This window comes from Delphinus delphis, chromosome 11 (genome assembly GCF_949987515.2).
Source record: "Delphinus delphis chromosome 11, mDelDel1.2, whole genome shotgun sequence".
Taxonomy (NCBI): domain Eukaryota; kingdom Metazoa; phylum Chordata; class Mammalia; order Artiodactyla; family Delphinidae; genus Delphinus; species Delphinus delphis.
This window is the reverse complement of record NC_082693.1, coordinates 32786678-33363393: the sequence shown is the minus strand read 5'-3', so window position 1 is coordinate 33363393 and position 576716 is coordinate 32786678. Positions and strand designations below refer to the sequence as shown.

At 38.9% G+C, this 576716-nt stretch overlaps 5 protein-coding genes, 1 long non-coding RNA gene, 1 other non-coding gene and 1 pseudogene across 21 annotated transcripts; 5 read left to right on the top strand and 3 right to left on the bottom strand.

Moving 5' to 3' along the window:
* Nucleotides 1-94444: 94444 nt before the first annotated feature.
* Nucleotides 94445-203095, top strand: PRICKLE1 (prickle planar cell polarity protein 1). 4 transcript variants are annotated; one of them, XM_060024605.1, is made up of 9 exons: nucleotides 94445-94680; nucleotides 99426-99548; nucleotides 191005-191190; nucleotides 192864-192977; nucleotides 193647-193784; nucleotides 194569-194772; nucleotides 196064-196250; nucleotides 197243-198106; nucleotides 200137-203095. In XM_060024605.1, the coding sequence occupies exons 3-9, from the start codon at nucleotides 191056-191058 to the stop codon at nucleotides 200997-200999; spliced, it is 2505 nt and encodes an 834-aa protein (XP_059880588.1). In that variant the 5' UTR covers nucleotides 94445-94680; nucleotides 99426-99548; nucleotides 191005-191055; the 3' UTR covers nucleotides 201000-203095. The 4 variants fall into 4 exon arrangements, with proteins under 4 accessions (XP_059880588.1, XP_059880591.1, XP_059880590.1 ...); XM_060024607.1 differs by lacking the exon at nucleotides 94445-94680 and adding an exon at nucleotides 95585-95612; XM_060024608.1 differs by lacking the exon at nucleotides 99426-99548.
* On the top strand, nucleotides 132067-132139 carry TRNAT-GGU (transfer RNA threonine (anticodon GGU)). The gene has a single exon. It is a non-coding gene; the product is annotated as a tRNA-Thr (tRNA).
* Nucleotides 203096-210299: 7204 nt separating the features above from the next.
* Nucleotides 210300-352012, bottom strand: PPHLN1 (periphilin 1). Of its 7 annotated transcripts, XM_060024594.1 has the most exons (11): nucleotides 351905-351931; nucleotides 341283-341322; nucleotides 337952-338043; nucleotides 326092-326256; nucleotides 323393-323454; nucleotides 293635-293846; nucleotides 284708-284764; nucleotides 282132-282211; nucleotides 273378-273497; nucleotides 258752-258892; nucleotides 210300-212675 (listed from the first exon to the last, which is right to left on the bottom strand). In XM_060024594.1, coding segments are annotated over exons 2-11 (1125 nt in total). In that variant the 5' UTR covers nucleotides 341284-341322; nucleotides 351905-351931; the 3' UTR covers nucleotides 210300-212480. The 7 variants fall into 7 exon arrangements, with proteins under 7 accessions (XP_059880577.1, XP_059880581.1, XP_059880578.1 ...); XM_060024598.1 differs by lacking the exon at nucleotides 341283-341322 and having other exon boundaries at nucleotides 351905-352012; XM_060024595.1 differs by lacking the exons at nucleotides 341283-341322; nucleotides 351905-351931 and adding an exon at nucleotides 351443-351802.
* Nucleotides 352013-352016: 4 nt separating this feature from the next.
* ZCRB1 (zinc finger CCHC-type and RNA binding motif containing 1) lies at nucleotides 352017-371136 on the top strand. Of its 2 annotated transcripts, XM_060024599.1 has the most exons (9): nucleotides 352017-352210; nucleotides 353254-353339; nucleotides 356365-356393; nucleotides 361987-362098; nucleotides 362449-362556; nucleotides 365195-365307; nucleotides 365415-365490; nucleotides 368681-368839; nucleotides 369508-371136. In XM_060024599.1, exons 2-9 carry the CDS (start codon nucleotides 353256-353258, stop codon nucleotides 369574-369576), a joined length of 750 nt encoding a protein of 249 aa, XP_059880582.1. In that variant the 5' UTR covers nucleotides 352017-352210; nucleotides 353254-353255; the 3' UTR covers nucleotides 369577-371136. The 2 variants fall into 2 exon arrangements, with proteins under 2 accessions (XP_059880582.1, XP_059880584.1); XM_060024601.1 differs by lacking the exons at nucleotides 368681-368839; nucleotides 369508-371136 and adding an exon at nucleotides 366304-368659.
* A 22141-nt stretch (nucleotides 371137-393277) lies between these two features.
* LOC132433607 (uncharacterized) lies at nucleotides 393278-418475 on the bottom strand. Its single transcript, XR_009521183.1, has 3 exons — nucleotides 418340-418475; nucleotides 417025-417204; nucleotides 393278-393888 (listed from the first exon to the last, which is right to left on the bottom strand). It is a non-coding gene; the product is annotated as an uncharacterized lncRNA (long non-coding RNA).
* Nucleotides 418476-418675: 200 nt separating this feature from the next.
* Nucleotides 418676-484913, top strand: YAF2 (YY1 associated factor 2). Of its 4 annotated transcripts, XM_060024604.2 has the most exons (5): nucleotides 418676-418840; nucleotides 419289-419414; nucleotides 442258-442329; nucleotides 481390-481542; nucleotides 482328-484913. In XM_060024604.2, exons 1-5 carry the CDS (start codon nucleotides 418815-418817, stop codon nucleotides 482563-482565), a joined length of 615 nt encoding a protein of 204 aa, XP_059880587.1. In that variant the 5' UTR covers nucleotides 418676-418814; the 3' UTR covers nucleotides 482566-484913. The 4 variants fall into 4 exon arrangements, 3 of the variants coding, with proteins under 3 accessions (XP_059880587.1, XP_059880586.1, XP_059880585.1); XR_009521182.2 differs by lacking the exons at nucleotides 481390-481542; nucleotides 482328-484913 and adding an exon at nucleotides 421005-421382 and having other exon boundaries at nucleotides 442197-442301; XM_060024603.2 differs by lacking the exon at nucleotides 442258-442329.
* A 9270-nt stretch (nucleotides 484914-494183) lies between these two features.
* Nucleotides 494184-550049, top strand: GXYLT1 (glucoside xylosyltransferase 1). Of its 2 annotated transcripts, XM_060024590.1 has the most exons (9): nucleotides 494184-494498; nucleotides 508047-508139; nucleotides 518029-518200; nucleotides 523654-523779; nucleotides 526740-526991; nucleotides 532874-532997; nucleotides 533213-533385; nucleotides 540657-540814; nucleotides 549843-550049. In XM_060024590.1, the coding sequence occupies exons 1-9, from the start codon at nucleotides 494278-494280 to the stop codon at nucleotides 549859-549861; spliced, it is 1338 nt and encodes a 445-aa protein (XP_059880573.1). In that variant the 5' UTR covers nucleotides 494184-494277; the 3' UTR covers nucleotides 549862-550049. The 2 variants fall into 2 exon arrangements, with proteins under 2 accessions (XP_059880573.1, XP_059880574.1); XM_060024591.1 differs by lacking the exon at nucleotides 508047-508139.
* Nucleotides 550050-564784: 14735 nt separating this feature from the next.
* LOC132434277 (N-acetyl-D-glucosamine kinase pseudogene) lies at nucleotides 564785-576353 on the bottom strand (annotated as a pseudogene).
* Nucleotides 576354-576716: the final 363 nt, after the last annotated feature.

Below are 576716 nucleotides of genomic sequence, written 5' to 3'. Positions count from 1 at the left end.
TTCTAACTGGTGTGAGGTGATACCTCATTGTAGTTTTGATTTGCATTTCTCTAATAATTAGTGATGTTGAGCAGCTCTTCATGTGCTTCTTGGCCATCTGTGTGTCTTCTTTGGAGAAATGTCTATTTAGGTCTTCCACCCATTTTTTGAATGGGTTATTTGTTTTTTTGATATTGAGCTGCATGAGCTGTTTATATATTTTGGAGATTAATCCTTTGTCAGTTGATTCATTTGCAAATATTTTCTCCCATTCTGAGGGATGTCTTTTTATCTTGTTTATGGTTTCCTTTGTTGTGCAAAAACTTTGAAGTTTCATTAGGTCCCATTTGTTTATTTTTGTTTTTATTTCCATTACTCTAGGAGGTGAGTCAAAAAAGATCTTGCGGTGATTTATGTCAAAGAGTGTTCTTGTTTTCCTCTAAGAGTTTTATAGTGTCCAGTCTTACATTTAGGTCTTTAATCAATTTTGAGTTTACTTTTGTGTATGGTGTTAAGTGTTCTAATTTCATTCTTTTACATGTAGCTATATGCTTAGAGGCTGCAAATCTTTCCATTAAATTCAAATAGTTTCTATCGAAAGCTTGAAATTCACTCCAAACTGTACTTGGAACTAAGAAACATACAAAGAAAATTAAAACCAGGTCCTTTTCTTAAGGACAGAAGGTAAGAGGATTTCCCATTGCTCAGGGCAAAAATCTTGGAGTCTTCCTTGTATAATCTATTGGGAAATCCTTCAGGTTCAGTCTTCAAGATATATCCAGAGTCTGCCCAGCTGCTTACTATCTCCACTAATATAGCTCTCCCAAGCCACCATCATTCCTCACCTCCATTATTGCAATAGCTTCCTAGATGCTCTCCCTGCTTCCACATTTGTCCAAACTTCCTCCCGCCCAGAGTCTATTCTCAGCACAGTAGCCAGAGCAATCCTTATAAAACATAAGGAAATGATGTGTTGGGAGGAGGAAATATTGAACCATATCCTCCAAACTGAGAAGGAACTCTGAGACTGAAAGATGAAGCAGGCAACTCCATAAAGTGCAATTATGACGTTTATCGTAGGTAACTTGCATATGGGCAGGATTGGGCAGACAGCAATCCAGAGGCATTCTCAGCTGTAAAGGGGGTACAGGGGGATTTAAAGGGGCCAAAGCTAAAAATAGAATCTGACAACCAAGTGAGAAGCATGTCCACAGTCACAGGATCCGGGGTTTTTTCCTCTCCCCAGGGTGTCTCATGACCGTGAACCATCTGTGTCAGCGAAAGGCATTCTTCCAGGTTTCATATCAGATGAAGGCAAGAGTATAAGCTGATAGGGAACTTATCTGGCTTGGGTGCATTCCTTGTAAGTTAGGCTAAAGCTCAGTCACACAGAAAGGGCTGGAGTAGGACAGCGGGCCTAAGATGGAGCTGATAAAAATGGAGCCAGCGTGGTTCAGCCACATACAATGTCACTTCTCTGCTGAAAATCCTCTAGTGATTTCCCATCTCACTCCTAATAAAGAGGCAAAATCTTTCAAATGATCAAAAAAGCCCTAAATGGCTTGCCAGCCCACACTACCACTGCCTCTCAGAGGTCACCTCCTACTACTAGCCACTCAGGAAAACTCCGAGATGCCAGGCCCACTCCTTCCTCGGGGCCTTTGCAAGTGCTGTTGCCTCTGCCTGGAATGTTCTTCCCAACATCTGCACAACTCTCTCTTACCTCCTTCCATATCTTTGCTACCTAATTTACTCAGTTATTTTATTATCTGGCAGGAACAAGAACTCTCTCTTACAAGTCTCAGAGTCCCAAGCACTATTTCAGTGCTCGACAAATAGTTGGTGCAGAGGGAGGGAGGAAGGGTGTGTGGGTCATGGCATGTCATTAACAGTTGCTTACAGATTTATGGTGTTCAAAACACCTTCACGTATTTCTCTTGTTTATTCCTGACATCAACCCTCTACAGTTGGCGAGGCAGGTATGATTACTATCCCCATTTTAAATTAAGACATTCAAGTTCAGCTATAGGAAATAACTTGCTCAAGGTTACAAAGCTAATAACTGAAGAAGCCCAACCTGGAAGCTAGGTCTTTGCTCCGGACATGCAGGCTCAGCAGCCATGGCTCACAGGCCCAGCCGCTCCGCGTCACGTGGGATCTTCCCGGACCGGGGCACGAGCCTGTGTCCCCTGCATCAGCAGGTGGACTCTCAACCATTGCGCCACCAGGGAAGCCCTGGAAGCTAGGTCTTTTGACTTCAGATTCCATGTCTTCTTCTCTCCATCAAACAGAAAACTGCTTCTGGAGAACTGCGAAAGGTAGAGAAGTTTAGACCTGGGATGAGCAGAGCTGTGAATGGCATGCAAAAGAGTTTTGAATTCCAGGACATGGTATCGGCCAACGTGCACATGCCAAAAAGAATGTCCCCAGAGAATGAAAAAAACTATCTGATCCAACTCCCTCACTGGATTAGTTAGGAATAGTTTTCAGCTGCTGGTTAAAAAAAAAAAAAAAAGCCCGAATACAGTGGCTTCCATAAAACAAGGATATGTCTCTTACCTAAAAGAAGTGCATGAATATTACTCAGCCATAAAAAAGAATGAAATAATGCCATTTACAGCAACATGGATGGACCTAGAGGTTATCATACTAAGTGAAGTAAGTCAGACAGAGAAAGTCAAGTATCATACGATATCGTTTGTATGTGGAATCTTAAAAAAATCATATAAACGAACTTATTTACAAAACAGAAACAGACTCACAGACTTAGAAAACAAACTTATGGTTACCAAAGGGGAAAGGTGGGGGGGGGAGGGATAAATTAGGAGGTTGGGAGTAACATATACACACGACTATATATAAAATAGATTAACAACAAGGACCTACTGTATAGCACAGGGAACCTTACTCAGTAGTTCTATATAGGAATATAGTTCTATATGTAATAACCTATATGGGAAAAGAATCTGAAAAGGAATACATATATGTATATGTATAACTGAATCACTTTGCTGTACACCTGAAACTAACACAACATTGTAAATCAACTATACTCCAATATAAAATAAAAATTAAAAAAGATTTTTAAAACCCAAATGAGATATCCCTACATACCAATGAGAAAAAATAAAATAAAAATATATGACAACATTAAAAAAAGATAAAAGAAGTTCATTTTAAAGAAGAACAGCCTATAGGTTGTGTGGAGGCTCCAGGGTCATTAAGAACCAGGCTTTCTGCATCCTTCAGCTCCACCATCTTTTGTGTGGTGGGAAGAACTCTAAGATGGTCCCCAAGATTCTTGTCCCTTGTGTATATGCCCAGAATAACCCCCTCCCTGTGAGAGTGGACAGTGCTGTGAATTGGATGGCTCTCACCATCATGATTAGGTTACATTATATGAAATAGGTGAAGAGATTTTCCAATGCAGTTAAAGTCCCAAATCAGTTGATTTTTACTTAATCAAAAAGGAGACTATCCTGGATGGGCCTGACCTAGTTAGGTGGGCCTGACCTAGTTAGGTGAACCCTTAAAAGGTGCTGGGATCTTCCTAAAGGAAGATGTTCAAAGCTAGCTTTTAAACCTTTCTGAGTGAGATTCACCAGCTCGCCTTTATGAAGAAAGCTGCCATGTGTGAGAGGGCCAGGGCGCTAGGACCTGCAAGTGGCCTCTAGGAGCTGAGCAGGAAAACAAGACCTCAGTCCCACAACTGCAAGAAACTGAATTCATCCAAAATCTGAATGAGCTTGGAAGAGGTGCCCAAGTTCCAGATGAGAACATAGCCCAGCTGACACCTTGATTTCAGCCTCATGAGACCTCAAGCAGAAAATCCAGCTACCTCCTACCCAGAACTCAGAGCCAGAGAAACTGTAAGACAATAAACTTGTGTTGCTTTGAGCCACTAAATCTCTAGTAATTTGTTACACAGTGGTAGGAAATGAATACACTAGGCATATCTTTTATTCCCGGGCACCTCAAGGTGCAAGTTGGCTGTTGAAATTCTGACATCTGCACACCAGGTAGCAGGAAAGAAGGAAGGAAAGGCAAAAAGGAAGCCCTCCCACTCAGTTACCACCTACTTCGAAGCAGCCCTAAGTCTCCATAAGTCTACACAGAACTTCACTGAGCTCTCCCCAGCCAGACATATGTGGCTACAGTTCCTGCCAAGGAGGCTGTGGGAAATACACATGTTTGGTGAGGCATTTTGTCACCTCCAATAATATAAGGAAGGGAGACTGGCTACCAGGGAGGCCTCTGTCATACAGAGACTGAAGCCCTGAGACGTTAGTGACTTACTTGCCCAAGTCTTCAAGCCCTCTCTTGGGCAGGGCTGCATGTCCTGACCCTGACATCATGTGCCAGGTTCCCAGGAGCAGGCCCTCTGTGGGGACCAGAGGCTTTGACCAATGCCTGGAGCCAGCCCTCCACCACTCTACTGGGGTCCTTTCCAATTGCCTTGTCTTTCCTTTGTCTCCTGTGACCCCCCAAGCACAAGGGCTGATCACACTGGGCCCACTTACACTATTTCACACCCTCCTTAGAAGGGAGAGCATCACTTTACCAGTTTGTAACAGGACTTTTTCTACTGATCAGAGGTTAAAGAGGGCCAGGGTAGAGGATGAACACTGGGGACTCAGGACAGGGGCGGGGGACATGGCACATCATAATTCTGTAGGAAAGGATGTGACTTAGAGCTGTTAAATCTAAAAGGTGGACCTGGTAGAAAGGGAGAGTGTGGGAAGAGATTTTAGAAACGACATGGAGGTAAAAGTCGCCAGATCAGACAGCAATCAGAAGATAAAGCACAACTGGCTAAGAGCCGAACTGACCTTAAGACAAAGTACTTATCGGACAAAGGCAAAGGTGCTCTGCCCACAAAAACTAGGAAATTGGGTGTTCAGAACACCTGAGGGGAAAATCAGTTGTGCTCAGCAGAAGCCAAAAGTCATTTCAGCAGGCAGAGGCATTACAGAGGCAGCTGGAAATGATGAAATGATAGGAAAATTGGGGGTAAAAGGGTAGATCTGGGAGCTGTTCACGTAGAGAAACAGAAACAATGTCTGGGGTGCAGTGAGTGCTAACTGCTTGATCACTCTGTGGGGTGAAGCATTTTGCAAATGGAAGTGGGTTATCATTGTTCTATCTATGCAATTACAGAGCATCATTTCCCTCACCACTAATGAGAACTCTGGGTGAGTTTCCACAAGATTTGCTACATTTCCTGGTCTTTGGTGATCTTGTAACACCAGCTCTGCCTTTAACTCCAGGCATTTCCTTCAGAAAGCAAATTCCTTTCATATTACAAAGTCTGTCCTGGTATGTATGATAAAATAAAGATGCCGCTCTTGCATGAATCTGGAGTGGCTCTGCAATTTTCAAACATTAAATGGCCCGATGATGCCTCTATGGCCTGTCTTCATAAAAATTATTATTACTTATGAGCGCACACATCACTTACCAGGCACCAGTGAGAAAGAGGAATTGCAGAGACTAATAAAGTCAGTATTTTTAATAAGTATGTGACAAATCCCTACAACATGAGCATATGTCCCTCTACACAAGCAAAAACTAAGAGAGAGGCAGCTGGTGGGTGCTTCGAAATACAGGTTCTGGAGTCGGGGATCTTGGGTTTGATCTGTCCCAGTGCTTAGTAACCTAGTTTAGCAATTTGGCTCATCGTTTAACCTCTCTAAGCCTCAGTTTCTTCATCTATAAAAAATAGGGGTAATAATAGTACCTGCCTCATAAGAGTATTGTGAGTATTTAATAAGAATTATTTCAAGCCCTTAGCACAATACCTGGATTCATGAATGTTAGCTATTATTATTTAGAGAGTTGCCTCAGTTCACTGTTTTGCTTTGCCCCTGAAGTGCTAACCTGTAATTCCAATCTGCTCACTTGCATCCACCTCCACAAGCCACAGCAATATCCAACAACCCGCGTGTATTTCTGAAACCACAAGTCATCTTATAAGTTGCGTATCCAGTCAAGGGTGTACAACCAAGGATGTGCCAGACCCTCTGGGCACCAGTGGTATTGAAAAAGCTTCCCTAGTTGAGAACCTCTGACCTACTCTAAACTTCCTGTTTCCCAGAGGAGCAAACTGAGGCCCAGAAAGATGAAGAATCTTCTAGGGTCCCAACACCATTTTCAGGGTCTGCTTATTGACAGACTGGCTCAGGCCTGAGACTGGCAGCAAAGTCTCTTGACTCCGATTGCACAATTTTGGCATCACCTCAAGCTGCCTTATGGAATTCAACAAGCATTTCCTGAGAAACCACAGTAGGGGTCATGAAGGAGAGCAAGACAGTGACCCTGCCAAGAACGACATTGAAACCTAATCAGGGAAACAGGCATTGGTGGTGTTAAGAATTCTAAGAGAAGTGCCAACAAAGTGCTAAGAAGGTTTAAGTGCTGTCTCTAACTCATGAAACTTTCATGAAGAAAGTCAGTTTCTACTGGATTGTAAAGGCTAAGGGGTAAAGGGAGTCCTTCGCAGCAGAATAAATCATTTGAGCAAAGGTCCAGAAGTTTAGAGAAAGCTTATAATCTTCTTGAAATGATGAAGGAGATGAGCTATAGTACTGAAACATCTGGGTTCAGGAAAAGCCAACTGTATCTTATCAAGCTGCAAAGAGAATAAAATTCTTCTCTTCCCAAATGATTCACAGAACGTCTGCTTTCTGCTTGCCACTCATTCTGAAAGATGAAATGCCGGAGATGGTAGCACCAAAAAACAATTCCCATTGGATTCCACTCTGAAGACATTCAAGGGGGTGAAGAGGCTCACTACTCATTCCTTGGAAAAGTGGAAGCAAACCGGAATACCTCAGCCCCTCCATTGAAAACTTAGGGACATGCTGGTGGAGCTGACTATGACAACTACCATCATTATATTTGGTCCTGCTTGAGAAAAAGTAGGAACGCCAATTTTTTTTTAAGTATCTTTACTGGAGTATAACTGCTTTACAAAGTTGTGTTAGTTTCTGCTGTACAACAAAGTGAACCAGCTATATGTATACATATATCCCCATATCTCCTCCCTCTTGCATCTCCGTCCCACACTCCCTATCCCATCCCTCTAGATGGTCACAAACCACCGAGCTGATCTCCCTGTTCTATTCAGCTGCTTCCCACTAGCTATCCATTTTACATTTGGTAGTGTATATATGTCCATGCCACTCTCTCACTTCGTCCCAGCTTCCCCTTCCTCCCCTGTGTCCTCAAGTCCATTCTCTATGTCTGTGTCTTTATTCCTGCCCTGCCATTAGGGAACTCCAATATTTTTAAATCACTGCTTTGCTCTGGAGTTCCAGTAAGCAATAACTACAGCTTTCTATCACAAGATAGAGCTATTAAAATAATAGAAGTAACACAGTTCCAATTTTCTTTACAACCATACTAAAATGTTAAGAATAGTTTTGAAATAGATGAATCCTCCGATCTTGTCCTGGTTAGCTGTTGCTGTGTAACAAATTGCCTTAAAACTTGATGGCATGAAACAATTATTTTACTTTGCTCATGGATTCAGGTAGGTTAGGAATTTGGAGAGGGCACAGGATATATGGCATATCTCTGCTCCTTGAGGAGACTCAAAGGCCAGAGGCAGGCTAGTATCATCCGGAGGCATCCTCAGTCACTGGTGGTTGATGCTGGCCGTCAGCTGGGACCTCAGCTCGGCTGTCCACCAGTACACCTACATGTGGCCTCTTCACATGGACCAACAGGGGCTTGCTCACAGCATTGAGGCTGGCTTCCAAGTGTGAGTGTTCCAAGAAAGCAAGACAGAAGTGCATGGCATTGCATAATCTAGCTTCAGAAGTCATATAATATGTCTTGCCATACTTGCTTAGTTGAGGTAGTCACGACATCACCAACAGGAGACATAGACCACATCTCTCAATGGGAGGTGTGTCAAGATCACAGTGCAAGAAGAGAACACGGGATAGGAGATATTACTGCAGCCATCTTTAGAACATACTATCTGCCACACATCCCAAGTTAGGATGTATTAGTTAGGGAGTTAGGGATTGACACGTACACACTGCTATATTTAAAATGGATAACCAAAAGGACGCTACTGTATAGCACAGGGAACTCTGTTCGATATTATGTAACAACCTAAAAGAAAAAGAATTTGAAAAAGAATAGATACATGTACATGTATAACTGAATCACTTTGCTATACACCTGAAACTAACACAACATTGTTAATCAACTATACTCCAATATAAGATAAAAATTAAAAAATAATAAAAAATAAAGTCTATATTATTTTCACACTTCCTTTTAAGTAAGTGAAAACGTGTTTATCCAATAGATAATGATAAATACATTCACAGAAATCAATAAATACTAAGTGAATGAACAGATGAATAAACACTAGACTCTAACTGGCAATCATTTATCAGAGCGCTAAGGAAATGACTTAACTTAGTTTTGATAAAACAAGAAAATTCCTTTGGAGGGTAAGCCTGGAAAAATACCACAGTAGAAAACTCTGATGGTCAATTTGGACTCTGAAAGCGGGGAGGAATGGGTCAAGGCTAACGATAAACTTGTGAGTGCTTCCAAACTTTCCTCTACAAAACTTTTGAGGGGAGGAGTTTTTATTTCTATTTTTCTTTTCAATAATAACTTGAAGATTTCATAGACAATTTAAATAATTCCCAGTTGAGATATAGGTAGACCTGTCTAAGGGAATTAAACATTCTTGGAACACTGAAAGATTTGGTTTTCATGTTTAATTCTTTGGACAATTTTTCCTTCCACTACAGTCTACTAATTAGAGCACTATTTGCCTGATCTAGAATTTGAAACAATTTCTTGTCATCTCCTCCCAACACTACTCGCCAGTATTATTCCAGGAGGCATTGGATTAAACTTTTGAGGAAAGCAATCTTCTGTCATTTTTTTTTAGCATCTTTATTGGAGCGTAATTGCTTTACAATGGTGTATTAGTTTCTGCTTTATAACAAAGTGTATCAGCTATACATATACATTAAAACTTTCTTGGAAATTAATTATCTGAATATTAGTTCTACTTCAATGAACTGCACAATGAAAAGTGATAAAATAATTTTAAGATCTCACTGTGACCTTTAAAATGTATTTAGGGACTAATAAATGAGTAAGTAAATTCTCAGTTCCTCAGATGTTCTAAGAATTGGCGGAGTAGGCAGAAAACTAAAAATCTTCAAGTATTGGTTAGACATAAATGAACACAGATGAAAACAAAAATAACCTCAAGGCTTCCAGACTAAGACTGTTTTTCCCTAAAACTTTCTCTTTCAGTATCCTTGATTTAACATTAGGAGTTCTTTAACATTAAAGGAGCTGAATGATGGTCATTTATATCATTTCGTTATTTATAAATCTGTCCCAGATACGTACTGGAGCACAGAGACCAATTCATATTTCACATAATTCAGTATGCTTCTTTTTATTTCTCTACTGAACAGAAAAATAGTAACTCTCAAGACTGTAATCTCCTTTTTAAAGGGACCATTAATGATTTACAAGGGTGGGGGCTTTTTTTCCAAAGGAAGGGAAATAAAACTTTGTATGCATTCTCTTCCAAGACGGCTTTTTCAGAACACTGATATGAAAAAATTATACAGCATTGAGAATAATTAGAACCAAACCCAACCCAACCTCTCCCCTTGGCATCCTGGGCCCTTCATAATCTACTCTTTTTATTTTTTAATATTTATTTATTTATTTGGCTGCCTGCACCAGGTCTTAGTTGCCACGTACAGGATCTTTTTAGTTGTGGCATACAGGATCTACTTCCCTGACCAGGGATCGAACCTGGGCCCCCTGCACTGGGAGCACAGAGTCTTAACCACTGGACCACCTGTGGAATTCTGGAAGTTCCTACAATCTACTCTTTACTTGCCTTTCCCATCACTTTTTTCTCCATCACCCTTACCCTTTCTACTCTTAAGTTCAAGAGAATCCCTCTCTAAACCCTTTCTGGACCCATGTCTGGGTCATTCTCCTCTGCTTCTCCATTTACAGCACCCATCATCCTCTTCCAAGATCCAGATCAAATGCCATCCTTGGCTGAAGCATCGTCTAATCTACTCAGGGATCCTTAGTCACACTAGCTTCCCCTCATCTTGTAAAAATAATACAACATTTATTTCATTCTGGTTGAGTTTTAATTGCTAGCTCTTTGCATAGCTGGCATTCCAAATAGATTGCAAAATGCAAAATCCCTGAGGAAGTGATATAGTATTTCATCAATATATTCCTGCACAATGTCTTAAAGTAGGCTCTTAATTTTGTTAATGTTTACTATAGATGATATTTATTGATCACATACTATATATTGGTCTTGGTTAAGTATTTTAAGATATTATTTCAATTAACTTTCACAAGAATCCTAAAAAAAAGTACTATAGACATCATTCCTACTTTACAAAGGAGGAAGTGAGATCACAGGATTTAAGTACCTTTCCCAATGTCAAATAGTTAGTGAAACTAGGATTTGAACCTGAGTGGTCAGATTCCACAGCCTAAACTCCTCTTCTCTAATTTTACATCTCACTTGACGGTTTCTGAATCAATTTTAATGAAAGTTAAGAAACACACAGACTTTATTTATTCACTGAAAATGAGACTTTAAGGTAGGCAAAAGAAATAGCTGCATTTTCCTACATATCATCTCTGCTGTCTACAGAGTAAATGACAACAAGTGTCAGGTATTTGATCTCATAAGCCAACACCTAGATTTTCTTAAGATTTTTTTTTAATCCATTAATCAAAGTAAATCCATCTTCCCATAATATGACACCACCCTGAGTACTAGCAAATCCTCTACTAATCATTTTATTCAGTATACAATTATGGGACATAAAAGAGAAAACATTCTTCCTTTTAAATTACTTATATCCACTAAGCAATAAAAAAGGTCAAATAAGGTTCAGGCTGTGTTGTGGCCAAATCATTGAGTCTGACATCCAATAGGCTGATTGATATGTTTTTTAAATACTTTACCACTCAGTCAAATCATTTAAATTGCTTCATGTATGCTAGCAATCACTGTGTTGGAAATGCTTTTTCCATGTACCTACTTATTATGTACAGCTTGTCCTGAAACAGTAAGAGATAAATTAATTGAGAAAAATTCTACCAAGTCTTTTCTTGTCTCTCCAAAACATTTTTGCACATTGTTGACAGAGCAAGCTTTCTAAAATGCAACCTCGAATGAAAAGAAATGAACCTCATGTTCATAGCAGATTTATTCATAGTTGCCAAAACTTGAGGCAGCAAAGATGTCCTTCGGTAGGTGAGGGAGGGAGGGAGGGAGGGAGGGAGAGAGAGGGAGGGAGGGAAGGAAGGAAGGAAGGAAGGAAGGAAGGAAGGAAGGAAGGAAGAAGGAAAGAAGGAAAGAAAGAGAAAGAGGCAGGAAAGAAAGAAAAGAAGAGAAAGACAAACGACCTAATAAATCTCCTGATCTGGAATGCCCTATTGGTGCACTTAGAAAACTCCAAATTATCCTTCAGAAGAGTGGTCAGCACCACCCCACATGTAAGCAGCTCACTCCAAGCACATACTCTATGCTTTTTTGATATCTATAAACTAGTGTTATAATCTCTCTACTGTAGACATTTATGTAAACGGATAATTACATTAGACTGTGAGTTCTTCCAGGGACCCACTAAATTCTAGCTCCCCAGCACCCAGGAGACAATGCCCGGCTCAAGGAGTTACTCAATAAACCTGTGTTAGCCTGAGCTTTTCAGAAGAGCAGAATCCAGGCTTTCCTCTGTCTCCTCCGAGTCCTGGGTCTGATTAGGCTGCAGTGAGGCCTGTAATAGGAAGTGTGTGTAAAGGAGAAAAGTTATATGCATAAAGTTCTCACAGAGAGAAGAAAAAAAGGGGTATACATAGAGTAAAAAGACATTCATAACCCAACAGTAACAAATATAGGGAATTAGAAATGACCTTGAACTACATTTTCCTCTGAAAAAACAATCCCTCAAAGAAAGCAAAAGAGGGACTTCCCTGGTGGTGCAGTGGTTAAGAATCCGCCTGCCAAAGCAGGGGACACAGGTTTGAGCCCTGGTCTGGGACGATCCCACATGCCGCGGAGCAACTAAGCCCGTGCACCGCAACTACTGAGCCTGCGCTCTAGAGCCCATGAGCCACAACTACTGAGCCCGCATGCCACAACTACTGAAGTCCACGCACCTAGAGCCCATGCTCCACAGCAAGAGAATCCACTGCAGTGAGAAGCCCGGGCACCACAGCGAAGAGTGGGCACTGCAGCGAAGAGTAGACCCCTCTCGCCACAACTAGAGAAAGCCCGCGCACAGCAACAAAGACCCAATGCAGCCAAAAATAAATAAATAAATACATAATTTTTTTTAAAAAAAGGAAAGCAAAAGAAAAATGAACAATGGCAGGATAAGCAAAGCTGCTTATACCAAAAGAATACTTGGAAGATAAAGCATGAAGTGAGGGGACGCACATTATGTCTTCCCAAAGTACAGGTTTGTTTCAGGTCTGTTGCTCGGCACCACCTCCCCCTACCAGCCCCCCACCCCCCGTGTCTGCAAGTCATGTAGTTTCACCTCGGCTAATGTCTTCAGTGTCCCAAGAATGACTTCGAACCCGCAAGGGGTAAAATTATTCCACTGATGAAGGGGGTTCAACTTGGCCATGATACATTCTGAATCCTAGGGCAGTAACACATGCTCTTCGAATCACTGAAAGAGGGAGTTTCTAAGAGCTTGACCAAAACAAGTATTTGTGTTACAGAAGAGGACTTTGTGCATATTAAAATTTTCCAGAAGTCCTCACGTCTCACCGAGATCGTTGGCTCAACACTACTTTTTTTCCTCAGAGTTTCAGAAGATATCACTGCTTTTTGCCCACCTGCAGCTGATTAGTTCATCGCCAACCAGGTACTAAAACATTACGAGTGTAAGGAGACAGCTCACCCCACAGTGTAACCCCAACCTCATACCTTAGCAAGTCCTGTCTCCGGATGTAAGAGCCAGTTCTCCTGCTGCTTTTCGTAAGATTCCCATTAGTTCTATTTTAAAACACCATAATTTTTATCAATCCTTTGACTTTTTCCTAGGTCCATGTGTCTGTGTGCGTCTGTGTCTGTGTCGAATCTTTCATTGCATTAATTGAGTCTTAAACTTGGTAAGCAGTCATGCATCACAGACCTAAATGTGGAAGTTCACAAGCAGGGCCAGGACTAGGGTGAGGGAGAGATGCCAAAGGTGCAAAATTTAAAGAAACACCCCGATCAGAGTGCTCACTGCAAAGCATCTTCACTGCCCGTCCTACTCATCTGAGGCTCTGGAAAGGGCAGCCACACGCCTAGGTACTGGGTGGAAAACTTTATACACAACCTCTCAAAAAAATGCTAAGTGTTCCCTTCACATAACTGGCTACTCCTCAGCCTTCAGGATCTAGCTCAAACATCTCCTCCCTAGAGAGAACTTTCCCAGACACCTTCTCTAGAGTAAGCATTCCCTGACGAAATCTATCACGGCATTCTCTTACACTTCTTCTCTGCAGTTATCAAAATGTATAATTACTTCTTGTTTATTGTTGGTTTCTCGTGAGGATGTAAGCTCCCTGAAAGCAGGAACTATCACTGTCATGTTCCCCATTATAGCCCCATTGCCTGGCACAGCGCCTGGCACATAGTTGAAACATAATAAAGAATCTGTTGAATGAATGAAACTTTACTGAATGGCTTTTGGGATGTTTCCCATCCAGGTGCGACCTTCCTTACCTTGTGACCTTCCATAAATTGCTTATTCTCTCTATGGCTCCGTTTTCTCACCTTAAAACGGGGATATTCATTGATTCAATCATTCAACACGTTGCTTGCGAGATATCTGTTATAAAGCAAAGAGTAAATGAATAACTAAATTAATATCTATTTTCCCATTTGGAAATATAAGTTATATACTGTTTAAGTACGCATGGCCAGTATTCTGGTTAGCTATGACCCTACAACAAATCACCCCAAAACTTAGTTCCTGTGAGTCAGGTATTGGGGAAGGGCTCTACTGGGCAGCTCTGGCTTGGGACTCCTCATCCAGTCAGAAGGGGCTGGAGCATGAACAATGGAAGGTCTGGGGTAACAGGATTGGCCGGGCATCTCTCTAAACAGTCAGCCCTCCCTATCCACAGATACAACCAACCATGGATTGAAAATATTCCCCCCCAAAATTCCCAAAAGTACCAAAAAAGGAAAATTTGAATTTTCCATGTGCCTCAACTATTTATGTAACATTTACATTGTATTAGATATTATAAGTAATCTAGAGATGGTTTAAAGTATACGGGTGGATATGCAAACATTATATTCAAGTACTACGCCATTTTATAAAAGGGATTTGAGCATCCCTGGATTTTGGTATCTGTGGGGAGTCCTGGAACAAATCCCCCAAGGATACTAAGGGATGACTGTATATGTGTAGATGGATAGATAGCTAAACTAGATAAACAGATGATAGATACAAACATAGAAACAGAGATATGTAGATAGAGATATTGCTTCAGGGCTCCTTTATGTAATGCACCAGTTGCGTTTCCTTACAGCATGTTGGCTCCAGGGCAGTCAGATGGCTTACCTGCCTGCACAGGACCCCAGTGCAATGTTCCAGCAAAGAAGGCAGAATTTGCATTACCATTTATGATCTACCTTAGAAATCACATAGCATCCCTCTGCCCTACTCTATTGGTCAAACCATTTCAAAAGCCCTCTTGGCAGGAGGAGTGCCAAAGTGATTTCAGATGTGTTTTTAAACCACCACAGTTCACTTTCTGAGCCCAAAATATACAAGCAAAATTCATTTACCCTCTTCACAAGACCACTATATTTTCATTACATTATGGTATCAGGCTTGAGGTTCAAGACATTATCTAAATCAAATCCAAGTACTATGGTATTCCTTGGGTCCAATTCCTTGGGCGTGGTATTTTGTGTACAGTCCCTCTCAATGAGAAAAAAATTTTTCTCAATTATGAAATAGAATGACAAGTTGTCTGTCCCACATACTTAACACACAGTGGTGGAAGAGGCATAGGACAACCATTATAGACACTAACTTTCATAAAGGGAAAAACAAGAAGCACATAGCAGTCTCTAGTCCATGCAGCTGAAACCCAGCTGGGCACATGTTCCCAGTTCCTTGCTGCAGGCCCAATCCTTCTACCAGGGAATGTTTTTCTGTGGTTCTTGGCTTCACTCCCTACACTCTTGGTTTTACCAAGTCATTTTTACTTTTCTGTAAAAAAACAGCCTATTTGCAGCTGAGTAGTTTCCTCAGCCTCCTTCTTGGTCATATTAGTTTGAAGAAACATAGGCCTCTTTTCATTTTGTTTTGTCTTTGTTGTTTTCAGTTCAAGCTGATACAGTTCCTTTAAAATTTTTGTGGGATTTTTGTATATTAATGTATAATCCACTCCATTGAACATAAGCTATACAAATCTCTTTAAGACAAGCCTTCCCTACCTTGGGCTTCCTGTGAAGTTGCTATTGGAAAACTCTCTTAAGATTCTTAAAAGTCCTATTTAAACAGCCTCTCTCTGTTTAACAGAGAGAAGCTGTGAGGCACGCCCTCAAGATCCTTACAAGATGTTTTGTCTGTTTGAAATGATCTAAGAGGTACCACCTGACATTTTTCTGAGGTCTTAACCAAAGACATTACAGGACCGCCATGGATTTGATCTTTGCCCTAAAACTATTACTAAATTTGAGAGGTTTTTTTTGTCATCTAGTTAGATTACAAATAAGAAACAGTTTCGTTCTCAAGCACAGAGAGTCTTGGCATCTTAATACTTCCTCTAAATTTTTATTGAAAACTGAACAGTTGCATTTGGACTTATCTCTCTCTATTTGTATCTTAGCCCGCACATCTAAAAGAAAGCAGTTGGCCTTTTCAGCCTTCTGCCTGCAAATTTTCTCAGCCGGATCCATCCGTTCATTTGGTGTGTTTTCTTTTCCACATGACTCTAGGTGACAATTCTGCTACACTTTCTATCACCGTCTAACAAAGGTCCCCTTTCCTCCAGCTTTCAATAAAATTTTTCTCATTTTCCTTTAAACTTTTACAAGAGATTCCTCAAGGTCCATCAAGCTTCTGCTAACAATTTCTTCAAGGCTCTTCTAGCATCTGTCTGCTGCCCAGACCCAAAGCTAATGCCACATGTTTTAAGTTTTTGTTATAGCAGAACCTCACTCCAAAAAAAAAAGAGGAAAACAAAAATCTCTTCCATTTATCTATCGATGTGTAACAAATCTCCCCAATACTTACTGTCTTTAAACAACAGCTAACATTTTATTATGTCTTATGGTTTCTGAGGGTCAGGAATCTGAGAAGGGCTTCACTGGGTAATTCTGGCTTGGGGTCTCCCATGTGGTTGCTGTCAAATAGTGACTGAAGCCCAACAGTAGTGGGATTGGAGCAACTGGGGGCTAGCGAGGCATCTCTCTCTCTCTCTCTCGTAGTCCTAGGGCTTCTCCATGAAGTCTCTATACAAGGGCTAACTTGGACTTCCTCATAGATGGCACCTGGAGCTACAGCATGAGTGTTCTAACAAGCGAGGCAGGACTGCATCTCCCTTACGTCTTCTCTTTGGAAGTCACTTAGCATCACTTCCACCACACTCTATTGGGCAAATAGTCAAAAATCCTGCCCAACTTCAAGAAAAAGAGCATAAACCCCATCTCTTCATAGGGGGACTATTAAAAAAAAAAAAAACTGCAGATGTGTTTTCAAACTGCCACATCCAGTAAGCAGTGAAGTTGCAACTGAATTACTTGCTCTTCATTACATTAAAGGAAATAGATGGGTAGATTCATTCACTCTTTCCATTATTCGTTTATTCATACTCCCTGAGCTCCTGTGTATATCCTGTTGATAGAATCACATTGTTTTTAAATGACCTCTTTTTTGGGGGGGGGATTTTTTTTTATTCAAACAGAAAGTCACAAATATAATCATCCTCATCAGTTCACTCAGTTCCATGTAATTAATTTTTTTTCATCTTGATCTTTCGTTAGCACTTTTATGAGTTCATCAGTTTTCCACTACAGTTCTGAAAATGCTTATTCATTCAGTTCAGCAGTATAGTCAGTTACCAGAAACCTGTACTTGTCAGAGTCTTTTCCACGAGTTCCTTGAAGATGAAACCCTTTTTTTTTTTTTTTTTGCGGTATGTGGGCCTCTCACTGTTGTGGCCTTTCCCATTGCGGAGCACAGGCTCCGGACGCGCAGGCTCAGCGGCCATGGCTCACGGGCCCAGCCGCTCTGCAGCATGTGGGATCCTCCCGGACTGGGGCATGAACCCGTGTCCCCTGCATCGGCAGGCGGACTCTCAACCACTGCGCCACCAGGGAAGACTGAAACCCTTTTATAGGAACATATTTGCAAAAGCATCTGAGTACACCCAGAACTGTCTGTAAGTGACAAAAGACTTAAAAATGACCACGGTTAAAGATTTGATGAAAGTTCATAATAATGCAATTGACAAGGAAATTTAGTTATTTATGAGATATACATTTTAAAGTAATAACTAGAATTATGACATAACATTATACGAGAACATATAAGATTTTTAGAAATTTCATGTAATGTCTGAAACATTTATATTAACATATTTCCATACAAATAACCCAGAGAAAGTTTAGTATTAGTTGTTTGTTTGTTTGTTTATGCTGCAGCTTCTTATTAGTCATCAATTTTATACACATCATTGTATACATGTCAATCCCAATAGTCCAATTCAGCACACCACCATCCCCACCCCCCTGCGGTTTTCCTGCCTTGGTGTCCATACGTGTGTTCTTTACATCTGTGCAAATGACCTCTTTTTGTATCTGTCTCTTCCTTTACACTCTTACATCCCTGTGGGTGGGAACTATTTTATTCGTCTTTGTATCTCCATTATTTAGTGCAAAATCCAACTCATAAAAGATGGTCAACTAATATATGCTGACTAAATGGATGAATAAATTGCAGTTTTACCTTGTTTACAAATATTGAAATGGAACATTTCCTATTAAGTAATGAATCACCAGAAACTAAATTTATATTTCTATTCCCTGTTGCCAGAAAACTTTGTTCCTATTAAGAAAAGTCAGTAGCATAATTCACATTTATATTGGCTTTATTTTACAATTTTACAAATATGCATTTTCTCATCATTTTTTGTACCACTTTTTGACAGAGTCGTTTACCAGCATAGACTACAGAGAAGATATCCCTGGGCCCAGCATCCAAACAACTCAGGCAAATGTCAAAATACCTCCCAAAAGAACGTTGACCTAATCACAGCGCAGCACTGACTGCCTAACGTGGGGAAAGTGACAATAGAACAACCTGGTGAAAGGGCAGTAGGAGCAGGAAAAACTATTGTGGCAGAGATACGGCCCTCGTAAGGAAAGGAAAGAAGCTCTGCTGTAATTCTGGGGACATGTCCATCTCAAGGAGACTGAGCTAAGGAAACTTCTGCATAAGAGATTCAGGGGATGGAGGAAGTGGAGGAAAAGGACATGCTAATTATGCATGCTAGGGTGGTCGGGAGCACGGGAGGAGTGTCAAGAAAAAAAAAAATGAGAAAGAAGATAACTAAAAGATCAATGGGAAGATTTTAGCAGAAGGAGACCAAACAGGCAGATTCCCTCTCTGAACCTCCACACCCTCACCTAAAACCCAAGTTCCTCCCAAGATGAGGATTGGTTCAGGAAGCTGTCACATGGTCATCATCACTGAGCAGGAAAGATGTGGCTGACATCCAGGCACTGCAGCCCTAGAGCTTAAATGCAAAAAGGGGTGTTTTATTGTTGTTTTTAACTCTGTTATATAATGATCCATTAAGGCAGGTTGGTCAGTTTGACTATTCACTCACATAACTGTTTGGTTCCCTGGTGGTGCAGTGGTTGAGAGTCCGCCTGCCGATGCAGGGGACACAGGTTCGTGCCCCGGTCCAGGAAGATCCCACATGACACAGAGCGGCTGGGCCCATGAGCCATGGCTGCTGAGCCTGCGCGTCCGGAGCCTGTGCTCCGCAACGGGAGAGGCCACAACAGTGAGAGGCCTCTGTACCACAAAAAAAAAAAAAAAAAAAAAAAAAGTTACCCGGAAAATTATCAAAATTCTCAAAACAAAAAAAGTATTGCATGTATAATACGTCTTTGGGAAAACTGAACCCTTTGTCAAAAGATCAAATGTTGATACCGTGAAAAACGATTCTATTTGTCATGAGCGTGACTGAGGTGAGGTTAGCAGAGCTTCCCACTCTACTCGGATATGAAGTCACACAGGACGGACTTACTGGAGGACATCGAAATGACCTGAGCACTCATGTCATTTGATTTCAGTCTCTGATCAAAATGGTGCCTCAATCAGATTTCCTGTTTTTCCACCCAGTTACCCAATGATCCATTAAGGCAAGTGGATCAATTTGATCAGCCATCCGTGCAACTGTCTGAGAACAAAATTTACAGTTCACTTGCAAAAGCTGGCATCATGTAAATACAATGCCTGAGAGTCAGTTTAGAATCTCTGTTTACCATACTATCAATCTCTTCTAGTGAACAAAGAGGAAAAAAATATCAAGCCTTTAATTACATTTAAATGAGGACATTTTCCATTCCCTCACACACACTCTTCAATCAAAGAACCTAAAGGCACTAATACCAAGTGAATCATTTTATGCCTGCTTTTGCAAACAACTCAGTTTTTTCCCAAATTTTGGAACTGGAAAACTTTGAGACACTTCTAAGCTTCCCCTTATATTTAGTCGAGATGTGCCAGACAACTGCAGAGATGGAGTTATTTCTCGTCCAACACAGGATGGATGGCATGTGATTCACAGTAACTTTTACTATGGCAACAAGCTGCAGGACGTGAATTTATGAGAAAATGATGCTAGAACTCATCATATCCAGAATTTGATAATTAGGAGTTGGAAAGCAGTCAAGTTCTAGTATTTTGAACTGTAAAAGGGATCTAAGTTTAAAAGTAGACTTTTAAATTTTATGTCTCAGTAAGTTTCCCACCAAGAATAATAATTAGACAACTTTATAGATGATTCAAAACAAAAGACCTCAATTGAGATATTATTTAGTCAAAAATTTTTTAAAATCGGCAAGAGTGAGGTGCAAAGGGCACTCATGTATTTCTGGTAGTATAGTGTATTGGCAAAATCATTTTTGACGGTAGTTTGGTAATAAGTATCCTGACTCATAAAGGTATTTGTACTGTTTGGTCCAGCTTTTACAATTTGGATAATCATTCCTAAGGAAATCATTTTAAAATATATGGGAAAAGATGCTTTCCATAAGATTATTTATAGTAACAGAATTGGAAACAATTTAAATGTCTCAAAATTAAGAGAATAATTATCTTATTGGGGGGGACAGCCAACAATATGGAAATGCTTAAGTAAACTGTGGTACTGTTAGGGCAATAAAAGCAAAGGCATATTTTTCCTTTTTGGTAAGTTCCAAACTTGCTATAAAGTGGTTATGATATAGCTATATTTTAAAAATAACATTTTAAAGTCCTCGAAACCCCACCAACGCATTAGAGTGTCGTGAGAGCTTCAACACTGAGGAAGTTTTACAAATAGCTAAAGGGGTAGATTCATCCATACTTTTGACACTTCAATTTCTTCAATAGGAGATGCGTTTCTCAATATGAAGGCAGCATTTGAACAGACTTCATGAAAATAGCATACCATCATACATTTTGTCAAATAATTACAGTTACTGTGTGCTTGGCACATGTCTGCAACCATGCTAGGCACAGGGGAGAAAAAGAGGCAAGATGCCCGAGCCCTTTAATAACTGTGAGAAAGAAACACGGAAAAGGAGCAGGTACTGAAAATGAGCACACCCCAGGGTCATAGGGTGCACGAGGGGCCGTATGCAGCCAGAAGAGGTGAACAGACTCCCTCTGGGACATTTCCCCAAAGACAATACTTCTGAACTGAGTCTGGAGGCATGAGCACAATTTCATCATGCGAGCAAGTCAAGAAAGGACATTCCAGGCAGGGACCATCAGGGAAAGACAGGAGAGCAAGGAAACCTCAGCATAGTCAAGGAGGTTCAAGTAGTTTGAAAAAAGTAGGGAGGATTCAGGACACAAGGTTGGAATGTTAGGAAGAAACCAGATCATGAAGACCCTTGTGTGTCCTCGTAAGGAGCTTGGGCTTCAGTTAGTGATTCAAAGAGTTTGAGTTGTTTTAATATTTCCATTTTAATTAGAATTATAAGAAAACCCAAAGAATAAGGTCTTGATACAGAAACAGAATGGATTTTACAATTCAGTTTGAACTGAATTCAGTTCAAATTCAGTTTCTCTAAGGTCAAACAATGGAAAAAAAATTAGGCTGTTTGGGTAAACATAAAGTATAAATAAAAAGAATTACAAAAGTATAAGTACACAATTTGAAACTGAGGTTTATGGACACTAGTTGCAATCATGTAGCAGCCTCAGCAACCAATTTATTTCTGTATTCTAGTTTGCGCAGAATCAAGAAAAATTCTAATTCAAAAAACTTAGGAACTTCAAATCATAGCAGGGTTGTTTTTGTTTTGGGTGTGGTTTGGTTTGCCCCCAAGACTTTACTTTGCAATCTCCTGCTCCTGAGATAAATGCATCTTGAAAGCATTGTAATAAGGAAGAACAAATCTCACTCCATATTAGATGTTTCTTTTACTTTAACCTTTGTATTCTATTCTTTTTGCTTAGAGTTAAGAATGTTGCCTATAGCCTGAAATATACAGGATAGTCTATTCTCAAGGCTCTGACCTTTAGGAGTATAACACTTTTCCATTCACACAGAGATAAAAAGTTGCAAAACAAAGAATAACATTTGTCTTGTTGGATGTTTACAGGAACATCAGTACCTGACCTACATGGACAAAGAATTCCTGCACCAAGAAGTTTGCAACAGCTAACCTCGCCCTTCCCTCATCTTGCCTTTAAAAATGCTTTGTTGAGGGCTTCTCTGGTGGCGCAGTGGTTGAGAGTCCACCTGCCAATGCAGGGGACACGGGTTCGTGCCCCGATCCGGGAAGATCCCACATGCCACGGAGCGGCTGGGCCCGTGAGCCGTGGCCGCTGAGCCTGCGCGTCCGGAGCCTGTGCTCCGCAACGGGAGAGGCCACAACAGTGAGAGGCCCGTGTACTGCAAAAAAAAAAAAAAATCATCAATTGATGCTCAATCTAGGGGAGAAAGTTTGATGAGAAGCCAAGTATATACATGTTCTTAAAGTGTCTTCCCAAGGACTGCAAGGGAAAAATAGACTCAGTGAAGAAACTGGACAACCCCATGACCAGATGATCAGAATGAATGTCATAAGCCTCTGGATGTGATGCCCTGAGAAGGACACAGCATTCCTTTTGTAGTATCCATGCTGGAAATATACAACTGAATCCAATCATGACAAAGTATCATAAAATTCACATTGAGAAACACTCTATAAAACCAGGGGCCTATAATCCTTTTTTTTTTTTAATGACAATGTCATGAAAAACAAAGAAAAGCTGAGGAACTATTCCAAGTTAACAGACTAAAGAAATTTGAAACACACCCCCACCCCCCACCCAAGATGCAATATGTGGTCCTAGATCCTGTACTGAAGGAAAAAAGTTTCTGTAAAATACACTACTACAACAATGGATAAAAATGACAAATGGGGACTTCCCTCTTGGTGCAGTTGTTAAGGATCCACCTGCCAATGCAGGGGACACGGGTTCGAGCCCTGGTCCGGGAAGATCCCACATGCCGCTGAGCAACTAAGCCCATGTGCCACAACTACTGAGCCTGCACTCTAGGGCCCGCGAGTCACAACTACTGAGCCCACGCACCACAACTACTGAAGCCCGCGCACCCAGAGCCTGTACTCCACAAGCCTCAGACTTCCCTGGTGGCACAGTGGTTAAGAATCCTCCTGCCAATGCAGGGGACACGGGTTCAAGCCCTGGTCCAGGAAGACCCCACATGCCGCTGAGCAATTAAGCCCATGCGCCACAACTACTGAGCCTGCACTCTAGACCCCGTGAGCCACAACTACTGAGCCCGCATGCCACAACTACTGAAGCCCGTATGCCTAGAGCCTGTGCTCTGCAACAAGAGAAACCACCACAATGAGAAGCCCGCACACCTCAACAAAGAGTAGCCCCCGCTCGCCTCAATTAGAGAAAACCCACGCGCAGCAACAAAGAGCCAACATGGCCAAAAATAAAATAAATAAAATAAATAAATTTATTTTTAAAATGGCAAATGGACTACAGATTAGATAACATATTATACAAATCCACAGTTTCCTAGATTTGATAACTGTACTGTGATTACATAAGAGAGCATCCTTGTTCTTTTTTTTTCCCCCTTGTTCTTAAGAAATACACACTGAAGTATTAAAGAGTAAGGGAGCAGGATATTTACAGCCTATTCTCAAATGACTTAGAAAAAGAATAATTGTTTGTGTGTGTGTGTGCTGAAAGTCAACAGATATGGCCCAAAATTGATTAACCAAATATTATTATTAGCATATTATTGATGTAGAGCCCGAAAAGAGATTGAAGAGCTAAGAGAATTTAAAGTGGTTTCCTCTGAGGAGCGGGACCGGGGAAGGATGAAGTAAGGTAAGATTTGCTGCTCTTCTGTACCATTTGATGCTTTCAACCATTCAACAAAAACTTAAGAATTTAAAGAAAAGGACATTTACTGCTCTAAGTATTGAGACAGAGGGACTACAAGCAAGGGAAAGATGTGAGCAGACTGTTTTAGGAATAGCCCCCATGGTGAGTCTGGAGAATGGATTAGGAGGAAGTGATGGAGACAGTCTGTTGGAGCTAGAAAGTTTTAATGATTATTCTTCACATTTGTGTTGTACTTTATAACTTTCTCACTCCATTATCTAATCTGAATACTCACCATTTAAAAAGGCAATAATTAGACATCAGATTTCAGAGGAAATGAGCATGTAAGTGAGGCATCACGCAAAGAAAACATCACAAACGCGAGCCCCACTTAAAATCTACAATAAAAATACCAACAGTCTGCAGTTGCCAGGAAGCTCTGAGGCGCTTAATGTTTATCATAGGATCTGTACTGAACTGTATTTTAAATGTATCTGTTCCATCTTCTTTCCTCGAGGTCTTTTGAGAGTTTATTCTTATTGGAACAAGCTTACTGCTGTCCCCAAAGGTCAGTCGCTTGTCCCACCTTTATCTTCAAGCTATCACACTCCAACACTCCCACCTCACTGACTTTTACCCAAAAAAAGGACCAAATGGTCACTGATGGCTTGGACAGAGCTGTTCTCTATCCCCGGGATCTTTTTTAATCCTTTCCCATTTACCACTCTGGCTGCAGAAAAAGAATTGGTAGACTTGCCCCAATCCGGAATATTGGTCCCATTCAGGCTACACCAGTCCCCACCCACCCCTCCTGAGCTCAGAGGAGAAGCAGCGATTATGACACTGAACCTCCGTCTGGCCTTGGGCAGAGCACTTTACTTGCACGGTTTCAGCCGTGCTCCCTACAGCCCTGTGGGGTAGGTACTATTGTCCTCTCCCCTTAGCTGTGAAGAAAACAGAGCTCAGAGATATCTTGTAGCCAGCTACAGCCACACAGCTGGTCAGTAGCAAAGCTAGGTTCAAACCTAGTGTGTGTAACTCCAAAAGTTTTGCTTAGGCACGGGGGTAAACGCGGCACTATTCTTGGGTGGTCTCCCAGGCCATGTGTCCTTCATTCCTGTAGCTTTCACTTAAGGTTGAGTAGAGAAAGGGGTCTTTGTGAAGCCACAGAAGGCTTAAGGATCCTTTGCTTCTAGTTAAACCCAGGAGTAATATATTGATCTTATCTGAGCAGCCACTTGAATGTACTAACTCAATTCCTGAGTTTTAACTAGTATATAAAAACAGGCCTATTCCTGAAATACTACGGTATGAAGCATCTGAGTCAGATTAAACCAGAGCATGTGCCAGGCTATTTTTAGAACAGGGCTGTATATAGGACATAGTTTTCTGGTTATGTCACAATCTTGCAGGTGTGCCTTCTATTCACATTTTGGATAAAAATAGATACATGTATTGGTGATAGAAAGATAAATGCAATACAGTTTCTGCCTTGAAGGGTTCCAAGACTAGTTACAGGGACAGAAAAAGTAGAAATCAGGCAAAAGAATGTAAAAAAGGGGCATAACGGAGGCAGAGGAGCACAGACAGCGGGAATTTAGGACGGCTTAGTGGCCCGCTTCATTGGTGCAACAAACTTTATTAGGTGCCGGCACTGCAAAGACAAAGATGCACAAAAACGGACACAGTTCCTGCTCTCAGGACACTCCCACCCTCATGGGAAAATCAGACCTGGTCAAACCACAGCGCAAGAGCAGCGTGAGATGCTGAGAGCAATGCTCAGCAGAAAAGCCGTACTGTCACGGAAGACACATAACAAAGAACTTGACTTGGACAGGAGCTGGGATACTCTGCCCTGATGGGGACATGATTCCTGAGCTGAGCAGTGAGGAAAGAGGGGCAGGGGGTGGAGACCATTTCAGTCAGAGGCAATCACAGCCCCTGTGACAAGAGAAAGCAGAGCCTTTCCAAAACATTGCAAGAAACTCGATGTGACAGAAGTGCAGAGAGCAAGGGGCAATGGGGACAAGATGATGGGGGAGGAGACGTACCAGGGCCAGTGCTGCAGGACCTGGCCACCGATGGTAAGGATATAGCTTGGGAAGATGTAACGGTCAATAAGACTCTTGAGTCTCCATTTACCTCCTAGGTACCGTGTCATTTAGGCAGCTGCCTTTCAGTAGCCATGCATGGTAACAGAGGTATCACAGACAAACATTCAGGCAGATCATGCAAACTCTTAGTTTCTTCAATTAATAGAAATCAACATTTTGGCCAAGGTAAATGTTTTCAATTAGGTGAAATTTTTTAGCATCAAAAAATTTTCCGACCTTCCTCCCTACCAAAGTTTAGTAGTACTTTTATTCAATCCTGATTGAGATATAATGATAAATATCATGATAAATAGCTACTATGCTTTCAGTCCAGACTTTAAGTGAATCTTAGCAAAGTAAATTAGAGTAGCATCTATTGATATGTACATCTGAAAAAGTATAATTCATGTATGTGTGCCAGATTTGCGCTTTCTTTCATCGGCAGGGCAGAGTTTGTGACCTATTAGATTTAAGGACCACTTGTAAAAACGATGCGGCGCATGGGAGTTCCCTGGAGGTCCAGTGGTTGAGACTTCACCTTCCAATGCAGAAGGTTGAGGTTCGATCCCTGGTCGGGGAATTAGGATCCCACATGCCTCAGGGCCAAAGGACCAAAGCATAAAACAGAAGCAATGTTGTAGCAAATTCAATAAAGACTTTCAAAGTGGTCCGCATAAAAAAAACCAACAACAAAAAACCAAAACTATATGGCGCATAGCTTGGAAACCACCAGTCCAGATAAATTCTAAGATCCCTTTCAGCTCTGAAATTCTGATTCTATCATAATTTTCAATAAGAATGGCCTTAACCCTTCTATATAATAGAGGAAATGGCAGAAATAAGTTCTCCTTTGACTCACTCTGCGTCTAAAGTCTTCCTCTGGATCACAAAAGCAAGTGGGAAAATCTGCTTAAGTTGACCCTGATTTAGCGAGATTCCAAACATGTGTGCTCTGCAGCTGATCAACACCTCTCTTTAATGTGCTTTTTAAGCTTCCTGAACCTCTTAACCTCAGCTTTCTGAACCTTGATGTCATCAGCCTTGATCTCTCCATGTTCAAATTTTCTCTGTGAGCTTTGCTTCCGGACAGTTCTTTTCCACATTAATGGCCCCAACAGCTCTGGGCTGGCAACTCCAGTGTTGTAAATCTAGAGAAAATCTCGCTTCATACTTCCAAGAGTTCCTATAAAAATCCTTAGCTGAGTCTCTCTGACATGGATTTTGCCTTGTGCCAGTCCCTGAACCAATTATTGTAGCCAAGAAGATGGAATTCACTGATTGTCCAAGCCAAGTGCCACCACCCATGACTTAAGAGTGGAGAGGTGCATGGGTTCCAAACAGAAAACCAAGGGGGTGATTAAATAGATGCTCAGTAGCCAAAACGGCATCTTGTATATTCTGGACACAGTTTTCTGTTGCAAATGACAACAACCCAATTTATCTAGTTTCACCAAAAGAGAGCCCTAATTGGCTCATATAACTAAAACCTCTAATAGTAGTGTGCCTTCTCGCATAGGAAGAATCAGGGATTCAAATAATAAGAGAATTCCCAATCTCTCTCTCTCTCTCTCTCTCTCTCTCTCTCTCCCCTGCTTTCTCCAAATGGAAGTCTATGTCCTCCCCTGGCAAGCCCTGAGGAGCGTGATCTTAGCTCTTGAACTTGCCAAAGGAGAGTGGTCCTCTCCTTCCCTCCATATCAGGTTCCAGGAAGGGCTCAGAATAGTGCAGCTGGGGTCACATGTCCCCCCAGGTGACAAGTCACCTTGACCAGGCAGGGCATAAGCTACTCTGCCTGAAAAGCTTAGAGCTCTTACGGTAATAATCTGAGTAACACTTACGCAGCACTTACCAACACCACTATTCTAAACAGTTCACGTGTTGTCTCTCAATTGAAAACGTAGCACTTAAGGTAGGTGCTCTCATTATCCCCATTTGACAGATGAGAAACCAAGGCACAGACAGGATGTCACTTTCCTAAGGTCACACAGAAAGCGGTGATGCTGGGATTCAGAGCAAGCATCTCATTCCAGAATCAGTGGACTCAAACTACACTCTAAACAAATAGGCAAATAATTTCAGACAACGGCCAGACAATGAAGAAAATCAAAGCGGGTGGTGTGAGTATGCCTTGGTGTGCGGAGGCCGCATTAGACGGGAAGTCAGGAAAGGCGTTTCTGAGGAGGTAAATGACACTAGAATTAAGACTGGAAGGATGAGGTTTAGTGGAAACATTGTTCAATCGGGTGGAACCGAAAGTGCAAAAACCCCGAGGTAGGACTGAGCTCGGTGTATTCAAGGACCAGCAGGACAGTCAGACAGACTGAATAATAAACAAGGCAGGGCCGGCACCACATCTAAGAGTCAGGCAGGGGCCAGGCCATGTAGGGCCTCAAAGGCCATGAGACATAGTGTGGGTTTTATTACAAGTGGACAGTAAGTCACTGGGGCCCTTGGAGGGGAGTTACTTCAGTCATTCCATAATCACTGCGTCTGGGCCGGAGGCAGTGGGTAGGAGTCTCTGGGGTGTCCTACAAGGACTCATGGGCAGAATCTGCTCTCCAGAAATTATAAATAAATCTCACACCTCTCTGGTGTGAGCATGCTTCAGAAAAGCAGTTTTAATAACTCATTTCCAGGAGCTAGAGTTTTGTGATCTGTCAACTGGGTCTTATTATAAGGTTGATTGACACGGACCTGGTATTTATGTTTATGGGAAAGGAGCTGTGCTGATGTGGCTGCTTTGCCCCTGTTTTAGGGAACGGTCCTCACTGGCGGTGGCGGCCTTTGTGGCCTCTACTGACTTCCCTAGGTCTCCCTTACTTGGGAGCCTACCTTGCTCCAGCCTCCTTCTCCCTGTCCTTCTAAAAAAGACAGCAGTTGTGTGCACTGTCTTCCTGGAATTCTCTGAGTCTACTTCCTCCAAGGAACATCTTTCTTGCTAAGGTGTTAATGGATTCTTTTCCCTAGGTAATACTGGAATAACACAACGAAGGCAACTACTTTAAGCTGGGGGTGGGGAACAGAGAACGCTCTAACACTAACAGTGTCACGGATTATGGCAGGATAAGGGGGGCGGGCAGTCACTGGAGCTATCTTAGATAGCAGTCGCGCTGCGTGGCTTCTGCGTGCATCAGGAAGCATGGCAGCTGCCCCATCAACCCCTTTCAGGAGCCCCTGGAGAACTTGGAGGTCGTGCTAGGATCCATTGACCCCTGTACTCCAGGCTCCTTCCCTAAGCTGCTGCTGATGCCACTGTGTACGTGTGTGTGTTTAATTAAATTCACAAATAGTAAAATTGACTTTTCTGGGTGTACCATCCTATGAGTTTTAACACTTGTTTTTTTTTTTAATTTATTTTATTGAAGTATAGTTGATTTACGACGTTGTGTTAATCTCTGCGGTACAGCAAAGTGAGTCAGTTATACGTATACAGACATTCTTTTCCATTATGGTTTATCACAGGATATTGAATATAGTTCCCTGTGCTGTACGTAGGATCTTGTCGTGTATCCATCCTATATATAATAGTTTGCATCTGCTAATCCCAAACTCCCAACCCATCCCTCCCCTACACCCCGTCCCCCTTGGCAACCAGAAGTCTGTTCTGTATGTCTGTAACACTGTGTTTTGACACCCCAATAAGAATACAGACTAGTTCCATGACTCTCAGTCAATCCCCGCCCCTCACACCTAACCCCTGGCAAACAATGATCCATTCTCTGTTGCTATAGTTATAAATATATATTTTTGAGAATGTCATATAAATGAAATCATCCAGTATGCAACTCTGAGACTGGCTTCTTTCATTCAGCATAATGCTTTTGGGATTCACGCAAGTTGTCACATGTATTAATAGTTTGGTCCTTTTTATTGCTAAGTGATATTCCATCGAATAGAGGCTTACTCATTCACCCATGGAAGGGCATTTGGACTGTCTCCTATGTTTGGTGATTATGAATAGAGGTGAATCCCTTTATTGTGTGAACCTAAGTTTTATAGTGGGTAAATACTTCAGAGTGGAATGGCTGGGTCCTATGATAAATGTATCAAATAATATAAAATAAAAATAATTGTAAGAAATTGCCAAACCATTTTCCATTACTCCAGAATAAGTGATGCTATAGAAATGGCTCTTCTAGTGCCCCAGAGCTCACTCATCTAAAAGCAAAGCAAAAGAGTATTCTTATCTAAAAGAAGTAGCCATTGATAATTTGTCTTAATGTTTATTCCTACACACAGCTGTGAGAATTCACCCCAGAGGGAAAGCAAGCACTCTTGTGTCTTTTTATACCAAAGTAGGCTGACTTAGGAGTAGCTTAGTTTGGGGCACTGTCTGGGTCCACAGCATCAAGAAAAGCCTAGAATGGAGCAGTGAGAGATGGCCGTGCTTTCTGCCTTAGCCCAGAGGAAGAAAACAAGCATGAGGTGCTGCAGAGTAACACTGCGCGTACATGAAGCAATCAGCAGGGACAATTCCTGAATTGATCTTCCCAATGGTATCGTGAAAAAAGAAGCAGATAAAGTGTGACAGTCCTCTAGCACGTGGGTTGTCTTTTCTTCTGATGGATCTGAGTGCCTGAAACAATTCCTGCAGCCTGAATTTCTGGGAATTCAGATTAGCTAGCATCCAACACATCTTCTCGTGAAATCCATCAGCAATTGCACACAGCAAGAGTTAAGCAAATCTTAGGAAAAGCTTTTTACTAATCACAGAAAAAGTCACACTTCACTTATATTTTAACACATCCCACTATGCTAAACCCACTGAAATGAATCAGAGATAGTTATATAAAGGATAAATATACATTTCAGAGGTAACATTTTTGTAACATTTTCTAAATTTATTTTTCTGATTTAAATTCTATAATAGCACAACTTTAAATCACTCCTAGGACAATTATAAGATAGAAAAATTGATATATGTGTAAAGGACCTAATGGATCAAGGATCATATCAGACAAACTTATAATTATAAGAATTATGGTGAATGATAAGTAGCAATTGGAGAACCTCAGAAGCCTTTCCGGCTTGCCTTGGATGACCACCTGAAAGTTTCATCCCTCAGGCAAATATTTTGTCTCTGCAGTCTAGAAAAACTGGACTGGAAGGGCTTCCCTGGTGGTGCAGTGGTTGAGAGTCCACCTGCCGATGCAGGGGACACGGGTTCGTGCCCCGATCCGGGAAGATTCCACATGCCGCGGAGCGGCTGGGCCTGTGAGCCATGGCCGCTGAGCCTGCGCGTCCAGAGCCTGTGCTCCGCAACAGGAGAGGCCACAGCAGTGAGAGTCCCGCGTACTGCAAAAAAAAAAAAAAACTGGACTGGAACTCTTAGGACAACATGATTTCCTCCTTCTCTCGGGATATTTAGCACTTCTGCTGTAGCCCCTTCCAGAAATCAGAAATTTAGAGATCCTACAACAGTTAAAAACCAACAATGAAATGGTCACTCGTATGATCAAGTGACATCTTGCCAGTCCCTTCCCTCCCCCAAAATGTCCACACACAGCTGCCTAGCTTTCCTGAAGTTTCTCTCCACTCTTCCTAGGTTATTTTCACCTTTCTCTTCTCTGAAAAGGAACCAGAGCTACAGGTTCCATTCTTTTCTTTTCTTTCTTTTATTTTAAATTATCTAGAGTGCAAATTATCTTTCTTTTGTTTTAAATTATCTAGGTGTGTGTTTGTGCTCACCCTCATTTGAAATGCTCTCTCCTTCCCCTGAAGGCCAAGCATCCTAGCATCCCAGGTTTGAGTACCACTCCTGTGATATTTAACCCCCACTGACCTGTATTCTAATGAGATCTTTTTTTTTTTCTAATAGACCAACTTTGTCACAGATCTGGGTACATTCATTCAGATTTTGCCTCTCCCTTGATATCTAGAAGTGTCTTCAAATGAGCAGACTCTCAAGACATGTTTATTGAAAAATTGAATTCATTCATTCATTCAACAAATATTTAGTGAGCACCTACTATGTGCCACGTACTACTCTAGGCAGAGAGGGGATCAGAAGCAAACCATGAAAATTAGACCTGTGCCCTCAAAGAGCTTACATTCTGGTGAGCAAGAAAGTCTCAACTCTCTTTGCTTGCATACATCACATATTAAAATTATTATTTTGTCCCAATCCAGCATATTCAGCGTCAGGAGCTATCTCAGTCCTATAAAGTAGATAAAATTGAGGAGTAGTAAAGGTACATATTTTTTCTATTTACCAAGTATGTATCATTCTGAATAAAGCAGTGCTAACCTTGAAGTGTCCTATCCAAGAACCACATATAGTTCCACCTGAATACTTTTGTAGATTTTATTCCATATTTAGGTTTCTGTGACTTCTTAAATATCCAAAATTGATGTGGATTACTCACTGAAATCTGAAATGGTAATTTTTGGTCACCGAAGAAGAATAAAAAATGAAAATGATTGCTTCAAGATCCTGCAAGATGTTTTGCTGTAATTACATACCAGGTTTAATAATGGTCGAGTCTGACACATGCATTCCAGCATCCTGCTGAAATTAATTGAGGTAAAATATTTGTGGGTCATTTCCCTCTTTTCTTCTCTGGAAATTTATAATTCAAAAGAATGAAAGGAGCCTGATTGCTAACTAAAGAGAGTTCACTAGGTTGCCTTTTTTGGTTATTGTTGTTAGAGCTGCATAGCCACAAATTACTGTTACTTGTTACCTGCTTCTAACTTCGGTAACATTACCTGATGATCAAGTGCCCTGAGAGATGCTATTTTTATATAATGCTATAGGGCATATGCACAGAATTTTTTCACATCTGACATTAGGTAACAGAAAGGCATTAGAACTAGTTCTGAATGAATCTTTTTGTTTAACCAATTCCTAAAGAACTCATCTTTTAAGTGTACCAGCTCTCTTGTATAGTTGAACAATTATGATTCTCAGAGGTCACTGTGTGTCCCATTGAACCACAAAAATAGCAGTGTGATGGTCTAGAACAGTTTGATTTCTTATTTTCCTTATATGCCTTCTTTCTGGTGTAAAAGCATTAAGGACTTTTGACATAATGATAAGCCGCTATTTAAAGGCCTCACTTGTGAGATCGGAATGCAGTGCATTCAGAAGAAATGTACACGCTATGCATTCACGCTGGGTGAGAGCTCACAACACAGAGCATTGCTCGAAAGTGGGAAACAGTTCACGTTTAAAATTTCTGTGACCTTGATTACATTGACTGTGGAGGTGATTATCAGAAAAATTTGATAATATCTTTAAGACTCTTATACGGTCTTATAGGAAGCAAAATATGCTGGTGATAACTAAAAACATTTTATGGCTATCCAGATGTTTTGTTCCGGTAATGCCAAACATCTGGATGTTAAGAAACATTTGGATAATTGAGTGCATTTTTAAAGTTGGGTTTTTATGCTTGCTATCCTGTGGCCATGGCTGTCTAGTCAACATCAGAACATGACTGTTTCGTAGTTTTATATCATAATACTAGAACATAATCTCAAAAGTATATCTGGGGGCTTCCCTGGTGGCGCAGTGCTTGGGAGTCCGCCTGCCAATGCGGGGGACGCGGGTTCGTGCCCCCGTCCGGGAAGATCCCGCATGCCGCGGAGCAGCTGGGCCCGTGAGCCATGGCCGCTGAGCCTGCGCGTCCGGAGCCTGTGCTCCACAACGCTAGGGGCCGCAGCAGTGAGAGGCCCGCGTGCCACAAAAAAAAAAAAAAGTATATCTGGAAGAGCTCTCTTTCCCAGGTAGAATCCTCCTTGATTTCTGAAGAAATTGCATCCAGCTGCATAAGGGATGCTTATAAGGAAACTACATGGATGAGCGATCATTATCCAATTACGCTGATGTTTTTACAGGAGGCTCCTTGCAAACTCAGGGTTACACATCAAGATGGAACTGAAGGAAACAATTTCGATTCAAGGAACTGGAAAGTGATCCAGAGGGTTCTAAAGACTCATAGGATAACCCTGTCACCTAAAACAAGCAAAACACATAACCTGAAGTTTTCACTAAGGGAAATCACTATAAAAATTGATGAAAACTATTGATCTCCTTAGAATTACAGTAATGGAAGTAAAGCTGTATTTGACCTAAAGATATACTAAACAAATCAGACAGAAATCTGAAGCAATTAGGTGTTAGAACTATATCAGAAGATATTTGGTATTACCTTTCTCATGTTTAAACAAAACGGTTGATGAGGATGAGAGGACATTTCCCCATTTATTTTGTGTCCTTCCTTAGTTCCCTGGAGAGATTTTTATGCCTCCTATATACTCAATTAAATGCTCGTTTCTTCTAAAAGTGTCCCCAAATTAAACCAAGCCGAGACCTTAGCGTTGTAATTTATGATTGCCTGCATTCTAAATGCCTCCAGGTACTTTTCTCTAAGTTTGTTTTCCCTAGACCAAAAAGTAATACAAAGTAAAAAAAGCCTCCCAAAGTTCCTATATCAGTTATTCATTTACTTAACATACATTTAGTAAACACATACTACAAGCAAAACACCTTGCTATGTACCAAAGGGATACAAAAAGGAAAAGGGAAGGGAAGGGATGAGATGCAATGAGAAGTATGGGATACAGTGTCCCAAGCAGAGTGCCAGACATTTTATATCTGTGGGGCTATTTGAAGACATGATTACTACCTTCAACAAGTTTGCAATAGAGTAAAAAGGAGATGATGGGTACTGTACCCACAATCCAAGGTAAAATGTGAGCAGCGCTACAAGATAAACACCAACCAAATTTCATATGAGAGCAGAGAGGAAGAGACCATTTTCAACTGGGAAGGTCAAGGAATCCTACTCATTTGAAAAATGGTTAGCATTTCAACAGGAGGAGATGGTATTGGTGGGTAGAATTTGAGGAAACTAGAGGTCAGCATATGGAGCTATTGGATGTAAAGTGTAGAGCAGGAGAGGAGTAGAAAATCTTTGAGCAAAAAGAAATGCACTTGAGTTGGTGTATAAGGTATGCCAGTGCCTCCCAACATGTCAGAGCAAAAGAATTATTTGTGTGTATGTGCGTGTACCCAGGGGGAGAAAAATGGATTCCTCAGCCCCACCTAGACTTATTGATTCAAAATCTCCAGAATGGGCTTCCCTGGTGGCGCAGTGGTTGAGAGTCCGCCTGCCGATGCAGGGGACACGGGTTCGTGCCCCAGTCCGCGAAGATCCCACATGCCACGGAGCGGCTAGGCCCGTGAGCCATGGCCGCTGCGCCGGCGCGTCCGGAGCCTGTGCTCCGCAACGGGAGAGGCCACAACAGTGAGAGCCCTGCGTACCGCAAAAAAAATCTCCAGAATATATTTTTAGCAAACATTTTCCTTCTTTAAATAAGCACTCAAAGTGATTGCTAACAGCTGGTGAGTTTGGGGAACACTAGAATGTGAGGCATAGGATTGAGGAAGTCCTTGCATTTGGTTTTTATTCAGGAGGCGATCCATTTGCAAGTAAGAATTCTCACTTCTCAGGTCAATAAGCAAAATATTTCTGATTTTTTTTTTTTTTGGCTGTATCCCTTTGTTAAATCACATTGTTTTCAGTTGAAGTATAGTTGATTTACAACGTGTGCTAATTACTGCTGTACAGCAAAGTGATTCAGTTACATATACATTCTTTTTTTTAATATTCTTTTCCATTATGGTTTCTCATAGGATATTGACTATAGTTCTCTGTGGTATGCAGTAGGACCTTGTTTATCCATTCTGTATATAGAAGCTTATTTCTGCTCACCCCAACCTCCCCCTCCATTCTTCCCCCAACCCCCTCTCCGTCGGCAACCACCAGTCTGTTCTCTATGTCTGTGTTAAATCACATTCTTTATTTTTTTTAAATTTATTTATTTGCTTTTGGCTGTGTGGGGTCTTCATTGCTACGTGTGGGCTTTCTCTAGTTGTGGAGAGCGGGGGCTACTCTTCACCGTGGTGTGCGGGCTTCTCATTGCAGTGTCTTCTCTTATTGTGGCGCATGGGCTTTAGGTGCAAGGGCTTCAATAGTTGTAGCACACAGCCTCAGTAGTTGTGGCACACGGGCTCAGTAGTTGTGGCTCGTGGGCTCTAGAGCTCAGGCTCAGTAGCTGTGGTGCATGGGCTTAGTTGCTCTGCGGCATGTGGAATCTTCCCGGACCAGGGCTCCAACCATGTCCCCTGCACTGGCAGGTGGATTCTCAACAACTGTACCACCAGGGAAGTCCTAAATCACATTCTTGAAGAACTTTGAGAACCCAGGCCTGTCAGGTAGATGCAACACCAGCCCCCACATGCCTTCACTGAGCAACTAAGAGGCTGTGAAGTGTGGATGCTCATAGCCCAGCCTGAGGAGGCAGCTGCCGTGTTAAATGCTCTTATTGTGCTGAACTGGGCTGTGTTCTCAGTGGAAGGTTTAGATAGTCCTCTGAAGGCAATTCAAACAGTATTCTTTTGCTCATGGCTTCCTCTTGGCTGCCCCAGTGGCAGGGCTGGGACATGTTTTGAGTGGTCAGGGAATGCCAGTCTTTGTCTCTTGTGTCTCATATTAAAGTAGCAAAAGCACAGGAGCTGTTGGAGAGTGGAGGGACAAAATGAAAAGACATCGCTGCTGGATCCAGCCTTTTTTATTTTCATAACGAATGCTGTCCTGTCTGTGCTATGAGGCTGATACCATGCTCTTTATTAAAATATTTTTATCGCATACTAGCAGAGGACCACAGGGCATGATGGCATTTTGAATGCCCAAGGAAAGGACCTTCTTTTTTCACTGTGTCCTTTTCTTTTTCTTTTCTTTCTATTTCATCTTTCTGGACCCAGATCCTCTTTTCTAAACTCACCTCTCCTTGGCTCTACCTCCAAGGACCTGCCCCTCCACGCCCCTTCCTGCTGTTCCCACCCCTCAGCATCCAAGCTCATTCTCATATCTCCTTTACTCCCTCCCAACCTCCTGAGTTTCATTCTTGCACATCAACCCCGTCAGCCCACTTCTAGCTTCTCCCGCCTCCACTCCACGTCCCTTCCTTTTGCTTCTGCTCCTCTTTGTGTCCTGTTGTCCAGTCTCAGCCCTCCTTCCTCTGTTTCCTTCAGTATCTCTGCTCTGCCTCCCCCCATCTGCTCTTTCACTGCCCTCCAGCTGCCTAAAGCTACAGTAATAGCATTAAACTGTGCTCAGAAGTGGGAGTGAAGGGCTTCCTTGGTGGCACAGTGGTTAAGAATCTGCCTGCCAATGCAGGGGACACAGGTACGATCCCTGGTCTGGGAAGATCCCACATACCACAGAGTAACTAAGCCCGTGTTTCACAGCTACTGAGGCTGCGCTCTACAGCCCACAAGCCACAACTACTGAGCCCGTGTGCCACAATTACTGAAGCCCACATACCTAGAGCCCATGCTCCACAACAAGAGAAGCCACCACAACTAGAGAAAGCCCGAAGACCCAATGCAGCCAAAAATAAATAAATAAATTTATTTTTTAAAAAAAGAAGTGGGAGTGAAGAGTGGTTAGAAACAGAGGCTAAGGTGGTGGGGAAGTTAAGAGCAGAGGTTCTTGGGCTCTACTGCCTGGCTTCAAATCCAGACTGTGTGATCTCAGCAAGGTACAGCCTCTCAGTGCCTCATCCTCATCTTTAAAATGGGCCTGCAAGGGCTTCCCTGGTGGCGTGGTGGTTGAGAGTCCGCCTGCCGATGCAGTGGACATGGGTTCGTGCCCTGGTCTGGGAAGATCCAACATGCCGCGGAGCGGCTGGGCCCGTGAGACATGGCCGCTGAGCCTGCGCGTCCAGAGCCTGTGCTCCGCAACGGGAGAGGCCACAACAGTGAGAGACCCGCGTACCACAAAAAGCAAAACAAAACAAAACAAAAATAAAAATGGGCCTGCTAGCCGCATGTAACTCTCAGGGGCATTGTGAGGACTGAACAAATTCATATAAGTCAATCACTTAGGATAAGACCTGCATGTAAATATCATGTAAGTGTTCGTTGTTATTGGTTTCTTTGCTCTTGACCTGTAACTGATGTCTTTTTCCTTCATATTGAACATGTCTCTGCACATTTGCCAAGTTAAAACATTATCATATTATTTGTTTAAAAAATGGTATATTTAAAAAATATATTATTCTTTCATTTCAGATGGGAAACTTTAATGTTTGAGCTCTACAATATTTGCATGTGTCTCTGTATCTGTGTAAGATAGTGTACAACAAAGACTGTGCAATCCCTTTCTGCGCTACATGTCTACTCAAATAAATGACTGATGCATTTTTGTGAGCAAGCAGTTCACCAGCTGAAGATTGAATGGACTCAAGTGATTTCTCCTTGCTAAGTATACACTTGAGCCGTGGCCGCTGAGCCTGCACGTCCGGAGCCTGTGCTCCGCAAAGGGAGAGGCCACAACAGTGAGAGGCCCGCATACCGCAAAAAAAAAAAAAAAAAGTATACACTGAGAACTAGCAAGCTGTTCTTTATCTTTCTCTTATTTCTCGCTATGTTCATTGACCTGCACCCTGACAGTTTGTGTAATGCTCATGGGCTACAGATCAAAATTACAAAATATAAGGAAGAAGGAATAGAAAGAAGAGACTAGAAGGGAATCATCTTACAAATTGCTAAAAGATGTGTATCAGCACCTTGTTTTAAAAGAAGAAATGGATCACCAGGTAGGTAGGGTCCATCATCCGCTAGAATGAAAGGCCTCAAAAATGTCCTACATCAGATTCACCTGGAGGGTTCCAGCCTCAGGATTTCTGACAAGTGCAAAATTTTAAACAAACTCCCAGGTGATGCTGATGCTGCGATCCCCAGCCCACACTCAGGAATGCTGTGGTAGATTTCTCTTCCCGTCCCTTTGCTTGACGACACTTTATTCTTTGCTTCTTATTCATTAAAAAATAATAGTATTCCTTTAATTTCTTCCTGTTTTAAAATGATTTAGTTTTCATTGGAGTTACTGCCATTTATTGTACTTTATCATCCGTATTTGTAAAGTTACCCTCATTTCTTTGCAATGAATCCCTCCCTTCCCCAGTCCTGTCTCCTCTCATCCCGCTGCCATCACCCCTACACCCTGACTCCTAATGGCCAGTACACCCTGGAATAGGGACTGTCCACTGGGTCAGGGTACAAAAAGAAGGGGTCTTGGGGTTGGGTTAAAGCAAGAGGGATGTTACCAGGAGAGTTTCCTAGGAGTGTGTCGAGCCAGGAAGGAAAGAAGAAAACAACGAGGTCAGGGGTCAAATGCTGGGTGACAGACACAAGATGTGTCAAGCTGAATGTTAGGTGAGGACTGAAACAGACATCTGTCGCTTTTGCTTTCCTATCACCCCTTTCCTCTTTCTGATACTACATCTGACTTTTCCTGTAAAAAGCTGTTTCTCTTATACTTTGTGGGCTGATCATTTGGGGCCTCACCATCATTATTCCAAAACAAGGATATAGGCTCAGTGGGTGTAAATAGCTGAACTGTTTGTTCACTCTGCCCAGTGTCTAGAACTGTGCCGGCACGTAGTCAGCAGGTATTTACTGAGTGAATGTAGGAAGCGTCCTATGAATATGTGATCAAGTACTCCGGTTGCAATGGAATTCTGCAGGGATGCCAACCTTACATGGAATAGCCTGCTGACTGCTAGAGGCTGGATGTTTCAGGATCAAAATAAAAATCCCCAAAAGCAATTAATTAAATAAAATAAGCTCCAGCTGCAGGCCGTATGGATTACGCCTAACCAGTCCTATAATTTAAACCTGACTAATTTCAAGTTCCTCAGGGACAGGACCTGTGCATTTCAGTGTGGCCATCCTTTCTGATGCTCCCAGAAGGTGCCTAATAGTTTTTTAAATGAATGGAGTGTAGGAATGAGTATGCAAGGGTTTAGTAAGAAGTTCAGACTGATGATAAGAGCACTTTAACCAAATGCCCTTCCAAGTTTCTCTTTCCCATTTCTCTGCCTGAAACTCCGTGGTCCATAAACCAAATCCATATACTTTTTCAGAGTAGAAACATTGCCTTAGAACCACATAAACATCTCCTTCTGAGTTTACAGAGACAGGTTAAATAAACAAGACAATATCATGTATTTATCTCTGTGGTTGAGGCCATTTTTAATGCACTACATTTTATCCTCTTTAATGTCCATCTCCACCTGACCTACCCTCTCCCGGTCACCTCTTCACTCCACCATGTTGGAAATCCATCTAACTCTTCTCAGAACACATTTCCCTCTACTGGAGAATAGCAAGGTCAGGTACTACATTTCTAGAATTTACTCTGACTCAGATACTATCTAAATGTGTTGACCATCTAAAGGTTGATGTGGGTAATTGGACATAGGTTTCATTTCCTCTCTTCTGGAATTAGCATTTCTTTAAACTTCACAACCACACATTAGTCTTCTTTTTCCTTCTTTTTTAACATCGACATCAAAATATTCACTCACGTTATTATACAACTGTACCAATCACATCACAGACAACTTTCAAGTAGTTTAGTACAGGAAGTAATTACAAAGAATTATATTTTGAAAAAGTATTATCTGCGTGATTTTTATCATTCAAGAACTATGAATTTTTACTAAAATTACATTTTTTCATAAATGTATGCACACGCACACACACGAATTTGTGATTCTGTCTGAAGACTTCAATACTACCCAGAAGCACGAAAACATTAAGCAGCCATTGCTGGTGCTGGCTCCAGGCACATAGTATCTCTTTTCATTAAAACAGGACTTTTTTTCAGCAGTAAGAGCATGGCAAGACCTGAAGGAGGTTCAGCCGTTTGGCCCAGGAATGCAGACACAGCTCTACTGTTTAACACTGAAATGCTATTTATTAGATAAACATTACATTGAAATAGCCAAAGAATATACAAGGCCATTACACGAGTGGACTTTTTTTTGCCACCACTTACTTCTTTTTATGTTATCTCCTTAAAGAAAGACTTTCATACTAGAGCAACCTTGGGGGAAATGAGACCACAAAAAAGGCATTCATGGTGGTGATTTTCTAGACCCTCCATTCTATTATTTTGGATATTTCCTTTTGAACATGGGCTCTCTTTCCCACAGCTATGCTTGGCCTCCTGGTTTGCAATGACGTTATGTCTGTGTTGGTGACTTCCCAAACTGTCACTAGAAAAATTAGTTCCACAAATGTAACATAAAGAGCTAAATTCTAGCCTCAGTTGTTTCACTCTAATTCAAGGATACTTTGACTATAACTGAAGTCTTGATATGGGGATTCCTTTTTTTCTTTTTTTACCATTTATTATTGATGGAAGAGAAAATAACAGTAAAAGTAAAACCCATATGCCAGATACAGGTCACCAACATTGCATCCAATTTTCCCAATTCTGTCCACTAATATTTATCCGGTACCTTCTGTTTGAAAGACAAAAAACAAAATTTTCCAGGGGCTACTAAGATAAATAAGAAACAATGTTATTTTCAAAGGACTTACAGTTAGTAGGAATACAAAGGAGAAAATACCTACCATACACACAGAATAATTTCCATTTATTTGTATTTTTCTTTTACTTCACACTTCTGATGTGAACCAAAAGAAAAATATAAATAAATGGAAATTTAAAGAGAAGAAATTACCTTGGGAAGAGAATAAAGATGGTAAATTAAAGATGCTTTCATGAAGGAAAATTATTTGAGGTCTGTGTCTTATAGAATGGTTTAAAATTCAAAGCGCTGAAATTGGAGAAAGCAGACAAAAAGGCGTGTGCAAACATCAGAAACAAGCAAATGAGGTGCCTGGTTAGGAGACCAGTGAATAGTCCAGTTATGTAGCGATGATCCATTTGGGCAGCATATGCTGTGGTCTGTGATTGCAACACCACCTACACACCGCTTCTGCATGGTTCTTTATTTCTTCTGCATGGCTGTCCAGCATCAGCTCATGTCAATCAGTGTCCCAGGCTTGTAAGGGGAGAGTTGACTTTGATCATAATTGACATGGCCCAAGAGAGCCAAGACCAGAAAGAAATTAGGTCGGACCTAATTCTAACCTGAAAGATTAGAAGATAAATTGACTGTATATTCCGAAATATGAATAAGAAACTTCAGACCCTTAATGTTCACTGCCATTAGCTATAGAACTGAGTGAAGCTCAATAAATGTTTTTTCGAATTAATAAATGCATGATGGGAAGAATAAAGTTGATCAAATTTTTGCAGGTTGCTAAAGTTATTAGCAGCAAACTGTTAGATTTTTGGTCAGTCTGTCTGGAAAGGAGATTCTTTCAAAGTTGCCGTATTTTTGTTAACATAAAGACATTTAAAACATGGCCTATTGATTCAAAGATTGTTCATATTTAAATTTCTAAATTTTCTTGGGCATATATGTCTTCTCCTAGATCATGCTTCCCTAGCTCAAGATGGGGAGAAATTCTTGAAGTAGCCACACGTTTGATTTCAGAGTTGTTGAAAATCAAAGCATACTTTTTTTTCTAACTCTCTTCTCAGACCTTCACTTTTCAAACTGAAATGCTATGACAGTATTTATGTTTATAATTTTCTAACATGACCAAGAAAGATAGAAAATGTACGACCAAAAAGATCAATTGCTGCTGAAAATGCAACACCATCACAATTTATCTTAAAGGCCCAGGACTAATGAAAAAGAGTTAAATCTATTTGTTTTTAAGGAAAAGCTTTCCTCGGTTCAACTTTAAGAGATGATTAATTGCAGTGATTTTCTCATGTGTTCCACTGATTTCGCTGGATTGCCTTCATTGAATTTAAGTGGCAGTTGGGGCTGAATAGCTTTATATATCTTCTGTATCACATGTCCTGCTTCCAATGTAATTACAAGTTTCTAGAAGCAGAATATAAAGAACTCATTTAGAATGGCTATTCAGGTTGTTTACTATACACCATACATACAGTTATTCAGAACTGTAAACTCATTGGGTTCCTAATAGGCTTTTTTTTTTTTTTTTTTAATGAATAAACCTCTTGAAACAGGGAGGTTTTGCTTTAATCAGTACCTCAATGTCAAATTTTGCTGTCAGACCAAAGTCCAAAACTGGAGTTTGGTTTTGTGCCATTGCAGTGTAAATCGTTCATCTGTCTGTGTTCACATCAGTGACCTGCTTTCCCAGCGCTCACTGAGTAGGCTCAGCATCTGAAAAGCAGAAAAAGGAAGCGCCTCGATCTGCTAAGGAAAAATGGCAGCTGTCAATCTGGAACCATGAGCCATAAAGAGGAACAGCTCATGGTTCAGTCCATAGTTTTAAAGCAATGAAGGTCCCAGGAACATTCTAATTAGCAAATTAGTACCCTCAATGTTTTGAGTTTGGAATTTTGTGCTTTATTTGTCTGGTAACTTTTTTTTTTTTTTTTTCACTGCCGTGGCCTCTCCCATTGCAGAGCATAGGCTCCGGACGCGCAGGCTCAGCGGCCGTGGCTCACGGGCCCAGCCGCTCCACGGCATATGTGGGATCTTCCCGGACCGGGACATGAACCCGTGTCGCCTGCATCGGCAGGCGGACTCCCAACCACTGCGCCACCAGGGAAGCCCCTGTCTGGTAACATTTTGTCCCTTGCTTTACCTTCTGCTTCTTTTTAAACAAAAAAGGAAGTTTTTATATTTTCTGCCCTGTTTCAGGAGTTGAAAAATCCTATGACACATTTAATAAGTGTAAAGGGTAACCTGTCACATAGTGGAATGCTTCCGTTTCTATGAAGCAGTGATATTACCTAAATTAAACACCATTGGAATTTTCCTGAAATTGTATTCATTTTTAATAAGATTTTTTTTGAAACGTAAGCAGGCTGATCTGTCCTTTTGCAGTAGGCTTCATTTTTCTTCCCAGGAATAAAATAGATTATCCCGGGTCTTTATTTCATCTGGTAGCTCTCAGATTGCCATTTGCCCATGCCAGCAACAAAATTATGAAAGATCATCAATCTTCAAGTACAATATATCAGTCTGAAATTGTGAGACCAGCTAGCCTGACTGGTAAATGATTGGCAAGATCAGTTTAGTTACACAATAAATGGAATTCCCACCATTTCTAATACTCTACTGTATGTCTGTCCCTGTGGCTATGTAGTCCTCACCATAATGGGCAAAAAATGTTCAAATAATATCCCTGAGCTACTACTCCCCGGGTAGGGGGATGGCTGTTAAATGGGGCGACAAGAGACGTCTTGGCATCCAAATTGCTGTCCAGTGAAGAAATCTATTTTCAGCTCTGACTCCAAGCACAGAGTAGCTTTCCCTGCCAGAGGGGGTTTCCTACTCCCCTCCCAGTACCACGGCACACAGAATGTTGAGTCCATCAGGACAACACACAGACCAGAGCATATGCAAAGGCAGAAGTGCACAGGAAAGTCCAAGAGGGTGAGGGTGTCCCGCCGTTAACATGTAGCCATTGTGGTTGATGGGGGAGCAGGCAACCAGCATTTGCAGACCACATGGGAGGGAAGCCAGCTGATACCACAGTGTTCTGGACTTTGCACCAGTGGCTTCAGGGAGACTGGAACTATTCCCTTTATCAAGTGTTACTTAGTGGAAAGGAATGAGAAACTGCCTTCGAGGAGTTTACATTCTAGAAGGGATCAAGGGAGAGAAAATAAACACTTGGACAGGTAAGTAGCCCAGGTGCTAGTCAAAGTAAGAAAAACACAGAACAGGCTCAGGTGCTTGAGGTTGACTGAGGGATGGGAGAACTGATTTTACTAAAGACTGGTGGAGACAGCCTCTCTGAGGAGGGAATACTTGAACTGAACTTGGGAGCAAAGAATTCCAACCAAATAGTACAGAGCACAAAGTTCTTGGGACATTAAAAATACTTTCTATTAGTTTGCTAGGGCTGCCGTAACACACGCCACAGACTCAGTGGCTTAAACAGCAGAAATGTATTTCCTCACATTTCTGGAAGCCGTGAGTCTGAGATCAAGGCGTCAGCAGGGTTGCTCTTCCTGAGGCCTCCCTCCTTGTCTGGTAGATGCCACCTTCTCTTTACATCTTCTCATGGACCTCCCTCTGAGTGTGTCTGTGTCCTAATCTCTTTTCATAAGGACACCAGTCACATTGGATCAGGGCCCATCCTGATGACCTCATCTTACCCTAACTGAGGACCACGTTAAGGACCCCATTTCCAAATACAGTCCCATTCTGAGGCACTGGGGTTAGGACTTCAACATGTGAATGTGGGGCACAGTGTTCAGCTCATTGCAAGCTTGGTATGTTCAGGGGGCAGAAAGAGCACTAGAAGAGCCACGGTGGGCCGAGCAAAAGCGAGTCAAGGGCTTCCCTGGTGGTGCAGTGGTTGAGAATCCACCTGCCAATGCAGGGGACACGGGTTCAAGCCCTGGTCGGGGAAGATCCCACATGCCGCAGAGCAACTAAGCCCGTGAGCCACAACTACTGAGCCTGCGTGCTGTAACTACTGAAGCCCGCGCACCTAGAGCCCCTGCTCCGCAATGAGAAGCCACCGCAATGAGAAGCCCACACACTGCAACGAAGAGTAGCTCCCGCCACCGCAACTAGAGAAAGCCCATGTGCAGCAACGAAGACCCAAAACAGCCAAAAATAAATAAATAAAATAAATAAATTTATTTAAAAAAAAAAAGTGAGTCGAGGGGCAGCAGCAGGGGGAGAGGCAAGGACTCCAGATTTTATTTTATGAGTGTTATTCCAGGGCCTGGAACAACCAAGCTAAGCCCTTTCCATGACTTCAGTGCTTTATTCAGTGTTATCTTATTCCCAATAATTATTTTTTTGAATTTTATTTTATTTATTTTTTATACAGCAGGTTCTTCTTAGCTCTCTATTTTATACATAGCAGTGTATATATGTCAATCCCAATCTCCCAATTCATCCCACAACCTGCACCACCCAATAATTTTTGAACGGCTTATATAGAGCACCGATTTAGTACACAGTTTTGTATATTTTTCTGTGGTATTTTGAATTCATTGGCACAAAACAACAACACATTTGTTCTTGTGTCATAGTATTATCGTCAGGATTTGACTAGACGATGCATGTAGACACTAGCACAGTGTTAGAATTGAGTAAGCAATTCTACTTGTATCATTATCTCATCATTATTGGGAAGGGAGCCCTAGATGCCAGTCAGAAGCAATGTTCCCCTTAACTACCCCAAAAGAAGAAACTTCTCCAAAACAAGACTTCTCCACACACTCCCTCAGCTAACCACAGAGAAGCTCAGGAGGTGAGAAAACAATAGGTCCGCCACCTTTGAACTCTGCGAGGAGACGGACTTGCTCTGTTGGTTGGGATCATGTGGGAATGTGGTGGCCAGGGCTGGAGGAGCGCCCACCCCGTCAGGGAAAAGCAGCCCTTCTCCTCCCTCAGACCCGCTGTTCCTGACCCCGCTACAGAGCCTTTCTGCGTTCCTCGCCTTCCAAGGCCGTCCTTTCTGTACAGTGCTCCTATGTGTGTGATCCCCACATAATACGAGTAAAAATAAATAGAAGGAAGCAGGGCAGAGCACTTTTTTCTCCCCTAGTTGCTGGAAACAAAAGCCCTCAGAAAACTCCAGAAGGGCTTTGGCTTGTGTGCACAACCATATATCTTTTTTTTTTTTTAAGATTTTTTTTGACGTGGACCATTTTTAAAGTCTTTATTGAATTTGTTACAATATTGTTTCTGTTTTATGTTTTGGTTTTTTTGGCCACAAGGCCTGTGAGATCTTAGCTCCCCGACCAGGGATCGAAACTGCACCCCCTGCATTGGAAGGCAAAGTCTTAACCACTGGACCACCAGGGACATCCCACAACCATATATCTTATCCCCCAGTGAGCAAGTAAGGAGAGAAGACTTTGTTGAGACCAGCAGAGGCAACTAGAAAGAAGTAAGTGAGCCCATCATTTAGGCCCCTGGGAGAACTAAAGGAAAGATCCAGAATCCTCCTAGGGTATCCCCCAGAGATTTCATTCACACCAGGAAAAGTTCCCACAGCCACCTTCTTTTAGAGTCACCTAGTTCCTCAGTTGTCCCTCGCCTCCCAACACCCACCCTGCTCAAATCCATGCCACAGACCATGGCAGCCACCACCATAACTTAGAAATTGAGTCCTCTACTCACAATTCCCAAACATAGGAGGAGAGGGGAGAGGCAATCATAAGGATAAGGGGGGGAAAAGGCTGAGAAGACAGGGGAAGGGATATCCTCTTGAGAACTCTGAACACATTTTTCTAAAACAAAATGTTATTCGTGCTTTTTATATCAAATAGTCCCATCAGTGTTCTTTACTGCAGTATTTAAAAGAGCAAAGTCTCTTCTATCTCAGGTCATGTAAGTTCTGATGGCTGGCCTGGGAGCGTGACCTCATGCATGGCATTACTTCTATTGGAAAGTGCAGTATGAGTTCAGTAGGGATTCAATGCAGTTTTACAAAATAATTTGTTATCCTGACCACTTGAGGTAGGCATAAGAATGTCCTCCCCAAATATATTCATGACCTAATCCCCGGAACCTGTGGATATGTTATCTCACCTGGCAAAAGGGACTTTGCAGATGTGATTAAGGTTAAGGACCTTGAGATGGAGAGATTATCCTGGATTATTCAAGTAAACCCAACGTAATCATGAGAATCCTGAAAAGCAGAGAAGCTTTTCCAGTTGAAGCCAGGCAGTGGGAGATGTGACTATGGAAGAATATCAGAGAGATGTTAACATTTTTGTCTTTAAAGATGAAGGAAGGGGCCACAAGCCAGGAAATTCAAGTGGCCTCTAAAAGCTGAAAAAGGTGAGGAAATAAATTTCCCCCAGAGTCTCCAGAAGGGAGAGGAGCACTGTTGACAACTTGATTTTAACCCAGTGAGCTCACGTTTGACTCCTAACCCACAGAAACATAAAATAATACATCTGTGTTTTTTTAAGCCGTTAAGTCTGTCATCATTTGTTATGACAGCAATACAAAGCTAATTCACCACCAAAGTAATGTGTGTTTATCTTAGGAATTTTGGAAATTTGGGGAAATGTTTAAAAAGGAAACAAAAATCACCCAGAATTCTACTATTGCATAATATCCATTATTAACTGTTCAAGGTATATCCTTCCAGTCTTTTTTTTTCTTACAAAATTAAAGCACACCTTTAACCAATCTGTTTTTAAAAACACAAAGATAGGCTTTTCCCGATCAAAAGTTGGAATCATACTTCACGTGATATTTTTATAATCTGCTTTTATTCTGTATTGTGTGACTATTTCCCCACGTTATTATATATTTTCTATAGCAGTGTTATTTAGGCTACATAATATTCCATCTCATAACTGTAAGTTCAAAATTATGTTTAAAAGTCTTTTAAAATTGACTATGTTGCATTCAATTATTAAGTTGTAACTATAGATTATATTCATTTATATATTATAACGCAATATATATTACATTTATATATTATAACACAATGAATACATTTATATATTATAACGCAACTAGGTTGTATTCACTTATAAATCTGTGCCAATATATATTACCACTGGTTATTTTTCCAACACCTTGTCTTTTCATTTCCCACTCAAAGATCTTCCCATTCAGAAGCTGCAGATATATCATCATGACCTATGATGAGTCATGTGTTGGCCAGCAGATGTCAGGATAGAAAAGGTCAAAAGGTCTATGGACTACCTCAATACAAGCATACATATTGTACTTCATAGCTTAGTTATATCTAACTCACCAGGGTCTCCCTCTGGAAAGAAGAGTTCGTTCAATTTTCCATCTAAGATAGGAATCCATTGAACTCCATCTCTCACAGAGGGCAATCCAGGCTTTGCCTTATTTGTCCCAGTGACTGAGAGCATTCTATAACATTAGACAGCTTGTTCATGTTAAGGAAGCTCTTATTAATAGAAAATATACCCTCCTATCAAACCCAAGTTTGCCCCCCTCTAATTTCTACTCACTAGTCTAGTTAACCCTCAGCAGCAATACACAATAACCTCTTCTCCACAGTAGCTCTTCAAATATTTGAAGACAGCATTTATAACCTCGACATGTGTGAATCTCCTGAAGGAATGTTGGGACTTTGAGATCATGACTGAATGGTAATGAAATGTGGTTTCTCTTAAAGACAAGTCATATGAACATTCTGTTGCCGATCTTCAGAGAAATGTCAAGCAATTCACTTACAACTCAGAAGGCAACAAACAGAGCAATTCCTCTCTCTCTCAGGGCTTCATTTTCTTGGATCTAAATTTCGAGGTCCTGGAGATACTAAAAATATTTCCAGAAAGCTGGAGTTAAAAATGGAGATACTAAAAATATTTCCAGAAAGCTGGAGTTAAAAATGCTTTCCTCTTCATGGAGGAAGACCAGGCGCTATGCAGGGATGTATCCTTCTAGAGGAGCACAGGCTAAGAATGGGGTAGAGAAAAATGGGCAGAAACTGTCTAGTGTTCTGTTACTCTGTTTCCACTTTGTTACTCACCTAGCCTTGATTGTAGTCCTAGTAAAATATTCCAATCTTGACTCAACTGTTATCTAGGTATTCAAATAAGGATCATAAAGCCTTTGGTGGTTGAAGGGCAGAATTATCCTCCTGGAAGCAGTACTTAGCAATAGAGCTTTAAGGTAGGGATTGCAAATAAGCGTCTTTAATGCCAATAGCAATCAATTAGTAGTGGCTGCCTGGAGTACTGTTGAGAAAGATTCTGAGGCCATATCCAGATTCAACAGAAAAGTATGCTTTGATCAGTTACTGCTATAGATCATTACTATGACAGAGGGAGAAGCATAGATGAATGATGAGTACCATCCTTGCCCTAAAGGAAGTTGCACATCAAGGAACAAGGGTTAAAACCTTGGAGAGGGCTTCCCTGGTGGCGCAGTGGTTGAGAGTCTGCCTGCTGATTCAGGGGACACGGGTTCGTGTCCTGGTCCAGGAAGATCCCCCATGCCATGGAGCGGCTGGGCCCATGAGCCATGGCCGCTGAGCCTGCGTGTCCGGAGCCTGTGCTCCACAACGGGAGAGGCCACAACAGTGAGAGGCCAGAGTACCACAAAAAAAAAAAAAAAAAAAAAAGAAAAAAAAAAACCTTGGAGGATCTAAGTTTTCTTTAATTAAGAAAGAAAATATTCATTAAGAAAGTAAATATACTAAAGAAGCCATCACCTTACAATTTCTCACCATAATTTTTCTAAGACATTTGCCTCTATTTCCTTCAAATATTCATCACTCAGCATGGTTTTCAGATATTTTGACATCCAGATTATCCACCATGGGGGTACCTTCTAAAATGTTATGCCCAGAATTCCCTGGAAAGTGGTGGAGTAGGAAACAACACAGCCAAATATACCCCCAAGTAATACTGGAAATAAAGAGAATTAAAACCACAAAGAAGCAAAATTAGCCTCAAACACTTTTATCAAATCCATGAAAAATCTAACAAGTATGACACCTCTGAAAAGGAGAAGCAGGCAAAAATCTTAAGATGACCCCAGTGGCAGAAACTCCAGTGTGAGGATAAACACATTTTTATCCTGTGTCTTTTTAAAGATTGATAACAATTATTGCTGAAACAATAGGGAAAACACTTCATTAAGTAATATTTAAGAAATCAGACTTATTTGGAGAGAAATGTAATAGTAGAGTTTTATATACTTATTTGGAGAGAATGAAATAGTAGAGTTTTATATATATATATATATATATATATATATATATATATATAAAAATAAAAAGTACCAAGCGTGAAACACAATTATAAATGTTCAACATATTCTTGGACTATTCTAATTTATTTTTCTACCTACCTGATTACTTTTCCAATGTACATGAAACCAAAAGTCACAGGACAGAATGGAGTTCAGCAGTGTCTAGTCTTCCTTTGGAGAACTGTGTGATCTCTAATAAAAAGCCGTGCTGTTCAAAGGCCTCTTACGGTCCCAGGAGTCGCTCTCCAGGCTGTGCACAACAGACACTTGGAGAGTTGTGGGATTTTGCGCTTGATGTTTTGTTTTGTTTTGACTTGTTTATTGTTGTTTTTATTAATTCCAAAGTTTGGCTGATTAAATCAAGCTCTCTGGCTAAAACAGCCTCTCTAGGGTACTCTAATAAGAAGCCACATTGAGTCCTAGCTAAATTCTAATACAGTTTAGCCTGCCACCTCACTTCTCTGACCACTACTCAGCCCGGCATTCCAGCTGGTAGAGTGAAAATTGACCGTTGAGCTGGGAAAATTAAATTCTTCCTGCACTGTTTTATCAGATAACTTCTCTCTGTTCCCAGTTCAGCCATGACCCAGTCCTATCTCGTTTATGCACATTGCAGATGATGTGCCCAAACTAGGAGAACATAAGAGAAGCAAGGTGCCAAATAAAGGCTGGGAGGTCAAACGCATCAGGAATAAAAGTATTTCTTCAGTCCTGTTCATCAGTCCAGAGCTGCGAAGACTTGGTTCCAAGAGTGCACATGTTTTTAACAAAGTAAGAGTGTTTGGTACATTTTTGGCAGATGGCAAGATAAAGTCCACTTGCTTAAGAAGCCACTCCTTCTTTGATGTGGGTAATTATGACCTCTTGGGGCACATACCAACCTTATCAAAATCCATCTCGGTTGTGCTCTCTCTCGTAAAAATGCCTCCTGTTGCTTTAGTATTAGTGTTGCTTTCATGCCAACAGTGTTCCTGACACTGTGTAATGCCGGGAAGACAGAGTTCTGCACCAGTGACTTGAAACTTAAATAAGACAGACCCAGAAATTGAGACATAAAACTACAAGTGAGAATGTGGGAAGATTTGAAGACTGTAAGGCTTATTTTCCTGTTTCTTCATCTTTCCTTGCACTATTCATTAATCCATGCAGTTAAATTTTTTTCTCCTTATTTTTTTCCTGTGCTACAGAATAAAACTTGCTGACTGTAAGGGAGAATTTTTTTCCCCAAAATGCCAAAGTACATAAAGAAAAAATTGAGAGTTCCCTCTCACAGTTCCAGTGCTAACAGTGAGGTGTGTGTTATTCAAGATTTTTTTCCTATGTATATACTGTACATGACTTTCAGTGTTGCCATTTAAAAAAAACAAAAAAAAAAAACAGTTTTACACAGAGACATTCACACAAAATGAGTTTTATGAAGATTTTTAGGAGAGAAGCTTTAGGTCAGTCCACTAGATTCAGAGGAAAAAGAACCAAAGGATTAGTATGGGCAGTAAGAATAGAGAACATGAAACTAGGAGATGAGAGAAAAGTCTAAAGCCATCAACAAATGGAGAATTAAAGGAAGACTTCACTGCGATCCAGAGAGTTAAACAGAGGCTACAAAAACAATAGAAAGAAAAGAAAGAAGTCTATTTTATTCTCAGTGGTATACCCAGGGCCTAGAATAGTAGGTGTTTAATAACCATTTATCTACTAAATGAATACCCTATAATCTCACTTCCATTGCATAGCCTAGATCAAATGAGAACCCAGGAAGGCAGGGACACATTGTAATAGTTAAGGGGACAAGAAATTAGCTCAAGAAAAGCATTTTGATAATGAAAAAGGTGACATTTGATACTGGCTTTTACATGTGGAAGAGAAAGTGTATAGAGATAAAGTTACATGAAAAAGGCAATATAGATTAAATGTAGCTGGTAATTACGGCAGACACAGAAGGAAACTATTCAGTATTTGTTAGGGAAGACAGCCAGACCCGCTGAACTGGGGAGCCCAGGTGTGGAGTCCCACCGTGGGACAGACTCTTCCTATTGGGTTTTCTTATTCATCTTCAACCCTAAGAGGGAGGAATTCATTTATGGTTTGGAAAATGAAGTTCACAAAGATTTGGTGTCCCAATTCTCTCAGCTAATACGTAACAGAATCAATTTTCAAACCCAGGCCTTAGTCCTCTAAGCCCAAGCCTCATTCTAAGAGACCAAAACTTTCTCCAGAGCATTAGGCGGTGGGAAAGGACATATCAGATTGATAAATAGTAGGCTTAGCATCTTGCTACTCTGAGTATGAGGTAGGGACCATTAGTGTCGGCATCACCTGGAAACATAACCTTGGGCCGCACTCCAGAATCACTGAGGCAGCATCCGCATGTTAACAGATCCCTAAGTTATCTGTATGCGTCTTAAAGTTTGACAAGCACTCCTATAGACCATCATATTACCTGGAACTCAGCACCACCTGTTTTGGGGAATTTTAAGAATTCTCTGCAACTGAAAAGCCTGTAAATAGTGAGAAGCTATTTTCCACTTGGTCCCTGACAAATTGCATACGGGACTCTCTTTAATTATTTCATCCCTGTTATGTGCATATCAGATTGTTCATATGGTGGAACAGAATAAAACAGGCCCAAGGCCACGACTGCTCCGATTTGGCACAGAGTGGGCAGTGCTTCTCAGCGGCATCCACCGAAAAGGCAATTTTCCACCCAAATTCATTCCTCTCCTTCCTATGCAAACACATATGACAGCCAATTTTAGCTCCCCCTCTACTGCTTAGACCTCAGAAACAGCCCGTCACAGGCTGTGCAAGTCGTGTGGGGATGGGAAAGTGTTTACTTTGGAAAGCCGCCCTGCATTTCTACGAACTGCTGGGCTTAGGTAAATGAGACCCAGAAGAGCGAGGGCTTCATCCTAGTGTGATCCCTCCCACTCCCTCACCCACAAGATGCAGCTGGCTCTGGACACCTGAAAGGTACAGAGCTCTCCAGGCTTCTGGGCTCTGCCATCAGCTACCCCATAGCCTTGAGAAAGCCACTTGTCCTTCCTGTGCCTCAATTGCCTCACCTGTAAAATGGGCCTTACCTAGTTCACAGGGACACTAGGAAAATTAGTGTTTTGTAAAGCGTTGAGATTCCCTAGACGTAAGTGGCTCTATAAGTGTAAATGATTATCATTATTATTATTTTTACATAAAGTATGGATGACAGATTAAGCATAGGATTACACATCAGCCTCCTGGGGATGGTTGATTTCTGGATAAACAAAAAGTGCTGTAGACTGTTATTATCCACCCTCCTTTCCCATGCCTGTTCAGGGATGCATCACCATGTTTGCTACGCTAATAATACAGAAAGAATTCCTTAGTTCACCAGTGAATTCAATAAGATGGAAATGACTGAAGACTAGAAAATCCTTTGAGCTGTATATCTCCAGGATCAAGCAGAGCCTGCTACCCATGTGAATCGTAATCATCCAGTGAATGGGTATGGAGACAATTCTAAACCTAGTCTACCACAGAAACAAATGACCAAGTTAGTCCAATTAAAAGTTTGCATTTTCCTTTCAGACATACTATAAAGGAAAGTGTAAATAAATGCTAAGAGAAGTCTAAATCTCCCCCAGATGATCTCACCACACAACAAAAGTTAAGGAAATCTGTGGGGGATTAAGGCCACTTCTGTTCACTCTGAATAAAATTGAATCAGCCTCATAGCATATGTTCAGTCTTTCCATTTGCTAGGACCTGGCCGTGTGTGTGTGTGTGTGTCTGTGTGTGTCTGTGCGTCTGTAACAGGGTTGGAAGTCCCAGATGCCAGCCAGTCAGAGCTGCCACATGAAGAAAGCAGGAACTTTGGGGGGAATAGCTAAATAAGGGGCCCTTAATATGGAGTCCCACATTCCTGTGTGTCTGGGGGTCTGTGAACTCCCTGAAATAGCCTGAAGGCTTTTATGTCTATGTGAATTTTTCCAGGGAAAAGGATCACTGCTTTTAGAAATTTTCAACAGATTCTGTGGCCTAAAAGGATTAAGATCCAAATGCTTTCCTCCCACTTATTTCGCTATTCTTGGACATACACAATTTCAGTTCCCCTGAAACCCTAATTCATACCACTTCCTGATATGGAAGTGATAACTGCATCTAATATCACGATTTTCCTAGAAATTCCTCTACTATGCTGATCATTTTTAGGAATAAGTTTGACAAAGTCAACATGAGTCGTATAACCTGAATCTGGTTCTGATTTTATGTTTAGTTAGGGACACTTTGTTGTTCCAAACCTTGCTCCATTTGGAATAACATTTGTGCTCTGCTATCCAAGTTTTGTTTTTTTTTTTTGCGGTACGTGGGCCTCTCACTGTTGTGGCCCCTCCTGTTGCGGAGCACAGGCTCCGGGTGCGCAGGCTCAGCGGCCATGGCTCACGGGCCCAGCCGCTCCGCAGCATGTGGGATCTTCCCGGACCGGGGCACGAACCCATGACCCCTGCATCGGCAGGTGGACTCTCAACCACTGTGCCACCAGGGAAGCCCTATCCAAGTTTTCTACTAAACTTCTAATGCTTATGCTCTTCATTTAACTGCCCTTTCACCGTATTAAAATGAACAGACTATCATTGAAATTTGGTGGAGAGAGAGCTCTGTCTGAGAAAGTATGAATCTTTTATTTTATTTCAGATAAGCTCCTGGAAAATGTACATATTTTCCAAAGCAATCAATAAGAATTCACTTGGCAACTAAGTAATTCCACAGGCCCCAGTTCCCTTATGTGATTTATGACAGCTTCTCTTTCCAATAAAGTTGAGAGTACCTGGAGAATAGCTTCTCACCCAGCAGTTTTTAACTGTAGCTTGCAAGCTAAGCCAAGAATCAGAAAGGAGCACAATGGGATGCAAAAATTCAAGGAGTGAAAAAAAGAGATGGAACAAATTCTATTTGAAGGTGGAATATCCTCCTTAACTCACTTTCTAGCCCAATGATTCTGCATTTTTCACTGATGCAAATATTAATTTAAGTACTGGTTTATACCATAATTCAGAAGAGGTCCTGACAGCATTGAGTAGTGTAAGAAATTGTATTCTTTAATTACACAAACCACCCTGGGGTAGTCCAAAGAACATTGGCCTGGGAGCTAGGGGGCTTGAGTCCTAGGCCACCACTTGCTTCCTGTGTGAACTATCACTTTCTTATTTGTAAAATGAGGAGGATCTACCAGATGCCCTCCTGTTCTAAAATTCTGCATCCATGGAACGCTAGACGAATACTCTGAAGACTGTTTAGGAGCACCCCATTCAGGTTTCTGACGCCCTGGCTATCATAAAGAAACATGTATTGAAATGCTGTTTTATGCTAGGAGCTGAGCCTCATGCAAGATGTTCAAAATAAAGAAGACAATATCCCTGCCCTTAAATTGCTTCTTTCTCTGTGCCCGGAGACCACTCTCACCATTTCCCTGTGCAGCCCTACAAGGTGTGGAGCCCTCTCCTCTTCAGAACTGCACAGAGTGAGGTGCTGGAAATACAACAACCAAGCAGCCACTGACAGTGCCTACACAGAGCTGATACTTTTGGTGGGAGAAAGTCAAGGAAGAAGCAAAATTTGTGGCCCTGAACCAAGATGGCGGAGTAGAAGGATGTACTCTCACTCCCTCTTGTGAGAACACCAGAATCACAACTAGCTGCTGGACAATCATCGACAGGAAGACACTGGAACTCACCAAGAAAGATACCCCACATCCAAAGACAAAGGAGAAGCCACAATAAGACGGTAGGAGGGGTACCACCACAGTAAAATCAAATCCCATAACTGTTATGTGGGTGACTCACAGACTGGAGAACACTTATAGCACAGAAGTCCACCCACTAGAGTGAATGTTCTGAGCCCCATGTCAGGCTTCCCAACCTGGAGGTCCGGCAACGGGAGGAGGAATTCCTAGAGAATCAGACTTTGAAGTCAGTGGAATTTGATTGCAGGACTTCAACAGAACTGGGAGAAACAAATACTCCACTCTTGGAGGGAACACACAAAGTACTGTGCACATTGGGAACCAGGGGAAGGAGCAGTGACCCCAGGGGAGACTGAACCAGAAGTACCTGCTACTGTTAGAGGGTCTCCTGCAGAGGCAGAGGGTGGCTGTGGCTCACCGTGGGGACAAGGATACTGTCAACAGAAGTTCTGGGAAGTACTCCTTGGCGTGAGCCCTCTGAGAGACTGCCATTAGCCCGCCAAAGAGCCCAGGTAGGTTCCAGTGTTGGGTTGCCTCAGGTCAAACAACCAACAGGGAGGGAACCCAGCCCCACCCATCAGCAGTCAGGTGGATTAAAGTTTACTGAGCTCTGCCCACCAGAACAACAGTCAGCTCTACCCACCACCAGTCCCTCCCATTAAGAAACTTGCACTAGCCTCTTAGATAGCCTCATCCACCAGAGGGCAGACAGCAGAAACAAGAAGAACTACAGTCCTGCAGCCTGTGGAACAAAAACCACATTCACAGAAAGATAGACAAGATGAAAAGGCAGAGGACTATGTACCAGATGAAGGAACAAGATAAAACCCCAGAAAAACAACTAAATGAAGTGGAGATAGGCAACCTTCCAGAAAAAGAATTCAGAATAATGATAGAGAAGATGATCCAGGACCTCCGGAAAAGAATGGAGGCAAAGATCGAGAAGATGCAAGAAATGATTAACAAAGACCTAGAAGAATTAAAGAACAAACACACAGAGATGAACAATACAATAACTGAAATGAAAACTACACTAGAAGCAATCAATAGCAGAATAACTGAGGCAGAAGAACGGATAAGTGACCTGGAAGACAGAATGGTGGAATTCGCTGCTGCGGAACAGAATAAAGAAAACAGAATAAAAAGAAATGAAGACAGCCCAAGAGACCTCTGGGACAACATTAAATGCAACAACATTCGCATTATAGGGGTCCCAGAAGGAGAAGAGGGAGAGAAAGGACGTGAGAAAATATTTGAAGAGATGACAGTCGAAAACTTCCATAACATGGGAAAGGAAATAGCCACCCAAGTCCAGGAAACGCAGCAAGTCCCATACAGGATAAACCCAAGGAGAAACATGCTGAGACACATAGTAATCAAATTGGCAAAAATTAAAGACAAAGAAAAATTACTGAATGCAGCAAAGGACAAATGACAAATAACATACAAGGGAACTCCCATAGAGTTCATCCAAAATGAAAATAAATAAGGAAACTTTAAATGACAATGATAAGAAGCTTTAAATGACACAATAGACCAGATAGATTTAACTGATATTTGTAGGACATTCCATCCAAAAACAGCAGATTACACTTTCTTCTCAAGTGCACAAGAAAATTCTCCAGGACATATCACATCTTGGGTCACAAATCAAGCCTCAGTAAATTTTCCAAAACTGAAATCATATCAAGCATCTTTTCTGACCACAACATTATGAGATTAGAAATGAATTACAGGGAAGAAAATGTAAAAAACACAAACACATAGAGGCTAAACAATACGTTACTAAATAACCAAGAGATCACTGAAGAAATCAAAGAGGAAATCAAAAAATATCTAGAGACAAATGACAATGATCCAAAACCTATGGGATGCAGCAAAAGCAGTTCTAAGAGGGAAGTTTATAGCTATACAAGCCTACCTCAAGAAACAAGAAAAATCTCAAATAAACAATCTAACATTACACCTAAAGGAACTAGAGAAAGAAGAACAAACAAAACACAAAGTTACTAGAAGGAAAGAAATAATAAAGATCAGAGCAGAAATAACTGAAATAGAAACAAAGAAAACAATAACAAAGATTAATAAAACTGAAAGCTGGTTCTTTGAGAAGATAACAAAATTGATAAACCATTAGCCAGACTCATCAAGAAAAAGAGGGAGAGGACTCAAATCAATAAAATTAGAAATGAAAAAGGAGAAGTTACAACAGACACCACAGAAATACAAAGCATCCTAAGAGACTACTACAAGCAACTATATGACCATAAAATGGACAACCTGGAAGAAATGGACAAATTCTTAGAAAGGTATAACCTTCCAAGATTGAACCAGGAAGAAATAGAAAATATGAACAGACCAATCACAAGTACTGAAATTGAGACTGTGATTATAAATATTCCAACAAACAAAAGCCCAGGACCAGGGCTTCCCCAGTGGTGCAGTGGTTAAGAATCCGCTTGCCAATGCAGGAGACATGGGTTTGAGCCTTGGCCCGGAAAGATCCCACATGCTGCAGAGCAACTAAGCCTGTGCACCACAACTACTGAGCCTGCGTTCTACAGCCCGTGAGCCACAACTACTGAGCCTGCGTGCCACAACTACTGAAGCCTGCATGCCTAGAGCCCGTGCTCCGCAACAAGAGAAGCCACCACAATGAGAAGCCCGTGCACCACAGCAAAGGGTAGCCCCCGCTCGCTGCAACTAGAGAGAGGCCGCGCGCAGCAACAAAGAACCAATGCAGCCAAAAATAAATAAATAAATAATAAATTAAAAAAAAAATAAGTCCAGGACCAGATGGCATCACATGTGAATTCTATCAAACATTTAGAGAAGAGATAACACCCATCCTTCTCAAACTCTTCCAAAAAATGAAGAGGAAGGAACACTCCCAAACTCATTCTGTGAGGCCACCATCACCCTGATACCAAAACCAGACAAAGATACTACAAAGAAAGAAAATTACAGACCAATATCACTGATGAATATAGATGCAAAAATCCTCAACAAAATACTAGCAAACAGAATCCAACAACACATTAAAAGGATCATACACCATGATCAAGTGGGATTTATCCCAGAGATGAAAGGTATCTTCAATATATGCAAATTAATCAATGTGATACACCATATTAACCAATTGAAGAATAAAAACCATATGATCATCTCAATAGATGCAGAAAAAGCTTTTGACAAAATTCAACACCCATTTATGATAAAAAATCTCCAGAAAGTGGGCATAGAGGGAACATACCTCAACATAGTAAAGGCCACATATGACAAACCCACAGCAAACATCATTCTCAGTGGTGAAAAACTGAAAGCATTTCCTCTAAGATCAAGAACAAGACCAGGTTGTCCACTTTCACCACTATTATTCAACATAGTTTTGGAAGTCCTAGCCATGGTAATCAAAGGAGAAAAAGAAATAAAAGGAATACAAATTGGAAAAGAAGAAGTGAAAATGTCACTGTTTGCAGATGACATGATACCATACATAGAGAATCCTACAGATGCCACCAGAAAACTACTGACACTAGAGCTAATCAATTTATTTGGTAAAGTTGCAGGATACAAAACTAATGCACAGAAATCTCTTGCATTCCTATACACTAATGATGAGAAATCAGAAAGAGAAATTAAGGAAACACTCCCATTTACCATTACAACAAAAAGAATAAAATACCTAGGAATAAACCTACCTAAGGAGACAAAAGACCTGTATGCAGAAAACTATAAGACACTGATGAAAGAAATTAAAGATGATACCAACAGATGGAGAGATGTACCATGTTCTTGGACTGGAAGAATAAATATTGTGAAAATGACTATACTACCCAAAGCAATCTACAGATTCAATGCAATCCCTATCAAATTACCAATGGCATTTTTTACGGAACTAGAACAAAACATCTTAAAATTTGTATGGAGATACAAAAGACCCCAAATAGCCAAGGCAGTCTTGAGGGGAAAAAAACGGAGCTGGAGGAATCAGACTCCCTGACTTCAGACTATACTACAAAGCTACAGTAATGAAGACACTATGGTACTGACACTAAAACAGAAACATAGATCAATGGAACAGGATAGAAAGCCCAGAGATAAACCCACACACCTATGGTCAACTCATCTATGACAAAGGAGGCAAGGATATACAATGGAGAAAAGACAGTCTCTTCAATAAGTGGTGCTGGGAAAATTGGACAGCTACATGTAAAAGAATGAAATTAGAACACTCCCTAACACCATACACAAAAATAAACTCAAAATGGATTAGAGACCTAAATGTAAGACTGGACACTATAAAACTCTTAGAGGAAAACAAGAACACTCTTTGACATAAATCACAGCAAGATCTTTGTTGACCCACCTCCTAGAGTAATTGAAATAAAAACAAAAATAAACAAATGGGACCTAATGAAACTTCAAAGCTTTTGCACAGCAAAGGAAACCATAAACAAAACGAAAAGACAACCCTCGGAATGGGAGAAAATATTTGCAAACGAATCAACGGACACAGGATTAATCTCCAAAATATATAAACAGCTCATGCAACTCAATATTAAAAAAACAAACAACCCAATCCAAAAATGGGCAGAAGACCTGAATAGACATTTCTCCAGAGAAGACATACAGATGGCCAAGAAGCACATGAAAAGCTGCCCAACATCACTAATTATTAGAGAAATACAAATCAAAACTACAATGAGGTATCACCTCACACCAATTAGTATGGGCATCATCAGAAAATCTACAAACAACAAATGCTGGAGAGGGTGTGGAGAAAAGGGAACCCTGTTGCACTGTTGGTGGGAATGTAAACTGGTATAGCCACTATGGAGAACAGTATGGAGGTTCCTTAAAAAATAATAATAGGGCTTCCCTGGTGGTGCAGTGGTCGAGAGTTTGCCTGCCAATGCAGGGGACACGGGTTCGTGTCCCTGTCTGGGAAGATCCCACATGCCGCGGAGCGGCTGGGCCCGTGAGCCATGGCCGCTGAAGCCTGCTCATCCGGAGCCTGTGCTTCACAACGGGAGAGGCCACAGCAGTGAGAGGCCCGTGTACCGCAAAAAAATAATAATAATAATAATAATAATAGAATTGCCATATGATCCAACAATCCCACTCCTCGGCATATACCCAGAGAAAACCATAATTCAAAAAGACACATGCACCCCAGTGTTCATTGCAGCACTATTTACAATAGCCAGTTCATGGAAGCAACCTAAATGCCCATCGACAGACGAATGGATAAAGAAGATGTGGTACATATATACAATGGAATATTACTCAGCCATAAAAAGGAATGAAATTGGGTCATTTGTAGTGATGTGGATGGATCTAGAGACAGAGTGAAGTAAGTCAGAAAGAGAAAAATAAATATTGTATATTAATGCATATATGTGGAACCTAGAAAAATGGTACAGATGAAGCGGTTTGCAGGGCAGAAATTGAGACACAGATGTAGAGAACAAACGTATGGACACCAAGTGGGGAAAGCTACCAGGGGGGGTGGGGGTGGGGTTGTGATGAATTGGGTGATTGGGATTGACACGTATACACTGATATGTATAAAATTGATGACTAATAAGAACCTGCTGTATAAAAAAATAAATGAAATAAAATTTAAAAATTAAAAAAAAAAGATGTGGCACGTATATACAATGGAATATTACTCAGCCATGAAAAGGAACAAAATTGAGTTATTTGTAGCCAGGTAGATGGACCTAGAATCTGTCATACAGAAGTGAAGTAAGTCAGAAAGAGAAAAAGAAATACCGTATGCTAATGCATATATATGGAATTTTAAAAAGTAGTACTGATGAACCTAGTGGCAGGGCAGCACTATAAACGCAGACATAGAGAACAGGCTTGAGGGCATGGGGAGAAGGGGAAGCTGTGATGAAGTGAGACAGTAGCATTGATGTATATACACTACCAAATGTAGAATGGATGGCTAGTGGGAAGCAGCCACATAGCACAGGGAGATCAGGTTGGTGCTTTGTGACCACCTAGAGGGGTGGAATAGGGAGGGTGGGAGGGAGGCTCAAGAGGGAGGGGATATGGAGATATATGTATACATATAGCTGATTCACTTTGTTGTACAGCAGAAACTAACATAACATTGTAAAGCATTTATACTCCAATAAAAATGTGAAAATATATATATATATATATCCCTGCCCTTAAAGAGCTCTCAATCCAACCACATACTATTAATATAATATTATGGGATTAAACTAGCAGAATCAGCCAAGTTCCATGAACACAAAGTAGGAGAGAAAAAGGCCAGGGTATTTGAAACAAAAGAGGTGACATGTGCAAAGTCACTGGGGTATGAAATGCCTGGGGGGGCTGGGGGAGGGCAAAATGCTCTCAAGACCTTGCCTCCCTCTCTACACCAGTGAACCAGCTCAGGCAATCTAAAAGGAAGCCCCAAGGTCTCCTTATCTTTCTCTCTACAGCTTGTGTCTCCCCTACCTCCTTTATCTGGACCCATCTGGGCACCCTCTATTTCTAGAGCCAAACAAAAGGCAGCCCCACCCAGAGATAAGGACCTACTGAAGTCTCCCCAGTTCATGCTCACTTACTTCTTTACTCTCTGCACCTTACCTCTCTCTGTGTTGTTTGTGCCTCATAGGAGGAAGTGTGGAACGGAAGACTGGGGTCGCCTTTCTCCCTTTCTGCTACAGGGTAAAGAATTCTTTCACTTCCACACAATTTCCTGTTCAAATGTATTTCTTTTTTTCCCACTGTTCAACTTGATTGGCATCTCTAGAATAGCTCCTTCCTCCTCTCTCCATATCTTCCGTTGTAAAATAGTAACCAGATCTCTTCCCTGGGGATGTAGAGAGAGGAGGTAGAAAGTCTGGCCAAAGTACATTCCCATCAGTATTAATGGGTTGCTCTTCATAAAAGATGACATTACCAAAGGGGTTTTCTCTTTAAATTAGTTTTCTAGCAATGGTTCTGAGTTGGTACTAACTCATGTTTTTATCCCATCTCCCTTGGGACGAAGGTCAGCAACTGAGCCAACAGTACAAAATCCAGGATTCACACTTAGATCTTCCTATCTAATGTACCTACTAAGATATGACATTAATTTATTAGTATCAAACTAGCAAGCACCTGAAACAACCTACAATTCTTATGCTATTGGTTAGAGTAAACGTTTCCAATAAATAGTATTTGGTCAAATAACAGATATTCTCCCCCAAAAAAGTTTTGTAATGAAATAATTTGGGGAAATCCTGGGTTTAAAAAGTTAAGCAGTCCCTACTGCAGGACTTCTCAGAGCCTTTAATGTGCTACTTTGGTTTGTAAACCTTCAAGAAAGTGGGTCACAAATTTATTGGACCCTTTATTCCCAGAGGATGTATGAATCACCCTGCGGAACCCTTAAAAATCTAGATTGCCAAGCCCCACTCCCAGAGAATGGGAGTCCACAGCAACCCTGGAGTCTCTATTTTAACAGACACCCCAGGAGGCTCAGATGCAGACCACCAGCACGTTTAGAAACACTGATCTGGACAGTTTCCCTAAGTAGGCTCCTCAGAATACACTTTAGGAAATGCAAATGCTGGTGTAGGGAATTAACTCAAGTTTAGTAAAAAAAGACGTGTTGATTTGTTCCACTACACAATGGTTCTCATTCATATTAATTTGAACCAGTTTTCTTATAGCTTCAAGAAAAGACCTCATTAATGAAAAGGGGGCAAACCAGCAATAGAATTGAAAGAGGGCAGCTAGCTATTGGCAACAAGACCCCAAGATTCTGGCATCCAAAAGTAATTCTAGCAGAGCTAATAGTACTAGTGTCAAGATTTTCATTGTTGAGTTTATTTTTAAATATGATCATCCAAATCTAGACAGACTTTCTCCAACATCTTTTTAAAGGCAGAGAAAGAAGAGAACACTATATTTGGGGTGGGGGGTGTAAATTTAAACCATGTTAACACTTGGCATATTGTCAAGTTTGGTCCCTAGGTTTTCATGAACGGTGACAATTAACCACTAACACCTCTGAGTTATCAGTAGTCAAGTACCAGAAAGTAAACATACCAAAGGGATTTTGATTCTTTTGAATCAACAATATGTGAAATGGGTCATAGCTGTAGTGAGACAAAGTAAGGTGTTAAATACACACTGGAGCAGTGTCAAATTGAAGAGTATTCCTACTACCTCAGTAGGACCTACTCCAGACTCAATCGCTAATTAAGAAACAGGACCTCGGGGTACACATTGGCAGGCAGCGCTTTGGTAAACTGAAATCAATAATCCAAAGAGGGAAAATGCAGTGTTCTTAAATGTAGAGTAACTATATTCTAACTGGTTCTCTGGTAAGAGTGCTATGATTTAATATAGGTAAGATTCATTTTCTGAGGAGAATTAAAAATAGGTTTTTAAAATCTTATAAAGTTATCAACTTAAAAACAATATTTCATTTTAAAAGGAAGGAGAAAAATTTTGTAAAATGAACTGAACATTATTAACATAAGTTTATTCCATTTATATTATGACTTTAAAATTCAGTTCTAAGACTTTTAATGCTGACATTATACAGAACTGAATATTTGAGTGAGGACAGATTGGGTGAGTTCACTAGAGACTATTTTTATTTGACTTCTTTCAAAGATAGTAACTATGGGCACTGAAATATCTAGCTAAGGAGTTCCCCTTTTACATACTCTGGAATCTTATTAAATGTATTATCAAAGCTATGAGGGAGTTTTAGAGATGATGAAATCTGTATTATCAAAAGACTCATTCATAAGTTACAGAAACTTAATGTGGTTTGAGCCTGTTTCTCATCCAACTAAAATACCAAATGCTTACCTAACCTTAAGAATCTTGTCTCTCTGCCTCCCTCAGCTCTGCTTTCCTTTTTCTTGGCATTATTCTTGGGGCAAGCTCTCCACAAATGACTAAAATGGCCCTTTGGCTACTCCAGGATTATATTTTACTAGCCTAGCAACAAAGTAAAAAAGCAAAAGGTCTTCTCCCAATAGTTTCAGCCAATGGAATAATGTAAATATTTGACAACTGGCTTTCCAGAAAAAAAATTCTGGTTTGTAGCATTCGCCAATTTCCATGGTGTAAGTACTCCTACGGTGGCCAATTTCAACCTACTAACTTGACATCACTAAACGTGGAGTTGGGAAGGGCACTAGTCCATTATACAGTCATCCCTTGGTGTGGCTGGGGGATTGGTTCCAGGACCAACCCCTCGGATACTAAATTCCGTGGATGCTCAAGTCCCTTATATAAAATGGCTAGTAGAGTTGGCTTCTATCCAGGGGTTTCCAATTTTAATTGCAGTCATCTGTTGGTTGAATCCACGAACGTGGAACCCTTCAATACGGAGGGTGGATTGTTTAGTATTTCCACCATACATAAAGGTACAACACATATATATAACTTTAAGAGAATAGATAATAATAAAATGGAGTACTATAACTAGAAAGCTGTAAATTTTGAGTATTCAGTACCTTTATTTTAACAGAATTAATTGTAAATTCATATAATCTAATTTTTTAATAATAGCTACGTTTAACAACTGATTGGCAAAATTCCTAGAAATTAACATTGGCTCTTGCAGGCCCTGTGAGCCAGTTCCATCAGAAATCCAGGAGGACTGTTCACAAGAGCCTGGCTTGGGCCACACACCCACATTTAGACCCATCTCTGAGGCAGAGGGGATGTGGTGCTCTGACTGGCCAAGCCTGGTCATGTGCCTCGGGATAGAGTTAGACTGCAAGGTCTAGGCTGGGAAAGAGTCTGTGATAGTGGGAAAGGTGGTTCTGCAACACATAATGACAAAAACAGGCAAGGCAGCCAAAACAACAGACATCCATGTCAACAGGTGAAATACCTCCCATATAGATAAGTAGGGTAAGCATAGGATTTGTGGTCCCCTTTGAGAGTAAGGTAAGATGCTAGTAATTATTGTGCTGGAACCAAATAAGGAATCTAAGGCCCAGGCAGGCTAACTGGCTGGCTTAGAATCTCACACATCAGTAAGTACCAGGACCAGGACTAGAGACCAAATTTCCTGACTGCCAATTTAACGCACTCTAAAGAGCTTCTCAGTTGTAATGGTGTTCCATTTTTCTTTCTTTGGAAAGGTTGTCTAATAGAAAATCTCCAAAAATAAAGAATCAGAGCATACTTAGTTGTTGAAATTAACTGAAATCTACTTTTTCAATCTATGTTTTATACTTTCTACCTTTTGAAGTTTCTTATCCAATGTTTTAGTTTACCATTTATTACTGGTGGGAATATAGAATTCTGAGAAAAATTTGACAAAACTAACAAAAGCCTTAAAATCCTATATATCCTTTGACCTAACAACTTAACTTCTGTGAATTAGTTTAAGGAACAAATCACTGATGTGCTTAAAAATTTTGCTTTAAGGATATTTATTGCAGCATTATTAATAAGAGTGAAAAAATAGAAATAACTTAAATGGTCAATAGTAGACAAATAGTTACAGAAATCATAATACATCAGTCCACTAAAGAGCCATAAAAATGAGGCAAACCAAAAAAAAAAAAAAAAGAAAAAGGAATTGACACAGAAGAGTCCATAATATATGATCACATATTTTTGTAGGAGGAAAATATGACCAAAAGGATAGACCATACCAAGATATTAACAGTAACAATCTCTACATTGAACAAAAGTTGTTTTTGTATTTTTTAAAGATTATTATTTTGTTTCTTTTTAAAGATTAATAATTATACAAGCTGCTCAATTATTTTTTAAATTGCTGTGCTCTGTCCACTGTAATGTCCTGACTTTCTTCACATCTCCATTGCTGCATTCATCCTGCTGTAAAATCAGTTTAAAACTTTTTAGCTGAGATGGATCCACCACGCGGCAAAAATAAAAGAAATGAGAAGAGTTTTAAAAACACAACTCAAGGAAAATCTCTATGTAAAAATTCAGTAAAAGAAGCCTGATTTCCCTAACCTGCAAACACTACAATTTACAACTCTGTGCTGACTTTTCCACAATTGTTCTAATTTTATTTTATACTGCCTACTTTGGGAAACTTTTGTAAAACAGCAGAAATAGACGTCAACTCAGATTATTTCCAAGAATCTCTCTCGTTTCCCACATAAAGGATGAATTCAGAATGACATGGACTTTTAAGAATCCAGCAAAGACAGGTTTGAAAGACTCTCCAAATACAGTTTAGGAAAGAGTCAAAAGATCGAATTTTGAATTCATTTAACCAGAGGAAATTGAAGAAATAAAATTAACTAAAGGATATGAGACAGGGAGGGGAAGATTATGGTAAATGATTCCCTTTTAATTCACTTAGGGACTTCCCTTGTGGCGCAGTAGTTAAGAATCCGCCTGCCAATGCAGGGGACACGGTTTCGAACCCTGTTCCGGGAAGATCCCATATGCCATGGAGCAACTAAGCCCGTGTGCCACAACTACTGAGCCTGTGCTCTAAAACCCACAAGCCACAACTACTGAGCCCATGTGCCATAACTACTGAAGCCCACGTGCCTAGAGCCTGCGCTCCACCACAGGAGAAGCCACCACAATGAGAAACCCGCGCACCACAATGAAGAGTAGCCCCTGCTCACCACAACTAGAGCCCACGCACAGCAACAAAGACCCAACACAGTCATAAATAAATAAATAGATAAATTCACTTAAAGGAAAGCTTATAAATGCAAATTTTAAAACACACAAATGCACTTTGATTTTGCAAGTCATAATGAATTTTAGGCTACCAAACTCATCTAATTGAAAATGAAATATCCACCAACACACATAACAAGGAGCCCCTGAAATTAGAAATCCATTTCCCTAGAAATGTGTTTATTTTGCCATTAAATAGTAAGTGACAGAGTGAAAGAAGAAACAAGGACGCTTCTAAAGAAATGTTAGCTTCAGGGCCCAGATTTTTAAATTACAGCTATTGCATCAGAAAGAGCACTGTACTCGGAAATTGAAAATAAGAATTTGGGTCCTGGCTTTGCAATTTACCAGCTCTATTACCTTGGAAAAATAACTTTACTGCAGTATTTCAGTCTTAAAATATGTATAAAATCGTAACAACTACATAGCTGTTACAAGCAAAATGACTGGTATATATGGGATGCTCAATAAGTATTGGTTAAATGAATTAAGGGTGTTTGTGAGATTACTTTGCAAACTGTGTAGACAACAGTACTTCCATAGCACTTAACAGCACCTGACACAATGACACATATTACTCACTTATATTTTGTTTTCTGCCTCCCGCCAACTAAATGCAAGCTCTATGAAAGCAGGAATATTTTGCCTTTTCTGGTTTTGCTTCTCAATTGTCTTCACCTTTCAATTTAAATTTAAATTTAAAACAAGGATCTCAGGGGTTTCAGGCCCTCTGTCCTCATGTAATCTTGATGACCAGACTAATATATCTATAGCAGAAAGCGCTCATGGCTCTGAATTACCAAAACCTTAACATAGTGAACACAATTTTCTCTTAATAAGAATTCTGTCCTGAGCTCGGTAAAATGTGTATAAACTGCACCAGTACACATCTTGGGATGAGAAAGCTCGGGAAGATATAAGGTAGACCAACCTATATTTTCAGTAAGAAGCTGACCTCCCCTCCCTTTGAGCATAAGCTCCAGGAGGACAGGGATCTTTCTCTGTTTGGTTCCCCCCTTTACTCCAGCATCTGGTACAGAGACTTGCATACTGTTCTTCAATAAGCATTGTGAAAAGAAACATTTTGGGGGTGAACCTAATCTGAAACCTCTGATTAGGTTTCAGAATACAAAGCTGCTCTTGGACGGTGAAAGGCAAGTCTATGTGATGGGCCTGGAGTCCGAGACGATTATCCTAATCTTAATGGAGTAGGATAGTGACAGAGGCTGAGCTGTAAAGAAAGAGAAATATTAGTATGTAACTGAGGAGAAGAAAATTCCTCTCCTCCTGGGTTGATCATTCTTAAAAATGGAAGCCTGAAGATGATGGAGCCATGTTAGGCTACAGATCCCAACCCAAGGTGAACACACGTAAAAATAAATCTTCGAGGAAGAATGAACTTGGTTTCTATGTTTTAAAAGGCAGCTGGGCAGAATTGTCACCCTCTCTTAAAATAATTTGCTCTTGGTCACCTGGAAAAACTGCAACAGAGAGAAAACAGACTAAAATCAATTTTCCCCACTTAATGCCTTAAAGCAGCTTCAATTTTAACTATTTCACCAGAAAAATATATTCTTTTATTCTCTCAGACAAGTTCAGTTGTCTCAATGCTTTCTTCGTGTGCATTCATGACAGATAATTAAAGAGCAGTTGGGAAACTGCACTCACGAAAGTGGCAAGGTACCTTTTTTTTTTTTTTCGGTACGCGGGCCTCTCACTGTTGTGGCCTCTCCCGTTGCGGAGCATAGGCTCCAGACGTGCAGGCTCAGCGGCCATGGCTCACGGGCCTAGCAGCTCCGCGACATGTGGGATCCTCCCGGACCGGGGCACGAACCTGTGTCCTCTGCATCGGCAGGCAGACTCTCAACCACTGCGCCACCAGGGAAGCCCGCAAGGTATCTTTTAAAACCTCTTAGAGTTACCTGAAAAGCCTCACTCATCTCAGAAGTTGAGACTTCCTCAGTTTCCCTAATTGTTGACACCTCAAGGAGATAATTAAAGTTAGCTCTGCTCTGTACGGTGGTGCTCTCAAAATACAGTGTTCCTTTCAGACGTGTGAGCGTAAAAAGAAGAGAAAGTTGCATTTCCTTTTAAAACGGGTGCACAGACTCCTAGTAAAGGCCCATAGAGATTTCCTGTAAAGCAAGGAGCTGCAGAAAGGCCCAGTTTCCTGCCATAAACAGTGACACAGATTAAAATGAAGACCTAAATTATACCCCTTGTAAAGTAACGTGTGTGGCCACTCTTGGTCAACATCATGGAAATTGGAATGTCTCTTTTATCCTTCTGAACTTTCTTGCAGTGACTCCCCAGGCAGGAATGCACTTGGCAAGATTTCTAGAAAGAAAAGAAAGACTTCAGCTTTGAAATTACTTGACATGAATTAATAGGAGCTTCAGATGGAGAAAATGGAAGCCGCTGGCCAAAGCTCACTTTGCGTCATTGAGATGTAGACCTGGGTACCATGGGGTGGGGGTGGGGGCATCATCTCTAACCATCATTGGCAGAGCAAACGGGCTAGAGACACGTGCAAATAACAAGTCCACATGGCGATGGCTGCAAGAGCAGAGCTGTGGCATAAGGCAGGATCTCGCCCAACGAACATTACCACCAAGGTTCTCTAAAGCCAGCTACACAGTCAGAGCCAAAGCCCTACCCTCGAAACTATGAGCAGCTTTCTAATAGTCGACAAAACTCAGACAGTGGTCTTGAAAAGCCAAGCCAAAAAAATTCTCACACAATAAAACAGAGGACTTTGCCTCCAAGATCGTGTTATACATTTAAAATGTTCTCCTAAAAACTACTTTTAACAATTAGATATTCTATCAAAAGATACTATATACTAACTGTATGTGATCTTTGGGGGAAAAAAAGACAGTAATTACTGGAATATCCTTGGGTTTTGACTGGAGTCATGGCTACAGAAAAAGAGTCAATGTGGCAGCGTTGGCTTCACTGTCTGGGACCAGGACTCTGCAGATAGAAACTCTATGCAATCAGTCCATTCACATTTTAATTGCGCTGTGGTTTACTTGTAAAACTTGTAATTTGAAAGGGATTGGTTGGTATGAAACCCGACAGTATTTATCTTAACACTTTTATTCTTTCCATAGACCATTCTCTCACAATTAGAATGATTAGTAATTGATTTCTTGATCTGTCACAAGTCTCTGATGAATAATCAATCTATTGATTTAGTGATTTTATTTTGTAATTTACTTTTAAATATAATAAAAAGGAGAGAGGGAATTCTTCCAAGAAGTTTTTTTTTTAAATGAGCCTTATTTAAATGGTGTTTAAAATAATACACAAAAGTACTAAAATAATTCAAAGTTATATTGTCTACTCCATTTTCACTCATGACATTTCAGTGACTGAGGACCAGGCTAAGTAATGACATGAAAAATAGGTGGGAAAACAAAGAAGCAAGACTTTGATAAAACAGGTTATTTCTATACTTGGATTTAGCCAGTTCATCTGCCTGCTATTCTGACCTGTGTGTTTTTCCAAAGATTTTCTTAGAGATAACTGAGGTATATTGAAAGAAACTCTGTAAGCAGAATAATCCTTTTTTAAAAAAGTATGAATTTGGCTATTGATGACCTGTGTGGTCAAGTCACAACCCCTCTAAGTCTCATGTGTAATATGGGGTAAATAATTCAAACTTCACAATGTCATGTTGGGGAGTCAATAAAATAACTCGTGAAAATATTGTTAAGTACAAACCATCTGTGGTTGGATGTTAAATTCTAAACGAGAGTCCCATTCAGTTGAGGAAAACCTAGACCACAGCAGCTGATGCATCACTTCCTGCAGCCCACTCTGGGGTACTCTGAGCCTCTCAGAGAAGTAGGAGTTCTGTGGGCTACAGGGCAGGTGAGCAGCAATGCTGAGCAAGAAACCCAGGGCAGTGTCCTCGGGTTGTCTTATAAACCAAAAAGCTATCAGGTATTTACTCTGTATCATGTACTCTCAAAAGCATTTTGCATATGTTAACCTATTTATACCTGACAACAACCATCTAAGGTAGAGTTACCATCATGATCACCCTTCTTTTCCAGGTTGAACAACTGAGACAAAGAAAAACACAAAGAGACTCGAGGTCACCAGGCTCCACAGAACCAGAACACAAACGCAAGAGCTGAGGCTTGGAAGCTTGGGTCCCAGTGCCTCTCACGCCCCCTCCATCAAAGATCAAGTTTCCATGCCTGAGCAGTGCTGAGAGGACCAAAGAGGCCTGGAGCCTGTACAGAGAGCCCCAAGCTGCTGGGCAAGGGATCTTGGGGACTGGGGGCAGTGGTCAGGCCAGTGGTTATCAGTGGTGGTGACCAGATTCAAGTGCGGAAGAGGAGAACAGGGTCAGGGCACATTGCATGAACCTTGGCAGACAGAGCAAGGACAGAGGCTGAGCCCCAGGGACAGAACAGGACCAGACTCTTCCCTCGGCTGGAAGTGAGCACCGTGCTGTGTAGGCAAGGTGGAAGGAGCCCCTGGAGAAGGGCAAGAAGGAGCCACTAAGACAAGGCATTACCAAAAGCAGAAGAGACTCCAATGTTATTCGTCAGCAAACCAAGTGTTTCCTTCCTTAAGGGAGCTTGGAGCCTGAAGGCCCAGATCAGGTCATGTAGGAAAATAAATCTACAGGCGTATATCCACCCAAGATCTTCTGCGCACTATTCCCTCTACGTGGAATGCTCTTCCCCACATCCTTACAATCTTTCTCTCGCTTTGTTCAGGTGTCTGTTCAAATGTCACCCTGGGGAGCTTTCTATGTCCTGCTTTCAAATACCAAGCACCATCTGTAATTACTTCATTTATTATCTTTCCTTCAACTAGAATGTTGAAGGGCTTTGTCTCCTTTCCTGCTTTACTCTCCATGCCTATAACTGTGCCTAGTGAATAACAGATGCTCCGTGGTGTTTGTTGACTGACTGAATGGCTCAGAATGTGTTCACATCAACCCCAAGGTGAACATATTTAGGATAACAGCTAGAAGGGAGCTTAAAGTTCAAACTGGCGAATCCCAAATCTTTTTTTCCTTTTAATCAGTGGAATGCCTTCTTTAAAGACTGGATATAAGTGGGGAAAGCCCTATTAGCTCTGCTTGAACCCTGAAAGTGAGGGAGAGGCACTTTCTAGTAGGAATCATAGAGAACGGTTTAGAGAACACTTCTCTAGACCAACTGCTTCGTTTTTGATTGAGGAAATTGAAGCTCAGAGAGGCTATAAAATTTGCTGAAAGTCACTAAGTCGAAAAGTTAGCTCTCAGGAACTCCAGTCTAAATGAATACCATATTTGCAAGTTACCTGTTTTGTATTGGGCAGAGTGGAGGTTCTGGTTCCAGAAGCAAGCCCCTTGTTTAGATTTTGTGTGATGGCGACTCTGCCTGCAGACTCCATGAGTCAGGCAATTTCTTGAAAATTATAAACTCAGGCTCTGGGTAAAGAGTTTCATTTCTTCTTTGTTGTTGTTCTAATAACGAAAATTTGGCAGACACGGCGAATGGCGCGACGTGAGTTTGTCCTATCTTCTTAGTACTGTTTCCCTCACCAAGCCCTCCCTGGCACACCCAGGATCTTAGCCTCGTCTCTTCTGGCAGCTCAGTGATATTCCTCTCTCCCCCGGTCTTCCCCTCCCTTGTATGAAGTTGGGCCACACATGTTCCACATCTGTCAGAATGCCCTCCAGCAGCTACACACTCCAAAATACTTACATACACAATTCCTCCTGAGTATGTGCACGTGGCACTCTCTCTCTCACCCTCCTTCCCTTCTCTCTCCCTTTCTCCCTCTCACCCTGTCTCCCCCTCTCCTCCCCTCAACAACCCCACTCAGCCCTTGCTGCTGTGATAGGCTTTTCCTTGTCTCTCCCAATCCAAGCCTCTCTCCTCTCCCTCTTCCTCCAGGCTCTGACAGGCTTGACTCATTTGCCACTTTCTTCCATCCCATGGCTCCTGCAGATGGCAGTGGGGAGTGGGACCATTGGCCATGAGTACCAAGTGATATGTTATTATGGAAAATTCTTTTCTAAATGAAACTCAGCCATCTGGCAAAATGTGTAACAAGGGGAAACCAAAGCAAGAAGGAATAATCCATGAAACATTTGCTCATTTCAGGTTGGGAAGGAATATAAAAATGGAAGATGATATACTCCAATCCATCTAGTTAACATGGAGTAGAAAGTAGAACAGCCTAGGTTAGTGATAGAAACACCCATATCCCAGTCTGTGTACATAATATTGAAATTCAGGGTCTGAAATTAAGTTTTGCCAAGAGAAGTTTGTGGTAAGCAACATTTTTAATGAAGTTCGTTGGGGAGAAAATTTGCACCTCTGCCTGATAGAATCGATAAATAACATTGCTTTGACCTTCCTAAGTGAAAGAAAAAACTGTCTTATGGAAGATTTTTCTTTAAGTTTTTAGATAACTTTTTAAAATATTTTAATGTCAAAATAAAAAAATTCCTAATATTTCTCTTTTATATCCATATTCCAAGTAGTCTCTCTGATTTTTAAATATCCTATGCATGTAACTTTAAATCAGAACAGAAGGTCAAAGGATAGAGTTAGAATCATAATATGTACCTTCTCATAAAAAGCTATACATCAACCACAATGAAGATTTTTCCACTTTATTTTCAACTGAGACAGAATTTTGGCATGAAGCAGAGAAAGAATGTGCTTTATGAAAAACAGACAGTGCTGACTTTTCCATAACTTGGCTCTATCAAGTAGAAAGTTATTTGCTAGCAAAGAAAATACAAGACTATTTATGTTTGAATAATAATCATATTTGAATCAGTCACATCATAACTGGGATATGAATTATCTATGTCCAGTGTGGAAAAAGGGAGTGGTAATTATCAAAACAACTCTCAAGGCCCTCTCAGTTCCCCCAGCATGCAAATAAGATGACAATATGCAAATTTCAAAATATCGTAATCAGACCTTGAATAACAAATCATTCCTGGCTCCTACCAATGGTATGTGTCCTGTGGAGGGATCCAAGAACCAACATTTGATCTGCCCAAGAGGACCGGGATCTTTCTGTTGGGCATACACTCTGCGCATGTGAAACTTTACACTTGGACCCTGTCTTTCAAAACGTATTTCTTTCCTGACTGCAGCTGCATCATGCTCTGTGTGATTTGTTGCCATGGGCTCTGGGCTCCAACCTCTCACACACACACCACAAAGTTTCCCTCAAGGAGGGAGTGTGTGACTGTGATAAAGAAAGGAAGAAAACCTCCCATTTCCCAGTTTGATGAAGACCTCTTTGTTTATACTGCTCTCTCTTCCTCTACCTTTCTCTGCTCCCTTGGAGTTGTGGCAGAGTGCCAAATGAAATAAGGACTGGGTAAATACGAACTAGTTAGGATTCTTTGGATTAGAAGTGACAGAAGAAAACTTCACACCTGCTCAAACCAAAAAAAAAAAAAAAAAAAGTGGGAGTGTTATCATAATGATACAGAGGTGATAAAAAAAAAAGTGGGAGTGTTATCATGATGATACAGAGGTGATCTCACACCCCGAGGACAGGAATGTGACCAGGCTTCAGGAATACAAGAACGAGAATGCAAACGGGTCAAGAATTTCTCCACCTCTCCTCCAGAATCTTCAGCCTCTTCCTCCATAACATGGTGTTACTTTCTGTTTTTTTGCGGCACGGGAGCCTCTCACTGTTGTGGCCTCTCCCGTTGCGGAGCACAGGCTCCGGACGCGCAGGCCCAGCGGCCATGGCTCACGGGCCCAGCCGCTCCGCGGCATGTGGGATCTTCCCGGACAGGGGCACGAACCCGTGTCCCTTGCATCGGCAGGCGGACTCCCAACCACAGCGCCACCAGGGAAGCCCCTGGTGACTTTCTTTAACCGAGTGAATATACGACGGACACCCGTTGCTCCTGGGTTCAACTCTTAAAGTTCCAGCCCCTCCGAGAGACAGACTCTTCCTCACAATCCCACAGAAGGGGTTCTGATTGGCCCTACTGCACACCCTTGGCCTAATCAGCGGTGTCTGGGGAGGGTGAGTCATCTCCCCTAGAACTGCTGGGAGCCCACCATTCAGAAGGGCCAAGCGAGTGGTGACGTGCTGGACAGACACAAGATAAGCAACAACCTGGTGACTGAACCAAGAAAACTAACCAGGAAGTGGAGTCAGGGTGACAGGAAAGAGAAACCGACTATTTTATCCTAAAATATATATATATATATTTGCGACAGACAAGGCTTAAATAACTGTAAATCACATAGAATCCAGCATAGTAGAAAGATTAAATGTGTAACCTGGGTGACCTGTGAGGAAGCATTTCTCATCTCTCCTCAGAAAGCCCCAGGAAAATGATCCCCCTGAGTTGCAGTTGACATAGGGTGAGGCTTCGTAAACTCTGACAGTTTTCTTTTTAAACTTTGTGGGAGAGTTGGGGTCAGTGGGGGGAAGGAGGATGAGGGCACAGGGGGACAGCTTTAGAAGAAAGCGTTTGACTGAGCTGTAACAGAGCTCCACTCTGCTGTGCCCCAGAAACCAAAGGAGAGGGACCTTCTCGTCCAGGCTGTGGGAAAACCCGCGTCCTCAGCAGTCAGCTCCACCTCAGTCTGCTTCTTTGGCTGTGATCCCTTCAGCCTAAAGCAAAGAACAGTTCGAAACCAGGCTCTGGGTAGAGACAGCTCTCACCACTTAACATCTCCCAGACCCAGAATCCAGCCCACTGGGTGTCCTAAGTTCCTGCATGTCTGTTAAATGTCACCGTGGCAACAGCATCTCCCAAACATAAGCGGGATGTTGAGAAAATGAAGTGTCTTTGCAAAGGGTAAGGACGCGCAATGTACCACACAAGGCTGTCACCTTACATTCACATTCCCTAAGGGACCCTCCCAGACTTAAACCCAAAGGCCGGAACCCACTTGTGAACAAGGGCAGGGCCTTGTGGGTAGAATTTTTTTTAAGGTATGAATGGACTTACAATGTCTCTGGCAGGACCAGCATGAAATCTAATAATGTACACTTACTGTGTATTAAAGAGCGTCCATCCTAGAAGGCCCAAATCTAAATCACAGCGATGAATGCAAAGGCAGCAGCCAGCCAACAGTGTTAAGAGCTTAGCTGTGAGCAGGCTGCCGGATTGCCCACGTCAGCTGCAGCCCACTCCCAGGACTCAGAAACCTGATGTGTCACCTTCCTCCCATCTGTCCCAGCAGAACACCCATTCTCCACGAGAAAGATACAGGTCTCAACAGATCCTTGCCCTCTCTGCTTCTCTTCTCCCCTCCTAGAAGCTCCAGTTGCACAGCAAGTATTATTTGAGACATTGGGAGAGGAAAAAAGAGGAATCAACAGGATCAGGGCAAACATGAACCCATTTAAAATAAAGGAATGGTGTTGCTGACTTTTAATTCCCAAAGCAAAAGCCTGCAAATGACATTACTGCTCAACTTGGTAATGAGAAATATGCTTTAGAGTTTATAAATTCCCTGTGAAAGAAGATGAACTTCATGGGCTTACTTGACTTCTTGCCGAAGAGTTTTCCCAAGACCTTAGGACCATTTAACTCCAAAGGGGGTACTGGTGGCAGGGCCTTGTTACAAACCTACAGTATTTTAGCTTCTGTCACTCTTGCCCTTCTGGGGACTATCAGTGTTCCTGAAATCCAGATGAGCTCTCCTTCCATCCGTCAGTCAGTCTTTCATTATTTTATTGAACACTGTTTCCCTCCACATTTACTATGTACCAGGCATTGTACTAGATGCTGGAGATGAAACAAGAAATAAGATATCAAAACTGCTCTTAAGGGGGGTTCAGTGGGTGGAAGAAAACCCGTGATAGAAACAATATGCAATATTCCTGCTTGGAGCCCCCTAGAAACTTGGCAATCCTGCCTGAAAGTCCTAACCCTATTTGAGAAGCGTGTGGCACATTTTCCGCCTGCTGTCCACCGTCAAATTGCTTCAGTGCTGTGAAAGATGACATTTTGGAAGTATCAAATATCAAGATAAAGTACCACCCGACATTTGAAGAAAATCTAGTGGAAAAAAAGTAAATAAATTACAATCTTCAGAAAGAAGGGCCAGGCTACAGAGACACCCAAAAATGAAACAAAATGTTTTCAAATGAAATGTGTAAGGTAGAAAAGTAAGTTTCAGCAATTTCGCATGTGCCTAAGAGGCTGAATGCTAGGACTAGGGTGGAGCTGAGTACAGTCAAACATATAGACCTAAACCATAAATTGGATCCTGCTATGCCCTTACTTAAAAACCTCCCTTGGGGCTTCCCTGGTGGCGCAGTGGTTGAGAGTCCGCCTGCCGATGCAGGGGACACGGGTTTGTGCCCCAGTCCGGGAAGATCCCACATGCCGCGGAGCAGCTGAGCCCATGAGCCATGGCCGCTGAGCCTGCGCGTCCGGAGCCTGTGCTCCGCAGCGAGAGGCCACAGCAGTGAGAGGCCCGCGTACTGCAAAAAAAAAAAAGAATCCACCTGCCAATGCAGGGGACATGGGTTTGAGCCCTGGTCCGGGAAGATCCCACATGCTGCAGAGCAACTAAGCCCATGCACCACAGCTACTGAGCCTGCGCTCTAGAGCCCGCGAACCACAGCTACTGAGCCCATGTGCCACAACTACTGAAGACTGCATGCCTAGAGCCCGTGCTCCACAAAAAAAGAAGCCACTGCAATGAGAAGCCCGTGCGCCGCAATGCAGCCAAAAATAAAATATAAATAAATAAATAAATTTATTTTTTTAAAAATATTCTAGGACTTCCCTGGTGGCGCAGTGGTTGAGAGTCCGCCTGCCGATGCAGGGGACATGGGTTCGTGCCCCGGTCCGGGAGGATCCCACATGCCGCGGAGCATCTGGGCCCGTGAGCCATGGACGCTGAGCCTGTGCGTCCGGAGCCTGTGCTCCGCAACGGGAGAGGCCACAACAGTGAGAGACCCGCGTACCGCAAAAAATATATATATATATATTCTAAGTGCCAGATTTGGTGCTAAATCATTGAAAAGACACGGCTCTCCCTCAGATAGCATACATTCCAATGGGAAAGACAGACAATAAATAGAAAATGAGTTTAAGAGATCATAAAAGTTGCAACACATGCTGGGATGAAAACACAGAGTGATGTGAGAGGCAGCTGCTCTTTTCTGGGGCAGTGATACTTTGGCAGAGATCTGAAGGGAGACTGAAAAATTGTACTTCTAGAACTAATGTTTCATTTGAGTTTCTACATGGATTAAATTAATAATTATTGTATAAAAGGGGAAAGAATGCACTTTGGAGCTAGACACACAGAATCTGTGTTTAACTGCTTTGGGTGAGTCACTTCTCATTTCTGGGCATCTGCTTCCTCCTCTGCAATTTAGCCATAATAATACCATCTAACTGAGCCATTAATGGCAATAAAGGAGGAAAATACAATAATGGGCCAGACACACATTTCTATATTAAGTCATTTGTATCTCCCAGCAAACCTAGAATATAGGTACCATTATTATCCCCATTTTACAGATGAGGAAACTGGGCATCCATAAGGTAGAAGTGGGGTTTAAATGAGGGCAGTGTGACTGCAAATTCCATGTTTTTTAAATACTGTCTTATGCTGCCCCCCGATATTAGTACCTAGAAGTCAGGGCTAGTTAGTCCTCTTCCCTTCACTTTGGATAAATACAGTTTTAGAAAACAGAAATCCTTTCACAAGTTTATCCTATGAAAGTAATGAATGAGCACAAAGAGTTAGCTAAAGAATGCTCATCACCAGTTAAAGAATGTTTATTTTTTCAAAGTTATTTTAATGTTAATGGCCAACAAATGTATGTTATAGCTATAAAATAATGGTTGTAAAATAATACTGACATGGAGAAATGTTCATTATATATTAACTGAAAAGCGAGTTTCACTTGTCCAATGTGATCAGTTTCTGTAATATATGTATGTCCAGGGGAAAAAAAAGACCAGAGAATACTTTTCTTTGTGCTTTTTTATATTTTTCAAAATTTTAATAATGAGCATGTTCTTTCAGTAGAAGAGAAACCATAGAATGGGAGTTATCCAAACACTACTCCTTTTTAAACAGGCTATTCATCTTTGTGTATTCATATAATATTTTTCCTTGTGGAATAATACTTCTTTTAACAAAGACAAAGCATTCCAACCATACATTGCATTCTTGGAAGTTTAAAGACCAGGGGTGGACAAATAGAGGCTCAGCTCCGACATTGGCACTATCTCCCAGTTTGCCTGTGATAGGCCACCCCCTTCCAGAAGTTCCTCTCTCCAAGTTCATTACTTTCGTCACAAAGGATCTTCACCCACCTCTCCAGGCAACAAAACGGGCAGGAGGAATGTGCAGTTCCCTGGTGGAGAGGAGACTCATCTTGTTCCTGCTACTTGAAACCATTAAAACACTGATCTTTAATGTGAAACAGCGCTGCAGAATGGGTTGTTGGAATGAGACATTTTAAGGTAATGGCCATTATGCCACGATAAGGAAATTGGACCTCATTTTATCTGAATTTAACTGGAAACCTCATCAGCATTCTTCTGACTACAACGACAAATGATACCTTTATGGTTGGAAAGCCCTATATCATACTAACCTATAAAACAGATGAATCAGAAGAAGCATATCTGCATCACAAAAAAAGATGCTTTGCTTCACAAAAGATTCACCTCAGGGCTTTTTTAATATCTGGATCCCCTTAGACAGCTGTTTATTTGTTTACAGGTTACTAACTATTTGGCTGAAAGATGAGAAGAGGCCAGGGTGGGCCAAAGAGCCAGTGCTACCATGAACTGGAGATCAATTAAACCTAGAAACAGAGCTTTCTGGTGGAGAATCCAGCCCCTTTTTTTCTGCCCCATGTCTGGGAAGGAACTGTTAGGGAGCCGAGAAAAAGAGGCAGACTAGCAAGGAAGCACGTGGTTTTTGTGTACTTCTGAGAAAGCTGCCTTGGGTTCACACATGGCGGGGGAGGAGGGGCAGGGGAGGGGCTCCCACAGACCTCAGAGGGAGGCCTGGCCCTTAGACTCTACTTGGTGGCTGGGGCTTTGTTTTCACAGGACTGTGACAGGAGGAACTGTGACTTACAGATCTGTCAAGGCCCGGCTCTGCTGCTGCAGCTTCGGGACAAGGGCTCTTGTTTTGCTTCCAGAACACTCCCTAAGACAAGTCTTAAGCCAGAGAAGGGTCCCAAGGAAGCCCTGCCCTGGGAGCTTTTTAACCTACTGCAATTTACAGGTCTGATTTTTGGAGAAATCTGTACCTCCATTAACTAGATGGACCCAAAGACCATTGAAAACAAAAATGAGATATAGACCCATTTCACCTCCTCTCATTTCCTCGGAATTCTATGCCAGTTCTGCTCAACGAGGTCCAGGCCTGGGTCACTCCACCTCTTATGCCCCCTGGAAAGCAGGCTGGTTTGAGGTTTAAATGTTCAAATGTTGCTTTTTGTTTCACTTAATGAAAATTTTAATTTTTCTGGCAATTACTGATCTGGTGTCAGTCCTTCATTCTACAGGCAATGATTTATGGCCAGATTACATAATGTGCGTTGACCCAAGGTTTTTAATACCCCTTTACCGCATTTAATTCCCTACTAGTCTGAGAATCAGAGCTGACAGGATTCACTTTCTGACGACTATAGCATCTTTACAGTGCCACACAACCCCTTCTGAGTTTAACTTGTACCTGGACTATTTGGTACTAGCTCCAAATCCAAGGTACCCATTTGGCCAACAGAAGAGAAGGACCCTTTTTATGCTGATCACATGGTACCACTTTCACGTTCCAGGAGTGGCCTCTAAAAGCAGTTGAACCTGTTGACCAATAACTGCCTAGGAGAACAGCTAAATAGTAATTATGTCAAACCAAACTCTTGTCAGTTGCACTGTCATATGTAAATGGATAACACTAAACAGTTTTAGCCAAAAGATTTCCCCATTCAGTTATACAGCGCTTCATCTGGGGAACGATTTATCTTAGAATCAAATCAGGTTGCAGTCCTTTTCAAAATTAAACATAACTCAGGAGTTAAGGTTCCTCGAGGGCAGAAATAAATGAGGTTTGGGGTAAATTTTTCCCTCAAAATACCCAGGTCAAAGTCTGTTCTTCTTGATTTTTTTAATGGGACAGAATTTGGGGAATTCAACAAAGTATTTCTTTAAATTCTGAAACAGATGAAGAGCTCAGAAAGGAGGAACTCCTCTACATTGTCCATAGATATTACTGAGTTAATTTTCCATGATTTTACTCAAGAGCATTTGCTGTGTAGGCATCCTTTTGACAAATTTCTTTAAGAGTTTAAAATTCTCCTCCCTCAAAAAAAAAAAAAGTGCCTTTCTTTTGCGATAAACCTTGATCCTTGAGAACTTCGTAAATTGTCCTATTTCCTACCTTATCTGGGCAGCTAGAGAGTATAGTGCCTGCCTGGCGAGAGGAAGCCTGGGTGGCTAGGAGAAGGGGTGAGATGGAGGCTTTTTATTGTATGTATGTTTTAACTTTCAAATTTTGAAACTTATGCAGGTATCTTCTATCTAAAAAATTAATAAACTTTAAATAAGATGGCATGATGATGGCAACTCAGAAGGCCGTTCTTTATTCTAATATTATTCCCTTCCCTGGTTATGGTGAGAATCAGTAGGCTGTTTTACTTCGCTTTGTTTATTTTATACTAACCTTATTAAGTTTAAGATTTTGACTCTTATTGAATCAGTGCCTTTTATTCTAATCTGCCTCACATTCTTATTGGAATTAGACTAGATATAAATACACAAATACAGACAGACAGAAACACGTCACACACACACGCAAGTTACACACTCCAATCTTAATGCTGAAAGATCCCTGGAAGTCTCCTCTTCCAATCCCCTCGCCTGATGAATGAGGAAACCTGAGCAGAGGGGATTCCCACCCTCCCCTGTTAAGGGGGGCCCTGGACCCAGAAGCCAGGTCTCACAATTTCCATTCCATTGCCCTTTCCATTAACTTTTTGTTGTTGCTTTAATTTTTATTAATTAATTAATGTATTTATTATTTTTAAAATTAATTTTTATTTGAGTATAGTTGCTTTACAGTGTTGTGTTAGTTTTTGCTGTACAGCAAAGAGAATCAGCTATATGTACACATATATCCCCTCTTTTTTGGATTTCCTTCCCGTTTAGGTCACCACAGAGCATTGAGTAGAGTTCCCTGTGCTATACAGTAGGTTCTCATTAGTTATCTATTTTATACATAGTAGTGTATATGTCAATCCCAATCTTCCAGTTCGCCCCACACCCCCTTCCCCCTTCGTATCCATACGTTTGTTCTCTACATCTGTGCCTCTATTTCTGCTTTGCAAATAAGATCATCTATAGCATTTTTCTAGATTCCACATATATGCGTTAATATACGATATTTGTTTTTCTCTTTCTGACTTACTTCACCCTGTATGACAGACAGTCTTTACATTTTAAGTCCATGAAAAACATGATTTGCTTTATAAAAGTACTATTGTATACCACTGGGAAAGACTTAAAAATTGCAAAAGAAAAAGGTATCTCCAAGAACTAATTTTCATCTTTATAGGAAAATAAAATGAGCCCGGGTCTATTTTTTCTTTAGCAGAGCTATTTATATTTAGCAACGTGTATTACTTTGAGGAAAAGGACATTAGTATTGTAGGTTTCTGCTCTGCTGGTTCTTTCCTCCCCATCACCTTGAGCTAAAATATAAACTCCTTAGAACAGCATCCAATGTCCTTTAGATTTCTTCTTTCCTGCCTTGGCTTTCAGGTCCCCTCCACACAACTCCCCACTCTCTGCCACCCCAAAACATTTCTGGGTTCCTAAGCCTTCCGGGTTTTCCTGCAGCTGCACATGCTACCCCCTCCGCCAGGGACATCTCTCTTCCAGCGAAACCTGACCGGATAACTCTTCCATGAAGACTCAATGTCACTTCCTCAAAAACGCTCGCCTGGCCTCATAGACGTCATTAGCTGTCCCTTCCTTTGTGCTCCCACTTCGGAGATGCCTCCTTCAGCATTTATCTCACTGCTGGGTGAATAATGGTGACATTCATCTCCCTAATAAACCCAGGCACTCCAGAGCAGGGCAGAGGTCTTTCATAACTGTCTCCCCATCATCTCCTCCGCATTGTGCTCAGCGTATAGTAGTAGGTGATCAACAAATATTCTCAGAAGGAAAGAAGGAAGAGAGGGAGGAAAGGAGGCCATTATTTGGGATGCAAACAGAAAAAAGCCCTCCTATATGTTTGCTTTTGGATTGTGGTCAAAGAAAAGAATGTTTGCCCTGCGGCCAGTGCCCAGAAATAGCTGCTTAAAAAGAAACTTTACAGAAAACCAGGCAGCCTAGGCCTCGGGTAAGAAAGCCAGCAGCACACTTTTGGCTGCCACATTCTCTTCTTTCTCTTTAGGCTCATGCCTGGGAGCTACTGCTTAGTGGAACATTCTCTTTGTCCCATATCAAGGCAGAGAAGCATTCCCGATAGCCCTGGGTCCTGAGTGACGTGCAGAACACCCTGTGCTCTACTTACAAAACAGCCATCACACTCAAAGCTAAGAACGATGCCTTAGCATCTCAGGATGTGTGCCATGAATTCGTTTTACCATCAGCCCCTAATCTCTTGAACTTTACTTAATGAAACCAGTTTCTCCAACTGGGAAGGAACAAAAGGAAATCATAGAGGTCTGACAGCTGAGCTCTAATCTCCGCTTGGTGTTGTGCCTATGAGCACAGTTTTCTCTTTCTTCTCAGTTTTCTCTTCTATAAAATGAGTCTCCCACGACTCTTCTATGATTTTGTGTTCAGAGTACATTGAGGATGTAGAAATACTCAGTTAATCAATGTGAGTCATCAACCAGCATGTATTGCTTTCCGACAGTGTGAAGACACAGTTCCACGTGCATAGGTATATGGGAGAGATAGAAAAAAATCTTTCTATCTTTCTAAATCTTTCTAAATGACCCCTGCCTTCCAAGGGCTAACAATCTAATCGGTGGAGCTTTAAAGCACACAAACCATGCCAAATAATATGAAAGCAGATGTACAGGACTTCTTTGGTGGAACAGTGGTCAAGAATCCTCCTGCCAATTTAGGGGACATAGGTTCAAGCCCTAGTCCAGGAAGATTCCACATGCCACGGAGCAACTAAGCCCGTGCACCACAACTACTGAAGCCCGTGTGCCTAGAGCCCGTGCTCTGCAACAAGAGAAGCCACCGCAATGGGAAGCCCACGCACCACAACGAAGAGTAGCCCCTGCCGCAACTTAGAGAAAGCCTGCACGCAGCAACAAAGACGCAACACAGCTAAAAATAAAATTAATTAATTATTTTTAAAAATATATCCTTTAAAAAAAAAAGAAAGCAGATATGCAAAGTGCCAGATGAGAGGGAGAGATGGTAAAAACTTTGCCACCACATAGCTGCTGTGTCAGCAAACCTCATTCATAAACAGAATAGAGAGAGAATGCACCACTTAAATACTAACAATAACACACCTAGCATCCCATCCTTATGGTGCCCATAAATCAGTGAATAAGCTGAGGTTTTTGTTTAAACATTTTAAATCAATTTCAGCATCAAATCCTAAAAGTGAGAAGAAAACTTCATCCTCCAGTATTAACCCTCAAGAATCCAATAAAAATAATGTCGATAAGAGTAACAATAACAACTTGCCCAGAGCCGAGTCCATTGATAGGCATTTGCACTATAAATGGAATGGCTTAGATCTGTTTCCAAGGACTTTGCTCCCACGGAGAGCACTTCCCTGACGGAGGCATCCACCGCAATTGGGGAAAAATAGTATCAGTATATTCCCGCCGGGTTGTGACAAGAGCTCCATTTCCTTTGGCTGTGTTTTGAGAGTTGCCTCTCCTTTCTCTTCCTTTTCCTCCTTACTACTGTCACCCACACACCTTTGCTGATTCTTGCAGAGAGAATCGCTGTGCAGAGACATCAACTTCCCACTGTATTCACATTTCTCCCAGGCCCTGCTGACAGGACTGCCTGCCTGTTTTAACCTATTTAATGAGACAGTAAGAGAATTATAGCTGCTTCCAAGCAAACTCCAATTTCAGACTAGAAGAGATTTCATATAACTTGCAAACATAGAAGTTCAAGCACCATGCAGAAGCATGGGCTGGGATCTCACCATCTCGAGTCATTCATTTGGGAAAATTCATTGATTTCATTTTCAGCTCCTGTGTGGGGTTTGAGGTGGGTTTTTTGTGTGTGTTTTTTTTTTTTTTCCTTTCTCTCATATTGACTTATTCTGCTTTGGGGGCTGGAATAGTACTTTTTAGCAAGAATGGGTTGTAACTCTGAAACTCTATAAAGTGGATTAAGCGTGTTGATTTGCTTGGCACCCTAATTTCCTCTGTTCCTCTATTAAGCTCCTTAAACTTCATCATTTCACCATATAGAACGCTAAATTAAAAGAGAAATACCCTGTCAGATAACTAATTCTGAAAATTAAAATATTACCATTTGATTATGGTTTCAGTCTCTCATTTGCCTTTTATCCTAATGGAGTTAGTAAACTCATTTCCTTTGTACATTTCTCTCAACCACATCACGAGTGACAGGTCATTTTGCTAATGCTTTAGGACAGTAATGGAGAGTCACGTGGTCAACACACTAACATAAAAGGCTAGTTTCCAGGCCCATCAGTGGCTCTCACTCACCAGAAAACCACATCCTGGTGGAGGGTGCCAGTCTGGCAGCCCGATCTCAGGGGATCAGAAATGCTGCCCTCATCCTCTTTCTACCCTGTGGCTTGTATCTGAATTTTCAGAGTTGCTAAGCAAAGCCAACAGCTCCTGTTTTTGCTCATGAAATGACATGCAGTCAGCACCCCACAATTTCGCCCTTCCCATCTTAAACTCCAGAAGAAAATGGATGTAAATCTAGCAATCTCTATTTGAAAGTTGCTCCTTTTTGACACTTATAGCCCATAACCACACTACTGAGCATGTCATTTATTTATTTTTTTTATGCTTGCTTGAGCTTTGTTTTATTTTTTATTTTTTGTGGTACGCGGGCCTCTCACTGTTGTGGCCTCTCCCGCTGTGGAGCACAGGCTCTGGACGCTCAGGCTCAGCGTCCATGGCTCACGGGCCCAGCCGCTCCACAGCATGTGGGATCTTCCCGGACCGGGGCACGAACTCGTGTCCCCTGCATCAGCAGGCGGACTCTCAACCACTGCGCCACCAGGGAAGCCCGAGCTTTGTTTTATTTTAATGACCCACAAATGCTGGGCTCAGGGTGGGAGTTGGGACATGGGGTGCAAGTATGATTAAGAGTCGTGGGATTATTTAAACTCCAACATCTGGGAACTTCTGTCCCAGCCAAAGCACTAGTGAGGGGAAAAGCTAATTCAGACATTGCAGGTCATACCTGAAGATATTTATGGAATGCCATGTGTTATCTGTAGGAGAGCTTCAAGCCTGGGGCCAAAAGAATAAGCCACATTCTGAAGCAGGAATTGCTACTTTTTATAAAAAAAAGAGAAAATAGGTAGTAAAATCTAAGAGTAGAGAGACAAAGGGTTGACTTTAGTCTTCCTTCAGTGATTCAACTACAAGTTCCAAAGTTCCTTTCAGACAAAAAAAAGAGAAAATAAAACACCATTTAACCCAGGATATTTCCAGAAAGGTCATTAGAAGCCATCATGCCACTGTCTTAAGTTTTGTAAGCTGTCAAAGTGAAGGAATTAGTCTTAGTGCCTCTACATAGCACAAAGACCTGAAATAAAATAGATAGGGTTGGAAGCAGCCGCATAGCATAGCGCAGGGAGAGCAGCTCGGTGCTGTGTGACCGCCTGGAGGGGTGAGATAGGGAGGGTGTGAGGGAGGCAGACGCAAGAGGGAAGAGATATGGGAACATATGTATATGTATAACTGATTCACTTTGTTATAAAGCAGAAACCAACACACCATTGTAAAGCAATTATACTGCAATAAAGATGTAAAAAAAAAATAGATAGGGTTAACAGCTGTGAGCGAGAGGACATTAACTTTTCCTCTCTTTTTCTCAAACTCACAGGTATGTGAAATCGATAGTGTCTGGTCTGAAGTATAAAGAAGGACGCCAGAATCAGAGAACCAAGATAAATAAAACACCAATCTATTCTCCAGACCAGCTCCTCATTTTGGCTGCGGAGGTCTGGAATTCATCTTGTTCTCCGAAGTTGGGGATCTCCTATAGGGCTTCTCTAAGCAGCAGCTGTGCCCCTATCACACAGACACCACTGGACTTCACCCTGATTTCTAATTTGGCCACTGGGACTCTGGTCCACCCTTGAACCTCAGCTCCTTTGGTTGAACACTGACAACCTGACACTCCATCTTCCTGGGATGTTAGACCCTGCCCCTAAACCCCGATTGCTGCTTCCCCTAGCCCACTGCCTCTCCATCTATGGAGTCCCTACTGCCCAAAGGCCTGGTCCTGAGCTCCTGCAGATTGAGGACCACACTAGCCTTGGCTGGACCACCTTAGGGTGGGAAGACCAGCCCTACCTGCCTCCACCTCTCTCCCTCCTCCCCAGCAGCTCTCCACTGGGTCCCAGTGTTCACTTATCATTCTGTGTATATTGAGCACCAACTGGGTTCCAGTCTCTGTGCCAAGCACTGGAGTCACAACATTGAAAGAGGCAACACTGCCTTCAAGGACCAGACTAGTGGAAGAGACAGCAAATTAAAGACCACAAAGATTGCTGTGATGGACGAGTGGACCCTGACCCAGTGATCTCCTTCCACTCACCTTTGAAATGGTCTTCAATTCTCAGGTGTCCTGAGTAGGCACAATTTTTACAAGAGATCATCAACTGGCCTCAGCTGACTGTTAAAATATACAATTCCTTTTAAAATGAGCAGCATGGAATAGTTCAGTATTTCCCAGGGATTATAATTTCAAGATCACTGCTGGTCAAACTCCCCAAAACCTAGTGCACTTTTATTTAAGGAGGATTGCCTGAAGGATATGCAGATTTGTTGGTCCACTTTATGGATATGAATAAACTGCTGAAACCCCTCGAGGTGCCCAGGACCCGCCCGTCAGGCCCTCTGAGAGCCTCCATTAAACCTCTTAGTTTAGGGGTTCGATAGAACTCTTAGGGCTCCATGGAACATAGTCTGCTCTGGACAGTCTAAAATTTAGCAGAAGAGGGTAGGTACTACTCTCTTCTCGAAATACTCTCTTCTTTTGAATTCTTGCACACTGCTTTCTCCCTAGCTCCTTCCACTTGCTTTAACTACTTCTTAGCTAATATTGAAGGTTACTTTCTCTTGTCTTCCAAAACTGAATCTTCCCCCAACAAACTTGTCCCTGCTGTTAAGCTCATTCATGACCCAGCCTCTGCCCACCTCTCGAGGCTCATCCAAGCCTCCACCATCACTCTCCCCCAGTACCTCAGACTGCAGCCAGACGGAACATGTTTCCGTTTCTCAGATTCGCCATATTTACACTCACCTCCTCACTTTTACACGTGATGTTCCCTCTGCCTAAAATGCTTAAACACATGTACACTCACACACACACACACACACACACACACACACACACACACATACATCTTTCCCTAGGTTAACTCATCGTTCAGATGACTCTTCTTCTAGGAAGCCTTCCCTCACTCTACCTCTGTCCCCTCCAGCCATGTAGCTTGCCTCTGCTATGCACTACCAGAGCACTCTGGACCTCTCCCTTTAATGTCATTGCTCACACTCTGTGAAGTGCCGGTCACAGAATGAAGTGAATTAAATTGCTCCTTCTGAAACATGGATTTTCCTTTTTTTTTTTACCATCTTTATTGGCTGAAACACGGATTTTCTGAAGAGTGAATTGAGGGTTTGCTCTGAGAAACAGCCTCAAGAGACCCATTGTTGTGTGCTTCTGGGACGATTTTGTTGAGGATATTGTTTGTCAGTTTTCTAGAGCCTTCTTCATAAAGACCTGGGGTGAGGGTGTTACTTTCTGCTCTTTGATTTAGCAATAGTTGTACTTCTCTTAATAGGATTGTTTTACCTTAAATACATTTTCAATTGTGTAAGAATTATGTAACCCTTATTATACTGGCTGCTAGAAAACTAAAAGCTAAATTGTGTCCCACTCTTTATGGGATGAATTTTATGAATTTGTCTCATTTCTGTTTCACATTTCATAACTATTTTCAAATTACAATTTCACATTAACTTGCTGCATTTTATTGTTGCGTGATTGTAAGTGGACTTAGATCTTTCCTGGAATAACGTCAGGTTTAATTAATTAAGCAAAGTGATGAAGGAGTGGAAAGTTGAACAGAGAAAAGTGACATCTAAATGGGGGAGGGATATACCAGTTAGTATTCTTTAATTTCAAGTCATTTAAACCCCTAATTGGCTTAAATAACAACAAGAAGATATTGATGTAATCTGACAAGTTCAGTGGTAGTTGTTTTCAGGTAGGGTTTGATCCAGGGGCTCAAAGAAGAGCCACAGGGGTAGAGACTTTGTCTGTTTGGTTTACTGTTGGATTTCCAGTAGAAAGGTGGCTGGTACATCAGTGCTCAGTACATATTTGTTGAATTTGTTGTTGTGGAATTCCTAAAAGCTCGTGCACAAATCTCAGGACCTGACTTGGATCACATATCCTTCCCTGAACCAATCTTTTGATCAGGGGGATCCAGAGCTCTCCCTTTCCAGGTCTGGGTCACATGATCCCAACAGTAAAACCAGGGATGAGTCTGCAATGAAAGCTTGTGCACTCACAGTGAAGGAAGCTGGTTCCCCAAAGGAAATCTGGGGTTTTACAAAGGAGAAACAAATGCTGGGCAGACAAAACAACAAATATGCAAATCAATGGACTGTCAAGAAGTTGATGCTTGAGTTGAATTTTAAAGGATAAGCAGGAGTTAGCTAATAAAGAGGACCTTTTGTCAGTGGGTAATGTTCTAGGTGTGTTCAAAGCACAGAGGCATAAAATAGCTTGATGCTTTCAAGGAATTGTGAATAGCTTAATATGGTAAGAGCAGATAGGATGGGGAGTGGTAGGAAAATAAAGTAGAAAGATAAGCAGAGTGCAAATATGAAAGACCTTAAGGCTAACCAAATAGGGTGCACTCTATCCAGAAAGCACTGGGAAGTCTATGTAGGATTCCTCAACAGGGGAACATGCCTTACAGCTAAGCCCATGCAGGTCATTCCAGGGTCAAGATGACTCATTCTGGAAACATTAAGTGGGGCTGAGCCTGCAGGTCAGGGAAAAGAGTCCCAGATGTGGGCAAACAAGAGACACAAGGAACAGGAACCAAGCAAAGCCTAGGAACCCAGCAGACCAGGGAATCAAACAGAGCCTGACAACACCATCAGGTTCTTCCTTTTTAAAGTCTCAAGCTTGTGGCCTAAACTGTCGTGAATTCCTCATCTTCACCTGAAAGTCCTCTTCAGCGAGCCAAGGCATTCATAGCATGACTCGATTGGGAATTGAATTTGTGAGCGGGGCTGCCATAACAAAGCACACACACTGGGTGCCTTAAACAAGAGAAATGTATTGTCTCACAGCTCTAGAGGCTAGAAGTCTGAGATCAAGGTGTCAGCAAGGTTGGTTCCTTCTGAGAACCACAGGAAGAGTCCGTTCCAAGTCTTGTGCCTAGTTTCTGGTGGTTCCTCTCACAGCTCTAGAGGCTAGAAGTCTGAGATCAAGGTGTCAGCAAGGTTGGTTCCTTCTGAGAACCACAGGAAGAATCCGTTCCAAGTCTCGTGCCTAGTTTCTGGTGGTTCCTTGGCTTATCTACATGACACATCACCCTGACCTCTGCCTTTTCACATGCTGTTCTCCCTATGTGCATGTCTGTTTGCACTTTCTAGAAGAACACCAGTCATGCTGGATTAGGGCTCACCCAGTGACCTAATTTTTTCCCTGATTATCTCTGTAAAGACCCTATTTCCAAATTGGGTTGCATTCCGAGATACTGGAAGCAAGAACTCCAACACATGAATATTTGGAGGACACTTCAATGCATAAAGGTATCATTTACAAAAAGATGCATTTGTTATCAAAGCTTTAAAAGAAAAGTAGACATTCCCTAAGTGAACTGATTTATTTATAAAAGATTTGGTACTTGTTGGTTTGTAAAGACAAAGAAAATAACACCATTAATATAAAAGACCCAGAAGCAACCGAATAGTCCACAATGAAGAATGCTTTTTCAGATTACGTTCAAAATTGTTCTTTTCTAATTTGTAGGATTTTGCATGGAGGCTGGTGTAGAGAAGAGTGGTGTGAGACAATGCCTTATACAATGGCATTGTATAAACTTTCCACCTACTGAGTCTCTTCTGCATACCTAGCATTCAATCCTCCCAACAGCTCTCTGAGGTGGATATTATTATCCTCATTTACAAATAAGAAGCTAAGCACCACTTTAATCCTAACTACATTATCCTAGGCTGCATTTGGTAAGCAGTTGGGCTGAGATTTGAACTCAAATTTCTCTGACCACAAATTATCACATGTAACATCCAAAGTAATTTTGTGAGTCCTGGTTGAAGACCAAGGGTTCGTCTCTGCAATGGGTCCAAAAGATGCTGCCCAGCGCACTGTCCCAAGAGGCAACAGTCCTCTTAAGGGACAATTATGAATGTCCTCCTGTGCCCAACATGTTTGATACCAAACAATAGGTGCTCAACAAACAAAACCTTTGTAAAGTCACCATAGAGCTGTAAGTCCTCTGATATCAGATTCATTTCTAATCATAAGAAAGTAGCATTGTCTCCAGTTAATAGGGAGAGCCAAGTGCAGTTTCCACAAATAATCCTCCTCTTGAGCTTCTCCATACTCAGCTCTGCCTGCTACAAGTGTCTACTGGTCCATCAAAGAGGACTTTCTCATGAAGACACAGCTGCAGGAGTTCAATGATGCTGTCCTCCACTCCATCCTCCACTGATTCTATTCCACTGCGTCATTCAGTGTGTTGGGAAACTGCTTTCATTTGAAGGTCTCCATTGAGACAATAGACAGATAGGCACCCACAGATGCTAATAGGAGAGTGGACTCTTTGCCCTTATAAGTACTAATTTTCATGACCTTCACGGGTGGAATAAATCATTTTGTCAGTCTTCTTGGCATTTCTGGAGTTCAGGTAGAAGATAAAAGTTTACAGCTTAATAGAAGCATTTGTAACCCTGGCAAGATAAACAGACACAACTTAAAAGGCCAACTCCAATAAAATGCCGAGGAGCAAGACAGCCCAGATTGTTTTTCCCTAGATTCCCATTAGTTACAAACACCAGGAACAAGTGGAGTTATTTCAAAAGCAACAGCCTTGTTTCCTGAGGGATCTATGCTCAGAGGTTTAGAAACTCAGTCGTGAATCTAGAGGGGTTTCGACAGTGCAGGGAGATCTGAATCTGACTTGGAATCACAGAGCACAGGGCTGTGGTCAAACATTTTCCTAGATTTGTACCTTTTCTCCTTCCTTCTGCCTTTAGATGTTATTGCTCTACATCCTCTTTTTCATCGGCTCCGAATTTGTTTAGTATTCCCTTGTTTTACTCCCAATGAAAATCAAGGAGATTCGGTGCTCTGAAAAGTCCAGAAATTGGCTGTTTTGATTTTTCTTAAAGGAATAAAAAAAATGCATTGATCAACACTCCCCCCCCCCCCACACACACACACATACACACATCCTCATCTTTCTGGAAGATGTTACAGTGTCTTAGAGGGCTGTAGAAGGGATTGAGAGGTCAACGGAGCTCCAGCTTTGCAGAGACACCTGTCAAGTTGGGCTCAGCAGCTGCTGTCGGATTCACCCTCTGCAACGGGGGAAACAGTACTCCCACGGTGTGAGACTCCACTGATCTGGAACTGGAACGAGTGAAGGGTTTTAAGGTTCTAAGGTAACCCAGACGTCAGGGCAGAACTTTCAAACAGGCTAAGTCCAAGTTCCTCCTGAGCAAAAGCGCCTGAGAGCCCAGCCCTGGGAACTGGGCAGAATGAAAACATGGAGAGTAGCTTGGCCAATGAAAAATGATCATCGTGATCAAATTAACACTTTGAACACGGCTTTAAGTTCGCCACGCTAACTTGGGTCAGGTTGGGGACATTGCGATGGGCTGAGGTTCTCACGTGCACTTCCCAAACTTAGAGTTTTTTTTTTTTTTTTTTGAGATGACCAGGATCGTCGGGGAGGGAAGGGAACAGACTAGAGGCTGAATCTTTGGCTTCGTGCTCCGAGGCGGAGACAGCCCAGCCTGTGGGATTACACGAGATAGGATCGAATCCAAGCGGGTCCCCACTGAGGCGAGGCGCGCCGGAAGGAATCTAAGTAAGAGTTTAATTAACTACCCCCCCTCCACGCCGAAGGAGAAGAAACCCAAATAGGCAACCCCCAAACCGTTTGATCAGAGGAAATTGAGTCTGTCTTTTCCCCCACTTCACCCTTCCTGTCTTTCAATCCATCAGAATGGTTGGTTAAAAAAAAAAAAGGCGTAAGATCGGGGGCGGGGCAGAGGAGACTAACCCAACTGCACTTGAGAACCTGGGTTGCGCCCAGGCGAACGTCATCCAGCCCGTCCCCCCGCGCCCAGCTCAGCCCTCCCGCTGCGCAGAGCCGGTCCTGCCCGCCCCGCCGCCGGAGCCGGGCGCCTACCCGGCCTTTCCAGGCGGAGCCAGGGGCGCGTGGGCGCGCGAACAGCCCTGATCCCGCTGCGGCGTCCGCGCTCCGCGTTTTCGCTAGCGCCGGGCAGGCTGCCGAGGGCGGGGTGCGCTGCAGCGCGGCGCGGGCTGCGGAGCAGGGCGCACTCCGCCTGCAGCCCAGCGAGCGCCGCCTCCCGTGGCCGCCGCGCCCGACAGCGCGCCCCGGAGCGTGCCCGCCTCGCACAGCCTGCGCTGACCTCCGCGAGGGGCACCGCGGCCGGCACGGCCACGTCCCGGGCTTCGGATGGTTCGCGTGCTGCCCACCCTCACCCGCCGCTGACGCCGCGGACCTCAGCTCCGCAGACCCGCCGCGGCGCCGACGACAGTCCAGCCGAGTCCCGCTCCCTCGCCGGGGTGAGTGGGCTCCGCAGAGGGGCTGCGGGTGCGGCGGTGAGGGGCGAGCGCCGCGGGGGAAGGGCCCGGCACGGTCCGCGTCACTGCGGGGGGTCTGTGACACCCAGACTGGGTCGGTGTCGCAGAAAATGGGGGAGATGGGCATAATCGGTTTGTTGGGCTTGGTAGACAGTGAAAGCAGATACTGGGGCTGCAGCACCAAGAGGGCTTCAGAGAGGCTGCCGGCACGGCTCCCGCTTGCGGCATCACAACCAACTCTTCCCTTGATTCTCTCCTGCGTGGAAACCCGTTCAGTAGCCCCAGAGTTGGGGCGATGCGGGGCGCGGGGAGGCCGGGGTGCATTGGTCTGTGTCCACCTCTTAGGATCGCCTGTCACCTACTGGCGTCCGGAGGCAGGGTGCCTATTCTCCCCTAACGCTCTGGGGAAAGGGCCGATTGCTTTTTGGCTGAGGTGCATCAGCTCCCCCCTCCCGCCCCCGCCCCCGCTCCCGCCCCAGCAGTGGTGTTTTCTGGATTTTGCACGTATATGGGAAAGAGTGGGAGCGTCTTCTTCCCTTTAGGCAGAAAAAGTTGGAGAAACTGGGCATGTTAATAATTAGCAGGACCGGGACTCAGGATGCAGCAGAAAGCTGTTAAATTTTCATTGCCCTCTAAGAAAAACAGACGGCATCGCCAGTGACTGTTGGCAGTGCCATGTTATTTGGGGGACTTCGGGAAAATTGTCCACAGATTGTCTTCAGGAGGTTGAAGAAGGAGGTGGGGGTGGGGGGAGGATGGCTGGCACTGCCCTGAGTTCCAGCTTCCCTGAGGAGGATTCAGAGTCTTAAGCCAAACACGTTTGGTTGCTGATTTTGAAGAGTATGGTAGGCAGAGCTGCGGCCCTGAGCAGGGTGAAGAACACAGCATGGGAACTGCCTGAAGGAAAAGAACATGTAAGGATCTTGCCTCTCCCGAGGAGTTAAGATGCATTTGTGCTACAAAAAGCATGCATATATACGTGGCTTTGGGGACGGGTTTTATGAAGGACAGATTACATGTAATGAAATTGTATTTGTGCATGCCGGTACAGTTTTGTCTACCCCCCGATTTTAACCAGACTTCAGAAGGCACTGTCTGCAGCTGATGTTATATAATTGATGCGGTTCACCATCAGTTAATTTATAATGTGCCTTTGGAGTAAAAGGAACTTCCGTCTGTTACTTCAGACAAACCCAAGGTGTAGATGGGTGAGGGTTGCTGAATGTTTGCCCTGGTCTGGCTCCAGATGTGTGAGCTCAGCTGTTGCCTGTCACTTAGGTGACAACTGGCCTTTTCCCACTAAGCCTTTGCTGTCTCCATTATCCTCAGTGAAGTGTCAATGTTCAGCCGCCTTCTATTATCAGAGTGGACTCTAGCCCCTTGGGAGGTGGCAGCGTTGTTTCACCATCCCCAACAATATGTCTGTTTTCAGACTCTAGGAAGGAAAAAAAAATCCCATGACAGCAAGATAGATACATTTTGAATTGAGCACCAACTTAATCCAAAGATTCTGCTTTAATCAAGACAGCTCTGGAAGGATGACGCAATATTTGTCAAGCCTTTTTCTTTGGAACAATATTTACTCCCACTAGGGGATTTTAAACTTAAACAGCAGCCATTTATCTTGCTGTCTGGTGGGGCCCGGTTCAGTTTGCCTCCATGTGGTCCTAGCCTAGGTGGCTGGGCCGGGCCTGGGACAGGAATCTGTCATTGTAGCCCAGCTGGAGCCTGAAGAAAACAAAATACAGCACCTGCTGGTACCAGGAGGTTCCTAAATGCCATCAACTGGCGAGTCAGGAAACACAGAAGGAGATATTTTACAAGCTCTTCCAGAAATGTTTATACAAAGGATTTAAAGGTTAACAATGCATGTGTTCTACATATTAATACTAAAAGGTGCTAGAAATGAATGGACGTTACCCACAGTTGAAAGTTAGCACACTTGCTGATGAACTTGAAAATCTCTCTTTTAATAAACCATGGCTAACAATAGTGACTTCTTCTTGTGAATCAGTGTGGGAGGGAGGGAGAGAGGGCTAAAGGACTGGATGGGACATAGGGGTAGCTATATTGACGTGAGAGAATAGATTTTGTAAATTAATTTTCAATCCTTAATTTGGTACTAATTGGTGATTTATCACTGAGGGAGCCTGTTGGTTCACAGGTTTTTCAAAGAAAAGTGATGTATTTTACTCAAGTGACAGATTCAATCAGTTCTGCCAGCAATACCACTGAACCTTTAATTAAAAGTTTATCATGTTTTTAAAATCAAGGTCCATGGAACCGCCACTTTTCTCTATAATAAAGGAGGTTGTAATGAGTCAGCTTGGGTCACCCAAATAAAAGCTAATATCAGCTGGAGGAAAAAAAAGACCCTTATAGGGTTAATAGCTAAACTATTAAGTTTAGAGTCAGATATGGGTAAAAGTCTGGTTATTCCTAATGTCCTCTGCTATGATAACTGTGAAAAGACACAAAAGAAAAAAGGTGACAAGTTAAAATTTCTTAAGTCAGAATTTTAAAAAGTAAGCTGAAATCTAAGTTTTAAAAAGTGACACTGTAAGATAATTTCTCTAAAACCGTTTATAATTACTTGAAAACCAAATACAAATACTTGAGTATTATGAGTGACTTTTCATAATACTCGTGAGATAGAACAAGAATTTTTAAAATGATTCTCCAGTAATTAACTATTTTAGTGATATAGTTTGGGTTGTCCATATTACAGGAAACAATTTTCAGAAAAGATTATTCTAGTTAACTACTGTTAATTTTCCCATTAAAGTAGTTTCTAAAGAGTAAAATTTTCCTTTTAAAGAAGGAAAGTAATTTTGAAAATCAAAATGATTCTCATCTGTGTATAGAAATGTTAAAGATGCCAGTAGACCAGGGTATACTCCTTCCCCTTGGGAAAAAAAATAGCTCTCTCTCTTTTTTTCCCTTCAGGTTACATAAAATAATGTTAATTGTTTAACTCTTATTCATGTGAGAATATTCAGATTACTTAAATGCAGGTCCAATTATTTCACAATAAAGAGGAATTAGGAAAGTAAATGAGTTATATTTCTTAGTTGGTTGGTTGGTTGTTTGGTGTTTTGAGGGAGCACTCCTGCTTTGTCTTCTGGTCACAGAATAAAGCAGTACCGTATTACACACTAATGTCTTCAGAAGGTCGTGTTAGCAGACGAGCTGGGAGAGGGAAGTACAGTAGTCCTGGTGCCAAGTCCTGCCTTGATGCAGTTCCTCGAAACCTCAGGCGGTACGTGGAGCCAGAGCCAAGTGCCAGGACCCAGCCGGCCCCCCTTCTGGACTCTTCCGTCTCTGGATGCACACAAGCCTAGCACCTCAGCGCCGCCAGCAACCAATAGCCAACCTTCCTGTCTGTGGCCGTGCACAACTGAAGTCGCGGAGATTAACTAAGTGTGTGTTGGTGGAGGAACATTCTGGAACAGTGGAAAAGGCCTGGCCCGAAATGGCACACGGGGGTCCACCTCACTCTCCATTTCGCTCACTCTCCTCTCTCCTGAAGGAGGGATGGTGCGAAGAGACAGACTTTACAAGATGGAGCACGCTGATGTCATGACACTCCTGGCGCAGAGACACGACAGAATAATCGGACCCCTCTCCCGTGTGCCAGAATGACACGATTTTTCCAAGAACCGTTCCTGAGCCAGTGGTCCACTGGCTCTATTTCCAGTCCCCGGGGGGTGGCAGGGGGGGCGGGTACAAACCTCGCAAACAGAATGCAGTAATTCTTCCTGTGTCTCTGTTTTGTGCGCTTGTTTAGACTAAACTCTAAATGCATTTTGGTCACTTTTGAATGGACCTCTCTGGAACAAGAACGATTGCCCAGCCTGAACTGATTAGACCTCTCCAGATTCATTTCCTTATGAAGAGAGATTTTAAATGTAAAATAAAAATAAAAATACCAGCAAGACAGAAGCCAGTGTAAACATTTTAAAACTTAGAGCTGTAAACTAGCGGGCAACTGTCATTCCCCTTTACTTAACTTTTTCCTTCCTGTCCATAACTTCGTCTGAAGCGATCCTAAAAAACAATGGACCGGTTCGACTGCAGTTGCATTTTTTCTCACTGGTAGATTTGTCCTAAAGTCTTGGGAGAGAAGCCTTTCATTTCGAGTGGATTACACTTCAGAAGAAAAAAAAAAAAAGTGCGGGCTGTGTTATTTCAGTTGTTCAAGTACTAAAGTCATGTACTCCTTCCTAAGAGTTTTGTCCCGACTGCTGATTTATAGCACCCACCAGCTTTTGCTTTGTGTACGCTTCTCTCTGTTTCCTTCTTGTCTCATTGGGCCTCTGGAAAGAAAGAGTTGTCAATAATACAGTGAAAATATTGTAGTCAGATGTGGCCTTAAGGAGACCCCTGGGTGCAGCGTGCTCTCCCTCAGCTGCCCTGCTTTTATCTGCAGTGCAGATCCCACAGCTTACAATTATGGTCTTTGACTTTGGTAACAATTCTGTTTGAAATGTTTCCAATTACACACAATATTGGCGGCATGTAGCAGCTGCATGCCAAAAAGCATTTCCAAGTGTGTTCCAAGAATCAGGCTGTGATTGCTTTTAATTTAAATAAAGGCTATTTGGTTTCCTGGGAAGCTTTTTATAACCACCTTCTCTCCCCCACCCCATTTTTGTCACCTTTTAAAAAAAGTCTCATATAAGGTAGCCACCGCTTAATGTGATACAGTATTGGCCCTGGTTTTCTAGGATGGCCCTTGGCTTTGTGCAAGCATGAGGACTGTTCAGTAAAGGAAAACGTAAAGAAACATTGTACAGCAGTTTGGATTTCCCCAAAGAAGAAAAGAAGGAAAGGTTATCTGATCACATATTGTAAGTAGCCAACGTTTTCGAATTTTTCCCCCTCCTTCTTTAGGGATCTGTCGTTATAATTATCAATTTAGGTCACCGAAGATTATTGGGTACAATGTCTTTCATTCAACTTCTTCTACTTTTCTTTTTGTGAGCCCATGAACATACGTTAAAGACACATTGAAAAGGTAGAGAAAGTTCAATAAGAATATTCTTAAAACAGTGGGCATAGGGTGGGGGGCGGGGCAGGGAGGGAACCATGGAAATAATTTCACCATTCTACAGCAACCAAACCTGCCAGATCGCCCACTCTGTGGGCTTGAAATCTCTGAACACTGAAACCTTTTAAAACAGTAGTGGCTTAAATCTTTTAATAGCTACCAGATATACTTGACTTATTAAATCTGAAAATAAGAAAATATACACTTTCAGGATTTAGAGTGAAGGGATTAGTTGCAAGACTGGGGGGTTCTGTTTCCAGGATGGTTTGTTGGCCCATTTGAAACATAACACCTAGAGCTAGAGGGTATCCAATAGCTGAGGTGCTAAGATGGTCCCAATTAGGGTGTTTTCACATAGGCTCTTTCAATCCTGGCAAACACATCCTATAGAATATAGTGCTTCTTTGGGTTGAACAGTAGTTGACTTGCATAAATGCCAACATCTCTTCTGGCATTTTTGGAAATCTTCCATCATGTAATAAATAGTGCTGTGTAATCCAAATTTGTAAATGCCATGTTTCATGTAGCCCCTGTAGAGACAGCTGAAATTAACCCAGGCTGCCAGGGATCCTTGAGATCCTGGAGGTTAAGTTACTGCCTGCATCCAATGTCCCACCACTAATGAATGATGGTGGGGGGCTTTGACCAAAGCTAGGAGAGGGTGCGAGGTGAGCCTTAGTGTAAGAAGCACCTACCAACCGACACTTAGACTTATCCTTTCTCCTTGAAAACTCTTTCAATTAAGCAAACCTTCTCAGAGGAAGTTTATTCAACTCAAGGTAGAATGAGATTTATGTTGCTTTCCCAGCTGAGCACCCCAGCCTGCCAGATACTCAGCCCACCCAGGTCCATTGCTGTAGTGACAAAACCCATTATAGTAACTATGGTTGAAGTAGAAAGTCTATTAAAACCCATTTCTATATTGGCCAGCTCCTCTGCCCTCATTGCAGTGCAGTCTTCTGGATACACACACACACACACACACACACACACACACACACACACACTCATACACAACATTCTTTTAATCTAATAATAGTAAACTGATTTAGACCATGTTATAGTTTCATGAGAGGCATTTGTACTTGTTTCTTTTTTGTCTTTTATCTTAGTGATAAGTAAATAGTATGGTATTCTTCTGAAGAAACTCATAACTTGTTAACTGTAATTGATGTTTCCAACTCTGTTATTTACATGCTTGAATAATCTATGTTCCTTCGTTAGGATCTGAAAAAGACCTAGATAGCATGGCATTTTGTTTTGCTTTAAAATATCTCTGCCTTGAAATAGAGACACAGATGTAGAGAACAAACGTATGGACGCCAAGGGGGGAAAGTGGGGAAGGGAGGGAGGTGATGGGATGAAATGGGAGATTGGGATTGACATATATACACTAATATGCATAAAATAGATAACTAATTTTTAAAAAGACCTAAAAATAAATAAATAAAATATCTCTGCCAAACAATTTCAGGAACTGTTAGATTTTATGTAAGAAGACTCCTTAGTGCTCTAGTGTTGAAATACTTGTTATAATGTGTGTCAAAAGGAGACAGCATTTTAAATTCTTCCGTGACTATGTAATTAATAAGTATGTTCAGTGCTTGAAGTATGTGCATGTTACATAATTTTTAGAAAGAGATAAAGTTAGCTCTGAAGTGCATTAGAGCATCACAGGTGTTTCTTGTAAGAAAATTCATATGCTTCTTAGGAATTTTGAACTCCTTTCTGATGCTTAGCTTTTGTTCCTTGCAAGGATCATATGAATAATTTCATTGAGTTGCTTCAGTTCTTATTTACACAAGCCTTGGGAAGGGAGCTGAAGTGATAAATAACTTGCCTCCTCACCTAGTTCTGAAATGCTTTAGCCTTTTATGTTTTTGTGAATGTGAAGGGAGGGAATAAAATATACAGAGAAGATGTTTGTGTTTAACTAACTTAATCATATAAGTTCCCTTTGTGGGTCTTCTATAAGCTTAAACAGCTTGTCAGGCTAATAGCCAAAAACATGTCCTCAAGTACTGCCAAACGTGTTAAAAGCAGACCAAGCTTTCTTCATATTGAGGTATTGGAAACATATTTTTTTTTAACCTTCTGAATTTTAGGAATAAACCAGAAAAAAATCACTCTCTTCTTCTCCTTACCCACAAAAGCCAAAATTATTATTCAGTGCAGTGCTGAAATGAGAAACTGATAGGAATAATGATATTTGTGTGGGAGAGTTTTAAACTGGCTTGACTTGGCTGTTTAAGCAGGGAGCAACCAGGTTACAGTGGTACATGATGGGTCTTTGTTTTTTACGTGTTCATGTTGCCTGTACACACTAGCTTTTTTTACTTTGGTTCAGTAACTTTTGGTCAAGTACTTGTCCATTTATCCTGTTTCTTCTTGAGCAGAGATTCAAGAACAGACAGTGGTGATGCAATATAATAGTACAGAAAAAGTCAGTTTTTCTACCATCATTTTCTGAAAATCAGAAAATTTGGACTGTGGTATAATAGCTGTGTGATTTCTAGTCAGCCACTCAGCCTTTCTGGGCCTCAGTTCCTCATATATAAAGTAAGGGAATTAGGCCAGGTCAGTGCATGTTAACCAAAGATTTGAACCGTAAACACCTATGGAGCTTTTTCAAAATGCAAATACACAGAGATTTTTAAGGCAGCAGGTTTGGGGTGGGGTCTTGCACATTTAAGTTGAAAAAGCTCTTCAAGTAATTTGATACACAGCTGTGGTTAAGAGCCACTAAATTAGATGATCTCTAAGATTTCCTTCCAGTTCTAAAATTTTATGTTTCTAATCCTACTAGACTGAACATTTTTCCTTCCTTCCTTCCTTTCTGTTTTGTTCATTTGTTCATTCATTCTTAACAGCTACGTTCATTCCTAATGTTGCTGTCAAAATATAGACATCATTTTAACTCAGTTCTGGGAAGATCTATGTTCTGCTCCTGTGAGTAGATGGTAATTGATATAAGGGAGGAACCACATTAGTTCACCATTTCATACCCAACGCCTAACACAGTGCCTGGCACATAGTGGACACTCAACAACAGAGAGCCCCAAAACTCAGGAATCTTTGAAAATGTGATGTTACTTATTTTAGAATAATATGGTCGACATTCTGTAGTGTACACAGAAGTATAAATATAATGCTGTACACATGAAACATATAAGCCAATATTACCTCAATAAAAGATAAATTAAAAATGAAATAAAGTAAAATAATATGCTCAATATGTTTTTTGTCAGCCTTCAGGTACCTTTCAGGTAAAGTGCCTCCAAGTTTAAAACAATGGATGTAATTGTTCATCTGAAAGATAACATAATAAATACATTATTTCCCTTATGTTTCCAGACTTTTGGGATACTCTATAGTGTACTGACTGTAGTTTTTCTGAGATTAACAATTGGCCTCATTGCTTTAAATGTGGAGTTACATCACCTGAAAAGGTATCTGGAGGTTGACAAAAAAGATACTAAGCATATTACTTGAAAGTGCAATTAATGTACTATGAAAAACAGATTCTCCTATGAAAACCATAATGTGTCTTATGTTTCCTTATCTCTTGGGCTCCTGCATTTGTTGAATGAATGATTGTTCAGTTTTCTGCCGTGACCTATGTGTGTCAGTTTAAGAAGTATAACCCAACCAAACCACTATAAAGGTTTCAGAGCTTATCTGACAAATGTACAACTTTATTACAATTTTAAGTCCTATTTTAAAATATTTTAAATTACAGAGGTCAAACTTTTTAAATCGATTGCTAATTATAATTGTTTTTTATAGCCAGCAATTGTGTTGGATCCTTTTACAGACATGATTCCACATCATATATTTCATAACATATAAAGTGCTTTTAAAGTGTCCATATCCACAGTGCATGTGTGTATACACAGATATATGTATATGTACACACATATGCATATTGTTCTAGATACGATAAATCAGAAAATCTCAATAAAATATGAGAAGCACACTCTGTTTTTCTCATAACTATGATGCATCTGAAAGTTTTATTATCAAGGGTAGGAAGATTCTTGGTTGCATAGTTTTGTGCAAATTGATTAAAAGAGTTTGTTGCTCATTTTGTTTCTCTGTTCTTCAGTCTTTGAAAAATTGGGTTATTTCCTATCATTATCCATTATTACCATTACTGTAGAACATAGACTAAATAAAAATAACTTAAACCAGTCAGTATAACTGCTGGCTGTGTCTGCATAATAGGAACAAAAGGAGACATTTGATACTTACCTAGTTTACTTGATTTTTTTGTTGTTATTGTATGTTGCTGTTCTTGAGAGGAGGGAGGGTATTGTTTTGTTTTTAATTAAAAGAACTTTAAAAATTCACCTTTCTAAAACCTGGATAACTGTCCAGTTTCCTCTGAACTTTTTCACTGTGAAGGCATGGCCAGTAGCAAAATCAGCTAGCGTGAGCTCTTTTTTCCTACACCCACTGCCAAATCAACTAATCAGGGCCTCAGAGTGGACATTGACACCTGAGTTATCTGCTTGGGTTGTTTGTACAACGCAACAGGAAAGCTCTCTCTTAGTCATTATGTGAAGGGATACTACTGTGAGGCATTTTAGTCAGGAAAGAGATTAAGTAGTCGCTAAACAGGGTTTCAGGATCATTGGAGAGAAATTGAGGGCTGGTCCAAAGTATGGTGTAAGCCTTATTATTTGTAGGTTTCACTTTCCTGAAGTTTCACAGCTAATCTTGTTTGTTCTGGACTTCAAGCTAATATAAAAGCACACGTGTTGGTTTTTCCAAGTGGGAAGATGGCTCACTCCATCCCTTCAGGTCTCGGCTCCAAAGGCATCTGATATCAGGGAAGCCCTCCCTGATCACCTTACATGAAACACCAGTGCGCCTGCCTTCCCAGCCACCAGTTAGCACTCCCAAAACCCCTTAGCCTGCTTCACTTTTCTCCATAGCACTTACCACTCCTGGACAGATATCTACTTATTGTAGCTGTTTGTTCCAGGAAGAAATCTCTATGCTGTCTTGTATATGGCTTTATACCCATTCTTACAGTAGTGCCTGGCACATAGTAGGGCACTACTTAATAAATACCTGCAGAATGAATGACTGCAAATATTTGGGGAGCTTCAAATTGGAACACCCCTCTCTGATCTAATAATATGTATAATAATGTGTATAAGCTAGTTAGAGGGTTTTACTCTTACATTCTCATTCTCATAATAGAATCATAAAGTTGGCAAATGGCCACTCTCATTTTACAGGGTAGGCATTTGTGGACCATTTTAATGTTATATATAAAGTAAAAACGGAAACCAGGACTTCCCTGGTGGCACAGTGGTTAAGAATCCGCCTGTCAATGCAGGGGACACAGTTGGAGCCCCAGTCCAGGTAGATCCCGCATGTTGTGGAGCAACTAAGCCTGTGCGCCACAACTACTGAACCTGCGCTCTAGAGCCCGCGAGCCACAACTACTGAGCCCACGTGCCACAACTACTGAAGCCTGCATGGCTAGAGCCCGTGCTCTGCAACAGGAGAAGCCACCGCAATGAGAAGCCCGCGCACCGCAATGAAGAGTAGCCCCCCGCTCGCCGCAACTAGAGAAAGCCCGCGCGCAGCAACAAAGACCCAATGCAGCCAAAAATAAATTAAAAAAAAAAAAGAAAAATCTATATGTCATAAAATAACCCTTAAAAAAAACAAAAATACAAAACAGAGACCTGACTGCTGTTTTTATCTGAGAGAAAATCTCCAAAACAGAGTCTTTTGGTTATTTGTCTGGGGGCGGGGCAGCTACAGTGGAGTTTCTGAGCTGTTTCCTCCCTTATCTGAGTAAAGCCAGAGAAATCTTATGGAGTATGAGAAAAGAAACTGATCAAATACCCCTCCTCCCTTCTCTCCACCACAAAGTGCTCAATGATATGTAATCTTATAGCGAATGGATGCCATATTAATAGAAGTAAGACCAAATATTTGTGAGCTATGTGACTTCCCACTTCATAATGCACCCATGCTGTTCTGTAACCTTAAAAAAAAAAACAGGTAGTATCTTCTGACAGACTTTTATGTTAAAATAAGGATGATGGACTATCTTTCACTCAAGAAATCCTAACTTAAATTCCAGAGGTGAAAAGCTAATCCTCTAAGTGATGTCAGCCAGCTCAGTAGGAAACCTGGTTGCTTGAAATTATTATTTTAATGTCTGAGGTTCCAGGGCTAAATTGGCGGTGAGTCAGCTTTCCTGTTAAGGAGCTGTGCCAATGTATTTGTCCAGAAATTATCATGTTTTAACTCAGGGGTTCTTTATTACTAATATGGCTAATACCTCCGAAGTACACAAAGCAATTTCAGATTCATCTCATTTACCTTCACTGCATCTTTGTGTAGAGGTCTAACCAAGGTTATCCCCAATTTACTGATGGAGAAGCTGCCTGTTCGTTCAAGATGCACCTTCCTAAGGAGCTTTGGTTTGATGACTCCTAAATAAATTAGTAGTTCAATTTTTCTAGAGAAGGAAACAAAAGAAAGAGGAAAAATAAGCAAGCACTTACAATCGATCTAAAGTAGTTTGATAAAGTTTTATTGTTTTGTAAACATTGCTGTGTTTATATTTGTTCTATATTAAATGCTTTTAGATAATTATAGCCTCTACTGCTACTAACTTACATGTAATCTTGGACAAGTCACTTAATTTTTTGGACTTCTTACCCACTTTGTGCCTCAGTTTCCCGAATGATAAGTGAGAGGCCTGATGACATTTTAGGCTCAAAATTTCCTTGATTCTAAAATACTAGACTTCCCTTTGGAGGCTAAAACTTTAGGGGACTAGTTAACAAACGGGAGCTAATATTGTTATCATTATTAATTTTCATCATTACCTAAGTCCCTGACTAGAATTATTTAACAATCTACTCAAAATTATTCATGTTAACCAGGTGCAACTTTTAAAAATGGTCTCTTTATTCATGATTCAGTGTGGCCAATTCAAAATTCAACAGTAGCTGTGTTTTAAAGACCTAAGAGAATGTACACTTCCCCTTACCAAAAGTCTGGTTTAATAAGTTACATTATAATTTAATATGAGGAGCTAAAAAAATGCAGTAATATTCAGAGCAAATTAGGAATCTGATGTAGTTACAACAATGGCATAGTTATATTCATACTAAAAGCTACAAACGTGAGTACTGTGTTTATACATGGGAAATATGGAAAATTTATAAAGTAAGACTCAAAGTAGTATGTTCACTTACTTATGTAATCAATAGTGATTATAATTTTGTTTAAAATGTGTGTGTCCATTGACCAAATTGGAATTAATTGGGGGAGGTTTAGAGAGGGTTTGCTGGAAAATAAAAGTAGCCCAGCATCCATTTTAGTTGCATTCTTAATATTTTTTAAACCATAATAATATTCTTATCTCCCCCCACCCTCCCAATAAAAGCTGGTATAAATATGCAGTCAGTGGTGAAACTCTTTCTGTATTAATCTTAAATAATACATGTTGGCCTGTGTCACCATACCTACTGGCCTGGCTGTTCCATTTTTGTAGCAAAAATCATTTTTGTGATTAATTAAATCACTAACTTTTACGTAAATTCTCAGGCCCTTGGATCTTATTCACATTCTAATTAGGCTGAGCCTGAAGATACAGTCGCCCACTGGGAAGTAGGGTACTACTTATATCTCTGAAGATGGAGTTTGTGAGTTGCTCAGATGAACAACTCAATGAGCCGTGGCCCCGATCCCAGCAGATTTGCAAGTGACTGTAAGTGCTGTTCTAATAGGAAGTACTATAGAAATGTGACATTAATAATCACCAGTTTGAATCTGGGTCGCTTCAGCCATGACTCAGAGATCAAACGCTATCAGATGGTAATGAGTGTGTGAAAGTGCTGCAAGAAGGCATTCCATCTCTTAATGACACCTTTGTGGGCCTTCTCAGCAGAAGGTTAGAGGGAGGAATAGAAATAAAGTTGCATCTGCTCCTTGGTCTGGAGGCCAGCCCTCCAGGTTACAGTTGGCATACTTTTGCAGAGATGTTTTAGGGACAGCTCACAGTAGTTTCTGTTGTTCTAGCTCCTTAAATGGGTATACAGAACCTTTCATCTTCTGCCTCATTTCCTGACCGTTTATTCCCTTCAAAGTGATGGTAACTATTTTGCATATTCTCTACCGCCTTTTCTCTCCTCTGAAAGGTAAGAAGAAATTGCACTTACAAACGCATGTTAACCATTTAATGTTAAACTTTCCATTTTTATTTCAGGTTGGGGGCACCATTTTCACTTCAGCACATCCTCATTGAGTCCTATGGTTTGCCAGGCACTGTGCTAGGCTCTGGGAATACAAACATCAAATAAGAATGGTTCCTGTCTTTAAAAAGCTCACCATTTTGTAGGGAAGGAAGGCATTTAAGCACTTGTGAAATACTGTGGTAGAGGCAGGAATAGAAATGTACTAGATATAGTAGTGGCACAAAGCCAAAAGTGGAAGTCATTTGTTCTGTGTGAAATGTTAAGGAAGGCTCCAGAGAGGAGGATATGGTTGAGATGGGTCTTGACGACTGAATAGGAGTTGACCAAGCCATTAGAATTGGACAATGACTCAGGTTGGGGAGAAGGCAAAGTGTGTGCAAAGGCAGGAAACATGAGACAAGCATGATGCTCAGTGAATTGCAGATCTTTCTATCTGGCTCTAAGACTAATTATGCTCTTAGTCATGGACTTATTGTCACCTTTATAAAACTTCAGTTTCAATCAGAAGAGATGAGTTTTGACAACTTTAATTGTGACCCTGTCTTTCTTCTCTGTAATTGACTTTAAGCTTCTGAATAAGGGCTCTCTCTTCTCCTTAAATGTTGCATTAACCTGGCCAACCCACCAGGTATTTATTTACCCTGTGTCTTTTCATTGTTATGTTGGTACAATCTAAATTTATTTACTCTTCGGTTTCACTGCCAGGTTTCAATTTCAGACTCAAGTGTTTAGACAACATTATATAATGTGTTGCACTTTTATGACATCTGCCTTAGTACTGTAAGTGCTTTCCATGAAAGCTAATGGTTGGGACAAAAAAGAGCCTAAATGTCACCAAGTGGCCACCAGATGTGTTTTATTGTGTTCGTATCTCTGTTTTGTTTTCATAAAAACTTTTTCTTAGTCTAAAAAACCTTAGCAAGCAGAAACAGCAGACAGTAGACTTGTAGGAGATGAACTATTTTCTTCATTTCCTGATTGTTATTTCTTGATCTCCTGTTTCAAAAACTATGATTCAGCTGAAAAAAATCCATAGCAGTATAATTTAGAATACCGTACTTTTTAAAAGCAAATTACGTTACGTTTGTTTTTCAAAGGTAAGTTCACTTCTTAGGCTGGAAGGCCTGCTGTGTTTCAATATGTGGTTCTTCAGTGTAGTGAGATTAAAATTGTGATTTAACATCTTCCAGAATTTCTGCCATCTGATTGTTCACTGAGCAATCAGTATGTTTTCAGGCAGTCTGGCGTGTGATAAATATTTTGTAGCATATGTGGGTGAACATGCCAATCGCAAAGGGCTTTACAAGCTTTAATTAATTTTCACAACAACCAGATGCACTCTGCTTTATTCATGAGAAGTCCGCAGACAGTGGAGTTCAGAGTGTTGCCCAGATTCGTCTAGCAAAGTGGTTTACAAACTTTTTTTGGATAGCTGAACACTTTTCTCAAACACAAGATAATCTGGAACTCCAGCACGTCAAGTAGAAACTGCTTTTGTTGGGAGGGAGAAAGGGAGTTAGTGATAGGGCTGCCAGGTTTGTCAAGATAAGAAAACCACACAAGATGCCCAGTTGATTTGAATTTCAGGTAAACAATTAAGAATATTTAGTATAAGTGTGTCTCAAATATTGCATGTCCCTAAAAAAATGATTGATGGTTTGTCTGAAATTCAGACTTAACCGTGCACCCTGTATGTTACCTGGCAACTCAAAGTTCCCGTTTATAGCCCCGCCCTTTCAGTGCCCTTGTCTCCTCCTCAGCCAGGTGAGGGTCTTGGTTCCTAGCACACAGTTTGAAAGCCACAGATAGAAGAAATGTATACAAAAATTTATTCTTAGGATAAAATACTTCAGTCTAGGGCTTCCCTGGTGGCGCAGTGGTTGAGAGTCCGCCTGCCGATGCAGGGGACACGGGTTCGTGCCCCGGTCCGGGAAGATCCCACATGCCACGGAGCGGCTAGGCCCGTGAGCCATGGCCACTGAGCCTGCGCGTCCGGAGCCTGTGCTCCGCAACGGGAGAGGCCACGACAGTGAGAGGCCCGCGTACCGCAAAAAAAAAAAAAAAAAAAAAAAAAAAATACTTCAGTCTCCCGATCTTTGGGAACAATGTTTGTCAAGTCACCTATTCGTATAAGTCAGCAATTTAAGAGGAAGGAGAACTGATGGTAAATCCGGATTGCAGGTTGGCCAAATAGAGTCCATCCATAAAGAGAAAAATGGATGGGAGCTTGTGAGCCTGATTCTAATGCAACCCAAGGGAGAGGTGCCTGCATGGGCCCATCCTTGGCTTTTGGTCTAGTTGACATGCACATGTTTTAGTGGTCCTGGCTTGAAGAGAATGCCTGTTAAGGTAATTCGGTTATTTTGCTCCAGAATTTTAAAGTAGCCCTCATTATTATTTTCATTTCTCAAGCTGACTCCTTTGTGGAATATTCTTATTTATTTGGCCATTACATTTCTCAGTGTAACTGAGTACTGTCTAATTAGCGATCAGAAGCCACTAAATTTCTTTAGGAAAAAACAGTCCTGCAGTGCTCGAGGAACTCCTTGGATTAACTGATGAAAAGTCTTTTAAAAACATACAAGAAACTGAGGACCTTCTTCTGGACCTATGGGTCCCCAGGTGCTTTGGGTTTGATGCCCTGTGTGGATGGCCTACTGACTCTCCATGAAGTTTTTGTATCAGCAGAATGTTAGTAATGGTTTATTTCTTGGTGGGTAGATTAGGAATGGATATGACTTTGTGTCCCTTTTTCATTTTTTCCATAGTTTATGCTGTAGGTGTGTTACTTTTTAAATAAGGAAATTAAGTATTAGTGATATATTTTACATGTTTCTTGGCAGGGGAAAAACCCATAAATATTTCCTTGTTTAAATGTTCTAAAGTATAGATGAAGATAATCTGGAATATAGATAGTTTTCATTTGCAAATGCTTATATATCTTTGAAGGTTAATTGTAATATGAAATCTACCCGAATTGTTCACACTTAAAATTTATCTCTCATTCATTCATTTTATTCATTCAACAAATATTTATTGAAGAAACATAGACATATTCCTGTACAACACAAGAAAGGGGGTGATGAGTAGAAGCAAAAGGAAAGGAAGATCCAAAGATGTGACCCACCCGCTCCATCCTTCAGGACGCCACGATGTGGTGGGCTGGGCTGGGGAATGCACTCACACAAGAGGAAGGATGCTTGGCCTGCATTAGTAAATGAGCCCTCTGATGCTCAATGAATGAAAGTGACTTTCACGAGGCTGTTGGCACATCAGGACCTGAAGACCCAGGTCACCCAAGTCCTGCTGGGGGATCATCATCTTGTACCATAAAAACAAGTGCAGGCTTCCATCCCAGGAGCTGGATTTGAAAAGCCACAGAATCCCTGCTTGTTTCCAAACCAAAGGCTTGGGAGCCCGGAGTTCGTCTGCTTCTCACCACTGGCTTTAACTACAGACTGGGTTTGTGCTAGTTGGTTTTACCCTCCCCTAGGCTGGTTTCAGGGATTTTGGTTTTGATCAACATATAATATAAGCTACAGGGATATTTTCTTTTTCCTATTAGCTTCTTTTTGAATTCTCTTGGAGGAGGAAATAACTTCTTCATAAAATCCCTTTTACTGGTCTTTTTTGTTGACTCTGAAACTCATACCAAGTCTATAATATGGAGAAACCCAAAATATTTGTTTTTTTTCTTTTCTAATATTAACATGTGCAAAAATGACCTATCCATGACATTTATACTTACTTTCACAGTTCAAATAGGCTACATTTTTCAGTGGCTAGATGAAGGTAGAATTTGACAGGTGATTTGAGGGGATTTGCACGATAAAGCCTAGGAAATTAAAGGTTTTATATTTGCTCAGACAACTTCTGGGGTTAAGGTTACATTCGCACAAACTATTGCGTATTAAATTAAACTGGTTATTGTTGACCTTACATTTATGTGACCTCACATAAATGCTTGTGAAAATAATTTCCCAAATATACAAAATAGTTGCTTCAAAGTAAAGTTAAATATTTTCTTATTTTGACTATATATTTTAAAGTTTATATAATAATTTTCAAGAACTCACTGAATTTGGAATTTTTAACTTGTGATATTAAACTGAAATAAATATGAAAGGACTTTCTTCAAGATTTATTTTACTTATGAGTAAACTAGGTATTTTCTAGAAAGAGAAATATGGGTGCCATTCAGAGTTGCCTCATCATAATTCTGTGAGCTGTTGAAATCAAATCAATGTCTTGATAAGTTGAGCTTCCAGATGGAATTTTATCTAAAATCAGTACACTTCGTTTATACTTTAGGACTCCAGTGAATTTTATGACAAAAATCACTTCATACCCCATTTGGAAGGCAGCCACTTAAGCGTGGAATATGACAATTGTTTAACAGTGCACAGTAAAACTTAAATAATCTATGACTCATGGAAGGGAACTATATCCAATTGAAACTTCCAGCGTAATTCAGGTAGGTGGACATAACCACACAGGTGTCTTGGAACTATTCCAGTTCCAATTGGCTAATGAGCTCATAAGGCCGAAGTCTCCTTTGCTGTGTGTCCCTTACTGGTTTACTTGTCCATTAGCACAATTCCACCTAACATCATGCTGGGACATTGATTTCACATTGATTCACAAAGGAATGCCTTGGGTCACACAGTGACTATCTAGTCTGTAGCAGGTGTCTCTGCAGGACTCTGATTTCAGAATCTGTGCTCTTCAGCCGCTGACATAATCTTTAGCTGTACGGGCTAGAGCAGAGTTTCCAGTGCCACACTGCTCATCTTAAACATGAACTTTGGTGGGGTTACATGTTTCCATCATCAATCCATCTGTTATAGGGATTACATCACCACAAAGGAGTTAATTTGTCTTGTTTTGAGGGTCATGTCTAATTGCATAGGTCAACAAAGGATAATAAATGACTGCTTTTTACTTTACTTCAAGTCTGTGCCTCACTTTTTCTCTAAGCCTGCTGAGCAGGACAATTAATTTCCTTAATCGGCACAGCTGGTACTGTAAGAATGCCATCCAAGCTGAAAAAGGTTACTGCTATCTATCTAAAACCTGAGTTAACCAATCCAGAAAGTTAACTACAGACTCTCCTTAAACTTGCTCACAGAAAGCCTCTGCATCCAATAGGGAGAAAGGAGGCACTAGATGGCAGTCTTAAACAAATTTGAAATGACCTTTCCTTTCGTAAAACAAATGCATTACCTAAAAGCAGTCACTTCTGTTCCAAATGAATGTGGACTTGAACTATACTTTATAAAAATTGCAAATATAAGGGCATTATGAAGCTTAATATCACAATATAAAATTTTGCTTCTGATATGGAAAAGTATTCCATATGCAAATCTTCCTCAGCCCACAGGTTAGGTGTCCCGATAAACCCATTGTAAATTGAAAATACCGTAAGTCGAAAATGCATTCAGCACACCTACCCTATGTATAACTAAATCACTGTGCTGTACACCTGAAACTAACAGGACATTGTAAAGCAACTATACTTCAATTGAAAAATTAAAATAGGGACTTCCCTGGCCGTCCAGTGGTTAGGACTATGTGCTCCCACTGCAGGGGGCATGGGTTCAATTCATGATCGGGGAACTTGGATCCTGCCTGCTGCTCGGCCAAAAAAAATAAAATTAAAATTAAATAGTAGTAAAAAAATAATAAAATAGTAGTAATAATCTTTTTGCCCCTCATATACAGAAATTGGAATAGTAAGGAGTTCAGCTAACCCTTTGCCAAAGATGGCATGCAAATTCATCCAATTCATTCATCCTCGGACCTCTGTTACAGTGCTGAACACATATTGTAATTCATCTCTTTATATTTTATCTCCTGCACCCTGAAGTTTGAGGCTCTTAAGGAAAACAGTGTTACTTGTGTTTCTGTTTTTAGAATAAGTGTAAAGTAGGGGCTCAAAATTTTTTTCCTTGATGAGTAAATAAATGTTTCTCAAGTGAAAAACCAAGTTTGGGACACCAGATCCTGATGACTGTATCAGCCCCTGTGAGATTACTGTCCACTTCTGTACCTCTGGTTCCTGGCTGAAAATAGTACCAAACGTTTGATGAGTGTAGGGGGGTGTGGAGACTTTCTTAGGTTCAGACTTTCAATGCTTCAGCATTGAAAATGCTTTTACACACATTCTCATTTAGTCCTGGTAACAAACTGTGGGTCAGTTGTCTCATTTGATACATGAAGAATCAGGTTCCCCATGGTTGAGAGAATCACTGTGGGTTACACAGTTACTAAATGTTAGCACCAGACTGGAATCCAGACTTCTTACACGAGTCCAGTACGTTCTCGCCCCAGTTTGCTTGAGATCAACACGTAGGGTACCTACGCTGAGACACCACTGTCACCTCCCCGGCCAGCCACTCTGCTTGCCACTGTCCATCCTCAAACCTTTCCCACCATCTATATATGTCCTATATCTATACAGTAACGTCATAAACCACGTAGTTGTCCAAGTTAGAAACCTGAATGTTATCCTCCACTCCTCTTTTTCACATTCCTTCAACCACAAGTCCCATCTAATTTACCTCCTGGACATTTCTGGGACCAGCTATCCTGTTCTCTCCAAGATTCAGTTCTTCATCTTCGTTCACTAAACCACCATCCAGACTGCTGGACTCTAGTCGTGCTGCCTTCACAGTGCAGAGTGATCTAAAATGAAAATTTGACTGTGCCACTTCTTCGTTCAAATTGTGCTTCTCCTATGAGCCCTCCATGGCCTGGTTCTTGAGCCCACCCCGTCAAGCATCTCACTCGAGTCTCTTCTTTGCCTTTAACCATCTAGCAACACAGGCCAGACAGAGTGCCCCCATATTTTACTTAGATTGTCTCTTTCCAGGTCAGAACCACATTTTCCCTCCCCCTCCCCCTCCCCCCACCCCCAGATTCTCATTCTGGCCCACTGTAGGTGAGTATAAAAGCCACAGAATCAGGCGTTAAAGCCAGAGACCTGGAGGAAAGCTCCTCAGAGGGTAGTTGTAGTTCTTCCATCAGTTCCTTTAGCCCAGTCCGTCTCCAGCAACCTCCCCTCACCAGCCTCTGGGATCATGAGGTCAGTGCTGATTTTAAAAGAAAAAAGGAAGCTAGGGGAACTGGCTGTGGGTGAAAAGCAATTAGCAAAAACAAAAAAAAAAAAGCAGATGCAAGCAAATAAACAGAACAAATGGATAAAACTGAAGGATTGGGGAATTCCCTGGTGGTCCAGTGGTTAGGACTCGGTGTTCTCACTGCTGGGGCCGGGGTTCAATACCTGCTCTGGGAATTAAGATCCCATAAGCCAAGAGGCCAAAAAAAAAAAAAAAAAATTGCAGGATTAGCCAGGCTTTACCAGTAAGGAAGACGTGCTGCTTTGGTCCTTTGGTCGTTGGGGAGAGTGAACCCATAAAAAGGGCTCCCTTTTTGTTTACCTCTTCTGTTTCCCTGTGTCCCTTAAGGATCCCAGCCTATATTCCATGTTGCTTTTTTTTTTTTTTTTTTTTTTGCGGTGCGCAGGCCTCTCACTGCTGTGGCCTCTCCCGCTGCGGAGCACAGGCTCAGCGGCCATGGCCCACGGGCCCAGCCGCTCCACGGCACGTGGGATCTTCCCGGACCGGGGCACGAACCCGTGTCCCCCGCATCGGCAGGCGGACTCTCAACCACTGCGCCACTAGGGAAGCCCCCATGTTGCTTTCTTTAATGCCAGTTCATCAGGGTCTTTATGGCCTCTGATAAAGCACCACTTTGGGAATGGGGCATGGGGGGAGGTTGAGGTGGGACAGTTGCTTCCCACACCCCTGCTCTACTCCCCCTGTCTCCAAAACACACCCCTCCTAGATGGAGGTACTTCCCAGAGTCTCTGGGCTCTTAAGGTGACCCAACCCACCGGTTTTCTTCCCCACACTGCTCTCCCCTATCTCCAACTTGCTTGGCTGATGAGAATTTGGAAGAACCCCCTGTTTTAAAACTTTCAGCGCTGATGGCCTCTCCCTTTAGGCGTCACCCACAGCAGTCCTGCTGTGCTGCTTGAATGTTCCTCAGCACAGAGAGAGCTGCTGTCCCCAGAAGGCTAGTGATATCCAGCAGCAACTCAGATGTCCCTGAATCTGGGAACCCTAATTGAGATATTAATATTTGTATTTGACCTTGACCGTACTGACTCAGATATTTATGAACGATATTTTCAAACATGTGGTATCAATGTCAACTCCTTTTGAGATTCTTTGTTTACTTTCAGTTTGCTAGTGCTAGTGTCTTGCCCCAGATAAAATGTATTTGTATTTATTTAATGCAAATTAAATGCAAGCTAATCCTTTTTGCAATAATTGAATTATTGTTCTTTATTACCAGTGTCACTAAGCTCTACATCTGGATACATTACAGTAAATGTATCCTTTTGCTTTTGTTTACATTCCACTTGGACTTTGGAATCCAAATGATTCTGAAACTGACAAAAATTAAATTAAATCCTTTTACAACTAACCCTTCTGAGGATATTTCTTTGAATTCTTCAGTGAAGTTTGGGAAGTGTTATTCCTACATTTTAAAATACGACCTCCAGAAGGATTGCAATAGAATTTTGGAAAGGGACATTTTTCATAGTGGGAGAAGGGGGGGTGGTGAGTCCAATTTTTTTAATGTTATTTCACTTTAGAATTGTGCTATATTTAGGATGACTATACATCCTGGTTTATGTCTATTGTCCCAACATAGTTATTAGTTGCACTCAAAAAATGTCCTGGTTTGCATTGATAAATTATATGATCTCCCAACTGTATTCTATTTAATTATGAAACAACTGATCAGGATTTTTGTTTGTCTGTAATTAAGTCTTGCAAAGAAATGCAAAAAAAAAAAAAAATATATATATATATATATATATATATATATATATATATATATATATATATATATAAATGGCTTTTTAAAAACCCAATATGTAAGTGTAGTTTGAGAAAGCCGCAGTCAGTATTCTTACTCACCCTGCTTGAACTTGGCTCACCACAGGCAAGTTTCTGTTTGTGGCAGTAACTTAGCTCTTTATCTTCCAGAGCTGTGAAATTGTCCTGATCACAATTTTAAAATTTTAATTAAATCTGCTAAAATTTGAATGCAAGCTATGTCTTTGTTGGTGATCCAGTGTTTCTGGCCAGTGATCTCCATCATCTGTCTTAGCAGCAAAGTTTCTTCCACTGTTACATCATTTATTTTTTTCTCTTTTCCATCTGTGATTTAGGGTACTGAAGCCACTCTTCATATAAGGAGAAGAGTTCGCATCTTCACCACAGTATGAAGTTGATATTTAAATTTTATCTGCAGGTCTTTGCCTTGCTTTGATTCTTTCTCATCTTGGCTTTTCTTACATATATTCATTCATTTATTCATTTCTCATTTCTTTCATTGCTAGTTCTAATTTTTTTCATTTTTTAAATTTATTTTTAATATATCTTCCAGAGGTGCTTTATTTCAGAATTCACTTCAGCTGATTTCAGGAACATTTCAAGTACATTAGCAACTTTTCTTAATTTCCTTTAGCTCTGTTATGTGTATAATATACTTTGAGTCTGTTATCAACATCTTTTACATCTTCAAAATGGGTTTCACTCTTTTAGACAATCTCTAGTGAGGTTTCCCTCCCCCTCCTAATCTTTCCCTTTGTATTCTTACCATGTTAGCACATATATTTTAATTTTCTAATACAATAAATGAGATAAGATATCTTTGCCTTTTGACTGATTTGAAAATGGGGGGGTGAGACATTACATTTTCACCTGTTTGTCTGGGAGCAACCGTAAGGTGACTTCAATGACTGACAAATTTCCCACAGTGATTTTGAATTAGCAATGTATCTTGGCCATTCTTAGAGATGACTTTTCATAATTACTGTACATAAGCGTTGAGTCATTTTCATTAAAAACGGACATCTAAAATGGAAAATAAGACAAATTTCATTAGACACCCTGATAAAATCTCTAGTGAGGATTTGTAATGTATATATTTGCCTGCAATTGAAAAACATTTGTGGGCTTCTAAAGTATGACCTTTAAATTTAAACCAAATTAGTTCATTAGTTCTTGGACAGAATAGCGTTAACTTTCTACTGTAAATAACGCATTTGAAAACACATATTCATCCAAGATAGATGCCAGTAGTAAGCTGTTCTGTGACTGAGTGTTACAAAACTGTGAGTCGAATGGAGTAGGAAAAAAAAAATACTATTCAGGAGAAAAATTTGGGTGGAGTAACAGGAAAGTTTAGAAAAAAGAAGGTCAGAGAAGTGACTGGGAGTGGTTAGAAAGGGCTTTCAAAATGAAAAATGCCTTTGGTGCTGGAGACTTTTCTATTGTCTTATTTTCTATTGTGTTATTGTGTTATCTTTTTAATAGATCTTTCCCTCACAAGCACACAGAAAAGGAAAACAGAATAAAGGTTATTACTAAGTATATGGTTCCCTTCTTGCCTCAGTGCCCACCATCTTGCTGTAGCAGACAACAGTGTATTATTAGTAAGAGGCATTTGAAGGATGTTGGTTTGATAAAGTATAACCCCTAAGCCATTTCCCCTAACATGATCTTTCTAATATCTTCAAAAAGTGTCTGAGGCTTATCTGGTTCTAATCTTGTCTGGCAATGTGACAAATGCCTCAGGGAAGTGGGAAGGATATAACCTGTCTTCAGAGATTTATAGCATTTCAGGCATCACAAATCCTGGAAGACATTTTTGTTCTTTTGGGGGGTAGGATTCTATTAATATTTTTTATATTATTAACACAAGTTAGCAATATTATTACTGGTTTTTAGAACTGCCAATGGTACATGTGTTTCTTGCATGAAGATGGTGCTTGGGACCTGCCAAGATTAAGGGAAATTTTTTCCAGAATCAGATGCACATCCATTCTTGCCTACCGTTCCTTGTGAACAGTAGTGGCCATGTGTGAAGTGACTGTCCAGGGTTGGGGCTACTGCCTTCAGCCACGGCAAAGCACAGATGTAACTAAATAACTGCGTAGTCCAGAATTAACAAAAGCTTGCCTTTAATGGAAAATTGGATCACTTATTCTCTTTCTCCCACACTCTGTCTCTGGTACTATTTCCATACTCTTCAACCAATAGTCTCAGACAATAGAAATGGTATACATAAGTTTGAATACCGAGTTCAAAGACTAAGAATATCTAAATGTTGAATGATTTCCCATTTTATCTGTGATATTTAAAAATTTATATCATCTCCACTTTGTTTGAAGAACTTGTTCCTATTTATTTCTTTTCCAGCGTATGTAGAACTAATGGTTAGCACATTAATTTTGTGAAGCAATGTTTAGGGAGCATGGATACAGTTGTTTTGCTTGCCAATGATTTGTGTATCGTATAACACCTTCAGCACAGGCTCCAGACTTTGCACCTGGAATGTACTTCCCCCGCTGTGAGAATGTGGTAAAAACCTGTTTAATTGTGGTCAATCAAATCAGGTAAAATCAATACTGGAGCCAAGGGCAGGTCGGTAGCCTATATCTAAGGGAAGAGAGATCAGGATGTTTCCCTTCGCATGGAAAGTCTTAAGTAGGTTTTATTTTGGTACATTTTAATTAGGAAGGAGCATTTAAGCATCTTGACATCAAAATAACTCTTCTAAATAAAAGACCTCTGATGGCTAAATGGATTATATAGGTTACCATTATTTTCTAAAAGCCACCAGGAAACAGAGTGGCTGTTGAAATGAGAGATGATATTAGTGACAAAGAAGAAAAAGTGATTTCTTTGAAGGAGTTTCAGTGCATGTCTAGCACTTCACATGGGCCTGAACTCGTTGTCCTTTGATTTTCTTTTCTTTCAAACTACTTACTGCTCCCAATTTCTCAGTTTTCTACAGAAATTTACCCTCTACACTGCAACCTAAAAGCTAGGACGTCTCACAAATGAAAAAAGACATGTAAAATAAATCATTCAATTCAGTACGCCTGGTTAAATGTCAGATTAAAAAAAAACTCCTGCCTGTTTGGTAGCTGTTTGACTGCCTAAGAAAATTAACTAATTCAGTATACTTGTATTTCCAGCAGTATCTTCTGCCTTCTCAGTTTAGCTTCCCTTGGCTGTGGCGTATACCGTGCCAACCGTATACATCAGCTCTGGCTCCTCTATGGGAAAAGGAAGTTCTTTAAAACAATATAAGGTCATGGGACTTCCCTGGCGGTCCAGTGGTTAGGACTCTGTGCTTCCACTGCAGGAGGCCCAGGTTCGATCCCTGGTCAGGAAACTGAGATCCCACATGCCACATGGCACAGCCAAAAAAAAAAGAACATAAGGTCGTAAAAGCCACGAAATAGCACTTTATTACTTTCTGTAAGAAGACTTTTAAAACAGAGCGTTTCTTTGTAGCTTAGTGACCCCAAGGCAAAAGTGATGCTTGTCCAGTGAGCCTGTGGTCCAGCGCCCACTCCCGGCTGGCATCTGCTGCTCCCGGGAGAGCTGCTGGGGACCCAGACATGCCGAGTCCTGTTGGAGACCTTCACCGCATTTTCCACAACAGCATCGGAATTTTCCTAAGGCACTTTCACATCTGGAGTTTTAAAGAAAGTCTGCCCTGCAATAAAATGGTAGTAAATCTTAGGAAACATTGTGCCGTTTTTGTTTTAATTAACCTGGCATTTTTCTCATAAACCATTAACAAATTATGGGTTGTTCCCTCTCTTTTTCACCCTTAATGGTAATAATGGACAAAGAGAAGAATTATGAAATGCTCTTTTGTACTTTACTTTTGACTTAAAGTAGCGTAAGTGTTTCCCAGAATATCTTTCCATTTCTAACACAAGAATATGTGGGCACTAAAGTGTAAATATTACATTTTATTTATGCAAAATAGCATTACTTTATTATGAAGATGTAGCATTTGTATGATTAAACAAGATTGAAACACATTTCTAATGGGCAGCTCCTGTGAGACATGCATTTATCCAGTCTTTAGAGACACTGTCTTCCTTGGAAACCTGATTTGGAGGCTGTCGCCACTACAGTATGCCAGTTACGAAGCATGTGAAGTATCTCTCTAAAAGCCAATTTTAATGACTCCAGCTTGCTATTAGAATAGTTGAATCAAATTCTGAAAGTGACAGTTTATTTTAAAATGTCAAAGCTGTTCAGTTTTTGATTGAAAAAATTGTGATGATTTTGGAATATTTTAATGTGTGTGAGGAACCTTTTTTATATAGAGAGAAAAACTTTGCATGGTTACATAAAGCAGTCATGAAACCTAGAATTTTGATTTGCCAGTTTTATAGAAACAAAATGACTCCCACAGAAAGCTCAGAATTGTAATAACTCAAGTATTCCGTGTGTCACAGATGACATAAGGAGGGATCCAGCCTTTCCAGTCCCTAAAGCATGTTTTAAGTAAACATGGACATCTTTAAAAATAAAGCATTTGCAGAAAGGAAGAGAGGGTGGTGTGTGAATAGGTGATATAAAATCTGGAGTTCCATTTGCTATTTTGATTTTTGACTTGCCCCTCATTTTTGTTTGTTTGCCCCTCATTTTTAAGGGAAGCGTATGTGAGGGGCAGGGAGTTGTTAACTATGGCTCCTCTCCTGCTCTGATATAATGAGAGTCCTGAACTACATGAGCCTGCAAGTTTGGTTAGAACCTGAAATGCATTTTCCAAGGTCATCAAACAAGGTGACCAGTCACAGTTGGCTTGCTGCCTTCATTTGACTTCCTTCATCCATTTAACAAACAGTAATTGAGTTGCTCCTCAGGCCAGGCACTGTCCCAGGCCAGCTCACAAAAGGTTAAAGCAGAACGAATATGTGTTGAATAAACTGGCTTTATTTATAGAGCATTCACTGTTGTCTTGAACCCTCCCCAAGGCTTAGCTCTTTGCAGCTCAGATGAGCTATTCTGTGGCTGAGTAGCACCCAGCAGTCAACGCTCTGGTAGCAATTAGTGGCCTGTTCTTGGTCTGTGTCCTACACTGGCCCAAGAGCTTTTTGGAGGCAGGGCAGTGTCCCCTTCTAGCCTGGGTGCCTGGCACATTGTAGGTGCTCTGCAATATTTGCTGAGCAAATTTCTGCATTATCCATTTAAATCCTCCTTTGAAACTCATAATGGAGTTATGTGTAGAAACTGGGAAGTCAGGACTGACTGTATAGACGTCTTGACTAATTGTAGAAGTCATTTGTTCAGTCATTTAATAAAGATTTACTGAGGTCCTACTTTGTGCAAGACCCTATCTCTGTATAAGTGTCAAGATGGGAGAGCTCAGGCCTGGAGCCACACTGTGCTTGTTTGAATCCCGGCTGCCACACTTGCTAGCTGGCAGATCTCAAGCAGGTCCTTTAATCTCTTCTGTAGAGTGGGGGTAATAATAGTCCCTCCACTCTAGGGTGTTGTAAGGACGAAATTAATTGCTTTATATCCAGTGCTTAGGTCCTGTGTGGGTAGTAGTTATTACTGTTGGTGGTTATTAGGAAGAACAAAGATGAGCATGTTGTGAGATGAAGCCGTGAAGGTCGGAGGACCACATCTCCAGTTTGGGGCCTCATCCTCCACCCTAGGAAGCCTTCAAGCTGGGGCACGGTGGTGGTGAAGTCTGTAGCATTTTGCCTCCATCAAGGCCAGAGAACCTCCTTCAGTGAATTCAACAAGCACTTGCTTAAGGCACCCTTGTAAGTGGCCACTTGAACATAATCAATAGGACTTTATGTCTGAACCACAGACAAGAATATGGATTGTATTCAGGAACTAAGTGGGGTGGTAAATGTTTGCCTACCTTCAAAGTGGAATTAAGAGGTACATAATATTACAGACCTGCCTTCAGGCTATTCGTAAAGAAAATCAAATTTGGTGATTAAATGCTGAAAGGTGTAATTCTTTTTACTTTCTGGGTTCCCTAGGATAATGAAAGGTTTATATGCGCTAGGAATAAGAATAAGGTTGTTGCTAATTCTGAGTAACCATGTAACATACAAAGAAATGCTGTTATAGGAATAATGGTTATTCTAGAAGGATCCTAGAGGGACGATTTTAAAAAGCTCTTCTTGAATAAGTAAGCTTTATTTCTTATTGTTAAAATATTTAGACTCTTATAATTTACAAATACTCGTGTGTCACATTTCAAAATTATGTGTTAGACCATAAAAAAACATGAGAAAAAATTTAACCCTGAGCTCTTGTGTCATTTGAAACTTGAAAATACATTAGAAATAATTATTTTTGTACATTCTTATTTTAAAAATTAATTATATGTATGTAGTAATCAGTACATATGTTGTGAAAGATTTTAAATTTTGGATGTGGGGATAAGAAAAGGAAAGCAAAGAAACATTGCTGATTTTATAGTCCCACAGAAAGATTATTGTTTTCCACATATCTAAACAAAATAATATTATTTAAACCCCCCAACATATTTGGCCTAAGTTTATTCTATTTTCCTTTATAATCTAACAGAATTTGTGTATTCTAAAGGAGTTTGAAATTTTTTTTTAAAGCTGCCCACTCAAAGCAATACTTTTAAGTGGACCATCCCCTCCAAGTGTCTGTATCACACTACCTAGTATGGCACTCTTGGTCTAAAAAAAGGTCTAGGTCCATTCTCTGTGATTCAGACTAGAGAAATTTTCATATTAATACCCATTATTGCCCAGTGCCTTAGGGAAAGAGTTGATGAAGGGAACTTGAACCTGGGTTTTAGGGGAAAGTTCCATATTTTAAAACCTCCACCTCGAATAGGACTTGGACTTGTTGACATTAATAAATGCATTCCCTTGCTTCTCTTGGGTTTGGCTAAAAGTCTTTATTGAACTTGGAGCTTCCCATTTTAGTAGGCATTTGCCTTGCTTCGTGTGATACTTTTGCTGTCTTACAGGTTTCTATTAATAGTTCCTCCACTGAATAATTTGTGAACTGTTAATGGGTCTAAAAGGGAAATACAGAAGTCATCTCCCACCTTTGGAACGTCTTAGTCCAGACTCCTTTTAAAAGGATTATTAGGGAAAAAAATTTCCATAGTTTTCTTAGAAATAGTGTCTTTCTCCAACCACAATTCTGGTCATTTTTATACTATTTAATTCTAGAAGTTTCCATTTAAAAATTGAGTTATTTTACTTTTTTCTGGTTCGTTCATTTTATTTTCTAATTTCTTTACAGTAAGAATGATAGGTACTGTGTAGTGAGCACTTAATACCTGCAAGGCTTACATACATGCATTATCTCTTTTGATCTTTACAATGATAAGCAAAATGAATTCAGTTCTAAGCCCCATTGTAGTATCAGCTTATTTAATGCTTACATAACTTGATGAGTATTTTTATTATCACCCCTTTTCAAAGGAGGAAACTGAGGCAGACATTCAGTGATTTGCCCCAGGTCACCTAGGGTAAATGGCAGCACGGGAGAGGCACCCTGGTCCCCCTGCCTCTAGAACCCATATGCCTTTTGATAACATATACAATGGACATATTTGTTTGAAACTTTTTAAAAAAAGAAACTGAGGGTGGCATACAAATATTCATATCCTAAAACACCTCTTCCCTCTTTGCCAAAAGATTTGTTGTGTTTACTCAGCTTTAAAACAGGGTCTTTATGTACATTTCTGATAGAACGGCCGCTTGTGGTACTGCTCACAGCTATCTCAGCCCAACTCTTTCAACTTCCTCCCTGGATTCCTTTTCAAAAGAAGAGAGAGGATGCCTCCTTTCTGGCAATGATGCCCCTGGCAGGGGTGATCCCTCAGGAATCGTGATGATTCCTAAGATTTTCCTGCTAGTTTCTACCGTAAGACTGGCCATAATGATAATAAGAATAAAAATGACAAAGATAACTCATATTTGTGGGCACTTTCTCTGCTCCAGGCCCTGGACTAAGCACTTTTCATACATTATCTTTTTTTTTTTTTGCGGTTCGCGGGCCTCTCACTGTTGTGGCCTCTCCCGTTGCGGAGCACAGGCTCCGGACGCGCAGGCTCAGCAGCCATGGCTCACGGGCCCAGCCGCTCCGCGGCATGTGGGATCCTCCCGGAGCGGGGCACGAACCCGTGTCCCCTGCATCGGCAGGCGGACTCTCAACCACTGTGCCACCAGGGAAGCCCCATTATCTTTTTTGATTTTCACAGCCCTCTATGGTAGATACTATTGTTTTCTCCATTTTACAGAAATAGAAAATAAGGTGTTAGGACATTAAGTAACTTTCTTAAATGTATACAGGTAGTGAATGGCTAATGGAGATTTTAATCAGTGTCTGTCATACTTTGCAAAACCCATCTTCTTAACCCCTCTGCTGTTCTGTAGGTTAAGGACCATAGTAATAACTAGTTAAACATTGTAGAGCCAAAGTGGGTTTTTTTGGTGGGCTGGAGTGGTGAGGATTAGCTGTTTCTTACCAACTGGTTTTAAAAATTCAAAATCCTTCGTTACATTGGTTAAAAACTGGACAGTCTTTGCCTATGAAGTTAACTGGGCTCTAACAGTGGACGCATACAAAAGCAGACAGTCAGCTGGCTTCTTTTCGGAAGGGAAGATGTCCAAATAAACATCTCCTCCTCCCTTGGGCCACACACACACAGAAGAAACTGGCTTGGAGCTCTTGGCCCAACGTGTGTGTTTCTCTTTCCTCTATTCTCCTCCTGCTTTATTTATTTGCCACCATTCAGAGATGGCACCCTTATTCTTTACAGGTGGATCAATATTTACAGCCATTCAGAGGAGACGTTGGCTCTTCCCGTTTTCTAGGCTGCCGTGTAACAAAAGCTGCCTGTTTTTCTTCACATCTGCTAGCAGAACTGCAGTTAGATTTAGCAGGAGCTTTGAGAGATGGCCAGTTCAAAGGAATTTTGTTTGGAGCACTCAGCCATTTTCCTGTTTGCTAGGAGAGGGAAACATCCCTCCGAACACAGGCATGAGACCCAGAGGCGGGTATGTGGTTCAGAGTGGACATTTATTTCTCATCTTTATTTTTTTCTCATGATCACCTCAACATTCTGATGTGTGATCACAGCCATCTGTACAATTACAGCTACTTAACCTACCATAAGTTTAAAATTAAAGGTTGCATAGGTGCATATTAACAAGGGTGGTGCTGATAAATTTTAAAAACCCAGCATTTTTAAATTAATGAATGTGATTGGCTTTAATTATAAAACAAAAATACGTATGTCTAGCAGGCTCCCTCAGTAAGACGCTGACTACAGCACATGTTTCCTCAAATAATTGCAGAGCTCAGCTTTATCATTAAGCAGATGGTTTCTATTAATTCCCAAGGAAAGTAAATGATTGCAATTAACCAAATACTCAAAACTTGAGGATTTTAGAGTTCAGTCCTACGATTTCCAGCATGAGTCTGTGTGTCACCCTTTTCCTCGAGGGATGCAAAGACAATTTCATAACATCGCCCATTTTATAGGGGGCCTTTGAATGTAATTTTGAGAGTTCTCAAAGCTAAGTTAGTGCTAGGTCTCTGTTGTCTGGCTGCTTCCAAATTTTTGTGGTATTTCTGTTGTTTTGGTAGTAGAGAAGAGGTTGAAAATATTCTAGTTAAATTTGAGTATCAGCAGGGTGGAAAAGAGTTCCAAAACCCTGTAAATTCAGGTAGTACCATAGAGGTCATTTCTTTTAAACAAATGCTCCTTTGCTTCCTTGCCCTGTTGTACAACATGCGTGAGTCTATTTCATTGGCTTGACAGTTTCAAAGAAAAGATAAACTGTTGGAGAATATCCCCATGCAAGTCCACCCCACCTCCAATTAAATAGACTATAATGTTTGCAGTGGATTTCTTCAGACTTGTTGATTTTAACCAAATAATATCGATTCCTCTCTTTTTCATTTTAAAATTAGTCATTTGCTCAACAAAGTTTTGTTTGGGTGGGCACTGTGTGCAGGATGCTAGAGCTGGAAGGAAAAAGGTTTTTGTTCCTGATTTCAAGGAGCTTACAAAGCAGGTGCAAAGACAGACATTGTAAATTGTCACAGTTCTAGGCTATACATGGACAGGAGCATCTCAGCACATGGGCAGGTGTCAGGAAAGAATCAGTGCAGAGAAAGGACTTGAGCTAAGGCTAGAAGGTTGAATAGAAATGTTCCAAGTTGTCAGCACAGTGGGAGGGGAGAGTGTTTGCAACACGGGGAGGCCCCAAAGCAGGGTGGGTTCCGGGACCTCTCAGGTAATTAGATGTTGCCAGGGTGCAAATTTCAAGGAAAGAGTGTTGGAAGCTCAGGTCAGACGGGTCGGCTGGGGCCAGATAATGATGCCCTTTTCTGCCTTGCTAAAAAGGAGTTGAGATTTTTATCCTGCAAGTGATACTCTTTGTGGCAGCAGTCTGGAGAATATATAGATTATAGGAGGTGAGACCAGACTGGGGAGATAGTGACCCATCCATTAAAGAATCTAAGGAAGAGACAGAAGTCCATGGGGACTTTCAGGTTTCTGGATTAGGCCACTGTTGGGAGGAGGCATGCGTATCCTATGAGATAGACTGTGGAAGGAGAAAGGAAAGGGTGCCTAGAGTCACCCAAGTGGAGATGGTCAGTAGCAGTAGGGTGGAAGATGGGGGCATTACACCATCCCAGGGCATAAAGGAGACTTTGAGTCAGTGGAAGCCCCACTCTGAGAACTCTGCATATGACCCATGCAACTATGTCAAGATAAGCTTAACAACAACAGGTATTTCAACCCGTTCCCTCTTGTGTTTCTTACACTTTATTTTGTATTCTCACAAACCCCCATTTGGTGTGGATTCTGCTGTAGCTTGTTGGATGTATGTTCTTACCTCTGACCAGCTTCAGCAAGACCCCTCGATGCCACAGGGCAGATGAGGAACGCTGGGATGGGTGCCAATTGTTCCTTAATGTTACCCCTCATACCTTTATTCTAGCTTCCTGTGGAGGGAGGCGACCTTATCTAGAAAGTTACAAGTTCTCTCCCTTCTTACGCCAAATCAGGGAACCTTCTGAGACTCTGGACTGCAGCTTTATCATTAGTTTAAATTGTAGATGGGGGTTGGACAGGCCAGCACATTCTTTCCATCTGAAATAATGACCTTCCTCTTCCCCACCTCCTCTCCGGAAAACTGACCTTTAGGGCCCAGCTCAAATTCCCCCTACTCTTTTTTTTTTTTTTTTTTTTTGCAGTACGCGGGCCTCTCACTGCTGTGGCCTCTCCCGTTATGGAGCACAGGCTCCGGACGCGCTGGCTCAGCGGCCATGGCTCACAGGCCCAGTCGCTCCGTGGCATGTGGGATCTTCCCGGACCGGGGCACGAACCCGTGTCCCCCGCATCGGCAGGCGGACTCTCAACTACTGCGCCACCAGGGAAGCCCTCCCCCTTTGACCACACCTCCTGAAAGGGAGCCAGCCCTTGCTCCTTGGAACTTATTATTCCGGACCCTTTATTCACCACTTAGCTTATACGGTCTTGTGTAGTTCGTTATTCCGGTGTGCGTGACTGCTGTGTACTCCTAGATGGACTGTCCTTGGGGGAGGACCCAGGATTGTCCTTTTTGTCGCCTGTATTACGCTTATGCTTAGAAAGCACGAATACATATTTTTCTGTTCATATATTAGGGAGATTTAAAGATAGAAGATATGTTTTCTACTATCTATACTGTGAACTTTAACCTTGATTTTCTTCTCTCATAAATTAAAATTGTCAGTTATAAAAATCGCTGCCTTCATTAGGTACATAATACTGTTCATCTGAGAACCTTGAAAGTAGGTTTATCCAGTTCCCGGTTTTTAATCTGAATTGTTCTAATAATGGTAGCTCATACTTTCTGACCCTCACACATTTTGTCCCATTTGGTTTTTAAAAATAACATTGTGAATTAGGTGTAGTATTTTCTCCATTTGGCAGCGGGGAAGCTGGGCCTCAGAGAAGAGAAGTAACCTATCCTGAAACACACAGGTGTCTACAAAACTCTACATCCTGGGGTTTTGTCTATTGTATTGTGCTACTGACTCTTGTGTGTCTATTACATTACATAACTGCCCAAGTACTTCCTGGGTATCTGTTGTTAGCCTCTGTTAGAAGTGGTTAAAACTATCTGGCTCCCAACCCCTTGCTCTTTTGACCACGGTGCACCACTTCCTATTATCAGCCCTTGCTAGGAAGATGCCTCAGGTGGAGGTTTGAAAGTACCTCATTCTAAGAGCCTCCCCATTCTGAGATTCAATGTTATCAAAGCTAGACATATAAGGGAAATAATATTACAGGGGATAGAAATTATTCCAGCTACAGAAAATAATTTCACATCTGCTCCAGATTGCTCCTGTTAGTAATAGTACGTGCATACTTGGAGCCTGCAGCTAATTACAGAAAACAAAAACAAAAAACAAAACTCAGGGTCTCTTTTGTCAGAACTGTTAACAAGTAATCAAAATGGCTGGTTTCGGTTTCTTTCTTTTCTCTTCTTGCAAAATAGTTGAAATGCAATGAAAGTGAAAGGCCCAAAGACACACAACAAAACATGGAGAGTGAGTTCTTGGAAAATGCACAAAGCTACGTAATTCAGCCAGTAAATTTAAGAGTTTTCGTGCCTTGTTAGAAAATCTGATGCTGGTTGAAGTCAGCTTGAGAAATTCTCAAGTACTAAATGGAAGATTTGCCACTTTAAAGGTTTCCAAGTAAAGAAGAATATTTAATTCTTTCATCAATTTGCCTCAGATAGTCCCGAAAGCTGGATAATACAAAGAGGCAGCAGCAAGTCAGGTGAAAAATTCCTTCCATTGTATGAATCTGTTTTCATTTAACTTTTGTTAGTGTCCACTACACCTATTTTGTCTTTGTATAACATAATTTTGTCTGTGATTGATTATCCGTCCATTTCAAATGTATGTGGACTGTGATTTAATTAACTTTACCCTTAAGCAATGTGTTTTGAGACATATTAATGAGGTGGGAGTCTTTTCAGAGTATTCATAACTTATACTTTTATTTTGGCTTAGCGTCAAACTTTGAAATTCTGTGAGGCAAAGGGCTGAATTCTGAGCCTGTGTGACTCCAGGGAAGGTCTCCCATATATTTTCAAGCATGTTTGCTCATCATTGTTTAGAAAAGACTACTTTCTCACATCTAAAGTAAGAAACTAGAGATTTCTTTCTCTACTGCCAATTAAGAATTTACTTGAAAAAAAATCTTTGGGCTGCAGAGATGTTTTTCCTGAGTCCTTTTAATTAGTTTCATGACATTCCTCTTTTAAAAATATTTTAATGTGTTGAATTTTAATGTTTTCTAAGAACATACTAAAACAAAATACAAATAACCGACTTAATGTATGTGATTTGGGAAGATGAGGTATTTCTCCTACATTCTGCTCAATGCATACTTGCTATGAGAAACTGCAGAATGCATCCTGGCTTTATGCATTTGGATATCTATATCATTCATCCAATGACATTCAACAGTATTTTTAAGGCCCACTAACCATGTGCTAGTGGTTGTCAAAATTCAGTGTGGTCGGGCTTCCCTGGAGGCGCAGTGGTTGAGAGTCCACCTGCCGATGCAGGGGACACGGGTTCGTGCCCGGGTCCGGGAGGATCCCACATGCCGCGGAGCGGCTGGGCCCATGAGCCATGGCCGCTGAGCCTGCGCGTCTGGAGGCTGTGCTCCACAACGGGAGAGGCCACAACAGTGAGAGGCCCGCGTACCACAAAAAAAAAAAAAAAAAAAAAAAATTCAGTGTGGTCACCTTAGGAGTTCACGTTCACTTCTCCTCCAAAGCCAGTACTAGGAAAAGCAGCTAATCCTCATCTACTGTAAGAGGAAGTCAGAGATAATGACTAAAATTTTTAAATTAAGTATAATAGTTCTACATATTATTTAGAAATATGGAGGTAAGTAGTGGAAGAAATAACTACAAGAGTTAAAAGTGGTTGACTCTGTTGGTCAAGGGTGGCCAAATGACTACTGTTTCTGTTGTGAGCCTTTTAGCATTGTTTTGCTTTTAAAAAGTGTATGTGTGTGTGTGTATATAAATCTTTGATAAAAATAGACATTTTCAAAAGCATAACTAATTTTACCAGATGGTTAGCATTGTTCTTAGAGTTTTGGGTAGAGATTGAATTCTGTCCATATCCCGATGGAACTCCCCTGTCCTGCAAAAGGTAAGGCCCACCATCTTTACTTGGCAGGTGGAGGAAAAGGCCTGAACCTGCAGTTGGGTCCATGAAGGTAACACTGGGAGGTGGAAGTAGGGCAGATTTGGCTCACCAGATTCCCAACCCAAATAATGAATGTTGCAGAAGGATTTTAATTGGTAAAACATGATACATTTACAAACATAACATAAAAAATAGCTACAAAAATTGAGAAATTGTTGAGGAATAGCCTATCTACATAGTACCAAAAAAATTACGTATACTAACGATTGACAAAAACAAAGTAAAACAAAACCCACTTTTAAAATGGAGAAATATGGTGCTCACCAACTAAACGGAGTGATCACTCTGAAATTCCGTAACAGTGGGGCGATCTTATATGTTTCTTGATGTAGAACAATAGGAAGCAAGGTGAGATGTGAAACAATGTGAAACATACCACCACCAGTGAAATCTTCTTTCCAAGAATCCAGTCAAACCTGACCCAGGTTACAGGATATAGAGGGGCTAGCAGAATATGTTAAAAGACGATATAAGGAAACAACCAAATCCAGAATGTGGCCCTTCTAGAAGACAACAGTTGTGATGCTTCGTAAAGCCAGTGTGATTTAAAGAAATGATGGGAGGGCTTCCCTGGTGGCGCAGTGGTTGAGAGTCTGCCTGCCGATGCAGGGGACACGGGTTCGTTCCCTGGTCCGGGAAGATCCCACATGCCGCGGAGCGGATGGGCCCGTGAGCCATGGCCGCTGAGCCTGCGCGTCCAGAGCCTGTGCTCCGCAACGGGAGAGGCCACAACAGTGAGAGGCCCGCGTACCGCAAAAAAAACAAAAAACAAAAACAAAAACAAAAAAAACAAAAAAATAAAAAAAATAAAGAAATGATGGGGACACTATTCTAGTCTAAAAGGTCTAAAGAGACCTAGTGACCAAATGCAGTGTACCACTTTGTTCGGATCCTGGTTAGGTGAGGAAAAAGCTGCTATTAAAACATTTTAGGGAATTCCCTGGTGGTCCAGTGGTTAGGTCTCTGCACTGGTACTGCTGAGGGCCCAGGTTCAACCCCTGGTCTGGGAACTAAGATCCCGCAAGCCAAGTGGCGCAGCCAAAAAAAAAAAAGAAATTGAAAAACAAACTGAAAATTTTGAATAGAGATTAAATATTTGATGATATTATGAAAAATTATATAAAAACCCTAGTTTTAGAACCTTACTTGCTTTGACAGTGGAGAAAATAAAACCAAAGGCCACAAGAACCACATCTTGGTGAAATCTAGTGCTGCCACAGGCGAGTTCTCAGTGCTTCCCTCCCCACAGCCCTTTTCTCGCCCTCTGCCCACAGAATGACGTGGATGGAGTTCCTACCTCTGCCACGTTGCTGGTTTTCTTGGGCATGCCATCTTCCCCTCAGACCTTCATTTCTTGACGAGATAAAATAACTGTACCAACCTCATGAGGACCATGGTCAAGTGAGTTCTGTTATGACCTTGTCGATGGGACAGTGCTATGCACACGTGCAGTGTCAAGCCTGTTTCTCTTCCTTGCTCCAGGCCGCCCCCCCCGCCCCGCGCCTGGGCCGCCCCCCTGCCCCGCACCTGTGTGCTACAAGCTTATTTACTGTGTCAAGTGCCATATGATCAGTATTGCATTAAATGCTCCCAGCAATCCTGTTCTCATTCCCATTTCACAGATGAAGAAACTGAGTCTTAAAGAGATAGCTAATTTTCCTAAGGCTGACATGATGAGGCTGAGTGGAGAATTTATATGACTGGAGGGGGCCTGGATTCTGTTACTGACTAGCACTGTCATAAACATCTTCAATGGGAATGTGTCCACCGCCCTCCCTTCAGAGACAGGTCACCCTGATGCAGGGAGTGTGCGCATCAGACCCCTTCTCACCTGACTGTGCTGACACACAAGCCCTTTCTTTGGCTGATGATGGGAGCTTGGCCAGCCCGAGCGATTGTTCCTGGGACCACTGTCTCCTGTCCCTGATGAGGAGAACGGTTCTTGTTCTTTCTCTGTCAGTTCTGCGCTCAGTAAGGAAAGAGAGGAGTTGACATGATTCTTGTGTAGGCAACAACCAAACTAGATACTGAAGGACAAAAACAGTCCTCTGTGTGAACTAAGTCAAATTTTCCCCCAGTGCAATATAAATTATGTATTTGTCTACTTCTACTTCGTTCTCAGCTACTTGGACCTCACTTCAGCAACCCCATGACTGAAAGTTTTCTTCTAGAGGAGTGTATCTAATGTTACTGACTCAATCTGGGTATTGATACTATATTTATTGAGATTGTACTTCAATGTCTTTGAATCATTTTCTCTCTGAATAGGGGCTATAGAGCATTTCCAGGTGAGCAGATAACATACTTGTTTTGAAAAAACAAATCCCCAAATACATCTTTTATTTCTCTCATAAATAGATGTTTTTTTTTAATATTTTAAGGGAAGATTTCTAGATGCAAACACAAAGTAAGAGGTCTTAAAGGAGCTTGATGAAAGTGAAGGAAAATATTTCATGGCCACTGAGCTATGATATATCCCTTTCAGATCTAGTAAAAATAATTAAGGTTCATTTAAAGCTTACTGTGTGTTACATGCTTATTTACTGTGTCAAGTGCCATATGATCAGTACTGCATTAAATGCTCCCAGCAATCCTGTTCTCATTCCCATTTCACAGATGAAGAAACTGAGTCTTAAAGAGATAGCTAATTTTCCTAAGGCTGACATGATGAAGAGGCTGAGTGGAGAATTTGTATGCAGCCAGTAACTCCAGACTCAAACTCTCAACCATCATACTGCTGCCACCTTCCTGCCAGAGAGCAGTCTACTCTCCTCCTAGGGGAAAAAATGCTCATTTAGTTACCCTCCCCAAAATGAAGTGGGAGTTTGAGGAATCTTAGCACAAACTTTTATTGGCTTAGGTTGTGTAGCATAAATAAATTTATTGATTTAACTCTTGAAACATTTCCATCTTTTAATGTGTCCAAGAAGGTCTTAAACAAAACTAGGGAGGTTCATGACATACTCACAGTGTAATCCCTGATTATCTTGACGAGGTGGGATGATTTTGTGTTGTACTCATCGCAGTTGATTTTCTTACACCGGCTCGAATGCCAACTGGAAGAGATATCAGATAGTCTTCTCTAGGACATTGGATTGTAATTAAAGGGCTCTTCTGTTCCACTGCTTCTTTTACTTTCTCTGAAGTCCAAAATCAAAACCAGAACTCTAGCATACTTAACATTTCTTTCAGTCTTGTGCATTAATAAAACTTTTTTTTCTTGTTGCTTTATAAGGAATACATTTAGAAAGGCACAAAGGACTCATTTCTTTAAAAGCTTAATGCATAGATATGTGACTTTTAGATACAAAAGTGATTGAACTCTTAAACCTAATGCAAAGTTCTTAATTAATAACTGACTACATATAGTAATCACTGAAATTTCTAGGAAAATGGAAATTGCTGATGGAAAACTATGATAAGAATTATAGAAGTGCCTGCTCATACCAAGACAGCTGTCAGCTGTCCCATTAAGAAAGGGTGCCCTGTGTTTCCAGGCTAGGAAATAAGGCCACAGTAATTTAAAGACACAGATAAAATTTCTTATTGTATTATTTTTGTAAATATTTTAATCATTTTCTAATTTTAGAGAGAAGTTGGATATTCAATTGTACTTTCAGGAGACTATTTAGCATCCATTCAGCTATCAAATATACCTTATATATTTTTTCTCAACTATTTAAAAATTATTTTAAATATGTATGCTTTAGTAAAATTCACAGTTCATTTTAAAACCATTAAATACAATTAATTCCTATGTGTTTTCTTGAAGTTGACATAGTACAGCTACCAGTGTCTCACTTTTGGGAAATCAAAGGCAGTGAATGGTTAGATCAAAGACCTGGTGTCTTTTGAAAAGAAAAACAGGGAATTTCCTGGCAGCCCAGTGGCTAGGACTCCGTGCTCTCACTGTTGAGGGCCTGGGTTCAGTCCCTGGTCAGGGAACTAAGATCGCACAAGCTGTGCAGTGTGGCAAAAAAAAAAAAGAAAGAAAGAAACTGTTTATGTGTGTGTGTTTATGTGTAGCATTGCAGTAACTTGCACCAAATATAATGCATTTATAGATAGGAAAACTTACTCCTGGTCTGCCCCTACGCTGTGCAGTCATGATGAAGGATGGGAAGTATAAGATGTGGTGCTCTATCTTAAGCAGCTTAAAATCTCATGGGGCAGACAAAAACATCATACACATTAAACTGTTAGGACACTAACTCTTGCAGTATTAACTGCAGTATTGAACCAGAACCTTGACACTCCATACTGCCAAGTGTGGTCCTCAGACCCAGCACAGTTCTGCGGACGGAAGCTTATGAGGACTGTATAATGTCAGGCCCCATCCCGACCTATACTGTATCAGCATCAGCATTCGTACATGATCCCCACAGACTGGGTACTCTGCCTATTAAAGTTTGAGAAGTGCTGAGCTGGAATAAGGCAAGCAGTGTGTTTTAGACCCCACAGCACTGTCCAGTGAACTTTCTGCAATGATGGAAACAGTCTCTTTTGTTCGCTGCCCAATACAAGAGCCACCAGCTTTTGTGGCTGTTGAGCACTTGAAACGGAGGTAGTGCAGCTGAGGAACTGAATTTTTAATTCTAAATTTAAACTTAAAGAGCCGCATGGGGCTAGTGGCTACCGTACTGGACGGTGCAGGAGAAGAAAGCACTGGATGAAAAACCAAGAGATTTAATACTTGTTTCAGCACTAATGATATGGACCACCTGGGGGAAGTACCCTTAACTTACTTTGCCTCAGGTTTGTCATCTGTAGATGATGGGTTGAATTAGATGATCTTAAAGGTTTTTTGTGTTTGTTTTGGGTTTTTTGTTTTTGTTTGTTTGTTTTTTGTTTTTTTGTATTACTGTTACAAGACTGCTTTTGTTGAAAGAACGCTTCTTTGAACAACTGAGCCTTGACATGGACATGCTATTTTTAAGAGTATATCCTGGGAAGAGTCAATAAAGTAGGAAGGAAAGATGGATTTATCTCCATGAAGGAGGAGGGCATAGTTTGGTACTCAGTACATACAAAATATTCAGAAAATGTCTTGTTCCCGCCTTATCCCCAAAGCCTAGATCACTGTCTGATACGCAGTAAACACTCACTGTAAATTTGTTGCATAAGTGAATCAATGTGATGGTTAAATGACTGCTCAAATCATTAGAGTTGGTATTTAAGTCCGTTTGACTTGGTCCATTATTACTGGGTTTTGGTTTTTGTTCCTTGGTGCATTTATTCAAGAATAGTCTCCCCTCAGGTCCCAGTTAACACAAAACAGATAATTCAGGAAGCGTATTTGTGTTGAGTGAGGCGTTTTAATTTAGCAACACCCAAATGGGATCTTTATGTTGAGATCTTGTAGAATGGAGAAGAACGAATATAACTCTAGGTGGGCTACATGTAATTTTTCCAAACAGTTAATTGAAGAGCATTCACCTCCACTAAATATGAATTAAATCTGTGATTTGGGCATGAAACTTAATGAGTCTTCATAGCAAGTAGGGTGAAAAACCTACACATCTGCACAGCGAGTTGGGAAGAGGCCCCGTCTGAAGGCTGGACACACAGGAATGTAGGAACCCAGAAGCCAGGTGCTCTTGGTAAGTTCTGGGGACCTGGATCCTGCGTTTGGCAGAGCAGTTCATGTCCCGCCTCACTGAGGAGGGAGCCAGATATAGAACTGCTCAGGGAAATACAGTAATTGGTCAGGAGGAGAGATGAGCTACTGAGAGCTATGGTGGTAAAGGCCAGAAAAGTCTTGCAGGGTTCATGTCCTTTTGTAGCAGCTGGAGGCATTTTTCACCATGGCTCTTTGTGGTGTCCCCCCTGACATTCTCTTCTCAGTTCCTAGATTGATTTCTTTCTTTAGCAGCTTTATTTCTGGAAACAGACCAGAGTCCACTTAGATTCCTGCAGTTCTGGTTCTAACTAAGCCTTTCTGCCCATAGCTGCTGCTGCTACCAGGGCTGGTCTCTCATCTTCCAGGTCTCCCTGTCTTTTGGCCTCTGCACTTTCGAGCCTTTCATTATAGAGTTCAGTGGACGATGTTTATGTCTAGACTAGAGAACCAAGACTTTCTTTTTAATCAGGTGCTGTTTTTACTGCACTGTGTTCAGTTTGTAGGTAAATTATGATGTAGGTATGCTCACCTGTGCTTCCTTCCTTTTCCCTCTGGAGTAGCTATGAACTCCAAGGGGGAAAGGGACTGTGTCTTGTTCATCAACATATTTCTGCACCACAGCGCGGAGTCTGGCACCCCTCAAGCAGCCAGTAACTCTAGGGAATGAAATGTTCCAGTTGCCTAGGTGTGAAGAGTCATGTGCTCAGCCCTAAAGCAAGCCAGGGGTAGGGTCTGCCCTACCAAAACCACTGTAGACTGAGAGTGGGGGAGGGAGAGCTGCCCAAAGAAAATAGTTTTTACTAGAAAAAAATGAAAATAATGTGTCAGGAAGACAAAACCTGCAGGTATCTCCTATAGCATGCTACACATATTTTTCTTTGTCCTTCCTCTGTGGTTCAGACATGAGCGAATTTGGTCTTTCGTGTCCATAAGATAAGTTTCTCCTTCTAGGAACAGAAATCTCAGTTTCTTTGTTTTTTTCCAGTATCCTCTTTCAAAACACTCTACCTTTGCCCATAACTCTGGTGACAATGGATCAGGGTGCAAAACTTGGAAGGAGAGGCAGTTCATCCAAGAGGATGCTGTGTCAGCAGACCCCCTACCCTGCCCTCTACAAGTCATGTCACCTCAGACAAGGTTCTAACCTCACAGGTGCTTCATCATCCCCATCTCAAAGGGCTGCTGTGAGGAATTAGCCCATGATTGTGTGTAAAGCTCTTAGCATGTGCCTAGCTTCTCAAAAGTGCTTATATTTTATCTACTGCTGTCGTTGTTAATACTAGCAATGACCATGCTTACACACTGGCCCCTCTGCTAGACTCCCACGGGCTGGAGTGGCTCCAGCCTTCTTCCACTCCCTAACCCTAACCCAGCCAACCCTAGATTCCTGAATTTACCTGCTCTCGTCCACCCGGGGCTGGGACATGCACCTCTTCAGCAAGGCACTTCTTCCCGCTTTTTCCCTCTCATCCATCAGGCCTCAGCAACAGTGGGTTTGTCCTTTGTCATTGGAGAGGGCTTTCCTGACCACCACCCTGCTCCTGCCCCAAGCCCCAGTCTATTATCTTCTTCCATAGCACTCTCTTCTTTTCCGTTATTTTCCTTACCACCATTTAAAATTATTTTTGTATTTTTATGTTTTTGTATATTTCTCCTATCTGATATAAGCCCCACTTTAATGCAGTAAATAGGAACTCAGTAAATATTTATCAGTAAAATTAGTTAATGTCAGACGTTTTCTGGACCTCCTTAAGGGCCCCAGGAATTTTGCTGAGGATAAAATGAGGACTGCCAGAGAGCTAGACGGTGATGGGGAATATTGAGAAGAGATGGTTGAAGAGGAAATATAGGCTGGTTTGTCTTAAGAGCCTTTTGTGTGGGGTTTGGGAGGGTGGGCTACAGTGATGAAGAGGGTCAGCAGAGTAAGCTCTCTGCTGCTTGAAGGTGGATGCCGAGCTTGTAACAGTCATTTTAGTTTAGTCTCACTTTTTCAAAGTGGATTTTGTCTGTATTTAGCATCTTTGCCCATTTAATATATTTTCTCTCTCTTTTTTTGTGTGTGATTTGGGGTACGAGGAGGTGTTGGTCACATTGCCTATTTATTATACAATTTCCCGAGTACCTTGAATGGAAACTTTATAAATAATGGCTACTTATGATTTTTGTCTAGACTTGAAATGGTTATTTAACAGGCAATGAAATAATTTACTCACAGTTCTTATACTGTAAATACACACACTGCATTCAAGGGGCAAATGTTAGGGCTCATGCTCAAAATCTTGTACATAGTGGTGAATTATTCTCTGAGGACAATGAAATTTGTATTCACTAGTATGAAATACAAAATAAATACAGTTACTTTTCAGGGATCAAATTCTTAGAAAGAGTTGAATGTCTAAGGTCATCATAAATCTAATCAGTGCTGACTGGAGCCTGTTAACAGAATCATTTCTTAAATTCAAAATAATACAGGTTTATTTTCAAACATTTAGAAAATACAGAAGAGAAAAAAGAAAACAAGAAAATAACTATAATCCTGCTTCCTAGAATAATACCGTGAGCATTTCGGCATATACCCTCCTATGCTTTTTTCTCCTGTTCATGAATTTTTAAAGCATATGATTAGAAACATACTATAGATATTTCATATAATCTGTTTTGAAATTTTCATACATTATTAACTACTTTCTAGATCTAAGTATTGTCTGTGACTGCACTGTTCAGTACTGTCACCACAGCAGCATGGACTGTTGAGCACTAGAATTGTGGCTAGTTAGAATTAGGATGTGCTGTGACTACAAAAAAGCACATCAAATTCCAGAGGAAGTACATAAAAAGGGAAAATGCCTCATTATTAATTTTTATTTTGATTACCTGTTGAAATATTGGGTTAAATAAGATATAGTAATAAAATTAATTTCACTTTTTAAAAACTTTTTTTCATGCACCTATTGGAAAATTTAAAGTTACAAATATCACACACACTCTATTTCTGTTGGACAGCACTGGTTCTATAGCATCATTTTTATAGCTGCACAATTTTATACCACTTGAATATAATTATTTAACTAATTCTTAATCAGTCCCATAATGTTGAATCTTCAAGGTACTTCTTATTTTTCAGTATTAAAAATTACTCTTGGAACACGCTGTACATAAATCTTTTTGCACATCTCTGATTACTTCTTTAGGATTTACTGCTAGAAGTAGAAATGCTGGGAGAATGGAAATTCCTTTTTTTTTTTTGGCTGCGTTGGGTCTTCATTGCTGCGCACAGGCTTCCTCTAGTTGTGGTGAGCGGTGGCTTCTCTTGTTGCGGAGCACAGGCTCTAGCCACGCGGGCTTCAGTAGCTGTGGCTCGAAGGCTCTAGAACGCAGGCTCAGTAGTTGTGGCGCACGGGCTTAGTTGCTCCGCGGCATGTGGGATCTTCCCGGACCAGGGCTCGAACCTGCGTCCCCCGCATTGGCAGGCGGATTCTTAACCCTGTGCTAATAGGGAAGCCCGAGAACAGAAATTTTTAAATGAGAAATATGTTATAAATAAATGAAGAAAAAAATAATGCTTTTGTTTCTCATTATGTTATCATCCTCATAAAGATATGCTTCTGATTATTAACTGTTGCTCATTTTACATTGAATCAAAAATATCACGTCGACTATATTCAAATAAATCAAAATTAGCTCTAAGTTGTCTGTAAAGTTGGCTCGAATTTTCATGTTTTATGTGAATTGTAAGGGGTTCAGAGTTGGACTCAGCATTATTCTTCCTCCCGAATTAAAACGCATACGCTTTCTCGGTTGTTGCTTGTAGACAATCATGAAATGGAAAAGGTTAACAGTATATAGTTTTTTAAACCTTTCTGATTTATCTTTGTAAAACTACATCATGTGAAGGGGGAGGGGGTTGTGAGCCTAAAAGATCATTTATCAGAGATCCAAAGTATTTGATCTATCATTGGTGGAAAGGTACCACTGTTTTAACACTATCGTACATTAAAAACAAAGCCTTAGGATGTTTAGCGATAAGGCATATGTTCGATGAACAAGGTTGTGCTTTTCTTGTAATATTAACTGGACAAAGTGCACTTAATTTTTTGTGTCACTTGGCCAGTAGATCCTCTGTGAAACCTTCCTTGCTTATTTAGGGTTTTTGCCTTTTGTACTTTTCTCTAGCGTCTCAGGGACTCTTAGAGAAAAAGTCAGGAACCTTCAGGAGTTACTGAACTCTCTTTCGTTTCCCCAGGGGAGTAGTAAAGAAAATGCCGATTCAAAAAGAGAGCTTATGTTTGACTAGGGAAGTTAGCAAGTCATTAAACAGTGACTTCAATATAATTTAGGGGGAATGATTCATGGCATTTCTAAAGTAGAAAATAAAGAGTTTCAGGTTCTCTGTCAGTGTTTCATTTAAAATAATGAACTACATTGTCTACCAATGGAAGAAGCAGAAATAAAAATCCATAATTTAATCCAACTTGACAAATTCTTCCTTTTTCCTAACTTTGGATCTAATGAATTTGATCCAAACCCTACCTCCATGAACAGAAACTCCAAGCTGGATTTTTCCCCTTATGAGGGAGGGGAGAAGAGAAGACTGACTTTCAACGGAATGGTATTCAGAACTACCAAAAAAGAATTTTTAGTCCCCGAAGATAATGTTATGTAAGACTCTACTATCTGTACATTTTGGATTATTATTTAGTTGCTTTGTCTTCCCTCCAGAGGAGATAAGCATCCAAGATAAAAATATTTACATAACTCTTTTATTCCTAACTTGCAGTGAATGTTTCCCATCTTTGCCATCTGATTGCAAAAAAAAAGATTCTCCATTTATTCACTTTAACATGAGTCTTCAGTGAAAATCATCTTTTACAGACTTTGCTGTCTGCCTCTCAGTTCAACGTACATGAAAGTACACCATGTCGTACTAGCTTGGGATAGTTTTGTTTTCGATCGGATATAGTAGCAGTAGATCTGAGATGACCTGACTTCTGTAAGAATCACATTTTTATCCTATGGTGGCATTTTAAATAAAAGGCTAGTATTTATTTCATAAAAACAAGTAGCAAAGTACAAGCACTTCATCATTACTCTGTTTCTAGCTTGACTCTTGTATCTCCCAGGTAAGTAGACAAGTATGAGAAGCATTTTTTAGAGGTCATTCATTTAGATTTCTTTTAACTTGTATATATAATTAATAGCTTAGTTTAATTCCATATTAAATCTTTGCCATCTGCAGGATTATCATGCAGTGGCGACATACAAGTCACACAGGAACATGTTTAATTGAGTAATTAAGCCTACAGAAAATGCTTCCAGAGAAATATTTTGATTACAAATAAAATCAAAGCAAAGTATCTAGTTTTGAAGGACTAGAAATTTTTCCTAATTAAAAAAAGAACCTGCCATTTTTTAGTGTAATTTTATAAGTGTTTCCGTGTGTAGTGCCACAGAGCAGAAGGTCTAAATCTGACACATCCATTCTTTAAAAAAAAAAAGTACAGAGGAAGAGGGGCTGCTTTCAAGGGAAGCTGCCCTTAGTGGTGGTACTTCAGAGGCAAAGAGCCATCTTTTGGTTTTCACATGAAGATTTATGTGAGAGGCTACAAGGACTGCTTTCTAACTAAGATGCTGGAGGTCTGTGCGATCCTTAAAAAATTAGCTAATACAGCTCATTCACATGCTCGTCATACACCTACATGTTAGGTATGTGATGATTATTTCTTGATTTTTTCACACTCAACAGATTAAAAGAAAATTTTTTTTAGTACAGTTTTAGGTTCACAGCAAAACTGAGAGGAAGGTACAGAGATTTCCCACATACCTCCTGCCCTGCCATGTGCATGGCCTCCCCCGCGATCAGCATCCCTCACCGCAGTGGTACGTTAGTTACAATTGATGAACCTACACTGATGCATCATAATCACCTAAAGCCCGTAGTTTACATTACATACAGTTCATTCATAGTGTTGTATATTGTATGGGATATGACGACCTGTATTCATCATTGTAGTATACAGAGTATTTTCTCTGCCCTGAAGATCGTCTGTGCTCCACCTTCCCCCAACTTCTGGCAACCACTCATCTTTTTACTGTCTTCTTTCCCTGAATGTCGTATTGTTGGAATCATACAGTATGTAGCCTTTTCTGATTAGTTTCTTTCACCTAGGAATATGCATTTAAGTTTCCACCATGTCTTTTCATGGCTTCATACCTTCTTTCTTTTAGAGCTGAATATTCTATTATCTGAATGTACTACAGTTTATTTACCCATTTACCTATTGAAGGACATCTTAGTTGCTTTCAAGTTTTGGCAATTATGAATAAAGCTGCTATAAACATCCATATTTCTGTAAACATAAGTTTTCAACTCCTTTGGGTAAATACCAAGGAGTGTGATTGCTGTATCGTATGGTAAGAGTATGTTTAGTTTTGTAAGAAACCACCAAATTGTCTTCCAAAGTGGCTGTACCATTTTGCATTCCTACCAGCAATGAATGAGAGTTCTTATTGCTCCAGATTTTCACCAGCATTTTGTGTTGTCAGTGTTCTGAATTTTGGCCATTCTAATAGGTGTGTCAGTGGGTATTTTTTGAGCCGCTGTGAGAATATCAAATGGAGTCTCATGTTATATTCCAAACATTTCTAATTACATCAAATTCTGCCTGATTGATAGCTATAAAAATTTCTGGCAATTTAAATTTAATACATTTAACTTTTTCCTAATACCTAAGATCTTTAAAATCTTTAAAAAAATAATGTTTTATTATGAAATAATGTTTAAAGGCAACTGTAAAACCAGGCCATAAGTATTATGTTCTTATTTTTATAAATATGAAGACTTCTTGCAAACATTCAGTTTTTCTCAAACTTAAGAAGTTTTTCTCAAAACTTTCCTTAAATATAATGTTTTCCACAGTAAGACTTCCATACAGATTTAGCTTTCCCATGTAAATTTGAGAAAGCTTGCACTTCATTTTATTTGTTTAATTGCTTTATGGCAAAAAGATACAAAATAAAACTTTAGATAGACATTAAAGAGTATAGAGTATATATAAAATTTTTAGTAGATTGCTTATCATTAGATACAGAACTTGGGTAGTTATTCCTTTCCAACATCAAAACTCCTTGATCAGGTCTTGCTTATTTTAAGAATTTTCTTTCTCTAATTCCTAACATTTTTATCTCCATTTTATAAATTTATTTATTTATTTATTTTTGGTTGCACTGGGTCTTCATTGCTGCACGCAGGCTTTATCTAGTTGCGGTGAGCAGGAGCCCCTCTTTGTCACGGGCTTCTCATTGCAGTGGCTTCTCCTGTTGTGGAGCACAGGCTCTAGGCATGTGGATTTCAGCAGTTGTGGCACGCGGGCTCAGTAGTTGTGGCTCGTGGGCTCAGGAGCGCAGGCTCAGTAGTTGTGACGCATGAGCTTAATTGCTCCGCAGTATTTGGGATCTTCCCGGACCAGGGCTCGAACCCGTGTCCCCTGCATTGGCAGGTGGACTCTTAACCACTGCACCACCAGGGAAGCCCTCATCTCCATTTTATAAATGAAAAAACTCAAAACACAGGAGTTCAGTAGATTCAAGTAATTTTGAGACCCAGTCCACTGTTTTATTCACTTCCTGCTTATCAAATTCACGGACACGCGTTTATTAAGTGCCCTCTGCATGCCATGTCTTCATGGGCTCCCAGTAAAGTCTTCTCATGACAAGGTGTCCTGGTCATGAGATGGGGCCTCCAGTAGTGCTTGTTGCCTGCTAAGTGAATCTTGAGTTGCATCTTGGGTTGGAAGGAAGAGAGAAGGAGGCAGTTTTCCTTTAGGAAAACACACCCTTAAATTCTACCCTTTCCCAGTGACCCAATCTGACTTCCTCACTTCTCCTTTCTTAACTGCTTGATCATCCGAATGTGTAGAGATAATGCCGGTCCACAGTTTGATATTGGACACACTGTCCTTGACAAGGCCATTTCACAATGGCCCCTGTAACATTCAAGCACCATAGACTATTGTGTCCTCCTGGGAACTCGCCCTCAAATCTAAGCCTTCCTCTCATTTTCATTGCCACACTTAAGGCACCGTGATTATTTAACAGCTTCCCAACTAGTCTTTCTGCCTAGGCTTCTTTCTGCATTCCTCTGAACCATTTTCCACACTGCAGCCATGGTCCCTGTTCTGAAGAGCAATCTGATCATGGCCTGGCCCTGCTACAACATGCCAATGGATCACCCTTCACCGGAGTTCTCATGCAAGGCCCTTGCAAAGTGGTCCCAGCCCACCCTCCAGACCTCTCTGGCCACGATTTTGCACTTGCACTCTCTGTTTCTCAACCACGGAACCTCTCACTACCCTCTAGGCAGGAAAACACACGGATTTCTTGGGAAAAGGCATTCATCCCCTCCTTGCCCATTATGATGGTCTTTGGTCCATTCGTAATAGTGACATTTAACATCTGTTGAGCACTTACTGTGTAGAAGGCATAGTGCTTTATATGAATGATCATTTTTATTGGTGCTGTTGATGTAGGTGCCATTATTGTCCCTGCTTTAGAGAATAGGAAATGGAGGCCCAGGGAGGTGGCACAGCTAGTGAGTGGCAGAGCTGCCATATGGACCAAGTCTTGATGATTCTAGAACCCATGTCCTTAACCACTGTGCCTTACTGTCTTCCAAACAAACATTTCTTCTAAAAAGGATCATAACTAATAAAGAAGAATTTTAAGGTAAACGTGAAAAATTTAAACAGTAATTATTACAATAATATTTACTCAATAATTTAACTTTGGTTTTTATTTCAGGAAAACTTTAATCTACTATTGGGTTAGTAGGAAAAAATTAATTTAAAAAGGATTACATGACTAAAATTCAGGTGCTTGCACTTACTGGTTCTTTGTTTTTCTATTATTTGCAGTGTTTCAGAATAGCCTTGATTTTCATAATCACACATTCTATACAAAACAACACTTTGTAAAGCTGCTGTATTATAGGTGTGCTTGCTGTTTCAAATTACCTGTGTTGCAAAGGCCATTTTAATGGAAATAAAATTAGCTTAAAGATAGGAAGTGCCTTTTATCAATGAAGCCATGGTCAATTCAATTAAAGTGTTAAAATATATTTCAGAGGAAAGAATGTTTAGGGTCATAAGTTAATTCAACATTGTTGAATTGTTGTTCCTAGGCACTTACTATTTGCCTGGGGACGAGTACTGTGTTTGGTACTTTGAAGATAAATGTTATTTACAAAATGCCTAGTTAATAAAAACTTGCTTCAGAATGCTATGTTTGACATTCAAAATCTTTTTTTTTTTTTTAATTTTTATTTTGTCTGCGTTGAGTCTTGTTGCTGCACCCGGGCTTTCTCTAGCTGAGGTGAGCGGGGGCTACTTTTCATTGTGGTGCATGGGCCACATTGTGGTGGCTTCTCTTATTGCAGAGCACTGGCTCTAGTCGCGCGGGCTTCAGTAGTTGCAGCACGCGGGCCCTATAGTGCACGGGCTTCGGTAGTTGTGGCGCATAGGCTTATTTGCTCCGTGGCATGTGGGATCTTCCCAGACCAGGGATCGAAACCGTGTCCCCTGCATTGGCAGGCGGATTCTTAACCACTGTGCCACCAGGGAAGTCCCTGACATCCAAGATCTTTATCCTGAACTTTGTGGCTGACACGGTTTAATTTCATTTAAGCATGGGATAAGTTTGGTTAAGTTTGCAGATAGATAAAAGTTGCAGATTTATACAGATCACCTGTTTTGACTGTGTTTGTAAGATGTATTTCCATCTGTACTACGTAATGTGACCCCCAGATTTTTACCCTTTAATACACCAAGAGGGTTCTTATTTATAATTGGGCATTCCTTGAGCCATCTCCCTGAGAATGTGAAAGACGTGCATATGAAAATCCATTGCTTCCACCCGTCTTCTTTCTTTCCTTTCTTGGTCGTTTGAAGACTCAAGAAAGGTGGTTAGTATCAGCCTATTTTTTCACACAGGTTGGGAACAGATGCACTTGTGTGAAAAAGAGTTTATTGAAATATTTACCAGGTGACCTTTTTGTGAAGTAGCCATTAAAAGACCTAGTTCCCTGTGTCCTGTTCACAATTCAAGAGATGCCCCTGCATCAATTGGGCTAGAGGGAAATTCAGAAAATGGGCAACTTGATTAACCTTTAAATGCCTGCTCCAAGTTTAAAAAGAACTTTGTAAAAGAGGTTTTTTTTGTTTTTTTTTTTTAATCACCTTTCAACTAACATGAACTGCTTTGGGACATGGGCAGTCTTTATATTAAAGTGGTTAAGGATAAAACGGGTGGAGTAGCACAAAGCTTGCTTTCTTTATGAGAGTTCACTGAAAATTCCTAGATCCCTTAAGATCAAATTTATGTAACATATCCACTTTAAAAATAACTTTGCCAGTGTCTTGCTTTAAAGAAAGATTCTGTGTGCTAATGGAAGAAAAGAAAACTTTGCTCAGCCACCAAAGTAATAAAACTCACTTGGTGCCGTGGTGGGCTTCCCACGGCAAAGTGCCACAGGAGGTGCAAAGGAAAAGAGCATTAATGTGGCCAAGTCCCAAACCCCGCCAGATGTACATAGCTCTCATTTTCAAATTTTTAGGGTATTTTTTGACTGTTGGCTACATTTATTAAAACAAGATACATTGTCAGATAAATATACTTTCTCTTGTCACATTAGGTGGTAATTCTATGGACTGTGCTGTGGTATAGTTTAGAAACCAGGGTTTACAATACCAAACTTGCAAATTTCAAGGCCAAGACATAGCCTGAATTATCTGAGTAAAACTCAGTAAAACTTGTCTGCTTTGATCTGGTTCTATTGCAAATGGACTGTAGTCATTTAATTCCACATTATTCTAGCTGTACAAGCAAAGTAGAAAATGGCAGTCCTAAAAAACCCCTGATTTCATTTGAAGTATTTAGATAATTAAAACCAAATTGGGTTGTTCTGAGGGTAGTTGTCTCACTCTTCACTGTTGGTTTATACAGCTAGTGTCTTCATAGGAGACATTCTCAGTGCTGGGAGAAATGGGACAGATTGCAGCAGACCATTTCTTCTGAATTTTAACTGGTTGGTTAATTTCCACTGTTAATCACTTTTAACTGTATTCCCTTCCTAACGGTCTTGAAACTGAAATACATTGTGGTTTTAAAAGTATTTCTCTTCATCCATTAACTGTGTAATTGGCAAAGAAATATAGTGTTCCTCAAAATAAGGTTTTAAAGTTTCTTTGCCATCACTCTTTTGACTTTCAATTGTATAATCAACATTTGTATTAATACAGTATAAATTGCCTAGATTAACTCATTTTCCTTGTATCAGTAGATGTAAGCACACACTACCAAACATGACATTACATCTGATTCAAATTGTGCATATACTGAAAAATTTCTTTGACGCTTACATTCTGATTTGCAATACCTCACTGTATTGCTAACCAACCAAATTCAATCAACAGTTTGAGGCTCTGCCTAAATTAAAGAACTTTTTCTTAAGTTCAAAACCTTTTGAATTAAAAGTGTATTGTTAGGTTATACAGATAACACAAACTAAAGTGAAGACTTAATCAAATTAAAACAATGTAAAGGACTGTTTGGCATGGATCTTGTTCACTGAATCTCCCCACTGTGCTAAGCACTTTTCATGCATCATCTCATTTAATCCCCATCACAACTTGGTGAAGGAAACTTTACATCTCCATTGCGTAGTGGAGGAAAATGAGGCTAAGAGAGAGTGAAGTGACATGCCCCCCTCAGGAAATTACTAAATGGGAGAGCTGGCATTCTAACTCAGGGCTGTCCTTCTGCACAGTGCACTGTCTCTTAATATTCTTCTCATGTATGTCGTCCACCAAGGCCCTGCATCTTTCTTTTCCACATGTTAGGCTGGTTATGGCGGAAGAACATGGTGAGCGGTTCGGTTGCCAGGGTGTATTGGGGGAATCATCTGTTCTCCTGTGCAGATTCCATATAACTCTCTTACTTCCAGGACTCCAGATCCACCATAGATCTGGGGACTCATAGGTATACAGTGACCTTATCATTTTTTATCCAAACCTGAACACTTGAGAGGTTGAAAGAGGGTGACGTCAATAATTGTATGTGGAAAGGAGGCACAAACTAAGATTTTCCAAATCAAAATGGGGCGTGTGGTTACGTTACATAAGCAGTGGTTGCTGGGAGGGTGTGCCACATCAGAACTGCAGGGGAGGGAGTGCTGTGGGTTGAAATACACCACCGTGGGGACAGCTACTGATCCTGATCGGGACAAAGAAGATTGAAAAATTCTGGTTTAGAGCAGTATTTCTCAACTGTTTTTAAAAGCACATGCCTGGGCTTCCCTGGTGGCGCAGTGGTTGGGAGTCCGCCTGCCGATGCAGGGCACGCGGGTTCGTGCCCCGGTCCGGGAAGATCCCACATGCCGCAGAGCAGCTGGGCCCGTGAGCCACGGCCGCTGAGCCTGCGCTTCCGGAGCCTGTGCTCCGCAACGGAAGAGGCCACGGCGATGAGAGGCCCGCGTACCGCAAAAAAAAAAAAAAAAAAAAAAAAAAAAAAAAAATAGCGCATGCCTATGCTGCTAAACACACAGGTCTGCCTTTAATGTTATTTGAATTGCTAAGTAAACACTGGATTAAAACACTCAAAGCCACAGGAAAGTTCTGCTTTGTTTTCCTCACCAAGATCAGCGAAGGGGTTGGAGTTGATCAAGTACATTAAGCCACAGAAGTCTTGAAGTATCCCTTTTCTTTGGTAAAAGTCTAAAGCTAGAGCTAAAAATTCAGTCAATGTCTATTAACAACACAGTGGAGGGACTTCCCTGGTGGTCCAGTGGTTAAGACTCTGTGCTTCCACCGCAGGGGTGTGGGTTCGATCCCTGGTCATGGTACTAAGATCCTGCCTGCCACGTGGTGCAGCCAAAAAAAACCCAACCAACCAACCGACCAAAAAAACACAGAGGAGGCAATAGTTTAGTTCCCTGAGTGCTGTTTAAGAATTGGTCATGTTGAAGACATTTTTCAGTATTAAAGATGACAGTGATTACTGTTGAGGGTTATGTACATGAGGGAGAAATAAAGTAGCCATTCTTTCAACATTTCAGGCCTGACTTTCCTAAATAAAGCAGAGAATTATCCATTATGAAGCCACAGTGCCTCTCATGGAAGACCTGCTACTTTATATGAATTCTCATTTTTATTGCCCACATCAGCACCGTTATGCTGTAGGTACTATTATTGCCCCCATTTTAGAGAATAGGAAATAGAGGCACAGGGAGGTGGCACAGCTAGCTAGTGGCAAAGCTGCTGTGTGAACCAAGGCTCCAAGATTATCTTGTCAATAAGTGCAATTTACAGTTTATTGGAAGGCTGTAGGGTTATTGTTGCTAGGTTTTTTTTTTTTTTTTTTAGAAATATAAATGTATTATTCTTGCCTCAATGAGTAGATATTGCCAAATAAATTTCAGGATTAATTTGACTAGATGCTAATGTAGAATACAGTTCAGTTTTAAATAAAAATAGGATTAAAATTCATCTCATAACTTTTATATGGGTGAATTCAAGAATGTTTTCATTTTAAAATTGGAAGACAGATGCAAGGACAAATATAGAAAAATTAAGTACCCCTGAGCTATTTTTAACATTTTAAAATTAAGTTGACAGCTGTTGTTGTGTCAGAACTTAAATAACTTTGCTTCATTAAAAAATAAATCCACAACATATGGATTTCAGCATGTCGTATATTTATTGTTTGTGCTTATTAGGGAAAGGCACATCAGTTGAAAAAAGATGAGAAATTATCCAGGGTATAAAAAGTTGTTCTTGTTAGGAGGCAAGCAGTCATAGTGCTATCAAGATATCCGTCCTTGTGCTTCCCTGGTGGCGCAGTGGTTGAGAGTCCGTCTGCCGTTGCTAGAGGACATGGGTTCGTGCCCCGGTCCGAGAAGATCCCACATACAGCGGATAAGTTAGGCCCGTGAGCCATGGCCGTTGAGCCTGCGCGTCCGGAGCCTGTGCTTCGCAACGGGAGAGGCCACAACAGTGAGAGAGGCCCACGTACCGCAAAAAAAAAAAAAAAAAGATATCTGTCCTTAAAAATTTCTGATGCTTTTAATTTAGCTAACTTTTACAGTAAAATCAATTTTCTTGCTTATGAAATGAAGGCATTATACTAGGCTGGGTTTTTTGTTTAGTTTTGTTTTGTTGCGGTACACGGGCCTCTCACTGTTGTGGCCTCTCTCGTTGCGGAGCACAGGCCCCGGACGCGCAGGCTCAGCGGCCATGGCTCACGGGCCTAGCCGCTCCGCGGCATGTGAGATCTTCCCGGACCGGGGCACGAACCCGTGTCCCTTGCATCGGCAGGCGGACTCTCAACCACTGCGCCACCAGGGAAGCCCGAGGCTGGGTTTTTAATTCTCTTATTTTTAGAATTACAAACTTAAATCTAGAAGAGACATCCTAAGACCTTTTAGTTCCTCCTTCATGCTCTAGAAATTCATGTCCATGTGATGTGCAGAAAGAAACCCATTTATTATGCAGAGAAACACCTTTCAGACTACTAAAGCCCCCACTCTTCTTGTTAAGTGTCCAGTTAAGTATTTAAGGACACATTTGCCTTTTATCAACAGAAATTCCTTTCCTTTTCCTTCAAACTCGGGACTTAAGAGCTGCAAGGTGACCTTGAGCTGGGAGGAGGCAGTGAGACTGGTATTCGAGGATGGCCTTAAAAATAAGCCCATGGAAAAAATGAAACAGGGACCTCTGGTTAAAGATGGCAGATTGAATATGCACATTTACCTCTGTCCTCTTTCAGAATTTCACTAATATGACAGTAAATAAATTACTTTTTAAAAGGAGATAACCCACAAAGATGAGAATGGGAAGGAAGAAAATAACACATCTTGGAGGCTGGAAGCAGGATACAGTCACCCTCTGTACCCATGGGTTCTGCATTCTCGCATACAGAGGGTGGACTATAAAGGGACTTGAACATTCTATGGGGCGGTCCTGGAACCAATCCCCCGTGGATACTGAGGGATGACTGTAATTGGTAATGGACTTAGAAGACTCAAGGAAGCAGATCCTAATCTAGAACTAGAGAAAGTTGAGATGCAACCTGAGTTATTCCGTAGACGTCCCAAAAGGCTCAAGAAGGTTTATCCTTGGGAGAGTAGAACAAGCCTCTCTAGCCTGTGAGACACCAAGCACAACTGAGGGAGGGGCTGTCGGGCTGCACCCCACAGGCCCACTAGGCCTGCACTTGCCCAGCTTCAAGAGCGAAGAAAGAGCCCAGAGTCAGCAGCAGAGACATCAGTGGTTTAATGGACAGGGGGAGCTTACATGACTGAAGCAAGGTCCTGGAGTGACACCCACTGTGTGCAGTGGACAGAGGACAGGACGTGGCGGCAGCCTTTGCTCCCAGGGGGAAGGGGAGATTACCAGTTATAAGGGAAATTGACAACAGGTTGGCTCATTGGTTGCCAGGAAGCTAGCAGAGGGGCACAGCCCTCACCACCCCTTTGATAAGCATAGTGGAGAGTTCTGATCTAAAGCTAGAACAATCATTAGCTTTGGGCCTGGGGCAAGTATGTAGGAAGGTCAGTCATGTGAGTAGCGTGTAGCTAAAGCAGGCACTGGTCAAGCAGGAGCTGTACAGAGAGCAAGAGAACAGGCATCTTGGGTGGCCTGACCATACAGGGATCCCTAACCAAAACCAGAGGAGTCAGGTAACATGCCTCAACTTACCTTCCACATCATTCAGCTGGGTATCATCCTGTAGGCAGGAGATGGGAAGTGTTCTCTGGAGAATCTGGTTAGCCAAAAGTGGGCAAAAGATGAAACAAAACTAGAGATACCGACTTTGGGGGTTCCTGTATTATCTTAGTCTAGAGTGAAGACAGAGTCAAAAAGCTCCCTTCCCCTGATCCCATTCTCCCAAAAACAGACAGCGTCCAATCAGATTTTTAGTGTCTCACTCTGAAATATAAACAGATAGCCAAGGATCATCAGACATTAGAAGAATGTCTGGAAGACATTGGAAGAAATATCTAATATGAAATGAACAGACAGAGAGAGAGAGTACTGATAGAACAGATACTACCCAGGGAGAAGAACACTTAAAAAAAAAAAAGAAAAAAATATATATAATTAGTATTGTCTGAGAAAGGAGAAGATAGTGTACCCAGTAAACAAGAACAGAATGCTACAAAAAAAGGAACCTTCATGGGCAAACAAAGCAACTCTTGGAAATTAAAAATAAGAAATGAAAAACCATCCCCTAGAAGCCTTGGAAGCTACAATAATAGAAAATCTCCTAGAAAGTAAAATGAAAGCACTAAGAAATGAAAAATCTGAGAGAGAAGATGCGAAAATGGGAAGTCAGGTCCAGGGAACCAACATCTAAATAGGAGGAGAAAATGGAGGGGAGAATATCATCAAAGAAATCATTCCATAAATTTTCCTGAACTGAAGGAAATGAATTTCTGGATTGAAAGGCCCACCAAATATCTTGTCCAGTGTATGAAAATAGACTCAATATGAAGGCACATCATCGGGTAATTTTAGAATGCTAGGAATATAAAAGGTCCTACAACCTTTCAGAAAGAGTAGAAAAACAGGTTTCATGTAAAGGATGAAGAATCAGAATGGCAACGCTGGCAGCTAAAAGACAGCAGAGTGGTGCCTTCAAAATTCTCTGGAGAAATCAGTTTGGGCTTAGAATTCACTAGTCCATCAAAGTATCCTTTGAAGTTAAGGGTAGGTGATGGTAATATCAGGGATGCAAGGTTTCGACAGGTTTACCTCCCATGAAAGGGTGCGAGAGATAGAGTGAGGGTAGGAGTTAATAGATAATACATTTAAAAAAAAGAAAAATCAAAGTATTAATATCTCTGCCCTATCTAGAGAAGTAGAGATAAATAGTGAAAGGATCAATAAAAAGCGATGAACTTGGCTGTCTTTGGGAAGCAGAAAACAGGAGAGGGAGGTACAGGAGGGGACTGCTATTTTTCAGAAAAAGCCTTTTAGAATTGTTTGATTTTTAAAGTATGTGCTTGTATAATTTCAATGAAATGAAATTTTAAAAAAGAAACTTGAAAAGTGGAATAGGCCAGGATGGGCAAAGAAACTTTGTTTTCATTTTTGATAATGTAGATCTTTCAATGTGACAACGTATAATAGATAAATTGTTCAGATTTAATTTTAGCTTATCAGCCAGTGAGTTTCCCAAGGCATTTTTGTTGGTCTGCATGCAATCATTCTCTTGTAACAAAAATAAAGCCGTATTTGGATATCTATTTCTTAGAAGAACACTCACAAGAAATTCAGAAAAAAAAATAGATGATGATCATTCTTCTTCCACTGAATAACCATGAGATAAGAGTTCTGTCTGGTGGGGGGTTTAATAGTCTCGCAGCACACACAGAGGAAAATATGAAATGCAGAAAATAAAAGAATCTGTAATTCCAGAATGGAAGACGTAGTTTCATTTGCTGTAACCTGAAACTAATTGCTTTATTAGATCATTAATGTTTCATGATTTGGGGATATATTTGTATACCAAACTACTGTTGGACTATTTTATTGCAATGAAGATGTCTCAAAGGATTTTTAAAGACAACAAATATATATTGGAATGGTTATAGTCTTGGGGCTACTGTATATACTAAATTGAATAGCTCACTAATATACAGTGAGATTATATCCATGTTTTATTGTGTAATAATTTTTTAAAAGAGACACACTAAAGCTTTAAGAGAGACATAAAAATGAGGAAAGAATTGACAGTATATATTTAAATAGAGGGAGTAGTGAGTTGCTTCAGGGCAAAAAGCAGCTGTTGTTCCTCTTTATACCGCAGTGTCCAGCACGGTTGCTTATATCCATTTATGGAATGCATATTAATTGAGAACCTACTATGCACGAGGTCCTGGAGCTACATCAGTGAACAAAATTGACAGAAATCCTTGCCTGGTGGAGCTTACATTCTAGTGGTGTTGGGGGCAGGGATGGAGGCAGGGGCCAAACAAAATAATAGTCTGTGAGATGGGGCTAGGAGCTATGAAGAAAAATAACGCGGGAGAAAGAGATGAGAAGTGAGGGGCAGAGAGAGGGCTGGGTGGATACATAACGGGCTCACTAAAATGCCTGTTGAAATTATTTCTTGACAAAAACAAATCTGTCCATCTCCCTGAGAACCTTGTCTGAACGCATTTTTCCCCCCTTTGGTTGATTAGTAGGACATGCGCTGTTACAGGCATTCAGGCTCCTCACTGGGGTTGAAGCATAGACAGGAACCTGAAAAGAACTAGGGCGAGGTTGCTTGAGTAGCACGACCCCACTGGGGGTCGAGTGATGGCTTAAAGGACTGCCCAGACCTCACAGTCTTATTGGTGTTCAGTAAGGCCACCAAGCTCTTTGCAAAGTACAAAGGGTTCCCTATAATAATTGGAGGTTGTTTGCTTGTTTTGAAAACACCCTTGATATCCTAGAATGTACAAAGTACAGGCTTTGAAAAATAAAGAAAACCTTATAACTTACTGTTTGATGTCGACAAAATCAAGCTGTTCCTTATTCGGCCTCCTGCTTCCCAGTATCTAAGTGCCTGGGTTTCTTTGAAATAACCTATCTCTACATGTCTCTAATACACATCTCCAAGAAAGGCCTGGCAAACCTCAAAGGTAAGTTTTTCAATCATTTCCATACCTGTTTTCCTGTGGAACTTGGTTTGGGAAAGTTCGTATTTGTTTTTGATTTTCAGGAAAGTTGAACAAACAAGGCCAACAGATCAGAGCCCCCATCACAAGGCCAGACCCTCAGAGGGAATACAGCAGATTCTGTTCTTCTGTTATCCTCGTACCTGTAGGCTTTCTCTTTGCATCCTGCGAAGCCAGTGTAGACTTTTTTATTTTTATCCACATCTGCAAATTTCATGCGGACACCTGCAGATGATTCTGGGTTATCTGCAGACATACTTCTTTCTCTCTCTCTCTCTCTGTCTCTCTCTAATTATGCGCTGAGGACGCTGCGCTGAAGCTCACTTCCATCCCCTTGCAGCTTCCTCACCCTAGTAGAAAAAGGAGACCCTGGCTTTTGAGAACTCCATGTTGGGAGTAAATGGTGTTTAAACTGAAGTTTCCCCTGGCTTTATTGGTAAAGACAGAGTCCTTGACTACTCTGCAGGCGTGATGCCCTTGACTGTCCCGCCTCGCCTTTATTGTGGGATGAGCTGTTGGAATGCGTGTGTAAACATCCCGGTGAGGGGCAAACTCAGGGCATCCTCTGTGCGGTGCCCGCTTCTTTTGAAGTGTCTGGTGATTGTACCATTGTCATGCCAGTTGGAGGAATCCTTTGTTTTACAATGGCAGGACTCTGAAGAGCTAGCTGATAAGACTTGGGACCCTGGTGTGAAACTGACCCTTTGAACTAGGCAGAATCTTTTAAGATAAGCAAGCCTTGGCATTTTTATCACACACTTTTTATTAGGGCTCTAAATGGAGCAGGTTAGTGGCCCCGCTAGGCAGGTAAATAAAGGTTTTTTCAAGCTCTTCAGTAATGACACAGGCTAGGACCTGAGCTCCTTTTTGACAAACATGTAAACCTTCCAGTTGCCCATCTCAATGAAGATTTTTGGGAAATAATATCAATTTGGGGGATATGTTTGTTTACTCATAACAAAAAGATGAATTGTACCAGGAATAAAATACAAATGAAACTCAATTAAAGACTTTTTCAAGAAAATGTCATGTTTCTGACTAAAAAATGATCTTACCTTTCAGACCAAATGGCATGACTTATTTCTTAATAAAGGTCATTGGTAGAACAGAAAGTAGAAAAACTGGGTACATGGTAATCATTTTTTAATTGACATTTTAATATCCTGAATGTTCCACATCTCGGATATTCTCATAAAATTAATGGCACTCATCATTCAACCATTCAGTCACTCGACAAACCTTTGTCAGTCCTGACGGGCGTGACGGGTGTTAGGCTTGTTTTCAGGGGCAGTGCTGAGCACGACCATCACGCTCTCCATCTATATAAGTCCTCCAGCCCAGTGGAGACCCCAGACATCACACAAATGATTAAAGGGTGAACAGAATATGGTAGGGAAGTAAGAAGTGCTGTGGCAACATTATTCTTAAGAAGTCCTTTAGAACTTTATTCTGGAGTGTGCTTTAAAGGAAGAATCTCATTTTCCTTTTTCAACAGTTCTTTGAGAGTGTCTACGTTTTATGTCTGAGTTTGCTTTCCAACTGTTCCTTCACGTTAGCCTAAATGTATCCCGAGATGGTTTCCCGAAATAGAATTTTCTATTCAGACTAAGGAGCCGCGGATGAGATGGGGAATTTAGGGTACATGCCTGGGAACTTTCATTGGAAGTTTTGTACCGTCTAAACCCCAAAGAGACAAGAAGGGTCCGTGAAGCTGCACAGACGGTCAGGCCCATCACTGTGTGTGGGCTTCTCTCCTGCTGCCCTCGCTGGGAATTCGGGCATTGGGTCCACTTCACCATGCTGGGGTGTGGCAATAAACGCTAAAACCAGCCTTTGGTTAAAGTGGCCTCTGTGCATACAGCTGACCTCCATTCTTAGGTTTTCTAGACCGAAGAATTCAGAGAATTAGAGGATTTCACAGCCAAAAGACCTCAGAGATCATCTACCATTTTGTGGATGAGAAATTGAGGCCCAGAGGGTTAAGGTCTTCCAGCCAGTTACTGCCAGAGGCAGGACTACTATGCCAAGCCCTGCCCTCCCCTCCAACCCAGATCCGGAGTGGAACAGCCCCGCTCCAGGACCCTGAGAGTGTGCCCACCCACTTCCATCACACTTCTTCATTCTCACCGCTTCTGGGACCTCTCTGCCCATCTGTGTTGGAAGCCCGCAGTTGTGAGCGATTTCCCACGTTTGACCTAATCTAAATGTCTCTCTATATTGTTTTTCCTTTAAACAAACAACTAAATAATAATGCTGTTTATAATAGCTCTCTAAGTAATAAGTAAAACTCTAAAGAATAAAGCTATTTATGCAACAGTTCTTTATCAATGAGTTCCATTGATGAATTTCTAATTTGGTATATGTTATATACCCATACATAAAGCTGTTGAGCCCAGACCAATAAAGGTTATCCTAAAAACTGAGTAGGGATTTACAGATTTATTACCACTTGCCTTTTTTTCCCCCCAAACAGTAGCTCATTTGTGGGAATTACATTACACATTATGTTCAGGCATACTTCAGTTTTCAGCCAAAAAACTCCATGGTACAGGATATTCTAACAGGAAAGTATGTTGTGCTAAGATTATTGCTATATAATAAGTTCTTAGTGCCCTTAAGCAGCATGAGTGGGGAGGATCCTTTATAAAAATTCTTAGTCTAGGACAAACATTCCACCCCCTTCCCCTTTTCCTGTTCCCTCCTTCCTTCTCAGAGCCACATTCTCCATACTTCTCATTTTCCACTGTGACCATTACAAAAGAAGGGTTATTATCTTTTCACGATTTTTTTATTAATGTAAAAGCAGTGTTCTCAATCGTCGTTAAAATATATTTTCACTTTTGCTTATTTTACAGTTAACTTTTGTAAAACCCCATAGTGACAAATCGATGGATTAATTCAAATAAGATTGATGTAATTGCATTTCATATCCTGATAAAAATCACACAGGAACAGGAGGTGCAATCCTATCCTACTCTGTGTCCTCAGATATGTATTTATCTTGTTCTCTGACTAATGAGGAAAAACTAATCCTGTCAATACTGTGATTCAGCCTGGTGATAAGCTTCTATGTCATCTGTCACATGACTAACCATAGTCACCTTCTGTTTCCCTGCATTAAATCAACACAGATGCGTTGGCTTTGGAAATGTCCATCAACCTCATGTAGGCTCTGCTCTCTGCTCAGCGCGATGCAACCTCCATTGATGGTGTGATGGGGATTGGAGGTTAGTTCCTCCAGAATAATTCTTTCTTACAGTAATATTAATAATATCTGCAGGAAAAAATCTTCCATGTAATAAAACAAATTAGAAGACTGAGCACGAAAAAAGCTGGTGCAAGAAGAAAGGGAAAATACTATAGCAGAGAAGAGCAAGAGATATAGTTGTGGACAGTGAATCATTGTTGTTGTTACTTTGGGACAGACAGCAAGTTGTGGGATAGGGGAAGGCTTTTCTATCCTCTGCCAAGACAGTGCTCTCCCAGTGAATTAGTTTAATTCAAACACCTTCCCAGCTTATGTCTGTGAGGGTCACGTGATTTATTATTTTTCTGCTTTGTCTACACACCTTGATCTTCTTAGTATTTTCAGTAAATATCCCCTGTCTCCCGAAATGACATGTGATCTGCTTGCGATGTGTCCATGTGCTGGGACGCTAATGAACACTCAGAACTCAGGGAGACAGCAGCTTCCCAGCCACCTTCAAGTTTCAATAGCCTTACCCAGCAGGACAGCAGTTAATTTACATCAGTGGGAGCAGTACTCGCCTCAAAAGCATCCTGAGAGTGGAGCTTCTGCAGAGGAAATGTGTTGAAATGACAGAAACTATGCATAAATAAAATTAAGCATTGTATGTCCCCCCAATTATGGGCTTAAATATTAGATATTAAATGGCTTTGAGTTCTAAATTTCTCACTTCATGCTTTTTTCTAACCCATTCTAGAAACCATAGTTCTCAAATGTTTTGTGGATTAAAACCAGCACCACAGGTCACATTAAAAGAAGAGTTTCACCTAATATAATAAAAGAGAAGTTAACTTTCACTTGAGCAAGACATCTTAACTAAGGTGGGTCAGATCCCTAAAATGATATGTATCCCTTTAGAACTTTTTATGAAAGAGATCTGAGATTTACTCATCAGCATGCCTGCTTCATAAGCAATATTGAAGACGCTGGAGGGTAGAATTTTGCTTCGACCAACTACTCAATAAGAACTTGAAGTAGCTTCTCTTTTTCATTCCACAAATTTACCACTGTCTTAGGAGAGCTAGTAACCAAAGTGAATGGTGTCTATAGACCAATGCCTGGTTCCTAAACCCAGTTACAAACTGCAGTTACCTGGGAAGACTGCCTGAAATGCAAACTTCTGGGTCCTAACTCAGACTTACTGAATCAAAATCTATAGGGATGTGGTCCAGGCATCTATATATTTTTAGGCTTTCCAGGTGATTCTTAAACTGTCAACCAGCTCAGCATCAATTTCTCTTGGCTCACCGTTATTAGGGACAATGCCCGTCCATAATATCTAATAGCAAGTTCTCTTGCCCCATTGTACAAATAGAATTTTTTAATCCATTTAATAGACAGTTTTGGAGTATCTGTGCAGGACAGAAACAGGTCCACCTTCACTGGGAGTTACTGGCCTGCAGCCCATAAAACACAGATGCCCAAATCCAAATCCATGTACCCACGTGGATACATGGTCAAGGAGTGGGGCCCTTGGCGGTCATGTTGCATTCCAACACCAGAACTGAGAGGGGGCCATTTTTTAACCTCATAGACTAAGGAGCCACCAAGCCCTGTCTGAAAGGAAAGAAGCACAAAATGTTAACCAGAAAGCAGCAGACGGAAGACTAGAGGAAGAAAGAATACTGTCTAGTTTTCTGAGCCTTTCTCTTTCTGAATCACATTTTCTGAAGCTCAGCTACAATCCTGCTCTGTGTTGCCTGAGACACCTCTTGTATCCATCCAGCAAATGATCACTCCCCACTCTTTTTTCCCTTAAATTAGTCTGGTTTCTGTTACTTACAAAAAGTGTCCTCACTAATACAAACCTCATTAATTTCAACACAGCCCAGTTTGCAGCAGTATAGTTCCCTAATGTACTTACCATGCTTGGATGCCACCAAAAGGGAGAGGAAGTAGCCCCGTCTGTAGAATCGGTTCCAAGTGACCCAAGTTCCACTCAGACGTTCTGCCCAAATGTGCTCATTTGGGAGGCAGGTACACTTGTTCATCATCGGAATATTCTCCTTAAAGACCCTTGGATTATAACTAAGCAATTTTCCTATACTCTGCCTACCAGATTTCCCTGAACAAGAAGTTTCCTTTCCTGGCACCACTCCCAGGACTCTGGTCCCGGAGAGGCGCCTCTGAGCCTACTCTGTTTTCAGAAATCTGCATTCAACTTTTAACATCCCCTGCTTTTTTTTTTTTTAATTAATTAATTTATTTATTTTTGGCTGCGTTGGGTCTTCATTTCTGTGCGAGGGCTTTCTCTAGTTGCGGCGAGCGGGGGCCCCTCTTCATCGCGGTGCGCGGGCCCCTCACTGTCGCGGCCTCTCTTGTTGTGGAGCACAGGCTGCAGACGCGCAGGCGCAGTAGCTGTGGCTCACGGGCCTAGCCGCTCCGCGGCATGTGGGATCTTCCCAGACCAGGGCTCGAACCTGTGTCCCCTGCATTGGCAGGCAGATTCTCAGCCACTGCGCCACCAGGGAAGTCCCATCCCCTGCTTTTTAAATACCCTCATATTTTATGACATAGACTTTTCCTAGGACTCTACTTTTCTTCGCATCTCATTTCCCTTTTTAAAAAACCATCAGCAGAATTAATACTCCAGTGTGATGATCATTTAAATCTTCTAAAATCCATGTATGATTTTTGTGAGGAAGTGGGGGTTTTGTTGTTGTTGTTGTTTTTTCCACAGACATAAAATTTAACGTAGATGTTTGTGTCAAACCTCTTTTCCCCAAGAATCCCCTTTGTCACTTAATTAAATAACCAGGACCCCCTTTCGAATTACTTGCAGATTGATGATGGGAGGACCACAGGGATGGATTTGTGGAGGATGTGGGAATCTCAAACTTGACCTAGGCTTCATCCCTTTATTATGGTAATTGAGTTAGGGAAGGAAGAAAGTGTGGGGATAAAGATTTCCACAGCCGAGCGTTACCCCAGCTGGGAATATTCTGATGAGAATTTATTTTGGACATTCACATTTCTTAGGACTGTAGGACCTAGAAGAAAAATCAGCTTTCATAATTTGTTACTTGTTTGTTTGTTTTTGGTTGGTTGGTGCTTTCCTTAGAACAGACATTGAAGTCTATGGCCCTTAATTGTTTGTTTTTTGTGTAAGTGTTACATGGAAGAGCTCTAAATAGACTGTCTCTTATGATGGTTTTGTAAAGGTCTGTGCTCTTTTCTGTGATTACTTTAGTTAAGATCTGTATTGTGATAGTCTATTTGGGAAAATTCCAGGGATTTTAGTGTGTGTCTTAATTTCTTTACTACCCAGCACTGCAAAGAATCTATCCCCTTGTGTAAAATGAGTGTGAGGGAAGTCTGGACATGCTCATCCAGGTGGGGAGTCTCTAAGCCCAGAACTGTTCTAGATAAGTAACAGGTGTGAAGTGTTGTCAAAAGGCCCTTCTCTTTGACAGGTGAATTGAGCCATAAAAATTTTGAATAATTTATGCAAGTCTGTGGAAGCCCAGATAGAGGTTGTTAATCCAGGGTTCAGAAAGCGCTAGTGTCCATTTCACAATGAAATCCTTACAGTTTATTTCTTGTGTGTGTCTCTTATCTTTGGCTGAGGTGAAAATATTCAGATTGCCCCATAAGTCAAAATTAATTTTGTGAACTATTATCCATGGTCTTAGCATCTTCTCTGTGCTTCTAAGTAAAATCAGAGCTTATCACAATCATATGTTTCAATTTATATTTTAAAATATTACAAGATGGCCAAGACTGGGGTTAAGAAACCTTTATAACATCTTTAATTTCAGTGAACTGCAAAATTTGCATACTCTTCTTGTAAGCTGGATTTTTCCTCCTCAAGAAAAGGAAAGCAGAGCAACACGTGGTTTGTGACATTCACTGCTCCTCTTAGCCTGTTTTGCATTAGGAGGTTATGGAAACCTAAGACTGAAAGCTCCATAAGGAAACCTTACAATGAAGGAAAGAAATAGAGAAAAGAGACATCTGAAACTTGGCCCTTTTTCCCCATATGCCCTAAGAATACATGCCAGTGTAAAATGTGGGTCCCTGAGAGTTGGAAGTATAAAGGAGCAGAGAAGCAAATACTTAAAAAGTAAAATCATGCCTATTAATACCTTGGGTAAGTAGCCCCTATATTTCCCCTTTAAGAGCTGTCGAACACATAAAACCCTCTGGAAAAAAAACAGAACCATAAATGTCCATTCATTCCCAAGCCATTCTTTAAATTAACTGACAGTTCCTCACCTACTCAAAACAAAAACTGCCACCGAACATCTACCCAGTGAGGGTCCTGGCTGCCATACCCGTTGACAAGCTTCTAGGAGTCACATGGCAGAGGTCCCAGCCCACTGTTTCCTAATTTGTCCTAGCGCTGTTAGTGGTGAGAATATCTTCCTCACGACGCACAGAAAATTTGCAGCCTAGCTAGCACACTAGTGGTCATCTTGAATTCTTTTTCCCCTTATAATTCCACTACAAATTAAACTTTTTATTACACAGCATCAGCGTCAAAATGCCTAGATGTTCCTACTATAGGCTTTCAAGGAACCCAAATAGTTACGTATGTGAACATCGTACTTATTCTCCCTAAGAACTCTCTTAATTAGGCATGAGAAACATTTTTCTGTAGAGTGACAAGCATTCTTCTGTAGATTTTAATTTCCCTGACTGTGCAAAAAAAAAAAAAATGCACTTCATGAACGGTGCTCTTAGGAATCAGAGAGTTACATGTTCGGGAAAGTCACTGTAAAGATTCTTGGAAGGACAAGAAGATGATCAGAAATGTTGCTTGTGCAGGAAGTGGCGCTCCTCTTTTATCTTTTGAATGGTGGCTCCATTTGAAGAGGTTATCTAACCATGTCGTTGGATTTTTTTCAAAAAACATTTGACTCTTTATATCCTGAAAGCATTATGTCATAAAACTATTTTGCTAATGATACGTTCAGTCTTCACTAAATTACTCCCCCTCCGAAACTTACCTTTCCAAAAGGTGGAGAGAAGCATTTCAGAGATTCCTGGAATCTTGTTAGCATCTATTGAAAGAAGCTAAAAACTTCAGAAATGGTGGATAATGGAAACGTGGTTTGTTCTATTACATAAGCAACAAAGAAGTCAGCAGTCTTAAATCAGAGCTAGAGTTTGTGTTAAGTAAAAAATGTGTGCCCTTCAGTAAGAAGCAGATTGTCTTTACAAGCCTGTGTGGTATTATATGAGTCTTAATAGTTTCCTATTATTTGTGCTCATCTGCAACAAATTTTTGTTGGGGAACATACTGGCAATTACAATTGCCAAGAAATGCTGCCAGACAGACTATTAATTCTATTGTCTTTTGTTTCTTTCATGTGCTACAACTGAACTGAAGGACCTTAGTAAAATAATAATAATAGTGGATTATGGTCCTGGGAGTTGAGCTGTAATCAATTTTGTCTGACAGGCTTATTAATGGCTGCGTTATTACTTCAGTGCCTTTTTGCCTTCAGGATGTCGTGTGAGATGCGTTCAGCAGAGTGGGTCACACACGAGCTACAAAGCGAACCGTTCTCACGGTTTGCCCTTTGTTCAGCATAATCTTCGTCTAAGTTGAGGAGCTTATGGTGGGCTTCAGAACCCATCCGAGAGTGATACCCTTACTTGAGTAGGAGCTTAGCACACCCTGATACTGTAATGACGAATAGTTGCATCAGAGCAACTGTTATATAAATGATCTTCAAATACAGGCCAGTTTTGTTGTATTTGGACAATAAATGATTTTGTATCTGTAGAAATTAAAATGGTGCAGTGAACTGCTTCCAAAAGCTCAGAGCCGCATTTGTCTGAGGATCCGCAGGATTGGGGGCTGAGGGTGATCCAGCTCCTTTGAGCTGTGCAACATACTGGTCCTAGAGGTCAGCACAGCCAGTGTGTTGGCTGTGCTCCCCTCAGTGAGACCGACGATCACTGCTTTATTTCTAGATGAAATAATGCAGTATGAAACTTCTAGAATTATCCTTCCTACTTTCTGGTGATATCACTGAATGACAAGTTAGGGAAAGCAAAGCATTTTATTTCACTATTTATAAGAAGCTCTGCTTCAAAAGCAAATAACGTAGTGGTTTAAGACTGTAGGCTTTGATGTCAGACGCAGTTCTGAATACAGGCTCTTGCACTAAGTCACTGATGATGAGATGACTGAGCAACTTACCTTACTTTTCTCATTTGTAAAATGAGGAATATAGGATCTACCTTATCACGTGGTTCTCAGGATTGTCTTTAATGTACAGGATTTAGCACAAGGCCTAGCATACAAGTACTCCATACGTTATAGCTGCTTAATAATCATCATCATAATAGAGGTTCACTTGACATTATGTTCTTACTCGATATATCACCAGATAAAATGCAGTAACATCATACTATATGTCCAAAGAGACACGCAATTCTAATACATACTTGACTCTCATTCTATCCCACCCCCATCTTTAGGTCACTGCATGTTCAGTGAAAGGACGGCCCTGTACGAGGTACTCGATGGCCTGCTATGAGGCAGCACTCCCTTTCCCCAAAGGGCGCTAGGGATGTTTGTAGCCTCCAGATCCACCCAGACCGCAGTTTTATCCCTGACAAACAGCTTCCTCACCATGATCATCATGGGATGATGTTACTGCTTTTTGTTTGGGAAAGCTCTCTGAAGGAATTAGGAACATCAGGAGGTCTATTTCTCAAAATATATCTCTTCCATACACTAATATTAACCAAAATAGTGACTACAGCCTATCCTCATTGGTGTAGCTGCTGAGTGGAAAGTTTGACCCTCTGGGTTGTCCCAAAGCTGTGTGCACAGAGGAAGAGAAACACGTCACTTGAGTTAATAGAATTTCTAACTGAAAAAGAAAATAAGCAGTAATTATGGTGTAGGGACTGGTCTGAATAAGATAGGTATCTTGGGGCTAATGGAGGGTCTTGGAGCAATGGAAGTGCAGCGTAGAAACCTTTGGTCTGATGGGGCCTCAGGGAACATTCCTGGACCCATCCCAATTAAGTCCTGAAGTAAGAGTTAGCCAGGCAAATAAAAGTGAGTGGCTAGACAGCTGCAAGTAGAGGAAGCAGCGGGATTAGGCAAAGGGGCCTGAAACAACATGATACACTTAGAAACCACCAGTTCTGGAGCCAAAGGTGAGGTATGACAAGTGATGGAGATAGGGTTGGAGGGATCAGTAGGGGCTGGAAATGGAGGACCTTCCTTTATTCCATGGAGGTGTTGGGAAAGCTGAAGAAGGGAATTTTAAAGGAGAATGACATAGCTTTGTGGTGGTCAAGTGAGGGAGAATGAGTGTAGGGAAGAGAAGCCCTGAGGCGATGTTAGGCTGCAGTAGCATCCCAGGGCTGGGGAGATGGGTGGGCAGCAGTTTTAGGGGTGGGAGAGGGATATACACATCAACAGAGAAAATTGAAAAGATGCAAAGATTTGATAAGCAACTGACTGAGGGCAGGCAAGAGGGAGGGCGCCTAATGAAGGAAGCACCTGTGATGGTCAGGTGTCTGGCTTACTGGGAGTACTGGTGGTACCATAAACAGACTTGGAATAGAGGAGGAAAGAGGCTATTGGTCTGGAGGTGGGTGGAGCACATGATTTAACAATTTGAGCTTTCTAAAGAGATTTCAATTTAGCCAATTGGTTTGTGTTCATATCAGATCTTATATGCTAAAAAGAACAAGTAACTTAAATGATAAACTTGATGAGGTTCCTTTAAATATTAAAACTAGAGAACTGAACCCTAAATTAGTTGACTCACTTTTTTTATCCAAATAAAAATAAAAACAGAATCAGTAGATAGATAATTGATATAAAAGTAGGAGTGCTTAACAAGGTCTGAGTCAGGGTTTATGGAAGGTCAAATGTGAACCAGTCATTGACCACTCAACAAATATTCACTGAGACTCCACTATGTAGCAGGCAAAGTACCTAATGGACCAGGCCTGTGTATCTAAGCACTTGGGATAGATCCATCACTAAACAAAACAGGTGAGATCCCTGCCCTTAGCCCCTGTATAATTCAATGCAAATACAATGCTGAAGAGGCAAGGGCTCCAAGCATAAAGGAGAAAGGAACTATTGAAAGTAACTTTCATCAAAAGACAGTTACTGAGATTGGTTCAAGATGGCGGAGTAGAAGGACGTGCGCTCACTCCCTTTTGTGAGAGCACCGGAATCACAACTAACTGCTGAACAATCATCGACAGGAAGATACTGGAACTCACCAAAAAAGATACCCCACATCCAAAGACAAAGGAGAAGCTGCCACGAGGCGGTAGGAGGGGTGCAATCACAATAAAATCAAATCATGTAACCATTGGGTGGGTGACTCACAAACTGGAGAGCAATTATACCACAGAAGTCCACCCACTGGAGTGAAGGTTCTGAGCCTCACGTCAGACTTCCAAACCTGGGCGTCCAGCAACAGAAGGAGGAATTCCCAGAGAATCAGACTTAGAAGACTAGCAGGATTTGATTGCTGGGCTTTGACATGTCTGGGGGAAACAGATACTCCACTCGTGGAGGGCACGCACAAAGTAGTGTGTGCATCAGGACCCAGGGAGAAGGAGCAGTGACCCCATAAGAGACCGAACCAGACCTACCTGCTAGTGTTGGAGGGTCTCCTGCAGATGTGAGGTGCGGCTGTGGCTCACTGCAGGAACAAGGACATTGGCAGCAGAAGTTCTGGGAAATACCTCTTGGCATGAGTCTGCCATTAGCCCCACCAAAGAGCCCGGGTAGGCTCCAGTGTTGGGTTGCCACAGGGAGGGAACTCAGCCCCACCCATCAGCAGACAAGTGGATTAAACTTTTACTGAGCTCTGCCTACCAGGGCAACACCCAGCTCTACACACCAGCAGTCCCTCCCATCAGGAAGCTTCCAAAAGCCTCTTAGATAGCCTCATCCACCAGTGGGCAGAGAGCAGAATCAAAAAGGACTACAATCTTGCAGGCTGTGGAATGAAAACCACATTCATAGAAAGACAGACAAAATGAAAAGGCAGAGGACTATGTACCAGTTGAAGGAACAAGATAAAACCCCAGAAAAACAACTAAACGAAGTGGAGATAGGCAACCTTACAGGAAAAGAATTCAGAATAATGATAGTGAAGATGATCCAGGACCTCAGAAAAAGAATGGAGGCAAAGATTGAGAAAATATAAGAAATGTTTAACAAAGACCTAGAAGAATTAAAGAACAAACACTTGGAAGAATTAAAAAACAAACAAACAGAGATGAACAATATAATAACTGAAATGAAAAATACACTAGAAGGAATCAATAGCAGAATAACTGAGGCAGAAGAATGGATAAGTGACCTGGAAGACAGAATGGTGGAATTCACTGCCATGGAGCAGAATAAAGAAAAAAGAATAAAAAGAAATGAAGACAGCCTAAGAGACCTCTGGGACAACATTAAACACAACAACATTCACATTATAGGGGTCCCAGAAGGAGAAGAGAGAGAGAAAGGATCTGAGAAAATATTTGAAGAGATGATAGTTGAAAACTTCCCTAACATGGGAAAGGAAATAGCCACCCAAGTCCAGGAAGTGCATAGAGTCCCAGGCAGGATAAACCCAAGGAGAAACACTCCGAGACACATAGTAATCAAATTGACAAAAATTAAAGACAAAGAAAAATTATTAAAAGCAACAAGGGAAAAACAACAAATAACACACAAGGGAAGTCCCATAAGGTTAAAAACTGATTTTTCAGCAGAAACTCTACAAGCCAGAAGGGAGTGACGCGATATATTTAAAGTGATAAAAGGGAAGAAACTACAACAAAGATTACTCTACCTGGCAAGGATCTCATTCAGATTCGATGGAGAAATCAAAAGCTTTACAGACAAGCAAAAGCTAAGATAATTCAGCACCATCAAACCAGCTCTACAACAAATGCTAAAGGAACTTCTCTAAGTGGGAAACACAAGAAAAGAAAAGGACCTACAAAAACAAACTGAAAACAATTAAGAAAATGGTAATAGGAACATATATACTGATACTTACCTTAAATGTGAATGGATTAAATGCTCCAACCAAAAGACACAGGCTCACTGAATAGATACAAAAACAAGAACCATATATATGCTGTCTACAAGAGACCCACTTCAGACCTAGGGACACATACATACTAAAAGGGAGGGGATGGAAAAAGATATTCCATGCAAATGGAAATCAAAAGAAAGCTGGAGTAGCAATACTCATATCAGATAAAATAGACTTTATAATAAAGAACGTTACAAGAGACAAGGAAGGATACTACATAATGAACAAGGGATCAATCCAAGAAGAAGATATAGCAATTATAAATATATATGCACCCAACATAGGAGCACCTCAATACATAAGGCAAATGCTAACAGCTATAAAAGAGGAAATCGACAGGAACACAGTAATAGTGGGGGACTTTAACACCTCACTTACACCAATGGACAGATCATCCAGACAGAAAATTAATAAGGAAACACAAGCTTTAAATGACACAATAGACCAGAGAGATTCAATTGATATTTATAGGACATTCCATCTGAAAACAGCAGATTACACTTTCTTCTCAAGTGCCCATAGAACATTCTCCAGGATACATCACATCTTGGGTCACAAATCAAGCCTCAGTAAACTTAAGAAAATTGAAATCATATCAAGCACCTTTTCCGACCACAGCGCTATGAGATTAGAAATCAATTACAGGGAAAAAAACCCGTAAAAACCACAAACACATGGAGGCTAAACAATAAGTTACTACATAACCAAGAGATCACTGAAGAAGTCAAAGAGGAAATTGAAAAATACCTATAGGCAAATTACAATGAAAACACAACGATCCAAAACCTACAGGATGCAACAAAAGCAGTTCTAAGAGGGAAGTTTATAGCAATACAATCCTACCTCAAGAAACAAGAAAAATCTCAAATAAACAACCTAACTGGGACTTTCCTGGTGGCGCAGTGGTTAAGAATCTGCCTGCCAAAGAGGGGACACGGGTTTGAGCCCTGGGCCAGGAAGATCCCACATGCTGCGGAGCAACTAAGACTGTGCACCACAACTACTGAGCCTGCGCGCTAGAGCCCGTGAGCCACAAATACTCAGCCCACACGCCACAACTACTGAAGCCCGTGTGCCTAGAGCCCATGCACCGCAGCAAAGTGTGAAGATCCAACACAGCCAAAAGTAAAAATAATAAATTAAAAAAAAACAAAAACAAAAACCTAACCTTACACCTAAAGCAATTAGAGAAAGAAGAACAAACAAAACCCAAAGTTAGTAGAAGGAAAGAAATCATAAAGATCAGAGCAGAAATAAATGAAATAGAAACAAAGAAAACAATAACAAAGATTAATAAAACTGAAAGCTGGTTCTTTGAGAAGATAACAAAATTGATAAACCATTAGCCAGACTCATCAAGAAAAAGAGGGAGAGGACTCAAGTCAATAAAATTAGAAATGAAAAAGGAGAAGTTACAACAGACACCGAAGAAATACAACGCATCCTAAGAGACTACTACAAGCAACTCTATGCCAATAAAATGGACAACCTGGAAGAAATGGACAAATTTTTAGAAAGTTACAACCTTCCAAGTCTGAACCAGGAAGAAATAGAAAATATGAACAGACCAATCACAAGTAATGAAATTGAAACTGTGATTAAAAATCTTCCAACAAACAAAAGTCCAGGACCAGATGGCTTCACAGGTGAATTCTACCAAACAGTTAGAGAAGAGGTAACACCCATCCTTCTCAAACTCTTCCAAAAAATTGCAGAGGAAGGAACACTCCCAAACTCATTCTGCAAGGCCACCATCACCGTGATACCAAAACCAGACAAAGATACTACAAAAAAAGAAAATTACAGACCAATATCACTGATGAATATAGATGCAAAAATCCACAACAAAATACTAGCAAACAGAATCCAACAACACATTAAAGGGATCATACTCCATGATCAAGTGGGATTTGATCCCAGGGATGCAAGGATTCTTCAATATACGCAAATCAATCAGTGTGATACACCACATTAAAAAATTGAAGGATAAAAACCATATGATAATCTCAATAGATTTCTCAACAGAAAGAGCTTTTGACAAAATTCAACACCTATTTATGATAAACACTCTCCAGAAAGTGGGCATAGAGGGAACCTACCTCAACATAATAAAGGCCATATATGACAAACCCACAGCAAACATCATTCTCAATGGTGAAAAACTGAGAGGATTTCCTCTAAGATCAGGAAGAAGACAAGGATGTGCACTCTCACAACTATTATTCAACACAATTTTGGAAGTCCTAGCCACGGCAATCAGAGAAGAAAAAGAAATAAAAGGAATAGAAATTGGAAAAGATGAAGTAAAACTGTCACTGTTTGCAGGTGACATGATATTATACATAGAAAATCCTAAAGATGCCACCAGAAAACTACTAGAGCTAATCAATGAATTTGGTAAAGTTGCAGGATACAAAATTAATGCACAGAAAGCTCTTGCATTCCTATACACTAACAACGAAACATCAGAACGAGAAATTAAGGAACCAATCCCATTCACCATTGCAACAAAAAGAATAAAATACCTCGGAGTAAATCTACCTAAGGAGGTAAAAGACCTGTTACTCAGCAAACTATAAAACACTGATGAGGACTTCCCTGGTGGCGCAGTGGTAGAGAGTCCACCTGCCGATGCAGGGGACATGGATTCATGCCCAGGTCCGGGAGGATCCCACATGCCGCGGAGCGGCAGGGCCTGTGAGCCATGGCCGCTGGGCCTGCGCGTCCGGAGCCTGTGCTCCACAACGGGAGAGGCCACAACAGTGAGAGGCCCGCGTACCACAAAAAAAAAACAAACAAAAAAAAAAAAAAAACACTGATGAAAGAAATCAAAGATGACACAAACAGATGGAGAGATATACCATGTTCTTGGATTGGAAGAATAAATATTGTGAAAATGACTATTATACCCAAAGCAATCTACAGATTCAATGCAATCCCTATCAAATTACCAATGGCATTTTTTACAGAACTAGAACAAAAATCTTAAAATTGTATGGGGACACAAAAGACCCCAAGTAGCCAAAGCAATCTTGAGGGGAAAAAATGGAGCTGGAGGAATCAGACTCCCTAACTTCAGACTATACTGCAAAGCTACAGTAATCAAGACAATATGGTACTGGCACAGAAACAGAAATATAGATCAATGGAACAGGATAGAAAGCCCAGAGATAAACCCACTCACCTACGGTCAATTAATCTATGACAAAAGAGGCAAGGATATACAATGGAGAAAAGATAGTCTCTTCAATACGTGTTGCTGGGAAAAGTATATAGCTACATGTAAAAGAATGTAATTAGAACAGTCCCTAACACCATACACCAAAAAAAACTCAAAATGGATTAAAGACCTATATGTAAGACCAGACACTATAAAACTCTTAGAGGAAAACATAAGAAGAACATTCTTGATCTTTTTTGACCCACCTCCTAGAGTAATGGGAATAAAAACAAAAATAAATAAATGGGACCTAATGAAACTTAAAAGCTTTTGCACAGCAAAGGAAACTATAAACAAGACAAAAAAGACAACCCTCAGAATGGGAGAAAATATTTGCGAACGAGTCAACAGACAGAGGATTAATCCCCAAAATATATAAACAGCTCATGCAGCTCAATATTGAAAAAGCAAACAACCCAATCAAAAAATGGGCAGAAGACCTAAATAGACCTTTCTCCAAAGAAGACATACAGTTAGCCAAAAGGCACATGAAAAGCTGCAAAACATCACTAATTATTAGAGAAATACAAATCAAAATTGCTGCTGTATGACCTCACACCAGTTAGAATTGGGATCATCAAAAAATCTACAAACAAAAAATGCTAGAGAGGGTGTGGAGAAAAGGGAACCCTCTTGCACTGCTGGTGGGAATGTAAATTGATACAGACACTATGGAGAACAGTATGGAGTTTCCTTAGAAAACTAAAAATAGAACTACCATATGACCCAGCAGTCCCACTACTGTGCATATACCCAGAGAAAACCATAATTCAAAAAGACTCATACACCCCAGTATTCATTGCAGCACTATTTACAATAGCCAAGACATGGAAGCAACCTAAATGCCCATTGACAGACAAATGGATAAAGAAGAAGTGGTACACATATACAATGGAATATTACTCAGCCATAAAAAGGAACAAAACTGGGTCATTTGTAGAGACGTGGATGGATCTAGAGACTGTCATACAGAGTGAAGTAAGTCAGAAAGAGAAAAACATATCGCATATTAACGCATATATATGGAACCGAGAAAAATGGTACAGATGAACCTGTTTGCAGGACAGAAATAGAGACACAGATGTAGAGAACAATCGTATAGACACAAAGAAGGGAAAGCAGGGGGTGGGGGGAGGTGGTGGTGGTGGGATGAATGGGGAGATTGAGATTGACATGTATATACTGATGGGTATAAAATGGATGACTAGTAAGAACCTGCTGTTTAAAAAAAAAATAAATTTCAAAAAAAAAAAGACAGTTACTTATCTAGAACTATGTGAGTCAATCCAATAGAACAATTTGAATTCTAACTCCTGGCCCTGGCACAATCTAATTAAAGCTTGTAAACCAGTCCCCACTACAAAGTCACCTTGTTTAAGTTGCAGAAAGGGACTTGGGATCTTAGATAAGATAAAGAAATGTTATGGAAAGCTTGGCTGACCCTTTTCATTTGGCAAGAGGCTGCTTGAAATAATTCTTTGCTGACACCTCTGTACGAAAGCTTTTTTTTTTTTTGTAAGCCACAGACTTAAAAAAATTTTTTTTTTTATTTTTGGCTGCGTTGGGTCTTCGTTGCTGCGCGCGGGCTTTCTCTGGTTGCAGCGAGCGGGGGCTACTTTCGTTGCGGTGCGCGGGCTTCTCATTGCGGTGGCTTCTTTTGTTGCAGAGCACGGGCTCTAGGCACGCAGGCTTCAGTAGTTGTGACTCGCGGGCTCACTAGTTGTGGCTTGCGGGCTCTAGAGTGCAGGCACTGTAGTTGTAGCACCCGGGCATGGTTGCTCCAAGGCATGTGGGATCTTCCCAGACCAGGGCTCAAACCTGTGTCCCCTGCATTGGCAGGCAGATTCTTAACCACTGCGCCACCAGGGAAGTCCCTGTAAGAACGCCTTGATTATTTATTGTACACGGTAACTGTTAAAAGCTGGCCTGCCTTGATTGGCCCAGATTTTTCATTGTGGAGAATCAACCATCTTAGGTAGGGGAGAGTTTAAATAGCATAAGAAAATACACAGGTGAGTGAAATAGCTTTGATCATGTAGTTCATGAAGAAAAGCAGCAAATATTCTATAACTTTAAAATTTAAGACAAAGCAATATTTATTATGTAGATGTTTTGTACAAAACACTAACTGCTAGGTGTAGACCCCACATAACACAGTAAGTTTCCACTTTCGATTCATCTCTGCAGCTGCGTTGGTTGGGTAGTTCTTCTGCGTAGATTATCTTTCAACCTGAAAGTCATGGGCCTGTTTCCTTCATAGTGATGGACCCTGAGCTCTTTAACACTGGAGGATGCCAATGTTTTATATATATATATATATATATATATATATATATATATATATATATATATATATATATATATTTTTTTTTTTTTTTTTTTTTTTTTTTTTTTTTTTGCGGTACGCGGGCCTCTCACTGTTGTGGCCTCTCCCGTTGCGGAGCACAGGCTCTGGACGCGCAGGCTCAGCAGCCATGGCTCACGGGCCCAGCCGCTGCGCGGCATGTGGGATCTTCCCGGACCGGGGCACGAACCTGTGTCCCCTGCATCGGCAAGCGGACTCCCAACCACTGCGCCACCAGGGAAGCCCGCCAATGCTATATTTTAAGGGTGGATTCCAACAGGAAGATAAAGTTTGAGCAGAAATGTAAATACTTCAGGTTACCTTGAGTTTGTCTCCCATGGGCAGTGAAATATATCCGCGGTTTTAAGCTGGAGTTTATATCAGGGCTAAAGCATTGGTTGTCTTTCCAGTAAACTAAGGGAACACTGACTCCTTCAGAATGTCAGCCCCCATCGGCCACCCCTCAGTCCTCACCATATACACTGGGCCACCACAGTCCAGTCTGTCTGCCCTCAGAAATCACACCCTCAGAAATCACGCCCTCAGACGCACTGTTTTGTGTTTTCTGCTCTTGACTGCTGGAGCGGCTTCTAGGCTCTTCCCATCTGGTTTCCCTGCACTGTTCTCTCTGCCCTCTTTCTAACGAGGGCATAGATACAGTCATGTCACTTTTCTTTAAGCTTCTGTGGCTCCCTGTAGCCCTTGGAATAGCTGAGCGGTCCCGGCAGTCCTGGCACACAGCCATTTAGAGCCTGGTGCACCTTTGACTGGCTCAACCTGGGCCCTGTTTCCTATACCCAACTCCACTCGTTACCCTGATTAACTATTCAAATCCTTACAGGCCCAGCTCAGATGTCACCTCACCTTCCTGGATTCTCACCTTCCAACCAGAATTGATTGATCAACATTTCCTCTTGTTCCTGTATTAGAATTTTAACCACACCTCAACTGTATAATCACAACATATCATGGTTTGTTATGTATTTTGGAAAATTAGACCAGTTGTTTATTTTCCCCGCTCATCTTGTGTATTTTTCTATGCCTCTATTTTATCAAGATATAAATAGAATATGAAATTTAAATACGAAGTCCTTAAGTTAAGGGGAGGGTCTAGGTCCAATAGTGCTGCCGTTCAACAAATATCTTTTGATTCAACCAAAGAATCTATCGGTGAATCAATGGATGGATTCATGAGGCACAAGCTGGGGCAGCTCCTGTTCCAATATGTCTGGCTCCATGGAAATGTGGGACTGGTGACACGCCCTTCCCAAAGTATTATAAATAATGCAGCAGAGATTTCACCCTTGAAGTTTGTGACTGAGCGGAAGATAGCACAGTGAGGAATTATGTATTCATACTTCTTCCTATATCAGCTAATAACTTAAGAAAGTCACTTTCTGCTTCTGAGCTTTTCTTCCTTATATTAATATTGTAGAATATTTTCTCTAATGTTTCTTAAACCATTTACAAAATTTTTATATGATCATTATAAAAAGAAAAAGTTTATAAGTAACGTGAAGATACATATAAAAGTACATTTATTTTACAAATATACAGTGGATGCTTGAACAACACAGGTTTGAAACTGCACAGGTCCACTTACACTTGAATGTTTTTCAGTAGTAAATACCGCACTGCACAGTACTGCACTGCCTGTGGTTGGTTGTCTTTGGATGCAGAGGAACTGAGGATAGGGAATTATCCATGGATTAATCCCCACGTTGTTCAAGGGTCAACTGTAAACTCAAAAGCGATAGTTCCCCATCATCTGCCTTTCCCTAGAAATCATATGAATGGTTTGGTATTTATATTCCTCTAACTAGTTTTGCTATGCACACACTAGCCCATATATTATTAGTTACAACAATGTGATCATACTATATATTGGGATTTGCATCTTAATATTGTCTTGGATCTCTTTTCATGTATAGATCTCTCAATATTTACTGGAAGATTTATTCTTTATTTCTTAATATTTTGGCAGTTTTTCAGCAATGAAATCTTAAGTATGTTTGTATTAAACCACAGGTCTACAGGAGTAGAGAAAGTTGAAGAACTTAAGGAAATGTGCTTGAATCCTGGTTTAATTATCTGTCCACGGAAAGAAACGTTTCCTGGGGTGGGGAAGGGCTATTTCAGAGCAGTTGAAAGTGAGGAGTGGGTTGGGCAAAGACGGTTGCCATTTTCTTTTAGAAGTCATAACCCTGAGCGAGAGTCAAATCAAAGGACCTGACCCCATATTCTCCCACCCAGCCTGGGCTGTAGACTCAAGACACCTGCCTGGTATTAGTGTCACAACGAGCTATCAAATTTTAAGAGACTGGGCTTCCCTGGTGGCGCAGTGGTTGAGAGTCCGCCTGCCGATGCAGGGGTCGCGGGTTCGTGTCCCGGTCTGGGAAGATCCCACATGCCGCGGAGCGGCTGGGTCCGTGAGCCATGGCCGCTGAGCCTGCGCGTCCGGAGCCTGTGCTCCGCAACGGGAGAGGCCACAACAGTGAGAGGCCCGCGTACTGCAAAAAAAAAAAAAAAAAAAAAAAAAAATTTAAGAGACTCAAAAAGTATTAGAACTGGCGGAGCCTCTGGGAGCATCTAGTCTGAGATGAAGGAGCCTGAGGTCCTCGTTGGAAGAGTAGGTTTGGGGAGGTAGTTGTGGGAGGGGTTTGGGAAGAAACCAACCCAGAGCTTCAACAGAGCAGTTTTACGTTCATCAGTTTCTATATTAAGATTCCTATTTTAGGGGCTTCCCTGGTGACACAGTGGTTGAGAATCCGCCTGCCAATGCAGGGGACGCGAGTTCGAGCCCTGGTCCAGGAAGATCCTACATGCCACAGAGCAACTAAACCTATGTGCCACAACTACTGAGCCTGTGAGTCACAACTACCGAAGCCCCTGCGCCTAGAGCCCGTGCTCTGCAACAAGAGAAGCCACCGCAGTGAGAAGCCTGTACACTGCAACGAAGAGTAGCCCCCGCTCGCCGCAGCTAGAGAAAGCCCACGCGCAGTAACGAAGACCCACGCGGCCAAAAATGCATAAATGAATAAATAAATTTATTTTTTAAAAAAGATGCCGGGATTCCCTGGTGGCGCAGTGGTTGAGAGTCCGCCTGCCGATGCAGGGGACACGGGTTCGTGACCCGGTCCGGGAGCATCCCACATGCTGCGGAGCGGCTGGGCCCGTGAGCCATGGCCGCTGAGCCTGCGCGTCCGGAGCCTGTGCTCCGCAACGGGTGAAGCCACAACAGTGAGAGGCCCGCGTACCGCAAAAAAAAAAAAAAAAAAAGATTGCTATTTTAGTTGAAAAATTGGTTGCGTTCCCTTCTCAGAAGTTCTACCCACCGACCTAGCCCAAACACTAGCGTTTTTAGAAATGAAAAAAACTAATACCTTAGATAAATGATTTATCCCAATGTCACAGAGCCTACTAATTGACGGAGAATAGACTTTTAAGTCTCCCAACTCCAAACCCAGTGCATCTGGGTACTTTGCAGGGAGGATTTTCCTCACTCACAAAGGAGGTAGGAGTTGGGGGAGGGGACGGATGGCTGGGAGGACTGGAGTAGTAAATCTGAAGAGGGATTGGGTGTAGAAAATGTTAAAGAACCATTGCTCTCTAATCACATTGCTTTAAATGTAATCAAAGGGGGAAAGAAAGTAATTTGAGACCTAGAGAAACTGCAACCTATTATAAAACACCATCCAGCCTGTTAACTCTGAGAAGAGCTGATATCTTCCTTTGGGCCCTTCCCTGGGGCTGCTACGGACTTAGCTAATGCTAGAATTTGCATATGTTCAGTGACCCAGCAGGATATACCGCCCCATCGGAAATACGACACAAATGTTTAAAATTAACAAGAAAGTAAAACATTTTTCGTAAACTTTTAGTGGTAACAAATTTGGTGACAAACATGAAGAATTATGATTAAGATTGTTTTTCTGGATCTCGGTTTCTTTTTCTGGACAAGATGTAGGGTCCTACAGGTTGTTGTCAACTCTAACATTGCCTGATTCTGTGATTTGTTTTTTGTTTTTGGCCGCACCGAACGGCATGTGGGATCTGAGTTCCCTGACCAGGGATGGAACCCGCGCCCCCTGCATGGGAAGCACGGAGTCTTAACCGCTGGACCGCCAGGGAAGTCCTCTATGATTCATTTTTTAAGCTATTTTATTTTCATTAGAAATTGCATCCTACAGGTGTTGTGATTCTTTTAGTTACCTATCTCTATATAGTCAGAACTACCCAACTGCTGTCCTGAAAACTAAAACTGTCACCCTACTTAACATTACTTATGCCGACTGCCCCTTCAATTTAGTGAGTGAAATATCATTTGATGAATTTTAGAGCCCTTGATTTCTCTTTTCTATTCAGAAACTTAGACATCCAGTCATTTAAATATACTCTTCCTAGATGACTGGCTTTTAGCTACAAATCCTTCCAAATGTCTGAGACCAAGAGCAACTCTTACTCTTAAAGCTAGAAAGCAGGTCTGTTTTACAAATGAAAAAACAGAAGGAGCAGAAAAGACCTCAAGGTCTCTATATACAAATCATAGGAGAACCAAGGAATAGAGCCCAGGTGTGCTTTATATTTTGTATGTTTACCTCTTTCTTCCAGACCCAATAAAGGTGACTGGCATTTGACAACCAAAATGCTCCCTTCTTTATTTCTCTGCCCTTGGCATTTTTCTGTCTTTCTATCTTAGTCTCCTCCATTAGGACACTGGAGTTCAGTCTGGCTTTTAGGTTAGAAACATTCCTTGTTCAGGTATGGTATGGCTGTGAGGGCCTGAGAGGAATGTCCAAAAATCATTCCTTCATTTAACTCGTGTTTACTGAACTTGTCTGCTAAGTGCCAGCCATGAATCTCAGTGCTGAGAATATAGTGACGAATCCCCAAAGTCCCTACCTTCTAGGGGAGAAGAAAGCAAACATGAACAAATAGACCTATAATGTCAAGCAAAGTGCTGTGAAGACAATAGCACAAATAAAAGGGGGGGAGGTGATATTTGGGATGGGTAGTTGGAAAAGGCCTCTCTGAGTGAGACCAGAGCAGAGACCAGGATCGCAAGAGGGAACCGAGTCCTGTGAATTTCTGGGCTTCCTTTCTCAACCTCCTCACAAGTGTGATCTGCAAGCAGTGAATATTCCTCCTGGCTGAAACAAAAGGATGCTGGTTGGGGGTCTTGCTCCGCATCCTGAATAAGTTCACCCTTGACAATAACAGTGCCTTTCAGACCAGACGAAGGTCTGCTGCATTCAGATTGAAACTTTAGTGGGAAGCTCTTAACTGTCTCCAAACTGCTTCATCACTGAAAACACTTACAATAGGCAATAAAGCTGACAGTACTGGTTGAAAATGTAACAAACAGTATTTACAAGTAACTGCATGAGAGGAAGCATACTTACAATGGCTGACATTTAATACTCCTAAGTGTTGCTATGGCTTATAGTTGGGAGGGTTCTGGGGCCTTGGCTAATGTGTAGTTCTCCGTTAAAAGCTTTCAAAAAGGATCCATCCACCAGGCTTGAAGCATTGGTGTGCTGATACTCCCTTTATTATAATGACACGATAGTTCAGGGTTGGATTTAAATCAGTAATGGACTGTACACTGTCAGTTGATGACTTCCCTGAGAAAGCCCAAAGGGAAGGAAATAGGAAAAAGGAAATCTGGCCTAGGTATTCATGGTTAATTTCACAGCCCCACAGAGGAAAGTGGTCACCTGTGAGGTCCACCACCACCCTCTCACAAATCCCCACAGGACCTGAAGGCTAGAGGAGTTCTATATGAGAACTGTTTGGGAACTGTATTCAAAACTGGAGTCTAGATTTGCCAACAGAGAGTCTATTTAAATTACAAATCCTGTTGTCTAAATCAGTGTTTCCAAGCTAGTCTACCAGCCGAGGTGCAACTTTTTTTTTTTTTCTTGTCTCTGCCACTTTAAAAAAGTAAGTTTAAAAAAAAAAGCGGCTTCTCAGCTGCCTTGCCTTGCAGCGGAGATAACAGAAATTGGCCACAGAATTATTTACTTGACTGCTCTATTTATGGCAACTTATTTGTGTATTTTTAAGTCAGTTACAATGGGCTATTGTTCAGTTGTATACTGTAGAAACATATATGTTGCAAATCACTCCCAAGGAATCCTGATGGTTTAAGGATTTTTTTAAATATATATAGCCTGAAAAAGAGATAGGATACCCAAGGAACTGGTGACCATTTTAAGTTGTTTTCATTTATGTGCATTTTATAAACTGATAGAGCTCTTAAATATTGCATGTTTTTCTCTCCCTTCCTTTGGCATTTTTTCACCTTGTGATAAGGAGGCTATTGTAGAAATTAAAATTTGTAGTTCTGAAGACTCAGTCCTCTGCTGTGCGTTATTAATCTATCGTTTCTTTCTGGGCTTGCTTTGAGGTCCTGTTTTTGCTTCTCTTTGTTTTCTGTAGACAACTAATGTCAAGCTTCGCTTTCTCTTAGTGTACCTATAAGTAGCTCAGAAACAAGATTAGCCTTGAGTATGAGCATAGTTCTTGTGTTTGAATAATGATACTCACTTAACCTATTTATAAAAACTCTTATTCATGTGCTTGACTGAGTGCATCCCGCGACCTGGTTCCTTTTCTTTTGCTGTTATTTACTGATAAAAATAAATCTCCTGCGCTAAGCAGTAGGAATCTCTCCGAAATGCGAGGAAAGTCCTAAGAGGAGAATTCATATGTTAATGACCCCTTCCAAGTGAGAACTTGGTTAAACGTGCCATTTGCTGACATCATTGTTATGGGCATAGTGGAGATGATTTCTTTAAGAGGTGGCCTTGCATATGCTCCCAGCGTTTTGTGGCCCGCGCGTGCACCTGCGGGAGGGGGAAGTTTACATAAGCGTCCTGGGGTATTTGCATGTCAGCTGCTCCACTCACTAGGGCTCCCGGGAACGGAGCGGGCTGACCGAGGTAGGTGCTCGAGCTACGAGGCTGGCCAAGTGGGGGGGTAACTTTTCGAGGAGTAGCGTGTGCGCGGGACCTCGTGGAGACCTGCCAGGGGCAGGGTTTGCAGTGACAGTTCCTGGAAAGCGGGTGGCAGCGAGATCAGGCCGGGCAGGCGCCTCCTGCGGACTGGAGCCGGGTGCGGAGCAGGGCGTGGATCACAAGCCGGGCTGCCGGCCCGCAGCGCTGCGAGGAGGGTAGGACCGGCAGGAAGCGAAATGGTTACTTTTCTTTAATGCGGGCTCTGGTTACTTCTGAAGATTGCCGGCCCAGGGCCGGCTCCCGGGGCTAGAGGGGAGACGGGTTTTTTCTTTCCGCGGTGAAGGATCTTGTAGAGGCGCGGGGCTGGGGCGTGGGGGACGCTGTGGCCTGGGGTAGGCAACTCAAATACGGGGGAAGCAGAGTCGGCGACGCCGTCGGGGACAGAGGGTCTCTGGGGAACTGGGGCACCTCTTGCCGGTTCCCCCACGGCAGGTTAGCTGGCGGCCGCGGGTGAGGATCTCCGCGTTGCACCGAACGGGGGCTCGCGGAGGACCGGCCGGCGGTGAGCGCGTCACGGCGGGCGGTGGCGACCCCTCGCCCGCCGGGTGGGGCCAGCATTGCGCCGCGACGGGGCCCCCGCGCTTGCTGCCCCCGCCCCTCGGTCCCCGCCCTGCTGGGGTCTCCTCCGGAAATGGGTGGGCGCGGGTGACCCGCAGAGCACCCAGCCCTGTTTTCCTCCGGGAGCCACCCGCGCCTGGCCGCCAGCCTTGGCCGGTCGCAGAGCGGGGGGCGGCGAGTGCGCGCCGAGGGCTCCGCGGAGGGGCTGCAGGCCGCGTTCGGTCGAGCGGCCGCAGGTGGGGAGCCGCCGTCTGGGTCCCGGGGCTCTATGGCAGCCGGGCGGCAGCGGCTGAACGCTGAGACTGCGGGGAGGGCTTCGCGTCCGAAGCTGGGGATAGACGCGGGGATCCGCGGGGCGAGTGCGGTCCCTGGGAGATGACGCTGCGACGAGGGCGGCGCGGGGCCCTCTCTGGAGGTGGCGAGGGGGTCGGGAGGCTGCCCTCGCGGGCCTCGCGCCGGTGCCGAGGAGAGCTTCTCTCCCCGCCGCTGGGTCTGGAGCTCGGCTTCTGGGTGCGGGAGGCCGCGGAGGCGGAGGAGCCGGGGGCCGAGTGGGACCCGCGGCCCGGGCGCCCCCTAGCGGCCCGAGCAGCCAGCGCGGCGCAGAGGGTGGGTTTGCGGGGCGCGGGGGCGCGGGCTCCCGCTCCGAGCGTCTTCCCGAGGCGGGCGCGGAGGGCCCGGCGGAGCCCGGCGGCCCATCACCCGCGGCCCATCTCGAATTAGCCCGCAGGGTTTTCCCGAAGGACGGTGGCATCCTTTCCTCCGACTCCCCTCCCGCGGCCTTTTTAAAAAGCCCGGGTTTTCACGTTAATCTGTGTCAGCTAAGTCAGGCTATGTGTGGAATTTGTTTTTACAACTCGAGTCTCGTGACTTCTCAAACACTTTCTTGAAGTGTTTTCTCTGGAAACTTGTTTCAAATGAGGGCTGTAAGTTTCACAAAGAAGAGTGTTGTTCGAGAGCCAACAGGTGACGGGGTGAAACCCGAGTCTGTGTGTACATTGGAGTCAAGTCTGGCTGCCGTTTCCTTGGGCCGCCGTTGAAAATGGAAATTCAAAAAATCAATAGGAGACTTGAACACGATTTTGAGAAAGTATCTGCGTCCCCCCATTATGGAAAATAGTGAATTCATTAGAACAGTGCCTCGCGTGGCCCGTCTTACACCGTAGCCAGCGTTTCGGGTTTTATCTTTACAGACCGGTTTACAGCCAAATAACCTGACCCCCAAAGCGTCGCTCTAGCAAGGGACCATGCTTTGTCATAATGTTTCCTCCTTTTGTTTAAGCAGGCTGTCTTTCTGTCGTGGAATGTATTTGTGCATGAAATAAGAATGCTTTGAAACCCTGCAGAGTTCCACATTTCCTCTTGGAAAAATGGATAGCTTCTTGGCAATGGTATGGTGCCTGACGGGCCACTCAGCTGTCGGAAAATGTACAAGTTGGATGGAGGTTTACCTGGAAAATACAGAAAAGGTCAAAGGGCACATGGCCTAATGCCACTAATTGCTGGTATGAAGTCCTTTTAGCCAAGGAATGTTTCCGTAAGCAATATCTTTGGATACCTTCATTCTGTTTTTATTTTACAGTTATCATTTCATTTCAGTATAAGTCAAATTGGGTTGGCCTCTGTTGGCCATGACTTTTTTATTGTCTTTAGCAGACAGTAGGCTTGAGTGCTGTTTGTGTGAAAACTTTAAAGAGATTACAGTTTAGTGTCATTTACTAGAATTCAAATCTTGATTGTAATAGTTTTAAGACCTATGGCTTTTGCAGGTCTCTGACTTTTTTAAAGTTTTAAGCTAAGGACATCATAAAACTAGGATATATATATACACACACACATACATGCATACATACATACATGCATACATTGTGTGTGTGTGTGTGTTGAAAAGGATGGAAGTGTTGGGAGGTTCTGTACTACCAAATTAGTCTGTAGCTAAATTTAACTCACCTGAATATTTAGCCCGGCTGAATTAGAGTAGCTCTTGAATGGGTGTGTGTGATCTGCATCTTCTATGTACAAAGGCCTTGTTAACAAGCAGTTTAACAAAGAAGTTGTTAAGCAGCTTGTGGCCCACAGGATGGCACTTAGCAGCAGGGGACACTTAGGGAATGTTAGCCCAACTGACTTCACAAATCAGTATCTGTTCTGGTTTTTGGTGATCAAAGGACTTCTAACTTCCCTGGGCGTGTTCACACAAGAAATACTTTTTCCTAGGGATTCTATAATGCTATGGTAGTCTTCTCATAGGAACTACAGTGGAATTTCATTGGGAAAAGTATTTGTAATTAGGGGTATGACCTTAGACTTCATTATTCAATGGCAGGCGCTGAAAATTATTGTTTTCTATTTGCATGATTTTAATTTGATTTGGTAACTTGGTCCAAGAAAATGATGAATAATAGGAACCATACCAGAACTGATGTACAGTTATAACCTCAATCTGAATCTGATTGAACTCATTCTCCTCAATGCTGTCAAATCCTAAGTCCCCTTCTGACTCGCCTATATAGTATTTCCATATTGGTGCATCATCTTTCAGCCACCTAGGACTCAGAACTCTGTTTGACCCAGTTTCCCCCTTTCTTATCGGCTCCTTTTACTTTCTCTTCCCAAGCCACCATGTTTAGGCTCTCTTGATGGCAGTGGGCTAATAGGCCCCTTCCAGGTTCCTTTTCTCTTTTAATTTTAAGACCAGGAGTGGCACCCTCCTACTCATATGCATTTTGTTCTTTCTCATTAGGGTTAAACCCAAAGTCTTCTGCTTGAGATGTGTAATTCTTGAAAATGTTACTCAGTGCATAGATGACCATGGTCATCTATTGTTGCTTCTTTGGAAGAACGTGTCTTCCAGCAAAATGTCAACTCTTTACTGCCTCTGGACCTTCATATACTGTGTTGACCTGTTAAGCTTTTTAAGGAAAATAGTAAAGGCTCATTTATGTATATGTCAAGATCAATCAAAATAATAATCCTTAACTATCCTGGATGCAGCATACAGCCCAGTAGAAAATAAATGATCTCCAAATGGCCAAAACAGCATAGCAAAATAATAAGGCAGTTTTTTAGTTTGAATAACACCTTCACATACTGTATGTTATCTTCCTTAACCAGTGATTACTGTGCTTATGGGAGGAATGCTTAAGCCCTTGTCCACAGCATAATTATTCTGTATACTTTTGGACAACTTTTCAAACTGTATTTGCCTAATTTATAGAATACCGAAAGCAACAAATTAAAGGCACGTGTCTGAAGCCATGCAGTTCTGGACATCACCTCAGCATTGTGAGAGAGCCCTCACCTCCTCCCAACTGGATGGCTGACTTAGAACTCCATTTGCTGGAATCCTGAAGCCAGTGTTCTTTATATTATTCATTTTCTACTCAAAATGAAAACAAACGATCAGCCAAAGGCTAAATCACATGTAACTTACACACATACCACCATTAGAGAAAGCAAGGAAATTCCAAATGGAATTTGGAAACATTCCTATCACAGTGGGTACATTTTTTGTTTTTTAAGTTCTAGCTTTTAATGGAATAAATGTCAGTTTCCTTGATTTTTGATGTTTCCCAGAATGACTCAGTAATGGTCTTTAAATATAAGGATGAATGCGTGAGTGAAGTAAATGAATCTGGAAAGTAAATCTCACAAGGAACCCCTCCTTAAATGAGTGAATTTGGGGAACAAGTGCCATCTCACAGCCAGTCATATACTGGGTGCTCCCAATTTTTGCTTTGCCAAAGACACCTGGAAAGACCCTGCCATGCTCCGCAGACATGGGGTGTGTGTGTATATGTCTGTGTCAGAGATTTTATGTAGGGACTGGTTAGAAGCTCACTCTGAGGGCTAGTAGTGACCAATAGTGTATCAAAATTGTTTGCCCTTCAGGAGTCTAGAGTGTCCCGAACTCACAAAGAAGATGAAACTCCCCTGTCAACATTCGGTCTTTGTTACTAAAGTGTTCTTATTCTGGTCAGCTTCAAGATGTGTGTAATCAGTGGAAGTAACAGTGGCGATTGACATGTCAGTGGTAACTCTAATTCTTTATATTCATATAATTATTTTCTTCTTTAAAACTTTCACATCCTTAGGCCATCTTTGGAAGGAAAATAGTTGCTGTTTTAAAGAACCAGGTCCCACAATGTTTGGTGACTTGTCAAAGGTCTGAGGACTTCAGGGCTGAGCTTACCGAATGCCCGGGGCAACAGGTTGCCTTCCCTCAGCACTGCTTCTGTCCCTTGGGTCAGGTGTTCTCTTGACAAGTATATGATGATTGAGAAGTCATACATCTGCCGGCTGTTTGTCTCTGAGTCTTTTTAAATGGTGAGAAGTAGCTATTTAACTTTTTTTTTTTTTTAACTATTTTGAAGGAAGAAGGGAAATAAAGGACAAGGGGGGGAAATGGAACTCTTCAACTTCGTTGCATGGCTTTTGGGGAGCAACCCCGAATCCTCGTGTTTCTGGGAAAAAGTATGTCATCTCTCCTTACCCAGCCTCAGGCCTCTTTGACAGTGGTTTTAGCTTTAAAGATGTTGCTTCCCCTACACATTTCCTTCATGGTCAGACTCAAACCGTTTCACTTCTTTTCCCTGCCTTATCAGACTTATTTACATCCAGAATCATAAAGACATTGGAGCGGTGGAATCCCTACTGGTTCATTTCCTTAACAAACCTAACACAGAATTGGTTAATGCATGATTGTCATTCACTTGTGATTGAGTTCATTCAGTTTATGGCAGCATTTCAAGACCAGGACAATAAACCTGCCTCAGAATAAGCACGGAATACTGGCGGCCTGAGCTGTTTTGGCTTTTTTATTCTCTTTATCTCTAACATATAACACGGTACCTTGCACATAGTCTTTTTGTTGTTTTTTTGTTTTTTTTTTTGTTTTTTTTTGCGGTATGTGGGCCTCTCACTGCTGTGGCCTCTCCCGTTGCGGAGCACAGGCTCCGGACGCGCAGGCTCAGTGGCCATGGCTCACGGGCCCAGCTGCTCCGCGGCATGTGGGATCTTCCCGGACCGGGGCACGAACCCGTGTCCCCTGCATCGGCAGGCGGACTCCCAACCACTGTGCCACCAGGGAAGCCCGCACATAGTTTTATTTGTTTTTAAATAAACTTTTTTTTAAGAGAACATGTTTAATTTAATTGGGGTTAGGCAAGAGAATGTGAAAAATACTTCCAGATGGTTCCCACAGAAGTGTGTGGGTGTGCTGGTGAGGCTGAGGAGGACGAGGTGGGGGTGACATGGCAAAGGAAGGAAGATGCAAACAGCTGGTGAGTCTGGGTGAAAGGCTGTCTAGGAATTCCTTACTCTTCTTACAACTTCTCTGAAGTTTGAAATTACATCAAAATAAAAATGTACAAAAGTAGTGAATAACATACAAAATGACTAAAGGCCGAGTCACAGGACGGGGCCACTCTTGTCCACGTTAAGTGTGGTTCTGCTAAAAAGAAATCTCGAAGAGCTCTTGCCCTCCATATCAAAGCCCGCAGCAGAATAGCCCTGTTTCCATTATCATTCAGCTTACTTGCAAACCTGATTTGTGGGCCCTGTTTCACAGGTCAACCTTAAGAGACAGCACCTGGAAAGAGAATGAACGGAATTTTCCTGTTAGATCTAATTCAGGCGTGGTTTCATGTTTGGCCTAAAAGGTAGTATTTTGGCAAAGCAAACACAACCACGTGTGGATGGCATTCGGAAGACCCTTCGTCATCACCCAGAGAGCACAAGTAATGGCCAGGCTTCCCTCTTTCTCTCGTGCCGCAAAGCAAATACCATGTAGTAATGTAAATGTCTACATAAGGTATATTTGTGAGATCACATTTTTGTCAGTTATTTTATACATTCTTGCATGTGCAAGAACCATGCTGCTTCCATATGACGAAGTCTGAGATGGCGAGATACTTAACAGTATGCTTTCTGGACCTGCCGACAAGACGGGTAATTTCTAAAAGAAAAATCCAACTTCAGGTTGTTATGCTATCAGGTAGAGAAAAAATACCTGGTGGTAATGCAGCATGTATACCACTGGCACGTGGGGGTCACGCGAAGTAACTTACTATTTTTTAATCTTTCTTTCTTTCTTTCTTTGGTTGTGCTGGGTCTTGGTGGTGGCATGCGAACTCTTAGTTGCGGCTTGCATGTGGGATCTAGTTCCCGGACCAGGGATCGAACCTGGGCCCCCTGCATTGGGAGCACAGAGCCTTGTCCACTGGACCACCACGGAAGGCCCTATATATATATTTTTAATGTTTATTTTTTGGCCAGCTCTTAGAACTTGTTAGTAAATGTAATGTTTTGTCATTTTAAGTAATTATCCTCTGATATAAAGGAAAACGAGAGGCTTTCTCCAAATTTAAGAAGGCTGAAGCAACAGCTCATGAGGCCATTGAATTTTTATAATCCTTTTTGACTGTATGTCCTCCTTAAAATGCCCCCTCTGGGTGAAGTGGACTGCCCCCCCCCACCCTGTCCGGCTGTGTCATTGTGCATGTCTGCAGTGCAGCAGCGTGACTACTTCACCAAAGAAAAGGTTCCACCCAGGGGGCAGTGCAGGGCTGCAGGGGTTTAAGGTCACCCAATGAGCCCAGTTCTAAGGCCACTGCCCTTGGACAGCTGACCCGTGGAGGATCTCTCTAAGGCTCGGTTTCCTCCTCGGTTTTAAGCAAGATACGCCCTCGTGGGGTTGCTTGACGTGGTGATCAGATGTCACAGCACTGATCATGCCAGGCTAGGCACGGAGGTGAGAGGTAGCTGTCAGAGTGTCAACAAAGGACACTGAAAGCTGCGCCTGTGTCACTCATGTTCCTTCAGTTCATCACGAAGTTCGTCGCTTCGCTGATGAGTGGTGAGTGACAGTTCAGTTTGAACCGAGGCTGGGATGGCTGTGGGAGCTGCAGGCTGGAGACGCGGCCGGCACGTCCAGGTGATTGGGAGAACAGGACCATGGCACTGAGTGCTAAGTTATTTCCCTTGATGAGGGTAGTCATTTTCTGTGCAGTTTCCACAGAAGGCTAACCAGGCAATATAGCTGTCAAAGTAATTCAGCTCTTTGGCAATCTGCATCTTTGTTCTAGCCTGGAAAATTTGCAGTTTGTCTTAATTTGTGGTGTTTTCTCTTGTTTTAAAATATAGTGACATTTAAGATTTAGGTTCTAGTTAATATTTATGATCTTAGTAAGTCTGTGCAGAGCAGGTACCTTCACATTTCCTTCCTCGGCCAGATTTGGCAAAGGGAAGATGTGCGTATTTCATGATTCAGGTTCATTTGCATTGAAGGCACCCATTCTCCTGGTGTGGGATTTTGAGCTACTGATTAAATTCTTAACCTCTAGTTCTCTTCCTTCCATTGGGGGGAGTGGTTTTTTTTCAAAACAAAAGGGAAAGACTAGATCCAAGAAATGTTCTGACTTTCATTAACACGTCCTTTTTTACTGAGGAGTACAAGGAATGTGCCAATGTTTAGAAAGCCTTTCCTCAGATGTGAATGAAGTGCACCGGTGTGAACTTATGTCTTGTGTAAAAGGTCGGTCCCTCCCAGTGGTGGGGCAGGAAATGAGGTCACCTTTACTTTTTGTTTGGGGTGAATGAAAGTTACATTTATTAGTTAGAATAATATCTACTGTTGGGCATTGCTCCTCCCTAATAAAGATTGTAGCCATTGGATGTTTGGCCTCGCATTTGTGAACTGTTACAATTTTAATTTTTTAGTGTCCTTTGATTCATCAGAGAAAAATCGTCAGTTTTCATACTCACAGGCTTTAATAGGTACCATGTTCTAACAACAAGTATCTAGTGTTGCACTGTGAGAGTCACTGACAAATGACTGAGTGTCAGGCTGACAATGTTTACGTTCCACTGTCTTTCCTACTTGTTGCAGCAAATGAGAGAATTTTTTTAAGGCAGAAGAGTTTTTGGAAGTCTGATGTGTCAGACACGCAGTGTGACTAGACTCTGGTTTTCAGTTGTGAGACCTTAGGCAAGTCACTTAACTTCCCCGAGCCTTGTTTGCTTTAAAATGGGGTTGGGCTAATTATCTGTATATTTCTTTCCTTTTTTTGGTGGAGGGAAAGGGGCAGGTATAAAAAGCTGCATCTGATCCTGAAAGTCTTGTATCTTTTTTTTCTTCTTAGTGCCTGGGGACAGGGGATGATTTTTCAGAATTGGAAGAAACTTAGAAGGAACACACATGGTGATAACAAAGTTCCTGGGCTGTAGGTCAGGGACTGTTGTCTTGACACCTTTATAGGCCTTCATCTGAGGAGACTTTCAGAGCCGGACTTACCCTGGTGGCGCAGTGTTTAAGAATCTGGGCCCCGCAGCAGGCTGAGAGCATGCAGGACAGTAGGTACTGCAGAGCTTTTCAGTGGAAGCCTTCTAGTAACACCGCTAAACACGAGTTGTCACCACGCTGGATTTTATTTTAACCTGGTGCTTGGATTCAATTACTGTCTTATGAAGGAACTCATTACTGAACGTCTGGCTGACTTTAGCCCATGGATAGTAAAGGCTTGCGGATTTAATGTGCTGTGAAAGGATTTAACTGTGCTATTTCTACTCCATGAGTAAACGAAGTTCAGTGCCTCTCAAACTTTATTGGAAACCTGAAACCTAAGCAGTGTGGCCCAGCCGACCCAATCTGTGCAGGCAGCCGTGCTCCGCTGGGAAGATGGACGAGGAAATGCAGGGAACCAAGTGGGGTGACTGGAGCCATCTTTTCACGGCACACAGTAGTGGGCAAGGCGGGGGGCGCAAACCCAGCTTCTTCCTACAACCCCCGAGGCTTCGCAGGATTTCATTTGTGGGCAGTCAGCAAAGCAGTTTTCATGAGAACCTTTCTAATGAACAGTGTGTAGAGAAGCACCTTTTCAAGGCATCTGGACGTAAACTAGTTTGGGTGGCATTTTCTGAAATGCTGAGCTGGTAAAGGGCCTCTTTCCGAATCACGCGGCCCTAGATTCTAAGTTCCGGGGGCCTGGGGACGGTGACATTGGCGTCTTGGTCCCTCTCTCTGGGCCCCGCTGTGCGTACGCGGGAATTCAGTAAAAGCTCTTGGAGGGTGAGAGCAACGCCTTCGGGTTCATCTCTTCGGTTTGTCTTATATTGTCCACAGCAGCCACTGTCTGATGTCCTGTGACTGAGAAGCTGGCTGTTTGACTTTGTTATGATGCCTTTGGAGATGGAGCCCAAAATGAGCAAACTCGCCTTCGGGTGCCAGCGGAGCTCCACGTCCGATGACGACTCGGGCTGTGCGCTGGAGGAGTACGCCTGGGTCCCCCCAGGCCTCAGACCCGAGCAGGTAGGAACCGAGTCCTCTGCTTTTCTATTTTTCAATGTGATTTAAGGTCTTCAAGGGTTGTTTTTTTTTTTTTTCCCCACACAGTGACATGCTGTGTCCTTGGGCCTCACTCTTTGGATGGTTTTAAATGTTTGCTTTTAAGGTCACACTTAGTTTCTCCATGGATGTTTTCAATCCCTTTTGTACTCTTGGATCCAGAAGCCCTATAAGGATGCTATTTTTGCCCTACTGAGTGAAGACCAGAGTACTGCCTATGCATTTGTCATGTGGATTTCTGACTGGGGTGTCCCTTTGGAGAGAGTGGGAGGAGTTTAACTTTTTAAAAAACTTCAGTAACAACAAAAAGGTAATCAAAGGAAAGAGGAAAGTTTCCAAGTCAGTTCTCAGCAGTGCCTTTGCTTTGGAAGAGAGGAGATACAGAGCTGTGAGAGACCATCTGAAGTGTTATTGCGTAGGATTTGACCTTTGATAACCTTGCACGTGAAAGATTCTGTCACCACATGGTGTAAATTGGAAAAAAAATTAAAGAGCGCATTTTGTGCTTTGTTGTATTGTTATTTTAAGGAAGATGAGAACATTCTGTGTACCTATTTTTATCTTCCCAATATCCTTATAATGATGAACTTATTAAAAATTGCTGGTGTTAGACATAAGGGCCAAGATAGTTTGAAATTAAAAGAGCCAACTAGGCGTATGATTGCTTCTGAGTTATGGTTGTGTTTCCCATTTTGATGGGAGCTCCGATTCATCCAGGGTCTAGAACAATACCTGGCACACAGGTAGCTAGTATTCAGTAAGTGTTTACAACCATACCAGCTCCTGCGGCTGATACAGTGGAAGAGGGTGGCGAGCTGGTCCTCCAGGTAGGAAAGCAATGTTTTGATAAACTGCTTCTTAAATGAGAACCCTTCTTGCAGCTTAGGGTGAGTAGGTTTTGTGAGACACTAAGATATTGAAGCAGACAGGCCCCAAATTGCCTAATCTCATATTTTTTTTTCCTTCAATCCTTTTCATCTTTCCTCAGCACTGCAGTATCCTTCGCAGTACTCATTAAGGATTTCCTTTAGATACAACAGAAAGAAAAAAAAAATCTCAAACAAAAACTGAGTTCTTTCCAAGTGAACTAAGTACAGGTTAATACAGCTCCCTTCCCGTTTCCTTGGGGAAACTGACTCCAGATATTTAGAAAATAGCACCCATGCAAGCAAAGAAAGCTGAACCTTGAGAGAACCTGATAAGGGAGAGTTTACAGAGTTTAACAAAACAGCTTTTGTCTTTGCAACGTGTAAAATTCAGAGAGCAAATCCAATGTGTTGTGTCGTGGCTGGATTGTGGACAGTGTCACACAGCCCTGTGTGGTCATTTCCAGCATTCATTTAGGACTCTCTCGGCTGACCCTAGCATTAAATGTGCATGTCTTATGGTCCATAATTTATGGTGCCCCTAATTGTCACTATGAATTGCATTCCTGAAGAGCAATTTAGCAGCTGGATGCTAGCTGTCTGAGGGTTTGCAGTTCTGCTGAGTTGGCTCAGCTGCTCTTCTCATTAGCTACCAGTAGCCAAATCCTGTCCGAGGCCAGAGCCAGTACCTAAAGGGCAGGGTAACTCGAAGATGGAATGAGCTGAAGTGTCCGCTTCCTGTGTGCTGACGTCCTCTTCTCTCTCTCTCAGATCCAGCTCTATTTTGCTTGCTTACCAGAGGAAAAGGTTCCTTATGTTAACAGCCCTGGAGAGAAACACCGAATTAAACAGCTTTTGTACCAGTTGCCACCACATGATAATGAGGTAAAATAACAGGAAGAAGGCTAATTAGGGAAAAAAAAAAAAAAAATCCACCCTGAGCATCGTGGTGCCTCCCATAAACCCCAGCTCCTCCCTGGCTAGGGCCCTTTTGTCCTTCTTCAGTTAAAATTGGGCCAGAGAATACAGCTTTCCATTCTTTAGGAGAGAAAAGGGTGTCAGTGCAATAAACTTAACACAAGTTGGTTTTTACAGTGTTTGCAGCCACCCACCAGTTATCAGGAGCCTACAAATTCCTGCGATCTCCCTACCCCTTCACCCAGAGTCAGTGCTTTATGGTGGCTCAGGCCTGCAGTGGACTTGAGTGCCTGTAGAATGTAGAATGAAGGTGGCAATTAGCAAGTTTAAACCTTTTGTAGAGAGGTTCATGTCTTATGTTTTTTTAGTGACTCTGCTGTTAAGAGTTTAAATTAAACTTTTCATCTTTAAAAAAAAAAAAAAGGACTATTCCTTCAAATTGCATTTCCCTTTTGCTAGAGAGGCTGCAAGATTTGGGGTCATTTTAAACGTATGGGGTCATTTTTAAACTGGCGATTCACGGGGGCAGGCCAGCTCAACTTGCTGTTTTATTTCCTGAAACTTGATTCTGGAAATAAAGAATTGGTGACGGACGCTGTTTGCTTCAGAGTGGTGCTTCTGTTTCTTTCTGTGAAGGTGCGGTATTGCCAGACTTTGAGTGAAGAGGAGAAAAAAGAGTTGCAAGTGTTCAGTGCTCAGCGGAAGAAAGAAGCACTCGGAAGAGGAACGATTAAACTTCTGTCCAGAGCAGTGATGCACGCTGTGTGCGAGCAGGTAGCCGGTTCTAGGATGAGTAGTGATGTGCGTGGATCAGCTCGGGGGGTAGGTGGCAGCGCCAGCACAGGCGTGGGCCCTAAAAGCCTCCAAAAACTGAGAGAAGGAAAGGCAGCGTAGCTTCTTACTACGTGGGGATTCGTGTTGGTAACTGGCTACACTGCTGTGTATTATGGGGGAGGCATGTAAGCATCGGGAGAAATACGGCCTTACGTGGGGTCTTGGCTTGGAGTGCGGTGCTGGGGTGCACCTAGTGCTCAAGAACGCAGGGGCGTAATGAAGACATTCGGGGCCTCCTTACTGGCTGTCCTCAGAGTAGGAGTATATCCAACAGGAGGACGCCTCCAGAAAACCACTGCGCATGTCCGAGGAGCAGTCCAGTGTGGTAGTAAATCTGAGGCATGTTCATTCCAGTGGAGAATCACGAACAATCCAACATTAAACAGCAGAGGGGGGGGCTTCCCTGGTGGCGCAGTGGTTGAGAGTCCGCCTGCTGATGCAGGGGACGCGGACTCGTGCCCCGGTCCTGGAAGATCCCACGTGCTGCGGGGAGGCTGGACCCGTGAGCCATGGCCGCTGAGCCTGCGCGTCCGGAGCCTGTGCTCCGCAACGGGAAAGGCCACAGCAGTGAGAGGCCCGCGTACTGCAAAAAAAAAAAAAAAAATAGGAGGGGACAAAAATTAAAGTTTCGCTGACAAACTTGGGATTTAGCATAAAGTGGAAAAGGCTGAGAATCCAGTCATTAAAAAGGGGTCATTTAAGATCTAAATCCTTTTGTTTTTAGTGTGGGTTGAAAATAAATGGAGGTGAAATTGCAGTGTTTGCCTCTCGAGCGGGCCCTGGAGTATGCTGGCACCCATCCTGTTTTGTCTGCTGCACGTGCAACGAGCTGCTGGTCGACCTCATCTATTTTTATCAGGATGGAAAAATTCACTGTGGCCGGCACCATGCTGAGCTGCTCAAACCCCGGTGTTCAGCATGTGACGAGGTAAAAAAGTTCATCCCTTAACACTGGAAAAAAATAAGCTTCTAGTAAGCCAATGTTCCACTGTTCACACCTAAGCAAAATACAGATCTCTCCTGCTTGAGCTCTGTGTGTACGTTTTTAAGATAACCCTTCAAGTTGGTACAATGGAATAATATGCAGCTAATAAAGAGAAAGCAGCAGGTGTCTTTGTGTATTGATAAGTAGCATGTCCTTGATGGACTGTGAGAAAAAAGCAAGTTGCAAGAAGAGTATGCAGCAATTGATCTTACTTCTGTTAAAGGGGGGAAGAACAAGATTGTATACATATTTGCAAACACTCAGAAATGGTATGTAAAGACATACACTAAGTTAACAGTGGTGAGCATGTTAACTCAGGGGAGGGCTGGTGGTGTGAAATGAAATTTTTTTCCTTAAGCTCTTCATTTTTAAGTAATTTTAGATTTATAGAAGAGTTGCAAAGATACAGAGAGTCCCTGTGTACCCTTCTCCCAGCTTCCCCTATTGTTAAAACGTCTCACATAACCATGGTATATGCATCAAAACTAAGAAGTTAACACTGGTGTAATACCATTAACTAAACCATAGATTTTATTTAGATTTCCTCAGTTTTCCTACTGATGTCTCTTTTTTATTCCAAGACCCCATCCAGAGAACCTCATTGCATTTATTCATTATTATCTCCCTAGTCTACTTCAATCAGTGACAGTAAACTTTCAGTTTTTACTTTTATATGTTTAAGTTTTTTCAATGATGTGCTATTTGAAAATTTTTTGAAACCAAAAATGTAAAAAAATTAAAAGTCCTTAATCTGGAGACGGCACCGTCAAACGAAGTGTTATCTACACAAGTGGTGTTCACATAATCCAGCATTCAGAGAGCGCTAACTATGTTGACTCCACAGCCACTTTAATGAGTTTTCTTTATTAAAAGATGCACAGACCGCTAAATTATTTCAATGTTAATGTATTCTTTGCCAGATTATGCCAACAAAGTGTGATTGCGGAGCAGAAATAGGACCAAGTGAATGATATCCAATGTAGAATTCTGTTTTGTTTTTTAAAGCATAAGCATGCACTTAGTTTCTCTTTTTCAATGTTTTCACTTTCTGTTCTTGTTTTATAGCTAAATCAAGTTAGTCAGTTAAGCTTAAGGCTGTAAGAAACAAAGTACACTGTCTAAGCGGCTTTAAGATCCAGTGCCTGTCAGTTGCCCAGCAAACGTGCAGTTACTTGACCTTTAAAATCGTTCACAATGATTTTTTTTCATCCTATGGCCTCATATTCCTCTGAAGATAATTTTTGCTGATGAGTGCACAGAAGCAGAGGGTCGCCATTGGCACATGAAACACTTCTGCTGCCTTGAGTGCGAGACGGTCCTGGGGGGACAGAGGTACATCATGAAGGACGGCCGCCCGTTCTGCTGCGGCTGCTTCGAGTCCCTGTACGCCGAGTACTGTGAGACCTGCGGCGAGCATATTGGTGCGTCCATGGCCCAGCCGGTTGGCTCTGTCACTTATCCATCAGTCTGTCTCTGATTACCCACACTCTTTTTTCTTTCTTTCCTTTTTTTTTTTGTTTTTTTAATTGAGGGATAGTTTACATACCGTGAAATGTATAGGTTTTAAATGTTTCAGCTTGATGAGTTCTGATAAATGGGTGTACACTGGATTCTCATTACTTCTGCTAGTCGTGTTCTGTAGAGTTGCCGTGGACACTGAATTACCCCACACTGAGCCACTGGTCCTAGGGATACAGTGGGTTAGGTTCCTGTGAGCCTCTGGTCGCAACATTGTCATCAACCAATCAATATATAATCTTGTTTTGTGTATGTTTAGGTTTAAAGATACCTTATTTAATATATGTTGTTGATTCATTAACATTGAACTCACAGCCAACAGCACTGTAACTCCTGCCTGAACAAAGCTTCTCTAACACATGGATTGCTTCTCCAAGGCCTCCTTGCGCTTAGGAACACTAGACAGCATTTCAGCTCTATGCTTGGGCCATTTTAAACAGCAAAACCACCCACAGAAAGCGCAAAAAATGCGAAAAAATGCCCCTAAATCGGCCGCAGGTGTGAGTGCAGTAGTGCCCTTTGACCCCAGCTGGAACACACACACACACACACACACACACACACACACACACACACGCATCACTTGACTCAAAATTTTTTGCCACCTTGCACATGTCCACAAATGACCTTGAAAGCTCTGTGAGTATTGATTTTTTTTTTTTTGAGTATTGATTTTTGAACTACAAAATATTTAGCGCGTAGGCAAGTTTGTAAATATGGAATCTGCAAATAATGGGAATTAATTGCCCCTGTGTAACTCACAGCCTTGTCAAGATCTGGAACAGTCCCATCACCCCCAAGCGTTCCCTCATGCCCACAGTCTGTCTTTTCTGTTTCTTCTGCCTTTGTTTCAAGATGGAACTGTGACCTGTTACTGGATCCTTTTTTGAAACAGGTGTGGACCATGCGCAGATGACCTACGACGGGCGGCACTGGCACGCTACAGAGGCCTGCTTTTCCTGCGCCCAGTGCAAAACCTCTCTGTTGGGATGCCCCTTCCTTCCCAAACAAGGTCAGATTTATTGCTCAAAGACATGCAGCCTCGGTGAAGACGTCCATGCCTCGGATTCTTCGGACTCTGCGTTCCAGTCGGCTCGATCCAGAGACTCCAGAAGAAGTGTCCGGATGGGCAAAAGCAGCCGGTCAGCGGATCAGTGTCGACAGTCTCTCCTCTTGTCCCCTGCTCTGAACTACAAGTTCCCTGGCCTTTCAGGCAATGCCGACGACACCCTTTCTCGGAAACTGGATGATCTGAGTCTTTCCAGGCAAGGAGCAAGTTTCGTCAATGAAGAATTTTGGAAAGGCAGAGTAGAGCACGAAACCCCAGAAGACCCTGAAGAATGGGCTGAGCATGAAGATTATATGACGCAGCTGCTCCTCAAGTTTGGTGATAAAAGCCTCTTTCAGCAGCAGCCCAATGAGATGGACATTCGAGCCAGTGAGCACTGGATATCTGATAACATGGTTAAAAATAAGACCGAGTTAAAGCAAAATAACCAGAGCCTTGCAAGTAAAAAATACCAATCTGATATGTATTGGGCACAGTCACAAGATGGACTGGGCGATTCTGCTTATGGCAGCCACCCGGGCCCTGCGAGCAGTCGAAGGCTCCAGGAATTGGATCTGGACCATGGGGCTTCGGGATATAATCATGATCAAACACAGTGGTATGAAGATTCCCTGGAGTGTTTGTCAGACTTGAAACCAGAGCAGAGTGTTCGGGATTCTATGGATTCCTTGGCTTTGTCTAATATCACAGGTACATAATCTAGGGGTTATGGGGTATTTGAAAAAGGAGCCCCTAAAAAGTTCATTCCACAAATTACAGGTCAGCACCAGCGGGGGCTATGTTATTTACAACTGTAGACCAAGGAGAGGAAGGAGTTTCAGTTAAATGCCAAAAACCCTGTAGCAAAACAAACACGTGTATACATGTGAGCATACATATAAAATATATTTTCAGTACAGTCTTTGGGGATAGGTCTTATTATCCCTGCTTTGAAGAGGAGAAATGAATTTATTGGGATCATGGAGTCTGCATCTGTATCTGAAGAAAGATATTGGACTCTTTGGATCATGCTGTGAATTTCAAGATATTAAAATCAACATGTGTACTCTATAAGCACAGAACATTTTTTGTATTTTCCTAAATTGCCCTGTGGTGACAGACAGCTCAAAAAGAGCTAAGTTTTTTTTTACCCAGATTATAAAATAATTTCACAAAATAATTTTCAAAACACATTCATGTCAGTTATCTATGTTTCGTCCTTAAAATGACCTGATAGAGTGGATATTATTGCATTTTACAAATGACGAAACTTGAATTTCCAAGAGGCTAGGGAATTCCCCGGTGGTCCAGTGGTTAGGACTCGGTGCTTTCACTGCCAGGGTTCAATCCCTGGTCGGGGAACTAAGATACCGCAAGTGGTGCCGAGAGGCTAAATGCCAACTTTACATAGGTGTTTAAAGACAAGATTGAACCTGGAACCCAGCCCTCCTGAATCTTACATTTGCAGTAAGTTTTTGGATACAGAAATACTGCTGTCACTTGGCTAGTTTTACAGTCCAAGGAACGACATTCAGTCCTTTCATAAAGGTTATGTTACATTGTAACATAGGCAGGAAAGGCTTGAGCAGCTGCCCGCCGCCAGGAGGGACCCTGTGCCAGGTACCGGGCAAGGAGGGATAAGACGGCTACTCCCCTGGCTTTGGTCAGGCTTGTCAATGTTAAGGCCTACAATAAAGGGGACCTGAGGAATGGTGGGCAAGACTAAATATTAAGCACCTCCTGTTTGCTAGGCCCTATGACAGGTGTTTTAACAGTTAATATCAAAAATAGACAACATTTGGTATACGTCGTGCTGGTGCTGACGTTTCTTGACAATGATGGGCTGAAAAACAGGCTTTCTTTAGAAAGTAGGAAGCTGTGTAGCCTCCATTTGACAACAGTTCACACCACTTCCTGTTGTTCCTTGCAGCTGTCTGGGTTACATCCATTTCTCTTAACTTGCCTGAGCCCTGTTATAACAAGGAGTGCAATATTGGTTTTGAGAAAAGTTTTAAAATGAGATTAATAGGGAAGTGGCATTATTAGTTTATGGGTTGAAGGGGCAGAAGACTGGATGAAGGTCTAGGTCAGGGGTTTGGCAGACTTCTTCCGTCAAGGGCTAGAGAGTACTTTTGGGGCCTTACAGTCTTTGTTGCAACTACTTAACTCTGTCATTGTGAAAGAAACCATAGATAGCATGGGAGCAACTAGGTGTAGCCGTGTCCCAGTGAAACTCTATCCACAAATAGGCTGTGGGCTGGATGTGGCCCTTGCGCTGCACAACCAGGTATAAGACTAGTCTGGCTATAGGAAGAGGACCATAATGTTAGTCGTGTGACAGCAAAGGGAAGGACTGCGTTCAGAGACGTTCAGATGAAGCAATCTGACTTTAATGGGTTGAGAGACAGAAGCTTCTATGTGTCGGACCAATAAGCTAACGACAGGACTCTTACGAAGAGCTTTTCAAGTTGGTGCTCATCCCATGGGCTGTAACTCACGTTTGGCTCCAAAACGGCTGGGCTCGTAGGAGATGCTGGGCCCTTTGTTTCAATAACAAAATTCATACCTCTTGTCTATTAAGTGTATATTATAGTATGTTGGTTTTGCCTAGTGATCATTAATCAGTTACTGAGGTTTGAGAGACTTCACTTTGAAATGCTTCCTTTCAGAAGCTTGTTGGTAAGAACTGTCAGAGTGTCAGGATTACTGAGAATCACATCTTGTCTTGGCTTTTCTTTTAGGGGCTTCGGTGGATGGAGAAAGCAAGCCAAGGCCATCGTTATATTCTCTGCAAAACTTCGAGGAAATAGAGGCAGAAGATTGTGAGAAAATGAGCAATATGGGGACTTTGAACTCTTCCATGCTGCACAGGAGCACAGAGTCCTTGAAGAGTCTCAGTTCAGAGTTGTGTCCAGAAAAAATCCTGCCTGAGGAGAAACCAGTCCACCTGCCAGTGCTCCGAAGGTCCAAGTCTCAGTCCAGGCCACAGCAGGTCAAGTTTTCGGATGATGTCATTGACAACGGAAGCTATGAGAACATCGAAATCCGGCAGCCACCGATGAGCGAGAGAACTCGGAGACGGGTGTACCATTTTGAAGAAAGGGGACCCCGGTCTCATCACCATCGCCGCAGAAGAAGTAGGAAGTCCCGCTCGGACAATGCTCTGAACCTTGTTACAGAAAGAAAATACTCTCCCAAGGACAGGCTGCGGCTTTACGCCCCTGATAACTATGAGAAGTTTATCCAGAGTAAGAGCGCGCGGGAGATCCAGGCCTACGTGCGGAACGCTGAGCTCTATGGGCAGTACGCCCGTGCCGCTTCCAGCTACACCCTGCGGAGCCCGGGGGGCCCTCGATTCCTGGGGCTCCACGGGGAGGACGACAGCTCTTGGTGCTCCTCCACCACCTCTTCCTCCTCCGACTCAGAAGAAGAAGGATACTTTCTTGGACAACCAATTCCTCAGCCCCGGCCGCAGAGATATGCATACTATACAGACGACCTTTCTAGTCCGACTTCCGCACTCCCCACTCCTCAGTTTGGCCAGAGGACAACTAAATCCAAGAAGAAAAAGGGACACAAGGGCAAAAACTGTATCATTTCTTAACCGAGTAGCTGTGGAGATGGTTAAGCTTAGCCATTAACCATCTTACATCGAATCTTTTTTCTTCCATAGGAAAGTTGCTAAAATAGATTAAAGTGCTTTGCCCATGTAAATGAGACCCCGACTGCTGTTTACAGTGTCAGATTAACCTTTGGAAGGTGTGATTTCTCCATTTACCCTCCTTGGATGGTGCCAGGTGGACGTGACCTCTCGTGCCTGTTGGGTGCATCACAGTTTGATACAGCTGCTTTGATCTCCAACCCTCAAGAGAGCCTCAAGAACCTGTTGAGAGGTGACTGGATGGGGGTGTCGATTTTAGACAATGGAGAACTTGAGCCACCTTTGTAAAGCACTAGTGTTTGTCCTTTATCTGCGCCAGGTTGGCCCAGGTCCTGACAGTCTGTCCTGTTGTGTGGCATGCACGTAGTCATGTGACCCAGCCAACACTGTGCGTCCCATCATGCGAGGCCACGTCGTCCCCTTCCAACTCTCATTAGCCAGGTAAACATTATATTGTATTAGCTCCAGCTAGAGATCGAAAAGAACATTGCTATTTATAATGTAGTATTTCATAGACTTAAGTGTATTCCTAATTTAACGGTGCAAATATTAATGTATATACTGTACAGTTCAGATTTTAAAGCTGATATTTTTATATCCCTGAAATGTAAGATGTTTGTTACACTGCAGTGCTAGATTTGTTAGGGAACCAGAAACAGCATTTATGGATGAAATGATTGCTTGTATTTTAGTCAGGGTTTATAAGTTTAGATGGTCAAATTTATATTGCCTAGTGATGGAAAGTTCCCTTTTTTTTTTTCAATATTAAAAAGGCTCTGTATGCATGGTGGGGCTATGTAAATACTCTTTAAAACTATGGCCCTATTAATCTTACAAGTGTTATTTATGGGTCAAGCAATGTAAACTGTATAAATGTAAAAACAAACAAACAAAAAAAACCCCCTACACATACACGTACACCTGGAATATATGGTAAAAACAAGTAGAAGCTGTTTGGGTGAATACTTTTTTTCCCCTTTGGGATGGGCAGGGGTTGCCTTTCCCATTTTCAGCAAGGTAGTGATTATCTCATGGAAAGAGACCAAAAAAAACTACAAGGATCTGCTTTCTGTGGCAGAGTACTTTGTAGATTTATTCCTTTTCATCCCTCCTTTCCAGCTAATTTGTTGGCCTTTAGCAGCAGTTTTGAAAACCGGGCCTTCTGGTTATGTTTTTCTTTTAAAATCTTTAGAGGATGCTGTATTACTGGTTACTTCAAGTTAATATGTGGTTCTATTTCAAGGGAGAATTACGTTGGATTTGAACTGATGAGCTAATATTTTGGTATGAGCCATTCTTGCACATATGTTTCAGTCCTAACTCAATGTCCCAGTGGTATCTCAGAACTTTAGGAAGGTATTTAATAAATGCTTAATAAATAACAAACTACCTTTCTGAACACAGATCTCTGCAAACATATCCAGATCACTGGATCCATTCTGCTCCTTTGATTTACCTTGCCGTTCTCCTACCATTAACAGACCAACATTTGACTCCTGCGTGTCCACTTGCCCTACCAGTCGGCACAAAATAGAAGTTGAGGTACAGAAGCAAAGCTGTCCGTATTTACTGGTATGGGGAAAAGCTGTTAGGCCTTGGGAGGGCAGACCTGAATCCAATAGGAAAACCAGTGCTCGACAGCATCCACTATACCCACCCCTGGATAGGGCAAGGTTTGGTATCTAGACAGAGGCCCTTCAGAAACACACCAGTGAGGGGAGAGCTCTTTCCTCAATAACCGTATCACCATTTCCCTTGTCTGGTTCATTTTAAAAACATAGCAGCAAAAAAATAATGCATACACGTGGTTAAAAAACAACAAAAACAGTGAGGAATCTCCTTTCCCCTCTCCACCCCTCAGTTCCCCTCCCTAGAAGTAACCACTGTTATCCATTTCTAGTGTATCCTTCAGATGTTCAAACCATATTTACATTCATGTATCTTTTAAAAATGGCAGCACACTAGACCGGCTTAGACTTGCTTTTTTCACTTTACATGTGGACATTCCACATTAGTGCAGATAGGTCTGCCTCATTCTGTTCTCGCAATGACTGCTTAATAGTCTACTTTTGGATATACCATAATTTATGTCACCAGTCCTTTAGTGATGGGCTTGAATTTCCTCATAGACATCTTATCCTGCACTGGCACATATGCACATAAATTCTGAGCAGCACAGTTCCTGGGACCAGGGTTATCACCAGTTTTCCTCCAGAAGGCCATCTCCTGCTCTACATTTACAACGTATGCGAGTGCTTCTTCCCTCACAGTCTCACGTGACACAGGAGCAGACTTCCTGATTTTTGAAGACCTTTTCAGAACCTATGCTGCAAACAGTGGGCATCCTTTTAGAAAAGACTGTTGCTTGGAAAGGATGGATAACAAATAGTGAACAGGTAATATTCAGCCTTACTTCACCTGGAGAAAGGCAGGTATAAGCCGAAGTCACGGTCCTCTAGCTTTCAAGTCATAGTTGCTTTTGCTTCTGGCAATAATCACTCTATTCATCTTTTCATTTCCTTATATAAGGGTCATATAGATTGCCAAAGGTTTTAAGGGAATGCAGAAATATTTATTCATAATAATAATGTACCCTTTAAAGATTTTAAATCTTGGTTAATAGCAATAACAAAGAAGACTATCTACAAAGGAAGAAAGGGAAGCAGCTACCTTGCAGTTCTGTAAAGAATTAGGCTAGAAAACTAGGCCTACAGTTGCTATAAAGTGTTCATATAGATTTAGTTAACAAAGTGTCTAGTCAGTCACTAAACTCTAAAATTTGGTCCCAAGGTAAGTATCAAATATTAAAACACTGCCTCTAATCTCTACCTGGGTGAAGCAGAACCCTAATGATTGCATTTTCCTCACTTCAGACCAAACTGGAGAACATTTTGCTTACAGCCCGCGTAGGGATGCTGATAAAACGTCAATGGGAACTCCTTTCAGCACTCAGTAAAAGAAAATGATTCACCTTGTGTATGCACTTGCTCTTCTTGGCACTCTGCTTTCCAGTTCCTGAGTTAAATAAAAAGTACCAGAAGTGCAGGGAGAGATTTGCTGTCTAACCCCTCTCACTTTAGAATACAAAGCACGGGCCATCCTAAAAGGGTAGTAAAATTGGAATGGGCACTGAAGACTGCTAGATTTCCCTGTGTGGCATGTTGCCCTGCCCCACAAGGTCCTCAGGTGACAGGCTGGGCAAGTATGGGTGTGGAGGTGTTTGGGGAGTGCCCGAGGGTGCGTAGCGCACAGGATTGTCAACACTGTGTGGGCAGGCTTTGGTTGACTGACCTGCTCTCTCCTAAGGAGCACTCGACTGCTGCTGTGGACAGAGAAGAGTGTACATGCTAGACCTTCAGACTTTCCAAAAGGAATGAAGAATTCGAACTTCTCTAAAACGTCTGCCAGATTCTCAATGCTAGCAACTAATTCAGACATTTCTGAAACCCTTTGAACAAAATGAGCCTGCCATCAGCAAGCCACCAATGCACGGGTTATAAATTAAGCACTTGAAGCTGTCTCTTGGAGCTGTCTAGAGGAGGCACGACTAATTACTGTTTACAGAAATACATGTGACCGTTTTTTGAGGCACAAGGAAGAAAAATTATTGGGATTAAAAAAAAAATTCCACTAAGAGCCTCATTAACAATTTAATGTTAGCAACACAATTATAAAAAACCTTTTAAATTAGGCAAATGAGAAAATTGCTAATTGCCTAGTTAGATTCTCTAGCCATTCTTCGAACTGTCTAAAAACAAGGCATGCTTCTGTACAGTCGCATGGGTTTTCTGTTCACTGTCAAGCACAGGAGGAAGGCTTCCAGGTAAACAGGAGAAATACACAGGAGCAACTGAAATTTGCATCTCTGAGCTCATGTTTTGCCAAAGTCACAGAAGCAGTAACTTTACCAGGGGAAGAAATTTGAAGGGTGGCTTCCACAAAACGTTTAGGAAGGAAGTGTGGAGGAAAAGTAAGACATGGGGTATGTGTATAGACTTGGTCACAGGATCAGAGTCAGTCTATTCTTTTTCAACAGACCCAGCTAGCTGGTCAGGTAGTCCCATTTTAGAGATCCATTTTAGCCTCAACTTCTCTTTCTGCAAAAGAAATTTCACATCCCTACTGCTGCGTGTGTACCAGGTGCTGTTAGGACAACTTTAGAAGTAGCTTGCAGCCCATTCTCCAGAAGCATTTGATTCCAAACATAAAAATACTAAAAGTAAGAAACTAGTTCTCTTAAATGCTAATACTTGCTATAGTGTGCTTAGGTCAACGAACCAAGTAACTGATGTTGGATAAGGTGATTACTGGTCTAATATAAACCTACCATAAAGCTGACCTTGGAGTGACGCAAAGCACACTGGTCTTCAGGATTCAGGAGATCTGGGTTAGGAGACCGTCTCTCATTAACTCAGGCGGGTTAAAAGCTCCAACTCAGTTTCCACTTCCGTAAAATGAGAGTACTCAGCCACCTCAAAGGTCTCCTTCCAGCTTCAGTATTCTGTGGAGACTCGATTTATTGGGTCAGCCAACAGAAGAGTCTTCCCACTCAGCATAAAGTGTTGTTTCCCTTTTCTGACTCTTTCATTTACCAACATATTAGGCAAGGATGCCAGAAGGATGATCCTTCCAAACACCATGGCTCATGGGAGTTGGGAACTGTAAAGGCGGTTGGTGCTTTTTTATATTAATGCTTGGGACTCTGAATGGGCAAGAGGTTAAACTAAACTGTGAAGTTTGGAAATGGTTATCTCCCTATCAGAGCATGTAGGCAGTCTGGAGATGGCATAGAGTATGTGGAAGACAAGATATCTTCCTCCCAAATGTTGTTTCTCCCCAATTAACAGGATGAAAAGTAAGATTTTTTTTCTACAATGCTATTGGCAGCATAGTCCGGAATCTCTGAACAAGTTGTAAGCAAAGCTGAAAAAGTGTTAACTGTTTAATCTTGGCTCCTAGAATAGGAGAGTTGAATTACCAGGCTCATTCCACTGAAATGGCTCTTGGCAAACCACAGTGGGTCAAGTACCGCAGCCAAAGAGCTCTGGCTGTGGGAGCTGTGACCCTACCTGCTACCTGCCCCTTAACAACCGCCTCTTAGGAGCCTCAAAGGTGTATTCTAAACTAACTAACTCCAAAGCACAGGTCATGGGAACTGACAGGTGAAAACCAGGAAAAACCTACTGAGCTAGGATTTGAAAGTTATCGAAACTTTTTTGTAAAGTTACTTTTATATATTGCCCATTACAATCATATCACACTTTAACTGTACATACCAATAGCTAGCGTGTCCTGGAGTCAGGATTGGAACCTAGTTCTGAGTGACCACCGAACTTCCACTTCTTCCAAGAACACTGAGTGTAGCGTTGAAAGATTTGGGTAAAACCTTGCCTCTGCCCCTTCCTGCTATATGACCTTAGATGACTTATACCTTCTGCCCTTAACAGTAAAGTGAGAAAAAAATCCCTATTGGCTTATAACATGTGAAAGTGTGTGTGAATCTAAAGAACACTAGTGTGGTCATTCTAACCTTGTTCAGATAACGAAACAAATGAAAAACATGGTGCTCCTCTCTGAATCCTACACTTAGTATCTTAAACCTGAAATGTACTGTAAGCTACATCCGATATGGTACATTAGAGTCTATACAGAAGTAACAGAACACAAAGTTTTTAAAAATGGGAAATTCCTACAAGGCGGGACTAGTCCCAGGCCCCTCCCCCCACTTGGAGGGCGTATCTCCTTCACTCAACATTCCCACCTCAGGACAGGGAGGCCGTGGCCTTTGCAGCAGAGGTTGAGCTGCCCCAGAAGATGAGATGTTGAGAAAGCAGTGCCTCTCCTCTTGGCCGCTGGGGTGGACCAGGTTGCTCTTGTGTTGGAAAGGTGATTTTCACACAAGACTCGCCTCTCAGTTGAGTAAGCCCCACAGGGTTCAGCAGAACTCCACCCACTGGGATGGTGGAAAGCCACACTGGCCAAGCCCACATCATGGCTAAGGTTCAGTCCTGGCCAGTGAAGGAAAGGGAACACGAACGCTTGAGCACGAAACATACCTCAGCCTGCTGAGCTGCAGTTCTGCTGGGCTGTAGCTTCTCTCTCCCCTCCCTGAGCCCTCCACACTCTCTCTCTCACACACACACAGCCCCATCTGCTGGGGGCTGACCCCCTTTCTGGCCTCAGAAGCCTCAGGCAAGCGTAGGGTGTGGGCACACCAGTCGGCTGGTGCTGGGCCCGCTTGAAGGCATCGCAGACGTTTGGTCCGTGTGTCTTTCTCAGGGGTTTGGTTATGAAGGATGGCCTCTTCCCACTCGAAGGATGCAGGGACAGCATACCATGTCTTGTCACCGGGTCCTCTCCCTCTCCCTGGGCAGCTTGCCCAGGCTTACCCTCTCAGTGAACCCTCGCTGCCCTCAAGGACAACAGGGACGGCAGGGTCTCAGCCAGAAAGCCTGAGTGGGGGCACCGGCAGGAGTCCCAGAACAGGGCCCTGAGGCAGGAGGAGCTTTCCTGGATGGTGCAGTCCTGAAGGCCATGTGCCAGTCAGCCAGGCCTACTCTGTCCTCGCCTCCCCCCATCTCATACATGTTCTAACCAGGAGAACCAGGACAGCACATGGGCAGCTCAGGTGGTGGATAGAGACCTCAGATGTCCTCTTGCAGCAAGCGTCTGTATATGTTGTGGTTATTTTCTATCTTACTTGTCCTCGAATGTTTATATTTCAATAAACTTCAACCTTTTCTCTCTCTCACATACACACACAAATGGGAAAAAGATTTAAAACCTTACACAATTTTAAACAAGTGTTGGTGAAGACGTGGAGAAAAAGGAACTCTCATACACTGTTGGTGGGAATATAAATTGGTGCAGCCACTATGGAAAACTGTATGGAGATTCCTCAGAATAATTTAGAACTATCGTATGATCCAACTATCCCACTTTTGGTATTTATCCAATGAATATGAAAACAGTAATTTAAAAAGATACATGCACGCCTATGTTCACAATAGCCAAGATATGAAAACCACCTAGAAGCCCATCTGATGAATGGATAAAGATGTGGTACATATATACAATGGGCTACTACTCAACCATAAAAAAGAATATCTTGCCATTTGCAGCAACATGGATAAACCTTGAGGGTATCATGCTAAGTGAATAAGTCAAATGGAAAAAGACAAATACCATATGATTTCACTCATGTGAAATGTAAAAAACAAAACAAATGAGCAAACCAAACAAAAACAAACATGTAGATACAGAGAACGGAGCAGTGGTTACCAGAGGGGTAGGGGTGGGAGGGAGGGTGAAATGGCTAAAGAGGATCAACTGTATGGTGACGGATGGAAATTAAATTTTTGGTGATGAGCACACTGTAGAGTATACAGAAGCAGAAATACAAGGTTGTACACATGAAACATATAAACAAATGTTACCTCAATAAAAACTAAAACACAACCCCCCCCCAAAAACCTTACACAATTTCAATAATAATGGTCTAACATTAGAACACCATTAATCTATGGGAGCAGAGCTCAAAAAACAACATGCTATAAAAAGCAGGCTGTCTCTACTGCTATACAAATGTGCACGCAGCCTTAAAAATATTTGTCATCAAGTGACATCCTAAACACAACTTGAAATAGACTCAGGAGACTAGCAAAGCCTTTAATATAATCAGTCCCCATTACTTCAAGATCAATTATTATCGTACAACGGAAATGCAGGACTGGTGCAGCCTGCTGAAAGCCAACTTCAGTGAAGCTAACCCTCAGATATCATTTGTATTAGTTTGAGCAAAAGGTGAGCTGCTAACCAGAAACCAATAATATGGCTTAAACCGTAAAGACATTGATTCCTCTTTCACATAACAGTTCAGCACTCCGTATGGTCACACAGGGATCCAGGCACCTTCTATCTTGTGGCTCTGCAACAATTCAAGGCTGGGTTGCTATTCCTATTACTTTAGGGAAGGGATAAGAGAGAGCATGAAGGAGGTACATCCACTGTCCTAAGGGTCCCAGCCCAGAAGTAGCAGCACTTCCACTCAAAAAAAAATCAGTGGTCACCTGATCACAACTGTGACAAGAGGGACACAGCAAATATAGTCCTAATTAGGCTGTCATGTGACTCAATTTCAATTCCATTACCACGGAAAAAGGGAAGAATAGATTCTGCTAACTATACCTTAGTTTTACTAGCTGCCCCCGCCCCACCACTTTTTTCTTTTTCACTGAATTGGGTACCATCAGTGCTCTCAAGAGAACTGGCAAGAAGGAGATGCTAACCCACAAACCTTGGTCTAACAAGCAGAATGTGGCCATTACTCACTGGAGGTGCCGGTGCCAGCCTGAGCAGTGTGACAGACATTATGCCGCTTGGGTGGCTGGCTGCCCAAAACACTGAATATTGTCCACCATGAATATTTCAGGGATGACCAGATCACCATCTCCAAAGTTGTTGCCAAAAAACTGTCAGCGTTTTCCTAGGAGTTTAGGATCCCTCGTGGGAAAAAGTGTGAAATGAAGCTGAAACCACTATACAATATTTTGGCATTGTAGCACAGTCCTTTCTTAAGGGGATCTGCCCTCCCTTTCCTTCATGAGGTTCTGGGTCTGTGAATTGGCTCAGGGCTGGGGCGCTGTGAGAAATCAACATTTTTGGCAAGAATAAATACAAAGGTAATTATTTTAAAATCTTATTATTCTTAAGTAGGAGATTTCGGATTCAAAGTCCTTCATATTCTGCTCTCAACCTACCTTTTCCTACATTCGTCCCCTATTGTCTTCCCCAACCTGAACTTCTAATACTTTTCCTTCTCTCCCTGAATAAGTCCTATTTCTCCAAGACCCGGGGGATCAAATGCCACTTCCTTTGTGAAGCATCAAAAACTAGGAGGACCTACAATGTTCCAAACTGTGCTAGGAACTGGGGTCACAGAGACAATGTGGTTCCTGTCCGCCAGAGGTTACTATAAAGACAAAGGATTTTAATTCTGTAATTCTCTGAAACTCAGAGTCCTAATTACACAATTATTGAGCACTACTGTACACTCAATCTTATCTCGCTTAACTGCTTTCTCAGATATGGAGACTCCCCAAGTCACCAAAGTTAATAGCTTCTCAAACTTCCTCCATCCTGCTGCTGAGTCAGGAGCAATCTTTCTGTAGACAGTAATAAAAATCTACATTTAAGCAAAACACTCTAAGCCTGTTAAGAAAAAAAAAAAAAAAAAAGACAATCTAATTATTTAAACCCAGTTGCTTTATTTTGCACTTTTAAAATTCACAAAAAGCTTCACAATATCTGCTCTTCCCCTGTTGATCATCAAGGCTTAATGGTAAGACAGTGAAACCTTTATCACAGGAATTGGGCATACTCAAAAACAATGGATCATTTACAAACAAATTTCTTTAATCAAGAACATTTTGCAACATACATACTCTGGCACTATCTGAATTCATGTATCTTAAAATAAGACTTTAAAAAGCTTTAAAAATAAAACAGATTTAACACTGACAAGCCTACCAGAATAATGTTGATGGCAAGCTATAAATAGCTTTAAATGTTGAATGTAATTTGGGGAAAGGGGAAAAGGAATTATCTGTTGAACCTATATTTAAATGCATCTGTGAGTAAAACGTCTCTAGTTTAATGAATTTCAACAAAGTGAACAACTCCTTTGCCTCAAGGTAGTTGAGTCTCAAGTTTTATTTTTAAACTTGTGACATACTGACTTAAGGAAATGAATCCTGGAATTAGAATATTTAAGAAGAAAAACATTGGCGCAAGAGAGAAACAAGACTACTTTCTTAGTCTTTCTAATGTGGATAACAGATAAAACCACTGTTCACATTAGGGAAGAATAGCAAAGATGATACGCAGGGTTTAGTTCTGGCTTATGTACAATATCTAAATTCAAGGTGGTCTCATATAGGAAACTTAATAATTGTTGCCTTCAATTAGTTTTTTAATTTGTGGAATGGCATAATACATATTTTGAGGCACGCATTACAGGATCCACTACAATTATTTACACTGCTGTTTTCACTTTTAATATAATTTTTATCTACTCTGGGGTAGCTCTCTGGATATAATCAATAGAGGCCACTAAAAATAATGCCAGAATTCAAGTGAGAAGAGAGTGGAAATGGAAAGAGGATGGGAGGATAATGAAATTGGGTAGCAATAACAAACATTTTTAAAGGTTTCCGAACACATGCCATGAAATTACATATTTTGGCTAAATGCCATTGGGCAGCTGGAAGTGATCAGGAAATGAGTGGAATATCCTAATTGTCCCAGTTAGATTCTTAACTAACCCGTGATTTGGATGGCTCGCTCATGAAGGACTGTTTACATAGGCTGCTTGGTGAAGGATAGTTGTGCTAGGCTTACAGCCTACTCTGCTTTGTTTCGTTCAAGAACACTTTTAGAGGGCTATGCATCCCTAAAAAGGGCAGCAGAACAATCTGTTAGACTACAAACCGAGATTAACAAAGGCATAATCCGTAAATGGCTTAATTATGGATATGTCATCAATCACCTTCTTTCTTGAGATGGGGAATATGGGCCTATGGAAAAAATGAAACTCCACTACTCCCCCATATTGTAAATTTTTCTCTTCTGGTTAGAAAGTTTTAAAGAAATCTCAACTTTAAAATAGGCCTCATCTTTCATCTTGAACTGCCCCTTCTCTTAGTCTTATATATGATATTGTTTAAAACTCACACATCAGTGAGACTAGTCAGGAGTTTCAGGACCATTTTAATAGAAGACACTGAGTTTATTTACTTGGAAAACAGGATTTTATTATGGGGTGACTTTTAGAGATTTAAGTGCTCTGTTTTATCACAATGAGAATTATCCTCAAAGCAAATATTCTCTAAGATAACAAAGTATTCAGTTTACTTGGGTAATATACTTAAACATATTAAAAGTTACAAAGCCTAAGATAAGCAAGCAACAAGTCAATAAAATCGCCTCAGGATTCTAACATCTTCACATGGTGTCACTGACTATGAAATGCAAAAAGACTATAAATGTTTAAGTGGAATGGTCTCTAACCTATACATTACACTAGTGTGACCAAACAAATGATCGCATAACTAAGGAAGACTACAGGACATGAGTAAGTGCAGAAAGTTGCTCTCCAGGACTGCATTTTCAAGAAAGCTTGAAAAATTAACTGACCCATCACTTTAGGAGGGAAAAAAAGATAAGTATGGATTAGGAAGCTCTACATGTAGATAAAAAAAATTCTAATTAAAATATCTTAGACTATTTTAGATGTTTATTTGATATTGGAAATACGGTCACTATCATAAAGTATTTCTTTTCATCACAAAAATTCCATATATTAAGGATTTACACAATCCAGGGGGGGAAAAATCTAGAAACTTTTTTTTTGCCTGAGCAGGTAATCTAAAAAGGCTCTCCAAAATCTTGACTAGAGGTATCATACTCTGCAATAAAATGCTTGAGTTCTTCAACACACCGCTCACCTATTTCATGTAAATTCTGTCTCAATGCAAACTGTATAGACTTTTCTAATGAAGGATCTTTTTCAATCAGCATTTTCACAACCATCCCAAAAGTTTCACAGTCTTGTCGGTAAACCTAGAAAGATGAAATACATTGTGGTTAGCTAAGAATAATTAGCCAAACATTGAGCTGATTCAGCTGGCAGAACTATGGTGCTAAAAATCTAAAAGGGAGACACAATACTGCTGAACCTCTCTTGGCTCTGAGTATACACTACTGCCAAAGGCCATTTAAACCTCTGTCTCTGAGATTTGCTGACAAGTTGAATGAGTAGAAAAGCACTGATACACCACATCACTGACTATGGAAATCTGGCATGGCATTTGTCAAGCATAAGGCAGTCTACTAACAGGACATCAGACTAGAAACAAGAAGAACTGAAAACAAATGCCAGCTAGGTAAGGCACGTTGATGGCTTTATTCTTTACTTGTTTGGAAGAAGTAAGTTACCAAGCCCCTAACTTCAGATTATTTGTTTGAATCATGACCAGATGACAAATTTAAAATTGTTTAGTATACAAAAAACAACTATAAGGAGGCTGAAAGTATTTATTTGAAAAAAGCTTTTCAAGTTATAAATATTTAACCATAATTAAAATCACCAAGGCAGAGTTAAGATCAAAACAGTATGTTATACACGTACATGTTCATGCATGCATGTGTGTACACATATATGTATATATAGATACACACATGTATACATGTGTATATATGTATATATTTTTTCCACCTCAATGTATACATTATACTATTTTACTTCAATATGTATATATAATTTTTATCAATGGCAATTAGGTATTATTTCCTGTCCAAAAATTGCTAAATTTTCTCCAGACTAAATGTTATTTCTTCAGTTTACAGTCACAAAATGCACTTTAGATTTCTATGCTATTTTTCATACTCTGCAATTCATGTATTTAAAGAAATATTACAGTTAAGTCTTCATGAAAATTAAGTGAAATACAAATTGTCTGATTTAAAAGAACTGTCACATTAATTTTAACTTTTCCAAATTTAACAAAAACAATCAACATAACATGTTTATTCTCTGAAAAAGGATTTTATTCATTTTTTAAAACCTTAGAAAGAAGTAATTTGAGACACTGCTTCGCTTATGATAGTTTTCATTCCTCAAATGATCACTGCTAGTTGTGGTGGTTGCTGCTAATATTTTTTAAATGTCTGCAAGATTGTTTTTATCCTTTAAAATAGCTATTTAAAGAAGAATATTTATTTTTGACTATCAGTACTAGGTTGCTAAATTATACTAAATTCACTTCTTTGCTCTTGAAAACTATTCACAAGCCCCAAATTAAAAAGAATAAGTTTTTCAAATGACCTAGAAATTAAAATATATAAAACCCTCAGCTGCCTTCTCCATCTCAGCACAAACACACACACACACACACACACACACACACACACACACACCTTTTTCTAAATAGTGATGAAATTTACTAATAGCCATTAAGTTTAATCCAACTATTTAAACCAAACATTTATTCCAGTTTATCTTAAGGTTTACATGACCCAGAATTGATATTACTAACTACTCTAATAAACCAACTTAGGAAACAGTATACCACTCACATGATATTACATAGGCTGTCAAGGCAATAGAGCACAGGAACTGGCCTAACAAACACAGAGTACCTAACCTAATGAAGCCAATGCAGTCCCCATGGGGGAAGGTAAATTCCTTACCAAACCAGTCAAGCCACATAATAACAGCATTCTAACACCAACCACAGGCCTCAGAAGACCACTTTGTGGGTGGCCTAAATTTTATAGGCTTCTTTATAGCAGATGTAACTAGATGAGGATAAGGTTACACTGTTAATTAACCTGCAAATTCTTTAATGTAAATCTGCTGTTTTACCTAAACTGTAACTCTTTGTTTAGCATATTTACAGAACATAAATGTACTACAGATTTGCATATCAAAAGTAAAACCATATTAAAATGTGTTCATACATTTAAACTGCAAACTACTGTCACTCTGGAGACAAGATAATACAAGCATTTAAAGGTTCTGTTTTATTTTTTAATTGTAAATCCTTTTTGAATTATTCACTGAAATAGACAAATTTTTGTACATTAGTTGACAAGAACAACTAGAACTGCCCAAAGCAATGTAATTCTCTACTACAGGGTAGATTTTCTAAAAACACTGCTTAAAATGCAATGGTTGGGCATTAGACAGGAAATAATCAGTTTTTTGTTAAAGGAAGAACCTCACCCTCCAAACTTTTATAAATAAAATTCACAACGGTCAGAAACATATTTCCGAAATCTGTTCCACAGTAAACTCAATCCCAAACAGGAAGGGTGTAGTTATCTGTGGAAGAGTTTGTTTGCTTATGGTCCCAAGCTGGAAATGCATTAATAATCTTCAGATCTGATATCTACAGGCCACACAGGAAGATTTTTTGTTGTTGCATTTTCCCTTGATTGGACCTCATCAAAATGGGAAACATGTTAAAGTTTGGGTGGGGCTCACATACACTGCATAGAAACATAGTTAAGTTTGCCAGCATAATGAAAACACTATCCAAATGTGCTTTCACACAGTCCCTTATTATAGTAGTCTGTGTTAATAGTTGAATTCTCATAAAGTGCTTCTAGGAATAAAGGGATATGATAAAATAAACTACCAAGGCATTTTACTATTAATTATGCTGTCTAGTGACTGAAAGAAGAATGTCTGGCAAAACAAACTACATACTTATACATACTTATAATGACATAAAATTCCTCTAAAATGTATATATCATTGTAGACCTTACCTCTGTTCCCACAAAAAAAGAAAACAAAATAGGCAAAATGAGTTGTTAGAATTTTCATTTCAGACAAACCATCTTTAGCATATATATTACAGCTCCATAAGAGTAGTTCGGTGGAATGATAGAACAGAGCCATTAGCCACAGGAAGCTACTTAAATTTAGGTAAATATGCATATACTTATCTTAATATTTAATTTATAATTTATATTAATATTAGGAGGTACATGGATAAACTGCAAAAGTCAGACATGCACACAGCCTTAAAAGACTGAGGAATCAAAAACAATGATTTTTCTCTATTGTTGATACCTCAACATTCCATATAATTTCCTTTATCTGAACTAATTTGGTTCAAATCCTATGTGTCCTATTTCAGGAGAGTCACATCCTAACGGGAAAGGTAAACACAGACAAGTAAAACACAGCACAAAGGAGATAACTAGATGTGGAAGGTGACGGGGAAGCTAGAAAAACTGAGTTCAAATCCTGACTCTACTACTGTGGTGGGCTGAATAATGTTCTCCACCCCCACCCCATCCCCAAGATGTCCATATCCTAATGCTTGGAACCTAGGAATATGTTACCTTACACGGTACAAGAGACTTTGCAGATACGTTTATGTCAAGGATTTGAGAAAGGGAGATTAGCCTGGATTATCCAGGTGAATAAAATATAATCACAAAAGTCCTTAAAAAGAAACGCAGAAAAAGAGAGGAAATGTGATCACAGAAATAGAGGTTGAGTGATGACCTTTAAAGATGGAGGGAGCTACCAGCCAAAGAGTACACACAGCCTCCAGAAACTGAAAAAGGCCAGCAAAGAGATTCTCCCCTAGAGCCTCCGGAGTAAGTACGGCCCTTGCAGACACACTCTTGGACTTTACACATTCTTCTTAAGCTCACATGGAACGTGCACCAAGATACACCACATTCCAGGCCATAAAACACGCCTTAGCAAATTTAAAAGAACAGAAATCATACAAAGTATACTCTCAGACCACAGTGGAATTAAGTTAGAAATCAAAAGAAAGAGAGCTAGAAAAATCCCAAGATACTTGGAGATTAAACAACATACTTCTAAATAACACCCAGATCAAAGAAGTCTCATCAGAAATTTTAAAATATTTTGAACTAAATGAAAATACAACTTACCAAAATTTGTGAGATGCAGCAAAAGCAGTGCTTAGAGAGAAGTTTATAGCATTAAATGAGTATGTTAGAAAAGAAGATAGGGCTTCCCTGGTGGCGCAGTGGTTGGGGGTCCGCCTGCCCATGCGGGGAGCGCGGGTTCGTGCCCCAGTCCGGGAGGGTCCCGCATGCCACGGAGCGGCTGGGCCCGTGCGTCCGGGGCCTGTGCTCCATGGCGGGAGAGGCCCGCATACTGCCCAAAAAGAAAAAAAAAAAAAGAAAAGAAGATATAAAATAAACAATGTAATAAGCTAGGATTCTAGGGAAAAAAAAGAGCAAATTAAATGCAGAGTAAGTAGAAGAAAATAATAAAAATCTGAGCAGAAATCAATGAAATTGAGAAAAGAAAATTAGAAAATCAATAAAACCAAAAGGTGGTTCTTTAAAAAGATGAATAAAATTGATAAACCTCCAGCCAGGCTAACCAAGACAAAAAGAGAGAAGACACAAATTATTAATATCAAAATTGAAATAGGGGTCACTACTACTGACCTCCCAGGCATTTATAATAAAGGAATATTAAGACAACTCTATGTGCACTAATTTGATAAATCAGATGAAATGAACCAATTCCTTGAAAGATACAGTCTAGCAAAACTCAAACAAGGAAAAATACATAATATAAATAGGCCTATATCTATGAAACAAATTGAATTAATAATTAATAACATACCAAAACAGAAAGTACTAGGCCCAAGTGGTTTCACTGGTAAATTCTACCAAACATTTAAAGAAAAAATGATACCAATTCTTCACAATCACTTCTAGTAAACAGAAGCAGAGGGAACATTTCCTACTGTTCTATGAGGTCAGCATCACCTTATTACCAAAACCAGACGAAGACATTACAAGGAAGAAAAATTACACACCTGTATCTCTCATGAACACAGATGCCAAAAAATTCTGAAATCTAAAATACAATAAAAAGAATTATACATCACAATCAAGCGGTATTTACTGCAGGTATGCAAGGTTGGTTCAACATTTGAAAATCAGTTAATGCCATCCATCACATCAATGTGCTAGAAAAGAAAAATCACATGATCATATCAATAGACACAGAAAAGCATTTGAAAAAAATCCGACATTCATTCACAACAAAAAGTCTCTGGCAAACCAGGAATAGAGGAGAACTTCCTCAACTTGACAAAAATATCTACAATAACCCTACTGCTAAATCATGGTGAGAAAGTAGATGCTTTCCTCCCAAGACAGGAAACAAGACAAGTATATCCCCTTTTACAACTCCTATTCAACACCATACTGAACACAGATAATGCAGTAAGACAAGAAAAGGTATACCAATGATGAAGGGAGAAATAAAACTCTCTTTGTTTGCAGATGACATGACTGTGTAGAAAATCCCAAAACTGACCAAAAAACTAGTGGAACTAATAAGTGATTAGAGTAAGGTTGCAGGATACGAGGTTAATATACAAAAGTCAACTGCTTCCCTAGATGATAGAAATGAACAAATGTAATTTGAAATTAAAAACAAAACACAGCACCAAAAAAACTAAGTATAGTATAAATCTAACAAAATAGATACAGGATCTATATGAGAAAAACTATAAAACACTGATGAAATAAATCAAAGAAGATATAAATACCAGCATACCTCATTTTATTGCACTTTGCTTTATTGCACTTTACAGTGCCTGCAGTGTTTTTTTACAAATTGAAGATTTGTGGCAACCTTGCATCAAGCAAGTCTATTGGCACCATTTTCCAACAGCATTTGTTCACTTTGTGTTTCTGTGTCACATTTTGGTAATTCATGCCATACCTCAAACGCTTCACCAGCAAAAAGATTATGGCTCACTGAAGGCTAGCATTTTTTAGCAATAAAGTATTTTTTTAATAAGGTATGTATATTGTTTTTTTAGACATATTGCTATTACACCCTTAACAGACTACAGTATAGTATAAACATAACTTTTATATGCATCGGGAAACCAAAAAATTCATGTGACTTGCTTTATTGTGATATTTTCTTTATTAAGGTGGCCTGAAACTGAACCTGCAATATCTCCTAGGTATGTCTGTAAATGGAGATATAGTCCATGTCTATGGATAAGAAAATTCAGTATTGTTAAGAAATCAGTTCTTCCCAACTTGATCTATAAATTCAACACAGTCACAACAAAAATTCCAGCAAGTAATTTTGTAGATATTGACAAACTGATTCTAAAGTTTATACGGAAAGGTAAAAGACCCCAGAAGAGTCAACATAATACTGAAGAAAAAGAACAAAGTCAGAGAACTGACACTCAACTTACTATAAAGCCACAGTAATCAAGACTGTATGGTATTTTCAAAAGAACAAAGAGATCAGTTGTACAGAATAAATAGCCCAGAAATACATTCATACAGTTGAACAGTCAACTGATCTTTGACAAAGGAGCAAAGGCAATTCAATGAAGAAAGAACAGTCTTCAACAGATGGTGCTGGAAGAATTGATCATCCATGTGCAAAATCTAGACAGAGATGAACTCAGAATGGATCATAGACCTAAATGTAAAATACAAAACTATAATACTTTTAGAAGATAACAGAGGAAAAAATCTAGGTGACAACACCAAAAGCATGTCCCAAGGAAAAAAAAAATTGGATTTCATTAAAATTAAAAACATCTCCTCTGGGAAAGACAATGTTAAGAGAACAAACAGACAAGCTAAACACTAGGAGAAAAATCTTTGCAAAGCGTATATCCGACAAAGCACTAGTATCCAAAATATACAAAGAATTCTTAAAACTCAAAAACAAGCTCAATTTAATAAATGGGCAAAAGATCTGAACAGACACCTCACCAACAAAGACATTTACATAGCAAATAAGCAAATGAAAACATGTTCAACATCATATGTCATTAAGGGTATTGAGTATTAAAACAGTGATGAAATGAGATACCACTACACACCTATTAGAATTGTTAAAATCTGAAACAATGACAACCCCAATTTCTGGTGAGAATGCAAGCAATAGGAACTCTCATTCGTTGCTGGTGGGAATGCAAAATGATACAGGCCACTTTGGCAGACTACTGAGAAGAATCACACAAATGAAAAAAGAGGGGAAACGTTAGGTACCCTCTGTACCTTAGTTTCAGTATCTACAGACCTAACTACGCTGTTGTAAGGACTGAGATAACAAACAGCACTCAGTATAGTGCCTGCTCTGTAGGAAGCATTTAATATATGTTAAAGATAGTGATGCTGATGACGGAAAGAGGAAAAACACTCTTCTGACTTTGCCTAGAGAAGGGAGTATTAGAAAATGATATTGTAACTTCTTTTTAATGTTTAACATCTAATTATATTTCTAACATCAAAGACTACAGTTAAAATTTTATCATTAATGCTTTTATTTTGGTTTTAGTTTTATCTCAAGCCCTTTGCTTTCTGCTGACAGTAATCACATGCACATTGAAAAAAAAAAATCAATGTGAAGACCACATTTCCCATCTCAAGAGCTGATTAAACATGAGGAGTTCTCACTAGGAAAACATGGAGGAGGAAAAGGAAATAGCATTTTGGGGAAACTCAACTGGCTTGGCATAGTTAAAGCATGTTAACCTCAAAGTAGGTCATGAAGAGCTTTCTTTCAAGGAGTTTAGATGTCAACTTATACATTAACAATTAGCAAATGAGTAAAAAGCTACAAGCAGGAAGTGGATTCTTTTGATGTATCAGGGAGATAATGATTAGGAATCAATGAAATGGGTTCCTGAGAACCAGAACTATGAATGCCACATGGTGTGTTAAAGAAAGAGGCTTAATTCAGAGTAATTAAGAAGCAATATGGATATGATAATATCAAAAAAACAAACAACCCAATCCAAAAATGTGCAGAAGACCTAAACAGACATTTGTCCAAAGAAGATATACAGATTGCCAACAAACACATGAAAGGATGCTCAACATCACTAGAGAAATGCAAATCAAAACTACAATCAGGTATCACCTCACACCAGTCAGAATGGCCATCATCAAAAAATCCACAAACAATAAATGCTGGAGAGGGTGTGGAGAAAAGGGAATCCTCTTGCACTGTTGGTGGGAATGTAAATTGATACAGCCACTATGGAGAACAGTATGGAGGTTCCTTAAAAAACTAAAAATAGAGCTACCATATGACCCAGCAGTCCCACTACTGGGCATATATACTCTGAGAAAACCATAATTCAAAAAGAGTCATGTACCACAATGTTCAGTGCATCACTATTTACAATAGCCAGGACATGGAAGCAACCTAAGTGTCCATCGACAGACGAATGGATAAAGAAGATGTGGCACATATATACAATGAAATATTACTCAGCCATAAAAAGAAACAAAACTGAGTTATTTGTAGTGAGGTGGATGGGCCTAGAGTCTATCATACAGAGTGAAGTAAGTCAGAAAGAGAAAAACAATTACCATATGCTAACACATATATATAGAATATATATTTAAAAAAAAAAAAGGTTCTGAAGAACCTAGCGGCAGGACAGGAATAAAGACGCAGACGTGGAGAATGGACTTGAGGGCATGAGGAGGGGGAAGGGTAAGCTGGGACGAAGTGAGAGAGTGGCATGGACATATATACACTACCAAATGTAAAATAAATAGCTAGTGGGAAGCAGTCACATAGCACAGGGAGATCAGCTCAGTGCTTTGTGACCACCTAGAGAGGTGGGATAGGGAGGGTGGGAGAGAGGTACAAGAGGGAGGAGATATGAGGATATATGTATATGTATAGCCGATTCACTTTGTTATAAAGCAGAAACTAACACACCATTGTAAAGCAATTATACTCCAATAAAGAGGTTAAGGGCTTCCCTGGTGGCACAGTGGTTGAGAGTCCGCCTGCCGATGCAGGGGACAGGGGTTCGTGCCCCAGTCTGGGAAGATCCCACATGCTGTGGAGCGGCTGGGCCCGTGAGCCATGGCCGCTGAGCTTGTGCATCCGGAGCCTGTGCTCCGCAACAGGAGAAGCCACAAGAGTGAGAGGCCTTCGTACCGCAAAAAAAAAAAAAAAAAAAAAAAAGAAAGAGGTTTAAAAAAAAAAAGAATAATGGGTGGAAGGTTTTAATTTATTTCAAGGGGGAGGGTATTGGGAATGGGAGATAAGGTCAGTACCTAATATGTAATTGAGGCACCTATCAAAGGGAAGTTGAGTACTGAGTCTAGACTTTAGGAGAAAGAAAGAGAGGAGGGAGAGAGGGGGAGAGAGAGATCATTTTCAGCACCAGTGCCAGCTGAGGCCATGGGAGTTCCTTGAAGAACGGGATAAGTTCTTTCCAGCTCCAGTATCTGATAAAGTAGATATTCAGTAAATGCTGAATGAATAGCTAAAGTCAGCTGAGAGAATGTGTAGCGTAAGAACAAAAGACAGCCCAAAGTAGACATCTAAAAACGTCAATACCAACCCTAAAAGTGACAATAAGGAAGACTAAGAACCAGGAGAGAATGAAGGAGAAAGTTTGTAAAATAAGGACACAGTCAATCAAATGCCAGAGAAGGGTTTAAGAAGCTGACAAACAAAACATGTTCATCGGATGTGGAAATTAGGGAGTAGGTGGTTAACTGCAGAAGCAGTTTACTGGGCTGGTGGAGCTTATGGAGCTATGCTGCCCAATCCAGTAGCCACTAGCCATATGTGACTACTTAACTTTAAATCTTAATTAATTAAATCAAAAATTCAGTTCCTCAGTTGCACTTCAGTGGCTTCCATATTGGGTAGTGCAAATACAAAACGTTTCCATCGTCAGAGAAAATTCTATTAAGCAGTGCTGTTACAGAAAATTGAGCAGTGAAAAAAGGGTGAAGTGACAAGTGTTGACCTGGTAAATTAATTAATATATATTTGCAACTATTTTACCATTAAAGTAGAAATAAAAGCTTTTACCACTTTTAAATAAGCACTGTGAAATATTAGTACCTGTGAAATATTCTATAATCTTTTGGTGAAATTCATATAAAAATGTAAGTTAAAAAAGGTAACTCCAATTGAGGCTTAATATACAAGGGAACATTCATAATGTCTAATGTGTTGATGAGGCTGGGAAAAAAGTGACAACATACTGATGTTCAATACTGGAGCAAACTTAAACCTTTTAATTTGGGTCTGTGGTAATGCAGAAGGTATCAAAACTATTGTCATCTATGTTGCTCCTTGTGCTATATTAATAGAAAAAGATATCTTTGAAACATCCTCCTCAAAGCTGCACTGGCTCTTAAAAACACAGCTCCTAAAAAGAACACTGATGGTTGCTAAGAAATGCATTATGAATACATGGATTAGATCTCAACCGCCTACATTCAATATGTGGGTACAACTACTACAGTCACATAAAAAAGTAAGTCCAAAATTAATGATAAAGTAGTTAAATGCTAAAAAACCTTAGCAATTAATGTTTGTAGAATTCTCATCCATAAATACAGATCAGTTTATAAACTTACACAATTCAATCAAAGGTTAATATTTAAATGGTTTTCATTTTATCCTTTCCAGCTTATTGGTTCTTCCAATACTAATATACTCAACAGACAAAAATAAAAGAAATAATTCCAAAGAGTCTACAAAATTTTTCGCTGATGCCAAAACCAGGGACCACTGAGATTAAATACAGGAACAAGACAAATCTCAAATTAACACTGAGCAAAAAAAGTTGCAAAGGAAATTAGAGGTACCATTTATGCATGTCTTTAAAAGTTTATTTCGTTTAGGTATACATACATATAAACTAAAAATACATAAGAATGACAACCCTGAGAAGGGAGGGAGCCAGCAGGGATCTGCGAGGGGCTTTATCTACACCTGCAATATTTTATTTATTTAAAAAGAGGGGGGGAAAGCCACAAATATTAAACTCTAGTTAATGACATACATGAAGTATTTAGGTGTGAAGTGTCCTGAGATGGGCAACATATGTTGACATGCACCTAAAGTAAGATGAATTAATGGATGAACAGAAGTGTGGATAGATATGTCAAAGCAAATAAAACAAAATATTAATTAGAGAATCTAGGTGATCAGTATATGGGTTTGCACTGCATAATTCCTTATGCTTGGAATTTTTATAATAAAATACTAAAGGGAAAGAGAGATCTAAAGCAAAATAAGGCCTAATGATGGGTATATGGGTCTGGGCATCTCAGCTTACAAATGAAGATGGATCTCTGTTTTGCTTGGACTCTGGGTACTGAACTTTGCATCTTATCAAAGTGGGTTGAGAATTACAGATATTAATGAATCTGTAAATGCAGATATAAATTTGAATCACAGATAGCTGTGCCTGTCAACTAGAACTCACCTACTATGTGCAAGGCACTGGATTTAGTCAGTAATAGAGCAGACCCTGCCCAAGGAAATTAGATTCTAATAAAAAAGAGTAATATGTTTAAGATAACCATAAGGCAAGGTAAAATACAGAAATACCTCAGAGATATTGCGAGTTCAGTTCCAGACCATCATAATAAAGCAAATATCACATCCCATTAATATTTTTGGCTTGCCAGTGCATATAAAAGTTATGTCAGATAACCTATGGACTAGGAGAAAACATTTGCAAACGATGCAACCAACAAGTGGTTAATTTCCAAAATACACAAACTGCTCATACAACTCAATATCAAAAACCCAAAAATCCCAATCAAAAAATGGGCAGAAGAGCTAAACAGACATTTCTCCAAAGAAAACGCACAGGCCAACAGGCACATGAAAAGATGCTCAATATTTCTAATTATTAGACAAATGCAAATCAAAACTACAATGAAGTATCACCTCACACCAGTCAGAATGGCCATCATTAAAAAGTCTGCAAATAATACATGCTGAAGAGTATGAGGAGAAAAGGGTACCCTCTTTCACTGTTGCTGAGAATGTAAACTGGTATAGCCACAATGGAAAACAGTGTAGAGGTTCCTTAAAAAACTAAAATTAGAGCTACCATATGATCCAGCAATTCCATTCCTGGGGATATATCTGGAAAAGATGAAAACTCTAATTTGAAAAGATACATGCATCCCAATGTTCATAGCATCCCTATTTACAACAGCCAAGACATAGAAGCAACCTAAGTGTCCATCCAACAGATGAATGGATAAAGAAGATGTGGTATATATCTACAATGGAATACTACTAAGCCATAAAAAATACTGAAATATTGCCATTTGCAGCAACATGGATGGACCTAGAGATTATCATACTGAGTGAAGTAAGTCAGACAGAGAAATACAGATATTATGTCACTTATATGTGGAATCTAAAAAATAATACAGACAAATTTATTTACAAAACAGAAACAGACTCACAGACATAGAAAACAAACTTATGGTTACCAAAGGGGAAGGGGGTGTGTGTGAGGGGATTAACAGATACACACCACCATATATAAAATAGATAAAACAATAAAGATTTACTACCTAGCATAGGGAACTACATTCAATATCTGGTAATAACCTATAATGGAAAAGAATCTGAAAAAATATATATATATAACTGAATCACTTTGCTGTATATCTGAAACTAATACAATACTGTAAATCAACTACACTTCAAAAAACGAGTAATGCTGGGACTTCCCTGGTGGCGCAGTGGTTAAGAATCCGCCTGCCAATGCAGGGGTCACCGGTTCGATCCCTGGTCAGGGAAGATCCCAGATGTCTAGGAGCAACTTCTGGGCCTGCGCTCTAGAGCCTGTGAGCCACAACTACTGAAGCCCACGTGCCTGGAGCCTCTGCTCCGCAACAAGAGAAGCCACCGCAATGAGAAGCACGCGCACCACAATGAAAAGCAGCCCCCATGCGCCGCGACTATAGAAAGCCCACGCGCAGCAACGAAGACCCAACACAGCCAAGAATAAATTTTAAAAAGTTATGTTTACACTATACTGTAGTCTATTAAGTGTGCAATAGCATTATGTCTAAAAAATTGTATATACCTTAATTTTAAAATATTTTATTACTAAAAAATGCTAACACTCATCTGAGCTTTCAGTGAGTCATAATCTTTTTGCCATAATGACATCAAAGATCACAAATCACCATAACAAATATAATAATAGTGAAAAAGTTTGAAATACTGCAAGAATTACTAAAATGTGACACAGAGACACAATGCGAGCAAACGCTGTTGGAAAAATGGTGCCAGCAGACTTGCTAGATGCAGGGTTGCCACAAACCTTCAATTTGTAAAAAATGCAATATCTGCAAAGCCCAGTAAAGCGAAGCACAATGAAACAAGGTATGTCTTTACAGTAAATGCCATAAGACAAACACAAAATATTGATATTATAATAATTCCAAAGAAAAGATCATAATGAGTGGAGGGGGGAGGATTAAAAGCACTTAGAATGCTGGCTATTTTCAGGAATCCTGGAAGATTGCAAACAAAAAAGCATAGAAAGAAGAATGAATCTTGGAAGATAGGGAAGATTTGGAAAAGATGGCTAATGGATAGACTAGAATCAAATGGAGCGAACATATGAACAGACTGGACTTGAAATAACTTATGATTGGCCTACGGTTTAACTTCTCCTTGGACTTAACTTATACTACATTGTAGACAAACTTATATTACACCGTAGACATTTCTTCCTTATTCACCAGACAACAAACAAATCTCTGAAGATTGCTGATTAGAGGAAAATGAATGTATTCATTACCAATATCCCCTTCAAATCTGATTCAGTAGACCAGGAAAAGTAATTTGGTGCTCAATGCCAGTTTAAGAAAAGAAATTCTAAGATTCAAAACATTTTATAAAGAGGCTATATCTAGGGACTTCCCTGACGGCGAAGTGGTTAGGAATCCACCTGCCAATGCAGGGGACACGGGTTCAAGCCCTGGTCCGGGAAGATTCCACGTGCCGCGGAGCAACTAAGCCTGTGTGCCACAACTACTGAGCCTGCGCTCTAGAGCCCGCGAGCCACAACTACTGAGCCCGTGTGCCACAACTACTGAAGCGCACACACCTAGAACCTGTGCTCCACAACGAGAAGCCAAAAAAACAAAAGGCTATATCTAAAGAAAAATAGTCATAATGAAGATAAAAGGCAATTAAATAAAATAGGTTTAAAAATTCCAATTGCTGAGAAAATGGTTAACAATAAGCATTTTGCAAAATGACCAAATTTATCTGGTGGCTTTTAATATTCTCAGGTCTAAAAACAATAAAAATTCTTTAATAAAGGCCAGGAAGGATAGGCTCAATTTAGACATTTTCCCAAGTTAATGTCTAAAACGTTCATCACCGTGAAAACAGATCACAGGTTAAGATGACAAGTCAGCTCCTTAAAAGATACTTGTCACTTAGAAAGTATTTCCCTTGAATAACAATAAAAAAATCAAATGTAAAATTTCTCATGTATATACTGAGCTGATTTTTTTAACATATAGCTATTTGTTATAAAAGAAATTATTAGTTGAAAATTAAATGAAGCTAATGAGTATACAACCAAAAGAAAAACCTAACATACAGTTTAAATTAGTGTTATCCAAAGAAAATTTATTTTAACTAAGATTACTTCCAAATAAATCTTTTTAGAAATTAATAGATTTTAAATTGTTCATGAGGTTAGTCTAGTCCTCAAATGATTTAACATTATCAATCAGAAAAGTACAAAGTCCTGCCTTACAAAAGGTCAGATTTTAGATTTGAATAAGGCTAAAAGAAAGTAAATAATTAGCAACAGCTTGTTCCATAAGCGAAAAATCTTACACTGGTTTGAGAAAAATAAGAGGAGCAACCTCCACCCACCCAGTAACCCTCTGACAGGAGAAACCGTTAGGAGTGACTAAGCAGGAAGCAGCTTAGCTACTTCATGACCCGTCCACCACACCCCCTTCCTCCTGGTTCGTCTCTCACAAAAGAGGTCGGCGAGAATCCAAAAGTAAGGTTGCTTTAACCTTATGAAGATATGGAAGAACGACTCAGAACCTAAGCCCAGTCAGTGAGCCATCAGGAAGGGCTCACTACGCAGGAAGAATTTTAAGAAAATGGGGAGGCATCCTAAGCAAACGTCTCTATGACTAGAAATGGTTATGGGTTACAATTCTAAAGGCTTCTTTTTGTTGTTTGTTTAAACGTAACAGCATTTAGAAATTACTGGCATATTAGAAACATTAAGTCACTAACAACATCTTCTCATAGGCTTTTTACATTATTTTATGTACCAGGACTATCCTCATTTTACAAAAATACTGAAGCAGAGTGGTTAAAGTTCACAGTTGCAAGAAGTATGACTAACATTCACAGCCTAGGTTTCTAATTTAACCTTTACAATACTGCTGCTATAACCCATGAGAATTATTTAAATCCAAAATTAGAAATAAAGCCACGACTGAGACTAAATCTTTGGCAAAGATAAATTAATCTGCTTGGTTTTGAAGAGTGATGTAAAGAAAGATGACCTGGAAGGCAGGTCATCTGATCACGATTCCTAACTATCCTAAGAAAATGAGACATTATTTCTGTGTGTGTGCTTCATGTCTAATACTTTATAAGTCATTCCCCTAGTGCAATCTGAAACTTGGGTTATTTTTCCATACAGTTTCAGGGATGCCACTAAAATAAATTTATGAAAAATAAGTCAGATCAGCCATCTTCCCCATGCTGAGAAAAAGCACTACTGTTCTGTAAACTACTTATGCTGTTGGTTTAAAGAGCATTTTATGGCTGAAATGGGACATTTTCAATGAATTCTACAGGGGAGGCTAGTTCTTCTCTAGCTTTTTTGCCAGGTGATTCAGTGCACCTTTTTTGCTATGTGATTCACTCTATCATCCCATTTCTTTCAACATTAAAATTCTATACTGTAAAGTTGATTTTAAGGGAAATTACTTTTCCTACTGTGAAATTTCCCGATGTCTCACACTGAAAAAATTAAGTTATGGTTCAGCACATATGTGCTGTTGTGCTACTTTTTCTTTTCCTCTGTTTTCAGCGACACTAGACAGTTTAAATATTTTGTATGTAGTGCAGTTTAGAAAAACTTTCATTTTCGTTACAGTATCAAGGTACTGTGAATTTTCAGCTCAAGATAAGAAGTCCTTGCTAATAGTTTTGGGAGACTTAAAATGTATGCCATAGTCTCTTGTAGTGAAGGTAATGGGAGTGGGGGTTATGAAGAGGTCGCCGAACCAGAAGGTGCCAGTGAAGGGGTTGGACGCACTAGAGGTGGTCAGAATTAACTATAACTTCAGTATTCTGGCAGCTTCAGCAGTTTCTGCTTAGCTGTACCTTATCCACCCCCACCCCGACCCCCATCCTGAGAGAGGCCTCTGGCAGCTATATTTATATTATATTCCAATTGAAAAATATATATTTATAGAATAAAATTTAAGGGATTTTGGTGAAAGACATATCCCAGGGCGTACTAGATTATGAATTGGGTTTATGATGCTGCATTGCCAAGGAACAGGAAAAGTAGACAGCTGGTGGGGAGGGAGGCATGGGGAGAAAGAAGGAAAATTAAGGAAGAAGTTCAGAAACTGCCTGGTAGCCTTCCAGTTCCAGGCTCTAAACCTGGTTTTTGCCTTGTATTTCATGAGAAATCCCCATAAGCTTTCAATACTTCCCCTTTATTTGCTAAAGGTAGTCTGAGTGGATTTTATAACTTGCAGCCAAAGAGAACTTCCTCCAGATACCTAGCATGATAGCCTGCTGCATGTAGTAGATGTCATCTGGCCTTCTGGGCTGGGGTGACGATCTGCAAGCCGCAAAGGCCTGTGCAGTTATACCTGCACTGCAGCATATCTGCTCATCAGCAGTGCTTTCACACTGGCAAGAATGCCAAGGTGATGGTAGAAATCTATTTTCTCTTCAATACAGTTGCAAACCTATCAAAAAGGTGCTTCACAAGGCTTTATCCAACATAGTTGAAGACAGGCTATACTGTTTCATGGTGAAAACTAAACAACTGCCAATCCTTGGAGTTCCATTGAAAATACAGCTTTTGTTACTCCTACTGAAAAAAAAAACCAATGTATCTGCTTTCAACTCATCATATGCAAATGTAAGAAATAGAATATTATCAGTCTACTTAATTGTACTTCTACCAGAGAGAAGCTTTTCAATTAGATAACATATAGTACCACTCTGAATACTTCTAATATGTGTCCTTTTTTCTTTCCAGAAGAAAGGAATTATTCATAACTAACACAAATAGCACAGCTTCATTTTAAAAATAGGAACTGCAGTAACCGGTATATTAAAAGTAGGTTAAAATTAATGAATGTTTAAAATAATTTATTATTTAACTGTTATCTCTGAAGGTATTTATATTATGTACAGTGGGAAAAGTCCATAAATCCCACTACATATGAATGGAAATACATATTTTCAAGGTCTCTCTGCAAATATTTTCTAGTCTATACATTTAATAGCAAAGTCTACAGAGTAATTGGTATGTGATTTAAAATTAGTCTTGATATGTCTACTTGACATTACAAATAAAACTACTAATGACTTCTCAAATGATACTGAAGTACCTTCCAAGAATCAGAGACACACTTATAACAATACTGTGCACACAAATGAACAGACACATGCTAGAATCATGATGCTGTCATCATTACATCAACCAATTATGCCACTACTTCCATTTTATGTTCAAGATAAGGACCATGTGTTGTTATCTGATGTTATTAAATTTTTGTAAATAAGATGTAAATCTGGTCCTCAAAAAAGCCTTTTTGAAGATGGAATTTAGCTACAGCCAAGGATTTGAGATAGGAATCCAGTCAAATGAAATTTTCTGTTTACAGATAATTTGGGGTAAGCTGCTATTACAGAATATGACTACGTATTTCTAATTTGTGGTAAGCTGCTATTACACAATACAACTAAATATTTCTATTTATTTGAAATTATGAGGATAAAAATGAAAGTACTAAAACTGTACTTTTAAATTAATAACTTTTTTTAGCTGGCAAAAGTCACTAAAATTGGAGTGATCAGTATATTTTAGGTAAGAATAAAGGGGAAAACCAGACATTAAATCTTTGTTTGGATTAGCAGCACTGAACACTGAATTGTTTCAGATAAAATAATGGTCAAAAGGCTGGCCACCTTACTACAAGAGCCAAAAGAAACTGTAGGCTATAGCTTCCCCTTTAACCTTACTTCATTCAAGATTCTCATGTGGTCATGTTGATACAACATAGACACAAGTTTTTCATACAAACACATCCTGGAAAAATGCATTAAACCATTTCTTCCCCCATACATATTTTCAGTGTCCTATGTCAAATAAAAAGCATAAATATCAAAATGTGGCTTCACTCTCTGAGGGTTCAGTGTGCTTCATGTTATAGTAATTAAAAGGCCAGAAATTAATATTGAAGGTTAGGACTTACTGCCTGAGAAAACACGAAATCATCTATAAAATTTAATTGCTAAAGTATTCTACTGTTAAAAGAGACTGTTTACACACTTTAGGAAGTACCATAGTGCTGAAATCTGACTCTGTTGTATACCTCCTTATTTCTTGATTGTGCTATTTCTATAGTCACAATACTGGTGTGAACCTAACCAATACAACTCTTTTATAACACAGTAGCCTTCTTTCTAATTGTTTTGTTTCTAGTCTTTTTATTCTAAACTCTCCTGCTCACAGAAGCCATCATCCTATTGGCTTCCAAGATCTGACTCAAATTCTTTAATAAAATCTTAGCTACTAAAATAGTCTCATCACCTTCCAAAATATCATGCACTACATTTTTCAGGATTTTACCTGCTCTCATATGCCATTTGCATTTCCTTGGTTGCTTTTCTACTTTAATTTATTCAAAATTTTGTTCAAGATATATTTCATGAAGTTTTTCCAGATCAAATTTTTCCAGTTACTTGAAATATCTAAGAAGTATACATTTATTTCTGGCCATCGTACCTCTATTATATTGAGGGTAAATACAATTTATTTTGCTTCCTTTGTAACTGTCTCCCATTAGGTATAAGGCTGGGAACAAAATGGATCTTTAATTCTCTGATTAATTTAAAGGCTTAACATTATATATTTTGGCCTTGGCTCAAACTTTAATTAGACGTTTTGGCCATCCATCCAATTGATCCTAAATGCAAATTCTTTGAGATTAGTAAATGAATCTGTTCATAGGTGTTGTGAATAAATATTGTTCCTTGATCAAGTAAATATCATAATTAAATTTTTAATTGATTTAGCATTACAAGGAAGGTATAACAAGCCCTGCCCACACCCACCAGTCTGTAGGCGTCAGTACTGGAACACATCAGGCCAAGCAACTAACTGGGCAGGGACACAGCCCCACTCACCAGCAGACAGGCTGAACCTGAGCCCACAGTCGCACTTGGACATGGCCCTGCCTACCAGAGGGCCCAGGAACTGGTCCCACACACCACTGTGCAAGTACTAGACCCAAGACCCCCAAGCCCTGCAGCCAGAGCACCAGGAGCCACCAGTGGGCAGAGAGTAGGCCCAGAATCCCCTGGGACTTGGCCCTGCCCACCAGCAAGCCACATCTAGCCTTGGGAAAAGTCTCATCCACCAAGAAGCAGACTCAAGCCCCAGGACCACTACAGCCACAAAGCCTGCCATCAGGCTAGTATCAGCCCTAGGATGGGATGGGCCACGGCCCTGCCAACCAGAAGTCCAACACAAGCTTCAGGACGCCACAGACCACACAGTCAACTGTGTCATGAACTGGCAGAACACACCAGCAGTCCAACACCAGCTCTGGGACCCCTGGGCCTTGCACCCAGACGCCAAGATCCAGCTCTGCCCCCGCAGTAGGCTAGCACTAGTCTGAGGACTTTGCTTCATCCATCCACTGGTGGGCAGGCACCAGCCACATGATTTCCTGGACCCCGACTCTGCCCAACAGTGAACCAGCACTAACCCCAGTGCCCGCCGGGGTTCTGCAGCCAGGCACCTCATGATGCAGCCCTGCCAACCAGCAGCAGGCAGGCTCCACACAAGGCAGAACCTGGCAAACAAGTGGACTGGGAGCCAGCCACGCCTACCAGACTGCCAAGAGCAGTCAGCCCGCCAAAAGGGAACAACCCACACAGCCGACCTAGGAGGGAACCCTAGGGCAGATAACTCTGGTTACCAAAAAAGAGTGCACTGCTGGGACCCATAGGATGTCTCCTACAAAAGGTCACTTCTTCAAGGTCAGGAAATGTAGTCAACCTACCAGATACATAGAAACAAAAACAGCAAGTTAGGCAAAATGAGGAAACAGAGGAACATGTTGAAAATGAAGGAACAAGATAAAACCCCAGAAGAACAACTAAGTAAAGTGGAGACAGACAATCTACCTGAGAAAGAGTACAAGGTAACAGTTGTAAAAATGATCAAAGAACTAGGGAGAAGAATGAATGAACAGAGCGAGAAGTTAGAAGTTTCTAACAAAGAGTTAGAAAATATAAAGAATAACCAAATGGAGATGAACATCATACCTGAAATGAAAAATACACTAGAAGGAATCAACAGTAGACTAAATGATACGGAAAATAGATCAGTGAGCTGGAGGACAGAGTAGTGGAAATCACTGAAGCTGAATAGGAAAAAAAGAAAAAAAGTATAAAAAGAAATTAGGACAGTTTAAGACACCATTGAAACAACATCAAATGTACTAATATTCACATTATAGGAGTCGCAGAAGGAGAAGAGACAGACAGAAAGGGGCAGGGAACGTTTTTGTAGACATAATAGCTGAAAACTTTCCTAACCTTGGAAAGCAAACATACATCCAAGTCCAGAAAGCACAGAAGCATACAAAAACTGCAGAAAACCCAAACATGTGAGGCTAAACAATATGCTACTGAACAACCAATGAATCACTGAAGAAATCAAAGAGGAAATCATAAAATACCTAGAGACAAATGAAAATGAAAGCACAATGATCCAAAACCTATGGGATGCAGCAAAAGCAGTTCTAAGCGGGAAGTTTATAGCAATACAAGCCTACCTCAAGAAACAACAAACATCTCAAATAAACAACCTAACCTTATACTTAAAAAGAAAGTAGAGAAAGAACAAACAAAACCCAAAGTTAGTATAAGGAAGGAAATCATAAAGATCAGAGCAGAAATAAATGAAACAGAAACACACACACACACACACAAAAAGGCAAAGATCAATAAAGCTAAAAGCTGGTTCTTTAAAAACACAAACAAAATTGATAAGCCTTTAGCCAGACTCAACAAGGAAAAAAGGAAGCGGGCCCAAATCAATAAAATCAAAAAAGAAAAAGAAGTTACAACTGACACCACAGAAATACACAAGATCATAAGAGACTGCTATGAACAACTATATGCCAACAAAATGGACAACCTAGAAGAAATGGACAAACTCCTAAGACTGAACCAGGAGGAAAGAGAAAATATGAACACACCAATTATTTTAGAAATTGAATCAGTAATAAAAAAAAAATTCCAGAAAACTATAAAGTCTAGGAACAAGTGGCTTCACAGAATTCTACCAAACATCTAGATGGGAGTTAACACCTATCCTTCTCAAGCTATGCCAAAAAACTGCAGAGGAAGGAATGCTTCCAAACTCATTCTATGAAGCCAGCATTACCTTGATACCAAAACCAGACAAAGATATCACAAACAAAAGAAAATTACAGGCCAACGTTCCTCATGAACATAGATGCAAAAATCCTCAACCAAATATTAGCAAAATGAATCCAACAATACATTAAAAGGATCACACATCATGACCAAGTGAGGTTTATCCCAGGGATGCAAGGAATGTTTCAACATCCAGAAATCAATGTGATACACCATACTAACAAACTGAAAAATAAAAACCATATGATCATCTCAGTAGATGAAGAAAAAGCTTTTGACAAAACTCAGCACCCATTTATGATAAAAACTCTCCAGAAAGTGGGTATGAGGGAATATTTCTCAACATAATAAAAGTCATATTATGAAAAGCTGACAGCCAACATCACACTCAGTGGTGATAAGTGAAATGCATTTCTTCTAATATCAATAAAAGACAAGAATGCCCACCCTCAACACTTTTATTCAATACAGTATTGGAAGTCCTAGTGAAAGCAATCAGACAACAAAAAGAAATAAAAGATCCAAACTGGAAAGTTAGAAGTAAACTGACACTATCTGCAGATGACATGATACTATTCATAGTAAATCCTAAAGACACCACCAAAAAACTAGAGCTCATGAATAAATTCAGTAAAGCTGCAGGATACAAAATTAATATACAGAAATCTGCTGCATTTCTATCCACTAGCAATGAATTATCAGAAGGAGAAACTAAGGAAACCATCACATTTACAATCACATCAAAAAGAATAAAATACCTAGGAATAAACCTACCTAAGGAAGTAAAAGACATGTACTTGGAAAACTAAAAGACACTGATGAAAGAAATTGAAGATGACATGGATGGAAAGACATGCTGTGTTCACAGATTATAAGAATTAATACTGTAAAAATGACCACACTATCCAAGGCAATCTAGACTTAATGCAGTCCCTATCAAAATACCTATGGCATTTTCCACAGAACTAGAATAATTTTAAAATTTGTATGGAAGCACAAGAGACTGTGAAGAGACAAAACATCTTGAGAAAGAAGAACAGAGCTAGAGGTATCCTGCTCCCTGACTTCAGACTATACTATTCTGTACAAAGCTACAGTATTCAAAACAGTTTGGTGCTGGCACAAAGACAGACACACAGATCAATGAAACAGAAAAGAGAACTTAGAAATAAACCAACGCACTTACAGTCAGTTAATGTACAACAGAGGCAAGAATATACAGTGGGGAGAAGACAGTCTCTTTAATAGGTGGTGCTAGGAAAATTGGATAGCTACATATAAAAGAATGAAATTAGAATTTTTCCCACACCATATCCAAAAAATAAACTCAAAATGGATTAAAGATCTAAAAGCAAAATGATAAACTATAAAAACTTATAGAGGAAAACATGGGCAGAAGACACTGCCTGTCTCCCTAGGCAAAGGAAACAAAAGCAAAAATAAACAAGTGGGACCTAATTAAACTTAAAAGCTTTCGCACAGCAAAGAAAACCATCAACAAAACAAAAAGACAACCTACAGAATGGGAGAAAATATTTGCAAATGATATGACCAATAAGGGGTTAATATCCAAAATATAGAAACAGCTCCTACAAGTCAATACCAAAAAACAAACAACCCAATTCAAAATTGGGCAGAAGATATGAACAGCCGTTTTTCCAAAGAGGAAATGCAGATGTCAACAGGCACATAAAAAGATGCTTTACATTGCAAATCATCAGAGAGATGCAAATCAAAACCAGAATGAGACATTACCTCATACCTCACACCTGTCACACTTTTGGCTATCATCACAGAGACTATAAATAACACATGTTGGCGAGGATGTTGAGAAAAGGGAACCCTTGTACACTGTTGGTGGGAATGTAAATTGGTATAGCCACTGTGGAAAAGAGTGGAGGTTCCTCAAAAAATGAAAAAAAAGAACTACCAAATGATCCCTTTTCCACTCCTGGGTATACATCTGAAGGAAATGAAAAAAATTAATTCAAAAAGATACATGCACCCCATGGACTTCCCTGGTAGTCAGTGGTTAAGACTTCCAGACTCCCCCCCTGCAGGGGGCGCCAGTTCGATCCCTGGTTGGGGAACTAAGATCCCACATGCCATGCGGCACAGCCAAAAAATAGAAAAAAAAAAAAAAGATACATGCACTCCAATGTTCACAGCAACATTATTTACAACAGCCAAGATATGGAACCAACTTAAGTGTCCATCAACAGATTAAAGGATAAAGAAGATGTGGTACATATATACAATGGAATACTACTCAGCCATAAAGAAGAAGGAAATTTTGTCATTTGCAATAACATGGATGGACTTGGACGGTATAATGCTAACTGAAATAAGTCTGACAGAGAAAGACAGATACTGTATGATATCACTTAAATATAGAATCTAAAAACTACACCAAACTAGTAAACATATAACAAAAAAGAAGCAAGACTCACAGATATAGAAAACAAACTAGTGGTTACCAGAGCGGAGAGGGGGAAAGAGAGAGGCATGATAAGAGTAGGGGATTAAGAGGTACAAACTACTATGTATAAAATAAGTAAGTTATAGGATATATTGTACAACACAGGGAATATAGCTAATATTTTATAACTATAAATAGAATATAACCTTTAAAAATTGTGACACTACGTTGTACACCTGAAACTTAATAATAATAATAATACTGTAAATCAACTATAACTCAATTTTAAAAAATTGGTCTAAAGTTTTTTCCCTGTAAGACAATCATATTGTAGAAAACTAATAAAATTCAATTAGAAACACTGTGCTTCACTATACATTCATATAGTTTTCACTACGAAAACTGAACACCAAAGGAGAAAATAAGTTTTTTAAAAAAAGGTTATTATACAAAGAGACATGTTGCAAAATGTCTAAAAATATATTTATATTGCCTTGTACAGAAAACAAACAAAACATACACAGAAAACCACAAGAACAACCACAAAACCCAAAGCAAAACTCATCCAGAAATGGTACCATTCAGATGACAGTACTTAAAATGTCAAGAGGATTGCATGTTACTAAGATGAAGCAATAATTAAAATGTAAACATATTGCATGTAAAACAACAGAAAATTCTGCCTCTGTCTCTACTGTGTAGGTGTGACAGGAACGCTCTAAATTTTTCCCTCAAACACTGAATCATCTCCAGTGATTCAAGCCAGTATTTATCTCATATAACTCAATTGTGTAGCAGCTGCATTCTGTATTTTTCTTTAAATGGCACTTAAGTTATTTCAGTTTTAGAGAAAAAAGAAACCATATTAAATGGGAAAAACCAAATACAACTTTAAAAGTCAAATTTTGACTATAACATCCTATATCTCTGTCAAAAAGAAAAAAAGAATAATATACCATTCTCCTCACATACAGAACACATTCTGAATTATCCATATGAAAATTATCCATATAAAAATCAGATTAACTATGTTTTCTTAGCCTTCTATCATATGTGGGACATAATTACACAGTAAAAGCTTCAAATTGAAATCTTTTGCACAATAAGAATCAACTTGTTATGACCTTGAGGAATAAGCCACTTATATCCACAGGTATTCCAAAAAAGAAAGGAAAACAAAATGTAAAAAATTATCATAGGTATCATTTCTTATAATTTTCTTTCTACAAAAGAAGTAATTTTTTCATTCATCCTAAACATAAGTAGTTTAAATATAATTCAATATTCAAAACTAAAAAAAAAAATCTTAATTCTCCAACCCTTTAAAAAATTCCCACAGATGCCACTATTATAAAAGGTAGGCTCATAAGCATTTTAAACGTCCAGTTTTATTTTTTCTTACTTTTAAAAATGTGTATGAAAGAATTTAAATTATTAACAGGATGGAAGGGGAATATGGCAGAGTGATGGAGATGATGGATTTTAAGGTCATGGAGTCCCTAGATTTGGGTTGCTGTGTGTCTCTGGGCACAATATTTAATTCTGTAAGCCCCAGCTGCCTTGTTTATAGTGTGGGTATTGTAACAGGACCTTATGTCACAGGGCTTTTGTGAGTATTAAGTGACAGAGCAAACATAAAGTACTTAATACTCAGAAACCATTCACTCAACAAACATTTTTTTTTTAATTTTTTTCATCTTTATTGGACTATAATTGCTTTACTCAACAAACATTTGAGGGCCTACTAGCCAACAAATATTTGAGGACTTACTATGTACAAACCCTGTGCAAGTGGTGAATAAAAAAACATACAGTCCCTATCCTCAGAAAGCTTTCTTTTTAGTGGGAAAGATATGCAATAAAAAGTATAAAAACATATAAACATATGTATAATTGTGGGAAGTGTTATAAAGGAAATAAAGTAGGTTCAGTGATGGGGGAACTACTTTGATTGGTCAGGGGGATAAGGAAATGTTTCAGTGAAAGGGTAATGTTCAAGCAGGGGCCTGAAAGATGAGAAGAGGCCAGCAAAAGCATTCCAGGCAAAAGTAATAGCATCAACAAAGGCCACCCAAGAGGGGAGAAAGTGTGTCCTATAAGAGGCCAGTATGACTGCAGCACAGTGAACCACGGGGGTAATACGAAAGAAATTTGGAGGGAGAGGTAGTAGAAAGAACCAGCAGATCTCTACAGCCACGGTAAAGACTTTGGATTTTTATTCTGAAATACTATAATGGGAAGCCACTGGAGGGTTTCAAATGGGAAACCACTATATTTAACAGGTTTAGAAGTCAGGAAATAACCATAGCAACATTCCATTTGGCTAAAAGATAGAGATTCAATGCATCCTGGAGCACTGCAACTCGCTTGTTTAAAATACTATTGTTTGGGACTTCCCTGGTGGTTCAGTGGCTAAGGCTCTGCGCTCGCAATGCCTGGTCAGGGAACTAGATTAGATCCCACACGTCCCAATTAAGAGTTCGCATGCCGCAACTAAAAGATCCCGTGTGCCGCAGCTAAGACCTGATGCAGCCAAATAAATAAATTTTAACAAAGTATATATTCCCTATTTAAAAAAATAATATTATTTGTTTCTTTTAGGTGGAAAATTCTGAAATACATTAGCCATTTCCTGCCTAAGGCTAATATATATGTATTTTTAAAAAGACACCTCAAAAACATTAAAAGCTAAAGTAGTTTTTTCTTTTCTCCCCTTTTAAATGTATCATGATCAACCGTTATGCGAAGTTATGAATGTAAGTTTAATTTTTATCACTTGCCTCTTCGATTTTGAGTTGCACTATATGTAGTTATTCAAAAGCCTGGGCAACAGAACTGGTCAAACTTCCTGGCATATAAATAACTGAATTAAAGACCTTTAAAAGAGACTAAGTTTGTGTCTTTTTTTTTTTTTTTTTTTTCAGTAAAATCATCACCTTCACCATCTATCAGTGAGCTTTTTTTGATTGTTTAGTCATATTTAAGGTGTTCTTACTTGGTTAGCTATGGATAAACAATCTGGTTTGCTTTTCTACTCTTACTCAAAGGATACTGTGAATTGCTGGAAAAAATCCAAAACTGCAATTATTTGATCCACCACAAACTCTTTAATCTCCCTGTTGAGTTCTATATCAACATGCACCATTTGGGGTATCCTAAGCCCTTTCCTTGCCCAAATCAGGAACTCCAACTGCTATAGGACTCTCTCCTCCGTACCCATTTCCCCTTTTACTCTGAGCAAAACTGCCTCTCCTAAACTGATCCTCCTCTTCACCTCAAAAATGCTGCCACTTTATTCTCCTTTGCCCTAGTCGCAGGAAAAAGGGTTCTCTAAATTTTCAAGGTTAAGTCCCTCTATCTGTGCTACTGATAGCCTCTCTTGCTTCATCAATTATTTCATCTGTTTTTTTATCTCTCTCTCTCTCATATTACCCTTAACCTTTCACAAGTGGTCAAAAGTAAGTAAGTAAATAAATAAATAGGGCATCAAGTTTTGTTTGTTCTCCTGCCACATGTTCTCACACACTAGCACTCCACTGCTGACTTCACCAATCTAATTCAGGCTCTCATCCCTCACCCGAAGAGTAGCCAAACAGCTCTACACAGCCAAACTCATCTTCAAAACAATCCTGATCCTAATTCTCATGTATTTGAAATTCATCCATAAACCATACTGCCTATCAACAGAATTCAAACTCTCTTTTTCTGGCACTTAAATTTTTCAGCAATCTGGCTTCAATCCACCTATCCTCAGAAAACTATCCTAGGCTTGCTATCTACTATCTTTTCCCTACCAACAAATTTCTGTAAAATACAGTCTATAATCACACCCTTTCTCACACTACCTTAGTTTCTCATCTTCTACTTGGAGACTGTGCCCTTTAACTTGTGGGATCTACACTAACTGTGAGTGGTTAATGCCAGAATTGAACTGCAGTACACCAGTACACCAGCTGAAACAGAATACTTCCTTCCTGATTTGTATCCTTTATAACAAAACTGTGATCAGAAGTTTAGCACTTTCCTGAGTTCTGTCAGTTGTTCTAGCACATAATTGGACCTGATGGGATCATGGGGAACCTCAAATTCGCAGCCAACTGGTCAGGAGTTCAGGGAGCCCCAAAGTACAGCCAGCTGGTATCTAAAGTAAGGGCAGTCTTGTTGTGCCCTTTAACTTCTGGGGTCTGCACTAACTCTGGTGGTTAGCAACAGAACTGTAGTACACCAGTTGGGACTGAAACAAAATACTTCCTTCCAAAGCCTTTCTTCCAAAGCAAGACAAAGATCTTAAGCCCATTACTCGAGACTATTCAAGATCTTTCTAATAATACCACAGGAAATAAAATTTTGTCAACATCTACTCTATGAAATCATAGCAATAAATGCTGTGGCTGGGGAGTGGAATAGGAGAATGAAGGGTATGGGGGAAAGATTAAAAAATATTCTTGTACAGATGGGCAATAGGCACATGAAAAGATGCTTGTCATTGTTAATTATTAGAAAATTGCAAATCAAAACTACAACGAGGATCTTCCCTGGTGGTGCAGTGGTTAAGAATCCACCTGTCAATGCAGGGGACACGGGTTCGAGTCCTGGTCCGGGAAAATCCCACATGCTGCAGAGCAACTAAGCCCGTGAGCCACAACTACTGAGCCTGCGTGCCACAACTAATGAAGCCCACGCACCTAGATCCCGTGCTCCACAACAAGAGAAGCCACTGCAATAAGAAGGCTGTGCACCTCAACGAAGAGTAGCCCCCCGCTCGCTGCAACTAGAGAAAGCCTGCGCACAGCAAAGAAGACCCAACACAGCCAAAAATAAATAAATAAATTAAATAAATTAAAAAACCCACAAACCTACAATGAGGTACCACCTCAGAATGGTCACAATGGCCATCATTCAAATGTCTACAAATAATAAATGTTGGAAAGGGTGTGGAGAAAGGGAACCCTCTTGCACTGTTGGTGGGAATGTAAATTGGTGCAGCCACTATGGAGAACAGGATGGAGGCTCCTGAAAAAACTAAAAGTAGAGTTGCCATATGATCCAGCAATCGCACTCTTAGGCATATACCCAGACAAAACTGTAATTCAAAAAGATATATGCACCCCTATGTTCATAGCAGCACTATTTACAATAGCTAAGACATGGAAACAACCTAAATGTCCATCGACAGAAGAATGGATAAAGAAGATGTGGTACATATATACAATGGAATACTATTCAGCCATAAAAAAGAATGAAACAATGCCATTTGCAGCAACATGGATGGACCCAGAGACTATCATACTAAGTGAAGTAAGTCAGAAAGAGAAAAACAAATACCATATGGTATTACTTATATGTGGAATCTAAAATACAACTTATCTACAAAACAGAAACAGACTCACAGACACAGAGAACAGACTTGTGGTTGCCAAGGGGGAGTGCAGCGGGGGAGGGAAGGATTGGGAGTTTGGGATTAGTAGATGCAAACAATTATATAAAGGATGGATAAACAACAAGGTCCTACTGAATAACACAGGGAAATGTCTTCATTATCCTGTAATAAACCATAATGGAAAAGAATATGAAAAAGAACATATATGTGTATAGCTGAGTCACTCTGCTGTACAAGCAGAAATTAACACAACGTTGTAAATCAATTATATTTCAATAAATTTTTTTTAAAAGTAGAACCCCCAAAAAAATTCATGTGGAATATGGTTTTACCTAAACTAAACTATTTGTAATTGTTGATTGTTCCCTACTATTTTTCATCTTATGTTCATGTCATTCACCACTATCTAGAATCTTTTACCTCGTATTCCTACCTATGAGACTCCTACCTGAATTTTAAGAGTCCAAACAATTGTCACTTCCAAAATGAAACCTTTCTGGTTCTCCTAACTGAAACTGATTCTTTAAATCTCAGCTTCAAGGCAAACAAGAATAACAGAATGCAATAAGTTAAGAAGCAGTCACATTTTTACCATTTCCAGTATAAACTTGAATAAGTCACTTGAGCTTTTTAAACTTGTAAAATAAAGATAGGGCAAAACAACATACTATTATTTCCCAGAAAACTCTCCTTCCTTAAAAAACTTAGAAACACATTCTTTTAGAAGCATAGCTAAGCTCTTAAAATAAGTAAGGGGAACTGCCCTTAACAGTCACAAACGAAGAAAGAAAAGAAGCAATAAACCAGAGTGCTAAGCTAATATCATGAGCCATGGCTGCCCCAAAGAGCCAGGAACTCACAGCCTGTTGGGCAATGAGAGACACGACTTCTGGCTCATTCAAGACAGAGTTGGTTTTAAGGCCTCTGTATAAAGCTAAGATTTTTGTGAAAGGTCGAACTAGAAAAAAACAAACAAAAATCACCTGTCAGTAAAAGAAAATGACAGGAAAACTTCTCTGCCTTGGTCTAGGCTCTCGAGGTGAAGAGAGGCAGTTTCCTCTGAGAATTCATAAGCACAGTCTACCTTCATATGCATTTGTAGTTCTAAATATAATATCACAACTCCAAAATACAAATTACGTAAATGAGGGAACATGCTACCATAAGCAAGGGTTAGCAGAAACAACAGCTGGATTAAAGACCTGAGACTTCAGCTATTAAAATGATCAGTTACAGAAAATAAGATGTTTAAAGAAATGAGAGAATGAAAACATAAGCAATAAACAATCTAATTCTAGGTAGATCTACAAAAAGAACCAAATTGAACTTCTAAAAGTGAAAAATATTAACCGAAATTAAGAACTCAGTGGATAGGTTAAACAACAAATTAGATACAACTGAAGACTTAGAGGGAGTCCTGAACAAAATACCCATAATTTCAAATAGAAAAAGATAGAAAAGACAAAAGAAAAAAATTTAAGAGAAATGAAAGATGGGATGAAAACCTGTGTCCAACTGGAGTACATAAAAGTAGAAATACAGGATACTCAAAATTCAGAGAGGTAACAGTTTATAATTTTCTAGCTCTAATGAAAAATGTAAATTCTCGGAAAGCATAAATTATCTTACACAGAATAAATTTTAAAACATCCTTATCTAGACACATTATAGTGAAACTGCACTTCAAAAGTAAATAAATTTTAAAATAATAATCTCTTCCTTGTCCCTTCATAGGTTGCTGTAAAGATCTAATCTTTTACATCAATAACAATTTCTTACATCAATCTTCTAATATGTATTTTAGTCATATGTAATAAATATATGAGAAATCCTCTCAACCTTGTAGACTATGAAAACCATAAAAATCTGGCTATGTTTTTGCAACAAAATGAATGAAGATGGTTTTCCTTCTTCCTTTAGCTCCCAATCCCTTGAAGGGAAAGATCCTTGAAGCTAAAATGGCAGAGCAAAAACTACGTGGGACCAAGGTTGCTTTGGGCACTGCTTCTAGTTCCATTCGTTCAACTGGTAAACACTCACTGTGAGTCTACTGTAGGCAAGGAACTGGATGATACAAAGATGATTAATTGGTAATTGTCCCTTCAGCCTATTAGAAAGGTAAATAGCATTGTGGATGAACATATGTTAACTACGAGTAGGAGAAAAAGATGTTATTAACTTTTGGCTGTGTAACTTTCATGGGCAAACAACAGTTGGCTGTGCAACTGACGAATTCAGTGAATAAAAATAAAGTTTTAGCATAAATAAAACAAAATTTAGAAAAGTAAACATGCTGCAAACAAACTGCCCTCTCTTAATACCCGGTTTCAACTAGAAAATCAATAATTTAATATTTTTTACACTTTTGCTTTACATGGGGCCCTGATCTCTTTCACAATTACAATCAAGAATGTACTACGTTAAAAAAATGGAATGGAGGGCTTCCCTGGTGCGGCAGCGGTTGAGAATCTGCCTGCCAATGCATGGGACACGGGTTCGAGCCCTGGTCTGGGAAGATCCCACATGCTGTGGAGCAACTGGGCCCGTGAGAAAGCCCTTGCACAGAAACAAAGACCTAACACAGCCAAAAATAAATAAATAAAAAGAAAGGGGAAAAAAAAGGAATGGAAAAATATTTTTATGTAAGAACAAATTCTTTACTGAGAGAATCAGATGCATTTCTTCTAGCTTGGTTTCAATAATACCAAGACTTTTTACTAACATAGTTTGTGATTAAACACTTAAGTAGAATAAATGAGTACTATTTAACTCTCTAGATTAAAAAATCTGTGTTGGGCTTCCCTGGTGGCGCAGTAGTTGAGAGTCCGCCTGCCTATGCAGGGGACACGGGTTCGTGCCCTGGTCTGGAGGGATCCCACATGCTGCGGAGCGGCTAGGCCTGTGAGCCATGGCCGCTGAGCCTGCGCAGCGGGAGAGGCCACAACTGTGTTATTATTAAGACCTTATTTGATCTATAACTTTTGAACAACAAATATAAAGGACAGAAAAACACACGCAGTTGTTGAAGTAGTAAGTACAAGAGGTTTTTCTTAGTTCTCCTCAAACAGTGTCGATGAAGGATGTTATTAATAAACAGAATAAAATTTCAGGGCAGAGTAACGTAAATCATAATTAGAGAGCAATATAGTATGGAACTGCCCAAGCTCTGGGCAAAATTATAATTAAGAATCCTCAAAAGAAGTGTATGTATGCCTATATGTAAGAGAGAGAGAGAGAGAGAGAGAGAGAGAGTGTGTGTGTGTGTGTGTGTGTGTATATATACACCCCTATAATTAAGCCAATGAAGCTAATGAAAACAGATAAATAATCTTCAAAGTCAGAAATATCCTGAAAATAAAGATAGAAATAAGCACCACAATTCAATACAGTCTATATATAGTAAAAGACAATGGAGTATATATGTTCAGGAAAATGTTCAAGAAAAACTGGATACAAAGAAGTGGTTTGGGCTTCCCTGGTGGCGCACTGGTTGAGAGTCCGCCTGCCGATGCAGGGGACACGGGTTCGTGCCCTGGTCCGGGAAGATCCCACATGCCGCGGAGCGGCTAGACCCGTGAGCCATGGCCGCTGAGCCTGCGCGTCCGGAGCCTGTGCTCCGCAACGGGAGAGGCCACAACAGTGAGAGGCCCACGTACCGCAAAAAAAAAAAAAAAAACAAGAAATGGTTTAATGGGAGAAAGGCATACTACTACATCTGCTGACATGGAATTTTAAAAACTTTGTAACTTAAATTCACATACCATAAATGATTATTTCAAAATCCCCGGAAATAAAATACTTCCTATCAATCTAACATGCGGATTGTATGGATAAAGCAATAAATAAAAGACAAAGCCCTATTCAAAATATGAAATTTCTAATACATCTTTTATAGACTTTTTCCAAGCAAATTAATCTTTTAAAGATATATATACAAAAATTAAGTCCTACTATAGCCTCAATATAATCACTACCATCATAGGTAAAATGGAGATGACAATATAGCATCACATTATCACCATCCTACATGTTTCAGTTATTCAATATCTACTTTGCCTTTCACCTTTCACTGCTAGTAAGAGGGACTCACTAGATGAAAGTGAGAGTTGTCATTTTTGTCCTCCTTTGTTTCAATGACGTTAATTATAATTTTAACCCATTCACAAAGATTATAATTTAAAATACAAGACTACCAAAGGAACAGATTATTTTTCAGTGTGACTTACAAGTTACTTGGTCAGTTTAAGCCTTATTTTTTCTAAGTTGGGATTCCATGCGAATCCACAAAAATCCTGTAAGCACACAAGACTTAATACTTTTCATCTACTATGAAAAATAGTACAAAACAATAATAGCAGCCATGTTGATACTGACAATATATTAGGCAACTTAAATATGCATTCCCACTTAATTCTACCTTTACTATGAAGTGGGTAATATCACCATTCCCATTAGAGTAGTGAGGAAAAACCAAGGCTCAGAAAAAGTTAAGTGACGTTCCCGAAGAAGCACAGCAAGCGGCTGAACTGGGATTCAAGCCAAATCCCCTAACTCTACAGTTCCTACACTACTTATTCTAACTTCTAAAATACTGCAGCAGCACTGTGGTAATTCTCCATAAATCCTTCTACTGAGTATACAGAATTCCATAGTGTGGATGTGCTGGAATCTATTGAGTCATTCATTGTTCTTCAGGTAGAAGAAAATGATCCTTGATGGAAGTTAGAGATATAAGAAGCAATGAAAATAATACAAACGGTGAATATTTAAATAAACCAAATGAACATTAACTGCATAAAATACTATTAAGTATCTTGTGGGGTTTAAAATACATATGGGAGTAAAATACAAACTAAATCAAATCAATCAAGAGGAAGTTCAATGGATTTCAAACGATCTATGGTGCCTGCATTGATCATCAAGGAGTGAAAAGTATTAGTTTATATTAGACTTCAATACGTCAAGGATGCACGGTGTAAAGAATGTGTAACTACAAAGAAAATGTGGGAGTATGGGAGATGAACAATAAATTTAAAAATACCAAAGAAAGAGAAAAGGACTACAGAACAGGAAGAACAACTAAACATAAATATAACAGTAACCACAGTAAATGGAAATGATTCAAAGAAAAGACATATTTTATTCAAGATGGATTTTTTAAAAACGTAACTATATGGCTGCTTACAAGAGAAATAACTTAAATACAAGAATGAAAGTAAGGTAACAAAAACAGATATCATGCCCAAACTAACTTAGATAAATATGAGACATTAGAGATTAAGGAGACTATTTCATAAAGACATAAAATAATTCTAAACTCATATGCACTTTACATCATAGCCTCAATATATAAAAGGAATAGAAACATTTAAAAGAGATATGCAAATCCACAAACATATTTGAAGGTTTTGACACAACTCTTTCAGAAACTGTTAAGACAAGCAAAATCAATACGGATATGAAAGGGTTGACACAATAATAAACTTTACCTTATTGACATACTAATAGAACAATGCACTCAACAAATAAAAAGTACACCTTCTTTTCAAGTATATGGAACACTTAGAAAAACTCACTGGACTTCCCTGGTGGAGCAGTGGTTAAGAATCCACCTGGCAATGGAGGGGACACAGGTTCGATCCCTGGTCCGGGAAGATCCCACGTGCTGCAGAGCAACTAAGCCCGTGCACCACAACTACTGAGCCCGTGTGCTACAACTGCTCAAGCCCGCATGCCTAGAGCCCGTGCTCCACAACAAGAGAAGCCACTGCAATGAGAAGCCCACGCACTGCAACGAAGAGTAGCCCCTGCTCACTGCAACTAGAGAAAGCCCATGTGCAGCAATGAAGACCCAACACAGCCAAAAAAAAAAAAAAAAGAAAGAAAAACTGACGATGTGTTGGGCTGCAATGTAAGTTACAACAAATTTCATAGGGCTAAAATCCTAAAGAATGTTTTCTGACTAGAGTGGTTTAGAAATAGAAATTTATTTTTTTAAAAACCTACAAAATCCCCATATGTTTGGAAATTAAGAAATATTCTAAATAACTCTAAATAAGAAATCCAAGGAATATTAGGAAAATATTCTAAACTGAATGACAATAAAAATAACATCAAAATTTGGAAGATGAGCTAATGCCATGTTGAGAGGGAATTTATAGGTTAAAAGAAAAACTACAGGGCTTCCCTGGGGGCACAGTGGTTGAGAGTCCGCCTGCCGATGCAGGGGACACGGGTTCTTGCCCCGGTCCGGGAAGGTCCCACATGCCGCGGAGTGGCTGGGCCCGTGAGCCATGGCCGCTGAACCTGGGCGTCCGAAGCCTGTGCTCCGCAACGGGAGAGGCCACAACAGTGAGAGGCCCGCGTACCGCCAAAAAAAAAAAGAAAAGAAAAACTACAAATCAGTAAGTATCTATCTCAAAAATTTTTTCAATAACAGCAATTAAACCAAAAAATGAAGAAGGAAAGAAAACAATAAAGTCAGAATTTAATGAAATATAAAATCAAAACAAGAAAAAAAAAAAAGAACAAAACCAAAAGTTGGTTCTTTGAAAAAGACTAATAAAGCTGGTAAATTCAGGTTACAATGATCATGGAAGATGTGGCAGCCAACCCCCAGAGAGCCCCCAGTGATCCCCACCCTCCTGGTATTTTCATCCTTGTGTAATCCCTTCCTGTTCAGTGTTGGCTGGGCTTAGTGACTCACTTGTAATTAACAGAACAAGGTAGAAGTGACAGACAGTATGTGACTCAACAGACCAAAAAAGGCAGCAAAGCATTGCTCTTTTTTGCTCACTCTTGGGGGAGGCAATGATTACATGCAAGAAACTGAAACTCATGCCAACAGCTACATGAGTGAGCTTGGAAGTGGATCTTCCAACTCCAGTCACATCTTAAGAAACTATAGCCCTTGTTATCAGCTTGACTGCAGCCTCGTGAGAGATCCTGAGCCTAGATCCCAACAGGCTTTGTTTGTTAAACTGAGAACATGAGAAACCAATTCTAAAGTTTCTACAGAAATTCACAGTTCCAAGTACAGGTACCCTTGAAAAAACAACAACAGGGAGGAGGATTTGCTCTACTGGATATCAAGACTTAATTGTAAAGCTACAGTAATGAGGACAGTGCAGTACTTTTACACGAATCAAAAGACCAACAGAATAGAACAGAGTCCAGAAACAGATTCACACATATATGGACACCTGACTTATTACACAGGTGTCAATGCAGAACAGTGAGGAACACATGGTCTTTCCAAAAGATGGTTCAGTGTCAAATGGATATCCACATGGAAAAAAGTGAAACTCGATCTCAGCTACATTTAATATACACTATATATAAAATCATTTTCAGATGGATTGTAACTCAATGTAAAAGACAAAACAGAAAAGCTTCTAGAAGATAATAAAAGAGAAAGATATCTTAAATAGGAGACAAATAAAAGCAATATAGAATAAGACTCAAAAGTCTGGGCTACATTAAAAGTAACAATTTTTATTCCTCCATAGATATCAAAAGAATGAAAAAGCAAGACACAAAATGGGAAAAGATATCTGCAACACACATAACTAACAAAGGGCTTGTATATATATATAAAGAATATATAAAGAACTTCTACAAATCATTTAAAAAAAAAGAACTCAACAGGAAAACTAGCAAGAATCTCAACAAGTACTTTACAAAAGAGTACTTGTGCTATGTGCGAATAACCATACGAAAATATCCTCAGCATCATCTGTAATCAGGGAAATGCAAATTAAAACCAAAAGGAGCTATATTACATGTAACAATATCAATGAATCTCATAAATACAACGGTGAACAAAAAAAAGCTAGGCACAAAATAATATATACTGTATGATTCCATTTGTGTAAAGCTCAAAAACTATACTACAATGTTAGGAATCAATTTAGTGGTTACCTTTGGGAAAGGAGGGGCAGTGATTAGGGAGGGGGTATGATGGGACTCCTGGGGTGCTGGTAATCTCTATTTCTTGCCCTGAATGGTAGTTTTCACTAGTGCTTGCTTTGTGAGAAATCATTCAGGTTAACAACTCTGTTTTGAACACTTCTCTCTGTACATGTGTTATACATCGCTAAGGTGACTTTCTTAAAGTAGAGCATATTAGCAATCATAGCAGAGTTTAGCATAATTGAACATCAGCTAACCAGAAAACTGAACGATGCTGAACTGCTCATTTCCTCTCAAGTCCAGATAACTGAAGGATTAGAAATCTTAAGATTCAGTTCAGAGGCAGACAAAAAAATCTCCAAATAATCTCCTGGCTAATTCAAGTAAACAAGTATTCTAAACAGAAATGATATACACTGCATTGTCCAATTTCCTGTACTACTTTTTTTAAAAACAAAATTTTAAAAAGAGAAAGAATAAAGGAAAAGTACACAAAATAGATAATTATATAAGTGACTCCCAACATCAACTCACTTCTAGTGTTTAATTTCAAGTTACCTTTAAGCAGAAACATAAGATTATCTAAGTGCAACTTTTAAAACACCGTCTGTAAATGAATTGAGAATATCAATTAACTCACACTGTAGTCAGCAAATGAGTGTATATAACAGACAAGCTTGTTATCTCCTTGCACAATACTTGAATTAAACAACAGTTAAGAGAAGACAGCAGATGTTATAGGAGGGATCACATGTTAAAAATAAGGAATGACAAGTGAAGGGTGATATATGGGAACAATTTATGTTTTAGGAATGGGGAGGGAAAGCAGGGAATTCTAAGGAGAAGGAAACATTAATCTTTTATGGTACTTCTTATGTCTAGAAAAATAGATAAGGACCAGTGAGATAAAAAAGCAATCCAAATGGAAAATGTGAAAGGAAAATTACAAAGTCCCCCAAAATAAATAAAATATTTCATAGTAAAATTATTTTCACATTTCATTTTGAACAAATAAAGGGGAAATCCCCCAAAATAAAAACAGAAGTAAAAGGACAAGAGGTAAACAGCCCAAATCTTCACACTGATGAGAAAATGGGCTCTCAAAGTTAAACTTACACAGGAAACTTGCTATAAAATATTCCTAAGAGGTAATCTGAAAGTAGTCAATATTCCAAGGTTGCAAAGAAACAGGCAAAGTAATACTCAACACAACCGTAACCACTTGTATAGTGATTTTCAATATATAAAGGGCTTTCACATACAAGAGCTTGTTAATTCTGCAGGAAAACATGCAACTAATCCCATTTAACAAATGAGGAAAAGGCTCTGAGAAGTTAAAGCACTAAATGGAAGCATCCAGCAATTTCTATGCCACACTACTTAGAAATGTTCCCAATGTGAAGTACTCAGAGACTAAATAAAATTGTTAACTTACAAAAGGGGAACTGAATAGCAAGTGACAGTAATTTGGAACCACTAGAGAAAATCCTTACCTAACACTGGTTGACAGGAAACAAAGAAGGGAGGTGAGAGAAGGAAGCTCACACATGGGCTTACGCCATGGGGAATACCTGTATTGGGTACTTTTGTTTAAATGATGACATTCCCAGGTATAATGTCCAGGATGGCCTCATCTCTTCTGGTACTTGCAACATTTTAAGTATGGTTTTTATAAGGCTTGGTATTTGTATTGTCCAAATTTTATATTTTATGTAAAAATTGTATCTTAACAGAGTCATCAATCTCCGTATTTATGAATTTATATCAGGTATAAATAACTTACTTTTAATTAAACGTAAAAGCTAAGACGCTTGGTTTTGACATTTCAAATATGATACAAATTACCTTCTGAGACAGCTTCCAGATGAAACTCCCTTAAAGTGAAAACTTTACACTTACGTTTCAGCAACAAGCATCTATAGTAAGAGCATGCACAGAATCTGACTGATAAATTTCAAAAACTCTGAAATTTAGCCAAAATAAATGATTTATTTTCAATGGGTTTTGGGAATAAGAGATTTTTTCAGAGGTAAATCATATGTGAGTATATTTTACTAAATCTATATATGTAAGGTCCGAATAAGTGGTTGGTAATAATGGACTGTTAAATACAGTAGGGTAGACTTGATGTCTAGACAAGATAGTGGTAAGAGCTACACTTTTAAAAAGTTCGTTACTTGCTCTGATAAAAAGAAAAAACAAAGAATGTTTCTATCATGTAGGACTAGTATAAAATGCTTATTAGATCATGCATATACAATGATAGAGTTGCCACTACTTTGGAAACAATTTCATTTTAACCCATCATGTGTGACTCTTCTCCATGTCTGCAACTCTAGTTGACATTTCAGGAAGATGGTTCATTTGATTAATTTTCAAGCCTTTTCTCTGTAAAAGTAAAACAAAAATATCCTATTTTATATTGAGGGAGAAAGAGAGACCCAGTGAGAGGACTGGGAAGAATCAGCTATATAGTTAGACGGTGACTGAAACTAGACACTCGAAGAAAAGAAGAGGGCCACAGGCAGAATGGTGACTAACGGAACGTCTTGTCTACTGAAGAAAACCCTTTCTGCACAATTCATTAGCTCAACAAGCACTATTTAATTACTGACTGATGCATAGCAATGATAAATATTTGAGTTTTTAAAAAGCATTTTAATGTAAGTACACTGTGTCCTCATTAAGAGGTTTAAAAAAGAATCAACACTTAAATATTCTATAGTTAAATCTGAAATTAGCTTCTTTATGTACACATATGATAGTGTGTACAGAAGAAGCAATATTTAGCTTTTAATTTTTAATATGATTTAGATTAGGAAGAGACCTAAGATTATTCAGCCTAACTTTTTTATTTTGAGGAAGAAAATGAAGAAAAGCCAGTGAGCAGCCCATACGGTCACAAAATGGTTAACATGTAGAATTCAAATTAAAATAAAAATCACATATTAAGTAGATTGATCTAGACTTACAGCAAAACTGTATTAACCTATAAGACTGATGACCTAGACAGGCAACAAAATGATTTCTGAAGTAACTTGATTTTTATTAACTAGAGTAAGGAAAGTGGCCCCAACATGGCTAAGAAATAAAATTTCCTCAATATAACAAGGCTGGCATAGCTATGATTGACTATAAAAAATAATGTCTTTACCAAAACAAATGTATATTCAGTTTAAGTCTTTGGAAGTTAAAAGAAGGAAAGAAGAAAAATACACAATCCCCCCTATCAAGAGTCTCTGAGTAGTCTCTCTGTTTTAGAACATTAGATTGGCACCCTCTCTGGATCTAAAATGATTCCTGTCTATATTTCAATTATAAATTATCAGATAAATATAGTAATCAACCATTCTGTTAATAGAGAGACTTAACTTGCAGGTAGAAATATCAGCTTTTTCATAAAACAGCTTTATGTTATTAGGATAGTGTCCTGAAATAGCCAAAGAGGTCTTAAAAATGAATTTGCCTTCATGGTACTTGTTCTTTTTTGAATTACTCACCAAATAAGAAGAAAGAAGAGATGGACCTTCCCCCTTACAAATGATGACTTTCTGCGACTTGAGGAGCATCATGAGTAATGTATTTAAAGAATATTATCAGGTACATCCCCGGAATTAGATTGGCTTAGATTTTATTAATTGCATCTACTAACATAATTTTTAAGAAAGGCTGATAAAGATTGGTACAAGCAAGAAATTCAGATTCTCTACAAACTCACATATTACAGTTACGCTCAAACTTGACATGCCATTAGAACTATAAGAGGTAAACAGGCACTCTGGTGATCTCCTATGCAGTTACTAAAACCTGTACAGCACTTCACAAAACATAAACACAGGCATTTGACACCCACAGTATTAAAGCAACTCCACAGCCCCAAAATGTATATATTAAATGTAATATTTTGTTTATTTAAAAAAATACATATATATACATTTTTTTAATGTGGAGAAATCAGAGGACCTATATTTTGAAACACGGTTCCCAAGGGATTATAAATGTCTATTAATAGGGGACTAGTTATATATACTGATATAGAATGGTCACTAAAACATTGAACAGGGTACAGAGTATGGTACTGTATTTAAAGAAAAAGCATGGAGACACACACACCAACTTTTATCTCCACTCATCTGAATCAAACATGCTCCAGATGTGTGTGTGTGTATATGTATGTATGTGTGTATACACACATACATAAATACTGTATATAAACTCTGTGTATACACATATATATGTATATATACACATATATACACATACATCACATATACAGTATATCTACACTCTGGGGAAAGAAACTGGGCAGCTAAGAATTATAGGTGAGAAGGAAACTTGTTTTCCCTGCATAATCTCTTGTGCCTTTTGAATTTTATCCTTGTGTATTTTATCACTTAAAATACAGCTTTCAATGGATGGGCTGGAGGACATATTAACATAATAGAAAAGACTTTCATAAATAGTTGTTTTGGGTGATATTTACAAAGTGCTACAACTGTTACAACTTATCCAACTGAATATTTAAGATCTATGCATTTTATTGCATGTTAATTATACCACAATTAAAAAACAGACAGTACAAAAGTCTCTTAATTTACATAAAAGGTGGTCATAGTTTTCAACCTTTCAGTACATTAGAAAGTATAGAAGAACCTAAGAAAAAACAGTCACCTCCTTCCAACTCCTTGTTACTCCAAATATGGTACAGACTAGTAAAATCAGCGTCACCTGGGAGAATGTCAGACATTCCAATCTCAAGCCCCATCCCAGATCTACTGAATCAAAATCTGTATTTTAACAAGATCCCCCAGTGATTTACACCCACATTAAAGTTTGAGAAGCTCTGATAACTAACTTACCGGAATATTTATGGCAGATATCCAACAAGCTCTACTTTTTAAAAGCCCCACAGATGTACAACAAAAGCAGAGAATTACAATATAAGCATGGTGCCTTGAGAGTGAAGAGATGAAAGGTTCTTTTTTTTAAGACTAGTTGGCAGAGCAAAAGATCCTAATAAACTTCAGTTACACACCAACTATCCTTACAGTTGCTTCACTAGGCACCTGCTTCTCTACAACTTCTTGGGTCTTTAGGAGGATTTTAGCCACCTGACACTCTTAGTCATATGATCTGCTAGGCCAACAATGCATATGCATATTTTTTGTCTGTGTATGTATACATATACATATGTGTGTGTGTGTGTGTGTGTGTGTGTGTACCCACCCCAGATCTACTCATATTATCTGATTCCATCTGAAGAAAGAGGAAGATAGAACAATCAAAGCCAGATCTTGCCAGTGGGAAATTACAAGAAGACTTAAATATCATTAGATGCCAGGTCCCCAAGAAAACAGAGGATCTCACTGACAGGCTATGTCTAAGCACAATTTTATCAAAATTTATGAGGGATTTTGCAAATCTTAAATAAGAGAATTCCAAAGAGTTAAAGTAAATATTGCTTTATCCCTCAAGGTACAATAAAGGGAAGAAGGGTATGTAATAATGGAGGATTTCAATTTGCATCATTCATTCAAAGTAACAATTTGTTAAAAGCCAAGATTCCTCACTGGTAAAATATCAAGGAGTAGGATGCACTTTCAAATCAAATAGTTCAGTAGTAGTAGGTATGTGAGGACTTGAGAGATATATCACAATCAAGGGGTTAATGCCAAATACCTGAACCAGAATATGAATCACCTATATATTTCTTTTGAATTTTAGAATTTTATTTATTTTTTATACAGTAGGTTCTTATTAGTTATCCATTTTATACATATTAGTGTATATATGTCAATCCCAATCTCCCAATTCATCACCTATATTTTTGTGGATTAAGTCTCTCTAGGAATTACCATAATGACAGAAGAAATTCTGAAGTTCGCCTTTCTAAGCTCAGAAGCCAGAAAGCCTAGGAAAATATTCCAGTATTTGAATGTAAAAGGTGGCCCAAACTGGGTAAGAGGGGATAATCTGGGGAAATAGGGGGAAAAGATACACCACAGGATCCAAAGCATAAGGAGGATAAATGTGCTGTAGCAAGAGAATGAATCATATCCACTAAAAGATATTTATGTAAAAGTGAGATGATTCAAATGATCTCTAGCAACATAATATTCAGAGATGCAATCTGATGTCTTCTGGCTCAAGGATTTTAGACCAGTGGTCCTCCACCATATACGACTATAAGCTGGCAGCTTTTTCAAAAGACACCTGTACCTCTACCCTACCGAATTCTTATATGCCCAGGAATGAGATGGCAATAATATGGCAAAGAACATGAATCTGCTCTTATTGAAGTGATTCTGATACACTCTATATCCATATGCGTGCCCTTAAACATCGAATAAGCCACATTTGTAGGCCCTCTGAATTAAATTAAATTTTGGCCTGAAGATTTAGTTTATTACATATTGTAATACTGCCTCAAGTTAATGACTTTCTTTGGATTCAAGGGCTGAAGGACCTAATTTATATAAACCCTCAAAAAACATGTGGAAATTTATAAGATATCTGAACATATTGCACTTGACATAACAGGGAGAAAAAGCAACTTGGCTATAACACCAATATTTACATTCCTACATTATTCTAAGTTTGATTTGTTGGCCTCATCTATGCAGGCTCTTTTTGGGGGGGCTATTATTCATTTTTTAAATCATGCAATATTTCAAGCATATGGAAAAATATAAATTACTAGACAGCTGTATAATAACTACCATCTAGCTTTCTCAAACCTTTATAATATTCCTATCCATCTGGTATTTAATCTCTAAAAATAAAATGTGCAAATGTTGGAGAGAAATCCCCTTAAACCTAATTTTTTCATTTTCAAAAATCACTGTAACATTAAGACATGATTTATAAAATAATTACATGTCATTATTTACTAGCTTTGTGACATTTTGAGGAATTCTGGTTTGATTTTCTTGTCAATATATGAAAACCAAAGTATCCTAGCAACACAGTAGTTACATTCCAATATTTAACATCATTAAGTTCTCTATTTTATAATGGTTTTACTTCTCTAGTACATCAGAATACAGTAATGACCTTTTAGAGTTATTTTTCTTTCTTTAGTTCATCTTTCCTTGTTCAATATACTTTAGTATCAGATTTTTCATGTGTTTGAACAATGGACAGATGAAAACAGAAATACAGTCATACTTACAGGTCAAACATATATGGGTGTCTGTAAAGTGTACAAACACTGGTTTCATACTAAATAATTTTATGTGTGTGCTGCTAAGCTAGGCTCTACCTCTGACTGGTAACCCACCTTTTCAAGATCAAATAGATCACCTATGACTAATAACAAGAGGAGACAGTACAAAAATATTAATAAATAACAACCGAAAATACTCCCTCCCAATAGGGGAGTCAGTCAAGTTTTTCTACCAGTTATATTCTTAAGAAAACCTCTCCTTTAAAGAGCTGCAATTTAGGTGAAAAAGAAAAATAACATTAAATAATTCATTCACTTAACAATCACTTATCAAGCACTTACTAAGTGCTGGGCCTAGGCACTCTGTTAAGTGGTCAGGTTAAGACACACTCTGATTTCAAGTGACTCAGTGACTATTCATACAACACATATTTCTTGTGAGCCCACTACATGCCAATCGCTATTCTGGGTAATGAAGATAAAGCAGTAAACAAAACAAAGTCCTTGCTCTCATGAAGCTTCCATATGGAAGGGAGACAAGCAAACATATGTCAAATGGTAGGGAAAAAAAAAAGCTACAAAGAAAAATAGGTCAGAGTAAAAAGACAGTAATTTTATATAGGGCAATGATATTCATATTCGTACTGGAAGATACACCTAGTGAGCAAACCATTTATTTACTCCCATTTAATTGATATCTCGAAAGGCACCAATCTGCCTTTCACATCACCAAATTAAACCGGATTTTCTCAGTCACCGTTTTCCTATATAAGCTGCACAATCATATCTAGGATTTAAATAAGATCTTCTACTTAACCAAGGGAAATAGATTTTAATTGATGTGGAAATGGACAGCGCCTTGAGAAAAGGTTTAATTTTGTTCTTAATTTCCAACAGTTTTTAGAAGATTATATAACAATATAATGACATTTACTCAAGGCACTAGAGAGTAACAACATCAAAAACAAACAGCTGTACAACATGTCACATTTTAGAAAGCCCTTTCACATTTCATTTACTTCATTTAATTCTCATAAAGTGATAATACCCTATAAAGCAGGTAATATTTCCATATTGAAACACTTTCAACTTTTCTATGCATAATGAGCATATGCGAGGAGGATTAAAGAGGAAATGATGGCTACTTTTTAAATCTTAGGTAAGACAAAGCCTCTAGGCTTATTCTATTCCAAAATTACATTTCACACTGTATTAAGATACAGATAGAAGGTTTTGTCCTATAACTATTCCTTAAGCAATCTATTCAATCTATTAAAAACAAGACCCTGACTTTTCAAAATGACATCATTAAAATTAGATTTAAATACCTATCCTTTATTTTTTCTTTAATATTTGAAAAATACTTAAAAGTATAATGAAAACCATCAAGAAACATCTGTAATCCCAGTATTCAAAACTAACATTTGCTATTATATTGGTATATTTAATATTTTTCAACCCATCTCTAAGTTTAATAGTTCTTTAATTGCTCCACACTAACTAGAATATTAATATTCTCTAAAATAGAAGCTTGCTTTTTATTAAAAAGAGAAAAAAAAGTAAGCAGGGGTGGAGGACCAAACTGATCAAAATTACTGTGAAATCAAATCAAACATTTTTTAGAATTTTTTACATTGTAATTTCAGGGTCACAAATGGAAAAAGACAAAATGAAATATTTATTCAATAAATATTTACTGTAACTACTGTGTACAAAATGACAGGAACAAAAGATTTTATACTTTAAGCAGACTGGATTCTCACCTGTTCAATCTCTTTGGTTTTTGAGGCTATTGCTTTAGAGCGACTGGTTAGCTGACTGTCTTCGAATAATTCTATGCCATCTGTTGCATTTGTCTCAGGTTCTTCTGGCTGGTCAATGAACAATGGTGCCGTGGATCCCGCCTTTAAAAAGAATTAGAAATCTTTTATTACTTTCTTAAAGGACATACAGCATTTTAGATGACTGAATATAAGCACCAATTGGCAGATTATCTCAAGAGAAAGTGCTAAATTTAACCTGTCTTAAGAAAAGAAACACTTTCAATCTTGCTATGCATAATGAACTTATGTGAGGAGGATTAAAGAGGAAATGATGGCTACTTTTTAAATCTTAGGTAAGACAAAGCCTCTAGGTTTATTCCATTCCAAAATTATATTTCATACTATATTAAGACAGAGCTAGAAGGTTTTGTCCTGTAACTATTCCTTAAGCAATCTATATAAGAAACACAGAAGAAAAAAGTCCAACTGGAAGTGAGAAGTGTGAACACACATAAGCAAATATATTACACAGAAACATAGAAAAGGACTCTACTTCAGAAGTTAAAAATACCCTGCCTCCTGTAACCTAAGAATTTATTGAAATAACTGAAAAGAAAACAACTCCAAACAGCAATAATTATTACTTCAACAATACTGCAATAGTTCATTAATGAGTAAATGATCCCATAAAAAGCCCAAGGCCGATTATCTTACTTTCTAAAAATACTTTTGATGAAAAGAGGAAAACTAAATAAATGAGGGAAAACTATTATTTAACTACAATGCATTAGTTTACTCAAAAATTTATTCTATGATAAATGCCAAGCACTGCTCAAGTGACACTAGATCTATCAATGAACAGAACAGACAAAAGTTCTTGGCTTCATGGAGCCTGCAGTAAGCAGTAACTTGGAAAGAGTAAAGTTTGAGCTAATATATTTTACTGTTGTATATTTTAGTTGGGTGGGAGGTGAAGGAGGAAATAAGAAAACTGTACTTATCACAAGTTTATCAAAAAACTTACGGTTTTTGTGATTGACGTAGCAGCAAACAGCAGTAGGTTTACAGAAGTCACAAGATATATATTAATTAGTGGTATTTTTCACCTGTAAGAGCAGTGGCATTCCAACATCTAATGTGTTGTACACTGCCACAACCTCTTTAGAGAGTAATTTGGCAATATTTATCAAAATGTACCACATATCCCTTTCACCAAGCACCTTCACCTGTAGGAACTTAATCTACAGATACACACATGAGCAACGAATGCTAAGATATGGTTGCCGTTAGTGGCAAATGATTGAAAACAACCTAAACGTCCATCAAGTAAATTATGCACTATCTAGAACCATGGAATACTAAGAAATCATTTAAAAGAATAAGAACAGTCTAAATATACTGCATAATGTATCCTAATTTTTCTCCTGGCAAGTCCTGAAGGTCATTCCCCATAAATATACTGCCAGTTGTGTCAAAAACAAAAGGGAAGAGGGAAGCATAGATATATATACCTTTATGCATATATATGAACACACTATCTCTGGAGGGATATAACCTATGGGGAAAAAAATGATAGAAGAGGCTGTCTCAATAGGGATAACTTAGAAGACACTGTACCTATTCCAATGCCTTTTGAATTTCTGACATGTGCATGCATAATCTACTTTTTAAAAAACCTGGTTTTTATAAGTCTGAGTTATATATCTTAAGGGATTTAAATTGAAAGTATACGAATCATTTAAGGGGAGAGGATTCTGGGAAGACAGCAGAATAGGAAGCACTAGCAATCTGTCTCCCAACCTACACAAAAAATTACACTGGCATAATGTCTGATTTAACTATTGTGGAACTCTGGACTCTGTTGAAGTCTTGTCCCTTCCGAGGAAGACATGGGTGGTAAAACTGAGGTTAAATTCAGCTCTTCACACAGTAGCAGCTGCCCATCTCCCACCCCTACCCACTTGGCAGGAAGCTGTGTACATGTTCCTAGAGCAGCTTACACATTGCTTATGGGAGTCAGACTGGGGAAAAAGTACCCTATCCTTCAAATATCAGGGAACTGTGCTCCGATCACTGATTGCTGCTTCTGATCAGAGGGGCAGACAAACAGGTGAACAGCCATTATTATTATACCTCCCCTGACTGTTGCAAGCCCCTCTTATTCTGACTGAAGTGACTTCCAGGGGATATAAAGGACCAGAACCCTCCCCCCTTCATTTTTCACACCTTCCTCTTTTGGGAGCCAGACATTAAAGATAAGAATGTTAAAAAAAAAAACTGTATACATGGGGGAAGTTAGAAAGTAAATGGGCACAACAAGGGAAAGGCTCAGAAAGAACAGAGAAGACTTTGTTTACACCTCAGACTGATCCTCAGTACAGAAACAGCCAACAATAAAAAACAAACAGTAACAACAACAACAACAAACCCAGCAAGCCCAGGGGAACAGGGGGAATCTGACTTACAGAGTTACCACATTATTAGATTCAAATGCCCAGTGTTCAACAAAAAAAAATCACAAATCATACAAAGAAACGGCAAAGTACTGCTCATTCAAAGAAAAAAATGAATCAACAGAAACTGCTCCTGAAAAAGACCTAATGTTAGATCTACTGGATGAAAAAACTTTAAAATAACCATCTCTAAGATGCACAAAGAACTAAAGAAAGTTGTGGGAAAAGCCAAGAAAGCAATGTGTGAACAAAATAGAAATATCAATAAAGAAATAAAAAACCTAAAAGGAAATGAAAAAGAAATTTCATAGCTAATAAGACCAATAATTACAATAAAAAATTCACTAGAGGGATTCAAAGGCAGAAGAAAGAATCAGTGAACTTGAAAAACAGGACAAGGAAATAGGAAATTATTGCCTGAAGGACAGAAAGAAAAAAGATTGAAGAAAAGTGAACAGAACCTAAGGGATCTGTGGAGCACCATCAAGTGGACCAATATACACTTAATATATACATCCTTCTGGGAATCTCAGAAGGAGGAGAGAGAGAAAGGGGCAGAGAAGATACTTGAATGAATAATGGCTGAAAACTCCCAAATCTGATGAAAGACATGAATATAAACATCCAAGAAGCTCAAAAAAACCCAAGATGAACTCAAAGAAGCTCAAAAGACACATTATAATCAAACTTTAAAGATAAAGACAAAGGGAGAACCTTGAAAGCAGCAAGAAATCATCATCATCAATACAAGGGGTCTTCAACTAAGATTAAGCAGATTTCTCATCAGAAACTTTGGAGGCCAGAAGACAGTGGACTGATATGTTCAAAGTGTTAAAAGAAAAAACTGCCAACAAAGACTGCTATATCCACCAAAACTGTCCTTCATAAGTGAGGGAGAAATTAAGACATTCCCAGATAAACAAAAGCTGAGGAAATTCATGATACTAGATCTGTCACGCAAGAAATGCTTAAGGAAGCCCTGCAAGGTGAAATGAAAGGACACTAGATGGTAACTCGAAGCTGTATGGAGGAATAAAGAGCTCAATGAAGTTAAATGCATAGTTAAAACAGCTAGTATTACTGTAAATAGTTGGAAACTGCACTTTTTATTTGCAACATGATTTAGGAGACTATGACATTTAAAGAAAAAAATTATTAGTGTAAAAACTAGTATCACTGCAATGTTGGTTTATAACTCCAAGTCTTATTTTCTAGATAATTTAATATGCTAATGTATTTAAAATAATTATTAGTTTATGGTTTGGGGCGGCACACAATGTATAACGATGTAATTGTGGAACATCAACAAATGAGGAGGTAGAGACAGAGCTGTAAAGGAGTACAGGCTTTGTATGTTATTGCAGGTAAGCTGGTATAAATTTAAATTAGTGTTACAATTTTAGGATGTTAAATGTCTTCTCCATTGTACCCACAAAGAAAACAGCTATAAAATATACACAAAAGGAAACAAGATAGAAATTTTAACATTTCACTACAAAAAATCAACTAAAAACAAAAGAAGACCTGAATGCAGGAAATGAAGATCAAAAAAGCTACAGGGCATATAGAAAACAAATAGCACAATGACAGGAGTAAGTCCCTTCTCAGTAATTACTTTCAAGTGTAAATGGTTTAAATTCTCCAGTCCAAAGACAGAAATTGGCAGAATGAATAAAAACATATGATCCAACAATATGTTATCAACAAGAGATTCACTTGAGACCCAAAGGCACAAACAGGTGGAAACTAAAAGGATGGAAAAAAGATATTCCATGCACATAGTAAACAAAAGAGAGCAAGAGTGGCTATAATAATATCAGACAGATAAACTCTAAATAAAAAAAGGTTACAAGAGACAAGGACATTATGTATTAATAAAAGTTTCAATAAAGCAAGAAGATATAACAAACATTTACACACCTAATGACAAACTATAAAAATATATGAAACAAAACCTGACAAAATTGAAGGGAGAAATAAACAGTTTCACAATAATAAGTAAGGAAATACGTAAGGGAATAGTGGGCTTAAGCAACACAATACACTAACTACATCTAACAGACATATACAGAACAATCCACCAAACTTCAACAGAGTATACATTCTTCTCAAGTGCACATGGAACATTTCCCTGTATTGGGGCACATATTAAGTCTCAACAGATTTAAAAAGAAAAATCTGGAAAATTCACAAAATTCTGGAAATTAATGCACTTTTAAACAAACAAAGAAAAATCACAAGGGAAAGTAAGAAATACTTAGAGATGAATGAAAATGAAAACACAACATACCAATGAAAAGAAAACAAAATGCAGTACACACACACACTGCTATACTTAAAATAGATAACCAACAAGGACTTACCTGTAAAAAAATTTTTAAAAAAAGAATGTACTCCTAGCCCATCCAAAAACCCCAATCAATTTCCCCAAATATCACTAAAGTATCTTTTAAACCTATTTAAAAATCCACTAAGGAATTCTAAATAATATAAAGCATTTAACACACACACACACACACACACACACACACACACACAATATAGTACACACATACACAGTGGAATATTACTCAGCCTTTTAAAAGAAACAGGAAATTCTACAATATGCTACTACATGGATGAAACTAGAAGACACTATGCATAATGAAATAAGCCAGTCACACAAAAAAAATACTATATGATTCCACTTAAGTACTTAAAGTAGTTAAAATCATAATGACAGAAAGCATAATAGTGGTTGCCAGGGACTGAGGGAGGGAGAGAATAAACTGATAAAATTGCTTTGGAGAGTTGTTGTTTAATTGGTGTAGAGTTTCAGTTTTACAGGTGAAAAGAGTTAAGGGGATGGAGGGTGGTGATGTGCATAATAATGTGAATGTATTTAATACCACTGAACTATACACTTAAAATGGTTAAGATGAGCCTTAAATGACACAATAGACCAGATAGATTTAATTGATATTTATAGGACATTCCATCCAAAAACAGCAGATTACACTTTCTTCTCAGGTGCACACAGAACATTCTCCATGATAGATCACATCTTGGGTCACAAATCAAGCCTCAGTAAATTTAAGAAAACTGAAATCGTATCAAGCAGCTTTTCTGACCACAACGCTATGAGGTTAGAAATCAATTACGGGGAAAAAAACGTAAAAAATACAAACACAAACACAAGGAGGCTAAACAATACGTTATTAAATAACCAAGAGATCACTAAAGAAATCAAAGAGGAAATCAAAAAATACCTACAGACAAATGACAATGAAAACATGACAATCCAAAACCTATAGGATGCAGCAAAAGCAGTTCTAAGAAGGAAGTTTATAGCAATACAATCCTACCTCAAGAAACAAGAAAAATCTCACATAAACAATCTAAACTTACACCTAAAGGAACTAGAGAAAGAAGAACAAACAAAACCCAAAGTTAGCAGAAGGAAAGAAATCATCAAGATCAGAGGAGAAATAAATGAAATAGAAACCAAGAAAACAATAGTAAAGCTCAATAAAACTAAAAGCTGGTTCTTGGAGAAGATAAACAAAATTGATAAACCATTAGCCAGACTCATCAAGAAAAAGAGGGAGAGGACTCAAATCAATAAAATTAGAAATGAAAAAGGAGAAGTTACAACAGACACCGCAGAAATACAAAGCATCCGAAGAGACTACTACAAGCAACTCTATGCCCATAAAATGGATAACCTGGAAGAAATGGACAAATTTTTAGAAAGGTATAACCTTCCAAGACTGAACCAGGAAGAAATAGAAAATGTGAACAGACCAATCACAAGTAATGAAATTGAAACTGTGATTAAAAATCTTCCAACAGGGCTTCCCTGGTGGCGCAGTGGTTGAGAGTCCGCCTGCCGATGCAGGGGACGCGGGTTCGTGCCCCGGTCCAGGAAGATCCCACATGCCGCGGAGCAGCTGGGCCCGTGAGCCATGGCCGCTGAGCCTGTGCGTCCAGAGCCTGTGCTCCGCAACGGGAGAGGCCACGACGGTGAGAGGCCCGCATACTGCAAAAAAAAAAAAAAAAAAATCTTCCAACAAACAAAAGTCCAGGACCAGATGGCTTCATAGGTGAATTCTATCAAACGTTTAGAGAAGAGCTAACACCCATCCTTCTCAAACTCTTTCAAAAAATTGCAGAGGAAGGAACACTCCCAAACTCATTCTATGAGGCCACAATCACCCTGATGCCAAAACCAGACAAAGATACCACAAAAAAATAAAATTACAGACCAATATCACTGATGAATATAGATGCAAAAATCCTCAACAAAATACTAGTAAATAGAATCCAACAACACATTAAAAGGATCACACACCATGATCAAGTGGGATTTATCCCAGGGATGCAAGGATTCTTCAATATAGGCAAAGCAATCAATGTGATACACCATATTAACAAATTGAAGGAGAAAAACCATATGATCATCTCAATAGATGCAGAAAAAGCTTCTGACAAAATTCAACACCGATTTATGATTAGAACTCTCCAAAAAGTGGGCACAAAGGGAACCTACTTCAACATAGTAAAGGCCACATACGACAAACCTACAGCAAACATCATTCTCAATGGTGAAAAACTGAAAGCATTTCCTCTAAGATCAGGAACGAGACAAGGATGTCCACTCTCACCACTATTATTCAACATAGTTTTGGAAGTCCTAGCCACGGCAATCAGAGAAGAAAAAGAAACAAAAGGAATACAAATTGGAAAAGAAGAAGTGAAACTGTCACTGATTGCAGATGACATGATACTATACATAGAGAATCCTAAAGATGCCACCAGAAAACTACTAGAGCTAATCAATGAATTTGGTAAAGTTGCAGGATAAAAAATTATTGCACAGAAATCACTTGCATTCTTATACACTAATGATGAAAAATCTGAAAGAGAAATTAAGGAAACACTCCCATTTACCATTGCAACAAAAAGATTAAAATACCTAGGAATAAACCTACCTAGGGAGACAAAAGACCTGTATGCAGAAAACTATAAGACACTGATTAAGAAAATTAAAGATGATACCAACAGATGGAGAGATATACCACGTTCTTGGATTGGAAGAATCAACATTGTGAAAATGACTATACTACCCAAAGCAATCTACAGATTCAATGCAATCCCTAGCAAATTACCAATGACATATTTTACAGAACTAGAACAAAAAATCTTAAAATTTGTATGGAGACACAAAAGACCCCAAATAGCCAAAGCAGTCTTGAGGGAGAAAAATGGAGCTGGAGGAATCAGACTCCCTGACTTCAGACTATACTACAAAGCTACAGTAATCAAGAGAGTATGGTACTGGTACAAAAACAGAAATATAGATCAATGGAACAGGATAGAAAGCCCAGAGATAAACCCATGCACCTATGCTCAACTCATCTATGACAAAGGAGGCAAGGATATACAAGAGAAAAGACAGTCTCTACAGTAAGTGGTGCTGGGAAAGCTGGACAGCTACATGTAAAAGAATGAAATTAGAACACTCCCTAGTACCATACACAAAAATAAACTCAAAATGGATTAGAGACCTAAATGTAAGACTGGACACTATAAAACTCTTAGAGGAAAACACAGGAATAACACTCTTTGACATAAATCACAGCCAGATCTTTTTGGATCCACCTCCTAGAGTAATGGAAATAAAAACAAAAATAAACAAATGGGACCTAACGAAACCAAAGCTTTTGCACAGCAAAGGAAACCATAAACAAGACGAAAAGACAACCCTCAGAATGGGAGAAAGTATTTGCAAACGAATTAACGGACAAAGGATTAATCTCCAAAATATATAAATAGCTCATGCAGCTCAATATTAAAAAAACAAACAAGTCAATCCAAAAATGGGCAGAAGACGTAAATAGACATTTCTCCAAAGAAGACATACAGATGGCCAAGAAGAACATGAAAAGCTGCTCAACATCACTAATCATTAGAGAAATGCAAATCAAAACTACAATGAGGTATCACCTCACACCAGTTAGAATGGGCATCATCAGAAAATCTACAAACAACAAATGCTTGAGAGGGTGTGGAGAAAAGGGAACCCTCTTGCACTGTTGGTGGGAATGTAAATTGATACAGCCACTATGGAGAACAGTATGGAGGTTCCTTAAAAAACTAAAACTAGAATTACCGTATGACCCAGCAATCCCACTACTGGGCATATATACCCAGAGAAAACCATAATTCAAAAAGACACATGCTCCCCCAGTTTTCATTGCAGCACTATTTACAATAGCCAGGTCATGGAAGCAACCTAAATGCCCATCGACAGACGAATGGATAAAGAAGATGTGGTATATATATGCAATGGAATATTACTCAGCCATAAAAAGGAACAAAATTGGGTCATTTGTAGAGACGTGGATGAATCTAGAGACTGTCATACAGAGTGAAGTAAGTCAGAAAGAGAAAAACAAATATCGTATATTAACGCATATATGTAACCTCGAAAAATGGTACAGATGAACTGGTTTTGCAGGGCAGAAATTGAGACACAGATGTACAAAACAAACGTATGGACCCCAAGGGGGAAAGCGGTGGGGGCGGGGTGTGTGATGGTGGGATGAATTGGGAGATTGGGATTGACATGTAGACACTAGTATGTACAAAATGGATAACTAATAAGAACCTGCTGTATATAAAAAAAAAAAAGATACCTGTGTCCCTACTGCCACCTAATGGTTCTTTGAGCATTCAGGTCTCCACTGCGTAGTTCTTTTTTTCCCAACTGCTGACACTATACCAATAAACTGGCTAAATGTGACCATATCAAACTATGTACCACTAGTCTTACTGTGGCAAAACTCTGGGGCTCATTCTGGCTTCTGGAAAAAGTCATGTTAACTGTCTCCTTTTTCCTCTTTGCATTTGGGAATGTATATCCCTGTACTCCCCATGGTTGTTTGGTATAAGTATCCTTTTAAAAAAAGATTGTTTTATTATCTATCCACTGTGCAATAAAAGTGATGTGGAACGTAAAAAAAAAAACAAACCAGTTAAGATGGAAGTTTTATGTTATATGTATTATACTACAATAAAAAATAATTTAAGAAATAAATCACAATATCAGTATATGGTTTCTAACACTAGACAGACAACAGTTCATTTCAGATGATGTCAAGAAAGATTATTTATACTGTGTTCTGACTACCCCACGGTCAAAATAATTCTGCCACTAGATTCCATCTTAGGTCAATGCAAAACAAACAAAACAAAAAGTTATTAAAACACACTCAAAATAGGAACTTCAAGCTTCATCATAATTCTAGACCTACATACAAAAATATAAATTGATGAGCATAATAAACACATCAGAGTAGATGAGTTTTGGGAAAATAAAAGGCAAGTAACGAAGAGAGAAATAACTTGAATTGACACTAAAAGAGCTCATTAGCTACAGTAATCAAAACAGTATGATACCAGCATAAAAAGAGACACATAGGCCAAATGGAACAGAACTGAAAGTCCTGAAATAAACCCATGCATATATGGCCAACTAATATTTCACAGAGGAGGCCAGAATACTCAAAGGAGAAAAGAAAGTTTCTCCAATAAATGGTGCTGAAGAAAGCAGGTTATTCACATGTCAAAGAAGGAAACTAGAGCCCTAACATACACTATTCACAAAAATTAACTCAAAATGCACTAAAGACTTAAATGTAAGACTGGAAACCATAAAACTCCTACAAGAAAACAGGAAAGAGAGTTCCTTGATATGGGTCTTGGCAATGATTTTTTAGATATGACATCTAAAACACAAGCAACAAAATAAAAAATAAGTGATATTATATCAAACTATGAACCTTCTGCACAGCAAAAGAAATGATTAACAAAATGAAAGAAAAACTACAGAATGGGAAAAAAATATTTGCAAATCATATATGTGGACAAAGAGTTAATATCCAAAATAAAGAACTCATACAACTCAATAGCAAAAAAAAAAAAAAAAAAAAACCCACACAAAACCAAATAATACGATTAAAAAATGGGCAAAGGACCTGAATATAAATTTTTCCAAAGAAGATATATGAATGGCCTACAGGTACATGAAAAGGTGCTCAACATCACTAATCATTAGGGAAATGCAAATCAACACCACAATGAAATATCACCTCACACCTCTTAGAATGACCAGCCTCAAAAGGACAAGATGTAACAAATGCTGGGAGGATGTGGAGAAAAGGGAACCTTTGTGCACTGTTGGTGGGATTGTGAATTGGTACAGCCGCTACAGAAAACAGTATGAGATTCCTCAAAAAATTAAAAAGAGAACTACCATATGATCCAGCAATTCCACATCTGGGTATATATTTGAAGAAAATGAAAACACTAACTCGAAAACGTACATGCACCCCAATGTTCATAGCTGCATAATTTACAATAGCCAAGATACAGAAGCAACCTAAGTATCAATCAACTGATACACAGACAAAGAAGTTACATGCACAATAAAATATTATTCAGCCATAAAAGAAAAAGAAATTCTGCCATTTGCAACAACATGGATGGACCTTGAGGGCATCATGGTAAGTGATATAAGCCAGACAGAGAGAGACAAAAACTGTATGATCTCACTTATATATGGAATTGTTTTAAAAACTCATAGAAAAAGAGATCATATCCATGGTTACCAGAGGTGAGGCTGGGGAGTAGTGGGGTGGGAATTGGATGAAGGTGGTCAAAAGGTACAAACTTCCAGTTATAAGATAAATAAGTACTGAGGACGTAATGTACAACATGGTGTTTATAGTTAACAATGCTGTATGGTGTATTTGAAAGTTGACAAGAGAGTAAATCCTAAGAGTTCTCATCACAAGGAAAAAAATATTTTTCTTTTTTGTGGTGTTTATATGAGACAATGGATATTAACTAAACTTACTGTGATAATCATTTCACAATATATATAAGTCAATTCATTATGCTGTACACCTTAAACTTATACAGTGCTGTATGTCAATTACATTTCAGTAAAACTGGAAAAAAAGAGCTTATTAGTAATTAAATTTAGTTTAGTTCATTAGATATATATTATCCAAGGTACTGGAGGGAAAACAAGACATGAGATACATTCTATCTATCTATCTATCTAAATAACTAGACAAGTAAAAGAAATTTTTCATAAAGGCAATATAAGGTCATCAGTGAAATAGTGGCAAAAAACTTTACAACAGGAAAGGAAGAAAAGTGGAATCAAGAAAGATATTGAGTCTTATTATCTCGAGCACTATTGATTTCACTGAATGGATCTGAATTTGAAAGAGGGCCATGGAAGTTGGGCATACTTCACTAGGGACAGGGTAAGCGGAAAATAACACCTGATACATGGAAACAACATAATTCACATTTTCACATTGAAATAAGAAACATTTAAAAATTTTCTTCTGCAGCAAGAAGCAACAACCTGCTCTACTGCGACATTCTAATCATCTCTGAATAATTTGCTTTTCATTTTGATAGCCAAAAGCAAAACTCTCATGGCCATATATTTACAGATAGTAAATTATATCTCTACCAAACTTGACTGCAAGCTCTTTGAAAGCTAAGATGGTGTCTCTAATGCAGTGTTTGACACAAACAGACACAGAATGAATATTTAGTGAATTTAAATAAACTATGAGAAAGCCAGTATAGTATTATTTTCTGAAAATACATGCCTTGAAACACTAATCCTAAAATTAGCACTGTGAAAAAACAATTCAAGCCAAAAATTTGATAAATTATGCAAACTTTATTATTCATCCTCCTGTCACAGACCACTGATGAGCATATTAACATATTAAAATCTCTGAAAAGTGCTGAAGTGCCAAAATCAACCTACCTCTTTTAAATCTAGCATTTCCCAAATGTAAGGGGGCTAAAGAATCTTTTTTGTTCTTCCTCAGACCACTAAGACCCTTCAGAATTATCATTCTATCAAATACTTTGGGAAATTCTCTATTAAGAGTCCAAAAGGTTAATGTATGCAAACTGTTACAGAAGAATGAACTATAATATTCCTGAATATTTAAACATATCACTGAATTTACCTTCAATTTCACTGGACTCTCTATAAACTACATGGTCTCCCAACCAAATTGCTTAAAACTATATTGATGACAGTAAGAGAAGATAAACTGGAAACTTAAATATTTAATCTCCTCTCTATTCAACAGCTAATATAAAGATTGCCACAATTAGATTTAAACACACACACACACACAGCACTATGCCAAACTCTTCCACAGCATCAAAGTCCTTTTTTCCTTCCACCTTATTCTTTCAAATCAGAAAGGAGTTTATAGAACCAAAGTCAAAATTCTCAAAAAGTTTATTTCTCATAAAACATAGATCACTGAAATGAGCAACTATTTAAAAACTACCCAAGAACAAATGTGACTATCTGTGCCCAAAAGACAGAGTATCGTTAAGAATTTCTCAACTGCTTTATCTCCAGTATGGAAAAGTATCAATGTAACTTGAAGAACATTTAGATGCTACGAGATTGATAATGCTGCTCAACACTCATGATGTACACCAACTAACAAACATACTCAAGTATGTTCTCACCCTGCCTTTGGTCCAACAAAAAATCATGTCTGACCTATGACCCACATATAGATTTTTAGGATTACTGACTTCTCATTAATTCAAAACCTAGCAAATTCTGGGCATATTTTAGAGAAAAAACAAGAAGCCTGAAAAAAAGTCTTTCTAGACCCAATGTCACTGACTATTCAGAGTCAAAATCCAGTCAAGCAATGAAAAAAGATTATAAATAGAATATTTAAAATCTGGAAAAGGTGGATAATGAGATTTTTTTTTTAATTAAGAGATATCAAAAATGACGAGGGGGGAGAAAGAATATATCTTAATAAAGCTTTGCTAATTGAAGATATAGTATTTAGGAAACAAAAAATTAAGTATTTTTGGAAGTTTTTGGTTTAAGTACTCTGAGAAAAATTATCAGCTGTCCAAATTAGCAATTTTAAAGCACATATTTCTATTATTAATATAAAAAACATTATTCTAAATTATTAAGGAAAATAGGCAAACTGACCCTATTAATGTATTAGTGTATTGTTCATGCTTTTAAATAGTGCTAGAAAGGTACCAAAGAAGGACAGCTTGATATATTTATATCTTTACTTGAAAATACGCATAAATATCTATTATTATAGCTACAGTAACAAGGAAACCTTGACCTATTTAAGAACTGATAGCTAAATGACAGATCAGCATTTTAAAAAAGAAAGGCTCTATTTCTGAGTACTGATAGGGTTTGTACTGGTTTGTACTTTCTATGAGCAGTGTACATTAGTTACTTTGGAAAGGATCTTTTCATAGTGTATTAAGATGTATGTAGGTATACAATTTGTACATCGAACTCTAATGCTTGATCTGTTTTATCAAAGGACCTTCCTTAAAAGGCAACCAAAAATATATTGTAAAGTGAGAAATCTCCTCCGAATATACATAATTTGTCATCGTACAGAGATTTTTATATTCTCTGCCAGGTCAAAATAATTCCTCTAGTAACAAATTCTAAATCTAGAAGCTTAACTTGGCCCACAAAATATCTGTATTTCCCTCTATTACAGGTTATAGAGAAATTTTTCAGTTCATTTTCAAATATTTTAATGAAAACATTCTATAAAGAGTATTCTGTGGACCCAAAAATGTTCTCATTTTTTAGTACTCAAGACTCATCAAAAAGTACAGGTAGACCAAACAATGCATAATTGCATTTCTTGGAATATTTATGAGATAATTTGCATAGAATATAACATGCAATATAAATATAGCCCAAGATCCAAGGTTTAATTAGATTTTTGTTCTGAATTCACTGATTTATGACTAGTGGCTTAGCATGATTTCTAGAAATACTTTTAAAAGCTCACAAAAGAAGGATATAAATACTGCATTTTCCTTATACTTCATATTTATACTATTCTTACACTTCTAAACTACTAGAGACATTCAGACATAGTGTAATTACTGAATTCAGAGTCATTCATATTCATTCTATTATTGTGTGTGGTAAAATTTAATAATCCATGAGGACATTTTCCCCAAATATACTTTAAAACACTAGAACAAACTAAAATTTTCATCAATAATTTAAAATCCAGGCAGAACTCTCAGATGTGAAACATAAAGAAGAAATTTTGCCTTACCTCATACTCAGAAATTTCAGGTAAGTTACTTTCATCTGCCTTCTCTAGCTTTTCAGCAGCCCACTTGCTTGCAGCCTCAGCAAGTTCCTTTTCCGTTAGCCGACTGGGTTTATCTAACACCTAATAAAAACAAAAGAATGGTTCTGTTACAGTTCTCAAGGGCTTTTAAATTTCAAATACATCAAGAAGTATACCCCACTTACACATGAAATCATTTAAGCCTTCAAATTTATAAAGAGAACAAGTACGTTCTTCGCTTTTTCAAAAATATTCAACACAGAATTTCATTAAGTTGCAATTTTGGGGGGACATATAGACTAAATCTGACTCCTACTTTCATTTATATAAAGCTTTAGAAATTCATCTAAGGAACGAAACAAAAAACACTGACAGCTAATATACTAAATATTATTTAGAATATACAAGCCATTATACTGATTTCAACTTTGTATCTTTAATTATATTCAATGAAATAACCAACGCCAAAATTTCATCAAGGTAAATTTCTAATTAATGAAACAGAAAAGTCCAGATATGCTATTTTATACTTTGTAATAGTTTATATAAATCCTACTCTTTACACGAAATGTATACACTTAAATTTCATTTTTTGATACTATCACTACTTCCCTTCTCCAACCACATACAATACTAAACAAAGTATAGGATTTGGAGTTACAGACAAAGCTGGGTTTGAATAGCCATTTCATCACTAGTGAGGGTAGATGATTTTATATACATCACTTATGACACTGTGAGCCTTCATTTTCTTATTTACAAAACAGGGATTAATAATATTATATTCACTCTTAAGGTAGTTGTGAGAATCAAGGGAAGTAACAGACCTGAAAGCATCTAGCATAACGCCTGGTACTTTAATTTTGTCTCCATCTCTTACTTCTATAAAGTCACATCATTGATTCTAAATATACCTCCTCTGGATGACAGTGTCAGTAAAAATCCCCATGTTATGGTACACTATCATTTATAAAGCGCTTACACATGCAAACCAAAAAAAGCTATTTTAATTAAATGGAATTCCATGAAGGTGGCTAGACTTTATCACCCCCAACTTATAAACCAAAAAACTGAATGCCAAAAGGTTAGTGATTTGTACACAGTTACCAATAAATGCTGAGCTGGAACTTAAAACTAGGTCTTCTAGATGAGTAAGGCCCTTGACCACCTTCAATTCAATTTACCAAAAAACTGGTTTGCCATCCATAATATTTACTAGAAGATAATCACAGTGTATCTACATGGAGTATTTCCATGGCCACTGAGTAAGTCTCAATATCTTATTCCAAAGCCCTACCCATACATAAGGTTAAAAAGATATAAGCAATACCTTTACTATTACTTAGTAATAAGGTTAAAAAGTTTTTTTAAAAATAAGAAACACAAACAAAAATATTTTTTTAAATGTACACCTCACTTTTCTTTGGTACCTGTTTTGAAGAGAAAGTTAGAGCAAAAACAAAACAAAACATTATAAATTATCTCTAGTAAAGAAGGAAGCAAAATCTTTTATAACTGAATCCTTCTATTCAACCATCATTAACTCTGTACACTTAAAAAACTCTCATTTGAAACTGACTTCTAACAGCAGAAAATAAACTCTGAAAAACTATTCCTACATGACAGTAACCATAATGTTTCAAAGAAAAAGTCCTCCACCATATCAGGAAATCTAGGTAATAAAGCTAGCATGTAACCCTGGGAAGAGGACACAGGAAGCTATACTTCCCCAATATATAAAATGATTATAGATCTAAAATTCTGAAATTCTAATTCCATTCTAAGACAAAAATGCAAACATCTAAAATAAACTGTCAGATGAAAATATCTAAAATCCATTAGGGTTGGATTTGATGGTTAAAATATATTTTCATCACGTACCACAAAGTCCTATGCTATAACATATTCACACCACATTATAGTTCAAGGGAAATAAATATTTCAAATATCATAATTTAAATATTCATAGTGACTTAGATGGGTAAGTATTATTTACTCTTCATTCATTTCTAGCTGGGGGAAAAAAAAAAAAACAAACAAAACCAAGCCAGTGTTTCAGATGGGTAAAGCACCCTTGATATGATAAGAAAGAACCAAAAAATCCAATCAATCTTTCCTATTCAAAATCCAGCATTCTAGCATCCTGACTTCTGGGAAAGCTCCAAAGACACAAGTTGCCACAAAGACACCTTTTCTTTTTTCCATTTGAGGCAGAGAAGCAGCTGCCCACTGAACACCAGCACAGACCACCAGGTGATATCTTTTCTTACAGAAAAGCCAAACATACCAAAGACAGAAAACAAAAAGAAGTGAAGAAAGACGAGAATAGAAGTAACAACAGTTATGGAAAGAGAAACAGTGTGAGGTTGGTGAAGAGAACCTCAGAAACACCCCAAAGTTTTAAGTTTTGAGGATTAGAACGATGCACCTTTTCAACACGTTTTCAGATGCTGAGAAGGAAGGACTGAGAAGAATGATGCAGTGAAAACTGGCTATGTCCTTGAGAAAATTATTTAACATCTAAGCCTTTTCCATAAAATGGAGATATATACCCACTTTTTTTAAATTGCAAAATAATCACAACCTTAGCATTAGCTAACACCTGCATCATGTCACATAATTACCATTTCTTTTTTGTGGTGAGAACATCAAAGATCTCTTAGCAAATTTCAATTATACAGGAGAGTATTATTAACTATAATAACTATGCTATATATTAGATACCCAGAACTCATTCATATTATAGCTTCAAGTTCATAATCTTTGACCAACATCTCCCCTTTTCTCCTGTCCCCCAGACTCTGGTAACAACCCTTCTTTCTGTGAATTTGACTTTTTTAGATTCCACATGTCATCAGGATCATAGAATACTTGTCTTTCTCTGTCTGGCTTATTTCACTTAGCATAATGCCCTCAAGGTCCATCCATTTTGTCACAAATGGTAAGATGTTCACCTTTTTCATGGTCAAATAATATTCCATCATGTATGTATACAATATTTTCTTTATCCATTCATTGAGGGCAGGTTAGGTTGTTTCCACATCTTGGCTACAGTGAATAATGCTGCAATGAACACAGAAATGCAGGGGAGTTCCCTGGTGGCCTAGTGGTTAGGATTCAAGGTTTTCACTGCCATGGGCCAGGTTCAATTCCCCCCGCCAAAAAAAAATGCAGATATCTCCTTGAAATACTGTTTTCATTTCCTTTGATTTCTTTAGTGATCCATTGGTTGTTTAGTAGCATACTGTTTTGCCTCCAACGTGTTTGTGTTTTTTGCAGGTTTTTCCCTTGTAGTTGATTTCTACTCTCATAGCCTTGTGGTCAGAAAAGATGTCTGATACGATTTCAATTTTCTTAAATTTACCAAGGCTTGTTTTGTGGCCTAGCAAGTCATCTATCCTGGAGAAAGTTCCACGTGCACTTGAAAAGAATATGCATTCTGCTGCTTTCCGGATAGAATGCTCTCTATAAATTAATTAAGTCCATTTAGTCTAATGTGTTATTTAAGGCCTATGTCTCCTTATTGATTTTCTGTCTAGATGATCTGTCCACTGATGTAATAAGTGGGGTGTTAAACTCCCCTCCTATTATTGTGTTACTATTGATTTCTCCTTTTATGTCTGTTAATATTTGCCTTATACATTGAGGTGCTCCAATGTTGGGTGCATATATATTTACAACTGTTATATCTCCTTCTTGGATTGACCCTTTGATCATTATGTAGTGTCCTTCTTTGTCTCTTGTGACAGTCTTTATTTAAAGTCTATTTTGTCTGATATAAGTACTGTTATATAGCTTTCTTTTGATTTCCATTTGTATGGAATATCTTTCTTCATGCCCTTCCTTTCAGTCTGTATGTATCTCTAGATCTGAAGTGAGTCTTTTGTAGACACCATATATATGAGTCTTGTTATTGTATCCATGAAGCCACTCTATGTCTTTGGTTGGAGCATTTAGTCTGTTTACACTTAAGGGAATTAGCAATATGTATGTTCTTATTGCCATTTTGGTAGACCTTTTCCCCCCCTTTCTTCATTTTTTCTCATCTCTTGTGATGACTAATCTTAGTATTATGTTTGGATTCCTTTTTCTTTTTTGTGTGTATATATATTATAGATTTTTGTTTTGTGGTTACCATGAGGTTTCTGTATAACTATATTAAGTTGCTGATCTCTTAATTTCAAATGCATTTTTAAAACCTTGCATTTGTACCCTCCTCCCCTCACAATTACTGTCTTTATCTTATTTTACATCTAATTGTTTTGTGTATCCCTTCACTGCTTATTGTGGATACAGATGGTTTTACTACTTTTGTCTTTTAACCTCCTTACTAGCTTTGTGTGTAGATGATTTCCTACCTTTATAGTACGTTTGCCTTTACTGGTAAGCTTTTTCATTTCATAATTTTCTTGTATTCTTGTTGTGGCCTTTTCTTTTTCACCTAGAGAAGTTCCTTTACCATTTGTTGTAAAGCTGGTTTGGTGGTGCTGAATTCTTTTAGCTTTTGCTTGTCTGTAAACCTTTTGATTTTAAATCAAACCTGACTGAGAGCCTTGCTGGGTAAAGTATTCTTGGTCACAGGTTTTTCCCTTTCATCACTTTAAATATACCGTGCCACTACCCTCTGGCCTGCAGAGTTTCTGCTGAAAAATCAGCTGATAGTTTTATGGGAGTTCCCTTGTATGTTATTTGTTGCATTCCCCTTGCTGCTTTTAATACTCACTTTATCTTTAATTTGTGTCATTTTGATTACTATGTGTCTCAGCAGGTTCCTCTTTGGGTTAATCCGGAACAGGGCTCTCTGCGCTTCCTGGACTTGGGTAACTGTTTCCTTTTCCAGATTAAGGACGTTTTCAGCTATTATGTCTTCAAATACGTTCTCTTCCCTTTTCTCTCTCTCTTCTCCTTCCGAGACCCCTATAATGTGAATATTAGTGTGCTTCATGTTGTCCCAGAGGTCTCTTAAACTGTCCTAATTTCTTCATTCTTTTTTTTTTATTCAGTGGCAGTGATTTCCACTACTCTCTCTTCCAGCTCACTGATCTGTTCTTCTGTATCATTTAGTCTACTATTGATTCATTCTAGCATATTTTTTATTTCAGTTATTGTATTCTTCACCTCTGCTGTTCTTTATATTTCCTCTTTGTTAAAAACTTCTCACTCTGTGCATCCATTCTCCTCCCAAGTTCTTTGATCATCTTTATGATCATTACTCTGAACTCTTACATGTAGACTGCCTATCTTCACTTAGTTCTTCTTCTGGGGTTATAGCTTGTTCCTTTCTAGAACATAGTCCTCTGCTGCCTCATTTTGTCTAAGCTGCTCTTTGTATTTTTATGTATGTGGTAGGTAGGTTATGTTTCTCCACATTGGAGAAGTAGCCTTCTGTAGGAGATCCGTTGTGTCCTAGCAGTACACTCCCCCCGCCCCTCATCACCTAAGCTATATGCTCTAGGCGTTCCCCCTAAAAGGGCTGTGTGGGTCCTCCTGTCATGGTGGGCTAACTACGTGGGTAGTCTGGTAGGCTTGGTTGGCCCCTAGTCCAGTTGGCTGCCCCCTAGTCCAGTTGGTTGCCAGGCCCTGCCTTGTGAAGATGCTGCTGGCTACTGTTTAGTGGGGCCTGGTCACAAGGTGGCTGGTTGCAGAACCCTCGGGGGCCCCAGAGCTAGTGCTGGCTCACTGGTGGGCAGAGTCAGGGTCTCAAAAACTCTAGAGCTGTTGCCCACACTGGCAGGTGAAGCCAGATCCGGCGTTAGTGCCGGACTACTGGCAAGCAGAACTGCTTCCTGGAGTCCGGCTGCAGGGCCAGGGATCCCAGAGCTCATTTCAGATTACTGGAGTAGGGGAGAGGCAAGTTCCTGAAACAGTTGGGTATGGGGTCTGGGGTGTCCCGAAGGTTGTGTTGGCCCGCTAGTGGTCAGGGCCACGGCACAGCTGGTCCCAGGGTAGGGTCTGGCTTGCTTCTGCTGGTGGGTGAGGCTGGTCTAGAGGCTAGTGTAGGCTTCCTGGCAGGAAGGGCTGGTGCCTGTCCTCTGGTGGTTAGAGCTGGGTCTTGGCCCTTTGGTGGGTAGGGCTGTGTCCACGGGTGTGTCTAGAGGTCAGGAAGTCTTTAGGCAGGCTGTCTGTTGATGGATGGGGTTGTGTCCCCGCCCAGTTAGTTGTTTGACCTGAGGCAGCCCAGCACTGATCCCTACAGGTTGCTGAGTGGGGCCAGGTCTTGGTGCTAATGAGCCAAGATGACAGCAGCCAGCAACAGTGTTCATGTGTTTGAGCGTTCCCTAATATGTCTGCCACCAGTGTCCATGTCTCCAGGGTGAGCCGCAGCTGCTCCCTGCCTCTCCAGAAGACTCTCCAAGACCAGTAGGTGGGTCTTGTCCAGGCTCCTACCAAATTACTGCTTTTGCCCTGGGTCCCACTGCACGTGGGATTTTGTGTGTGCCCTTTAAGAGTGAAGTCTCTATTTCCCCCACTCTGTGGGGCTCCTGCAATTAAGCCCTGCTGGCCTTCAAAGCCAAACGCTCTGGGGGCTTGTATTCCTGGTGTCAGAACCCCAGGCTGGGGAGCCTGACATGGGGCTCTGAACTCTCACTCCTGTGGAAGAACTTCTGCAATATAATTATCCTCTAATTTGTGGGCTGCCCACCTGGGGGGTATGGGATATGATTATACTGTGAGTCCATCCCTCCTACCTGTCTCGTTGTGTTTCCTTCTTTATGTCTTTAGTTGTATATCTTTTCTGGTAGGTCCCACTCTTTTTCACTGATGGTTGCTCTGCAGGAAGCTGATTTTGGTGTGCTCCTGAGAGGAGATGAGCTCAGGGTCTTTCTACCGTGCCATCTTGGCTGCTCTCCTTATGAGAGCAGTATGAGCAGTGGTCATACGTGCATACTGAAGCATCATGGCAGATGGACACCAAACTCCCAGTGTTGACACGTGGGCTGAGTTTTGTGGCCAATAGGAGGCAGTTTATGATAAAAGATGCTTAGGCAAGGTTAAGTGAAGGGGTGCAGAGCTTCCTTGCACTCTCAGAGCTGCCATGTGTTCACCCTGTTTTCAATTCCTTTGCATACATAACTAGAAGTGGCTTGCTGGATGATAGGATAGTTCTAATTTTTTTTGGGGGGGGGAATCCCCATACTGTTCTCCAATTTACATTCCCACCAAGAGCACACTAGGGTTCCCTTTTCTCCATATCCTCTCCAACATTTGTTATTTGTGCACTTTTTGATGACAGTCATCCTGGGTGTGTGAGGTGATATCTCATTGTGGTTTTGATTCACATTTCTCTAATAATCAGCAATGTTGAGCATTTTTTCATATGCCTGCTAGCCATCTGTATGTCTTCTTTGGAAAAATGCCTATTCAGGTCTTCTGCCTCTTCTTTGATATTGAGTTGTATGAACTATTTATATATTTTGGATATTAATCCCTTGTTGGTCATATCATTTGAAAATATCTTCTCCCATTTTGTAGGTTGTCTTTTTATTTTATCAATGGTTTCCTTTGTTTTGCAAAAGCTTTTAAGTTTAATTAGCTCCCATTTGTTTATTTTTGCTTTTATTTCTTTTTAGGGTTTTCTACATATAAAATCATGTTATCCACAAATAGTGACAGTTTTACTTCTTCCTTTCCAGTTTGGGTGCTTTTTATTTCTTTTTCTTGCCTAATTGCTCTGGCTAGTACTTCCAATACTATGTTGAATAAAACTGGTGAGAGTGGGCATCCTTGCTTGTTCCTGATCCTAGAGGAAATGCTTTCAGCTCTTTGCCATTGAGAATGATGTTGGCTGTTGGCTTGACATATATAGCCTTTATTTTGTTGAGGCATATTCCCTCTATGTCCCCTTTGTTGAGTTTTTATCATAAATGGATGTTAAATTTTCTCATCATCTACTGAGATGATCATATGATTTTTATCCTTTACTTTATTAATGTGGTGTATCACACTAATTGATCTGCAGATACTGAACCATGTGTGCTAGCATGCCTGGAATAAATCCCACTCGATCATGGTATACGATCCATTTAATGTGCTTATGAATTTGGTTTGCTAACATTTGGATGAGGATTTTTGCATCTATCTTCATCAGAGATACTGGCCTGTAGTTTTCTTTTCTTGTAATGTCCTTGTCTGGTTTTGGTGTCAGGATAATTCTAGGTTCATAAAACAAGTTTGGAAGTGTTCAATCCTCTTCTATCTTTTGGAAGTTTGAGAAGTACAGGTATTCTTAAACGTTTGGGAGAATTCATCAGTGAAATAATTTGAGAAAATTATTTAACTTCTGAGCCTGTTATATAAAATGGAAATATACACTTACCTACATCATAGAATTTTTATATGAATTAATAACAGAAGAAAATATATAATATAGTACATATAATCAAGTCATTATACAATAAATGTTAGGTCTCTGCCTATGACCCCACTTCCAAAATAAAAGCACAGTCTCTCAAATATGCCTCATCTGGATATTCATTCCCACTCGGCTATGGTCAAGATGAGAAGGGGATCAGTAAATACTAATTTTAGCATAACCTGTGGAAATAATTCTATGAGAAAACTGCTCATTTACTCGGGAGGCAACTTTTAAGTTATGGTTACTTGAAACTCAAGCTTTCAATGCAGCAAATTACCCCCGTTAGGTGTGACAGTAAAGAATAAAAGCACCTGTACTATACAATCCATCTCATTTACTTTGTGTTTCCTCTTTGAATTGATTTTAGAAGTACAACAAACCTTTGATGAAGGAACTGCTGAAGAACTTGAGGGTGAAGTGTCTCTTGATGTTTTCAAAGACTGAACAGGTCTTTCTTTACCTATATAAGAAAATATAAAATGCAATTTTCTAGCTTATTTGTTTTCAACTAGAGTGTTTTTGTAAATGAATAAGGGGTGGAAGTCATACACTTATTTTAATAGTGAAATCTTTATTACATTATTAAATTAAATCTGTTAATATCTAAATCCTCCTATCTGTCTTTGAGGCTGGGCACCATCAAAAATTTCAAATAACCTAGAACCAAAGGACAGTATATATGGCAATCTAGGCCATATCAATGCCAGTTAGCAAACACGGAACCACAGAGAAGACCTCAGGAAAGGCAAAAAACATTTTAAAATCATAAATGCTTCCACCTCCAAGTTCCGAAAAGTTAACTTTTAATACATCACACTAAAAATCCAATGGAGGTTATTATATAGATGCTACCAAAGAGAATTAGCTAATTATTAGCTAATTAAGCTATAGCTCAAAGAGAAGGGTATGTAGGAAACTTAGCAGGTATTCATGAAATGTTTTAAAAAAATTAAAACTAGAAAACTATAATAGAGCACTAATCCGGTACCTGATATGAATGAATACCCAAATATTTGTTAAATGGTGAAAAATAAATCTGTATGAGATAAAGTCACTAAACTTTATCTTTGGTCACTTCAGACACTCACATAGTGCTCTATGTATACTATTATTTTTATGGAAATATAAGCCAGAAAATAAATTTAAATATTATTTTAGCCAGTTCAATGAAAACAACAACAAAAATGGGTTTAGTTAAATATAATCTTAAAAATAACAGTGAGCTGTTGCTAACAGAAAAACGTTTCATTAAATTATCTATATGTCAAGTGTAACAGATAGCCTCTGCTTTCAAGTGCTAGGAAAACTTTAATTTCAGAGAAGAGGAAAAAGCAGCACCAAGTTTGGAGTGACACAGAAACTGGTCAAGACTGGATAGTGGGTTAAGGCCAGGAAAGCACTCAAGAGCAAAAGCGGAGAAAAAAAGACCTTGAAACTGAGGCAAAGCCAGTTTCAGTCAAAAAGCCTCTTAAGCTCTTCCTGCTATGGTCAAGACAGCAAAGTAAGGGCCTGGAGGTCAAGGGCTTCCAACCACCTGGGGACGTAGTGAATAACATCTCTTTCCAATGTCCTGCAGAGCCGGAAAGGCTTTCTCAAGATGCCCCCCACAGCTCCCCGCACCCACAGCACGTGGCAATGTGTGAAGATATTTCTGATTTTCACAGTGGGTGAGTGCCACTGGCACATGGTTAAGTAGAGGTTAGGGATGCTGCTAAACATGCTACAAATGCACAGGACAGCCCTCCACAACAAAGAATTATCCGGCCTCAAATGTCAGTAGTGCTGAGGTTGAAAACTCCTGCTCTAGGCACAGTATTCCAACTGTGAAGCTCCAATAGTCTTAAAAAAGACCTAACTCTAGAATCTTTTAACTTGTGGTACCATTAAGAGATTTTCGCACTAAGCAAGTTTAAAAGTTCTTACAGACCTTAAAAATCAAAAGCAAAATGATACAACCATCACTACATCCCCAAATGGCTAAGAACATGGCTTATTTAGTCATTCCCTACTGTATTTCCATTGCACATGGCAAATTCCATATCATAATGTGACAGTGTCAGTCTATCCCACTGCACCAAAAGCCCCTAGAGGAACAAGTATCATAGCTCATTTTTTCCCGAATACCCAAGGCCTACCAAGCTGAGTCCTTTAAGAAAAGAGTAGGTACTCACAAACTTGTGAAAAGATGAATTATTTTTCTACCCTTAGGATTCAGTGACCTCCCCAGTCTATTCTGATTAAGTATTTCCTTGAGAGATGAAGAACTAGACCAATCAGCACAGCACACTATGTTAATTAAAGACATAATTATAGGCTCAATTCTGGCACACAGCAGCTAAACACAGCAAAAAACTTTCACAAGCAGCTGTTAATCTCTTATTTAGCACCTCCTTTACAAACAAAGCATCAGCTCTACAGGTATGCCAAGTATGGTGTCCAAGTGTAGTCTTAGGATCTTTCATGATTTTAGCTGCATAAGGCTAATTTAAGCAGATTTCAACCAATCTCAGTGTGCAGAAGCAAAGGAACATTGAAGGAGAGGGCAGTGGTTTATATATCAACATATATTCATATATACCGGTGGCATGAAGGGCAGGGACAGGCAAGAAGCAAAGGATAAAGAAAAAGGATGATACAGATGGCAGCAGAAAGAGCACAAAAATGGTAAATAGAAATATCCTGATCCTACTGATGTTGGGTCCTTTCGGCCAGTGACTTGTCTACTCTACAGATCTCAACCTCCTATGAGGTGGCAGTTGCTGACTGGGAGTGGCTAGCCCAGACAACAAACCCACATGTCTCCCCAAATCCTACTACCTGAGTCTGCTATTGTTCAACTCTGGTTCCAACAGCAGACTAATGGAGCAGTTATACACTTTTCCCATTTCTATAACCTCTACAAATTATAGCCCCCCACCCTTCACGATCCCAAATCACAATCTAGCTCAAAACTCACCTCTTTCTGGCTTTCCTTCATTCTGCCGTTTGTAGGAGGCACCAGCACGCACGGACTCTAGGGAAAGGTGGGCAGGGAGGAATTAACACCAGCACCTCTGTGCCCAGGAGGAACAGGAGAAGAACCCAGAAGTAGGAGTAATGAGAACAGGAACTTCTGAGCATTTGCCGGTGACCCTAACCACCTTCCTACCCTGCTTTCAAGTTGGGCTGCCTGAGCAAACACCAATAAAGAGAAATAAATAACAGAATAGGAGAAAAACTCTGTTTAAGATTGGGTCCAACAACAATGATGTATGAAGATGAGGCTAACCAAGGACAGCATGAGCAGAAAGAAATGAGAAAAGGATCCTATGATAAGACACCAAAAGTTAAAGACGGGGATCACACGTCTTACTTATCACTATAAGCATCTAATCTAATCTCCTCCATAAAGTCAATATTCAAAGGATTAAAGAATGACACCAAAAAAATCAAGAGTGAAAGATGAATCACCACTAGAAATCAAAAAGGACACCTGGGAAAGTTTTCATGGTATATCATATCAGTTCCCTGAGCATAGGATGGCTACCTGCAAGTAATCATTCTGACTTGTTCTCAACAGGTAGCCTGTTACTAAATCTTGCTAATTCTTTTCATGCAAACTCTCTCATATATGGATTTTCCTTATAAACAAATCCACAGCTACTTGATCTCCTAATTATCCCATACTTAGAATCTTGTAAATATTTTGTTAGTTTCCTTACCTGCAAACTCTTAATGATGCAGATGGAATCGGCTTTCTAAATAGCCTAAATAAACTAGAAGGGGCTCTCAGCTATATTTCCAATACGTTTTCTTATCATTTATTTCAAATTATTCTATTATAGATCCCAAATTGCCAATTTTATCCTTTTTTCTGAGAAAATAATACATTTTCTGAATCACTTTGGCACTGTCAGCACCTTGCACTAAAAAAAAAAATTCAAGAAATATCACACAAATACTGCCATCCTACTTTTGCAAGAATGTTGAAGAAGCAGTATCCTTATCTAATTGTTCACTGATGTCATCAGAAAGTTTTGTTCCTCCTGAGCAGCTGATGTGTTTTTATCTAAGTTTCACTATGAACACTATCTATTGCTCATTTCCTCTTTGTTTTAGGCAAATCCTTAGCTCACTTATAGTAATTGCTGAAATCCTTATCATAGGTATCTATTTCATAAACTACTAACTTTATTCTTTTATTTTCACACCCTTATTTCCCTTTTTTATAAAATTCTTTACCCGTTTACTTAATCCTGTTTTAATAAGTGTTTATTTTTGTTAACCTGCCTCAAATTCTTTGTAGATGAAGAGGTCAGGACAACGATATTTTTTTATAGGAGTGTCTGGGGCTTGAGCTTGGCTCACACTAGCTGTTGAGAATGAACTGTCTGTATGTCTTCCAAACTCTTAAGTTCAGTGACTCCACACTGGTAGCCTGAAATCAGCCATGGTAAAAGTATTCACTCCACAAATATTGGCAAATGTCACAATCAGGTGTTTTTCCCCTGAAGAGTCAGTTTACTAACACACAACTGGTGCTGTGTTGATTGATTTTGATTCCAAATTTCAGAACCACTGTAGGAATGACTGCATTTAACTACAGATTCCCATCCATGTTACCTTCAACAGACCTGGGCTATTTAATAATATCCTAACAGACAGTAAAACCAGCTGAATCCAGCTCAGATTGCAAAATCATAAACAAGTGGTTGTTTTAGCCCACGAAATTTTAGAGTATTTTTTTTAACATAAGAGGTAATAGAAACAACCCATTGTGCTTAAACTCTTCATCCCAGAGTTTCCAATGATCTGCTTATATTAAAACTGAAGGTCTTTCTTCTTGTGCTCTACTACTGCAGCTTAATGATTCATACACAAGTTCTTCTTAATATTTTAGCATTTGCTTTTCATGCCTTTGTACGTTTCTGTTTGTCATCCTACATCTTCCTACCTTTCTCTTTCTTCTTTGTTGGTTATTGTTCCTTAAATATGAATGTTCCTCCTATCCTCAATCCTTCTTGTTTTGTTATTCTTCCGTGGCTCCAACCAATACTATGAAGACAAATGTCTCTCAAATCCACTTCTTTCACTCACACTTCTATATTTCTAACTGACAGAATGCTACTCCTTGGCCACTTAGCCATTACTTCAAATTCATCTCACATGTGATCTTAGTAAGCAGAAACTAACTCCTACTTGAGAGCAGGGCCAGAGGCTCAACACATTCCTGCCTTTGCTGTGACTTGCTAAAGAAAATGAGTTCTAAAGTAGGATGAAGGAAAGAAACCAGGAAAGAAAAATTCTAAAGTTGGCAATATGGAAATCAAAATCCAAGTCAATGTACTGGTGAGTGAAAGAATAAATGGTGAGGAAGACAATGAACAAGAATTTCAAATACTGGTGCCATAGACTAGGTATAAAGTGCTTCCCACGCAGGTGAAATGAAAGCCAGAGAAGCAGCTTCATGTTACAATAAACATTTAAAAGTTCTCTAAGAATTTAACAACATTTGCTGTCTCTTTGCATATAATAGCTGTAAGTCTGAAACAATCTTTCAGAAATATACTTTCTTGCTGATGTGTTCTCCTGATGAAAGCAGCGATGAACTTAACCAGACTCACCCAATCCTATCAAGTATTATTAATTACTGATAACCCATATAGGAGCAAAATACACTGCTAGGAAAAAAAAAAAAAACCATCCCTAGAGGGACTTCCCTGGAGGTCCAGTGGTTAAGATTCCACCTTCCAATGCAGGGGGTGCAGGCTTGATCCCTGGCTGGGGAGCTAAGTTCCCACATGCCTCGTGGCCAAAAAACATAAAACAGAAGCAATATTGTAACAAATTCAGTAAAGACTTTAAAAAAATGGTCCACATCAAAAACAAAAAATCTTAAAAAAAAAAAAGAAAACCATCACTGGAGATAATAAAATTAGGGGCTACATCTTGCAAACTATTAAATTCTTGGTACAGTGCCTGATGTATAAGAGAAAACCAGATACTTCTGAATGTCTTATCAATAAATAAATAAACTTAACAGCGCAGGTAGTAGATTCATCTCTCCTTTATAGCTGAAGCATTAAAGGGGAAATTAAGATATGAACAAATGAAGATGGGGTGGCTATAAGGATGCTGAGGAAATGATTCATTTTTCTGGATCATGGATGAAGACATGCAAATTTGGGGCTCTTGGTTAGGAAGAACATGATTTCTCAGAGATCTACTGGTTCATTCAAGAAGGTATGAAACAGGGAATTCTCTGGAGGTCCAGTGGTTAGGACTCCGCACTTCTGTTGCAGAAGGCACAGGTTCATCCCTGGTCAGGGCACTAAGATCCCGCATGCTATGCGGTGCAGCCAAGAAAAAAAAAAAGAAGGTATAAAACAGAAAAATGGAGGGGACACAGGAAAAATGATCCTTGTGGTAAAGACACCAAAAAAACAACCAGACACAGGGGTAGAAAAAGCTCCCTCTGTACCACCTCTGCTTCCCACAAATAACAAACTTTTGGAGGTAAGAGATCCAACAAGTTGAAATAAAGGCATATTAACTATGAATACATGGAAGTGCATTTCTGAAGAGAACTTTCCTTTAATACATCAGTTACAACCACATGGGCTCACTTTTTAAAATATAAGTAAAATATTACATCATCTGTACATATTATGAACATGTGCAACAGGGATGCTATAAATGCCTACACATATGAAAATGCCATTAATTGATTACTGTTTCAGAACCTCCATCACTCAGGTGCCAGAAAAGCTATAGCTGTACTCCTGGGATTCACCCAGAAAACTCACAGCCAAAGCTCTTTGTGATATAATAAATAGATTCTCACACAAAAGAATACATTGTAGAATCTAATTCAATAGCACATTTACAGCCTGGATCAGTTAACAGTCCAAGATTAAATTCCTCATGAAACAGCTCATCCCAATAATCCTTCTCCACTTTCATCCTTCCACAAACTTCTGCCCACTCGTCAGATATCACCTAAAATGCCTATTCCCATGTAATGATTTGTATCCTTCTCTAAATCATAAACTCAGAGGGCAAAGACTAGGTCTGTCTTGCTTGGCAAACCATTTATATGAAATATATTTTTGTTGAATGATTTTATGAGTACTGAACATAAATACAATGACTTTCAAACCAAGAAACACTATAATATTTAGCTGCTAAGAAAACAGGTTCTTACTGCGTAATAAACATAATCTGATGGTAAAGTCTTATTTCCATATTCCCATTATCACTTACACCTGCACAGAAAAGCCTTCTTTCTAAAGGCAGAATTAAACCTCTAAATTTTATTGGAATTTCAGCTATGATCCAAAAATTCACGTGGACTTCCAAATTCATTCACAGCCAACAGGTATTAAGACATGTGCCTTTTCCCATTATACTTAAGTTCAATAATAGAGTCTATCTTCCAAATACACTCTTCTCAAAATAGTATTTTTAATTCTTGTATATTTTCAGTTATTGTAGAAGATATGCTTTCGAAAAGGATTAAACACTGATGAATAAGTCTTTCTTAAAAATATCTTTCATTCTTAATAGTGGCTGCTGATATTGAGAAAGTAAGGGGAGGCTGGGCCCAAAGTCAGAGCTATAGAAAATCAGATACAGACCAACAAAAACAATAAACTGACAAATCTTCCATAGTAATGACATTTTAAAAATGTCATATACCTAATTTATATATGAGCACCACTGGTAAATTTGACATTAATCTGTAGCAAATGTTTAGAATGAATTAACAAAGAGTTTGTAAATACCTAACATAATCATCCCTAGGAGCCACAACAGACTTACAACACTAAGCAAGGCAATCTTTATGTCACTGTTTCCACAGTGGAAACGCTTTGTAATCCTCAAGTGGAAAAGAAAACAAGATGGGGAATCACAACTGGCTGAATAACAGCAAACACTGCAGATAAACACTGCAGAGGTTTCTATATTGTGCCTTATGCTACTCAACAGAATTTTTTTTAACACCTTTATTGGAGTATAATTGCTTTACAATGGTGTGTTAGTTTCTGCTTTATAACACAACATAATTATTAATGATTAATACAAAACACATAAAGCATACTTCATATGTAGATAAAACAAAGCTCTTTTTATCTGCTGCTAAATACATAGGATCACTAAAGAGATTTTAAGACCTTTATGGAAGAGAATTATAAGTCAAAGTTAACTACATGAAATATATCATTCCCAGATATTTTTTTTAATGAATTAACTACAAACAAGTAATTGCAGCTGAAAAAAGTACAGGCTGCAGGGCTTTTTGTTTCATAGTAATATATGTGAAAATGGCCTAGGTTTCAGTTGCCTGCAGTTTCAGTAAGTACCAGTAATACAATATGGTTGACAAAATAAAAGTTCACTTCTGGCATCATGACTTAAAAGGAATAGAAAGAAAATTAGGAAAGCAAAAGGTCTGAAAACCATGTCAAATGAAAGGAACAGCTGAAGGAACTAAATATATTTAAACCTGGAAAAAAAAAATCGAAAAGATTATGATGGTACTTTTCAAATACACAAACCGTTCCAACAAAAAAAGAAATATCTTTATGGCTCTAAGATAAATAACTAGTATTAAGTAGACATTACAGGAAAAGATTTTAACTGTTTTTAAAAATGAGCTATACAAAAATGGAAAGACTGTACTGTGATACAGTAAACATCACAGGAAGTACTTTAACAAAAAGCCTCCCATACCCATATGGGAGACTAAATATAGTGATCATTATTAATGCTATTATCCTAAACAGAAGGTAAATAGCAAAAGTATAAGATAGGAAAACAGTGAGATTCATTTGAGAGAAGGTAGGGAAAAAGGAAATAAATATCTAAGAGATAGTTGACAAATGGGGAGATGTTTCATTAGATTAATTAGAATAAAATAAAATTCAAGTAAAAATACACAAGGTATACATAACAAAACAATTTAAACTATAACAGTATCTTAATAATGTGTTAATAAACAGATTAAGAAGGACAACCTACACTGTTAGCATGTAAATATGAACAACAATAAGGAATGAAAAATAGTACTGTAGTCACCGTTATGAACAGATTAGTCCACTTAAGTTATAGGCAGAAAATTCTTAAACGTGGAACACAAGGTGTAAACAGTTTGATTTAGGAAGCTAATTAGTCTATGTCAGTACAAAGTTCCATAGGATTTAACCCAAAAGGCTATGCAGAAAAAATTTAATTAAATAACGTGTGTGCGTGTGTGTAAGCACAAAATGGGAACTAAGCAGCTGAGATGAAAAAGTAATAGTCATTCTGTGGCTTATAATTAAGCACAGATATATTAAATGCACAGAACAATTGTGAAGAATTAGTCCTAAAATAATTACCATGGACAAACTACTAGTGATTATTAAAATAAATAAAATTATTCTGAAAAGTATGAACAAGAAGCAAAAAATTAAAAGTTAAAAAAGAATTAACAAAATGAGGGCATAAGGAATAAGAAAATTATTTTTTACCTGTTACAGAAACATTTAAAATCTTTGTCAAAATTTCAATTTACATTGGAAAACTAAATTAACCCATCATTGTTAGTTAGCCCAGTTTAAGTGACTGATAATTGAAGGATGATATTTCTCAGTCCTTTTTTGAAGGAAAGTAAGGTGCCATCAACATTTCTGAGATTTAGATTTAAAGCAAAAACCATTATCACAAATATGTAAAATAACAATTACTTTTTCCTTTTATTGTTTAAAGCAAGACTTTTACTGTTAACTTTTTGGAAGATTATCTCATGTAACTATTCTAAAAACTATTTAGTGAAAGGAGTACAGAAAAACATTTCAACAGTTCAGCCCAAACAGCTAAGGAATCAACCAAAGTAACCCATAAAGAGAGTTTTCCCAGAACAAACTTTTTTTTCTTGATTAAAGAACTTTACTTTCAAAGCTAAATGACTTAAGAAAATAAACATGAAGGCATTAACAAAGTCATACACTCTATTTCATTCAATTCACACCAGATTTTAGTCTCCCAACTTTCTCTGTTATCTTTCCATCACTGCAAGATATTAAAGGTACTAGACCTCAGAGGATGGGGAAAGCATATCGCAGACACTAAGACAGGAGCATCACCGTGTGACTCTACATTTCATCTTGAGATTTTAGAGTTCTGGCCACTGACTACCAGGCCAAAGGCAGATAGAAGATGCCTCCCTAGGAATCTGTTTTAGAGGAGAAATGTAAAAAATAAGGCTAATTCAACAGTAACTTAAATAACTTAATAGCTTCACTATAAGCTGTAAAGAAGGATCTCAAGCTTCCGTTTTACTCATGTTTTGTTAAAAAGGCTTCAAAATCAGTTTCCAAAGACACTTTCTTCCTCTTAACCAAATTATTAATAGATTTGGATTTAAGTCACACACATCTAAAAAAATATGGTCTTAGAAGGTATATCTAGCTAATTTGGGATATTTAGGTCTGTGCATGTGAGCATAAATTAGACTTAGAGGCTATTTATCCACTTGAAGGGTGAGGGGAGAAAAAGGAAGTAAAGCATAGGAGAAAATACCAAACTTTTAACACTGAACTCCACAGTAAAACTTTCAGTTACCTGGAACTATTCCAAGAATATTTTAAGCAGTCAGGCATGTGTAAGTGACTGTGTTTGTTTTAAATCCTTCAAATGGCATTCTTACACATATATCCAAAAATATGTTTTTTGGAAACCCCACTCTACCTAGCTCCTATCACAGTAGACAAGTGATAAATGCTTGTTAAATACAGGAATCCAGCAACAGCTACAATGGAGATAATCTAATGATCTGAAGTGATCTTCCATCATTCTGAACATGCAGGAGGCAAAGACTGTTGAACTAAAAACCTTATTATTTGAAAAAAACAGTTAAAAGGAAGGAAGTTAAAAAGGAAAGAAAAATTATTGGCTTATAATTCCTTCCACCTAGAAGATACTTCTCCACCTGTAGAAGTCTGAACTAAAGGATAAGCCCAAATGTCATTTCCTCCATGGCGTGTTCTTCCACCCCAGAGTGAGAGTCTCTTACCCTGACCGGCTAATGTCACGTTAACTCATTTATGACATAATGAGCCTTATATCAAAGTTATACTTTACATGTTATATTTACATAATGATAAAATTGTTATCAGTTGGGGAAAAATACACATATATATTCTAGTTCCTTGGTGACAGGGACATCGTTCTAACATAGTGCCCTGGATACAGAAGGCATGAGGAAGTGTTTTGTGAATGAGCTCAACTGCAGGTAGTAGAGTCTAGAATGACAACACAGGAAAGCATTACCTAGAAAAGTTGCTTCATTTATTTATTCCAACACATACTGAACAACTGGGCCAGGACGACATGCACTGAATGCTATGCATGGCCAGGCACTCCAAACTTAAAAAAAAAAAAAAAAAAAAAATTGGAGGTTGGGAAAGAATGAACCTAAGGTAGGTTTTAGCTCTAAATTCTATAAGGCTATACCTTATATTTAGGGGGATCCACTAATATTTTTCATGAAAAATATAGATAGATTTCCCCTAGTGATAGAAGAGTAAAGAGGCTGGATCAGGAATTAGCAGAAAATACAGGAGGTGTGTGACTTTCCAACATGATTACAACCTCTTCCACGCTGAAGAACTAGAAGTGAAATGTCATACAGACTGCAATTTGAAATGGTTTAAAAATGTGTGTGTGTGTGTGCGTGTGTGTATGTGTGTGTATGACATTCATTATACTATTCTTTCAACTTTTCTGTATGTTTGAAATTTTTCAAATAAAGAGTTAAAAATAATATCTTATAACACATATAAGGCAATCTGACTCAATACATTCTTATCAGTGGAGGTTGCAAAAAAAAAAAAAAAAAGGAGAACTCTTAAAAATACATACTTCTATGTTGAGACTGATGGAAAGGGTAAGTTTTGCTTTTTTCTGGGGAGTAACTTCTACTGCTGACACTGGAGCCAGATCTGCTGTGTGGAGAATCCTTTCGGCCTGCAGGTGATTCTCTGAAAAAAGAAGTGTCTCTTTTATGAGGAGACCGGTCTCTCACATAATGGGAAGAGTAGAAACTTTTTCTTCTAAAGCCATCTCTCATGCCCCTTTGAAGAAAAAATAAAATAAGTTAATTATATTCTATACTTTATATATACAAGCACAAATGGCAAAAGCTCTGGTTACAAACCATTGTTTGTGTTGTAATTTACGTCCCCTTTTTCTACCACCACCTAACTTCTGAAATCAGTCAACAAAATGAAACTTTATCAGTGAATTATGTCATTTTTTCAGTTTGGGGTAGAACCAGGTGGTTAAGTGCAAAAGTTACTTTATTTTAAGCAAGCACAAAAATTGTTCAATGTGAAAAAGTCATATAGTCTCTACTTCTGCTTGCTACCAACAACATACCACACAGCTACCATACTCTCAAAGACACCTAGAGAATGCCAAAGATTTCCCCAATGAGACAGTTCATGGTCTACTACCCTCTTCTAAGTACCACTGGTTTTCAACTAGTGTGATTCCCCGCTGCCCCCTGTGATAATTTGGCAACATCTACAGACACTTTTGTTGTTACAACTGGAGAGGAGGGAATGCCCCTAGTGGTTAGGGGCAGGATGCTCCTAAAATGTTACAATGCCCAGGACAACACCCACACATATACACAGTAAAAACCTATGCAACCCAAAGTGTTAACAATGCCAAGGTTGAGAAACCCTGGTATATACCTATAAAATCCTTGCTCTCTGAATTTACAACAGATTGTTGCCAATCTCTAAATACCAACTTTTTATATCATCTTTACTTTTATAAATTAAATTTCCTTATTAAGCAATATCATCAACTCAAAGCAGAAAGCCCAAATAATAAAGACTTATAAAGCAAAACTATCTTTATAACAGTAAAGCAAATTAAAATTATTAAATACAACTATGAAGACACAAGCCTCGGACTTCCTTAGTGGCGCAGTGGTTAAGAATCCACCTACCAATGCAGGGGACACAGGTTCAAGCCCTGGTCCGGGAAGATCCCACATGCCACGGAGCAACTAAGCCCGTGCGCCACAACTACTGAGCCTGCACTCTAGGGCCCGTGAGCCGCAACTACTGAGCCCACGTGCCACAATTACTGAAGCCCGTGTGCCTAGAGCCTGTGCTCCACAACGAGAGAAGCCACCGCAATGAGAAGCCCATTCACCGCAACGAAAAGCAGCCCCCGCTCACCACAACTAGAGAAAGTCCGCGCAGCAATGAAGACTCAACACAGCCAAAAATAAACATATAAATTAATTGATTTTTTTAAAAAAGACACAAGCCTCTATTTAAAAGAACACTTGGAGTCAAACAGGTTTTAATTGAAGATTTAGCAAATGTACCTCCATATTAAAATTAGAGACCATTATCTTCAGACAGAAGAATGGTAAAAAGATGAGCCAATTGTATGAAATTTCAACTGCTCAGAAAATAATTTCAGCATATTGACTGGTAGTCCACAATATATAAGTAGGTTGTTGTCATTAACTGATTAATACCCAAACTATATCCTCTTTCCAGATATAATTTTCTCTGTGCAAAAGTAGAAAACAGTTAAAACTCATTTATGATAAATAGACTCAGACAAAATACTAATACTGAAATAAAGCATTAAAGAAATTCCAATATATTCAAGTTCAATCACTAAAGCTATAGGAATCATATGAATATCACTGAGAGCTGAAGTAAGTAGCTATATATGTATTACACAGATTTTAGGAACTGTACCAGGCACTGGGGACCCAATGGTGAACCACGTGCATGCAGTCCCTGCCGTTACGGAACTCTCAGGCTAGTGGGAGAGGTTGATATTAAACATACAGATAAAACATGTAGCCAATGGTGTGTGCAGGGAGACTAGGAGTCTACTTAGTCCAAGCAAGAGACAGTGGTGACTTAGATAAGGCGGGAGCAGGGGAAGGGTCACAAATTCAACATGCACAAGAGTGCAGTTTTGTAGACTCAACGAAACAAGGTAAATGTTTGACTAATGAGTGTGAGAGATGGTGGATGACAAGATGATACCCAGAATTCTGGCCACGATGAATTACTGAAATAAGAAAAATAGATCTGAGAAATAGGGACAGGGTGGGAGATCCACATTTAGACTTGACAGTGCTATATTTGAGATGCTCATGTAATATCTTGGTAGGCAACAACAGATACTGGTGATAATATCAGAAGAGATTTTTGGCTATAACTACAAATTTGTCTGTAAACAGGAAGTATTTAAAAGCCTTGGGTATAGATGAAAACAAAGGATAAAAAGTGCAGAAGGCCCAGAATCTAGGGTTATAAAACTGCCACGCTGAGAAGGAAATGGGCTGAGAATAGAGTGGCCACAGAAACATGAGGCACAGGTGAGTAAGTTATCAGGGAAGGCAATGAAAGAGTGCTCCAAGAAGGAGAATAAAGGTTTCATACAGCGAAAGTAAATGAGCTCTTCCTGATAACTTACTCAGGAAATGGAGAAGAACTGGCCCACATTCAGAGGAAAGACTGCCTATTTTCTCTGGAGGGAATGGAAAGATGAAATGCTGAACTACAGTTTCCTAATCCTGACACCAGATGGCAGTAAAATCACAACAGCACAGTTCAGAGCTATCAGAGCGGCTTGGGGTGGCTAGATACACATGGGGGAAGTGCACGTCAGATTTCAACATCTCAGAGCAGAGCAACGTCTCTCCTCTCCTTCACATCAACATCTCCTACTGACCATCAGATTAAACAAAACATCACCACAGGCATCATCTACCATAAGTATATGGTACTACTTTGATAAAGTGGTAATATTAGCCAAGTCATTTATTCATGTGTGTATGTATACATATTTTTTCATATCTATATATCTATGTCCCAATATATGAAAGGCACTATGAGGAATTACTCTGGCTCTGAAGAAGCTTAATATCTAATTGGGGGGATGGGGAGTAACTGTTCCAAAAGGCTGGTACTGTAATTTAGAAGAGACATATATACATATTAATAGATGAAAAACTGACCAAGGAGTCTTTAAGCAAAGGTGAAATTTAGATCAATACTGTCTAAGAGAAATATAATCAAGGCACACATGATGTAGTCATATTTCAAAAGTAAAGAGAAACAGGTGAAATTAATTTTAGCAATATTTTACTTAACCCAATATATCTAAAATATTAGCAACATGTAATCAATATTAAAAAATTTAGTGAGATAGTTTATATTCTCCCTTTCATCTTACAGCTTGAAAATCCAGTATGTATTTTACACTTACACAATATCTCAGTCTGCCTGGCCACATTTTAAGTGCTCAACAGGCACATTCAGCTAGTGGCTCCCGTATGAACAGCACAGAGTTAGATGGTGGGAAAGGCATTCCAAGCTTCAAGAAAAAGTAGAGAAGGATTAAAGGATATTATGCAAACAAGAAGAGAAGTAGTCAGAACAGTGAAAACTTAAAAAAGTAGTAACTAAAAAACAAAGGAAGAAATTTTTGAAAAGGGAAAATGTAGTTAATATCAAATACTGCAGAGGCTGGAACAGATCTTCATATTTAAAACCTAAGAGTCACATGACCAGTGAGTGGGCTGTCCAGTAAAACTTTGGAAACCAAATCAGACTATAAGAAATTATGACCTATCTACTAACGGAGTTAAACTATTACTTTTCTTCTAAAAAAAAAAGTTTGGTAGAGGGAGGAAGGAAGAGAATTGGGACAATACTCTGAGGAAAGGGGCTTACTTGGTCATATTTGGAAGTTGGGGGGAAAAGGCTAATTTCCTATAGATGGAGAAACTGATAAACCAAGACACAAAAATGGTAACTGAAAAAGGAGCCAAAAATCACCAGGAAAAAACGGGACAAAAGAACTAAGTAGAAGAGAATAGCACTGAAGGCAAGAAGAGAAGAACACAAAAAGGATAAAGAGGAAAATTTTCATTTCAAGAAGAAAAAATATGAGAAATCTCTCTTCAGAAGTCCTTTACCTCAGTAACATAATTCTAGAAGTCATTAATAGAAGGTAAAGAAAGTAAGGACACGAACAGATGCTTAAGGCAGAGTGGAAAGTATCTGTCCTTTGGGGGAATGTATTCATTTGAGCAGTGTTCCTCAAAATGCAGGTCCCCAGACCTTCATCAGCATTACCTTGGGAAGGTGACAGAAGTTCAAATTCAGGGCATCAAACCACACCTACTGAATCAGAATCTCTGGGAGTGAGACCAAGAATTCCAGGCTTTAACAAGGCTCTCCAGGTGATTCTGATGCACAGGAAACTTTGAGAAGGACTGAACTAGACAAACTAACGTCTAAGAGCTGTGTACATATAAATATGGTATCTTTAAGTCAAAAAGAGAAACTCAGGGCTAATGATAGAGGCAGAACATTTTCCAGGGATGATGATTGTAGGGTTTGACCATGCCAGTGGAGAGCTAAAGAGTTGAAAACACAAGAAAGAACTGGTGTTAATTAAGAGCATCATCAAATCAGGACAGGAAGGGATGGAGGAGAAGACTATATGCCAGAAACTATAATAATCCAGGAACAAGAAATGGGGTCCTGGAAATTCATCAAAGAGTACAAAGATGAGGACAGGTGGTACAAATGGAGAAGTTCAGAGACGACACTGGAACTGTGGCTTGGAGGAGGTAATAAGGAGCAAGAAGTATGCCCAGAACTCACCTCAAGAATCAAGGAATTAGGAGGCAAGTGAGTTGGGAGGTAAGTGGTTTCAACCCTTGGAAGTTAGGCTCCTGTTGCAGAAAATGGATGGAAAGAACAAGAGAAAATATATCCACTCTACTTTGATACTAAAAGACCAAGTCTTTGCCCTCACTGGGCAATGGAGAAGACATATAAATACAACATTTCAGATTGACAGGCAGTTTAAAGAAAGGTAGATGTGAGGGAGGTTATTTTTGATGGGATGATCAGGAAGAACATCTCTGAGAAGGTAATATCTGAGCAGAGATATAACAGAGGGGATGGAACCCAACAAAGAATGAGGCAGTAGAGAGATCTGATGTACATTTACAATGATCACTCTAACTGCTCTGTGAAGGCATCATATGTTGGTGCCAAGGACACAATGATGAGTCAGAGAGCTTTCTTGGCGTTTATAGAATTATACAGCACCTACATTTCAAATATAATACTAGCCCTATGTATAGGACTTAACAGAAGCATAAGTAGTAGAGGAAGGAAAGAGACTGTTAAGGCCCTCTGTGAACTAGCCTCCTAAGTACTAAAAGCCCCTCCCAAAGTAACTACTGACTCCATGTCCTTGAACAAGTTACTTAACCTCCTTATGCCTTAATTTCATCATCTACAAGGTGGGGATAATAACAGTACCTACTTACAGCTGCAAGGAGTAAATGAGATATTATATGTAAAGCACTTAGAACAGGGCCTGGTACACAGCACTCAACAGATGTTAGCTAATTCTATTGACAGTATTACCCCACTATGATTTCCATCAAATCAGTATAAAGGCTTATTCAAGAAATTAGCTAAGCGTGCCAATACAACCGCTTGATAGCTTTGTCATTCAGAAAAACTATGAAATCTTACATGTTTGTAAGAGTTTAAAACCTACTCAAAATAATAAAACCTCCAGAACAAGACTTCCGCTTGACTTCCCAAGCAATTTGCTTTACAGAAGATGAACTGTGGATAATTCAATGTAAAGAATGGCAGTTATGGAGTTCTGTACACAGATGAAACACATATAAAGTGAAAAGTAGGCAGAATGGCCATTCGCTAGACTAGGGGTCAACAAACATTTGCTTAAAGGTCCAACTACAAATATTTTAGGTTTTGTGGGCTATATGGTCTCCATCACAACTCCTCAACACTCCACTCTAACACAACAGCAGCCACAGATGATATGTAAACCAATGTGTGTGGCCGTGTTCCAATAAAACTTTATTTACAAAAATAGACAGCTGGTCAGATTTGGCCCATGGGTTATAATTTGCTGATCCCAATGTCAAGTATGTACTTCCTGAAGGTTTCCAAACACAATTTATTAAAGAATAAAAAGTTTACCTATAGCTTCCTTTTTCTCACAGAACACAAAGAAAAGTATGGGGATTTTTTTCACCCTACCCCTTGCAAATATCTCAAGATTTTTATGCTTTAGAAGTTTAATTGTATTTTGGAGAGCAAATTCATTACATAATGATAGAAATATGTTTTGGCTGATTCATATTTTCTACCAGAGACCTGACTTTATATGTTTATAATGTAACTGTAAATATACAAATTTAGTATTTATTTACTTATAATATAAAAAAGCCTTTCTCAAAATATGTTCCACAAAATACTAAGCCACAACTGTGGGAAACACTGAGTTTAATAAAATTAAACACCTTTATTTACAGTGACACTTCTCAGAGCATCCTCTGCAGGAAGACACAGACCCAAAAATTAGTTCATCTGCTCATGTATGGCCTTTGATCTTAATTTACTTCCTAACTCCTTTAAGCACAGCAACTTTACAATGAATATGGTATCTATGACTATAGTTTTAAGCTTTAGTCTTTTCATTATCCGTTATCTTATTTTTAACCTTCCCCCAAACACATGGATCCTCAAGTTATAAAATATTTTACCTAACTTTGAGACAATGTGGGGAAGAGGGTGATAGATTCTCTTTCCTTTAACACATACCATGACAAATTCAGGCTGACTAAAAAGCTAAATGTTTGGAAGGAAGGAATAGGAGAAAAAGACCTGTCTCTCTGTCTGTCTGTCTGTCTGTCTCTCTCTCTCTCTATATATATATATATATATATTTAAAAGATACTAAATAATTATAAGTCTACAGGAAGAAACCACTGTGTATCAAAATACCAAGTTTAAACTACATACAAAAAAAGAGCCTAAAGTTGAAAATGTAATTAGATTTAAAGCAAATTTCCAATTAAGAGGGAAAATTCCAACATCTGATGGCAATCTTAAATGTTAGTCTTTAATAATTTAATGAATGTTGACAAACCTTTGAACAAGATGAAAACACCAATAAAAAGTAGATGAAGGATATGAAGATAAATCAATGAAAGACAAATGTATCATCTCACTAAATATTTAATATAACTCAAGTTATTTTAATTTTTTCCTATCAAATAGGCAAATGATCCCATCCAATAGTGAAAACTAGGGTGGGATATATAAGCCTCATCATAATACACAATTTGGGTTGGGCTGGAAATTGCTAGGGATTTACTGGTCCTAAAAATACTACTCTAGTCCATAAAACAGAGTTAGACTTCAAGGTCCACACTGACTGTCAGAATGCCTTTCTTATCTTTAAATAACAAGTTTCCTTTCTCTCTTCCTCTATTTATATTCTGTACAAATCTCACTTTTCTAGGCTCAATCTAAAGTTACAAAATGCTACACAATACTTTGAATTCCTTCTTTTTCTTGGCGTAACACCTGGTTAATTTAGTTTGCGCTTGGTTTCAAATGTCAACCAGAAGAGTTTCTTTGAGAGAAAAAAGTTACTGTTATCAAAACAATCCAGTAATCCATAAATAAGATGGGTGTCTTAATATATATCACTGGTGCACGTCATATTAGTTTTATGACACAACTGAGTCTTAATTTTCTTAAATTTTTGTCTTCCACTATAATTTATGCCAGACTTAGGTAAAAATGGATATACTACAAGGGCTTAGCTGTTTTGTTCTTTTTTTCTTTAAATTAAGATAATATGGCAAGGACAAATTGAGCAACCTTGTATCTTTTACCTTATACCTAAACAAAAACCTTTCACTTCTATTTCTTTGGCATAAAATGTAATGTGAGAGTGCAATGAGTTTTTAAAGCATGTAATTCAACAGAAAGTCAACAGTGCTTTCATCTGTAAACTTATTCCTAGTAAAATCAAGGAATTTTTTCCTTTCTTTTCAGATGATTTCTATAATGTGATTGTAGTACTTCATAATGTAAGTTTTAAATTTTTATTTAATTAGAAATTAGTTGTTAAGCTTTTTTTTCTTTCATTTCATTGATTGATAGTTCCTATTTATCAAGTGGAAGACCAAATATTTCACAATTATTTAGTAAATCAGTTTGACTATTATGAAAAACTTATGTAACTAAATATTTTCTGATGTCAATATTCTAAGTTCCCTATTTTAGATTTTAAAAATTGATCTTCCATTACTCAAAGCCACCTCCCTCCAACACCAACCTTCCAATCCAAAAAGAAATCTGGATAGCTAATATTCTCCACAGTAATTAAGTAGCTGTAATTATACTTCAAAGAGGAAAAGCAACCTCTAGAAACAGTTTCCTGATGCTTAATGTACTCAAGTGAGGAGTACAACTATTATTACTGCTCTGAGAATCTGATACTCTAAATGCAAAAAAACCCTACTTATCCAAATTATGAATATGAAAAACAGTCAAAATATATGCAAGGATAAAAAAGGATTCTATTAAGTGAGGCTCCTTAGTATATTGATGGTTCTCAAGTGACAGTAATTTTGCTCCAAGCAGGACATGTGGCAATATCTGAAGACATGACATTTTTTACTGTCACAACAGGGGGATACTACTAGCATCTAGTGGGTAAAGGTCAGGGGTGCTGCTAAACAACCTACAATAAACAGGACAGACCCCCTCAATAAAAAACTGCCCAGCTCAAAATGCCAATAGTGTCAAAGTTCAGAAATCCTGAGACAGACACACGTGCATGCACCCACGCGGACACAAACACACACACACACACACACACACACTCAAATTTAATCTATCAGTTTAAGAAATAAGAAGAAACATTCTAAAGCTTTCTTGGAACCACTTAACGATTCTAAAATGTTACTTTATAACATACCTAACTTCAAGTATTAAAATTCCTTCAACTCTTCTAAACATTCAAATTATATGCTACATTTTCAAGTAAAGTATTTTCTACTCTATTTTCAATCTTTAATTTATATACAGTCCAATAGTTAAGAGCACAGACTCTGGAACAAGTCTGCCAGGGTTCAAATCCTGGCTTCATCATTTGGTTACCATGGGAGAGGTGTGACAGTTACTTAACTTCTCTGTGCCTGTTTCGTCATCTATAAAACGGGAATGATGGATTAAGAGGAATAATGCCTACATAATTCATAATACATAATAAGTATTCATACTTATTAACTCAAATTTTAAAAAAAACCACTGAAAATACCAAGTGTTGACAAGGATGTGGAACAAATGAAATTCACATGTGTTGCGGATGGGAATATAAATGGGTGCAAAGCTGCTAGCTCTCAGTCCACAAATCACCACAGGACTAGCAAATGCACATCATCATCAGTGACGAATCGCACTGCATTTTTCAAAGGCTTTTGGATTAATCACGGTGCATCTGTTACTCAGTTCATACACAGACAACAAAGCATGTAGTTTTGTTGCCTTCTTGTTCCCAGTGATAAACCCACGTGATATTTTATAAAAATGGATAATTGAAAGAAAATTAGTCAACAAAGACAAAAGTGCAGCCAAGAAACAAAGTGACAATGGTAGGAGTGGAATTCAAATTGAACGTAAATGGAGTTACCGAAGAAACATGTGACCATAGGAATGTTGACAATGTTGCCTTCAAGATATACAGCCTCAGGAAATTGGTGAAGGCAAGCTTATTGAAGGCAAACAACAAAAGGGACTGTGACAAAAAAGGATGAAGATGTCCCAGAGGAAGTGAGGCTAACAAAAAAATTCCATTAAAGGAACTCTCAGAGAAATTTCACAACAATGAAAATGCAAAGGATAAAATGTCGGAAACTGATCCAAACTCAGAATGGAGTACGTATGACCATTCACCAAGGCATAAAAAAGATGCTTGCTTCAAGAAGACGACAAACACTGTTCAAACTACTCTTGATAAGTTTTTTTTACAAAGAAATAAAACTCAAACTCTCAATGTTTCTAATGTTATAAATTACAGTGTATTAAATGAATATTAGTTTTACCATTTATTTTACTTCCCTATACATTTCTATTGAAAGAGTTTGATGTATTGACAAAAAGTTCTGCAAGTCACAACGACTGTAATTATTCTCATTGACTATTAAGATGGCTTTATGTCAGAATAATGATCACCTTTGGAGAGGAAGAAGAAAATAACTCTATAGGAGTTATGAATAGGAGCATGAAGAAGCTTCTGGGATGCAAGTAATGTTCTATTTCTTAACCTGGATGTGGTTACACTTACGGTTAACACTGAGCTATACACCTTGATTTGTGTACTTTATGTATGTTATATGCTCTAGTAAGTGTCTATGAAAAAGAAAGCTATTGGGACTTCCCTGGTGGCGCAGTGGTTAAGAATCCATCTGCCAATGCAGGGGACACAGGTTCGATCCCTGGTCCGGGAAGATCCCACATGCCGCAGAGCCAACAAGCCCATGCACCACAACTACTGAGCCTGCACTCTAGTGCCCGCAAGCCACAACTACTGAAGCCCATGCACTCTAGGGCCGGTGCTCCACAAGAGAAGCCACTGCTATGAGAAGCCCAAGCACTGCAACGAAGAGTAGCCCCCAATCGCCGCAACTAGAGAAAGCCGGTACGCAGCAACGAAGACCCAACGCAGCAAAAAAAAAGGTGCTTATTTTCCTCTAAAAATGTGATATATAAAAATTTAGCTCCTTATCACTTAAAATGATGTGAAGGGATTTTTTAAAGAAAGCAAAAAGGGACTTCCCTGGTGGCGCAGTGGTTGAGAGTCCGCCTGCCGATGCAGGGGACAGGGGTTCATGCCCCGGTCCGGGAAGATCCCACATGCAGCGGAGCAGCTAGGTCCGTGAGCCATGGCCACTAAGCCTGCGCGTCCGGAGCCTGTGCTCCGCAACGGGGCAGGCCACAACAGTGAGAGGCCCGCGAACCACCAAAAATAAAAATAAAAAATAAGAAACCAAACAGAACTTTCATCTTCGAGAAAAGAATTTTCATTTTTAATATTTATTTTAAGGGAAAACAAATTGTAAGACTAACTACTATCTAAAAATCATTATTATATTTTAAAGATTTATTTCAAACACCCGAACAGCATAGCATTACTCGCCAAACCCAAGATAAGGCAGCCTTGTCAACTTCAACTACCAACGTGGTGTCAGGTAATCTTCCCAGAGGATCACCAAGAAATCAGTAAAATATGATTAGCTTCCTCCACCTCAGGATATTCTCTCTGCAAAGGCAAACCTTATAATATGTCTTGACCAAGAAATAATCCAACTTATATTTTGTTGCTATTTATTTTTCCATTATTCAGAAAAATGCTATACCTTAACAAAGCAATTCTTAACCTTCAACATTATTTCCAAATATGATTCTCTTCACCTGACCTGCAGAATAGTGCACAGATTCGAAGACAATCTTTTATAGACAAAACATTTAAAAAAAAAAATCCTTTGTAACAATATATAAAATTTAAAGATTTTTTTTGTCTCCCATAGTTTTTCTTAAATCTTTGGTGCCTGCTACTGTATGTATGCAGCTAAACGTTCTCAAATGACTAATGAATAAGCAAACACAAAATAATTTTTTTTTTTTTTTTTTGCGGTACGCGGGCCTCTCACTATTGTGGCCTCTCCCGTTGTGGAGCTGCGGATGCGCAGGCTCAACGGCCATGCCTCACGGGCCTAGCCGCTCCACAGCATGTGGGATCTTCCTGGACCGGGGCACGAAGCCGTGTTCCCTGCATCGGCAGGCGGACTCTCAACCACTGCGCCACCAGGGAAGCCCACAAAATAATTATTAACAGAAAAATGTTAAGTCTTCCGTTGCCCTTGCTTTAACAGCTTGTATTTCTGTAAACTCACTCATGGTTTTACTCTGTACCATATATTTAATAGATATTTTCTACTAATAAAATCTTTGACATATCATTTTTTAAATATTTCTGTTTCATAGAGTTTGACCTAAAGATACCATTACTTCAAGGCTCACCTCGATTTTTGCTACTTCAATAAAATACCACTACTACATTTAAGAAATATTTCTACGTCCAAAAATGGGGAACTAAATAATTCTAATTTGACTGCTGAAAAAAATCTAGAGAAACTGGACAAAAGATTTGTTTTTTAGTAATCTGCTCAGAGCCATCAGAGAGCTAAAAACATAGTAAAGAACTATGGATCCAAAGTACAAGAGAAGTAGGAAGCCCAGATTGCTGAGCCTGTCTTTTTTGGGCTGCTTTTGCTTTTATATATCTGCCAATTTCAGAAACAGTAGTTGAGAGGATGAAAAGCTGAGAAATAATTCTGATGGCTTCACAGAATTAGGATATAAAGATCTTCCTAAGGGTTACACCATGAGCAGGGTGAACTGGAAGTAGACTAGCCTGGCTTCATATGACCTAATTTCCCTTAGGTTGACCCTGAATTGCTAATGACTAACCCTCTATTTGAAATACTTAGAGATTTCTGTCTTCTTGATCACTAATTAAGATTCCTTAAAATTATTTCAGATGTAAAAATCCCATTTTAACAAGAAAATCTAAGTATTTAAAATCGCGTAAGTAAAATAAATTTAAGTTAAACATTCTTAAATACAGAACTGTCTCCTGAAGAATGGTACAAATTAAAACAAACCCACATATACAACTGTCATTTAGTACTTAAAATGCAAAACATAAAATCTCTATAGTTTATCATTAGTTTGTCCAAAAAAAGTTAAAAGAATCGATTGAATAAGTATCACAGCTTTATTCATACTTTTTTCTTTTAAAGTGCGTTAGTCCCAACACTCATTATTAGCTATAAAATTCAATTAATATCAACTAGTATAATTTTCTTTATGCAAGTATCATCCTGATTTTAAGAAAGAATTTTGTTTAAAGATGCCCCTGAGGCGTGCTAAACACAGCAACATGATACTGGGAACTTGAGCACATTTTAATTGTCATTCCATAATTCACAGGGTATAACTCTGCACTGCAAGTAAGACGAAGTTCCATTTACTGCACAAAGAAAACTTACATCAAAAGCCTTCAAACTCTAAAGTTTCTAGCTATGTTGAAAACGAGGATATCAACATATATAATGAATCCAATCAAAAAAGAGAAGAAATATAAGTACAACTAGAATGCTTACTATGAGGCCTCTCCCAAAAAAACATATATTTAACAGAACTGATCATTTTTATTATCAAAAAAGTATATAACTTGAGAGCTAGGACAGCATCTTTGGCTGTGTCACAAACATTTCAGCCATAATGCTGGACATAAATATAGGGGGCAAAGTCACCTAGAGAATGGAAGATGGGAAGAACTAATATGCTATAAGGCACTGTTTCTCAAAATGTGAACCTGGGAGAATCGACACTATAATTACCTTGAATGCTGGTTTCAAAAGCAAACTTAAAAAGTTCAGGATTCTCACCTGTTAATATACACCCCCAAACTAATTCCACCCCTCACACCAAGCCAGACAAATTGTGATCAACCTCTCAGTTTCAGCAGATGTATGTTTACTGGTTAAGAGTAAAAATCAGGCAAAGATACAATGGGAGGGAACAAGGGGGAGAAAGCAAGCATTTTACTTCTTATTCAGGACCTCATATTTCTTTCCTTCCCACATTCAACACTCAGAAATACTTCACACAAAATACTGGCTACTTCATTTCTTGTCAACAAGAACTTCAAAAAGGAATTAAATTTTCAGGAATCATTTAGAGAAAGCAGCTTGGTAACTAGTAGAGCAGGGTTAAGAATAAGTTAAGTGCAGACCTCAAATATCTGTTTTTAAATGTGGAATAAGAGAACGAGGGGTACTGTTACTTAAGCTAAGGGATTTCCCGCATTACTTTTTATTCTATACTACCCCAAAATCAAGTAACTGTCTTATACCAGAGTTGAGATGGAAGGTTGGGGACCCAGTGCAGAGTTCTTTCCACAAAACCACATCTTTACAGTTAAAAGTAATCTGGGAATGAGATATGGGCTGAGATCTCCCAGCTAGAATATAGATCTTTTCTGTGTTATTCACAATTTGATCACTGACACCTAAAACAGTGCCTAATGTTATTAAGGAAAAACGTTCCTAACTTGCTATAACAAAAATACCAAAAAATGTAATGTTGAGTCATTACACAAAAGAAGTCTATCTAACCACCAAGAAACAGTCTAGGGCAGGCCTTCCAAGGTGAGAGACTCTGCTCCATGCATCATCCAAGAACCCTGGCTGACCACTCTGCTATTTCAACATGTGGCTTCCAAGGTCACATGCCTGCTGCCATTGCATTCCAGGGACCACCCTGCAACACGGGAAAAGGTAAATGCTTGTGGAAGAATATGTGTAGAAACAGAACTCCTACTCACATTATTCTGGAGATAAATAGTTACATGGCCACACCTAGCTGGAAGGAAGGCTGGGAAACGTAGTCTACCTACATGCCTAAGATGTGTGAAGAAGAGCTTGAAGTCTTTTCAAGAATGATGAAATAAAAAGTTTTCAATGAAAAGTCTGGGATTCCCAAGTGAAAATGTGTCTAACAGGCAGTTGGATGTGGAAATGTTGAGCTCAGAAAACAAGCCAAGGCCAGAGATACAGATTTGTCTGCCATCAGCAACAGACAGTACAGGTCAGAGATTCTCAAACTTCAGTCCTCAGACCCTCTGCATCACAATCATCCAGGGGGCCTGTGAAAAATACAGATGATTCAGATTCTAAGGCTCCATTTACTGAATCAGAATCTCTTGAGATGAAGACTGGTAATCTTCATTTTTAATGAGCTCCTAAGCAATTCTTACGAACACAAGTTTTAGAAACATAAGCAAAGGGAATAACTGCTGTCAAAAATAAAAGATTCAAGATGAAGTTAGCACAAATGAGAGAAGGTGCCAAGAAGTCACTGTTAACATGATCCCGCAGTTTCTGGACTGTTGTCGAGCCATACTACCTATTAGATCAACGGTTCTCAAGTCTAGCTTCACATTAGAACATCTGATGAGCTTTTAAAAAATACTGATGCACCGGTCCCACCCAAGACCAATTACATCACATCACCAAGTGTGAGGACCAGGAATTATGGAGTATTCTTTTTTTTAAAAAAAGCTTTACACCTAATTCAGAGTACAGCCAGGATTGAGAAACGCCATTATGAGACAGCTGCTTTTACATGCTCTTCATTTCGGAGTCCCAGATTATTGCCCTACTCCAGAGATCACAAACCCTTGTTTTAATTAGCTGTGAACACTGAAAAATCAAGAGATCTAACATTTTTTTAAAATCTGGATTTCTGACTTCTTTTGAAGCAGGCCACAGTGGCCTTATATTATTAAACAGCAAAGATCAGCTGGTACCAGGTAGCAGCTGCTCCAATCTGACCCTTGGCATTCGTTTACATTCCCTAACTGGCCACCGTAGGCACATGAGTTACTGCCATTGATAGACAGGGGCATTATTACCACAGATAAACAAGTATGTTAACTACTCACCTGTAAGTATTACAAGTACTTTATGCTTAATAACTGTATTTGTTTCACTCACGTAACAAAAATATAGTAATCTGAGTCAATCTTGTAATGTTTTCATATCAGCTTCTTCATAAACCAATCCCTCCAACTTCCTTTAACTGAAGCCTGGCAATGGAACACAAATACTATCTCCCCTCAAACTCCTGAGTAATAAGTGCACATTGATGACTTTACCTCAAGCTCCTGAGGTATATGGGGCAGAGGATTATGTTCTAAATCCTCCATCCTCTAAAAAATGGGAGAAAGGGCCCGACAACTCCTTATTTAAAGTAATGGCTTCCCACTGTAACCCCACATTGCCTATATTACCAACGTTCTGGGAATTTTCCCACATTTCCTAAAGCCTTTAACTCAATGACACACTGTAACACTGTAACATATCCTATGCACTGTAACATATCCTATCCACATCATGAGTGACTTTCAGAATTCATGTGGATCATCTGTGCAGCACGGTAGCAATTCCTTGACCACCTCCTACCTCTTCACAATACTTAGGCACTCCCTGAAATCCAAAACCTTGCCACTTATTACCCAGAGGTGCTCTTCATCAGAATCCAATACTGCATTCTTATCACAATGTCTTATCCTTCAGTTTTCTCACTCCTACAATAACTCCACCTACACCTCATGGATACCTTAAGTCTCCTATATTTCCTAGCAATCCAGGAACCCCATTCTTATTGTGCTTCCAGCCTAAATTAGTGTTTGAAATACTTTATGAAAACCACTAACTTTCCCTCCTGGCAATTCTGATACATCGTCTAAGGCAATCCAAAGCCTGAGTTAATTCCAAAATCTGTGATTTTTTTCACTGATACAGTTGGGTTGCCATATCCTAGAGAAATTACACAAGCCTACAGATTGGTCCCCCTTTGGATACATGGTCTCTGACTTCCACCGTGCCTTCAACTCCACTAGTAATATTTTTATTTATCATTAGTGAGCTCCATCTCCCATTCATGCCAGTAAGTATTCTATATGTTGATAATTCTCCCCAAGTCCTTTAACCTAGCACCAAACTTTTCACTCTCAATAAGTTGCCTTACATACTGAAAAATACAGCAATCTTTAGGCATGAACTACCTCAACTGCCAGCCCACACCCGTCTCCCCCAATTTGCCTTCATCTGCCCACCCCTAATTTTGTCCTTCCTTTCTTGGTATATAACTCTCTCCTCCCCACCATTAAAAGTTAGACCTTCTTAAATTGGAAGATTGGGATTAACATATACACACTACTATGTATAAAACAGATAACTAGTAAGAACCTACTGTATAGCACAGGGAACTCCACTCAAACTCTGTAATGACCTATAATGGAAAAGAGTGGATATATGTATAACTGATTCTCTTTGCTGTACAGCAGAAGCTAACACAACATTGTAAATCAACTATACTCCAATAAAAGTTAGTTAAAATAACAAAACTATCTGTCAGGATGCCACACCACAGCTACCTAAAAAAAAAAAAAGTTAGCCCTTCTATCAATGGTGTTCATCCTCGTCCTCATTCACCTGCTTCATCAGTTATCCCTTTTCTGTCTTGTATCTTCAACCTCTCTTTCCCTGCAACCTATAAATATGCTCAAATTACTGATCAGCTAAAAAAAGGTTTTAGGTGATCTCCCTTTAGCCAGTGTCCTTCTCCAGCTAACAACACTGCCTACTTTCCATCCCAGTTAAGTATTTTTAAAAAAGTTATCCACCCAGGCTGAATCTAGCCCCTTCACATGTCATTCATCCTGACACTGCCAAACCCAAGAGATATTTTAATCTTTATATCACTGAAATACTCAGTTGTATTAGACATCGGTGACCCATAATATCGTTTTAAAAAGCTTTATTTTCCACCACTTCCGTAAAAGTGTTCCCTAGGGTTCTGACCTTAGTCCACTGCTCTTGTCTAACTATACCTTGGACAACCTCAATTTTGAATGCAGCTCCTCCCTTGAAACCATTCCTCCTATACTGCCAATCTCAGATAATGGTATTATTACACACACAGTAAACAAACAAAAAATCCAGATATTCCCCTTTTTTTCTTTTATTTAATAAATTTATTTATTTTATTTATTGATTTTTGGCTGCATTGGGTCTTCATTGCTGTGCGTGGGCTTTCTCTAGTTGCAGCGAGCGGCGACTACTCTTTGTTGCGGTGCGCGGGCTTCTCGTTGCGGTGGCTTCTCTTGTTGCGGAGCATGGGCTCTAGGCGCACGGGCTTCCATAGTTGTGGCACGCGGGCTTCAGTAGTTGTGGCCCTCAGGCTCTAGAGCGTAGGCTCAGTAGTTGTGGCACACGGGCTTAGTTGCTCCACGTCATGTGGGATCTTCCCGGACCAGGGATCGAACCTGTGTCCCCTGATCCAGGTTCTCATCGCTGTCGTTGTCTTCCGTGTCTGAGTTGATCACAACGCGGCCTTTCCACTTCTTTACCATCGTGGTCCCCCGGCTCCCATGCCGGACACCGCCCGGACTCCAGATATTCCCCTCTTCTTTATTCCCACATCCAACAACCACATCTTGCTGATTTTTCACTTCCTAAGCATTTATCAAATTTAACCCTTTTCCTCCACCCCTAACTCCCTTTCTCCAATTAAGATATTCATGGTTTCTTATTCTATCTCTAGTGCCATCTTTATTTTTTTTTAATTTATTTATTTTTGGCTGCGTTGGGTCTCTGATGCTGTGTGCAGGCTTTCTCTAGTTGCGGTGAGCAGCAGCTACTCTTCACTACGGTGTGTGGGCTTCTCATTGCGTGGCTTCTCTTGTTTCAGGGCACGGGCTCTAGGCGCCCGGGCTTCAAGAGTTGTGGCTCGCGGGCTCTGGAGCACAGGCTCAGCAGTTGTGGCGCACGAGCTTAGTTGCTCTGCGGCATGTGAGATCTTCCTGGACCAGGGCTCGAACCCGTGTCCCCTGCATTGGCAGGCGGATTCTTAACCACTGCGCCACCAGGGAAGCCCTAGTGCCATCTTTAAAAGTCATCCCCTACAATGAAGACAAGCTACAACCTGACTGCGTTACTGGAGCCCCCCCCTTTCTACCAAGCTAAAATTTTTCAGTAGTTCCCCGCAGTTAACAGAATAAAACCCAGACTTCTTAGTTATAGTTTAATCCACAGTTCTCCAGCTCTTACATAATCACCCATTAATAGCTCTACACATCATGCTTTACACAGCTTTGCTCATGCTCTTCCCTTTGCAGGAATACGGTCCCTGTTACTCTTTTTCTGATTAACTCTTACTTTTCCTTCAGGTTCTGTTCAAATTATCCACCCCTACCAGAAACTTTTAATAAAACCTCAGTACAGGATAAGTGCTTATTTGTCTTCAGCACTTGATGAAACTTCAGCACATATTATATTATGCTATGTACTTGTGCATCTATTTCACTACCTAGACTGTAAGTCAGTGATACAAACACAGTGGCCTACACATAGTAAACACTCAATAAACATTTGTACCCCTGAACTAAATAGAAAAAGATGGGGCTTCCCTGGTGGTGCAGTGTTTGGGAGTCTGGCTGCCAATGCGGGGGACATGGGTTCGAGCCCTGGTCTGGGGGGATCCCACATGCCACAGAGCGGCTAGGCCCGTGAGCCACAACTACTGAGCCTGCGCGTTTGGAGCCTGTGCTCCGCAACGGGAGAGGCCGCGAAAGTGAGAGGCCGGAGCACCGCGATTAAGAGTGGCCCCCGCTTGCCGCAACTGGAGAAAGCCCTCACACGGAAACGAAGACCCAACACAGCCATAAATAAATTAATTAACTAATTTTAGAAAAAAAGAAAAAAAGATATTATACAGTATTTTTCTCCATCAAACAGATTATCACCTAAGAAGATAAAATAGCTATAATAAAATTAAAAATTAAATCTACTCTTTTAAAAAAATCAATACGTATGAAATACTTAACTAAATCAAAATTTTCCATATGTGAATGCAGGAAAAAAATACAGTATTTAAAAATAAAGTATACTGACCACTTGGTGACACTCTTGTTCCATATTTTTAGATATTATTTAGTACTTTAAATAAATTCCATCCTAAGGTTTATTATAAGACCTCATAAGTACAGGGGGAAAAGTGACTGTTAAAAATAACCTCATTCTATCTAAATCAATAAAGTATGACATGCTCCTTGAATACAAAATGAAAAAAATCCTAACATATTCTGAATTTCATCTACAAGTGTGTTTTGAACAAATAGATAATATAATCACTGAGTAAATACAGAACCAAGATTAGTAGGCAATGATATACTTGAAATGTACCAGGCATGTGGCTCTATTAAATAAGAAAGTGAGGGAGGGGATATGGGGACATATGTATACATATAGCTGATTCACCTTGTTGTACAGAAGAAACTAACACAACATTGTAAAGTAATTATACTCCAATAAAGATATTAAAAAAAAAGAAGAAAGTGACAAGCCGGGGGTGGGGGTTGTTGCATGAGGATGATAGAAAACTTGATACATTCTCTTTCCTCTGTTAACTGTTACTTCATCCAGTTGCTTCCAGTGATTCCACAGTCCCATTAATAAAACATATTTGAATATAAACCACTAATACACACACACACACACACACACACGCTAGATTTATAAAGTACGTAATGTGCTACAATATGAAACACATAAAACAGAACGTTCCACTGCCAGTAACAGACCTGTGGAAGATGGTGTGAAAGCAAGGCACCCCAGCAGCAGCCAGTGATGGCAATCCGCAAAAGGAAGGTGCTGGGGAGTATGAGAAGAAAGACCGACAGGGTCAGAGGATTAACTATGTACAGGAATGTAAGCAAATATATTGAGGGTGCTGGTTTCAGGTCTGAGATCAGATTTTACTCTATTTACAAGCTAATGAGTTAGACCGTTACTGTTTCATGGATGCCTGCAGAAGACACAAGACTCTTGGGTCAGAGACAAAGTACTTAATACATCAGCATAGCAAACAACATAAGCACTGGCACATTTGTGTCAGTTTCCCCAGGTCCCAAGTCCCACAGGGATGATATGATATGAGCCCAGATGGATGCACATGTCATGGGTTTGGTTCATAACTGAGGAACACTGAACTTGGGGAACCCAAGTAAAAAACCACTATTTTTACCCCAAGCAATAAGCAAGACTGCTCTTTGACACAGAGAGTGATATTACCTTATCCTTCAAGAGTGCTTGCTCACTACACACTCAGCTCTGAGAAATAATATGGATAAAAAGTGATCAGGGCCTTGCACTCCTGGTGTAACTTGGCCAGATGTGTAGCAGTGCAAGAGACCCATGGAGGACTATCTCTACCAACAAATGGAAGCCAGGTTTCTCACTGATGAAGAAGCAGGGTAAAATATGGAAAAGATACTGCCATGAACTCATATATGTAAATACTGTATAAAAATAAATACAGACGTAAAGGGGTGTGTGTGTGTGTGTGTGTGTGTGTGTGTGTGTGTGCACGTGCATACATGCACGCACCTAGTGTCCAGATCTTGGTTATAAAAAACCACTCTCCACTAAAGAGAACCTGTGTTCCTTAGAGAAATTGCTGATTTTAGGGTCAGGGCAGGGAAAGTATAACAAGGACCATGAACATCTTTCAGCAGAAATAATCAAAAAATGAGGTGGATAAGTCAAAACAACACAGGTGATCTTAATTTGGCAATAAATTCTTACATGACACAAAAACATTAGCAACAAAAGGAAAAATAGATACATTAGATTTTATCAAATTTAAAAATTTTGTACATCAAAAGTGGACTTATCCAGGGCTTCTCTGGTGGCGCAGTGGTTGAGAGTCCGCCTGCCGATGCAGGGGACATGGGTTCGTACCCCAGTCTGGGAAGATCCCACATGCCGTGGAGCGGCTAGGCCCGTGAGGCATGGCCGTTGAGCCTGTGCGTCCGCAGCTCCGCAACAGTGAGAGGCCCGCATACCGCAAAAAAAAAAAAAAAAAAAAAAAAAGTTTTGGAAATAGTGGAGATGGTTGTACAACACTGTAAATGTAATTAATGCCAGTGAATTGTATAACTGAAAATGGTTACAATGGCATATTTTATGTCATATATATTCTACCACAACAAAATATTTTTTAAAAGAAAACACAGAAGTTACTTTGAAGGGATTCACACTGGCCAAATTTGGGCATCAAAATAATAGTGGCAACAGATTATACCACAAAGAACAAAGTTTTGTTTGTTTTTTAAAGGGGCTGGTGGAGAGAAGAGAAAGCTCTTCTCACAACAGAATGCCTGCATAATAAATATAGAAAGAAGCACCTAATTACAGAATCACCCATTTAAAAGCATCTCATTAATAATTAATTCAGGCAAGAAACATCAATGGATGCTAAAACTAGGGGGTGAAAGTGGGATGAAGAATGGCATAATCACATACTTTCAAAGTATCTCCCCACAAACACTAACTTTAAGGGAGAAGGCTAACTTCACAGTGAAGAAACTTCACAGGCCCCATCTTAATCAAGTGATAAAAGACAACAATACTAATAAGGGGACAAATCAACAGCATGTGCAACCTAACAGGATGCAATACAAAGAAGACAGCATCACTTCAGAAACTGCATCAGAAAAAAATGCATAACCTGGATCTAATCACGAAGAAACAATAGAAAAACCCAAATTGAGAAACATTCTATAAAATGTCTGTCCTGTATTCACTTAGCCAAAAACAGCCATAAAAATCAAGGAAAGACTGAGAAACTGTTCCAGATTAAGGAAGTCTACAAAAACATGACCCATGAGGTCAGATAGATCTTTTTGCTATAAAGTGCATTACTGGGGCATTGTTGGAGACATTAATGGGGTCTCTGGTGAAGGATTACAGGAATTCTTTGAATTATTCTTGCAACTTTTTTAAATTTTAAAAACTGTTTCAAATAAAATATTTTAAATGTTCTAATATTTCCTTCCCACAATAAAGAATTATTATGTATACCCCACTGACAAAAACAAAAACACTGACTAGCATGGTTCTCCTAATTGCTCAGAACATTATTCTCTTACAAAAATACACAACTACTCTCTTTGTCTGGTTTACAATGCAGTAATTTTTCCCCCTAGAACAACAGTTATTTTCCACTCACAAAGTCTTTTAGGTAGAAGCTCCAGAAAGATGCCAGCCAGCAAAAGCTATAGTTTTTGTGATAGTGTAAAATGTGAAATGTTACTGAAGACATCCAGACATCAAGTGAAGGTACAGGAAGGTGCTGAAGTAGAAGCACTTTCTACTCCACTACGCTGTTTTATTTTTCTTCATAAAAATTATGTTTTTTTTTATCTGTTACTATCTATAATCTATAGTAAAATGTAGGCCTCGTGAAAGTAGGAGCTTATTGTCTCCAGAGGCTAGAAGAGTACCTGACATAGTAAACACTATGTAAGTGTTTGGTAAACACTTACCAAATGAATGAATATACCATATAGAATTAACTCTATACCCTGAAAAGTTAACATTTATTAAATGATTACTATGCGACAGGCATGGTAAAATATGCATTGTATGTGTAAAATCACTTAATCCTTTTTTAAAGTTGAAGTATAGTTGATTTACAATATTGTGTTAGTTTCAGCTGTGCAGCATAGTGATTCAGTATTTTTGCAGTTTATATTCCATTACAGGTTACTTCAAGATAATGGGTATAATTCCCTATGCTATATAGTATTGGGCTGGCCAAAAAGTGCCTTCTGCTTTTAAGTAAAAATAAAAGACACATTTTTCATTTTCATCAAGAACTTTATTGAACAACGTATTCACCTTTTTGTTTCATTACCTTCCTCCAGTTTTCAGGCAACTTCATAATTCCATCTTCCCAACACTTTTTATCTTTTTGAGCAAAGAACTGTTCCAGGTGCCTTTTACAGTCTTCCAGGGAACTGAAATTTTGTCCATTAAGAGAATTTTGTAAAGACCAAAATAAATGGAAATCTGAAGGTGCAACGTCTGGTGAATATGGCAGATGAATCAGAACTTCCCAGCCAAACTGTAAGTTTTTGCTTGGTCATTAAAGAAACATGCGTTCTTGTGTTATCCTGATGGAAGGTTATGCATTTTCTGTTGACTAATTCCAGATGCTTTTTGTCAAGTGTTGCTTTCAGTTGGTCTAACTGGGAGTAGTACTTGTTGGAATTAATCGTTTGGTTTTCCAGAAGGAGCTCATAATCCCACCATATACACAACATCACCTTCTTTGATGAAGACCGGCCTTTGGTGTGGTTGGTGGTGGTTCATTTCACTTGCCCCACGATCTCTTGCTCCACATTGTTGTACAGTATCCACTTTTCATTGCCCGACACAATTTGTTTTAAAAACAGAACGTTTTCATTACGTTTAAGTAGAGAATCGCATGTGGAAATATGGTCAAGGAGGTTTTCTTCGTTTTGCTTATGTGGAACCCAAATATCAAAGTGATTAACATAGCCAAGCTGGTGCAATTGATTTTAAATGCTTGATTTGGATATTTTGAGTATGTCGGCTATCTCCCATGTGGTATAATGTTGATTGTTCTCAATTAATGTCTCAATTTGATCGCTATCAACTTCAAATGGTCTACCCGCGAGTGGAGCATCGTCCAGCGAGAAATCTCAAACACGAAACTTCCCAAACCACTTCTGACATGTTCAATCAGTCACAGCACCTTCTCCATATACTGCATAAATCTTTTTTGCGTTTCAGTTGCGTTTTCACCTTTCTTGAAATAATAAAGCATAATATGCCAAAAATGTTGCTTTTTTTCTTCCATCTTCAGTATTAAAATGGCTACATAAAAATTCACCAATTTTGATGTCTTTTTTTTTTTAATGCACGCTGATATGACAGCGGTCACATACAATCTAACAAAATTGTTTCAAATGAAGTTAAAGACAACTAAGTTCTACTAGAGCCATCTTACGGAAAAAAACCGAACAAACCTTTTGGCCAACCCAGTATATAGTTGTTTTTTATCTGTTTTATACTGATACACAGTAGTTTGTATCTGTTAATCCCATACCTCTAATTTGTCCCTTCCACCTTCCCTCTCCCTTTAGGTAACCAGTTTGTTTTCTATAACAGTGAATCTGTTTCTGTTTTGTATATACATTCCTTTGTATTATTTGTTAGTTACCACATTTAAGTGATACAGCACTTGTCTTTCTCTGACTTATTTCACCTAGCATAATATTCTCTAGGTCCATCCATGTTGCTGCAAATGGCAGTATTTCATTCTTTTTTTTATAGTTCAGTAATATTCTATTGTGTGTGTATATATATATATATATATATATATATATATATATATATATATATACCATGTCTTCTTAATTCATTCGTCTGTTGATGGGCACTTGGGTTGCTTCCATGTCCCGGCTATTATAAATAGTGCTTCTATGAACACTGAAATGCATGTATATATCCAGAAAAAATTCAAGAAGAAAATATCTTATTTTAATGCTCATGGTACAGATAAGAAAACTGATCAACTAATGATCAATGAATTTCAAACAGTAGAGTAAGAATACAGGCAACATTCTCTGATCACAGAATAACTAGAATATACTATGTCAGAATCAGTATAAAATTGCTACATATCTGAATCAGTGGGATACAGTTACAATGCTTAAAGGAAATTTCAAAACTTTACTTATGTTAATAAATAAGAAAAACACTTCACAAGGGTAAGAATGGCCATCAACAAAAACATCTACAAACAATAAATGCGGAGAGGATGTGGAGAAAAGGGAATCTTCCTACACTGCTGGCAGGAATGTAAACTGGTATAGCCACTATGGAGAACAGTATGGAGGTTCCTTAAAAAACTAAAAATAGAACTACCATATGACTCAGCAATCCCACTCCTGCGCATATACACAGAGAAAACCATAACTCGAAAAGATACATGCACTCCAATGTTCACTGCAGCGCTATTTACAATAGCCAGGACATGGAAGCAACCTAAATGTCCATCAACAGAGGAATGGGTAAAGAAGATATAGTACATATACATACAATGGGATATTACTCAGCCATAAAAAAGAACAAAATAATGCCATCTGCAGCAACATGGATGAACCTAGAGACTGTCATACTGAGTGAAGTAAGTCAGACACAGAAAGACAAATATCATATTTGTGGAATCTAAATCTTATATGTGGAGTCTAAAAAAAGGGTACAAATAAACTTATTTACAAAACAGAAGTAAAGTCACGGATGTAGAAAACAAACTTATGGTTACCAGTGGATGGGGGGTGGGGTTAAACTGGGAGGTTGGGATTGACATTTACAATACTATATATAAAACAGATAAATAATAACCTGCTGTTATAGCACAGGGAACTCTGTTCAATACTCTGTAATGGCCTATATGGGGAAAGAATCTGAAAAAAAAAAAAAGAGTGGATATATGTATAATTGATTCACTTTGCTGTACACCTGAAACTAACACAACATTGTAAATCAATTATACTCCAATAAAAATTTTAAAAATATAAAATAAAAACTGCTTCACCAATGAGAAATAAAAAAGAAAAACAGGGCTTCCCTGGTGGCGCAGTGGTTGAGAGTCCGCCTGCCGATGCAGGGGACACGGGTTCATGCCCCAGTCCGGGAAGATCCCACATGCAGCTCAGCGGCTGGGCCCGTGAGCCATGGCCACTGAGCCTGCGCGTCCGGAGCCTGTGCTCTACAACGGGAGAGGCCACAACAGTGAGAGGCCCGCGTACCGCAAAAAAAAAAGAAAAGAAAAAAAAGAAAAACAAATTAAACTTGAATTAAAATATTAGATTTTTAAAATGAAAGCATAAGTGTTTTAGGCTTTTAGAAAGCAAACTGGAAACATCTATTAAAATTTAAAATATATATGCCCTTTGACCCAGAAACTCCACTTTTGGCAATCTATCCCATAGAAACCAAAGTACTGTTTCTTAAAGATATTATGTACTCAGATTTATTGCAGCACTGTTTTGTATTGGAAACAGCGTGAATATTCATCAATAGGTGAACAACTAAATTATTTGGTATAGCCACAAAATGGAACATTACTTGGCCACTAAAAACATTCAAATTAAAGGTAAACCAAATAACTCGGAGGGATTTTCATAAGCCTCTGAAGGAGAAAAGCAACTTAGAGAAAAGTGTGTGTAACATGATCTCATTAACAAAAATCAAATACCCCAAATGCCTATGAATATGGAGAAAAGTAGAATATACACCAAGCTGTTAATATAGCTGTTAAGACTGAGGAGTCACATATATGATTTTATTTCATTTATGTAAAATTATACACAGGCACAGGGAAAAAAATGCTAAAAAAGACAAAAAGAAAAAAGATAAAAACAGAAACTCTTATTTTAAACAATGAAAAACAACAGAATTAAAATAATCCAAGAGCTGTTTCAAAAAACAAAAGAGCTGTTTATTTAGGGAGAAATATAAACCATTAGCTAATCTAACCAAAAGCTGTGTTTTTTTTTTTTTAATTTTGCTTTTCATATTCAGGTCTCTATTATATCAGATTATTTATGTTGACATGCCAGGCTTCCAATTTCACATTTTTTCCCCCAAGTGGATAGCAGTTTGTCCCAGTACTATTTATTAAAAAGTTCATTCTTTCCCCATTTGACTTTTAATACTACTAATATCCTAAATTCCTCGACATATCTAGGTTTGCTTCCAGATTCCCTATTCTATTTCACTGTTTACATTACTACAGCTTTAATAAGTTTTGATATATGGCATATTCAGTCTTCACATGTTTTTCAATATCTAGGTTTGCTTCCAGATTCCCTATTCTATTTCACTGTTTACATTACTACAGCTTTAATAAATTTTGATATATGGCATATTCAGTCTTCACATGTTTTTCAATATCTAGGTTTGCTTCCAGATTCCCTATTCTGTTTCACTGTTTACATTACTACAGCTTTAATAAGTTTTGATATATGGCATATTCAGTCTTCACACGTTTTTCAATACTATTTTTGCTATTTGGCCCCTCACTCTTCATATTAATTTTAGAATCAGTTTGCCAACTTCTATGCAAAAAAAAAAAAAAAATCCTGGAATTTAGACTGGAACCACATTGAATTCACACCTGAATCTGAAGAGAAATGACATATTTGTGATACTGCCTCTTCATAGCCAAGGATGCTGTGCTGCTCCTTTTACTCAGGACTTTAAAATATTCCTTAGAAATGACTTGTAATTTCATCCAAATAGGTCTCACACACTTCAGTTAAATTTATTCTTATTACTCCTTATAGTTTTCATACTATAGTATTTTTGTAATTAATTAATTAATTTATGTATATATATATATATATATATATATATATATATATATATACACATATATATATAGGCTGCGTTGGGTCTTCGTTGCTGCGCATGAGTTTTCTGTAGTTGCAGCGAGCCAGGGCTACTCTTCGTTGAGGTGCGTGGACTTCTCATTGCAGTGGCTTCTCTTGTTGCAGAGCACAGGCTCTAGGCGTGCGGGCTTCAGTAGTTGTGGCATGCAGGCTCAGTAGTTGTGGTTTGCGGGCTCTAGAGCACAGGCTCAGTAGTTGTGGCGCATGGGCTTAGCTGCTCCGTGGCATGTGGGATCTTCCTGGACCAGGGCTTAAACCTGTATCCCCTGCATTGGCAGGCAGATTCTAAACCATTGCGCCACCAGGGAAGTCCCTGCTATAGTATTTTTAAATTACGTTGTCTAATTTATGGTGCTGATAGTTGATTTTATTATACTGAACTTTGCTAATATCCTAGTAGTTCTATAGTTTATAGACTCCTTTGGATTTTCTGCATAGATAATTATACAATCTGTAAATAGTTTTGTTTCTTTCATTCTAACCCTTAACCTTCATTTTTCTTGTCTTACTGAAGGTGTTGAGACCACCATTACCATAATGAATAGAAGCAGTGAAAACAGGCATTATTGCTTTGTTCTGGTTTTAAGGAGAATGCTTCTAACTTTACCATTCAGTATAGCAAATGCCTATCAAATAAAGGAAATTCTCTTCTATTCCTAGCTGGCTGACAGTTTTTATAATTACTGAGTGTTACATTTTATCAAAGTATTTTTCAGCATCTATTATCTCTGTTGCTTCTTTTGAGAGAGGCAGTCTGCCATGAGTTCTGAACGTCCTTGTACATGCCTGCCATACATACCAAACTGAAAGACCTAACCATCCAGTGATACTGAAGAGTTTCTGTAACTGGTCAAGAGACAGTTCAACAGGTCAGGGTGATCACAGCATAATTACCATGTGACTGCTTACTCCCTGGGAAAGGACTGGCTTGCTTCCTGATTGCAACAAAAGGTACCTATCACTTAACTCTGGGTTCCTTAGCTGCAATGCATAGCCACCATCTCTGCCAATCACATCACCCTGTGGGACCTGGGGGCAGGAAACCAATACTGCCATGCTGATGCCCCTTCTGTCTGCTGTGCTATGAGTAATTAACTGCCCTTATCCACTGAATCCAGCTGTCTACTTCTGGCACCTATGGAGCTGTGGCAGTTACTCCTTGCCATTCTCCATGAGTTTGGGGTTCTTGTCTGACAGTCTATAAGAGATCTTTAAAAGGCTGCTTTTACAACTTCCAACACTACCAAAGTGAAATCATTTAAAAAAACAACTATCAACCTGGTTAAAAATGTCCATCTTTTTTTTAACTATCCTATCAAATGCCTCTATTAAGTAACCAAAGCTAACAATGATCGAGGTCCTTCGAAAATGCATTTTCCCAACAGAACTTAATTGATCAAGATAAAGCAACTGAGAGATGCTTTTTAATAGGAGACAATTTGTAATGACTCAAATGTTTTCAAGAAGGATACTCCTGGAAAAAATGCCTTATTTTCTAATTAAGCAAATACATACCTTATAATCCACATGACTCATTAAGAATAATTAAATAGTTAAAGAAGAATATAACAAGAGTTTAAATATTTTTAAATATGTATTTTTACTGTCAATTACAAAATACCAAGAGATACAGAACGCTAGCTATTAGTGCCATTAATATATTACACAGTCACAAAAAGAATATAATGGTAGTTGCTTTCAAATTTTTAAATCCTATTAAATATTTCATTGATGTGCCTTGAGGTTAGATTTCAATAGCAGACATCTCAGTGAGGCAAATATCAAAGTAATTATGTTATTTTTATCTTTTTACCTGTATTCAGGCTGTCGGCTTGCAGAATGATCATCTCTTGTCCACCGATAGCCAGAGTCATCCTATAACAGAAAAACGTTACTTAGATATTCATTTACATTATTTTGGTCAGGGAGGGTATATATGTATCTAACAGAATTACTGGAAACTAGTCTCTAAGACCAAAATAATATGAGGGCAAAGACACCTTTCTAAATTTCTCTGAGCTTCAAAGGCATAAAAAAGTAAAAAGGATACCGCAAGCCATCCATTTCAACAACTAATTTGGTAGACTGAGAACCTGTGGTACCATTTATCTCTATTAAAATACGTAAAGTATTTCTTGGTAGGCCCAAACAGCCTTATTACCAAAAGTACATGCCAATATTCACAACATAGAAAGTCTGTTCGAGAACAAAGGTTCAATTTAAATTTAGCCAAGCACACATTTCTCAACCTTTCATTTTATTCTTCCTCTGTCAAGTTTGCTCAGCAATTTTCATATTCAAGCCCAATGAAGAACTTGTCACTTTTCCACTCTTCTTGTTCAAGTTTCCTTTTCTCAACCTACCTCCCATTAAAAACCACAACTGGAAACAATATAATAAGAAATCAACACTTACTGATAAGCTATATTAGAACAAGATGTGGCACTAAGTTTAAAATTAATCAAAGAAAGCACACTTTGTCCTCTAAAACAAATTTGGAAAAGATACATATAAAAGAACCACATGGTAATCCATACTCAATTACTTTAAAATTATACAAAGAACAATGTACAATCAGCCATCCATACCCACTGGTTCTGCATCGGCTCAAAAATACTGGGGAAGAGGGAATTCTAGAAAGTTCCAAAAAGCAAAACTTAAATTTGCTGCATGCCAGCCACTATTTACATAGCACTATGTTGTATTAGGTATTATAAATAATCTAGAGACGATTTAAAGTATATGGAAGATATGCATAGGTTATATGCAAATACTATGCCATTTTATATAAGGGACTTGAGCAACCTCAGGTTTTGGTATCCTGGTGGGTCCTGGAACCAATCCCTTGATATCGAGGGACAACTGTAACATGTGCATTACCTACAATCAGAAACACTGATTCACCTAAAATAAATACTATCTTCATCCTCCTCTTTAGCATCATGTACTCTATTCTTACAGAAGTAAAATGTATTTATCATTTTCCTTCCCGACATTAAACTATTAACAAACAAAAGAAAAAACTCAATAGCTATAATAGAATATTGGATCAAGTAAGCAGTTTGTTTTATACTAACTGAACCCTAGGTAAGAATTAGCATCATGAGAATCCTAAGGATCTCAAGTGGGCCTGCTTGTTTGTTTGAAGAAAATTTAAAGAGAAAATGTGTCAAGTATGAATAAACACAATTTGTAACAACAATAGTAAAAAATATTATCGAGGCACTATTATGCTGCAAGGTTTTAGAAAAAAATCTTGTCCATACGGCTTCAAATGCAAATTGGTCCAATGAATCCAAAATTCCCTGTCTATACTAAATGGCCACAGGGTTTTCCTAAGGGATAACAACTGTTTATGCAAAGGCCAAACTGTTTCTCCTTGAGACTACCTGGAAGAATGGTTCTGATGGCAAAATCCAGTATTTCTAAAACAGAGATAACACATGGTATTTACTTTTCAATACCAAACCCTTCTTCCTAAAGGAACAGCATGACATTTAAAATTGAACAAAATAAAAATCAATTCTATTGAGAAGTAAGGAAGCTGTAACACCCCAAACTTAAAAACAAACACAAGAAAATATTGAATAGTCTCACTGCCACTTTAGAATTGTCAAGGGTCACGATGATGTGGTAGTAAAAGAACTAAACTCCCATACATACTTATCTTGGGTAAATCACCTTAGTTCCATTTCCTCAGGTGTAAAGTAAGGAAACTAATTCCAATGGCTACTGTGAGGTCAAATTTATCATAAGCAATGTCTGAATATGTACTGTTAATTACAACATTATATAGAAGGGAAGGAGAAAATGTAGGAAAATGGTTTAGCAAAGGAATGTTATAAACATGCAAGCTAGGTCAAAGGAAGTGCATCAAGGAATAGTTTAATCAAGTTCAATAACAGGTTATTGCAACATTAAATATATACTTCTAGATTACTAAAGATGATCAAGAGAAAAAACATAATAATAATAGCAATAATGGCTAACACTTTAAAAGTGCTTATTATAGGAAAGGCAATGTTTTGAGGGCTTTCTAATCTGAGTTAGGAAGTAGACTTTAATAATAACAAAAATGAGACTGAGTCTCAACAACCTTAACCCAACCTTACCCACAGCATTTCATCATGATAAAAATAAAGTAACTGTAAGTGGGCACATCTAGTAAAAGATAACTACCTGGTTATCACTTATTGAATACAAAAGCAATAGATAAGATTACCTTTATCTGGTTCTGCAAATCCTTGCCAATTTAGGGGATAAAAAAGCAGGCTAGTTGGAATTAATGTAATTTAGATAGAGCTATCCAGAGGGCTTACCCACTTTGTCCAGCACCCCAAGATTCTTGACTACCAGTTCCCATTTGACAGCTCCAGCAGGCAAGTCAACAGAGCATCAAGCAGGAAGTGTTTATTCAACTGCCTTCATGGCCAGTCCCATAAATTCCAAAAATTACATGATTTTTTAAACTTATAAAAAATAACAATTAGTACATGGGGGAAATTTACATACTCCTCTGTGAGGTGGACCACTTCTTCGATCATGAGAAAAACTGCGGCCCTCGTCATATTCTCGGTAACCAACATGACTGTAATATCTACTGTAGCTTCCTTCACCAGGTCTGTCTAGCAGTGGTGGTTTCTTTGGCACAATATTAACTACTCTACGGTAGCCATCCTAAAACAGACAAAAAGAAATATATAAAAATCACTAACTTCTCTATTTGGTTTTGGAAAGGTTTTTAAAAAAGCACAGGAGTTCTTATCCTTAATCAAATAGAGTAAATGTATAAACAAACAAAAATGCATTAATGAAATAACATGAATATAACTAATAGTAAGGTCTTCACATGAATTAAAGGAAATAAAACTGTTCAATGAAGAAAGCCAGGTGTTTAAAGTAACATGCAGCAATGCAAAAAACCAATCATAAGTAAAAGAAAAAGTACAATATTATTGTTTTAATAAAAAATAAACTACAAAAGTGAGAATGTTACAGTAGCTCTAATCCCTAACTGTCTAGGAATTTTATAAGTAAAACCATTTAAGATAGCACACATCTTTGGTCTACTGTGTTTGAAGTACTGTTCAGAAGAAATATAAGATTTTTACACATAACCAACAGCAAACAGGGAGGTAATACTGAGCTAGAAAGATCTAGAGAAAACATTTTGCCATTTCTCCAGCAGCACTAGAGAGAGGAGAGACTTTGACATCACGAGTTTTGAAGCAAAATAAAACTCATTATAAAATTTGAACTAATTTTCAAAGTAATACGTTAATGTTTTAAAGTTTTAGCAGCTGAATGGATTCTTAGTGGGAGTTGGGAAACTGGACAGAGGGAGAACACCTGTCTTAGACAAGAAGCTGCTGTAAAATAACTAAACAAAAATGATTATCAACAAGAAGAACTGGAGAGCTACAGAACATGTATCTGTAAACAATCTGGTCTTAAGCAATCTTGCTATGTTTATCAATATCAGATGAGGTATATGTGAAAGAAACTGGCAAGCTATCTAAGTATACGATATGATCAATATCAGTTAACTAATTTGACAAAATGAAAAACCAAAATATAATGCCCAATGTTCGGGGCTGGTTATTTTACCACCTTAAGTCTCAGTTTCATTGTCTGCAAAATTAATATTAGTACCTAACTCATGGAGTTGTAAGGTTTAAATAAAAACCAAATTGTAAAACATTTAGCATAGCAGGACACACTAAGTGCTCAAAAAATGTTTGCTATTTTGATTACTGTTTTTGCAAGTCTAAGTGAAACACTAAATTCCTCAAAGTGTCTATTTCCTTACATTACTTCTTAGCATTAATAACTACAACTATTCAGATATAAATAATTACATCCAATTCAAATTTCCCGATGGGTAGGAAATTTGTCAATGTGCTAGGAAAAAATAAAATCAATAGTTCATATCTATTTGACAGTTAAAATGACACACCTAATTTTTTTCCATGGGGATACAACTTGGTTTCCTTCTTTAGTATGTTAGACATTAGATTGTAATATATATTCTGTATGATTACATAAATATAGTACACAAATGAATTTATTGACTCTTTCTTCTAAACACTATCTTTCACAGAGATTTCAATTAAATCTAAACAAATACTGAGTTTCTTTAAAAAAAATTGGCATTAAGCCAAAATTAACATTACAATTTATAGCATTTTCTATTTCAAAATTTATTATACATAAAATTAGAATCATTGATATCTCCAGTTTCAAGAAACCATAAAATTCCACTCCACAATACCCTTGTTTGTACTTGCTTTGGTGAAGGGATGGCGGGGTGAGCATATACACCTAAATGCTTCTATTAATAGACAGCTTATTACTTTACCAAGCAGCCTGTTTCTGTGTTCAACTCCCCCAAATTACTACAAAGTTATTTCAGGATTTTAAAATGTATATGGTAAAACTTTCAAAGAAGTAAAACTCAAGTCACATTTAGTTATATATTTAACAAATTGTTTCTACAAAATAATACAAATGAAAATAATCATTCCAAACTTGTTAATCAGCAAAAGAAAAAGTCTCCTAATGACAGTTCTTACATCTAGCAATGAAGATGAAACTGGCATTTTCTTTATGTTTTGCGAAAGTCTTCAAATGTAAGTAACATTATACCATCTCTGCTCTGTAGGCATCTAATCTTAAAGAAAATTCCCTCATTCTATGAAAAGATTTAAGGAAACGAAGATGACTGTAGGAGTCTGTGACAAAGCAAGACTGTATTTTCAGAGAGTTCACAGCTCATCCAGATATACCATTCAAGAATTTTTTTCTTTCCGATAAAATCCATGATGAGAGGCAAAGATTTCAGAATTTCTCTTTCAAAAGCTTATATTATTAAGAAAGTTCAAACAGTATTTTATATTACTTACAAAGCCAGATCTTAATGGAAATACCACCACTGTTTGAAATTCTTGTACAAATCTTACATTAAGCTATAAATATGTAATTTTCCTTCCTAAATGCTAATGGAAGTACACAAGGCTTCAGATACTAATGTTTGGAACCTCCTTTTTAGAAATGTTTTGGAAAACAATGGCACCATAATACATAAACCAGAAATAAAAATTATGACTTATGAAGAATATGTTATAGAGGGTTTTTAAGGACAACAGGATCATTTTCAATTAATTAAAAAATAAACTCAATGGAATAGAAACATTTCTATTATTTAAAATGCAGATGGATCCATCGGATTTGCTTCTCCAAAGTTAGTGTTAATGGTATGATCAGTCAGACCAAAAATAAAAAGTATATGTAGTTCATTAAAAAAAAACAATAAATTTGAAAACCCATTTTACCTAATCATTTATCCACTCTGGCAGGACGTAGAAAGCAAAAACATGTATATAAACTTAACCATTTTTTTGAAAAGTTATAGTTCTATGTTTTTTACACTTTTGTAATTGTCATTACCTTAGAGACGAGACAATTCCTACCACAAGGCTGTCTGCATTTCTGAAATATGTACTATTCACAGTTTGCTTGTGCTAATAGAAATCTGATCAGATTAAGATACATATCAAATTAGTTTTGCAATTTTGAAATCTGAAATGGTGATTGTGTCTTGTTGCAAAACAACGAATTATTTCTTCATTTTCTATAAATTCCAATTTAATATAACTACCTGTTATGAAAAACACTTTCATTTTAGTTAAGTAAAAGCACCAAGTTTGATGTTTTCTTTGATTCAATATATAAATTACATCAAATTTCCCATACTAATGTGTAGTCTCATTACTAACTGGGTACAGATTATGAGCATTACATTTCTTTAAAAACATTTATTTTCCATTGTCCTTAAAATATATTTTGCACCCATTTTAACACAAAAACATTTTATTTAAAATAAAAATTTTAATATATAAGCACCCCCTTAAGCATCTTTATCTTTTAGGAACACATACTGAAATATTTTCATTTGAAATAAGGCTTTTTGGATTTACTTCAAAATAATCTAAGTGGGAGGAAAGTGGTGAAGGCATAGACAAAACAACATTGACCATGAGTTGATAATTACCATTTGAATCATTTGTCCTTGGGAGTTCATTACATCATTTTGTTTACTTTCATATACTTAACTTTCACCCTTATAAAAAGTCAAAAACAACTAAAACATTAACCTACCAACAAAGTAACTAAGTACAATGGTACATGTAACTATTCAATGCCATTATTTCCTGACACAATCAACTTAGTATGAATGCAAGTTTCATGGGCACAGAAACTTTGGTCTTATTCACTGCTCTATTCCCAGCACCTGCAACAGTACTTGGCACACAGCAAGCATCACATACATAATATATATTCCACTTTGCTATCTCAATTTTACGCTCCTGTTGGCATCACATGCTTTTTACTAGAAAAGTACCACACCTAACTAAAAAATTTGATTACCCACCAGGCTGGTGGACTTCTGCTTTCAAAAGCCTGAGGTTTCCTCACTCTGATCCTTCATGTTTTATGACATGTCTCTGTATTGTAGCACTTATTGGCTTAATTCACTCACTGAATTTTCAATGAAATATTGATTTTTCTGGGTCATTTCAATGGCTTTCGGGAATAATGGGTCAAATATCTGAAACTGGAACTGCCCCAGAAAATTAGGATAGGACTTCCCTGGTGCAGTGGTTAAGAATCAGCCTGCCAATGCAGGGGGCACGGGTTCAAGCCCTGGTCCGGGAAGATCCCACATGTCGCGGAGCAACTAAGCCCGTGCGCCACAACTACTGAGCCTGCGCTCTAGAGTCTGCGAGCCACAACTACTGAGCCCACATGCCACAACTACTGAAGCCCGCGTGCCTAGAGCCCGTGCTCCACAAGAGAAGCCACCACAATGAGAAGGCTGTGCACCACAACGAAGAGTAGCCCCCACTCGCCACAACTAGAGAAAGCCCACGCATAGCAACGAAGACCCAATGCAGTCAAAAATAAATGAAATAAGATAATTTTTTTAAAAAAAAGAAAATTAGGACATATTACAGAATGCAGCCAAGAATTGGTCATATCTCTCTGGAAATAGTGACAACAAAAATAAAGTTAAGTTCATGCAATTCTGCCAGCCAAAAAAATTAAACACCTCCTAGGGCAGCTCTACACAAACGAACATCAGCAAATGAACACTTAAGATTTTGTATTTCACGTATGTAATTTTCACATTTCAAGTAAACTGTAAAAAAAAAACATTGCACTTTAGGTAACGATATGCATGTTTAGGTAGGTAATGTAAAGTGTACTGTTGTCCACAGTTTACTTTGAAATGCATCCCCAAAATCTGATGGATTAAGTGTATGCATAAAGGACAGACAGATGGATAAAGACATGATAAAACAAGTTCAGTTAAATGTTAACAGTTGAATCTAAATGATGAGTAAATGGATGTTCACTATAAAATTCAACTTTGCTGTAGGTTTGAAAACTTTCATAATAAAATACTGAAAAAAGTTTTATTTACATGGGTAAATTTACAGGAACACTGACTAGGTAAAACAGTAAAATGCGGGGCATAAAAAGAATTAAATTATGCATGTACACACTTTTAATAAAAGTGTTTCATGAAATAAGAGTGGGAAGAAAAGGAATATTTCCACATTAATATACTTTAAGCAACAGTATCTGGAATATGTATATAACTGAATTGCTAAATGAAGTAGACTTGATTATTTATTTCAAGTTGGATTAAAAACAGATGTCTGATTTTATCTTGGGTACATTTAAATATGAGAATATATGGAACAAATATATGTCCATATATTATCTATAAGACCTTAGAAATTAACAAACTCATGTTCTGAATTCACTAAAAACTTGATTTCTGATTGGCTAGAGTCTCCAGGAGGGAAACAACCAATGACAAGAAGAGGAGATACATTCAACTAACCCAAGGAAATAAATATTGTTATGTAATTACTTAATTATAAAACCTAATTATGTAACTCAAAACTAATTATATGTGACAGAAAAATTTTTTAAAGAAAAATTTTTTTTGGCCGCACAACACAGCTTGCGGGATCTTAGTTTCCCGACCAGGGTTTGAACCCGGGCCATGGCAGTGAACGCTCCAAGTCCTAACCACTGGACTGCCAGGGAACTCCCAAAAAATAAAATTTTTTAAAAATGTTGCTGCTCATCACTACCCTCAGGCTTTACAATTCTTACTGCTACCAAGATTAGAAAATCTTTACTTAATATGCATTTGTTAAAGGAACAGAAGAAGGCAGGTAGAAGCAGATAGGACTGCTTCAGTCCCAGTTACATTACAGTGCCCCAAATATAAGCTGCTAGTGTTTTGATCCTAGTTTCCAAACTTTAAAAAGTTTGGAAAAAGTTTAAAAACATCTCTAAAAATCTGAAAGAAGCCAATGGAAAATGGACATTTTATGTTGCAACTTCATTAAAATGTTCCACATTACCTATCTGTTCCCTATCAAGCTAACAAGGCGGACTCCCACAACTGGAAATTTACTGGTATCTAAAAGCCATTGTTACAAAACTTGAAAAAGGCTACAAAATCATATAACCAAGCTCACAGAAATTACAGATTAAAAAGTAAAAAGCATGGTTTTAAAAATAAAGACCTTACAGGGACTTCCCTGGTGGTCCAGTGGTTAAGACTCCACGCTCCCAACGCAGGGGGCCCAGGTTCAATCCCTCGTCAGGGAACTAAATCCTGTGTGCCGCAATTAAAGATCCCACATGCCGCAACTAAAGATGCCACAACTAAAGATCCTGCATGCTGCAACTTTATTTATCCTGGCACAGCCAAATAAGTAAATAAATATTTTTAAAAATAAAATTAAAAAATTAAAAGTAAAGGCCTTACAGACATCTAGAAGTTAAATGTAGATGTTGGGTGACAATCAATGTCCTCCCAACAAAGGAATGTGTATGTTTACATGCAGATTCTGTGTAGTATACTTCTTTGAGCTTAAGTCTCCTATTTATCTACCCAAGTTTAAGACTAAATAAAAATTTATGTGAAGCACCTTAAAAGTAACTTATTATTGACACAGAAGTAACTTTTAAATGCTCTAAAGTGCTAAAATAATAATTGATATATTTGTCAAGTTGTACATTGAGGATAAGCTTTCCAATACTCAAATTAAGTGTAATTTAACATCAGCACCAAAATACATGTGTCCAATTGCCTTCCAGGTTTATCAAAGCTAGAAGCTCACAAAATAGTTGCTTTATAACTGAGGTCATACTAGTGTAGTAGGTACCTTCTAGAGTCCCTATTTGATGTCATACTTTATGTCATAGCAATAGTTTCTCAAACACATTTCTGATGTATCAGAACTGGAAATGAATGGGACAAAGGGAACAGTAAGAAAAAAAAAGAGAAATGCAGTAAAATTGTTTGTTGTTAGAGAACAGAACCCAAACATACAAAATAAAATAGAACATTAACTTTGTCTATCCCAGACACTAATGAGAGTGGGTTCTCACTTTATGAAGAACTAGCTAAAGTTTTACATTTAGAAAAATATATATATTCTGTCCTTTCAAACTTTTAGGTAAAGTTTTATTTAGGTATGACAGCCACATAAAAAAGTGTACAAACCGTAAATGTATTTCTGGATAAATTTTCACAAGGTAATCACACTGTGTAACTACCACCCAGATCAAGAAACTGAACACTCCCAGCATGGCAAAAGCCTTCCTGTGCTCTTTGTCTGTCTCCCAAAAGTAACCTCTTTCCTGGCTAGTTCTGCCTGTTTTGAAACTTTGTATAAAAGGCATCATACAGGACACACTCTTCTTTCTTCCAGTATTGCTGTTGCATATGGCAAGCAGTCCATTCTTTCTCATTGCTGTATAACTGCACAATTAATTTATCCATGCTGTTGGACACTTGGATTGTTGCCAGTTTGGAGTTCTTATGAATAATGCTGCTTGGGAACATTCTTGTACATATCAATGTCATACACCAATATACTTTTTAAAATAACATTAGATGATCTCTGCTTTGTAAACAAGTATTTTTAAACTTTTTATTATGTTTTTATTAGATCCAAAGTCAGAATTACAACTTTAGTGATTTACATTTCTAGTTCCAGTGTCACTTAAACACTTTAACCCAAGAATTCTGTCGGTCCCTGAAATCAGATGTGAATAAAAAATTACTTTTTCACCTAAAAGTAGGCGACAAACAACACAACAGCAAAAGCAGCATCTGTGGCTTCACCACTAACAGAAATCACAGATATTTTTATGTTCATGTTATAGCTGTTGCAGATACCTCAAAGTATCATTTACACTCATCACTCCTTTGAAAACACAGCAATGAAATCCCCACCACTACTTCTTGTTTGATAGCTAATGACCTACTAAAAGAAGTATATAGTACTATATCACAAATTTGGTTTCTAATAGTTTTATAATTATATTCAAATATAAGTGGTCTCCTTTAATTCTGTGTATTTTATTTTACAGTTTTAAAAATGCTATTCTAGGGCTTCCCTGGTGGCGCAGTGGTTGAGAGTCCGCCTGCCGATGCGGGGGACACAGGATCGTGCCCCGGTCTGGGAGGATCTCACATGCCGCGGAGCGGCTGGGCCCGTGAGCCATGGCCGCTGAGCCTGCGCGTCTGGAGCCTGTGCTCCGCAACGGGAGAGGCCACAACAGTGAGAGGCCCGCGCACCGGAAAAAAAAAAAAAAAAAGAAAAAATGCTATTCTAGGAAGAGATCCATAGGTTTCACAACACTGCTAAAGGGATCATGGCACAGAAAAGGTTAAGAACCTATGCTTTTTTAACTAAAATGTAGGTGTAACATAAAAAGCAAAGGGATAATTTTCCAAGAGCCATCAAAGGGGTATAACATATCGAAAGGAAAGGAAGGCTTTAAATTACTAACCATAATAAGACCAAGTTCACCAGAAAAAATGTAGTGTCTTGAGTCTTGTGGAGGGGGGATGTGGGAATACAAAAGGATTTATAAAGTAACAGAAGTTGATTGGTGGGGGGGCGGTTGGAGAGACCAATCTAATGGAATTAAAAGAAGAGAGACCAGAGGAATGAACTTGGACAAGTTCTGGGCACATTCCACGCTCCAGAAGGAGAAAAGCAGTCTGGGCTCCTCCCCATCTAGGAGAAGCCTAGCAGCCAGAGAACTTAAGGAAGTGAGATTTACCTTTAGGCACTTACAGTTGAGTACATCTAGTCTGATTTTAAGGGCACTTGTGGTAAAAACATACCTCCCTATCTGCTTACCACTGATGAAAATTATGAAAATTGCCTCTGTTTCACTTTTACACACACACAAAAGGTATACAATGAAAACGTTTGGGTTTGTTTAAATTTTACTACAATATCCTCATTCATTGAGGACTTCCCTCACCTGTCATCTTTACCTCAACTGTCATCATCAGCAACTTCAGTGTTCAGCTACAATCTGACTTTCTTAACTCTGCATACAGGAATCACCTGATGAACTTTTAAACAACACTATTGTCCAGATCTTATCCACAGAGATTATGACTTAATTATCTAGGGACCATTCACTGGTATTTAAGAGCCCTCTAGGTAATGTACAGTGAGGACTGATAGCCCCTAATCTAGATTACTGATCCAAAATCTAACCTCAAAGTTTTGTTGACCTCAACTCCAATAACCTTCACCCACCCTCATTCCCACCACCATATACTGAACTTCAGTCACCCAGAACTGTTCCATCTTGGAAACTCTACATTCCAAAATACTGATTGCTTATCTTTCCACCATACCCTGGTTTTCAACCTCATTAAGCCTTTCCTGTCCCTCAACCCCTTACTTCTTTCAATCCATTGTCCCTCTCATAGCCTTATTCCCTTTCCTAATCAGCCCATTCCATATATCGCCTCAATAATTCTTCAATATCCTTATCTCCCTGGATCCACCATTCATTTTGGAATCTTAAATCAATACAACTTGCTTTCTCTACTCCCAACCTGGGCTACTTAGGTAATAAAGTACACAATCCTGCAGATTGGTGCCTCTATAAAATTTAAGGTACATAAGCTTACAGCCCCTCAGCAACAGTCTTTTTAAACATCTCTAGTCAGGAGATACCTACAATGGCTTCAATGGCCTCAAGTCTCCCTCTATCTCCTCCACTTTCAATAGATGATCTTGCCACCACTTACTTGAGAGAAAAATAAAGGCTGTTAGCTATGAGCTCTCTCAAATCCATTCTCACACAGACAATGATAGAGGAGAGGGCCCTACTTATTGGTCTTTATGACACTGATAAACTGATTATTCCCATCTTAAAACTCACTCCTCCCCCAGCATATTTAAGCCAGCTTCCTTGATAAGCAATAACCTCTGGGCAGGTCCCTCAACTTCCAGTTTTAACAGCTCTTTAAGCCAACTCCCACTGCAGTGTGTTCTATCATATAACACAGCATGCACACATAATGCAGAATGGTGTCTTAAAAGTTTTATGTCATAACTTTCCCCATGATTTTATCATGAGTATTTCCCATTGTTCTCTGAAATTATATTTCTGTATATAAATCTCTGTCTACATTTTAAGGCTTCTAAAACACTCTACTACATTCTAGAAATGTACCATTAACACTCAGAATTGTTTTGAAGATTAGGAAGTTGATATATACCTCACTTATAGTAAGTAGGTACTAGTTAAATAGATGGTTACAATAAATTTCCATTTAAAGTAAGTCATCCCCTCTCTAAATTACCTTATTTTATAATTTGGAGCCATGTAAAAGTGTTACATTAAAAAAAAAATCTAATTAGAAAAGAAAAAAAAAAGGCAAACCCCCAAAATCAAAAACAAAGTACGGCTTCCCTGGTGGGGCAGTGGTTAAGAATCGGCCTGCCAATGCAGGGGACACGGGTTCGATCCCTGGCCCAGGAAGATCGCACATGTCGCAGAGCAACTAAGCCCGTGCACCACAACTACTGAGCCTGCACTCTAGAGCCCATGAGCCACTTGAGCCCAGGTGCCACAACTACTGAAGCCTGCGTGCCTAGAGCCCGTGCTCTGCAACAAGAGAAGCCACGACAATGAGAAGCCCGCACAACTCAACGAAGAGTAGCCCCTGCTCACTGCAACTAGAGAAAGCCCGCACACAGCAATGAAGACCCAATACAGCCAAAAATAAAAACAAATAAATAAATTAATTTTAAAAAAAAAAGGTAAAACAAACCCAACTATATATTCAGTTAATGGCATAACCACACAGAAAATTCTTTTAAGTATCCCAAATTTCTAATGGGATATATTTATGGGAGAGTAAGGGACCTAAAAAAATAATTTTTAAAAAATTCATCCCTTTTCCCATCCCTGTGTTAGTCCTACACCTTGTTTATCTATCACTTGTTTGCTCTAGGTAAACTACAAAATAATTCTATCAAGCTGAAAAAATTTTTAAATTGAGATTTTGATTAGAAACATCAAGACTATTAATTAACCTGGAAAGAAATGACATTTTATAATAATTAAGTCTGCCCCTTCTGAAATATGGACGGCCTCTTCATTTTTTCCAACTTAATTCATTTTAGATCAACCCCAAGCTAAGCTGTAACCTAGGCCAAATGACAACCATGAAGATGATATCACTCATTTAAGTGGGTTGTAGGATTTACTTACAAAATATACAAAAAATAACTAACATATAAACTAATATTTGTGCCCTTTGATAGTGTATAATGAATCCATAATATACCCATATACCATCACCATGAGCCCAATCCCTTGGTGCTTAGAATGGGCCTAAGCAAAAGTTTAATAAGATTGACAGCTTCTTGACCTTACCCAAACCCTCCCTTGGGTCTCTATAGAGGATTCTGAGGAGAGAAAGAGAGCATACATACATTCAATAAACAGTGAGCTCCTACTATGTGCCAGGTACTATACACAGTGCTGGGAATACAATAATAAGCAAAACAGCAAGCTCCTTTAGAAAAGAAAAGGACTGGTTCAAAATTACCAATTCCCAGAGCAACAAAGAGACAAGCAGTAGAACAGCAAAGCAGAAACTGCCTACCTCCTCCTACTTTAGAATTTCATATATCCAATTTGCAAACATTTTTAGGAATATAGAAAAACAGGCGACAGCCAATAGTAGGAGCAGGTGCTCAAATATTTCTTTGTTAACTGATGGTCTGAGCTTTATCAAACCTCAAATTTTCTTCACAAATTAACTCCCTTTTAGAAATTTAAGCAAGAAATATAAAATACAGATTTTCTACATAAATAAAATGTTGCCTTTCATTTTCAAACTTTTGACTTTTAAAAGATAAGCTTGATCTATCTACATTTCAACTAGCTTTTGGTAGACAAAATTCACTTGGACACTTGGTTCTGAATTATTCTACAGGTAAGAATAACTTACACTGGGGTGACTTCGAGGAGGTACTCTTTCTCTTGGAGGTCTTTCATAGTCATATCGTCCCTCAGACCACATTTCATCTCTTCTGTAAGCCACTAAAGAATAAAAAAAAAGAAATCAAAGAATAATGGGTTTATGTTACTATGAAATAGTAAAGAAGAAAAGGAAAAAGTAAATGATTACATTCTAATACAGATATTTTCCAGAGATACTTAAGGGAAAAAAAAAAAATGTAAGTGACCAAAAGGAAAAAACAATGATTATGGCAATTCTTCAAAACAATTTGAAATTTTCTTAAAAAAAAAAAATGTAATAGAAAGCCCCACCTTCCTTCTATTTCCAAGGCTATTTAAAAGCTTCAAAGACCTTATTCTCATCAACTGTGGGAAGATCCATAAGACCACAGATTTTTCATTCTCATAGAGTAAAAATTAGAAAAGATTCATTTTAATGAACAGTGTAAAAGGCTAATAAGCAAAGCTGGATGGTGTGTACAACAGTAGTTTCAGCTTTTCTACATCCTTGGAGCTTACTGTCTCTTTATGTCCAATGAAGTGTTTTTAACTGAAAAAAATACTAAATAAACACTCCTGTAAAAACACACTCAACAGGACTTCCCTGGTAGCACAGTGGTTGAGAATCCACCTGCCAATGCAGGGGACACGAGTTCAAGCTCTGGTCTGGGAAGATCCCACACACCACAGAGCAACTAAGCCCATGTGCCACAAATACTAAGCCTGCACTCTAGAGCCCGCGAGCCACAACTACTGAAGCCGGCATGCCCCAGAGCCCAAGCTCTGCAACTACTGAGCCTGCGTTCTAGGGCCCGCGTGACGCAACTACTGAGCCCACATGCTGCAACTACTGAAGCCCACGCACCTAGAGCCTGTGCTCCGCAACAAGGGAAGCCACCGCAATGAGGCCATGCACCACAACGAAGAGTAGCCCCACTCGACACAACTAGAGAAAGCCTGTGCACAGCAACAAAGACCCAACGCAGCCAAAATAAATAGGAAAAAACCCCCCACAAAACACACTCAACAAACCCTGAGACAAACCACTCTTGATTTTGTTTTTAATATTATAATCTTATTTTAATGCAGAGGCACCTTCATAAAATTTGAAATTAAAAGTTCTGTCAGCATTTTTCCCATTTGGGATGCAGAGAGAGGCTTCCTACTTTAACAGACAGCTGACATTTTCTGGGTAGAGGGCTAATGCAGTGCATTACAGAGTCCAGATGAAAGAGCATCTGTGAACAGGTAAACAAGGCAAATAAGACAGAAGATGAGAATAGGGTACAGGAAACAGCCCAAAGGTCATTTACATGAAATGGTGATACAGTAATTGAGGGGTTGGCAAATGTTTTTTTAACGGACCAGACAAATATTTTTGGCCCTGCAGATCACAGGTCTCTGTCACGACTACTCAATTTTGGTAGTATAAATGACAGCAGTCATAGGCAATATATATATATATGTATGGGTGTGGCCATGTTCCCAAAACATTTTGTTTACAAAACCAGGCAGGTGGCCCACAGGGAATAGCTTGACAAGCCCTGGAGTAGATGACAAATGGTTAACAGGGCAGAACTGGGAGAGGGTGAAGTAATCATGGAACAGGTTAGAACTGTGAACCATCCTGATGTGTAGAAGGATGATCATGAGCGAGAAGTGAAAATGGAACAGGTACCAAGTTATGGCCTTTTAGTACATAGAAAATAAGGCAACAAGTCCACATACATAGTCCAGAGATCAGTGAAGATGAAAAATATTTCAGAGGAGCCATATGTCAAGAGATTTTTGGTGGTTCTTTCTGATGTAATACTAAGGGGGAAGAAAAAGAAATAGACAATCCATTTTGGCAGCACAGAACTGTAATAGTTTAGGTTAGTTTAGGCTAAGGAAAAAACAAAGACTGGAAGATGAGAGCAATATTTTTTTTAACACTATCATAGTAAAATCAATCTTAATTTTCTCTGTACAAACAAACCTATAATATTTTCTAATACAATTAGACCAAATAAAATGAACTAACTAACCAAAGATGCCTAGGGAAATGTTAATTTAAATTACAAATTAGCTTTTAACATTATGCATACATCAACCTGAATTCTAACTCTACAATCAGACATCATTAACAGTGTTATTTGAAAGTAACAAGTCTTTTAGGTAGAAGAACTGATGGAAGCTTAAAAGGAAAAGAAATAGTCAACATGGAAAAGAAATAGTCAACATTGCTTCTCCTCACCTACCTTTACTGAATCCAGGTTTCAGTAAAAGGGTTTCAGTCTAAAGAATGAGTTAGGTTTTATACTACTTAAGATACAGTACACAGAAATAGTAACAGCAACAAACTGAAATCAAATCACAGGAAAAAATCAACAACCCAAAAGAAAAATTGACATATGATATGAAGACAGTTTACAAAAAAGGAAACACAATGGCTCAATCTTTTGAAAAGATGCCCACCTTTCTTCAAAATAAAGAAGATGAAAACTAAAACTATAATGGAGTACCCAAAGCTCTGAAGAAAGCAAACTGTTTTGATGAGAATAAGGAAAGCAACACTCATAATTAATGGAGGAAGTATAATTTGGAATAGACTGGGAACAATTTGACAATATCTATTGAAAATGTTAAATGCACATATGCTTTGACCTGGCAATTCCACTTCTACGTATACTTGTACATGTGCATGGCAAAGACTGAAAGCAACCTAAAATGTCCCTCAGGAGGGTACAGGTTAAATACAGTGCTGTACATTCACATAAAGGAATTCTATGCAAACCATTTCAAAGAAAAATAATCCCATATATAACAATATAGAAAGATTGCGAAGATACACTGCTAAGTAAAAAAGAGCAAAGGGCAATCTAACATGTAGAGTATGCTGACACTCTGGAAGTAAAAAGGCAAGTTATGAATACATATATGCTTTTGCACAGACCAGTTCTGGGAGTGTAAGCAAGAGAACATAACCGTGCCTGCGTCTGGGAAAAATGGGGTGGCTGGAGTATAGGAGGGTAAATATTTTCACCGCATGTTTTATACATCTTATTATCTATTATAAAAATAAGAAACTGTTTTTAAAGGTCCTGAAAAATCATTCAATAAGTATAATGTGTCAATTGATGGCAAAAATTATGACTATAAATTAATGAACTAAAGGAGAACATAAGGAAAAGTAAGATTTTGTAATTAATGAGAAACAAAAATAAACTACAAGAATTCTAAAGAAATCCTATATAGTGTCTTAACTAGATACAGCAATAAAATACTGAAATCTACTGGCTGCCCACAAAGAATGTATGAATAATTACTATACTACTTACTTGAGTCTCTTCAGGAATCAAATTTGTTTTCAACAATCTCCTGTAGGTGGGCGGGAAAATACAGACATAAGGATTTGTGTCTGTATGTACGAATGGAGAAAAATAACTAAACCTTCATATTTGTATAAATAAAACTCTCAAAATAAAAAATTATGCGCCTTAATAAGCAAGACTCCCTTCAAACACATCTTTGAAAATAGAAGATATTACTTTGACCACCAGAGGCCACTCAAGTTTCGTAAGAACAACAAAATTACATCAAGAAGACTTCTAGTCCTAACTTTGCCAGCTGAGAGCTGGACAGGGCATAACTCTTATCCTTTCTCTGAAAGGATTGCACTAGATGTTTAAGTCATTTTTACCTAGAATATTAAAAACACTAGCTTTAAAATACCTCACATATTGAAAGAAAATCTGGCATCCTCAGTCTGGAAAACGCTACAGTTTTATATTGGCAATAAATGGTCCCAAGTTCAAAAGTAATCCCAATATCAAACCAGTAATCATTGACTCATCAAAGAACACCAAACTTATTAGGTATAAGTTTAATGGAGAACTTTTAATGACTTTCTCTTAAAATATACAAAGTACACTGAGCAGGCTTAAGTAAAATTAAAAAAAAAAAAAAAAGGGCATGTACGATTAACAAAGGAAATTCCAAGTATTTCAAATATTCTTACGTTTAAAAAAAAAGTGACTCCAAATCTACTCAAGGCTGTAGCCCTACCTACCACTTTACATGAAATTCAAAGGATAGAGAAGTGGGTCTACTAGAAAGACTAGGGTCACCTAATTGCTTTATAGAAATTTTGAGAAGTGCCTCACTAGCTGAGTGCAGAAATAAGACTGTATTTATAGTCTTATATTTATAGGTCACTCCTGATCTAGTTGCCTTTTTCTGCTTGGCAGTTTGGAAGACAAATAGAAAAAATTTTATTGCAATTACCTCACAGTATTTCTACTTTAATTAATAAATCCACAGCTTACAGAAGCTAAAAAAAAAGCATCAAAGAAAGTAACAGTATTTAATTTTGATGAAAACCTAGCAATTGGAAACAAAGCTGCTAGAACAAGGCAAAAAACAGAAACACAATCATACAGAAAGTCAAAATAGCACTGTCTAGAATATACATCATCAAGAGACAAGAGGCCAATTAAATTCAGTTGTGGAAGAGCTAAATGTAAGCAAATGAATCAGAGTTAAAATCCAGAGACAGAGAAAAAACCTAAATAAAAGCAAACTTATCTGATGGGGAGTCATTGTTTAATAAGTATGTCGTTTCAGTTTGGGAAGATGAAAAGCATTGGGTGGTGGTGATGGTTGCACAACAGTGTGAATGTAAATACTTAACACCACTGAACTGTACGCTTAAATAGTTAAAAAGGAAAATTTTATGTATATTTTACCACAATTAAAAAAAATTTTTTTAACGTGAGTTTATCTGGCACCAGCTGACTTTGCTGAATGTAACAATCATTTCTGTAAGACATCAATCTGTATTTTGAACTTAATTTCTACTAGAAACAGAGAGCATCCAAAGAACAGCAAGATATTACACTACTGTTGACCCAAATTTCAATTCCTATAGTTAATCCTATGACAACTTTGCATATTTGACTTCATACCTGATGATGCCCCAATGGAGTATTCACCTTACCTGGAGCTACAGAAATCTCAGTTTCAAGCAAAAATGTTTAGTAAATAAGGTAAATTTTCTTTTACCTTAAAAAGTTGACAATTTTTAAAGATCTTAATTTAATATTTCAATTACTGTAAATATAGGAATAATTTTATAAAAGGAAGTTAGTTTCCTTTACAAATAACAAATAAATTGCTTACATGTCTATATTACAACGATTAAATAGAAATATTAGGCTATAAAGTAATCTCTTATAATCAATTATTTCATTTAAGTTACCTCTTACCAGTGAGTATACTGAAATATTAATATCTTTACAGAATCTGCAGGTATTCAGTTTTTAAATGTACTCTTACCATACCTATTGCTTTTACAAAACAGCAATATCAGAATATAATTCTTTATTCTATCCAAATTACTGTGTATTTTCAGAATAAGAACATAAAAATAGTAGAACACAATGTAATGGTGAAATTAAACAGAACTTGGTGTAGCAAAATAATTAGCACCTACTAGTAGAAAACACCCCAAAAAATCAAACACCACTGGTAAGGCCCATGCCAAATTATTAAACTTCTTTTATCCTTAAGAAACCTAGACTACCAAGGGGGAAGGGGGGTGTGGGATGAATTGGGAGATTGGGATTGAAATATATACACTACTGATATTATGTATTAAATAGATAACTAATGGGAACTTACTGTATAGCACAGGGAACTCTATTCAGTGCTCTGTGGTGACCTAAATGGGAAGGAAAACCAAAAAAGAGGGGATATATGTGTACATATAGCTGATTCACTTTGCTATATAGTAGAAACTAACACAGCATTGTAAAGCAACTATACTCCAATAAAAATTAATTTTAAAAAAAGAAGTCTATATAATTGGGGAAGGCAGTAATATAAACAGATGATTCCATATGCAACCCTGTACTGTTAGTAAAACAAAACAGAAGACACAGTTTGATGATTACATACAAAAGAAAAGAACATTGGGCTGTAAAGAAGATTGGCTTTAAGCCAGATCTTTAATTAACACAACAGAAAAGGGAAAAGGTATTAGAGCAGGAGGATATAACGAAGGTACTATAGGATAATAAGGGAAGAATATGCTAATATCACCTTGAATTCAAAGAATCTTTTTTGTAACTTTCAAAGAGCTTTAAAATAACTGATGAGAGTGGCCATCATCAAAAAATCTAGAAACAATAAATGCTGGAGAGGGTGTGGAGAAAAGGGAACACTGGCACTGCTGGTGGGAATGTGAATTGGTACAGCCACTATGGAGAACAGTATGGAGTTTCCTTAAAAAACTACAAATAGGGCTTCCCTGGTGGCGCAGTGGTTGAGAGTCCGCCTGCCGATGCAGGGGACATGGGTTCATGCCCCGGTCCGGGAAGATCCCACACGCCGTGGAGCGGCTGGGCCCGTGAGCCATGGCCGCTGAGCCTGCGCGTCTGGAGCCTGTGCTCCGCAACAGGAGAGGCCACAACAGTGAGAGGCCCACATACCGCAAAAAAAAAACAAAAAAAAAAACTACAAATAGAACTACCATATGACCCAGCAATCTCACTACTGGGCATATACCCTGAGAAAACCATAATTCAAAAAGAGTCATGTACCAAAATGTTCATTGCAGCTCTATTTACAATAGTCAGGAGATGGAAGCAACCTAAGTGTCCGTCATCGGATGAATGGATAAAGAAGATGTGGCACATATATACAATGGAATATTACTCAGCCATAAAAAGAAACAAAATTGAGTTATTGTAGTGAGGTGGATGGACCTAGAGTCTGTCATACAGAGTGAAGTAAGTCAGAAAGAGAAAGACAAATACCATATGCTAACACATATATATGGAATCTAAGAAAAAAAAAATGTCATGAAGAACCTAGGGGTAAGATGGGAATAAAGACACAGACCTACTAGAGAATGGACTTGAGGATACGGGGAGGGGGAAGGGTAAGCTGTGACAAAGTGAGAGAGTGGCAGGGACATATATACACTACCAAACGTAAAATAGATAGCTAGTGGGAAGCAGTCGCATAGCACAGGGAGATCAGCTCGGTGCTTTGTGACCACCTAGAGGGATGGGATAGGGAGGGTGGGAGGGACGGAGACGCAAGAGGGAAGAGATATGGGAACATATGTATAACTGATTCACTTCGTTACAGAGCAGAAACTAACACACCATTGTAAAGCAATTATCCTCCAATAAAGATGTAAAATAAATAAATAAATAAAATAAAATAACTGATGAGTACAGTAACCTTATGATTAGCAGCACATGTTTATGATTATAGGCTATTGACCCGTTTAGGCTATTGACCCGTTCTGCAACTGAAGCCAGTCAGCTAAATTTAAACTAAGGTGCTCTGACTCCCAGTGAAGTGATCATGTTACTTACCCTGTCATCACTTCACTAATTTCCTCCCATTAGGGAAGTATCAGAAGTACTCCAGTAAAGGTCTCTGATCCAACACCGTATGAAAACTGAATACAACTGAAAAATGGAAGGACCCCTCTACATGACAATTAAGCAGAGAACAGAATTAGAATTCAGTGTGGGGAATGTAGGCTTCATTTAGAAGTTTGCTAATAACTGGTCATAGATTACAAAAATCTCATTCTCTTATGCCATATTCAATAGAGTACGTTTAATATACCATCATGGTATATTTATGTCCAGGAAGAAATAAGCTTTCTTAGAGCATTCCATTGAGCTACCCAACCACTGTCATGTTAGCTTCAATTGAGGGCGAAGATGACAGGGAGGACTTGAATTCTCGGTAAGAGTAGCCTGGAAATTGAGAAACTGGAAAGTCACAGGCAATATTCTTCTGTCAAACTATTCACGCTTTGAATCCACAGGCAAGGCAACAGAGAAAGATCCGTTTTTCATTTTATCTAAAAGGTTATAATAGCAGCTTAGACTACAGAGAAACTCTGTACATTGCTCCAGCCAGCTTCCAGTATTAAATACACACAGGATAAATAGCTTTCCCTCCTTCCCAAATGCATTGCTTTCACTCTTTATATTCATTCAGTAACTATTTTGATAGCAAACCATGGTTAGCAATTAGGTCACATTTGACCTCATGCTTTAGATGAGCCATAGGCCTTCACACTGGCAATTGCCCACCCAGGATGCTTTTCTCCAGGTATCTGCATGGTTAAACCCTTCAATGTCACCTCCAATGTCTTCTTAATGTCATTTTTCTACCAGATCCCTCAATCTTGCTATTTTTTTCACAGCATTAATCATCTAAGATACTATATAACTTTGATGTAAATTATTGGTCCCTTGCTACTAGGAATGTGAACTATATGAAAGCAGGGATCTCTACATTGTTCATTGATTAATATTAAGCACCTAGAATAATTTGCACAACATGTGTGCTCAGTATTCATGGAGTAAATCTATTAAAGCTGGTAACATGCCCCCTCTGGATAAATGATTCCCACATATCCACTTCCTTTCAAGAGGATATCTCACAGCACCTCCAACTCAATATGCCAGAACAGCTCTTCACACTTCTCAGAAAACTGCTTTATCTCCTGTTTTCCCCATTTTGGTCAATGAAACCTGAGTCACACAAGACCCAAAACTTTTCATATCTAAGTAACTAAATCCAGGTATATCTACCATCTCAATATATAACGTACATGTATCTCCACTTCCTGAACCCGGCTACCACTGTCTTTGTTCATATGCTCTTAATCTAGCCATTGGACTCCCTAACAGTGAAACACTGGTCTCCTTGCTTCTGATGCCATCTCTTCCACTCAGCAAACTGCAGCCAGAGTGTTCATTCTGATAAGACACCTGATTTAAAAATCTCAGTTATTCCCCATATCCCAAAGAATGAAGTCTCAGCCTAAACTTGAAAAAGCTTATTTATGACCTTGCTCCTACCATTCCAGCTTCACCTCCTACCAATTCCCCAACAGCCTCCAGAACCTCCAGACATAACAAACTACATCCTGTTCTGCAAGTGTGCCACTATTTCTCACCACCATATCATGGCATGCTTTTCTCCTGCCTAGAATATCTTTCTTCTACTTATTTGCCTTCACCCTCTACCTAGTGCTATATAACATTACATTCAATTTACTTTCCTTCCTCTCCTCCCTCCCAATCTAAACACCACTGCAAAGGCAACGAATGTGTACCTTTCTTATTCCTGTTGCTTAGGACAGTAAAGGTACTTATTAAATACTGATCAAATAAATATATTATTCATATGACCACTACATGAGCCATTCTGAAGAACCTAAATAATAGTTTGTACCTTTTGGTTACTCAGAAAACTTCCAATGAGCACTATTAGATTATGGCTCCTATTACACTTCTCATGACACTAATGCCACTTCATTTTTGAGCAAAAGGTACCAATGAGAATCCTTTAGCTCTAGTACCTAAAGCAGTGATTCTCAACCCTGTCTGCACATTAGAATCATCTAAAGAGCTTTAAAAAAAAATACTAATGCCTAGGTCTTGTCCTCTGAAATCCCTATACGGTTGCCTGGGACATTTTTTTTTAATCTTAAACTTATCTTAGGATGAGATCCATTGATGTTAAAGCAAGGTAAACATATTCCTGATATCCTAAATTAAAACAAGAAGTTTTTAAGTATAGACTTGAACCTAAAAATTACATAATACTACTTCTACTTGAAAATGTTTAAAATTCCAGACATCTAAAACAAAAATGAATTTTAGAATATAGTTAAAGTCTGTGAAGAAAAAAAATAACATTGGATGTCAATTAAAATGGTCAAAATAAAGAATCCACAAGAATTAATCATTGTTCAGTGCCCAGGGAGAGATAAATGCAGGCAATGATACTTAAAAAAAAGCCAAGAAAATTTACATATAATCTTGAGAGAGAGCTTAAGTGTGGGTGAACAACAGACAATGGTAGAATCCAAGAAAACAGAAAGGAATTGGGGAAGATAAAACGTCCATGAGAAAGATACAAAGTACCAGGGCAGAAGACTGGCATTGCAAAGGAGTGGGAAATGAGCCTGCATAAGTATTCAACAAGCTTTCATTTCCTCCCCTGAAGTAGATATTATCCCTCCCATTCCAGAAAAAAAACCACAGAGGCTCTGAAAAGCTCAAATCTCAGAGGCATACGGAGCCTGGAATCAGACTCAGGCCTGTATGACTTTAAAAACCAAGCCCTTTCCACCATATCACCTTGCTTCACAAAGCAAACAGGCAAGGACAGAGAAAACAAAATTCAAAGGCATTAAATGGCACAACAAAGCAAAAAAACAGGGACCTGCCTGGTGGCACAGTGGTTAAGAATCTGCCTGCCAATGCAGGAAACATGGGTTCGAGCCCTGGTCCGGGAAGATCCTACATGCCGCGAAGCAACTAAGCCCGTGTGCCACAACTACTGAGCTTGCATGCTGCAACTACTGAAACCCGTGTGCCTAAAGCCCGTGCTCTGCAACAAGAGAAGCCACCACAATGAGAAGCCCGCGCACCACAACGAAGAGTAGCCCCCGCTCACTGCAACTAGAGAAAGCCCACGCAACAATGAAGACCCAACGCAGCCAAAAATAAATAAATTTTAAAAAAATAAAGATACATGTCAACTAAATACTTAAGAAAAAAATGCGAAAAACTAGAGGAGGAGCTCCCTGTAGGCTTTTAAACCTAGAAATAAGGTGAGGGGAAAAAATGTCATTCCAAATGACATTAACCTGGCAGTATACAGGAAGGACTGAAGGTGAAGAGGCTAGAGGAAAGGAGATCACTGATTGCTTCATAATGAACAATAGACCTTAGTACTATTAAAGTACTGCATTCTTTAGTAGTTTTATAAGTTACTTGACTTTTCACTGCTTTAATGAAACTTCTTTTATGTAAGTATTAAATACTTAGTAGTAGATTATTGTTCATCATAAGTGATCAAGTAACAGAAATTACTCAAATAGGCAAAGTTTGTGTGTAATATTTTCAAATCTACATCTCATTTCACATCTGGATGGAGTTTACAGTCTTTAGTGGTCAGCCTCCTTCCAGTCTTTTACCCTCCATTTCACCCTTAAAAAAGGATACTCAGGGCTTCCCTGGTGGCACAGTGGTTGAGAGTCCGCCTGCCGATACAGAGGACACGGGTTCGTGCCCCGGCCCGGGAGGATCCCACATGCCGCGGAGCGGCTGGGCCCGTGAGCCATGGCCGCTGAGCCTGCGCGTCCGGAGCCTGTGCTCCGCAACGGGAGAGGCCACAACAGTGAGAGGCCCGCGTACCGCAAAAAAAAAAAAAAAAAAGGATACTCAATTAACTTTGCTAATATGTCATTCATATTTGAAGTTTCCCTGATCAAGAACCCAAACAGTTTCTTATTAATTAACTGTAACAAATCCAAACATCTCTGCCCTTTACATGCCCCCTTCTACCATCTCACCTAAACTTCTGTTCTCTCGGAAAGGATCATTCATGCCTTCCTCCTCACTGGGTCACAAAGTAACAAACACTACCCTGGAATTGTCTTATTTCCCAAACCACAATACCTCTTTCTATTCTCTCACTCAACTTCCAAACATCCATAGAGGCCCAGTTCAAAATCTATTATTCTCCAGAAAGCCCATTACTGAACCCTACAACACTCACAAAAGATTCCATACCAATGGCTGCGAAGCCCACGTGTGACTCATGTTTGGCCCAGGTTTCTTTTTTTTTTTTCTTTTTCTTTTTTTTTTTTTTCGGTAAGCGGGCCTCTCACTGTTGTGGCCTCTCCCGTTGCGGAGCACAGGCTCCAGACGCGCAGGCTCAGCGGCCATTGCTCACGGGCCCAGCCGCTCCACGGCATCTGGGATCTTCCCGGACCGGGGCACAAACCCGTGTCCCCTGCATCGGCAGGCGGATTCTCAACCACTGTGCCACCAGGGAAGCCCCAGGTTTCTTTTTTTTTTTTTAATAAAACTTTAGTCCATTGACCACACTTAAAAACTGGAAGATAACCCTTTAAGAAACTATATTTCCAACTTTCCTTGAAAAGGCTGGACACTCTGGCAACGCTGGGATCACACAGTCACACAGCCACAATCAGCTGTAGCTGAGTAGCAGCTGACGTCTTTTGAAAGATTTTTACATTTTGTTTGTTTGTTTTTGTTTGTTTGTTTGTTTTGCGGTACGCGGGCCTCTCACTGCTGTGGCCTCTCCCGTTGCGGAGCACAGGCTCCGGACACACAGGCTCAGCGGCCATGGCTCACGGGCCCAGCCGCTCCACAGCACGTGGGATCTTCCCGGACCGGGGCACGAACCCGCATCCCCTGCATCGGCAGGCGTACTCTCAACCACTGCGCCACCAGGGAAGCCCAGATTTTTTACATTTTAAAGTCAGGAGATGACATCAACCGCCTGACTTCTGAGGCTGTATCTGCAGCAACTGCAATGATTCAAGAAATACTTGACTGCCTATTAGGCACTGGAGTTACAAAAGTAAACAAGACAAACACAGTCCCTCCCCAAAAGCCTAGCTTAGTAGCACAGACAAAGAGATAAGCAATCAGGATACATCCTATAAGTGCTACTAAAAGGGAAGTAGAGGGCACTTAGCACACAGCAAGGGTACCTAATTCTGTCTGTGGAAAGTCAGGGAACACCCCCTCAGAGAAATTGACTAAACTGAGATCTTTAGCAGGTATAGGAATTATCCAGAAAAAGGTAGGGTAAGGATCAGGAAAATCAAAGAACTTTTGCAAAGACGATGCCTGAAGAAAAAAGCATTAAGGAAGTGAAATCAGTTCCATATAGCTAGAGCCATGACCCACCCACAAACGCAGGTGTCAAAAGAAAGGGCTCAATTGAAAGGGCTGGAGGGAAAAAAACAAGTGTTAGTTAGGGTCAGGAGACGTAAGAAAATTTCCATAAAGAGGCTGAATAAGTAAAAGTTTGTTAAGCAAGGAAGAAAGGTTTCAGAGAGCCCAGTTGTTGTGTTGAGGGGTGAAATGTGGAAGAAAAGTAGGGAGAAGCAGTGAAAGCCTAAATCAAGGCAGAGGGAGCGAGCATAAAGCAGCACGGGGATGGGGGTGTAGCATAGAAGACCAAAGGGGCTTACATCTTGGACGGTAACCAAGGATAACAGGGATGTGAAGCATGGCAGTTTTGGCTGGCCACAAGTTTGCCAAGAGAATTAGTCCCAACGGTCCCCTGGTGGACGCGGAGGCATTCGGGCCTCTCAAAATTCTGCTGCGCCCTGGCTGGATTGCACTTCCGTCTCTCTAGAAGACATCGGCTTCAGTCTGGATTGATTGTGCAGGCTCCAGGAGAGGCTCTGAGCTCCAGGCTGCTGGCACGCAGGCTCCCAGGGAGTGATTAGAGGCCTGGTCTGTGTGTGCTGGTTGGTAGAAGTTAAGTATAAACTACCTTGCATTATTTTCTGTTTTTTTCTGTCGGAATGATGGGCTTGTTTACAGCCACTTGGGGAAAAAGCAGTGTGTGCCCATTACAGATTTACAGGAAGAAAAAAGGTGCCAAGAAAGTTAACATGTGTCCATACCAATATTCAGGATGAGTCATTCTGTGAATCCGAGTCTCCCCAGGTTGACCTTGTCTCCCCAAAGAGACTGAGATATCCTCCAGAAAAGGACCGCTTTACACTTTTTTGTAGCTGCCGAAGTGCCTATAACCGAACTGGGTACGTCGAACACATTCAGTAAATTTACCGACTTACTAACTGACCTCGGCTCACTGAAGTCACCTAGTTCAGTCCTCTTTTTGCATATTACGATGCTAAAGAGAAGCGAACCTGTATCACAGACTCAACACTTTCCTTTATTCCAAACTCCGCTGCGTCTCTCCACCCTCAACCGCAGGAGCAGAATCGTTGCACGATTCAAATGCAGCGGGAAACTCCAGGTTCCGCCGCGGAAAGGCCTGCCCGCCCGCGCACTCCCCTCTCCCCGGTGTAGCAGCCCGTGCCCGTCCCCGTCCACCTCTCGGAAAGGTAAAACGCGCTCACCGACTCTGGGCCGCCGGGAGATCCCGTAAACGTAGTCGTTCACTCGTCGCAGCGCTTCCAGGGAGGCACTTCCGGCGCGCGCGATGACGTCGGCAAAAGCGCCCGCCCCTAGACCCGCCTCCGGGGCTTGGGTCAAAGGACATCCTGGAAGAGGCACTGCTGCTAACTTCTTGTCGCCGGCTCCTGACCCTTCCCAGGACCCGTGATGCCAAGGCAGCTGCAAGGGGCGACGAACTGTCGGGGTTGAGCCCCGAGCGAGCTGAGGGCTCGCGCTCTTCTAGTCTCCCGGGCCTGCCCCACCTGAAGGTAAACGCCTACCCAACTGCGGCCTTTCTCCCTGCGGGCTCCTCCCCAGACCCAGCTGCCGGAAACATTTGACCCTCTCTCCCGCCACCCTTTTTATTCCAAGACCTTCACTTTTCCCTGCCCTCGCATTCTCACCAGAATGGCTAACGTGTGAAGAGTTTCAGTTGGAAGCTTTTAAAAAGCGACCTGTCGATGAAGTTGTCCCCCAAAACATCCCAAGTATCAAGCGGTTTTCCCATTACATCGCGAACTGGCACGCCTTAGAATCAATATTTTGACATTTGTGATTGTAAATACACCACACACACATTTTAAATCGAAAATTTGAACTTGGTTGATTGAGTCTAATATAACTTTCAGAGATAATTTTCTGACTTTGCAATATACGGTATGAAAATGAATTACAGATTATATTTGTAAACTGAAAAATACATATACAGGTCAATACCCTTCAGGGCCCTGAAAACTATTCCAATAATGAAATGTATCATTTCATAATTTAGCAATAATATGCAAAATTAGAGATTTGAAAGAACTTTATTTACATCGTCAAAATGTGAGGCTAAAATTTCCTCTTAGCACCGCTCCAGAGAAAAATATTAAGACAACCAAAAAGTTACCCAGGCAAATTAGTGAAAATCAACAGCTAAGTTTCTTTCTGAGCTCCCAGGCTCTTTCTCACGTGGGTAGGCAGGGTATTAGGTATATGTGAAAGCACTTTCTTGCTCTCAGCCTGAGGGGAGGTTAAGAGTAGCCTCAGAGTTTTTCCTTCATCTGTTTGAAACCCACCTCTCCATTCACGCCATATTCCATCACTGAAAGGGGTTAGTGTAAAGAATCTACTTGAAAGAAGGACCAGAAAACTCTTTTCAGTGGTGTCTGGAGAAAAGGAATCCCTTAATTGACCCAGCTGGAGTCAATGTTCCTGAGTATTACTAAGACGGAAAGTATATAAATTTGTCACTTACCTATAGTATTGGTTTTACTTGGAATGAAGAATACCTGGTTTAAATTGCTTCTGGGTTTGTTTGTTTGTTTTTTAGAAATGAGTGGTGGATTGGCCCCAAGTAAAAGCACAGTGTATGTATCCAACCTGCCCTTTTCCCTGACCAACAATGACTTATACCGGGTAAGTTTTTGTATTAATATTGTTATCCACTGAATTCTCTATTTGAGATACAAATGTAGCTTAAGCAAACAGTTCTCTTAGGCAAAATTCATAATAAATACATTACAATGCACTTAAATCATTAATACCAAAGACCTGTATGGTAAACATAAGTAAGTGAAAAAATTAGACACTTGTAATTTCCAAAGAGAATTCCCAGTGCTTTATAGAGGATAACAAGTTTTTTATAAACACAGAAGCCACTACTAGCATAATGATGCTGATTTTTCCTCCTTGCTTACTTGGCTTTTGAAACTGGTAGTGGGGTGGAGGTTTTGGAGGAAGGGCTGATGGAAGCAAAACAGATCCCTTTCCTAATCCTCCAATCCTGAAAGTATATCTTAATTTATATATGTGGCGAAAACTTAACAGTTTAATAAAGTTTGTTTTCAGTTCAGGATAGGGGTGACTGGAGGAGAAAAAAATCCCTTCCAACATCTTCTTTCACCTTGTTACCTTACAGAGAACAAAATTTCCTTCTGTGCCTGTCCTGCAGATGGGTGGTTGAGAGGGACTGGAAGGAATGACATGAGTCGTATCTACAAGTGTGCCCGCTTTTCTCTGCTACTTTGGGTAGATGTTAAGTACAGTAGAGAGATGCTGCATAGGTGATACATAGTACTCGATTAATTAATTAACATAGCTTGAGTCTCGAACAGAGAAGAAAACAAACTTTATTGTCCTTCCTTGTATCCAAATAGAGACATATCTTTTTATTGAACACTTACTATATGCCAAGGACCACTTACAAGTACTAGGTGCACATCAGTGAACAAAAAGGTGAAAATCCCTTTCGGCACTCACAATGTAGCAAGATAGAGAAACAATTTGAAATATAAAAAATTTAAATGATGTTATTTGTTAGATACTAAGTTAATACTAAGGTATTAGGTGCTAAGGAGAAAAAATAAAGCAGGAAAGGAGGGTTATTAAATAGTGAAATTTTACTTTAGGAAGGTGACTTTCGATTAAGACATGAAGGAAGTAAGAGGCAGCTATGCAGATGTCTAAGGGGGACAAGCATTTCAGGCAGACAGAGTAAATAAAGTGGAGAGAAGAGGAGGGGCAATCAGAGGTAAGCCCATTCAGGGGTGCCTTATAGGGCTTGCATAGATAATGGTAAGAACTCTGAATGAAATGAGAAGCCATTAGAAATGTTACGTAGAAAACTGTCTTTCATACAGATGGCCAATAGGCACATGAAAAGATGCTAAACATAGCTAATTATTAGAGAAATGCAAATCAGAACTACAAGGAGGTACCACCCCACACTGGTCAGAATGACCATCGTTAAAAAGTCCACAAACAATAAATGCTGGAGAGGGTGTGGAGAAAAGGGAACCCTCCTACGTTGTTGGTGGGAATGTAAATTGGTGCAATCACTACAGAAAACAATATGGAGGTTTCTCAAAAAACTAAAAGTAGAGTTGCCATATGATCCTGCAATCCCAGTGCTGGGCATATGTCCAGAAAAAACTATAATTTGAAACGAGACATGCACCTCTGTGTTCATAGCAGCACTATTCACAATAGCCAAGACATGGAAATAACCTATATGTCCATCAACAGATGAATGGATAAAGATGATGTGAGATAGATATACATACATACACACACACACACACACACAATGGAATACTACTCAGCCATAGAAAAGAATGAAATACTGCCATTTGCAGCAACATGTATGGACCCAGAGATTATCATACTAGGTAAAGTAAGTGAGAAAGAGAGACAAATACTGTATGATATCACTTATATATGGAATCTAAAATATGACACAAATGAACTTATCTACAAAATGGAAACAGACTCACAGCCATAGAAAACAGACTTGTGGTTGCCAAGGGGGAGGAGTGGTGGGGAAGGGATGGATTGGGAGTTTGGGATTAGCAGATGCAAACTATTATATACAGAATGGATAAACAACAAGGTCCTACTGTATGGCACAGGGAACTGTATTCAATATTCTGTAATAAACCATAATGGAAAAAATATGAAAAAGAGTATGTGTATATATATATATATGTATATACATGTATATGTGTGTATATATACATATACACTTTGCTGTACACCAGAAACTAACACAACATTGTAAATCAACTATACTGCAATAAAGTAAATTTTTTTAAAAAAAGAAAGAAAATGAAAGGCAAACCACAAAAAAAAAAAAAGAAAAGAGAGAAAACTGTCTTTTTGGTCTTCAGAATTCAGTATTACTAACACTGCAATCCAGTTATACTATGTTCCATGGTTACACAACTTATAGAACTCAAGCATTTATTATTACTGATTACATACATTAATGTATTCTGAAAGACTTTTGTACCAAGCATTATATAATAAATAGGACCGGCTGAAACAGTAGAAGTAGATAAGATTGCTTAGAGTGAAGATGTAGATGTAAAAGAGAAGAAAGGGCCAACTGTAAAGTACCACCAACATATTAGGGTGGGCAGAAGGAGACTGATGGGAATGGATTTTTCATTATAGAAGCTTTTTTGTTTTATGAACAGTCTATGTAAGGATTTGTCTTCTGACATAGTGATTGCTTGATGGAGTGGGGGGCTGGGGGGTAGGCCAGGAACAGTGATATTCCACAACATTGATAGCTGAAGCACAGGGTTTCTCTGGAGCTATGGTGGGGTTGATAGTTGTCATGGATATACCACAGGAACACTCAGCTGTGCAATGTGTGTGCCTTCAATCTACCACACATGAATAGTGGGTTTTTTCCTCTGTATGCACTCTTTTGTCAGAAGTTTAGGAACTAAGGCAAATACCTGTGACACCAGTAGCCAAAAAAGAGGATTATGCTAGTCACTAAAAAAATATATCTTCGAGGGCTTGCCTTATAGACCAGAGGCTAAAAATTTTCATAAACTACAACAAACAATGTGGTCAGTATATACAGCCTGAAAATTTAATGTTCTTTTATGATTTTAAATTAAATTGCAAATTATTATGTGGTCTTTTGTTTCAGATATTTTCCAAGTATGGCAAAGTTGTAAAGTAAGTATATCAGATTTTGAAACTTCATTTAAAAGTCTATCAGAATTTACTTCTCCATTATTTTCTTAATGGAAGTAGATTTACTATTTTTTATAAAACATATTTGATATAAAAAAGAAATAAAAATACTACTGTTAACATTTTATATATATTTCAGTAATTTTTTAATATACATAAATATCTATAGACAAGTTTTAAAAGACAATTCTATACATGCAATTTTGTTGTCTTTTTTTTAACTTGACATTATATTGTAAATATTTTTCCATGTACCATATAGATACATCCTTGTATTTAGTGATTTCATGGTATTCCTTTATACGGCCTAATTTATTTAAATAATATAATTTTGTACTATATTACTAAGAACTAAAACTGATCCTGTTATCCAATATAAGACATAAGTGAAAGGCTCAGATTAAATATATATTTTAGGTACTAGGAGGTGTGTTATCAAGTATACTATAAATGGATTATTATTTGTCAAACAAATAGAATATAAAAACAAACACAGTTGACTCCTGAACAATGCAGGGTTAATGAGAGTGTAAAGTAAAAGCAAGATAGTGTTATTCTATCTTACAACTAATAATATGTTCTGGTATAAATTTAAAGTCATATTTAAAATCCCAAGAATTTAGAGCATATTTATCTTGCCTAGTTGTTTTTCTTTTAGCTTTGATAAATGAATGTTAAACAGTTGAAGTTCATGTGCATCCTGAGGTTAACTTCTTTTAAACTTACTTCTCTATTAAAAAATAATCAAAAATGCTACTAGGTCTTCAGAATTTCAAACAGTGATCATTATCAATCAGAACACTAATAATGATGATACGTAACAATGAATACATAAATACGCTATGCATTGTTCTAATATCTTTACATAAATTATCTCATTAAAGTCTCACAACTACCTTTTAAGGTAGCTACTGTTATTATCCTGATATTATAAATGACAAAACTGAAGCACACAGTAAACCTAAAATCATATTGCTGGTTAGCAGTGGAGCCAAGGTTTGAATCCAATAGTTTGATTCCAGCCTATTCCTTTAACCTTTACCTTTTCTTGATTTTTCCCTGTCAGAATCGCTGAATGAATTTCCGTACAAATACATAATTATAAGCCATGAGAATGCTATGAAGTTAGCCACAGAGTTATAAGCACCTGTAAACAGGGAAGACCTGATCTAGTCTAGAGAGTCAGGGTAGATTTACCTAAGTCATTATCCTTTGAGTTGAAACCTAGAGGCTGAGTAAGAGTTAAGTAGGTTAAAAGAATGGGAGGAACATTTCAGGTAGAGGGACTTGCTTGTGCAAAGGCCCTGTGGCAAGAGAAAATAAAGCGAGATCAAGAAACAGAAAGAAGGCCAGTGTGACTTGAGATGAGTGAGCAAGAGGGAGAAAGCACAAGACAGGTCCAGAGATGGAAGCAGGTTCCTCTAAGGGTACCAAGAATCCATTAAATAATTTTAAATGAGGGAGTGACATGATTTGAATTTTTAGAAGCTTATTCCATCCAGCTTCAGTGTAGATATTGGATTGGAGGGGAACAAGAGCAGGTGCAGGGAGACCAGTCAAAAGATATAACAATAGCCCAGGGGAGAAATTTGGACTAAGATGATACAGGTAGAGAGGTAAAGAGTGGTCAGATTTGAGAGATCATTAGGCAGGAAAATGGGTAATACTTAATGATATACTTACTTTGTATGTAAGGGTTGGGTGAGCGAGAAGGAGGTGTTATGGATGACACCCAGGTTTCCCAGAATAGTGTCTGCTTCACTTCATGTGCTTAAATGAGTACATCATCTACCTTATATCAGGAAATGGTACCACTGTCTAGCTTTTTTCCCATGCTGGAGACATGGGAATCATCCTAGGTTTGTCTTTTTAAATCCTTGATGTAATTATTTTTCTGTTACCGTAGAAGGTACCTCTATCAAAGTAATGTATTTTAATTGGTTTATAGGTCTTTCTCCACCTCTAGACTGTAAGCCTTTTCCTGAGGATAAAAACCCATCCTACTGCCAGTGCTTAGTACCTGTGCTTGAGGCTAATGGAAAGACTGAATGGCCACATGAACAAACAAATGGATGCACGCTTTTGAGAAACTGCTTTCCCATTTGTATCTGTCTTTTTGTTTTAACATATTGAGGTAGGATTAATAGGGGTTACAGAGACAACCTTAAAGAAGATTTTTATATCAAAATAGGTGAGATGAAAGGAACATTTTATAGATAAAGCTTAGAGAGGTGCCTGGCAAATAATAGAGTAAAAATTCCATCACATGTATCCAAACATAAAGATTTGTTATTACTGCAAAAATAAATTTTTTGAATAGGGGAGATGAGGCATTGTTTATACAGAGATTTCAGTGGAGACAAGCAGAAAAGAAAGGAGAAGAAATTATTTCCAGTTAAGAACTGATACATTTTGAACCCTGAAGAAGGAGTGAAATTTTAATGGGCAAAACATTGAGATTTGAAAGCGGATAGAAGCCATATGAACAGAGGCACCAGTTTAGGGGAAGTTCAGGCCATGCTTCATGAACACTGAGTGCCTTCTTGTGGCTAGACCTCATAGTTTGCAAGTGAGGAGCAGTGAAAGATGAGGGAATGGGAGCCATAATCATGAAGGATATTGATTGCTGGACCAAAGAATAGGCAACTTGAAGAACCAAAGATTTTTGAGCAAAGGAATAAGTGATTTTATTTATTCCTCAAGTAGAAGACTTTTCCACTAGCATGTGAGCATAACTTAACACCAAGGGAACCAGTAAGAATAGATTATGGAAACAGTAATGCCACCGTGGACAGGAAAAAAAGCAGTGGGAATGGAAAAGAGAGGACAGATGAAAGAGGTCATTAACTGAGTATGACTTAGAAAGCTAACACTTCCAAATAGTACTTTCAAAAAAAATGATTTATGACTTTAACTGACCATCACAAACATTATAAAATTTTTAAAAAGTTAAAGTAACTATCTTACTTTATACTTCTTTCAAAATTGGTTAAAAACTTTCCTGTTTATGCTAACTGGTGTGGCTTTGAAGAAAACCAGCCTAAACTTGAGCTGCATCAAGTGCTTGACTTCTCTTCCTTCCTTCTAAGCCCAGTGAATAAACAGATGCAGCCTTTTGAGAAAGTAAACCATTTTAGTTGCCCATTTTTCCCTAAATTATTGTAACTTATATTTTTTTTAATAAGACATCACTTTTCTTAATATCATGGCATCTTTTTACCAATTTCATTCCAATGACTCTATAGGTACCTAATCCGACATCCAAATAAAATAAATTTTAATATGTGAAACGTAATACTAAATCAAATTTCTGTTTATTTATTCATTCATGTTCTCTTGTCTGTTTTCCTGTTAATTCAGTTTTTAGAAAATTATTAAGCTTTGTCTTAGAGCTTTGTCTCTTTTTTTGCTATTTGGAAATAATTTCAAATTTATAAGTTACAAAAATAGTACAAAGAACATCAAAATATCCCTTGCCCAGATTGACTTATTAACATTTTATCCCCATTTACTTTATCATTTGCACTCTCTCCCCAACGTGTGTGCATGTATGTGTGTGTGTGTGTGTGTATACACACACACACCTATATGAGTATGTTTATATATATCTATGTGTATACATACACACAATTTGTTTTTGTGAGTCATTTGAGGCTGTTATAAACATCATCACCCTTTACTCCTAAATACTTCAGTGTGTATTTCCTACAAATACAATAGCGTTATATGTTATATAACCACGGTACAGTTACCAAACTCATAAATTTATCCTGATGCAGTACTTTTGTTGAATCAGTCATCCATGTTCCAGTTTTGTCACTTGACCCAATAATGTCCCACATAGAATTTTTTGTCTCTAGTACAGAATCCAGTCTAGAGTTAGGTGTTATTTTAACTGTCCTATCTTTTTAGCCTCCTTTAATCTGGAACATTTATAAATAATATAGCTCTAACCCATCTTTTTTCCCCCTCATTTTGTGTTTTCCTGATGTTGCCTCATGATTATGTGGTGGTTATGTATTCTTGAGTGTTATACTCTATAGGTGATGTGTTCTGAGGGTGTCACATCTGGATTCATACAGCATGCATCTGTCCCTCATTAGTGATATTAATTTTGATCACCCAGTCAAGACATTAACCAACTTCTCCACTGTATAATTACTTTTTTTCCCTTTTGCAACTAAGAAGCAGTCAGTGGGAGACACTCTTGAGACAATGCAAACATCCTATTACACATAAAAATTTCATTTTAGACATAGCATTTGTTGATAATTCTTGACTGATCCAGTACCATGATTGTTTCAAATGGTGATTTTCCAACTCTAGCACTCCCTATACATTCACCAGTCATCCTTTGGCATTCAGTAGCTCTCCTTTCTCCCCCTTTTATTTATTATCAGTATGGACTTATGAATTCCTTTTTTATGTGGTTTATAATTCATTACTGTATTTAATTATTTTGGTACTCAGACTGTCCTAGATTTGGCCAATCGGTGCTCCCTCCAACTGGCTTCTCTGTTCTTGTGCCATGCCCCATCGTTACTATTTTTTTCAAGTACTCCCTTTCTTTTTTTTTTTTAATTAATTAATTTATTTATTTTTGGCTGAGTTGGGTCTTTGTTGTTGCACGCGGGCTTTCTCTAGTTGCGGCGAGCGGGGGCTACTCTTTGTTGCAGTACGCAGGCTTCTCATTGCAGTGGCTTCTCTTGTTGCAGAGCACGGGCTCTAGGCGTGTGGGCCTCAGTAGTTGAGGCTCATGGGCTCTAGAGCGCAGGCTCAGTAGTTGTGGCGCACGGGCTTAGCCGCTCCGCGGCATGTGGGATCCTCCCGGACCAGGGCTTGAACCCGTGTTCCCAACATGAGCACTGTGCCAACCACTGTGCCACCAGGGAAGCCCCAGTACTTCCTTTCTGACATAGCAAGATGTTCCAAGAGCCCTGTTGAATATTTTCTTAAACTGTATTTAATGACATATGATGAGCGAGGACCACAGGACTAGGGATGGGTAAAGCATCAGGAAAAAGAACAGGCTCTGTGCTCTTACGACCATCCCTACCACTTACGTACCTTGGGTAGTATGGCTAAGAAGCACAGAAGTGGAGATTCCTTAAAAGAATATTAAGATTATAGTTATGTTCTAACACCTAGAAAAAAATAATTTGAGTAAATCACTTTACTTTTTGGGTAGAAGAGAACATCTCAGTTTTGTTTTGTTTTGTTTTTTCCTGCAGAGTGAGGGAGTCAGTAGAGAAGAGGAATTATGCTTACTCCTCAAGATTCCATTGTCTCTAATCTCTTCATCCTTCAACTCTGATTAATGTTAGATTTATCAGATACTCCTAATCATAGCTGTGTTCACTTGTGTGAAATCAGTATCACACTTTCCCATTTCCATTCTTCTTGATATCCCATGACTTTGAAGAGTTAGCTATTTGTCAAATATATTAATTTCCTTGCTTACTCTATAAATGTTTTATTAACCCTTTTTGACCACTTGAGTTTTTCAAGTATTTATTCATATATGTTGTTTATGCTGCCTTATTATTTTTAACTGGCTATTTGTTTATGCTTTAAGGGTTACTATAATGAAAGATAAAGATACCAGGAAGAGTAAAGGGGTTGCATTTATTTTATTTTTGGATAAAGACTCTGCACAAAGCTGTACCAGGGCAATAAACAACAAACAGGTAAGCCATTCATTCCCAACAAGGTTTTTAACCAAAAGCCTTTGTGCTTATCCAGGCTAAAAATGTGGGGATGAGGGGATAGTCAAGTCTGATGGATATCAGTAGGTCCTGAGGGTATTTAACGTACAGAATAGAGGTCAAAACTGTACTGGGTTCCCAAAACACTGGTAGAATATAAGGAATAAAAGTCTATTCTACAGGAAAGAATTTGTCACACCTAAGTGGGCAATTGCTAAAATAATCTAAAAAATAAAATGGAATTGAAGGTTTGAGGAAATGGGATCCAATAACTGTAGTTTTAGGTTTCAGTGAAATACATCCTATTGCATGTGCATTTTTCTCTGTTCTAGTTATTCGGTAGAGTGATAAAAGCAAGCATTGCTATTGACAATGGAAGAGCAGCTGAGTTCATCCGAAGACGAAACTACTTTGATAAATCTAAGTGTTATGAATGTGGGGTGAGTAAACCTAAAACAGTATAATTTTCCATAGTTTACTTGAAGGTATTTTTCACATCAGTGTTTTGTTTGTGTTCTCCAAGACTTCTGGATGGCTAAAATCAGGTTATGAAAGTTTTACTTTGGGACTCTAGACTCATGTAAGTAAACTCAATTGAAATGTCGTATGTAAAGTTAACCTGAGTTGGGTAATATAGGGTGGTATTTTCTCCAGTTTCCAAACCTTTGAAAGTTGTTAGATTAAAAAGTTTAAGACTAATTACTTACATTATTGTCTGAAAGATTTTAGTGACCCATAAATGATTTTAGTGACCCATAAATGATTAAGTATCACAAATCAGTAAAAACATTATGATATGACCCATCCTCTATGGGATATTGTTTTGAAGTTTTCCCCCCTATTTGTACTGCTGATAGTTCAGGAGCTGAACTATACCCAGATTTTCTTATCTAGTTCTCATCATCTGTTGTTATCCATTTAAACTTTGGGTGATTAGGAGAGATGTATAGCCACAACACAACGTTGCCCAAGGCCCATAATTGTATCAAGAGAATTTCAGTCTGGGTCTGTTGCTGCCTATTTCTAAAATGTCTTTATGTATACTAAAAAGCAGGATCCAGAGGTTAATGGGGAGCTTTCTACTGAAGAGTAGATTACTGAGAGACATTGTCCTGGCTACATGATCATATGGAAAATAGAAGGAAATGTGTTGGGGTCCTTTCCCCAGTGCCACTCACTCCCCCTCAAAAATATATACATATACAGACAGATGGGTGGGTGAATAGACAGATGGATGGATGGACGGAAAGAGAAAGCAAGCAAGGCACTGGGTACATTCTGTAAATTTTTATGATTCTGACACCTAAGTTAATGTTTCAAAACCTGTGTTCCAGAGTCCATCATAAAAAAGAAAAAAAAGAAAGGAAAGGAGGGTGGAGTTGTTATGGTCAGATAAATAAGTATATATCCACATATTCACAGTAAATATTAAATTATCTAAGAACTCCTGGATGAATCTGTTAATCTGTCTTTTTGGTTTATGGATCCATAGATTTGTCATATTATACTTAGTACATTATAATATTTCTTAAAACATCCCCCCACAAAAATCTGTTTACGTTTATTTTAGCCTGATTTTTCCCAAAGCTATTTCACTATTAAACCCCTGCCCCAATTTTTTTTTTTTGTATGGCATATGTTAACAGTTTTTGGTATACCGTTATTCCAAAAACAATTTGAAAAATGGTTCTCTAAGTACATCCTCTCAGCAGTTCATTAACAATAACACCTCTTGGGTTCAGCCGTGTCCCCAGGTATACAAAATACACAGTCTATTTGATGCTTTGTAAAATATACTTGAAAAGCATGATTATTTTTCTCTTCTGTTGTTCTAATCCTGGCTCAGCCTCTCCGCACACCCTCATTCTCACATATTACTTCTAAAGGTATTTTGGTAAGCTAATACACAGATTCATTGTCTCATTTTACAACTCAAACCATGTTATGGCTCATTATAATGTTATGGCTAGTCCAGCACTGTCAAATACAAACATATGCAAGCCACAGATTTAATTATAAATGTTCTAATAGCCACATTAAAAAAAGTAAACAGGGTAAAAACTTAATATATTTTAATTCAAAATATTTTCATTTGAATTATGGAATTAAAATTTTTTTAATTATAATATTTTACATTCTTTTTTCATACTGCCTTCACAATCCAGTATGTATCAATTCAGACAGGTTCTCAGTAACCACAAGAGAATTATAGCTAGTGGCTACCATAAGTGGACAGTGCAGGTGTAGTCTAGATATGAAAGAAGCAAAATGAAATTAATTGATAGGAAAAGTGAGGAAGACTTTAAATTTTCCATTTGTTTTTAAAAGAAAATGTTCAGCAACATCTTGGAAGTTAGGAATAGTTTTGTCCCAATTTTATCATAATAACTTAAAATTTTTACAACTAAGGTAGATGGTCCATTTAAATTTTGAATTATTTTATATCCTGAATCTTCAGATTTAAAATGTTTGAAGGAAGAAAACTTCTTTTACTCTTAGTGAAACGACTAGAACACTTCCTTATTGGGAGTTATAATATCATAATCTCTTCCTTCTAAATATTAAAGTAATGGGTTTTAATTTCTTTGTGTATATTCCCTGTGTGACAATATTCTTTTTTTAAATTAATTAATTAATTTATGTATTTATTTTTGGCTGTGTTGGGTCTTTGTTGCTGTGCGCGGGCTTTCTCTAGTTGTGGCGAGCAGGGGCTACTCTTCGTTGTGGTGCGCGGGCTTCTCATTGCAGTGGCTTCTTGTTGTGGAGCATGGGCTCTAGGCACACGGGCTTCAGTATTTGTGGCTCGCAGGCTCAGTAGTTGTGGCTCGCGGGCTCAGTAGCTGTGGTGCACGGGCTTAGTTGCTCTGCAGCATGTGGGATCTTCCCAGACCAGGGCTCAAACCCGTGTCCCCTGCACTGGCAGGTGGATTCTTAACCACTGTGCCACCAGGGAGGCCCCTGTGTGACAATATTCTTTCTTAAGTTATAAAACATTTTAGTCTTAAGGAACCACCTAGTTTCTGTTAATAACACAACAAATTTAATATTTCTCCTTTCCTTTTTAATGGGAAACAAAAGGAAAGTGGACACTTAAGTTATGCCTGTCCTAAAAATATGCTTGGAGAACGTGAACCTCCAAAGAAGAAAGAGAAAAAGAAAAAAAAGAAAATTCCTGAACCAGAGGAAGAAATGTATGTATAGCCACTCTTAGCAAATGCATTATTGTGTAGCTTCTGTCTTTTTCCTAAGTGCATTCTGATTTTTTAAGTGCATTCTGATTTTTTTTTTAATAATTTAGTGAAGAAGTAGAAGAAAGTGATGATGAAGGGGAAGATCCTGCTCTTGACAGCCTCAGTCAGGCCATAGCTTTCCAGGTACTAAATAGTTCTTTTCTAAGGTACCATGCCATAGCTGCCTTGAGTTAACGGTTTTATATTCCTTGCTTACTTTATTAATCATCTCCTGATGGCAACCTCTGTCTTCCCCTTTGCCCCTAAACTTTAGGAGATAGGCTTTTTCTTTAAGGTCTTTAGAACAGTGTGGTGGAAAAGTGCCTATCGGTTCTTTCTAGATTTTGAGGGCCCCACAACACTTTTACTGTCTTAATCTGTTTTCATTATAGAATTGAACAGAACTATTTGATTCAAGTGAATTTAGCCCAATGGAAAAGATTTTACTAAATCGAAGATACTGTTTTAAAAGAAGCTTCATTTTAAAGCAAAACCAAAAACATATTTTTGACCATTAAATATCCTAATACAAGTATACGAAACATTTTTTGAAGAAGGGTGTATAACTTCCTGATTTTATATAACCACTTATTTTGTTTTAATGTAGTTGATAAATCGTAAATGCATACATCAATTTATTTTTTCCTTTTAGTTAACTAATGTATTTTATGTAACATTCCCACATCCAACAGGGATGACAAGTAGGCTTCATTTCATATGCCTGTTAATTAGTAGAACTTGTCTAAAATAATTTTGATTAACATGGTAAGACTGGGACAAAACTTGGGGGTAGGGGAAATGGCATCTTAATGGAGTAGAACTGTCTGCACGGGCTAGGAGGGTAGAGAGTGCTGGCACTTGTGATGTATGTTTTGCCATGTTTTGAATCAATGGACTGTAAATAATATTAAACAGATTCCTGATTTTGTTTTGTTTGTTTTCTGAACCACATTACAGCAAGCCAAAATTGAAGAAGAACAAAAAAAATGGAAACCCAGTTCAGGGGGTCCCTCAACATCAGATGATTCAAGACGCCCAAGGATAAAGAAAAGCACATATTTCAGTGATGAGGAGGAACTTAGTGATTAAAATTATATATATTATGTCAATATCATTAAAAAATTTTTTAAATCTTGGAGTATCAAGTTCCATTGGGACTAAAGATTACTTTTAGAATTTGAACATAAGAACACTTAGTACCAAATAGTTTTTTACTTTAAAATAGTTCATAGGAAATTGAAAAGTAATTTTAAAGTATGTTTATCTTGCATCAAGATTTGCTAATAATCATTAATCTTGAAAACAGTTCATTTGAATAAAAAAGAAAACTTAGTACTATCATAATAATGCTATTGTCATCCCAAGAAAAAAGGTAGATAAGTAAAAAGATTTGTTTGAGAAGTTCATTATAAAAGTTTATTCATGATTGGCTTATTTGAAGACTTTTGAAATAAATTTCATCTTTAAAACAAAAACCTCTTAAAGACTGAAAAGGTTGAATGATTTATTGTGATTAATGTTAATAAAATTTTCTCAAGAGAATTTTATTTTTAAATGTAGGTGTTTTTGTCATCTTATTTCTTTTACCTTTATCCCAATCTGGATACATTGTAATTACCCATAAAATTTAAAGTAGAGTAGCTCTCAAAGGTTTGTAACCAAAGAGCAGTAATTTGTCCTTTGGCACAAAGTTCCATTCCCCAAAAACAGCCAGCTTCTATATTTGTGCCTTTTCACTTGTACATACATCTTGCTAAATAAAATACATATATTTCTGCCACTTAATCCATAAAAGAATGAAAGAAGACTTTTCAATCTCCTATACTCCCCTCTGCCCTCCTCCACCTTCTCAACATGGCTACGTTAAAATTTTTGGTTAAATCCATATTTTATTGTTTTTATTTTAGGACCATTGAAATACTGTTCAGAGCTAATGAGTGTGCTATGATTACATTTTTCCTAGAGTTAATAATTGCCTGGTTTTTTTCATGTTATATTTCTTTGTATTTATGACTGAAGCTTCCCATACCTTTTGCAGATGGATATATGGGAATGGGATTACGGAGCCTTTAATTTTCTACTTTCTCTATTTCTGTACTATTGAATGCTTTTTAAAAGAACATCTATTTATTAGTTTCTTAATTGCTAAAAGCAATAAAAATATTTCCACTTTGAAAACTATAAAGGCAATGAAAGTGTTAACCCCTTACCAGCAAAATATCTTCTAGATCTCAGTGAGGAAACCAGACAAAAAGGTTGAATGCTGGACTCTATTTTCTGTTTCACCCATTAATTCATCAAATTTAAAGCAAAGAAAAAAATTGGGAAAAAACATGCCACAAAATACAGAAAAGTTTATATGAATACCTTAAAACAGAATAGAGAATGAGCTAGTGACATAAACAATATATAGAAAATTTAAAATAGTAAATGAAAATATTTTATCAAAGAGTCTATTCAACTAGTAGGACATCAGTTTTTTTTTTACCTAATTAAAAAAATTAGTGGTGATGAAGATGTCATAAGAATACTTGTATTATATACTGGCTAATTTCTGAAGGGTAATTTAACAAGTATCAACTATTAAGTATGTTCTATTGTTTGAACTAGAAACAACATTCTCTTTTATCCTAGGGTTCTAGTCAGAAATACAAATATTTATGTACAAAGGTATATATTGTTATTTAAAATTCAGAACACAAATAGTTAAATATCAACAAAAGATAAAGCATGATACATACAAAATGATTATTAGAAAGCATTAAAATGTTTCAGAGAATTCCTAATGGGATGGAAAAACATTATGGATTTAATGGCAAGTGCAAAATACCTGCTGTGTATGGATACATACATGCATATGGATGGGAAAGTCAACAACTAAGGTAGTAATGGCATAGCAGTTAAGACTATAGTCTCTTGACGGACATACCTAGGTTTCTGTGGCCACGTTTCCACTTAGAGTTGATGGCCTGAGGCCATTTACTTAACCTGAGTTCTCTGAAAAATAAAAAGGTACAAACAACACCAAAAGACAAATATTGTATAATTCTACTTATACGAGGTACCTACATTAGGTAAATTGATAGAGACAGAGTAGAATCGAGGTTACCAGGGACTGGGAGGAAGGGGGAAGGGAGTGTTATTGTTTAATGGGTACAGAATTTTTGTTGGGGATGATGAAAATGTTTTAGGTGTAGACAGTGGTGGTGGTTACACAGCGTTGTGAATGTACTTAATGCCACTGAATTGTATACTTAAAAACGGTTAAAATGGTAATTTTTTTTTTTTTTTTGCGGTACGCGGGCCTCTCACTGTTGTGGCCTCTCCCTTGCAGAGCACAGGCTCCGGACTTGCAGGCTCACGGGCGGCCATGGCTCACGGGCCCAGCCGCTCCGCAGCATGTGGGATCTTCCCGGACTGGGGCACGAACCCATGTCCCCTGCATTGGCAGGCGAACTCTCAACCACTGCACCACCAGGGAAGCCCTAAAATGGTAAATTTTATGTATATTTTACCACACAAACAAATATACAAACATAGCTGGTTAAAATTTTTGTGTAAAGAGCAGTTAAGCCACCAGGACCCTTCCTGCCACCCGCCAGTCATGCTGAACCATGATACCTGCAGTCTCCTTCCCCTGCCAATGTCCAAAACACTCTCAGATAAGTTCATTTCACCTCGAGCAGGGGATTGGTGGGGGGGGGGGGGGGGGAGATGTCGTTCCTTCCCAGGAGAAAAGACATAGACACTGGAAATTTGGGCCCTAAAAATAGGTCAGTTCAACAATAAAGTCCCTCAAGTTGATATACCCAAGGTGGTGGTGGTGGTATATGCTTCTGATCAGCTTTTAAGTGCTCCACATTCAAATAATGAACAGACATATCAGCATCAACAAGTGTTTGAGGAAGTCCTCAAACAGCAGAAATCCAAATGACTAGACCAAAGAAAGGAGCTTGGAGGAGCTGAGAATTCTGGCTTTAAAAATCTGACTCCCTGGGTTTCCGGGAAAAGGACTGTGGACCTGTAATAAACTGGATGATTTCTAACGTAAAAGCAGCTGTCAATCAGAGAATGCCCATCCTACCAGATATAAGATATGTTTTCTTTCCCTCTGCAATCATTTATTTACTCATTTGTTATTTTGGGGTTTTTTTTGACTAGGTGCCTATTCTGGAACTGCTGGTTATAATTTTCAGAAACTGCTGCCTATTCTGGAACTGCTGGTTATAATTATCACAGAAAACAGATGGCCACATGTAATAGGACATATTTATATTATAAGTATTAACTGTTAATTCATTTCTTTGTTTTATATTCCATAAGTGTGTGTAATTTGTGGTACACAACAGTGATCACGAAATATTTAGGCATTAATACGTGTAAATAGTAAAAGAGAAGTACTTGAAAGCTTTACATAGAATATACCAGAGCTAGATCAGTAATTTAGGCACAATTGTTTGTAGAGGAGTGAAGCATGATTTTAAAAGGGGAGGTAAAGGATCACTGGATCACATAACTGAGACATTTAGCTTCAGAAATGGATGAAGGGGTTAAAAATCTAATTACAAATCTCTTTTTCTTTGTCTCTTAACCACTGCTTTCCTCTGTACTACCTTTGTTTTCCACAAACTTGCTTTATGAGATAGCAGGGTTGACCACCAGTATCTCTAAAGCTAGGAATCCTAAGAATGAGAACTCGTCTCCCCCAACGGTTCCAGCAAAAGTCCCAAGAAAAGCCCTAATATGCCAGTCCTGTGTCCCAGTCCCCATTCTGGAAGATGAGTAGGTCAGTCCGACCCAACTCACATGGATATTCCCATGCAATGTGGTATTTATGTTCAGTTTGGAATCAACGTGGAAGTTCCTTATCTTGTCAAGCCTGTTAGGCTCTCCCTTCATCATTGTCAAAGGCAGAATACTGAGGCAGCTGAGCGGGATGCACAGAGAAAACAGATGCAGCACCAAACAAAAAAGCTATTTCCCGGGCTTCCCTGGTGGCGCAGTGGTTGAGAATCTGCCTGCTAATGCAGGGGACAGGGGTTCGAGCCCTGGTCTGGGAAGATCCCACATGCCGCAGAGCAAGTGAGCCCGTGCGCCACAACTACTGAGCCTGCGCGTCTGGAGCCTGTGCTCCGCAACAAGAGAGCCGCGATGAGGCCCGCGCACCGCGATGAAGAGTGGCCCCCGCTTGCCACAACTAGAGAAAGCCCTCGCACAGAAACGAAGACCCAACACTGCAAAAATAAATAAATTAATAAACTCCTACCCCCAACATCTAAAAAAAAAATTATATAAAAAAAAAAGAAGCTATTTCCCATAGTCAGCAATGTTCACGGGTAACTTGCAAAACATGGAAGGAGGGTAAAGGCTCTTTGGAAAGCAGTTTGATAAGCACTGTTACTTAAAGTAACAACGTAAGCAACTGCAGTCAGAGAGCAAACCCAAGACAACAGGATGGGTTTAGCCATTGTCAATTATTTTAAAAATTGCTTTCATAAGATCCAAATTTTCAGAATCCTTAGGTACTGTTACAGATGGAACCAATTAATAATTTTAGTTAAGCTCTGGTACCTAGAATAAGCAGACCAGAAATACAACACCTTTTATAGAATGTGGTCTTTTAAGCAGATTCCTTTCTGGAATTGTTGCATTTTTTATCACTACATCTTTCCAAATACATGGCTTTTTTTTTTCCTCTGATTGTATTTTTCTTTTCCATTATGGTTTATTACAGGATGTTGACTATAGTTCCCTGTGCTATACAATAGGACCTTGTTGTTTATCCATTCTATATATAATAGTTTGTTTGCATGTGCTAGTCCCAAACTACCAATCCAACCCTCTCCCACCCCCCTCCCCCTTGGCAATCACAAGTCTGTTCTCTATGTCTGTGAGTCTGTTTCTGTTTCATAGATAAGTTCATTTGTGTCATATTTTAGATTCCACATGTAAGTGATATCTTTCTCTTTCTGACTTACTTCACTTAGTATAATAATCTCTAGGTCTATCCATCCATGTTGCTGTAAATGGCATTATTTCATTCTTTCTTATGGCTGAGTAACATTCCATTGTATATATGTACCACATCTTTATCCATTCTTCTGTCAATGGACATTTAGGTTGTTTCCACATCTTGGCTATTGTAAATATTGCTGCTGTGAACATAGGGGTGCATGTATCTTTTCGAATTATAGTTTTGTCTGGATATATGCCCAACTGGATTTGCAGGATCATATGGCAACTCTACTTTTAGTTTTTTCAGGAACCTCCATACTGTTCTCCATAGTGGCTGCACCAATTTACATTCCCACCAACAGTGTAGGAGGGTTCCCTTTTCTCCACACCCTCTCCAACACCAAATGCATGGCTCTGTGTGAAACACATAACCTTTTATAAGGAGATGGTATAATTTGGTGAGATTTATTCCAGGATGGAAGGATGATTCAACAGCCACAAATCAAAACACCATATAAACAAAACAAAGGATAAAAATCATATGATCGGGCTTCCCTGGTGGCGCAGTGATTGAGAGTCCACCTGCCGATGCAGGGACACGGGTTCGTGCCCCGGTCCAGGAAGATCCCACATGCTTGCGTACCGCAAAAAAAAAAAAAAAAAAAAATCATATGATCATCTCAATAGATGCAGAAAAAGCACCTGACAAAATTTGGTATCCAGTTATGATAAAAACTCTCAACAAAGTTGGTATAAAGAGAATATACCTCAACATAATAAAGGCTACATGTGACAAACACACAACTAACATAACTCAATGGTAAAAAGCTGAAAACTTTACCTCTAAGATCAGGAACAAAACAGGCATGCCCATTATCACCACTTTTATTCAACATCATATTGGAATTCCTAGCCACGGCAGACAAGAGAAAGAAATAAAAGAAACCCAAATTGGAAAGGAAGAAGTAAAACTCACTATAGGCTGATGACATGATAGTATATATAGACATCCCTAAGCACTTGACCAAAAAATTATTAGAATAAATGAATTCAGTAAAGGTGCAGGATACAAAATCAATATACAGAAATCTGTTGCATTTCTATACACTAATAATGAACTATGAGAAAGAGAAATTAAGAAAGCAATCCATTTACAACTGCATCAAAAAGAATAAAATACATAGGAATAAAATAACCAAGGAGGTGAAAGATCTGTACTTTGAAAACTATACAACACTGAAGAAAGAAATTGAAGACAACACAAATAAATGGAAAGATATAACATGCTCATGGACTGGAAGAATTAGTACTGTTTAAATGTCCACTCTTCCCAAAGCATCTACAGATTCAATGCAAACCCCATCAAAATATCAAAGGCATTTTTCACAGAAGTGGAACAAATGGCCCTAAGATTTGTATGGAACCCAAAAGGCCCAAATAGCCAGAGCAATTTTAAGAAAAAAGAACAAAACTGAGGTATCATACTCCCTGATTTTAAACGATACCACAAAACTACAGTAGTCAAAAATGTATGGTATTGGCATAAAAACATATACATAGATAAATGGAACAGAATAGAGAGCCCAGAAATAAACCCATGCTTATGTGGTCAATTAATTTAGAACAAAGGAGCCAGGAATATACAATGGGGAAAAGACAGACTCTTCAATAACTGGTGTTGGGAAAACTGGACCACTTTCTTACACCACATATAAAAATAAATTCAAGGACTTCCCTGGTGGTGTAGTGGTTAAGAATCCGCCTGCCAATGCAGGGGACACAGGTTGGGTCCCTGGTCCTAGAAGATCCCACATGCCACAGAGCAACTAAGCCCGTGCGCCACAACTACTGAAGCCCGTGCGCCTAGAGCCCATGCTCCGCATCAAGAGAAGCCACCGCAATGAGAAGCCCGTGCACTGCAACAAAGAGTAGCCCCCCGCATGCCACAACTAGAGGAAGCCCGCGCACAGCAACGAAGACCCAACACAGCCAAAAAAAAAAAAAAATTAAAATGGATTAAAGACTTAAATGTAGATCTGAAACCATAAAACTCCTAGAAGAAAACACAGGCAGTATGCTCTTTGACATCAGTCTTAACAATATTTCTTTGGATATGTCTCCTCAGGCAAGGGAAACAAAAGGAAAAATAAACAAATGGGACTACATCAAACTAAAAAGCTTTTGCACAGCAGATAAAACAATCAACAAAGCAAAAGGCAACCTACTCAATGAAAGAAGATATTTGCAAATGATATATCCAATAAGGGGTTAATATCCAAAATATATGCCTTCAGGGCTTCCCTGGTGGCGCAGTGGTTGAGAGTCCGCCTACCGATGCAGGGGACACGGGTTCGTGCCCCGGTCCGGGAAGATCCCACATGCCGCGGAGCGGTTAGGCCCGTGAGCCATGGCCGCTGAGCCTGCGCGTCCGGAGCCTGTGCTCCACAACGGGAGAGGCCACAATGGTGAGAGGCCTGCGTAATGCAGAAAAAAAAAAAAAAAAGAAAAGAAGATCAAAATTAGAGGGCTTATACTACCTGATTTCAATACATAATATAAAGCTACAACAATTAAGAGAATGTGGCATAAGGATAAGCATATGGAAAAAATGAAACACAATTTTGAGTCTGGAAATAAACCCTTACCCGCATGTTCAGTTGATCTTTGACAAAGATCCCATGGCAATCTAATGGGGAAAGGATAGCCTTTTCCACATATATTGCTGGGAAAATTGGATATCCACATACAAAATCATTAATTTAGACACTTACCTCACACCATAAAAGTCACAGGAACTTAGTAAACACCTTGAACTCAAGAAGGGCCAGGCCTTATGAATAAAGATCAAGTTCCTAGAGAGGAATAGGCTCTAGGACAAAACCTAAACAGATTCATACTAAAAAAACCTACAACCAAGACTAGAAGATCAGGATGATTCTCCAATAATATAATTGCCTGCCAGAACAAAAATCAACACTCTGCAGAGGAAGATATTAGAATTCAGAGTCTCGTCATCTTATCATCCACCATGTCAGTATATGATAAAAAATTACTAGACACGTGAAGAAATAAATTGCCTACACTAGTATTTTTTATTACTGAATTTGACTCAGAGAAGGATGAACAAAATTTCTAAGGTTAATCACTAACCCTTTGGCTTCTTTCTTACCAAAACAGGCCAATATTAATTTTTAAATGTTTAAGGGAAAAAGCAGAACACTCAAGAATGAACTCCTTAAACAAGTTGTCTGAATAAAAAGTATTATTCAGATTTCATGGAGTCTGTTATTGTTTGGCTCTGGATTCACTTACCAAAATTGATGCTATGGAAATTTTCACTTTTATTTAAACTGGAAAGAACAGATAGGAAATTATGTAATTAATAATTTTGATAAAGCAATTATAAATGGATGGCAGTGTTTGCAAGAAGCTGTCAGAGGATAGCTGTTACCTATTAACACTGCCTTGATTTCTGGAAACTCAAAAAGGTTCTAAATTAACATAAGACTGTTAACAATGACCATAGAATTTTCTAATAGTAAAACTTAAAAGCCTTTCCATTGTTAAATCCTGCAAAGTTTCAGGGTGGGAGTGGGGAAACCATTATTATATCAGTGTGACTGTATATAGCCCAGAAAATCCATTATGTATCATTTTGACTCATTCATTTGACATAATATGAATAAAACTATCTTTTCCCTTTTTCTACATAGTAAGTGTACTTTCCTAGGAACTAAATAGCTTCCTGCCACCACCTGATCACCACCTCTTTAGTTATTTTACTCACACTTAACACTGTATGATACCACCTCAAATAGAATCAATTAGTTAAATAAATTTGGTTCATAACCCAACCGCTCTCTCATTCCCCAAGGAAGAAAGGGGAAAATGCTACGCTAAATGCTGTTCATAGTGCCAAATAATTCAAGGTACATAGGCAGAAGTGTGGTCAGGGTATAGTTGGAATAGAATGATGACAATTCTGTATTCAGGTCACAATTATAGGAAAAAGTCTGCATTCAAAGTTCACACATGGAGAAAAGATAAAATCAGAAGCAAAATATTTACTTCATAGGCAGAAGCTGAGGTTTGGGATTCAAGCCAACTTCAAGGAACCAGTTCATAACCAGGCAGGAAACTTATCTGGAAACAAAGCAGAGAAATGAGGTCACACAGTAGTGGAAGCCTGGACTAACTGCCCACTGCCCTCTCAGTGATGTAACGGATTGAACAGATCAATCTCAACAAGTGTAGATTACTCTTTAGAGCAAAATATGTTTCAGGAGGTTGCAGTTGATGTGTCTTTATATAATTTTAAAAGAAGTGATGAGCAGACATAGAAAATAAACATGGTTACGAAAGGGGAAGGCAGCGGTAGCGGGAGGGATAAATTAGGAAGTTGGGAGTAACATATACACACTACTATATAAAAATAGATAACCAGCAGAACTGTTTAGCACAGGGAACTCTACTCAGTATTTTGTAATAAGCTATAAGGAAAAAGAATTTGAAAAAGAACATACATATAGGTATGTATGTGTATATATATATATGCATACATATATATATATCTGAATTGCTGTGCTGTACATCTGAAACTAACATGATATTGTAAATAAACTATACTTCAATTAAAAAAATGAGGAGGATCCTTTAAAAATTTTTTTATATCTAATTCTCTTCATCTCTAATAATACTGAAAATAAGAATTCAAAGGTTTCTTCTAAATTGTGATTTTCTATAAATTTTTTTACCAGGTGACTATAAAATGATTCAGAAACACACACACACAGAACAAACATATGACCCAGCAATTCCACTCCTGGGCCCCTTTAGGGCCTCCTATAGGCAGAGCTGATACAGCTAACAAAGAAATGTTGTTTCCAGAGTCACAGAACCAGCATCACAAAGGGGGATTCAAGCTCAGAGACAGTAGCTTAATAACCAGCACACTTTCTAATCCTTATATCTTTCACTTCTTTTTCTTGCCTTACTGCCCTAGCTAGGGCCTCCACTGCAACACTGAATTGAAGTGATTACAGCAGACATCCTTGTCTTACTCCTGACATCAAAAGAAAAGCTGTCACAATTTCACCATTAAATATGATGCATACTGCCACTTATTGGTAGATTAAGAAAATTCCCTTCTATTCCTAGGTTTCTAAGAAATGTTAAATGTTATCAGCTAATGGATATTGAACTGTATCAAATGCTATTTTTCAGCATCTATTGAAAGGGTCTTATCATTTTTATTTTATTCTGATAATGTGTGAATCACATCACATTCCTTGAATAAATCCCACTTGGTCATGATGTATGTTTATGGACTGAGTGTTTATGTCCCCTCAAAATTCATATGTTAAAGCCCTAACCCCCGGTGTAGCTCTATTTGGGAATGGGACCTTTGAGGAAGTAATCAAGGTTAAGTGAGGTTATAAAGTGGGGCCCTGATCCCATAGAACGCGTGTCTTTATAAGGAAAGACTTCAGAGATCTCCTGCTCTCTCTTCATGGGCACTCAGAGGAAAGACCCATGAGGACAAAGTGGCCATCTCCAAGCCAGGAAGACTGCTGTCACCAGAAACCCAACCAGCCAGAACCTTGATCTTAGACTTACCACCCTCCAAAACCGTGAGGAAATAAATTCCTGTTGTTTAAGCCATGTATTCTCTGGTATTTTGTTACGGCAGTCTGAGAAGACTAATATGATACATTGTGTTATTTATATCTTGCTGGATTTGGTGTGAGAATATTTTGTTTAGAATTTCTTCATCTATACTCTGAGGGGCTTTCCTTCTCATGATATTCTTCTAAGTTTCATTTCTCTTTATATCCCTGTTGAGTTTTGATATCAAGATCATGTTTGCCTCGTATCCTCTAGCTGAGATGTTTTACACTGGCATTTCTTTCTTAAATGTTCCATGAAAATATGCAGGGGAGCTATCTGGGCTTGTGGGTTTCTTTGTGGCAATTAATCATAGACTCAATTTGCTTAATGGCTATAAGAATATTTTGATTTTCTAGTTTTCTTGTATCATATTAGATAAGCTGTATTTTTCTACGAATTTGACCATTTTTTCCTGAAATTTCAGAAGTATTAGTATAAAGTTGCTTACAATAGCTTCTATTAACTTTTAAAATAGCTTAGAACAAATAGCTATTTGTGCCTTCTCTCCTTTTTGATTTATGCATTACCAGAGGTTTATCAATTTAATTTTAGCTTTGTTGATTTAGCTTTCCACTGTTTGTTTTTTTTAATTAATTTCTATTCTTATTGTCATTATTTCTTATTTTGACCTTTTGAAGTTTATTTTGTTGTACTTTTTCTAACTTCCTGAATGTTTAGATCATTGATATTCAACCTTTTTCATTTCCTAACATATACATATTTAGCCTAGAAATTAACCTCTAAGTACTATTTAGCTGCATCACACAAGTTTTTTTTTTTTTTTAAATCAGGGGTGATATTATTTATTTATTTATTTATGGCTGTGTTGGGTCTTCGTTTCTGTGCGAGGGCTTTCTCTAGTTGTGGCAAGGGGGGGCCACTCTTCATCGCGGTGCGCAGGCCTTTCACTATCGCGGGCTCTATTGTTGCGGAGCACAGGCTCCAGACGCGCAGGCTCAGTAATTGTGGCTCACGGGCCCAGTTGCTCTGCAGCATGTGGGATCCTCCCAGACCAGGCGCGAACCCGTGTCCCCTGCATTGGCAGGCAGACTCCCAACCACTGCACCACCAGGGAAGCCCCACACAAGTTTTAATAAGCTGTATTTTTATTATCACTCAGTTCAAAATACTATCGAATTTCCATTGCGAGTTCTCCTTTGAAACATGAGTTATTTGGTAACGTACTTATAAATTTCTACAACGTATGAATATTTTCTACTTCTATAATAAAATTCAAGTTTAACTTCATTTTGATCAGAAAACATACCGTATATAATTTCAATCCTTTGAAATGTGTTTATATTGTACAACAAATGGTCAATTTTTATTAACGTTCTTTTTCTTTTTGAAAAAACATGGATTCTGCAGTTGCTGCATGCAATAAAATTGTTAATTATATTGTTCAAAGCTAGGACCTGATTTTCTTTTCCATTTGTTCCGATAGGAATGTTAAAACTTCCCATTATAATTTTCAATTTATCTACTTATTCTTGTAGTTTTGTCCATATTTGCTTTTGATTGGGGGAGCTGTTACTAGTCACCATAGGAATTTACAATTTTTCTATACTTCCCTCTGAATTAAAACTTTTATCATTATGAAGTACTCTTCTTTATCTCTGGTAATTACTTTTGCCCTAATATCTATGTCAGCTTCCCTTTGGCCAGTTATTTTACAGTATATATATTTTTCCTTTTTTTTACTTTCAATCTTTTTTCCATTAAATTTCTATTTAATTTCTGCATAAGAATAAATATTTGTTCAATATTTACTTTCAATCTTAATGTATTCTTACATTTTAGCAAAATATATTTGGGTATTTTTTTAGTTGAACCTGAAATTTTCTGTCTTTTAATTAGAGAACTTAGTCCGTGTATCAGTCTAGGTCCACTCAGAAGAGAGAAACTGTACGGTAATTTGAAGGGAAAATGTAATATAAAGAATAATGGGGCTTCCCTGGTGGCACAGTGGTTGAGAGTCCGCCTGCCGATGCAGGGCACACGGGTTCGAGCCCCGGTCTGGGAGGATCCCACATGCCGCGGAGCGGCTGGGCCCGTGAGCCATGGCCGCTGGGCCTGCGCGTCCGGGGCCTGTGCTCCACAGCGGGAGAGGCCGCAGCGGTGAGAGGCCCACGTACCGTAAAAAAAGTAATAATAATAATAATAATGAACTATAACAGGTGGTTGGATAATGAAGGGTTAGCTAGTAAAAAGCAGAGAATTCTAATAAATATAGCAGATATAAGGAAAAGCCACTACTCTAGGGCTGAGACAGAGTGTCCAAGGAAAAGTGCACCTCCCTCCCCCACCATCTCAGGACTGATCATAGCTAGGCTCACTGGATGGCAGAGAACTCTCTGTGGTGCCATGTGGGTGGAACTTTCTGGAAGTCTACTCTCTGGAACTTACCGGAAATCCTCACTCCAGGACGCTGGGGAAAGCTGTTCATGGGGAAGCATCTCAAAATGCCACCCAAGAAATGGAAAGGTGCTGGCCACTGCGTGCAGCTGGTCACCATGCGTGCAGGAACTTTGTGCTGGAAAAAGGACAAGTGCTTGAGGCTGGGGAAGCCATGTGCACTGCAGGAGCTGGATGCTGGAAAGCTGCGCATGTTGCCAGAGCCTGAAGAGTGAGCACAGTGGCACCAGGATGTAAAAACCCTTTCTCTCTGTAATGTCTCTCCAGCGCCCTCTACTGACAAAGCCTCAGTGCCCTCTGGCAAAGGAAAAATATTTAAAAGGCCCAGAACCATTTCCACAGAACAGAAAAAAGGATGAATTTGGAGCTGAGGCAATAAATTGAAAAACAGCACACAGTCCATTTATACTTTAATGTCATTACTTATACATCTGAGTTTAAATCTACCATCTCACAGTGTGCTTGGTATTTGTTCACCTGTTTTATGTTCCTCTTTGTCCCCTTTCTAGCTTTTCTTTTCTTTCCTTTTTGGTTAAGTATTTCTATTATTCTATTTCACCTTTATTTTGCTACTGTTTTAGAGGTAATTCTGATTACAAAGCATGTCATTTTACATAACAGTTTTTAACAGTTTTATTGAGGTAAATTACATACCATAAAATTCACTCATTTTAAGTGTACAATTAAATTGTTTTTTAGTAATTTTACAGAGTTGTGAAATCGTCACCACAGTTTAATTTTAGGACATTTCTGTTGCCCCCAAAAGAAAACTTGTGGCCAATTTGCAGTTTCTAATTCTAGGCAACCACTGATCTTTTTATCTCTATAGTTTTGCCTTTTCTAGAAATTTCATATAAATAGGAGCATACAAAATGTAGTCTTTGTGTCTGGCTTCTTTCACTTAGCATAACATTCTGGAGGTTCATTCATGTTGTAATATGTATCATTACTTCATTTCTTTTCATTGCCTAACAGTAGTCTGCTTTATGTCTGCACTACATTGTGTTCATCCATCCACCAGTTAATGGACATTTGAATTATTTCCACTTTTTTGGCTATTATGGATAATGTTTCTATGACCATGTGTGTACAAGTCTTTACATGGCCATATATTTTCATTTTGAGAGGGTAAATACCTAAGAGAAGAATTGTTTGGGTTATGTGGTAAATTTATGTTTAACATTTTAAGAAACTACCAAAATATTTTCCAAAGTGACTGTACCATTTTACATTCCTGCTAACAACATATGAGGGTTCCAGTTTCTATACATCCTCACCAAGAACTGTTATTGTCTTTTTTTTATTAGAGTCATTTTTGTGGGTGTGAAGTGTCATCTCATTATAATTTTAATTTTCATTTTCCTAATAACTAATGATATTGAGCATCTTTTCATGTACTTATTGGCCATTCATATATTCATTTAGCTGAAATGTCTATTGAAATCTTTCCCCATTATTTGTCTTATCATTGAGCTGTAAGAGCTCTTTATATATCATGGATACAAGTCCCTTATCAGATATATGATTTACAAATAGTTTCCAATGGATTGTCTTTTCACTTTCATATTATGTTTTCTGAAGGACAAGTTTTTAATTTTAATAAAGTCCAATTTATCAGTTTTTTCCTTCCATTGTTTGTGATTTTCATGTCCTTTCTAAGAAATCTTTGCCTAACCCAAGACCATGAAGATTTACTCCTATGTTTTCTGTTAGGATTTTCATAATTCTAGGTCTTACATTTATGTCTATGATCCATTTTGAGTTTATTTTTGTGTATGGTATGAGGCAAGGGTCTAAATTCATCATTTTGCATGTAGATATCTAATTATTCCAGCACTATTTGTTGAAAAACAATCTTCCCTTCCCTCACTGAACTGTCTTGGCACCTTTATTGAAAATCGACATAATAAATATGAGGGTTTATATCTGGACTCAAAAATATATCCATGACTTGTCAAATTCTAATGATAATTAGTACTTTACTTTTCTTGTGGTGCACTTTTATTCTACTTAACCTCTTCTATTGGTTTATATGCTAGTGTTATCATGTTTCAATTTCTATATACTTTGAACCCCCCCCCCCCAAATCCTAGTATTATTATTTGATACAGTCCCTGTTTACTCAGATTTACCCATAGCTTTACCATTTTTGTGTTCTTCATTCCTTCTTGCATCTGGAAACTTCTACCTAGGACCATTCTCATTTTGTAACCTAGAGAACTCCCATTAGTATTTCCTTTAATACAAGTGTGCTGAAGATGGATTATCTTAGTTTTTATTTGTGTGAGACATTCCTGAGGAATATTTTCACTCGGTACAGAATTTTAGGTTAGTAGTTGTTTTCTTTCAAGTTCATTGAAAAGTGTGTTCCATTATCTTCTGGCTTCCACTGTCTTTTAAAAAATATATTTTATTGGGACTTCCCTGGCAGTGCAGTGGTTAAGACTCCATGCTTCCACTGCAGGAGGCATGGGTTCAATTCCTGGTCAGGGAACTACAATCCCACATGCCATACAGCACGGCCAAATATATATATATATATGATTATTACCTTTGGGATTTTTATTCTGAATATTCTCTTCCAGTTCTATCATCCAGATCAGTAATTACTTCTTAAACTTTGTCAAAAATTCTGTGAAATCAACATGTTGCAGTCTTAATTTTGTCCATAATGATTTATATTTCTAGAATTTTTTTCAAATTTGCAGTTGTTTAAGGATAGCCACAAATTCTTTGTTACACTTCCTATTGAGACATTAAGTCCGGCTCCTCTCTCTGAATCTGAGGTGACTTTAGTGATTTGCTTGGCTAATAGAATGCATTGGAAGTGATGTTCTGGGACTTCCAAGGTTAAATCATAAGAAGTTCTGCAACTTTGACCTGAAATGCTTGTTCTTGGGACACTTAGTACTCAAGATGCTCCCTTTGGGAGCCCAGCCATCATGTTAAACAAGCCACGTGGAGAATGTGTTGCCACTCGTCAGAAGTTCTAGCTGAGCTCCCAGCAGACAACAAGCATCAACTTGTCTGCTAATATCCATGCAAACAAGTTGTCTTGGATATCCAACCTGTTTAAATCGTCCAATAACTGTAGCCCCAGAATAGAATTCCTAAGTTTACAGTTGGACACGGGAGCAGACTAGGATCAGCACTAGATTAGCCTCAGTGCTTCTCTTTCACTTTTCTTTTTCATGCCATCCTTCTCCCACCTTTTTCTAATTAATTTTCAGAGTTTTCGAAACTCCATTTTTCTATTCCTTTTACTGCCACTCTTATTCTTCTTTCTCTGGACATGAAAGTATCCATTTTAGACTATAAAGAGGTGATGGAAAATGGAGTTAAATAATACAATTGGAATTCAGGAGAGAAAACAATGTACATAAAATGTGCAGAATATTGAAAAGAATGGTTTTATTTTTTTAAGGCCAAATTTTATGAAGTTATTCTCTTAAGTTTAAAGATCAATGATTCAGAACTTGTACAAATTTTGGAAAACAATTAAACCAATTATACTGCCATAGTATGATGGAAATTACTTGCCTTACTAGACACAAATATACAGAAATCCTGGTGTTGGTGAGGAAAATTAATATCTTTTTTCGCCTAACATTATAATATTTGTTTTTCAGGGAAACATTATTTGACCCATCGCTTAAATAAAATAATAAATTAATGAGATTTTGTTTTAGGACAAGGTATAACTTTCAGTGGAAATGATTTGACACAGCACACAAATCTAAGTACTAAACAATCTGTGTTATAGGGACTTTAACATACTAATAATCTACAATGGAAGATTTTCTAGGGAACATTTAATTCAGGGAAAACTTTTTTAAACAATAAAAGGTATGGTGATAATAAGTACTACTTTATGTATTATGTATAACATTTTAAGTTTATTTTGTTTCCTTTGCTTAAGGGGTAGTAATTATATAATGTATTACTGAATGCTCACTAAATATTAATTGTGCCTAGGTTATTTTTAAGAAATTTTACTTTTTATTGATTAGGAAATATAAAATATTTTCTCCAAATTTTAGGCAGGTAAATTCTAAAACAATATGCCCTTTATTTATTTTCATATTACTACATATTAAGCCATCATTTCCCATATGATAATATGGGAAATATATATAATATATATGATAATATATATCCTATGTTGAATGCTACTGATAATATATATCCTATGTTGAATGCTTACAATGTGCCAAGAACTATTCTGAGCACTTGAAATGTATTTTCTAATTTAATCCTCCTAAGAATGGAAAGGGTAATGCCCATTTTACAGATGAAGAAACCAAGTCACTGAGAAGTTAAGTAATCTACATGTTTTATGGCTGTAATACTAGGTGACGCTTAAGTTTATGCAGAGTCAATCTAAATAACACATCTTGCTTAAATTATATAAATTACTTAAATTATATAAGTTATATAATTTTCTAATACCTTTTTTAAAAATGACTGTTAAGGACACCGCAATTAACTTCAGTAGAATGTCAGATGCTAATACCTAAAGGTTATGATAAAATTAAAGGATAAAGATTAAATTGACCTGTGAAAACTTAAGCAATCAAAAAAATTCCAGCATAAATGAGAAAATACATCTTACTGGACTAGTCTTTTGAAACCCACATTTTCACCTCCATAGCAAATGTCAGGAATTCTAAGGTTGGACTTGAATGTTTTATGGCTGCAGTATTAGGTGATGATCTCAGTATGAGCTTTTCCAACATTCTGCATTTTTCTTATACTGTCAAAATGTATGATAATTGGTCTTTAAAATCCTTGCTCAGAAAGATATCTGTATTTTTATAAAAGTTTTATGTTCTATAATAATAGTTTAGCCTGGAAAATGTCAAGATTCTTTTTAAATAGAACCTCTAACTCCTTTTTAAAAAATGTTCTTGCATACCTTCATTTAGTTCTCATCTGATAAATCTGAACATATAGCTTTAGATAATGTATGCCTTCACCATACCATTTGAAATTAAAGAATCAAATTGTAGAAACCCATATACATCAAATTATGAACTGCGTCTTTAAAATAACCTCTGAAAAAATATCTTTACTTGAATAAGCTAGAGAGATGATGATTCATGCCATAATTTTATCTCATGAAACTATAGCAAACCTCTTTTGGCTAACATCCCAGCCAAACTCTAAATGTGACTTAAATCTAGATGGAACATAGTTGTCAGATTCTGTACTCATTTTAAGTTTCTTAACTCTATACTCCAAAACTGTATTTGACCACCTGTAGCCACCAATTACAGAGAAGACTGAAAATAAAACCACGCTTTAGATTTTAAGCCCTAAGTATAGCTCTGGGAGGTGCAATAGTTACATTAAGCACTAAGTAATTTTTGCATTTTCATTCAGTTTTGTGTGTTTCTGTATCTAGCATAGAGGATTTTCTTAAATAATCATAATAGGAAAATGAAAAAAAGAGCTACAATTTGAGGATCTCTGCACCATGTACATTACATACGTTACTGCCAACGAGCATTACGATCCTGGAAGATAGGTGGTGCTCACAGGCAAAGGTGGTACTCGTTGCTCTAGTCTTTTGTCCTCTGACTCAGTCTGTAAGGAGGAGTTTGGTTTGGCCTGGTTTGGTTTAAGGAACACTGCATTGGCCACATCCAGGGGCTCGGTGTATGGCCATTTATCAAATGCCGCACCAAGACTGGGGTACCAATAAGAGCTAAGAATTAGTACTACACCTTTAAAATGGGACCAGCTCTTTCTCTTTTGATTTTATCCTCACAAGAGACCTACTACCTTGGAAATAAAATCGTCCCTTAAGAGTTGAAAAACACTTTATTCTGAATGTTGGCAGTAAGGAGTTAAAATATATGAAATGGCAACTTGTAGGGATGCAAGCCTCCTTAGTGCTAAAATGAACAGTTTTAGCTCATAGCTGAGACTCAATCTAAAAATTATAGAAATCACTTAGATTCACATGTGGTGTCATTAATTACTCGAAGGAAAAACAATGAGATCTTTCTTTGCTAGATTTCTATCTATTAATTAAGTGGGCTAATAATCTGCATTCGTTTTGGGGAATAATAGCTCCAAGTTATTTCTAAAGGCAAGCGAAACACTTTCTCCTATGGATACCCAGCATTCAATTCATGTTATAAACAAAAGGATGGGAATTGAGAGAAGAAATCTTACTTTCAATCCATCCTCATTACAAGATGCTTACTTATAGATCATAATCCAAGATTGTAAACAAGCTTCAACTAAAAAGCCTACAAATAAACTCATTTTAGAAGATGGGAGGTCATAGGGGCTGATAAACCAGTTTACACTGTTCTAATGTAGCTCTCCTATCTCATGTTGCACGACGGATCAAAGTCTCTACAGACCATTAAGGAAAAACTAAAGCAAAAGTAGTCAGAGGTTGAAACCAGATACAGAGAAGGGCACAAGCCGGTGCCCAATGAGATCTAGTGAAATAAAGCAAAAGCAGAATCAGTAACTGGCAAAGGACACAAACCAAGTTGCCCAAACGAAACAATAAAAACTAGTAGAGATAGAAAGAGCAGAGATCTAAAAGATAGTTAAGATTTAGATCTGCTTGGGCTAAAAGAATCAAATCAAAGAGAGCACACACACACAAAAATGTCTTTGTGGGATCCATCAAAGATGTGCTGTAGCAGCCTGAGCCAGAAAGCATGAGAATGAGTGTGAATCTCTCTCTGCTAATAAGACACAGCTCAAGGCACCTGACCCACCAGGATTAAATCAGAAGAGCCCTATCTGTATCATGTTACTAAGAGAAGGTATTGGCCCTTTTGCAAAGGTTCTGCCAATTGGCTCTTTCTAAATGTGGAAAAACACTTATCACCATTCTTGGGACCATTGGGGTTATTGGCTCTGACTTCAGATAAGTAGGATAAACAAACCTCAGCTCAAATGGAAGCTTCTTCTGTTGCATTCCTCCACACCAGGCTCTCACAGCTAATTCTGATTGAGAACTTCTAAAGGATTACCCATATCTATTTATTTGCTTTTCTCATGTGTCTGTATCTTCACATATACCTGGTTTAACGGACAGCTCTTAAGAGTGTTGTCATTTCAGGTATTTCCTAATGACTAAATATTTGCCCTATCAGCTCACCTGCAGATAGGGTTGTCCAGTGTATTTACTTTTTGCTTTTGTTTTGGGCAAGGGTCAAATAGCTTATGATGGGCCCCTTTTTAAAAGCATTAGTGATATATTTATTTAAATAATATTCTCACTTAAGTTATATGGGGACAGGCAGGATAAGGTATCAATCTGCCAATGGATAGGCTGATTTCACATGATCTCTCCACTAAAAATTATGAAATAGGAAATGGAAAACATTAAGATTTCTTTAGAATTCTCTTTTACGGTTATACACATTGCCCTACACCTACCATTCTATGCTTAAGATTGCTATGATAGAAAAGCAGGATGGTAGAAAATGACTGGGGGTAAAGTGCAAGAAAATGGAATGAATGAGAGAGCCACTTATAATTTGTTCAGATTTAAGTACTGGATTATCGATTTGCTAATAGGATGGTTCCCCCCTCCATGGAAAATATATGCAAAGTTGACATATAATTTTTGCTTTTTTTAAATTGCTATATATTACTATACCTTACTTGTCTAAAAGACATTCAGCCAACAACCTCTCACCTCTGTATTATAACCAAGAAGCAGGAAGTAAGGGGGAAGGCTGTAATAAACCAAATGAGAAATTAGAAGTTTTGTCCTCTAGTGCTCACCCAGAAAACAACCCTTTGGATTTTCAGTCAGTCTCTGTTTTCCCTGCCTGTGGCAGCATAGAAGCAACAGATTAGAAAGGAAGACAAGGCAGGTAATAGAAAGCACAATGATAGCATAAGAAGTAGAATAATGAATATGAAGGAAGTGACAGCTGAATAATGAGGGAAGTGACAGAAAAAAATGCAAAAGCAGATTAAAGACCTTAAAAAATTTAGGCATCTGAGGGTATCTATTATATATACAAACAAATTACACATCTGAATAAGGGAATATCTTTTATATGATACTAAGGAGTTTAGATAAGTAATTAGAAGTCATTAAAGACCTTTAAGTGTTAGAATAACACAGTCAGATTTAAATTTTAGTTTTAATCAAGCAGACAAGGAATATTTAGCAAGAACAATACTACCTGGGCTGGTACTAGGGCCACAGAGGTGAACAAGTTACACTCCCTGTTCTCGTGGGGTTTACAATGTGGAGAAGAAATTATAGAAGGAGTCAAAGGCACGAGACCAAGCAGAGGAATGGCTAAAATACAGAAGATGTTAAAGAGGTAAAAGCAACAAGACTTAGACGTGGATGTGGAAGGTGACAGGATGCCAAGATTCTAAGATGAGTCCTGATTTCCAATGTGGGCAGCGGGGTAGGTCATGATGACATTAAGCAGGATATGAGAAACAAGAGGAAAAATGTATTTTAGGGAAAGGATGAGTTCACGTTTGAGATGTTTACGGGACAGCCGGAAGTCAGAAATACTGTTGTGGAGTTCTAAAGAAAATTCTTGGCATTATCACTGATGGTTAATTTTATGTGTCAAACTGACTAAGCTAATGTCTGCTAGGATTACCGGTGAAACATTATTTCTGGGTGTGTCTGTGAACATGTTTCTGGAAGAGATGAGCATTTGAATCAGTAGACTGAGTAAAGTTCGGTGTGGGTAGGCATCATCCAGTCCATCAAGGGTCCAAATGGAACAAAAAGGCAGAGGGAGAGCAGAGTCTCTCTCTCTTCTGGAGCTGGGATACCCACCTCCTCCTGCCCTCAGACATCAGAACTCCTGTTTCTGGGGCCTTTGGGCTCTGCCACTTGCACCAGGGGCCCGCAGGTTCTCAGGTCTTTGATCTCAGGCTGGGAGTTACAACATTGTCTCTCCTGGTTCTCAGACCTTTGGACTTTTAGTCTGAATTATACCATTGGCTTTCCTGGTTTACTAGCTTACAGATGACACACTGTGGTGTATCTCAGCCTCTAGGATCACGTGAGCCAATTCCCATAATAAATCTCACATATACAGCTCCTACTGGTTCTGTTTCTCTGGAGAACCCTAACTAGTACACTCATGTATACATGATGAGGGAAGCTGGAGGTGAACATGAGAATACTGTATATAGAGTGAAAAGAAGATGAAGTCCAGGAACTTGAAACATCTATGTTTAAAATATGCATAGACGAGGACAAGTTAGGAAAGATATTGAGAAGGATTTTGTTCAAGGAATAGGAAGAGAATTAGGAGAGAATAGTGCTATGAAAACTAAGTAAAAGGTCAAGTAAGGTGAGTGTTGAGAAACGATTTTTGGATTTGACAACTAGGGCATCTTTAGTAAGCAGTGAAAGGGGGAACCAAATTCTAAAGGTTTGAAAAGTGAATGAAAATGGACAGAATGGGGAGAGCAATTGCAGACTTTCTCAAGAGGCTTGGCTATGAGGGTACGGCTGACAGTCTCTAAAATGGCCACCTGGTATCCATACCTTTGTGAAACCTCCTCCCCCTGAGTGTGAGCTGGACTTAGCAGCTTGTTTCTAGTGACTAGAATATAGCAAAAGTGATAGAATGTCACTTCCCAGATTGGGTTACAAAAAGACTAGATTCTGCCTTACTCACCCTTTCTTGTACACTCTGCTCATTCTAATGAAAACCATCTGCCATGCTGTGGGCTGTTCTGCAGAGAGGCCCACATGGCAAAGAACGCTGGAGGCTTCTAGCCAATACCCATTAAGGAAATGAGTCCCTTGGTCCAACAACCTGCAAGGAACTAAACCCTGTCATTACCAGATGAATGAACTTAGAAATGGATCCTCCTCTAGACAAGCTTCGAGATGACGGTCACCCCAGCAGATATCTTGATTACAGTCTTGTGGGAAACCCTGAGCCAGAGGACCTAGCTAAGCCATACCAGGGCTCTTGAGCCCCAGGAACAGTTATTTTTAAGTGCTAAGTATTAAGGCGATAGGTTAGACAGCAATGGATAACAAATACAGAAGATAAGGTGTGAGACAGTGATGCCCTAAGAAGAAAAGATTTTGGAAAGAGACTTTTTTTTTAAGATCAGAGAAATTCATGCATTTTATATGCTGAAGAGCCAGTACGGAGAGTTTGAAATTAAATCTGGGAGGAAAGATAATTAATCGGTAGAGCAAAAAGAGATGAGAGGGTATCAAACAACAGCCTTGTTACTCCAAGTGTGGTCTGTGGACCAGCAATATCAGCATCGCCTGGAAGGTTGTCAGAACTGCATAATCTCTGGTCCCACTCCAGACCTGCTGAATCAGCATTTTAACAAGATCCCCTGATTATTCATGTGCACTGACCCAGAACACAAGTAAACAAAATAGACCCAGTCAGTAGGAAGGTAATCTCCACTTGACACTAGAGGGACTAGAGAAAGAGATGGAACTATAAATAAATTTGTAGATGAAGTTGAGAAAGTGAGAACTTGTTCACAAACTGCTTCAGTATTTTCTATAAAATACGAATTCATTCAGAGCACAGAGCTTGAAATGAGTGGCAAAGAATTACAAAAACTACTAAAATGGATGGAAAAGGAAACTGGCCCAGAAAAATGTATAAGTATTTTGCAAAGAAGTACTAGGAGCTCAGCTGAGATGGGAGAGTAAGAATTTGCTGGGTGTGGGTTTAAATGGTTTCTGCAGTATTTCTCAGCAGCCTGTGTATAGCACCAGAAAAGGCAGATAGCAGAATCACTGCAAAGATGTGGTAGTAGATGGGAATTCCCTGGTGGTCCAGTGGTTAGGACTCTGAGCTTCCACTGCAGGGGGCATGGGTTCGATTCCTGGTTGGGGAACTAAGATCCCACATGTCGTGCAGTGTGGCCAAAAAAAAAAAAAAAAAAAAGATGAGGTGGTAGAAATGGGATGGCAAGTTGAAATAATGCACTAGAACATCTTGGCTGCAAAGGAAAAGAAGCTGAGCCCAAGCTGGGAAACACAAGATTTAATTGACTAGTGTCTAGAAGTGAATATGAAGAAACAATAAGAATACTGGGAAAATAGACAATTATATTTGGAAACCAAAATAAAAGAATACAAGATTTCAGAGGTGAAAAACTTGGACTGTGAAAATACTTCATCTTTCCCCTCCATTCTAAGTCCCTCTAAACAACAGAACAGATATAAAAATTGTAACCATATCATTTAACAAGCTCAACGTAAGGTTATGATTGGTGAACTATGTTATCCCTTTAAAACTTATTAAGTGAGGGAAGTAGTTCTGTTGCCCCATTGAAATCTCCAGCAGGCCCCCAAGACTCTCTTGGTCTCTCTTTGGAAATAGACTCTTATGTTCACTTTAAGTCACCAAACAGTCTGAATATGGAAATTAGTATGGTCGATTCTTTGCAGGAATAATAATTCTAAAACTGATTTGGAATGAAATCCTCTCTTCTCTTACAGTTAGGGCCAGCTTCAGGCAGGCCTCCTGACACGTGAAAGAGGAGATGTCATGACTTTCTTTTCCTTCTTTGTGTTTCCTCCCTCACCGTGCTACTCATAACTTATGGTCCCTTGAGGGTTGGGCCACAAAGAGAGAGGAAAAGAAAGGGGACACAGAAAGTTCTCATTTGACAGATACTGTTATAAGTGACCTCCTTCTCTCCAGGTCTTGCAGGTGTTCAAAGTGGACTCTCTCATGGGTGTTCTGTAGGTCCTTTGCTGTGTTTATCCAATTGCATGTGATGTGATGAATTCATTTTCCTCAGTGGGCCCTGCTACTTCTCCTCTAGAATCTCAGCCCACTCGCACAGACCCCTTCTTGAGAGGGTGTCTACTTTTCCTATGGCAGAAGCACTGGAACACTTTTTTAAAAATACTTATTTATTTATTTTTGGCTGCGTTGGGTCTTCGTTGCCGCGTGCGGGCCTCACATTGTCGTGGCTTCTCTTGTTGCAGAGCATGGGCTCTAGGCGTGCGGGCTTCAGTAGTTGCGGCACGTGGGCCCAGTAGTTGTGGCTTGCGGGCTTAGTTGTCTTCCTGGACCAGGGATCATACCCATGTCCCCTGCACTGGCAGGTGGATTCTCAACCACTGTGCCACCAGGGAAGTCCCTGGAATGCTTTTAAAATGACCCTTGGCTGATATCCCTCCCAAGAGTTCTACACTTCATCCCTGATGGTTGTGCACTTTGGCTTGTGTCAGAAAGGAATGCAGTTACTTCTCAAAGCAGAAACATCTCTCTGTGGCTCTGCCCTGACTCCCCAGCCCAATGGCAGATGCCAGACCAACGTGCTTCTCAAACTCCAGGGAACACATATCAAGCTCTCCAGTGGTCCCTTGAAGTCTACTCTGGCTAGGCTTGAGGGGATGAGGGAGTGGAGGGTTGTAGGACAGGAGTAGAATTAACATTACGGCAGTAGCTCTCCCCACAAAATCTCTCCACACATTTTCTCCCTCCTCTATTTTCTTAACCTGTTTATACCTTCATCGTGGGTCTGTTTTCTAACTGCTTTTCAATCTCCTGCTTTGAAAATCTTTATATGAGTCTATCACTTCACTTTGCGATCTGATTATCTACTGTCTTATGGTCTGGGTCAGAACTTCCAATTTCACAACCAGTCACACTATAAATAAATTCACGACAGTGTTGAAAGCAAGTAAAGATGCTCTTGGTGGGCCAAAAATTATGAAGCATCCCTCAAGGCAAAAAGTAGCTGGACTCAGTTTGAGGAAACAACCAAAGCCCAAAACAAAGAAAAAAGAGGACTGTTAAAAATATGGGAGTGGGACTTCCCTGGTGGTGCAGTGGTTAAGAATCCGCCTGGGGGCTTCCCTGGTGGTGCAGTGGTTGAGAGTCCGCCTACCGATGCAGGGGACACGAGTTCGTGCCCCCGGTCCGGGAAGATCCCACATGCCGCGGAGCGGCTGGGCCCGTGAGCCATGGCCGCTGAGCCTGCACGTCCAGAGCCTGTGCTCCACAACGGGAGAGGCCACAACAGTGAGAGGCCCACGTACTGAAAAAAAAAAAAAAAAAAAAAAAATCCGCCTGCCATGCAGGGGACACGGGTTCGAGCCCTGGTCTGGGAAGATCCCACATGCCGCAAAGCAGCTAAGCCCGTGCACCACAACTACTGAGCCTGCGCTCTAGAGCCCATGAGCCACAACTACTGAGCCCACGTGCCACAACTACTGAAGCCCACGCAGCTAGAGCCCGTGCTCTGCAACAAGAGAAGCCACTCCAATGAGAAGCCCATGCACCACAGCGAAGAGTAGCCCCCACTCGCCTCAACTAGAGGAAGCCTGCGTGCAGCAATGAAGACGCAACGCAGCCAAAAATAAAATTAATTAATTAACTTAAAAAATATGGGAGAGGTTTTAGGGATGCTAAAGGTTCAGAAGGACTGTACAGGGGGAGCAAGAAAGAGCCCAATGAAACTGTCAGAAATACTGGCTGGAGTACAAGTAGCCAGAGAGCTTAGGTCCTCCCCCTTCTTGGTTTATGCCAAGCGGCAAATAGTGGAAACACACAGATCTCACATAGTCTAGCCATTCTACTCCTAGATATTTACCCAAGAGAACTGAAAACATATGTCTATACAAAGACCTGTACGTGAACATTCATAGCAACATTCCTGATAAAAGCCAAAAATTGGAAACAGTCCAAACATTCATCAACTCACTGATAAATGAATAAACAAAAAAATGGTATACCCGTACAAAGAATACTACTCAACAATAAACAGGAATTAGCAGCTGACACATGCAACAATGGGGATGAACCTCAAATTATTATGCTAAGTGAAAGAAGCCAGACACAAAGATTACATATTGTATGATTGCAGTTACATGAAATTTCTAGAAAAGGCAAAACTATGGAGATAGAAAATCAATGTGTGCCTGAAGCTGAGCGAGAGAGGGGATTGACTGCAAAAGGACATAATGACATTTTAGAGGATGATGAAAGAGTTCCAAAACTGAATTGTAGTGGTGGCTACACAATTGTATAAATTTGTAAAAAATTATTGAAAAATCATCCACTTACAATGGGTTTATTGTATGGCATATAAATTATATACCTCAATAAAACTGTAAAACAAAACCTTATTGGTTACTACCAAAATAGAAATAGAGTGTGTAACTCCTAAACAGTTAAAATAAAAATGAAATCAATAAAATCTGATTAACAGAAAGCAAAACAGGGATAAAATGAAACGAGAACATGTACATAATAAATATAATGGTAAAATTTCTCCAAACTTATAACTGTGAACATCAAAAATGGATTAATTTGCTAATTAAAAATGGACTACCCTTTTAAAAACTTAGGTATACATTAAAATTCTAAGAGTTATCTCTATACAAAGCAACACACAGACGAGCTCAAGGAGGCAACATGGTCCTGACTGTGGCTTTGGGAAGGGGCTGGTTGAAGGAAGTCAAGGAACGTCAAGATCAGGGTGTTGGACATAAGTACAGGCACACCTCGGAGACATTGCAGGTTTAGTTCCAGACCACTGCAAGAAAGCAAATGTTACAATAAAGTGAGTCACACTAACTTTTTGGCTTTCTAATGCATATAAAAGTTATGTTTACCCTATACTGTAGTCTATTATGTGTGCAAGAGCATTATGCCTAAAAAAAAGCAATGTACATATCTTAATTAAAAAATACTTTATTGGGCTTCCCTGGTGGCGCAGTGGTTGCAAGTCCGCCTGCCGATGCAGGGGACACGGGTTCGTGACCCATTCCGGGAGGATCCCACATGCCGCGGAGCGGCTGGGCCCGTGAGCCATGGCCGCTGGGCCTGCGCGTCCAGAGCCTGTGCTCCGCAATGGGAGAGGCCACAGCAGTGAGTGGCCCGCGTACCGCAAAACAAAAACAAACTTTATTGCTAAAAAATGCTAACCATCGTCTGAGCCTTCAGTGAGTCATAAATTTTTTTTTGCTGGTGAAGGGTCTTGACTCAATGCTGATGGCTGCTGCCTGATCAGGGTTGTGTTTGCTGAAGTCTGGGTGGGAATTTCTTAAAATAAAACAATAATGAAGTTTGCTGCATCAACTGACTCTTCCTTTCACAAACAATTTCTCTGCAGCAGGCAGTGCTGTTTGGATAGCCTTTTACTCACAATAGGACATCTTTCAAAATTGGAGTCAATCCTCTCACACCCTACCGCTGCTTTATCAACCAAATTTATGTAATATTCTAAGTCCTTTGTTGTTATTTCAACAAGTTTCACAGCATCTTCACCAGGAATAGATTTCCTCTCAAGAAACCACTTTCTTTGCTCATCCATAGGAAGCAACTCCTCATCCATTAGTTTTACCATAAGATTGCAGCAGTTCAGTCCCATCTTCAGGCCTCACTTCTAACTCTTGTTCTCTTGCCATTTCCACCACATCTGCAGTTACTTCCTCCACTGAAGTCTTAAACCCCTCAAAGTCATCTGTGAGGGTTGGAATCAACTTCTTCCAAATTCCTGTTAATGTTAATATGTGGACTTCTTCCCATGAATCATGAATGCTCCGAATGGCATCTAGAATGGTGAATCCTTTCCAGAAAGTTTTCAATTAACTTTGCTTAGATCCATCAGAGAAATCACTATCTATGGTAGCTATAGCCTTATGAATTGTATTTCTTAAATAATAAGTCTTGAAAGTCTAAATTATTCCTTGATGCATGGGTTGCAGAATGGATATTGTGTTAGCAGGTCTGAATACAACATTACTCTCATTGTACATTTCCATCAGAGCTCTTGGGTGACCAGGTGTATTGTCAACAGTCATTTTTTAATTTTTTATTCATTTAAGTCTATTTAATTATTTATTTTTTCGCAGTGTCGGGTCTTAGTTGTGGCACATGGGTTCTTCATCGTGGTGCTTGGGCTTCTCTCTAGTTGTGGCACGCAGGCTTAGTTGCCCTGCAGCATGTGGGATCTTAGTTCCCCTACCAGGGGTCAAACCGGCGTCCTCTGCATTGCAAGATGGATTTTTAACCACTGGACCACCAGGGAAGTCCCCTATTGTCAACAAACAGTCATGTTTTGAAAGGAACCTTTTTTTCTGAGCAGTAGGTCTCAATGATGGGCTTAAAATACTCAGCAGAAGTGTTGTAAACAGATGTGCTGTCATCCAAGCTTTTTTGTTCCATTTATAGAACAGAGGCAGAGTAGATTTAGAATGCTTAAGGGCCCTAGGATTTTCAGAAGGGTAAATGAGCACTGGCTTCAACTTAAGGTCACCAGCTGCATTAGCCTCTAATAAGAGAGTCAGCCTGTCCTTTGAAGCTTTCAAGCCAGGCATTGACTTCTCCTCCCTAGCCATGAAAGTCCTAGAGGCATCTTCTTCCGGTGAAAGGCTGGTTTATCTATATTGAAAGTCTGTTGTTTAGTGTAGCCACCTTCATTATTTATCTTAGCTAGATCCTCTGGATAACTTGCTGCAGCTTCTATATCAGCACTTACTGCTTCACCTGTGCTTTTGTATTATGGAGAGTTTCTTTCCTTCAACCTCATGAACCAACGTCTGCTAGCTTCAAACTTTTCTTCCACAGCTTCCTTACCTCTCTCAGACTTCATAGAATTGAAGAAAGTTGGGTCCTTGCTCTGCATTAGGCTTCGGCTTAAGGGGAATGTTGTGACTGGTTTGATCTTCTACCCAGACCACCAAAACTTTCTCCATAACAGCAATAAGGCTATTTTGCTTTCTTAACATTCCTGTGTTCACTGAAGTAGCAGTAACTTGTCTGTTTGGTGCAAGAGGCCTAGGCTTCAGCCTGTCTTGGCTTTCCACATGCCTACCTCACTAAGGTTAATCATTTCTACCTTTTGATTTAAAGTGAGAGATATGCAACTTCCTTTCACTTGAACACTTACAGGCCATTGTAGGGTTATTAATTGGTCTAATTTCAATAGTGTTATTTCTCAGGGTACAGGGAGGCCCAAGGGGAGGGAGAGAAATGGAGGGATGGCTAGTCAGTGCCATCTTTATATGGGCTGGTGGCACTTCAAAACAATTAAAATAGTAACACCGAAGTTCACTGATCACAGATCACCATAACAAATAATAACGGAAAAGTTTGAAATATTGTGAGAATCACCAAAATGTGGCACAGAGACAAAAAGTGAGCAAATGCTGTTGGAAGAATGGCGCCAATAGACTTGCTCCACGTAGGGTTGCCACAAACTTTCAATTTGTAAAAAACACAGTATCTGTAAAGCGCAGACAAAGCAAAGTGCAATAAAATGAGGTATGCTTGCATTGAAACTGTCTGCAATGATTATGGAATTCGGGCTGGAGAGTGAGATTGAGGGGGATTCTCTGGGAGGTAGGACAATGATAGCAATAAGGAATGTTAAAGGGTGGAATCAGTGGTGTGTCCCTGGAAGAAGGAAGTGTTTTTGCATTAGAGTGGAAGAATGATGGTTAAAATTGACAAAGAGAAAGGCAGAGAAAGATGACTCCTCCTCTCAGGCCTTTGCTTTGTGGGGTATGAGAGAAGGAGCAACCTCTTCTCCATGGGCCTCTAGTGAAAATGGTGTGATAAGAAGGCAGCCAGTGAAAGCATGGGTTGGGGGAGACAGAAATAGAGAGGGTATGTAAGAGCTAGGTCTGGATTTGCTAGTACGTAAGAGAATTTCGACCTACATTAAGCAAATAAGGAATTCCTGGATCTTATGAAATAAAAAGTCTCAGAAAAAGCATTGCAGGGTCGGTAAGATGACTTTACGAGATCATCAGAGAAGGATCATGCTTGCTTCTTGAGACACCATTCTTAGCACCTGGCTTTTGACCTCATCGTACCAAGATGGCTCCTGTAATGCCAGACATCATGTTCTATTTACAGAAGGAAGAAGAGAAAAAGGGCAAAAGTGTGTGCCAGGTTGAGTCTTTCCCTTTTAATAGCAAAATAATAGTTTTTCTGGAAACTCTGAAGTAGACTTGTGTCTACATCTCATTAGCTAAAATCATGTCAAATGACCACTCCTAGCTTTAAAGGAGCTTGAAAAATCAAAATTGTTTGACCTGGGGCACATTGATATTCCAAGTAAAATTGGTATTCTGTTAGTAAAGAATAAGAGGTAATAGAATTCTGGATATGTAGTAAGTGAACACCAGAGTATTCATGTATTACGATCTCATGTTGTTCTGAAAGGTACTTAAGGAGGTTTTACAAAGATGTTAAAAACATAGCAAAGATTTTAAGAAGTCTTAGAGATAGGGACTTCCCTGGTGGTCCAGTGGTAAAGAATCCACCTTCCAGTGCAGGGGATGCAGGTTCGATCCCTGGTTGGGGAACTAAGATCCTACATGCCGCAGGGCAGCTAAACCCGCGCGCCCCAACTACTGAGCCCTTGAGCCCTTGTGCCACCACGGCACAACTAGAGAGAGAAAACCCGCACGCCACATCCAGAGAGAAGCTCGCATGTCGCAACTAGAGAGAAGCCCACGCGCCTCAACGAAGACCCGACATAGCCAAAAAAATAAAAAGAAAAAATTTTTTAAAAGTCTTAGAGAAAAAGCAAAGGAGAAATAAAAATAAGATCATACATTGGAGATGGAAGTGGGCTTCATTCACAGAAGTTGCTCTAAGCTTTCTAGCAGCCAATTCAAAGAGGAAAGCACTTTTAAAAGGAAACTCCGTGTCGTTAGAAAAGGGTTTGTTTGGTTGGTTGGCTGGTTGGTTGGTTGTTGGGGGGAGTGCTCCAAAAGGCATAGTAAAAGGGCTAGGATGGGTGGGCAACCACCAGAGGTAGAGTGATTTATTGGGGAGAAAGTACAGAGCAGTAGCATGACAGCAGTACTTCAAAAGACAGAGTGTAAATACTGGTGGAGGAGGGAGATCATGGTTTGCCATTGTGAGAGTGATTGAAAATGACAGAGATTAGAAGCATGTTAGTATCAATTGGCTTTGAGGTTCAACACTGCTCCAGGCTAAGGCCTCTGATGGTGTCAGACCTGATGAGGCTGAAGTCTAGACCTCTGTCAAGAGTCTGCAGCCTTCCTCTTATACACATTAGAACAGTGCATGGTCTGTGTTGTGAGCTCCTCAGGAGACATCCGGCCAGATGAGAGGGACGCGGTTCCTAAAGTGTTCTCTTGCTGAGTAACTGAGAGAGGAGGAGGCAGAAAGGTGTGTTAGTTCCAAGGATCTCACTTCTCAGTGTAGTTTGGGCCCAATGTGACTTAAAAGCTATAGTTTCCACTTAAGGAAATTAAAACTCTCTTCAATGTGCAAGTAGTACTCACATTCCTAAAGCTGTCTCTCCACAAACAAAAGTTTGTGGGTACTTGCACCACTTCCATAGATGGTAATAATATAAGTACTATTGATTCCAAGACATGATTGTATTTAGCTTATTTATCTGTGTGTCTTTTTTTAACATCTGCAGTATATTCTAAATGAATAAGGGTCTAGTGTTTTAAATTCCTAGCATCTAGGACAATGCCTGATAAATAAATAATAATAAACAGGGCTTAACAAATAAACATTTAGTTCTTTGTCGTTTTTGTATCTTTTATTTGCTTCTCATAGTATTTTAAAAACAGCATTATGGAAAATTCTGGGGACTTCCCTGGTGATCCAGTGGTTATGACTCCTCATTTCTACTGCAGGGGGCGCAGGTTCGATCCCTGGTCAGGGAACAAAGATCCTGCATGCTGTGCAGCACGGCCAAGAAATTTAAAAAAAAAAAAAAAAAAGGAAAGAAAAGAAAAGAAAAATCTGGATGAAGCCATAAAATAGCTTATTAAAGAAATTATTAATTTTTTAAAAAACCTGGTACAAAAGCTATTTCCAGAGCTAAGTGCTTTGGAATATCAGATTTTCTTTTTGCAAACAAATAAAATTTAAAAAGTTAAAAATCCACATTCTGAATATACCTCTGATATTAGAATTTTAGAAAACAAATAATGCTGTGAACATACTGCTGCTCTAGTTGTCATGTAAGTACAAGGAAATGTTAGAAATTCTTTGTTGAAGTATCTTTCCTCTCAGTAGGTTCTTCCTGACTCTTCCCACGAGGCATACTATTGTCCATCGTCATCTGAAATCCATTTTCTTTTCTAAATGTTCCTCTTAAATTTGGCAATAACATATGAAAAGCAATGTTAATTAAGTATATCTTTCTTTTAAGACTTTAGCCAATAGTGTGGTGGTTCCTCAAAAAATTAAACATAGATTTACAATGATCCAACAATTCCACATCTGGAGATACACCCAAAATAACCGAAAGCAGCCATTTGAACAGATACTTGTACGTTAGTGTTCAGAGCAGCATTATCCACAATAGCCAAAAGGAGGAAGCAATCTGAGTGTCTGTCAACAGATGAATGGATTAAAAAATGTGCTATATATATTTTACTCTCAAAAAGGAAGGAAATTCTGACATACGCTACAACATGGATGAACCTTGAAAACATTAAGTGAACTAAGCCAGTCACAAAAGGGCAGATAGCATGTGATTCCACTTGCATGAGGTGCTCAGAGCAGTCAAATTCATAGAGACAGAAAGCAGAACCATGGTTGCCAGAGGCTGGGGTGGGTGTGAAGGGGGAATGGGGAGTTATTATTTAATGGGTACAGAGTTTCAGTTTGGGAAGATGAGAAAAGCTCTAGAGATGGATGGTGGTGATGGTTGCACAAGAATGTGAATGTACTTAATGGCCCTGAACTTAAAAATGGCTGTATATGTAAAAATGGTTAAAATGCAAATTTTATGTTATGTATATTTTACCACAATCAATCAATTAATCAATAAGACTTTAGCTCATGTAAAGATCTAAACAGTTACAAAATTAAAGGGAAAAAATCACCATTTTAATAGTTATAACTAAAGCAATAAATAAAAAGTGACCATAGCTTTGTGTCACTAAAACTTAATAGCAGAGAGTAATCTATTACAACATAAAATCACCTGGAAACAACGATTGCTGCAGAAAAAACTCCATTCTAAACATCTGTATTAGGTTAGCTATGATAAGATGTCAGGTTGTATTTGGTAGAAGTGAAAGATTTGTTGCAGAAATTTAGAATCAGATAGTTGTATCCCAAAATAACCACAAATGTTAAAAAGTCAGTTCTTAACAAATTAATCTGTAGATTCACCCCCATTCTGATCAAAATCTCAGCAGAATTTCTTGTAGATATCAGCAAGCTGATTCTAAAATTTTTTATGTAAAGGCAAAGGAACAAGTATAGCCAAAACAATTTTGAAAAAGAAGTTGGAGGACTCACACTATCTGATTTCAAGATTTACTATAAATCTATAGTAATCAAGACAGTGTGGTTTTGGCCAAAGGATAGACATATAGATCAATGGAACATACAGAGTCCAGAATTAAATCCTCAAAAATATGGTCAATTAATTTTTGACAGTGGTACAAAGGCAATTCAATGGAGAAAGGTTAGTCTTTTCAACAAATTGTGCTAGAACAATTGAATCCACATGCAAAATATAAACTTGATTCATACCTGACACTTTATATAAAAATTTGCTTAAAATGGATCATAGACCTAAAGCAAAATTTTAAACCATTAGAGGAACGCATAGGAGGAAATCTTTGTGACACTGGGTTAGGCAAACTGTTCTTAGGTATGACATCGAAACCATAGTTCTTAAAAGAAAAAAATGATCATTGGACTTCATCAAAACTAAAATTTTTCCTCTTTCAAAAACCTCAAAGAAAATGAAGATAAGCAACAGATTGCAAGAAAATATTTGCAACTTACATATATGGAAAAGGACTTGTAAACAGATGTAAAAAGAGCTCTTTAAACTCAATAATTAGATACAATGGAATATTATTCAGCCATTAAAAGGAATGCAACTTTGATATATGGTACAACATGGATGGACATTGAAACACTATGCTTAGGGAAATAAGCCAGACACAGAAGGACAAACATTCATTTATATGAGGCACCTAGAATAGGAAAATTAATAGAGACAAAAGGTAGAATAGAGGTTACTGGAGACTAGGGGAAGGTAGGGGAAAGGGGGTGTTAGTGTTTAATGGGTACAGAGTTTTTGTTGGAGATAATGAAAAACTTTTGGATATAGGTAATGGTGATGGTTATACAACATTGTGATTGTATTTAATACCAGTGAATTATATAACTATAAATGGTTTAAAAAGTTAAATATTATATATATTTTACTAAAATTTTGAAAACATTAATAAAAAATAACCACATTTTTTAAAATGCACAAAAGTTTTGAACAGATACGTCACCAAAGTAGATGTACAAATGGCTAACAAGCCCATGAAAAACTGCTCAACATTGTTCATCATAAAGGAAATGCAAATTGAAAACACAATGAGATGCTGCTATATACTCACAAGAATGACTGTAGTTAAAAAAAAAAAAGAAGACTGACATACCAAGTGCTGATGCATATTTGGAGCACCTAAAACTCACATACACAGCTGGTAGAAATGCAAAATGGTATGGAACTTTGGGAAGATGTTAGGCAGTTTCTTATAAATTTGAACATAAAATGCCACATGACCCAACAATCCCAGTCCTAAGTATTTACCCAAGAGAAATGAAAATTTATATTCGCACAAAACCCTGCATGCAAATGTTTATAGCAGCTTTATTCACATCACCAGACTTGGAAACAACTCAGTGTCCTTATACTGGGGAATGGATAAACCACCTGGGAATTCTACTCAGCAATAAAAAGGAACAAACTATTGACACAAGGAATAGCACTGATGAATCTCAAAAGCATTATTCTAAGTGAAAGAAGCTGGACTGAAAAAGCTATATACATATATCTGTATGATTCCATCTATATAAAATGGTAGAAAGGGCAACTCTAGGGGTGGAGAACAGATCAGTAGTTGCCAGGAGTTAGAGATTGAGGGGAAGTTTGACTACAAAAGGGCTGAATGAAGGAAACTTTTTGGGTGATGAAATTGTTGTACATCTTTACTATTCCGGTGGTTCTGTGACTCTATGCGTTAGTCAAAACTCAAAGTAGAGTGAATTTTACTGTATTAAATTGAAATATAAGTTTTTAGAAATAATCACATATATGATAATGAAAAGTGTAGTTAATAATAATAATAATCCTACCAAAACGAGATGTGTAGGAGTGGAGACGTAGTACCTTCAAGTACATACCCCCAGGTAGAAAATCCACAAACTGGAGGATAATTACAATTTCAGAGGTTCTCCCCAAGGAGCAACAGGTCAGAGCCCCACATTAACCTCCACAGCCCAGGGTCCTGCACCATGAAGACAAGCCCCCAGAATGTATGGCTTTGAAGGCCAGCAGGGCTTAATTTCAGGAGAGATACAGGGTTGTGGGAAGTAAAGACTCAACTCTTAAAGGGCACACACAAAATCTCACCCGCTCTGAGATGCAGAGCAGATGCAGTAATTTGAAAGGAACCTTGGTCAGATGAACTTGCTGCTATTGGAGAGTCTCACAGAGAGTAAGGAGGCTATTGGGACTCACCTGGGGGCAAAGACGCTGGCAGCTGCCATTGTGGGAAGCTCATCCTACCACCAGGACACTGGTGGTGGCAAGAGCTATTTTGGAATCCATCCTCTAGCTTATTGGCACTGAAACCTGTTCCCATGCACCAGCTGGTCAACACAAGTCCTGGGATACCCCCAAACCAAGCAGCTAGCTGGGGAGGGACACAGCCGCACCAACAAGCAGGCCAGCTGCCTTAGGACCCCCTGAGTCCCAGCTGCCCCAGACCTGGTCCCACCCACCAGAGGGCCCAGGACCAGGCACCACATACCAGTGGGCCAGAACCCAGGCATCGCAACTAGTCATCTGACACAGCCCTGCCCACCTGCAGTCCAACACCAGCTCCAGGAGCCCCGTGCCCCACAGCCAGAGACCCCAGGACCCTGCTTCACTTATCAGTGGGCCAGCACTAGGCCTGGGACCCGGCCTCCACTCCCAGGGGGTGGGTACCAGTTCTGGGACCCCTGTGGTCCCACAGTCAGCCCTGCAGCTAGCCATGTCAAGACCCAGTGCCTCCAGCAGGCTGGCACCACCCTAGGATTCCATGGACCCCCACCTCACCCACCAGTAGGTTGACAACAGTTCAAGGATACCTTGGGCTCCTCAGACAGCTGCCCCAGGATCTGGCCCTGCCCACCAGCAGGTCAACATTAGCTCTAGGACCCCTGGTCCTGCAGCCAGCTGCCTTGTGACCTGGCCTTGCCCACCAGCAGGCTGGCACCAGGCATGGGACTCCCTTGGCCATGCAGACAGCCATGCCAGGATGTGGCCTTGTCCATGAGTGGCCTGCAGCCTCTGCACAAGGCAGGGCCTGGCAACCAAACAGGCTGGGGACCAGTTATGCCTACCACACCACCCACAGTAGTCAGCTCCCCACAACAGAAGGATACATGCAGCCCACATAGAGGGCACCCCTAGAGCACAGAGATCTGGTTACCAAAGGGAGTATGCTTCTGGGTCCCATGGGACATCTCTCCAAAACTGGGAAATGTAACCAAACTACCAAATACATAAAAATAAAATTAGGCAAAATGAGGTGACAGAGGAATATGTTTCAAATGAAGGAACAAGATAAAACTCCAGAAGAACTAACTAAAGTTGAAGTAAACAATCTACCCCCAAAAGAGTTCAAGGTAATGTTCATAAAGATGCTCAAAGAACTCAGGAGAAGAATGGATAAACACAGTAAGAAGTTAAAAGTTTCTAACGAAGAGTCAGAAAATATAAAAAAGAACCAAACAGAGCTGAAGAATATAATAACTGAAATTAAAAAAATACGGTGGAAGGAATCAGCAGTAGATTCAGATGAAACAGAGGAATGAATGGATCAGCGACCTGGAAGACAGAATAGTGGAAGTCACTCAAGCTGAACAGAAAAAAGAAAAAAGAATTCTAAAAAATGAGGACAGTTTAAGAAACCTCTGGGAGAACATCAAGCATACTAACATTCACATTTTAGGGGTCCCAGAAGGAGAACAGAGGGAGAAAGCAGTAGAGAACATATTTGAAGACATAATAGCTGAAAAATTCTCTAACCTAGGAAAGGTAACAGATATCCAGGTCCAGGAAGCACCGAGAGTCCCAAAGAGGATCCACCTATAGAGGACCACACCAAGACACGTTGTAATTAAAATGGCAAAAATGAAAAATAAAGAAAGCATGTTAAAAACAGCAAGGGTTGGACTTCCCTGGTGGTGCAGTGGTTAAGAATCCGCCTGCCAATGCAGCGGACACAGGTTCAAGCTCTGGCCTGGGAAGATCCCACATGCCATGGAACAACTAAACTTGTGCACCACAGCTACTAAGCCTGCACTCTAGAGCCCATGTGCCGCAACTACTGAGCCCACGAGCCACAACTACTGAAGTCCACGTGCCTAGAGCCATTGTTCCGCAACAAGAGAAGCCACGATGATGAGAAGCCCGCACACCACAATGGAATAGCCCCCGCTTGCCACAACTAGAGAAAGCCCGCGTGCAGCAACGAAGACCCAGTGCAGCCAAAAATAAATAAATAAAATAAATAAATTTAAAAACAACAAGGGAAAAGCAACAAGCTATGCACGAGAAAACTCCCATACAGCTATCAGCTGACTTTCCAGCAAAAACTTGGCAGGCCAGAAAGGAGTGGCATAATATATTTAAAGTGATGAAAGGGAAAAATCTACAACCAAGAATACTCTACCTAGCAAGATTATCATTCAGATTTGAAGGAGAGATGAAAAGTTTTACAAACAAGCAAAAGCTAAAAGAGTTCAGCACCACAAATCTGGCTTTATGAGAAAGAGACTTCTCTAAGCAGAAAATAAAAGACCACAACTAGACTATGAAAATTAGGAAAGGAAAAATCTCACTGGTAAAGGCAAATATACAGTGAAGGTAGTAGATCAGCCATGTATAAAGCTAGAAGGAAGGTAAAAAGGCAAAAGTAGTAAAATCATCTATATCCACAATAAATAGTTAAGAGTTACAAAAACCAAAAAGGTGTAAAATATAATGTCAAAAACAGTAGAGTTAATACTTATCTTTCTCAAGGTATTCCAAAAACTTGCAGAGAAAGAAATACTTCCAAACTCATTCTATGAGTACAGCATCACCCTGATACCAAAACCAGACAGAGATAGCACAAAAAAAGAAAATTATAGGCCAATATCACTGATGAACATAAATGTAAAAACCCTCAACAAAATATTAGCAAACTAAATTCAACAATACTTAAAAGAATCATATACTGTGATCAAGTGGGATTTATCCCAGGGTTGCAAGGATGGATCAATATCTGCAAATCAATCAGTGTGGTATACAAATTGTGTGATATACAAATCAGTGTGATTAACAAGTTGAAGAATAAAAAGTATATGATCATCTCAATAGATCTGGAAAAAGCATTTGACATAATTCAACATCCATTTATGATAAAAACTCTCAACAAAATGGGAATATACTTCAACATAATAAAGGCCATATATGGCAAACCCTCAGCTGACATCATGCTTAATGGTGAAAAGCTGAAAGCATTTCCTTTAAGACCAGGAACAAGACAAGGATGCCTACTCTCACCACTTTTATTCAATGTAGCTTTGGAAGTCCTAGCCACAACAATCAGACAAGAAAAATAAAAGGAATCCTAATTGGAAAGGAAGAAGTAAAACTGTCACTGAAAAGATACTACACATAGAAAATTCCAAAGATGCCATCAAAAACTGCTGGAACTCCTCAAGGAATTTGGTAAAGTTTCAGTATACAAAATCAATATACAGAAATTTGTTGTATTTCTATACACTAACAATGAACTATTAGAAAGAGAAATTAAGAAAACAATTCCATTTACAATCACATCAAAAAGAATAAAATACCTAGGAATAAATCTATCTATGGAGGTAAAAGACCTGTACTCACAAAACTATCAGAAGCTGATGAAGGAAACTGAAGATGACACAAACAGATGGGAAGATATACTGCAGAACTAGAACAAATAAATCTAAAATTTGTACAGAAGCACAAAAGACTCCAAATAGCCAAAACAACCTTGAGGAAGAAAAAGCTGGAGACATTATGCTTCCTGATTCCAAAATATACTATAAAGCCCCAGTAATCATAACAGTATGGTACTGGGACAAAAACAAACACACAGATCAATGGAACAAAATAGTAGGCCCAGAAATGAACCCACACTTATATGGGCAATTAATCTACAACAAAGGAGCAAGAATATACAATGGAGAAAAGACAGCCTCTCTAATAAATAGTGTTGGGAAAACTGGAGAGCTACATGCAAAAGAATCAGTCTGGAATGCTTTCTCACACCACACACAAAAATTAACTCAAAATGGATTAGAGACTTAAATGTAAGACCTGAAACCATAAAACTTCTAGAAGGAAACATAAGCAGTATGATCTTTGACATTGGTCTTAGCAATATGCTTTGGATATACCTTCTCAGGCAAGGGAAACAGAAGCAAAATAAACAAATGGGACTACATCAAACTAAAAAGCTTTCACACAGCGAAGGAAATTGTCAGCAGAAGAGAAAGGCTGCCTACTGAATGGGAGAAGATATTTGCAAATGATATATTTGATAAAGGGTTAATGTCCAAAATATACAAAGAACTCATACAACTCCACATCAAAAAAACCAACCCAGTTAAAAAATGGTCAGAGTACATGAATAAACATTTTTCCAGAGAAGACATATGGATGGTGAACAGACACATGAAAAGATGCTCAACATCACTCACCATCAGGGAAATGCAAATCAAAACCACAAATATCACCTCACACCTGCCAGAATGGCTATTATCAAAAAGACAACAAATAACAAGTGTTAGCAAGGATGTGGAGAAAAGGGAATCCTTGTCCACTGTTGGTGGGAATGTAAATTGGTGTAGCCACTATGAAAAACAGTAAGGATATCCCTCAAAAGATTAAAAATAGAACTACCATATGATCCAGCAATTCCATGTCTGGGTATTTACTCAGAAAAAACAAAAACACTAATTCAAAAAGACATATGCACCCCAGTATTCACAGCAACATTATTTACAATAGCCAAGATACAGAAGCAAACTAAGTGCCCGCCAACTGAGGAATGGATAAAAAATGTGATATATATACACACACACATATATATACAGTGGAATATTACTCAGCCATAAAAAAGAAGCCTTGCCACTTGCGACAACATGGATGGACCTGGAGGGTATTATCCTAAGTGAAATAAGTCAGACAGAGAAAGACAGATACTGTATGATTTCACTTATATGTGGGATCTAAAAAACAAAGTAAATGGATGAACAAACATAACTAAATAGAAACAAACTCACAGATATAGAGAACAAACAGGTGGTTGCCAGAGAGGAGGGCAGTGGAAGGAGGAGAGAAATAGGTAAGAGAGATTGAGGGATACAAACTTCCAGTTATAAAATAAATAAAATGTACAGCTATGAAATGTACAGTGTGGGGAATACAGTGAGTAATTATGTAGTATTTTTGTATGGTGATAGGTGGTAACTAGACTTATCATGTTGATAATTTTAAAATGTATAGAAATATCAAATCACTATGTTGTATGCCAGGAACTAATATAGTGTTATAGGTCAATTATACTTCTAAAACAAAGAAGCAAGCAAACAAACTTATAGGAAAAAAGATCAGATTTGTGTTTACCAGAGGTTGGAGGGATGGGGGAGGCACAACTGGATGAAGGCAGTCAAAAGGTATAAACATCCAGTTACAGAATAAATAAGTACTAAGGCTGTAATGTACAACATGGTAAATACAATTAACACTGCTGTACATTTACATGAAAGTTGTTAAGAGAGTAAATCTTAAGAGTTCTCATCACAAGGAAAACATTTTTTTCTATTTCTTTAATTTTGTATCTCTATGATATGATGGATGTTCACTAAACTTATTGCAGTAATCATTTCGTGATGTATGTAAGTCAAATCATTTTGCTGTACACCTTAAACTTACACAGTGCTGTACGTCAATTATGTCTCAATAAAGCTTGAAGGAAAAAAATAATCCTGTAGATCAATTGAGGTGATTAGTGAAACAATGAGTATATGATCAAGAAACATGAAAAATATCAACACAGATACTGCACAGTATGTGAGGAGATGTGCTAATGTAAACATTTTGCCAGGTGTGATAAAGACAAGGTGATTCTGCACCAAAAGCTGTCTTTCAAATATGCATTGGTAAGTGGATCACTATACTACTGCAACGATAAACCCAAACCATATTTTAAAGAATACTATAGAATTAACCACTATATGACATACGAAGAGCCATAATAATATATGAACAAATTTTGCCAACAGATTAGTTATTCTGCTATCTGATAAAACTAAAAGGCAGTGGAAAAAATGCCTTGCTATTAAAAACACCAGAGAAATTTATCTGGGAGTGGGGGGGGTGCAGTATGTGCCACTAGCAGAGGAGCTGAAAGCAAATGTGGAAACTCAAAACGATCAAAGTAAAGCTGCTTATCCTCCTAGCAACTGGCATGACTTCATATACATGAAATCTTACTTGGACATCTTATCACATAGAAATGCTTTGATGTCAGTTTAGAATCAAGGACTTCTATATGCTTCTTAAATAACCAGAGGTTTCTATCTCCATAAACTGTTATAAAGTTCTTTTGTTAAAATAAGTTAAGTTTGATTTTTTAAATGATCACATCTAGGGACTTCCCTGGTGGCACAGGGGTTAAGAATCTGCCTGCCAATGTAGGGGACACAGTTTCAAGCCCTGCTCCGGGAAGATCCCACATGCCACGGAGCAACTAAGCCCATGCGCCACAACTACTGAGCCTACGCTCTAGAGGCCGCAAGCCAAAACTACTGAGCCTGTGTGCTGCAACTACTGAAGCCTGTGCACCTAGAGCACGTGCTCCACAACAAGAGAAGCCACCGCAATGAGAAGCCCACGCATCACAACGAAGAGCAGTCCCTGCTCGCCGCAACTAGAGAAAGCCCATGCAGCAACGAAGACCCAACGCAGCCAAAAATAAATAAATAAAATTATTTTTTAAAAATCACATCTAGTGTTTGTAAAGTGTATTAACTGTGTGAAGAATATATATGTGTGTGCACATATATATATGTATATCTCCTCATTTAAACTTAGGTTGGAATTTTAAGGATTTTAGAAACTTTCAAACCTATAAAATTCTGTTATTCCAAAGTAGTTCAAGAGTTTTATGGCAATTTAGTCATGGAAATACATACATTATAAACATTCTAATTAACTTTGGTACTTTTTCTCCATAATAACAAGAAATTATAGGATTTGTAGAGACCTACAGTTTAGGCAGCTGCTACCAACAGTGCGTGGTATTTGAGCTGTGGACTTGATTCAAACAGCAACTGAGATTCCATCTCTCTCTCAGACCACACAATGTAGAATGCTAGAATTTTAGAATTTTATACCTGGAAGGGACATGAGAGATTTTTTAGTACAATCCTCTCATTTTACAAGTAAGAAAACTGAGGACCAGAGAAGCTTAATGATAAATCATTTGACATATATTTAGATACCAAAAAACAACTAGATTAAAAATAGTTCCAGAGTAGGAAAACCAGAGCCAACTCAAATATGTTACAACCTTCAGCTGATTATATACCTCTCTCCTTGTTGTTTTCATCTAAAAGATAAATAATTTTTATTATCTGTAAACTTCTAGTTGTCTGAAGTGCACAGGGAACCCTGAGCAGAAGAAATCCCTGTGTTTGGCCTGCCTACCACATAGGAGCATCAGTAGGTCCAGGGAGGATGGGTTGCCTAAAAGTTCCACTAAGTTTTTAGGGCTTTCAAACCTCACTGGCATTCAGCTGCTGGTAAAAAGAAATGTTTACATAGTTTACTGTGTACTAACCATAGTACTTTATGTATATCAACCCACAATAATTCTACGAGGCAAGTATTAGTATCATTCCCATTTTATAGATGAGGAAACTGAGGTACAGTTTAAAAGGTTTAATAACTTGTCCAATGTTAACCAGGCAGTAGTAAATTGTAGAGCTGCGATTAGCAACTGTTAGTCTGGCTCTAGCCATTCTGTTGTTACCTCAGAAAAACTGCATCCTTTCTAAGGGCTTTACATATATCGATTTGTTTAACCTGCATAATAATCCTATAAATACCTAATATTATTAGCTCCATTTCATAGATGTGAAAGCTGAGGGACAGGTTAGGTAATTTGCCCAAGGTAACACAGCTAGTAAGTTTCAGAGCCAGAATTTGAATTCAAGCAAACTGCCTATGGATAACGCCCTTAACCACTGGTTAAGCAAACAGTTTTGTTTTGCTTATTGTCAAAATTTATTCATATTAAAATTTAAAAATATATTTAATCTGAGAAATATGAAGCAATAAATAACATGTAAAATATGTTACTTAAGTATATTACTGATATACTTTTGAGAATATACTAATGAAATGTACTGTTTAAATGGCAGTGTGTTTGCTGCAAGAAATCCTTGTAGGAATTGCTGGAGTTTTATTTATATTACTGCAAAAACCGATGCTAGTTCAATCACTTTCATATGAAGATATATGACAACAGATTGAAGTTTCTCCTTAAACATCTGTCTCCAAGATTATGTCTAAGGGAAATATTACTTTCACTAGTGAGAAATTTGACATTGCAGTTGTGTTTGTGCTATTGGCAGAAAGATTTGGGGCGCTTAATAAAATTTTCAGACGTTACAGTAGACTTTTCTGGGTCAAACATGTTAATATAAAAATGTTTAAAATATATTTGACTTTACTAGGGGTTCTAAGTGTAGCTATAGTATTTATATTTTGTATTGGAAGTCTATCAGATTACTTAATATATGATTGAGGATGAAACCTTTACAACTGTGGAGTCTATTAACATGCTCCTTTTTATAATAAATACAACACCATTAACTTACTTGGTTATAGGATATGCACATGGAGTTGCTTTCCTTGCACTCCTCTCATATTAAAGATGCAGATGTGTGAAGGCACCCAACAGAGTTAGTGATGCAGTATGACTGCAGTTAACAAAGACTATTTCAGTTTTGAACACTCTGATTGCTAGGAATATCAAAGTTATGACCTTCTCAACAGCTAATCCCACCATACTACATTAAATATTCTCATAGACTGTAAATTTTGCCATTGAATATCTGTAAGATCTATAAGGATAAATATAAAAAACTTATCCCAGGGGCATGTGTTAAAAACTTAAAATGGAGCTAATAAGAACTAGTAGAAATGAAACAGAATGAATAAGAAAATACAGAGATAAAAGTGGAGTTGGGAAAGAACAGGAAACCTAAGAAGAAGAAAGTGTGTCAAATAGAAAACTAAAATAAAGGAGAAAAACTTGGAAACGAGCAATTGAAAAGGCAGTATCTGTAGAAAACAAAAGAAGGAAAACATAAGGAAAAATGAACATAAAATAATGAGAATGAAACCAAAACAAAATACTGAAGACCAGCAGATTAAAGAACATATTTTTAAAAACTTTTTATTTTATATTGGAGCATAGCCGATGAACAATGTTGTGATAGTTTCAGGTGCACAGCAAAGTGACTCAGCCATACATATACATGTGTCCAATTCTCCCCCAAACTCCCCTCCCATCCAGGCTGCCACATAACATTGAGCAGAGTTTCCTGTGCTATACAGTAGGTTCTTGTTGGTTATCCACTTTAAATATAGCAATCTGTACATGTCGATTCTAGACTCCCTAACTATCCCTTTCCCATCCTTCCCCTCGGTAACCGTAAGTTCAAAGAAAACACTTTTAACAAAAAGACTTCTTTTTTTTTGGCTGCGCTGTGCAGCTTGCAGGATCTTGGTTCCCTGGCCAGGGATCTAACCCATGCGCCCTGCAATGGAAGCGCAGAGTCCTAACCACTGGACTGCCAGGGAAGTCCCCAAGAAAAATTTTTAACAAGAAAAAAAATCTATAATGGTGCTATTTAATACTCAAATAGCTGTACATATAAAATATTCACTCCATTGTGTAGTAAGCAGATATCCTTTGCACCAAAGGGAAATCACAGTGCAGACCGCTAGGGCTTTGGAGAAAATCCATGTTCCCTTTTTAGATAATTATTCTCCTTTTTAGGAAGAGCTCCAGTCTTGCTATTTAGCCCTGGGTAGAGACTGAATGCCTAACCATGGGACATCAAGTGACCACAATAACTGAGCTTTCTTTTATGAAATGAGTGCTATTTGGACCACCAAATGATAAGGCTGATTGTGCTTGGCAGCAATCTATCACCGAGTGGAAATTGTATATGATATTGGATTTGAGCAAAGATGGAAGGCACAAGTAATTGCATGAAGTGTCCTTCAACAGTGACTCTTCCTCTCCTTCAATCTATATTTACAGCCTTATGGGAGATTCTTATAACTGGTTTATTGAGGAGGAAGGTGAAAAACCCAGGACTGGTTTACAAATGGTTCTTCATGATATACTGGCATCAAGCTGGATGGTTGTATCATTACAGTTCCAATGGAGAGGTGGCCCTGGAGGGCAGTAGTGGAGGGAAATTCTCTTAACAAGCATAATCGAGAGCAACACATTGGACTGTCCACCTCCTCTGGACTGAAACACGATCAGAAGTATGGATCTTCAGTGATTCGTGAGCACTTGCTAACATTTAGATTGGACTGTCAGGGACTTGGAGAGGACAAGGTTGGAAAATTGATGCAAGAAGGTCTGGGGAAGAGCTATATGGATAGACCTCTCAGAACAGGCACAGGGTATATGAAGATATTTATGTTCCATGCAAATTCTTACCAAAGGGCATCACTTGAAGAGGAGGCTTTCAATAATCAGGTGGACAAAATGATGCTCCCTTGATGTCTGTAAACCACTGTCCCCAGCCACCCTAGTGCTTTCTCAATGGACCCATGTGCAAAGTGGCCATGTGGCTGAAATGGAGGCTCTGCATGGGCACAGCAATATTATCTGCTCACCAAGGCTGACCTTGTAGCCTTGTTACATTGTCACTGCTGAGTGCCTAACTAATCAACAGCACAGACCAACACTGGGTCTTCTGTTTGACACTCTTCATTGGAAGGACAAACCAGCTACCTCCTGATTGGTTGATTATATTGGACTACTTCCCTCGTGGAAGATGACAGAGATCTTTTCACTGGAATATATATATATATATATATATATATATATATATATATATATATATATATATATATTTTTATATATATGATATAGATTTGCCCTCCCTGCCTATAATGCTTCTGCTGGCACCACCGTCCATGGACTCACAAAATGCCTTATTCATTTTCATTCTATTCTGTACAACACTGCTTCTGATTAAGGGCCTGGCCAGATAGAACAGTGGAGTGGATTACTCAAGATTCAGTCAGTTTAAAGACAACATCCAGAAAGAATGTGGTTTCACATTTTACATCATCCACATCTTACATCTTAAAATGCAATATATGCTTTGAATCAGAGCCCAGTGTGTCGTGTGTCTCTCCCATAGCCAGACTAAACACGGGAATAAAAAGATGAAAGTGGGAGTGGCTCTTCTCACTATTATATGTAAAAACCTGATTGCAAAATTTTTGCTTTCCATCCTCCTAACATCAAACTACTGATCTGGAGATCTTGATTCCTGGGTTAAGAATGCTTCCAGGGCTTCCCTGGTGGCACAGTGGTTGAGAGTCTGCCTGCCAATGCAGGAGACATGGGTTCAGGCCCCGGTCCAGGAAGATTCCACAAGCCGTGGAGCGGCTGGGCCTGTGAGCCATGGCCGCTGAGCCTGTGCGTCCAGAGCCTGTGCTACGCAACAGGAGAGGCCACAACAGTGAGAGGCCCGCGTACAGCAAAAAAAAAAAAAAAGGATGCTTCAAAAAGGGGCCACAACATGGTTCTTCTACTGGACTGGAAGATGAAACTGCCAGTTGGGCATTTACTGCTCCTCATGCTACTGAGTCAGCAGATCAGCTTTTTTTGGATGGAGAGATTGATCCTGATTACAAAGGGAAAACTGGGTATCTGGTATACTGTGAGGGTAGGAAGGACATGTCTTCAACCCAGAACATTCTTGAGAGCACCTCTTAGTATTTCAATGTCCAAACGTAAAAGTTAACGCAAATTTCAGCAACCAAATCAAGGCAGGACCACTGAGCATTTAGGAATGAAATTTTGGGTCACCTTTTCAATCTGAATTCATTCTCAAATTCTTACAGATCCACAATCCTTTGTCCACAATTCTGTAATCTAAAAGCACTGAAACTTGAAAGCATTTTCACATTTTGCCTGTTCTAATTTAGCAGTAAAACCTGAGTAGAACTGATGTGAAGTAACTTATAGACTTTATTTTTCCACTTAGTGTGAAAATTTATATGTTTTGCAGAAACATTAATGCATTTGATTATAGGTCACTGTTTCAGAACCCACGTAGAGTGTTAGGTAATTACACAGTTTTGGACCATACTGCCTTTTGAAAAATCCCAAATGTGTTACTTATGAAACATATCCAGCCTTTAAGGGTTTCAGATGAGGACTGTGAATCTGTATCAGTAGTGTTACAAGAATGTGCTGGATATGTTTATTTAAAAAAATCTTTGTTGAACTTTTTCACTGGTGTAATGGGGTGAATTCTGTTCCCCCACCCAATTCATGTTGAAGCACTAACCCCTAGTACCCCAGAATGTGACTGTATTTGGAGACAGGGTCTTCAAAGAGGTAATTAAGATAAAATGAGGTCCTTAGGTTAGGCCCTACTCCAATATGACTGGTGTCCTTATAAGAAAATGAGGTTAGGACACATATACAGAGGAAAGACCAGATGAAGAAACAGAGAGAAGGCGGCCATCTGTAAGCCAAGGAGACACCCCTCAGAAGAAACCAACCCTGCTGACACCTTGATCTTGGACTTCCAGACTCCAGAATTGTTAGAAAATAAATTGCTGTTGCTTAAGCCACCCAGTCTGTGGTATTGTTTTGGCACCCCAGAAGCTAATACAACTGGTAACATATAATTTTTATGACCAACAAACATCAATAAAGGTATCTCCATTTTGTAAAAACAAAACACCAACTGACTAAACAAAAACCAATCAACCTTTTAAAATGTGATTGGTTTTACACCTGTAGCTTGCTATTGTTGTACTTCATTTTGAGTTCTTTCAGGGAAGGTTTGTAGCTTATTTCTGCTTGTAGCTTGTAGCTATTTCTGTTTGTAGCTTATTTATACCATTTTCCCCCTCAAATTCCAGTTGATAAACAAGATGGTACTTCTCATTTCAGGTAATAGCTCCTGTTGCCTAATAACTATATATAAAGCTTTAATACATAGTTTTTATTGCTGTTGTTATGCTTGCCTTGTTGATATAAACTCAGGACTAATCAGAACAGCCTGGGGTCTCTGGGATCCAAGGTCAGTTTCTTGATATAAGACAGGTGCACTCAATCTTTTTTATCCACCTCCACAGAGAACAGAATCCTGTGTGCAAGAGTCCATGCACGTTTCAGTAACTTCTCCAGTCTCTACCATTCTCGGAAGCATAAGAGAATGGAAGTTAATATTATTATATTGATGGCCCACGGATTTTTTTTTTTTGGCTGTGCCATGTGGCTTGTGGAATCTTAGTTCCCTGACAAGGGATCAAACCCTGGTACCCTGCAGTGGAAGCGTAGAGTCCTAACCACTGGACCACTAAGGAATCCAGGGATTATTTTAATTTTTAAAAGGTACAGCATTAGAAAACTTCAAGAATTTATTGTTAAATGGTTAAAAACTATTGTTAAACTGTACCATTTTACAAGTGACCCTAGTGAATTGCATGTCTAAAGTACTGAACTCTGGTGTACTAAAAGGATAAATGAATGGGTAAGAACCTGCATCATCTAGTGACAAGCATCTTTCTCTTCTCCGCCAGCCACTCTTCCAGACAGGTAAGAAACACTTTAGGAAAAAGGTGTGATTTTTGTGGTGAAGTAGGAGAAGTAGCTCCTGTATCTCTGTCTCCATGGAAGCCTAGTACAGGAAGGGGTTTTTCTAAGATAAGCACCAATAAATGGGAGGCAGCGGGTACAGTGCAAGGGCATGTGCCTTGGTATTTCGCAGAAAATGGGTTTCTGGTTCTTCTACAGGGACTACATTGCAGAGTTGTAAAGTAGTTTGGAGAGTTGTAAATTTCAGCAGTGATTGATGATCCACTGCCCAGAATGTGCTTAACAGGCTGTAAATCCTGGTATGAAAAAAAATTACCTCACTGTAGAATTGTGACACAGGTGAATGTATTCATTCTGAGAATATTTACTGACTGCCTACTATGTGTCAGACTATTCTAGGGGCTGGAGATGCAGTGATGAAGACAATGGATAAAAGTTCCTGCCCTTCTTGAATTTATGATTCAGAGGTGGAGCTTACTTTATAATGGTGGATGTTATATTCTAGCGAAATGGTGATTTGCACGTTGGGGATTTTTAGAGTGCTCCATTTGCTTTTCTTTTGATTTAAAAATACTTTGTTGCCATCACTTTTGCAAGTAGGCCACTTTTTGTTAATCTCCTTGATAATCCATCCAGCTGAGGAATTTAAAAACATCACAATACCTTAGACTTGGAAGGGACCTGCATTGAGATAATAGTTTTAACTCCTTTATCTTACAGATGGAAAAAAGGAAGTGACTTACCTAAATTTACCATTACATTACTGAGAGATTGAAGACTAGGCCTTAGATCTCTGTATGCTTTCCTCAATCATATTCCTCATGGTTTCTGGGTTTCTGAATTGAGGTCTGAGTCATAAGAAGCGATGCTTGCAAAAAACACAGATGGTGCGATGAGTTCAGAAACGGCTGTAGATTGCAAACCTGATTTGGTTAATCAGAAAGCAGGGCTTGAAAATAGAAACAGACTCACAGATATAAAAAACAAACTTGCTACCAAAGGCGAGAGAGAAGCAGGGAGAGACAAATTAGGGGTATGGGATTAATAGATACAAACTACTATGTATAAAGTAGATAAGCAACAAAGATATATTGTACAGCACAGGGAATTATAACCATTATCTTGTTATATTTATAATGGAGTATAATCTGTAAAAATACTGAATCACTATGCTGTAACCTGAAACTAATACTGTAAATCAACTATATTTCAATTAAAAAAAAAAAAAGCAAGCATGACTTGGTGAAATACTGACGGGGTATCTGAGCTCTAATCCTGGCCAGTTCATTAAAGAAAACATTTAACCTGGTCCCTAAATTCCTTCTTTCAAATGTAGGGATAGGCTAGTTGATGAGAACATTTGCATAGTACTCTGAGCCCTTTAAAACATGCATTTATGTAAAGAGATTTACAAAGTGCCAGCACATAGTGGTAAAAAGTGTCATTAGGCTAAGAAGTCTCAGAGCCTTAGCAAAGTTCTTGATCAGCGTGGTGACATAATGTTACCCGCATTTATTATTAATCTGGTTGTGAATTACTGAATAGATTGAGGAGGTGGGGCTGGAGCTTCAGAGACCAGTTGGATGGGTTGCCAGAGTCCAGTACAACACGAGGGCATCCAGTACGCTACGGTAATGAGACCTGGGAGGAAAGTGTTCTTTTCTTAACAACGTTCAGGGCACATGCAATCTCGTTATTTACAAAGAAGAAAAAAGGTTTTATGAGTGTTTTTTGTTGTTGTTTCTTTTTAAAGCAGCTACTGTAGAGGCCTGGGAGGCGAGAAGAGCGCATTTGGAATTAAACCAGGGTTAGATTCCTGGCTTTATCCTTTTCTAATTAGGTAATATAGAGGAAGTCACCTAACCTCTCGAGCCTCGGTTTCGTTTCCTCCAAATTAAGGGCGACAATCCCTACTTGGTAGAGCATTTGTGTGCACAAAACCAAGTGGCTTAAGGCACCTAGCAATGGCGCTCACTGGTGGCTGCCGCCTGCCCCCGGGTATCCTTCGAGCTAGGGCTGAGACGCCAAGGACCGCCCAGGCCCGGAAAGCGGTTCTACCTGGAGACCGCAGTCGCGCACTCTGCTCCGGAGTCGGGCTGACCTCTGAACGCCGGCCCCCGCCTTGGACCAGGCTTCGCGCAGGATGACAGAGCATCTCTCGCTGGAGGGGCTCCCAGGATGCCGACAGGAAGCGGGCGGCACCGGGCGGAGAGGCGGTGACCGCGCCTGAGGCTGCGGCGGCCACCCCCACGCGGCAGCCCGCGAACTCGCCGCGAGTGCTGGGCCGCGCTGGCCTCGTTTGAAGTCTCCGGCGCGGCCGCTGGTTGGCGGGCGCGGGTCACGTGGCCCAGGCAGGAGTTTCCCCGACAGCTGGAGGCTGCGTGGGATCCGGCGGCGGCTCCGGAGCTCGGCGGTGCGGCCTTCCCCGCCCCCTCCCTCCTCCCCCGCCCGCTTCCGCCCGTCTTATTATCCTCCTTATTGACAAATAGAGCGGCCGCGGCGGCGACTCTCGGCGTGCGTTTGTAGCCAAGCCATGGGAGACAAGAAGAGCCCCACCAGGTAACAGCGCCCGGGCCCCCGGGCCCGGACTGTGCGGGCGGCGGGGCCCTTGCGCCGGGCTTCAGGCGGCCGCCTCGCTCGCAGCCCGAGCAGCAGGGCGAAAACGGGGGCGGTGCCGCCGCTGCGCGAGCGCTGCCGCGTGAGGGGCCGGCGCCGGCCGCCCCACAATGGAGTCGCGATGGCGGCGGCCGGAGCGGCAGCTCGGGGTGTCCGAGCGGCGGTGGCGGCGACGGCGGCGGCGGCGGCGGCTGCTGCTGCGGCAGCGGCCGCGCTCACGCCCCCGCCTTCCTGACTCCCCTCCCCCTTCGAGCCGGAGCCTGGCGCGCTGGGGGCCTGCAGGGCTGGGGTCGCGGGACTGGGGCGGGGGGCGAGGCGGGGGCGGCCGCGGGGCCCGGGCGCGGCCCGCTGGTGACCCCGCGCCGCGTCGTGTCCGGGTTGTGTCCTGCAGGCCGAAGCGGCAGCCGAAGCCGTCCTCGGATGAGGGTTACTGGGACTGTAGCGTCTGCACCTTCCGGAACAGCGCCGAGGCCTTCAAGTGCATGATGTGCGATGTGCGGAAGGGCACCTCCACCCGGTGAGTCCCGGGCTTGCCCCGCGCGGCGCCTGCCCACCGGCTCGCGGCGCCGAGGACGCCCCTGCGGCCGCCGCCCCCTCCCGTGACACTGGCAGACCCGGCGGGCGGAGGCGAGCCTGAGGTGGTGGCCGCGATAGGAACTGGGTCAGATTGATCGCGACCCAAGCGATGCTTTGCGGTGAGGGGTAATTGAAGAGGCTGGAACGGTTTTTGCTGCCAAGAGAGAATAAATTGTTTAAGGGAGGCATTAGCTACTGCGATTTAATTCGTGTCGCTGGGTGTAATGCCCCCCCGCCCCCCACCCCTTCCCCACCACACAGTCCGGATGTAATAACGTTGGCTGCATTGTTGTGTTAGTGTGCAGGAATCAAAGAAAAACGATGAAATCCTCTTTAGGAGCGAAAGATGTAATTTAATGTCGTTCCTCAAAAAAGTATCTGATTATAGAATCCACAACAGATTAAGCTTCCTTTTTTTTTTACATAGACGTCTGGAAGGGTCAGATCAGGGGTTTGTGTAGTGTTTTTAATCCCAGGTCCTCTAATATTGTATAAATAAATAGTTGGAGGTGAGCCCAGTCACAGGGACACATTTTTTCTGAAAGTGTCTGAATATCTTTAGTTTGATTAGATGGCAATCTGTTAGACTATACAAATGGGATAAAATGATCTCTGCTTATTTTCAGTCTTTATTTTATTGTAAGCTTACAGTATGATAAGAGTCTTTTAAAAAACCACTTAAGTGTATTAAGTGGATAAAGAAAATCATTCAGGAAATTCAAAGTCTGTGGCATTCTTGATCTGCCAGCACTTAGTTACTGTGATTTATGGCCTAATATTTAGATGGCATATACTCTTGATTAAAGTCTGTTAGAAACTGGATTATCATGAGAATACTAATGCGTTATACTGTTGTTTTTAAAAAGGGCTATACAATAGTAACATTAGAGGAATAAATATATTCAGTAGGAGTTAGATTCCTAAAAATGAGATACCCAGATTTTTAAACACCATTTACAGCATTTTATTAAATTTTTAAATGTGAACACATAAATGGTTGTCAAAACTTGAAATTTTAAGATTTGCTGAGTGAAGCTAGCTGCTTTTGACATACCTGTCTTTTTGTAAACCACAATATGCTTTTCGTATATTAATTCTCATTACATTGGATAAAATATATTAAATATTTTAATCATGTCCTTTAAAAAGAAAATTTTCAAACAGCTGCTAAATTCAAGGGAATATAACAGAACATGCTAAAAAGAAAAAAGTACCATTTGCTAAAATGAATGTGGTAACTATTTTTGGACCCGTGATTTAAGTATTTTGAAAAGCAGAGTATCTTTGTATCTCTAAGTCTATATAAGGTTGGATTTGGCTTAGATTATATTTGTATATCTATGTTAGTACTTCGTACTTTTTTAAATGCTCAATAAGCAATTTTCAGAAAAGGCAGGAACTTTAATGTGGAGACAGTTTTTATAATCTTAATCTCTGGTGCGATATTGTTGCTTTTTGTTGTTCCCTCTCTATTTTCTTGTAGCCACTAGAAAAATACTGAAACTAGAAGAGCCTGTATGTTTATTTGCAGGGACAGCAAGGAAGGGGGGAAGCTGGTGTCCTACTCCACAGCCAGTCTTGGGGTTAGAGGAACCCTGAGAAATAGAGTAGGTGGTGGCAGCTCAGAAGAGAAGAAACAGGCCGAATACCTGGCACCTGGAAGAAGAAGGAATATAGTGCACAGGGGAGTTGGCCCAGGACAGAGAAGTGGGCCTAGTTTAAAAGAGGCTTGAGGCCCACATGGGGGCCCCTGACATTTCTTACCAGTACATCTGAGCTCTTATAGATCCAATTTTTAGTGGTGGAAACATTACTTGAGAAGGACTCAGAGAAGCATTGTCATTTGGATTGAAACTGAAGAGGCTCTGGGCAACTCACCAGAAGTCTAAGGGACACTCTGTTCCTAAAAGTAAGTGTTCTACACTACGACCCTCTCAGCTTCTTCCTTCCTCTCTCTGAATTTGTCTCTTCTCTTTTGATTTTGGCCCTAAGTTAAACCTAAGAGCTCTCATTTCTCTGTTACCTGTTATTTTTCTCCCGTTGTTTCTGAAATTCAGAGTGGAATCCACGTTTGGGTAGAACAATGGAACAGGGCACTGTTAATAGGGCAGATATTGATTGCACCACAAAATATTTGTCTCTCTGGTAATATTAGAAAAACAGGATTAAAGGGCTACATAACACTGGAGAAGCAAAAGTTTCAGTAGTTAGAAGAAATAATTCTCTACGACTGACATGTTAATTAGCAGTTAGGGTAATTTCAAGAATAAGGTTGGCAATTACTAAAGCAGGGACTGGATAGCTGCAGAGCCCAGGGATGCAGTTTGCTTATTACTTGTTTTTGTGACTGACAAACAGGACTCGAATCCCTTGGGTCAGACTCACCTTTGAACTGATTTTGTCTTAGTCACCAAATGTGAGGCCAAGTCTAAGCCAATCCCAGAAATTTGAAAAATCTTCTTTTTAAACCTCCAGAGAAGATGGAGTCCATGACCTCCCTTTTTTTCTTTTTTCTTTTTTTTTTTTGTGGTACGCGGGCCAGTCACTGCTGTGGCCTCTCCGTTGCGGAGCACAGGCTCTGGACGCGCAGGCTCAGCGGCCATGGCTCACGGGCCTAGCCGCTCCGCGGCATGTGGGCTCTTCCTGGACCAGGGCACAAACCCGTGTCGCCTGCATCGGCAGGCGGACTCTCAACCACTGCGCCACCAGGGAAGCCCCATGACCTCCCTTTAAAGTCTTTCTGACAGTCTTTTTTGTTTAAAGGATATCTGATTCAAATCCTTTATATTGCAACAGATGACCTTTTCCTTTGGCAATATCCCTGGTAGGTCATGTTCTTCTGCAGAATAACTGTATGGAATGAAATGAGGTTATATTGATAGCAGTATTTCAAAATGAAATGTGATTTGAAGTAGCTTCAATTCCTAAATTGATAAATTATATTCTTTAAGTGTATGCCATTTCTCTGATTGAATTTTAATTTTGTACTTGCTGGCCTTAATTAGTTTAAATTTCACTAATCTTTTTTAAAATCTAGAATCTAAATAACTAGATAGTTCAAAAGTGAAGTTTTCTACAATGTGCTTTTGTGAAAGAATCAATGATAAATGTCAAACTGACAGGAAAAATGTAAAAATGAAAAAGTTACAGTGACAATTATTTTCAAAGGTACTACACAATTTCCTTCATCTTTATATTTGAAATTCTTTTAACGCAGTAAGTGTCTCAAATATAAACCTAAGAAACTTTAAGAAATCAAGAACCATTCTGAATCATCAGAGAAAAAGAAATATTTAGTATAGTGTGTGTGAGGGTAGTACAATCAATGTATTGAGTTAGACTAGTATCTTATTGCCACTTCATATAGAAATAGAAATTAATGCTTAATTCAGATCGCAGATAGTTAAAAATGAAAATGTTAGAGCTATTTGTTTTGGTTTTGAACTGTGATCTAAATGAGAACCCATAAAACACCTAGTCCAGAGCAGGCTTTCAAATGTAATTTCAAGCGTAACAGGTAATGTTATATTTTCTCAGGATAAATTGTAGTAGTCCCTTTAGGTTTCTCAGAGATGTTATGTTAGAGAACGATGAGAAAGATTTCACATATTAGCAAGAGTACTGGGTGTTATACTAGGAGTCTGGCAGTGAATTCTTGTCTCATTTCAACCACTTCAACATTCAGCAGTTTTTATTGAACGTCTTACTTTGTACGAGGGCTGAGCTAGGTACTAGACATACAGTGGTGGGCAAAATAGATGTTTGTTTCTTCTGTAAAATTTTATGATTTGCTGTGAATTCAGAAACACTTTGAATTGTAACCAACTCTGTACATGAGGTAGTATTAGCAAATCTTCATGTGTGAGCTGAAGAGGTGAAATTTTCTTGTTAAAAGAAATAGTGTTTATAATTGAACAAGTATTATGGTTAGGATCTGACTGTTGTTAAAAAGAATGAGTTATTTCAGCTTCTATAAAATGGAAGTAAACAATATAAAATTCACATTTTGAAGAAAATTAAACCAGTTATCATCTGATAAAACTCTTTTCCAGTATCATCGTTGTCTTGTCATACTTGCTTTCTGTCTTCTAATTTGAGGCTTGGCAGATTCTCCTAGACCCTTGGTGTGGGAATGTGAGAAAAGAATTGCGGACCATCTCAGTCAGTCTGTTTTTCAGAATGCAGAGTTCTGAGCCTCCCTTACCTGAGGAGCCTTTCCAGCTACCACACAGGTGTTGTTCAGAGACTCCTTATTCTAGGAGGTTGGTTGGTTTGTTTTTCTCTCTACGTCTTGGGTTAGAGTAGTCACACGGGTTCATTGTTTAAGAGAAATTTTGAAAGTGATTAGTGTTTGGATAGTAGTGGTTTTCAAAGTGTGATCTGATGAACCCTGAGGACCTTTTAGGGAGTTCATAATCATACTAAGATGTTATTTGCCTTTTTCACTGTGTTGACACTTGAGGAGGTGGTACAGAGGCAATGGTGAGTAAAACTGCTGGCTCTTTAGCATAAATCAAAGCAGTGGCACCACATTGCTATATTCATCGTAATCTTCACCACCATGCACATGCAGTAAAAATAATGCTAGTTTCACTTAAGAATATTGTTCATGAAGCAGTAAAAATGACTAATTTTAGCAAGTCTTGTGTCTTCTTTAATATTCTGTCTGATGAACTGGGAAGTACAAGTAAAGCACTCCTGCTGCATACCAAACTAGTGTGGGTGAGTCGCGAGAGAGCAGTTGGAGTTGTTTGTAGTTGTTTGAGTTTTGAGCAGAACTAGCTTTTTTCATAGAACGTTATTTTTATTTGAGAGAATGCCTGGCAAACTGTGGTTATTCAGACTTGGATATTTAGCAATTTTCTCAAAAATGAACACAGTAAGTTTGTCACTTCGGAGAAAACAATTGATAATATTTGTTGCCAATGATAAAAATTGAGCTTTCAAGTGAAAATTAGAATTTTTGAAAACTTGTAACCACCACAGTGAGCTTAAGAGCCTCCTAGTAGTTTAAAGATGAGATCAGATGGTTATATCAATGAATGTAATTTCTGATATTTTATTATGTGGTTTGTCAACATTTGGAAAATTTGCATCACTCAGTAAACCAGTATTTCCCAGTAACCAATGTATGATGTTACAAAACCATGCATAGATAATCCACTCAAAGTATAAAATAAACCAATGGATTTTAAGGGAACACTATGAAAACTTCATTGACGTGCTTCCAGATTTCACATGCAGCTAACATTTGAGAAACAGCTCTTTGTTGTGCTTTTATTTAGTATCAAAGAAGAATATCCACAATTATCTGAAAAGCCTATTAAAATACTCCTCCCTTTTTCAACTACATAGTTGTGGGAGTCGGGATTTTCTTCATATTCTTGAAACAAAACAACACATTGCAACAAATTGAATGCAGAAGGAGATATGACAATCCAGATGTCTTCCATTAAGCTGGGTAGTTGAGTACCGCTAAGCTAAAAATATACAATTACAACTCTTCACACAAAGTTATCTTTGTTTTGGAAAATATAGAGTTTTCTCATAAAAGTATATTATTTATATTAAAATATGATTTTTTAAAAATGAAATAATGTATATTTAAGTTTTTTTCTCAGTTTTTATTTTTGATATAGTAATTTATTTCTTGATTTAGATAAGACCTAGATAAACAAAAGCTCTTTTAACTTTTGAGAGTATAAAGAGTTCCTGAGAGCAAAAAGTTTATACACTATTGGCATAGAGTCTTATTAGCTTTGGTTTCTGTATACAGCAGGTTTACTTCGGCAGGCATTCTTTCCCTTTCCTTTATCCTTTGTTGAGTGAGAGCTCTGATATAACCTAGTGACCTAGTTGTTAAACTCAGGGACCTAATCTCAGTCTTCTTTCCATGTCACCTCAGTAGTATTTGATGTTGGCAGCCTTTTTTTTTTTTTTTTTTTTTTTTTTGGCGGTACGTGGGCCTCTCACTGCTGTGGCCTCTTCCGTTGTGGAGCACAGGCTCCGGATGCTCAGGCTCAGCGGCCATGGCTCATGGGCCCAGCCGCTCCGCGGCATGTGGGATCTTCCCGGACGGGGGCACGAACCCGTGTCCCCTGCATCGGCAGGCAGACTCTCAACCACTGCACCACCAGGGAAGCCCTCCAATAACTTTTGCGATTATATTTGTAACAATATTACCAGATTATTTTGTCCATAATTTGTAGGTATTTATTGATTCAGCATTATTTTTATTTTCACAATTTTGCTTCATATTTTGATACTGTGTTATTTGATTAAAAGCACAATTTTTATAGTTAGATGAGTAACTGAGATGAGTGATTCTGAGTATTTAAACACGGGAATAGTATTTTTATAACACAGTATTTGATTATTTTGAAGATTAAATAAAAACATAAAGAACTTAGCACGTCTTACCATATTTTATTCTTATACACATTCTCAAAAGCATGTATGTGTACAAGAGAAAATAAAACTTTTATCCCAGTTTTAGAACATTTTTAGCTTTATCATTTTTTTGTATTGACATATAACATTATATAAGTTTCATGTTGTAGCATTATTTCAAGGATGACATTGTACATGAATACCTTAGCATTTTTAAGGTATAACTTTGGAAAATTGTGTATTTATTACCTCACAACATTTTCTTTAGGTCTTGTTATTTAGATTACTGAAATTTACTTAGTATAGCTGAAAATGAGAAGTATTTCTCCTAAACTACTGAAGTCATGAAAGAGCACAGCATATTATGAAATATATTTTATTACTCGATTAAATTGTGGGTTCTCTGTTAAATGATATTTAAAGTTAAAATAGTTGATGTCAAGAGCCTATCAAAAACTAAAATATACTAAACATAGATTTGTAGTATTTGTGATTGTTTAATTGAAAAATAGTTTAGAATTCAGATTTTGCATTTGTTTGAACTACACTGAATTTAAAATTAATGGGATGAATTAAATTTAATTATAATTCAAATGGAAGTAATTTTTACCTTATGATTGAGACAGTATTATGTTATCTATGAACATGTTACTTTCAAAGATAAATCAACTGTACAAATTAGCAGACACCTATATAACTATAGAAATAGGCAGACGTTGAAAAAAGAATTTTCCCTCATCTTGTGCTTCTTTATTATTTCTAATTGTTCAGTCAAGCTAAAAAGATTAGTCATTGATATCTTTCTAGAATTTGTTATTTTGCCTTGCTCGTTAACTGCTTATTCTTCAAGATCCAGCTCACATATCTAGTCCCTGTGACATTCTCCTAAGCCCATCCCAAACTTGCATTCCTTTGTGTTTTTTGTTGATATCTCTGATTGTGATCTCTATCTAACTTCAGCATTTCCTCATAAACCCAGAGTTGATTTTGTCTTTCTTATGAAGCTGAGTATTCTCTCTCAATGGGACAAATTAGCCAGAGAGAGGAGGATGGCTGTATTCTCTTCCTGGAATTAGTTCCTCAAAGTCAATTTGTGATGCTTACCTTTATTCTATCATTTAGCATACTATGGTTCTGTTAGATGTATGCATTTACTCTCGTTATGAGCTTCTTAAGAGGAATATGAGTTTTTCATTATCTTTTTCGAAGATGTTTAACCAAGTGCCTGGGAAATAATAGGTGTTCAGTAAAGTTTTGTTGAAAGAGGAATATAGGTACTAGAAAGGAAGTTATTATTATTTTTTCAATAAGCTTTGAAAAAGTTGGAATTTTGATACAGGTTAAGTCATTATTTGGAAAAGAACCCTCCTATATACATGTGTGAATTATTGGAAATAAATTATCAGAAGTGAACAAAATTCTAGAATTCTGCACACGCTTATTCTAGGTTTCTTTGCTTATTCCTCTTTCCTTCAAGGTTGGATATCTGGCCAACATACTTTGGTAGAAAGATTAGCATTCTGTGGGGTATCAAGTTTTCATTCAATGAAACCTTAGGTGTTTTTTTTTTTAAAGACACATTTTCCTTAAATAATTATCTTTTATAACTTGTAATGTTAGTGGTTTTACAAGTGTGTAAAATATTATTATGTCATCGTGACTTTGAAACTAAATTATTCATTTAACAAATATTTACTGAACACTTAACAGTGTTTATTGGCTTTCATGATTGCTAAAATCTCTACCTTTTGTTATATATGACCTGTGGTTGATAATCGTCTGTTTTAAAAGATTCAGTAGGGGGGCTTCCCTGGTGGCGCAGTGGTTGAGAGTCCACCTGCCGATGCAGGGGACACGGGTTCGTGCCCCGGTCCGGGAGGACACCACAAGCCGCTGAGCGGCTCAGCCCGTGAGCCATGGCCGCTGAGCCTGCACGTCCGGAGCCTGTGCTCCGCGACGGGAGAGGCCGCGACAGTGAAAGGCCCATGTACCTCTAAAAAAAAAAAAAGAAAAAAAAAAGATTCAGTAGGCATTTTGTTCTGTAATGTTGTTTATTATGGAAATTTACAGAATTACTGAGAATTTTAGAGCTGGAAGGAACCTTTTAAGAGCTTCCAAAGTGTTTAGTCATTTTCTGAGAGAGGCTATTTTTTATTTCTTGAAACCTTAGTGGTAGAGATAAGATAATTTTCAGGGGGAAGATCTTGAGGGGTATGGGGTAGAGATGTTATTATTTAAACTTTTGAAATTGTTGAGGCCACTATTGTTTCCAAACCCTTTCCTCTGGGATTTTCAACTCTGGAGGATTCTTGCTGTCCTGCAGTCTTAGAGAACTGCCAGGTAATGCATAGCAATCTGCTGGGTGAGGTCTTTTCTATTTGTTGGAACTCATGGCTCTAGCTTAGTAGCCTCTTGACAAGTAAGAAAACAGGCCTGGAAAGATTGAGCTGTTCAAGGTCAATAGTTGGTTAGTGCTAGATTCAAATGTTTGGATTTCTAAGTCCTTTTTATTACCTTGCTGTGGTAGCATTCAAATTTGTAGCAAGTAACTTCTTAAGGATTTCTTCTTGTAAATTTCATCATACCTGCATCTAGTGCTGTACATGTTGAGAACTTCTAACATTAAACCTACTACTTACAACTGATATAAGAACTTATGTTAAAATCTGGGCTAGCACTATAGTGAATGAAAAACAAAATGACGGTCGGTTGTTTTCTCTATTTTAAGAAATATTTTTGAAGTTAAAATGTCAAACTTCATTTTGATGTCTTTTACAATAACGTTTATTGTGTATATCTTGACTTCTTTGATATCATAGTATTTCTTAGGAGAAAAATCCCAGTAAATATTATTTCCCTCTTTTATTTGTGATATAAATTCTAAGAATCTCTGATAGTATAACAAATTACAAATTTGAGTGTATGTGAATGTGTGTGTATGATAAAAAATTTGTACAGTTCTCTGACAGTTTTTAGACATGAGCTAAATCACTTCACCTTTACATAATTTATAGTCTGATCAGGGTTCTTTTACACAATATCATCCTTTATAGTATGTACTAGCAATGATCAACCTAAAACAGCAGCAAGTAGATTATATTCAATGCCAGAGAAGTAGTTGCTCAGGAAGTAGAGCTCTATGTGTATTTGTAAAGTAGGCAAAGTTGTTTTGGTCCTTTTTTCATCTTTCTCCATCCTTTTTTTTATTTACTTTTTGTCTACCCAGGGCCCAGAGTCTCCTAGCCTACTTTCTAAAATGTTCTCATTCCTTTATTTACTAGAAAATCTTTCCTGTTTTAGGTAAATCTTAATAAAGTAGTAGTTTCAAGTGTGAACGTAAGTAACCTGGGCATGGGGGATAGAATTATTTATTTCTTTAAGATAATAACTCTTTTTCTGATGATAAAAGTGTTGCATGTTCATTGAAGATACTAAAGTGTAAGGAGGAAAATAAGAATGCCCACCATCATAACATCTCTCAGGCCAGAGAGATGTTAGCACAGCATTGAACGCACAGCCATCCATTCCTTTAGCCGTACTGTTCTTTCAGGGCCAGCTTTGGGAAGCCTCTTGTGAGAGAGCAAGTTGCAGGAAATAAGGGAGTAAGGAGGAGATGGGTTTGCCAGTAAGAATCAAGTAACAGGTTTCTTGGCGTAGAGAGAGCTGTCCTTCCCTCAAAAGGGCCCAGAGGTTTTGAATTGTGCTCTTTGGAGCCCCGAGATCTCCTGAAATTATCTCAGTGGCTGCCAATGGGAGCAAACAAGTGGGACTTTGTGTTCCCACACTCCACTTCAGCCAGATCATCTATGCTCTTATACATTTTATTTGTTAGGATTTCTCTTAATTTTTATTTCCTAAATGAGTTTTGCTATTAAAACCTTTTTTTTGAGAATCATTGCCCTGTTCCGTCCATTTAGCCTTGTACCACTCAAATTCTGCTCAGCACAGGCTGGATTAATTGTGTGACGAATTCTTAGCCTCACATTTCAAAGGGAAGAGCTAATAATGAGTTTTGTATAATGGTGGGGAGATTTGAAGCTTTTCCCTTTGAAAAGCCTTTTTTCTTTCTCCCTCCTTCCCTGTTCCTTTCCTTTTTTCTCACCCATCTTCTTAGACATTTTGCTTTCTTTTTTAAGACCAAGGCTGATAAGGCCCAGGGCTCTATAATCATTGATAAGTAATGAGCAGTACAACTTACAGATGAAAAATATTTTAAATTCATAATGTCATCAAATTGTACTTTTTGATAAAACTTAAGGCTATTTCATCATCTATATGAATGTGGTTATCAATTTTGCTCAGTATTCCCTTGTTGCCAACTTTTTGTAAACTTAATGTCTCTGATTCACACAGCACTTTTCTGTAATATTCCTTGGTAATTTACATTTTAATTGTAGTCTTGCCATCTTCCACTTATGTAGGATTTCATTATACATGTTTTTAGTGCAGGAAAATATATCTAGTTTTATTTTTCCACTGTGTATTTGTTTTTAATTTTTATGTGTACTCATGATAATGGAAAGCAGAAAAAAGAAAAGAATGTCTATATTTATGAGTTGCTTGCAATTATGTAGTATAGTGGTGAAGAGTTTTGATTCTGGAGCTCAACTATTTGTGCTTATATATTAGTCTCACCACTTACTGGCTGTGTGAACTTGTGAAAGTTACTAACTTTGAGCCTCAGTTCTTTCAGTTGTAAAATGGAGATGATAATAACAACCAAGTGTTGTGAGGATTAAATGAGATAATTCTTGTAAAGTACTTGGCACAGTGCCTGGCATACAGTAAGTCCTCAAAAAATATTAGCTGAAACAGTGAAATACATGAGTGGTAATATATTAATAGACTTCCATATATAACAGTCCCTATTGTCAAATGTGTGGATTCTAGTGGGTGACTGACAAAACCAGAACATAAGAAGTGTTTTCTACTAAAAAATAATACTTCCACAAATTGCTTCAGGGATATTTTCACCCTCTTACCCTCCTTTCCTCCCTCCCTCTCTGCCTGTTTCTTCTCTTCCCTTCGTGTGTGTGTGTGTGTGTGTGTGTGTGTGTGTGTGTGTGTGTGTGTGTGTGTGTGTGTGTGTGTGTGTGTGTGTGTGTTAAGCTGATGTGTACTGTCACATAAACATTTGGGCCTTACCAGTAAAAGTCTTTACATCTAGAAAGTACTTTGGTAGTATAATAGTGGTAAGCAGTATATATAGACTTAAGAATTGAATAGTTAAAAGCAGCGTTGTTTGTTTTTTTTTTAACTATTTGTCAGAGTTAAAGAGTAAGTCTGCTTTCAAGGTTGGATGGTCAGACGGCATGGTCATGGTCTTTTTTAGGCCACAGTGTCTTGTTTATATTATTTCCTCTGCTTTGTCCTCTCTTATCCTCCACAGTTTCTTTCTTACTCTTTATGATTGCTCAAGGCATCATCTCTCTCAAGAAGCATTTCTTTATCCATAGGCCAGAATGAATGCCCTTTCAATTACTCTTAAAGCATTCTGTGCAAAATGTGATGATTATGTTTACACAGTGTATTGAAAATATTTCATTTTGTTTCTCTCTCCTTCCCTGAACTGTAATTTCCTTGAGAGTAGTGCGACCGGTCCAGAATCACATTTTAGTTTAAATCCCCACCATGCCATTTATGGTCATCTAACCATAGGGCTTTGTGGTGATGATTAAATGTGATAAATGATGTAAGGAACTTAACATAATTTTTAGTTAATAATAATGGTAATAATTGTAAATGATATTAATAAAAAATCCCAGTGTCTGTCTTTGTGTCTTGCGTAGGTACTGACAATGCTTAACCGAACTGCAAAGTCTCTTTATCATTTATCTGATTCTGTTGTTGCTTTAAACTGTTTTCCACTTGTTTTTAAGGAACATTTACATCATTTCATTTCATGGGCCTGTGAGTTGGGTAGAGTATGTCTAATTATGCACATTTACTTCATAAAAGAACTTGTGTCAACCTAAATTACCTTCATACTCAACTTTTTCAGCAGTTTAAAAAATGTTTTCTTTTGTCATCGACACAATACATAGTTGAAACCACAGCAAGTAGCATTTTATTCTACGTTGTGATTATTGTGTTGAATCTTAACTAGCGGTAGAGAAACCATTTGGTGGAAGCTGTTGCAGTAGTCTAGGCAAGAGACAGTAGTGGCCCAAACAAGGATAATGCCAGTAGGAGAGAGAAGTGAATGGATTCTAGATATGTTTAGTAGAAAATGTATAGGACTTGATGGATGGTTGGATATGGTTGTGAGAGATAGGAATTTGGGTTTTAGAGAGGGAAGAATCAAGGATAAATCCCAGGATTCTGGCTTAATTATGCAGCTAGGTAAATGGTGGTACTTGTCACTGACCGGAAACAAGAGGAAGGACAGGTTTTGGGGAAGGTAGTGGTTCACTTTTAGATTTGTTGAATTTCAAGCATCTGAGAGAAATCTGAGAAGGGGGATCTATGAGGCAGTTGGATATGTGGGGCTTAAGCTTAGGAAGGAGATGAGGGCTATAAATACATGTTTGTTTGTCATCAGCATACATGACCAAATTGAAGCCATGGGAGTGAGACAGATCAAGGAGAGAATAGATAGAACAGCATGAGAAAAGAGAACCCAGGACAGAAACTTGAGAAACATCATCACTTCCTTGTGGTGGTGGAAGAAGAGAATCCTACAAAGATGAAGAAAGAAACAGAGGAGAAAGAAAAATTAAGTAGGGAGTGAGAAGCCCAGGAGAGTGTAATGTTATGGGAATAGAGGGAAGAGAATATTTTCAAAAGGAGGGGATGTGGTTGGCCATGGCAAATGGCTTTTACTTTCATCAGAATCTTAATTTTTCCTTTGCATTCTGTGTAATGTTTATTTTAACAAGTGTTGCATTAACATTTATATTTTAAATTGTAACAAGATTATAATCCTGCATAGTGCTTGCACTAAGCTTTCCATGGTAGTTACAACATTCTAAATTATATCTAATAAAGGAGATTAATAATGGTAGGTCAGGAGATGAGTAAAATTATGTTACTAACTAACTTGTTTCAAGGAAGAGTGCTCTAATGATCTAGAGCATTCTTATCTAAATATCACCAAGCCTCTACTTTTACAGGTAACTCCTGGTTATAGAAATTAATAGAATTAATTTAAAAAATTGGGTCCATGTTGGTATCAAGAATTTTTTAAGTGGTAAGTACAACAACTTGGAATGCTTTCTTGGAAAACTGCATAGTTAATTGTGAGGGAGCGTGTATAGTTTGAAGAAGTCCTTATCTTCTGTTTTTAGAAGGAATGAATCATAGCATTAGGTCAGCTAACCAAGCAAATCACAGCACTTTTCATAAAACTGTACAGTATATTTGGTCTGTAAAGTGGTAGTCATTGTGGAGTGTATGGGATTTGATGTGATCCATGTTTCAGATTTTTTTTTTTTTTTTTTTTTTTTTTTTTTGCGGTACGCGGGCTTCTCACTCTTGTGGTCTCTCCCGTTGCGGAGCACAGGCTCTGGACGCGCAGGCTCAGCGGCCATGGCTCACGGGCCCAGCATGTGGGATCTTCCCGGACTAGGGCCCCAACTCGTGTCCCCTGCATCGGCAGGCGGACTCTCAACCACTGCGCCACCAGGGAAGCCCCATGATTCAGATTTTTTTTAAGGCAAAACATAATTTTGTGACCTTTTAATGCCATACTAGACAAGCTCTAATAAGCCCACTTGTGGGTTATCTCTTTTGAGAAGTATAAGTTCATTTAACTTAATATCCATAATTCAGATTTTATGAGTGCTGAATAACAAAGTTATTATTTAGAATATAGTCAGTAGGTTGCACTATTACTGTTGACCTTAGACTATTTGAAACTTATTATATTAGAAAAATTTGCCATTGTCTTATAAATCAGTTTTACAGGACTTCCCTGGTGGCGCAGTGGTTAAGAATCTGCCTGCCAGTGCAGGGGACGTGAGTTTGATCCCTGGTCCGGGAAGATCCCATATGCCACGGAGTAACTAAGCCCGTGCACCACAACTACTGAGCCTGTGCTCTAGAGCCCGCAAGTCACAACTACTGAAGCCCGCATGCCTAGAGCCCGTGCTCTGCAACAAGAGAAGCCACCGCAATAGAAGCCCACGCAATGCAATGAAGAGTAGCCCCCGCTTGCCGCAACTAGAGAAAGCCCACGTGCAGCAACAAAGATCCAGTGCAGCCAAAATAAAAATAAAATAAATAAATTTGTTTAAAAATAAATGTTTTACATCAAGAATATGCACTTATGTTTTAGAGATAGTTATTAAGAATTGATTTGAAAATTAATACAGGGCTTAGAATCTCGTTAGATTAATTTTAATATGGTCAGAAAAGGTGAGAAAAAATTTGAAACTGCAAAGTAAAAGATTGATTTCCTTATTGTGTTGACATAATCGTTGACATGCAGAGTATTGTTAGCTGTTATTTTCGTGTATTGGGTTGGCCAAAAAGTGCCTTTGGTTTTTAAGTAAAAATAAAAGACATGTTTTTCATTTTTACCAAGAACTTTATTGAACAACATATTCACCCTTTTGTTCCACTACCTTCTGCCATTTTTCAGGCAACTTCGTAATTCTGTCTTCCCAAAAATTTTTATCTTTTTGAGCAAAGAACTGTTCCAGGTGCCTTTTACAGTCTTCCAGGGAATTGAAATTTTGTGCATTAAGAGAATTTTGTAAAGACTGAAATAAACGGAAATCTGAAGGTGCCATGTCTAGTGAATACGGCGGATGAATCAGAACTTCTCAGCCAAGCTGTAACAGTTTTTGCCTGGTCGTCAAAGAAACACACAGTCTTGTGTTATCCTGATGGAAGGTTATGCGTTTTCTGTTGACTAATATCAGACGCTCTTTGTCGAGTGCTGCTTTCACTTGGTCTAATTGGGAGCAGTACTTGTTGGAATTAATTGTTTGGTTTTCCAGAAGGCGCTCATATTAGAGGACTCCCTTCCAATCCCACCATATACACAACATCACTTTCTTTGGATGAAGACTGGCCTTTGGTGTGGTTGTTGGTTCATTTCGCTTGCCCCACAATCTCTTCTGTTCCACATTATTGTACAGTATCCACTTTTCATTGCCTGTCACAATTTGTTTTCAAAACGGAATGTTTTCATTATGTTTCAGTAGAGAATCTCATGTGGAAATACAGTCAGGAAGGTTTTTTTCACTTAACTTACGTGGAACCCAAACATCAAAACGATTAACATAACCAAGCTGGTGCAAATGTTTTTCAATGCTTAATTTGGATATTTTGAGTATGTTGGCTATTTCCCGCGTGGTATATCGTTGATTGTTCTCAATTAATGTCTCGATTTGATCAACTTCAACTGGTCTACCTGACCGTGGAGCATCGTCCAGTGAGAAATCTCCAGCATGAAACTTCAGAAAACTGCACAAATCTTTTCCGTGTGTTTCAGTTGCGTTTTTACCTTTCTTGAAACAATAAAACATAATATGCCGAAAATGTTGCTTATTTTCTTCCATCTTCAGTATTAAAATGGCTACACAGGGGCTTCCCTGGTGGCGCAGTGGTTGAGAGTCCGCCTGCCGATGCGGGGGACGCGGGTTTGTGCCCCGGTCCGGGAGGATCCCACGTGCCGCGGGGCGGCTGGGCCCGTGAGCCATGACCGCTGAGCCTGCGCGTCCGGAGCCTGTTTTCCGCAACGGGAGAGGCCACGGCGATGAGAGGCCCGCGTACCGCAAAAAAAAAAAAAAATGGCTACACAGAAATTCACCAATTTGATAAGTCTTTTTTAAAATGCACGCTGATATGACAGCTGTCACATACAGTCTAACAAAATTGTTTCGAATGAAGTTAAAGACAACTAAGTGCTACTAGAGCCATCTTATGGAAAAAACCGAACGAACGTTTTGGCCAACTGATCTTTAACTTGGATACTAACTATAATTAGCTAATGAAGGACTAATGCTTCTCACATTTTGGACTAGGATCAGGAAAATGTTTCCTTGAACTAGAAACTATTAAGAATAGAGGATATTACTTTTCTACAGAAGTATCCCATTTTAAGATACGGTTTATAAAATGTGGTGCTTAATTATGGGACTAGGGTATTTGTCAAATTAGGAAGATCAGAATATTGTTGAAGATCAATTAATCTGATTAAGGTATCCTTAGGAAGAATGACTAGAACACAAAATAATATAAAAAGAAAAACCACACAGCCAACTGGTTAGTGTTTAGCATAGTACAGGAGGTGGTAGGAAGTGAGAGATTATTTGGCGGTTGCTAGAATGGTGCTTTATTCTGGAGTTGTAGTAATGTAGGCTTCTTTATATTTAAGTTAACTGCATCTTAAACTTTAAAAAATTTCAGTTAAAAAAAGTAGCTTGTAGACACAACAACCAGTTTTCAGGGCTGCTGCATACTTAGACTGTGTGCATTATGCAGTTCTTTGTAATGCTTTGGTTCTGTCCAGATTTGTTGGGAAGGAAATGCCCTGGAAGGTGGTGTGTGGTTTATTAAGCAGTTTGAGGAGGTTGGTTGGTATAGTTCAGTTGAGTCTTACCTGCTTTAGCTTTAGGTTGAATTTTTGGACCTAAAAACCAAGAACCAAATTCCAAATTGGGCCCCCACCCATTAACTCATATTTTCTGTGAGTTCCTTTTTAGGAACCTAATTAATAGTCACTTTGCAACGTTTAGCGTAATACTAATTACTTTGTAATGCTTTCCATATTAGTTACCTGTTGCTTTATAACAAGTTACCACAAAACTCAGTGGCCAAAAACAATCAGCATTTATTATCTTCTCTCCCTCCCTCCCTCTCTCCCTTCCTTCCTTTCTTGCTCCTTTCCTTCCTTGTCAAGAATTCAGAAGCCGTTTAGCAGGTGGTTCTGGCTCAGGATCTCTCAGGCTCAACTGAGGGAGGATCCACAACTAAGCTCACTCAGGGTTGTCAGCAGACCTTAGAATACCTGCTTCCAGCTGTTGGCAGGCCTCAGGACTCTGGTTGTTGGCCAGATACATTAATTTATTGGTCATGTGGACCTGTCCATGGGGCTGCTCACAACATGGCAGCTTGCTTACCCCAAAGCAAGATATCTGGGTGAAAGTCACCAAAACGGGAGCCACTGTCTTTTTATAACCTAATTTTGGGAGTGACATCCATTACTTCTGCCAAATTCTGTTCCTTAGAAGTGAGTCACTAAATCCAGCCCATACTCAGAGGGAGGAGATTATACAGAAGGGCGTGCATACCAGGCGGTGGAATCATTGTGGACCATCTTAAAAGGCTGCTCATCACACAGTCCTTTAAAGTTTAAAACTTTTTGTGGTTGTTGCAGAGTTCTTTCCTGAAAGGGAAGCTTATGGAGGAAACCCAAAATATAAACTAGATAAATGGAGAGCTGTTCTGTCCAGAGCAGTGGTTCTAAGGACCTAGAGCTTACCTGCTAGCATCCCTCCACTTCAGCTTTTCTGAACAGATTGAATATTAGTATCTTTACTGTCTAATGTCAGTCAAGAACATGAATATGTACTATTTTTCTCATACTTTTAGAATTTGTCAGCAGTTGCAGTTCTAAAATTCTAGCTTATAAATAAAAATCGGGTATTGGAACATTGAAAATTATTTGTGTAAATGTTTCTGGCAACTTTAACGGTCTGAGGAGCTTTCTTTACTAGTAAATCTAATGGAGTGACTGATTCTGTAATATTAGCAGATATAATTTCTATATTGGTAGGATAATGATAGTGACTTACTTAGTAACTACTGTCTAGAATGTTTCTTAACTATTTCCAAATTATATGTATTTTTGTATAAGTGGTATTTGCACTTTTAATATTCATGTGTTCTTGTATCTCTTTCATGCTGCACATCGTGATTCCTAATCAATACCATAAATTACTTATTTTCTTTATCTTGCAATATAAAGAATATAGTCTCAAAATAATAGTACAGTCATCCCTTGGAATCTATGGGTGATTGGTTCTGGGACCCTCTTGGTTACCAAAATCTGAAGATGCTCAAGTCCCTTACTAAAATGGTGTAGGAGTTAAACATAAACCTGCATACATCCTCCCATATACTTTAAATCATCTCTGGGTTACTTATAATTCCTAATACAATATAAGTGCTATGTAAATAGTTGTTAGCATGTTTTGCTTTTTGGAACTTTGTAGAATTTTTTTCCCGAATATTTTTGATGTATGGTTGGTTGAATCTGTGGATGCAGAACCCCTGGATAAAGAGAGCCAGCTGTACCAAAATTAATACAAACACTAAATCTCTAAACTTAGAATTTTTTTAATAGTTCTTTAAAGATATATAAAATCATTTGAAAATAATTCCGTTTCTGGGTGGTTATGTTACAATTTGATATATGGTTAGATTCCAGGCATGGTTTTTAAATGCATTACTTATATTTTTATTAACTTAATCCTCACAATTGCTCTGTGAAGTAGGTTCTGCTGTTACCCCTATTTTACAGATAAATACAGTTTTTTCCATCTTGATTTTAGGTTAATTTATGTTAAGAAAATAGTACTCTTTTTGTTTGTTTCTTTATGGGTTCATGTAGAGCTAAGTAGTGGATAAGGCTGAAGGAAAGGAAAATTTAATTAAGAAACGGATTATCTGATGAGCTGTTTAAGGAGCAAAAAAGGATGACAGTTTCTGTAAATAACATTATTTAGTAAGTGTATAATTCACTTTTGACCTTATTTTGGTTAACTGAGGTACACACATCCCCCCATATTTATGAACCATCAATAATGTCACTGAAATATGTGTGAATATATGTATAATGTTGAATTTTGTTACACTGCTAAAGGATTTCAAGTCCAGGATTTACCACGAACAACTTTCCACAGCTATAATACCTTACATTAGAATTTTAAATCTTAATTGAAAGTTAGAAAATAATGTACTTGGAATCACAAAACCAGTTGTAATTTAAGTTGCTTCTGGCCAAAATATAATGTCTAAACTAATGGGTAGTAGTGGAAGTGAAAGTTAGCTAAATAAACTCTTTTTTTCTCAACAGTTCTTTCAAAAGTTCAAATTGATTTTATGCAATAGATTCTCATTAGTGAAACACTTGATTAGGTTCTTGATTCCTAAGGAGTACCTTTTTGTGGATGGGCGTTACAATTATTAGAGCTTACAGAGGATACTTTTGAATAGAGTATCCTAATTTCTGGAATTTCTTTTCTCAGCTGTTCTGATAAAATCCATCTTAGTTGAGCTTATGCTATGATAACAACAACAAACAGCTTTGAATGCTGGTCTCTTAAGTGAACCTTTTGGTTACCTTAAAATATTTTCAAGATATTTTGATTCTCAAATTATTTTTTAAAATGCACTTGATTTTATTTTCAATTCATAAGATCTGAGTCTAAATGGAGACTGCATGTGTTACTATAAATTAAAATTAGAAGTTATCATTTAGTTTTTAATGACAACTTTTATACTAGCTTATACCATAAGGACAGAATATTTGGATTATCGCTCCTGTATCTGTTGCATCAATCCAAACACGTAGAACCTTCATGCCATGTACCTACTTACTTTTCAGGGAACAGATGTTAACTAGGAATCTAGTTAACTAGATGGCCCTTTTGGCGTTTATCTCTGTATTACAGTTAGAAATTGAGTTCTGTGTAGTGCCCCTGTTTGCCTGAGTGGGTCATTTGAAAGCTAATGCATTAAGCAGCTCATGCAGCTCAATATCAAAAAAACAAACAACCCAATCCAGAAATGGGAAGGAGACCTAAATAGACATTTCTCCAAAGAAGATATACAGATTGCCAACAAACACATGAAAGGATGTTCAACATCACTAATCATTAGAGAAATACAAATCAAAACTGCAATGAGGTATCACCTCACACCAGTCAGAATGGCCATCAACAAAAAATCCACAAACAACAAATGCTGGAGAGGGTGTGGAGAAAATGGAAACCTCTTGCACTGTTGGTGGGAATGTAAACTGATACAGCCACTATGGGGAACGGTATGGAGGTTCCTTAAAAAACTAAAAATAGAACTACTATATGACCCAGCAATCTCACTACTGGGCATATACCCTGAGAAAACCGTAATTCAAAAAGAGACATGTACCACAATGTTCATTGCAGCACCATTTACAATAGCCAGGACATGGAAGCAACCTAAGTGTCCATTGACAGATTAATGGATAAAGAAGATGTGGCACATATATACAATGGAATATTACTCAGCCATAAGAAGAAACAAAATTGAGTTATTTGTAGTGAGGTGGATGGACCTAGAGTCTGTCATACAGAGTGAAGTAAGTCAGAAAGAAAAAAACAAATACTGTATGCTAACACATATGGAATCTAAAATAAAAAAGGTTCTGAAGAACCTAGGGGCAGGACAGGAACAAAGATGCAGACATAGAGAATGGACTTGAGGACACGGGGAGGGGGAAGGGTAAGCTGGGATGAAGTGAGAGAGTGGCATTGACATATATACACTGCTAAATGTAAAATAGATAGCTAATGGGAAGCAGCTGCATAGCACAGGGAGATTCAGCTGGGTGCTTTGTGACCACCTAGAGGTATGGGATAGGGAGGGTGAGAAGGAGACACAAGACAGAGGGGATATGTGGATATATGTATATGTATAGCTGATTCACTTTGTTATACAGCAGCAACTAACACAACAATGTAAACAATTATACTCCCAAAAAGATGTTAAAAAAAAAAGTGAAAAGAAAATTAAAAACAAAGGATCCTAATTCATCCAAAAAAAAAAGCTAATGCATTAATTATTATTATTTTTTTAAATTCAGATTTATATAAAAATGGATATAATTTATCTGAGACAATTTGTATTTTTAAGTAGGAATCTAGGAAAAATCAGTCGACATGGTGCTGTCAACCTTTACTAAATACAAATACTACCTTATAACAAGATTGACACTTAAGATTTTCATTAGAATTACATTTTCAGTTTGTTTTTGTTGAGTAATGATTTTATACCCAATTTTATCCTGTTTACTCTTAAAGGAAAAGCTATACATTATCTTTAATTTTTTCCACAGAACGAAGAACCATGAAACCATATGTTTCTTGAAGGTAGGGGATAATTATTAAATAGGAGCATAATGGTAGCAGGGAAGACTATAACTGAAACGTATCTGTATCTTCAGTAAGAGCTAGTGTTTGAAGTCATCACTGCTCTAGCACATTGAAATGAACATGTACCTGATTAATATGTATTGAGTTAAAGGTAAAGGCAGTCTTCATGTGAACCTGAAATAAAGTTCTGTTGAGGAGACTTTTCTTCTGTTAGGAATAGTTTTTTGTTTCTCAATGACAGGTCCAATTTAAAAAGTGTAACATGGGGGGCGGGTGGGAAGGGGAAGCTGGGAGGAGGTGAGAGAGTAGCATTGACATATATACACTACCAAATGTAACATAGATAGCTAGTGGGAAGCAGTTGCATAGGCACAGGGAGATCAGCTCGGTGGTTTGTGACCACCTAGAGGGGTGGGATAGGGAGGGTGGGAGGGAGATGCAAGAGGGAGGGGATATGGGGATATATGTATACGTATAGCTGATTCACTTTGTTATACAGCAGAAATTAATGCAACATGGTAAAGCAACTATACTCCAGTAAAGATGTAAAAAAAATAAATGAAATGGAAAAAAATTAAGTAAAATAAAATAATTTATTGCTATAAAAATAAAAAATATAACAGTTAATCAAAAATATTACTGTACTACTTTGTACAATTATTTACATTAAAATCAGCATCATTGTTTATCAGTGGCCTGGCATACTTTTTTTTTTTTGTGGACATACTTGTATATGTGTGTGTGGTTGGTTTGTTGTAGGTAACAAATGGTTATTTTAAAGACTTATTGACTGATGAATGGGAATTGCATTGATGCTCTTTATCTGAAGTCTTACAGATTGTTAATCCACTGTGGTGGCCTCTACACCAAAATTCAAGCAATGTTAATGACAATGGCTAGTTAAGAAATGGTAGATTTTGATCAACTAATTATCCTTTACTAATATTAAAAAATGATGGTGGTGTTTTAGTGAGATAGAATAGTCTGATAGCTGATTTTTTATATATTAAAATATAGCTCTTGTTACAGCTGGAGATTTTAAAATGAAACCATTCAAATCATTTTCTTTTCCTTGTGTTTCTGATAATGCCAGAAGTTTCTGTTGACCTCATAGTTAGCACATTGTTTCTGTATTTACTTTGGTGCATTCATATATAATAATCTGATGAATTTACAACTCTGTCCCCTGTAGTTCTACATGTATTAATAATCTCAAATGAATTTAAATAATTTTCTTATTCTGATAGAGAAGAAAAAGCTGGATCACTTACCAGTAACTGGAGTTCTCCTATTGGGTAATCTCCACAGATCCACATTCTTTGAAGTTATTGTGAATGCCTCGAGGACCAAGGGACCGTTGAAATTTCCAATTTCAGGAAGGTAAGCAAGCACACTGAAGCATGTCTCTAGCATCTCCCAAATCCCCTCCCCCCAACTTTCTTACATATGCGTCTGTACTGCATGCCCCCTCAGTTCCAGTGGATGCCCATCAGGAAGATTCTCATGCTGGACAGAAGGGCAAGAGAGGTGGATCTGTGAGGGAAAAGACCCAATAGGATAACTCAAGTTGCTGGTAAGTAATCTAGTTTTCACAGACTTAAGATTTTTTCCCCACATTTCTTCTCTTTAGGAGTTCATTTAATTACAAAGAGAGGAAGTTGTTTGGGATAGCCTCTTTTTGTAAGTTTGATGTGGATTATAGAATTTACTGTATGGATGATAAATACCTAGTGCTTAATGGGTACATGAATAAATGTGACATTAATTTTAAAGTATACATTTACATAATAGCTGTTTATTAAAATTATATATTTATTGCCTTTTGATAAATAGTGCAATAGTTCTAAAGCAGTATGAGGAAGCTATATGTTGAATTATTTTAATTCCTTTATTTGTGATGTTTGTTTTATTGAAGTAGATACTTGTACTGTAAAATTTCTGCTTATGTCAAATTCGGCCAAATTCTTTTGGCACAGTACTAAACAGCAAGAATAGTTTTACTTCTTACTGACCTAGTTTTCAGTGTACCTTTTAATTTCGTTGAAGGTATATTTGGAAATAATTCAGGGTGTGTTGCAATTATACTTACCACTTCATTATTCATAATGGATTGGCTTATTGATGTGAAGGGGTGACATAGTTGTTTCACTATGAGCTCTGTGATTCCTCATGTACCAACCCCATTTATTTATGTAAATGTTAGAATTGGACTGAGTTCCTTGCTTCCCATTTCTCTCTCACTCATTCTGCATTGTTACCAGGTTACCATTGTTAAAAGGCCACTTATAGCACATAAAGACCTGTAGTGGTGCTGTGCTCTTGCTGTTTATAAAATTTCATCCATTTGCTGGGTACTTAGGGCCTCCCGTAATCTAATCCCATCCTATTTATCCAGCCTTAATTTCTTCAATTTGAAACTTTTGTTTTGGTCTTACCAGGATACTTCTCATATTCATGCTTTGGCTTGTGCTTTTCCATTTTCTTGAAATGACCCTCTTTTCATTCTTCTTCTCTATACTTTAAGGTTGAGGTCAGGTCCTACCCCTTACATAAATCCTTTTATGCTGGCATCTCTGTTATTTCTGCTTCTTCAGTGGAAAAATGAGATTGTTATGAGGATTGAATTAACTAATTCTTGGAGTGTACTTAGAACAGTGCCTAGTGGCACATAGTAACTTCTCTTATTAGCTATTATTTGATTGTAGTTTGATCTTAAATATTTCTGTGATTGTAGGTATAATTCTTATCTGTATGACACAGTTTAGCTTTAAATATTAGCTTCAGGTTGTATTGATTGTTATTTCTTCTGATATAAAACTCTTAAGCTGACTTGTATGGTCTTTGAGAGCAAGGATAGGATTTTATTGTGCTATCTTACTTCCTAACATTAGTGACTGAGATTAAATCGTGCCCATTGAAAAATTAGTTTTTATGTAGAATCACAAATATACTTGCCAGTTTTTTCATTTATAAAACGGGTTCATTTGGGTAATCAATCCTGTTTGTACTGTGTATTTTTTTTTTTTTTTTTTGCCGTATGCGGGCCTCTCACTGTTGTGGCCTCTCCCGTTGCGGAGCACAGGCTCCGGACGCGCAGGCCCAGTGGCCATGGCCCACGGGCCCAGCCGCTCCGCGGCATGTGGGATCCTCCCAGACCGGGGCACGAACCTGTGTCCCCTGCATTGGCAGGCGGACTCTCAACCACTGCGCCACCAGGGAAGCCCCTGTACTGTGTATTTTTTCTTAAGAACAACAACTTTTTTCCTTCAAAGCTGGTATAGTGAAATTATAATTGTTTAATACACTATAAACTTCCATTGCACGTTAGAAAAGAATGTATAGCTTTGACAGTGTTAATTCAATTGTATTCGCTTTAAGACTCTGTGTAGTAGTATACTTGATTTTTGAGATTGGAATATCTTAGAAGATTATTGCTTGATTTTTTCAGAAATGCTTGGATTTAAGATACCTGTCTGATGAAGCAGTAAATGAAATCTGATTTCAAGGTCACTGAAGGAAGGAAATGCTTTTTGACAGATTGATTGTCACTTCTAAATAATCACCAGAGAACCACTTCAGGTCTAATTAGACAAGCCAAAATGAAGAACAGTCAGTCAGATGATTTAAGTGTTTGATTTGAATCTGCCGACTCTTCAGTCTCCTGGTTTTTTTAGTGTGATATGGTATGAGAATGCCCTTGTTCTGTAGAGATGCATGCTGAAATATTTAGAAGTGAAATATCATGATGAGTTCAGAAGAATAATGTGTGGCTATCTGGATGTAGTGATATGTGTATGTAAAGAGAGAGAAAAGGAGAGAGCGAGCAGATCTGGAAAATTTTAACAGTTTAAAATCTAGGTGAAGGGTATGGTGGTATACATTGTACTTTCAACTTTTCTGTGGCTCTGATATTTTTCAAACAAAAGTTGGGGAGAAAGTATTTTATAAAGAACTTTATTGTGCTTCAGTTTCTCTAATTCTAAAATGGCAATAATAGGACTTATTCTTTCCATGCCTTGATGCAGGTAGGCACAGTGGGATAACATTCAGTGAATAGCATTCAAGAGAGCTCTTAAGAAGTATTTTTTTTTTGACATTAAAGAAGAATTTTATAATGGAGAACTTTTCAAAGAACATTTCACCTAAAAGTATATTAGATTAAAGTATATCTATTCCTTTTTTATTATTCAGAGCATATTCCATTATAATTGAATAAGAACAGTCAAGAAAAAAATATATGTAGATATATAAATTAACCAATTGAAATCTTGAAAATGAAAAATATATCTAGTTATAAAATAATCATTGGGCGACTTCCCTGGTGGTGTAGTGGTTAAGAATCTGCCTGCCAATGCAGGGCACATGGGTTCGATCCCTGGTCTTGGAAGATCCCACATGCCACAGAGCAACTAAACCTGTGCGCTGCAACTACTGAAGCCCACGCGCCTAGAGCCCGTGCTCCACAGCAAGAGAAGCCACCGCAGTGAGAAGCCCGTGCACCACAACTAAGAGTAGTCCACGCTCGCTGCAATGAAAGAAAGCCCACGTGCAGCAACAAAGACCCAGTGCAGCCAAACATAAATAAATAAAATAAATAAATTTTTAAAAAATCATTGGGCAAAATAGAAGATTAGTTGTAGCTAAAGATAGAAGTTGTTAATTTCAAGATAAAACAGGTTAACTCTTCCAGGACTAGAGCACAGGGAGATAAAGAGATGAAAAATAGAAAATAAAAACTAAGACACCTTAGAAATAGATTGAAAAGCTCCAGGGTGTCTCTAATTAGAGTTTCAGAAGAGAGAATACAGAGAATGGTAGAGAAGCAATATTGAAGAAAAAATGACTAAGAATTTTCAAGGATTAAAAAAAAAAAGTGGAAATTATGAAATAATTAGAACTGAATCACAACAAAAGCATTGTATCAGAACTTGAGGGATATAAGAAAAGTGGTGCTTAGGGGTAAACGTATAACCTTAAATGCATGTATTAGGTTGAAAGAAAATAAGTGACCCGGATATACAGCTCAAAAAACTAAAAAAAGTAAAAAGTAAAACCAAAGAAAGAAGGAAAGAGGAAAGGAAAATAAAAGTAGAATTTGATGAAATAGAAAGTAATCAACAATAGAAATAGTAGCAATGTTCATTCAAATTGAAGCTGGTTCTTTTCAGTTGATTAAGTTCTGGAAGTACTCACCAAGAAGCAGATGACACAAATAATAAAGTTATAAAATGGGATATAATTACAAATAGTAATTGTAATTTTTAAAACCATAAGAAATCACTATTAATTTATGTGTATATAAATTTTAAAAACCTGGTGAAATGGTCTGTTTTCTAGGGAAAAAATCATTCAAAAATTGTACAAGAAAAAGAAAACCCATAGGAACTAAAAACCACTAAGACATTGAAGCTATAGTAAATTTCCCCAAGAAGTTTTTTAAAATATCAACTTAATTGAGCTATAGTTCATAAACCATACCACCTACCCATTTAAAATGTACAATTTAATGGTTTTTAATATTTTTACAGAATTGTTCAATCATTACCACAGTCAATTTTAGAATATTTTCATCACCTCAGAAAGAAACCATGTACATATTAGCAGTCAGTCCCAGTTCTCCACAAACCCTCAAGCCTTAGACAACCACTAATCTACTCTTTGTTTCTATAGATTTGCCAGTTCTACACATTTCACACAATGGAATCATTCAGTTTATGGCCTTTTGTGGTTTACTACTTTCATTTAGCATAATATTTTTAAGGTCCAGCCATGTTGTAGCATGTATCAATATACTTCATTCCTTTTTATGGCCAAATAGTATTGCATTGTGTGGATATACCACATCAGTTGATGGGTATTTGGATTTTTTTTCCTATTTTTTGCCTATTATGAACAGTCCTGGTACCAACATTTGTGTGAAAGAGTTTGTGTGAACATGTGTTTTCATTTCTCTTGGGTGTATACCTAGGAGTAGAATTGCTGGGTTATATGGTAACTCTGTTTAACCTTTTGGGGGGCTACCAGACTGTTTTCCAGAGCAGCTGTACCATTTTACTTTTCCACCAGCAATGTATGAAGGTTCTAGTTTTTCTACACCCTCACCAACATTTTCATTATTTCTCTTTTTGATTAAAGCCATCCTAAAATTGGTGTGAAGTAGTATCAGAAGGATTAGTTTTAATTGTGATTTTGTAATCATAATTTCACATATACTTTTGGGGAACAGGTAATCCCAATTTTATACAAACTGACCCAGATAATAGAAAAAGAGGGAGAGCTGCCCTGTTGTTTATCAGACAAATTTAGCCTTGAAACCTAAACTGAAAAGAATATACAAGGGAAAATATATTACATTCAATCTCATTTATGAACAGAGATAAAAATTTTATTATTTTATTTTTTCTTGAAAAATTTTAATTAGGATAAGAATGTAAGGATAGTTCAATATTTGAAAATTATATCAATGTAATTTATATGGTAAGATTTAGGGAAAAAATCTTGAAAGATTTGGTAAAAATATATGATAAAACTCAGCACTCATTAATGTTTTTTAAAAAGGTAACCCTCAAACCATGAAGAGAAATGAACTTTTTTCTTCCAGTAAAGGCTGTCTTTCAAACAGCAAGTGTCATGCTGAATGGCGAAACCTTAGAAACATTCCCTTTAACGTCAGGAATAAGACAAATATATCTCTACTAATAAGATAAGAAAAAAATAGAAATAAAATACAAAAGGATTGGAAAGGAAGAAAAATGAGATGAACATATCCCTAGAAAAAATTTTTTAAAAAATCAACAGACTGTACTAATAAGAGAATTCAGTGTTACTGGATACAAGCTCAACGTTCAAACTGACAACCAGTTAGAAAATGAAAAATACCTCTTATACAGCAAATTCTATAAAGTACCCAAGGTTTTATTGAAGGACATAAAAGTAGACATGAATAAAAGGATATACTATAATTATTAGTGGGAAGTATACATATTGCTAAAAAATTAACTTCTCTGTGATTTATATGTAATTTCAGACAAAAATCTCAGTAGGATTTTTTTTTCTTTTTTGGTGGAAAATGACCTTCATATACAAAAGTAAAGGCACATGAATAACCAAGACAGCTCTGAAAGAAGAAAAAGAACAAGGAAGAGGGAGTTGCGCTGTTGGATATCTAGACTAATCTTAAAATTATGATATATAGAGTAGAATCCTACATAGCATGAAAAAAAATAAACTGCTACACACAACATGAGATGAAACTTCTAGACTAAATGTTGAGCAAAAGAAGTGAGACACAAAAGAGTTCATATTGTATGATTTCATTCCTAGGAAGCTCAAAAACAGAACTAATCTGTGGTGATCGAGATCAGAATAGTGGTTATCTTGGAAGCATGGTACTGACTGAGATGGGATATGAGGAGCGTTCTGGAGCATGAGAAATGTTAATATCTTGATCTGAGTTGGATCACCCAGGGGTGTACATATTTAAAAATCAGGCTGTACATAGTACTTGAGTACTTGTATACTTTATATAAATTATACCTCAAAGAAAAGTAAAGCCTTATCGTATTTAAAACAGTATAGGCTTAATACAGGAAAAGACAGATTAACATAACAGAATAGAGAGTTCAGAAATGGATCCATATATATTTGAGAAGTTGTTAGGTGCTAGAGATGGCATTTTCTATCCCCAGGGAAAGAAAATGTGGACTGTTGAATTGGTTTTTCTATATGGGGGAAAACTAGATTTCTACTTCAGACCATATGCAGAAATAAATTCCGGTTGAATTGAACACTAAACATGAGAAACTGTTTTTAAAAAATAGGAAAGTATAGAAGACTATGTATCTTTAGGATATGTAAGGCCTTCTTTAACAAGTCAAGAAAAAAAGAATGAACCTTCAAGGATAAAAAAACATCAAGGATTTGACTACCTTAAAAAGAAAAACTTAGGTTTAATGTAAGGCATCATAAACCAGACTAAAACATAATGTCTCATCTGGCAGATATGTGTAATGTCTGTAATGTCCAGTGCATTTGTGTCCAGAATACGAAAAGATCAAAAGAGGTACTATAGGTGATACAAATAAAATGAACAATGGATAGTAAGGTAATTCACAGCAGAGGAAACTGGAAATTGGACTGAGAAGATGCTTAGCCTCATTTGTAGGGAAATGTAGTTAAAAGCTTATGAACCATCGATTTTCACCCATTAGATTGCAAAGCTCCGGATCAGATAAGTGTTACACAATTTAAAATGTGCATACCTAGTATCCAGCAGTTACTATTCAAGGTATTAGTCTAGAGAAACTTGCACATTTGCCCAGGGAGATTTATGCAGGGATATTCGTTTGGAAAAAATATCTAAATGTCTACAATAAGAGGCATGGATAAATAAAATAAGATACAAAAGTTATTTAATGAAGGATTACCTAGATCTATGATTAGGTTATTGTCAGTGATTTTTTTAAATTTAAGAAACAGATTCTACTGTCTATGCCCAGGAATTCTTCTAAGCATTTTATAAACATTAAGTATTTTAGTCCTCATGAGAACTTAGAAATAGGTACTGTCATTATTTCCATTTTATAGATGGGAATACTGAAGCATAGAGGGGTAAATAACCCTACCTACTCTCATAGGTAGTAGATAGCAGAGCTGGGATTCAAAGCTAGCATTGAACCTCAGTGGCCTGGCTCCAGAGCCCACTGTGCCATGCCACCTTTTGATGTTTATAAATATGGAGAGACCTCATAAATGCAAGGGAAAGGTATTGCAGAATGATGCATACAATATGATCTCATTTACACCAAACTCATGATAGTTGTTACCTCTGGATGGGGTTGGGAGGTGAGGGAGATCTTAATGATGGTGGTAAAAAGAAACTAGCTTATGGAACTGCATGTTTTTCCTTAATATGAAAGTAATATAAGTAAAGTAATATGTACATTATAGCTTTTAAACATCTGCACTTAATGTATGTATATGCTTATTTTTGTAAAAGGAAACACTGGAAAGATTGACCTTTATTGTTTTAATCTTTATTTATTCTTGGTATTGGTTATATAGAAAAAGAAAAAAGCAGTGGCCCTAGCAAAATGGCTGTAATTTAGTCTAGTTCTGCGATAGTGAGCAGCAGGTAAGTGCCAGACCCTGGGTTAGGTGCTGGGGATAGGGTGCTTTCACCCTCTCTCTTTAAGGAGTTCAGAGTGGAACAGGGAAAGAGATGAGAAAAATACTTTTAATTCAGTATGTTATGTCTCTATCTCTTCTTCCCTGTTTCTCCATCCCCACCCTTTCCCCTCCATATACAAATAGGAGAAGGGGGAAATGTCTTGAGTTGGGGCAAGAGAAACGGGCAATGAAATATTGATGGCAATCCTACTTCTTATTCTTTTACAAAACTATGAGAGAATAAATTCTATAATGGTCAGAGATTGTAGCTTGTTCACCATGATATCTCCAAAACTTAGTTTAATACCTTGTGCTTAGTAGACCCCTGGATGTTGAAATGAATGCACTTTGACACTTCGCTCTCAAATTAACTAACACCTGAGCCCAAAGTTCTCCTCTAGCCGTCTAGGGTGTCTTCCACTGGTTCCATTTCTTCAACTGATTACCAAAGTCTAAGGCAGTTTGAGAATTATATATGAAGTCTTGAATTGTTTTGTGCCAAAGAATTCTGACTTGAGAAATATTTTAATCTGTAGGAAATATTGGATCTCTAAAATCCAATATAATTTTCTTTGTGCTGAGTCCAATACATTTTTTAAAAATTAGTAGTCTTGTAATATTGGGATAGTTCAGTTGTTTTTCTCAGATATTGCATTCTCTGTCTTTGAGTCAGTGCTATCTTGTAAAAGTTTTATGTTCTGTATCTTGTTTGTGAAATTCTTAATTTCCTAAAACAACATTCTTTTTAAGTTTCCAGATGGACCATGGAATGTTTCCAGATGGTATTAGTGTTTATGAGAATTGCACTATCTTTTAAAATCTGTCATGGTATCTCATAAAGAGTAATACAGTTATTTCCTTTCACCCTAATGAGAGAGGTGTGTTTTCCTTTATAGCAAATTGAAATTAGGCGAGCTCTTTCCTCAAAGGGTGAATTTGAATATCTGAAAATTGCTGAGAATGGGTAAGCTTGAATAAATCATAGTGAAAGATATTTATCTTACACTGTAAGTTTAACACTAGGATTGTAATTGAGAAAAATCCTAAAACAAAGTTTATTGTTATCCTGGATGGATTTGACTAAACTATTGGTCAAATCCTGTTCTGTGTGTACATAGTGCTTCTTTCTTGCTATGTAACCCTTTTGCCAGAGATAACATGAAGAGAGCCTGGCTAACATTGGGTGGAACAATCCTGCTGGCTCAAGCCCCTCCCCAGATATTTGATTCAGTCCATTTTCTGGACAGTCTGGTAAGCTGTCATTGTTCTTCACATTAAAATCATCTTATTCAGGATGTACCCAAGAGGAATTTAGTACTAAAGGAACAAACTATTAAGTTCAATGAAAATGTTAAAAATAGTCATATTAACTTAAGGCTTCACATTAAACATGACTAATTTATAACAGCACTGTCCAGTAGAAATACAATGCAAGCCACAAAAGGGACTTATATATATAATTTTAAAATTTCTTGTGGCCAAATTAAAATGTAACTCAATTTATCTAAAATATTACCCTTTCAGTTTTTAGCAGGATATTTCACAATCTTTTTCATATTAAGTGTTAAAAATCTGGGATGTATTTTATACTTAGAGCACATCTCAATTCAGATTAGCACATTTCAAGTGCTCAGGACCCACATATGGCTTCTGTATTATACAGTGCAGATTTGGAGCATCTGAAAAACATTTGGTTTTATATAGTTCTCCGTCTGTTACTTCTCGTTAAAGATGCTTTGAGTATTTTTTTTTCTTTTATTGCTTCACCTGTTCATAGGTGCTTAGCTTTACTATTGATTATTGGTAACCTGAAACCCTACTATGCATTCCTAAATTTGACAGACCATTTAGGTCTTTCTGTAATGTTTTCTCATTTCCAGGCCTACTTAATTTCTTTAGATAAATTGTAAAGTTTCCTTCCTATAAGCTTTTAATCAGAGTATCAGTTCCTCCTTTCATCAGAATATCAGACTCAGATCTTCTACATGGGCATAGTAGGTAGCATTATACAGTTGACCTTTGAACTGCATGGGTCTGCTTATATGTGGATGTTTTTCAATAGTAAATACTGCAGTACTACACTCTGCCACTGATTGAATCCATGGATGTGCAGAAACCCTGGATACAAAGGGCCAACTATAAGTTATATTCAGATTTTTGACTGCATGGGGGTGGTCACCCCTAAGCCCTCTGTTTTTCAAGCGTTGACTGCACATTATTGTCATTGTTATTTCCCTCATCCCAGCAGGGTAACAAACCTCTCCTTTCTTGGTTCAAAGTCACTGCTCTGAAGCAGAAGGTTTCCTTACATGCAGACTTCTTTTTTATGAGGTGAGATCTAACATCTTACTTTACGGGAATTGAGTATCCATTCTCTAAGATACTAAGGGCTTGGAGATTTTCAAATCAACCCATTTTTTCCCCTAGTTGATACTGTTTGAGAATGAACATACTGCAAAATAAAGCCATAACTAAGGTACAAGACATGTGACTTGACATTTTAATAGCTTTTTGGTTTCATCTTTCCTAGATGAGGGACATTTAAGAAGATTATTCTCAGTAAATGAATTTGTAACCTCTGATGGTTATCCATGTGTCCCAGTACCAGCAGAACAATCTTCTGTAAATTATTTCAAAGAGTGCCAAACCTTATTCTTCTAACATGAGATTACTTGGGCTCTGAATATATAAATGCTCAGATTCTGGGGTTTCCTGGGCTGTTTTCTTGTCTTAATTTTTGTTTAACTTTCGTACCTGTTTGGAGTTTCCAGTCTTTCTTAACCTACCTCTTTGTTACTCCATCTCCCTTCTAGTAGAATCTCAATCCCATTCTATTTTCTTCCTAACCCTACTATGTTCATAATACCCATTATGGTCAGTGCACGTCACTCAGCGTAGTGAGTGCAGCATTTGAGTGTTATTTATAGGTGATGTTAAGGTAGTTTTCATCTCTGCCTAAATTTCTTCCTCCATTTTGGACTTCTCCCATAGTGCATATATTTTAATTACTTGTGTATTTTTCTGTTTCTCACACTAAACTGTAAACTAAGGGTTAAAACCATGTCTGTCTTGTTTTAATCACCTGTTGGTATAATAGTTTAACTGATACTGGCATTTGGAAGGTCTTGCTATTTACCATATGCATGTTTAAGATGTGGCTGTAAAACAGTGAGTGTTTTCAATAAGTTAGATGTAAACATCTCCCACTTTTTTGAGTGTGAAACATTAGACAGTTATTTAGGCAACTCCACTTCGTGTCTTCCAGGTATCTCAATCTTTTTTTTTTTTTTTAATTTATTTTTGGCTGCGTTGGGTCTTCATTTCTGCATGCAGGCTTTCTCTCGTTGGGGTGAGCGGGGTCTACTCTTTGTTGCAGTGCGTGGGCTTCTCATTGCGGTGGCTTCTCTTGTTGCAGAGCACGGGCTCTAGGTGCGCGGGCTTCAGTAGTTGTGGCACACTGGCTCAGTAGTTGTGGCACATGGCCTTAGTTGCTGTACGGTATGTGGGATCTTCCCGGACGAGGGCGCGATATCTTGTCTCCTGCATTGGCAGGCGGATTCTTAACCACTGTGCCACCAGGGAAGTCCTAGGTGTCTCAATCTTAATGTGCAAAATTGAACTTAGATTTCTCTCCCCAAATTCCTTCTTTCTGATGACACATTCTCTCTCCCCTCACTCTCTCTCTTATCCTTTACTTCCTATTCATCTACAAATCCTGTCTGCTGTACCTCCAAAATATATTTGGAATTCTGCCACTTCTTCCACACTCTGTTGTTGCCTTCCTAATATAAGCCACCATCATCTCCTGCCTGCCTATTGTAGTAAGTTCCTAACTGGTTTCTGTGATTACTCTCTGCTCCCCTACCATCTGGTCTCTAAATAGCAGCCAGGTAATTTTTTTTTTTAAGTTTCCAGTGCTCATTTTAATTTGATCCTCACAAACCCCTTTGTAGAATGACTATTATTATTGTAATTATCTTCTCAAGAAAGCAGTGTCCAGAAAGGTTAAGTGACTTACATAAGAACAGAAGTCATTCAGTAGCAGAGCCAGAATTTAATTATAGATCTTCATGTCTCAGAGCTTTGCCTTGTGGACCACAAACTCTAAATGTGATTGACTTGGGAAACTATAAGAAGGACATTACCTTAAAATCTCCCCCAGACTGTTTTGCAAGGGGATATGTCATTCATACCATTTATATTCACTCTTCTAAAGCAATCAGTTTTTGTTTTTTAAATAGACTATTCTTTAGAGCTGTTTTAGGTTCAGAGCAAAACTGAGTGGAAGGTACAGAGATTTCCCATATATCCCCTGCCTCCACACTTGCATAGCTTCCCCCATTATCAACATCCCCACCAGAGTGGTACATTTGTTATAATTGATGAACCTGTATTGAAACATAATTATCCCCCAAAGTTCATTGTTTACATTAGGATTCACTCTTGGTGTTACACATTCTGTGGGTTTGGACAAATATATTATGGCATGTATTTACTATTATAACATCATGCAGAATAGCTTCACTGCCCTAAAAGTCTTCGGTTCTCTGCCTATTCCATCCTTCCCTCCTCCAACCCCTGGCAACCACTGATCTTTTTATTGTCTCTATACTTTCACCTTTTCCAGAAGGTCATATAGTTGGAATCATACAGTATTTGCCTTTTCAGATTGGCTTCTTTCACTTAGTAATACGCATTTAAGATTCCTCCATGTGTTTTGGTGGCTTGATAACTCATTTCTTTTTAGCACTGAATAATATTCCATTGTCTGCATGTACCACAGTTTATTTATCCATTCACCTATTGAAGGACATTTTGGTTTCTTCCAAGTTTTGGTAATTATGAATAAAGCTGCTGTAAACATCCATATGTAGGTTTTTGTGTGGACATAAGTTTTCAACTCCTTTGGTAAATACCAAAGAGCATGCTTGCTAGATTGTATGGTAAGAGTATATTTAGTTTTATAAAATGCTACCAAACTGTCTTCTTAAGTGACTGTACCTGAGAGTTCCTTTTGCTTCACATCCTCTCCAGCATTTGGTGTTGTCAGTGTTCTAGATTTTGACCATTCTAAGTAGGGCAACCAAGTAGTTTTGGTTTTAACTTTAGTCAGATCATGTTATTCTCCTATTCAGAACCTTCACATCCTACTTCATTTCCCATCCTACTTAGAATAAAATTCCAAGTTATCTCCATTGTAGAAAAGGAGGGCTTTGCATGGTCTGGTCCTTGGCCACCTCTTCAGACTGATTTTACCATTTTCTCTCTCACTCATTGCAGTTCAGACATTTTGGTCACCTTAGTGTTCTTTGAACATACCAGCCTTCTGCCTCAGGGCCTTTACAGTTGATTTTGCCTTTCCTGGAATGTTTCACATCTAGATACCTGCATGGCTTCCTCCTGCACTTCGCTGAGGACTCTGCTTAAGAACTCTGCTTAAGAGTAACCTCATGAGAGGTGCTTACCTGATTTCCCTGCAGAAAAATAGCACTTCTGTGCTTCTTCCCATACCCTGCTTTATTTTTATTCTACTCCTACCTTCTACTCATACACACATATAATAATATATATGTGTATGCTTGTTTATAATAATACAGATAAATTATATATATATATATATTTGTGTGTGTGTGTGTGTCTGTGTGTGTGCCTATCTCTAGCAATTAATATGTGTGCTCATGAGGGGATATTACTGTATACCTGTAGAGTAGGACCTGGTACATAGATGGTGTTTGGTAAATGTCTGTTGAGTGAATGAATGACTATACTACATCAAAAAATGCTTTAATGTTACCCGATTTAGAATATTATGGTAGGACATAATGAGATACATAAAGAAGACTTAGTTTTATTTTATTTCACAACATGTAAGCTCTGCAAGGCTAGGGATTTTTTTTTTCTTTCTTGCTATATTCCCATGCCTAGAATGTTTCCTGGCAGTAATAAACAATTGATAAATATTTACTGAATGAATGAGTTTATGTAGCATGTCTTTTTAATAAGCAACCAAATTATACTACATGTAAAAGTAATCTTGAATAGGTCTAAAAGTAGACCACATAACTCCAGAACTGGGAGAAGGGTAAGAGGAAGAGTGATAATACCACCTTGATTAAAATCTTTGGATCCATCTTCACCATTTGCCAACTACTCCAAGTCACCACCGTCTCCTGTCAGGGCTACTCTAATACTGTACCACTTGGTCTCTTCAGTTCCATACGTGTCACGCTTCATTCGCTACGTTTAAAATTTAAAAGTATTTCAGGATACCTATTGTACCTAAAATAAAGCCAAGATTCTTTCTTTAACTTGGCCCATTTGAAGACCTGATATGGCCTTTCTACCTCTTAATCTCATGTAGTTCTTCCCCCTTGCTCAATATCCTTCAGCCTTTCCTTCAGTTTCTATAGCCCACCGAGTTCTTTGCCACCTTTGTACACTCATTGCTTACTTTCTGCCCAATATAATCTTTCTCCCACTATTTCATTGGAGCACCTCCTTTGTGTTATTTAAGTCTGAGCATGTCAGATCATGTGAGCAATCTTCCTTGGAAGCCTTATCTATGCCAACTCCTGTTGGAATTGCTAATGGTATTTGAGTGGGGGTGGGGAAGAACAAAACCAGTTTGTAATTGTATGTATGTAGCTAACTTTTTTGTTTACCATTGTGTTCTTAACACTAAGTATGGTACTTGGCACATAGTAGGTGCTCAGTAAACATTTGTTTAATATGTGAATAACTGTGTAGCAAAAGATGGAAGATAAAAAGAATGAGCATGAAAGGAAAAACAGACCCAGAAAACATAGAAGCAAGATCATATGTGCTTATTAAAACAATAGAAGCCCATGACATAAGCTTAGCTGTTCAGCAAGACTCAGATTAGATAAAACACAAAACCCAGCTACACACTTGATGTTAGAGATATCTAGAACAAAATTACTAAGGGGGTTGGAGGTAAATGGATAGTCAAAACAAGATACTAGGCAAATAAAAACAAAAAATTAATCATTGGATGGTATTGCTAGACAGTGTTGAATTAAAAGCAGTAAACATCAGGTGAAAAAAAGAGAGGCCCTTTGTAATAATCAAGGATACAGTTACCAATATGAAGAGAACCACAAATCTTTATTTTCCGAAGATGAAGCATTGAAGTGTTTAAAGTGAAAACTGTAAATTCAAGGAGGAAGAGAAAGAAATATAACAGTAACGGGAGACTTTAAAACATCTTTCAGTCCTTTCCACATCAGAGAGATTAAATATGAGATATGGAGACTCGGAATTATATAGTCAATAAATCTGATATAATATATCATACTTTTTTATTGTAAAAAGAACGACACCTTTTTTATTGCCCATGTGACATTTTCAAAAATAAGTACTAGAAAGAAAACTGGGAGGAAAAAGGTGTTATCAACCATACACTCTACGATGAAAATTTAAGTTAATAAAAAAGCAAGAACTAGAAACCAAACCATGAAACCTTCCCAAACCTCAAAACAAAAAAACCTCAATTAATTGAGTTTAAAAATGTAAAAACATTCTCCTAAAAAATCTGGAAACAGTCTTTAATAAAACCATAACATAATTAAAATATGCACCTCAAAACCATAATCAGGAAAGTGCTTCATGGAGATATATTAGAAATTAAGTGATATTAATATTAGAAACAAGGCAAGGAAATTCTCTTCAGTATTATTTAACTTTGTTCTAGATGTGCTAAGAGTTATAGAAATTAGAGAAGCGTGATATTGAAGTAATCCCCAAACCCTTGGGATAACATTCAGTGCTTTGTTCTGGGCATTCGGTTACTAGATTCAAGAACTATCCACCTTGTTGAATTTTCAGCCATTTTTCAATAATTTCCACAAACACAGTCCTACAGTGTTTTTGGTTAGTTTATTTTAATAGTTTTCCCATTAAAAAAAAAAATCTCATAGGACTTCCCTGGTGGCGCAGTGGTTAAGAATCCGCCTGCCAGCACAGGGGACACGGGTTCGAGTCCTGGTCCGGGAAGATCCCACATGCTGTAGAGCAACTAAGCCCGTGTGCCACAACTACTGAGCCTGTGCTCTAGAGCCCGCGAGCCACAACTACTGAGCCCATGCACTACAACTAGTGAGCCCACGTGCCACAACTACTGAAGCCCGCTTACCTAAAGCCCGTGCTATGCAGCAAGAGAAGCCACCACGATGAGAAGCCCGCGCACCGCAACAAAGAGTAGCCCCCGCTCGCTGCAAGTAGAGAAAGCCCGGAGTGTGGCAGTGAAGACCCAATGCAGCCAAAAATAAATAAATTTATAAAAATGAAATCTCATATAATTTTGTTTGGAGCTCCAATTAATAAAGTGAAAGCAGAGCTGCTTTCATTGCAGAAGGGATAAGGAGCTCTGTAGTCACCTCTTCCTCATCATCCACATCTCCCCCATTAGCTTCTAGAGTGCTATATGCAGGTTTAAGAATTACAACCGTATTCTGCTTCATGCAATTTTTTTGTGTCACAGTTGTTAACAGTGATGTAAAACAATTGTATAGAATATGATCACCAATTTGATAAGATCTCATTCTTGGCAATTTTCCCTTCTTCTTTGATTATGGTAGATATTAAATTAGAAGCAGCTTGGGGCTTGGAGTTGTGACTGAGAAGACTAAGGTTGCCCAAATCAGATATACGGAGAAGTGGTAGCTGACGCCAAGACAGGAGAGAAAAGAATCACCAGCTAGAATGAGACAGCATTCTGGAACTGCCATTTCAGATAAGGGGATAAGGGCAGATGTCCCCAAACATCTTAATGGCTCCAGAATAACATGCTGCATGAGGTTCTAAAAGGTGATACTGAGTAAGCCAGACAAGACAGCCTTGTGACATGTTGTAAGTATGGGCTGTGGAAAGACAAATCCTGCATGGTGTCACATATATGTGGAATCTAAAAAAGTTGAACTCATAGAAGCAGAGCAGAATGGTTGCTTCCAGGGGCTGGGGGTGGGAGAAATGGGGAAATGTTGGTCAAACGGTACAAAGTTTCAGTTATGCAGGATGAGTAAGTTCTGGGGAATCTAATGTACAGCATGGTTACTGTAGTTAGTAATATTGTATACTGGAAATTTGCTAAAAGAGTAAATCTTTAATGTTCTCACCACCACAAAAACAGGTGACATGGGGTGATGGATATGTTAGTTTGTGGTAACCATTTCACAATGTATACGTATATCAAAATATCACGTCCACCTTAATTATATACAGTTTTGTCAGTTGTACCTTAATAAAGCTGGGGAAAAAAAAAAAAGTACAGACTTTAGAGTCAGGCAGACCTGGAGTTGAGTATGACTTGGAATATGATCATTGCAGATGTCTTAAACATTTTGAGCCTTGGTTTCCTTGTCATATAAAAAGGAATTTGAAATTAAGTAAGTTAGTGAATGTAAAGAGCTTAGTATGATCCTTGGCACACATAAGACATCTTTTAAAAATTAATAGCTTTTCTATGTTATACTATTTACTAAGACAGTGAAGCATGTAATAAATTTTAGGAACAAAATAAAAAAGATTTGTTTTTTTGAAATGTATATTTTAGTTAGCTGGAAAAATCAATTTTATCTAAATATTTCACCTTCAGTTACTCATAACTAAAGTCTTGCTACATTTAATTATTTAATTGAAGTGTAATTAACATACAATAAAATGCACAGGTCCTAAATGTTCAGTTTGACTACATTTAACTTTGAATATTAATGTATAGTATCTTTCATTTGCACTGAACTATTACTAGTGAATTGCTAAATATAGTTGATAACTTAGTAAATGCTATGTTAAGAAAGTGCTTTTATAGAAAGTTACTGTTATTTTTAAAAACCGAGTTGATTTGTAGTCATTGTTGGTCTCTATTAACTTAGTGGCAGTGTTTTTTAGTAAAATTTATTTGTGGCCTTGTCCACCAAAAATTTCTGCACGTAGCTTCCATTTATTAGTACATAGTGTGTGTTAACTGCTGTAATCTTGCATAAGATTTTAAGTTTGTCTTCTCAAATTTCTTTTTTATTTATCTCATTGGGCCTAATATACTTCTATTTTTCCTTATACTTTCCTTTTATCAAAAAGCAAAGATCTGAAGTAGTCATTTATGCCTGCTTGTTGATTTCTTGTATGTGTTTATAAATTTGTCATTTCAACCATACATTTGTGTTTTAGCTCTGTTCTAAAGTAAGTTTTGGCTAGTATGAATCAGATGGGGAACTATGGGATGGAACGGAAAATTACAACTATTTCCTCAGCTGATTTGGAAAGTAAATTTAACTTAAATCTCTTAGGATCATTAGAGATAGAGGATCCTGAACGGGTTTCCTTATTGTCTTTGGAAAGAGAAGCTGGGAGTTCACTTGTGTTTGGCTGAGACATGCCGAGAGTAGAGGACATTTGTCTTTCCTAAATCAGGACTCTGTTCATCACTAGAAATTCCTTCTGTAGTCTTTTCCTACCCTCTTTTACTTTAGGTAAGCCTCTTTTTGTTGCATGTTTCTTTATATTTGATGTTATCATTAAACCTTAAATTCCTCTTTTTAGTTATTTTGGCATATATCATTATAATCCATTCATTCTAAGTTAATTTAGTTCACTTCTGTACAACTTAAGTTGGTCACTTACTATTTTGTGATATACTTTAACTGATTAGAGCTAAATCTGTCTTGGCAAACATGTGGACATTTATTTACATTCAGAGTACTGTTTTTATTCTAAGAAATGTGATATTCTGCCCTAAACTTCATATATAGTCATTAATCCAAATTTTGGAGACCTTTACAAAGGATGAATTAAATCTTCTGTTAGCGGACAGAAGATAATAACCATTTGTTGATTACTTATGCCTCTGAAAAATTAATATGTAGTATAATCAAAAGGAAACAGACTAGCAGTGATTTGTATTACTGGGCTCAATATTTTTTAAATCTTTCTAATTACAGGATAGGTATCTTTAAAAGAACATTCTTTAAATTAGAATGAGATCTCTGTGATTGTAGGCATCTTGAATTAAATAGAACAAACAATCTAAAGAAAATGACAAAAGCAAATTGTATGGCATCATATAATATATTAAAACAGACAATTTTGATCACAATTTGTGATTAACATTTTCAAAATTAAATGTAGCTGCTTTTATTATTTAGAAAGTATATGCTACAGTGATATATATATATTATATAACCTGTTTTTTGTCTTGAACTGATTATTTGTATATGAATTATCAACAAAATGTGCTTATACTAGGGTAATTTTCTTCTGATACTTAGAGTGGGTTTGTTTACCTTCCCTGTCTATCTGTAGCGTATACCATCAGTTGGTACTTATGAAATCTCATCTAATATTAATATTAACCTAGGAAACATAATGAGAATAAAATTTCTAAGGATCTTATATCTGCTGCAAATGTTATATATTGTATATAACTTTTGTAATATATAATGTATGTAACATTTAAACATCAGATAATATATAGATAACTTGTATATATGTATGTGTTAGTATATATATACATATGTAAGGCCAAATAGCAAATTTTAAGTACGTCTCTGCTATTGTGGCATCATCATGCCCTTAGGCATCAGTTGTAAACCTTGATGTCATTGTTTACTCCTCCCCTCTGTCTCGACACCCCCAAATCCAAATAGACTTCTGAGTATTTTCCTTACATATGCTCTCTCACATAGCCCCTAAAGCCCTACTTTAGACACTTACCGCCTCTCTCTCAACTATAGTAATGATTTCTTAATGATTTTCCTTGCTTCCAGTCTGACCCTGATGCCCTTGCATTGTCAGCAATGAGGATTCAAAACAAGATTCAACTTTTAAACTTTTATTTCTATAACATTATGTAAAATTTCAAACATGCTAGAGAGAATAGCATATAGATTGAATTTGTGATAGCTCCTTATTCCTCCAGAATAAAATCCAGACTCCAGACGACTGACTCTATCAATCAGAACTCTGCTTAGTCTGGTTCCAACTTGCCGTTCCACCTTTGTCTCTACACGTAAGGCTCACTTCACTTACCAGCTCCTCAGGAAGGCTTCCCTGACACGTTTCTTTTCCACTCTGACTCTCCCAATTGTAGGTGTGCTCTTTTAGTATTTCCTACCCCTCATATTTATTCAACAAATATTTATTGAGAATATACCATGTTCTAGGCCATTATTGAGTTCTTCCTGACAGTTTCTCCTACTAAATTGAGGCTCCATGATGTTAGGAACCATGTCGTCTTCATCTTTTAGTCTCTTCTCACATTAAGCACAGTGCCTTGCATATAGGTGAAGCTTTTTTTTTTTTTAACATCTTTATTGGAGTATAATTGCTTTACAATGGTGTGTTAGTTTCTGCTTTATAACAAAGTGAATCAGTTATACATATGTTCCCATATCTCTTTCCTCTTGCATCTCCCTCCCTCCCTCCCTATCCCTCCCCTCTAGGTGGTCACAAAACACCGAGCTGATCTCCCTGTGCTATGCGGCTGCTTCCCACTAGCTAGCTATTTTACATTTGGTAGTGTATATATGTCCATGCCACTCTCTCACTTCATCCCAGCTTACCCTTCCCCCTCCCCATATCCTCAAGTCCATGCCCTAGTAGATCTGTGTCTTTATTCCCGTCTTGCCCCTAGGTTCTTTATGACCATTTTTTTTCTTTTTTTTTTTTTTTAGATTCCATGTATATGTGTTAGCATACGGTATTTGTTTTTCTCTTTCTGACTTACTTCACTCTGTATGACAAACTCTAGGTTCATCCACCTCACCACAAATAATAGGTGAAGCTTTGAAGTCAGTAGTGATCTCAACAGTTGACCTTCAGTTATTTTCAAGTAGATTATTACCTAATAAGATTATACACATGAAATTTAGAAAGTTTTTAGAATTAAAAAGCATATTTCTGTTTTTATTTTAAAAAGTAAGATAGATTGTTAAAAGTGTGGAAAATATAGAAAAGGACAAAGAAGAAAATTAAAATGATCTTTGAAACCTAGAGATAACAGCCTAAAACATTTTTAACACTTTGCATTGTTTTATTCTGTTCACTTTGATTAGGTCTATTCCCATTCCTCTCCCTTTCCCTCTTCCATGTTCCCCTTTCCCACACCAGAAACCACTGTTTTTTCACCTGGATTTTTGGCAAACAGATTTATTATATATTCTGTGTAACAGCATTCCAAAATATTTATTTTCTTACAGTTTCTGTGAGTCAGGAATTTGGGAGCAGCTTGGCTTGGTAGTTCTGGCCTTGGGTTTATCATGAGGTTGCAATTAAGATGTTAACTGAGGCTTCAGTCATCTGAAGGCTTGACTCAGCTGCAATATCTGCTTCCAAGATGGTGCGCTCACACTGGCTGTTGTTGGCAGGAGGCCTCAGTGTCTTGCCACGTGTACTTCCCCCTAGGCTTGCATGAATGTTCTGATGACATAGCAGCTGGCTTCCCCAGAGTGAGTGATCAAGAGTGAGCAAGATAGAAGGCACAGTGTTGTTTATGACCTAGCCTCGAAAGTCCCACTTATAGCCATTTCTGCAGTATCCTTCTGTTGGTACAAATTAGCACTGTTCATTGTAGGAGGAGCCTGTTCAAGGGCATGAATGCCAAGAGATGTGAGACTGTCTTGGAGGCTAGCAGCAGTCATCTAACCTAACTCTGGAACTGGGAAACACAGAGGTGAAGTGAATAAACCAAATAGCTTTTAGTTTTTTCCAAATTGGGATTTTATAGTGTAGTATTGCCATTTTGTTTGAAGATGACAAAGTATGAAAAACTTAATCTCTTATAAGGATGTGTTCCTAAATCATATTTTAGTAGTACCTTCACATATTAGCTTTCAGATTTTTTTTTTTTTGTGGTACGCTGGCCTCTCACTGCTGTGGCTTCTCCGTTGCGGAGCACAGGCTCCGGACGCGCAGGCTTAGCGGCCATGGTTCATGGGCCCAGCCGCTCCGCAGCTTGTGGGATCTTCCCGGACCGGGGCACGAACCCGCGTCCCCTGCATCGGCAGGCGGACTCTCAACCACTGCGCCACCAGGGAAGCCCTCAGATTTTTTATATACTCAATTGTTTGAATAACCTCAAAGAAGAAGAAAAAATAAGTTTATTCTTGTTCTTTGTTAATACTTATTATGTATAAGGCAATGTGTTAATGTATTTTCATGCTCACAACTTTTACTCCCCACAATATTTACTTCCCACAGTTACGGTTTTATAAATGAGAAATGAGATTTTAAGTAAGTATCAGAGTAGGATTAGACTCCAGGTAATCTTATTTAAGAGCCAGACTCAAACATTATGTCACTGCATCTCAATCGTTTTGTATCCTTGGAACACAAAGGATATATAAGCATACCACTAGTTTTTGGTAAATTAAAAAAAAAATTATCACTGTAAAGTAATAAAAACAAAATAGTATTTTAAAAACTAATATTTATAATAAGTCACATCTGTGAAAGAGATGTTGTTTACTAGATGATCTATAGGGCTTGTGAGCTTGAACTCTATAGATCAGGTTACCCATATTGTATATTTCTTTTCCTGCTTAATTTCTGCTAACTTACAATTACAGGTTGCTGAAATGGTAACAAGCAATGGCTTGCTCAGATAATTCTGGATGTTAAAATTGAACATGACTCCAAAATTACAGATAGTTTCTTAAGCTGTTTCTTGAACTCTCAGATTCTTGATCAACTTTGTCTCATTAAAATGCTGAAAGTTTGCATATTTCAAATTGAGTCAGTGGTAAATGTAATATTAATTAACTTCCTGGTTATTTTTAGTGGGAAAGTCAATCTCTCGGTGATCAACCCCATATACCATATTTGGCTTTTTCTTAAACTAAAAATTAAATTTATTGTATTGTACCCTAAATCAACATATTCATACTATTCAAGATTTTAAACATATTGTTCAGATACATATACTACTTGAGCAAATCTCTAGAAATCATAGAAATGATCATTTCAGATGTTAACAAGTTTTTAAAGAAATCGAAATACTTTTTACTGCAACAGTTTATATTAAGGTGGAAAATTCAGTATATTCAATAATGTTTTCTTTGTATAGCAAAAAACCTTATGACCATTTTGATCACATTGAATCAAAATTGGGAGGTGTATTTTTGATTGCCAGCTATACACTGAACACTAAAGCAACGTGTAGTTAGGCAGTCAACTGCAATCTCCTTTATAGCTTGATATCTACACAAATAGCTGCTGTTCTATCAGTACTGACCCCAACCCACCTTTTGCAGCTGACATTGTGGTTCACAGTTTTTAATATAGTTTCACTCTATTGGAAATAACTTTTATGTAGCTTGGGATGTCAGTGATAAATCAAACAAAATCCTTGATCATTTCTCTCTGAAATAGGTTGTCTATAATGATGTAAGAACTGCTTGATTTTTTTCACATTTATGGTTTTTTTCCAACTGTGAAACAAAAATACCTGCTAGCATGCACAAGTAATAGCAATAATTATTCCCTTTAAATTATCATTAACTTTGTGAATTTTTTTTAAAAAAGCTTCTCTTTATAATATTTTTGATATTGAGTACAACTATGAACGCTGCCTTTGTAGTTTTTGACTTATCCGTTTTTGGTGACAGAGTGCATTGATTTTATACCAAAGAGCATATTTTGCCCTTGTTTTATAAAAACTTACTTGGTTTGCCAGAAAAGTACTATATTTTTGAAAATAATTTAAAAGCTTTAATGCTCATGCCACTATTTGAAAGAGGATTATACTGTGATCACGAAAGGTGACAGGATGCTGGTTTGTTAAAAAAAAAAAAACAGTTTTTATATATTTATCAGTATGCTTTCCATTCATAATTTTCTTTTCCAGGTGCTTGTGCATACACGTCAATACTTGCAGATTCACTTACCTGTCATACTGATTGACATTCTATATTCTAATGAAGCCCTGTTCAGTGAATTCTGGCATTTCTGGAATTATTTTCATCTCTACTCTTATGAGCTAAAACAACTTCTATGAGTTTGGATTATACATTACAAAATAACAAGTTTTCAGTGAAAAATCATAATTGATCTTACCTTTTAAATTTATGATTATACCAGGCTGTCTGTGGAGCAGGCAGATGACAGGGACCACTGGTGGTACATAAACCAGGCTTTGAAAACATGGCACTGAGCTGTTCCAGGAGCAGTTATTAAAACAGCCACAGATCTGATTATTACATAAGTAACAGCTCTGGCTGGTGAAAGGTAAAGGAGAGAGAAAAATGAAAGGAGCAGTACTGCTGCCTGGTGATGACTCTGAAAACCACTGTCTTACCCACACCAGGACAAGAAGCAGAGGAAAAGCAATAGAGCAAGGAGTAAGGACAGACAACACAGAGTAAACTGCGTAACAAGAATAACTGACAGCACAGAATAAAGGTGAACATTACAAAGGAGTGAAAAGAAATACCAGTTGGAACAGCTGTATGAGAATGTTAAGTGAAGAACAAATCAAGTATTTACTTGAGTAACCTCAAGCACAGGACAACTTGTCCCACACTGAAGGTGCTATAATCTGATGGGTGACTTGTTGTAGTCCCCTGGTGAGCTAAGTCAGTACCATAACCTCTATGTAACATATAAAGATTCAGTGGATCAGAGCTAGGTGTATCAGAGAGACCATCCTCCAGTATGGGTATCAGATTTTCTGTAATGAAGGATGACATCTCAATACTTGGAATATAATAGGTGTCAATAAGTATATTAGTTATCTGTTGCTGCATAACAAATTACCTCAGAATTCAGCTGCTTAAAACAACAAACATAAACTGCCTCACCATTTCTGTGGGCCAAGAATCTGGGTATAGCTTAGCTGGGGCTTCTGACTCAGGGTCTCTCACGGGCTGTGGTCATCTAAAGGCATTCGTGGGAGAGGAAGGAATTTCTTCCATGCTTACTCAGGTGGCTGTTGGCAGGCCTCACTTCCTCACTGGGTGTTGAACAGAGGCTTCTTTGTCATGTGGGCCACTTTACAGAGGCGCTCACAAGGCAAGAAAAGGTGAGAGAGATAGAAGCTAGAGTCCTCTGGTAACCTGATTTTGGAAGTGGCATCAATCAATTTTGCTATATTCTATTCGTTAGAAGCACTTAATTAGGTCCAGTCACTCCGAGGAACATGAGACAAGAACAGGAATACCAGGGGGTGAGATTATTGGGGACATCTTAGAAGAAGGCTGCCTGCCACAATAAACATTTTCATGAATGAGTAAATGAATGAAGAAAAGAAGAGAAACTTAAGAAAAATTGCTTGTACTAGTAAGTCCTCCCTAAATACAGATTACTAGAAGGGAAGCTGGACCATAAAACAGAAGATTAATCTCTGGATAAGACTTGTTTTAGCTTAAAATAGACATTTTGATCAGTAAGTACAGTACGAGTTCATCAATATCATAAAAGAAAGGCTTGGAAAATATGAGTGCTGTTTTCTGCAGACTGTAACTTAACATCTTTTTAATGCTGCCAAATCCCTATGTTTAGAAAAGGTAGAGCTTCCGAATTTGATGCATTTCAGTCATTGGTTCTCAGCTGTCCTGCACATTGGAAACGCCTTAGAAACTGAAAAACCAAGCTATCAATACAAAAGGATAGCTGGGCTCTATCCCAGGCTAAATAAATCACAACTCCTAAAGGTGGGGTCCAGACAAGGATATAGTTTCTTTTTTCTTTCTTTTTTTTTTTTTTTGCGGTACGTGGGCCTCTCACTGCTGCAGCCTCTCCCGCCGCGGAGCACAGGCTCCGGACGCGCAGGCTCAGCGGCCATGGCCCACGGGCCCAGCTGCTCTGCGGCATGTGGGATCCTCCCGGACCGGGGCACAAACCCGTGTCCCCTGCATCGGCAGGCGGACTCTCAACCACTGCGCCACCAGGGAAGCCCAAGGATATAGTTTCTTAAAAGCTCCTCAGGTCGTCAGGGTTTGGGACCACTGATTTAAGTGGCTCTTAATGGAAAGATTCAAGCATGCACCCTTTCTCAGGTTTAGTACAAATTGAAAGGGGAAATAATTTTAGGAACAAACTTTCTTTATTCAACATGTATTTATTGTGTCCAGTATGTGCGTAGCATATGTGGGGGATTAAAGATATACATATAAGTAGTTTAAAATGGGACTAAGCTATACTTCATGGTATATATGTATTTACTATGGTTATCAGAAACAGTCCACATGTGCTGTAGGGTTTCAGAGAGGGGAGAGATGAATATAGGCTAGAGTAGATAAAGAATGCGATTTGGAAGAGATGGGATCATTAGGTACATTAGGAAAGTGTTACATTAGGGTACATTAGGAAAGTACATTAGGAAAGTACATTAGGTACATTAGGAAAGTATTACAAGGTGAAATGCAGTAATTTGCTTCACTTGACAGATCCTAGGGTCTGACTTGGAGAAATCTGACAGTTTAGCTAGCACTTGGATCTTATTCTGTAGGCCAGTAGCTGCACAAGAGCAATTGAGGAGCTTTGAAAAATACCTGGAGAGTTTTCAAGTATTTTTATCTCCAGGTAAATACTCCTGGAGAATTTTATTCAGTTGGTCTGGGTGGGGCCCAAGTATTGTACTTTTTAAAAGACTTCCTGTGATGCTGATGTGCAGCCAGGGTTGGGAAACTGCTGTAGGATCACCTAAGGTCCCTGGAAATTTTTGAGTAGGAGGGTTTCATATTCACCCATCCATTAAAAGCACATTAGGATGTGTTTTGTTTTTATGCCACAGGAAGAGGGCAAACAGCGTTGAACAAAATAAAACAGGAAAAAGGTGCCTGTTTACACTTATGGGGGTGGAAGGCAGCTTGTATTCTTTTTTGGTAAGGAAGACAGGCAATAAACTAATAATGCGTAATTTGGTAAGTAAAAACAAATGCTTTGAAGAAAATAAAGCATAATGAGGGAGACAGGAATAGGCAGAGAAGGGGAGTAGAGTTGGAGAGGAGAGTGCTATTTTATGTCAGGTTAGGAGGGACTTCCCTAACTGTTGGCATGTGTACAGAGACGTGGAAGAAGCGAGGGAGTGAGTAGGCAGAGGAGATCACAGGGGAAACACCCAGGCAGGCACAGGCCAGTGAGGTTGGGTGCTGTGGACTACATTGTGCACACACACACACACACACACACACATACATACTGCCCCCCACCACCTCCCATTGTATATTGAAGCCTTAATCCCCAGTGTGACTGTATTTAGAGATAGGGCTTTTAGGAGGCAATGCAGGTTAAATGAGGTCATAAGGATAAGGTCCTAATGGGATAGGATTGGTGGCCTTTTAAGAAGAGGAAAAAGATCTCTCTCCCTCTGTCTGTCATGTGAGGAACAGTAAGGAGGCCTTCTGCAAGCCAGAAGGAGAGCACTCACCAGAAGCTGAACACTGACATACCTTGATGTTGGACTTTCTAGTCTTCAGAACTGTGAGAAAATAAATTTCTGTTCTTTCAGCCACCCACTCTACAGTATCTTGTTATGGCAGCCCTAGCCAACTAAGACTGCAGGAACAGAGGGTTCCAGAGGGGGGAGTATAGGAGATGAGGTAGGAAGAGGGACTCAAATCATGTGGGGCTGCAGTCTAGAGCAAGAATTTTGGATTTTCTTCTCAGTTGCCATATACTCTGGTTGCCAGAGTATAACTAGGGAAGGTGTTTGGGTGGGGAGGAGGAACCCATTGAATTGTTTTAGGAGAGGAGTGGTATAATTTGATTTATATCTAGAAGGATCAACTGGCTGCTTTGTGGGAGAATAGTCTGTAGCAAAACAGTTGAGGAGTCAGGGACATTAGTTATCTTCATAACTATTGCAAGGGTGGTTATCAGTGGGAGTAGTGTAAAATCATCCAATCCTAGATGTATTTTGAAGGTAGAGTGGACAGAAATTGCTGGTGAATTAGATGTGGGTGTGAGAGAAAGTGGGGAATGAAATATTGTGTCTTAAGTGTTTGGTCAAAGCAACTGAAAAAATGGAGTGCTATTTATTAAGATAGGAAGACTGTCAAAGAATGGAAGAATGGGAGGAGGGAGCAATCAAAATTATAAGCTAGTTTGAGTTGCTACTGAATATCCAGATGAAGATGTAAGTAGGCAGTTGGTTATATAAGTCTGGAGTTTCGGGGGAGACGCTGGGGCTGGTGATGCAACTTTTGGAGTATCGTATAGATCAGTAATTTTCAACCTTGGTTACACTTTATAATCAGCTTGGGAATTTTCAAATAATTTCTGAGCCTGGTCCCACCCCTGTATATTCTTGTTTAACCTGGGAGTGGGGCTCAGGTATTTCTGTTTTAATTTGATTAGTGGTTAGGTTAAACATTTTTTTAAACAGCTTTTATTGAGATATTATTGACATACGATACACTACGCACAAAGTGTACAATTTGATAAGTTTTGACAGATGAATACATCTGTGAAACCATCACCACAATTAAGGTATTGAACATACCCATCATCACCAGAAGTTTCTTTGTACCCCTTTTCAGTTCTTCCCTACTATCCCTACCTCCCTCCCATCTTCAGTCACTAGGCAACTACTGATCTGCTTTCTGTGTAGATTAGTTTGCATTTTCTAGAATTCTATAAATGAAATCTTACAGTGTGTACTCTTCTATGTGGCTTCTTTAAGCATAATTGTTTTGATACTCGCCTATGTTGTTGCATGTATCAGTACTTGATTCCTTTCTGTTGCTGAGTAGTATTCCATTGTATGAACTTCTTTATTCAGCTGTTGATGAACATTCGGGTTGTTTTCAGTTTGGGGCCACTACAGATAAAGCTGCTGTGAACATTTGTGTACAAGTCTTTGTGTAGTCATGTATTTCCTTCTCTGGATAAATACCTTAGAGTGGAATAGCTGGGTCGTGTGGATCACATTTTTTCATATGTTTCAACGTGAGGGGTTTTGTGTGTGTGTGTGTGAGTGTATGTATGTCCTTGAGGAAAACTTTTATGCCCAGAAAAGATTATTCAGACACTATTTTCATTATTAAAATTAATGTTCAGTTTATTAATTTCAGTTTAAATATCTAGTTTGTAAGGTTTAGCAAAATTTAAGTTCTTTTTTCCTAGGTGTAATTATTATTATTTTTTTTTTTGCGGTACGCGGGCCTCTCACTGTTGTGGCTTCTCCCGTTGCGGAGCACAGGCTCCAGACGCGCAGGCTCAGTGGCCATGGCTCACGGGCCCAGCCACTCTGCGGCATGTGGGATCTTCCTGGACCGGGGCACGAACCCGTGTCCCCTGCATCGGCAGGCGGACTCTTAACCACTGCGCCACCAGGGAAGCCCCCTAGGTGTAATTATTTTTAAAAAGCAACGCAGGTTAATTCTAACATGGAGCCAGGGCTGAGAACCATTGTACAGATGGTATTTAAAGCCAAGGATTGAATGAGATCACCTAGCACAGCCATTTCTCAAGCTTTTGCTTGCGTAAAAATACCCGTAGTTGGGGCAAGTTCTGAGAATTTGTATTTCTACGAGGCTCCCAGGTACTGATACCTGGGAGTTGGACTGATGGACCATACTTTGAGTAGCCCATCCTAGAGGGTTAGTGTAGATAAAAGAGATACCTGAAGATTAAGTCCTGGCCCCTCCAAAGTTTAGAAATTGGGAAGGAGAGGAAGGAACCAGTAAATAAGACTGTAAAAGAATAGCAGGTGGGACTTCGCTGGTGACGCAGTGGTTAAGAATCCACCTGCCAGTGCAGGGGACATGGGTTTGATCCTTGGCCCGGGAAGATCCCACATGCCACAGAGCAACTAAGCTCATGAGCCACAACTATTGAGCCTGTGCTCTAGAACCTGCTAGCCACAACTACTGAGCCTGCACGCCACAACTACTGAAGCCTGCGCACCATAACTACTGAGCCCGCATGCTGTAACTACTGAAGCCCATGTGCCTAGAGCCGGTGCTCCGCAACAAGAGAAGCCACCACAATGAGAAGCCCGCGTACTGCAGGGAAGAGTAGCCCCCGCTCACCACAACTAGAGAAAGCCTGCACACAGCAATGCAGACCCAACGCGGCCAAAAATAAATTAAAAAAAAAAAAGAAAAAGAAAGCTGGTGAGGCAGGAGAAAAACGAAAGAGTGTGGTGTTCTAGAGGCTTGTGAAGATAGTTTTGCAGGAGGGAAAGCATGATAAACTCTGTAAAATATGGCTTGAAAAGACCGAGCGAGATGTGAGTTACAGTTGACTAATGGATATGGTAAAGTGATTGTTGATGACCTTGAAAGAAATACTTTTGGTAGAATGTCCAGTCAGGGCAAAAACCTGATTGAGGTGAGCCCATGAAAGAAGGGAGGAAAGTAAGTATAGACAAATCATTTGATGCTTATTGTGGAAAAGAGAACAAAGAAATGGGGCAGTGGCTAGAAGGGGATGTGGAAGTAGGGATGGGTTTTCTTTTTTTTTCTTTTTAAGGTAAGAACTATCATAATGTGTTTGTATGCTGACAGGAATAACTTAGAGAAGGAAATATGGTTGGAGCAGGAGAGCAAGAGGTCAGTAGCAGGAGTGGTGTCCTGGAGAAGGGATCCAGTTGGCAGATAGAGTCATGGCCTTAAATAGGAATACGGAGAGGGAAGTTAGAGTATGTGGGCACGGATGGCAGCTTGTAGAAATGTTAATTGAATAGCTTCTATTTTCTCTGAAATAAGAATCAAGGTCACCCCATAATAAATAAACAAAGCACAATGAAAGTTTTGTTCAGTACTCTCTCCTCAGTGCTTAGAACAGTAGTTTGAACATAGTAAGTGCTTAGTAAATGTTTGTTAAATAAATGAATGTAAGGAAGAGTAACCCTGGATTGGAGGGAAGGAGGCAAGTGAGGTAGCGCAGAGGTGGCTGTCGGGTTAGGCGAGAGCAGTGCTCCTGGGAATGATGAGGGGAACTGTTCCAGTCATATGGAAGAAGAAGTGAAAGGACTTGATTCTTCTTTGGCTAAGGGGAAGGAAAAGTTGAGTATGACCTGTTTGTAGCTCTGGAGCATGTCCTTAGTCTTTCAAATGAGTGGACTGTGATGTTGTTTAATGATTTGAGGGATTTTTCAGAGACTTAATTGCTGAGCACTCTAACCTAGTTTGTATAAAGCTGATGTAGTCATCTATTTTGTCTGTACTTACCAGAAAGTATCTCTGTAGCTGCCAAGGAATCAAGTCTCTCCTGCCACCACCTCCAGGAGTTTAGGGAAAATTTTGTCCTGGGCGTCTGCGGAAATGTTTGATGTTGAAAATTAAATGTATGTAGACCTTGGAGTAAGAACTCTTCAAAATACTCAACATAGATTCTTAAACTGTTGAAGGATACTATTTACTGCATTCTATAAGCAAACTAAGGCAAGTGACCAGAAAGAGTGCATTGAACCTGAGGTGTAAATTTCATTAGTTTAGTGTGAATACCTTGGATCAGCAGATTTTGAATTGTTTTTCTCAGAGCCACACCTCAGGGCTAACTGGGAGATGCAAGGATGAGCACTGAGTGGATGGGGGCTGAAGCGGATGTCTCCACATCAGCTTCAATAGAAGTTAGTTTGTTTTCCGTTTTATACACTGAGATTCCTTGTAAGATTTTATTTGCATGGTGATTGTACTGCAGAAACAATAGCAGAGAAAGCATTTGAGTATCATCAGTGTAGGTAACATTTGAGTTTTGCTGGTAAGTCAGATAGTGCTGGTTTTATCAGAGTAGATTATTTCATTGTTTGGAGGTGGGGAAAACCACTTAGAAAGGCCTCTTTTATCCTTTGATTCAGTAATCAGTTTTTATGGAAAGCAGTGTACCTTAAGCCCTTCATTCCATTTTCATGAAAAAGGAAGTAAATGGCTCAAAAGCAAAATGACATCAGCAAATTCTTCAAGACAGTGAATCCTTGAAAGTTGGCGCCTAGTTAAATCAGTGTTTTACACAATTGATTTATAGTTGTATTTATGCATCATATTTAACTGGTATTTATAATTGTTAATATTGAGACATTTATTGAGTATCTAATACATGTAAGATCTACTGTCCTAGGTGTTGGGGATACAGAAACAGGCAAGATGTGATCTTTTCCCACGCAGGGGTTAGAGTCCAGTTGGGGAAATAGAACACAGCCATAAAAAGATCAACAGCATTGCAGAAGAGTGTAGAAGACCACGAGTTTGCAGAGCTGCTGCAGGGGTTCCACAGATATGTGATGCACATTTCTTTTTAAAATATTAAATAACCCGTCAAATAAAAGTGTCCTATGCACCAAATATTAACGTGCACAGAAGAAAGACGACCACTAAAGCTCATTAATTTATTTTGTAGATTAATTCACTCTTTTTTTTTTTTTTTTTACCATTTCAAAATAAAGTAGCAGATCCTTTATTTGTATTTCTCGAAGCTGTTGAAAAAAGTCACGTAGCAGCAGCAACATGTTTTGGCCATCATTTTCCCTCTTCCACCTCTGCCCTCCCAGAGGATTTTGGCCCCCAAGTCACACTCCTCACACCTCTTCAGGCCCCACAACAAAGCAAACCCTGTTTCAGCGGTTTCTTCCTAACTTCCTTTCCTTCTGATGATTCATCACAAAATCTCAAAAACGGATCTATCAGATAAGATCTACCTCAGAAATCCTGGGAAGGGAAGATACATTGAGCAGGCCAGTCCATAGAAAGCACTTCCCAGGGCCTGGGGAGAAATCCAGGGAATTCACGCTGAATAACTTACAGCCCTTCATGCTTGTTAACGCTTTGTAGGCTGCATGGTGCTAGAGCTCTCTGAGCCTTCAAATGAGAATATCCTGGACGAATTTTTCCACAAAGCCAAGAATCGTTATGTGAACAATGTATCTTTAAGGACTTAAGAAGGGAGTATGGTTTCTCATGAGGTGAACAGTCATTCAACAGAAAGGACTTTATCATGCAGTATTTTGTGACCGTGAACCTGAACCATCTTTGTTTTATCCTAGGATTAGGACAAGTGATGGATTTCTTTCATCTTCACTGATATTTGGCATCAAAATTTATTTGATACGATTCATAAGTGGACAGATGCTGAAGGGTAGGGATGTATACCTAGTCTAGAAATGGCAATGTTTGATAATTTTGGAACAAGGAATGGCTGTCCCCTTTTCAAAAAATTGTGAGCCATCAGGGTTTTCAAAGTAAAGTGTTTTGACAATGCAAGTGCAAGAAGTGGAAGTAAAGATAAGCCAAAGTCTATTAGAGATGTATTTGAAATCAGGAATCACTCACTGTTTACAAGATTAGATATGTTCCTAGGATTAGGCTTAACAGCTGATGGGGAATTAGTTACATTAATCTATATCAGGTCTATATACCTTCAAATGGAATAAAAAATTGGGTTTAACTACACTCTAAAGTCTTATTAAAATTTTTAATATTAATTGTTCCTTTGTTTCTTATTTCTGTAAATTATTCATAAAATGACTTAAAAAGGGGGGTGGCAGCCCATGGTGATGAACTAAACATGAACTAAAGTGCTTTCCACCCTGTAGTAAGTCCTCTAATTTTTAAAATCACAGCACACCGTTTTTTCCTTATTAGGGCTTCTGACAAAATTTATTTAGTTAGTTTCCTTTTGTGTGGCTTCTATCCCATGCACTAAACAAACTGTGAGGGCGAGGACTGTGTCTGTTTTGTTCATGGTGAGTCTCCGGCACCTTAGGTAGTGCCTGACACGTGTTAAGTGTGTAATACATTTGTCAAACAGGGGGCTTACTTATAAAAATCTTCCTTGGTTAGATTTTTGGACTTTTGTTAGCAGTGTATTAGCAGACTCACAACAGGTTTGGGTTAAGTTCAGCCTTTTAACTCATTGAGATTTATACTGCTTCAATTTACTATATATATTTTAGTGTTGGGAAGCAGATTGCCTCTTTCTGAGCTATGAATAATGCTGCCTCCTTTAGAAAAGAATCAACAATGGTTTTATATCGTATTTGTTTTGCCTGTCCAACTTGACAAAGCTAAATTGTTGTGATGAGGTTAATCAAGCTTAAAACATTTTTCTTATAGTATTTAGCATACAGGATTTTTGTTGTGGGGTGGAGGGCAGACACATAGTTAGAAACTATATCTGATGGATAATAGTTATCCTTAAACGGTTGTTGAAATGTTCCCCCCCTTTTTTCATGTCACAGTAAGTCAACAGACCTGCCAAACTTTACACAGACAGTCTGTTTGAGCTATTTATGAAGGATACATAGGGACACATAGGGATCTCAAAATTTTGGAACATCATATTTTACAAGTTACAGCTAATAATGACGTATGTGAACAAGTAGATGACAATAGAGTGCAGTTGGGATATGTCTGGATAGCACTGGATGACCTTTTTGTCCTCCTTATCACAGAACCTTTAGCATTGTAGGTGTACTGTCAAAATCATGAATGATAAATCGCTGAACATAAAAAAGGCACACCTTGTAAATAATACCCTGCCCCTTATATCCTAAGTTAACTATCTCCCACCTCTAAAATTCCCTACTATCCTCTAGATTTTTCTCACTAAGTAGAAAAAGGATCATAGTTAAACTTTTTTAAGATCCCTAGAGCTAGGAGGGCTTTCTTTTTAATAGAGCATGGTGAAGTTGAGTCACTTTATGATAGGGTACAAAGATCATCATAAGCTGTGTTCCTCCTGCCTTCGTTGAAGAATCTTTAAAACTCATTCAGGCCGTTAGAGAGCAGCAGAGAACTTTATTTCAATAGTTAAGCTGCGTGGAAACACATATTTTGTGCTTCTTTTCTCCCAAAGTTGAACCAGGTCAAATAATCCTAGAAGAGAGGAGCAAAGTCATTATCTTAAGTGAAAAAAGAATGAATTACTACACATTTAGGAAAAGTTAGGATAAAAAGAGAGAGAAAGACATAACAACTACTGAAAAACAAAAATAATATTTTTCTTGAGGCAGAAGAGAACTACTATAGAAAATTTGTTGGTGATTAGAAACTAACAAAATCAACCACAGACAATGCCACGTACAGAAATTACTGGTTGCTTATCAGAACACTAGTCTCACATTTCCACTTGCTCCAGGGACACCTTTGCTTAAATTTTATAAAATCCACAAACCCAGCATGACCAGCACCATCGTTTCTAGTATGAAGTGGTGGTCTTCTAATTTGTCTCCTGACCGCAGTCTCTCACCTGACCAGGTCAGCTAATTGTTCTTTCTTTATTGGTTTTTACCTTGTAAGAGAGTATACATTTACTGAGTATTTTGTTCTTACCACTGAGAATATAACACTTAGAAGAATTCTAGATTCATAACTTGTTTTAAAATGTTAATTTAGGGACTTCCCAGGTGGGACAGTGGTTAAGAATCTGCCTGCCAATGCAGGGGATACGGGTTCGAGCCCTGGTCCGGGAAGAACCCACATGCTGTGGAGCAACTAAGCCCGTGCGCCACAACTACTGAGCCTGTACTCTAGGGCCCACATGCCGTAACTACTGAGCCTACGTGCTGCAACTGCTGAAGCCTGTGCACCTAGAGCCGGCACTCTACAACGAGAAGCCACCACAATGAGAAGCCTGCACTGTGCACTGCAATGAAGAGTAGCCCCCACTCGCTGCACCTAGAGAAAGCCCCCATGTAGCAACGAAGACCCAATGCAGCCAAAAATAACTAAATAAATCAATCTTTAAAAAATGTTAGTTTATTTAACTCTCTTCATGGTTTCATGGAGCAAATCGTGCTGTACTGATATGCTTTCATTTTCAGATTTTTTTTTTTTTTTTAATTTTTGGCTGCATCGGGTCTTCGTTGCTACACGCAGGCTTCCTCTAGTTGCGGTGAGCGGGGGCTGCTCTTCGCTGCGGTGCACGGGCTTCTCATTGCGGTGGCTTCTCTTGTTGCAAAGCACAGCCCAGCTCTGCGTGGGCTTCAGTAGTTGTGGCACATGGGCTCAGCAGTTGTGGCTCGTGGCCTCTAGAGCACAGACTCAGTAGTTGTGGTGCACAGGCTTAGTTGCTCCGTAGCATGTAGGATCTTCCCCGGGCCAGGGATTGAACCCATGTCCCCTGCATTGGCAGGTGGATTCTTAACCACTGCACCACCAGGGCGTTCCCTCATTTTCAGATTTATGGGCCATATGAAAAGGGAAAATGATTCTAGGAAGATTCTGGAGAGAGAAAACCTGTTAAATATGAAAAAGACATGGCAGCAGTTGTAAGATCCATGAAGCTGGGGGATTAGGATTATCCCTTCTCTCACATAAAAGTGGGAGTGATTGAGGAACTGTGTCACATAATTGATGGACACCAACTTGGAGACAAATGCTGGAGGGGTGGGGGAGTGATTGATAATGTTATAAAAATATTCTGTACCTAACCACAGCACAATTGTTATATTCCTGAAAAGCTTCATGATCAGAGAATCCATGATTGAGACAGTTACATCTTATGGGAAAAACAGCACCGAGTACTGAGGTTATTAATGAATCCGGAAAAACTTAGAAGAATATTCAATTTTACTTAAAAAAGGCAGCACTAAATAAAGAGAATATAAATTATTATATATCTTAAGTTAGTGATAATGGTCTCTCAATAATGTCAATTTATTGATTGCTAGGAACTTCAGGATTTCTACTCTAGAATGTAAATTTATTTTAATGTTCACAATTTTCATGTAATTTAGTTTAACATTTTTATAAATTCATTTTGCATTAAATTTTGGGACGAAGGGAGCAACAGTACAAACTATAATAAAGGATGTTGTCAAACTTTCATTTGTTATGACAGGAAGAGATTCAGAGACACATAATACCTTAGGAGACAAATGATGACTACCCCTCAATTCCATTGTATAGCTTGGAGTGACTCTTAATTTTAGGTGACTCACTGTTCACCAGGCACTAGTCTAACCAAACCTTTTCACAACCTGTCACACCTTTGTACTTTCTTTCTCTTTCCATATTCCGGCATAATTAAAAGAGGAATTAATTCTTGCTGCTCTTACTTTTCACTACTTGTTTACGTCTGTGTAGTGAGTGGTTGATCCTGGCCCGTGAGTAAGCATCGAGACAGTATTCCGTGTCTTTTAAAACATCTTCATTCCTCATTAAGCCTGATTTTATCATTCATTCATTTTTCAACAAATATTAAATATCTAGTATTTTTTCAGTACCGTGCTAGGTACTAGTTATCCAGTGATGTATAAACCTGAAACCATCCCTTTCCTTGTGGAGTGTATATCCTAGATGAGGAAACAGACAGTAACTCCTTCCTTAACACTCCCTGTGTTCCTTTATTTTTTTTTCCATAGCATTTATCAACATCTAAGACTTTATTTTTTGTTTGATTTCATCCACAGAACGTTGGTTACATGAGGACAAACAAGAATTTCTGTATGTTTTGCTAAAGGAATATTTTTTGGTTGAGAAGTGAGAAAGGCACGTTTAATTTGTCACCACGTCCCCTTGATTCTGCTTCTTCAGCCTGTCTCTAAATAAGCCCACTGCCGCTTCCTTTTAGTTCAAGCCCTTTTTATTTTTACCTGGTCTATTAAAGTAGCTTTCCCTGCCTCTGTAGTACCTTTCCCCTCCAGATTGCTGCCAGTAATCTTTGTAAAATTGAAGTCTGAATTTCTTCAGTGATCTGCTGTCTTTTAAAGGTAAATCAGACTCCTTCGCTTTTCATTGTCGGGTTCCTTCCTATCTGTCCAGCCTTTTTTTTTTTTTCTCTGCCACTCCCTGCTCTCCATCTCAAACTTTATGCTGCAGTAGTATCAATATATTGCACTTCTTCAAGCTTCTCTGCTCAGTGTGGTGGCTGGACCAGAGGCTTCCCCTTAACTTGGAAGCTATTTAGAAATGCAAATTTTAGGCTCCACCCCGAGGCCTACTAAATAAGAACCCTGGGAGCAGAGCTAAGCAAGCTAAACAAGACTTCCCAGTAATCCTGATGTACCTTAAATTTGAGAATCACTACTTTAGTCCTTTTTTTTTTTAAAGTTCATTTCCTTAACAAGCTCAGCCATTAATTACCATGCTTTCAATATCATTTTCATTTGTGTAACTCTTAATTTACATCATTGACCCTGGTATCTGTGTCAGTCCTGCTTTTTAAATTGTGTGTTGGACATCTTTCCTGGATATCCTTCCTGTACTTCAGACTCTGTAGGTTCTAAACAAAATTCATTACCCATCTATTAAGATGTTTTATATACTGCGTTTCCTATTTCCTCCTTCAAAGGATTCCTCCTTGCAGCTTTGAATCCTAGATTATGCAGTATTTTCTCTTTGGTTTCTATTTTGTCTTGCTTTAGAGAAACAAAGGAAAAGATTTTTTAATAACCCTACTGACCAGAATAGGGTCAGGATTTTCCAGGCAATAGATTACTGTTGTTTATAGACCATCTGTTAAAATGTGTTTTTTTAATGTATTTTTATCTTATTCTTCCTTGCTTTTTCCTTCCCACCTTTTTTCCCTCCTCAATTGTCTTTTTCTCTCTCATTTTAAGAATTTAGAGACCATTTACTTTGAATCTTGACCTCAGCTGCCCACGTTCTACCGTAAAGCTGGAGGCATCCTTGACCCTGGGCTAATAGAGTGACAACTTGTACCAAAAGTGACAACTGGTACCAAAGATTGTAGTCAGGCAACATTTCATCTATCTCGGTACAGTTTCTGCAGTAGGTTCTCAATAAATTTTTTTCTAATGAGTAAGTGAGTAAGTTAGGCAAGTCTCAAAGCACTGGACAGATCTCCAAGGTCAAAAAACCACAGTGAAATTGTGGCTGGATACATAAGGAACCTCAAAGATTTAAGCAGTAAGTGAGAAATTTTGACACTTAAATATTTATTCAGTGAATAAATGAAAGATTTTAAAGAAAAGAATAGCCATTGTAACAGATGGTGAGGTATTTCCTTCTCTGAGAGAAGAGGGATAAATTTAGATTTTATTTCAGTGTGAACTTTCACGTTTAATTTTAAAAATTCATGTTTATGTGTGCTTCCCCATAAGCACAGTTTGATATACATTTTTAATAATTTTCGTGTCGATTTATGTAACAGTTACATTTTAATGGTTTGACTATATATCTTGGGCTATAACTTTTAACTGTTATTATAGTTCTATTTTTGTTGGATAGGAAAGACAGTAATGTATGTGTGTGTATATATATATCTGTTAAATTGCACATCTGAATTACCTTACGTATGAGAAATTTTTATATGTGAAATCATATATCTATTCTCATAATTTGAGCTATTCTCTCATAAAAAATACATTCTTAAATTATAGTAATAAAAAAAACTTTCTTTTTAACATGCACACAGGAAACCTCGGCCTGTCTCCCAGTTGGTTGCACAGCAGGTTACTCAGCAGTTTGTGCCCCCTACACAGTCAAAGAAAGAGAAAAAAGATAAAGTAGAAAAAGAAAAAAGTGAAAAGGAAACAACTAGCAAAAAGAACAGTCATAAGAAAACCAGGTAAATTTAGAGTGTTTTAATGGCACTTTTGAAGTAATAAAATTAACCATTTAATATTGTCTTTTAACATCAATATATAAAGTATATAAAGTAGAAATAAAAGATTTCATCTCTTTTACTATATCATGAAAGTGTGTTTCTTAGTTGAAGGTATATTAGAAATTAAACACAGAGGCCACAAATACAAGTGTAAGTGTGAGGACACTTTCTGTTTTTTGTTTTTGTTTTACTAGATTACAAGACATTTGTGTTTGAAATGTTTCTTTTTCACTCATAAAGCCAGGAGTGATGTTCACAATACTGAACAGATATTTGCATGAGCTTTAACCAATCAAAATGGTCATGGGTCCAGGCAGAACAGACAGTCATGATGCCCTTATCATAAGTGCACATCAGTGGAGTAACAGCCCTGCATATAACTCAACCTTAGCTGTTGTCAGCTTCCTCTGTGATTCAGCTATGTCACTGCTGTTCTAAAACATTTATTTTAGTAAAATTGATAAGCTGTCTGCGAAATTATGATAAAGCTATAAAAGCACATTTAAGAGAACATTACTCCCAGAGTTTTTTGTCATGTTGAGGAAGATTCAGGAATGATTGGCTTGATTAATGTTAATGATTTCAAACATTTAATTATATTTTTGTGGCTAGTTACACATGAATATAGAGCTTTAAAGATAGATGTATTTGTTTTGTTATTTTTACCTAATTTAATATGCATTACATGCTCAGAAAGTTGGTAGAGAGAAAAGCTAGTTTAAAATTTTATCATCTTTTGTGTTTAGGCCAAGATTGAAAAATGTGGATCGGAGTAGTGCTCAACATTTGGAAGTTACCGTTGGAGATCTGACAGTCATTATTACAGACTTTAAGGAGAAAACGAAGTCACCACCCGCATCTAGTGCTGCTTCTGCAGATCAACACAGTCAGAGTGGCTCCAGCTCTGATAACACAGAGAGGGGAATGTCCAGGTCATCTTCACCCAGAGGAGAAGCCTCATCATTGAACGGAGAATCTCATTAAAGTTTATTTTCTCCAATTTCCTAGTCACTTCTGTCATACCATGCAAATACACAGATTATGCCAAGAAGTACCACATTTTCATGACAAACATATTCATGCACAATCCATAATTTGCATTTTACATAAAATAGAAATTTGTTAGATTTTATTGCAATCTATGCCTACCAAACATTTCCAGACTTAACATTTTGGTCTCCACAGTTAAAGGTGCCATGAAAATGTGGTTGAATTGCTCATTATGCAGTGTTATTGGTAAGTCTATTTTCACTTTTAGTTTAGTGAATTCTAACACATAATTCTTGAATTCTCTACTATTGGCATGTAACGAATTTAAATTTTTATAACATAGTGCAAGCTGCCTAAATATGTATTATTTGAGAATTGTGAAACAAATAGTTATATGTATACAAGTCAAAAATCAATTTAATCAACTGTTGCTACAACAGAATTTTCTTAATGGTTATCCTCTTAAATACACCTGCTGGTACTTGGTGTGGTTAAATAGGAAGATTGTTATTAAATAAAGAATTTGTATGAACCATTGCCAATGTTTTTGACACATTTTACTAAATTATTGTTCCTGAATTATGTTTTAGGTTTTATCTGTTTTTGGGGGGAATTTTTGCTTATCTTTCAAAACATTCATTTATTGTAATGTTTACTAGCAGACTAGTAAACAATAAAACATTGATTACTTGGCTTTATAATTCAGATTTAGTGCTATTGTCATTGAACACTGGTATTTTCTGTATTATATAGAACATTAAAATTCAAGTAATTATAAGCATTTGGCAAAAACAGAAGAGAAGAAACCTGTCATATTTTAAAAGCTGCAGTTTTGGAAAAGCTTTAACTTAATAGTTTTATCACTGTTTCCTTGCCCCAGACTTATCCAGGGTCATAGAAGTGTGAATCTAATTAATACAGAAATGGGAACTGTTGCACAGAACTGAGAAATAACTAATCTTTAATCAGTTTAATTGGCCTCTTATTAAATATAACAATTCTTATAAAAATTATAGTACCCTATTTTCAGAAACAATTGCCAGTTTATGCATTTATCAATATCCTAAAATTTAAAAAGCATTTACAGCCCCACTTACTATTATGTAAATTTACCAATAAAATATTTTTATGACTACAGATTTTGCATTTTTGTTTACAACTAATAAAAGTGTTTTTTGTTGTTTCTAAAAATCCAACTTAGAAACCACACAGTACTTAAATTCTAGGGTCTCCTGCTTTCTCTTAGCCATTTGTTTAGTATGTATTCACCTATAGGAGACTTTTGAACTATAAATGAACTTTGAATCATAACTTGGATACAGAATATCACATAAAAACATCATGATAGCATTTGAAGAAAGAAATAAAACTGTAGACCCTGACAGTTGTGATATTTGGTGGTTTCATGTGGTAATGTAATTTTCTGTTTAATTGCAGTACTTTTTACAGGCACAATGGTACTGTCTTTTTTGTAAGATGCAAGTTGTGAAATACAGTTAATTGCATACAGTAAAAGTCTGTGATTAAAACATTTATATACCTCATTCTTTAGTGTTGTTAAATGAAAGAATTTTATTTGTTTTTAAGATACTTTCAGTGGAACCCCAAATGACTGGTATGTTCTTTTAAAACATGAAAATTTTTTTCTCTTATTTTATTCTTTTTCACATGTTCCAAATGTTTTATATATATACATATATATTCATTTTTAGACATAGTAAAAACTACAAGTACTAACTGTAATAGGGAAAATATTCTAATTTTTAAGTCAAAATTACTCTTTGGAGGTACTGGGTCTTATGATGATGATCAGATACTTTCTGGATATATTTTAAATGGATTGCAAGAGAGAAAAATCTGACAGAAGATGGGATTTTACCTGAACGGGGCATAGTCATCTTTCTAAATAGTAGGGAGACAGTTAGCATGGAATTTGAGAATGCTAACTGATGGCTGGTATCTGAATCTCTGTTGTAGAACCTAAGTGAGCTTGAGTAAGTCATTCAAGGTCATTTCCCGTCTATTAAACAGGGATAATGGTAATCATATCTAACTCATAGGGTTGTTGGGAGGATTAAATGTCAATCCATACAAAATTCTTAACAACTACCTGACACGTACTCTGTGCTCAGTAAATGTGAGCCTTTACTATCTTTATAGGTAAAATCCCATTACAGAAACATAATTTTTTTTGTAACAAAAATTGTTTCCATGCCTTCTTGGATGCCCAAAAGGAATTGTGTTCTGTAGGTTAAACTGAATTTTTTACATCAGATGTTTGCTCTGATCCCAGACCAGCTGTCTTTCTATAATTAAAGAACCTGATGGTATGCATTATGAGACAGGAGAAATGAGCTGAGTTGTCTACTTTGATACTTTGTTTTCCTTTCATTAATCACAGTTATCTTTTGCTGTCTTCATTTCACCCTACCTCAAATACACTTCCAAACCAGGAAACAGACTCAAATTCCATAAATACACCTAATGTTAAAATATGCAAAAAGGTTCAGAGCCTGGGCTTAGGGTATATTTTTAGCTCTGGTTCATCAACTTACCCTATGGTTTTAATAGTGGGTTATTTTAGCCAAATTCTATACAAAAAGAGCATTTGGATGTTTTTCAGAGTTTATTAGCTTATTTTGATATAAGTAAGAGTGAAGATATAATTTGAGGCATACAAGAATACATATTCTTAAACCTTTTATATTACACAGTAGAAATAGTTGACAATAACTTAAAGGTTTTATTTTTATTAAATGCTTTCCTAAAATTATAGTGATGACTGTAGACAAAGTGAAAACATTAAAAAAGGAAGAAAAACCTTTGCTTTTCTAAGTTGATAACATTTATTACCCTTCTTTTAGAAAGAAGTTCTTATTGCCTGAAAAGAATATAGCTTATTCATATTATATACATTCATGCTGAGTGGTCTAGAAGTTTTAGTTTCCACTGAAACCCTTATTTTACTTATTTTCTTGGTCTGCCACTTATCTCTTTTCTGGAATCTTGAAGACCTGAAGTACGAACTGGGCCATTGATAGAAATTTCTGTACTGTACTTCGAAAATTAAGTGCAAACAGAAGAGTGAATGTGTGTGTAAGAAGAGTAATCATAAAGTAATACTTCGACTTACTAGCACTGGCTCCCCTCTTCAACCACAGGCACCTTCAGGTGTCTGGAACAACTGAAATGTAGAAAAACTGAAATGTAGAAAAGTCATCAGTGACAAAAATAGCTGAGTAGACTCAAGAGACAGTGAAGATTGCAGAATACAGGATGTGACTGATCATTTGTGAAAGCAGAAGGAAAAGAACACCCTCCCTGGCTATTGAGAGTGATGAAAAAGAAGATGCCCTAATAATAAAGGCAAGGAAGGTTAGAAATGGGGAAAAAAATGAGGGAGAAGGAAGGAGAAAAAGCAAAGATAGTAGCAGAAATTAGAAAATGGGGATTGTGATGTAGTCGATGATAGCAGAGAAGAATCACTCAGAAGGGAGAGAGAGAACAAATAGAATGTATAGCATCTCGGTCTCTTGAGAAAAATTTTAAAACAAGCTATGATAAATCATCTTTGTAATGACTCAGTCATTAAGTTTTCAGTTTTGTTTAGTAGACTGTTTACTAGAGCAGCAATATGTGTAATCACTATAAAATGATTTTCTTCAAAACCAGTTCATTTTTAGAAGTTGTCATAGAGATTTACCTTGAATTATATGAACACTTTACTTTCCTGAATGCACAGCCCTGCTAGCCCAGATAGTTTAAATGTTATGTTTTTAATGTGGCTTTGTATTGAGCCAGTGCAGATATTCCAGCCTTTGTGGAATGGGCCAATTCTGGAGCATATGAAATGCCACGATAAGACTAGGTACTTATATAGAAAAGTCGAGTAGAGCTCTGAAAGCTTTTAGTTCTCTGGGACATGTTTCATGTTCTGAATTGTTTTTCAGTGGTGATTTCTTTCCTCCCCATCAGTAGGAGTTGTAGACTGTAGTACCTATTTTACTGCGGTAATACTTTCATTATTTTCCTGATCTAGATTTTCTTTATGTCAGTTTTCAATTCAGTGAACATTTATTGAGTATGTTTTGTGTGCTAGGCACTGGTCTGGGGGTTGGTTGCAAAGAGGACAAAGATGTGGAACTCACATCTTAGAGGAGAGATCTGTAAATACAATGCCATTATTTCAACAATAAAAATACATATAAGATACAGAAGTAACAGAAGAGGGAGTGCTTGCCACCATTTTTTTTTTCTTTTTCCTTCTTTTTTTTTCCCCCTAGAAAATTCAGCTTGGCCTGAGTATCCACTGTAAGTCCGCAATGGAGATGTTAGGATCTCATCTTGATAGTTGCAGCTGGTAATGTTGGGTGTCACCAGTAATTTTAGCCAGCTACCATTTCATTACTCCAGTTTGAATTTTCAAAAGTTAAAGACTTTAAGGCATGTAATGTGAGATTATCATTTTCCTATACTAATTTTTAAAAATCAGTAAACAGCTGAATGAGGTCTCCTGTTGCCTTTTTGTGAGGATATTGAGGAAACATTACATCACTCAGAATCCAAATGAGAAAATTTATTCAGACCTGTTTCAGGAAAAGCTTTACTTCAACCTGAGAAATCAGTTTGCCTTTTTCTTGTGAACAATGCAAATCATTGATTGTCCTCAGTTTTTGCTTTAGTTGTGGGAAATCTCAGATTAAAATTAGGCATACTTTTAATAATTATGTAGAACTCAGTCATCTGCATATCCATATTCTAACTTGTTATTCTTCATCTAACTACATTTTTAACTTCATCTAACTACAGTTTTTATCTACTTAACGTTTTCCCTTGTGTTCTTATAAAGTTTCTCAAATCTCTTTTGTACATAAGGCTAAATAGTAATACTTTTTTTAAAAAATCTCAAAAAAACTGCTTTATTTTAGTTGTGAGGATAAGCCCCTACGTGAAATTTTCAGTTCAAGGATCCAGTAAAATGGATCCAACTGGAATTCCTGCGGAGTGGAAATAATAACACAAGTTTGGCAGGTCTTGAATTATACGCAGGTAAACCTGGATCTGCTGACTTACCTGGAAGTAGGGAATGTGGATGAAAGCTACCATCTCATCTTCATATTTTCATTAACTCTTTTTTCAAGAGAATTCAGAAACTAAACTGGGTACCAAGATTTACTAATTTAGACTTTGTATGTGTATTATTTTCACTAACCTCTTTTAATTCAGACTAATAGCAACAATGAAATTAGCCTGTGTTCACTTCTGGAGTCAGCAAGATTGAGAAGAGTTGGGATACTGTATAAAACCAGTTTGGGAGAAGAAGACTACTAAAGGACAAAAATGTAGTGAAAGCATTAAAAAGAAAAAGAAAAGTAGGCTGTTTTCAGAATTAAAAAACAGTGATCTGGCCTTAGGTCCAAGAGGTAGCTTTTGGTCTTTAATAAGAGAAAATGTAAAAGCCTATGATGTTTCCAGTATAGGATAAGATAAATAATTTAAGGGACACTTTAACTTAATTAGAAAGAAAAAACAGAATTTTTTTTACTTTATTAAAAATAAAATATAGACATGTGAAAAGAAAAACCATTTCAAAATATGAAACCTATTAATAATAAAACCTATTAATATTAAAAAAAAAAAGAAAAACCAAACATAACATAGGACTATTTAGGATGTAGCTTCTATACAGAAAGGAATATAGATAACAATAATTCTGACTTTATTTTTCAACTAAGTACTGTATTTCTGAAGTGTAATAGTATCAGAATTCTTAATTATTTTCATTTTTCAATTTTGGGGAATCGGGGTCCAGAGACTTATCTGTTACTTAATATTATAATCATGACCTTGATTGATGGCAGGTTTTGGTGAACTTGTACATGTATGTTTTTTTTTTTTTTTTTTTTTTTTTTTTTTTTCGGTACGCGGGCCTCTCACTGTTGTGGCCTCTCCCGTTGCGGAGGACAGGCTCCGGACGCACAGGCCCAGCGGCCATGGCTCACGGGCCCAGCCGCTCCGCGGCGTGTGGGATCTTCCCGGACCGGGGCACGAACCCGAGTCTCCTGCATAGGCAGGCGGACTCTCAACCACTGCGCCACCAGGGAAGCCCACATGTATGTTTTAATTCTAATTTTCCTCATGACTAAATTTCCCTGTAAATCTAGCTTTTAATTTCACTGACAGTATTTTAAAAAAATAACAGTAGGGTTTCCCTGGTGGCGCAGTGGTTGAGAGTCCGCCTGCTGATGCAGGCGTCGCGGGTTCATGCCCCGGTCCGGGAAGATCCCACATGCCGCAGAGCGGCTAGGCCCGTGAGCCATGGCCGCTGAGCCTGTGCGTCCGGAGCCTGTGCTCCGCAACGGGAGAGGCCACAACAGTGAGAAGCCCGCGTACCACAAAAAAATAAATAAATAAAATAATAATAGGTTATAATCTATTAATGGGAATGGAGGGTTCCTGGAGATTGAACCAGGGAGAAATGTAAGGATGGTCCATAGCATATTCATTCTTTCCCTCCCCACTCTGCCCGCTTCATAATCTCTCTCCTTTGTGGATGGAAATACTAGCTGAATTCTAGGATTATTTAGGAGTTAAGGTGTCCCCACTTAGTTTTCCACTGCCACTTTTTCTAATCTTATGATCTATAGCTGAGTTTTTTGAGCATGAAGAGAATCCGTTTACTCTTTCGTCTTCCCCCTTACCCTACCCTTTTCCCACATTTACTAGTCTGAATGAACACTTAAAATGAAATACTCTTTGCTCCAACTGACAACATACTTTTCCAACTTTTTCCTCCAGCCCAACAAGGTCTCTAGGAAATGGACTGTGAAAAATGAAAAAATTTCACTAGAGGCCAACAAGAGGAGAGAATGATTTTCAATTTTAGTGTGAATTTCTGATTCTTTGTGCTCTGCAACTAATCTGATTTGTATTTTTTTAATATAAATTTATTTATTTACTTGTGGCTGCATTGGGTCTTTGTTGCTGCATGCAGGTTTTCTCTAGTTGGCAGCGAGCAGGGGCTACTCTTCGTTGCGGTGCACGGGCGTCTCATTGCGGTGGCTTCTCTTGTTGCAGAGCACCGGCTCTAGGCGCCCGGGCTTCAGTAGTTGTGGCGCAGGGGCTTAGTTGCTCCACAGCATGTGGGATCTTCCCGCACCAGGGCTCGAACCCGCGTCCCCCGCGGCGGATTCTTAACCACTGCGCCACCAGGGAAACCCCGTGATTTGTATTTCTGTGATTGCAAGTTTAATTTGTTTTAATCCCCAAGACCAATCTAAGAGATTTTCATATAACATCTTTTTTGCTTTTTTGCTTTTACTTTTAATTTGCATCACTCAGTTTAGCATTTATTTTTTCACAGTGAGATAGCATGGTATAAGGGAAAAAACAAACATGCACTTTGGATCCTCAAAGATTTCCATTTGAATTATGGATCTTCATCATTAGCCATGTGGTTAACAAACTTCTCTGAATTTCAGGTTCCTTGTTTGTTAAAAGAATAAAGTATAATTGTTATCAGGATTAAGTTAGTTTATGCATAGACCTTTATAAAGTGGAAATTATGTTAAAAAGCTTTGAACTTTACTATGAAAAGGTATAGGTATAGAATTTACCTTTTCCCCCACAGGATGTCTTTTTTTTTTTTTTAAAGAAGTACTAAAAGGTAGAATTGGGAAGGAAATGCTGAGCAGGACCTAAATTTGCTCTAGAGTGTCTTGGAAAAGACATTTAAAAACCCCCCAAAACTCATTAATTGAATGTCTACCATATATCCAGCATGTACTAGGAGCTATATGAAAAATCAAGATTAATCTTTTGAATATACGATTGTTGAGATTCGGATTATCCTGAATCCGAGAGTTTTTCAGGTCATGGAGAAGGTCTCTATCTCCATAATTTAAACAACTAATGTTGCTACTTTTAAATTTTTTTGTCCACCTAAATTTACCTTTTTTGACAGAATGAAGGGAAGATCAATATTGATTAAAAATTTGGATATAGGGGCTTCCCTGGTGGCGCAGTGGTTGGGAGTCCGCCTACCGATGCAAGGCACGCGGGTTTGTGCCCCAGTCCGGGAAGATCCCACATGCCGCGGAGCGGCTGGGCCCGTGAGCCATGGCCGCTGAGCCTGTGCGTCCGGAGCCTGTGTTCCGCAACGGGAGAGGCCACAACAGTGAGAGGCCCGCGTACTGAAGAAAAAAAAAAAAAAAAAAAAATTGGATATAGCCAGCCTGTCACTAGAGAATTAAAAGGGTGGTCTAGAGATGAAAAAATAGACTTAAGAACACATACATACACACAGTAAGTGAAAGAAATGCCTAACCATTATGGCAAAAAATATTTTCAATAATTTACAATTAATTTTAGGAATATCAAAATGTGTGAATCCTGGAAATGATCAGAAGTATTCACACAGCTCCTTATACTCCAGGATAACCAGATGGGACAGTGTGTGGGTAATACAAAAATCATTTCTATTTTTGGAATGCCTTACATACTTTTCAACAGAATTTCCTTTTTAATTACAGGATTAAAAGGAACCTAAAGGGATGATATGGTCCAGAACCCTGATGTCAAGTAAATGGATGATTGTTCTTCCGGATATGCTCTTCCCATATATTGTCACAGAAATGAATATTGCCATTCTAGTATTTTAAAAATCTCTGGGTCATTAAATTATTCTTTATTTTCATTACATTTAGTTTGTTGAAATAGAAACAATTGTAGTTACCATCTCTTTAAGTTAAACGTACTTTGAGTGCTAGCTCTTACTCTAGTTTCTTGGTACCATATCCTTTAGTTTTCTCTCTGAAAATCTATTTTCTGTTCTTATAAATGCTTTTGTCATCCATCTTTGTACCTCATTAAGTTTATCTTTATTTCTCTAAGAATTGTAAGGTGTAGTGAAAGGATTAACTTTATATTGTCGTGGTTTTTACTTGCCTGTCTCCAGTTTTGGGGGCAGTACAGAATAGTCCCTTGTCTGGCATGTAGAATATATTCAATAAATGTTTATTGAATGAATAAGTGTGTGTTTTCATTCTATTCACAGCTTGATAGCATGCTAGTTTTCATTTTTTGTCAAGTAAGGCAAGAAATTTAATCCTTATAGGGTAAGAAACTGAGGCTTAAATTTGTTTAGTGACTTTCCCATGGTCACTTATTTGGTGTAGGGATTCCAAATGAAGAACTACCACTAATTATACAGCATTTCCATATCTTGTTTCTCATGGCCAAACTCTTCAAAGCTCCAACTGCAATTTGAACAGTTTAACAGCATGATTTTTCTCCATGGAGAGAGAGAGAGAGAGAGAGAGAGTGTGTGTGTGTGTGTTTAAAGCCTCCTTTCCCTCACTTTCTGGCACTGTAGCTGCTTTCTGGCTCCAATCTCAATCTGTCCCAGCCTCTACACTGCAGCCAGAATCTGCTCTCTAAAAGGCAAATGTGACCATGTTATTTCCTAATTTAAAAACCCTTCAATGGTTCAACATTTTACGTTCAAGCTCCTTGCCAGATTATGTTCAAACTCCTTGCTGTACTAAATAAGGCATTCCGATATCTGGCCCCTTCAACCTCTAGTCTTATAGCTCATCTTCTCCTCTTTTGCATTCACTTAACTGGTGATATCAAACTTTTCACAGCTCCCTGACCCAAGAGCCTGTTTCACTGATTCCTCAGCCTGGAATTACTTCTCTTACCACACCCTAGACTCTAGGGCCACTTTTGCTACAGTCAAAAGTTCACAAAAAACAGAAGTAAAACCTGTGAGTCACTTACATAGTTATTAGTAAAAGTTTATTGTATGTACACCAAAAAGACAGCAAACTGGGAGCACTCAAACCAAAATATGGAATGAGGCTCAGGAGTATATTCTGTGAAGACTGAGTGTGTATTCTCTACAGTGACTGATTAAAATATTATAATGTCCTCTTTTCCTTTCTTTTCATTTTTTTTGCAGTTTAAACTTCAAACGTTGAGTATTCAACTGCTTTTCTTTCTTTGTTTTTAAATTATTTTTTATTATATAAGTTTCAAGTGTACAGCATTATAATTCAACACCTATATACTCTGCAAAGTCATCACCACCACAAGTCTAATTATCGTCCATCACCGTACAGTTGACCCTCTTCACCCATTAAAAAAAAAAAAAAAAAAGTATTTGGCCGCTCCGGGTCTTAGTTGTGGCACATTGGATCTTCCTAGTCGTGTGCGGGATCTTTAGTGGCGGCATGTGGGATCTAGTTCTCTGACCAGGGATCCAACCCGGGCCCCCTGCACTGGGAGTGCAGAGTCTTAGCCACTGGACCACCAGGTAAGTCACCCCTGCTTCATCCATTTTGCCCACCCCTCCTAGACTTTTCTTAAATGAAAGGGAATTGGTTAGTGGTTACCTCATACCAATTTTCGGGAACTATTTAAGGTCTGCTTATGATTTTCACATGCATAAGCAAAAAGTGACCCAGGTCAAGTTAACCTCTTATCCCGCAAAATAAGCTAAATTAAGCTTTGCTTGTATGACTAACTGGTTTTGTTCGCTCAGGGAATTTTCAAGTCTGGCGTCTGTGTTTCATTTTAACATTATGAAGTGTCTCTTAACCATGCCCGCAGGCAGAACTGATTGCTCCGTTTTGTATGTGTGCCCACACCTTTACAGGCTTATATCCTAATGTCTGTATGGTCGTATTGCACTTAACAAGTATCCACTGTCCCACCCCCATGCCCCAACTAGGCGTCTTTGTACCCCAAGGTACTCACACAGTGCTTGGCACATGCTTTGTAAATGTTCAATAAATGAATGGAGTGAAAATATGGCTGAGAAAGAGGGAAAAGAAATGGAAAGCTAAAGGCAAAGCTCTTTAGGGAGAATATTAATTGTTTTGGACATGCGAATGGTGAGCTGTGAGGAGGATCAAAAAGGCGTAAAAGGTTGAACCTCATCAGCCTTATAGGAACTTACAACCTCGATGGGAGGCGAGATATGCATCCTAAAGGGCATTAGGAGGTAATTAGACATCTGGGTGAAAATGGCTCGAACCGACTGTATTATAGAATCTTAGAGGCTGGGGAAGTCCCTGCTGAGAAGGATGTAAGTGAGAAATGGCTCGATCAAGTGCCGTCTAAGTGCAAGGGTTTTTTCGTGCGTTAAGCAATTTTATCTTTACAAGCACCCTATGATGAGGATGTCATCTCCATTTTAGAGACGAAGAAACACGCTCAGAGAATTTAGGGCTTTCAGCGTCCCAAATTACCACGTGGAAGAACCATCATTTAAATTTGGGTCGGTTGCCTCAAATACCCCAATCATTTCGTCCGCAGTTGGGAGCCACAGGGCTCGAGAGTCGCCCTCCCGGGGTCGCCGGTGGCCCAAGACCCTGCGCTAGCCGCGTCCGGCGTCCCGCTGGCCCCAGCCCACCCGGCGCGCCCTGCCCCCCCTCGCGCTCAGTGCGCCGGCGCGTCCGGCCGCCCACCTTCTGGGGAGAGGCCCGCGGCGGAGGCGGGGCCGGGGCTCCGGGGCGGGGTGTCCGCGCGCTCTCGAAGGTGGTGGGCGGAGAGCGAAGGGAGGCAGGGAGGAAGGGGGGCGGGCGCGAGGCCGTGGCGAAGGAGGAACTTGTTGCGCCGGCGGCTGCGTGGTGTCGCTCCCTCCGCGCCAGTTCGCCCGGGCGGGCGCGGCGGCGACGGCAGCGGCGGCGCGGGGACGGCGTGATGCGGCGCTACCTGCGCGTCGTGGTGCTGTGCCTGGCCTGTGGCTTCTGCTCGCTCCTCTACGCCTTCAGCCAGCTCGCCGTGTCCTTGGAGGAAGGAGCGGGCGGCGGTGGCGGGAAGCCGCAGGCCGCAGCGGCTTCCTGGCTCGCGGGCGGCGGACGCGGCGCCGGGAGAGGGGCGGGCAGCGCGGGCCCCGCGGCGCATCCCGGCCGGTCTGACAGGTACGGGCCGTTCCCTGTCGGGGGCCGGGGCGGGGGGCGCGGGGGCGCTGGGCTACGCCCGGCCCGGGCTGCCTGCGGGTCAGCCCCGCGCCTCCCGCCACCAGGCCCGCGTCTCCCGCTTCTTTGCCGCAGACTCTGATCTCCTTTGCTCGTTTCCCTCCTCCTCACCCTGGGGGTGAGCCCAGCGCTGCTCCAGCCCGAGAGCACCCCACGCTTTTTGTGTTTGTCTTCAGACCCATTCTTTAGGCACTATTCACAGCAGTTAGAAATTAATTTTCAACTCTTAGTTGACAGTTGCATTTTCTTTTTCCTGTTTTCTTAGAATTCGTTGAAAATACGAGGGTCCTTCCAAAGCCTTCTTGCTGTCTGGCTAGTGGGAATTCCCTCTTGTTTCCATGGCGTTCAAGTTGAGATATTTAAACATCGGGCTGGCGCCCTAGTTCAGTTTTTTCCCCCCTCCTGAATGGGACATTTAAATTTCCTGTTAACGCTTAAAATTTTCATTATTTGCCGGTTAGTTAAATTTGGATAGAGCATTTCTGCGGACTGTGAATTTTTCTTTAGGAAACGATCGGGCTGTCGTGAAACTTACAGCAAGTTAAGAAAAATAAGCGATACTTAACATGCCCACGTCTTTTGTGCGTTGGGATAGAGGTGTTTCTCTTTAAAAATCGGAATTTAAAAAGCATAATGACTTAAGTGGATTTACACAGATCACTGTCAGAGTTGGAATCAACATGAGATTTAAATGGAAAAAGCAACGCATTACGAATGCTTAACAAAATCTGAGCGTTTCCACTTCCTTGAAAACGAGGCTCCTCTGTTTGTGGGCACCTCTCTTACTCCGTGTGCTCCCTTAGTAAGAGGCAAAGGCTGCTTTGATATGAAAAACTTCCTACGGGCTGATAGGAGGAGGGAGCGCAGATCAGCTGTAGGCTGTTAATGTTCTTCTGAGAGTTGATGGCCATTCCCAAAATGAAAGGGGACGTTTGGGCAGAGGAGCAGCATGGAAAAGCTGGATTGTCCTGTTTTCACCCTGTGATTTGATTACAGTCAGGACTCTGTTCATAAAAGCAGAACTACTTTCCAGAGCCAGGTTTGTCAACGCTATTATCTGTTCTGGGAGAGGCCGTGACTGAAGACCTGGATGAGCTCATGAAAAGCTAATGGTGGTCTGTTATGTTCCAGTGAAGCATTTATTTAAAGTTATGGGGAAGAAGCTATTTTTGCATTGGGTAGAATTGTCAGGAAGCAACATTTTTATCAAAACATTGAATGAAAGTGGACTATGATATTAGCATTTCAATCTGTTAGAGTAACATTCAGTTTTAGTGCCTTGTCTGAGATACTTAATATTTTGTGACAAATTTTTATAAATTGTATCTGCTTGGCTAGCTAATTTTAACAAAATTACATTATTTGAAATTCAGAAAGTAAGTGCTTCAGTTTTAATGAATGTTTTATAGAGCCATTACTGAAATCTGAATCTTGATGTGTCAGTCGAGTCAGCTAAAAAGCTGTATATTACAGGTCCTCTGGGCAACATAATTACTCATGTTAAATGAGGCACACATTTGAGTTAAAACTGAAGGTGTATGGGCTTCCCTGGTGGCGCAGTGGTTGAGAGTCCGCCTGCCGATGCAGGGGACGCGGGTTCGTGCCTCCGTCCGGGAAGATCCCACATGCCGCGTAGCGGCTGGACCCGTGAGCCATGGCCGCTGAGCCTGCGCGTCCGGAGCCTGTGCTCCGCAACGGGATAGGCCGCAACAGTGAGAGGCCCGCGTACCGCAAAAAAAAAAAAAACCACCTGAAGGTGTATCATTCTTTGTAAAGAAGTGTGGGCAGAGGAGCACCCTGGAAAAGCTGGATTGTTTGTAGCCTATGATTTGATTAAGGTCAGAAGATTCCTAAGACATCAGGACTCTTCATTTTAAATATTATCATTTATAACATCTTTTTAGATTTCTCATAGAGTTTAGTCAACTTTTTTGGCTACCATGGGATATAGAGTAGGTATTCTTAAGCTCTTTTCCTATGTATAGTTTGGTGGAGGTGCAGAGGGCATCAGTACCAGCATTACAAACTATGTATCCTTTGATTGCTCTGCAAGTGCTCTTTCTATAAAGCTGCTGTGATAAGAACCTAGTCTAGATAGCGTTCCATCAGTGGAAAATGGGGCTATGAGGCAAGCAACATCTTCCTTTTTTTGGTAGGACTTATCATTGCATTCCTACTTTTTTTAAAGCTGTCTTACCTCAAAGAGTAAAACTATTATTTCTCTCTCTCATTTGAAACATGGGATTATGGTTATACCCAATAGGTTCCAGTGGTCAAACCTTATAGAAAATATTCATTGCACAGAATTCCACGACAACAAAATACTTGGAAATGTCCTTGCACGTTCTCAAAGTAAAAACTAGAAAATGATGGAAGCAATTTTTCAGTGAAATTTATTATTAGTGAGTTAATTTTGTTTGAATCCATTATTTTGGTATTTAGAAAATGGGTAGATCTTAGTGTCAGACAAACCTGTGGTCTCATTCTGGCCCTGTTTCCTGTGAAACCTTGACCACCTCTCTGCTTCACTTTTCTTACCTGTAAAATGTAGTTTGTATTTACCTTAATTAATTTATAGTAATCAGAATTCTTAGTTGTCAGTCACCAAAGTCCATTAAAAATGACTTCAGCAAAACAGATATTTATAGGCTTATATGGGTTGCTGGAAGGAACAGGATTGAAGGAAGAATTCCCCGGGCAGTTCCAGGGACCTCAAGGACTGGGGACTCTTTCTCTTCTGCTGTAGACAGGCTTTGTTCCTGGGGTCTTTCAACTTCTTGTAGTGTTTCATCACTAATCTCAAGTAGAAAATTTTAGAAAAAGGCTCTCATTGGACTTGCATCACATGCCCATCCTTGGATCAGCCAATGTTGCCTGGGATGGGGGCCTCTGGTTCTCTGGGCTGTGTTCCTTGCACATCCATACTGCAGACAGAATCCCATGACTGGCGCTGGAGGGGAGCGCTGCGCCAGTGGAGAGGAATGCTCAGGAGATGGTGGCTCTTCCACATAGAGGGACTCTGAAGGTGCTCAGTGTGGACAGACTGTATTTAAGGTTTTCAATCTAAAGCACTTACCTTAAAGCACTGACCAGATGTCAGTACTTCAGAAGGAGTTAAACCATGCTCTGGCTTTTTAGATACTCTGGGTGATTAAATTCTCACAGTTCACTGATGACAGCGATTATCAAGATTTCATCCCATTGAGGCTGTACAGCATATTGGTAGTAGGGAATCAAGAAACTACTAGGCATTTCAGTGATACCATTTCTGGACCCATCATACCCTTACTGTGAATGACTGTTAACTGGGAGGTAGTCACCTTACTTTCCTTTTCAGATCTGGTCAGGCCATCAAGTTATGGTTTCTGCTGGGTCCCAGGAACACTAACTAGTAGGATATACTGAAAATGTAGAGTGGGAAGAGTCAGGGCTTTGGAAACAGACTTCAGCTTTGCCACTTACTGGCTGTGTTAACCTTGAACACATTTCCTCATCAGTTACAAAGAGGTAAGAGTATCTGTGATAATTGGGTTGTTTGTGGGAATTGAAAAAAATAGCTTGTGTAGATTACTTGGTATGGTGCCTGGCACAATAAAATTATAGCTAATTCATTGATGGTTTTGATCATTTAAATTTTTAATGATTTTTTTTTTTTTTTCCAGTTTCTGACCTCTGGGAAAAATGTCCTCAGGCCCCAGTCCAGACCTGTTAAACCAGAGTCCCTGGGAGTGGGGCTTGGGAATCTATATTTTAGATATGTGCTCCAGGGTGTTGTTATAAAGCCAAAGATTGAGAACCATTGATTTAACTGAGAATGATTTGACCACTATTTTTGCGCTATTGTTTTTTGGGGGAGAAATTTTTTGCCTCTTCCCTGCAGTTATTTTTGAAGAAGAGAGGAGTTAGGCAGTGAACAGTGAAGAAGGCTGAATTATTTACTAAACCCACCTTAATCTCTGCTTTGTTGATGCAGAGACATCTTAGATAAAAACCAGTATTTTGCACCTTGTATTTCAGTTCACTGAAGATCATACTTCACATAGCTGTAAAGTGCTTAGCACAAACCTGACTAGTAAATTAATTAATTAACGTTGTTCTGTGCTTTTGAACGGGAAAGTGGTTAGGTTAATGAGAAAATAATGTGTACTTTTGACATAGAAATCCTATTTTAAAACATTAAGATTATTATCTGTGTGTCATACCTGTTGGAAATACTTCCCCCCAACATGTTAACTTAAATTTTTTTCAGAGTGTATGCCACGTGAAGTTTAAAATTTTTACGTATTCAGATTGGCAGTTTTTTCCTTATCATTTTTATTTTTGTCATGCATAGAAAAACTTTCTACCAGTGGGTTTTTTCCCCTTTTTTTTTTTCATTTAAATCTTTAATTCATTTTTTTTTTTCCGAGAGAGTTTAGGTTGTACAGTGTGATGCTAACTTATTTTTGAAATGGTTAGATAATTGTTCATTGCCATTTGCGTATAAGCAGTTCTTTTCACACTTCTTGAATATTCATGACACTAGATATTTATGAAAAAGAAGACCTGACTTAGATGTCTGAAGACAATTTTTAGTTGAAAATGAGTTGTGCAGGAACTGATCTTTAAATAATGGTGGTTAGAACCATGGGAATGGTCTCCTTTAACATGGCTGTAAGCATCTTTATTTCTCTTGCAGTCACAGTGCAGGTATCCGTGCCTTTAAGGTGCATCTTTGGTGAGGCATCTCATTCAGACTTCCACATTCTTATGCTGGATATGCCTAGACTTATCACTGACTCTCCACAATGCAGATGGTTTTCACTAAAGCCTCATGGCTATCAGGGACATTTAGAAATGAAAAAAATCTTTTTCAGTTTGATTTAAAAGTATGAAAGACCTTCTGCTGTTGCATTTAAGTAAACTTTAAGTTTGAGGACTGTTATTGTGGAGAGTGTTACTGTTAAATGCTCTGTTTAATCCAGAGCATGATGTCTCAATTTTTTTTATTTATTTATTTATTTATTTTTTTTTTGTGGTATGCAGGCCTCCCACCACTGTGGCCTCTCCCATTGCGGAGCACAGGCTCCAGACGCGCAGGCTAAGCGCCCATGGCTCACGGGCCCATCCGCTGCGCGGCATGTGGCATCCTCCCAGACCAGGGCACGAACCCGTGTCCCCTGCATTGGCAGGCGGACTCTCAGCCACTGTGCCACCAGGGAAGCCCTTTTTTTTTTTAAATTTTATTTTATTTACTTTTTTATACAGTAGGTTCTTATTAGTCATCAGTTTTATACACATGCGTGTATACATGTGAATCCCACTTGCCCAGTTCATCACACCACCAGCCCCACCCCTTCGCAGCTTTCCCCCCTTGGTGTCCATACGTTTGTTCTCTACAACTGTGTCTCAACTTCTGCCCTGCAAACCGGTTCATCTGTACCATTTTTCTAGGTTCCACATACATGCGTTAATATATGATATTTGTTTTTCTCTTTCTGACTTACTTCACTCTATGTGACAGTCTCTAGATCAATCCACGTCTCAACAAATGACCCAATTTTGTTCCTTTTTATGGCTGAGTAATATTCCATTGTATATATGTACCACATCTTCTTTATCCATTCATCTGTCGATGGGCATTTAGGTTGCTTCCATGACCTGGCTATTGTAAATGGTGCTGCAATGAACATTGTGGTACCTGTCTCTTTTTGAATTATGGTTTTCTTTGGATACATGCCCAGTAGTGGGATTTCTGGATCATATGGTAATTCTATTTTTAGTTTTTTAAGGAACCTCCATACTGTTCTCTGTAGTGGCTGTATAAATTTACATTCCCACCAACAGAGCAAGAGGGTTCCCTTTTCCCCACACCAGCATTTATTGTTTGTAGATTTTTTTGGTGATGGCCATTCTGACCTGTGTGAGGTGATACCTCATTGTAGTTTTGATTTGCATTTCTCTAATGCTTAGTGATGTTGAGCAGCTTTTCATGTGCTTCTTGGCCATCTGTATGTCTTCTTTGGAGAAATATCTATTTAGGTTTTCTGCCCATTTCTGGATTGGGTTGTTTGTTTCTTTAATATTGAGCTGCATGAGCTGTTTATATATTTTGGAGATTAATCCTTTGTCCGTTGATTCGTTGGCAAATATTTTCTCCCATTCTGAGGGTTGTCTTTTCATCTTGTTTATGATTTCCTTTGCTGTGCAAAAGCTTTGAAGTTTCATTAGTTTCCATTTGTTTATTTTTGTTTTTATTTCCATTACTCTAGGAGGTGGATCAAAAAAGATCTTGCTGTGATTTATGTCAAAGAGTGTTCTTCCCATGTTTTCCTCTGAGAGTTTTATAGTGTCCGGTCTTATATTTAGGTCTTTAATCCATTTTGAGTTTATTTTTGTGTTTGGTGTTAGGGAGTGTTCTAATTTCATTCTCTTACATGTAGCTGTCCAGTTTTCCCAGCACCACTTATTGAAGAGACTGTCTTTTCTCCATTGTATATCCTTGCCTCCTTTGTCATAGATGAGTTGAGCATAGGTGCGTGGGTTTATCTCTGGGCTTTCTGTCTTGTTCCATTGATCTATGTTTCTGTTTTTGTGCCAGTACCATATTGTCTTGATTACTGTAGCTTTGTAGTATAGTCTGAAGTCAGGGAGTCTGATCCCTCCAGCTCCGTTTTTTCCCCTCAAGACTGCTTTGGCTATTTGGAATCTTTTGTGTCTCCATACAAATTTTAAGATTATTTGCTCTAGTTCTGTAAAAAATGCCATTGGTAATTTGATAGGGATTGCACTGAATCTGTAGATTGCTTTGGGTAGTTTGGTCATTTTCACAATATTGATTCTTCCAATCCAAGAACATGATATATCTCTCCATCTGTTTGTATCATCTTTAATTTCTTTCATCAGTGTTTTATAGTTTTTTGCATACAGGTTTTTTGTCTCCCTAGGTAGGTTTATTCCTAGGTATTTTATTCTTTTTGTTGCAGTGGTAAATGGGAATGTTTCCTTAATTTCTCTTCCAGATTTTTCATCGTTAGTGTATAGGAATGCAAGAGATTTCTGTGCATTAATTTTGTATTCTGCAACTTTACCAAATTCATTGATTAGCTCTAGTAGTTTTCTGTTGACACTTTTAGGATTCTCTATGTATAATATCATGTCATCTGCCAAGAGTGACAGTTTTACTTCTTCTTTTCCAATTTGTATTCCTTTTATTTCTTTTTCTTCTCTGATTGCCGTGGCTAGGACTTCCAAAACTATGTTGAATAATAGTGGTGAGAGTGCACATCCTTGTCTCCTTCCTGATCTTAGAGGAAATCCTCTCAGTTTTTCACCATTGAGAATGATGTTTGCTGTGGATTTGTTGTATATGGCCTTTATTATGTTGAGGTAGATTCCCTTTCTGCCTGCTTTCTGGAGAGTTTTTATCATAAATGGGTGTTGAATTTTGTCAAAAGCTTTTTCTGCATCTATTGAGATGATCATATGGTTTTTATTCTTCAGTTTGCTAATATGGTGTATCACATTGATTGATTTGCGTGTATTGAAGAATCCTTGCATCCCTGGGATAAATCCCACTTGATCATGGTGTATGATCCTTTTAATGTGTTGTTGGATTCTGTTTGCTAGTATGTTGTTGAGGATTTTTACATCTATATTCATCAGTGATATTGGTCTGTAATTTTCTTTTTTTGTAGTATCTTTGTCTGGTTTTGGTATCAGGGTGATGGTGGCTTCATAGAATGAGTTTGGGAGTGTTCCTTCCCCTGCAATTTTTTGGAAGAGTTTGAGAAGGATGGGTGTTAGCTCTTCTCTAAACATTTGATAGAATTCACCTGTGAAGCCATCTGGTCCTGGACTTTTGTTTGTTGGAAGATTTTTAATCACAGTTTCAATTTCATTACTTGTGATTGGTCTATTCATATTTTCTATTTCTTCCTGGTTCAGTCTTGGAAGGTTATACCTTTCTAAGAATTTGTCCATTTCTTCCAGGTTGTCCATTTTATTGGCATAGATTTGCTTGTAGTAGTCTCTTAGGATGCTTTGTATTTCTGTGGTGTCTGTTGTAACTTCTCCTTTTTCATTTCTAATTTTATTGATTTGAGTCCTCTCCCTCTTAATGAGTCTGGCTAATGGTTTATCAGTTTTATCTTCTCAAAGAACCATTTTTAGTTTTATTGATCTTCGCTATTTTCTTTGTTTCTATTTCATTTGTTTCTGCTCTGATCTTTATGATTTCTTTCCTTCTACTAACTTTGGGTTTTGTTTGTGCTTCTTTCTCTAGTTCCTTTAGGTGTAAATTTAGATTGTTTATGTGAGATTTTTCTTGTTTCTTGAGGTAGGCTTGTATAGCTATAAACTTCCCTCCTAGAACTGCTTTTGCTGCATCCCATAGGTTTTGGATCGTCGTGTTTTCATTGTCATTTGTCTCTAGTATTTTTTGATTTCCTCTTTGATTTCTTCAGTGATCTCTTGGTTATTTAGTAACGTATTGTTTAGCCTCCATGTGTTTGTGTTTTTTACATTTTTTTCCTTGTAATTCATTTCTAATCTCATAGCATTGTAGTCAGAAAAGATGCTTGATATGATTCCAATTTCCTTAAATTTACTGAGGCTTGATTTGTGACCCAAGATGTGATCTGTCCTGGAGAATGGTCTGTGCACACATGAGAAGAATGTGTAATCTGCTGTTTTTGGATGGAATGTCCTGTAAATATCAATTAAATATATCTGGTCTATTGTGTCATTTAAAGCTTCTCTTTCCTTATCTACTTGCATTTTGAATGATCTGTGCATTGGTATAAGTGAGGTGTTAAAGTCCCCCACTATTAATTGTGTTACTGTTGATTTCCTCTTATAGCTGTTAGCAGTTGCCTTATGTATTGAGGTGCTCCTGTGTTGGGTGCACATATGTTTATAATTGTCATATCATTTTCTTGGATTGATCCCTTGATCATTATATAGTGTCCTTCCTTGTCTCTTGTAACATTCTTTATTGTAAAGTCTATTTTATCTGATATGAGAGTTGCTACTCCAGTTTTCTTTTGATTTCCCTTTGCATGGAATATCTTTTTCCATCCCCTCACTTTCGGTCTGTATGTGTCCCTAGGTCTGAAGTGGGTCTCTTGTAGACAGCAAATATATGGGTCTTGTTTTTGTATCCATTCAGCAAGCCTGTGTCTTTTGGTTGGAGCATTTAATCCATTCACATTTAATGTAATTATCGATATGTATGTTCCTTTGGCCATTTTCTTAATTGTTTTGGGTTTGTTTTTGTAGGTCCTTTTCTTCTCTTGAGTTTCCCACTTAGAGAAGTTCTTTAGCATTTGTTGTAGAGCTGGTTTGGTGGTACTGAATTCTGTTAGCTTTTGCTTGCTTGTAAAGCTTTTGATTTCTCCATCGAATCTGAATGAGATCCTTGCCAGGTAGAGTAATCGTGGTTGTAGGTTCTTCCCTTTCATCACTTTAAATATATCATGCCACTCCCTTCTGGCTTGTAGGGTTTCTGCTGAGAAATCGGCTGTTAACCTTATGGGAGTTCCCTTTTATGTTGTCATTTTTCCCTTGCTGCTTTCAGTAATTTTTCTTTGTCTGTAATTTTTGCCAGTTTGATTACTGTGTGTCTTGGCATGTTACTCCTTGGGTTTATCCTGTATGGGACTCACTGTGCTTCCTGGACTGGGTGGCTATTTCCTTTCCCATGTTAGGGAAGTTTTTGACTATAATCTCTTCAAATATTTTCTTGGGTCCTTTCTCTCTCTCCCTTCTCCTTTTGGGACCCCTGTAATGCGAATGTTGTTGCGTTGTTGTCCCAGAGGTCTCTTAAGTTGTCTTTATTTCTTTTCATTCTTTTTTCTTTAGTCTGTTCCGCAGCAGTGAATTCCACCATTCTGTCTTCCAGGTCACTTATCCGTTCTTCTGCCTCAGTTATTCTGCTGTTGATTCCTTCTAGCGAAGTTTTCATTTCAGTTATTGTATTGTTCATCTCTGTTTGTTCTTTAATTCTTCTAGGTCTTTGTTAAACATTTCTTGCATCTTCTCAATCTTTGCCTCCATTCTTTTTCTGAGGTCCTGGATCATCTTCACTATCATTATTCTGAATTCTTTTTTTGGGAGGTTGCCTATCTCCACTTCATTTAGTTATTTTTCTGGGGTTTTATCTTGTTCCTTCATCTGGTACCTAGCCCTCTGCCTTTTCATCTTGTCTATCTTTCTGTGAATGTGGTTTTTGTTCCACAGGCTGCAGGATTGTAGTTCTTCTTGATTCTGATGTCTCAATTCTTAAAACATATTTCAAGTACTGAAATTTGGAGGAATTTAATTTGTGATTCATTTATTGTTTTAAACTTTTGAAATAAATAAAAGTTCACAGGAAGCTTCATAGATACCCCATTTATTCTTCACTCAGTTTTTCCCCAGTAGTAACATTTTACACGAGCTTAGTGTAATGCTACTGTATCTGGAATATATGTGTATCAACATAGTGGAATATTAGAACCCCAGAAATTGACATTGTACAACCCATAGACCATCTTCAGACATCACCAGTTTACCTGCACTCATGTGTATGTGCAGTTTTATGCTGTTGTATCACGTAAGTGAAATTCGTGTCATCACCCCCACAGTCAGGATACAGACTGTTGTATTACCACGGAGATCCCTGTGCTATCCCTTGATCAGTTTGCTTGTAGACAAGCCACCTAGAGCTAGAAATATTAAGCCGTATGAAACAGGGGGATGAGTCATGGTAAAGTTTTATTTCAGTTTGATCCACAGTGGAAAAACTTTGCATTTATGGACTTCATTGATTCTGGATGTCATTGTTTACTGAAGACATACCCATTTAGGTCAGCTACAGTTTTGCCCCATTAAAATTATTTAATAGAGTTACCTCTTTGAATTTTGTATGTCTAATGTTCCGTTTTCAATAGTCTTAAGGAATAAAAGCAAAAGCACCTAATAATCAGAACTTGGATAAGTACCTTTACTTTTCCAATATTTTTAAACTTTTTTTTTTCTGGCCTGAAAATACCAGTACTGTCTGTCTCAGATTAGTTGCTTTTCCTCATTTATTGCTTGTAGTGATAGTTATTGGTACGTAATGAGTTCTCAGAATGAGTTTCTACTCTCTATCTTAATCTTTAAAACCAAGTTTTCAGAAGTGAAAAAATGTAAATTTGGGAGATAAGAAACTGTGAATAAATTATGCCCCCTTTTGCTAACAGCAGCTCAGTGTTTTATGTTTGTTTTTTTTTTTTAATGGTAAGGAGGATGTATACTCACTAGTGCATATGTTTTATATTTCCATTAAAGAAAGACAGAAAGAGAACATTCTTTCTGTAAACTGTGTTTTCTGACATTGAGTTATGGTCAAGAAAGTTACCTAAAACTTGACATTTTTTTCCCTGTAATTTCATCTGCATTAATCAGTTTACATTGATTACATGATCTAGCCATTCCTCTCGTAGGGGTGTGTGTGCGCACGTGTGTGTGTATGTGTGTGTGTGTGTGTGCGCGCGCGCGTGTGTGTGTGTGTGTGTATATATATATACTCAAGAGAATAGAAAACATAATTTCATGTTAAAATTTTACATGGATGTTCATAAAAGTATTATTTATAATAACCAAAAAGTATCAACAACCCAAATGTTCATTAACTCATGAATGGATAAAGAAAATGTGGTATATCCATCCATTCATAAAAGGGAATGTTATTTGGCCATAAAAAGGAATGAAATGTGCTGATAAATGCTACAGTGGGTGAACCTTGAAAATACACTAAGTGAAAAAAGTCTGACTCAAAAGGTCACATATTATATGATTCCATTTATCTATGGAGACAGAAAATAGATGCATGATTGCCTAGGGTTGGGAGCAATACAAGTTGAGGCAGAAAATGGTATTAATATACAATTTCAAGCAGTCATTTTTACAAAAAAATTTAATTAGTCATTTTCTTTGAGACTTCATTTTTAATTTTCATTTTCTACTGTTGGAAGATTTGACAGAAGGAGATGGAATAACCAACTTATTTCCTTCCTGGAACAAAGGGGCACTTTAGGTGTTGATTATAAATAAATTGTGGATTTGTTGAAAGAAAGCTTTGATGATGTCTGTATCTGAAAGATGGAGATACCTATTTGAACAGGTTTGTTGTGAGGCTTAAATGGATGTGAGAACTCTTGAATCTGAAAAAACTCTGTGTTAGTTGTTGCCACTTCCACTCAGCCTGTCTCTACAAATAAGTGCAAGACTTAAAAACTACATGACCACACCTGGAAGGGGACCAACAAATTTCCTGATCAGGTTGTACATTTTACTGGTCTGCACACATTTTCTGACTTATCAACTAAGATATGTTAACTTTTTATGCTGTGCTTGAAAACGGTGTCCATTTCAAGAAAAAACAAAATATAGTGTCACTTTTTTCCATTGATTTAAAAATTCTGACGTAGTTCTTCATGCAGTAGTATACAGAATAACTTAGGCAGGATTTTAAAAGCAACCAGTGCCTGACCCTGTCCTCAGGGTTTCTGATTTAACAGGTCTGGTGTAGGGCTCTCTGGTGATTTCATTGTACATCCTGGATTGAGACCCCCTGTCTCAGCCTGTTGACATTTGTGAGAGGTGTGATCAGAGATGTTGCAAATACGAAATTTCATAGACCTTTCACTGTAAGAACAGTAACTTATAATTGAATTAATGGTGATGGGACATGAGGTGACCTGGTTTAGTGACTCACTCTGACTTCATACTTGCTTTAGTAAACCCAAGCCTCCACTGTACTGAATTTCCAGCTAGACTCTTGTTTTGAAAAGGAATAAAAATGAAAAACATACTGTTTGTAATGTGAGCAGTTGTTGTTGTGTATTTGTGGGGTTTTTTAGCTCCAACCTGCAATCTAAGAAGAAAGTTCACATTTGATCCCCCATTTTAGCTTGTGAAATATAGTGAAACTGAGATGTGTAGGTAATGAAACTGAGCCGTGAATATCAACTTGGTCTCTTATTTCCAACTTAAAACACGATACTTGGTGTTTTAAGCTTGGATTGAGGATTAATTTAAAAGCATTTAAAGATTCTCTCTTTCCTTTCTACCAGCATTTGTGGCTTAAATTTTGCTTCAAAATAAGCAAATGTTTTGTTTGGCAGAATGGATTTTATTCTAGGGGGGATATGTGCAGTTAATGAAGGAAGGAAAATTTTAGAAGTATTCCAATATTTTCTATGTCATCTTAGGAGGAGAGCTTAATATATTAAGAGCGTTCATGACTAAAAAACGTTTCCAGTCTGTGGTATTTTTTGCCTAAAGGTTTTAAAGTTCTATTTAAAGTAGTGCTACCCTAAGTAGGGAGAAATCAATTTCCAGAAATCCTCAAGTTACCATAGCAAGTTGGATTTGCAGTTTTGTTGCTGTAAAATAGAACAGTAAGTTTTTATGTTATTGAGTAAATTCCTTGTTAGTTTTAAGCGAAAATACTCACATAGGACTATTTCTGTCTTACTCTGTTAGGTGTAAAGATTTCTCTCTGTGTTACTGGAATCCCTATTGGATGCTGCCCTCTGATGTTTGTGGAATGAACTGCTTTTGGGAAGCGGCTTTTAGGTAGGCACTTAATATTTAATTGGTAGATCAGTGTAGGTAAGATTAGATAGTAGCTAATAAATTTTTGAGTGTAATAAAAATGTGGTCATATGGTCATAAAAATGTTTCTTTTCCTGTAATATTATTATACAAGTAAATAATTTGTTTTCTGATTGGGTTTTCTATTTTTTCCCACTTTGAAGTAGTTATGACTAATTTTTTAATACATACTGTGTATAAAATGATCTAAAAAATTTTAAAGCTGTTACTAAGATAAACCATTGTTCTTAGGACAATTTATGATCAAATTTTAGGTAACCGGTAATGAAGTGGTAACCGGATAATAAAGGTAGATTTCCACTGACATTTACAGACATACAGCATTTATCTAACTTAAAGCTGGTATACTGAAAAAACATTTTGTAGGCAGTTGGAGACAACTGGGGAAGGATTATATTGGTTATGAGCAGAGGGGTTGAATATTGGGGAATGGGAGGATAAAGATAAGTGTGTAATGAAGGAGCAAATGATATGACATTGTTTATTGGCCCTTTTTTAAAGTTTTTGACTAGTGCAGCTTTGTTCACGTCTCTGGACAATGAAGGCATTGGATTGACTGACTCTCAGGTCCCTTCCTGCTCTAACCTTCAACGAAGGAAACAAGTATTGGTAGGAATGGGATATCAGACTCTCTGAGATAGTAGCAGGGGAGAGTGAGGCTGTAGCCTAAAGTGCCCTTCCCAAGAATAAAATTTCTTTATGATTCATTTGAATTTTAATTCTACTCATTCCATTTGCCAGGCACAGTGCTAGGTGCTAAGAATCAGACTGAGTCTGGTTAACATGGCCCCATCCTTCTGGAGCTTACATTCTGATGGGAGCTTCACACTAGTCAACCTGAGACTCTAGTAGAGGGTGACAGGTTATAGCCACAAAGATGGGAGAAGCAGGTGGGAGGCATCAGGGAAGGCGTTTTCAAGGGAGTGACTGCATGACGAACAGGAAATTAGCCAGGCTTAAGGACAAGAGGTGACATATTCCAGGTGGGAAGAACTGCATTCTTAATAAATATTAGTAGTGTGTATTTTTAAATTCTTGTATTCCCAGTACATTATACATCCCATGAACAACTGGGAATGAATCATTGAAATCACATATTTTAATTGTATCTCATTGCTATGGAAAAGATTGGATGATTGAAATTCTAATATGGGTCAGTCGAGTCAGATTATGTAAACTTTTAAAAGCTCACTGTTTCAAGATAATCTTACCATTCAGCTTGTTCATAATTTTGGAGAATAGGAGCTCCATATTTTTCATCCTTTAAAGAGTTTTCTAGTGAATAGAGTAATGACAAGCACCACTTAGCTATCTCCGACCTGACATAAATCTGCTCACTCTGGGAGCTGGGTAAGGTTGAAAGCCCCTGTATACTCCGATTTATACAACCCAGGCCCTTTCGTAAGTTACGGCATGAGTAATGATCTTCCTACCTCCTCTGCTGCAGAAGTAGCCCAGGGAAGTTGACCTAGTCTGAATCCTGGAGCTTCTGCTTAGTATTCCTTTTCTTTGAGTCTCTCCAACTCACTATTTTCCCAAAGCTCCGAAGTATTCCCTGGAAGGAATTACATGTGGATAGATACGTGACATTGTAAACCCTTGTGCTTTTTTACTCTCCTAAATTTGAGATTTTAAAAGTTATACTCTCTGCCTGTAATATTACATCCGTAGTATAAATCTGTAACCATTTTGTTACATGTATCATATCATTATGTAAAATCTCTTAAACTTAGTATGATCAGGCCACCCAAGATGGCTGTTCTCTTGCTCTCTGTACATCCCCTGCTTGACCAGTCCCTGCCTCACCTACACCCTACTCACATGACTGACCTTCCTACATACTTGCCCCTGCCCCAACTGGCGATGGTTCTGACCTTTAAATCAGAACATCTCCTCCATGATAGCTTATCAAAGGGATGGTGAGGCGCGTGCTCCTCTGCTAGTTTCCCTGGTAACCAGTGAGCCAACCTGAGGTCAGTTCTCCCTATAACTGATTACCCCTTCCCCCCGCCCCCCAGCAAACACTGCTGCCATGTCATCTGCACACAGTAGCGTGCTGCTCCAGGACCTTGCTTTCGACATGTAAGCTCCCCCCATCCATTAAGTCATTGATGTCTCTGCTGGCCTGACTGGCCTCCTCCTTCGGTCTTGAAGCTGGGCAAGTACGGAGCTTGCAGGCCTGCATGCTGCAGCCCAACACTTAGTTTCTTACTTTGCTCTTGGGAATCCCTTATTTATTCAGTCTATTCCAATGTGCCGACAAGCTAAAGTGCTGTCCCATTGCCATGTCATTCTCCCCCTCCATTTCAGTATTTAAATAGCACCTCATTTTTGCCTGACTCTGCCCACCTGGGGAAGCTTCTCTGAAATCCCCTCGGCTACCATTAGCTCTCCCATTTTGCCTGGCACCAGTGGGCCCTTATAACTGGCACCATTTTCTTCTCCCCAGCCTTGTCCCAGCGTTTCCAATTTGAATTCTTTATGTATTTTGACTAGACTTCTCTGGGGGGTTATTTCCTCCCAATTAATTTATTATACAGTGATCATAAAATAACATAAAAAAGCCCAAATCGCCTCAATACCCACCGCAAGTGTTTTCGCCGTTCCTGTGCGTGTGCTTCTAATAACTTGTATCTGCATGAGTTGTCTGCCCCTGACTGCGCCCCGGTGGCGTCACAGCGCTCACACCTCTTCCGCCTCTTCTGTCCTTGAAACAAACCAAAGTCCCTACCGCAGCTTGCTTCCAGCCCCTTTCCTTCAAGCATCCTTTGTTTGTTCTTTCTCGTCACCAGCAAACATTTATGAGTATCTGCTGGCTTTACTTCCTTAAAAAACAGCAACAAAAAGAAGAACACCTTCACACCTCAGCCCGCTAGGAGCAGCACCCAGCCACCACCTGACAAAAAACCCGCTCTCACTGAAGTCACCTCTGACCTCGGAATTGTTCTTTGAGCCCTAATGTGCTTTCTTGTTACCACTTCCTCTTTCTTCCTTTCGACTCTGTCCGTCTCTGGCTCTTGTCGTCTCAGGCTTTGTTCCCGCCGCCTCTGGACTCCTCTCTCCAGTCCTAACTCCTTAGGACTCTGCTCTTTCTTCTGCTGCTCCCTGGATGGTTTAACTGATACCTTCATTCCAGAGCTGTTCTCTGAGCTCCTGAGCTGTGTCTCCAGCTGCACGGTGGTGATTTTCGCCTTGCTGACTTGGGCTAGCCCCTCACACCTCCCCTCATCTGGGTTTTGTGTCTTGGTTCACGGTGGGCTTCCCACATGTCAGTCAGTCTGCAGTGACTTTTCCCGCCCGTCTCCTTTCATGCTGTTGCTCCTGCCGGCCTGTTCCTTTCTGTCCCTTAACTACCGTGGAATCACTTCTTATCCCGCCACTGTGACCTCCCTCCGTGCCCACCGCTTCTCCCTTCTCTGTATCCTCCTAGTTACTGTACCTGCTGCATCTGTTGTGGTTGCGAATCATTACCCACTTCTGGACTGTTGACTTCGCAGACGGACACCACGTGGTGTTCATTATTTAAGCCCCATTATTTGGCAAGGTGCTTGGCAACCAGTAAATGACTAGTAATTTTCCCCAGCAGTTTCAGACTAGGTTAGATGTTTGTGTAGTGAGCCCAGTTAGCAACCTTGATTGTTTTCTGTTTAAGCAATTACCATGCTTTCTGATTAAATCTTTCAAAAATCTGTCTTTTCACAACAGCTATAAATTGTGTGAGGTTAGGATTGTGGCTTTCTTGTTTATCCCCAGTGTCTAGCATGTGAAAGGAGTTCAAATATTCATTAAAAAGAATGGATATCACTTATGTTCTAAAAATTATACAGATTTAAGCCTGTACCAGCATTGTGTGAGTGTACTGGTGTCACCATAACCTTAACATTCATTATTGGGAGTTATAATTTTACCACTTATTAGAGTAAAATGGTAGCTTATTATTGATTTATATTCATTGATTATTTCTTGAATATATTTTTGCATTTATTTGGCTTTTTAAATTTTTGTTTGTATTTTCTGTATTGATATTTACCTATTGAGCTTTTTAATGCTTATTTTATGAACTCTTAGAATAACACGTTCTACCTTTGCCATTGATTACAAATATTTTCCTTATTTGTTTCATTTTTTAATTGTAGTTTTCTTTTCATTATGTAATCTCTTAATTTTAATATTATTATGTGACTTGAGCTTTTAAAATATTTGATCTTTCTCTCTATGATGGGAATTGATTCTCAGTTCATAGTCTGTGTATTTGCTACCTGAACTGTTATCTTGAGTGGTCCCATGCTAGTTTTAAGAGGTATATTTTTACAGACTATTTTAAATTATATTTTAACAATTAATACTTACAAAATGTTGAATTTTTAGATTTTTTTAATCCTTTGCATAAAACCTTGCAGAGTTTTTTTTAAGTATTATATTTTGTCCCCAGAGTGATTTATATACAACCTTTAAAGTAGTTTTACCTTAGTATGTTAATTCACCACAACTCTTTTTTTTATAGTAAGAGGAAAAACTTTTTTTTAAGAGCTACACATTAAGGAAATTATCATTAGTGTTTCTGAATATAGTTTTCCAATTTTGTCCAATTGCAAGTTTGTTTTGTTTTGTTTTGTTTTTTTGCGGTACGCGGGCCCACTGTTGTGGCCTCTCCCGTTGCGGAGCACAGGCTCCGGACGCGCAGGCTCAGCGACCATGGCTCACAGGCCCAGCCGCTCTGCGGCATGTGGGATCTTCCCGGACCGGAGCACGAACTCGCGTCCCCTGCATCGGCAGGCGGACTCTCAACCACAGCGCCACCAGGGAAGCCCACAAGTTTTTAAAGATAAGTTTGTGGCAGTTATTTTTTAGTTTGGGGAGATTGTTATCAGAAATTTAATCTGTTTACTTTGAGTCTGTGTACTTAATTATAATGCTAATTACTAGTCTAAATATTGTTATATGTTGTTTTCTTTTATAGAGAAAACACTAATTTAATTATAGGCTAGAAGAACACACTGGAAGCTTTGATGCTAAATTTTGATTAAAAAATTTTTAATTTTGATTAAAAACTTTAATGTTTAAATTTTGATGCTGTCTAAAAAAAGAAAAATTATTATTCCTTTATAGCAGAAATGTTACTTAAAATAAGTCTATTCTTAAGGCTTGTAAGTCTGTTTACAGTATTTGTATTAGAATTTTCATCTAAAACATTGTGTTAACTTTTTTTTCTGGATTCCTCCTCTCAGCTTTTTACTTTGATAAGTTTTCAAATCTACAGAGGTTATAAGAATAGCATAGTGAGCCACTACATACCTGTCACTAGATATTTACCTATTAGCAACATTTTGCCACTTTTTGGCTGAACTGTTTGAGCGACAGCCTAAATATTCAGCATGTATTGCCAAAGAACAGGGATAGTCTCCAGTACCAACATAACAAAATTGGCACTTTCAAGTTATTTAACACTGACAGAATGTTATATTTATATATATTCATATTTCCTTATTTTCCTTTTAATGAACTTTGTATCTTTTCTACCCCATTCAGAACCCAGTCAAGGAACAAGTGCATTCAGTTATTAAATCTATTTAGTCTTCTTTTTTCTAGAACAATTCCCAGACATATTTTTGAGGGGGGGACGGGGCAGGGAGGCGTGGTGGTCGGTGTCTTTCTTTCATGACATGATATTTTTGTTTTGTTTCGCAGAATGTTCCTTTATTTGGATTTGCCTGTCTCCTTAGGATTAGATTCAGGATCTTTGGCAGGAATATTGCGCAGGAGATCTTGTGCTCTTTGGGCGTTCTATGGGGAGGCATGTGGTGGCAGACAGTTAACATGATTGGTTGTTTGATCCCCTGGTTAAGGTGGCGGTGTCACATTTCTACACCGTAACAGTATCTTTATCCCCTTTGTAATGTGTGGGGATAATACCTTGATACTCTGTGGTTTTAGCATCCGTTAATTATTCTTGTTCAAATCATCTATTGCAATAGTGAGTGCAAAATAGTGTTTTTTGTAATTCTGTCATTCCTTCTACATTTATTGGTTGGTATTCATCTTTAAAGGAGGGTTCCCCCTCCGCCTTACTCTTTATTTAGTATCATTTTGGACTCACTGATTCAGTTTTTTAATAGAATGTGTTACCAATCATTGCTGTCACAATTCTTGTCTATGCTCAGGCTATGCCAGATTTAGCCATGGGGACCCTCAGGTGTTACCTTTGAATTATCTGAAGCATTTCTTCTAATCATATATCTGTAGAAAAGTAAGTTATGACTTTAAAATGTCCTTTTTGGATAACGTTTCTTTAAATCCACAGGGACTTTCTCTTATTCACACTGTAATTAATATATAGCATATTTTTGTAGATCCTGACAATATTAACACCATTCAGTTGGGACCAAAATTACTTGAATGGCTACTTCCCTACAACTTCTTCGAAGGTTTTAGTTATCCCTTCCTCTAGTGTAAAAGCTTACTTTAGATTTCTTCCAGTTGCAGTTACTTCCTGTTCCTGGGTCTAGGGACAGGGTGGTGAGCAGAGACATCTTTAAAATATGCTTTGTCTTGTCAGTTTAGCTGTTGGAGTCTGTACTGTATATAATGCTTTTGCTAAAAAGGGACACATAACAGAAAAACAAATGCAATATTGTTGACAGTACTACTACTTTTATAGAAATTGGTGGAAGGAGTGCTAGCAGTGTGATTAGAACAAGCCTTTCTGCAGTGCCTGAGAGCAGGAGTCCCTGGGACTGATCTTAGAAGGACTTTTTTTCCTTGAAGAACATTTGACTTATTTCTCTTGAGAAGGTTTATTATACTTCTGTATGTAGAGAGTTCTGTGCCAAACAGCACATGACTGTTACGGCTCACTCTTTAAATCTCTAGGCTTTTAGCTTTGGGGCAGGATCTAGTTATGGCCAGTTAAGCAATCCGAGCCCATTATAGATTCTCAAATCTTGGTGCTTTAATGAGGGTCTTTGTACCCTCATGAGTAACAGGACCTGGAGGCATTTATCAGAAAGCTGAGACAATGGAGAGTTCTGTGAGATTGTTGTGTGTCTTGATTGCCTTCTCTTTTACTTGTGTCGTTGTGGCTTCCACTGCTTTGAGGTGAACTGGATTCATGTCCCCTTGTTTAGGTATAGAAAGTGTAGATAGTCTCCCCTCTGATAGGGCTCCAAAGTTATAAACTGAGGGGCTTAACCGAAACGAGGGGAATGGATAGAGGGTACAGACGAGGACGCAGGCACTGCTTCTTTCTAATTCCTGTCAGTGGAAAAGAACAGAGCTTTCAAAAGACCCAAGCTTATGCTGTACCTTATGAGTGAAAGAGGTAGCACAGCAGGTGAGTGGTGGAAGGCTAAACTCTGGTAAACCTGTAACAGAAGATGGTTGGATAGCTGGATAGCCATGTGCAAAATTATGCAGTTGTCCCCTCCTCAAACCACTCATAAAAAGCAGTTCCTGATAGATTGATGTAAATTTTAAAGGCAAAGTATGTACCTGATGTTATATCTTAATTTAATGATAATCTTAATAACTTGATGAAGAATGAACTGTCACCACCGCTTCTCGAATAGTAAATTCCCCTTCCAACAATACCACTTTTTATGTGACTTCTCCATTGAATACCATTAACAAAGTGGTGTAATAATGTTTAACTTCATGAATTATCCAGGGAAGGTTTCTTTTTCTTAAAAGCAGTTGTTATTGTTTGTTTTTAAGGAACATCATCTTTAGAATAATTGGCCCATTAGTCTGAATAAAGGGTAGGTTATCAAGGTATTGGGTTTCAGCCTCCCAGTTGAGGGATCAGGGAAGGAAATGACTCTTGTGTTTTCTAGGAGATAAGTATTCATGCTGAAAAACCTTTCTGCTCCTCTGCTGAAGGCTGACAGTTACCAGTAATTGTGTAGGTAAGAGATGTCCCATGTAAGAGAAGTGAACCCATTTTCAGGCCTCAGAAACTCAGAGCAGAAAAGCGTCAGTTTCAACTGCTGTCCTTAAATGTCTCTGGGCCCTTGGCAAACAAGCTTGTTAATATGACTGAATAGATACATAGTAGATGCAGGAGCACGTTATATATATTCAGACTTTATCATTAATAGGATAAAAAATTAATAATTCCAAATGTTTAATGTTAAAACATTAAGTTGTATGAATTTGATATTTAGGTGTGTTTTATATAGTCAATTGTTTGTATTTAATGTTATTTAGCATCATTTTCTGTTTTCTCATATCCTGGCCGGTTGAGGGACTACCCATGAGCAAGACCAAGATTTTCCTCAGGAAACAGTTCTGGGTCCACTCTGACACACGGACACATGAATGAATACTCAAGGTTCCAAAGTCCTGTGCTAAGGAACATAACCATGATAATTTTAGCTTATAAATTTAAGAAAAATGATTAATCACCCATCCCTGCTACTACAAAATTTCAGTAATGGATACATACAACTATTAACGTTAAACAGTATTATTTGTAATCCCCTTATACATTTTACAGAAAGGATCTCTGTAACTAAAAATTCAGTTAAAGTCAAATTCGTATGTTTTTAGTTTTGGAATGTTTGTACTTCATAATACTTTAATGTGCTACTAGGTTGTTTTATGTTGTCTTCCACTCCTACATACCTTTAGCTGTCAGTTCCAAAAAGATTATTTTATGTCCTAATTACAGATGAGGTCTTTATTTCATATTGTAAATGTTAATTGTTTAATAACAATGCAGTCACACATAATTATTTCTGTTCCTTGTATGATGGTGGAGTGTTACTGGTTCAGTGGTAAGGTGCTTTCACTGCTGCTCTGTGTTAGAGGTAGGGTCCAACATAGCCTAGGCTGATAACTGGGGTTTAGGAATCTTTCCTTCCTTCCAAAATGATGTGCTATGAGTGTTTGACTAGTATTTTTAGACCACCTCAGAAATCTTTACTTCTCACTGATTACTTGATAAATGGGACTGCACAGTAAAACAAAACAAAACAAAACAAAACAACTTACGTGAAGGAAACTTCTTGTAATCAGCATGGTTGAAGATTGGATATAATACTGAAATATTTGTGGGTGAATTTATATCTGGGTTTGCTTCAAAATGATCTGTTGGTTAGTGGAAGGGGCTGTGGGGAGGGGTTTTAGAGGAAATAAGAATACCTTTGAATGGATAATTGTTGCAGCTGAGAGATGGGTACATGGAGGTTTACTGTTGTCTTCTCTCTACTTTGGTGTGTTTGAGATTTTTTTTTTAAGTAAAATAGTTAAAAATTAAATGGAAGACCTTCAAATCAGTGCTGCTCCCTTTCTCAAGTGGGGGTTTCCTTGAGAGAATTAAGCCCTAATGTCCTAGCATCCAGAGTGAGTAGTGAATTAACTTCTCTCCCGTGCATCCAGAATGATGCTAGTTATGTACCATTCTTGGGGGAATGCGGAAGTGGTCATTTTTTGTGTTTTGTGGTTCCTGGTGAGGAACGTTAGCTGAGAAAGGCTGGTTGAGGGTATAGATATATATATATATATATGATTGATTCAACATTATACTGTTTTGTAATTTGATGTGTCTTTGCTTTTTAAATAGAAGGTTCAAACTTCAGGTTTTTTTGTTTTTTTTTTTTTCAATTGAACTGTAGTTGATTTACAATGTTGTGCTGGTTTCTGGTGTACAGCAAAGTGATTCAGTTATATATATATTCTCTTTCATATTCTTTTTCATTATGATTTATTACAGGATATTGAATATAGTTCCCTCTGCTGTACAGTAGGACCTTGTTGTTCAAACCTCAATCTTTGAACACGGTCAGAATACCATGTCGTTAACATGTTACCCTGTACTAATACTGTTGGAAAATGTGGTTTTCTTTTCTATCAGGTATAGTCTGAAAATGCAGCCCGTTGAGGAAGTGCACCTAGCCGTAGTTGCCTGTGGGGAAAGACTGGAAGAAACTCTAACCATGTTGAAGTCAGCACTTATCTTCAGCATCAAACCTCTTCAGTTCCATATTTTTGCTGAAGATCAACTGCATGATAGTTTTAAAGGCATAGTAAGTATTTGAGACTTAGTCAAGCCTGTATAGTTGAATATTTAATGGTATATATAGTAAAATGTTGTTGAACAAAAATATGTATTCTAGGGCTTCCCTGGTGGCGCAGTGGTTGAGAATCTGCCTGTCAATGCAGGGGACACGGGTTCGAGCCCTGGTCTGGGAAAATCCCACATGCTGCGGAGCAACTAGCCCCGTGAGCCACAGTTACTGAGCCTGGAGCCTGTGCTCTGCAACAAGAGAGGCCGCGATAGTGAGAGGCCCGCACGCCGCGATGAAGAGTGGCCCCCACTTGCTGCAACTAGAGAAAGCCCTCGCACAGAAACGTAGAGCCATACACAGCCATAAATAAATGAATAAAATTTTTAAAAAAAAAGGCAAAATTCCTTTAAAAAAAAAATGTATTCTGCAGCTCTGCCCTCTAAGAGTGGGGACTGTTCCCTGCTGCCACTTCCATCTGTACTTCCAGATCTAGGGTGTAAGAGGAAGACTTGTTTTTGAAAAGGAGTTAGGCTATTTAGAGTCCTTTGCCAAGATGGAGGTTTTATTTTACTGACTATATAGTTCCAGGATGTTTTGACTGAGAAGTCCTACTTCTTAATTGTGTTCCCATCCTTGGCTTGAGAGTGCCTCAATCAGAGTGTGCACAAAGGTTTTAATTCTGTTTTGAGTGGAGGGAACTCTTAATTGACAATATGGAGGGAAGTAGCTTCGTGCTCTGGTAAGAAAGTTTCTTATTTTGGTTTTGTATTAGTTACAGTCAGTTTGGCTGTAATGGCAGAAAACCCAAAATAACAGTGGCTTAAACAAGATAGAAGTTTATTTCTCTCTTATATAAAAGTAGGCAGTCTGTGGTATATGGCAGCGCTGTGTCTTCAGGGATTCTGTTTTTTTCTCTCTTGTGGCTGAGCCATCTTTAACTTAAAGCTTCTACCTCATGATCCAAGATGGCTACTCAAGCTCCAGCCATCACACTCATATTCTAGCCAACATGAAGGAGGAAGGAGTGAAGAAGAGGGTTCTCCTCCTCCTTTCTAAGGAAACTTTCTAGAAGTTGCACATGACATTCCTGCCAGTATCTCATTGGTTTCAACTTAGTCATGTGACCATATCTAGTTGTTTGTGTGGGTTGACGATATACCCTTTTAATCAGGACTGCCACATAACCTTAACAAAAAAAATTATTCTTATGCAAGAAGAGGAGAACAGATAAATATAGGAGGGAGAACATATACAAAGAAGAAACTTCACCTGAAATCTCATTACCTTGTGTCCTGAGATGGTGGTGAAGAGGATAATGATTATCCCTGCACCATCTCTTATCTCTCTATCTACACTCAATTAAGCTGTCAAACTGATTTGGGTTTTTTGCTTGATCTATGTAGGAAAAGTGTATTCGATGTTTTTTTCAGGTTAAATTAGTTCATTTTGCATATTAAGTGAAAAACACTACTTGTGACCTCAAGTCTTAGATTTCTGCTAAAATCTTTGATTCCAAGAGGCTTAAAGCTTTACTTACTATTTTACAAGGAATGAAATTAGAACATTCTCTAACACCATACACAAAAATAAACTCAAAATGGATTAAAGACCTAAATGTAAGACCAGAAACCATAAAATTCCTAGAAGAAATCATAGGCAAAACACTCTTTGACATGAATTATAGCACTATTTTTTTGGATCTGTCTCCTAAAGCGCAAAGGAAATAAAAGCAAAAATAAACAAATGGGACCTAAGTAAACTTAAAAGCTTTTGCAAAGGAAACCATTGACAAAACGAAAAGACAACCTACTGAATGAGAGAAATATTTGCAAATGATATGACGAATAAGGGGTTAATATCCAAAATACATAAACAGCTCATACAACTCACCATCAAAAACAACAAACAACCTGATTAAAAAATGGGCAGAAGAACTGAATAGACGGTTCTCCAAAGAGGACATGCAGATGGACAAACAAGCACATGAAGAGATGCTCAACGTTGCGCATTAATCGTCAGGGAAATGCAAATCAAAACCACAATGAGAGGGGCTTCCCTGGTGGCGCAGTGGTTGAGAGTCTGCCTGCCCATGCAGGGGACGCGGGTTCGTGCCCCTGTCCAGGAAGATCCCACATGCCGTGGAGCGGCTGGGCCCGCGTACTGCAAAAAAAAACAAAACAAAACACAATGAGGGCTTCACTGGTGGAGCAGTGGTTGAGAGTCCGCCTGCCGAGGCAGGGGACATGGGTTCGTGTCCCGGTCCGGGAAGATCCCACATGCCGCAGAGCGGCTGGGCCCGTGAGCCATGGACGCTGAGCCTGCACGTCCGGAGCCTGTGCTCCACAACGGGAGAGGCCACAACAGTGAGAGACCTGCGTACCGCAAAAACAACAACAACAACAACAAAAAACCCACAATGAGATCTCACCTCCCACGTGTCATAATGGCTGTCTATCATCACAAAGACCACAAATAAGATATATTAGGATGTTGAGAAAAGGGAATCCTCATATGCTGTTGGTGGACATGTAAATTGGTGTAGACACTGTCGAAAACAGTATGGAGGTTTCTCAAAAAATTAAAAATAGAACTACCATATGACTCAGCAATCCACTCCTGGGTATATATTTGAAAAAAATAAAAACACTCATTAGAAAAGATACATGCACCCCAATGTTCATAGCAGCATTGTTTACAATTGCTAAGATATGGAAGCAACCTAAGTGTCCATCAACAGATGAATGGATAAACAGATGGTATACACACACACACACACACACACACACACACACACACACACAGTGGAATGCTACTCAGCCATAAAAAAGAATGAAAATTTTGCCATTTGCAGCAACATGGATGGACTTGGAGGGCATTGTGCTAAGTGAAATAAGTCAGAGAAAAACAAATGCTGTATAATATCACTTATGTGTAGAATCTACAAATTACAACAAACTAGTGAATGTAACAAAAAAGAAACAGACTCACACTTAACAGAGAACAAACTAGTGGTTACCAGTGGGGAGAGGGAAAGGAGGACAGGCAATATAGGGGTAGGAGATTAAGAAGTACAAATTATTATGTATAAAATAAGCTACAGGATATATTTTACACCACAGTATATCCTATATATAGTGTGAGAATGTAGCCAATATTTTATAATAACTATAAATGGAGTATAACCTTTAAAACTTGTGTACCTGTACCTTACATCTGTAACTTATATAATATTGTACACCAGCTGTACTTCAATTAAAAAACAATGCAGAAAAAAAGCTTTACTTACTGTTTTAAAATATTTCTGGTATCTGTACTTACGATATGTGCTTTTGTGATCTTAATCTTATTATCTGGATTGTTTCCTAAAATATTAACTGAGGAATTAATCTCATCCTAACAGTTCAGAGAATAGTAAGAGATTGCTACCAACTGTGGAAACCTTTGAAAATGTAATATAAAAGTAAAATAAATTTATTGCTTCATCTTATATGCGGCTTCTGTGTTGTCTTCAAAGCTGGCTGAGTTATTGCTTGTATAATATATACTATATTTTTAAACTTAGTTTTTCTTTAACTATCATGGTTAACCCTGAGACTGTTTGGTTTTGCTTTTGATGAAGGAGAATCAAATATTTTGTGGAATGTGCTTTTACTGCAGAAAAGATGATTCGATATTAGAATTTTAAGAATGACTAAGATTTCATTTTGAAGTTGGTATTGAAAGGATCTTCTTTTAAATTTATTTATTTATTTATTTATTTACTTATTTTTAGCTGTGTCGGGTCTTAGTTGCGGCACATGGGATCTTTCGTTATGGTGCCTGGGCTCTTGGTTACAGCGTGTGGGCTTCTCTCCGGTTACAGCACGCAGGTTCAAGAGCGCGTGGGCTCTGTAGTTGTGAAGCGAAGTCCCTTGAAAGGATCTTTAAGTGATTTATAAGTCACGCAAGGAAAATAAAATACTAGTGTTTGAAACTAATTAACAGATACATCAAAACAGTGTGTTGGAAGTAAAGTTATTCCCTTAAACTATGTTGGAAGGCATTGATTGTGTGTGTGTGTGTGTGTGTGTGTGTGTGTGTGTGTGTGAGAGAGAGAGAGATAGAGAGAGAGAGAGAGAGGGAGGGAGAGAGAGGGAGAGAGAGGGAGGGAAAGAGAGGGAGAGAAAGAAGGAAAGAAAGAGGGAGGAATTAATGTTTTTAAAAATCCCTTGAACAGGGACTTCCCTGGTAGTCCAGTGGTTAAGAATCCGCCTTCCAATGAAGGGGACGTGGGTTCGATTCCTGGTCAGGGAACTAAGATCCCACATGCTGCGGGGCAACTAAGCCCTTGCACCGCAACTACTGAACCCGCGCACCACAGCTAGAGAGCCTGCGTGCCGCAACTACAGAGCCCATGCACTCTGGAGCCCACGCGCCACAACTAGAGAGCCCACATTGTCTGGAGCCTGCATGCCACAAATAACTCACGTGCTACAACTACTGTGCCCATTCACTTGAGCTCACACGCCACAAGTAGAGAGCCTGAGCGCCACAATGAAAGATCCTGTGTGCCGCAACTAAGACCCGATGCAACTGAAAATAAATAAAATAAATAAAATAAAAATAAAACAATAAAAAATAGATATGTGTTGAGCATTTTAAAAAATTTTTAAAAAGTAAAAATTACTTGAACACAGACATAATTCAAAAAGAGATCATCTTCAGCCTGTTATATAAAATGCTTAGTTTTTTCTTCCTGCAAAAATTGTGAATGCTCTGTAGGAAATTTAAATCAACAATTCTGTTTAAGCAACAGTGATAGGTAATACTTAAACTGAATTTGAAGCAATTCAGTGTCTTGAATTGCACTCGGGCTGCCAAAGAGTAAACGTGTTCATTATAAATTTTCAGATCAGAAAATCAGATTTTGCTTTTTGTAATGATTTTTTTTTAAATCATTTTTTTAAAATCATTTATGTATTTATGTATTTATCAAAATATTTTATTACCAGGAATATTGAATCTATATAGATAAATATTTTCTAATCAGTTTTTCACATTGGTCTGACTTGGATTGTAAATATTTTCTGTTATATCATACATACTGTGGTAATAAAATTAGTGCTTAATTTTTCTGAGTTTAACTTGTTCAGGGATTGAGAGGATTTATACATCAGGTCAAGCTGATGGAGGCGAACAGTTTGTAAGGCTCTTTCCACTTTGGTTTTGTGGTTGATATCCTTATAACTTCAATTGTCCCTCAGATCTTTACGGTGGAGTCTTTCTAGCATATTGGAATGACTTTAAGATTTTGAATGGAAACAAAATGGTGGGAAAGAAGAATCTAACTTTCTCTTAAGTGTGTATGACATACAATGTATAACATCTTAAATTTTAGCTTTTGAAAAATAATCTGTTGGTTTATGATTTTGCAGAGAAAGAGAAACAAATCTAAACCGAGTTTTTATTTTTTATTTGTTTTTTTATTTTAGCTTAACAGCTGGTCATTTCTCCAAACATTTAATTATTCATTATACCCGATAACTTTTCCAAGTGAGAATGCAGCAGAATGGAAAAAGCTCTTTAAACCATGTGCTTCCCAGAGATTGTTCTTGCCAGTAAGTTTTTTCTCCAGTGTTTTTTTCGTTTGTTTGCATGTTGCTGTTACACACACAAGTTAATGAAGAGTTCCAAATAGATCAGTTAAATAAACACACATGTATGATTTTCCCTTTGAACATTAGAAGAAAGAAAAACTTCCCATAGAACAAATAAAAGATAGAATAAAAAAACCTCTGTTAAAAACGAAAAATGTAAATAATTTCTGTTGAAATACTATTTCTTACATTTTAATTGATTCAGTTGCTATAAACTTTCATCTCTAAGAAGGAGTTAGAGGTCATCAGGTCTTAATGGAGCCAAGTCTTTGCCAGGAGGAATGCAGTGGCAGGATCACCTGCCAGGTGCAGACTTCATTTATAATTTGGGAAATGAAGTAGATCATTAGATAATCATTTCTGTCTTAACAGCAAGCCAGTTCACCTTTTCTGGCTGATATTTTAACACAGACACAAAATTTGAGGCACGTGAACTCGAAGGGAAATGGGAACCATTTATTCAATGGGGCTGTTCTTTGGTGGTGGTCTCTGGTGATAAACCCTGATTATTTCTTTTTAATCTAAAAATATTCAGGGACTTCCCTGGCGGTGCAGTGGTTGGGACTCCAAGCTCCCACTGCAGGGGACACGGGTTTGATCTGTGGTCAGGAACTAAGATCCTGCAAGCCGCATGGTATAGCCAAAAAAGAAAAAATAAATAAAAATAAATAAAAATATTCAGAAGCCAGCTTACCTTTTCCATTTTGAATTGAATTCACTGATAGTTTTAAAATTCTCAGTAGTTGTTAGAACCACTGTAATGTTTAAAATAGTTACGGTAGTTAGAAATACTGAGTTTAAGAAGCTCACAAGTTTCTGGAAGGTGAATTACTGGGAAGAAACTTAAGTTACTTGTTATTATTAAGTGGATTAAGGCAATTCTTAGTATATTAAGAATAGAGTTTATCAAATCCAGGATGTCAGTTAAAATTTAAAATTAAGTTACATTTTGATAGCTGAGTCTGCCTAACCAGTAGCTTTATTGCTGAGCATAAAAAATCTGGATCCTAGGATATCTTTCTCATTACCTGCTTTCATTGTAAGAAGCACACAAATAAGGGATTAAAGGGGAAAAGCCTAAGAAGTTTTAGGTACTTAATGTAGGCCTTAAATTTTAAAAATTAAAAAAAAATCTTATGTTGAATCATTGCAGTGTTACATCATTTACTTAATAGTTTGAGTGCCTCTATTCTACCAAGTATCTGTAATGAAGTGCTGGGTATATAGGAATGAATGAAACAGATTGCTTGTTTTCATAGAGCCTGTTGTCTGATATGGGAGGCTGACATTAAACAAGCACATTATGACATTAAATAAACACAGATATGTCACCGAAAAACAATGATGAAAGAAGCATGAGGTTACAGTCATTGCTCTTCTGTTTTATTCTGCATTATTAACAAGTTTAATTGTTGATGTCTTGATAGGAAATTTGCCAGATCATTTAATGATGTAATCTGGTTAAATTCCTAAATGGAATTTGAATACTAAAATTAAATACTTGAAGCCTGTCAAATTGTCCTCGTCCTTCACTCTTACTTCTGCATCGTTTTAACCAGATCTAAGTAAATTGATTCTTCATTTTTCTAAGTAAAATCCTTTTTTTTACTAAGTTTCTCCTCTAAAATAGATGGATTAAAAGAACCAATGTAAGCTCTGCCGACTCCTTGTTCCGCCAAAAGGAAGCATAGAAAAATACTGACGTGGTTATTATTTAACCTTATGTATGAACTCCAGTTGGCAGTGGCTCCCAACAGTAACCCTGGAGCTTCCTGTAGTGTCTTCCTAGATTGCTAACAATACAAAAGTCTGTAAACACACATTTGTCTCATGGTACAGAAGCAAAATGTTGATATAAAAACAATTTCCCTCACTCTTCGCCCCGCAAAAAGAGAGAGAGGAACAGACATCCACATACATACATACCCTTTTAATTGTAGTCTTTGAACAAGTGAGCCTTCTCTACTCAGGCTCTGTAGCCAACTGTCAGATATTTTTCCCCAGCCTGATACTAAATCAGTGGGGGCATGGAGTGATTTCAGCTTCGTAACTGCTACCTTCGTAACTGCAGGAGGAGGTAGCAGCTTTGAAAAGGAGCAGAATGAAGATCAAGCTCTTATCGTCTTTGTATTCTTAACCAAAACCCTTTAGGTTAACCTAATCATTGAGTCTTACTAATACACTGGAATAGGCAATACATTTAAATTCGCAGGAGTCACATTCTAAAGTATATGGATAAGGCAGAAATAAAAACGTACCCTTGAAAATTCCTATAAGAGATGCATGTTGGAGGTTTAACGTCTCTCGGAAAGTGACATAGCGAGTCTTCCAAGACAAGTCTTGTCTTCACCCTTGCTATGTGAGTGCACATTTTCTTCGATTTGTTGGGAGGTAGTAAGCTCAGAAATAAGAGCATGGGTTCTGGAGTTAGGTGGTCTGGACTTCAATTTTGGCTCTACCATTTGCTGGCTGAGCCCAGAATGAGGTAAAGGTGCTGGCCATTAGTGTTACAGGCTGAGGGGACGAGTTGAGATCTCCATTTGTACTGATTAATTTCTGTATTTACCTCAGGAAATTAAGATTCGATATGTCAGTTCACCGAAGCTAATGTTATTTTCCATTATGAAAAACATTTCCACCCTAGTCTTTGAGGCTACTGCTTTTATTTTTTCTTCCAATTTTTAGTATTGAGTTTTTGTTCTGATTTGTTTTTATAGCTTTTCTTCTCTAAAAGTTAATTAAAGAGATTAGCAGACCATCTATATATGCTCTTGTAAAAAATGAGAGACTTGGGAAAAACTACTTTTAAAAATTAATGTCAATTAGTTTCTCTCTTAGGCGTTTTTTAAATAATGAAAGCCTCTTTCATGTTTTATATTAAATAGAGTTACAGTTAATGATTCAAATATCTTTCCCCACAGTTAATCCTGAAAGAAGTTGACTCACTATTGTATGTCGACACTGATATCCTTTTTTTACGGCCCGTTGATGATATTTGGTCTTTACTAAAGAAATTTAATTCCACACAAATTGCTGCAATGGCACCAGAACATGAAGAGCCTCGAATAGGCTGGTATAATCGCTTTGCCAGACATCCATACTATGGAAAAACTGGAGTGAACTCTGGAGTTATGTTGATGAACATGACCAGAATGAGAAGGAAGTATTTCAAGGTAAGTCACCGATCCAGGTTAACTTATCTCTCTTTTCCCTCCATATTGTTTGGTTTCCAATTTAATTTTGCTTTATTAAAAACTAGATCGAGCTATTCAGAATTTTTCCACTTATCTAGAATAATTGAAGAAAAGTGTGTTCTTAGTATTCTGTTTATTAGAGCATTACAGTAGGTCAGAGCAGATGGTGTTACAATGAAGTAACAATGCAGCAAGTGTGAACATCACCTTCCTAGATTGGTATTCCAGGCAGGAGTTGTCATTTTGTAGTTGTGCAGCCTCATAATACTTGAATCTAAAGTGTGGTACGTCTTGGGGGAACACAGATTGTGGTTAAGAGCTAAGAACCGTTGGCTTGGTTCAGACGCTGAGATCTTGGGTAAGTTTTGAACATCTCTGGGCTTTGATTTCCTCATCTGTGAAATGGGATGATAGATAACAGTACCTATGTCATAGGGCTTTTGTGAGGGTTAAATTAGTTAGAAGGGAGGCTAACACATAGGAAATGTTGGCTATTTTGGTGCTATTGGAAGTTAACTTAAAAAAAAAACTTCCTGTGTGTTTCTCATCTCTCAAATTGTGGGGTCAGTAGAAGAGTGAGGCTATTTAAATTCTCTTATTCTGCATATTCTGAACACATGAGTGTGTTGTGCTGTTTACCAGTTTCATGCTGATGAGTCCTTAAGTCGTTGTAGTCTGGGGGCATTGGGGTCAAGTGGTTTAGCCTTACGTTTAGCTTTGCCACCTGTTCACCACAACCACTAGCCAACTAGTTAACTTTCAAATGTCAGTGCTCTCAGCTGAAAAGTAGAGATAATAAATGGACTTATGTAGGTTGTCTTTTTAAAAGAGACCCATTCAAAATGCTTAGTACAGAGCATGACACATAGTAAGCACTTCAGTGTTAGCTAAAAGCAGTGGCTTCTGAAACACTGATAGAGACTCACTGTTTATCCTTTTACATCTAGTTAGTACTAAATCAAATATCAAGGGATATTATGTCTTTTATGGTATGAATATATATGTATATTTGTATGTGTATATATATATTTGTCTGGTATTTTTCTTATGGCTTCTGGTGGACCAGAATTTACACCATTACTTATTACTCCTTTCTGCATGTCTGATTTAAATCTCTTGTCCCTTCTTATCCTTACTCTAGGCAGCAGTACTGCTTGTAGCCTTCACCACTCACATCTCGCCATTTCATTCTTAAGACAGTTAATACCCATCACTCTTGTCTTCTGTAAAGATCTAGTAAACCTAGGGTTTTTTTTAGCTTTCCCATTTTCTGTACCTTTCTGAAATCTTGATTTCATTTCACTTTTGTCTTCCACAAATGAATGCATTAATGAGGCCAGTGTAACCTTTGCTTTTGCTTACAAGTGAACATCTTTCTTCAATTACCCAATTTTTTGATATATTTTGAGTTTTAAAATTTCATGTACCATAAAGTTTTACTAAATAAAACAGGTGTCATACCATGAGTTTTCTTACTTTTCTGATGGTTAGACTATGCACAGTAATATTATACCAGAAGATGGTGCTGTAAGATTATGTGCTAAGGAATAATGTGCCTGCTCAGGAGCTCTTCATTTGAAATTCTTAGAATTATGAGAAGTGTAGTGTTGCAGTAACCTTAGAGATAATTTAGTGTAACACCATTACTTGATTTTTAAGAAAATTTCAGATTGCAGCTATATAGTTCAAATCTCTGATTATTTTTTATTTACCTTTTACTTACTTAAATATCATTCTTAAATATGTTTAACAGTTTCTCCCCTTTCCCTTTTCTTTTTGTCTGTGGCATGTTCTAAACCAGCTAGAGATGTAGATATGAGTTGAAATAATTTCTAAACTTTCAAGCTTTTGTTTTTTTCTATGTATTAATGACTTAATGAAGAAAAATATGAGTGTGATAGTACATTAATTTAGTAGGCACAATTTACTTCATACCTACTATCCCTCTGTTTCAAACAACTCTATTCTTGCCCAGTGGGAACAACACAGATTTACTCTGTTTCTAAATATTGTATTTATGATTGCTGATATGTTTCTACAAAATTTATTGATTTTTAGTTCTGTTTTTCATATATCTTTTTTATTTTTCCTGATTTCCAAACATACCTTTAGCAAACATTGCCTTGTTTTTTCCTACTAACTCTATAATTTCTGGCACAGATCTTAAATTTTAGAGCTCTAGTGATGTAACTGAATTACTTGTAATAACTTTTCAAACTGTTTCACGCAGATCCATGAATGTTACCCCATAGTGCCTATCACATGAAAAGCTGTAAGATTACCCACTTAGGACAGTGGCCATGGCCATGTTTTAAAGTCTTTGCTTTGCTGTCACCCAGCCCTACCATTCATGATTATTCAGTTCCAACCTGATGTATTATAATTATATATTTTAAAAATTAAAATAGTAAAATTTTAACTTTTTTGTTTTTTTTCTCATAATGCTTGATAGACATTGATATAACACTGGCTAAGATACTGCTTTGTATTTTGTATTATGATTGTATTTGCAGTGTTGAATCTCTATTAAGATATTTCTTAACCTTTTTCTATTTATTAGCTAAAAACCAGAGAATATAAATAAGGCATCCTGAGAATTTTTTTCTTGTATATTTACTGTACCCTGTTCATGTCGTGCCATGTATTACTTTGTAAAGTAATTTTTGCCTGTTTTCTCCATCTACTGAGGGCAGGGTGTGTCTTTTATGCAGCTTTGTATTCAGAATATTTAGCATGGAGTCTGGCGTAAAGTAGCAACTCAGTAGATAATTACTGGCAGAGGACAGACAGAAGTTTTAGAAACTAGGCCATTAATGAATTATTGAAAAATTTAAAAAAAGAGAATACTTACTGTGAGGTGGCTGTGAGGGTCGTTTTTACATATTTGAAAGATGTATGTGATGGAGGGCTTTTATTGTGTTACGTGTAGAGCTTAAAACAATATCAATGAACATCTTACCAAAAGGGATGGAACTTTTCAGAGATTAGGAGAGTAACTAATCTTTGGGAATTGATGAATTCTCAGTTTCTAGCATTGTTGGAACATAATAGGAATAGCCACCTGTCAGTTTTGTATTTGTTTGTAACCTAAACTGAGGATAATAATGAGTCTGTCTATTTTCAAAAGCATACATAGTTCTAGAAATGAAACTAATTTATCTTAATATAATGCATGTGCATTTTGGTAGGTTTGCTGAAATTAGTAAATTAGAACTACATCTTTTTAAAAAATTACAAAAATACTTCAGCTCTGTCATCTCCCACCTCCTCTCCCTCCTCCAGTCAGTAACTCTTCTTGCCTGTTCACTTGATGCCAGTTCCTGTATGCCAGCTGTTGTACTGTACTACTGTACTTTTCAAGGTATTGTACTGTAAGATTTACAATGTTTTCTTTAAAAAAAAATTTACAAAACTAAATCATGCTTATAAAAATTCAGGCAATTCATTGCATATAGAGTAAAAAGACAAGTCCCCCCTTTACACACCACTCTCCTCAGTTTCATTCCTTTGCCCAAATGGCATTATAAACTTTGCTGTGTATTCTTCAGACCCTTTAAAAAAGTATTTTGAAACAGATATACATGTACATTAGCATTTATATGTAGAATTCTTTTATATATCTTCAGTTTGCTTTTTTCACTTAGTAAATATATAAATGATTTTTATGTCAGTACATATAGTCTGTCACATTTAATATGTGTGATATTGTGGAGAAAGAATGTTTTGATTTTATTGTTTGTGTGTACTAGTATGAATATGTAGTTACATGGCTGAAAAATATCTCATGTATTTTAATTTTTACTTTCCTGACTGTACCACCAATGTGGGATGAAAATCTTTTCATACAAATTTTAGCCATTTTTGTTTCCTCCTTTGTGAATGGCTGTATGGCCATATCCTTTGACTATTTCTGTACTTTGCCGTTTTTCCATTTCTGTTGACTTGAGCTCTTTTTATATATGATGCCTCTTTATTAAACTCATTTCTCATAGTTTTTGTTGGTTGTCTTGGATATTCTAGGTTGTATCCTCAGCAAATAATACTAGTGTTATTGCTTCTTGTCCAGTATTTTTCTAGTAGGACTTTTCCTTTACGTGTATTGTAAAGGTCCCCCCCCCACCTCCCACCCCTTGATTTTTTTCTTTTTTCCCTAAAACTGCCCTGGACCTTGTAATTTTATCTTTCTTTTCTTTGAATAGATGTATTTCTTTGAATAGGTGTATTTCTGTCTCTCTATACATTTTTTTTTTCATAAGTAGAATCCAGTGAAGACTTGAACATTGACATGGTACAAGGGGTCCACCAGTCCTGTCTATTTAATCTGTTTCTGGTCTTGGTCCTTTTGAGCAATTCAGAAGTTTCCTTTTCAGATCCTAAGAACATTTAGTGAACATGATCTGTGACTTATTTCAGAGTCATCCTTTCAATAAAGTATTTTCTTAATATTTCCTTAAGTAAAACTTGCTTCAGTCATTTTCCAGATTTATTTCTGATTGTGTATAGTTTACTGTATTTACTGCATTCTGAGAAATTTCACACAAAGGTAATACAATTATAGCAGATTATATTTAGTTTAAATACGTAGTTTTTCCCCCAGGAATTCTGACTTTTCTTTCTCGAAGGATAGATTGTTTATACCTCCATTGTGTTTGTTATATATCCTAGAATAGCTTGTAATAATGTTTTTTAAGCTATCTGTGGAGAAGAATCCGTGTTTTTTTAAACATTATTTACAATCTGTCATGAGGCAATGCTTTTCTAAAAATAATATAAATAAATTACTAGGAAAATATTAGACTAAATAGACATAAAGTTGCTATAAATGTTTCTAAATCTTACTCTTAATTTGTGTACTTAAATCTTGTAGAGGACATGAAAAATTCACTGATCAGCACACTGCAAACTGTACTTTGAGGAGTACTGGTTTAAGTCTGGAGAGTTTCACAGAGTCAGATTGGTATAAAAGACTTAGTATTCAACTTCACCCCAGGTTCACTTGATCCCCAGCCCTCTTTCAACTCTGTTGTTTCCTTAGGTATGAGCTATGAGTAGTTCCGTAGAGGCTGAAAAGGCATCTGACGAAATTCAGTATCTATTTTTGATTTATCAATTTCAAATGCCCTCTTTGAAATGCCAGTTATAAAGGGTTGGCAAATCAGACTAAGAATAATAATGATCATGGTGATAATAATAGCTAACACTGTGCCAGGTACTTCCTAGTACTCTTTATTTATATATTAACAGGTTTGATCTTCAGCAGCTGTATGATAGAGACAGAGGTACTGTGTCTAGACATATGACATAGGTACTAAAGCTATCTGCTTTTTAAGATGAGGTCACAGTCATAGTACTTAAACTACCACCTACTTTCTCTTTCCCTTTCCTCCCTGACATCTGTTAGTTTTATCACTTCTTTGTGCAGCTTCAGATACCTTCTTTTGTTCTCTTCTGCACTCCAGCTGGACAGTTTTACTGACATTTATGTTTACATTAGGGTCACTTGGTTTTGAAACAAAAGTTTACACTTCTGGGCTTCCCTGGTGGCGCAGTGGTTGGGAGTCTGCCTGCTGATGCAGGGGGCGCGGGTTCGTGCCCCGGTTCCGGGGGGATCCCGCATGCCGCGGAGCGGCTGGACCCGTGAGTCATGGCCGCTGGGCCTGCGCGTCCGGAGCCTGTGCTCCGCGGCGGGAGAGGACACGGCAGTGAGAGGCCCGCATACCACAAAAAAAAAAAAAAAAAAAGAAAGTTTACACTTCTCCCCTTGATCTGTAACAATTGCTAAGGGAAGAATGGGGAACTGTCATTATGCTGCCATTTTACACCTGGAAGCCTGAGAATCTCATTAATGTATTTACCAACAGAATGATATGACCTCTGTGCGACTACGATGGGGAGATATACTTATGCCACTGCTTAAAAAATACAAACTGAACATCACATGGGGTGATCAAGATCTGTTGAATATCATATTTTTTCATAATCCAGGTAATCATTTAAATTTATTCTTTGCATTTGTAAAAATAATCATAGTTAATATTTAGTCAGAACTGGAGAAATGCATTTATTTGATTTTGGCTTATACTAATGGCTATCACTCTTTTTTTTTAAGACAGAGTAAACTAAATTTAAACTAAAATTTTGCAAAGTATTAATTCTGTGGAATTAGGGTATGTTTGCTTTTTTGTTTTGTCTCTGCCTAGAAAGCCTTTTTGTTTTTCCGTGTCAATGGAATTATCGACCAGATCATTGCATATATGGAAGCAATTGCCAAGAAGCCGAAGAAGAAGGAATCTTTATTCTTCATGGGAACAGAGGTGTTTACCATGATGATAAGCAACCAGCGTTTAGAGCTATTTATGAAGCACTGAGAAATGTAAGCTTTTTTTAAAAAAATGTTTTTGTGGACATACTCGCAAGCTTACAGAGAATTTGCATATCCTTTACCCTAGTTCAAGAGTTATAAACCCAGCACTCCTTCCACATCTAGCTCTGGCACTTGGCGTTCTGCTATAAGGAAGAGCACTCCCCTTTTCCCACTTACTGATCTATACATTATCAGTGTGAACTCATTGATATGTATTTTTTTCCATGATTTATAATGCAGTATTCAATTTTATTTATATTGATGCTGAAGTTGTGCCAGATTTGGCGATTGGGAGCCCTTTTGGCTACCTCTTGTGCTCATTTGACATATTCCCATCATTATTTTGAGTACCTCCGCATTCTCTGTCCAAACAAAATATCCCAGGCTCGTCTTGTTAATACATTCCCTGCCCTCACCCTGAAATCAGCTGTCAAAGGAACTCTGATACTTATTGCTACAAGGGTGTCTTCCCTTCTAAGCCCTTTCAGCAGCAGAGCTGGGAAATACAAATATACAACCACACACAGTCATGTGCTCACACCAGTGCCTCCAGTTCCATTCCCTTAGGCCCCTTCCTTGCCTTCTCCTACTCTGTTTCTGTTTTATCTCATTTCTTCCACAATTAGAATCCTGGCTCCGAGCATAAAATATTTCCTCTTTTGCTTAGTTCTACAGTACACTTAAACTAATTTCAAAAATGCTCCATTCATACTGCTATCTCTGCTCCTCTGTTCTTGAAAAACCAGCCTACTATAAAGGATTTGTTTCTAGTCCTCCCCCCGCCCCTCCCCTGCCCCAGACGAGGGTGTGTACTCAGTACTATGTACAGAAGTTACTTGCGTCAGTTCTTTTCTCCTTCTTTCAGTGTGGTTATTCATTCACTGGAAATACAGTTGGGTTCATGTGTTTCTGTATGCTTTCAGTTTTAAGTTTTTCCCCCTCATCTTTGTTGATTTAACTTTAGTTTGATATGAGGAATATTAATATACTTCAAAAAGTCGAAACTATATAACGGTTTACTCAGAAGTAGCACTCCTTCCCCATCCTTCCACCCCAGGCCCCCCACCCCATCACCAATTTCATTTTCCGGTTTGTCCTTCCTATACTGGTAAGTAGATACGTGTATGTTTTGTAATTCCCCTTTTCTTACATGAGAAGTAGCATACTGTTCATCTTTATTTGCGCTTTGCCTTTTTTACAGTATTCTGGAAATTTGGGCATTTATAAATATTTTCTTCATGCTTCTTTTCTTTAAACAGCTGTATGATATTCCATTTTGTGCATGTACCAGAGTTTATTCACTTAATCTCTTATGTTTGAACATTTTGGTCTTTTCCAGCATTTTGAATAATAAATAACGCAGCAGTGCATAACTTTGCCATACATATATATGTATTGTTGGGAGATGTTTCTTCAGGGTAAATTCCTGGACATGGGATAATTTTAATTGAAGATACCGCCTGTTTTCCTTACATGGGGATTATTTGCATTCCCGCCAACAGTTCATGACGAGGCCTGTTACTCAGCCTCCCTAACAGAGTGTATTATCAAGCTTGAAAAATTTTTGCCATTCTAACAAGTGAGAAATGGAATCTTAGTTTAATTTTAATTTGCCTTTCTCTTATGATTGAGATGAACATCTTTCTATATATTTAACAGCCGTTTTTACATCTTTTTTATTGATAACATATTTTATATACCACACAGTTCACCCATAGTATAAATAATTCAGTGGTTTTTAGCATGTTTACAGAGTTGTACAGTCATCACCATGAGGGAGTTTCGGTCTCTACTCCCCACCTCCCCACCATTTGTTGCAAGTTCTTTGTGTATTAAAGATGTTAGTTCTTTTTCTGTGACATCTCATGTAATTTTTTTTCCCAATTTGACTGTACATGGAATTTTTTACCATTCAAAGTTGTTTTTTAAAAATTTTATGTAATCAAATTTAAAACCTTTTTTTAAAAAAAGTAGTAATTAGAAAGTCTTTCCTTACCTATACTCAACTTATAGAAAAATTCACCTATATACTTTTTCATTTATTACATTTAGCCTTCTGCTCAATTTGGAATTTACTCTTTTGAGAGAGGAATAGATCTAATTTGATCTTTTTCCAAATAGCTGTCTTGTCCCAACACCATTTATTTAAAAGTCTATCTGTAACCCAAAGATTTGAGATACTGACTTTATTATATACTAAAGTTCCATTTGTAATTTCTGGATTTTCTGTTTTGCTCCATTGATCTGTCCATTTGTGTACTCTTGCACACTATTTTAATTATAAAGCCTTTGTGCTGTATTTTAATATCTGATAGGATTACTTCCTCTTCGTAGCCTGTCCTTTCAGTGTTTTCCTACCTACTGTATTTTTATTTTTCCACAAATATCAACTCATTTAATTACATAAAAAACTTGGTTTTTTGTTGGGCGTGTATCATCTTCACATATTAACTTAGTGACTGCTGACATTTTAATGGTGTTGAGACATCTTAAGAACAAGGCCTGTCTTTCATTTGTGTCTTTCAGGAATGTTTAATAGTTTTCTTCATACTGTGGATTTTGAACATATCTTAAGTTTATCCTTAAGTATTTTATATTCTTTGTTGCCTTTGTAAATGGGGTTTTCTCTTTTAAGCGTTTACTTTATATTGATTTTGGAAAAAAATTATACTGGCCCCACCACCCCAGATATCTGTTCTTCTCTCTTTTTTTTTTCCTTGTTCTTACGGTGCTCTTGTTTAATTAAGGTGGATTGACAGGGGGAGATGATGCATGAACCAGGTCTCTGAATATGTTGGGGACCAAGACTTGGGGCAAATCCAGATAAGGACTGGATTTATGATTTTGCTTAAGGAGCATTATATCAAGTGCTATCCATGCAGCTAATTCATTGATACCTGGGGAGAAGTGTATGTGAGCACTCATCTCTCACGTGGGTGTGTTCACTGCTCTGCTAGACTGTGTCTAATCTTATGTGGACGTGAAGACAAAAACATAAGTAAAATAACAGGAGTGGTTTGGTGTAAGCGTGGGGGTCAGGAGAAGAGCTGATGCCCCTGTTTGCTAGATGCTCAGTATCTGCTCGTGACTGCTCTCATTGTTTGCTAGTACAGCCTCAGTAATAGGAATGGGGTTAAAGATACTGAACTGTACGTAATCTACTGAGACACAGATTGTACTAGGACTGTGAAAGAGTGCAAGTTTTGCCCCGAAGAGCCAGGGAAGTCTTTGTTGATGAGGCATTTGAAGTGAGCCCTGAAGAATGAGTAAGAGTTTGCCAGGTGAGCAGGCTGGGCCAAAATTGCCTGAGAAAAAGCCTCAGGGGTTGTGGAAGGTCCGCGAGGAGGTCAGGCGTTGAGCTGTTTGGGTTGATGGGTGAAGGGAGGCAGCAGCAGGGCTGGGCTAGATGCGGTGATGACGTGCTGTGTAAGGTGATGGTCTGCAGTGACAAGGAGCTGAAGGTTTCTCCTGGAAATCTGAGTTTCTCAAACCTGGTGGTAGGCAAAGTGCTGACAACATTGTAGGCTACAGTTTTAGTGTTTTTGCTAAGTTTCTTGTCCTATAAACCTGAGAGAGAAGGTTTCTGAATAATCAGTTTATCACGATACAGCTACACTCACTGAAGAATTATAAAATTTAGTGATGTTCATTTTCATGTAGCCGACCTTGTATGCCTTCAGAAATCAATATCGTATTTTAATAATGCTTTATCATGGGTTGTCAAGAGGTGATAAAAATGACAAAAGGTACATTTGGGGTTCTGAGACTTTGCAGGATAGAAAGAATTGCACTCCTATAAAAATGTGATTTCTTTGTTGCCTTTGATCATTTAAAAAAAATTATTAAGGAATTAAATCTTACTAGTTTTATTTGATCTTTTGTGATCTTCTATAAATGTATACTTTAAAAAAATTGAGTATTGGTTTTAAGCTGATGAATTACACTTGGTTTTTAAAAAATAAATCTTATTTTAAAAACTATTTCAAATACTGAAGTAATTAAAGATTAATGTTTGTTTTGGGTCCATATTAATAGCCATATTACCCATTTTTCAACTTAATGAAGTTAATCAGTCTTATTTGGTGCTCTTGGTTAGTGTTTTTATCTTGCCTTATCTATAATTCAGTGAGAAGTGTAATTTAAAAGAATTGCAGTTTAGACAAGGGCATTTATGCAAGTGTCAGACAGAAGCTTAGTCATAGCCATCGAATGCTGTGAACAATAAGGACGTGAACCATTTTTAAAATGTAAATGCATGGCTCTGTCTGCCAGCAAATCAGTTTTTACAGCCCACACATAGTTGTTAAATATTAGTTGCTGAGTGAATAAAAATACTAAGATTAAAAATTGCAGATTTGCAATGGGAACAAAATATTTTATTGCTCTGTAAAATATTTTCTGCTTCTTGTATTTCATTTGAATTATTAGATTTCTTGGTGTTTCTGGGTTACCTATGATTTACTTCACACCCTTCTTCTATTTGCATAAGATGCAGTAGATTTGCAGAGATGCAAGGGATTCTCGACCATTTCCCTCCTGCACGACCTTCTTGTACATAGTTGGCACTCAGCATTTGTCAGATTGAACTGCCTGCCATTCTGCCATACTTTTAAAACATGTTCTGTTTTTTGAAAATGCCTTTAATTATCTACTTGTGGTCATCATAGCCTCACTATTTATTCACTGCCTTCAACTGACAGTCTTAGATATAAAACATGACCTTCCTAAAAGTTTGTGTGCTGGGTGCGGTGCCAGTGAAGAGGGAGGGAGTGATTAACTGTGTCAGGAGAGCTTCTCAGAGGAGCTGACTTTGGACTGAGCTGGAAGGCTGAGTACCAGGCAGGCAGGAATGGTGCAGACCAGTCAAACGTAGCACTCAGTATGGGAAGAGGCGCACAGTCAGGTAAGGGCACATGTGGCCTCTGGGAAAGGGAACGTCTGGACGTGCGTTCCATGCTGCACAACCCCTGGACACTGCAGAGTCTGTGGCTGGTGGAGGGCGTGACTTCCGGCTGTGTACTACAGGTGGACATCTGGGTGATTTATCACCTTCTCCCGTAAAGGGCAAATTACTTGTGTTATATGTTGGACTAAAAGAGCTCTAATTCATGAGGCACTATTTTTATTTTGGGAAAATACTCATCAAAAGACTTTCCCAGTGAAGAAAAAAGAAATTTAACCACAAACTGGGATTTAAATCACATGAACATGGATGAACTGAATCTCTAGTATTCCTGGGAGTTTACTTTTAAACACCTTTGTTATGTTTTCATTTTTTGTCATTGTAGAGTAAGAAAAAGACCACAGTTTGCTCTTCCCATTATTACTCGCCTCTCAGCCACAGTTGTCCAAGTATGTTGTTTATACACAGTGAAATGTTACTTGACAGTATCACTTAATACAGGTGTTAAACCTTGAAGAAGGTAAGGTAAACCTGACCTTCTTCAGCATAACCCCAGACAAATGTAGACGTGTCTGTATACAGCACAGCACAGTTTACCACTGTTAACAGAGCTGCATCTTTTAACAGAGTTTTTGAAACTGACTTGGCACAGTTGCGTTTGCTGTTTTGGATAAGCAGTGCTGTGTGGTTGTAAAGCTGTTGACTTTTTTTTTTTAACATCTTTATTGGAGTATAATTGCTTTACAGTGGTGTGTTACTTTCTGCTTTATAACAAAGTGAATCAGCTATACATATGCATATATCCCCATATCTCTTCCCTCTTGCATCTCCCTCCCTCCCACCCCTTTAGGTGGTCACAAAGCATGGAGCTGATCTCCCTGTGCTATGCGGCTGCTTCCCACTAGCTATCGATTTCTTTTCGCAGCTGAGGTGGACTCCTGGCTTAGCCACCTAACTAGCATTGTAACTGGGAGGACTCTCCCCCTGCCTTAAGTTGCTTTGTAAATAATGATGTCCTGTTACATGAAGTTGGTATGAGGCTTAAGTGCATTAATATGTATAAAGCTCTTAGAACAATGCCTGGCATGTAGGAAGGGCCCTCTTTTAACCAGTCCAGCTTTCAGCAGTCTCTCCTAGATCCCTGTGTGCTAGCTGTTGTTATTTTCGTTACGTTCTTCCCAGTTAAGCCTCTCCTCTCTTTGTTTTTTTGGGGTTTTTTTGGTTTTCAAAAATACTTCAGGATATTTATCTTCAGTATATGGGATTAGGTTTGAAAAACCACCCCAAGAGTGAAGGTTTCATGCAGTTAATGCTCATAGTTTTCTTGCACTAGAGACACCCAGGTTTAGGATCTCTTTGCAGCTCTACACGTCCATGTTCTAAATTAGCATCTACGTTCAGCCTGTTCTCCCTAGATGGGCTGTGGCTTCCTACAGACTCACTAATTGTGATTCAAATGGTGCTTTTATTTCCTCTTCCTCAGTGGCAGCGTAGTGAACCTCAGGTCATATGCAGCCCTCCTAGATTTCAGGTTCTGAATTTCCTTCAGGATTTTGCATTTTTCACTGACTTCAAACTTTTCCCGTAAAATGTTCTGTTTTCAAGCCCCATCAGTCTTTCTGACTGTAGTTGCAAATACTAAATGAAAAAATTTACCTGGTTGAAAATACTAAGCTCACAGGTTATTTGCACTTAACTATTACAACAGTGTTTTCCAAAATATATTCCTTGGGCTATTAATATATTTTATGGTGAAAAGGGTAAAAAGTATATTTTGGAATTAGTGGGCCGAACAATACCCAACAGATGTATTTTCTGTTTTTATAGTTTTTCATGTGCCACTGCGAATCCCCCCGAGAGTGCTTGGTATTTAGCAGTTCTCAAACATCTTTATCCTTGGGATCCCTTTGTGCAGTTAGAGTTCTGTGGGAAGCACTGACCTGTGCTGTCATTTTGCATTCCTCCCGCTGTGTGCCTCCGTCTCACTCCTTCCCAGTCCAGCCTCACCAGTGTTATCAGAGTGATTCTTGGCTCTTATTAGTCTCTCTCAGACACCTCGAGCTTTTGGTTGTCACCTCACACCTGTCAGTATCTCTGGTCTTCTCTGCCCTTGACCATGTTCTTGCCTTCGCCTGGAGTGCCCTGCCTCCACGCTCCTCTCTGAAGGGCTCTCCCCAGTACCCCCAGTGAGTTACCCGTACTCTCTCCCTCCTCCTGTGAGATCGTAGTCTGTTAAACTCATTGAAATTATTTGTTGGGCACATACTTTCTGTGAGACTTTAAATGGAGGTTGTCAATGTCAAGTTGATTGAAGAAGAAGTTGTTGGGAATAGAGTGAAATTTTTATATATATCTTTGTCTTATTTTCTTTCTCTAGTGTTCTTTTGAAGATGACAACATCCATTCTTTATTAAAGCCTTTAGAACTGGAACTACAAAAGACAGTGCATACATACTGTGGAAAAATTTACAAAATATTTATCAAACAGCTGACGAAAAGCATACAAGATCGTTATGATAGACCACCAAAGGAAGGGTGATTCTTGGTGACCGCTAAATCAAATGAATTAAAACAACAAAATATCAGAGGATGTGTGTGAAGGAATAGTCTTAGATGAAGTGTTCAGGAAAGAATTATTCATCTTCAGAATAATTTTTTTCCCGAAGAAGTTTAATGAGCAGTATTTTCATGTAATGAAGAATAAGTTGAAGTCTTGGACCCCAACAAGAAGATATTTTTGATTTCTGATGTTTTGTAATGCTATTTGCTATCATTCTAGTATTGATGAAGATATTATTGAATGGTTATAGCCTACAGACTTTGTTTGACTCTTACTCTCAAGTGGGTGAGAGCAGTAGGGATGTATGGTTGGAGAAAAATGTACCTCATACACAGTGGAAACACTCAAACTGTGAGTATAGCAATAATTTTATGTCAGCACTAACCTCACTTTAAACGTGTGAGAAAAGAAAGTTGTTTACAGGAGCAGAAAATGTTCTGTTTCTAAAGAAATGGGATGTAACTGATGTCACTATCGACAATCTGTGTGTGCCTTTATACATTTCATCTCTGTTTTAAAATATTTTTGTGACAATCATGCTTAAAATTATTTTTAGTTTATAAGTAAACTGCACATTTAAAATTGAGAGGGAAAACTGAAAGTTTTGATTATTAGTCTCTGTGTGTATTTGTGAAACGTAGAATTTTCATTTGTATGTGCTTAACTGTCTTGCCAAAAGTCATATCTAAGATTATTAGGTATTTTAGGAAATTTTTTATCACTTTAAATGAAAATTTTCAGCTTTACTGGGCATTCTGGACACAATAAATATACTGATAATAAAATGAGAACCTAACGAGTATACTTATATGATGGTGGAAAATGTGATGGACCAAAATGCATAAGCTATGTACTTCCTGTGAGCAGTCATTATAGTTACAGTGGAGCAGAAAAAAAGTGGTCCACTTAAACCTTTTTCCTTCTACCTCAAAATGGCTTTGCAAGATATTTTTGAAGAAGCAAATATACGTATAGAGCCTGACTTTAAGTTAGACAACTTTCATGGATGATTGGCTTCAGAAGATTGTCACATCTGATTATAGAAAAACTAGTTTTGATTTGGTTTGATGTGCATGTCCTCCTTCTTTGAATATCACTTAAGACAGTTATTTTTTTTTTTATCTTGGCAATAAGAAAATATTACTTCTCTTAGTGTTTTTGACCTGTCTTCTATAGCTGTAGATTCTGAGTACTTAGCATGTACTGTGCTGGGGCACACGTCTCATTTTACCAAGTACTGTATGGTTAACTTCTTTTTCTCCTTTTGACATTTTAACGCTTAAATAGAGAAGAGAAAATCATGAAGGAAGACTATCACCTTTGTGAAAATAGTGGTGATTGGGTTTATGAAGACACAGTGCCCTCTGTGGAGACGTGGAAGACGGTCCTTGGTCTTTGCAGTTCAGTCAGGGACAAATTGGGAGAAGAAGGTGTTAAGAAAGGCAGATTAGAAGCTGATGGCCAGCCCAGCACTCTTGGACAGAAGCGTTCAGAGAGCACAGTCTGTGTGTCCCTGGCAGAGCACCGTGGTGACTGTGAGAACTTGTGAACTTGTTGAAGTTGATTTGCTAAATAAAAAATGAGGTCCCTAGAATTTTGAAGTTTGGAGGGTATAGGATCATTTTTAATGGTCCCCAGGTGAGACCATTGGCGGCCTGGCTACATTAGACTCTTGTGGGGACCTTGCTGAGAATGGATTCCTCACCTTTGGTGACTCTGGTCCCCCATGTCTAGATGGGTCTGCACATTACACAGAAGTAGAGAGAATAGTACAGTGGGACCCCTCATCCAGATCAGACACGTCAGTATCTTACCACATTTGTGTCATCTGTCCCTTTTTCCTTTGCTGAAGTATCTTAAAGAAAATGCCAGGCATCATGTTATTTCACCTCTGTGAACACTTCGGTAACTACAGTGACATCATATCTCCTTTGGCTTCGGTTAATATCCAGTTCTTAGGCAGATTTCCCTTACTGACTACAATGTTAGAATCAGAGTGCAAAAATAAGTCACATTATGATTCTATTTTTAATAAGCACCTCAGATGATTTTGGTGTCAGTCTGGGAACCCCTGGAAATCATTTTGCCAACTTGAAGGTTGAAGTTAGGACCACAATTCTCGGCACAGTTGGTGGATTATAAATGTGATTCTGAAACATTAGCGGAAGTACTTGGGGCTATTGACACGATACAAATTTATATTAGGAAGTTGCTTAGATGTAATTTCCTTAGTGAACAGAGACTCTTAGCCCCATAGGCTCTGGTATGATTGGGACTGGGTAGAGTGTGGTCATAGTTTAACTGGACCGTGTGCTGTGGTCTCATGCCTGTTGTACCTATTTACACGGTTACACACTCTACATTGTGGATCAGTTGGAAGGTTCTTCATGTGGTTTATTCAGACCTGACCTAATTGAGCGTTTTACCATAAATTGGTTTATGGCGAAAACTCTCCACTTAGGGACTGTGTTTACCTGAAAGTTAGGGTATCACAAAAAGTCCTTAACAATATTAAAATGAGTTTTCTGAGTTTATCTTTAGATAAGGTAATGTTTTCCTTGAGAAGTCTCAAGAAGTGCAGTTCTCAGCATTAATGAGGTTAAATTCTAGAACAGCTTAGAGAACGTTTTATATTTCTTTCCATAAGATGGTGTATCTATGCAGTTTATACGAATTACATTCTATATCCTTTGAGTCTATGTGTTAGAACAATTCTGACCTCAGAACTATCTCTGGGCTGCAGTATTACCAAAGCGGAATGACTTTATAATGTAGCCAGCCCTCGTTTATATGAAGTAGCCACCTTAGAGGAACTTGGAAAACCTTTAGAAAATATATATTGTGATTTACATTTTAAGAAAATACATACTTTTTTTTTCCCTATGAAGAGTAGTTCATAATGTATACGGTAACCCACTTACCTTTGGACACTTCAGAGCCTGAAACAATACTACTGCTTACTCACTGCTCTCTCATCTTGCCTTCAGTCAGATGTTATTGGTGTAATGGAAGGAAAACCAGACTGTGAACTAGATCTGGATTCTCTTCTTGGTTAGGGACCCGAGGCATATCATTTAACCTTCTCTGTGCCATAAGTTTGTGAACAATCAATATGCCCTTCCCACCTCATAAGACTCAGAAGTCATGAAGTTGAGACCCAGAAGAGAGAATGGATTTGCTGCATGGCTTGTATCATGCCACACCAGCATTACTGTTGAAGTTCTGTGTTGCTCTGTTGTCTCCTGAACAGATCATTCTGTTTTAGGCTGAATGTTTTTTATCTCTGGTGTGAATTTGCTTAGATTATGTAAGGAAGAATTTTTAAGGAAGAGAAAGCAAAGGAAAGAATGATGTAAAGGAATGATCAAAGGAAGAAGGAAAAGAGAGGAAGTGAGAAAAGTGAGGAAAGAGAAGGGAATAAGAGTGAGAATGGCCAAAGGCAGAGTGCAAGAAGAGAGGGGATGAGAGTGGGGAAATCGAGAAGTAGAGGTAGAGAGCGGAGGTGTGGGAACAGTCACTTTTTGAGTTGCAGCACCCCAGCCTGTACCACTGTCTGCTTGCCTTCCTCTGTTTCAGTTCACGAGGCCCTCTGGGCTCAGGAATTGTGCTGGCTTTCGTGGAAGGGGCAGCCAGGATACCTTGGTTTGATTTGTTGATCCTAAAGGCTTTTCCCAGTCACTCTACTCACTGATCATTTAGTGCTGTGATTCAACATTGTATTTGTTTTTGTATTTTTTTGTTAATTGGATCCAAGTTTGTGAGCTAAGACCTGTCGAAACACGATGACAAATATCTTCCTTTTTAACATTCTTTTAGTCTTCCCAGATGCTGGATTATGCAGGACTGACCACATAGATAACACAGGAGGAGGGGATGGCCATATCAGATCTGAAGGGGGCCCAGGAATCTATCACAGTGGTTTTCCCAGATGATACTGATAAGAAGCTAGATTTGGGAACCACTGCCCTGCCTTGAATGAATGGCAGCTTAAACAGTACATCACATCTCCTGATTCCTCAATAGGCATACTTCCAGTTGAAGTGTTAGGAATGGATTAAAGAGAACAGGAGGCAGCAGGAGTACATTAAATGGAAAAACCTAAAAAGAAAGTATTCAGTGTCTTTTTCAGAAGTTTATATTGTAAGTAATAAACACCTTAGTGTTAATCAGGAGTGATTTAGGGAGACCACTGATTTTTTTTTTTTTTTTTAAATAACTTTTCATTCCTTAGAGTAAAATAGAGAAGAATTAGGGAAGCAGTATGTCAGGTGTGGGGCCAGTTATCATTTTATTAAATGTAATTTCAAGCATCTTAAACAATTGCCTTATTGAATTTTAATATTTAATAAAAGTAGATTAAATAATGATTAGTACTGCAACAGTTATCCTTTTATACATTGCCAAAGCAACCCTTTTTTGCCTGTTAAAGTCTGGCTAAACTGTCCTGGTGTTCGTCGTTTCTTAACTCATTGAGCATGAAACTAGATTTTTAAAACTAAATTATATAAACTTAAGGCAGGTGTGAAAGGTGATGCAAGAATTTTTTTTAACTAAAAATGAATATGATGTTAATCCAAATATCTAGCAATTACAGAATTACGAGAACATAGAATAGCATATTGGACTAGGCAATTTAAAACTGATTACAAGTTGATGTCAAACTTCTAAATGGAAAATATCTATTGTCACGTCATCTCTACCAATTAATTCCAAATGTCTGATGGGATTGTTTCTTAAGAATTTTCTATGAACCCAGTTTTCAAACAAAAGAGAACCTTTGAAAAGATACGGAGAGAAAAAGAAAGGAAAATTTCTGTCACTTCTAATGCTGTGAATGTTATTTGGAGGGTCTGTGGTCAGACATTTTAATGCCAAACTGAAGACCCGATGTGGAGCCTCTGATGATGTGTAGTTTGCATATACAGTTTGAATTTGTGAGCATATTCAAACACACATCATCATAGCAACTCCTTGTAAAAACTGAAGAAAAGCAACAGTGTACCTTTCATTTAAAATGTAAGTTGACTTTGACTATGATGGAAAATAGCTGTTTTCAACCTGTGTATAAAATCTCTTCAGGGAATATCGGAATGTTATGCAAAAATAATTCAGGGCTTGTAGCGTAGCTGTAAACTGTGTCATCCATTGCATCACATCCATTGTTGTCAGTATCTGAGAGCTGGGCCAGTGGCTTTTGATGGATGTTGTAACAGAAGATTTATGAAGGAGATGGTGGTTTGTACTTGTTCCTGAAGTCAGAAACTGGAAGGTGCTTCCATTTTTCACAAGCATTTTGCATAAATATGTTAATATTTTGAGTAGTAATGATTCTAAAGCTGCAGGAAGGCAGCTGTGGTGTACTGTGTTACACAGAGATTACTACTCTTAAATTGATTTTTACCTGAAAATATGACGGTTTTAGGATAATTTGGATATCTTCCTCCAAGTATTTTGTGTATCTTGACATTTATTAAAGGGAGGGTCAGTATAAGATTATAGATTGGGATGTAACCTGAGAATAATGGAAAGTTGCTCTGTTCTGTTTTGGGGGGATTCAAATCATCTTTTTCTTGAGAAACTTTGTGTTGTTCTTACTAAATAAACATCTACTCAATAAATACCTAATTTCTTCAAGTGATGTGTCTGAATTATTCTAGCAGTCAGAAGCAATTTTGGAATCTTTAGGCTTGGGAAGCTTGATAACTAAAAGTCAGGGCAGTTCCTGGACTGACTAATTCGGCAACTGGACAACGTCATCAGAAACCTAGGTACCTTTTGTCTTTACAGTACTGTTCTCACCATGTGAGCTGTGTCTCCCCCCACGGCCCCCAAGTGACAGCCAACATTCTGCGTCTCAAGTGACAACCAGATGCAAAAAGATATCTTTTTATAAGAGGAAGGTGCCACCTGTCTCCATTCACTTGCTCTCATAGCCATAGCAATATCTGTGTCCAAAACAATTACTTTGCAAAGAGAATAAAACTTCAGTGGTTGGCTCAGACCATGATTTGCCCCAAACTTAAATATAGCCTCTCTTGAAGAATGTATACTCATAGGAAAGGAAATAACATCAGGGTTCTTTTAGAAGTCTGTGGGGTAGAAGGGTAGGGGCTTAGAAGATAGCTATTGGGTAGGCAACAGACCTGGATGATTTTACTGGCCCAAGTATTTCTTTTTATTATTATTATTTTCTTTTGGCTGCGCTAGGTCTTCACTGCTGCACACGGGCTTTCTCTAGTTGTGGCGAGCGGGGGCTACTCTTTGTTGCGGTGTGCAGGCTTCTCATTGCAGTGGCTTCTCTTGTTGCGGAACACGGGCTCTAGGGCGCACGGGCTTCAGTAGTCGTGGCATGCAGGCCCAGTAGTTGTGGCTCGCAGGCTCTAGAGCACAGGCTCAGTAGTTGTGGTGCACGGGCTTAGTTGCTCCGCAGCATGTGGGATCTTCCTGGACCAGGGATCGAACCCGTGTCCCCTGCATTGGCAGGCGGATTCTTAACCACTGCGCCACCAAAGAAGTCCCCAAGTATTTCTTAAAGCTACCCAGAGGATCAAATTTCACATCTAGAGAAGAGTACCTTTTCTGTGCCAGGGTGTAATTGTGCTTTAATGGGTCTCGGTAATATTATGATCCAACAGTTCTCAGTTTTACATATTTTATTATTTATACAATGGTTTTCTGGTTACAGTGATAGCTTGAAGGGTTTTAAAAGATTATTGAGGTGATGACTACTTCCAAGAGAGTTTAAAAGTTCTAAATTTATGTTGAGAAATGTATTAATAGTTATTAGCAACCTTTATCATATTTTTAATCATTTATAAGTTACAAAATGCCCTCACTGAAAAACATTCAAACAATACTGAAGAATTAAAAGTATATGAAGTAAAAAGTAAGACTCCTAACAATCCACCCCTAAGAGCATCTGGTGTGTATCCTCCCTGTCTTGCTGTGCACATGTACACACAGTGGACCCACACACGGGCTTGGTTCTACAAGGGCTTCTACAACTTGCCTTATTTCACACAGTATATTATGATATCTTTCCTTGTTGATACATTAGATCTACCTCGTTCTTTAGCTGCATATTATGTCACAGTAGTGTACTTAAGTAGAGATTAGCGTATGGACTTCTGAAGTATGAAAGCATAAGTAATGAGTTTTAACTTGTTAGGGGAAATAGTTGTTAACTACTTTTACCATTTTTCTAGTTGTCATTTAAGGTGCATTAAATCTTGAATAAACTGTAGTGTACCTTAAAAATCAAAGTAAATATCAGATTATTAAAATTTTAAAAAATTAAATGGGAAGTTTTTGTAAGTAATAATATAATATGTAATGTAAGAAATACATAATAATAAAATAACAATAATTACATTTCTGTGAGACTGGCATGTCTGAATATTGTTACTTCAGGGTTCTTTTACCTTTCCATTCTTTTTTAAAAATACATTTTGAATCGTCTTAAAATACATTTGAATAGCTCTAAAAAATTTATTTGTAGAAATTAACAAAATTTGACCCTCAGTTTTACCTGTGCTTTACCTACTGTTCTTTAGCATTTAAAATATTTTAAGTGGGCCATTTAACTGGTTAAAAGAGGTTTTTAATCTATTAGAACAGTGCTATCTGACAGTAATATAATGCAGACACATTTAATTTTAAATTTTCTAGTAGCCACATTAAAAGCGGTAAAAAGCACTTGCAATTAATTTTAATAATACATTTTACTTAATTCAGTATATCCAAAATATTATCATGTGGGCATGTAGTGAATATAAAAATGTTAGTGAGATCATATTTTTTCCATACTGTAGTAAGCCTATGTTTTTCACATACAGCACATCTCAATTCAAATTTGCTACATTTCAAGTGGCCACTTGTGGCTCATGGTTAACATCTTGGACAGCACAGCTCTATAGAGTACAAACTCTGGAGGCAAAAATCATTTGTTCAGTGGTGTCTGTCACTGTGACTGTACATGGTAGACACACAGATTTGCTCAGTGAATTTTTTTTTTTCTTTTGCGGTACGCGGGCCTCTCACTGTTCTGGCCTCCCCCGTTGCGGAGCACAGGCTCCAGACACGCAGGCTCAGCGGCCGTGGCTCACGGGCCCAGCCACTCCGCGGCATGTGGGATCTTCCTGGACCGGGGCACGAACCGTGTCCCCTGCATCAAGGTTATGGTGAAGCTACTACACAACTTCAGATGATAGTGAGGTCATATGATTCACATACCCTCAGAGCCCACTTTTTGGACCATTGATTACTCATGCACAAACATTGATCTCAAATCCATAATAAACCTGAGTCTGCTCCCATAGATTCTGGCTTCCCAGCGTTGCTACACCTCCCGTCTAAAGCCAGTCCCTTCATTTTGCACTAGACTTTTAACAGGTGGGGTGGGTTAGCTGTTAGCGCACACGGTGGTTACTCGCAGTGGTCCTCACAACAGAGAGTGCAGTGAGAGGCGGATCGTGGCCTTCTCTCCGGGGCCCCCCAGGCGCTGCGGCCTCGGGCCGGTGGCTGAGCTGGGAGCCCCAGGGACAGGCTGGGGGTGTGTCCTGCAGAGCTCCAGAGCCCTCGCCACGGCCGCCCACTGGCTGGGCTTAGGCCTTGAAGCAGCAGTGAACCTCTCCCCTATTCCCACCTCTGCGGCCTAATGCCGGCGGCTGTCTCCATGGGTCGCAGACCTCGGGACCCCAGCCCCTGTTTGGGTGGCCTGAGGGCCGGCTGGCTCCTGGGCACCTGGCTCCCTCAGTGATGACGGCTGGGCATGGTCTGGGGACCTGGCCCTGAGGGCACCTCCAGCTGAGATCTGCCTGCTTAGCTGGGCCTGGGCACCAGCAGGAAGACCCAGACTGGGTGCGGGACGAATGCTCTCAGGGTAACCTCCTGCGCAGGGACCCCCTCCTCTTAGCCAGGGCCTGGACCTCAGAGGGCTAAAGTTAAGCCTTGGGACCTTGCCCTTTCTTGTCAGAACTGAAAATAACATTTGTTTTGGTGGAGGTTTACAGGAACATCGTGACCTGACCGTGACCTGACCTCAAGAACAAAGGATCCGCATCCGACACCAAGAAGTTTGCAGCAACTAACCACGCCCCTCCATCACTTCTCCTATAAAAGGTCTTTGTTGAAAGCTTTTGGGGAGTGGGGGGAGGTAGGGGGGTTAAGGCATGAGCCACCCGTTCTCCTTGCATGGCCCTGCAATAAACCTTTCTCTGCTCCAAACTCTGACATTTTGGTATTGTTTCGCCTCACTGTGCGTCGGGCACACACACTTGCATTCGGTAACAGATTCTGTCCTCTCTTGTGTAACTCAAGAACAATGTTCCATCAATTCTTCCCGCTTTCTCTTTACCTTATAATTTTTTCCACTGTACTAGATCATTCTCAGGAAAACTCCTTGAAAGCGTTGTCTGTATTCTCTGTCTCCAGTTCTTCTCTTGTCAAGATCACCAGTGACTTGTGTGTTCTTTTTTTTAAAAATTATAGGTGATTTATAATATTGTATTAGTTTCAGGGTTCTATAAAAACATTGAATCACAGTGACTTGTGTTTTCTTCCTTCCTTCCTTCCTTCCTTCCTTCCTTCCTTCCTTCTCCCTCTCCCTCTCTCTCGCTTCATAGCTTGCAGGATCTTCATTCCCCAACCAGGGATGGAACCCGGGGCCTCAGCAGTGAAAGTGCCAAGTCCTAACCACTGAACTGCCGGGGAATTCCCAACTTGTGTGTTGTTAATTCCAATCTCCAATTGCTAATCCTCATCTTATTTGCCCTATTAGTAGCATGTGACAGAATTTGAAGAAGCACTTTCTTCATTGAAACATCTTCACCTGGCCTCCATTTCCTTGTACTCTTTGTCTTCCTCTTTCCTCATTCAATACTTCTTTCAGGTTTTTGTCTAGCACTCCATTTTCTTCCCACTCTCTTAATGCTAGAGTGTATCAGAGCCTCTCAGCAATCTCATCCGTTCGATGCCTTTACAAACATGGACCGTGTCCCCAATTTGTATCATCAATCAAGATGTCTGCCAAATTCCAGTCTCCTCTACTACTTGTTTCTGCTTGCTATCTCTACTAGGATATCTAGTATTCATCCCAAACTTAACATACCCAAAACAGAATTCTTGATTTTTTTTCTTAAACCTACTCTATTTAGAATCTTCTTTACTTAGATGATGATAAATCTATCCTTCTAGCTGCTCAGGCTAAAATCTTTGGAGTCATTCTTTACTTTCGTCTTGTTCATACACATGACACATCTAAGCTATTAAAAATATTATTGCATCAACCTTTAAATTAAATCCAGAATCCAACAACTCCTCCCTACTTCTACTTCTACTACACTTGTCTAGACCATCATTACCTCTTGTTTGAATTAATGCAACAGACTCCTAAATGGTGACCCTGTTGCCAGCAGCATCCAGCCAGTCTATCCTTAACATAGCAGCTAGACTGATCCTTTTCAAAAGATGAGTCGTATCATGTCATGTCTCTGCTCATCACTCAGTGACACACCATTCACTCATAGTAAAAGCCAAAGCCTTTAAGTGGCTACAAGACCTTACAGGATCTGCCAGCATTATTTCTCTAATTTTATTTAATACTGTTGCCTTGCTCACTCTTTCTCCACCACACTGGCATACCCGACAAACTCCCAACTAGAAGATTTTGCACTGTTGTTTCCTTTCTCTGCAAATCTTCTCTTAAATATTTCCCTGGCCAACTTTTTCATCTCCTTCAAATCTTTGGTTAAATGTCAATACCCAGTGAAACCTACCAGAAGAATAAGGGATGGCTGCAAATTTTTTGACACTCCTATTGAGAGGAGAGTTTATTTCCCATCCTCTTGAATTAATAAGAATGGTTTGTGATGGCTTAGACCAGTAGAGCATGGAAGGCTTATCTTTGGGACTAACAACTTCCACCTTGGACTCTTAGAATCCTGAGTTTTCTTGTAAGAAGTCTGACTACCCTTCTGTAGAAACCACCTGGAGACATCCTGAGACTACATGAGGAGTGAGAGAGTCCCAGCTGAAACTAGGCTTCCAGCATCTCTGCCAAGTCCAGGCATGTGTGTGAAGACATCTTGAACCCTCTTGGACCAGTGAAGTCATACTGGATCATCCAGCCCAAACTTGCCACCAGTTGAAAACCACTGAGTGACTTCAGTTGACATCAGGTAGAACAGAAGCCCTGCCCAAATTCCTGACCCACAAAATCATATAATATAAAATGGTTGTTACTTGAAACCACTAAAGTTTTGGGGTAGTTTGTTACACAATGATAGACAACCAGAACACCTACACTGACTGCCTATTTAAAGTTGCAATTTGTACCTGTCTCTACCTTGGTACTCTCAATTCTCCTTACTTTGTTCTATTTTTTTCCTCCATATTACTTATCACCTTAACATGTAATATATTTACTATGTTTATTATTTATTATCATTCTCTTCTTAATCAATGACCCCTTCTCCCATTCACCAGAATATAAATGGGATTTTTTTTTCTGTTTTATTCATTGACACATGCCTGGCACATAGGTGTTCAATAAAGTCTTGTTGGATGAATGAGAAGTAATTTATACTTTATCACAGGATATAGAGGATCTCATCAGAGCTGTCCAAGAATGAGCAAGATAAAATTTAAAAAGTGGCATGGTAACTATGGGGTCATACTACAGGAAAAAAAAAAATCCAACCTAGAAGAAACTATATCCTAAAGAACAAATTTCCCTCAAGTGCTTCATACTAGGGAACAACTTATTAAGCTCATGAATTCATTAAGGTAAGCCTCAAATATGAACTAAAACAATTAAATGAGATTTTAAAAAGAGATTATAGGTCTAAGAAACAAGTTGAGGATCAAAAGGAGGTCATGAAAAGTTTGTTAAGTAAATTAGAAAGGAACAGAAAAGACAGTTGAAAATTAAATTGCTGACATAGAGGAAAAGTACAGTGAGTCAAATGCCAATGAAAAAGATCATCATAATTAGGAAAAATCCAAAAGGACCACAAACTAGAAATAGGGCATGAACGCATGGAACAAGAAAGTTTCCTTGGAATGAAAATTATAAAAGAATAATCAGCAAGTTAAAAGAGCACATCTTATTTCAGGAAATTTTGTTTCTGAGTACTAACAGATATATTCTAGGTAAGTGTAAAATTTCAAAAATAAAGACAGATTTCTTCAGATAAATCTTTTTTTATTAGAAAAAGCAAATCATGCTCCTAGGCACCCCCCCCCCCAAAAAAAGAATGAAAAAAGCAAAATCAAACTATTTTTAGATTTCTGGAGAGCAACATTCAACAGACAGAGGAAATGTCTACAAGGTTTTGAATGAAAGAAAATGACTCTAACATTTATAACAAAGAAGATCTCATTCAAATATAAAGGCAAAATGCATATATTCTCAAACATGCATGAACTCAAAAGATGGTAAACCCTTGAGCTGTTCTTGAAAGACCTACTTATAAATGAAAGCAGACAACTAACTGATGAATCAATACAGAGACCTCAGCAGTGGAGACACCATGATAAAAGAATTTACAATAAACTGTGAAGCATTCAGTTATGGGGCTAATTGGAAATAGTGGGGGTATTACGATAACATCTGAATCTAATCTAATAATGTAATCCACAAAAAATTGGGAGGTGGAAAGCAAGGAGGGTATATAAAGTGTTAAGCCTTTACTAGTTTAAAAATGTATTAGGATATCAACGTCATTTAAAAATTTTTATTTATTTTAAAGTTTTAATCACAAAATTAGATGAATCACAATGCCTGGTGCAAGATATGCTCTTAGTTTTTGTCTATTTGTAATCTTTCATTCATTCCTTCATAACATGCATGGTATAACCCTATTTCATAAAAGTATTCCTACTTATCATTCCACCCGTATATATGTAGAGAAAGATCCATGAAATGATGTTCACCTGATAGTGATAGTTATGTGGATGGTGGAGTTTGAGGTGATGATAGTTAACTTTTTGCTGAGAAGTATAAGAGAAACTGAGGAGCCAGGGGTTGGGGATTGGGGGATTGAGACAGCAGCTCTGCCTCTGAATAACTGTAATTTTGAGCAAGTTAATAAATTTTAAGTTTCTGCATCTGTAAAATGGGTACAGTAATAGTCCTACTTCATCAAGCCATTGTGAGGATTAAATGAGTTAATATCCACAAAGTACTTAAAATAATGTTGACATATAAAGAGGTCTCAATAAATGTTAACTTTGTTTTTTTAACTGCCTTTCCTCTACTAGTCTTCTTCATGCTAGACATTCCTTAAAATAAGCATGTACCATTTTTATATAAACAAAATTAGTAAAATACAGACCAATATCTTGATGTTTGGTTTAAAAAAAAACTAGCTTCATGTTCTCTGTGAGAAATATATCTGTTAACTTTAGCAACAAAATGATAATGTAATTGTTGGAAAAATGCCCATGTCATTAGAGGATGTAATATTTCTTTATAGAAAAGGATGTGGAAATTTATGGATTTGTTTAGACAAGGCAGGAGATGACACAGAAAGCTGCCTGATGGTGGTATGGGCTATTTAGTCTCCAGTAATTTCCCTGGGACATACATTTGTGGATATGAGTAGCTGCATTGCGTAAGAATTCTGACAGATCTTATCTTGTCATTCTCACAGGATTTTCATCTCCTTCTTTTCCCCACCTCTGCCTATTCCCTCCTATCCTTACTGTTCTAGAAATTCAAACTCTGTGCCTTCCCACTCAGCAGAGACAAAATAATCCCACAATGTTTCTGAGTGCTTTCCATGAAAATGGGTGAATTTAAGAGCCATTTCCCAGCAGGCCTAGCACCCTTTGAAAGAGTTAGTCTTCTGACACTTTGAGTTTAATCCTGCAATACCTAAGCAAAGTGACAAAGGAAGAAGGAAAATACAGGAATGGGGAAAGGCATAGAAGAAAAATTTTTAAAGGAAATCAAATGTAATATTATCAGAAAGAGTAAAATCAAGATCCAAAGTTTAAAATGGGACAAAGAATTTTTTTTTAAATTTCATATAGTAGTCTACCAAAATATACACTAATTGTTATGCATCAAACATTATAGAAGATGTTTACATATAGCAAAATCTTCCAAAAATATATGACATTGATAAAGCCACCATCATAGTATCAATCTTTAATTAACTTTCAGAATTTGTACATCAAGAAGACCAAAAATATCAGATGTATTTATAGGATTTAAATAACACAATAAATAAAAACCATGTTATATATATCCATATTATATACAGTTTTTTAGAACTTAATAATTTGCAAAGAAAACCTTCCTAAGCTTGTGTATTAGGTTGGATTACCTGAGATGAGATTTGACTACAAGTGACAGAAAGTAAAAATAATGATGACCTAAAGAAGATAGAAGCTTATTTCTCTCTCACATAAATGTGGGTTGTCAAGGCTAATTTGGAACATCAGGAACTCAGCCTCCCTCTTGGCTGCTTCTTTGTCATTCCCAATAAATGATTTCTAACAATGGTAACAAAATGCCCTCTGGTTCCATCTAGAGTGTCTGTTTTCTAGCTAGCGTGGATGAAGAAACGGTAGGAGAAGCGCCTGCTCCCAGATTTTAAGAAAACTTCTGGGGACTCCCTGATCTCAAATTATACTACAAAGCTTCAGTAATCAGTACAGTATGGTACTGGCACAAAAACAGACACATAGATCAATGAAACAGAATAGAGAACCCAGACACAAACCCACACTCGTATGGTCGATTAAGCTATGACAATGGAGGCAAGAATATACTACGGGGAAACACAGCCTCTTCAATAAATTGTGTTGTGAAAACTGGATGGCTACATGCAGAAGAACCAAACTGGACTACTTTCTTATACCACATACAAAAAAAGAAAAACAAAAACAAAAAAAACACCTCAAAATGGCTTAGGGACTTAAATGTAAGACATGAAACCATAAAACTTTTAGAAGAAAACATAGGCAGTAAGCTCTATGATATCATCGATCTTAGCAATTTTTTTGGATATGTCTCCTCAGGCAAGGGAAATAACAGTAAAAACAAACAAATGGGATGACATCAAACTAAAAAGCTTTTTGCACAGTGAAGAAAACTATGAACAAAATGAAAAGGCTACCTACAGAATAGGAGAAGATATCTGCAAATGATGCATCCGATAAGGGGTTAATATCCAAAATATACAAATAATTCCCACAGCTCAAGGTAAAAAAAAAAAAACCCAAACAACCTGATTAAAAAATGGTCAGAGGACCTGAATAGATATTTTACCAAAGAAGACATACAAATGGTGAACAGACACATGAAAAGATGCTCAACACTGCTGATCATCAAGGAAATGCAAATTAAAACCACAATGAGATATCACCTCACACCTGTCAGAATGGCATCAAAAAGACAACAAATAACAAGTGTTGGCAAAGATGTGGGGAAAAAGGAACCCTCATGCACTGTTGGTGGGAATGCAAATTGGTACAGCCACTATGAAAACAGTATGAAGGTGTCCATGTGGGTGTATGCTTCTCCTGTTTTACTATCATTTTGGTGGAGTTTAGTGAAGAAACAAAGATAAGTATGTGAGTTCAATTCGCTATGTTTAATTAGGCAATTTGTTGTTTTTAACATGAAGAGTTTTTTGTTGTGTTGTTGTTGTTTTGGCCGTGCTGTGAGGCATACGGGATCTTAGTTCCCCGACCAGGGATCGAACCTGAGCCCCCTGCAGTGGAAATGCAGAGTCCTAACCACTGGACTGCCAAGGAAGTCCCAACATGAAGAGTTTTGATTTTCTTTTCTATCTATGCTTCTTACTTTAGTATCTTACATTTTTAGTAGCCCTAATTACACGTGAAAGACTCATTTAGCTAAACTCTGGGTGTTTTAAGCTCCATCTGCTTTCATAAATCTCCTTATTTCACCCCACACATGAGTTTATTAAAGGAGCTAAGCCTTTTCTAAGGTAGAGCACTAAATATGATGCTTTTTGCTTTATATTTATTATCTCATGAAATCTTTATGACAGTTCCAGGAGCTAGATAATACTATCCCCATTTTATAGATGGAGCAACTGAGAGACATGGTATGTTATTGGCCTAAGGCAAAGCAACTTATAAGTGGCAAAAGCAGACTTTAGTGCTCTTATTCTTAACCTCAAAGCAACAAATATGTATCCTTTTGCTTTGTTGTGGTGGTTCTTCCTTTTTCTACTACTATATTGTCTTTTGGGGAAAACGTAGTTAGCTACTGAATAAATCATTTAATTTTCTTTTCTAAAGGGACTTTCTGTTTGTTTTTATGTTAATACCACTTTAGGTCATTTGAGATGGGCAGTTTATTAGACTGCTGTAATGTGTTTTTCACTACCCTCGGGCTCTAGGAGTCCAATTCATCTCATACTTTTCCTTTTGATAGCTTAGCATCAGCATCATATCCACAGCTCTGTAATTATATGCTGCACCCTACAGATTCATTTGATAAAATGTTCATTTTTTAAAATATTTATTTATTTGGCTGTGGCACGCTGGATCTTTTAGATGAGCTGCACAGGCTCTTCATTGCGACACATGGACTCTCTAGTTGTGGCACATGGACTCTGGAGTGCACCAGCTTAATGGCTCTGCACAGGCATGTGGGATCTTAGATTCCCCAATCAGGGATCAAACCCACCTCCCCTGCACTGGAAGGCAGATTCTTAACCACTGGACCATCAGGGAAGTCCCAAAATGTTCATTTTTAAACAATTGTCAAATCTGCTGACAATTTGCCAACCTTTTAATACCAAAATATCATCTGTAAAATTAGTTTATAATATTTATATTAATTATTCCAAACATGTGCCCACTTGTCCTATAGAAAAATCAACCTATCCTGAAAAAGCAAACAAACAAAGCACCCCTTCCCACCCAAGACTGATCAAATCCATACAGAATCTCTATATATTCACAGATATCTTTGATCTTTATTTGGAATAGTTTTAGAAAAACATTAAATGTAAAAATTTAATTTTTTAATTGACTCTCATTTGCCCTCTGTGTCAGTCTCTCTCTTTGTAAAATTAAGATTTATATACTAATTTTTCCAGGGTGAGAAAAGAATCAAGGAAGAAATGTGAAGGTGATAAAAAGTCTGAAAATTTATAATTATTCTGTATCTCTCCTTAAAAAAAACAACAAAATACCCATAATATTTCAAAGATACCTTAACTGCCCCAGGGAATAAATTGAGTAATTATGGCTGGATATTGGAGAGGAGGTTCTGATATTGATGCCAGCCAGTCTGAGTCCTATTCATTCTTGTTAGTGTTCCTGTGTAACAAATTATTAAGAATGGGTTGTTACTAGGCAACAAAACAAATCTCAGTAAATTTGAGAAAATTCAAACCATCCCAAGCACGTTTTCTGACCAAAATGCTATGAGACTAGAAATCAAGTACAAGGAAAAAACTGCAAAAAACACAAACATGTGGAGGCTAAACAATACTAAACAAACATGGATCACCAAAGAAATCAAAGAAGGAATAAAAAAAATACCTGGAGACAAATGAAAACGAAAGCACAATGATCCCAAATCTCTGGGATGCAGCAAAATCAGTTCTAAGAGGGAATTTTTTAGCAATACAAGCTTACCTCAGGGAACAAGAAAAATCTCAAACAACCTACCCTTATACCTAAAGGAGCTAGAGAAAGAAGAACACACAAAATCCAAAATTAGTAGAAGAAAGTAAATCATAAAGATCAGAGCAGAAATAAACAGAGACAAAAGAAAGAAAGAAATGCCCAAAGAAACCAAGAGCTGATTCTTTGAAAAGATAAACAAAATTCATAAACCTTTAGCCAGAGTCATCAGAAAAAAATAGAGAGCTCAAATCAATAAAGCCAGAAATGAAAAAGGAAATGTTAAAACCAATATCTCAGAAATACAAAGGATCATAAGAGATTACTACCAGCAATTATACCCAATAAAATGGACAAGCTAGAATAAATGTACAATTTTAAATTCTTATAAATGTATAATCTCCCAAGACTGTACCAGGGAGAAATAGAAAATATGAGTTAAGAAATTTCCAGTAATGAAATTGAATTAGTAATAAAACAACTCTCAACAAACAAAAGTTCAGGGCCAGATAGCTTCACAGGTGAATTCTACCAAACATTTAGAGAGGAGTTAACACCTATCCTTCTCAAACTACTCCAAAAAATGCAGAAGAAGCAATGCTCTTGAATTCTTTCTATGAGGCCAGCATCACCTTGATACCAAAACCAGACAAAGGTATCACAGAAAAAGAATATTACGAGTCAACAACATTGATGAACATAGATGCAAAAATCCTCAACCTATTAGCAAACTGAATTCAACAATACAATAAAAGGATCATACATGATGATCAAGTGGGATTTATCCCCAGCATGCAAAGATGTTCAAAATCTGTAAATCAAACAATATGATACACCACATTAACAAATTGAACAATAAAAATCATATGATTATCTCAATAGATGCAGAAAAAGCTTTTGATAAAATTCAACATCTATTTATGATAAAAACTATCAACAAAGTGGATATAGAGGGAACATACCTCAACATAATAATGGCAATATATGACAAACCTGCAGCTAACATCACACTGAACAGTGAAAAGCTAAAAGAATTTTCTTTAAGATCAGGAAAAAGGCAAGGATGCCCACTCTTGCCACTTTTATTCAACATAGTATTGGATGTCCTAGCCACAGTAGTCAGACAAGAAAAAGAAATAAAAGGACTCCAAACTGGAAAGGAAGAAGTAAAACTGTCACTGTTTGCAGATAACATGATACTGTATGTAAAAATCCTAAAGAAGCCACCAAAAAACTACTAGAACTCATCAATGAATTTAGTAAAGTTGCAGGATACAAAATTTATATACAGAAATGTGTTGCATTTCTATACACTAACAACAAACTATCAGAGAAATTAAGTAAACAATCCTATTTACCATCACATCAAACAGAATAAAACACTTAGGAAAAATCTAACTAAGGAGGTAAAAGACCTTTACATGGAAAATTATAGACACTGATGAAAGAAACTGAAGATGACACAAACAAATAGAAAGATATGTCATGTTCATAGATTGTAAGAAATAATATTGTTAAAATGTCCATACTACCAAAAGCAATCTGAAGATTTAATGCAATCCCTATCAAAATAGCCATGACATTTTCACAGAAATAGAACAAATAACCCTAAAATTTATATGGAATCACAAAAGACCTGTAATTGCTGAAGGAATCTTGAGAAAAAGAACAAAGCTGAAGATATCACATGTGCTGATTTTAGACTATATGACAAAGCTACAATAATCAAAACAGTATGGTACTGGAGCAAAAACAGGCACATAGATCAATGAAACAGAATAGAGAGGTCAGAAATAAACCCACTCACCTATGGCTGATTAATCTATGACAAAGGAGGCAAGAATATACAATGGGGAAAAGATAGTCTCTTCAACAAATGGTGACAGGAAAACTGTACAGCTACATGTAAAAGAACGAAATTAGACCATTTTCTCACACCATATGGAAAAATAAACTCAAAATGGTTTAAAGACCTAAATGTAAGAGCAGAAACCAAAAAACTCCTAGAAGAAAACATTAGCAGAAAACTCTTTGACATAAATGGTAGCAATTTTTTCATGGATTTGTCTCTAAGACAAAGGAAACAAAAGCAAAAATAAACAAATGGGATCTAATTAAACTTAAAAGCTTTTTCACAACAAGGGAAACCATTGACAGGAAATTCCCTGGTTGTCCAATGGTTAGGACTTGGCACTTTCACTGCCATGGCCCTGGGTTCACCAGGTTCATTTCCTGGTCAGGGAACTAAGATCCTGCAAGCTTCACAATGCGGAAAGAAAGAAAGAAAGAAGGAAAGAAAGAAAGAAAGGAAGGAAGGAAGGAAGGAAGGAAGGAAGGAAAGAAAGGAAGAAAGGAAGAAAGAAAGAAAACCATTGACAAAACTAAAAGACAACCTAACAAATGGGAGAAAATATTTGTAAATGATATGACCCATAAGTGGTTAATATTCAAAATATATAAACAGCTCATACAACTGCATATCAAAAAACAAACAAGCTGATTAAGAAATGGGCAGAAGACCTGAATAGACATTTTTTCAAAGAATACATCCAGATGGCCAACAGGCACATAAAAAAATGCTTAACATTGCTAATCATCAGAGAAATGTAAATCAAAACTGCAACGAGTTATCACCTCATACCTGTCAGAATGACTATCATCAAAAATACCACATATAACAAATGTTGGCAAGGATGTGGAGAAAAGGGAACCTTTGTGCACTGTTGGTGGGAATGTAATTTGGTGCAGCCACTATGGAAAATGGTATGGAGGTTCCTCAAAAAAAATTAAAAATAAAACTATCATATGATCCAGGAGTTCCACTCCTGGGTATATATCTGGAATAAATGAAAACACTAATTTGGAAAGATATATGCACCCCTATGTTCATAGCAGTGTTAGCCAACATATATAAGATATATATATTATATACAATACTATTATATACAATATATATAATGAAATATTACTCAGCCATAAAAAAGAACTATATTTTGCCATTTGCAACAACATGCATGGACCCAGAGGGTATTATGCTTAGTGAAATAAGTCAGACAGAGAAAGACATAACATATAGTATGTACTATATGTTATCACATATGTGGAATCTAAAAGAATGAAATGAATGAATATAACAAAACAGAAACAAAGGTACAGATAGAGAACAAATAGTGATTAGGAGTAGGGAGAGGGAAGTGGGGAGGGGTAATATAGGGGAGGGGGATTATTACCATGTACAAAATAAATAAGCTACAATGATATATTGTACAGCATGAGAAATATAGCCAATATTTTATAATAAATTTAAAATGATTATAATTTGTAAAAATACTGAATCACTATGTTGTACACCTGAAACTAGTATTTAACAAAAAGAATGGGTTGTTACTGGATTGTTGCCATGTAAAAGATATTTTTCTTTAATCATTTAAACTTAGTTAATCCATGGTCATTATTAAAAAAAATTAAACACAGACAAATAAAAAGAAAAAAACCTTATAAGCCTACCACTCAGACATAATGAGGATTTCCATTTAGCACTTATCTTTTCAGACATTTTCCTACACACATTCATGTATTGTTTCAGTTAGGGTACAGTCAGGGATGCAGAGTCGCCGTGGATTTATAGAAGAAGGGGTTGGTTATAGGAATTAGACCATAACAAGTTATGGGGGGAGCTGGAGAAGTGAGAGTCCAGAAGGGGGAGTTGGAGGATTGAGAAAGAGCCACTAGCTACTCTCCTGAAGCACCAGTGTGGTTGGACAAGCAGAGCTTGCAGGAAATCTGAGAAGCCCTACCACATCCCACTACAAAGCTGAGGCTTGTGGTGAGGTCTCTGGGAAGCTGTTGCCTCTGTGGAGTGAAGGCTGGTATAGGGTACTGCTGTGGCAGCAGCAGCAGATTTGGGTGTGGAATGAGAATTAGGACAAGTTGGAAACCACCAGGCAAGTCTGGGTCTATCTGGCAGTGTAACTAACTGGGAATTCCTTCAGCGTGTGGCTGCCAACTCCAGCTCAGAGCCAGACAGGGAAGAGGTTTCTGGGAAATAGAGTTCCCAGGTTAACAAAGTTGACAATAACATGTGTGTGTGTATGTGTGTGTGTGTGTGTGTGTGTGTATAAGTGCATACATATATGTTTTTGTGTATATATGTTTCTATATGTATATGTACCTATATGTGTGTGTGTGTGTATGTATGAATTCATACTCTACAAGGAGTTCTGTAACCTACTTTTTCTCACTTCAACCATTGTAAACACTATTGTTTATATAGATCTTTAGCATAACTTTAATGGCTGCTTAGTCTCCCATCATTTTGAGGATTTATTTGATCCGTTCGTTAATCTTCTCAATTGTTTAACACTGAAAGTTTAGGCTGGGGTGCTTCTGGTGATGGACTGATGCAGTGAGTAGGTCAGGTGAAGGACAGCAGGACATTCCAGAGCAGAGTGGTGGTTGTAAAGTTATAATATTCCATTATTCTAAGACTTTTAGTAATTTCTCATTAACCTTGACTACATTTTCTCTGATATACTGTTATGAAATCAAGAGGGAGGTTCATTCCTCTGAGGAAGGAGTCGTGGCCACATTAACTGGGCTCAGGGGCACGGTGATCCTACATGTGTCATTGTCATCAAACACAGTGGCATGTGAACACGAGGAGGCCAGAGCAGAAGAGACTGAAGACCCTGCTCCTGGGTGCCCATGAGGTGGCCCCCTTTGGGGATTGCTCAGATATAGCTGGAGGACACTTAGGAAGGATTAATCTCCAAACCATAAGGCCAGGTGAGAAAGGGTTGAGAGAAGCTTCCTTAGTAATTCAGGTTATGACTGAGGGTATCACAATGCATTTTATTTAACAGCATTCATTTTTTACTTTGGATTGTGAGCAATCAGAAAGCATCATTCATGTTCAGCCATCTTTGTGTCTCCAGTGTCTAGAGAGTATATATACTGAAGCATGTTCAAACTGGGTAGCTGAGGAGTGGTAAATGAAGTTACAAATGTGTGGTCAAGGTTTAGGGAAAACAACACGGAATGTTGGAATATCCAGGGCTCATAGCGCTGGGGAACTATTATCACTTCTAAGCCCAAAGGGGCAGAGCAGGGAGGTAGAGGTTGCCAGAAACCAAAGAGCATCTCCCACTGGGCAAATCCAGCTAAAGACCAGAGAGCACAGAGCCCACTGATAGAGTCCTTAAAGACAGACGCCCAGAGATGAAACCGGGGCGAGGAAGGTGGTGGAGGCCGAACTGGAGGGACAAGTGGGATATACCCAGCACAAGGCATCATTAGACACAGGTGTTTTTGAGAAGATGAGCCCTGAGCTAACCATTATGTATGTTTATATCTGTTATCATGAATTTTAGGTAAGTTTTCATTTTGATATATTTCGAACTAGAAAAGTTACAAGAATAGCACGAGGAACTCCTGTATACCCTTAATTCTTTTCCATTTTGCCTCATTTGCCTTATCATTTCCCCCCACCCCACCCCTCTCTCCTGTGGTTCTGAGGTTTCCCTCAACCATTTGAGAGTAAGTTGGATACATTATGTCTCCTTTACCCTCAATACTTCAGTGTGTGTTACCTAGACATAAGGACATTCTCTTACATAACCATCGTACAATAATTTAAATCAAGAAATGTAACAATGATACAATTCTATTCTATTGTTTTAAATACAGCCCATATTCAAATTTTATCAATCACCCCAATAATGTCCTTTATAGCTTTTTTTTTCCTGCTTCAAGCTCTAATCCACGCTCATACATTGTGTTAAATTGTCTTGTTTCTTTAGTCTCTTTGAATCTGGAATATTTCGTCAGCTTCTTGTAGTTCTTTTTGATCTTGACTTATTTTTTTTTTGCTATTACTGTTACATTTAGGTTAAATCTATGCTTTTGAATCCATGTCATCATAGAGTTGAGTTTATAGGATGCCCCTCCCTCCTTTCCTTCCTTCCTTCTTTCCTTGAAAAGCTGGATGTTATTTAACCTATTGCACTGATGTGAAAACCAAGGCCCAGAGAGGGCAAGTAACTTGGTGTAGTTTGTAAGTGTAAAGTTGGTCCTGGAATCTAGAGCTTCATGAATCCACAAACCTGTGTTCTTAACCATCATGTTATAAGGTACATAGTCAAGTAATTTGGAAAGGACTATTTTAGACAAAGTTATAAAATTACATTGATTTCTTCACTGTAAGACTTGTTGGAGATTTTATTATGCAAATGAACATTGGGAATTTCCAAGAGGGGAAGAGTATGCAGCATTTCTTAAATTTGTACTCACAGAAGCCGTTCCCCCACCTCCTAACCCTCGGAATACTTCTCCTATGCAGTGCTGTTTATAAACATTGGGCTGGAAGGTGGAGCATCTGTGGCTTGAAGAGGGTGGAAGTACAGAGCTGTGGTTGAAAAAGGAAGGTTGAAGACTGTTAACGGGAGGATGGCCGAGGAAGTTGGAGTTTCCATGCATGAAGTCTGGCCTGGGTGCTCTAAGCCGCCATCTTCGGGTTGTCCCCTCAGCCTCTTTTTCGCTTTGCTACAGCTGCCTACACCCCTGCTACCCCTGCTACTGCAGCTAACACAGCCTTCAGGAAAGTTTTAAACTTGTGTTTAGAATGCTGACTCACAGTCAATCTAAAAGAATAGATTCAAATCTTTCAGATTTGAAAGATGAGAAGAGTTCTGGTGATGGGTTGCACAGCAATGTGAATGTACCTGGCGCTACTAAACTGTTCACTTAAACATGGTTAAGATGTTAAATTGTATGGCACATGTATTATACCACACACACCATAAAGGCTGTAGTGATTGACATACTTCTCATCCCAGAATCCAGTTTGGGCAGACGGTCCCTCCTACCTCAGGGTTACCACCCTATTTATTGACAACACAATGCTTCTCAATAAAATGCCATAAAACCAGCAGAGGGGAAAACTGCCACCAGTGGAGAAAAGACAAAAATTCCAAGGACAAGCTTTGCTCTCAAAAATTACTTTTAAAGGGGAAGTTCTATTTGTATTTTAATTTACATTGTATTAATGTACAATTTAATTTGTTTTAATGAATTTCTTAAGATGTCAGTTGATGAGCAAAACATCTTTGAAGTATTCTCAATCCTGTTCAGATATTACTTGTGATGTAACCATGTTTATCATAATTTCAAAGAACAGTAAAAACATTTTATATAAGGAAAAATATCAACAAAGATGTAATTTTATTCAGAGCATTTTGAGAGTCTCTTTTTACTCCCAAGTCTAAAACATCTATAATTTATCCTTCTTTCTTCCCCTCCTACCCCCATCACCAACTCCCACTGCCCTAATGCAGTTTTATAAATGTGCTCATAGACACAGTTGTAGTCTCAAAGGAGTGGAGCTGTTCATCTATTTTGGCACTTGGTCCTCCTGTGTATGTCAGATCAGTACAAAGAGTGACTAAATTAACAGCAATATTAGGATAACAGAAAAATCCAAGTCGACATTCTGTTAAAAAAAATCATTGTGTGACACAAATGAAGACATGGGAAGGTCTGAATTTGCATCTTTGAATGACATGTATGGTAAAAATTCTCTGCTTTATAAAACATATTATAGAGCAGTATCGTATTTTTTATACTTAATAATTCTTGAACAGCAGAAAGTCCATTGTGTAGCAAAGACCAAACCAATACAGTCAAGACTTTAGAAAGAACTTCCTTCCATCAACACAGAAGCAGATGGAGCCAGGTAGCGGAAATAATGGGAGTCTCTTAGTGTCTGAATCGGTGTGACAACACCGAGGCATATTTATAACCTCACGTTGCTCCTTCTGTGGCTGGATGAAAATGTAATAACAGGACACCAACTGCACATTCCAGGTTCAAGGGGGAAAACCCCACAATATAATAAAATAAGAAGTAAATCATATGTTTTGGAACTAGCCATAAAGGAGGCAGGTGCTCTGACAATAATGCTGATATATCCAGGGAGGCATCAGGGATCTTGTAGGCTGGTTCTTCCTCAGATTAGCACTGCCTAATTAAGAATAACTGAATTATGGGCACTGCTGGTGAGGCTTGTATCATTTGTCTTGTTGATAGCAACTCCAAAACACCCACACTTGAATTAATTTGCTGGTAGTTATCATTGAAAGAGAAGTAAAATGGTTCAGCAGGCTAATCAGAAGGGCTGGAGAAGTGGAACGGAAAGCCATGCTGTCAGTTGCATACCGCAGCCCAGCTACGTCATGGAATATGTCATTGAGCCGTCAGTTGACACCTCTGCCTCAATTTCTTCGTGATGAAGCTGGAAAACACAGTGGCTCAGACCTACAGAGACTTCTGCTCATCTCAACAACACCACTGAACACCAGTGTCAATTTTATTGGCTTCAAATTCCACTTTGATCCTGTAGAAGCAAAAAGTGACATTTTACCCTGCTTCCAACATGATTAGGCACCTCATATATGACAGTCAGAGAAAACATGTAATGCTCTGACATAAACCAAAAATAATGAGGTCACCTTGACTGGGTTTGGCCCCTGCATAGCAAAACCTTGAATATTTCCTGTAAACCATTTTATACTTGATATTTGCCATGTTGGTGTCTGAAGATACGTCATGAGTTTTTGAATATGATAATCATGTGAGAAAGCTACTGTTTTTCCTTCATGGACAGACTAATGTAAACTCGGTAACCTGGGCAATTTTGCAGCTTTTAAATTTAAATACTTTGGCCAGCCAATTCTTCTGAAGTCTGACTCTCTTGCCCTCTTAGAAAATAAATGTTTGCTTTCCTTTTCTAAATGCTTCTTTCTCTGTCTTCCTTTGACAATCATCTCAAAAGCCTTTGTGCAAAACTAATGGTTTCTTATTATTTATCCAACCAGATGCAAATTCCTTTGGCTGAGATGTCCTGGCTATTGAAATCTGACCTTGAACTCTTTCTGTAAATTTCTGTCCCATTGTTCCCTCACACAAATCCCATTGCAGCCAGGAGGAGCATGATGCCTGGATTGCCACCTCTGAACCTTGGCCCATGCTACCTCTTCTTCTTGCAAAATCCTCCCAACATCGCTTTATCAATGCAAATTATATCCATCTCGTGGGGCACAGCTTAGGTCCTATATTGTCCGTGAAACTGACTGGGTGGCTCACAGTATTGTCCTCTCAAATCATAGTCTGTGCTACGCACTCAGCATTTAACCCTTTGTCCCTATGTGAAGTGTTTTGCATTAACGTTTAAGTCTGAGAACCGCATCCCTCTAGATAGACTGTAAACTTCAATCCACAAGAAAATGCAGGTCTACTATTTAACAGAGGGATTGGAAACTGAGTACCGTATCGTTCTCTGCTTTTTACACAATTATAACTACAATACATGGAAAACATTGGAGTACAAGCCGCCTTTAATAATTCTATGCCAAATACTACTTTCCAACCTCCTAACAACACCTTGGACAAATCCTATACCTTTCTGGTCAGTTTCTGTTATTAAAATAATCTAGTCCAGTTAAAAACTTCAATTTCATATCTGATCCAAAACTCTCCCCCAGTGCTGTTCAGACTTGTTACTCTTCCTCTGTCTTCTTTCTAGAGCTTGGGGAAGGGATGGCAGGGAAGGAAAGCACCCCTTGTCTTCTTTGGGTGATTACAATCTGCTCCTTGTTGCTTTTCTGGTAATGCTGATGGCAGATAACTCCTTGCAGAGTGCAGGTGCCGGCTTTCTGACGGGGTCCCCACTGCAAAGTCCCCTCTTATGGGATCTTTGGGTCCAGATCAGCCTCTTCCCTTGACCTCCTTTTACTGCCACACCACTTTCCTGGCAAATGGCTCCCTTGGGTGTTGTTCTGGTTGGATAATTCCAGCGCAAGCACTTTCACACAGCCACACAGAAAAGTCATGTTATTCATATGATGTAGCCCAAGTGCTGACTCCACTTGTGCTTTCTGTGTCCTGCTTCTTCCCTGTTCCCCTTCTTCTGCTCATGCCAGCCTGGGCGCAGATATGCAAGACTACTTTCTCAGCAGATACAAAGTGGGGAAAAACGACAGTGTTCTGACTTGTACACACCCACATTTTTTACATCTGTTCTTTCGCACACTCCTGATCAACCCTGGGCTTACATAACAAGATACCAATTTTGTGAAGCTCCTTTTCTAATAGCAGTTCTTGGTCAAAATTATCCTTGATCAAAATTGTAAAATGAATAGCTGTTTCATTTCTAAATGAGGTAGTTCTAATGAAAGCCTAAGATGTCCTCAGGCATCCTATTATATTACATTATATTATATTCACAGGGGTCTTTGTTTCACTGAAAAAGAGACTATTTCAACAGGTTATTTTTCAGTCCTGAAAATTTAAAAAATTTGTGATATATGAATTTTATTTTATTAGAGACAGTTTGGGACTCTGCCTAAATTTCAGACACGCTCCAGACAATACCATTATATTTTATAGTCACCCATTCTCCCTATAATTTTTCAGCTTAATTTGCATTTCTAATTAAGTTTTTGTGTGTATTCTACCCCATCATCAGTGTAATCTTTTCCAGATTTTTACTTTGGGGTCACTATATGCTTCTTTTGTGCATTCTAATTTTATATTCTCTATCTGGTATTTCCAATAGCTGAAGTTCTTGAGGGCCTAATCTCTTATCTCAGCTAATTTTTCCTCATGGCTGGTGTGTTTTGTAATTTTGGATTGTGATTATCATGTTTGCCTGAACTTTATATGTTAATTTACTGTTTTGGGGTTTCCCAAACCAATTAGAGGCTGAATTTTAATCCCAAATGCAGATTCATAACCTGTAGTTATGAATCTCAGAGGTTATTATTATTATTTTTTTTTTTGCGGTACGCGGGCCTCTCACTGTTGTGGCCTCTCCCGTTGCAGAGCACAGGTTCTGGACGTGCAGGCTCAGCGGCCATGGCTCACGGGCCTAGCCTATCCGCGGTATGTGGGATCTTCCCGGACCGGGGGGTGAACCCGTGTCCCCTGCATCGGCAGGCGGACTCTCAACCACTGTGCCACCAGGGAAGCCCCTCAGAGGTTATTTTTATTTTTGAACACCCTAAGTCTGTGCCAAGACAGACAAATCTCTTTGTGTTTCCTCTTTGCTGATAGGCAGACAGCATTTTTCTAGCCTTCTTTTTCAGTGTGTGTGAGCACTGGGACTTCAACTCCAAATCCCTATCTTTTGCAAGTTCAAGGTCTTGTTTTCTGTCTCGAGGTTGCCCTTAAAACCCAAGCATTTAGAAAATGGGAAGTGTCAATTGCTTTAAAGCCAACTGCACTTTCAGTGTCAGCCTACAACTATGGTTACAACTTGCTTTTTAGACTTGGCCCTTGGGAATTTTCCATACCTTTTTTTTTTTTTTTAATGAATTCAGCTATGCGTTGGAAAGAATGGCTATTATATTTGATCCAGTTTTTCTAAGTATCTTATAGAAAAGAATTTGAAAATATCTAGCCTGCTCTTCCTTTAAATTTTCAATCCTACCTACTTGCATTTCAGAATTTTTTCCATATCTTGTTCTGAAGCAATGTAATAATATTTATTGAATGCCTTTTATATGCCAAGTGTTTTATATTTGTGATCCCATTTTCTTGTCATCTTTACTGTAATTCTGATCATATCGTATAAATAAGACCCTATCTGTTACTTTCTGTGTCCACCCCTTGTGTATATCCTGCATAGTGCTATGATATTGACTTGTAATAAGAAATACATATTTGGTCTTCACCCAGTTGAGATCCTAAAACTCTTGGAATTTCCTAAGTGATGAGAGCTATTACGGTGTTTCTTGTTATGTTAATTAGGTGACTTTTGGACCCCACCTAATTGGGGGCGCTGGTTGCCAGGAGAATAAGCCAGGTGATTAGAGGGTCGGAACTTACAGTCCTACAATCTGACCTCCTGGGACGGTAGAGAGTCTGGAGGTTGAATTCATCACCAATGGCCAATGATTTCGTCAAGCATTCCTATGTAATGCGCCTCCATAAAAACCCAAAAGGACAGGTTGGTGAACTCGTGGAGATTCAGAAAGAGTGGCGTGCCTAGAAAGGGCGTGGAAGCTCTGGGCCCTTTCCCCATACTTTGCCCTATGCATCTCCTATTTGGCTCTTCCTGAGTTATACCTTTTTATAATAAGCTGTTAATATAGCGAGTAAAATGTTTCTCTGAGTTCTGTGAGCCACTCTAGCAAATTAATCAAACCCAATTTGATTCACTGGAACCTCCAATCCATAGCCAGTGACAGCAATGGTGATAGACACATAGGTAATATGTACCTATTTTCAGATAAGGACCTGAGACCAGGGAAGTGAAGTGACTTGTCCAAGTTTATAGAGGTAGTCAGGGATTGAGTTGTAATAAAAGATCAGATGCCCAAATCCATCCCCACTGCCACTGGGACGCTATTTATTTCATTAGTTTCTGGGAAGCCAAGGTGACTAGCTAAATTATGAAAGTGGTTTGATTAAATGATAACTGAAATAAATTTTCACATCATTAATTTCAAATTACATTTAATTTTAATGCTGTTAGATGATTTATATTGTACAGAATTAAAGAAATTTCATAGAATCAGCACAACAGAGTAAAACTTCCAGGCCCTATTGATTATACATTGTGCCAATTTTTGTACCATCTCTGAAAAGTAGGTAACATTTATTTTGGAAGGTATTTTGAGTTCTTACCTCATGCAAGAGAAATATTAAAAACCATTGTGCTTTATTTCTTCCCTCCCCTACTTTTCTTAGTCCCTGATATAAAGGAGAAGATTGGCAAACTATTGTTTTTACTGAGTCCATTATAAAAATCAGTTTATTATTATTTCTAAAAAACCCATGAAAATTAGCAAGTTGAAAATGTCTTATTCTTAAAATTCTCTAAAATAGATAAAAGTGCCTTGCTTTGACTAATCTATTACAGTTTTCTGTGATAGATTTAAGACGAGGTATTTAAACTGGAGAACATTTTCTGCAGTAGAGGCTAAACTATCAAATTGGTGATCAAAGTCAAGTGAATATCACAAAGAATATCCATACCTGGAGAAAGTATGCAGCAAAGATTAGATTCTCAGAATAGATGAGTAGATACTGTATGCTGAGTAGAAAGGCTATTTTGGGTCTTTTTAGGCTATATCAGTCTGTAGCAAATTGTAGGTCACCACTGCTGCGGTTCATTCTCAGATGGAATTTGAAATAAATGAATACATGTGCTCTCTGAGTATAAAGTTTCTGACTTATAGTGCCTTTTTCAGTTCTGTGCTATGAAAAAAGTGATTCCCATTGTCTGAAAGAGTAGTTTTCTGTAGGGTCTGGAAAACGTTCTTATACTGTTAATGGCAAATTTAAAAATGTTGTCTACAGGGTTCTATATTGTACAGCTGGAGTCCATTTTACAGGAAGCATGGAGTCTTGATTATTGGATGGGTTTTCATGGTGGCATGCACAGAGAACAGCTTTTCAGTCTTTAGAGTCAGAGTGTGTTTGCTTATGTTAGGTCATAAATCAATGCTATTTTAATTGCAAAAAAATGAAATACCAAATATTTTGGCAATATAATTAAAAAAAAAATACACAAGGAGTTGTAAAAGCTAACATTTAGGGGAAAGAATCTTTCCAAAATAGGACAGTTTTGAGTGACAGTATGATTTTAACATGCCTTACTAATTACCATGCAACTCTTTAGGTCAAGCACGATATTAGATTGAAGGCAGGGACATCTCTTCTTCATTTTTTATCATCTCCGCTCCTTCTACACCTGGTCAGTCGTGGGTGAAGGTCTTTGGAGACATCCACCTAAATGATCACGGATGAGCCTCCGCTCGAACATTTGTCAACACAATTACCCCCACCACACCAGTCAGCCCATTCTGGTTTTGACGGCTTAGGCGGAAACTTTTTCTTCTCTTGAGTGAACATGTGCTCTCCTCTAACTGGAACTGAGCAGAACCCTGCAGTGCCCCTTACCCCAAGAACAAAGACCTCTCTATGTCCCCTGCCTCTCATTTGTAGAAAAGCTGAAGTCTCCCAGGCCTCCCAGAATCACAAGAGAGCAGGCTCAAGCAGTTAATGGTTAGGACAATGGAGTCACAGACTCAGTGTCTGATGCAAGAATGGGATTAACACTATTGCTCATAATAATCTATATCTCTGTTGGTGTAAGAATAATTGTAGTTTGCTCTGCCCATGTATATAAGCAGGCAACTAAAACTGTCAGCAAAGAGATGCTACAGACCCATGTCGACATTTTTCACTCTAAGAATTTGATGCTCTCTCTCAGCAGGGAGCAGTTACAGCAGATGGGCCTTTGCCCCTAGTCTCATAGAAATGGAATGATGTCTGACAGTGGGGATTTGTAAGTGGCTTTTTTGCCCCTTTTCTGTTTGTTCGTCTCTGTTTTCCTCAGACCTTAATCATAAAAATGAGATCACTAGGTAACATTTAACCTAACTCCTGCCTTGCCTAACCTGTTGACTCCTTTCCTGGATTAAAAGGAGTAGGAATGAAGAATTAAGTAGTTAAAGAATGACTGACTCTCTACCCCCAGTATAGCAAATTTGCAGGCAGACCACAGGGGCCAGAGGACAGCCAGTTGCAGGTGGACCAGGTGGGCAAGACAGCATCCAAAGGAATCAGGAAAAGTCAGTGGGTCTGCACACAACGGAAAAATGACAATCTAATCTCTTACCTTAATGATTAACTGAGATTGTTTCCGCCTTTTCCTTTAAAATATCGCCATGGCTGAGCAGAATCTTTGGAGCTGGTCTTTGGCCAAGAGTCCACCTCCTCCTCAGATTGCTGGCTTTTATGAATAAAGCAACTTTCCTTTCTACCGACACTTGCCCCTCGATTGTCTGCTTTTGAGTGGTGAGCAGCCGAACCTGAGTTCAGTAACATAACTTCCTCATGCCGTGTCTGTCCTCTGAGGCCTCAGAGAACAAGTCTGACCCTTCTTCCATGTCAAAATCCCTTTAGACATTTGAAGGCAAATACAGTGACACAAAATTTGAATTATGGTGAGGCAAGTATCACACCATAAATTCAGATTCTGACTTCTTCCTTTCAGGATTTTGAAGAGGTTTCTTCTATGGGTTACCTTCTCACTCATTTAAATCATATTAACCTTGTAGTCACCTAAAATCCCTGTGCCTTTCTCTCATGCTCTTAAACATTTCCACCCATCCTTGAGTAGTTAGACTTTGAAACTTGCATTTATCCCTCTTAAATTTCTTGTTGTATTTAGCTTATCATTTTGGCTTACCAGAATCTTCATGGATTCTTCTTATATTATCTAATGATCCCCTAACACTCTTTTAGTCTCATCTCTCAACACCCCCACCATCATATACCCTGCTCCATACATACAATCAGAAATATAATTCTTGGAACAGGTCATGCTTTATCTCAATTTGAGTGAATTGAGACATTCTGTTGCACACACTATTTTGTGATACTTTGCACATACTTTTGCACACACTGTTTTGTGATTGCACGTACTGTTTTGTTGCACATACTGTTTTGTGATACTTCTCCTTTTCTCCTCTGCTAACTTTTATTCTTCAAGGCTTGACTGAGACATCACTTTTTTTAGGACTTTGTTTATTACTGGGTGACGTGGCCCACTTCTGAGCTCCTATAGTACTCTGTATTTATGTTAATCCTAGCACTTATCAAACTACATTATAATGGTCATACCCTTGACTTCTTTTCCTCACTAACCTGTAAGATCCTGAATGCAGGAATATATATTTTTTCACCATTGTATATTCAGTGCCTAGTACAATGCATGACATATAGTAGGCTTTTACTATGTATTTCTTGATTCAACTAGCCTCACCAAAGTAATAAGAAGCATATGTATACAACCAAGGAAGTTGCCTATGATGTGCCTCATTAAACCTTGCTCCCTCAATCCATAATCTGTGTTTTAGACTCTGGTCATTCAACCAGTTATGAATCCACCACACAGAGTCACTTCCAGCACAGGTCTTATCCCACGTCTAACAAGGTCATCACCAAATATACTGAAACTCTATCAAATGCCATTCTGAAATTCAGTGATATTATGCAAATGGACTTCACCTGACCTATCAGTCCTAGAAATGAAACATTTGTGTCGATCTTGAACTATAATGGTATTTAATTCTTATGCTCAGTTTTCTGTTGATCTTTCCCTGTATTGTTTATAGAATACTTTAATCTCATCTCAGTTTTCTGTAGATTTTATTTGTATTTTCAAAACATCTTTAATAAATTTAGAATACCTGATTTTTTTAACAAATATTAAGTATGTTTATGTTATCACTGATCTTTGTTTTTTAACTCTACCTTACAACCCCCTTTCTTTTTTTTTTTCTCTTTTTTTTTTTTTTTTTTTTACAACCCCCTTTCTTAAAATGAAACTTAAGTTTTATTTATAGTTTAAAGGAGTCTAGAGAAAGGGAATTAACCTTGATGAAGTACATGTATGCCAGATACTTCCCCCTTGAATTATTGCTTATTCCTCAGAAAATACTGCAAAGTAGATTTTATTAAACCTGTTTTATATAAGAGGGAAGTAGGACATGAAGCAAGGAAGGGACAGAGTTGACACTGGAATTCAGTTAGGTTTGATTCTAAAACAGAGAACCTCTGTGAGACTCTGATGAAAGCCATAGCCCGCTTCCCAGTAAATGTACGTAGGTCACGTATCTGTTGGTGTTCTCTGTTATAAGCTACAGAAATGAATCCGATTTTGAAATAGAAAGGAGACTTTATGTTTTTAAGACATTGGTAGCTCACAGAACCTCTGGGAGAGCTGTAGAATCGGGAATGAGACTAGGCAACCAGGAAGAAATGTCCAAACCCACCCTTACAGAAGTGTCTGGTGAGGGATCCGTTGCTATACTTCTGTGAAGCACTAGAAGATGCAGTTTGCACTGCTATTTCTGGAATTTAGTGTTGTTGAAGCCACTGCTGCCACCCCATTTTTTTTTTTGGAAGTGGGTAAAATGTGTTTATTTTCTTCTATTTGTGTGTATGTATGTGTTTAAGGAAAAGGAGAAAAAACCTCCTCCCTTCCAGGACCCAGTGTCTACTGGGCTTGGAGGCGGGTGGAGCCAGGGCCAAGCACCCCTATTAGAAGTTGTAGAGTAGAAGGTGATGGCGTTAACTCTGTAGTCCATGAGAAGGGGGTGCTGCGTGTGTCTGAACCCTAGGCTTCCCTGCCCAGTGAAGAAAAGTGCCACAGCTTCATCAGGGTGAAGGTAGAGAAGCAGTTCTGAGCCAGGATCTCTGCCTTGGGTCAGTGCCAAAAGGAAGTCTTCCTTCAGAAGCTCCCAGCTCTTCCATAAGGAGCCCACACACAGGATGAGAAGGCCAGTCTCCTGTTGGAACAAGACCTGGTCAATCCCAGGTAATATTGCCATGGTATGTCTTCCCAGCATCCACGCGGCCTTCCTGAAGGTATAACAAGAAAGGAGTGGGACTTCCCTGGTGGCGCAGTGGATAGGACCCCGTGCTCCCAATGCAGGGAGTCCAGGTTCGATCCCTGATCAGGGAACTACATCCCACATGCATGCTGCAACTAAGAGTTCGCATGCCACAACTAAGGAGCCCGCCTGCTGCAACTAAGGGGTCCACGTGCTGCAACTAAGGAGCCGGAGAGCCACACCTAAGGAGACTGTGAGCCTCAACTTAGGAGCCCACCTGCTGCAACTAAGACCCGGTGCAACGAAATAAATTAAAAAATGACAACAACAGCAACAAAACACTAATGTGTCTTAAAAAAAAAAAAAAACAAGAAAGGGGAGCTACCTGCTGAGCACCTCCTGCAATTTTAACAGCAAAATCCAGTAAACCTGCATTTATCAAATATAGGTGAGTGAGGATTCCTAGCTGATCTGACACCTGGATATAGTTGAACATGGCGGGCAGTGTCATGAGGAGCTAGGCTGTGCATCGTCAGACACAAACACCCCACTAACTTGGTCCTGCAGCAACAAGCATCAGTACTTGTTGACATTACAAACGTGGACGCATAGCAACCATCATCTGCACCTTGTTGACACTGCTAATAGGGCCTGCCTCCTGGGTCTGCAAGCTGAGCAGCTGCACAGGGTGCCATGTTCAGAAGGGCTCACACTTGGTTTAATGCTCTATTATCACCGCCTTGGATTGCTGAATCATTTTTGCACACTGGTCTCCACATTTTCACTTTGCACTAGGCCCTGTGAATTACGTAGCTGGTCCTGACTGCCCACATGGTCCTGTAGCAACCACCACCAGCCC

Coding starts and splice junctions, on each gene's coding strand:
- PRICKLE1 (XM_060024608.1), top strand. CDS start 191,056: ATGATGCCTTTGGAGATGGAGCCCAAAATGAGCAAACTCGCCTTCGGG. Junction 191,191..192,863: donor CAGGCCTCAGACCCGAGCAG/GTAGGAACCGAG, acceptor TCTCTCTCTCAG/ATCCAGCTCTATTTTGCTTG. Junction 198,107..200,136: donor GGCTTTGTCTAATATCACAG/GTACATAATCTA, acceptor CTTTTCTTTTAG/GGGCTTCGGTGGATGGAGAA.
- PPHLN1 (XM_060024594.1), bottom strand. Junction 284,765..293,634: donor CCATCAGTCTCAACATAGAA/GTATGTATTTTT, acceptor ACCTTTCCCTAG/AGTCCGTGCGTGCTGGTGCC. Junction 282,212..284,707: donor TGAAGGAAAGCCAGAAAGAG/GTGAGTTTTGAG, acceptor TTTCTTATATAG/GTAAAGAAAGACCTGTTCAG.
- ZCRB1 (XM_060024599.1), top strand. CDS start 353,256: ATGAGTGGTGGATTGGCCCCAAGTAAAAGCACAGTGTATGTATCCAAC. Junction 353,340..356,364: donor CCAACAATGACTTATACCGG/GTAAGTTTTTGT, acceptor CTTTTGTTTCAG/ATATTTTCCAAGTATGGCAA. Junction 362,557..365,194: donor CTAAGTGTTATGAATGTGGG/GTGAGTAAACCT, acceptor GGGAAACAAAAG/GAAAGTGGACACTTAAGTTA.
- YAF2 (XM_060024604.2), top strand. CDS start 418,815: ATGGGAGACAAGAAGAGCCCCACCAG. Junction 419,415..442,257: donor CGGAAGGGCACCTCCACCCG/GTGAGTCCCGGG, acceptor TAATCTCCACAG/ATCCACATTCTTTGAAGTTA. Junction 481,543..482,327: donor AACAGTCATAAGAAAACCAG/GTAAATTTAGAG, acceptor TTTTGTGTTTAG/GCCAAGATTGAAAAATGTGG.
- GXYLT1 (XM_060024590.1), top strand. CDS start 494,278: ATGCGGCGCTACCTGCGCGTCGTGGTGCTGTGCCTGGCCTGTGGCTTC. Junction 526,992..532,873: donor TGAGAAGGAAGTATTTCAAG/GTAAGTCACCGA, acceptor ATTTACCAACAG/AATGATATGACCTCTGTGCG. Junction 532,998..533,212: donor CATATTTTTTCATAATCCAG/GTAATCATTTAA, acceptor GTCTCTGCCTAG/AAAGCCTTTTTGTTTTTCCG.